The sequence below is a fragment of the Pipistrellus kuhlii genome, unplaced genomic scaffold (assembly GCF_014108245.1).
Source record: "Pipistrellus kuhlii isolate mPipKuh1 unplaced genomic scaffold, mPipKuh1.p scaffold_m20_p_13, whole genome shotgun sequence".
In the NCBI taxonomy this organism is placed as follows: domain Eukaryota; kingdom Metazoa; phylum Chordata; class Mammalia; order Chiroptera; family Vespertilionidae; genus Pipistrellus; species Pipistrellus kuhlii.
In genome coordinates this window covers 24,548,528-25,125,243 of record NW_023425438.1, presented here as the reverse complement: position 1 = coordinate 25,125,243, position 576,716 = coordinate 24,548,528, and the positions used below count along the sequence as shown (strand labels likewise).

General features: G+C 40.1%; 7 protein-coding genes, 2 long non-coding RNA genes, 3 other non-coding genes and 1 pseudogene across 37 annotated transcripts; 7 read left to right on the top strand and 6 right to left on the bottom strand.

The window, feature by feature from the left end:
• The first annotated feature begins 31,418 nt into the window (after nucleotides 1-31,418).
• Nucleotides 31,419-40,489, top strand: LOC123652252. The gene is made up of 3 exons (XR_006741484.1): nucleotides 31,419-32,259; nucleotides 34,830-34,939; nucleotides 40,294-40,489. It is a non-coding gene; the product is annotated as an uncharacterized LOC123652252 (long non-coding RNA).
• A 36,491-nt stretch (nucleotides 40,490-76,980) lies between these two features.
• Nucleotides 76,981-94,044, bottom strand: CUNH2orf73 (chromosome unknown C2orf73 homolog). Its single transcript, XM_045581009.1, has 5 exons — nucleotides 93,848-94,044; nucleotides 90,640-90,847; nucleotides 87,888-88,041; nucleotides 78,669-78,784; nucleotides 76,981-77,632 (listed from the first exon to the last, which is right to left on the bottom strand). The coding sequence occupies exons 1-5, from the start codon at nucleotides 94,042-94,044 to the stop codon at nucleotides 77,237-77,239; spliced, it is 1,071 nt and encodes a 356-aa protein (XP_045436965.1). The 3' UTR covers nucleotides 76,981-77,236.
• Nucleotides 94,045-109,644: 15,600 nt separating this feature from the next.
• Nucleotides 109,645-109,764, top strand: LOC118717860. Its single transcript, XR_004987622.1, has one exon. It is a non-coding gene; the product is annotated as a small nucleolar RNA SNORA61 (small nucleolar RNA).
• A 4,088-nt stretch (nucleotides 109,765-113,852) lies between these two features.
• Nucleotides 113,853-250,994, bottom strand: ACYP2 (acylphosphatase 2). Of its 6 annotated transcripts, XM_036435324.2 has the most exons (7): nucleotides 250,706-250,723; nucleotides 243,738-243,817; nucleotides 242,995-243,151; nucleotides 241,781-241,847; nucleotides 189,779-189,795; nucleotides 187,808-187,917; nucleotides 113,853-114,314 (listed from the first exon to the last, which is right to left on the bottom strand). In XM_036435324.2, exons 5-7 carry the CDS (start codon nucleotides 189,779-189,781, stop codon nucleotides 114,200-114,202), a joined length of 228 nt encoding a protein of 75 aa, XP_036291217.1. In that variant the 5' UTR covers nucleotides 189,782-189,795; nucleotides 241,781-241,847; nucleotides 242,995-243,151; nucleotides 243,738-243,817; nucleotides 250,706-250,723; the 3' UTR covers nucleotides 113,853-114,199. The 6 variants fall into 6 exon arrangements, with proteins under 6 accessions (XP_036291217.1, XP_045436704.1, XP_036291218.1 ...); XM_045580748.1 differs by lacking the exons at nucleotides 242,995-243,151; nucleotides 243,738-243,817 and having other exon boundaries at nucleotides 250,706-250,994; XM_036435325.2 differs by lacking the exons at nucleotides 242,995-243,151; nucleotides 250,706-250,723.
• LOC118717865 lies at nucleotides 158,357-158,488 on the top strand. The gene has a single exon (XR_004987626.1). It is a non-coding gene; the product is annotated as a small nucleolar RNA SNORA51 (small nucleolar RNA).
• On the top strand, nucleotides 232,665-232,809 carry LOC118717869 (annotated as a pseudogene).
• A 243-nt stretch (nucleotides 250,995-251,237) lies between the features above and the next one.
• Nucleotides 251,238-347,512, top strand: PSME4 (proteasome activator subunit 4). 15 transcript variants are annotated; one of them, XR_006741417.1, is made up of 49 exons: nucleotides 251,297-251,567; nucleotides 267,895-268,035; nucleotides 269,033-269,149; nucleotides 278,161-278,226; nucleotides 280,290-280,334; nucleotides 282,492-282,641; nucleotides 283,830-283,893; nucleotides 284,659-284,733; nucleotides 285,918-286,040; nucleotides 287,290-287,382; nucleotides 287,960-288,225; nucleotides 289,344-289,530; nucleotides 290,274-290,363; nucleotides 291,803-291,867; nucleotides 292,143-292,293; nucleotides 294,944-295,042; nucleotides 295,257-295,326; nucleotides 295,932-295,999; nucleotides 296,629-296,844; nucleotides 299,816-299,973; nucleotides 300,982-301,077; nucleotides 309,946-310,001; nucleotides 310,852-310,908; nucleotides 311,121-311,176; nucleotides 311,270-311,368; nucleotides 313,023-313,085; nucleotides 313,224-313,319; nucleotides 314,488-314,619; nucleotides 317,191-317,400; nucleotides 318,374-318,510; nucleotides 319,363-319,416; nucleotides 319,728-319,857; nucleotides 320,518-320,599; nucleotides 321,102-321,255; nucleotides 321,788-321,857; nucleotides 323,043-323,168; nucleotides 323,651-323,803; nucleotides 326,241-326,345; nucleotides 326,911-327,002; nucleotides 328,451-328,582; nucleotides 328,941-329,149; nucleotides 329,389-329,474; nucleotides 331,348-331,476; nucleotides 332,631-332,786; nucleotides 334,219-334,393; nucleotides 335,961-336,094; nucleotides 336,736-336,874; nucleotides 337,519-337,612; nucleotides 338,036-339,094. XR_006741417.1 is itself a non-coding variant. In XM_045580744.1 (49 exons), exons 3-48 carry the CDS (start codon nucleotides 267,995-267,997, stop codon nucleotides 336,868-336,870), a joined length of 5,268 nt encoding a protein of 1,755 aa, XP_045436700.1. In that variant the 5' UTR covers nucleotides 257,755-257,761; nucleotides 261,231-261,236; nucleotides 267,895-267,994; the 3' UTR covers nucleotides 336,871-336,874; nucleotides 337,613-339,094. The 15 variants fall into 15 exon arrangements, 12 of the variants coding, with proteins under 12 accessions (XP_036291215.1, XP_045436693.1, XP_045436691.1 ...); XM_045580744.1 differs by lacking the exons at nucleotides 251,297-251,567; nucleotides 337,519-337,612 and adding exons at nucleotides 257,755-257,761; nucleotides 261,231-261,236 and having other exon boundaries at nucleotides 337,613-339,094; XM_045580737.1 differs by lacking the exon at nucleotides 337,519-337,612.
• On the top strand, nucleotides 341,149-347,163 carry GPR75 (G protein-coupled receptor 75). Its single transcript, XM_036435315.2, has 2 exons — nucleotides 341,149-341,229; nucleotides 345,331-347,163. The coding sequence occupies exon 2, from the start codon at nucleotides 345,451-345,453 to the stop codon at nucleotides 347,062-347,064; it is 1,614 nt and encodes a 537-aa protein (XP_036291208.1). The 5' UTR covers nucleotides 341,149-341,229; nucleotides 345,331-345,450; the 3' UTR covers nucleotides 347,065-347,163.
• An 8,908-nt stretch (nucleotides 347,513-356,420) lies between the features above and the next one.
• LOC118717876 lies at nucleotides 356,421-356,581 on the bottom strand. The gene has a single exon (XR_004987635.1). It is a non-coding gene; the product is annotated as a U1 spliceosomal RNA (small nuclear RNA).
• Nucleotides 356,582-360,934: 4,353 nt separating this feature from the next.
• ERLEC1 (endoplasmic reticulum lectin 1) lies at nucleotides 360,935-383,581 on the bottom strand. 5 transcript variants are annotated; one of them, XM_036435304.2, is made up of 14 exons: nucleotides 383,046-383,581; nucleotides 377,252-377,356; nucleotides 375,596-375,676; nucleotides 374,976-375,053; nucleotides 374,297-374,360; nucleotides 373,610-373,644; nucleotides 370,744-370,967; nucleotides 370,523-370,652; nucleotides 367,275-367,436; nucleotides 366,586-366,645; nucleotides 365,283-365,407; nucleotides 363,509-363,586; nucleotides 363,153-363,228; nucleotides 360,935-361,035 (listed from the first exon to the last, which is right to left on the bottom strand). In XM_036435304.2, the coding sequence occupies exons 1-14, from the start codon at nucleotides 383,430-383,432 to the stop codon at nucleotides 360,964-360,966; spliced, it is 1,677 nt and encodes a 558-aa protein (XP_036291197.1). In that variant the 5' UTR covers nucleotides 383,433-383,581; the 3' UTR covers nucleotides 360,935-360,963. The 5 variants fall into 5 exon arrangements, with proteins under 5 accessions (XP_036291197.1, XP_036291198.1, XP_036291200.1 ...); XM_036435305.2 differs by lacking the exon at nucleotides 366,586-366,645 and having other exon boundaries at nucleotides 383,046-383,410; XM_036435307.2 differs by lacking the exon at nucleotides 367,275-367,436 and having other exon boundaries at nucleotides 383,046-383,410.
• Nucleotides 381,726-382,896, bottom strand: LOC118717356. The gene is made up of 2 exons (XR_004987439.2): nucleotides 382,335-382,896; nucleotides 381,726-381,888 (listed from the first exon to the last, which is right to left on the bottom strand). It is a non-coding gene; the product is annotated as an uncharacterized LOC118717356 (long non-coding RNA).
• On the top strand, nucleotides 383,471-441,125 carry LOC118717354 (ankyrin repeat and SOCS box protein 3). Of its 2 annotated transcripts, none has more exons than XM_036435311.2 (11): nucleotides 383,471-383,616; nucleotides 396,889-397,009; nucleotides 399,104-399,312; nucleotides 403,172-403,330; nucleotides 417,897-418,009; nucleotides 418,586-418,721; nucleotides 421,928-422,105; nucleotides 425,676-425,873; nucleotides 432,492-432,749; nucleotides 437,283-437,416; nucleotides 440,426-441,125. In XM_036435311.2, the coding sequence occupies exons 3-11, from the start codon at nucleotides 399,117-399,119 to the stop codon at nucleotides 440,629-440,631; spliced, it is 1,578 nt and encodes a 525-aa protein (XP_036291204.1). In that variant the 5' UTR covers nucleotides 383,471-383,616; nucleotides 396,889-397,009; nucleotides 399,104-399,116; the 3' UTR covers nucleotides 440,632-441,125. The 2 variants fall into 2 exon arrangements, with proteins under 2 accessions (XP_036291204.1, XP_036291203.1); XM_036435310.2 differs by lacking the exon at nucleotides 396,889-397,009 and adding an exon at nucleotides 396,696-396,835 and having other exon boundaries at nucleotides 383,484-383,612.
• On the bottom strand, nucleotides 389,877-396,685 carry CHAC2 (ChaC glutathione specific gamma-glutamylcyclotransferase 2). Of its 2 annotated transcripts, XM_036435312.2 has the most exons (3): nucleotides 396,551-396,685; nucleotides 392,241-392,276; nucleotides 389,877-390,641 (listed from the first exon to the last, which is right to left on the bottom strand). In XM_036435312.2, the coding sequence occupies exons 1-3, from the start codon at nucleotides 396,683-396,685 to the stop codon at nucleotides 390,258-390,260; spliced, it is 555 nt and encodes a 184-aa protein (XP_036291205.1). In that variant the 3' UTR covers nucleotides 389,877-390,257. The 2 variants fall into 2 exon arrangements, with proteins under 2 accessions (XP_036291205.1, XP_036291206.1); XM_036435313.2 differs by lacking the exon at nucleotides 392,241-392,276.
• Nucleotides 441,126-576,716: the final 135,591 nt, after the last annotated feature.

Sequence of the window (576,716 nt, the reverse complement as noted above, 5' to 3'; positions counted from 1 at the left end):
TAATTGCTCTGGGACTCTCTGGCAGGAACTAAGCATATACATAGATCTAAGTTTCCCAAGGTGGTGGGCTAACCGAATTTGAGACGAACGTGGGGCTTCACCCACTTAGTGGGAATGGGAGTGCGGGATCCCCTTTCACGTCCCGCGTGGTTCAGGGCCCGGTTCAGGGTTCGGGTTCTGGAGAAGGGCTGCACACACAAATGAAAAGAAATTTAATTTGGTGATACGGGGCCAGGCAGTAATCCAACTCTACTGGGAGAACTACTCACTGCTCTGGCCGTGCTTATCCCTTTTATTGAGGCTATGGGGAAAACACCCATGGTGCTTAGGCAGGAAATAACATAGAAATTTACATAGGACAGAGGTGGAGGCTGCTTCAGCTAACAATGTCTCCACTAAAGGATGAGTGGTTAGAGCAATTAATGTTGTTGGCAGCCTTCCTGGCTTTCTGTCCACATCTCTATTAGAGAAACAGTAATTGGTTTCTGGCATGGGAGGATGTATGCTACCTGCGGAGTAGATTCTCTGGGAAGGTTGGGAGAGTTGTCTGAAAGCTTTCTCTGAATTGTGTCTTAGGTGGTACCCTGTAGGCACTGCTCTCTTCCACCATCCACAAGCTTTCTCCATCATCCCTCTATTAATTTGCCCTCCAAGAGGATAGGAGATTTCGCTAGGCTGATTGTCTCCTCTTCCCCAGCCTGATTCTCCCAGATTCTCCAAAAAGAACAGGGGTGCTGACACGGTGGCCCTGAGACCTCACATGATCACCAGCTACGTCCCAGATGGAGGCAGACCTCTCGTTTCTGAACGGCCTGCACCAGGTGGCATGAACTGGAAAACCAACGTGGCCGGCCTCGGAAGAAAACTCCAGGAAGACCTCCGCTGCCACGTTTCCCTTTGCGACGACACAGGGCTTCACGCCCCAGCACGAAGCGGCAGCATTGAAGTAACAGACCATTCCTTAGTTCTTCCCTAGGCCACGGAAAACTGAAAATAAACAAGATGACCGTCTGTTTTTGTTAAAAACACTCATTGTCACAAGCAGAGGTTTCGCTTTTAAATTTAGCTTTCTCTTTGAGTCTGCAATATATCCACCTTAAACGCATTTACATATTGATTTTAAGAATCAAAACATTATTAAAAGGTTGGCATTGCAATTCTCACTCTCACCCAGTACCCATTCACCCTACACCTCACCCCAATTTGCTATAAACACTTAAATTTTTAAAATATATTCTTTCAGGGTACCCTTCCCAATGTCTCCTTAGACATATATAGACAAAATCAAATATATACTTATTATTTCTCTCCCTTTATTATAATACAACAGGTAGCATACTGCAAACAGTTCTGAGCCTTGCTTTTTTCCCCCCACTCAATAAATCCTAGAGATCTTCCCTTATTACTCCTGAGGGCTGCACAGAAAACAAGTTATCTAAAGCACTACATCCCAGAAAACGGGTGTGCTGTGTTCTCTTTTATTGTCTTTGTTTTAATGTCAAATAGAAAAGCCTGATTTTATTTTTGAAATAGAGATCTCCCAATTTCTATTTTAGTTCTTACATACACCAAGGTAAAGATGTTAGGAACAAATATATATAAATATATATATTTGAATTTCATTGATACTTAACTGATGGTTTAATACATAATACACTGTTGCTATCGTAGCATATAAGAGAGTATATCCAAAAATAATACCTTCATCCCCTCCCTCCAAAAATCCTCATGAAATGTAAAATTTACACACGTGGTGTGGCTGAACCAAGTAAAACTTTTGCTGTTAAGAAAGGATTTTGTGCCCTATCAGGTTTGGCTCAGTGGATAGAGAGAGCATCAGCCTGCGAACTGAAAGGTCCCAGGTTCGATTCTGGTCAAGGGCATGTACCTTGGTTGTGGGCACATTCCCAGAAGAAGGTGTGCAGGAGGCAGCTGATGGATGTTTCTCTCTCATCGATGTTTCTAGATGTTTCTAACTCTCTATCTCCCTGCCTCTCTGTAAAAAAAAAAAAAAAAAAAAATCACTAAAATATATATTTTTTTAAAAAAAGAAAAGAAAGGATTTTGCACATCTTAAACACTGTGTGAAGATAAATCCCATTGATTGGCTACAAATTCTACCCACGAAGGACATTTCTGTAGGCAGTTGTTAGTACATTTGATAACTTGGGTAGAGCTTTCTTTTAAATTCTAGGAGTATTTTAAGAATTTTTGAGAGAATTGTTGGAATAGCTAGAAATGCTATTGGTGATGGTTTTATTTCCCCAGATGATGAACAATTGTAAGAATGAAAAGGCTTCTTAATAATGTTCATTCTTGCCTGGCCAGCATGGTTCAGTGGTTGAGCATTGACCTATAAACCAGGAGGTCATGGTTTGATGCCCAGTCAGGGCACATGCCCGGTGGTGAGCTCGATCCCAAGTGTGAAAGAGGTAGACAATCAATGATTTTCAACATTGCTATTTCTATCTCTCTCTCCCCTCACTCTTCCTCTAATATCAATTAAAAAGTAAAAATAAAAAGATTTTAAAAAATAATGCTCATTCTTATTTAGAGAGCTGGGTAGATATAATTCGAAATTCTTGCAAAAACGTAAAGAATCACAAGTAATAGAGTTATTTCATTGTTTGGGGGATGTTTGATAGTGATCTCTTCAAGATATAAGATAGGATTGACTGCTGGATGTTTTCCCCAAGAAATTTTTTTGTAATAAAGTGGTTTCTGCTGCGGTTACTGTTATTAAAACCTGATTTTAATCACTCAAAGCTGTGAATGAAGTCCAGGGTCCTTCTTCTACCATTGCATTATGACTGGACGGTACAATATTTAGTACAATAGCCATCTATTTATTTTTGCTCTAAGTCTATAGTAAGAGGAACCCAAAGGAAAACACACACACAAATAAAATAGATTTATTCATGCAAATATTTCTTGGGCCCAAATGAACAATAAATAGTGATGCAAACGCTAGTGAAACGGATTGGAAAATAGAACTTTAGAGGAAAAACTGAGGATGATGCTAACTGCAACTGAATACAGAGCCGTCTCTAACCTAATTAACTGTCGGTACAAACATCGTCTTTCTTTGGACACCATATAGCATATACCTATGAACGTTTCTCAGGCATAGGCGATTGGAATCCCCAACCTATGAAACAGGGAAAAGGCTCTCTCTCATCTCAGGAACCAGAGGAACTGGAATTCTGTTACCATTTTGGTGCCTTCTTGGTTACGGAGATGAGTCGAAAATCTGTATTCAAGACCTGGGGTGAAAGGAAACCTGAGAGGAGTGTCCTGAATTGTAACTTTGGCACCACCCTCTCGGTGAGCTCAGACAAATGACTTCACCTCTTGTGTTGTTTTATCTCCCAATTTCTATTCCTGTTCTTTTATTTCCAGAGCTGCATGTCATCTGAGGCCTTGGGCACATTGCAGAGTAAATCTGAAGCAAATCCAGGAGGGAGGACGACACAGAGAGACAAGTACCTGGATAGGGACACTAAGTTTCTGCGTAGACTGTGTATGAGGTTTTATGAATGGTGTTTCGTGTGTTGGGCCATTTCTTGCACATTTAGACATTGTCTCCTGGCCCTGGGAAAACTGAAGTCTCCATGAGACATGCCTTGAATGATCATCAGCGTTACTAGTATGCTCTTCTAAAATAACTGGGACATATTTATAAACCACAGGCAATTGTTCTTGCTCAGGACACAGTCTAAACAAGTAATTTGAAGAATGAAAAACACTGTCAGCCACCCATGTGTTTTCTTTATTTACTATTTTCCAAACCAGCCTTGAGAGTTCCTATCTCCAGATCTTTGTTTATGCTGTTATTCTCTCAGCTTCGAATAACCTCTCTCCTTCTTCCAATCCTCTCCTCAAGGATCAGCTCAAATACCACTTTTTGGGGGGGGGAGGAGGGAGTGGTATTAGAAATGTCTTTACTTTTTGACATCATTACCCCCGAAACCCAGGAATCTATTTCTTGCAATTGTGAGCCACTGGTAGCCCTTAACACATTACTTAGGACTGAAATCTACCCTATGTTGTTCTCTCCTTTTTGCCATTACATAAACCTGGATTTTTAGAGAGGCTTCAAACTCCTACATGAATGATCAAGATTGCATCCAACACAGAGATAAAAACGTGGAAGACAAGCTGAGCTGTTGGGTCTCTCCAGGGTAAATGTTACTTACCTTCCCCCAAATGTGTGCATCCCCACAGAGTTTTTCTAAGAGTTCGCCTTGACCCGACTGGCCCAAGGATCTCCACCTCATCAGTTGGAGAACTCAGTGTGGCTGGTGAGGAAGCAGTCCTTTTGGCCATATTTCCCCATTCCTACGGAGCTGGAGCTAGCATTTCAGTAGGAATGGCCGAATGTTTGAAATTCTCGTGTTCCTATCAACTCAAACAAACATATTCTCCCCATAAACAAATTGTATTCACCTTCATACTCTCAGTGAATTGCAAGGAAACAGAATAATCTAAGTTTTGGTGGTTTATGGCATAAAACATCCCATTTCAGAGCAGCAGAAACAGAATAAGAGGGGCTCTAGCATCCACTTTTTAGCCCTGGCATCCCTCCAACCTACTAGCACTGTATTGCACTCCTCCGACATTAACCATTGGCTGCCTGCTCTTCCTGGCTTCATGCTTGCATTAAAAAAAAAAAAATAGTTTTCTTTTGATTTTCTTGTTTTCAGAGAGTAAGGGAGAGGGAAAGAGAGATAGAAATATCAACGATGAGAGAGAATCATTGATGTGGTACCTCCTGCACATCCCCACTCTGGGGATTGAGCCTGCAATATGGGAATTGAACTGTGACCTCCTGGTTCACAGGTCAATGCTCAACCACTGAGCCACGCCAGCCAGGCCATGCTTGCATTCTTGTTTTCCCCTTATCAAACTTGATTATTGGACGAAAAATTGGATTTGTACTTGACTTCACACCCTGCTGACCTCCTTGGATGTGGTGATTCAGTTTTTGCTCCAGATCTGAACTTCTCTTAGCTGCTGTTCACTCACAAGTAATCTTTGCAGATCCACTGATCTTGGTCATATCAGCCAATTCAAGACACCAGGCCTGCCAACCACAGATGATAAGCCATGCGTGCAAGCCAGAATTCGGGGTTGTTTTCCAAAAGACTCTCTTGCCTGGCCCTGACCCCTATGTGCTCTAAGCCCATTTCCATTCAGGCACAAACTCTTGACTGTTTTAGGGGGGATGGGCTTTGGATTTCCTTACATGTGTGGTGTGGTTACGGAGATTATTCTCAGAGGGAGATATAAAATAGGGGATGTAAGGCTGGAGTCTCAGCCTGGTCAGGAAGGAGGTACACACAGTTTATAAAGGAAAAATGGTTTGATCTCCTTCCCATCATTCTATCAGATGAGTTGAGGCCTTCTGGGAACGTGTTACAAGGAAAATGTTACAGGATAAGTAAAGGACTTAAGACTTTTGTAATCAATCTTCTTCCATAATCACTCAGTTCTTTTCTGTATTTTTTTTTTAAGGTAGAAAAACGTGTTGGCTTGAACTCCTAAGTGCTTATCTTATGCAATAAAAAGTCAAGCAAAGGGCAGGTCTTGGTTCAGCTTAGACTCAGCCAACTGCCTGCATTACTACAAGTGCTAGGAGTAGGAGGCTCTTTGCTCCTTGAGGATTATCATGAAATTCCTACTCAAGTGTTAAGTCTCCTTCCATGTAGGCTCTTTTCATGCAAGAAGAATATCTCAAGGTAGGCCATTAGGACACCTCATCCATTGTTGGCATTCAGCAAGTGTTAAATAAATCTTAAAAAAAAAAATCTTTATGCTATAATTTTAAGAGCACTACATTGGAAGGTAAGATTTCCAAAACCAGTTTTCCTTCTAACTGACCATGGGTGCATAACCTATCCTAGTGGTTGGCAAACTCATTAGTCAACAGAGCCAATTATCAACAGTACAACGACTGAAATTCTTTTGAGAGCCAAATTGTTTAAACTTAAACTTCTTTTAACGCCACTTCTTCAAAATAGACTCGCCCAGGCCATGGTATTTTGTGGAAGAGCCACACTTAAGGGGCCAAAGAGCCGCACGTGGCTTGCGATCTGCGGTTTGCCGACCACTGACCTATCCCATCTGGGTCTCTTCTGCTCACTTGAAAAACCATGAGGATTGATTTCAACACCTCCCGTTTTGAAATTCCCCGCTTAATGATAAATCCTAGTTGGCATCTAGGCACTAATGGAAAACCTATAAACCAGATGAGCTATTCTAAAATGTAATATAATATATTGGTATCGCTCAGCAATCACAGTAATATTTTAGCTTCAATAGGAAATCACCTTCCTGTTCAATAACTAACCAAGGTTAAATGAGATAATATATCCAGGCGGCAACATCTAGCATGCAGGGCACAATATATTTCCGTTGAAAGGGTATTTCCTATACTTGAGTTTCCCAACATATTCAATACAATTCTAGAAATCCTATTCTTTCATCTAGATGTATCAAGGCCACTGTGTCCTAAAAAGTCCTTTATCATGATGATTTTATTCATTCAGACTCCAACTAAGGATTACCCATTGCATTTAGGTATTGATTCTTAGTTATTGCTTATTTTGTTTTCGTCATCGGGAAAAGGCTTTATTTCATGTAGCATAGAAAGATGGAATGTCACTTATCAGCCTTGGCAACCCTCAGAGAAGACAGCCTTAAAGCTAGTGACCTAGGGCTTTAAGAATTACAGAAACAGCCTAAACTGGTTTGGCTCAGTGGATAGAGCGTCGGACTTCGGACTGAAGGGTCCCAGGTTCGATTCCGGTCAAGGGCATGTACCTTGGATGCAGGGACATCCCCAGTGGGGGATATGCAGGAGGCAGCTGATCGATGTTTCTCTCTTATCAATGTTTCTAACTCTCTGTCCCTCTCCCTTCCTCTCTGTAAAAATCAATAAAAATATTTTTTTTAAAAAAGAATTACAGAAACATGTTGCTGCACAGTGCCGTGGCTTCTTCTGGAGCAGCGTGCATGATTTTGCCCAGGCTAAGCGCTGGGGTGCCAACTCTTTTGTAATGCCCTGGGAGCCTGAGGCCCTGACCCAGCTGGGGACCATGGCAGTCCTTCCCTGATTCCTGGAAAAACAATCATCTCTCCCTTAGAGGGCAGCTGTGTAGCTTAGCTGAGCTGGTGTAGGCGGGACATGACTGGCTCACAGTGGGAGCTCAGAACATACCGCAGCCCCCTTCCGGGGACCCCTAAAAAAAAACGGCTGGGAAAACTCCCTAAAATATAAATTTCAGTAAGTGACACTTTCAGTCAAAATCTCGTGACTTGCCAAAACCGGTTTGGCTCAGTGAGCGTTGGCCTGCGGACTGAAAGGTCCCGGGTTCGATTCCGGTCAAGGGCATGTACCTTGGTTGCGGGCACATCCTCAGTAGGGGGTGTGCACGAGGTAGCTGATCGATGATTCTCTCTCATCGATGTTTCTAACTCTCTATCCCTCTCCCTTCCTCTCTGTAAAAAATCAATAAAATATATTTTAAAACAAACAAACAAACAAAAAAATCTTGTGACTTTAAGGTAATATCAACATTCCTCTGCTTGGTATCCAAGCCCCTCGGGAATCTGACCCCTGCTGCGTCCTTGCATGGTGACCTTGGGTGTGCCCACCCAAGAGGGAGCGGGCATCTCTTGGAGCTCCAGCCTCTGCCTCCCTTCTCTCTCAAGTCCCTCTTTAGACACACTGCCTTGTTCGTTGGCAGACAGACCAGAGAGAAGACTCTGCTCCATCAGGGTTGGAAGCTGCAAGCAAATGAAATCAGTTCTGGCTGATGCAAGCAGAAAAGGGATTTGCTGCAAAGGAGAGTGAATCGCCATGGAACTGCTGGAGAACTAGGCTGGGAGGCACTTCAAAGTAACAAGGGAAAGGAACAGCAAACGTGCAAGTGACCGCAACCCCAACTCAGGAAGCATAAAGCAAGGAAATCCACCGTTCTTTATAACATGCGCGAGTCCAAGGGCAAGGAGGCCCCAGCGGCTCTGGGACGGACTCCCCGGGCCCAGGTCTGCTCTTCCCAGCTCTCCTATGGTCACAAGGCACAGAGGCGAGCTAGTCTCTGGTTAGGGTTGGTCATGTCTGGGATTAAGCGAATTTCCCAGCATCCTTCATTGGCCAGGCGGGCATCCATACCTAGATATCGACCAGTCATTGACAGGGATGTGGACCAATCAGATAGCTTGTCTGTAGCAGGTGGGAGAGCAGACTGGCGCCACCTCATTGCAAACAGGCTGGGCTTCGCCTCCTGAAGGTGGGCATTTGCCAGATGCGCAGCTCCAGGTGCAGCAGGAACACCTGGCAGGAGACCGGAGCAGCTCTAGGCTCACTCGCAGGGCCTGGTACCCAGTAACCGACCGGAGAGAGGGGGAGTCAGCTGCGGAACCCCGCCCAGTGGAGTGCTAGGCAGCAGGCAAAAGCACAGCTGCAACCTGTGCTGCAAAATGCACGAGCTTAACAGCATGATATCGAGAGAGAAGGTATGTTTAAAAGATTATAAAACCAGAGATAAGGAGCCATGGGTCAGACTATTGGACCTCAAAGGAAGGGTGGGGATAAAAGGGAGAGATCAGCCAAAGGACTTATGTGCACACAATTGAGCCTAACCAGTGGTCAAGGACAATAGGGGGGTGGGGGATTGGAATGGGGGTTGAGGACAAATATGTGATACCTTAATCAATAAAGAAATTAAAAAAAAGAATGTTAAAAAAATAAATAAAAGCACAATGAAATATTTTAAAAAAAGATTATAAAACGTGTAAGCACGTTTTACTTCCTACAAAGCTAAAAAAAAAAAAAAATCGCACCTTTTCTTGGCATTCATGCTGATGACATAATTCTATCTATGGAGGAAAGCAGGGGAAGGATGCAGTCGGATCCAGACACGCAAGCTGTTCCCCTACCCCATACCCTATCCTCCCTGGCCTCTGTTTCCAAGTCTGTACAACGGAGCTCACTGCCTCCTGCATGGGTCATGGTAAGGCAAAGGAGGTGGGTGACCTCATCAGTTCTTTGTAATCTACACCAGTCTTGTCTCTTCCTTTATGATGTTGGTAAAGTTAACGTGTCCAGGCGGGTTATCTTACAGAATATCACACAATCTGGTTTTATGTGACTGTTTCCTCATGTTACGATTCAGGCTCAACATACTTGGCAAGAACACTGCTTACGTGATTTTCATACCGCTATTTTATTTTATCGTTAATGTGTAATCAAATAGTACAGAAATGCATAAGGTAGACATGGAAAGTGTTCCAAAAGGCAGGCCCCAGACATAAGCAGTATTTACATTGTAGTATATAGACCATTCGTTTATTTTCCTTTGCATATGACAAATTGAAACCATATCATTTTTGTAACTTGCCCTTTTTACTTGCTGCCATGTCTTGGAACCCTTTCTGTGCGAGTCTATATCCATCTGTGTGCTCTTTCCAGGGGTTTGTTTCCAGTTGTGAGCTATTAGGAACAGTGCTGCGACCATCATCCATGCACATTTGTCTCCGTGTTCTTGTGTGAATGTTTCTACAGGTTACACTCCTAGAAGGAAAATGTCTGGGCCAACTTTAATATTGTAAAATTACCACCACAAAACTCCGTATCAACCAAGATGCTCTCCAACAGTGTCTGAGAGTGACTGTTTCCTGCTATCTTATCCTAGTATTGCCACTCCTTTTAATCTCTGAGATTGGAAATGAAAATTGCTGCCTCATCCTCATGTGAATTTGTAAACTAGGAGCGAAGTTTAGTTTATTTTTATATGTCTATTTCCTGTTTTTGAGAGCTATCTGCATATATCCTAGGGCTGTTTTCCTGTAGGATTGTGTACCTTTATCTTATTGATTTGTAAGTCTCAGGACTATAGGAAAGAAATTGGCCATTTGTTTTCTGTATGTGTAATTTTTTTTTGTCCAGTTAATGGAAGCACCCAAATAACATCCTATAAAACATGTTCCAAATAATTACCTAACTTAGAAAAAAGCCATGTGTAGCCCCTTTTCTTTGAACTTCCCCTATAGGGAATAGAACCAGGCTACCTACTTGGTTTAAATTTGTATGTGTGAATGAAATATATGCTCTGTATTTATATGCATACATGTGTACACTGTATGTATAATTAGAAAGTGGTTTTTAAAAAGTTTTCTCTGTGGTAATTTCCTTTCAAAAGATAAACTATGGCCCTAGCTGGTTTGGCTCAGTGGATAGAGCATCAGCCTGGGGACTCAAAGGTCCTGGGTTCAATTCCAGTCAAGGGCACATGCCCGGGCTGTAGCTCGATCCCTAGTGGGGGGCATGTAGGAAGCAGCTGATCAATGATTCTCTCTCATCATTGATGTTTCTCTCTCCCTCCCTCCCTTTCCCTTCCTCTCTGAAATTAATAGAAATATATATATATATATTTATTTAAAACTATGTTAAGATACTTTAATAAAATTCTTAAACTTCTCGCAATTGTTTTGAACTTGCAAATAGGTTGTAGATAATTAAGTTCCATGTCCACCGCTGGCGAAATCTTTCCTCCCGCCTCCCCCTCCTCCCTCTCTCCTTCTCCTATAACTGTCCATAGTTTGGAATGCATCACCCTGGAAGGTCTCAGGAATCTCTGATAAGAGCATCTTCAGAGGGTAGACTCTGTCCATTTAGTTTTCTTTCGCCTTGAAAGGCTAGGTTCAGGTCCATGGCTGCTCACTGGCAGCCTGCAGATTGCATCCTTCAGTGCACCATGGGTCCAAATCCAATCTTTGGAATACTTTCCAAACAAAAACGACTCATGGGCCGAAGTTTCTTTTTGTTTGTTTGTTTTGTCTTTCCCATCCCAACCAAGTCGGTTTCATTTCCTCACCATTTGGATCATGTCATTGCATTTCATCTGAGCAAAATTGTCCATTTCTGAGATGCCTGTTTTGACGATAGTGGAAAAAGTTCAGCATTTTTACAATGTGCTCCTTAAGCATCTCATCCAGTTAACTGGGTGTGTTAGCTCTGTGCCTGGCACACAAATGACTGGTTAACTGATGCAGTAGGTGCATTGCCACCAGCTCTGTTTAGGACACATGATTAACTCTCTTTCCTCTCTAAGAGCTGCCTTCACCCTCTGGCCTAAAAGTGACATACTCCTTTCTTGTTCAATACTATTGACTCCTCTGTAGAAAGAAACAGGGGGGGAAAAGTCTCCAACTTTTGATACCCCAGAAGTGGACTTGTCAGCAAACTGGAACACATCCGGCCTCTAGTAACAAAACATTTTCATATTCTGCTACAAGGAATTAGATACATTTCCTTGGAATTTAGTTTCACACGTGTATGCGTCCGTGAGAGCAAAAGTAAGATATCCACCCCCAGCCCCCAACACAGCCAGGAAATAGGAAACAGGGAAACAAACACATTTTCTGAGTGTTAAACTATGAAATCAACACATAATGGCACTGGGCAGAGATTTGTAGTCTCCTTAAAGGGGCAGAAATCAATTATCTATCCTGCCTTTAAGCCTGCCAACTCAAGCATAAGCAGATATTTAAAGAGAAAAAAAATAGCATGCACATTATTTGAAAAGAAACATATAAATATGACATGGCACTTTTTTTTGGTTGTTATGTGATATAGATATATTAATTTTGTTTCATCATTGCTATTCTTTCATCTGTATTTTTCCCATAGGTGATACTTAACTGGAATAAAAATCTTTTTCCGTTTATTTTTTTTTTTAAAGTGCCTCAATGGCTAACATTGTGGATCTGCTTCAGAACTGTGATTAAATACACTCATCTGGTTTGGTTGGGATAGAAGCTCTTATACCTACTGAATATGTTAAGCTACAGCTGAAATATTTTGATAAGAGAAAACAGGAAACAGCTCTATAAAGAAACAAAGGTACATTCAGGGTAACCAGAAAACTTTTTCTTCGTGGGAAATAAACAGAGACATCTCTGTTTTCTTTTGAGCAGGGAGGAGCTGGCATAGAGTATGGCTTATGGCAGCGCTGATTAAATGAGGTCTTATGGATGAAAATAGTGGCTATCCTGTCCCTGATGTGACTCCTCAGCAGCTGCCCAACAAGCTAGGCCTCATAAAGAGAACATTGAGGAAAATATGCCTGTGGCTTCATGGACACACCCAGAACACACAATGGTCTCGACTGGGACACTCATTCTGTAGTACTCAGTAAGCAGTCAGTAATCAAATACATGCTGATTTGACTGTACCAAAAGAATATTTATCCTAGCTAGTCATTTGTAAGGGATATCATGTATCTCCTAAAAACTTAAAAAAAAAAAAAAATATATATATATATATATATATATATATATATATATATATATATAATTGACTTTAGAGAAAAGGGAGGGGGAGGGAGAGAGAGAGAGAGAGAGAGAGAGGGAGGGGGAGAGGGAGGGAGGAGGGAGAGAGAGAGAGAGAGAGAGAGAGAGAAACATCAATGATGAAAGAGTATCATTGTTTGGCTGCCTCCTACATAACCCCTACTGGATCAAGCCCACAACCCAGGCATGTGCCCCAATCAGGAATCAAACCGTTACCTCTTGGTTCATAGGTCAACGCTCAACCACTGAGCCACGCCGGCCAGGCTCTCTTAAAAACTTTTAATGGCTAGAGATTTTGACTTCATTTTTGATAATCAGCTTAGATGTTTCCCTTTCACCTCATCAGTTAAAAGAGAGAGAAAAAACACTGCACTCCTCATTCTTCTGATTTGAGTGATTGTGGCATGATTACTTCATTTGCTTTTCCTACGTTGCAGGGGAATTTAAATAGCTCATATGTTTCGCTCTTGAAAAAGTGGTTTCTAGTCACACATAGGAACTGTTTCCTTTAAGAAATGTCACAAGCATGTTTATAATGTATTGTGGGCTTGTTCAGCATAGCATGTACGTCGGCTTACATATTTTCACCCTGCCTCAGATGCAATCTTAAAAACAAAGGCACCGTCGCTGAAACCGGTTTGGCTCAGTGGATAGAGCATCGGCCATCGGACTAAAAGGTCCCAGGTTCGATTCCGGTCAAGGGCATGTACATTGGTTGCAGGCACATCCCCAGTTGCAGGAGGCAGCTGATCAATGTTTCTCTCTCATCGATGTTTCTAGCTCTCTATCTCCCTCCCTTCCTCTCTGTAAAAAATCAATAAAATATATTTTAAAAAAACCAAAAAAACAAAGGCACCGTCCATGCCACTCAAAGCAGGCACCCTGATGGGCAACACCACGCTGCTGCTTTTCCTCACTTGAGCCATTTTCTCCGTATTAAAACAGCCCACTGCAGTGATGTGGGTGTGCATGTGTGTGGTCAGAACCACCAAACACAAGGAACAGACGGCCAGGGCACCACCCCCGGACTGTCTGGAGAACTCCAAGCTGTTGACCCGAAGGAAAAGGGAAACTCCAGAGCAGAGACCTTGATGGCAACTGTGGCCACAGGGCTTTAGTGGTCACCACTCAGGGCCCGGGGGAATGGCTGTGTGACCAGCCCCAGACCACAGAGATCCCAGTGAACGTGTGGAGTCAGCTCCTCCTATCACACCTGGAAGCACAAGCGGGAAAACAAGGCGGCTGGGTACATGGATGCTGAGGGGAAAAGGATTTGGGAATAGGCCCACCATTCCCCAGGACTTCCACCATGACAAAACCCTCTCCAACTTCTATCTGCTGTCTGAAATTGCCTTCATTCTTTTTTTTTAAATTATTATTATTGATTTTTTTTATAGAGAGGAAGAGAGAGGGGATAGAGAGTTAGAAACATTGATGAGAGAGAAACATTGATCAGCTGCCTCCTGCGTACCCCCTATTGGGTATGTGCCTGCAACTAAGGTACATGCCCTTGACCGGAATCGAACCTGGGACGTTTTAGTCTGCAGGCCGATGCTCTACCCATTGAGCCAAACTGGTTTTGGCTGCCTTCATTCTTTATCTCAGGGCTTCCTGAGGCCTTTTTAGGATGAAGCTATTTGAGGGGAGTGTAATTCTCTAAGCCGTTCTTACTCATACCTTACTGTGAATAAGCAATAGAACGTTCCTAGGATAAAACGCGTCTGTAGAGCACAGGAATGTAGAAAGAACCTGCCTGCAGGGGGTCCTAGGGAGGGGATGTCCTTGAAGGGAATAGCTGAGGGCTTGATGCTTTGTTAATGGCCTCCCTGGGACCTTTAGGTTTCATTTCCAAGGAGAGCTCTGGGGTCTACACTGAATGGCCAGATTATGATGGTCTCTGGATGCATAATAATCTGGCCACTCAGTGTATATCCTATATAAGAAAAAGCTAATATGCAAATTGTCCTCTTGACTAGGAACTCGACCAGCAGGCAGGCTGGCCAACCACCCACGTCCCCTCCCCCTGGCCAGGCTGGCTGGACCCCACCCATGCCCAAATTCATGCACCGGGCCTCATAATATATATATCCTGTGTGGTGGCCAGATTATTATGTGTTCAGAGATCATAATAATCTGGCCACTCAGTATAAGTTGCTGAAACAAACAGAATGAGCTGCCTGGGTGCCAAGCAGAAGAACGAGCTGCCAATCCGCAGAGGCCACCATGCGTAGCAGAAAGCCGTAGGGCTTGTTGTTGGGAAATCCTTTTATAGGTCTTCTGGGCTTATAGGGTCCCATGCCATCAAGTCTCCTCTTATGAAGGATCAGCCCTCCTCCACTATTACAAAATTAACATTTCAAGTTACTTCCCAGAGCCAGCCCAGCCCTGAGAGCGTGCCAGTGCTCAGGGCTGCAGAAACTTCCCTGAGCAAGGAATGGCAATCGGTGAATCTCAGGAGAGGGGCCGACATCCCTCCCCCATTTCTCACTCGCTGCCACCACCCTGTCTCTGCCCAGAGATTTAAGATTCGTTGTGCACCTTCCTGAGTGGACCTCAAAGCCTTTTACAGACAAGAATGAGGGTTATCCCAGGACAGGATTCTTAGTTTGTATTCATCGTATTACACTTGGCCAAAGCAACAGGCGCAGTTGGAAGCAGGAACAGGCTTCATACTTCCTAAGAAGTCTTGGGATTTTGAAATCACAGAGTGAATCTGAAGTATGAGGCAAGTCTCACAGTCACTCAGAAATGTGGCAGAGGTGTGTCTCCTTGTGACTTACATCTGCCTATGCTGTTTTCTTTAATCCAGTTGGTCAGATGGTAGTAAAGAAACAGTGGATAATAATAACAGTTACAACAAAAACTACTAACATTTACATAGTGTTTACTACGCTCTAGACACTTTTCTAAGACCCTTACAATCACTGATAACTCATAAAACAGGTACTGTTCATATCCTCCCATTTGACAGATGAGAAAACTGAGGCACAGAGATTGAGTAACTTGCCAAAGGGCACATAACAATCATAGAACTAATTGCTTTTAAAACTTCCATAATAACTGCTAGCATTACTGCCTTCATTTTACAAATAAGGAAACAGGGGTTCAGAGATCTCAAGTAACTCTCCTGAGGTCACACAGTGCTGAAATGGTGGCTTGGCTCACCCCCAACCTTTAGGGGACCTACAGCAAGAGTACAAACGTAGACCCCTATTCCATGGCAAACGTTACACATCAAGCTAACAGGTATAATAAATAAAGTGTGTTCTGTTCTCCTGCTTTGAAAAAGGAACCCTCATGACATCCTGGAAGGCCAGATTCAACTTGAGAATTTTCAGACTCCTTGGTCTGAGCCGGGAAGACGGTGTAGAGAGAGTCACAGCCCAGTCCCTGGGCCAGCGCCCTCTCTCCCCACTCCCGAAGCTCAGATACTACTATCCTCCCTGAGGCACCACCCAGCTCTGTCCGCGTGTCTCTCCATGGCTGCCCCTGAGCCACCCTGAAATCTAGGGAACACACACCCTCGGGAGGGCCCGCCCGGGGAGAGGCCTGCACAGGTCCTGGATGCAGGGAGTTCTGTGGTCTCAGACCAGGAGCGTGGCCTGGAGGGGGAGAGGCGGGCTGGGCGGGCATGGTCCTTTGATCTGGCGGACTCTTCACTCCATGGGGAGCAGGCCCTGGCAGGACCCCAGGGGGGCCCTCTGGAGCTCCTGGCCCAGGGCGGAGGTCCGCTTGCCTGGGTCTGAGAGCAGCCCTGAGGGTAACACCGGGACTTGGACCAGGTCTCTGAGTTCCCAACATCCCTGCCCGGCTGAATCACCATGCACGTCATCCCTCGGCCCCTGACCCCCATTTTCACATCCCTGGGACTGCACATGGTAGAGGAACAGCACGGGAAGGAGGGTGCTAAGAGTGGGGGGTGCAGGGGGTGAGGGGAAGGAGCCGGAGAGATTTCCCCTCACCCACTCCCATTTCCCCTTTTCCACCGGGTCCTGCCCCGGCCACTGGCCAGGGAAACAAACACCGCCCCAGCGAGCCCAAGTCTCGCCACACCCTTTCCTTGTTTATGGACACAGAGCAGCAGGGAGAGGCGAGGAACCGCCTTGAAAATAATTAGTGCAGGAACCGTTAATGCTCTCGTAAGCCAGGAGATAAGACGTCTGCAAAATCGCTCGCCTGGAGAAAAGGCCTTTTTCCTCCCTCAGACGTCGGGGCAGCCAGGGGGCCTGCCCACTGAGCCTGTCCCCGCTGTTGCAGATCCTGCCTGGCACCTGGCGTGGGCTGTGTGCATGGCTTAGGAGGGATCCTGTCAGTCCATCCAGGCGTCTAAATTTAGTTTCCATACATCAATGCCATTTCCTGTGCTAGCTATCAAACTTAAAATTTTCCACAGGCTTCCTTCTGGACTGTCATCACACACACGGTGTCATGCTTCCTTTTTTAAAGATGCACGTAACAGCCCCCCCCCCCACACACACACTAGCCAACAGCTCACAAGCAGCGGGATCAGAGCTCAAGCTCCATCGGTCAGTGGCTGTGAGGGCTCAGTCCTTCTCCGAGGCACCAGGGGCGTAAAGACGGACCTTTTGTGCCAATTCTAGAACATTCGTGTCCGAGTCCTGGGACTTCAGAAACCCACCCAAGCCAGGATGAAGGAAAAGTGGTGTGTTTGTGTGTGTGTGTGTGTGTGTGTTTGTTTTAATTCTCACCCGAGGATATGTTTTTATGGATTTGTAGAGAGAGGGGAAGGGAGAGGGAGAGAGAATGAGAGGAATATTGATATGTTGACTCCCTTATGTACTCCACCTGGGGATCAAACCCGCCACCTGGGCATGTGCCCCGACCAGAAATGGAACTCTTGATCTTTCAGTGTACGGTATGATACTCCCACCGACTGGGCCACGCTGGCCAGGGAAAATGAAACGTGGTGTTTTATCATAAAGAGCAGGCCAGTCTTGTGCAAAGAATATATCAGATCGCTCTATAGAGGATTGGAAGTAGAAATATCAACCTCCTCTTTTGCCATGATGGTTTATGGTATCTCTTCTTTATCCCTGCATCCTCCACTTCCTTCCACCCCCTCTGGCTGGGCAGGCAGCCCTGTCGTACTTCCCACGTGGAGCGCTAGCTGAACTGCAGCCAAGTTCCAAACTGAGAGCATCTGATTGGTCCAGCTTGAGTCAGGTGTCTGTGTCCAGTCCAATCAGCTGTGGCTCAAGAGAATGGGTAGAATCATTGACTGTATAAACAAGCCTGCCAGTTGGATCCTTGGGTTTGAGTGGTTGGAAGTTCTAATCCAACAGGAGGTGGGCAGGTGCCCTACAGGCAGGCCCAGGTTCACTACCCAGGAGGTTGTACACATATTTAAAATAGACAACCACCTCTTTACCTTTGCCTTAACTTTGTTGGGTGATGAGCAGTTTGATGTCAGCTTTCACATCTGTGCTTGTTCTGTTGCAAATGGTTCATCCTTATTTATCAAGAATCATCATGACAGCTGAAACCAGTTTGGCATAGTGGATAGAGTGTTGGCCTGTGGACTGAAGGGTCCTGGGTTCGATTCCGGTCAGGGTCATGTGCGTTGGTTGCGGGCACATCCCCGGTGGGGGGTGTGCAGGAGGTGGCTGATCGATGTTTCTCTCTCGTTGATGTTTCTGACTATTCTGACTATTCTGTCTCTTCCTCTCTGTAAAAAAAACCAATAAAACACATTTAAAAAAAAAAAGAATCATCATGGCAGAATCTTTATCATCCAATCTCTCCTCGTCAATACCTTTTTTTGGCTTCCTGTTTTGGAGCCATACCTCGAGCCTAAACTCAGGCGTAGGAAGAAACGTTGTTGAGAAACCAACATGGTCCCCTAACCACTTAGCTTTTGGCCTGGGTTAAGCCTCTTTGGAACTTGCCTAGAAAACGACTCTCGTCCACTTGGTTCCCTTTTGGGCCCTGAGCCCAGTCACAGCTCTCACTGCATTTACTGGCCTTGTCTAATATGTAAGACAATAGCCTGTTCTACACTCTGAAATATCATAAACCTCTCAGTTCATAAATCCCAGGCCGGGATATCTGAGGAATTTCTGGCCGATCCACCAGGAAACATGGCCAATCTAGATGTTAGAGGAATTTCTTGAGTTTCAAGCCAACCCAGGACATTAACACTTCACCCATATTCCTGAGGAATGCAGTCACTTTGTACAGTTGGACAGTCTTTGGGGAATGGGCAGTGTTACTATTATGTATTTTAAGAAATGTGTATTTTGTTCCCCTGACATTTATGTTCGAGGGGTACAAAGCACTCATTGCAAACGAAATGGGGGGCATGGTATAATCTGTGCCGCCACATGAGATTCATCTTCTTTTCGTTTTTTTTTCTTGCTAGAATGACGAAAGGAAAATTCTGTACCAAAATCAAGATGTAAGCTAAATGTCACGAAGGCCTTTCTTCGGTCATTGGCTATTAGTTGTGCACTGGCTATGTGAAGGGCACTGCACGGGGTGCGTGTATGCTGAGGTAAAGGGCACAGTCTTTGCCCTCGTCACATCACAGCCCCGTGCTGATGACAGATTTATAAACCAAACATGACAGTGCAGTGTCCCAAGGATGATAAGGACTTAGACTGGTAAGAGATGAAAAAGTAGGGACTGCCAAACTACAGAGTTAGGCTCACTGGATAGAGCATCCGCCTGTAGACTGAGGGGTCCCAGGTTCGATCAAGGGCATGTACCTTGCTTGGTTGCAGGCATATCCCCAGTGTGGGTTGTACAAGAGGCAGCTGATTGATGTTTCTATCTCATCGATGTTTCTAACTCTCTATCCCTCTCCCTTCCTCTCTGTAAAAAATCAATAAAATGTATTTTTTTAAAAAAGAAAGAAAGGAAGGAAGGAAGGAAGGAAGGAAGAAAGAAAAGTAGAGACTGCTAACTCAGCCAGGTGTGGTGAGGGAAAACTTCCTGGTGGAGAACAAAGCCTGGGCCGGTTTTTAAAGTTTTAAAAGGAGTCAACCAGGTAGGTGAAATGGATGAAACGGGAAGGGTATTCGGGCAGGGGGAGAGCATGAAAGAGCAGGGTGAATTGTGGGTGTTGGTGATAGCTTGTTCTGGTTGGAATTTAGGCTAGGAGTCAGGTGGAGCGGGCTGGAAAGGGTTGGCTGGGACCACTCGGTCACAAAGGACTCTAGGCCAGGCTGAAGAATTGGGACTTTATTCTGGGAGTCTCCAGAATATTTCCTTTTTAAGAAAAACTTTTACTGAAGTGTAAAGTAGGTGCAGAAGTGTGCACATACGATAAATATTCCGCTTAATGAATTTTCATGGACTGAACACAGCTGTACAGCCTGAACCCAGGTCATAATGTAACCAGAACCCATGAAGCCCAGGCTGGCTCCCTTACAGTCCCTACTCCCCTCTCCAAGGGAGACCACAAACCTGGCTTCTAATGTGATCAATTTGTTTAGGCTGTTTTTGTTTTTAACATTAAGTAAATTGTTAAAGTATGTACCCCTTTGTGCCTGGCTTCTATCAACCAACATTATGTGGAGATGTGCTTCATGCAATCTCGTGGCTGTATAGTATCCTATGCATAAGTTTGCCATAATTTATTTATTCTTCCTATCAACCTTTGAGCTCTTTCCAGTTTGAGGCTATTAGGAATAGTGCTTCGGTGTCTGTTCTCGTACATGTCTTTGGGTGAATACGTGTATGCATTTCCACTGGATAAAATACCTAGGGGTGGACTTTCCGGGCCATACGCTAAGGATGTTCAGCTTTATCGGATTCCTCCAGTTTTACAAAGTTATCAGACTGATTTAGAGTCTCCACAGTTATGTAGGAGAGTTCCAGTGGTTTCTGTTTCCAACAATTGACATTGTCTTTTTCATTTTAGCACTCTCTGGTGTGTGTTGTGTGTAGTTGTTAGGGACTGAATTGTGCCCCATCCTAACCCCAACTGTGACTATATTTGGAGTTAGAACCTTTATGGGAGTTATTAAGGTTAAATGAGGTAATAAGAATGGGGCCCTGCCCTAGCTGGCTTGGCTCAGTGGATAGAGCATCAGCCTGAGGACTAAAGAGTCCCAGGTTCAATTCCAGCCAAGGGCACATGCTGGGGTTGTGGGCTCGATCCTCCCCCAGTAGGGGACATGCAGAAGGCAGCCAATCAATGATCTCATCACTGATGTTACTATCTCTCTATCCCTCTCCCTTCCTCTCTGAAATCAATAAAAGTCAATTTTTTTTTTTTTTAAGAAAGGGGTTCTAATATGATAAAACTAGCGTTCATACAGGGTGAGGCAAAAAAAAAAAAGATTTATAGTTGTGAGTACACAAAATCTAGAGTTTATTCTTGTATTTTTTTTTTATTATTTTCCATGTGAACAAATGTAAACCTACTTTTGCCTCATCCTGTGTACGAGGAAGAGATATCTCTTTGTCCCTACCTCTCCTCCCCCTACTCTATCCCCCCTGTCCTCCCATTCCCCCCCAACCCCGTCTGCCATATACACACAGGGAGGAAAGGCCATGTGAAGACACAGTGAGAAGGCAGCAGCCTGCAGGTCAGAAAGAGGTTCTTCACCAGAGGCCAACCCTGCTGGCACCTTGATGGTGAACTTCCAGCCTCAAGAACTGTGAGGAAAATGACTGATGTTTAAGCCACCTAGTCTGTGGGATCTTGTCATGGCTGCCCAAACAGACTAATGGAGTAGTGGAATCACATTGCGGTTTTAATCTGTATGTTACTCCTCAAAGTGTTTTAAATAAGAGAAGAAAGGTGTCAGGTTTATACTTTAGCTGTAGGACTAGCATCAATGAGAAAGCTAGGCAAGAATTTATGAGAGCCTGAACAAACTCAGGCGGGTTGGGTTAGGGCAGTGGTTGGCAAACTCATTAGTCAACAGAGCCAAATATCAACAGTACAACAATTAAAATTTCTTTTGAGAGCCAAAATTTTTAAACTTAAACGTCTCCTAACGCCACTTCTTCAAAATAGACTGGTGGTATTTTGTGCAAGAGCCACACTCAAGGGGCCAAAGAGCCGTATATGGCTCACAAGCCGCAGTTTGTCAACCACGGGGTTAGGGTTAAGGTAAATGATGGAGCCAGGGTTTGAATTTGTGTAGTCTGGCTCAAGGGCCATGCTTCCAATCCCATATTTAATTAGTCTGCCAACTCTACCTCTTTCTTATTTATTAACCCAACCCCTTCTATTCAACCCAACCTGCCTGAGTTTATTCAGGCTCTCATAGGCAACCCTGCTAGTAGTTCTCAGGTTGAGAACCGCTGCTGTAGAGCCTAAGACCATCAGAAAACACAGGTATTTACATTACGGTTCATAAACAGTAGCAAAATTACAGTTATAAAGTAGCAACTAAAATAATTTTATGGTTGGGGTCATCACAATATGAGGAACTGTACTCAAGGGTTGAGGCATTAGAAAGGTTGAGAAGCACTGTTCTAGAGTTACTAAAGGAAATAATGTGAGGTATCTATTTGTAAGACATTAATATCAACCCAAATATATTTGCTTCAGCCTTGATTAAAATTAAAGTGAAAACCAGAGGCTATAATTTATTTATATTTATTTATTATCAAAATGTTGTGTTTATTATTATTAAACTTGTGTGAATTAAAAAATTTAAGTCTGATGAGCACCTGTTTTCTATTATTTCCTTTGTGAATACATATAATTGTGGAATACATACAAATGTTGTATTTTATCCCAAAGGCAATATCTTAGTGAATGTAAAGATGTACTTTATTGAGGATGATGACAAGATTACATCTTTCAGTTTTCTTCGCCCATATTTAGCTGATGAAAAGTATAGGAGAAAATATGCAGAAAGTCCTTAAAGCCATTATTAACCCAGTCCAGGGCAAAAGCTTAGTAAATCGGCCCTTGCCGGTTTTGCTCAGTGGATAGAGTCCACAGACTGAAAGGTCCCAGGTTCAATTCCGGTCAAGGGCATCTACCTCAGTTGCAGGTTCAATCCCCAGCCCTGGTCAGGCACATGTGGGAGGCAACCAGTCAATGTGACTCTCTCACATCGATGTTTCTATCTGTCTCTTCTTCTCCCTTCCATTCTCCCTAAAAATCAAATGGGAAAATATCCTTGGGTGAGGATTAACAACAACAAGAAGACTTTAGTAAATCAAAGGTACCATTAAGTGACTATGTGACCTTCCACCTGTGGTAGGTCAGAGAATACGGAATGACTCCAGTTTTCAGGCTTCAGCGTCAGGGTAGTAGGTTTGATAAAGGTGGCAATGGATGTAATCTAAAGGAATACCCTGGCCCTGGTAGCTGTGGCTGCAGCACAGTCATTCTCCCTTGGTCGACCTAAATTCTGATGGAACTACTTGCTGGAAACCAGCTCCGTCAGTTATTTTTTTTAAAATATATTTTATTGATTTTTTTACAGAGAGGAAGGGAGAGGTATAGAGAGTTAGAAACATCAATGAGAGAGAAACATCCATCAGCTGCCTCCTGCACACCCCCAGCCAAGGTACATGCCCTTGACTGGGATGGAACCTGGGACCTTTCAGTCTGCAGGCTGACGCTCTACCCACTGAGCCAAACCGGTTTCAGCGTGTCAGTGATTTCTGAAAACGCCTTGGAACGCCTCTCCGTGGAGCTTCAGAAAAGTCCCGTGGGCTCTTCCCCTCTAACCTCCCGTTGTTGCTTGGCTGCTGCTGCTACTACTGCGAATGCCCCTCTGACATTACCCACTCTGTTCAGCCGACTTAGAAGTGACCACTGCCTCTGGCGCTCCATCCCAGCCTTGGAAATGGGATGTCCACGCTGGAGACCAGTCAGGCCCACAACTGCTGCCTCTGTCTGGCATCTCGAGAAATTGCCTTTCAGTCTCCATTTTGCTGCTCAGTCAGAAACGTGGCGTTACCATTCCCTGCCTCCACGGCGTATCGGGCTGTTCTTCTGCTGGTAGAACAACTCCAGGCTTCTCCACATCTCAGATTGGGATTTAGGAATCTACATCTTTCTCTCCTCCGGTTCAAAGCATTCCCCACCTCCCATTTCTTGTCCTAAGATAAACTACTTCGTAGGACAACTGAGCAGAAATGCCCATTCTCTGCTGGGAAGTACTCCATCCCCATGCACCAGCATGTGGTCTCACTCCGTTGCTCAAAAGACACATTCACACAATAGTTCAAGTTTAGTGCATTTCTCTTAGGCTGGGCCATCTCTCTTACCCATGGTTATCATGATGCGCCGGGAATACAGACGTATATTTATAGGACTATTGAGTGTCCATTTTGCCCTTGATGATGTTGAGAAGATGTGACATTCAAGTGGACTTGAGTCTGGAAGGACTGAGAGATATTGATTGACTCTGCATGTAGCTGGTATGAGCAGGGATGGGTGTTGTGGTATGCTGGAGCTGGCTCTGACCGATCACAAGGCCTGCTTTTGTGCATCATATCCCAACTCCACAATGATTGGTAGCTTGAGATCAGCAGTGGTCAGAGTATTCACATCATGGAAATCAGCAAACACTACCAATATGGGTTTTTAAAAACCACTTTGTTAACATTTACCACAGACTGTTGTGGGATGAGAATGAAATCATCCAAGGACAGCAGATACAGTGAGAGAAGACAAGGTAAGATTGGGGAAGGCGTGCTGAGGAAGTAACATGTAGGCAATTGATTAAAGATGGTTATTTTAATTTTTTTAAAAATCTACTTTAACTGTTTTGAAAAGCTATTTTAATCAGTAAAAAAGACTGCTTCATGGTCAAGTCAGTAAGTGGCTAAGGTTGCTGAAACAACCAGCCCAGGGCGTTTAAATCTAGTTATCATGAACATTTCAACACCTGAGTGATATAGCCAGTGTATTCTTGGGCAACAGAACCATTTAAACTGTGTGCCCATCCCTAGCCAGTTTGGTTCAGTGGATAGAGCATCGGCCCATAGACTGCAACGTCCTGGGTTTGATTCTGGTCAAGGACACGTACTTCAGTTGCAGGCTTGATTCCCCAGCCCTGGTTAAGGCATGTGCATGAGGCAACCAATCAATGTGTTTCTATCACAGGAATGTTTCTCTCTCTCTGTCTTTCCCTCTCCTTTCCATTCCATTTCTCCCTCAATAATAATAATAATAATAATAATAATAATCATCATCATCATCATCCATGGGAAAAAATTCTCAGGTAAGGATTAATAACAACAACAAACCTGTCTGCCCAACCGCGCAGTCCTAAGTATCAAGTCATACTATTTCAGAACTAGAAAAGACATTAAAGGGGATTATCCTAATGGCTAAAGAGATTAAAGTTAAGAGAGGGTAAGTGAAATGGCATGACCACAGTCAACAACCAGCAGAGTAAAGCCAGTCTCCTAACCCCTCCCTCTACATAATCCACTTTACAGAAACCCGCTCAGTTAGTGAAAGACTGGTATGTATGCCACTGGAATGAATCTTGTAGCAAAAATGTTGAGATTCTTAGCAATCTTTCAATTAAAATGTAAATAAATCGGGATCACTGGGTTTGTTTTCTTCTGCTTGGGGGTGTATCTCCAGTAAAGCATGGGATGTAAGCCAACAGGCCCTGGCTGCAGTAACCAAGGGAAATGGGAGAGCCTGGGAGTCCTGTTGTTTTCAAGCTGTTTCCAGGAGGAGCATGTGGGGCCGACATTCTCTGGCCCAGGAAGCTTGGTTCCAACTCCCGTGGCTTGCCCTGAGAACCAGAGAAAGCCTGACTGCTCGTTGTATCAAAGATAAGCTTTTGCCACACTTCCTGGCCCGTGTGGTGTAGTTGGTTGGAGCATTGTCCTGTACACCAAAAGGTCTCAGGTTCTGTTCCGAGACAAGGCACATGCCTGGGTTGTGGGTTTGATCTTGGTCAGGGTACTGGAGACAACCAGTTAATATTTCTCTTTCACACAGAAGTTTCTATCTATCTGTCATCTATCTATCTATGTATCTACCTATCTATTTATCTATCTATCTTCCTTTCTCTAAAAAAATCTATGGACATATCAGGTACCTTCAGGTGAGGATTTTAAAAAGATAAGATTTTGAATTTGATTCTAAGTCACAGATATATTTAAAATATGACAATTTTCTCCTCCTCCTCCTCCTCCTCCTCCTCCTCCTCCTCCTCCTCCTCCTTCTTCTTTTTTGTTTTGTTAATCCTCACCCAGAGGATATTTTTCCATTGATTTTTTAGGGAAAATGGAAGAGAGAGGGAAAGACAGAAAGTAATATGGATGTGAGAGAAACACATCAATTGGTTGCCTCCTACACAAGCCCTAACCAGGGCTGGGAATGGGGAGGAGCCTACAACCAAGGTACATGCCCTTGACCAGAATCAAACCCAGGACCCCTATCCACTGAGTCAAACTGGCTAGGGCTAAAATAGGACAATTTCTACAAGAACTAAGTAGGAAGAATAACTGCTCTTGTTGAGAATTGAAATCTAGCCACTGGTATTATTTCCTACTTAAGCTCTTCCAGGGACCCATATCAGTTTACTGAACAGCCTCATTTCCTGACTGCTCTTCAGAAGCTCAAGAGACACCCCAGTTGCTTAGGGAGTGTGTGGGAGAAAACTACTCCTTTCCTTCATTAGAGGGGTAAACTCTGGGGGATGGAGGGGGGAGTGCGAGGTGGGAGGGAGCGGGGGGAGAAAGCTGCTAATTGACTTCTCTTCTTCTTTGACTTGAGTGGATTATGTGGCTGCACCCTGCAGAGCTAGATTTCCAAATGGGAACCATAATGGCTCCACTTATTATTGTTGTTTATATAATCAGCCAGTCACTGAGTCCCTGCTTACTGTCCTCCAGGAACCTGTAGGTCAGGGAAGTGGCAGAACACTTGGTCCTTAATTGTTATTCCCTTGTATGTATGACTACAGTCACCCAATGGTCCCCTTGGGCCCTAAATTAATAATTTCTTAAAATGGCATCTCATGGGCTATGACACATGCGCATGTCCCAGCCCTCCCCGCCCCCCTTTCAGATACTGGCTGACTAACACCCCCTAGGTCCAGTCTACTTCTCTCCTTCTCCCTTTACAACTTGGTTTCTAATCGCTGTCCTCGGCATCCTACCCATTCTCTGTAAGCAGACTTTCCTCTCCATATGAAGTAAGTCATCCAAGGAAATTATTCACTTTTCCATGTTCAAAATATATTCTCCTTCCCATGCGGGTATTATTCCTGAATAAATTGGATCAGCAGTAAACGTGAATAATGCTTGATATTATCTGCCTCTCTTGGTTTTCTTTCTTAGTTTCTCTAGTAGACTAAACATTTTTTTAAATTGTCTCTGTTATTTGTGCCTTTCATTTTATTCTTTAAAATTTTATTTTTGCCCTGGCCAGTGTTGCTCAATTGGTTGAGCATTGTCCTATGTATCAAGAGGCCACAGGTTTGATTCCTGGTCAGGGCACATACCTGGGTTTTGGGCTCAGTCCCCAGTAGAAAGTGTGTGGGAGGCAGCTAATCAATGTTTTTCTCCCACATTGATGTTTCTTCCCCCCCCCCCTCCATTCCTCTCTCTCTCTCTACAATCAACAAAAACAAAATTTACAAAAATATTTATTTTAAAAATAATTTACAGTAAAATGAAAAGAAATTCTATTTTGTATTCTATGTAACATAATCATGATCCAAGTTGTTTTAGTCATTAGTATGTACCCATTTATATATTAAAAATCTTTTGATCCACCAGTTTCTTCCTTAGTGCATTATACACATACACACACCCATATATACAAACACGAATTTATTTGTTTGTTTCAGATACCTTACTTGTTTTTAGATGCCTAGTATTATCATTAGTTAATGTATGGGAAAATTTTTAAGTAACATTTTAAAGCCAGGTTTTTGAAGTCACCTACTCCCTAAAGATTACAGTACCCTACGACGGAATATTTACTTGGTCATAGACATGTAGAGAAGTGCAGTCTCGGGAAAACTTGGCAGTGGTTGTGCATTGACCTTGGACTGGTCACTTATGTCAAGGGTTCCCCACAATGTCGGTGTTGTCATTTCCAAAGGACCATGATGCAATGGGAGAAATAAAGTCAATATAAGAAGTTTCCATAAAACCAAGTTTATTCAATTTTCAAAAACATAAAATTAACATATTTTTTTACTTTTTGGAAGTTAAAAGTCCTTTATTTTATGATATGATGGTGACAGTTTTGATAAATTTCCCCCTAATAGATTTACTTGACAAAAATAAAATGATTATATCTTTCGCTCAAAACTTTTCAGGACAATTAGGGATCACTGAAATCTCAAAGCCTGGAAAGTGGATCATTTACTTCCTTGTGTTCTTCTATTTGCTTACTCTCCCTCCAACACACACACACACACACACACACACACACACACACCCTATGCTCTTTTCAGCATGGCATTTACTATCCCCAAGTCAATTTTGAAATTCAAGGTCATGCCTGCACTGGTATCCCCATGCAGAGCATGACCGAGAGTTCAGCCACTAACATAGCATTCCTTCTTAATTATCCTTCTCATTCTGAAGGCTTACTTTCCTCTGGAAAAGAGGAAAACACTTTTCAGAGATTCTGGGTCTGCTCAAATTCCAAGGTAGATCCAACCCAGTCTCTCTCTGCCTAATCAACGTAGATGAAATGAATGATTTCCCATTAACAAGGTCGGTGAACTGTTAAACATCCCTCAATCCCCGTGTTAGACCATTGTTGTCTCTAGAGAGTGTCCGTTTTTTTCTCCACGGGTTTGAAAACCATTCAGAGAAGCAAAACATTGAAAAAACAGCTTCACGTGGGGTTCTTCACCTTCCTGTTAGATCGGGCCATGGCGCTAAGGGGGCCTGGAGGCTGCGGAAGCTGCAGGAGGAGGAGGGAGCTGTGTTCTTCTTGATGACAGTCATTGCGCTTATTCTACTTTTGCACATCATTTGAGCAAAGGCATAAGATAGGACAAAAGAATTGGATTGGAATTTGGGAAAACCGAATTCTGTTCCAAACCCTGGGTGAATCAAAATCTCTTCAAGTGTCAAAGTCCCTTTAGTAAATGAGGGAGGCCTACCTGTATTCTCTTCTAATAAGTTAAACCCTTTGTCGGCAAACTGCGGCTCAAGAGCCACATGTGGCTCTTTGGTCCCTTGAGTGTGGCTCTTCCACAAAATACCACGGCCTGGGCGAGTCTATTTTGAAAAGTGGTGTTAGAAGAAGTTTAAGTTTAAAAATTAGACTCTCAAAAGGAATTTCAATCGTTGTACTGTTGCTATTTGGCTCTGTTGACTCATGAGTTTGCTGATCGCTGTGTTATTAAAGTATAATTTTTTAAGAGGGTAAACATCATATCCCCAGGGAAAATATAAAATGAATACATGTCCAAGGTTTTATTTATTGAGGGGAACACTAGGATGTTAAAACTGTTCCAAAAAAGCATTAGCAATTGTGCATGTGTGTGTGTCTGTGTGTGTGTTTGTGTGTGTACTATTTAATTTTTTTAAAAAAAATTATAAGATTGCCAAGTTAGATACAAAACTGGTTAATGTTCCACAGGACGATAAAACTGTAATCTTTGTACTTATCTGCTCTGTTGGACAGAGACTATTTGCTTCTTCACCACACCAGAGCTCTCCATACACACAGAGTTGTAAAGTCAATAGAAAATCAGGGCCAGTACTGCCCTGAAAGAAGGCCTAGGATTCTTTTCTGCCCGTTTTCAAATGCCAAATCAGATTTCCGACAAACATGGAGAGAGATAATATTGGTTAATATTTCTTGAGCACTTGCTATGTGCTGGGTAACACTAGGCATGTATTTTCTCTTTGGATGGGGTGGGGATTTAAAAAAAAAAATGTTAGAGGACAGAAGATTGAAGCTCAGGATGTTTAATTAACCAGCCTAAGGTCACACAGCTCCTAAGGGGCAGTGTGGCAATCACACTGAGGTCTTACTCCCACACCTTAGCCTAAACTCCTACCTGTGATTGTTGTTATTATTAAAGGTCAAAAGGAAGAATGAGTGTGAAAATGCTAGAAAGATCGTGAATGTGCTATGAAGTAAAAAGCGTGATTGTTAAGTCTAGATCTCGGTTAAGGAATAAGGAACAGTTTTTGCCAGCCCAGTGCCCAGGGAGACATGTTAATTATGGAAAAGGCGTGCTGCACCTAGAATGCCTCTGAGATTTTATCTTAAATCTGTTCTTGCACTGAATAGAGTTTACTTAACTCAGCCTACTTTTTTCCTTCCTTCCTTCCTTCTTTCTTTATTTTTTTATTTTTGCCCGTGGATTCCATTCAGAGGGGTTCTCAGCCCATTGCTTAGTACATGTGTGGAGAGGCATCCCTTTCCTCATTTCTCCCCGTGTTTTCTTTCTGCGGCCCAGTGGCGTGGAAAGAACACCGGTCTCGGAACTGGCTGGGCTGACCCTGAACCTCAACACCGCGATGAACTCAGTGAGGCGGAGAGTCAGTCCCTGAGCCCAGCTTGTCTCCAAGCCTGTCCGGCTGCATCCAGTCCCCCGGGGGCAGGGGGTACCGCTTATGCCACAGGCGGGACAGGGTCCTGAAGACTCTGAAACTCCAGGTCCTCACGGTAAAGGCGCAATGTTGGTCCCTGCCTCGAAGTTGGTTTGGAGCATTGATATCTAGTAAGGCGTGGGGAAATGCTCTCTTCTCCTCGTCTTCTTTAGCATGTGCCATTCTCCTCTCCTCCTGCCCTCTCTCTGTTTCTGTTTTCTCCCATCCATTCCTCTTCCCTCCCTTCCTGTCCACCCATCCCCTCCTCACCAGTCCCCTTCCCTTTCCTTTCTCTTCTCATCCCTGTGTGCTCCCTTTCCTCCTCCACTTGTTCCCACCTCTCTCCTCCTGTGCCTTCCCTCCCCTCTCTTCCCCTTGGCTCCCACAGGATCCTGGGGCCTGATATCTCCTATACAGTGAGACCTGGTCCTCTCCTTACTTATTCAGAGAAACTAGGGGTTTCAATCTTGCAGGTCCTGCTGGGGCCTCTTTCTTTCTATTCCAGCTCTCACTTTATAAATGAAAGAACTGAGAACAGAGGTTACACCCAAAGCCACATATCCTGACTCCCACACATTAGGGGTTGGGGGTGGGGGTGCCTCTGGGTCTGTGCTTTGAACCCCAGGCCTTCCCTGCCTTCGCTCCACAGCCTATCAGGAGGCGGGGAGGAACAGGGCGATGAGTCACTGAGAAGAGCAAGTCCTCCCAACCACCGAGACAGCCAAAGAGGACGCGCCCTGGTGACAAAAAGGTCAAACTTCCCCAGCAAAAGTGCACCATCCTCCTTCGCTGGCCAGGAAACCACAGTCATCAGCCCAGATGCCAAGGAAACTCCGTGCGCTCAGGTCCAGAGAGAAGGGCAGCGTTTACACCCCATGTCCCTGGAAAAGGAACAGAGAGGCGTCCTGCGGGAGATAAGGCTGCAGAGGAAGAGAGATAATGAACTCGGGGAAGGCGGCCAGATACCGAGCCCCCACACTAGCTGGGCCTGCCTCCAGGGAGGGCCTGCTGGGGTGGAAAATGGAAACGCACCCCCAGGTTTCCTTTGCGTGCTTCCTGCCCCCCCCCTCAAACTCCCCCCACCACCATGCTGGTTCTCCCTGGCCCCGGCTGTCTTGGCTCCAGATAGCAAGGAGGGAAGCTGAGCGCTGAGGTGGTGCTCCCTCAGGGAGGGGTGTCCAGTTAGGATGGTGACTTTGAGAGCCCCTCAGAGCAACCTACCTGTTCTCATGGCAGATATTTTAGTTGCACACGAGTCTGTTCAGTTCCCCGTGTTCATCTGAGCCTTTGGCAGAGGGGTGTTGACTGGTGTTCAGATCTGTGCCCTTGGGGAGGGCCGGTGTCTGGTGTCCGCACTGGAGCCAGAGCTCCGGAGAGCTGTTGCCCCTCCATACCCCGGCCAGGGGCAGATGAGGCAGGGGTCTGGGAGGGTTCTCAGAGGGCCAGGGGAGGGTGAGCAAGACGCGGGAGGAAGAGGAGTGATTGGCGACGGCTGGGGCCATGGGGCGTGGCTGCCCAGGGGCTCCTTTTCCAGGTGACCAGATGCTCTGGAATTATATCGTGGCGGTGACTGCACACGTTTGTGCATGTATTAAAGGCATTGACCTGTATACTTTAAGTAGGTGGCTTTTGTTGCACGTGAATTGTATTTCAATAAAGAGGTTGAGGAAAAGAAGCAGCAAAGGTGAATTTTGGAGCAATGCATAGGGCTGTCAAAGCCAGATGCTGTCCTGCCTGCATATTGTGAATGTTTTCAAGTCTCTTATGCACTTTTCATTCCTGTCATTCGTCTGGTGGGACAAAGGCCCACTGTGTACCATCATTCATGAAGAGATCTTTGCAATGGTGGTGACTTAAGGAATGTTCCTTTTATTAATTTAATTTAATTTAATTTAATTCTATTTTTTTTTGCTATTAGAGATGTCAAGCCAGGGCAATAACGCTCTCTTTCCACGCTGCCACCAACCTTTGTTATCCACACACTTCCTCCCGGAATCTCTGTTCCCACCGTGCCGGGCTGCCCACTGCCCCACGTTAACTCTCTGTGCCTTTCGTTCCAGAGGTTCCCCTTGTTCCCTCATACGCCTTCTCTCAGCCCTGACTGCTTTCTGCTCACGGCCGTCATCAAAACCTGGCTCTTCTGACTCCGTCTCTGTGTGCATGGCTGGACTTTCTGCGCTCTTTTGTAATGTATTTATTTACCTACCTGAGCCTCTGCCGGCCTGGGAACCTTCTGAGGCTGGATACAGTGTCTTTTCGATTTCTGATTTCCTATTGCCCGGTTTGGCAGGTGGAAGGTGTAAAAGATCTGTTAATTGAACCTAATTGCCAAGACTCCGAAGAGCAGTGCTCTGAGTGCCTCTGCTGAGTTATTTTCCTTAGTGCTAGCTGCAAAAACCGGAATGACTGGGCCAAAAGGCAGAGGTGTGTCTCCATGCTTGCCACAATGCTTTCTCTGAGGTCGTACTAATCCGTAGCGCCACCTGAAATGAATGTGCCAATATCGCTGTCACCTTTCTAGCCCATCATTTTTAAAAATGCCAACTTAGTAGGTGTCACATGACATTTCCAGGTTGCTTCCATTTGCATTCCTTTCATCACTCCCAGGGCCGAACATTTTCTCAGTTTTTTATTTACTGTTTCTATTTCTCCTTGGGGAACAGCTTGTTCATATTCTTGGCCTATTTATCTATCAGAGTAAAGAAATATATAGCTAATAAATTTGAATAAGAACCTTTTATATTTTATTGATGACCCTGTAGTCTGCCAAATTTGACATATTCCTTAATATTCTACCTTTTGTTTTCTTACGTCTTACTGTTTTTCATTGTTCGGAAGTTTAAAATTTATGTATGCTTTTACCTATCTCTTTCTTTATGATTCCTTATAAAGTTTCAAGGGGGAAAAAAAGTTCTTCTTTGCAGACCTGCCAAATCTTTTATTCAGTATTCTGTGCTGTACTTTTCTCCTAATAAAAAATTAGCTCATTCATACATTTGGAATACATTGAGTACTTAGCTATGTTTAAAATCGATACCGCTTATCAAGTATTCCTTGTATCAGTTATGAGTATATGACTGCAAGTAACAGAAATCTAAACAACAGTGGCTTAAATAAATCAGGGGCTTATTCTTTTCACTTAACAAGAAGTCCAGAGATTAGTAGTTTTCCTGAAACGTAACTGTGGGTTTTTAATTTATAGAGTGACGTGATGTCATGGAGAGATCAAAGCCACTGAGAAAAGAATTTAGTCCTTGCACTTCCTGATTGAAGAGGGCTGGCCATGCCACGCAGGCCCGGGGAGACGCGTCTGGCTTTGATCAGAAGCTGGAGTTGGGAGAGACCTGGGTCAGTGTCTTCATTGGGTTTTCACGGGAAAGGCAAAGGCAAGGCAGAATAGACGGTTTGGGATTGGCGAGTTCGAATGATTCTGATGGGCTCTGCGCTGCAAGATCTGGGGTTTGCCTGCCCATTTCTCTGTCTGCGCTCTTGTCTCCTTATTTATCAAATCTCACTCCTATATCAGTTAGGTTGAGTTTGATGGTAAGTCACCACAAATGGAAGCCAAACTGCCTTTGACAAGAGAGGCTCACATCCCTGGGGTTGTATTTTGGTATCTCTACCAAGTAAGGGAGCGTTGGATTTCTTTTTCACTTTTCAGTCTGCTGGGCACGATAGGCTTCCTGCTGAGGCTAGGATCCTTGGGGTGATCAGATGGCCAACTGTAGCGAGTAAGCCTATATGTTTCCTTATTCCTGTTCATTCAAGCAACGTTAGTGTTTCTTTCCCAGGCCTCCTCCCCCCCCCCCCCCTTCTACGCCTCTCTTTTCCACATCTTTTCCACCTCTGAACCAATATTGCTCACCTCTGAACCAACAGCTATGGCTGGGGGATGAAATTATGCTATGTGGCTTAGACTTGAGTTGCAGGGGGAGGAAGGCATTGTAGAATTGTGTCCCAAAAAAAACATGTGGGCTTCCTGTGGAAGGTATGAGTATTCCCTCTATCCAACCTCCACTGGAAAATCAGGGTCATCACCAAGAACTGAACCCTGGACACCAAGGAGGCAGCCAGATGGCCCACCCTAGTTCGGATGTCACTTGTTCCAGGTGTGCAGTCTTTTCCCTTTGTGCAGTCTTCTTCTTCCGCTGGGATCATACCCCATAGATCTTCCTGTTCGATTGCAGGATCAGAAGGAAAAAAAAAAAAAGTAGTGTATTTATCATCCCCTGGCTATCTTCCAAGGAGGGGATATCTTGCTAATGGGAGGACCTGGACATCTGAGATGTAAGATTTAAGTCGTCTGGAAGAGCCATAAAGTGTTTGCAGGGCAGACCCTGGGAGACTGGAGGTAGAGTCGGGTGAGGAGATTAAGGGTTGATGTGGGGAGGACAAAGATGTTTATGGGGAATTTTGGAGAGAAATTTTGTGAGTTGTAAAGTATAAATCCTTTCCCCTATGCATTCCTCAGTAAAATATCCTTTTCTTCCTGGCCTAATAGAGTGAATTTATTTTAGGAAGAGGAAAAGAAGTGTAGAGGTTTGCATTCATGGTAGCAGGACAAGAATGAAGGTGGACATGACATTTGAATTCTGCTGATCTGTACTCCTCCCTAGACTCTAAGGCTTGTGAGGGTAGGGACTATTCTTTCTTGTTTACCTCTTTGCCTAGCACAGTGCCTAGTACACAGGAAATTTTGTGAGTGAGTAAATGAATGAATGAATAAGATTGTTATAATTGGAGAAACCTCTGTCCAATCCATTACTAACACTTTCCAAATTCTACCAGCTAACCTACAAACACTAACCATAACAACCACACTCTCATTTATTGAACAAGTTCTATGGTAAGCACTTTACATGTGTTTTTATTGTCAAGTGCCGTAATCATTTCATTTTAATCCTCCCAACCACCCTGTCATTATCCAGATGTCAGCTATTCCTCCAGAACATCCCATATGACCAACATCCAACAATATCTCTCATCACTCCCAGGCACCAAAACCTATCGATAGGACAAGAAGGATTCCTTGGCTGCTCTGTTGTTTGCTACTCCCCGCTCTAGAAATGCACAGCTCAGTTGCTCTAACAAGATGGGATAAAATGTGAGTGTCTGGCAGTTTGCATTTAACAGTGAAATGTGATAGATTCACGGTTGTTGTAGCAAAGGAGGCCACGTGACCTTGGAGGCAGGCAGAGGCTAAGCCTGTGGTCACGAGTGATGGGAAAAGTGAGGGTGGATTTGGGAGCATCAGGAATCAGACTTTACTCTCTGGCAGGCTCTATTCCTGGAACAGCCGAGAATACTGAGGGCTAAATTCAGACTCCAGGGTGAGTCTAAAAGGTTGCCTGATGAAAAGGAGAAGAGAAAAAGGGACCTTGTTCCTGTTCACATAGGTCCTCTGGGTATATGACAATCCCCCTCAGGTGCCAACCCTGCCATTTCTGGACCACTCTGAATTCAGGTCATCTTCTCCATTGGGTGGAATAAAATCCACTGCCTTGGAATTTCTCCTTATAGACCCTAGTTTTACCCTTGGGACTGCAGGATTTTTAATCACATAGAATTCAGTCTGGCTTCGTCACTTCAAAATCAACATTGGGATGTTAATTTTCTCCTTTATAGAATAGGAATAATACTACCTGACTTCTCATCTCTCACAGGAATATGTGGGTGTTTCATGAAGCAATGTTCAGAATTTCCTTATAGAAAAATGCACCAGAAATACAAACTGTGTTAGTGACTAAATATATACATGAGCTCCATGTAGACATTGAGCTGCTGATGGAAAGAGAACACCCATTGAAGATTACTCTCTCCGTGAGTTTCAGATTTGAGATGTGCACTGAAATCTGCATAGTAATACATTTACAATTCCACATGTATCCATAATGTATAATAGATGTACTCTTGTAATCCCAAGTACAAGATGTACTCTTGTAATCTTGTAATAATAAATGTAGAACTGTGTGCTCGTGGCTGTTCTTAACTCCTTAGATTTCTGACTTTTTGAACAATAACAAGTAATCAATTTGCCAATACTGTCACTTACTTTACAAGTCAAAGGGACTGCTCAAAGCTAAAAGCAGCTGGTAAAAAAAAAAAAAGGGGGGGGGTATCAATAAAATCCAACTTTAAGGATTCAACTCTTCTAGACTAAAAAGACTCCATTGTGCAGGAAAAGTGTTTTAATAAAAAGCAGTAGAGGATTTTAATCAAGAGGATAATGATGATCATCATGGTTGTCATTAGTTTGGTGGTTAAAAGAAACAAGCTATCTAAACAAGTTATCTAAACAGGTCCCCTAGCATGGAAGACTCTATTTTTTATCCTTGAACTTTGTTGTAACTAATTCCAGAGGATTCAACGCTTGGGAGACCTGTGTTCTGGGAGACCTGTGTTCTTGCCTCGTGAGGGACCTTGAGAATGTCATCTACTCTTGAAAGGTCTCTGTTTTCTTATATGTCAAGCTGAGAGGATGGAATAAGTAATCTCTACAGTCCTTTCAGCTCTAAGGTGTTAGGATTACTTTCAATCATATCCAGAAAACTTGTGCTAATCTTTGGAACACTGCTAAGCAACAGCCTGAAATGAGAGCTAAAAACTAAAGGAGACTCACGGGGCTTACAATAATCACTAACACCGACATTTTGGAGCGATGGCATGCATCAGACCCTGTGCCTCATACTTTGCATTATTATCCATCTAATCCTCAGAGCAACCACAGGAAGACCCGAGCCTACATCTCGGATAAGGAATTACAAAAGCCTGTGGGACATCCTCCTACCGGCCAACTAGTCCTTACTTACAGAAAGACAGATCTAAATCTTGCCAGTGTCACACTTGGAAATAGTCCAGGGAGAGAGAGATGGTTGCTGGGAATTCCTTATTTTTAAAAAATGTATTTTTATTGATCTCAGAGAGGAAGAGAGAGACAGAAACATCAATAATAAGAGAGAATCATTGATTGGCTGCCTCCTGCACACCCCCTACTGGGGATTGAATCCACAACCCAGGCTTGTGCCCTGGTACAACCCAGGCTTGTGCCCTGGTACACAGGTCGATGCTAAACCACCGAGCCACACCGGCTGGGCTGGGATTGCTGTCAGAGGCTCTTTATGCAATTTATTCACTTGGCAGTTTACCAAGCATCAGAGCATACTGGCAGGTCAATTCTTAGTCTTCATCCCCCTAGACCTTTTGGTAGCATTTGACGTGGTTCATTGAAACAGCTCTCAAAACAGTTTCCTCAGCTCGCTTCCAGGACTCTGAGCTCACCTGGGTCTCTTCCGCCTTCTCTGGCCACTCCTCCTTATCTTTGCTGGATCCTCCTCATCTTCCCAGACCCTCCTGTGAAAGAGCCTCTTCTCTTCTCCACCTGCTTTCGCTCTCTTGATGATCTCATCCAGGCTTTCAATACTACCTACCTGCTGGTGATTCTAAAATTATACCTCCAATCCGCTCTCCGATCTGAACTCCAAACGAATACATTCAACTGCCAACTCCACATTTTCACTTGGACAACTTGATCTCCGACTTAGTAAGAGACCTGAACTTCCTCCTCCAAGCCTGTCCCTCCCGCAGTGTTCCAAAGTGCAGTAAAAGGCACTGCAGATTCACCTAGGCAAGACCAGGAGACATCCCGGATTCCACCTTTCCTTTCCTTACAGGCAACATTTAATCCAGGAAATTCTGTCCGCTCTAGTCTGCAAAGTTATCCAGAATCTAGCAGCTATTCACCAGCTCCATCACCTCTACCTTAGTCGGAACCCTAGCACCTCTCACCTAAACTATCGCAATAATCTCCAACTGGTCTCAGCTTTCACCCTTTTCTCTAGCATCCTCAGTAAATCTATTCTCCAAAGAACAACTCGTGATTCCTTTAAAATGGAAGTCCTGCCGAAACTGGTTTGACTTGGTGGATAGAGCGTCAGCCTGCGGACTGAAGGGTCCTAGGTTCAATTCCGGTCAAGGGCATATACCTTGGTTCTGGACACATCCTCAGTAGGAGGTGTGCAGGAGGCAGCTGATCTATGTTTCTCTCTCATCAATGTTTCTAACTCTCTATCTCTCTCCCTTTCTCTCTATAAGAGATCAATAATATATATATGTCCTTGCAAACCCAATCACCTTTCTTCATACTGGGAACACAATCCCAAGTTCTGACCTTGGCCTAGGAGAGCCTGTGGGATCCTGCTCCCAGGTTTCTCTCCAATCAGTCTCTTACTACTCTCTCCCTCGCTCCAGCCACACTGAACTTGTTCTTTTTTCCAACACATTCATTTTGCTCAGGTCTCAGCACTTCTCTTTCTCTTCACTCTGTGGAAAACCATTCCCCCGGATATTTGCATGTCTCATTTCCTCACTTCATCCAGGTTCCATGCAAATGTCACCTCATCAGAGAAGTCTTTCCAACCTGCTATAGGGGAGAGATTCCCTCTTTCAGAGATTCTCTCTGTCCTGACCCTTCTTTTTATTTCTTCACAATAGCTAACCTTCCTCTCTGGTTAAAGACTGTTGTCTTTTGTGTTTAATGCTGCACCCCAAGGCTTACAACAATGCTTGGTACATAGGAGGTGCTCAATAAATATTTGTGGAATGAATGAATAAATCAACATTATAATTACAAATGCACATTTTAGGATGTGACTACATAATTCACTCAAGCAGAAACAGTAAGAAAACACCTTGGAAGTAACAATCAGAGGAACAATCTGTTCTTCCTTCTGCCTTGAACAAGTCTTGTTTGTCTCCGCCTTGCTCAGGAGCTCATGAGAGCCAACTGCCTGCAAGCCCTTGTTCCCAGTGTCCCCCCCATCTGCTGGATTAGCATGCTTCTTCGTGCTCTGACCTCTGTGCACTCCCCAAACCGTGGCTGTATATTTATCTCTGTATTCCTGTCTTAGTTCTCCACACTCTCACGACCTCTTGGGACCCTTTCCTTCCCTCACACACTGTGCCAGTACTATCAAACTTCCACTCACTAAAAGTAAAACAATAGCCCTGGCTGGATGGCTGTCAGATGGAGCATGGTCATGTACACCAAAAGGGGTTTGATTCCGGTCAGGGCACATACCCAGGTTGTGGGTTCAATCTCCAGTCAGGGCACATATGGGAGGCAAGCAATTGATGTTTCTCCCTTCCTCTCTCTCTAAAAAATAATTTAAAAAAGATATATCCTTGGGTAAGGATTAAAATAAATAAATAAATGTAAAATGAAAGATTGTAATTGCTTTATCCTAATTATCAAATTTTCAATTTATAGTTAGAAAAAAAACAGGTCGTATGTATAAATCTCTTTCAATCTTTAAATGACTATTAGCATTTTAGTTTAACTCAGCTCTGAGTAAGAAACTATCTTTCCCCAACTATGGCCATAGAAGATTCATCCTGTCTAGTTTAACCTCTTGGTCTCCTAGGCAGGAAAAAAGAAAAGAATAGAAATAATATTCAATGAAACATTTTATGGTGAATCAACAAAAAGAAAAAGAGAAGCATGTAAAGAATTAGCACCATGCTAGTGAGGTTTTGGTAAATTTTTCAAATATATATCACTAGGAGAATTTTAAACTAGATAGTCACTTTGGGTGCATGAGACAATGACAATAGTTTATGTTTATTGGTAGAAAAAATATTATTTAATATTTTAGATTAAAATAAGACAAGAATCGAGACATCCTTCTTGGCTTGTAAACTTTTGCAAGTCTGTATGTCTCAGGAAGCAGTCATTTAGGTTATGATAGGACAGTTGTTTTTCTCCCTCTTGAGATACTTCCTTCATTAGCCTGGAATACTGCTAAATTGTGTAAAGTGGAGCTCCCTGGGATTTGAGAATGGGGGTGAGAATGTGATTTCTTTATTGATCTAGTATTGAGAGTCCCTTCAACTTGTCCTCTGTCTGTACTCAATACAAATCTGATTTTGAAGATGATAATGAGTTATTGAGTTTGCTGAGAAGGGAATTGATTGCCAAAGCGGGAGAAATTGGTGACAAAATAGTTTGTTATAAATGGATACTTTATTTGCAACACAGCTCCCACTTATCCTATTTTTTTTCTAAATGGTAAATGACACAGCAAATTAGCTGACTTTTAGGTTAAACAAGAAAGCCAGGAGGATGGACCCTGAGCTGGTGAATCCCTTGGCTTGCTATGGCAGCTCTGCCCCACAGTGTTAATAAACGATGAGGAGCAGGGATGAAATGACCACACCTGTGTCATCCCTGTGCTGACTGGTGTTAGTTTGGGTGCTTGGGTTGGCTGGAGGATGAGGGGAGACACAGGGTAAGGAGCTTCCATCATCCTTTCCTACTTCACGAAGGTCCCCCCTGAAGCTGCTTGAGGAAACAGGGTTGCTATCACTTCAAATCCCAAATATCAGCAAGTAACAGCAAACCCATTTTAAAGTGTCTTGTGCAAATGTCTTTCTATTTTGTCCCCCCGCCTCTCCAAATAACAGGAAACCCAGGAGTAGGCCAATGCTTCGTTAGCTCAGCTAATCAACCTTACCACCAGGCACCTGGTCTTTGTATCTGCTGCTCCATCCTTTATGTGCCAGTTTTCATCCTTGACTCCTCATGATTTCAAGATGGCTATAACTCCATCATTTCCAATCCAAGGCACCAAGAGGGGAGTGGGAGAAAGGCATATATATATATATATATATATATATATATATATATATATATATTGAGATTCTGTTAGCAAGATGCCATCGCAAAAATGTAAAAAGAATAAAATATTCTCTCCTGCTCTGTTAAAGATGATTGGGCCACTGTGGGTTCCTTGCAGGCTCCAGAAGCCATGGCGGAACCTGGTAGGGGAAAGCAGCAGAGTCCGGGAAGGGGAGCGGTATCCATGGGGAGGAGATTCCCTAGGATAACATCATGGCCTCTCTCCCCACCCCTTACTCTCCTCTTCCCATGAGAGGAGTGGTGACTTCTCTAACGGGGTATTTTGAAGAGAGGAACTGGGCATGCTCAGCCCCTTCCTTTTCTCTCTCCACTCCTTTGGGATCTCCTGACTCATCTCTTCCTCATCATGCCGGAAGCTTAGTGGACAGTTCCTGACCCCGTGTGTAAGGGCTGAGATTGTGCAGCTGTGCCTGTGACTGGCCACAATCTGGGATACGCCTATTGTTGTACAACTAAGCTATGTCTTCTAACAGCCTTTCTCCGTTAGAAAGCCAACATTTTTTAAAAATATATATTTTATTGATTTTTTACAGAGAGGAAGAGAGAGGGATAGAGAGTCAGAAACATTGATGAGAGAGAGGGCCTCCTGCACACCCCCTACTGGGGCAGTGCCCGCAACTAAGGTACATGCCCTTGACTGGAACCGAACCCGGGACCTTTCAGTCCGCAGGCCGACGCTCTATCCACTGAGCCAAACCAGTTTCGGCAAAAGCCAGCATTTTTAATCTTCATTTATCTGATACCTGTGTCTAGCTCTTAGTTATTATTGAACTCAGATGGGTACAAGGTAGGTAATATGTGTGAACAACCCAACACCCCTACATGCATGAGCCCCTGAGTATCCCCACACTGCGATGGCCAGGGACACTCAAGGCTATAATGATCCACACTCATCAACTTCATGTGGAAAAATAACATCAAAAGATGTAGTGTCCTTTTTTCGGGTAATGTTTGGCTTCCATTTTGTGACCTTTTTCCCGCCAGGATTATATAGTTGAACACCGCAGGGCCAGCTGGGCTGATATTTGCTTGAACTCATACGAAGTGGACCCGGCATAATTTAGCTGCAGGGTAAAGATGATAAGGGTAGCAAGACCACCCAAAAATCACTTCAAGAATGGATATTTGGAGTTAACAAAAAATAAGCCTCCATCCTTGGAGAGAGTAAAAAATAAACTGCAGAAGAAAGAAAACAGATTTCTGAAACATCTCCTTTCCTTCCCTCATAAAAAGAACACCGGTAATCTCCGTGGTTAAACAGCTGTGTTTGGAAAGGGCTCTTATTCATTGAGGTTTAGGGTTATTTAAGATCTTGTACAAGTCACGACCCGTATATCTAAGTCTGATCCAAAAGAAACGCTTATGCTTTAAAAAACAAAAGCATTATATTCGGGAAAGTTCATGGCTGGGAACCATACCGAGATTTCCTAGAGCGTTTTCCAGATCTCACCAGTTCTCTGTGTATAAACATGCTTGAAACCAAAATGTAGTTTTGTGGCTTCTGGGAAGTTCTCATAATTGAAAGCATATCCTTTCATATCAACAGACCCACCCATGTAGAAGGGTCAAATAAACTCTCATCGCTTGGCTGCCCAAGAGATTTGGCTCAGTGGATAGAGCGTCATTCCTAAGAAGGCTTGGAAGGGAGAGAGAGAGAAAGAGAAACATTAATGAAAGAGAGAAACATTGAACCCACAACCCAGGTATGCGCCCTGGCCGGGAATTGAACCAGCAACTTTTCAGTGCACAGGACGACAATCAACCCACTGAGCCACTCCAAGGGGGCAAGAATTTTTCTTAATACACCCTATAATGTGGGGAGGCCGATTGGGTAGATCAGGGAGTCTTGGTACACCCTGAGCTGCCTAGCCCAGTGGTGGGCAAACTCATTAGTCAACAGAGCCAAATATCAACAGTATAATGATTGAAATTTCTTTTGAGAGCCAAATTTTTTAAACTTAAACTTCTTCTAACACCATTTCTTCAAAATAGATTCGCCTCAACCGTGGTATTTTGTGGAAGAGCCACACTCAAGGGGCCAAAGAGCTGCATGTGGCTCTTGAGCCACAGTTTGCCGACCATGGGCCTAGCGCTAATGAAAGACTGGCAGCTGGGCATTCCCAAAGGTGAAGGTTATATACTTGCCACTCAATGCTCACTGCACAGAACCTAAAGCAAAGTTGCTGAAAAATTTTAGCTGCTCTGAGCACAAGAAGGGAAGCAGATGACACTATCGGTACACCTTCCAGGTGTGTGACCCAAATAGAAATGTGCTAAGTGTGATTGGGGATCTCCCATCCAGGTGAGACTGAGGGACAGGTAACCTCAAACTTCACGGTTGTAGCATAAATCCTTGTTCCTTTACTTGTCCAATGCACCCAGCCAGGTAAAGTTAACAGTAACTGTAAAGTTTTACCGGAGAAGCACAATCACTAGGAGTTACATCATGAGGAACTCATTTTAGAGATTTGATCTTTATTTGGTTGTGGGAGCTGATGAAACAGTCTCTGTGAGGCTTTGCTCCTGCCTCTGGAACTGGGGCTTGAAGTTCAAAGTCAGGCAGTTGGGAAGGAAAGGTGACACAAAGTGGGGAAGCACAGACACGTGTAAGAATGAGGCAGAACCTCCAAAACCGGTTTGGCTCAATGGATAGAGCTTCGGTCTGTGGACTGAAAGGTCCCGGGTTCGATTCCAGTCAAGGGCTTGTACCTTGGTTGCGGGCACATCCCCAGCAGGGGATGTGTAGGAGGCAGCTGATCGATGATTCTCTCATCGATGTTTCTGACTTTCTATCCCTCTCTCTTCCTCTCTGTAAAAAATCAATAAAACATATTTAAAAAAAAAAAAAGAGAAAAAAGAATGACGCAGAACCTGCAAGGATGTCTGGGCCTCAAATTGGACTCTCAGCTACCTACAAGCCTCCAGGTCTGTGATGCAGGTGATCTGCAGGATATGCTGGTGACTCTCTCCCACGGAGAAGAAGGCAGCTGGCCCCGGGGCCAGAGAAGCTGACATAGGAGACCTGGCAGGATCTGGAGGAGTTGGGGGTGCCCCACAGCAACCAGGGGAGACCCCAGATCTGCAATGACATGTGCCAGGATCAGCCTTTGAGCACAAAGAGAATATGGCTGCCTCCCTTCTGCCTTCTGAGTCTCAAACAAAATTTCTCTTCTGACCCAAGCTAACTGTGCAAGGAACAGAATTCTGGGAAATGCAGTCTCAGCTTAGCTAAATGGACACAATACACATCCATGATGGAGAGGAAGAATGCAGCTCAGTAAACTGAGGAAACAGTCGTATCTCACTAGTGTTTCCAGATGAAAAACAGAATGTTCTCTTTTTAAAAATTTCTTTATTGACTAAGGTATCACATATTTGTCCTCATCCCCCCATTCCCATCACAACAGAATCTTCTTTACAGACAAGTAGCAAGATTAATTGAGGGTGGGAAAGTGCACGCATTTTCATTTTATACGGCAAAAAGAATCTGAGATATCTGAGATGGAGTCTATGAAAGCTAAAAGCCCAGCATAAATTATTCAAAATATTATAAAGATAACTGAAAAAGATTAATAAACACCTTGAGTCGAATAAACATGCTAAAGGCAGATGTATGGTCCTGAGGAAGGAAAAGGCTTCCTTGTCCCATCTTCAGTGACAACAGCTCCAGAAGAGAGGACATTCCTTGGAGTGGGAGTGGGGATGTGTGTGCAGGAGCTAAAACCAGGGAGTTACCTTCACAGCTTCCCTGTGAAGGGAAGAGACTCGGCCTCTCCATGTCTCTAGAGCAGGTGTCTCTGCTAAGTCATCCAAAGGGGTAAAGCTGGGGTATGAACCATGATCCAGGATCTGCCCGTGTCATCACACCATGAGCAGCGTGGGGGTCCCAGTGGTGGTGTTCTGATTGGCTTCCTAGAATTCTTAATACATTTTCTTTCAGTCTATCTCCCTCCCCCAATGCTCTCGAATTTTCCAACCCCCATAATCTTTCCCAAGGGAAACTAGAGCCCGGAGCACCGTTCAGATGGGTAGAACGAGCCAGCCACTCACTTTTATGAAGGGAGGTCCCTTAGAACCAGTACTGCGATGACTGCTATTGGCAGACATTCTGAAACGTTTGGAAGATGTATATTTTAGCTTCAGAGGCTTATGTTATTTGCAACTGTCACTCTGTCTATATATCATTAGGCTGTGCATCCGGCTAATTGCATACATACCATCACCCTGCAGTGCACTTACCCGTGACCTGCCCTTATTATAAATATTTCAGGCCCATGAGCTTCTTGTGTGAGAAGAGGACAGTGATTCATCCTTCCCTCTCTGGATTGCAAGCCAGGTTGCTCTTAACAACTTGAACAAAAAGCCGGGACTCATTGTATTTTGGTTTTCATAACAATATTTTAAGGGGAAAATAATTTTAATTAATATGAATGACATAAGATGTAAATAATGACTGCACATTTGAAAGGGAAATTAAAGCCATGAAAATTTTAACTGTTAGAAAAAAATTAAATATATGCTTTAATTATCAAAAAGGTAGGCATCTGTTGGTCCTATAAAGCAACATAAAAATTATCCCTGTATTATCCTCAGAACGTTTTTCTTTCTTTTTTTGAAAATATGTTTTTAGAGACAGTGGGAGGAAGAGGGAGGGAGGGAGGAAGAGAAATATCATTTGGTTGCCTCTGGCACATGACTGGGATCCAACCCACAATCTGGGTATGTGCCCTGACCAGGAACTGAACAAGTGATCTTTCGGTGCACAGGACAACACTCAACCAACTGAGCCACACCAGCCAGGATCAGAACATTATTTTCAACTAGAGGCCTAGTGCACGAAATTCATACATGGGAGGGGAGGAAAGGGGCAGGGGCTGTGTCCCTCAGCCCAGCCCACATCCTCTCCAATCTGGGACCCCTTGAGGGATGTCCAACTGCCTTCTTACGATCCAGGACTGCTGGCTCGAAACCTCTCACCTGCCTGCCTCACTGATTGCCCCTAACAACCTTGCCAGCCTGATCGACTCCTAACTGCTCCCCTTATGGCCCAATTGCCCCTAACTGCCCTCCCCTGCTGGCCATGTTATGGCAGCCATCTTGTGATGGTCAATTTCCATATTACCTCTTTATTATATAGGATGTTTGCCAGATGTAAGTGCAATTTATATGGTCTGTATGTCAGTTCTGCAACTTCTGACCAGTGCAAACTGGAAGCATCTTCAGAGCACAGAGCATGTATCAATTACTGAATATCTCAGCAACATAAAAATATTATACTGAAATGACATTAATACACGGATTGTAGTCCTTAGACAAAGTAATCCATGGATTACTTCAAGGTCTATATAGTTCAAATCAATTTCTACCCAGAGATATATTTGGCCACCCTCCTAAGGCTGAACATTTTTTATACTAAAAATAGAAATTTAAATGAAAACTCATAAGAAATGGAGCCTTGTAACTGCTTAATGTCCCTAAATTGAAAAGGCTTAAGCTAATATCAAGTTCCATCTGATATGGAAGGTTTCTTACAAGGTCCAAAGAGGCAAACAAAGCTGGCACTTGGTATGAATGGCACTCTTTAGGGAAGGGTTCCTTTCAGGGGTAGAATGCTCGCAGCTCCCTTGGCACGGAGAAACCTAAGACACCGGCCAGCCGCAGACAGCCTTCGGTAAGGGAGTCAGGGGCCTCGGGTATGATTTTCTGCTGAAAACATAAGTTTTAAAAATTCCACACATAAGGTTTAAAATATGGTCCTCTTTTCATTGACTTATGTAAAGTCAAAAATACAAATGTATCAAGTTACCAATGTCCAGGGCTCCTTAATATATAAGCAAGACAGAATGTCTTTGCATTATTTTGGAACATCATTACCGGCTTTATTAGTGTAAAAAAAATGTTTTATTGTATCTCAGCAGTAGCATACTATTTTAATACTGTAAGATGAGATTGCTGCTCAATAGTCAAGATTTTTAATTAAAGTAAATCTAAAGTAGTATTTGAGACTAAAATAGTAAGCATATTTTGATGGTTTTTTAAAAATCTGTTGCTTTAATGTAATATTATGAAGAACGGTCAACATTTGCTTTCTTTGTACTCAATAAAAATGACTGATAAAAAAAAGTGCCGAAACCGGTTTGGCTCAGTGGACAGAGCGTTGGTCTGCGGACTGAAGGCTCCCCGGTTTGATTCCGGTCAGGGGCATGTATTATACCTTGGTTGCGGGCACATCCCCAGTGTGGGGTGTGCAGGAGGCAGAGAGTTTCTCTCTCATCGATGTTTCTAGCTCTCTATCCCTCTCCATTCCTCTCTGTGAAAAATCAATAAAATAAAAATTAAAAAAAAAAAAGTGAGTCAGGGGTAATAGTAAAGGCTATTAGGGCATGGATGTGGTCAGATGAGGAGACCACTCTGTCCCTAGAGGCAACTTCCTGGTGACCTTTCTTTTATAAATCGATTGAGAGAGAGAGAGAGAGAGAGAGAGAGAGAGAGAGAAAGAGAGAGAGAGAGAAGGGAGAGAGAGAAACATTGATTTGTTGTTCCACTTCATTATGCATTCATTGGTTGGTTCCTGTGTGTGCCCTGACCTGGCAATCGAACCCGCCACATCGGTATATCGGGGATTATGCTCTAAGCAATTGAGTTTACCCAGCCAGAAGGACGTGGCCTTCTTTCTTTAAAGAGAGCTCTTTGATGAGAACAGGCACTCTTCCTTCCCTCCGCTCTGTTCCTTCCTCCCCTCTCCCAAACAAAGTGGCTGTTTGAATGGTGCTTTGAATGCCTCCCCTCTCACCTTTAGAGGCCGCCACCTGGAGGGGTGAGACCCATTGTTCGCTTTCCCCCTTTCCCTAGCTCCCGCTAAAGAACTCTGATGGAGTTACAGATAAACTACTCATTGGGATTCAAAGGCGTCTTAGTTTAGTAAAATAAAACAGGTCCCGCTCAGGGTAGAAGCAAGGCCTTACTGAGTCTGTGAGCAACTCAACCTTTCCTGCAGCTTCACGGAATCAGGGCAGGATCTGGAGGCCCTGTAAGCCCTGAGGGCAATGCAGCCTGGAACATTCATGCGTGTGCAGCCCATGTTCTCCACCTGTCTGCTCCCTGCGGTACCCTTGGCCTTGGGGGGCGTTGCCGACGAGCCTGGACTGCTCCTGTGGATGGCTCAGGGGAGAGCAGCACAAGGTGTAAAACCTGCCCGCCACTCTGAGGGCTCCTTGGAGGCACCTGCTGTTCATTGGGCCAGAAAGCTTAGGGCAAGCACGTCACACTCAAAGGCTAACCAATAATGAGGCACGCGGCCTGCAGGCCTCGAGTTTGACATGCTTGCCTTCGGGGCTCTGGGTGGCTCTGAAATTAACAGAGGCCTCCAGTTCCAGAGAGAATCACAACAAAACAGCATGATACTGGCCACCTGCCCCGCCTCCCCCCCTCCCCCCCATCCCTAACGGAGGATCAGGAGTTACAGAAGCAGACTTCTGAAGCTTCCATTCCTCTCACAACTTCCTGAGAGTCAAGGCACCGGCTGGTCAGAGCCAGATCCCTCCTACCCCGCCCGACCAAATTCTCTCTCTCTCTCTCTCTCTCTCTCTCTCTCTCTCTCTCTCTCTCTCTCTCTCTCTCTCTCTCTCTCTCTCTCTCTCCACCTCCACTCCCTGCCCCAAGCCTACTTCGGAGGAGAGAAGAGCTTTGAGACCCTTGTGGGATTTGTTGGGACAAATTTTATTCAACTAAAAGTGACCCAAGAGGCATCAGCTCTGCCTAAAACGATGCTAAGGGATGGAAAGAATGATTTGAAATACTTGGTTGAAAGCTGTGATTAAAAAAATATATAAAAAGCCACTTTCTTCTACTTCCTTCCTCAAGCTGGGGCTCCTCAAATAAACTGGCTACCTAAATGTGTAATGGCTTAGTTTCTGTACTTTATAAATGCAGAGGTAACACAGCATCCTAGAGAGAAAAGTAGGTGGGGATGCGGGGAGAGGTTCAACCCTTTTTACTTTTCTCCCCTGAGGCTGTTTCACCCGCCCATAAGCAGCAGCCCCTCGGCACCCGGGGTCCCTGAGCACTGGCAGGGATTGGGGAGACCAGGGCCGTGGCCCCAGCAATGACCAGGCTGCCGCTCTGGCAGCCACTGCCTCCCTCCTCCCGGTTTCCTCGTTTGTCAGAAGCCCCGCAGCTCCGGCTCCCCAGCTGCTTCCCATTTCCCCTGGACTTGCCCGGGAATGACTCACACACTGAAGGGCCAGAGCATTTGAAACACATCAAATGTAGGTTAAATGTAACTCCAATGGTTGTCCCACATAAAACACCCATTACATAAGGAAAGAGGTTCCTTCACTCCGCGTTGGTGTGGTACCCTGGAAGCCAGATGAAACCCCTCCCATGTCCTGGCGTGGAGTTTCTGAGCGCACGCAGGTGATGCGCCAGGAGCTGTATGGAAGTGATGGCTGCGGAGGGTCAGCTGGACCCCGGAGGTCTCCGCCCCTCCGAGCGCGCAGCTGGGCTGCAGGCTTCTCCACTGCACCTGTTTGCCATCTCAGTATTAAAGCCAGAGAGAGAGAACCCCGAAGTGCCTGCTGAAGAGACGCTTCTGGCTCCTCGGGGTTTCTCTCTTATAAAATTTTTAAAAAGTTAACTAAGTAGTATTTCCTATGTATAAGATAAAGATAGAAATATAACAGCACACACTGACCTCTGCCCAGGTTTTTTAATTGTTAACATTTGGCCACCTGCGCTTTAGATTAAAAAAAAAAAAAGAAGGAAGGAAGGAAGGAAGGAGAAAAGGGAAGAAGGAAAGAAAACATTTTGGTTGGGGCTGACATGCCTCTCCAGTCTCAACTGAGGAGATACTCCCTCTTCCCAAAGGTAATAACTTTTCTTATTGTTCATATGCATTTTTCCAGCTCTTGTTTTTATCGCTATTCTACATATCTGTTTGTGTGTTTTACATAAAAGATATCATACTGAAAATGGCTCTTGTAACTTGCACTTCTCATTCAACATTATGTTTTGGGTGAATCTGTGCTGGAAAATGTGGCTGTTGTTTGGGGGGCATTTTAACTGAGTCATTGCATGGTGGTCAGGCCACAGTGATCGGTTCTGCTGTTGGAGGATCTGAACCTGCCCAACCTATTCACCTATTCATGTCACAAACAACACCGCAGTGTGTGAGGGGCACATACCTGGAGGGGGAATCGAGACCTTGAAGGGTATGCACACTCCCTACGCTAGCAGACATTGCACAACTGCCCTTCTGAGTTGGTTGTGCGGATGTACAATGTATCCACGCTCTTGTTGCTCAACATCCTTGCTGAGTCTTGGTGTTACCAAACTTTTGGATTTTAACCCTTGTGATAAATGAGAAATGGTATCTACCTCGTTTGAGATTCTAACTGGCATATCCCTGGATGCTGGAGAAGCTGGGGGTCTTTTATATGTTTATAGGTCTGTAGGGGCTTCTCTTTTATTAACTGTTCATACCCTTCGCTCATTTTTCCATTGGTCGTTGCCTTTCCCTTGTTGATTTATATTGACTTCTGTTTTGGGATACTCGTCCTTTCTTGGTTGAAAATGGGTTGCAGATGATGTCCGTGTGGCTGCCCCTCTTGTAGAAGTGGTAACAGCGGAGGCTTGGGTTTGGAGTTGGGGAAGGAGAGGAGTTAGCTTTTCCTCTGGCTTTGGTCTGGGCCAGTGGTCGGCAAACTCATTGGTCAACAGAGCCAAATATCAACAGTACAACGATTGAAATTTATTTTGAGAGCCACATTTCTTAAACTTAAACTGTATAGGTAGGTACATTGTTATTAACTAAATTAGGGTACTCCTTCAATCACACTGTACGTGTGCGCCTGCATGTGGTATTATGTGGAAGAGCCACACTCAAGGGGCCAAAGAGCCGCATGTGGCTCGTGAGCCGTGGTTTGCCGACCACTGTTTGGGCTATTCAGGCGCATGTTCTCATTTGTCATCATTAATCCTTACACGTGGATATCCTTCCATTGATTTTGAGAGAGAGAGGAAGGGACAGGGAAAGACAAAGAGACACATTGACTGGTTGCCTCCTGCATTCATCCCAACCAGGGTGGAGGAACCTGCAACCAAGGACCAGAATTGAACCCAGGACCCTTCAGCCCAAGGGCCGACGCTCTATCCACTGAGCCAAACCGGTTAGAGCATACAGCAGCATTCTTCATTAGGCCCAGCCTCGCTCACTCCAGTGCTGCAGGGAGATTGGAGACTGAAGCTCCTGATCAAGGGTTACTTGTTTTGATATCTTCTCTCTGCACCTCAGAGGAAGGGGTGGTTTTTAAGGAAGGGGAGAGGATCAGAGACCTCTCACTGCTACTGTACATTCAATTCACCTGGGAACTTCTGAAAATTATATGGATAACCTGGACTTACCCCAGAGCAATTAAATCAGAGTTTCTGAGCATGGGTTCCGGGCATCAATATTTTAAAACTCTCCCGATGATTCTAATGTGCAGCCAGTGTGCCGAACCATTGCTTAGACAAACACTCCCTTAATCGCATCCTATGATTATTTCCAACACTTTGAACTTTAAGTCAAACACCTGAAGGTTAAGAATTATTAATTAGCTATGGGGAGAGGTTAAGAGCAATACAAAATAACAATTAAAACATATGTTTTTAAAAGGCCTGATTACAGCCGAAACCGGTTTGGCTCAGTGGATAGAGTGTCGGCCTGTGGACTGAAGGGTCCCAGGTTCGATTCCGGTCAAGAGCATGTACCTTGGTTGTGAGCACATCCTCAGTAGGAGGTGTGCAAGGGGCAGCTGATCAATGTTTCTCTCTCATCGATGTTTCTAGCTCTCTATCCATCTACCTTCCTCTCTGTAAAAAATCAATAAAATATATATTTTTTTCAAATAAAAAAATAAAAGGCCTGTGTGATACACAAAGCTTTCAAACCACCGGCAGTGCTAAGGTCAAGGAGTTAAGGAGTCTGTATTCCCACTCCCCACCCCCTCCACTGTTTGATCTTAGTGTTGGTCTCCTTGGAAGACAAAGATGCTCAGTCTGGAGCATGTTTGCAGCTGGAAGGGTGGCCCCTGGGGCCTGAAGCCTTCCTTTGTCCGAGGGCTGCAGTGGGGATCCCGGAGGATATGCAGTAGATTTCTGTCCTCATTCCTCTCCTATCTGTTTTCCAGTTAACCCCGCTACTCAGAATTCTCAATTCTCTGCTATGTCGTGCTGCATTTTAGTCCCACAAAAGACCCCCTCGGCACTGACCATTCTGGGCCCGGTTCTCCAGGGCACCTGTGAGCTTCCCTTTGCATTTTATGTCCTTCGGGAGGTCAGGCCAGACGTCTCCTGCTCATGTCACAGGGGAGAATAGAGGTTCTTGGAACATGCTGGGTCTCAGAGGACAGGCTGTTCCCATATTTCCCTTTTGCACTGGCAGACGGTTCAAATGCAATCCCGGACCTTTCGTGTCCGTTGGGGGTGGGGAACGTCTGGCCCGCGGGCCATTTAAGGCCCTGGAGATCATGTGGTCTGGCCCTGCCAAGGCATTCGGGGTGAGTTAATAACATGCTTGACCAAATATAGCAGGCTGATTTTTAAGTTGATAATTTTTGTATGGCCCGAGAATGATGTTAACGAATATCCAAATGGCCCTTGGCCGATAAAAGGTCCCCCACCCCTGGTGTACATGAGCAGAAGGGAACTGGATGTTTTTTCAAGAAACACGTGACTAAACTCTTCTAAGCAATGTCTGCTGAGAGGAATTCCTAGGTGCTCTCTGCCCTGTTTTGCAATTGGAAACTCAGTCATCAATTAGGGAAGGCCTGAAATTGTCCCTGACCCACCGTCTACCAGGTCTACCTGGCTACGGATGGTTCTTCACCGTGCCCACCTCCACAGCATTAATTTAAACATTCAACTACAGCCATTTGCCTCTCCCACGAGACTTTCTCTATCTTGCTTTCCACTTCACCTCTAAATTTTTTCTTTTCTAAAAAAAAAAAAAAAAAAAAAAGGTTGTTGTTTATCTCATGCTCCTTGTTTGCTTTGAGATTTGGGTTTCTTTCAAACCTCTTCACCGCACTCCTTCAGAGGGCTGGCCCCGCACTGTACACAGCGGTATTACAGGAGGATGCCTCTGGAAGGGAGCAAGAGTGTTCGCTTTTCCTCTAGAAAACTTCCTTAAAAGGGGCACATAGTACAATACTTCAGCAAAGTGATATTTTAAAATACCGTCACAAGTAAAACTTTGAAAAGGTGTACCTCTTGTTGGATTTATGCAACCCCAAGTTGTACTAAGTGTACCTATATTTGGACACGCACACACACATCCGTGTTTATAAAGCACTTAGGACACTGCCCAGCACACCGTGAGCCCAGCACATAGTAAATTAACAAAAGGAGCCGAAGCCGGTTTGGCTCAGTGGATAGAGCGTTGGCCTGTGGACTGAAAGGTCCCGGGTTCGATTTCGGTTGGGGGGCATGTGCCTTGGTTGAGGGCACACCCCCAGTGGGGGGAGTGTAGGAGACAGCTGATCAATGATTCTCTCTCATCGATGTTTCTAACTCCATCCCTCTCTTTTCCTCTCTGTAAGAAAACACACACACACACACACACACACAAATCAATAAAATATGTTTTTTTAAAAATTTAACAAAAGGAAGTATGTGTGCCATCCTGTAACAAAAAGACCGCACCTGTAAGTGAAAGGAAATTCCGAGGAAAGGGTGAAAATGCAGCGCTTAGCCCAGCAAGGAGCGCATTGCACCAGGGATGGGTAACTTCTGTTCTTTGTTCTCATTTGGGAAACTGGAATGAGTTAAAAGTCAAGGATCATGCTGAGGTTTTAGTCGTTCCAAAGTGACACGAGGCATGATGGAAAGCCAGGCCGCCTGTCCAGGTTTTCAGTTGTTAGTGGAGGCTGGCTGGCTTTGATTGATTACGTAGGGCCAGGGGTTCTGAACACGGATTGTGATTGTCCCAGGGCTGACGCAGCCCGGCGGATGGTTTGCTGCACTCCCACAGTTTTTCTGGTTCTAGTTAAAGTGTTTGGATTTGAATAGCTGTGGGATTGATCTGGGCCTCCTTGGCTGGTCCTGGACCCAGCACCCAATTGGTCTGGGCTATTTCCAGGCCAATCAGGGCATCCTGATCCCTGAGACTGACAGCAGGCTGTGGGCTCTGACCAGTGCTTTGGTCGTCTATGAACTGAGGTGGGCTCTAAGCTAAGCACCACTGAGGGTGGGAGGGGGGGTCAGCCAGGAGCGGTGACAGTGGGATGGCCTGAGACAGAATCCTACTAAGCCTCCTGCCCAGCAGGAAGGTCAGGCTGGACCAGCTCTGACCTCAGCTCAGTGGGTCCTGCTGACCCTGGCTCAGCTTTGGTTTGGGCTCAGTTGAGTGGATAGCAATACTGCTCTTCCAACTTAAAGTTTTCCTTGAAGGAAACCAAAAATTGGAGAGAATTACATTTGCAATAGAATTTTTGCAAATATATCTTTCTGTAGCTTTTTAATTATTGGGGAATTTTTCCCCCTGAATTATAATCAACAATTTAAAAAGCTTATCGAGTGATTGATTACATTGGTGGTTGGAAATGGTGCTCTTGCTAATTTTTTTTCTCTTTTTAAAGTATAACTTGCTTTGGTTGGAAAGGGAAATTCCACAGGGACTTGTGAAAAAAGTACAGAAGTTTCTTTTGTGTTCTTAGGCACCAATTCAAAGAATTCAATTGTTCATGGGTCAATAATGCTACAGCTATTACAACTTCTGAGAGAATTGATCCTGCTGGGGTTTCTTTAAGGGTAAGGGAGAATATTTGTATGAAGCTGACTTCAGTGGGGAAGAATGAAGTGTGCATTCATGATTGCTTAGGGAGGGGTAGTTCTGGAACTTTCCTAATGACTCCACTCAGAGTGAGGAGCCAAGTCCGGCCCCTGGGACTACACGCTCATGTCCTTCCGGCCATTCGAGCTGTGGAGGGAAGTCCAGGAGCCCCGCCTGTCTGGAGACGACCAGAGAGGGTGGGGACCAGTCAGAAACACAAGTGAAGGCATCAGAAACCCTTCTCGACCTTGTCCCAGGTTAACTTCTTACCTGGTTTGTTTCGCTTCCTGCAGCCCTCTGGATAGATGCCCTTGGAAGAGCTGGCTTTCCCAAAGGGATAGGAGTTTATTTATAATGACTGCAGCCACAGAATCAGCCAGGCCTACAATAATTGTGTGCATGTTTAATATATCAGATAGCTACACATTTCCATTTCATTCTCATTTCATTTCAGATCTCCAAAGACATTTCCTGGCCAAAATATTGAGTATAATATTCAGACATGACCGGGGTAGTCTCTTTTTTTTTTTTTAATTAAAGACAGATGTGCTCGTAGTTGAGAGTGATTTCTCTTGTAAACTGTGCCCACCTGATGGCCTAGCAGAGATTCAACATATATTTGTTAAGCTAATGAGCAAAGAATAGAGGGCAGATTCGATTCTATTTCAAAGCATTTATCAAGTGCCTTGTATCACCAGGAAGAACAATCACTGCCCCCAAGCTGACCAGTCTCAACCTCACACTAGTTATGTCATCCAAACCATGAAGTCATGATTCCCTCTTGCCACTATCTAATCAGGCATTCCGTGAGCCTGAGCTTTAGGGTGAATTTTTATAGATTTACAATAGAATCGTCATACCTCCATCAGGGTTTCTCAGCTTGGTCACTGTAGGCGTTTTGGACCAGATCATTCTTTTCTGTGGGAATGTCCTGTGGGGTATTTAGCAGCCTCCCCGGCCTCTAGCTACCAGATGCCAGCAGGACACCCCCAAACCCTCCTTCTCTTCCCCCCTCCCCCCCTCCCATCATGACAATCAAAAGTGTTTCTGCACATTGCCAAGTGTCCTCTGGGGAAAACACCATCCTGAGTCTATAGAAAAGAGTACTATACGGCCACACCATGCTGAGTGATACTAAAACCACAAACCCCTATACAATAACACTCCCCCCCCCCCCCCATTTTTTCCTGTTCAGCGAAGGTGTTCTGTAATATTCTCTTCCAAGGAACACACACGGAATGCATTTTTCTCAGAGAAGCAAGGCTTTGTTTGTGAGAACAAGAGAGACTGTTTTAGGGCAGAGGTTTGTCATTTAAAAATTAGCAAAAGAGATATTTGATTTCTTTTGAAATAGAATAATAGAAAAAGGAAGACCCAAATGGTCGCAATCCTCACCCTAATTAACTCTAATATTATAAAAATGAGATAAGTACACATGGTAAAAAAAAAAAAAAAAAAAAAAAAAAATTAACGCAAGAAGATAAAAATGGACAACAGACATCCCCCTCCTTCTGCGCCAATCCCCCTTCCTCTCCCCAAAGCTGACAACTGTCAATAGTTTTCCTTTAGGAAAAGGAGAGTCTGCAGTATGGGACGTGTGTGCTCCCTTTGGGAGAGTTGGAGGAGACATAGGTGTGACCTGGAGGCGGGAACAGGGTGGCAGCTTGGAGCTAATGCCAGTTCTGAGCAAATCTGAAGGGAGGACCCGGGCTCTGCTTTCATGCAAAGAGCTGGAGAGGGCTCGCTGCTTATCTGCCTCCCTAGGAAGGGAGAGTCTCCTTTTTCCCATGGTGCCCTGGCTGCACACTCTGGAACCTGAGCTGCCCTCCGTTTAAATCTGATCGAGCGTTCGCTCCCAGAGCAAGCTCGTGGGGACTGCCTTTTTGGCAGAGAGCGCAGCCCCATCTCTGTCCAGGCTGCCCTGCTGCGGTGGTGCCAGGGGCTCATTCAGTGCCCCTTCGCCTCAGCACGCAGGCCCCCCCCCCCCCCCCCCCAGCTCTCGTGTTGTTCTGGAGCGAACAATCCGGCCTTTGTGGTGCTGCTGAGGTTCCCGGCCAGGCCCTGTGAATGGACGCAGGTTTCTGGCCAGCCGGGCACCGTCATCGGGAGGAGAGGAGTGACCGTCCCCTCCTTCCAAGGTGCCTGTGGTTCCGGCAGCTTCCCTTCCTGAGCCGGCTCCTCAGAGAAGTCCCGGGTCTGTTCGACGCCCTGCAGCGCTGCCTCCTCTTTCTCCGAAGAGGCAGGCGCGATGAAGCATTCCCGAAGCATGCTTTTCATCCCGTGAATGAGCCTCTTTATGCATCCTCGCCACGAGCACCCGAAAGTTCAGATGCGTACAAGGAAAAAGGGGCATTTGTGTGCGGAAAAGGATATTTCAGGACAACAGCATATTTTGATTATTTGTGAACTTTCATGATATTTCCCCCCAGTAACTTACCATTTGTTCATTCACTTATTCATGCCCTCACAGACATTAATGAAGTGACAACTGTATGCAAGAGACTTCGCTGGGTGGGATACAGGATCACCAGGGGGAGCAGGTCAGAGCGGTGAAGAGCTTCAATTTTGGGATCGGAACCCTTGTCAGCTTTGCCTCTTCTGGGCTGTGTGATACCCCCTGCTCTGGGACTGGGGTGGCAGAGGAAGGTCTGGGCAGAGAGGGGTGGGGCAACACCAGCCCAAGAAAGCCGGAGAGGAGTTGGAGCTTGAGCTTGATGTGATGGAAAGGGTCTTAAATTCTGAGATTCAGTTGCAAAAAAAGGTGAATGATATAATTAAATCAGTAGCCTTTGAATCGGGTCTAGGCATACAGCCACTCAGTCACCAAGCTCTGTGGAGAAGCATCTACTAAAAAGCACCCAGAGGCTTTTCATCATTCTCAACCTGTAGTCAGGGAAACAAGGAGACTAAAAAACATGCCGTCAGAGAAACCTATTTTTTGACATCTATAAAGGATAGAAGGAAACCAGCTGCGTATTCTGCGACCACGTTCCCATGGTAGTATTTGTTGTGTTCCCATGGTAGTATGTGTCGTTCACACCCACACTGCACGGTAATCGTGTGTGTGTGTGTGTGTGTGTGTGTGTGTGTGTCTGCCAGGTGTGGAGGACACATCCTAGTTCACATGGCACTACAGTTGGGAGAGAGAATATAAGCACATGGCCCTCCTATAGTATCTTATACGGATGGTTGTTGTTGTTTTTTCTTTTCTGAAAACTCCCAAATTCACGCTGAAGCCAAAACTTCTTTTCTGAGCTCCAGGCCTAAATCTGACCTGCTTAGAAGACATTTTTTATTTTGGATCTCACATGAGATCTCAAACCTCAAATCATGATTAAGAATATATTCCTTCTTGCCGAGACCGGTTTGGCTCAATGGGTAGAGCATCGGCTTGGGGACTGAAGGGTCCCGGGTTCGATTCCGGTCAAGGGCATGTACCTTGGTTGCGAGCATATCCCCAGTAGGGGGTGTGCAAGAGGCAGCTGATCGATGACTCTCTCATCGATGTTTCTAACTCTCTATCTCTCTCCCCTCCTCTCTGTACAAAATTAATAATATATATTTTAAATATATATATTCCTTCTTAAACTGTTTTAATATAATCTTCAGCATCTTAGTGAAAGACTCCATATCCATCCAGGTGTTCAATCCAGAAATCTGGACATCATTTTTATTCCTCCTTTGCCTCACCAAGCCTTATAGTTTCAATATGCCAGATGGAAGCAGTAGTCTTTTTATAACCTCATCTTGGAAGTAACCGATCATCATTGTTGAGGTGTTCTTCCCATTAGCAGTAAGTCATTAAATCCAGACAGTACTCAAGGAAAGGGAGTTCCACCTTTGGGGGTGTTCTTAGAGGCTGCCCGTAGCGCTCCGTCCCTGTCGGGCAGCCTGGCCAGGTTGCTCTGATCCCCCTGCAGTGCTCCAGCCTTCCCAAGGGCACCCCTTCTTTCGTTGCCACAGCCTGGTGAAAGCAAATGTCAGTGTTTCTTTTAATTCCAGTGCTCAGCGCAGGGCCTACCAGTGACCTGCTGATCTGAATTGAATCGCACGCCTCTATGCTATGGCCAGAGTATATAAATAGTGCTCTCAACCACCCAGGTCTATAAGTGTGGTACCTATATTTTTTTTCTATGTGACTTATAGTTTCGGGTCTATATCTATGTCTTTGATCAATTTTTGAATTAATTTTTGTACATGGGAACAAACTGCAATCATGGATGTACATTGAGAACATTTTGCGAAGTGAAATAAATCAAACAGAGAAAGCTAAGAACGATATGATTTAAGTAGTGGTTCAGGGTGATGTTTGCTCTGTTTTCTAGTTGTAATTTTAAAGTTGTTGTTGTAGGCTGCATTTACCCTTTTCCCCAAAAATAAGACAGTGTCTTATATTAATTTTTGTTCCCAAAGATGCGCTAGGTCTTATTTTCAGGGGATGTCTTATTTTTCCATGAAGAAGAATACTGTACACATTTATTGTTAAATGAAAATAAAGGAAATTTATTACCTGTATATGGTACGGTAGTATGGTAGTTGTCAACACAAACCAGACAAACTGTGAATCCTACAGTATCAAGAATTTACTCATTTATTCAATGACAATCATCTCATCATCTTCTTGAACATCATCATAACAATCCAATTCCTGAATTTCCTGGTGAATTTCTTGTGACTCCATTTCTTTCAGAATCAGTGGACCAAATCTCTCATGTTTAGCCTGGGGGGGGGGGGCTTATTTTCAGAGGGATGCCTTATATTTCACACAGAAGGAAACCTGTAAGTAGGTCTTATTTTCGGAGGATGTCTTATTTTCGGAGAAACACGCTAGGCGTTTTACCTTATGCTGCCATCTTGGTTTTCTCTAAGAACGATGTGATTTAACTCATATGTGGGATATAAAGCTGAACACTTATGTACATAAACAGCAGTGTGGTGGTTGCCAGAGGGAGAGAGTGGGGGAAGAGAGCGGTCCTAACATGAGGTGACAGGAGAAGATTTGACTTTGGGTGATGGGCCCATGGTCCTGTATACAGATGTTGTAAGTTAGTAATCCATACATGAAATCTATATGTATGTTCATGTAGACTAACGTTACCCCAATAAAAATAAAGATACATAGTGCTGGTGGTGGGAACTAAACTGAGCTGCTTTTTAAGATTTTAGTTCTTATGGCAAGTGTGCTGTGGAGTGGCACCTCAGAGGTCATTTTGGGTCAATATTGAAAGAACCTGGGATCTCAAATGCACACAAATGGAAGGTGGTCTGAGTAGCAGTGGGGTAGGCAGTGTGTTGTTGTGGAAAGAACTGAGAACATGGGTCAAATAGACTTGCTTTGGAAGCCGGCCTTAGTTTTAACTCATCATGGGGCCAAAGGCCATTTGTCTCACCCATATGTTAGTGCCTGAGACTTACTGCTGAAAGAAAAGAATAAAATCTACCGTGGGTGGTGGTGTCAGAATAATCACAACACCGCACATTTATTTCTCTTCCCCCTCTTCTAAATAAGAGTCTCAAACTTTTGCGTACATAAAGGTCACCTGGGAGATGCAGGCCTGGCCTCGCCCCCATCAATCTGCATGTTTAATTAGGGCCACAGGTGGTCCGATGAGGTGATCTTACACCCTCACATTGGGAAACACTGTCCTAGAGCCGTGGTAGTCGGCAAACTGCAGCTCACAAGCCACATGCGACTCTTTGGCCCCTTGAGTGTGGCTCTTCCACAAAATACCACGGCCTGGGCGAGTCTGTTTTGAAGAAGTGGCGTTAGAAGAAGTTTAAGTTTAAAAAAATTGGCCCTCAGAAGAAATTTCAATCGTTGTATTGTTGATATTTGGCTCTGTTGACGAATGAGTTTGCCGACCACTGCCCTAGAGGCATTAGGATCTAGAGAAGAAATGGAAACCAAAGGGTAAGGTATCAAGTGAATAGCAATGGTCCCTCCCCGGCTACTTGCTTTTCCAAGCGGATGTGGAGGGGTTGGTAGGAGCAGCCAGATCGCTTGCAGAGATGTCAGTCCCAGTGGCCTGAAGCCAATAAACCACGTTTCTAGCAAAAGCCTCTTTTTTAACTTGAATCAGTGTAATCCTGTGTGAGGCTGGATGAGGACACTGAGGGCCACAGAAGTTGTACTTTGCCCACATCTGTAGTTGTTCGTTTGTTGGTTCTTTGGTTCACTCATTCATGAATTCAATCGCCTGTCACGTGAAGTTATAATAGAGTACAGTACGTGTTTTCTGCCCTCAAAGACAGATGTTCAGTGCGACTATCTGAATCTCTGCAAAGGACAGCAGCAGGAATGAGAAGAAAGGACACGCCAGGCAGGACCACCAGTTGCAGAGCTGCAGGAATTCAGATGTGGGTCCATGAAGGAGCCTTTAGGAAACTGGGCTGGGACTTGAAAAGGGGCTTAAATTGGAACAGAGAGAGAGAGGGGATGGCATTCCAGCCCCTTCCCCCTTTGTTGAAACGTTTTTTATTTACTGTTTTGTGAATTATTACATATCCTTTAGCTTATATTTGGATGTGTTCCTAAGTTTTCTTGTTGTTCAAACCAGTGCCTTACACTTCACTGTTGGTTATAATATGCTGAATTTTCCTGGAAAAGTTGAACACGCCTGTCTTTCTTCTTTTCCAGGCAATTTTTTTTTTTTTTTGTAATTTCACCTGCATATTTCTCCAATACATTTTAAAGCTAATTTCTGATGTTCTAAAAAAGAAAAGGAAAAAAAAAATGCCCTAACTGGTTTGGCCTGCGGACTCAAGAGTCCCAGGTTCGATTCCGGTCAGGGGCATGTACCTTGGTTGCGAGCGCATCCCCAGTTTGGGGGGGGGGGGGGGGGAGTGTAGGAGGCAGCTGAGATGTGTTTCTCTCTCATCGATGTTTCTAACTATATCCCTCTTCCTTTCTCTCTGCAAAAATTAATATATATATATATATATATATATATATATATATATATATATATTTTATTCTTTTTTTCTTTTTTTCTTTTTAAAGAATCAACATGGCCCTGACTGGTTTGGCTCAGTGGATGAAGTGTTGGCCTGGGGACTCGGGGGTCCTGGGTTCGATTTTGGTCAAGGATGCATGTACCTTGGTTGTGGGCACATCCCCAGTGGGGGAGTGTGCAGGAGGCAGCTGATCGACGTTTCTCTCTCATCAATGGTTCTAACTCTATCCCTCTCCCTTCCTCTCTCTCTCTCAAAAAAAAAAAAAAAAAAAAAAAAAGAATCAACATGTGTAAAGCATGTGACTTGATTTCGTAATTAGGGAAGAAAACTGCTGCGATCCATGGTTTTCCTGTTTAAAACATTAACAACTCCGTTCAGGCTCCCTGAGGCGCAGGCCTAGCGCCCTGGAGCGGCGTGTGAGGCTGAGATTTCCCCGAGAAGGAGCAGTGCTGGTTATCCAACCGCGGTGACTCAGGCGTATTATCATCACAAAACCGGGACGCTTCTATCTCTAGCAGCTTCCACCCCACAATGGCACCACTAATTGGCAGAATTACACTGCAGGCCGTTGCCAGGCACCGGAATGAGAGAGTCAGTGTTTCTCCCGGTCTGATTCCCGGCTCAGGTAAAAAGAAAGGAAAGGAGAGACGGGTTCAGCCTGCCTCGTCCTGCAAGTCTCTCTAAATGGCTGTAGTGAGTTACGTGGGGTTCTGTGGAGACGTGTGTTGGAGAGAAAAGTGCTAATATGCGTGAAGCTCTTGTGATGTGCCAAGGATTGATATATGTCGATCCTTGATCCTCACACCTGCTCTGAGTTTAAATTATAATATTCTCTACCTGTCTTACCTCTTTCTCTTTACAACAAGCTCATAGGCCAGTGGTCGGCAAACTGCGGCTCGCGAGCCACATGAGGCTCACAAGCCACGGTTTGCCGCTCTGTTGACTAACGAGTTTGCTGACCACTGCTAGACTAAATGTTAGCGTGTAGTTGGAAGCTGTGAGGATTAGGCAATTGTTGCATATGGTGTGCAAAGAGGTAAAGGGTAGTATATGACAGTGGTCGGCAAACTCAGTCAACAGAGCAGTAAACCGAAAGCTGCATGTGGCTCAGGAGCCACAATTTGCTGAACACTGTCTTAGGTAATATCCCCTGAAGGCTCCTGGACTGTGAAAGGGCACAGGCTGGGCTCAGGGGACCTCCCTGCCCCATGCATGGATTTCATGCACCAGGACTCCAGTGTAGTAAATAAGCGTTCATAGAAACCTGCTCCTGTACAGTTATTTCTGTAGGATAACTATCAAGGAGTAAATTATAGGGTAAAAATGTGTGTGCATTTACAATTTTGATAACTTTTATCAAATTGCCCTTTACCTACTTATATTCAACATTAATTTATTTTATTTACTTTTTAAAACATATTTTATTGATTTTTTACAGAGAGGAAGAGAGAGAGATAATGAGTTAGAAACACTGATGAGAGAGAATATCATTGATCAGCTACCTCTTGCACACCCTCTACTGGGGATGTGCCTGCCACCAAGATGTTGACTGGAATTGAACCTGGGACTTTTCAGTCCGCAGGCTGACGCTCTATCCATTGAGCCAAACCGGTTTCGGCATCAACATTAATTTAAATGTCTATTTCTATCCTCTTTCTTACAGGCATTTAATATGAACAATCTTAAATTTTGGCCCATCTCCAATGAAAACTTGTGTTTTGTTCTTATTTTGCAATTATTTGACATTGTTTACTTCTCTCTGTTTTTGTATTTCTTTTTTGAATTGCTTGTTAATGCCTTGTTCATTATCCAATTTGTTGATTTAACTGATTTACATGACGTCTTTATATAGAACTTTTTATATCTTTATATATTAAGAATTTACTATATCATGATGTGCTACAAATATTTTCTCTCTTCCGTTTATCTTTTAACTTTGTTAAAGTTATATTTTTGGTCATATTAATATTTTTCATTATTTTATAGATAAATCTAATCTGTTCTTTCATGGCTTCTGGGCTTAGGGGTCTTCTTTTGGATATTTATAAATGTTCATAAGGTCATTGAAAGCCTCAAGGATGACAAAAAAAAAATGGCCTTGAGAGTTTGACTAATCATTGTCATAAAATGATAGCCAGTACTTGACATTTCACTAGATATTCTATTAAGTATGGAAGCAAAACAAATAGTTTTTTCCAATAAGATCAATAGATGCTCTTTACAGATCAAGGAAGAAGCTGCAGAGTAGAAAACTGCATTGAGCCTTCTGTACACTGCAAACATGCAGTGGAGGAGTGAGAGACAAACAGGAAACCGAAAGGATGTCTTGACATGAATATTTCATCTGCTCTGCAGTCAAAATCTTGCACTGGCTCAGTCTGTCTTTATCTGCCATGTGAAAAGGATAGACAGGGAATTAGAAATCTGTTAAGTGCTCTGTGTTCGAAAAGTAATCACTGCTTCCCAGCTCAGGCTCATCTCAGCTTGCCCTTCCTACACATGTTTTGGGAAATGTGTATAATATTTTTCAAAAGGGACCAAAGTGGGACCTGGTGTATGTTTTGAGTTCTCTAAGTGGAAACAAACAATACTGTTATTTTTGGAAGGAATTCGTTATTCTCTCCGAAATGTAGGGTATATTCACTGCCATCAGTGACCAACGGAACTGTGAATGTCCAAACAATTATTAAATATCGTTCCTCAACCAGAGAACTCAAATTTAATTACTTAAAATACTTTGTATTTTACATAGGATTCCCAGTACATGGATATGTGATTGCTTGAAATATCTCATCATAGAATGGGACAAAAGAAAGGGGGGAAAAACTTTCATATTTTTAGCATTTTAGGATTCATCTATCAGAATTATAGTGTATAGAAAGAAAGGAAAAAAACCTCAGATAAAAACTGTGAAACCAGTTACTATGGAGAGTATTGAGTATAAGAGAAAGGAACATTGCAGGAGGCACGTTGCACAGAACGATGCGGATTAAGATAACTGGAAGGGAGGCAGCAAACAATACTTCTGTTCTCAGCTGTCTGTATGCCATTGTCCGGCAAATGGGCAACGGAGAAAGTGACCTTACTATCTAACACCCAGAAATAAATATGACCTCATGGGCATTCCTGAGAGCTGATGTGGGGACTTCTTGAGGACAGACTACGGGAATGAAAGAATAGGCTTTGTCTTTCAAAAATGATACTGTTTAGGAAGATAAATGCATGCATGAGTATAAATTTAAAACTCCGAACAGGGCAATGGTGGGAGAACATCTGGGTATAGTCAAGAGAGGTGGGCATTATATGAACCCGCCAAACTTACTGAGTGACTTCAACTGTTTGACTATTACTCTACGTGTCCATCAGCCTGAGACACAGGGTAAGTCACAGATGCCACCTAAGGTTTGGATGGAGAGGTGACCTTTATTTGTAGGGCTTTATTTGTAGAAGATCCATTGTGCCAGGGTGAAGATTAGTCTGTGATTTAGGACAGCTGCCGTGGAAGTCTGAGAAGCACTGAATGTATATTGCATACCAGGCAGGCTACACGGCGCAAGGCGTGAGACAACAGAAGTGCCACCCAGGCTGGGAAACAATGTGTAGGAAGGAACGGTTTGTTCTGACCGGGATTGGTGGAAGGGGAGCTGCAGAGATTTGATATCTGAGCGAGGCCATGGAGGAATGAAAAAACATTACAGACCTGGGGGAGCGGGAGGCACAGCCAGGCCAGGCAGAGGGAGCAGCCTGGATAAAGGCGCAGCAGCACGCACGAACGTGTCAGCATGTAAGTGCCTCCTTGTTCTGGGAAGAGTGAACAGCTCCAGGTGTGAGCACAGGGCGTGGGGCTGGAGGCATGGCTGGCTGGCGAGAGGCTGCCTGGCTGCGAGGTCTCCGCAGTCCTTCTGGCAGCAGTGGGGAGCCATGGGTTTCCAGCAAGGCTGAGGCCGAACAGACTTAGGTGCGTCCGCAAAGACGGATCCCAGCAGCGCGCAGAGAACGGACAGGCTGTGCAGCGTTAGTGGCAGGCAGGTCAGTGAGGAGCCCGTGGCTTGTAGCTGAGAGAGCGTGCAAGTTCCCCCAGTAGTGAGGCAGAGGCCGTGGAAATAGGAAACAGGAAACAGATGGAAGAAATAAAACGTGGTGACTAGCTGGAGATGGAACATGAAAGTTTCTGACCCATTGGGTGACCTGTGATGTCATTAACCGAGAGGCAGCCATAGAGGAGGGGGGACATAGGAGGCAGGGATGCATCTGGCTTGGAATATAGTGACGTACCAGTTATCGATTGCAGTATAATAAACGACCCCACATTTGTGGCAAACAATAACTGTTTTATTATGCAATGGCTGGGGCTCATCTCTGCTCCCCAGGCTGGAGCCTCCCCCGGAAAGACCGCGGATGGCTCACATGGCTGGGACTGGGAGAGCTGGGGCTGCAGGAGCCAAGTCCAGGACGACCTTTTCATTCCTGTGTCTGGCCCGTGGTGAAGAAGCCTGGGAGGCAGGGCTCGGCCAGGACCATGGCTCGCGATGCCCACATGCGGCCTCTCTGGCATGGCAGCCTCAGAGAAGTCGGACTTCCCACGTGGGGGGCTTCGCGTACCCGTGAACCGTGGCCTCACTGTGGAAGTCTGGTGTCATCACTGCAACCTCGTCTATCGGTCTAAGCCAGTAGTTGGCAAAGTGCGGCTCTTTGGCCCCTTGAGTGCGGCTCTTCCACGAAATACCACGGGCCTGGGTGAGTCTATTTTGAAGACGTGGAGTAAGAAGTTTATGTTTAAAAAAATGTGGCTCTCAAAAGAAACTTCAGTCGTTGTCCTGTAGATATTTGGCTCTCTTGACTCCTGAGTTTGCCGGCCACTGGTCTAAACAGTCACCAGCTCACCCAGGTGCCAGGGGAGCGGACACAGACTCCTCTGTCACCAGGCGGAGGGTCACAAAGCTTCAGGCCCCCACCACGAGTTGAGGGAGTAAAAACAAGAGGACAAATCTGAGACATGAATAGACTCCACCAACCTCAGCAACTGATGGGTATTTGGCTGAGGGGGAAGGAAGCCTCCAAGGTGACTATGCGCTTTCTGATATTATTCCTGGGATGAGAAGGCAGACCTGCAGGTGGACAGCCTGGGGTAGAAAAAATACCAGCTCCATTTTCCATATTGGCAGCTTGACCACAGGCAACTTACTTACTATCTCTGTGCCCCGTTTTCCTTCCCCGTGACCCCATTTTAAGGGCGATAAAAACAGCAACCTACTTCAAAGGGTTGGTGAGGGTTCTAGTTAAGACATGTGACATTTGCCAACACTGGTTTGGCTCAGTGGATAGAATGTCGGTCTGGAGACTGAAAGGTCCCAGGTTCAATTCCGGTCAAGGGCATGTACCTTGGTTGCGGGCACATCCCTAGTAGGGGGTGTGCAAGAGGCAGCTGATTGATGAATCTTTCTCATCGATGTTTCTAACTCTCTATCCCTCTCCTTCCTCCTTCTGCTCTGTAAAAAAATCAATAATATATATATATATATTAAAAAAATAAAAATAAAAAGACATGCGACATTTCTAATACAGAACCAGGCACAGAGCACCCTCAGTACGTGCTCTCGGCCATTCTTGTTTACGAGGCATTCCACATCTATTACCTCATTCATCCCTCTCACTCACGCCGTGAGGTAGCTGTCCGTGTTATCATCATGTAACAGATGAGGGAGCATGGCCCTGAGAGGTGAAGGAACATCGCAGGGTCGCACAGCTGGAAAGGGACAGTGCTGGAACTCAGAGGCCTGCTTCCCCGCTTCCCTGGGCGTGGCTCTTCCCACGGCAGCACAGCTGCTCCGGGCGGGAGCCTGCTCGGGCCCACGCCTGCGCCCACCCGCACGGCGGGATCAGCGGCCTGGCACAGCCGCTGTGCTTCTGGCAGTGATGTCGGCCCCCTGGGAGACGCCACCGCGGCTGCCTCGGCCCGCACCCACCACCGGCATGTCTGAAATTTACCAGAGGCGAGAAGCAGACAGCTGTGGCAGCAGGTGCGATTCCCGGGGGCACCCGCCTCCCGGCCTGCATCTGCAGACCGGGGCATTCGCTCTGGTGTGGGGGTGGGTTGGTGGGGAAGAGCCTTTTCCCCCAAAGCGAGCGAGAACCCAGGACTGGACGCCTCACTGTATGGTGGGCTCTCTCGGGATCCAGCACCAGAATGGAGGCCAGGCCCAGAGGTTCTGCCCCTCCTTACCTGGCTGGAGGGAGAGGCCCAGGTGGCTGGAGGAGGGGGCGGAAGGGGTAAATGCTGAATAAAGACAGGCCTGCTTTTTGCCTAAAAATCCAGCACAAGCCTGCACCCTGGTGAAGGCTGTCCGTCTGCCCCCAGGGGCGGTCCCTGCAGGGCCGGGCCGCTCACCCCATCTCCCCATGGTGGGGCCTGGACGTCAAACAAGGAAGTCTTCAGAGCAGTGGCAGGTTTTCTCTTCCTACGTGACCGGCCTCGGACACGGACACATCTGTGAGAACATGCGCCCACCAGCCCATCCGAGAGCCTGCAGCCGCCTGGGGAACAACAATGTCCGCCGCTGTCCGCTAAAGGTCACCCCCGGGCCCGGAGGACTTTCTCCTGAGTCACTGAGGAGGCACAGATCAAATGCCTGTCATAACACCCGCCAGAACACAAGGCGCAGCCAGAAGTTCCCATTCATCTCAGGAATCTCTGAGAAGCCTGCCTTGGGTGGAGTGACATTTGGTAACAATGAAAACAGTTCCTTTAGCCGGTGGCCCTCCCTGGGCACGGCCGAGGCTGCCAGGTAGACTGCCCCCCTCCAGGGACTGTGTCTCCCGCCCCTCTCCAGCGCTCAGGAAGTTTCCAAGAATGTCAGGAACCCTGCCCGGCCTAGGTGGGTCCCAGCCCACCTGCCTGCCCAGGCTTCCTCTCCGCCCACATCAGGAACAGCACTTGCGTCCTCTGCAGACCAGGGGTGTAAGCCAGGGGTGGGGAACGTTCGAGGGCCTTCGGGAACGTTCAAGGGCCTTCTACGGCCCACGAAATCGTTTGGTCTGGCCCTTCCAAGGCATTCAGGATGAGTTCATTAAATGCTTCACTAAATACAGAAGTTTTTTAAGGCTAATTTTTAAGGATAATTTGGTATGGCCCTCGAAGGATATTATAAATACCCAAACGGCCCTTGGCAGGAAAAAGGTTCCCCACCCCTGGTGACGCTGATCGGGGTCAGTTCAGGAAGAGACACCAGGCAGAGCTACTCACAGATGTGTGTTTCCAACGAGTTCTTTAGGCTCCCACCCCATTCAGATCCTAAGGGGTGGGGGGGAGTCCCGGATGGCAAAGCCAAAAAAATCTCATCGGCGATGCAACAGCGGGCCTGGGTTAGCAAACCTGCTGCTCTTCTTTCATTTTTTTTATTTTATTACAACAACTAACATATGTAATGTACTTTCACAGGCATAGGCGACATGCTTTTTGTAATTAACATCTCGCAATGTTTCTACCACCTCTATGAGAATGGTGTGCAATTTTACCTTCTTTCCTTCTTCCTCTTCTGAAAATGTGATTTGTTGAGCCCTGTATTGAAAATGTTTCTCAACCACAATACCTTTAGACGGGGCCAGGTTTCCATGGCGTGTTCTACAAGTAGGTCCAAGCACCGCCTGTAGTCTTTCCCTTCAAAACAACATCGAGACATAATTCACATGCCATAAAAATTCACCGTTTTAAAGTGTAGAGTTCAGCCGAAACCGGTTTGGCTCAGTGGTAGAGCATCGGTTTGCGGACTGAGGGGGTCCCAGGTTCGATTTCGGTCAAGGGCATGTACGTTGGTTGCGAGTACATCCCGGTGAGGGGTGTGCAAGAGGCAGCTGGTCGATGTTTCTCTCTCATCAACATTTCTAGCTCTCTGTCCCTCTCTCCTTCTCTCTGAAAAAAAAAAATCAATAAAGTATAAAAATATAAAATAAAGTGTAGCGTTCAGTGGTTTTTATGACAAGGTTGTGCATTCATCACCATTAATTGCAGAACATTTTCATCACCTCAGAAAGAAACCTTGTGCCCATTAGCAGTTATATTCCCATTCCCCATCTCCTGTGTCCAGGCCCCAGCAACCAATAATCTACTTTTGGTCTCTATGGATTTGCCCATTTTGGGCATTTGCAGTAAATGGAATTAATGTGTCTGGCTTGTTTCACTTAGCTTATGTTTGCAACATTTGTTCATGTTATAGCATATATCCATACTTCCTCTCTATGCCTGAATAATATTACTTTGGATATATTGCCTTTCATTCATTCATTCTTAAATTGATGGACATTTTGGTTGTTTCTACTTTTTGCCTATTATAAATAATGCTCCTATGAGCTTTTGTGTGCAAATTCCATAGTACAAGCTTTTATTTGGACATATATTTTCATATCTACCTGGAAGTAGGATTGCTGGTTCATATGATAACTCTATGGTTAACTTTACCTTGTGAAGAACTGTAAAAACGGTTTCTAAAGTAGCTGCACCATTTTTATAATCCTACCAGCAATGTCCTCTCTTGTCCTCCTTTTGATTCTAACAGTTGTTAAGTGGTATCTCATTGTAGTTTTGATTTGCATTTTCCTTATAGCTAGTAAAGTCAAGCATCTTTTCATATATCTGTATGTCTTCTTGGGAAAAATACCTATTCAGGTAATCTGAATTGGGCATTTTGTTATTGTTCAGTTTATGAGATGTTATGTTTTGGATACAAGTCTATTGCATGTTTGTAAATATCTTCTCCATTGGTTTAACTTTGCACTTTTTTTTTTTTTACAGTATTCTCTGAAGCACAAGCTTTTAATATTGATGAAGTCCAACTTATCTATGTTTTCTTTTGTTTCTTGTGTTTTGGGTGTCATATCTAAGAAACCATTACCTAGTTCAAGGTGATAAAGATTTACACTTATTTTTATTTGAACAACTTTTATGGTTTTCACTCTTTACATTTAAGCCCATTTTGAATTAATTTTTGTAAGACGTAAAGTAGAGGTCCAACTTTATTCTTTTGCAGGTGGTTACCTAGGTGTCCAGAACCATTGTTGAAAAGACCATTCTTTCCCCATTGAATTTTCTTGGCACCTTTGTTGAAAATTAATTGACCATGGTTATATGAGTTTACTGACATATATCTTTATTCTTTTGCCAGTACCACATTGTTTTATTGTAGCTTTGCAGTATGTTTTGAAATTGGGAATTGTGCGTCCTCCAACCTTGTGGGGGTTTTTTTTGTTTTTTTTTTTCTTTGTTTGGTTTTCTGGGCTTTTTGCATTTCCATATAAATTTTAGGATCAGCTTTCATATCTGCAAAAACGGCATCTAAGATTTTTATAGGTGTTGTGTTGACTCTGTAAATCACTTTGGGGAGTGTTGTTATTTTAGCAATATTAATTATTCTAATACATGAATGTGTAAGGGCTTTCCATTTATTTATATTTAGAAAGTCTTTACTATCTTTTAACAATATTTTGTCATTTTCAGTGTAAAATTATTATACCTTTTTGTTAAATTTATTTTTAAATATTTTACTCTTTTTTTGAGAGTAGAATAGGAATAGGGCTAGTTAAAACACCACAAAACTCACTATTCTCCCAGAGATTCAGCCTTAAAAAAAAAAAATGATTTTATTGATTTCAGAGAAAGGAAGGAGAGAGAAAGAGGGATAAAAATCTCCATGATGAGAAAGAATCATGGATTGGCTGTCTCTGGCATGCATCCCACTGGAGATTTAGCCTGCAATCCTGGCATGTGCCCTGACTCGGAATCAGCCTTCAACCACTGAGCCACACCAGGTGGACAGAATTTTGACTATAGGCCGACTCTTAACAAAACCTTCTTGTCCAACTCCAACCACATCAAAAAAACATAAGCTGCTGCTATTAAAAAAAAAAAAAAAAAAAAAAAAAAAAAAACAAGCAAACAAAAGCACCTTAAAAATGAAATTGTTTTTAATAGAACTTAACCAGAGATTTAAATTCTGTGAGAGCTACAGTTACGATTCTGGACCTGAAAATTGCATTAGGTCATACATTTCTTCAAATCACTTGTTTATGATTGTGAAACAAAGAGCTAAGAACCCTGGGGAACATTTTTGAGTGTCTTTTTCTAGTGCAAAGTTGAGTAGGAGAAGGAGGAAATCATGTGACCTAGAAGGTTACTTAGGAGTAAACATTAGTCATCCTCAATCTACAGAAAGAAAGAAGACAGTTTACAGCATCAAAAGAAAATTTTATATTGAAGAAATTCCATCTCTTCGGTGTGGTGATTCCTCTTTGACTTGGGTGGCACTTGGCTCTCTAGCTTCCAGGCTGAAATATTGTAGATCATCTTGATATAATTTATCAACTCAAGGCATTCTCTCCATAAGTCTTAATATATTAGCAATGAATTTGTGTGGTGGAAAGGCCTTTTTCCTCCTTTTTTAACATTTTGATTTGCAATATGCCCTTTGCTGGAGCCATGTTTCTAGGAGAACAGTGATTCTCACTAATGATTACATGTGATCTATCCTTACATCGTGACTGTACATACCCAACAAAATATCCTATTACATGTATTTTTTTGTTTGACACATTAGCAATCAGCCTTGTAAATTTGCTCTTTCAAAACAAACCAACCAAACAAACAAACAAAAACTTTTGTTGCATAGTAGATTGAACCAATTGTTTCCAGATTTTGTGACTTCATGGATCAGGAAACTTATGAAAATTTTTTTGGAAACTGACAGAGTTGTCAAGTATTTCCTTTTGCCAAATAAATACACTACAAGGAAAAAATGCCCTGAAATCTAAAATCAGAATCATTTCACAAAAGAACGTTGTTTTTTAGGTTGTCACTTAATTTAATCAATGTGATTTTCTGATTTGTCTTGTTTTCTACTTACATCCTACAGTTTCTGTTCAGGTCCAAATATTGATCTTTTATATGTCATCTTTTAGCGGTTATTTCAAAGAAGATTTGTGCGTAACTAACTCTCCTAGTCATGGAAACAGAGTAACACAATTATGAAAACCACAGAATCTGGAGCAAATTGCTTGTATCTCAGTTTGGCCATGTGCTAACTATGTGGCCGCTGGCAAGTTCCTTAACCGCCTTGTATCTTAGTTTCATAATATTTAATATGGCAATATTAATAGTATCTATCTCAGAGGGTTGTTGTGGGGGTTAACACTGTGAGTTAAAATGCACAAAGCTCTCAGAATAGTGCCTTGTACAATTGTGTTATATAAGCACTTGCTGTTATTGTTAATCTACGTATGTCTGAAAAAAATGTTCATGTTTTGTTCTCATTCTTGAATTATAGCTCAGTTAAGCGTGAAATTCTATGTTGACCATTTTTGCCTTTAGCATTTTTAAGCTATCACTCCACTACCTTCTTGCATCTATGGTTTAGAAGCCTGCCTGCTCCCATTATGATAGACTTTCCTTTCTAAGTCAGAATCTCCTCTCTGATTTGCTTTTAAGGTTTTTCTCTTTACATTTGATGAGCTGTGGCTTTACCCTTGTGTGTCCATGTGTGAATTGAATTTCATTTTTCAGAATTCAATCATTGTGTACTTTATGATTAGGTTCTACTGCAAGTGATTAAAAATAAAAAACTCTCTAAACCACAGTGGTTTATACAACATAGACATTTCTTTCCTTCTCAATGAGGCAATGCAGGTGGCATTTAATGACATCAGGGGCTCAGGGACCGTTCTATCTTATCGTTCTACCACTCCCAGCAAGGAGAGACTCCACCCAAATGATAATATCTCTAGTCCAGCTACTAGGAAAGGGAAAGTACAGAGAAGGGCTACCTCCTCCCTTGATGGGCATTTCTGGACGTTGTGCACGCTGGTGCAGTTCTATCCCATAACATACCTTGGTGGTCAAGCCAGCTACAAGGGAACCAGGAAATACTGTTTTCACTTCGGCAGCCAATTCCCAGTTAAAAATGGGTGATTCTATTAATAAGGTAGAGGGGGAGATTTGTTATTGGCAACCAGTAGTAATCTCTACTAGGGCTATTTTTATTTCAAATTCCTCCCCCTCATAGTCCTTCTAGTATATTCTCTGAAGTTCTTAATAATAGGCTGTTGTGTTGCTTCTTTTTAGGATTTCTTTTATCTTTTTCTAATGTTGTCTGTGAGATTTCTTTAGCTCTATCTTCCAGTTTACTATGTTTTGTGTGTTTTTCCTTAAGCTACTGTCTCAGTTAAGTTTTTTTTTTTTAATGACTTTTTTTTTTTATCCCTAGAATTTCTATAACCTCTCCTCCCGCACCCTCAATATGGTTATTTGTATGGTATTTTGGCTTTTCTACATAGTTTTTATTCTTTTATATCTTGAATTGTTTTATGCATACTTAGCTATAATTATGCTCTATTGTCTGTAATTCGTGGGGCATGAATTCTGCTAACTCCCTTCCCTAAAAGTTTTCCTTCTTGATCTCATCATGGGTATTTCTTTTCATGGTGGCTCACATATTCAGGATTGCAAAGTGTTAGAATGGGGCCGTGTCATATTAATCTCTATCAGGGTCCTTCAGGTTTCCCTGGTTCAAACCAGTTTTTTATTGCTTTCTTGGTTTGGGAACTGGCACTGCTCATGAAGGGACATTTGACTCCCACTCCTGTGTGCCTTCTGCGTGGTGATCAGTGCACTTCCTCCCCTAATTCTCAGGCTCATGGGACGGGCTATCTAGTGTCCTTTTCACCGCAGTGGAGTTTTCTTAGCATCCTGGCTCTATGCTTAGCTCAAACTCGGCGGCATGTGGGCCTCAAGTCCCTCTTCCAGCTCAGCTATGAAAATCCTTGCCACCAAGTTCAACGTCTGTTTCCACTTCTTCAGTTGCCTGTTTAGCCTTGCCTCTTGCTCACCACTGTCGTGTTCTGTTTCTGGCACCCGAGGATTTCAATTTCTTGTTTTAGTGCCTCGTTGTGCATTTCAAATGTTTTTGTTGTTTTAATGGACATCTATCTGTGTTGAAATGACGCGTGCTTCCCAAATCAACTTAAAAGTTCGTAATAAATAAGAAGTCTAACAACGAGTATCTTAAATCCCCCAAAGTACTAAAATTATAATCTCTCAATAAAAGCATTGACATTTTTTTTCCTCATGCTTCTTACATGGGCCTTGGTGTGTGTGTGTATGTGTTTCATTTATCCTGTTGGCATTTGGAAATAAATAGACTGGGCATTGAGAAGCCAAGGTTCTGGTCCTCGCTTCAGTGCTTGCTGACTGCCAACTTAGAGGGACCATGGAAGGTCTCTGAGCCTATAATTAACCATAAAATTGGGATATAAGTATTTGCTCTGCTCCTAGCATTATATGGATCACATGATATAATGGATTTGAAAATGCTTTTAAGCTTAAAACATACAACTGTATGGTATTAGTAATAGCAATGTTATTAACACATTCATTAAGGTAGTCTTAAAATATGGAAGTTCATGTGGTTTTTTTTGTTTGTTTGTTTGTTTTTGTTTTTTTGTTTGTTTGTTTGTTTGGTTTGGTTTGGTTTGGTAAGCTGAAAAAGAAAATCCTGTATCTTGGTAAGGGATTTTTATTCTACTAAAATACCTAATAAGGGAATTACTTGGAAAACATTTTCCTTGTGAAATTTAAGAGTACTATCTGTACTGACAGGCTGTTATAACTTTAATAGGCTATGAAATTCATCGTAGAGAGATACACCCTTATCAGTTAAAAAAGACACTTGAACCTGGAAATCATCATTGCATTTTGTTAAGTGTTTTCTGAAACTATGGATACTGAAAGTTCTATTGCTGTTTGGTGAGGGACCATAAATATTTTTCTAATGCACAAAAGATGTCCTCTTATTTGAAAGTGTTGAGAACCGCCAACCTAGACTATGGTAGTGGTCCACTAACTAAGCTATTTGGCTCCAGATCCTCTATTTCTTACTAAAACATATTCTCTAAGAAAGAGGAATGTGTTACCCTGGCCAGTTTTCTCAGTGGTTAGAGCATCAGCCTGAGGACCAAAGGGTCATATGTTCGATTCCCGGTCAAGGGCACGTACCTGAGTTGCAGGTTTCAATATCCGGGCCCAGTGAGGGTATGTGTGGGAGGCATCCAGTTGATCTGTCCCTCTCACATTGATGCTTTTATCTTTTTCTCTCTCTCCCCCCTCCACTTCTCTCTTCCACTCTTTCTCTCCTAAAAAAAAAAAATCAATGGAAAAAATACCCTCAGATAAGGATTTAAAAAAAGAAAAGATTGTGTCAATTCTCAGTGATGTTTGTCAGTCAACTGTGAGGCTTTATTGCAGAGAATTTATTTACTAATATTTAAGTATGTAGTTTTCAAATGATTTATTTAAAAGGAAATTAGAAATTGACTCAAAATGGCAGACAGATATACACATCTGCTTATAAAAATACATATAGCTATATATAAAACAGAGAATAAAATAGAGTTTAATAGCATTGAAAAAACAGGGAGACTTTCTATCAAAATAAACACATTTTTAATAAATTTAAAAAGCTATTACCAGAGAACAAAACTAAATGAAACAAAATCTGACACATGTGTAACATATGTAGCGTTGACTGCTGTGCAGATAGGTCTTACAGAACTCTGCTGAGAGTCCGTGGACATTGGGAAGGAGAAGGGACCTGGGACATGGATCCGTTTGGGAAATTAGGGAACCGCAGGTGGAGCAGCACATGTGTTTTCCCTGCCCGTTCTGCGGGGCTCAGCAATGGGAAGCTCTGGTACAGATCGAATCAGACACTGGGTCTGAAAAACCAAGGCCGTGCCCGAGCAGCCTCTGGCCCTCAGGAGGACCAAAGGGCCTCCCAGACAAGTCCTCCTCAGATCCTGTCTGACTGCATTTCCCAGCCCTGTCCCAAAGTCAGGCTGTGATGGACAGAAACAGCTTCTGCTGATAAGGATCTGGAAATCTCATACTCCAAGAAGCGTATGCAACCAAGAAGCACCAAACATTTAAGGAAGAAGTGCAATGCTAGGAAAGTGAGGCATGGCACTACAGACTATCATATTATTCTAAGCCCGTGGTCGGCAAACTGCGGCTCGGGAGCCACTTGGGGCTCTTTGGCCCCTTAAGTGTGGCTCTTCCACAAAATACCATGGTCTGGGCGAGTTTATTTTGAAGAAGTGGCGTTAGAAGAAGTTTAAGTTTAAAAAATTTGGCTCTCAAAAGAAATCATTGTACTGGTGATATTTGGCTCTGTTGACTAATGAATTTGCAGACCACTGTTCTAAGGGGATAGGAGAGGCTGTCCTACCCATACTATAGGAAGAGTCTTGTGTGTTTAGAAGGCATGCATAGATTTTGGAAATTTTAAATATAATACTAAAATTTTTATAAATTTCAATAGATGGCCCAGCATAATAATTGACAAGGCTGAATAGCAAATTAATAGAAAGTTAGTGTCATTTAGTGGTAAAGTAACATGGGAAGGATAATGAGAGAAAAGTTAAGAGGCATAGAAGATAGCCGAAACCTGTTTGACTCAATGGATAGAGCATCGGCCTGCGGAATGAAAGGTCCCAGGTTCGATTCCAGTCAAGGGCATGTATCTTGGTATCTTGGTTGCGGGCACAAACCCAGTGGGGGTGTGTGCAAGAGGCAGCTGATCAATGATTCTCTCTCATCAATATTTCTAACTCCCTATGCCCCTCTCTTCTTTTCTGTAAAATAATCAGTAATATATATGGCATAGAAGATAAATCCAAGTATTCCATCATTCAACGAGTAGCTGTTCCAGAAGGAACGAAGAGAGAGAATGGAGGGGGTGGAAATGAGAGAAAAGATTAGAGAATAAAAATTCTTAAGACCACTCTTAAAATTTTGATATAATTGTCTTTTTAAAAAATTCTCTTGTTTATGTAAATTGTGTGTTTTGAGGTTACTGATAACAGGAAAAAGCAACTGCAAGAGCCTACATGATGATTCTGAAATTTCTCTATGTTCCGAGGGTTAAGTCTTTATCTGAAGAAGGTACTTTATCTGGACTTTTCGCTGGCGGATTTGAAGGATTGTGCCTGGTGGTCGGAGCATCCGCTGCAGTCGTGGGAGCGCCATCCGCAGACATCCTCCCCGTGGGACTCCTGGGGCAGGCCTGGGCCGCCTCTCTGACGTCTGTTTCTGATAAGGGGGTTTTAGGCTCTAACAGCTCTGAGGACTTTTGTTGGCCGAGGCACGGTGAGGTCATTTTGCTCTCTGCTGGATTTCCTTTCTCTGGTTTCTTGGACTGTTCTGATGAGTATGGCCCTGGAGCAGTCAGTCCTGCCTCTGTTCCCTGAGGGGCGCTTGGCCTACTCCCTGGTTTTATCTCTATCTGCATAAAAACTCCATACCGCTGCAAAGGAAAACAAAGCTGACATTAATCAGGGAATACAAGTTGCTGGGACTATAAACTGAATTCATGTGTTAGACCCGTGGTTGGCAAACTGTGGCTCATGAGCCCCATGAGGCTCTTTGGCCCCTTGAGTGTGGCTTTTCCACAAAATACCATGGCCTGGGAGGGTCTGTTTTGAAGAAATGGCGTTAGAAGAAGTTTAAGTTTATAAAATGTGGCTCTCCAAAGAAATTTTAGTCATTATGCTGTTGATATTTGGCTCTGTTGACTAATGACTTTGCTGACCACTGTGTTAGATCAAGTCCTGGTGATTTAGGCATTTATATCTCTGCTGCTGCTTTTTTTTTTTTTTCCCCATCTCTGCTTCTTCATTGGCTGTTACCTTCATCCCAAAATTATTGGTGAACTTTTAAACAAATTATGAAATAGGTGCACCAGGAAATGAACAGGAAGGAAAAAGCAGAAAGTCATAGAAGCAACACCTCATTATCTGCCATTCTCAGCTCCTAATTCTTGGATTGTATAAGGCGATTCATATCAAATTTTATTCCTTGCTCCATAGGTTGCTGTGGGTATATAGAAACTACAGTTCATCAATGTGAGGATTTTTTATTCCAATGCCAAATGTCTATTAGCTCCCACAGATGACTTAGTTATGGTGAAATATGAAAACAAGCATTTGTAGTTGGAAAATATCCAGCCGTTGACTATTATTATATTTATTTGATTCTGTAAACCTTACATGCATCCCCCTGAACCACACATGTAAGCATATCAAAAAGTTTATCAAAATGTTTTTGCTATTACCTTACGTGAATGATTTTAATAATTTAAACCAAATTCTAAACACTGGGATCCAAAATTATGACGTCATTTTTTAGTTTTAACTGTGATGTGGTCAAGATTGTATAATAACCATGTTAACGTATTTAAATCGGCTTTGAGAAAGATGATGATGACAAAAAAGGCTTCAGGTTCTATCATAACTATATCCCATCATAAAGTATTAAGTAATTTATTCTAAATACTGTCTCACCTTACCCCGTATTGGCTCATTGGGAGTTTTCCTGGAATCATATTGTTGTAAAAAGGAGATACGTTCTATAAATTTCTTTTGAAGTTCTGCAGATGCGTCGGGAGAGGCAAGTGGAACTAAGTGGGGGAGGGGAAAGAAAAGATTTGTGAAGTCAGGACAAAAATTAGATTTGTGGATGGATATAAACTCAGCATTCCTAATATTCAGGCTTTATAAAAATGCTAATGAAACCAGGTTCTCCTAAATGTGGAAGGTTACCACACACATCTACATAATAAATATGATTCAGCATTCTTTCTCTATGAAAGGAACCAAATCAAAACAATCAGATTAGCCCCACATGTGAAATTACTTATAATTTAAAAAACTACTAGTAATGCAATAATGGCTTTAGAAATCTGTTAGATATGTTGCTTGCACAGATACCAACCAAAGTTTGAGAAAAGCATATGTCCAATATATTTTTCAACTTATTTTTGCTCCTAGAAAGGCTATGAGAAATTTATGCCCAAGTTGCTCCCAGCAAGCACCAGCAGAATGAACTGGGAGACGCTGGGGCTGCTGCAGTTGTAGTTGAAAACTTAATTTTTTTTTTTTTTAATTTCCCATTGACAGAAGCTCTGGAAATTTGCAAGAGTATTAAACCCTGACCTGAAAATAATCTTTCAATTTGGGGGGTAGGCATACAAGGGATTTTACATTGGTCTCGTTAACCTATTTAATATTTTAGATAATTTTTAAATTTCACTTTATTTTTAGCATACAAGGTTATGTAAGGAGTAAGAGTAATTCTCAATTTAGTAACATAAAATTCAGTCAAACTGCAAAATTAAAAACATTTTATTTTAAAAAATGTACATAAGTCTCTTCAATAAATGGTGTTGGGAAAATTGGACAGATACATGCAAAAAGAAAAAAAAAAGAAAAACTAGACCACCAACATACACCATACACAAAAATAAACTCAAAATGGATACAGGACTTAAACATAAGGTAGGAAACCATAGAAATACTAGAGGAATCCACAGGTAGCAAAATCTCAGACATATGCTAAAGCAATTCCTTTACTGATACTGCTCCTAGGGCAGTGGTAGGCAAACTCATTAGTCAACAGAGCAGCAAACCACTGCTCTTGAGCCACATGTGGCTCGTGAGCCGCAGTTTGCTAACCACCGTCCTAGGGCAATGGAAACTAAAGAGAAAATAAACAAATGGGACTACATCAAAATAAAAAAGCTTTTGCACAGCAAAAGAAACCATCAACAAAACAACAAAAAAGCCCACTGCATGGGAGAGCATATTTGCCAGTATTATCACCAATTTATATAATCTCCACCATTCACAGGGAATTCATACAACTTAACAAAAGGAAGATAAACAACCCAATCAAAAAATGGGCAATGGACCTAAATAGACACTTTTCTAAAGAAGACAGAAGGAAGGCCAAGAGACATATGAAAACAAGTTCAAAGTCACTAATTATCCGAGAGATGCAAATCAAAAGGACACTGATGCTCTCCAGCCTGCACCTTATTTTCTTTCCTTAAATTCACTGGAAGACACATAAGCCAGACCTTGTCTTTAGCCTTTGTCCACATAGGATTGCTGATTCCCTTCAGGGAACATGACCTAAGACATGTTAGACAGATGTTATAAAAGAAAGACAGCAAAATTTAAAATATATAGCCGAAACCTGTTTGGCTCAGTGGATAGAGCTTCAGTCTGTGGACTGATAGGTCCCAGGTTCGATTCCGGTCAAGGGCATGTACCTTGGTTGCAGGCACATTCCCAGTGAGGGGTGTGCAGGAGGCGGCTGGTCGATGTTTCTCTCTCATCAATGTTTCTAGCTCTCTATCCCTCTCCCTTCCTCTCTGTAAAAAATCAATAAAATATATTTTTTTAAATAATTTAAAATATATATAATGTGAAACAGCATTACTAGAATTTATGCACTAAGAATTTAAAATAAGCATAATATCCCCAAAACTATAGAAGATATTATAATATGAAGCAAGAATTAGAGGCCATAAAAATGAACCATATAGCCGAAACTGGTTTGGCTAAGTGATAGAGCATCGGTCTGCGGACTGAGGGGTCCCGGGTTTGATTCCTGTCAGGGGCATGTATGTTGGTTGCGGGCACATCCCCAGTGGGGGGTGTGCAGGAGGCGGCTGGTCGATTGTTTCTCTCTCATTGACGTTTCTGGCTCTCTATCTCTCTCCCTTCCACTCTGTAAAAAATCAATAAAATATATATTTTTTAAAATGAACCATATAAAATATTAGAAATAAAAATTCAATAATTAAAAAAGATGAGAACAATAGCAAGAGTCATGAAGTAGAAAATCAGACGAAGAAGCTCTCACAGAAGGCAGCAGAGAAGGGTAAAGAAATAAAAATGTAAAATAGAAGCTCAGCAACATGGACAGTAGAAGCACCAAAACTGAAATTCAGGAGACCTAGAAGAGGAAATAGAAGGAAATATTTAAAGAAATAATGATAAATATCTAAGAATTAAAGTTCAAAGACCTCAGATTGAAAGGATTTCCCAGATTACCACACAGGTAGAAAGACCAAGAATAAGAGACAGGCCAGTCCCATGGGATGCAAAATTTAAGGGAGCACTTGTGTGATCCTGGGAGTGAGTGCCTCAAATTTTGCACCCTCAGCTTCTTATTGCTCCACTTTCCTTCTAATCCTGCAGGGTAGATACATAAACACTCACATCTAAGACATTTATAGACAGATTTTCATCTGAGACAAAAAAAAAATTCTAAATGCTTTTAAAGAGGAGAGAGAGATTGCCAACAAAGGAGTAAGCAGATTTATATCAAATTGTACAACAACATTGGACACAATGGTAACTTATTTGATATTTTTAAACATTAAAGGAATTATTATACCCAACTAAACTGTCATTTAACTCTGAAGCCACAATAAAAAATAAAGGTCTCAAAATGTTTTCCCCTAAAACAGATCTACTTTGAAAAATTCTTATAGGAAGAACTCAATAGAAATAAATCAAGGAGGGTGCTTAAGGTATATAGAAAATTAAATTTTTTGTTTCCTTAAAAAGAGAAAGACTAAAGCACAGAAAAATAAGTACTATACCCAAAACAACTCAGAACTAAAATTCTGCTGCTTAACATATTAATTTGCATTAATATGTTAAACAGAAATAAAAAAATAGTATAAAATAAAAATAGTATAATTATTGCAACAGTGGGGGGGTTACCTCTCATTATTTGTAGGTGCTATAACTACCTGAATAGAAAAGCCACTAGAATCAATAAATTATGAGAATAAGAGTGTGGCAAAGCAAGCAGGTACGTGAATAAAAATCAAAAGCATTTTGCTGTAATAACAGTATCCTTCTAGAAAATAAAATGAAAAATAAGATACATTCTCTATAGGAACAATAAATAATAATTAGAAATTAACAAAGAATCCAGAAGCTCTCTATCAAGAAAAAATTTTAAACTTTTAACTTAAAAAAGTAGAAATTGATAGATTCCATACATTTATATAGAAGGGATAGTATATTACTGCAAAGATGACCATTTTCCCTAAATTAATCTATAATGTCAGCACAACCAAATAAAAGTCTTGCTGGATTATTTTGAGGAATATCATGAGTTTCAAAGTTAAACAGAAAAATAAAGGTCAACTCTGAAAAAGGAAGAGCAAAGACTGAAACATTCCCTATCAGATATAAAGACAAACTAAATGTAATGAAAACATTTCTGTAGTGACCAACTGAAAATTAACCTAAGGAAGAGAGCTCAGAGACAGACCCATTTATATAGTGAACCCTAACTTACAATGAAGGAGGTCCCACAAGTCAATGGTGGGGGCATAGACTGTTTGGTAGACAGTATGCAGAAAACTCCATGGAGAAAAATGGAATAGGTCCCCTATTTTATACTGCACATACAGGTAGGATCTAAGATTTAAGACATAATTATGGAAGGTAAAATTATAAAATCAAGAGAAGAAAATGTAGGAGAAAATTTTTGTGACTTAAGGGTAGGAAAACTTCTCATAAAAAATCATTGCACAGCCAAAACCGGTTTGGCTCAGTGGATAGAGCATCAGCCTGTGGACTGAAAGGTCCCAGGTTCAATTCCGGTCAAGGGCATGTACCTTGGTTGCGGGCACATCCCCAGTAGGGGTTGTGCAAGAGGCAGCTGATGGATGATTCTCTCTCATTGATGTTTCTAACTCTCTATCCCTCTCTCTTCCTCTCTGTAAAAAATCAATAAAATATATACATATTTTTTTTAAAATCATTGCACAGCCCATAGATGGAAACCTGATAAGTTTAATTATAACAAAATGTAGGATTCCTGTTCAATGAACAAAGATAGCGGAGAAATAGTAGGATGGGAGGAAATACTTGTAACATGAAAACTGAAAGGGATAGGAAATAATTTACTTCATTCAGTAAAGAGTGAGGGCAATTTGAAGATATTTTCAGACAAAGAGAAGTGAAGAGGTGGCCACTTCTAACCTCTCACAGAAAGAACGATTTTAGGACCCTGTAGTAGTCTGTTATATAGGTGGCCCTAATAAACCCAGCATCCCAGGATTCACATCTTTAAACAGTCCCCCCCCCTAGTGAATATGAACTGGCCTTGTGATTAAATTTGGCAGAAGGAACATGGTGCCAGTTCCAGGCATAATCCTCAAGAAAGCCTTGCACTTGGCCGGGAGGAGGCCCTGAGCTGCCATGTGTGAAGTCCCCCTAGCCTGCTGGAGAACTCACATGGAGAGACAACATGGAGATGGAGACGAGCAATCAGTCCAGTGTCTTACCTGAGTCCAGTCCTCAGACAACCTCCTAACTGAATGTAGCCACACAAGCACCCACCAGCAAGACCAGCCAAAAGCTGCCAGCTGAGCCCAGCCCAGATTGCAGAATCACAGGCAAATAAAATGACTGTTCTTTTACGCCACTACATTTTGGAGTGCTTTGTTGTGCAGATAACAGAAATATTTCAGAAGGAAGTCACTTAAATCTAATGAATCATCTTTTATATAGTAATCTAGAACCTCTCAGAATTTCAAAAAGAATAACTCAAGAGAATTTCTTCCTGGGACTAATAAAAGGAGAGGAAAGATAACCTGAGCTATTATAGAGAGAAATTTCTTACTCCGTGCACTATGCCTATCAGAATTAGACACACCTACCATGTTCACTTATGCAAATATATGAGTCTTTTAAAGAAGCCCTCTGCAGTGAAGAACTTCTAAGTGGGGAAACCTCAAAGAAGATATTCAATTTCTTAGTGGTTGGTTACTCCACATAAGAATTCAAATCGGACCCAAAGTGATTACTTTAAAAAGAAGCCTTGTTAGTTGAGGCTTGCCAGGAAATAAGGCAAAGTCTATGAAGAATGTTTGAAATCCACTCTTTGTTTCTTAGAAACCTGATATAACTAAAATAGGAATTTTCTAAACAAGGATACAACAAGCCAGTTGGTGCTAGCCATCTATATTTTATTAAAAAAAAAAAAAAACACCCACAAGATTTATTCAAATATACAACTTACTACTTATATTGAAGGAAACTTAGCAGTTTTCACTTTGACAAATTTTCTTAACATTTTGCTTGTGTCTACTTAAAAAAACATGAGTGATACTTTTCTATTAGAAATCCCATTCTTCTAAATAGTTATTTTGATCTTATATAAAAAGATTATTAATGTAAAAATAATAGTACAGATATAGTGGAAAAACAAACGAACATAATGATAGCAAAAAATTGTTATGTTATCCCTTGGTGCAAAAACAGCAACACAAACGAAAACCTAGTTTAGAAAATTATTTTTACTACTGTATCTGAGTTTGAAATTCAAAAGAATGTTAAAATATCAAGTAGTCGCTAAACAGCCACAGTATCATATAAATATGAAATACCTCCCTCACAAATTAGATCAGCTTTTCCAATTTATAAAGATTTATTACATAAAACCAAAAGTTAATACTTATTCTTACAGGGACTCGGATATGATGGAGCATAGTCATTTGTTGAATTGACTGTGGAAGGCAGCCAGGAAATTGCGTGGTGGTACAAGACATAAAGGGGACTTTCACTGTCAGCACAAGATGAAATGCCAAAGACCAGGCGTAATTAAGTGGGCTGATGGAACAGAATGACTAGGAGATGACTTATAATTGGCATTAATGCATTTTTATATACACATTTTCCATGTCCACATGCATAAGCTGACATATACAGACTCATTTATATAAGTACTTCAAAATGTTACATTAAAATATTTTCTTTTAAAGTCACATTCATCTATAATCCAGTTATCATCTAAAATATGAATAAATTGCAAGCCTATATTGGTATGTATGTTAGTTGAAATTACAGTATGACTTTATGTAATCTGTTGGATAATAGATATCATTAATCAATAAGCATTGGTTGATTCTGGGCATTGTGCTAGGACTTGGATACAATAATGGTCTTGTAAATTAGAAATACCGATAAAAGAAGAAGGAAAGACAGAAGAAAGGAGGAGGAGGAGGAGGAGGAGGAGGAGGAGGAGGAGGAGGAGGAGGAGGAGGGAGTGGAGGGAAGGCAAGTAGAGGGAGGAAAGAAGACATTCATGCCAGATTCCTGAAGTTAGATTCCAGTTCAACACCTAGTTGGTTCAGTACAATCTATAAAAATAAAAAGCATAATATGCTAATTAGACCGAACAGCCAAACAACCTTCCAGACATCCTTCTGGATGACCTGCCAGATGAAGCCAGGGCTGCTGAGGCAGTTGCCATGGCAGCGAGGGCTGAGCCCCTTGTATGAATTTCATGCATTGTGCCTCTAGTAATTAATAGAAATAGCTACCATTTGTTGTCTGCTATGTACTAAGCATAGTGGCAGACATTTTTTTTTTTTCTCATGACAAACAAGAAGTAACTGGAGAAGCCGAACCCGGTTTGGCTCAGTAAATAGAGCATCGGCTTAGGGACTGAAAGGTCCCAGGTTCGATTCCGGTCAAGGGCATGTACCTTGGTTGTGGGCATATCCCCAGTAGGGGGTGTGCAAGAGGCAGCTGATCGATGACTCTCTCATCGATGTTTCTAACTCTCTATCCCTCTCTCTTCTTCTCTGTACAAAATCAATAAGATATATTGGGGGAAAAAAAACAAAAACAAAAAGAAGTCTCTGGAGGACCTAAAGGGGGAGAGTGATATCATTTATGTTTTTAAAAAATCCTTCTGGTATGGTAACAAATTATAGAGGAGAAAGGATGGGGGTGAGGAAGCAGTGGCTGCACTACATTGGCAAGAAGATTTGGGATATATTTTGAAAATTGAAGATGTCAAGTTTTGCTGATGGGCTGGATGTAGGGAGGTGTTTTAGAATGACTTCTAGATTATTAAAACAAGAGCATCTGGGGGCATAGAAGTCACATTTATTGAGATGGAAAAGGCTGGTGGAGGAATGAGATGTTCTATTTTTGATAAGGAGGTTAGTTTCCAAGAAAAGATGTCAAGTAGGTGGTTGGCTATGTAGTCTTGAAGTTCAGTGAAGAGGCCAGGGCTGGAGAGAAAATTGGTTCGTATATTAGGTCCCTTCACTTTAAGCTTAATCTCTGTTCCTTGTTTCATCTACTTTGGGTTGCATCTCTGGAGTGCTCTCCTTCAATAATGATATTACAACCTTCTACTCCTCATCTTCTGTCAACTGTATATTTACCTTTCTTGTGAAAGGTAAATTATATTTACATAATTCTGTTCTATAAAATTTAAATTCTATTCAGTGTTTAGGCTTTCCATATTGTGTTTCTAGATTGATGCTAAAAGTTGAGACTTGCTAAACAGCATTTACAATATAAATGAATTTTGTTCACTGAGGGTCCAAATATTGTTGCAGGACTACCTTTGTTTCTCAGTGGGTCCAAGGCCCAGCACCACTTGAAGACAAATTTCTAGTGTCCATGTCATACAATTCCTCTTTTCTTGGTTAAAAAATTACTGCTCCTGAGAAGTTTGTTTATGCTTAGAATAAGAATTTTAAGAGTTCTGAATATATATACAGATGTCTGTATAAATATATTTTATTTTTTATAAAAAATATAAATGTATCTGTATAAATATATATATATATATATATACAGATATCTAGATAGATAGAGATATCTATCTAGATATCTGTATAAATTCAGTTTTCACAAAACTTATTTAACCACTTCTTCCCCTGTTTTTTTTTTAAATTAAATTTATTGAGGTGACATTGGTAATAGGGTCATATAGGATTTAAATGTACATTACCATGTACATTACACATGATCTGAACATTGCATTCTGTGCCCACCGCCCATAGACAAATCATCTTCCTTCATCAAATATTTGGCCCCCTTTATGCTCTTCCACCTACTCATCCCCTTCCTTTTAGTACCCCCATTCTGTTCTCTATTTCTCTGAGTTTCCGTTTGATATCCTACATATGCGTGAAATCATATGGTTGTTGGCTTTCTTTGACTGACTGATTTTGCTTAGCATAATGTTCTCAAGGTCCATCCATGTTGTTGCAAATGGCAGTATTTCATCATTTCTTATGGCTGAGTAGTATTCCATAGCATATACGTATGTATTATACCACATCTTCTTTATCAGTCCTTTATTGGAAGACATATTGGTCGTCTCTATGTGTTGGCCAACCTGGGTTTTTGTTTGTTTGTTTTTGAGCATCTATAAACATCGCAAAAACCAGTACCCTTCAGATTGCGCTTTGAGAAATACTACCGTGTTTCCCCAAAAATAAGACATCCTCCGAAAATAAGACCTAGCGCATGGAAAGATAAGACAGCCCCTGAAAATAAGACCTAGCGCAACTTTGGGAGGAAAAAATTAATATAAGACACTTATTTTCGGGGAAACAGGGTACCAAATAGTGTTGCCTACTATTTTAACAGTGGAAATTTTTAAAGTTTGGTTCAATAAAGAGCATAATGCTACTAAGTTTCTGACTTGGAAGTTAGTGCTTACTAGTCAGTACAATTTTTATGATGGTATATTAAACGTGTGGAGATAAGCTATCCACAAGGAAGGGATAAAGAAAAACACATGTCAAGGGATGCACTTGCTTGTCTGTTTTCACCTTCTGTAGAGAAGAGGTTTTCTCAGGAGGTGCCAGCAGATCTAACTATCGTAACTTGATAGGAGAACCTGAGATAATTGAGAAGTTTTACCGCTGCTAACCTTACCTATTCCACAAGTAGGCTTTTGAAACTTGCTGTGTCTGACTGGCAAAACCAATGGGCACATTGGTTTTTGAAAGTCACTCCTCTGGGTGCTCTTAGTGTCATAAGGTGGTTGAAAGTGATGCTCAGGTTCTTTACCATGTGACCACCAGTCAACCTTTATGGAAAAAAAATTAGAAATATAAAATTGGATACTATAGGCCATTTCTGTGTGCTGCTTAAGGTCTTTTAATGGACAGTCATTCGGTTCCATGAGTCATTGGATAGTCTAGTACTAAAACAAAGTTCTGAAGTCTAATATATTTTCATAAAGGCTGTATTTCTTAAAAGACACCTAAAAATGAAATATCTCACATTTTTAGCTAAAATACAGATGCTAAATTCTTAAACTACCTTCTATTAATAGATGGAGTTATAAAAATCAACAAAATAGTTATATTTCTGTATTGTACAATTTTATTATATACTGGAGGCCCGGTGCACGAAATTTGTAAGGATAGGTTCAGTTAATAGTCTGATTTACATTGAGCCGAAACTAGAGCTCAGGAGAGTCACTCATTGACTTTCGTAAAATACCTTGGAACTTCACTAACCTGGATCTCTGTACTAGGCTTATTTCCCCAGTGTAGGCCTCGTCGGTAAATTTCTTTTAAATGCCAAATAATTTTTAATAAAATAGTCTTAAAACTGCCCATGTAAGGGTTTACTAAATGATATTACAGCATATCTGACCTCAAAAATTCCCACTTCATATCCACACATACTTGTCATGGTGTGCAATTTTATAAAAACGGTTGGTGTTATCATTGTAAAGAGAACCCTCTAAAACAAACTTCTGTTCAAATGTTGTTAAATCACAACTACACCTAACTCACAACTATACCCAAATTTGCAAGGCAAAAGGAACTCTGTGGCTGTTATTGAGAGAGAGAGAGAGAGAGAGAGAGAGAGAGAGAGAGAGAGAGAGAGAGAGAGAGAGATGAGAGATGGTGCTGGTTTTGACCAGGAAGGAGCCATGAACCAAGGAATGCAGGCAGCCTAGAAACTGGAAACAGATTCTCTCCTCAGGCCCTCTAGTGGTTCTCAACTTGTGGTGACCCTGCTAGCGGTTCTCAACTTGTGGATCGAGACCCACAGATTGAGAACCGCTAGCAGGGTCACCTAAGACTATCGGAAAACACAGATGTTTACATTACAATTCATAACAGTAGCAAAATTACAGTTATAAAGTAGCAACGAAAATAATTTTATGGTTGGGGGTCACCACAACATGAGGAACCATAATAAAGGGTTGCGGCATTAGGAAGGTTGAGAATCACTGATCTAGAAGGAACCAGCCCTATGGATCGCCAATGAGACCGATGTGAGACTTCTAAGCTCCAGAAGTGAAAGGGAATAAATTAGTGTTGCTTTTAGCTAGTGTTTAAGTTTGTGGTTATTTGTAACAGCAGCAGTAGGAAACTGATAAGTTATACCTCAAAAAAAGTCAAATTTAATAAAGGGAGATAATGGAATATATTTACTCTAATAATGTGAATAAGAATGTGGTTTGGCTAAAGCAGTAGTCCTGGACCAGAGAGAGATGACTGTGGCTTTTGCTTACTTTGTAATCTCAGACATGTTAATTTACTTTTTGGAGTATGTTATCTGTAAAATATTTCCAGTGATACATCATAGAAATTATTGTGCAGACTAGGGGATATAACATATGAAACACTTAGCTCATTCCTAACACTTCATACACTTTCAATAAATGGTAGCTATTATTTTATAGAAAGCATCTGAATTATTCTAATATAAACTTTTTATATTAGAATATGTTACAAATACTATAGAAGATATTTTTCAGTAACCTCTGAGCCCTACTGTGTGTGTGTGTGTGTGTGTGTGTGTGTGTATATATATATATATATATATATATGGAATCTAAATCATTTTTCTGGAGTGAATATGGCATATATATATATACAGTAGGTCCTCAGTGCGACATAACATGATTTTTGCCGTCAGTCGGAACCCACCTACGTATGCACTTACGTCACTCACATGGAGCACATACACAGCAGTAATGAAGTGAAGCAGTAAAAAAAATTTTAAAAGAAAGATAACAATTCCTGACCTTTACTTGTGGTACATAAATAATAAAAAAACATAAAGTACATATGTACATACATTGAAATGATGGACTTTTTTTATTTTATAAATAAATGGGAGATGGCGACGTAACCATGAAATGACCTACGTCCAGTCTGACGTAACCCAAGGACTGTCTATAATGAAATGCATGTAATGTATATGAAATATGTGTGTTTGTATATGGTTTATATGCAAAAGTTACATGAGAGTAGTTCCAGGCTACTGCTTTAAACTATGCATATAAAAGGTTAATATGCAAGGTGTCCCCTCGAGAGTTCAACCAGGATTTTGATTGCTCATTATGATGTGCACTAACTATATGATGTGACCGGGGGGGGGGGCAGCTTGGAATGAAAGAAGGCCCCAGCAGGCAGCCGGCAGCTGGGGAAGGGAGGCCAGGGCCCGCAGCCAGGAGGCCCAAATCCCAATTGGCTCTGATCACCAGCCAGGCCTAGGGACCTTATTTGTGCATGAATTTTGTGCACTGGGCCTACAGTTGGATTATAAAAAGTATTACTCTGACATATGTTACATCCTTTAAGTAGTCTGTGTCTAAATTATCTTGCAAAAGAGCGTCTGAATCTAAATTTTAGTTGTATATAATGAACATCTGTCCAACCTGATATTCTGACCCTTTCTTGGAATCTATGTAGGGAACTGGTTCATTGCATGTTCTTGCATTTGTGTTAATGAATTTAGCATAATATACACGGCGTATCATGACGCCTGGTTTTGAATGTGATGTGTTCTTTCCAGGTTCTTTTTCATGTTTGAGTTCTTCTTTTTCAGTTATATACATTATACCAGCATCTTCTATTTTATGCTGTCTGAAAAACAGAATGAAATAGTAAATCATTTTATCTCAATGAGCATTTTCAGTAATGAGTTATAATTACATAAAATAAGAGTTAAATATATTTCAAGTATCAGTCAAGAAGACTATTTAGGCTTTATTATAATTTATAAGGGGCTCCTGCTATTAAAATTTGAGAGGGGATCTTCTCTAAATTATGTGAGATAAAGGGATTTGTGTGAATATTGATTATGTAGTCCAATAGACCAACACAGTGTACAGACTCTCGCTGAGAGGAGAGGAGTAGTGATTTGATCGCTCTCACAAAGCATATTTGTAGTATTTTATCATACGACTGTTACTTACTAATCTTAACTCACCTTTAAGCTAGTTACCTAGTAAATTCATCCATCTGGATGAGGAAGACTATTTTAAAAGCTCACCTGGAAAACTTACAAAAACTACCAAATGACCAAAAGAATTAATCAAGAAAAGAACACCGTGCAGGCATCAAAACAATTCCATTTCTTATCACTTGTTACTTCTAATAACTACACTGGTATTTTTTTTAAAAATGAAACTTACTGAGTTCTTTAAAAAGTTAAAAGAAATGATTAGAAGGAAATAGTTTATAGATTTTTCTTCTTTTAAATAAGTTGTAGTAGACATTATAAAAGGGAGTATTTTAAATGTCATACACTTGAAAAGTAAAGGTAAGAATGGAACATATGAATTAGAATACTTAGAAGCTTTTAAAATAGAATCCCTTAAAATATAACCCCTCCCTTCAAACCAAAGCCAGGGCCAGGTCCTTTATCAAGTCCTTTTTCAGTTAAACCCTCCAATATTTTTTCATTGCATTTGCAATGAATGCTGCCTTCACACAGTGGCTCCGAGGTCCTGGGAGACCCTGTCCAGCGGAAGTCTTCAGTTGCACTCAAGACCCTCCCCTTCACTTCTCCAGCCAGCCTCCCTTCCTTCAGCACCACTGTCTTTCCCCGCAGGTATTTGCACATAATGCTTTTCCTCTGCCTGAACCAGCTCGTTCCCAGCTTCCTGCACACCTGCCTCCCTGCACACCTGGTTCACTAACATTTCCGTCTCAGCCTGGAGGTCATCGCAGAAACGTTTCCTAAGGTTTCTCCTTCCTCACTCTATGTAATCTCCATTTTAGTATCTCGTTCATTTCTTGCATAACACCACGATTAATTATTTATGTACCTACTTCTTGTTTACATGATTTTGGTAAGCACTACAATACCTTTTACTAATCAATAAGTTCCATGAAGGCAAAGATTGTGTTTCATTTATCATTAGGTTCCCACCATCTGGACCCTTATATTTTCTATGCAGATCCACCACCGCTAGTGAATCCCCTGGAACTGTTTTCTCTGGCTTTGTTGTGGCAGTACACTCCCAGCCCTTACTCGAATACACACAAACACTGTTCAGCATCCTGGGATCCTAGTTCCCTGCATCCCAACAAAAAGTGCTCTCTGTAAAGGATTTGGAAAAGCTGATTCCTGCTAAAGTATAAATAACTCCTAGGGCTTTTCCTATTACCTTTCCATAGATGGAAACATTTATTTAAAGGTTGTGATTGATTCAAAACTTCTGACGTTCGTTTTTTTCCATCTGCTTCTCATAACTATAACCCAGCAAGATGCTTGTACTGGAACCGGTCCTTGGAGGAAAGGACTGTGGCTGTTTACTTGCATACATAAGCATCCACCCAATTAAGTGCTCGTGGTATGAGTAACTATACATCAATGTCAAGTATATGATTCTATAATAACCTCTTATTAGAAGGAAAACACAGTTAAAACCTGTGTTCGAAAAACTCAAAGTTAATCAGAGCTGGGATTCCAGCATTGACTGTCTGAGCCTTGGTTTCCTCATTTGAAAGCTAAGGACAGTAATGCCTGCTGTGAGAGATGTGAGAATAACATTGAATAATTCATTCCTTCAACAAATACTTATTGAGCCATGCCTCTAAGTGCTGTGGTGAGGCCCTGAAGCTGCGGGAGGGATCTGACAAAAACCCTGCCTTCACAGGGCTTGCATTCTAGCAGGAAGGCAGATGGAAAAGAAAATAATAAGTAAAACACATACAGGCATACCTCAGAGATATTGCCTTACACTACCCACCACCATAAAACAAGTATTGCAATAACGCAAGGTGTAACCTTTTTGCTGGTGGAGGGACTTGCCTTCAGTTTGTAAGAACTACAACCTCTGTGGAGCACAGTAAAGCGAAGCACCATGAAAAAAACTATGCCAGTATTCTGTGAGATGGTGTTGTGTACTAAGGCCAATACTAAAGAATGGGAGACAGGCGTGTGTGTGTGTGTGTATCGATATATGGGAGGTAAATTGCATTTTTATATAGTGTGCAGGCTGCCTTATGAAGGTGGCAAGTGAAAAAGACAGGGAAGAGGGAAGAGAATCCCAGCAGAGTGAACTCTCACTGCCAGGCTGTGCCGCAGAAGCGCACCTGTCTCACCATGGTGCTCAAGGTGTGGACCCCAGAGAAGCAACATTGGCCTCAATGGTCGGCTTGTTAGAAATATTTCCTATCCCAAACTACTGAAACACAATCTCTGGGGCAGGTTCCCAGGAACCTGTTTTAACCGGCTCTCTAGATGATTCTCGTGTACGTTCGAGTCTGAGAACCACTGTGTAGTGACAAAAATACTGGCTTTAGAAGCAGATAGTACTGGCTCCACATCATAACGAGCTAGGCAATCGTTCTCAAAACTTGGGATCCATCAGAACCCCCTGGAGGCCTTGTTCAAACCAGACTGATTACTGTGCCCTGCTCTTAGCGTTGCTGAGTCGGTGTGCCTGTGGTGGGGAGCGTGCAACAATTGCGTTTCTAATACCTCCCCAGGTGATGCTGGCCTGGGGACCACACTTTGAGAACCATTGCTGATGCCAGCAAGGCGGCCTGTGTGCTGGAGCAGAGTTGCGTCAGAGGGCGAGTAGTAGACAAGGCCACGGAAGGGAAGAGGGGCCCAATGAGTAGGCCCCATACGCCATGGCTGGAGCCTTAGCGTCTTCTTTGCAAGGGCCAGTGGAGAAGGGGGGTCTAATTTGTCTTGTACGAAGCCCACTCGACCGAGTGCTGTGTTGGGAAGGCTGGAAAGGGACAAGGAGCGAAGCAAAGGCCTTTGTACTGTCCACGTAGAGCAGGTACTTAGACCAGGTGGGGTGATAGCGTAAGGCACTCATCGCGGTGGATTCTTGATATATTTTAACGATAAAGCCTACCTACTAGGGGGGAAAAGAGGACCTAGGTAATACTTTCAACTATTAAGATTTTTTTTTAATAAAAAAAGAACCGAAAAGAATAAAAAGTAAAATTACATTCTATCTCTTACAGAAATTTGCTAGCAAATTAGATGTGGTTTGTGAGAAAGAGTGGATAATTCGGGATGACTTCAGCAATGTTAGGCCAGGCTGTAGTGCTAAGAACCTGGCACACCTGGCACACAGCAGATGCCCAGAAAACGGAGCGCTTTCAGAAGCGGGGCTGTGAGTGCCCCACCACCTGGACGGAGACAGCGATGGGGACTGGAGGAGGGAAAGCCCCCCATTGGGGATGGGGGACTGGCGGAGGGAGAGCCCCCCATTGGGGGTGGGGGACTGGCGGAGGGAGAGCCCCCCATTGGGGATGGGGGACTGGCAGAGGGAGAGCCCCCCATTGGGGGTGGGGGAATGGCAGAGGGAGAGCCCGCCTGGGGATGGGGGACTGGCGGAGGGAGAGCCCCCCCCCCATTGGGGGTGGGGGACTGGCAGAGGGAGAGCCCCCCATTGGGGGTGGGTGAGGGAATGGCAGAGGGAGAGCCCCCCATTGGGGATGGGGACTGGCAGAGGGAGAGCCCCCCTGGGGATGGGGGACTGGCGGAGGGAGAGCCCCCCATTGGGGATGGGGACTGGCAGAGGGAGAGCCCCCCTGGGGATGGCTCCATGAGCGCCCCCGGAGGAGGAAAATGCTGTTTGGAAGGAGAACCAGCACATCAAACCTCAGCACTTACTGCTGCGGATCCTCCTTTGGTTCCATGGGCTCCTCTGACCTGACAGGAGGCGGCCAGGAGCCTGGGGTCGATCTGGGACTAAGCTCTGCCAGGAAAAGGGCATTCGGAGCCGCGATTGTGACTCACGCGTTGCTAAGCAACCGAGGCCTTTGGGAGCGCGGGGGTTGGGGGGGGGGGCAAGGAGGAGGGGAGGATGGGGGTGCCGGGAGGAGCGGGGAGGGGGGGGGGAGACGGGGTGCCGGGAGGGGGGGGTACCACTGTGCATGCGCAGTACCCCGGCTCCGGCTCTGCAGGGGTAGCTGGCGTGTCCACACTGCGCCTGCGGCGGCGGGCGGGGGAGGCTGGCCGGATCTCTGGGCTTCCTTCCCGGACCTACCCCAGGCTGGACAGCCTGCGTTTGAACTTGGCCTTCCCTCCATCTGGCCAGGAAGCATCTTTATTTATCAGGGCCCACCCCACCCTTGGGATCAGCAAGGGGCGTTCTGGAGCCTCCCCTTGGCCCTGGCGCTAAGTGTCCCTGTCCCTCGCAGCTCGAGTCTGTCTGCACCTCACCCCGGAGCTGCGGGCTGCAAAGTGCAGGCAGGCAGGCAGGAGAGAGACTTGTTTTCCCCAGAACCACTAAGCACTGTGCACGACATGATTGCTGCTCTTGGGCTGCCTAGTCCTTGCACGAGAAAAAGCTTGGCCCTCAAGGTTCACCGTTTCTGACAACACCCTTTCCCCTGCGGCAAGCATTAAAAGAGACATGCATATAAGTACAACCAATGGACACAAAACTCTGGGGAGGGAGGGCATGCATGGGAGGGGACGGGCAATGGTAAGATATGTACACAGATAATTTAATAATAATAAAAAAGAAACCAAATAAATAAAAAAATAAAATCAACAACAAAATAAAAATAGAGGGGGGGAGCACTCGGGTCTTGCAAATGAGACTCCCCGCGGTGTGTGCATCTGCTCCAGGCGCAGCCGGTGCAGAACGGGGCCAGGGGACTGGAGCTCTACCGCTGGCGGGGCCTGTTCCCGCAGCGCTTATCCAAAAGAGCCAGCTCCGGGAAAGCAGCTGATGGCCTGGTCCACCTTCTGGCCCTGGAATGTCTTACCTCATTTCACCATTGCCGCCCAGTTTCCACTGCCAGAGCCAAATGTCTTTGGCATCTGTCATGGTAACCCGTGCATTTCCCTGGTTGAAGGGAGAAGAAAAGTCCTTACTAAGTTGAATTCTGGTGTGCATGTGTTTTGTAACCCAGAGTCAGTATGACTTTGTCTTGACGTTTACCTTGAAGAAATGTGGGAGAGTGGAGTTTGGCCCTAGGACTCTTTGTACATATGTGAGCTTATGTCCTATGAGGAAAAGAGTATATGAATAGAAGTAAGACTTGAATGTGTGGTTAAGTACTATAGTATTTGTGTGTGTATGGGGATTAAGGGGTGGGTAAATAAATATGAAGACTGCTTTAAACACTGCATACAGTCATCCTCAATTTCCCCAAATCTGAGGATAGTCAAGTAAGTCCCTTATATAAAATGGCATCCTATTTGCAAGTAACCCCAAATATCCTCCTGTATACTTTAAATCACCTCGAGATTACTTATAATACCTAATACAGTGTAAATGTTATTTTAAGAGTTGTTATGCTGTATTGGTTAGGGTAGTGGTCGGCAAACTGAGGCTCACAAGCCACATGCAGCTCTTTGGCCCCTTGAGTGTGGCTCTTCCACAAAATTCCACGGCCTGGGCGAGTCTATATTGAACAAGTGGCGTTAGAAGAAGTTTAAGTTTAAAAAATTTGGCTCTCGAAAGAAATTTCAATTGTTGTACTGTTGATTATTGGCTCTGTTGACTAATGAGTTTGCCAACCACTGGGTTAGGGAATAATGACAAGGAAAAAAGTATGTACATGTTCAGTACAGATGCAACCGTCATGGCCTAAATACATACATAGTGCACGTCAGCAAAAATGTAATATTTTTTATTTGCAATTGGTTGAATTCTGGGGCTAGAAACCTGAGGATATAGAGGGCCAACTCTGCTTACTTGGTTTTATCCTAATCATTATACTGTGAATAGGGGCATATGCCCTGGCTCCACCACTGAGGAGCTGGTTTGCTTGGGCAAATGATCAAACTTCAGTGCGCCTCAATTTTCTCATCCACAAAATGGGATCAGTGCTTGCTTGAGCTTGTTGTGAGGTATAGATGGTTTACTACAGCCAGACACCTAGTTACTCCTTGGTCATTATTAGCTACTATTTTTTTAAAATAAATTTTTATTGTTCATATTTTCCTTCCCCCCCCCCCCCTCCATTGCTCTCCTCCACCAGGTTCCCATCCCACCCTTTGCCCTTTCCCCACTCCCCATTGTCCTCATCCATAGGTGCACAGTTTATGTTCAGTCTCTTCCCACATCCCCCTCTTTCCTTTTCCCCAAGAATCGTCAGTTCACTCCCCTTCCATACCTCTGATTCTATTATATTCAACAGTTAATATTGTTCATCAGATTTTTTTTTAATTTCCTTGGTTTTTAGATTCACTTGTTGATAGTTATGTATTTGTTGTTCATAATTTTTATCTTTATTTACTTTCTCTTCCAAAAGAACTCCCTTCAGTAATTCATATAATTCTGGTTTGGTGGTGATGAACTCCTTTAGCTTTTTTTTTATTAGTGAAGATCTTTATCTGGCCTTCGATTCTGAGTGATAACTTTGCTGGGTAGGTTATCTTTGGCTGTAGGTTCTTAATATTCATCACCTTGAATATTTCTTGCCATTCCCGTCTGGCCTGCATGGTTTCTGTTGAGAAATCAGCTGACAATCGTATAGGTGCTCCTTTATAGGTAACTACCTGCTTTGCTCTTGCTGCTTTTAATATTCTCTCTTTAGCTTTTGCTCTTGGAATTTTAATTATGATTTGTCTTGGTGTGGTCCTCTTTGGATTCCTTTTGTTTGGAGTTCTGTGCATTTCCTGGACTTGTAAGTCTAATTCTTTCACCAGGTGGGGGAAGTTTTCTGTCACTATTTCTTTCAGTATGTTTTCGAGTATATCTTGCTCTCTCTCATCTTCTGGGACCCCCATAATTCTGATGTTGGTTCACTTGAAGTTGTCCCAGAGGTTTCTTACATTATCTTCAATTTTCTGGATTCTCTTGCCTTCTTGCTTCTGTGGAGGAGTGTCTTCTGGCTCTTTATGTTTCAAATCTTTGACTTGATTTTTGCAATCTTCCATTCTGTTTTTAGGACTCTGTATAATATTTATTTCAGACAATGTATTCTTTATTTCTTGTTGATCCCTTATCATTTCTCCTTGATTCCTTATTAATTCTAGTTGATCCCTTTTCATATCCTCATAGGTCTTATCGACCTTTTCTAGGAAATTCTTGAAAAATCTTATAAGCGTAGATTTGAACTCTATATCCAGTCGCTTTTTGTCCTCCATTTCTTTTGTTTGAGATCTATTTCTTGTCACATTTTCACAGCTTCCCTGATGGGGCGGAGTTTCAGGGTGGAGCCTACAGCCTTGGCTTCCGTCAGCCCCGCCCTATGCGACTCCTGAGTCTCAGTAAGCCCCAGGGTCCTTCAGTACTCACTGCAAGCACCTCTGAGAGAAAAGTGCCCTCGATTTTTGCCTGCTACCAAACAGTCTAGGCTCTCCCCCAATGAGCCCGGAACTGGGGTTCAGTTCAGTTGGAAGTGGGATTGGAGGTGGTGTTCAGAGAAGTCTGGAGCCCCAGTCTCCTTCCCTCCAGGGCAATTCCGCGGCAAAGTCCCTTCTCTGTGTGCAATGTGCGCGCCTCTGGGACCTCCTTTCACCGCTCCCCCGGGGTTCCGCCTTACAGCCCAGCTCCCTCTGTTTGAGCCTGGGTCCCCGGGGTCTGGCCTAGAGCAGTCGGAACTGGGGCCCAGCCCAGTCGGAGCTTTTATCTCCTTCCCGCTAGGGAACGCCAGCCAGGCACTCAGTCGCCCCTTCTCTCCGGCTTCGTCCTCTCCACGTGCGCCACGTGTCTCCGTACCTTAGGCTTTTACAGATCCTCCACGCTTCCTTCTGGTTTTCTCCTTGCTTCTCGTTGTAGAATTTCCAGTTAGTCAACTTTCCTGTAGTTCTGGGTAATGTCCATTTTATATTTTAGTTGTATTTTATTGAAATTGTTGTGTGCGGCTGCAGCTAGGTGTTTACCTGTGCAGCCATCTTGGATTCTCTCCCATTTTAATTTTTTCATCAGCTACTATTTTTATTGAGCAATTTAATTGGCATATTTTACTTCATGTCTTAAGGCTTAGTCAACGATCTCATCATTCCCTCTAATTTCTATTCCAACCTTTACCAATCTCCTCAAGCTCCTAAAATGACTCACCATCAGGGACCATCCCAACTATTGATACTTGATAAGAAGAAAGGAGGACTTTTCTCCACTTTCTCCCTCTGAAAACAACTCACCTGCAGCCATACAGAATGACAGCTGTTCAGTTTTATTCTGAGTCTTGGAGTATTAGTCTAAACCCGTGGACAGCAAACTGTGGCTCTCGAGCCACATGCAGCTCTTTGGCTCCTTGAATGTGACCCTTCGACAAAATATCACGGCCTGGGCTAGTCTATTTTGAATAAGTGGCGTTAGGAGAAGTTTAAGTTTAAAAAATGTGGCTCTCAAATTTCAATCGTCGTACTGTTGATATTTGGCTCTGTTGAATAATGAGTTTCCTGACCACTGGTCTAAACTATATACTCTTGTCAATCTCTTTCCAACTCTTATGCAGTTTATATGTGTGTATATTTATTGAGGGATATAGGAAACATTAAAGATATGTGCCTACCACAGTCACAATTTAGATATGGATCCAAAACAGGCATATAGGAAATAACTGAGAGCAGCAATGATGTATAACCATATTGTATAACCAGTTATCACAAGTGTTAAATTTCAGTAGTGATGATAACACAGTATTATAAAAACCAGCCAATTATTTATGATTGATACCTCCTCTGACAAATAATGTAGATTTAAAAATAATACTTACATTCTAATGTAGAAAAAGCACTGGACTGCTATTACCCCCCCCCCCCCCAATCCTAACTACTGATCTGACCTAGGAGAGACACTTTAACCTCTCTGCTGTAGATTCTCACTGGTAAAAAGAAGTAGCCAGGTTGCATCTTCTTTGTGATCTCTTCCATCTGTAAAATATATTGATTCTATTGGAAAACATATAGCTGAAAGGCAGTGCACACACTAGCCTAAATAATACATGCAGTTTTCTCATTTGTGTTAGGTAATTTGGATACGTGTCAGCAAAGAGTAATTCAAAGTAGTTTACTGATAACTGTGCAAGTTAAAAATACCAATGCTATTTGAGCTAGAATACCATATGTGAGGAAACAAAATAGGATGGAAATGGCTCATCCAAAATGTTATAGATGCAGAAAATTGTCACAGCTTTTTTTTTTTTTTTTTTTTTTTTGAACCGTAGGAAAATGCCAAAAACAAAAACAAAAACACACGAGTGGTATGTCTGTGTAACCAGATAGGAATGCTGGGGCCCAGGCAGCCCCAGGTTCCTCTCGGTCATTTCTTTAGCGATGTACTTGTGATACAGGGAAGGACCTCAGAGATACCGCATAAACCAAAGCTATCTTTAATTTCTTCTTTTAAAAGATAGTTTATTTGGCTGATACACATGTGTTATAAGGATTACATGGGAAAATGTATCTTGCACTCATTAAGCGTTGGCTGTTAGTATTCTTCCCATTATAACTGGTACAGTAGAAAATTCAAGTGCATGCATTACATTATTTTATTAGGGGTGTCGAACTCAATCAGAGAAGGGGCCAAAATCTAAAATCCAGCCTAAATCGCGGGCCGAATGGTTTACTGAACAGTCATAAACTGTCATTGTGATGGAAATGCAGCGGAGTGCAGTGATGACAGTGCGGTGCGGGCCACATTGCAAGGCCTGGCGGGACGGATTTGGCCCGCGGGCCTTGTGTTTGACACATGTAGGTTATAAGAATTTTATCAAACTAAAATACACATTAGGGAGCAATGAGAATGACAGATGTTAGCATTAGATTTGCCTGTCTTTGAAGATGGATAGGTTCAAATGAATTACAGGTATAAAAAGGACCTTGAATTTTTTTTCTGGTGTAAGTTCGAAGCTGAGTGATTTTTAAGAGAGAGAGAGACATTGCAGAACAAATAATTATGAGGTGTTGCATCTCCTAAAAGGTAAAAATCTCTAGTATAAATCATATAGATCACTTCTGATATATTATATGTAATGCTGGACATGTGCATTGGTATATTTGCATTTGTTCATATAGCTGTATAAATAAAAATTGAATTTCATGAAATCTTTTGAGATAACATAAATACAGTCAGCCTGAGTTACTCCAAAATCATTGTTAGAAATCTCTAGTTTTGATATTCACCTGATTGAAAGAAGAAGCCTGTATATACATTATGAATTTGGAGAGTTCTAGCAGAGTGATCATGTAATAAAGATTGGTTGAATGAATAGCCACAGGCATATAGCTTCTTAAGGAAGGAAAATTGCAAAATGAAAGATTGTTGGAGTGTCACCATTCTAAAAAAGTTAGCAATCACTAGTCTAAGCTGTCTAGTTTTGATGGTGTGTGTGTGTGTGTGTGTGTGTGTGTGTGTGTCTTGTAGCAACCTTTAAAGGCTATTTTCCTTGTTCATTTAAAGAATTCCATATATTTTGCCTCAGCCTCTTCTGCAAAACTTTTCATTTTGCTTCTTGTGTTTATATTTTCTACTTGTTGAGCCTTCTATGAATCCTTATCTTAAGCCATATTTCATCTCTGTAAGAACATGAGGCTGAGAAGCTCATCCACAAGATGATCTGCTCCCAATCCCCATTTCCCGCCCTGAACATGGGCCTGAACAGTGCCGGCCACAGGATCCAATCATTACCTTCAGACTTCCGCTTTCACTGGAATGCGCTTTGGTGGATGAGAACAGAAAACCTCACTAATGGGAAAATACAGTAATTCTAGGTACCTTATTTCCCTAATGATTGCTTCTGGTTATATAAAATAAAATATATAGAAACCATATAATTTTATCTTGAGCATACTTCCTGGGGTTATAGCCTAAACTTATTGTTTTCTTTCTATCATTTCTCTTCATATTTAGTAATATGAGACTTGTGATTTTTTTTTCCCCTTAGGGTTACTACTCTTTAAACTTTTTATTTTTACCTTCTCTAAGAAAAAAATGTTTATACTTTTTTACTTAAATCCAGGATAGTCTTCTTTCTGAACGGAATACTGTATAAATAGAACTAAAATTTTGCTTCCTTTTTTTAAATATTCTCTTTACTTCTCATTCATATATGAAGGGATATAGCCAAACTGTGCCCTGGAGTTGAAGCCACTTCTTAGCGACATGGCTTTGAGCGAGTTTTTATCTTTCTGAACCTTCGTTTCCTCACCTGTAAATGGTAATAATTACTGTCCCTGCTTTCCTCAGAGTGCTGCTTTGGTGAAGCTCAAAGACTCCCTGGTACATGGTAGGTACTCAGCCAGTTGTTATCTATTAGCATTGTTAAGAATATAAATGTCTTGCTGAAACCGGTGGCTCAGTGATAGAGAGTCCGTCTGCGGACTAAAAGGTCCCAGATTCGATTCTGGTCAAGGGCATGTACCTTGGTTGCGGGCACATCTCCAGTAGGAAGTGTGCAAGAGGCAGCTGATCGATGATTCTCTCTCATCGATGTTTCTAACTCTCTATCCCTCTCTCTTCCTCTCTGTAAAAAATCAATAGTAATAAAAAAAAAATAAAAAGAATATAAATATCTTAAAGGTTGAGATTGTCTCATACGTCCCTGTGTGCCGAGCCCCAGGCACAGTGGGGGCGTCTGGCAGATTCTCAGTGGCTGTTTCCTGAATGAATGGCAGACGCATCCGGTCAGTTTTGTTCAGTCCATGCTCTTTCTCTGCCTTCTCCTCCTTCTGGAACTGGCCACTGAGAGTCCTGGGGAGACTGGACTCCCGGGAGTGTCCAGAGTCCTTACTGTTTAGGCAGGAAAGACTTCATGTTTTTCATCAGGCTGCGTACTTTTTCCCCAGGAGTTTCTCAGCCCCGTCTGGCTTTGGACTTCACACTCTCAAAAGGCATAAATCTCATTTTTACCCCCGGCCCCACTGATCTCACGGCCCCACAGCTGGCTCCTCTGGTCCAAACAGTCTATTTGTCCTCGCTTCTGTTTTACTCTGCGTGTGGATACAGTTATATTTATGTGAACTGCTTTCTCTCCTGTTTGGGGAGAACTTATTTTAGCCTCAGTTCTTGGGTTAGAAGGAAATCATTGCTTCATTTCCGGTATCCCTCTCTCCACCCACTTTCACTGCACTGGAGAACAAACGCATCAGCAGACTGTCAGAAACGGACCTTGATGGGGACGTTTCACTGTGACTAGAGGGTGGCTCATGGCATTCAAGGTCAGTGCTCAGGGATGTGCACACCCTGGCCCTCTCTAGCTCAGCTGGCCTGGCCATCTCAACCCTCTTGTTCTACCTGCAGCTGGATGCAGCCAATGGGCCTGTCATTCATGACCATGTGGCTATCTGGAAAGAGGGTATAGAATCTTAGGGATGCCCCTAATTGTTTGGCTCAGTGGATAAAGCGTTTGCCTGTGGACTCAAGGACCCCAGGTTTGGTTTTGGTCAAGGGCATGTACCTTGGTTGTGGGCACATCCCCAGTAGGGAGTGTGCAGGAGGCAGCTGGTCAATGTTTCTAACTCTCCCTTCCCCTTCCTCTCTGTAAAAAAATCAATAAAATAAAAAATAAAAAATAAAAATAAAACATCTTAGGGATGGTGCCTAGGAAGTAAGAAGGCTCACCTTGGTCTACTACCTTAACTCAATTTCTGTAATCTAGCTTTTTCTCATGATCTCCATTGTCACTAGATCCTTGTTTCGTTAATGAAATCCGTATTTTGTTGCTACTTAGCTGTCATTTCTTGTCTGTATGCTCCTTCAGAGAGAATCCCAGAATGCGACCAAAGCCACATGCAGAACCAAATCCTTCATGCCATTCTCCATCTGTACCAGGCTACTTCACCAAACCTCCACGGCCAGCCACCAGAAGGGCCTTTTTCTAAGCTTGGACCTTGTACAGTGCTAAGAGATATAGCCGGTTCTAACCTCCTCCTATTCACCCTCTGATGAGGAAGAAGTCCCTGCCCTAGGATGCTGGCGGTGGCAGAGCACGTGACACCCAGCACTGGCAGCAGTTTGTCAGCGACATATCCTCACAGCCGAGGGGCGGAGGACACCATGCTGTGGGGGCCACAGGAGAGCGAACAGAGAGGCTGTGGGAGGCAGGCTTGGGGTGGTAGGAGGATGAGATCACCCCTGGTTCCCACCGGAGGATGTGATTGGCTGGTGAGATGATGTGGCAGGCTGGCGGGGAACTGAACCTTGCTATTTAGGGATGAGCAGGAGGTGCATCTGGTCCCTAGTAAGGAGGGTGGTTAGGGGACCTTCTCCGTGGGAACGAGTGGGGAAGAGAACGAGCCATTTGAGGCCCCGCAGGATGCGAGGCAGCACACAATACCAGGCCTTGCAGGCCGCAGTACCATGACACCATTTGTTTATTACCTGGGAATTTTACTGTGGATCCGTGATTGTGAATGTCTTGTTTCCTAGTCAAGTTGTGAGCTATTCGGGGACAGCCAGCACTTAAAAAACAATGCACGTTATGGTTTGGAAAGACATGGTTTGCATTACAATGATCTCTCTATCATATCTCAAAGCGATGTTTTCAAATTTAATCATACAAACGCCATCTAAAGCACCCACATTTTTTCTTTGGACAATGGTGTTAGTTTTAATTTTTCAAAACGTTGACTACTAAAGGATGTGCTTGCTGGTCAAATTTGTCCTTGTATTGGTAAAGAGCTTGCCCTCATGGCTGGCAGCAATGGCCGTGTATACACACCCCGCCAAATTAAAACCCTGTGCTGTGCTCTGGATGGACAGCTCTAAACACTGAGAGCCACCCACATTTGATGACATTTGGAAATAACTAATGTTTTTCTCCCCACTCTTGTTTTCAAACAATGGAGTGAAACAATAAATTGAATGGGGCATTGGCATTCTTTTTAAAACCAGAGTTAAGCTATAGCTTAAATCCCAGAATGCTGAGGTGTCAGATGTATTATTCAGACTGCATATTGGAGGCACCAGTGGGGCCCATTAAGAGGCTTATTTTGCTAAATTGAAACAAATTGGTGGGAGGGGAGGGGGAAGAGGTCATAGACAGACTGGAAGAATTTACAGTATGTCCTCTCAATTTTCTAAAAATCTAATATTAAATCTTTTATTCGTCTCAATTTTGGCCCATTAAGGTAGTTTTATTTTCTATTTTATTAAAATATTTGTTCAATTATATGCAACCATAAATGCAAAGCTCTTTCCCTTTTAAAATTACGATATACAGTTAGGCAAATGAAAAAGTTTCGACATATAACTGATTTTTATATTTTCAGAGTAATCCATTATGTAACACATCATAGAATGTGTTCTTTTGAAATTTTTTACAATAGTTCTACAGTGCAGAAAATGGAGTGAGTGGATTACATCAAGTATAGACAGCATTTTTGGAGGAGTTTCTCTAAAAGGGAGAGAGATGCGGTGGCAGCTAGAGGGGTCAGAGGGGGGGACATTAATAGCATGTTTGCAGACTGACGGGAAAGAGAATCCCGTGGGGAATGGAAATGGATGATGTAAGAGTGAGAATTGCAGGAGCGGCGACCTGGAGGAAGTGGGATCTGGGCATTGCCTTCATTGGGCGCATAGATGGTGCATCCACAGTAAGAGGCAGGAAGGTAAGGGTGAGCACAGACGTAGGGCAGGTAAGCAGATGCAGTGGGGGAGGCTTGTGGAAGTTCTGCTGCTGGAAACAGAAGCACAATCATGGCTGAGTGGGGAGTGAGTGTGCAGTGGTTGTCTAGGAGAGTGAGCGTGGATGGATTAGAAAAACTGGAGCATTGCTGGGCAGCCATTAGGTTCTTCTTGAGGTGAATGCTAGAGAGTTCTTATCTTGAAATTTTATTTTTTTAAGCCATGCTTTGTGTAGGAGCCTCTTTTCAGTAATTTTTGCTTAAAACTCAAGTCCTTCTTAGCTATATAACTTTACACTGTATAATTTATAGCTTTTTTTTTTAACTCAAGGAAGTTTTCTTCTATCATGAGTGGTTTTGCCTTCTGTTTCAATTCTACCCCCCTACCCCCATGAAGTTCTATTACTGACTTACTGATGGGTTAGATGTGTGCCCTCATTCCTCTAAATTAATCACTTTCACACTCACATTTTCCTTTTGTTGTTGTTCTACTTTTTAAATAAACTTTTCAGATTTATTCTCTACCCTGGTGTTTCCTGAGCTTTGCAGATTGTCAAAATCACCAGGGGATTTTTTTAAACATGCAGGTTCAAGGACTAAAACCACGAAAGCCCCTGATTTATCAGGTCTGGAGTGGGGCCTTGTAATAGGTATGCTTAAAATGCTATGTAGATAATTCTGATAATCAGCTGGGGTTGCCAACCACAGCTCTGTGTCACTAATGAAAGTGGCCAGTTACTAATTCCAAAATAGATGCAGTTTTCCTATTCCCTCTCGAGTCTCCTGTAGTTTCCATAGCTAAGTGTGTAATTGTATGTGTGTGTTGGCTGCTCTTCAGAATGTGGTTTTTATATTTCAAGTAATTTTTCTTAATCCATATATATATTTTTTAATCTGCACATATTCTCCCCAGTGGCTCCCTGTTCTTCTTTCAAAGATCAACTTTTATTACACGCGATGGAGGACATAGCATATCTTTCCTGAAACTTTTTTTCTTATAGCTTTTAAAGATATGTACTTCCCCTGATTCCAAAGGATAATATTCCATTTACCTTGGGTATGGGCTTTTTTTTTTAATTTCAGGGCTGATTTTTGTTTCCAGTTTATTCATTTTTTCATGAGGAGAGTCTGGTTATATACTGCATTTGCTGACGGAGTGTAGCCTTCTCAGATCAAAGGCCTTAGAGTGATTGATCTATCCTAATCTAGGGTTATGATCTCTAGGAAAATCTTTATTTAAATTATGAAGTACATTGTACACTTAAAAGGATGTATAAAATAAGTTATAAAGTATAAGTAGACATCTAGGAAGTTCTCTTGCCTTGTTGTCCATGCTGTCAGTAATGGGACTGCCCACTGAGCCACTCACTCCCTGAATCCTCTCTCCTGTGTGCTGTGCGTTAGGAATTATAATGCGGAGAGAGAAGGGCAGTTAGGGTCAGAGAAAAGACAGGAAGGCTGATCTTTCTTTTGCTTCATAAGAAAATAGTACCCGAGGGGTAGAACTTTTGCTTTTTTTTTTTTCTGGTTGATATAGATCCTGCATCTAAAAAACAATGTTATGCTGTGCCTGTCCACTTTATGCCAATTGTCTGGTTAAGCATGCTCCTAATCCAGATGAATCTGACCAGATTTCAGTAGGAATTCTGCTTTGATGCTTGCAAATGACCAGGTGATGGATGTTAATCCTGGCTTTTCGGAATTGTTTTGAAATAGAAACTCCATTTCCAATACAATGAAGCTACTGAATCTTTCTCTGTGCTGCTTCTAGTATTTGTAAAATGAGAGAGTAGGAGGAAAGCCATATCGGAAGTTTATGTTCATTGCTATTTGAAGCTTCCAGTTTGCCAACATAGAAAACAAAACTAAGACAAGAAAAATGTAGTTGGAGGATGAAAGAATTATCTTGGACATCCAACCAAGCGTGTGAACTGACCTTCAAACAGAGGAGGAAGCACAAAGCATGCTCTTGAGGAGAAAAACTCATTTTCTATTGGAAAAACTGCTAATGAGATCATAGATAGGGTAACTAGACTTTAAATTCTAAATGGAAAAATTCATATCAGATTTGTTCAAAATTATTCGAACCAGTTAAGAAAAAGGAAAATTGCCTCTTTCACATAATTCTCCATGTTAGGTTAAAATCTGCAAGACGTGCTTATGAAACTTTTTAAGTCACATATATTTGTATTTTGTCTTGCATATTTCTCATTTTGGTAAACATCAAAATAGAAACAAGAGACAACTGAAAGTCAACTACAGAAATATTTTATCGACCATGGACCCTTCTAGGGACCACTATGAAAAATAAGATTTTTCCAATAGTGCTTTTCACAACGTATATGTTGTTTCAGTGCAAACGGCTAAAGGTAAAGGGGACATAACACAATGGCTTGACAGAAGTAATCAAGAGAATAGGAAATAAGGTTTAACAATTATAGAAACTTGAAAAGAAGACTCCAGAGACAAATTCAGTGTCTTTGTTATTTCTTTGAGGCAGAATTCTCCTCAAAAGATTTCTTAGGGAGAAGCCTAACAGCTGATGAGATGGGAGGGCTGCTCTGGTTGGAGCAGGGATGAGGGCCCTTCTGCAGCTGCCCTGGTACCACCTCCTGGGAAGCCTCTGGCTTCCTGGAATCCTGCCAAAGTCCCGATTTAATCCAAATTATGGGTTTAGTAAACGTTGAGGGTACCTAGGCACACAGCAAATTAATGGCTGGGCCAGGCCCAGATGCAGGTCTTCTGATCCCTAGACCAGAATATTTTCTGCCATACTATGCTGCCTATTTTCAGGTCCTGAAATTAGTTCCAGACATGATGATCTTTTCCTTTTAACCAAGTAGTGAGCATTCTATGGAGGTCAGGGAGAGCTACTTACTATTGAAATATATTTGTGGACTACATACATCCAAATACAAAGCTAATTTTTGGAAGTAGATTCTGTTTTTCTGTCCTATCTAAGAATGAGTATGGAGATACATGTTGCTGAAATTTTTCTTTGGTACACAAAACGGAAAATACTTACCGTATTTTTCAGACCATAAGATGCACTTTTTCCCCCCCAGAAGTGGGGGGGAAAAGTCCCTGCGTCTTATGGTCCAAATATAGCCTACACATATACTTTAAAAAAAAAGGTTTTTTACTTGCCCGGCTCTGTGTGGTCTCTGTGTGCTTGCCCGGCTCTAAAATGGTTCTAAATGCTGTTTACTTTACAGTAGGGGTGTCGAACTCAATCAGAGAAGGGGCCAAAATCTAAAATCCAGCCTAAATCGCGGCCCGAATGGTTTACTGAACAGTCATAAACTGTCATTGTGATGGAAACACAGCGGAGTGCAGTGATAGTGCGGTGCGGGCCACATTGCAAGGCCTGGCGGGACGGATTTGGCCCGCGGGCCTTGTGTTTGACACATGTGCTTTACAGGGTTGATTACATGTGTTTATGACTGTGATGTTGGGATTTAATGCATATAAAATATTTTAGGACACTATTTGTTTCAGAATCTTTTTTTCTTCATTTCCCTTCTCTAAAAACTGGTGCGTCTTATGGTCCCGTGCGTCTTATGGTCCGAAAAATACGGTAGTTGTCACAGTGGTGACCAGTTTCGAGCAAAGTCAAATTCACTGTTCCTCCCCTCCCCCCAACTATTAGTTCCCTCCTTCAGTGCTTCTCTGTTCCTAGTTAGCACAGCACCTGCCTTGCAGACACAAGCTTTCTGCAGGCTTCAGGGTATTCCCAGTCTCAGATGAAATGTGGATCGCTTCTTCTAGAGCTTAGAAGCCTATACCCTTCCTAATAGAAAACCTCGTCTCTCTCCCACATCCCTGTTGCTTCTATGGACTGGCCCACCTGGTCAAGACTGTCATTTACATATTCCCTCCAAAATTCTATTGAGCTTCATTTCATGAGTTAACATTTTAAGAAAACAGGCTTTTCACCCTCAGTTCCCTTTCCCATCGGACCTGAACGCCGATCTTGGTAGCCGTAAAAGGAGGAAAATTAATACTGAAGCTGGCCTCAGGGTGCTTGTAATCTGTGGACTAGTTTCAAACAAGGTTGAAAAAATTAAAAGGACAGGCTTTTAAAATTTTATTTCATTTCTTTAAATTTTTTAAATTAAAAAAAGTTTCAATTATAATTATCACGTAGTCAATTATACAACATAGTGATTAGACATTTATATAATTAGGAAGTGATTGCATGGTAAGTCAAGTACCCATCTGACACCATACATAGTTATTACAATAATCTCTATGTTATAATTTACATCCCATGACTGTTTTTATAACTGGCAGTTTGAATTTCTTGTCCCCTTCACCTTTTCCTCCATCCCCTCACCACCATCACCTCCCCCCACTTCTATCTGGCAATCGTCAATTTTTTTCTCTGCATCTAGGTTTTTGTTTGTTTCGTTGTGTGTTTGTTTTTTAGATTCCATACATAAGTGAAACCTTATGGTATTTGTCTTCCTCTGACTTACTTCTCTTAGCATAATACCCCTAGGTCTATCCATGTTGTCACAACGGCAAGATTTCATTCTTTTTCATAACAGAATAATATTCCACTGTTACAAATGTACCACATTTTCTTTATCCAGTTGTGTATTGATGGGCACTGAGGTTGCTTCCATATCTTGGATATTGTAAATAATGCTGCAGTAAGCATAAGGGTGCATATGTTGAATTAGAATTTTGGATTTTTTTGAATATCCAGAAGTGGAATTGCTGGGTCACATTAGCTATATTTTCAATTTTTTTTTTTTTATAAACCACCACACTATTTTCCATAGTGGCTTCACCCATTTATACCCCCACCAATAGTGCACGAGGGTTATCTTTTCTGAATATCCTCAACACTTATTTGTTGATTTATTGATGATATTCTGATAGGTCTGAGGTGATAGCTCCTTGTTTTAATTTGCATTTCCCTGATGATTAGTGATGTTGAGCATCTTTTCATATATTTATTGGCCATCTGTATGTCCTCTTTGGAGAAATGTCTATTTAGGTCCTCTGTCCATTTTTAACCCTTTGCACTCCAAACCATTCTGGACATTGGCTACCAGCTACTCGACGCTACTTTGCGGCGGACACGTGCGTTGAATTAACTCAATTCCCCGTAATCGCTAATAAACTGCAATGTCCCCCCTGAGAGGGGACATCCGAGTGATATGCTAGAATTCCGATGTCCCCTGAGAGGGGACAGCGGAGTGCAAAGGGTTAAATTTGAATAGTTTGGATTTTTTCTTTTCTTTTTTCTTTCTTTTTCTTTTTTTTTTTTTGTGCTAAGTTATATACCGTATTTTTCGGACCATAAGACGCACCAGTTTTTAGAGAAGGGAAATGAAGAAAAAAAGATTCTGAAACAAATTGTGTCCTAAAATATTTTATGTGCATTAAAACCCAACATCACAGTCATAAACACATGTAATCAACCCTGTAAAGTAAACAGCAGCATTTAGAACCATTTTAGAGCCGGGCAAGCACACAGAGACCACACAGAGCCGGGCAAGTAAAAAACCTTTTTTTTTAAAGTATATGTGTAGGCTATATTTGGACCATAAGACGCAGGGACTTTTCCCCCCCACTTCTGGGGGGGGGAAAAGTGCGTCTTATGGTCCGAAAAATACGGTAAGTTCCTAATATCTTTTGAATATTAACTCTTTATTAGATATATCATTGGTAAATATATTCTCCCATTCAGATTTTTTGTTTTGTTGATAGTTTTTTGCTGTACAAAACCTTTTAAGTGATCCATATTCATTCTTTGCATGAATCTGTCCAATTTTCCCAATACATTTATTGAAAAGACTGTCTTTACCCCATTGTATATATTTGCCTCCTTTGTTACATATATGCACATGGGTTTATTTCTGTGCTCTCTATTCTGTTCCATTTATCCAAATGCCTGACTTACTGTCAGTAAAAATAAAGACAGTCATTTTTATATAAATGTGAAAAATAATTGTTTGCTTTTATAAATAATACTCCCATAATTCTGATATGTTGCTTGCAGATGGGTATGGACAGGTGGAATGTTGAGACTCCTGGTTGATACTTACTGAAGTAGATACCCACCTTTTGCTTAATATTTTTGGTTATTTTTGTTTTTTTTAATGTCTAATTCTAACAAAACTAAGTATATCACAGTTTGTTATTATTCAAATGTGACATAAAATTTGACATTAACTTTTGAAATTAAAATGTATCTGGCCTCTACACCACATTGCTTTACCATTTTTTTCTCTTGTTTTCTACATTCATGACACCTACTTTTAATAATTATTTACAACATTCCTCACCCAGTAATAGAATGCAGTTATGTATTAATCATTAAGCAACCTTAACTATTGTTTGTGCAGCTAGAAGATTGTGCCAGCAAAGTATGATTTTCTTGTAACCTGAGCTGGGAAGGGAACTCAGAATAGAGCATGGTAATAAAAGATGACATATTGGTGTCACATCAGAGATCATCTTTTTCCAAAATTACTTAACCTTTTTATGCATAAAGACATACAGGGTTTTTTACAACTTGACTGTCCAAGAAACGCCCATTTTATTTTCTCTAACTGAAGCTGAGCCGCTTCAAGCCCCACAGTGTGTGTGTGGGAAGTTAAGGTGCCATCCTGGTGTTTCGCGCCCTCTTGCAGAACGACCATGTCAGGGTCCTCAGGCAGAGAGAGCATTAAGAGAAGTCTCCTGTCCACACCAGTTACCATGACTACTGTCCAAACACCACAGTCCTTTGTAATCAGGATGCTTGGCAGCACTTTTGGGGATGGGAGTCTGGCTGGGAGCTGCTGTGAGTGGGATCCAGCTCTTCTGGATGTACAGGTGCTCCCTTCTCAGGCTTAAGCATCCCATGGAGGTGCACCTGAGGAGAAAGGCACGGGTCTCCATCTCTTAGGAAACCCACATCCTTTCATCCCTTTGCAAAGTATTGAATACTCTTCTTTGTTTCTTTGGCTTCTCTTTTACCTGCTAAAGGCCTATGTTTGTCTCTTCCCAACTCACAACCTAATGCTCTCTTTAAAATGAAACCTTCCAAGGAATGTTGTCTCCAGGGGGTCTGGCACCAAACCCTCCTGAGAAAAGGGAACACAAAGACTCGTCCACCTTCCTTGCACCAGGAGAGCAAAACTCAAACGAGTATCACAATAGATTCTCCTGAATAATATGTGACACGCAGAACACTTAACGTGATGATGGTGTTAAAGTAACAAGAAAATTATTTCTTTACGTGTATTTGGCAAGTTTTAAAAATACCTTTGTCATTCCCTAATGTGCTGTCATATCTATTGGATATCAATATTATCATCAGAGTTAACCTTTCAGGTGAACAATGTCAGCCTACCCTTCACCTCCTTTTCTCAATTCGGATCTTGCCGCAGGCATAGGAGAGGGGCCAGATTCTCTCTCTGCACCATGGAGTGCGGCAGTGGACATTTCTCCCATAGACAGGACGGTGGTTTCTAACCTGGATCCCCAAGGCGGACAAGATGCAGGAGGGAAAATGAAACCAAATGTGCTATGTTCCAGGTTCCCCCAAACCCATTTCAATCACGCCAGTTGTGTCTTTTCACCTTCTTTACAATTTGAATGCCAGGGAAATTTCTTCTGAATGAAGGATTCATTGTTTTAAAGTGTTGGAAAAGTCACTGAAGGATTTATACAAGTATATACCTGCAACTTTTGAAATTATCCAGTATTTTGAGTTAAAGGTCTCCCTGTTTTCAGAGGTGTAATTCTATAATATAGAAATGAAACTTCCCCTTAAAATACTTTGGTTGCTTAAAAATAATTTATATGTGAAAATCCCCAAATGATAGGCCAAATTTGGGGGACAGTATGACTATTGAGACTCTCAGTTGTTCTTCTGGGTAAGGGATCTCCATCATGGAGGGTGGTTGATACAAACCATGTTGCTTGCTCTACTGAAATTGTGGGTTGCCATAGCTCATCTGTTCACTCTACAGAACAAAGTAGTTCACAGAATGCATGAAGGAGTGCCAACCTCAAGTACTGAACCATGTTCTCATTTAATCAGAACTTAAAAATTTAACTCTTTCTTGATACTATTTTTGGGTTATACTAATCATCATATATGTTTATATCTAACTACCGGTTACTCAACCTTAATAACAGTTATTATTTGGAAGATTTTAGAATTCAAATCAGATAACCATTTAAAAAGTATTTTTAAGTACTGTTAACTTTATTATGTCTAGCCTAGCCAAATAACATATAAGCTATAACATTCATTAGAATTAGTTTCCATGAGACAAGTTTAAATTAAATATTCATATTAAGTATTTTATAATGACATTTTTATTTTAGATACTATTGTAATTTTTGCTTGTGAAAAAACAGTTGAGTAGAGCTATTTCAGTGTCAGACGTTTTTAGTAATCTGTATAATATAGCTTTCAGATACGAGTTCCTTTTCTTACTACTCTGCTACTATTACCCTAATACATAAGAATATCATTTCTATTAGTATCGAATACTAAAATTAGAATACTCAAGTTTAGAGATGGTTTTTTCGTTAGAAAAGTCCGTGCGGTCAATGCGAGAACTAGGACTTCCAACCTTGCTCAGCCAGGACTTCCTACAAAAAATAAACAAGTAAAAATTAGCATATAAAGTATATATAGACTAGCTAAAATGATCCCACAATGGGAGTTTATATGCAAAAGTAACTTAATAAAAGTAATGTAAAATATAAATGTTTCAAAATTTTATAATTTTAGAAAATATAAAATATCAGAATACCATAGAGTTTAATATGTAATTAACTATGGACAAATAACAAATTAAGCACAGTCAACTACTGAGATTTCATACCGAGGTTATTCCCACCCTCCCTCCCCCTTAAAACATCCAAGGCCATTACTACCTAGCTGTTGAGCTGTACACAAGAGTTAAAGTATTTTTTTCTCATTACCCAGCACATGGTAGATGATATACATACATATATATGTGTGTATATATATGTATATATATATGTGTGTGTGTATATATAATATATATACATGTATACACACACACAGGAGGGAGTGGAGGAAACTGGAGGAAGATAGGAGAATGGATAAAAGAAAAAATGTGATTTTCCATGAACATTGTTTATTATCCAAAAACCATCTCTTACCATATTAGCAAACCATATGTATTAAAGGGCCAAGTTAAGTGTGAAATTAGCGATATCCATGTGTCTAATTTATGCATTGTGTACTTACCCAAGATGCTTTCTATATAACGAAGGCTTATTTTAATGTACTTGATAACTCAGATAACTACTGTTGATAGGCAGAAAGTTTCTAGTAAATTCTTAATAATTAGTTGGGATGACAGAGTAAGTGGGACTGCTGGTTAATAATATGAGGTCACTTATCACAGCTGTTGTAAAAACATTCCATGACTTTCCTCATATCCCCAAAATTCTTTCAGGTTGTGAAACTAAAGTTGTGTACAGCTGTGAAAAGCATATTAACATCTCATATAACCTTGAATTTAAATTATTTTCTAGGCTCAAGTTGTCTGATTAGCTGAAAATTACTGCTAGGCAAGAGAAGATTTCTAATGCTTCAGATTGCCATTGTGCTATGTAACATTTTCTGTGGTTCTTGTGACAGTTTTACTGGGAAAGGTGACTTTTCTTCTTTTTTTAGGAGCTAAGCCATGAGCACAGCAGCACATTTTACTTTCTTCATCTCGTTTAATTGAAATCTTGAAATCGCATGTGTTTAAGAATAAAATTTAGTTATTATGAAAATGAGCTAATAACTTCAATTTTACAAGTCAAATCTCCTTGAGACCTTCTAGAAAAGCCATAAATAGAAGCTAACATTTATTGTGCACTGACTGCTCAGCAATATGCTAAGTTCTTTACATATCCTATTTCCTTTAGTCCACCCATGACATTAGGGTTGTTGTTGTTTTTTTTGTTTTTTTTTAAATAGTTGGATGGTTGTCATCTCCTCAAATGGAGAGGCTGTGAGAAGAGCAGATTTGGGGGAAGAGTGGAAGTTCAGTTTTGGAATGGAAGTCTGAGATGTATATTAGCTACATGAGTTGGTGCGTATGCAGTTGGATCAATGAATCTGGCTGTAGAAAATAACATTTGAAATTTGTCTGCAAATAGAATTGAAAGCCATAAGATTGGATGGGACCGCCAAAAAGATGAATATAAGTAGGAAAGGGAAACAGTCTGAGGACTGCACCGGAGGTATGCACAGTGTTAAGGGCTCAGGAAGAACCATCCAGTGAGGTAGGAGAAAGCCGGGAGAGCATTGCATCCTGAGAGTCAAATGAAGCCTCTGGGAGCAGTGAAGTGAGAGGTGGGTCAATGCTGCTTGCAGGTCAAGTAAGGAGAGGACTGAGAATTGACCGTTGCATTTAGCAACCCAGAGGTCACTGATGGCCTTGACCAGAGCAGTTTTGGTGGACTTAAAGCCTATTTGAATGGGCTCAGGAGACAATGAAGAGAGGAAATGGAACCAGTAATGGATAGAGGGCATAGGAGCTGCAATGGACGAATCCATCCGAGCTAATAACAATGTATTTAACTAGTTGAGAGCCTGTCTACCTACCTATAGGAAGCTGGTCTTTGACATCATCAAAACTTCACCAGGCAGACCTATGACCAAGGTGGAATCTATGCCACTGCTGGGGGCAGAATGGTCATGCTGTCAGGTGATTCAGCTCCAGCGTGTGTGTGTGTATGCATGCATGTGCTCATGCCACTTGGTGCTATGGCTCCACACTTGCCATCCCTGGTGCTAGGAACCCCTTTGCATGACCTGCCTGCCTACACAGGTATTCTAGGAACCCAGTCTCATGTGCTGCTCTTAATGGGTGTGGTGCAGGTCTGAGAGGGTAGAACAGTTCTTCTAAGCAAAAAATAACTAGTCACAAATTTTCACACAAATTTATATCTAATTAGTGAGGACTGGATATATCGATATACACAGTCAAAGAGTACCAGTTAATTCAATTACATAAATATTTAAGTAGCACTGTATGCAAGGCATATTCTAGATACTGAATACATTCACAGACATTCAAAGTGAGGTTTCTTCTCTCGGTTATTTACAATCTACTAAGAGACTTTGGAGAATACTAAAAATAACATAATAAGGCAGGATGTGATGTGCACTGTGATCTTTATATAAAGGGAGAGAGGAAGTGGGGGGGCTAACTTCTGGTCAGGGGACATCTCTGTGATAGCAAAGGCATTTCAGCCAAGTTTTAAAGAAAACACTATTGAATTTCTCAAATCTTAGAATGCAAATTCTAATTCAAGCATGACAGGAAACCAATGAACATAGGAAGACTACTGATAACATTAACTAATTTAAAAAAGTAAAACTTTTAAATGGTCTTTATTTAGATTTTGTGCTTTGCTTAATTCAGGTCCTATATATTTCTTGTTAAGTTTATGCTTAGACATATTCTATTTTTCTTGCTGTTTTGAGCAAGATGCTTCTTAATCATGATGTTCTTAAACTGGTACAAAAACTAGTGATCTCTTATATTGTAAACAGATGCCTTCTTGAAGTTCCCTGGTAATATAAGTTTTTCTTTTCTTTGGGGTTCCCAGGTAAACCGCTTTTTGTATTTTTCCCGAATTCATCCTGCCAGTCCGTTGGTAGCACACTGAGTGCATAATTTCAAATTGCTCTTTATTTTAGGCCATCTAACCACATGGTGGCTATTTACGTGCCTCCCGGAAAACTGCCACAGTAACTGTGCAGAGAAAGAGCATCAGCAGCATTCACCCAGCCTGGGGGTCGGGCCATAATACGCCTCTGGCTCCAGCATGTTCTACCTAGAGGTTTAGTGGACTCGATAAATATTGAATGGATGGTTGTGTAGATGGATGAATTACATTTGCTCGGAAGAGACTGGGGCCTAGTATTTCTACTGTAAATCTGAAACTGCTTTGTCTGCATATATCTTTCAGATATTTTTATTTAAGAAACATGACCCACTGACTGGCTTTAAAAAAACAAAAAATAAGAAAGCGCAACTAATCAAAATGAAAGAATAGCAATGGAAGGTGGAAAATTGTATTAACAGAAGTCATATTACTTGATAACCATGTTGTCCCTTTAACATATTTTAAATGTTATGCGTAGATTTTGAAAATTAAACCAATTTTTAGAAAGTATTTTATTCCTTTACCACTTGTACAGTAATAACATAAAAAGGACTTTCATTAGAGATGCATTTCTTACATGTGTGGTGAGGATTCTCCACGGTTGTGAAAACAACATTGTAGGGCATGCTAAAGGACAGATCTTGCATATATTACTTTTAAGTCCTTCAGGCCATCTTTGCATGAAAGAAATGAAGGAAAAATGTAAGCACGTAGTAAATTAACTGTGCCGTGTTTTCCTGTTCCTATTCAGGCAGTCACCAACTATATTGGCCCCTCAGGGCGCCCACAGCATTTTAATTGTTTGGTGCAGATGGCACACATTTAGCTATCAAGTGCAGTAAGTGCCACTCATTTGTGGCCTTGGCAGTCGGCAGAGGCCAGCTGCGGCCTTCTAAAACGCACTTATGCTTCTGCCTCCCAGAGGCCTTTCTTAGACAGCCCCTGTCTGAAAGGACCCGCCCTCAACCTGTTGTGTGCATCACGGGCATTGTCACATGCTGTGATTGCTATGTGTATGTGTTCACTACGTACCCACTCTACATTAGAATACAACTTCTAAGGCAGCGTTGGAGCCTTATTCACTATCCCCTACCTTTACCACTATGCCCAGTGATGGTGGGCACTCAGTAAATATATACGGAATGAATGACTGTTGTCACCTGCCTGCCTTCTTCCCATCTGTAGCTGCCAGACATGGAAGGAGGGAACATTTCTAGGGTCCTACACAGTCCACACCCAGAAAGGAACCCTGAGCACGACCTTTAACCCTGATCTCACCTTCTAGGAAACAAAACGCTTCTTTGTGTGTGTTTTTACATTCTTTGAAAGGTAAAGAAATAGTTGCTCTTATTACAAAATAAAATGATAATTTACTCATGACAATCCTCTGTGCAACAGCCCGAGTACTGACTAGATCCATCCTCTTAAAGGAAGTTGGAGGGCCTATAGATCAGACCTAACAACCTAAACATAAGAATGTGAACTAAGTTTATTCATAGGATCGGTTTATTTATTTTTGCCAGTCCCCAAATTTTACTGTTATTTGTGCATGTCAGTTTACTCATTATATAAACAAGCATGAAAATGCCTTCACCCAGAGTTCAGAGTGAGTATGACAGACCTGGTCACGTGACATGCTGCCTGCTCAGTCAAGTTCAGTGCCCGGGTGGTTGTATAAGCTCAGACATATTGTGGTGATTAAGTACAAATCCTTAGACACTTCTATTATCCCAAAGATGTACAAGTACCTATAATTGTATTTGTTGTATTAATTCAGGATGTCTAAGCTTTTTAAAGAGAAGAATCCTTTCTTCCAACATAATCTTGCACAAAAGCTTAACGTTTATAGTGGAAGTGAATTGCTTCTCTGAAGTAAAGAATGATTGGGAGGTGGGGTGCAGGATCTCCCCTGGCTGTACCTTGAGCACCTCTGGGGAATCCCAAAGGCTCCGAAGAGCTCAGTGGAAAACTGCCCTCTTAGCCCATCACTGAGCTAGGCTATTGGGGAGCGGACTACGTGGGGAATCCATCACATGAAGAAGTGGGAAGCAACATAAGACTGTCTTTTCTATAATTCAAGTCGGTTAGTGTCTCCTACAAAATGTAGTAAGCTCCTGAGGCAATATGAAAATTCCATCTAACTAATATTCTCCTCTGAAACAAAGAGGTAAAATTAAAGCACTAGAAAGCCACTATTAATAATTCATAGCAGTACTATTTCCTGGGACTAAAGTGGGGCAGCATAGTCCTTGGACATCTGCAGCAGCAGTATAAAGGTGGAGCAGAGCGGGAAGGCAGGCAGTAGAAACAGTCAGCTAAGGAATAAAAGCTGCCAGAAAATACTGAGTTGCCTGCCCATTTCAAGCTTTCAAGCTCGCATTAATAATGGAAGGATAGTACATAGTGTCTTTGCTATTCTACATTCTTTAGCAAGTTTTCTTATTCAGTTACATGTGGGCAAATAATACCATATCCTCCTTTCAAGATAATCATTTAATGGAATTTGGATATGATGTCTAAAATTTCTGTCAGAATCGCGCACAATAAGACTTCAGTGATTATCCAGGAAATCACAGGACACCCATCACTAACCTGAGACCAGATTCCTCATCTTTAAAATAGGGATAATATTTCACTGCGTTATTGAAAGGATTAAAGAGAATGTGTGTGAATTGCCTAAGACCATGGTAGGCAAACCGTGGCTCTTTGGCCCCTTGAGTGTGGTTCTTCCACAAAATACCACCACCACCTAGGCGAGTCTATTTTGAACAAGTGGCGTTAGAAGAAGTTGAAATTTTAAAAAATTGGTTCTCAAAAGAAATTTTAATCATGGTACTGTTGACATTTGGCTCTGTTGACTGAGTTTGCCTACCATGGCACTAAACAATACCCAGAACCACCCTGAACGCTGCCCTGTAATCTCTATTTGTAAGCCTTAAACAGCTGTTTCCTGATAGGCCCACTCGGGGAACTGCTGGGAATCAGGGGGCTACCACTAAGATCACTGCATTTTATTCGCATGCTCCCCTAACCGCAGTCCAGGCATCAGGGAGCGCCCACCAGACTCGCTGGCTCCACGTAATGCCTGCTAAATCCTCACGCCAACTCAATGGAGGACTCAAGCACTGCTGCTTCTCTCCCCACCTCAGTTCCAGATTTCACAGGAGGACTTCTGATGGATGAAGCCTGAATGGTATTTGAAGGCTCTAGCTGCAAGGGAAATCAGGAAAACAGCTCCTCGCTCTCCCAAGTCCGCAGTAAAAGAAAGGGAGGAGCTTGGAACAGAGGTTGAGCAAGACAGTACACCACCGTATCAACCACTGTCATCATTCACTTAGCCAGAGCTTCTTGAAATGCTACACTATGATAAACGGGAGATCAGAAATGTTTTTTGCTGGCCTGTATCATAGCAACGTTTTTATGGACTCTGTCAGATCTTGAGTTCTTTTCAGCATGAGAACAGAAAGCCCAAGGAACACCGCCACTGAGGGGTCAGGTAGCGAAGGAGAAGCAGACAGAGCACAGGTAGAGAGAGTGATTAGGGAAGAGGGAGAGGACCACGAAGTGGGGCACTGGGAAAACTAAGGACACAGTATTTTAAGGAGACAGCAGTCAACTCCAAATGCTGCTGAGACTCAAGTGAAATAGGAACTAAAAAATGCTTTGCAGACCTTCGCAGGATCAGCTTCAGTGGAGCGATGGGGGTGGGGGTGAGTTGGGGGTGCGAGCCAGATTAGAATGGTTTTGGGAGTGAGGGGGAAGTGGACACATGGAGACGGCAATGAATAGATCAGTCTCTTTAGGTGTCTGACTCTGAAGGAGAGGAGACACACTAAGCTTTATACAGCTTTAAACAGAACAGTTCTGTTCCTGGCAAGCCGAGCCCACCTCGATTCTGAACCCAATGCCTTCCAATATAGTTACGGGCACCTTGTCTCAGAAGAACAATATTTGAGGAAGATTGCTTTAAGGACACACAGTTTAAGATGTTTTCTATTCCAGATATGTTAATATCTGCTCCCACAGGAAGCCAAATGAAAAGGAGTTGGCCAGACTCCCCTGCATTTTCCGCCCTCACCCTGACCTCTTCCACCTCCTTCCCAAATGCTCATAAGCAAATTGCGTTTTTGGGATGATGCCATTAGCTGATAGGCAGCTACCAGAGAGTTTAGGGCCAAAGTGTGACCCACCCTGAGCAGAGGTCATTATTTTAGACTTTTTACAAAGCCCTGTTCCTGGTTCTTTTATCCCTCACCCTTGGGTGGTTGTTATTTTAGATCCTTTTTCACTTTTAAATGCACCTCCTGTTACAGTTTTACGTATCCTTACAAATCACTTTAAATCCTCTTGGCAACAAAGAGAGCTATAAACATGTAAAGCTGTGAGGTTATTTTTCTTCTTGCTGATACTGTTTCTCTGGTTTTGTACACTAAATTATATTGGGAAGAGGGATAAAGGTGATTGGGAAGAGGGACAGAAATTTATTTATGGATTTTTGCTTCACAACTGACTTTCTTATAGATACTTTTTTCCATTACAGTGAGGCATGCATTGCTCTGAGGTCATCAAAACATGTATCCTCAGGCTCCCATCCGGGCTACAGCTTTGAACTCAGGGACTGAGAGCTCTCCACTGCAGCCCATGGGCAAGAGCTGTTGAGACTGGACCACTCAGCTGAGCAACACTAGGGCTCTATGGTGCTGAGGGAGGTCCCGGGTAACGCTTTCCTGTGGCTGCTGGGGGAGGAGGGTGGCTCCCAGGCCGGGTCAGGCTAATGCCCTGGTCGGCAAACTGCGGCTCACGAGCCACATGCGGCTCTTTGGCCCCTTGACTGTGGCTCTTCCACAAAATACCACGGTCTGGGTGACTCTATTTTGAAGAAGTGGCGTCAGAAGAAGTTTAAGTTTAAAATTTTTGGCTCTCAAAAGGAATTTCAATCGTTGTACTATTGATATTTGGCTCTGTTGATTGAGTTTGCCGATCACTGGGCTAATGGAAGAAGGACAGTTTGCCGATCACTGGGCTAATGGAAGAAGGACAGTTGCATGCACAGGCTTTTCAGACATTCATAAATCAGCTCTCTCACAGCCACTGAAAATAATTTGAAGGCAGAATGGAGAGGTAACTAATGACACACGAACCACTAGAAAAAAGATTCACCAGGTGGAAAATCAGGAGAAAATTTTTAATGTGCCAAATGTGTGTTAGAAAGGGACAGTCTGTGAAGGGGCAAAGTGCATTAGAAGCTGATAACCCTGAAGGTGAGGGCTTTCCGCATGCCTTTAAATGTTGGACAAGAATTCAAAGTAGTGAAACTTTCCTTCCTGTCTCATCATTAGGGAAATGGCTTATCTTTTCTACCTCCCAGGGTTTTAAAAAAAATTATTCTTTTTAGCATCTCATTTTCCCCAAAGAGGGTATTTTATCTTTAAATTCAGGTATGTGCCTCAGTTCACAGGGAGGCTCACGATAGGAGGCAAGAATGCCATTGTAATATTTCAGCTCGTTAAGTGGTCACCTGCAATTGGTATTTGAATATTATACCCTGAATTCTTTTAAAAAATATATTGATTTTTTTACAGAGAGAAAGAGAAAGGGATAGTTAGAAACATCAATGAGAGAGAGACATCGATCAGCTGCCTCTTGCACACCCCCACCGGGGATGTGCCCGCAACCACGGTACATGCCCTTGACTGGAATCGAACCTCAGGACCTCTATCCACTGAGCCAAACCAGTCTCGGCTACCCTGAAATTTTTTTAGTGTTAATGTGTTATAGTCTCATTAATTTCAGTCTATAATACAAATAGAGATTCAGAAAAAAGCCATTCCTTATCAAAATGGTTTTCTTTTTATACTCATAAAAACCCATGACAGTTTATCTCCTTACTTTATAAAAGTAGGCAATATAGTAGAAGATGAAGAAAAAAAAAATCTTTCTAATATTATTTTTTTTTCAGGTTGTTAAAAAAAAAATCATCGCTAAATCCCAATAAATGTTTTTCTGCCTATACTTTTAAAACCAAAATTGAGTGTACTGTTGTCACCCTCATAAAAATTTCAATAGTGTGTGCTTATTGACTGAATTAAAACTTGTCTTTCATAAAGAAATCTATTAACAGCCCATTGAATCTCAAATAAAAGGACATCATCCATATATTCAAATCTCCTGTCTAGTGGGAGGTGACAAGGTGAAAGGGAAGGGTTTAAGGCTGAAAGGACAAAGAGAAAAAGACTTTATGGGAGAGGTTAAGAAAAACTCTTCATAATTAAATATTGGATTCTAAGATATGCTCAATCTCTCCAACACAACTAATAAAATGATCAAAGAATGTCTAATCTCCAGAATCAAAATGCAATTTAATTAATCATATTATGTCTCCCTCTTTTGAACTGAAAGCTCCTTCAACAGTAGATAGATGGCTGCCACGTTTAGTTTTCCAAATGGCTTTCTGATGAGGCAGCTCAAACAAGTTAGGGTGATCGATATGCTTGCATTTGAGTAGAATTGAAAGTCTGAGGTCTCAGAAGTCACAACAACAAAGAAATGAAAGCCAGAAGATGGGTCCCACCAAGGAAGAAACTGAACTCCTAATCTGAAAGATATATGCACCCCTGTGTTCACTGCAGCATTACAATAGTCAAAATATAGAAGCAACCTAATTGCCCACTGACAGACATTTGGATAAAGATGATGTGGTACATTTATACAGTGGAAAATTACTCTGCCATTTGCAAATCCATGGATGGACCTAGATGGAATTATGCTAAGTGAAATAAGTCAGATACAAGAAGAAAAATACCATATGGTTTCACTTACTACATGTGGAATCTAAGAAAACAAAAACAAACAAAAAAAATAAATCAACAGACTCAGAGATTCAGAGAACAAATGAATGATTGCCAAATGGGAAGGGGTTGGGGAGATGGGTGAAAAAGGTGAAGGGATTGAGAAATACAGATTGCCAGTTCCAAAAATAGTTATGGGAGCCTTGGCTGTGTAGCTCAGTTGGTTAGAGCATTGTCCCCATATACCAAGGTTGCAGGTTCAATCCCTGGTCAGGGCACATACAAGAAGCAATCAATAAATGCATGTTTTTCTCTGTGTCTTTGTTTCCCTTCCTCCTTCCCACTAAAAAAAAAATAAAAAAAATAAAAAAAAAATACATTACGAAGATGCTTAAAGTACAGCATAGGGAATATAGCCATTTATAGTTTAATAATTATGTATGGTTTCAGATGGATACCAGGCTTATCAGGACGATCATTATGTAAATTACATAAATGTTTAATCACCATCTTATATACCTGAAACTAATGTATGTCAACTATAATTGAAAATTTTTAAAGATTAAAGATAGTCACCAGACTAGTTTTCTTATCCACCAAATGCTTGCTTCCAGTGGTCTCACTGGGAGTGACTAGCTCAGTGTAGTTGGTTAGTCACTCAGTTTGGTCTGTTAATAAGGAAGTATTTATTCAGTGCTTTTTCTTAAACAGTCATAGGGTTATATGGTGGGAAACTAAGACCAAATCAAACAGAATGGTGAACCAGCTCAGAATTGGTTTCTTGAAAGCTGACCACAAACAGGGTGACCTGCTTACCATGGAGGAAAATAAAGGCTGGAGCTAGTAGAGGACAGAGAGAAGGATTGGGATAGGGGTTGGGAATTGTCTGAAAATGTTAATACTGATCTCTAGTTCCTCGTCATTCCTGATGGAAGAATTTGCTGGTAACTTATTGCTTTATTTATAGTCCCTCATCCCCTCACCCAACAAACATGGGAGTTGTATTCTGTGATTTGGGAAACTTGGATATTCTTCTGTTCTTTCATAAGAGACTTTGATTTACCAATTAAGTCAAACTTTTGAGGCAAGATTCTCAAATTAACATAAAATTTATTTTCTAAGAGAACTGGGGTCTCCTATGTAATGAATTGTGAGTAAAACAAATAGCAATAGTCACTTTGGCTCCTGTGTGGGACATAGGATGAAAATAAATAGTAGTTAAGCTTGCAAATTATGTTGTTTGCTTCATTCATTCTAAAGAAGACAATAATTAGATGGTGGGGTATAATTATTATTTTGAAAATCCTTTCTTATTCAAACAAATTTCATTGAATTTGTGTAATAGGGAAAAAAAGTGGAACATGGCAAAACGTTTTTAATAAACATCCAAGGTCTGTATTACCTCAATCTGCTATCTAACTCCTTAGAAAATGACTCCACAACCAAGATCTTCCTGGTTCTCTCACAAGGTGTTACAATACTCTCATTGACAAGAATATGGTTTTGACTTTGGCTTTTTAATTTTGCTTCATGATACCAGAGCATAGAATTGACTTCCACATCACAAAATATTGAGCACAAGGGTTTCCCCAAACTCCTCCTGTGGTGATGTCTGTCACATGATGCCTCTGCTACCCTAATTCCAAGAAGATGGCAAGTTTTGATCAACTGAAGTTTGGTCCGGCCAGCCCCTGACATCAGCCTGTCCTTATCTTTCCATTTTTAGTCTAATAACCGGCAGTTCTCAGCATGCTGACAGACATTGGTACCCACATAGCGTATGACAGTGCTCCATATATGTGCACTGTAGCAGCTCCATTGACTTACTTTGTACATGGTACTTAATATGACAAAATGAATTAAATAAATTATCTAAATATAATCCAGCAAGCCCATTTCTGGGCATTTCTACAAAAGGATTGAAATCACAATCTCCAAGAGATATCTGCACTTTCTTGTTCATTGCAACACTGATCGCAGTGGAAACAACCAAAGAAAATGTGATATATAAGGACGGGTGGTTGTCAGAAACTGGGGGAAGGAGAAAGTGAGGAGCTACTAATCAATAGGTATGAAGTTTTAGTAAAACAAGATGAATACTTCCTAGAAATCTGTTGTCCAATGTAGTCCCTATACAATGGTGTCCCCCCCAACCCCCCTTTATACATGGTTTTACTTTCCTTAGTTTCAGTTACCCAGGATTTTAGTTACCTTGGGTCAGTTGCGGCCCGAAAATGTTAAATATTAATAATTCCAGAAATAAACGCTGCTCTGAGTAGCAGGATGAAATCTCTATCCTGCCCAGGCCATTAACGACCCCTCTGTCCGGTATATGTGCTCTATGCTCCCTGCCAGTTAGTCACTCAGTAGTCACCTCAGTTAGCAAATAGACTATGACTATATCACAGTGCGTGTGTTCATGGAACCCTTATTTTACTTAACGGCCACAAAGTACAAGAATAGTGATGCTGGCCATTCGAATATGCCAAAGAGAAGCCATAAGTGAAAGGTTAAAGTTCTTAACTTAATAAGGAAAGAAGAAACCTCTTATGTGGAGGCTGCTAAGATCTATGGTAAGAACAAATCTATCCATGAAATGTCCAATAATTAAAAACTGGTTAATTAAGTTACCATATTTCCATATGAAGGAATAATATATAACCATTAAAATTATGAAGATTAATTTTTTACTAATATGTACAGTGTTTCTAATATGGTATTAAGCTTTTAAAAAGCAAGTAACAAAACAGGATGCGTAGTATGACCCCACTTTTGTAAGAAGATATATATATTTTATATATATATTTTTAAATAGATAATACCTATTTGAAAGGTGTATGTCAAAATGATAATAATGGTTATCTCCTGAAATGTGGGTAGTTTTTCTTTCCCTTTTTCTTTGCTATTTTCAAATGCCTTCAATAAATATCTATAAATTTCAAATTAGTAAAAGTTAATGAAATTGAGGAAATGCCTTTGGAAATAAAAACAAGTTTTCTTCTTTTTTGTTCTGTTTGAAATAATGATCTGAACAGAGAGAAATATAAAATGTGGCCTTTGTGATCAAAGTCATTAGAATGAATGCAGAAATTTTATTAACAAATCTCTTGCTGGGAGGTAATGATATCCAGAGGCAAATACGATCTATTATTTTACCAATGGCATCAAGTCTCTTCAATGGGTTTAGTAACTCCAGCATGGAAATGCAGAGTGATTCCTCTCTCTGCCCCCTCTGCTGTGTATAAGTTACTTTATAATATTGAAAACTATTAGACTAATATATTTACCATGTAAAATTCACAAAGGAGAATAGTAGCTAAAATACCTGAACTAACGTTTAAGACACCAGACATTTTGAGTAGAAGACTCTTATGGAATAAAACAGGTTACTGGGCAAGATGGGAAGAGATCAACCAAATATGTATAGGCATAACCCAAGGCCACAGTCAATAGGTGGTGAAAGCCTGGGGGAAGGGTGGGCTAGAAGGGGTCAATGGGGGAAGAAAAGGGGAACATATGTAATAATTTCAGTAATGAAATGTAAAGGAATAATAAAATAACAGATGTCACAAAAAGTAAAAACTAAATGAAGCGAAAAAATAGGTTATTGGGGCTATGGCTGGATGGTGAAGCATCGTGTACAGCTTGCTAAGGATTTAGACTTTTCCTGTAAAGACACAGATCAAGTTGTATTTCAGAATGAAAATTCAAGGTGCCCATGCAGGACAGATTAAAGGGAGTAAAAATTAAAAAACAGTACATTTATAATTGGGACATTTATAATAGTAATGGCTTTAAAGGAATTTTTCCTAACAAGGAAGCAAGAATGACTATGGAAGCTATTTAAGTTTTAGCTTCGATTTTTTTTTTCTCCCAAAAAAGGATATATAAATATAAAACCCATAACAACTAAGTAAACTACTATAATATATACAGTAGAGTTAGGGATATGCTTTTGCATTTTATGATTTGACTAAATATTAACTAATAAAATTAAATCAGAACTTATTTTGTCCTTAACAAGTCGGCAAATCTAAGCAGAGCTTGGATATTCGTTATACATCAATACGAGCTGCCATTCCAAATTCACCTAAATGGAATTCATTTACTATGTTAGAGTCTGTAAGTCTGCTTAATTATTTCTTAGAGCTAACTATTCCCTAGAAAGGGGACTGCTCACCCCAAGGCTGACCTGCACTCAGAGCTGTCAGTCTCCCCCTGCGGGAGACCCAGGAAAAACGCCCTGGGGTGCAGAAAGAAAGCTCTAGACGGCTTCCCCATGCCTATCATATCCCAAGGTTTTAGGGAAAATGTTAAAAAAAAAAAAATGGGTTTCTTTTCCTAATCTAATACCAGAAACTAGAAATAGTCAAGCAGTACTAGCATTCTTTCAAACTTAAAGACTGTTGAAAACATACTTGAGAGATTTCCACCTCTGTCAAACAGCCTCACTGAGCTAGGCCTGGGATTCCGTGGTCGGGAGTGACAGAGGGAGATACATGGCAGATAATGAGATAATGGTACCAAAAAGTGTGCTAGGATTTTGTTCACATTGTTCTGGCTTTCTAACCCATATAATGTAAGGGCTCATATGAAATAAGCACAGAAGAACAGCCCCAGGACAGTCATTCAGTACAGCTAGATCATTTTAACTCAGGGTCAGAATGAACTTGATGGGAGCGTTTACTACGACCAAGGTTATTTAGGGGAGAAGGTTTTTTTTCCTTTTATATCTTACCTTGCACAGAACTTCAAGGTAATATTAGGAAGCCTGAAATATAGTCTAGAGGACTCAGGACCATCTCAGTTCAGGTTGCCATGACATCCTATATAATAAAGAGCTAATATGCTAATTAGACCGGATGGAGGAACCACCTTCCCAATGACGAGTGGGCGGGGGGTGGGGCCGTGGGGCCCTGAGGGCCTACTCGTGCAGGATTTTCGTGTAACTGAATCCTGTACTTCCTCTTGCAAGCGAGAACGACACTGAGGATGTAAAAACAATCCACACTATGGGTAAGTTATTACCCAAATTTAATCAACAGGATGTTTTTCCTCTTCCTGTTCTGGGACAAGAAAGTTAAGTGCTATCACAAAGTGGTTGAAAAAATTGGAAGTCAAGACACTGTGACTTTATTGTCTGTGTCTCCGGTCAAAACTGAATGTGGAGACCGAGTTTAATTAAAGGATATGGAAAGCACCACTGACAGTCTATAATGGGGCAGCACAAAAACGGTCTGAATCCTTATGGCTCCTTCCCCCACCCAACCTGCCTTTTACATAAAAAACTTAGTTGGAAAAAAATTGACATTTAAGTTTAAGCAAATTTTCAACAACAAAAAATAATGTTTAATTTATCCAGATTTTTCTTTTTCGTTTCAGAAAACTATAAGTTTATGGTTTCAATATAAGGCTGGTCTTTGTAGCACTCAAGAGACAAAGCCAGACACCGGTGCATGCTGCAGATTCCTGTTTTTATTCCAGAAACAACCTTCGTAACTGTTGGCAGCGCAAGGCTTGCCTCCCTCCCGCTTTGGCTGGGGACTGCGGGGGAGGCAGGAAGGCTGAAGGGATATCTGCTCGCAAGTTTTCAGGCATAAAGGTTTAGAACCGTTAGCTAATGACTTCCATGAGACTTTACGTTCGAAATCAGGAACTACAAAAATCCATGCCTCCTGAGGGCTGTATACCTTCCTTTTAGATTTTTTATTTTTGGCATAAAGAAAGAACACTATTAAATAATGCATAAGTAATTGTATTATATCTTCCAAGGGTACATTTAAAACACTGTTTAAATTACAGACAGGAACATAAGATTTAATAGTTCTCTCTGCTGCTTGCCAAATAGAGATGTTCATAGTTCATAATTTATTCAAAATGTGTTTGGACAGGCTCTAGTTGTGTTAGATTTGAATAGTCAGTTTGTCATTTTGTTGCTATAACGGCAGCAGAGATAAAAATAGCCCAAACAGTTCTGTTACAGAGACGTCTACCTTCCACGGCTCTTACCTTGTTCCTTTTAAGGCTGCCTGCTTTCCTGCCCTCAACTCTGCGCTCTCTTCAGATCAGAACAAGCTGACCCTGGCTGAGCACCTTCCTGTGAAAAGGCCCATGACAAACGCCGTCTTTATGGAAGACTCCACAGCTGAAATGTGAACCCGAGAGATTTTAGGGTCCCCACAGGCGCTGTTGTTCTAGCACCGACAATCTGTTGTGAAAAATCATGAAACCTGTTTTCTTTGTGTCACTCACGCATTCTACACCAACAAATGTTCAAGGAGCACTTGTTAATTTGCAAAGCAATTTTAGTGATTCGAGAATGTGAAAAAAGTGTAGTCTCTGTCTCTGAGGAATTTGCAATCTTGAAGAAAACAAAAGAACCCTGCAATGTGCATTTAACAAAGTCAGCCCTGGTCATCTGTTTACTCTTTCTGGGCACAGGTGAGGGAGTTAGCAATAAAGAGGCAGAATGACCTGTCCTATTCGCATTGCTGGCGCAGAGATCACTGGGAGAATGGAAAGACCGCTGGCTGTGAAACAAGCCACTTCCCCACTTAGAGGATCCTGGACCAATTAACCCACTGAGCTAAGCCAGATTTCCACTGGCTAGTCTGGGTTAAAAGGCTTATACAAACGACAACAGATGGCCTTCAGCCGGAAGTATAAGGCACACTTACAACATATGAATAAAAGTGAACGGATGGAGCTTCTCCAGGCGTCCCTAGTTCCTCACAGACCCTTGGCCAAAGTTCAGTGGCCAGTGCAACCCTCAGAGAGTGATAAACCCACTGGGTCAATACCTCTAGAGCTACAGGGCCACAGCCTTCCCTGCACAAAGTTAAGCACGTTGGTGTTCCATCTCTTATTGCTTCTTTAGACATCTCGTGGAACTGCCTCGCCCTGCTGTACCTGCTCACCTTCAGCTCCCTCACTTGTGACGTTTTATGACCTATAGACTTTGGTGGTTTAATATAAGCCTTGGGCAAGACGGCCTGGGTCAGTGCCCGACGCAGAGCAGGCGCTTCACAGGTGTCTTTCTTAGCGGAGGAACTGAAAGGAGGATTCAAGTGCCCCGGCTCTCTAGCCTAATGCTCTTTTCAACACACAAATAATGGCGGCTTCACTTTGTGCCAGTGGGATGATACATCAAAGGGTGATATGAAACTATGATTACTTGAGGAAAGCAGTCTGTGTCTAGAAAGCCTAGCAGTTTCTTGGGCATCTCTCTCATGGCAGTATTTTTTCTGATATGTCTCCTCAGGAAAAGGAAATAAAGGAGGGGGGGGGGGGGAATGGGACTACATCAAACTAAAAAGTCTTTGCACAGCAAAGGAAACCATCAACAAAATTAAAAGACAGCCCACTGAATGGGAGAGCATATTCACCAAAGATACATCTGATAAGGGGTTAATATCCAGAATTTATAAAGAACTTACAACACTCACACCAAAACAAAACAAAACAAAAACACACACAATTCAATTAAAAAATGGGCAAAGGATCTGAAAAGAAACAGGTGACCAATAGACATATGAAAAGATGCTCAGCATCACTAATCATTAGAGAAATGCAAATCAAAACCACAATGGCTTACTACCTCACACCAGTCAGAGTAGATATTATCAACAAGTCTGTTGACTATGGAACCCTTGTGAACTGTTGATGGGACTGTTAATTGGCACAGCCCCTATGAAAACAGTATGGAGATTCTTTAAAATAAAAAAAAATTAAAAAAAACCACACCTAAAAATATATCTACCATACAACGCAGCAATTCCACCTCAGGGTATTTATCCAAAAAACAAACAACCACATGAATTTTTAAAAATGTGTATCCCTATATTTATTGCAGCATTATTTACATTAGTCAGCATATGAAAGCAACTTTGATGCCCATCAATAAATAAAGGAAAATGTGATATATACCTGCAATGGAATATTACTCAGCAATAAAAAAAGAATAAAATCTTGCCTTTTGCAACTGCACATATAGACCTAAGTGAAATAAGCCAGAGAGAGAAAAACATGTGGAATTTAAAAAACAAAAACAGATGAATAGAAACAGGGATCAAAGGGATGGTTATCAGAAAAAAGGGGGTGGGTGAATGGGTGAAAAAGGTGAAGGAGAATATCTATCTATCTATCTATCTATCTATCTATCTATCTATCTATCTAAAAGCCTAAGTGATCAAACAACCAGTTGACAGGTTGTTTGTATAACGTGCACTGACCACCAGGGGACTGACCATCGTGTTCCCTCCTGTCTGGATTGGGCCTGCAGGGAGAGGGCTGAAACCAGCTTTCCAACATCCCCTAAGGGGTCCCAGATTACAAGAGGGTGCAGGCCAGACCAAGAGACCCCACTGGTGCATGAATCCATGCACTGGGCCTCTAGTAGTCAATAATATTGTGATAAGTTTACAAGGTGACAAATTATTAGAATTAGTGAGATAATCATATTACAAGGTATAAAAATGTCAAATCACTACATTGTACACCTGAAACTAACATAATATAACATTGTCTAATAACTATACTTAAATTAAAAAAAATTTTTTTAAGGGAAGTTCTATTTTTCCTGTCTGTGTTTGCTTTTAAGGATGCCTTGAATCCTTTATGGAATGAATGGAATTACGTGTAAGTAGATGGATAGACCAAATTCCTTAATCATAGCACCTAAATGAAAATTTTCATGTACTAAAATTGGAGAAAATACAAAGAGGAAACCACACTATTCAATCCTTTCTAGTCCACAACCTCATTTCAATTACTGAAGTCTGTAGGATGATCACCATCAAAGTATTACAAGTACTTGCTGTAGTTCATATGGAAACTTTTTTTTTAAATATATTTTATTGATTTTTTTTTACAGAGAGGGAGAGAGATAGAGAGTTAGAAACATTGATAAGAGAGAATCATCGATGAGCTGCCTCTTGCACGCCCCCCACTGGGGATGTGCCCGTAACCAAGGTACATGCCCTTGACCGGAATCGAACCCGGGGCCCTTCAGTCTACAGGCTGACGCTCTATCCACTGAGCCAAACCGGTTTTGGCCATATGGAAACTTTTGAAAATGAAAGTGGATCTCAGTTGAAAAGTTCAGGTGCAAAGGAAGAAACATTTTAAAGAAATTAAATATTGTGACTCAGGCTCAAAGTAACTATGGTGGGCAGGAAATCAATGCTTTCCATATTGTGTCTGAGGCAGTGTCAGGGACTCGAGTTTTCTGTATGTGTGTTTTTTGAACACTCCTTGAAATTGGCAAGGGTAATATGAGCATTACTTGAACTTTATTTGAATTTCAATAGCTACCAACCGATGTGCTTAGGATGACTAGGGCCCCGATTCCAAAACAGCACTGTCCTTTAAATCTTATTTTAGACTCTGAAATGAGAGCCGCTTCCAGGAAGACAGCTCCGAACCTTTTCCCCAGCTGCAGAAAAAACTCCTCTTGCTGCCCCTCTGACGCACCAAAGGAAGCGGCATGAAAAGCTGTCCTTTTGCCAATAATCATTTTACCATACAGCCCACAAGTGGAAAAATAAACTGTTGGCTCCTCTTCAGAAAACGTAATTCTCACATCCCTCAGAACCAGGTAGATTAATAAAGAAAGCCATAGAGTTAACTCCTTTCTCATTCTCCAATGTGATTTTTCATATTTTTATTATATTACTTCAGCAAGCTTATAAAACAAGGCTTATCTATTAACAATTAAGTCACTATTAAATTTATACAAAATAAGTAATTCATTCCAGGCTCTGAGACTGTTCCCCTCCTCCCCTTTACCCCTGCCAATTTCTTGGGCCTGTGCTCCATCGGTTAATTCCCACTTGCCTAAACCAATTCAGGCTCCCACCCTCTGGTTTCTGCCCTTCACTTTAGCTTGTACAAACCCCTCTCCATGGAAAGTGAAACCTCTAACCTGAATTCACCTCCGCGGTTATCTTGTTTCTTCCCTTCACACCCAAGCTTCCCTAGCTGACAAATGGAAACTCTGACTTTGCTTTTAGACATAATAACAATGACTTTACTAGGTCCCTCTCTGTGCCAGGCGCTCTTATAGGCTTTTCCCCCCCCCCTTGATTAAAAATGCATGAATAATTCATGTTCATTACAACAAATTAAATAATACAGAAACAGACCAAGAATGCATCAATGCATCCCCTGCCCAAACACCTTATCTTATTTGTCACAACCACCACGAGAGATAAGAATTATTGACCCTATTTTACAGATGAGAAAATTGAGCCTGAAAAAGGCTCAGAGTGTACCCCCCAGTTTTTAAGAGTGGGAGCTTTGTGGTCTGACTGCCTGGGTTCATATCTTGACCGTCCCACTTTATGTGTCCATGAGCAAATTACTTATTATTTCTGCACCTCAGTTTTCATTTCTGTAAAATGGAGCTAATGATAGTATCTCGTTCAAAGGGTATAGTGAGGATATAATGTGCCAAACATTAAAATGCTGCTGTTTCTAAAGAAAAAAAAAAGATTTTAAATGACAGCTGAGAAGAAATACTAGCAATCAGGGCAAAATGCTGCTCACCAGTCTGCCACTACCGTAGAGGAAAAAACTGTTCTTAAAGCAGCTGGAAAACATTGCTCAAAAATATGCTTTTGTTGCAATGATGACACCATCAATGCACTTAGTGTTTTAAGATAACATTTTTTAAAGATTCAATATTTCCATTTTTCATGATTACATTTTATTCATTTGATATGGTATCAATTTTCATTATTTGTATTGTTATCTCAGGATGCTAGAATGAGTATGCATGTTTAACATTTAGATATAAACACATTTTACATGATGCTTCTATATTTCAAAGTTTTGTAATGGCTCTGTGTAACCCTAGGTGATTTGAGCCACCCCTGCCATCTGGCTCTACCACTCTGGGGCCAGTCTGCCCTGCCAGCACGCTACATAGACAGGTAGCCTCTTACAGTCTCAGTAGGCACCATAATTTATATTTGCTCTCTATGAGTGAAATATCGGTAGAAAATGATTAAATAATGAGCATTAATTTTCCCAGTAAGTCATTACCCACACCCCAGTAACTCAAATATTTTCTCCCCACTTCTCTATAGGCTGCTTCTAAGAGACAAGAGACATGAGGGCAGCTGTATAGCTACTTGGTTAATTCCTCAAAGCCTCTTACTTACCCTTCTCTTTCCAACACAGTTTAATGGACTTTCTATGGGAAACAGAGCAAATTAACAACATGTACATCTGCTCTTGCCTGCCAACATTCTTTCCAGTCTTAAGAAAGTCGCATTGCATTGAGGCCCTCAGCTTTCTAAAGAGGTGGCCTGGCCCAAGGAACAATAGTTCTATATGCTAAATCGCCAAACACACACACTTGTTTAAAGAATTTGAGTCAAGAGTAGGAGATCCCTTTCAAAACAAGAACTGAACAATAACACTTGAGGAGTGAAAGGGAAATAAGGTTAAACAATTCACAGGCTCTTTTCATTCATCTTATATTAAAACATCATGCTTTTTCTGTTTCCCAGAGAACTTAGTAAACACTTCACTATTCAATGGATGTGCAGATTTGTGGCTAAATTAAACTCTTCCCAAGAAGAGCACATTTTTCTCTTCCTTTCTTTTTCTTTCCCTCTCCTCTCTATCAGTTTCTGCCTCTGACTGGCTAGATATTTCAGAGATTGTATAGTAGCTCTCTTTATTCTCCCTTAAAATTTTTTTATAGCAAGAATGTTTCAAGTGCCAGGTATTTTGTTCTTTTCAGTGGTTTCTAGACCAGAAAATACTCTAGCACAGAAAGAGAATGGCAGACCCCAAAAGAAAATAACATTTCACAGTCATATTGTCACTATTCACGTTCCAATTAAAAAAAATACATGTTCTTTATTTTTGATCAGTTCATATATGTGTACTTTCTTCTAAGCACCTTGAGGAAGAAAAAGTAGTATAATACAGGATCTGGGACATTAAGTAACATGAAATTCTAAAGGCATCTGCCTTCTTACTAAATGATTTAGCCAACAGTGGCATTGCTATATAATTAACCTTGGTCCTAGGGTACAGACCCAGCTTTGAATCTCCTGTCATCAGTTTACATTATCTAATGCAGTGTTTTTCAACCTTTTTTGGGCAAAGGCACACTTGTTTCATGAAAAAAATCACGAGGCACACCACCATTAGAAAATGTTAAAAAATTTAACTCTGTGCCTATATTGACTATATATAAAGTAATTCTCTTGAATAGGAATCAAATAAACACAAAGAAAGTATTTTATAATTACTTTATTATGAAATATTAAGTAAACAAAATAGTGAAAAATTATAAAATTCTTGTCTTGTCTGCACCTACGGCACACCAGGCAACATCTCGCCACGGAACAGCGGTTGAAAAACGCTGACCTAATGCCCCGCACTGTTGCTCCTCCCACATCATTCCCCCTCATTTCTCCAGGATTTTACTCCTGGCTCCTCCTCACTTCTCTCTAGTCTTACCTTTCAATATGCATAGAGGGGATCCTACCTTCCCCGACTTTCTGGTTCATTTACCTCTTCCCCTGTAAAGACCTCATTCTCTTCTTGCCTCCCTAAATCCCAACTGGGATGAATGAGTAGGATGCTGACCACTCAGATCACTATTGCTCATCCTTCCAACTCACTCTGGTACATGACCCCAGTGACCCTTCAATTTCCTGGTCTTCCAGTCCATTGATCAGGCCATCTTTTCACTGCCCCTCATTCTATATGTCCTCTATTCCTCCAGCTTAAATTCTAAGATCAATTAATGTAATCATTCTCTTGCCCTTCTCACTTCAGCTCTAAATCCAACTGCTTACTCATTCTTCACCTGTAAACTGAATGGGGCTGGGGGAAAATTCACAGACATGCTTAGGTCCCTCACTTCAACTTCAAGACCTTAAAGCTGCTATATGTCAGAGTCCAGTCACTCTCCCATTCTCTAGACAAGTATTCCATATCTTCTTTTTCTTCAGGAAACACGCTGCCTCTCAACCTCATCCTCACTCTCACCCAATAATCTTGCTTCCTACCTTATTGAGAGCCTTGAAGCAATCAGAAGGGAATTTCACAGATTCTACTACCACTTTCACCCACCAGCCAGGATACACACCCTCATACTTTGCCTACCTGCTGCTTCCCATAGATTAAGTTGTCAAGCTCCTATCTAACGCCAAGTTCTCCTCCACTCAGGAACTGGATTCCATCTGCTCTCACATATTCAAGGGCATCCCTCCAATGATTCTCTTTAAGTTTTGCTCCCTGCTGAATCATTCACTTCAGCATGCACACATAATTCTTTTTCTCCTATTTAAAAGAACATTTTTTGACCACTTTATCAACCATCAACTTATTTCTTTGGAGCAAAAGTCTTCAAAAATAGTGTATATTTGCTGTTTTCATTTTGTCCCTTCCCATGTTATCTTAAACTCGTTACAGACAAACTGTCACCCTACCACTCCTCCAAAACAGCTCTTGTCAAGTGATGACCCCGTTTCTTTATTTCCTTCTGGCACAAATTCCTCAAAAGAATTAATATGCACCATCTCCAATTTCTTTTCTCCCATTACCTTTAAAATATATTCAAGCCCAGCCCAGCCGGCGTGGCTCAGTGATTGAGGGTCAACCTACGAAACAGGAGGTTACAGTTCGATTTCCTGTCAGGGCTTATGCCCAGGTTGCGGGCTCGATCCCCAGCAGGAGGCAGCTTATCAATGGCTTTCTCTCATCATTGATGTTTCTATCTCTCTCCCCCTCTCTCCTCCTCTCTGAAATCAATAAAAATATATTTTAAAAAACATTTCAACCCCCACCACTCCACTGAAAGTGCTCTTACCGAGTCACCAGTGACCCTTTGATTGTAAAATCTAATCGTCAATTCTGAGACTTCATTTTACTTGATCCAACTGCACCACATCATGCAGTTGAACATTTTACACATTCAAGAGCAGCCACAATGTTAACCATTCCCCTGCCTAACATTCTTGACACTCTTTTCTGTTTATTCCTCAGGCAACCCGTGTACTGTTCTGCCTTTGGTTATGATGTCCCCTCATCTGGGATTCTCTTCCCCACATCCCTACCTATGGAAATCCTACCATTCCTTCTAAATGCCAGCTCCGCCAAGTAACCTATAAAACCTCCTACCTCCCACAGTACACACTTGGCAGCAATTATTTCATGCAAATTTATATTGAAGTTATTTCTATATGTTAGTAGTTTATAGATGTCTTTTTCGCTCAACTGTAGATTATTTAAGAGCTGAGATAATACTTTAGTCATCTTTTTCTTCTGTGATAAATAAGACACAGCATCTGCCCTCAAGTAGCCCATAGTGTAGTCTAGTGTAATAAATGCTAAAATAAGTGCAAGTATACATATGGGATACATAAGAGGGCTATTTCCCTCCCCTGAGGGTTAGAGGTATGAGGAAAGTCTTATACTATTATGAGGTGGCTTTTAAGTTCCTTTTAGACACCAGACTGAAAGCCTTTGCAGAGTAGGGATCTATCCTTTCATCTATGTATCTCCAGGGCATTATCATTGTATCTAGCACAAAACAGACACTCTAAACCTACTTAATAAATGTGTAAATAAAAGATACCCAAGTCCTCTATGGCTATAAATATGTCAAGATGAATCATATTAGTCTTTAGTAGTACTTTTATATTCCACTTATTAGTCAAAATATAGTAACGGTCTGATGAAAACCTAAATTAAAAAAAAGAACAAAACACATGTATTTTTAGGCTTCAGGTTCGGGCTGCCCAAATAGTTCCTAAGAAAGAAGAGCCAGAGTAGAGACTAGAGTCAAACCCACACAAGTACCTTGGTTCTATCTCAGAAAAGAGGAGATGTGGCCAAAAGAGTGGTTTTGCAATTAATATATACAAATTGTATCAAAACTGTGATATCTGTTCATTATTCTCTAAATTCATATGCATTAAAGAATAACATTCTTTATTCTTACCAATAGGCTGTACTAACCATTGCTTTCATTTATTAAGGCCCTACATCAGAGTACCACTGTGCTAAGCACTTTGTGAGCGATTATCCTTGTACTCTCATACAACTCTCCAGTTTGCAGGTGAGGACAGTGAGACTACGCTGAGATCCGGCCACTCAGCCACGCAAGGAGTGGAAAACCCAGGTTCAAACCTAAGTCTGACAACTATACATGAATAGAAATGCTATTTTTTTATTTTTCAGTAAAAAATTAATCAAAATTATTTACCAAATAGCTTAGATTTCCCCCCCCCACATTTGTACACAAGTTATCTTAGCATTTACAACTTTTACTAATTTTTATGATTATTCATGAAAGTTATGACACAGAATAAGTGCAAAATGGTAAGTACAGTACTGCCCTGGCCAGTGTGGCTCAGTTGGTTGGAGCATCATCCCGTACACCCAAAGGTGGTGGTGGGTCTGCTCCAGATCAGGGCACATACCCAGGTTGCAGGTTTGAGCCCCAGTCCAGGTATATGTGAGAGGCAACTGATCGATATCTCTGACTCTGTCTCTCTTCCCTTTCTCCCTTTCCCCCTCTCCATTCTCTAAAACACCATATGCATTTTAAAAGCAGCATTGTAGCTTTAAAAAAAAAAAAAAAAGTACAATACTAATATGTAATTGCTTATGTTTTTTCCTTTGAATGTTGTAAACATGACCTAATTTCTTTTGCAATCCAAATGTCACCCACAAATGAATATGAGGTACAGTGGCATTTATGACATCTCTTCTGTTGGTTCAAATGGTTTGCTAAACGCACCGTCAACGCTGAAACATATTTTCAGGTGTTTGGTGGCTCCACCAAGTTTTCTGCTTCAAATCCAGAAGTAACCGGCGGGAAGACATTGCACTTTGTCCAGCAAGACCAAATGGCAGAGGTCTTTTGGGGTGGAAACGGAATTATGTCACTGTCTGGAAATCTTTGATAAACTTGGCTCCTGATCAGTGGCCAGCTGGGGCAAGAATGCACAGCCAAGCAGCGCATGTGAGGTCCCAGAAGTGTGATGAAAAGAGAAGGACAAAATGGGGAAACTCTCAAGGAGAAAGCACAATGGGAGAGAAAAAAGAGTCATAAGGGCAATTTTCAATGTTTTAATTTTGTAAACCCAAAGGAACTCCAGTGTGAGACCCAAGAGACAGTCATCCTTTTTTCTTTTTTCTTTTTTTAAAGTTCCAGCTTGTTTTCTAAAATAAAGTTGTGACTTCTGGGGAAATTGTGGTTGAAATTTATTACTCAAGATTTGAGGGAGGTGGACTAGAAAGTCTTAGGTCTCCTTTTAGAGCTTTGATTCTATCATTCTGGGGAGGCTGCACATACACCTGGGCTTTACTATTAGTTTGGAAATATGGTTAAATTCCATAAAGTAGAAATAGATAGATGCCTTCTTAACTTGATAAAATACACCTTGGTGCTATACTGACCACTGCACTTTCTGACGCCACAGTAGGCAACATTCCCAGTAAAATCAGGAACAAAGAAGGATGATCACTTTTCACCACTATAACCTAACAGTTACGGATATTAGACAATGAGATTAATAAGAGAAAGAAACTAGACAGATATATATTTAGAGAAAGAAACAAAACTATCACAATTTGTAATTGTTATGGAAAATCTGAAATATTCCAACTGAAAATGTACTATAAACAGTAAGAAAAATTAGTAAGGTAGCATGAAGCAGAATTACTGCATATCAATAAATTTCAGATGAACAACCATAGTGGGTTAGAAAGTGAAGTAGTACAAAAGCAACAACCAAAGACGAAATATCTGAGAAAAAAACTTTGAGAAATATGTAAGATTTATGAATGCAATTTTAAAGCATTCCTGAAGGACACAAAGACTTGTATAAAGGGAGTGACATACCAAGTTCTTATATAGCAAGACAACCTCATAAAGTTGTCAAGTTCTTCCTTAGTTAATTTAGAGAGAGATTGTAATTACAATAACAAAGCCAGAAATTGAGGAAAGGGTGGGGGAGAAAATTAGACAAAGAATATCTTTTTAACAAGTATACAAAACAAGAATTTCAAGAATACCTAAAAAAAGAAGAAATGAGAAGACTATTCCTAATGCTCACTATAAAATAACATGCAGCAATAATAATTAAAAGCATAGCTCAGGCGCAAGAATACACAGATGACTCAGATGACTACATGGAACAGAACAAGTCTAGAAATAGACCCTAATGCATACGGAATTGTGTGTCTAGTAAACATGGCATCTGAAATCAATGAAGAAAAGATGGACAACTCAAAAAATTGTCATTAGACAACTGGAGAGACATTTTTAATAAAATTAAGTTGGGTTCATGCCTTATGCTGTATGCCAGGTAAATTTCAAAGGAGCAACAATTTAAACTTAAAATCTGAAATCATAAAAATACTAGAATAATGCAAGATAGAATTTCTTTATTACCTTGGGGTGCAGAGGCCTTTCTATTTAAAATCTGGAGGCAGTGCTCGCTTCGGCAGCACATATACTAAAATCTGGAGGCAGCCGAAACTGGTTTGGCTCAGTGGTAGAGTGTCGGTCTGCAGACTGAAAGGTCCCGGGTTCGATTCCGGTCAAAGGGCATGTACGTTGGCTGTGGGCATATCCCCGGTGGGGGATGTGCAAGAGGCGGCTGGTCGATGTTTCTCTCTCATCAACATTTCTGGCTCTCTATCTCTCTCCCTTCCTCTCTGTAAAAAATCAATAAAATATTTTTAAAAAAATAAAATCTGGAGGCATAAAGAGATTAATACATGAAAAAATTTAAAGATATATATGGTAAAAAAAAAATTCCACAGAAGAGTCAAAAGAAAAATGACAGGTTGGGAATACATAAATTCATAACAAGCAAATTCTTAGAATGGTGATAAAGGGCTGCAAATCATTGATCCAGGTATTTGCCAAAGAAGGATGTTAACTTCAGATTCTTTATTTCACCTGAAGTGCCAAGTATATATTCTGTCTATTATAACCCTATTTTCTACTTTAATGGAGGAAAGCTATAACCACAAAGCCATGAGGAAAAGATGGGTAAGACAAGTCTGAAATTGTCTCAGGGGATATCAGTGACGGGCAAGGTCACCTGGGGACTACTAAATTCTGGAAGGCTACTCTTTTTATAAGTCTGGTCCTTTCCATCTTGTTTGATGCTATGTTGTAACTGCTGCAGACGACAGTGACTGCAGCATGAAAGTCACTTCGGTTGTGGTGTGCACGGGTTTGCACAGATTAACTCAAATGTGAAGAATACGGCAAACCTACTGTTACCTTCACCAAGCACACCGTAGTCACGATGTCTGCATTTTTACTACATCTGTTACAGCTCATTTCTCCATATACTATTATTTCATCTGAAATATTTTCATTCTCTTCAAAGCAATACATTTGATGAATAAATCTGGTATTATTGGAATAGGGTTGATCTCTTGAACAAGAACTTTATTTGATCATTCAAGAGAAGAATATGACCACCTCCTCTTCTCCAAACTATCTCATGGGGCTGGGGCAGGAAATGGCAATGCTTTTTAGCAATCCCTTCACTGTTAGACTTCAGATAAAAACAACACAACAATATCAGAGATTTAGATTAAAGAAGCTTGAGAGAAAGCCCAGGGTTATTGTTACCTTTTTGGTGAATTTTTTCAAGTCAAGTCTACCTCCTGAGCACCTGAGTACATATTTCAAATATCTTTTGTTAGAAGATTTCTTTTTCTTAGGTTCAATATCACACAAAGCGGCTGAATTTTTTAGAATAATCCAAGCATATACTTTGTTATAAGACTGCTATTTCCATGGTAATTTGGATGAGGATCAGCTGGCATATGTTACAGTTCCTATGATATGTCTAAATTAGAGACTGATTCAATGTTTATACTAATTGAATTGACTTCATTTCAAAAAAAGTTTTCATGGCTTGTCATTCACAGGCATTTTGGGGAGGGGATGAGATACACCACTATGGTAGTTCTTTCTCCAAAGGTGAAAAGAACATACCTTTTGGACCATTCGATGGCACTTAATCTCCAGCTAACCAAATGATGAGAAAAGAACACACAAAAAAGGCTGCCAGGTGAAAAGCGAAGACATCACCAAGAACAATAAAATGGTACAAAACCTCACTGAGAACAGAGATTATTAATCCCCTCAGTCTAGATGTTTTCTCTCTAGAATTACTAAAATAAAGTGCTAAATCTGGGTTACTTGGCAAAGGTGACATTGCAGCATAAGCCACTGGAGCCAGAGAAACATACTCAAGGTCAGACTGTTAGGCAGTAGAAGCCTAGGTCTAGCCCCCAGGTTTTCTGACTCCTGACATCACCGTTATCTTCACCTCATCTGCTCATCTCATCCGAGATCTGCTCTTGTAAACTGCACCCTTTGTAACAGAAGCCTCAGTCTTGGAAGTGTTTTCATGCTAAGGCAGGGGACGCTACCATGACAAATTTCTGAGGACCAATAAAAATGGGAAGTTGGAGAAAAAAGTTACTGATGTCTTTATGTATGATAGAGGGGTTTTGATCCGAGACCGCCTTCTCAAGTTATTAGTCGGGAAAAGAGACATCTCCAGGGTGGACAGAAGAGAGAGTTCTCCAGGCCACAAAAGTCTGATGTATTACTTTTTGGAACAAGGCAATTTTCTTTTTTTGATTCACTGTTTGCTAAGGACATTTCGGTACACATGCAGACAGATTCCTGAATGAGGTATATTTTCCACCGAATTTAATAAACTGGTATCCAGTTTCTTTATCATTCTCTTCTTAGTGAAGGGGCTGGCATTTCATGCCTCATCTGAAATCAAGTTTCTAAACATGCAACACTGAGACTGTGGTGACCCTCCCTCCAGCTTCCCTGGTCAGCCCTGTGGAGTCTCAGTCCTACCCGGCTTCATGACAGTAACCCAGATCCCTCTCCGCCATCCACGTGGTCACATGGGGAGGAGCACACCTGTAGCTTCCTTCTGAGCAGAAATTCCCACCCCTAAGGATGGAACCCTCAGCCCCTGGACCACTGCGGTCAGACCTCCCTCTAGGGAACACTCGGACTTTCATTGGTGCACACACGTACACTTTATGTTACCAACACTTTAATGTTAGAGAATATTTATAAAATACTCAGTTCCCACAAGAGATGAATTCTAAAGACAAGTGCATAGGTTCAAAGGTAAACATGTGACACTTAGAAATATTTACTGGTATCTTCTTTCCTGAGACATGTTTGGCTCTTGGGTGAGCCATGCCTGAGCCCCTCTCCTTAGAGCTTGTCTGTCATACCACCTTCTCAGGTCACCGTGGGTGGTAAAGGAAGGTTCGTGTTAGTTTTAGCTCAGCTATAATCATTTTGTGCCCTTTATAACCTTGGCAGCTTAGACAACCCCTGGAGTTTATTAGCGATTATGAGCTCAGTGTTTCTAACAGGGACATATGGCGCAGCCTCAACTGCTCTTCTAGTTCCCATCAGATGCTAACCATCCCACTCCAGAGGTGAGGAATAGGGGGACAGGAGGAGGAATGGACGCTTTCCTCCTTAACCTTTCCAGGAAGCATTTATTTACATCGTTAGCTTTATTCTAGTCAAGGAAATATAATACATGGGTGGTGAGGGAAAGCTCGGATGACTTTATCAGTTCCATTTCTGGTTTTAAGCTGGCTAAATTTGTTTTAAGCTAACAGTAAGACAGAGGCCATTCTGGCTCCCTCTATAGGTAGGTACAGTATGGCAGAATCCCTTAGAGACATTCCTGGCAAAGCAGCACAGTCCATGAACGTCAGGAAGGCATGCTGACCTCAGGCAATCTAGCAAATGACGGTTGGTGCCAGGGAAAGAAATTAGATCAGAAAGTAATCATGAAAATATGCTTAGAATGCTTGTAAATGGAGGAATATACTTCCTAATAACCCAGGAGTCAAAGAAGAAATCACAATGGAAATTAGAACATATTTTGAAGTGAATGCTCATGAAAATGTATGAGATATATTAAACCCATTTTAAGAGAAAAATTATGTCCCAAATGCATTTAATCTAGAAGAAGAAAAGCTATAAGGCAATGAACTAAACATCTATAATAAAAAGTTATTAAAAAAACTTAAATCTAAATAAAATAAAAGACAAAAATAAGAACAGCAACAAAATAGAAGAAAAGCATACAAAAGAGAAGACCAACGAAGATAAAACTTGGTCTTTGAAATGACAAATTTATGGAAAATTAAAAAAAAAAATACAAAGTAAGCTTAAGTAATATCACGAAAAGAGGGGATATCATTGCAGAACCTACAGAGATTAAAAGATAAGAGATTATAAACAACTTTATATCAATAAATTATATATTTGTAAACAAATCACATTTTATGCTTAATATTATGCACATACTATGTGCCTGTTATATTTCAATTTTAAAAATCAAGAAAATATGCATTTTATAAAATCTGACAGCACAAGAAGAAACAATAGGTGAACAGTTCTATATCTATTTTAAAACTGAATCACTAATTAAAAACTTTAACCCCAAAAAAATACTCTAGGTCCAGTTGGTTTTGTTGGTTGATGCAAACCAAATACTTAAGGGGGGGGGGGGGGGGATCTATCTTACACAAATTCTTCTAGAGCACAGGAAAGAGGAGAATAGAAAACACCCCCCAGCCCACTTTATGAAGCCAGCATAACCTTGGTGAAAAAGGCATTTGTAGAAAGAAGAAAAAAAAAATGAAGCCCAATTGCATTTATAAACATAGATACAAAAATCCTAAGCAAACTATTAGGTAAATGAATACAGAACTGTGTAGGAAAGAGAGTTAATATGTAATAATTAAGGTAAGTTTATTTCAGAAATGGAGGGTTAGTTTAACATTTAAAAATTCAACCAGTAATGCAACTAATCTATAGTGACAGAACACAGATCAGCAGTTGCCTGAGGCCTGTGTGGAGGGGTAGGTGAGAGGACGGGACTGCAGAGAGAACTGAAGAGGAGTATGAGGAAACTTCCAGAAGGGAGGGATTAAAATGCTCATTACTCTGATTTCAGTAATGGTTTCACAGACATAAACAAAGGTGGAATTATCAATATATACTACAAATATGTGCAGCTTACCGTATGCTATCACAACTCATTAAAGTTGTTTTTAAAAATTAGTGTAATTTATCACGTTTGCAGAATAAAAGGAGAATCCACACAATAATCTCAGATTTAGACAAAAGTCAACTTCCATTCATGATTTTAAAAAATAACTCTTAGCTAACTGTGAAGGCAATTTCTTTAAAATGATAAAGAATTATCTTCTCTAAAACTCCTATAGCAAAATACAATAATTCAAGGTAAAACGTTGAAAACTTTCCATGTGAGGCTGGGAACAATCCAAAGATACCTTCCCAGTACCACTTCACCTCCTTCTCCATTAAGTCCCTCTAAGACCTGGGTGACATTGACCATGACATCAGGTCTATGTTTCACTAAACATATTAACACTATTCCTTTTGTCTAGTGTATGATTCAGAAAGGGCAGGGATAAGCCAGTCAATGCAATCCCACCTCCTGCTCCCAGTGATTGGGTCAAAGGCAACACAAGATTTAAATTGGTCTAGTCAAAGGAAGCCAAGAGTTTTGTATGTGAGAATAGAAGCTCTTCTATGGAGAGTACAGTACAAAGATGTCATGTCGGAAACTGTGGCAGCCATTTCTAATCAATGAGAGAAGACAGAGTGGAAACACGGCCATTTCTAATCAATGAGCAGAGCCATGGAAGAAAACAGAGGGAAAATAATCACGGAGAAATAGAGTGCAGTGTAGAATTACTCAGTTGTGTGTGTGAAAAAAATATTCCGTTTATTTTTTGAGCCAGAACAGTTCTGATTCTCCGATATCTGCATCCCAAAGCCCCTTCACAGACTGGCTACATAAAGTACCATAATTAGTACAAAGCAGTGGGTAGAATAAGGGAGACATAAGTAAAAAGAATACATGTTCTAAAAGAAAATACAGAGAGTAGAAAGTCCTGGTAGAAAGTCAGGATTAAATGAAATAATTTATGTAAATCACTTTGCACAGAGCCGAAGGCACACCAAGCTGTCATCATTATCTGCAGAGAGCAAGAGCAAACAGTGCAGCAGGCGGTGTGGAGGGCTCAGGGAGCCAGGAAACAGGCTTTTATAGCAAAAGCACTTCCTTATGATTTGAAATTATATAACTCTCTTGAGCGGGTAGTTTTAGAGTTCAGGTACCAATGAGTGATAACAGTTAGCCTTTACTGAAAATCTACATTTGCAACTTTATATACATCTGTTTTTCATAAGGATCCTGGGAGAGAGGTATGATTTGCAACTGACAGAGCAGGAAACAAATTCAGAACCGGCTTAGCAGCATTTAAATGGTGACACCTGCACTTTGACCACAGGTCCCATCTCAGGCCCGCATTACTCTCCATCTCAGGCTGACTGTAACGTGAGATTAGACTCCAAGATGCACGTGAATAATACCACTTGAGAGAATTCATGTAACAGAAAGTAACTGCATTTCCTAGTTACATCCTGTATTTTAGCATTTTTCCTTTCGTAAATTTTGGACCCATTTCTTAACAACCAAGCTATGTACTGGATGGAACTTGACAAATGCACAGATTAAGCCAGAGAAATATTTTTGGATAGAAACCACCCTATAGTATGTCAATCATCTGGAGAACACCTTCCTGGCACAAATGAAACTAATCTGGGTTCTTTTTTTTATAGTTTTTGTTTTATCAATTTCATAGAAAGGGAGAGGGAGAGAGAGATAGAAACATCAATGATGAGAGAGTTATCGATCTTCTGCTACCTGGCCACCCCCTACTGGGGCTTACGCCTGCAATTCGGGCATGTGCCTTGACTGGGAATTGAATCACCACAATCTCCTGATTCATGCATGGGTCAACACTCAACCACTGAACCACACTGGCTGGGCAAAGGTTTATCTTTTAAGGATACAAATCATATACATTATTCAAAAGTTATTATAAAACAGAATAAACAAGTGATAAGTGATATGAATAATTAAATAACAATTCATATCTAATTATTTTTCCTAATAACATTCTAAATGGCTTAGTGAACTCTACAATCAATATATTACATAACATGCTGTGTCCCTTAAAAAAAAAAAAAAAGGGAGGGAGGGAAGGAGGGAAAGAGAGAGAGAGAGAGAGAGAGAGAGAGAGAGAGAGAGAGAGAGAGAGAGAGAGAGAGAGAGAATAACAACTTAATCTGGGTCATAAGGTATATATGAAAGGATGTTATTGAATTTTATAATTACAGTATGAAAATTCACCTGCAATTCCACAGTCTTTGGATATCCAATGTCACTGTTACATGATGCCATCTCTCATAGAAGCAGCACTGCCATGGTGAAAAAATGCTAGCAAAACTAGTAAAATTAGCTTCTTGCCTGGAACTCTAACCCAGTTGGGTTCATGTGTAATGGCCTACCTGGCTCCGTGCCCTTTCTTCTTTTCTCTCTGAGCCGAATCTGTTAAATTAACCTTGACTTATAGCTATGCATGTGATTCTGAGGCCAACTTCAGCCCTTAGCAGGGGAGATAACATAAGAAATGCTTTGTCAAGATATTCCTGCCTCTGCCCTCAATTTTACTACAGTCCACTATGACTGGGTTCCTTGCCTTGTATACATTTCCAATGGCTGGGTTTCTTACTCTGAAGTCTCAATCTCCTTGTTATGCATCCTTAATACTTAATGGGGGACCTTCTAACAATATCTAATACCCAATTCCTGTTGGAATTAATCCTTTTCAAAAATTATTACCTTGCTATTTGGGCCAATTCCTAAGTGACTTAGAACTTGGTCTATTTTAGAACCATATTTCACCAGTCCACACCATCTCCTCCTCCACACCACCAACTGATGAACTATGAATCTACGTTTCAGATTCATGGGAGGCAGTATGGAATACTGGTTAAGAGTGTGATTTCTGCAATCAGGTACTCCGGGTCTGAAAGGTAGCACAGCTATGAATGACCTTGAGGAACATTCTTAATCTCTATATGCCTTGGTTTCTTTGCTTCCAGAATAAAGACAAACAGAGCACCTGCCTCACTTACGAATAACCTACAGATAATGCATAATAAATACCGTGGCTGGTAAACAATGAACACTCCATAAATGTTACCTGTTATTATTGTTCCATCTTCCCTTCTACAGAATAATAGGCTACATTACTATCTTTAGACCTTGCTTAAGGTTCAAGATTTGCCTGATCCTGTATGTCGATGCACTTCTGATCTGCTTCCATCCTTGTATGATACGTTTTCCTTCCTCGTTTTTAGTAAATGTGATCACTTTCCCAGAGGAAGGTAATAAGGGATTCATTACTTTCATCTATCGTACTTCCCCTTCAAAGAGAAAGGAGCTATTTTTCAAGTTCTCTCCATCTATGAGATGCTACTTTTCCAGCCACTCTGTCATCATGGCTCATCTTGAAGAGTGCCTGGGATTTAGCCTTTTGAGCAGATGATTTGAAAGTTTTGCAAAATCTAGCCAAAGGAGTGGTGGTTTTGAATACTGGCCTACTTAATTCCTACAAGGCTGCTTAGATCCTCAATCCTGAAAATTTAAAGCTAGAGCTTGAGGTAGAATCTGAACATTAAGACATATATAGACTTAGCTATAAGTTTTTATAGTTCCAAATACTTGTGGGTTCTTTATAAAATATGAATAAGTATAAATGTTTATTAAATATGAATAAGAAAATGACATAGCATTCATTTACATGATTTGCTCTTCTTTTAAACAATATTGCTATGACTATTCATATACATGAAAATTCCTTGGGTTGATAAAGTCTTGAAACATCACCATTTATTTCTGAAAACTTGGGTGACATGTGTGACACCTCTCAGAATTAGTGTGCATATTTGATAAGTCAAGTGAAAAAGATAGATAAAAAAGGAGTGATTTCCTCCAAACTCATGCAAGGAAAGGCTGAACAAGAACCCCTGTCCCTAAACAACTAATATTTAGCTAAGCTGCCTTTGGAAAAAGAAAGACATGTTCCTCATTCTTTGAGAAAAGACACTCAAAACACACATAGATATTAAGGCTGGATTTAAAACTGAATATATCCCCCTAAAGGTCCAATTTAAAACCCAAAGCAGTCAACTTCCAAATTCAACTCACATGCGACATTTGTACCTGACGGCTTGCAGACAGACCTTTGGGAAATATGTCTCTTCACCAAAATAACAAGCTCTTACCCAATTTCATAGATGCAGGCAGCTTTTCATTATTCCAGCCAAAGGTATTAATAAAAATTCTAAATCGGTTTAGAAAAACGGTATCACATTTCTTCAAGCATCGAAATGAGTGTGCCACTAAGAGTTAGCCTGCGTAGTAGGAATGCTGAATAACTTTCAATGTCATTTCTGCAACTCTAACTCAGGAGTAATTTTTACACTGTGCTTCTATAGTTTCAAAAGTGTTGATTCACTATAAGAAACGGAGGGTGGGGGGTGGGGATGGGGGAAGGGCTTTAAGGAGGGGTGTAGCTGCTGCCAAATCTAAACCTGGGTAAGAAAACCAATTCGTAAAAGACTCTGTGTTCCACTCCCGAGGCTGAACTCTGTCACCTCTTCTAGTCTTTACTTCTCGGTTTCACTGAGGGATTGATTACTCAAACTCATCTTGTGACCCACGGCCTATGAATTACCCCGCTGTTGCTTTACAGGAGGTGGTCATGGAAAGAACATTCACAGCTGTTTAAAATTAACAGTTCTTTCTTATCAGAAATGGCTCCTTTCTTTTCCTGACATCAATGCATGACGGAAGGTTCTGCACTGTAAATTCTCTGTCCCTCCTGACGCTGTCCTTGCTTGCTGCCCCACAGCCAACAATCACAAGGAATTGTCTGTCAGGAGAAAGCAGTAGCTTCGCAAATGCACATAAAAATTCCAGACGCTCATCATCTTTAAAAGATGGGCCCAGACTGATCTGGGAGAATCCATTTCCTCTCACATGGGTATTGAAATATTTTTTGTTTTGAATTTTGAATGTGGGATTGTCTACCATCTCCGGAAGCATCCAGTACATCATGTGAATGTACGGTAACAGTGAGAACGTGGGCCGCACTGGGGCCACTCCGGGATTTCTGCAGTAAATATAATACAAATAACTGAGACCCGCCTGCTTATATAAGACTTCATTTTCTCACCAAATTCCCCATATTTTCTCTGAATATTTATACTAAGTAGGCACCAAAGTAGCAACTCTGCCGGAGTAAAACATTAGTTAGATTCAGTAGAGAATTCATTTCAACACAAGCCTAACTCAACTCCCTGGATTTTCTGCAGTGAATTTTTGTTGTTTTTAATCCTCACCCCAGGATATTTTTCCATTGACTTTTAGAGAGAATGGAGGGTGAGGGGGGGGAGAGAAACACTGATGTGATGTGAGAGAGACACATTGGTAGGTTGCCTCCCACATGTCTCCTGACCAGGGTGGGGATTGAGCCTACAATCGAGGTACTGGAATCAAACCCAGGATCCTTCCGTCTGCAGTCCTATGCTCTGTCCACTGAGCCAAACCTGCTAGGTCTGCAGTGAGTGTTTAATCTTAGGTTAGCTTCCTAATAGCTCTTGGCATCTTCTGGAATATCTCCCCTTCCAGTTGTATATTTAGAAAATAAATGTTTATTTTATTATTTGTCTAAGAAAGAACGAAAGAAAAAATTCTCAAGGCATTCAAGAGCCAAATATGATTACCACTAACTGGGAATAATCTTTGATTTTGGGTCCTTATTATTAGTATGAATAATAAATTATCCACTTATTTCCTTTAAAAACTGTCAGAGATAAAGATCACCAGCAAGTTAACTTTTGGATAGAAGAGATGAAGTTAAAAATGAGGCCTGGAGATTTAGTGTCCCACAACAAGAACATAAGTGAGCAATCGAGTAGAACCTCCTGGTGAAAACGATGCCCCCGACACCCAAAAAGAGCACGTAAGTAACCTGGGACGTGACAAGACTAAAGAAGATGCTAGTCCTGTCACTCCTCATCTAGGAAAAGATAAAAAAGTGTTACTACAGATGTCTGTTTATAACCAACCTTTTAAAATACCCTTAATATTTCCCTTTTCTGTGTGATTTCAACAGTCACAAATATAGTGGGTTCCTTTTAAGTCATCCTATTTAATCCTGGAATAGACATGCCAGAGCCACTCACAACCACCAGTTTCTTTTCTGCTCCAATCCCTCTGCCCAGCACTTCTCCTGGCTCACACTCTGCTGTCCACAGCTGGCCTGGGAACTGCTGGAGGGCACGCACCGGATCCTGTCATGGTGTGGCTCCCCACTCACTCACATGGTGCCTAGCACACTGCCAACATTCCAACAGCACCTGAAAGGAGTGGAGTGGACACTCGCAGGGCCAGTTGGAGGGCCCTGTCACCGCTGTGCCCCCGGCTGGTAGTCCCTTCCTCCCGCCATTTTTCAGCCACTTAGAGTTTGAGGACTATCCACTTCACCCACACTGCAGGAAGGAATTTTAAGAGCAAACTTCCTTTTCCTCCTCCATCCCACTTACTTTTTTTTTTTTGCCCCACAAACATCATCACTAATGTCTGTAGCTACTACGGTACCATACAAAGTACTTTCACAGATGTTTTTATCCAACCCTCACCACCACCTTTGGAGTTAGGTAAGGGAGACATAATATGTATTTACTAGTAACACTCAAGAAATGAGGTACTTAGGAAGGTTAAAGAATGTGGTCAAGGTCACACAAAGATAAAATAGATGTTCTTTTTGCAGTCTCGGTATTAAGACCAGGCTAACAGTAACAGAATCTCAATACGCATGTTCCCATGTGGAATCTGAAGACAACCCGCGTCCAAATGCACTCACTTTCAGGCTCTGCTGTGTCTTTCTCCCACTCTCTTTTTTTTTTTTTTATTGCTTACATGTTTGAAACATGCCCAATGCAATGCTTTGTTAATAATAATTTAAAAAATGTTTGTTCAATAAAAAACAGCACCACTAAAAAAAATCATGGAATGTAAGGCAACATGAGCTCCTCAAAACCCCATTAATGCAGTATCTTTGGTAAAGGTGTGTGATTTTTTTTTTAATATATCTTATTGATTTTTTTATAGAGAGGAAGGGAGAAGGATAGAGTCAGAAACATTGATGAGAGAGAAATATCAATCAGCTGCCTCCTGCACGCTCCCTACTGGGGATGTGTCCACAACCAAAGTACATGCCCTGACCGGAACTGAACCTGGGACTCTTCAGTCTGCAGGCTGATGCTCTATCTACTGAACCAAACCAGTTAGGGCTGGTAAAGTTTTATTTAAAGGAATGAACCTCTGCCAAATTACTAGGAAAATTGCCTCCTAAATTAAAAATCAAACCATTAAATTTTATTAGAACTGAGTGAGAACTAAAGTTCTTCTAGTCAACTGGCTTTCAGCTTTCTCCCTTTAAAATTCATTCTCACAGGCCCTGGCCAGGTGGCTCGGTTGGTTGGAGCACTGTCTTGTACACCAGATGACTGTGGGTTTGATTCCCAGTCAGGGAACATACCTAGGTTTCGGGTCCGATCTCACATCTATGTTTTAATCTCTCCACCCTCCCTCAACATATCCTCAGGTGAGGATTAAAAATAATAACAATTCTGACAGGAAGCAAAATCATGCAAGACAGGTCAGTAGTCTAGGCAGTGCTCTGCAATCATTTCTAACCCAGTGTGGTAGAAGCAAGTTCTTTAGACTACTAAATGTATACCACCATCTAAATTCTAGGCTCATAAACAAACCAAGCTGGCAAACTCCTGAAATTCTCTTGGAACTGCTAACAGGAAAAGTGGTTTGGAAAAAGTCCAGAAAAGCTCACACCCAGATTCATTCCACAGTTTTTGTAAATTACATTTTTGTAAAGAGGTAGGCAGTAAGTAAAATCTTAAAGATAGGCTTTATGTGAAATATTTTATTTCTGACCTAAGAAAAGAGTAGTTTTTGCTTATATTAGATGTTTTCAGTTCTCATCACTGAAAGTTAGTTGATCAAACTTGATGTTGCAAATTCAATGAAATTCTACTTAAAACATTAAAATTGGACTGTCAGATTAATGGGACTGTTTCCAACTTTTGTTCTTTTTCACAAGAGAATCCTGCTATGTTTGCTGTTACTGTGATAGAGACAGGAAGGCACCCTCGAATACTCCAGTGTGTGTGTGTGGGGGGGGGGGGGGGGGCTGTTTCAGATGTGACTCCCAAAGTTGTGGGGCCTGGGCTATGAAGGCTCCCCGGGAAAAAGGAAGCTCTTCTGCAAAACTGAAGAATTTGGGGAGGGACAGTCAACAGACAAGGCTGAAGGGGAAAGAGTGGTGAAAACCTTGTGTTTTGCAGGGGGATCCTTACAAAAACTCAAAATGCTTGGTCAAGGTGTGTGCTGTAGAAACCAGGAAGGGCGGAGCTTTGCACCAGATGGGCATGGTAAATCAAGGCGGCCTGCAGGAGACTCAGGGTGTGGGGATGGGTGGGCAGGCCTCAGGTTTAGAAATAGTGGGAAGAGCTTCAAATTTTAATGGGATAAGGGGCTGAACAATAATAATTAAAAAAAGGTATCTACAATGAGCACTAAAATTGTAACTAGTTGGGTGTAATTGCATTATTTCTACATGGAGTTAAATTCACATTAATGAGACTGAAAGGAAAGATCTTATTGTAACTGAGAAGATTCTGGAGAGATAAAGCACTAATGAAGATGAAAATTCTAATATTCCAATTAGTAAATAAAAGAGGTAACTCAGACTTCAGCTAATCATTTATAATTATGTAGGAAATTATTTCAAGTATGTTTTACGTGTTTCAATTCAGACTGTCTCTTTACTCAAACTGCTATGTCAAACCACCAAAAGTTATTGATCTCATTATTAAAATAGAAAATAACAAAACTTTGCTATTTTATGAAATTTTAGGTTAAATAAACATGTCATTTTTTAAAAAAATTAAGTGTATGTAGGAAAAACTGTAAGATGTCTTATTTAAAAGAAGCTTTGTAGAATATGAGATTGATTTAAAAAGGAAAATAAAACATTAAGCCAGTGTAAATGCTTTGAAGTTTAAGTATTTTCAGCAAATTGAAAGTTCTAAGTTGAAAAATAATAGAACAACAAAAGTCCTTTAGTCCAAGAGCACCAGTCTGTTTTCAATCATTTTACAAATTATTCAGTACAAGCTTAGAGAAATGATTTTAATTAAGAAAGATTACACGTGGGTATTAATGTGATAAAATATTCTGACATAATATTTAAAATCTACGTGGTGATAACAGAAACAAAGAAATCCTTGGCAATATAAAAAAAAAAGTTCAAAAGAAAATTTGATTTCTGGTGTTCCATTGTTCTACAACTCAGGGCTTCAATTATAACAATATCAAATATCTATTTTAAATGCTGCCTAGGACCAATGGCTTTGGTAAAAATCCCATGAACTATCTTAACTACTAGGTAGGAGGTACATCATTCTATGTACAATTTGGGTGTTTGATCTATAACTGTTCCTTTTTGTGTAAAAGGCAATCCATCTGTGTGATTATCCAAAGAGCATTCTCAACCCCTGAGCCTGAGCCAGAGTAATCTACAAATTTTCTAAAAAATTCCTGCATCTCTCAAAATAAATAATACTTTAGGCAATGTAAAGATTAAGTAAGATAATGTTTCTACAATGCAAAGTGTGCTTCTGCTAAAAAACTACATGGCCACACCAATGCCACTACTACTACACCTCATTCATTCATTCATTCATTCGCCCACAATGAATACCTACTATGTGCCAAGCATTATGACTGGCAATGGATAAAGCTTACAATCAGCCCTTTATCAAATATAACATATTATGCCCCTGATTAAAATCTTGATGGATACAAATTAGCTGAAAATAAATTAGAAAAAAAAAAAAGGAAGAAAGCAGAATTTCTGGCATCATGAAGGATATGGCTTTGCTCGGTTTGGATTTTCAAGCACTGATTATGTCCTGAAGGCAGTATTTAAGTTGAAGAAGAGAGAGTACTGTTAATGCCATACATAGAGAAATGGTAGGTGTCATTTCATGATTTAAAACACAAAAAGAGCAGGGGGAAACTGGTGAGATGAATTAAATTTATCCTTTGGTAAATAAATCACTTCTAATGTTTAGAAATTAAATATAACCAATTAATTATACATGAAACTTAGAACATCTTAGTTCTAAAAATTATGGACTCAAACACAAAACCAACAACACTGCCCATAGACAGATGTAGGTATAGAAGACACCAAAGCAGGGCTTCGTGGTCTCCTCAGCCCCGGGAAGCTGGTCAGGCTTATACAGCCTCGGCGGAGCCAGGACAACAGCAGGTAGGCTTGTCTCTTAAAACCCGGGACCTATCTAAATTCCTCATGGCACATGTGTCATAACAGGTCCTGGACATCAGATTTAAATATCACTGCAATGCTAATCTTATTTTCACCATCAGGAAACTGTTGCATTCTCTCTCTATAGAAGTATTTCTCTAACTAAGACCTATGGATATATTATTAAAGGTCTTCAAATTCTTGATTTTTTTTTTTAATTAATTTTTAGGATAATCTAAAAAAAAATAAATTTAACAACAGTGTGTATCTTTTGCATGACCCAAGCAACTGCATAGTGGAACAATGGTTTTATGCAGTGGTTTGTGGTCCAGCTGAGTCTATGCCAGTTGGCATCAGGGAAGGCTGTGTGATGGGAAGGCCCTGTGGTTCAAACAAGGTCCAAGGAGAGTGGTGGGAGAGCCCAGAATCATCTTTGCGCCAACTCCTATCAACGTATTAGAAATACATATGGTCATAAAATGCAAGAGAGAGGCTTTTTTATACCTGATTGTAGCAATAACTGTATCCGACACCTAAGTTATTGAAAGGCTACCTTTAATTCAATTAAGCTAACTTTACATTCAAGTGACGAAGCTTTACAGAGTTGCCACATGATACATCTTCAACGCACTCTTTCAAAACTACTCACTGAAAGGGTCTGATCAAAGATGAGGCTTGATTAGCCTAGCATCCCATTAGAGACTTAAAGGGGTTCATATTGTTTGGATACCATACTTACGCAAACAGGCATTTGTTAAGTATTTTCAAATCCCAATACAGCAACAGGTGAACCACAGAAGGAGACTTGTGGTAACATCTTTCTACTGTAATTCCCCAAATCAACAGCTAGTTCAGCAAAGCAGCACCACCCATCCCATTAAGTCCATGTTGATCTGAACTGAATTGTAATGTTCATTTGAATTATAATGGTTTTATAGTCCTATTTACATTTCATTTGTAAATTTGTTTTGATTTTAGTATGAGTTATAAGCATAAAGTAGTATATGTAATTTTGTGTTTGTGCATATCAAATAGCATATAAGCAATGTTGATAAAGAAAGCTATTTAAGTAACATTATAATAACTAGAAGCCCGATGCATGAAATTTATGCAAGAGTAGGCCTTCCTTCCCCTGACTGCTGGCACCGGCTTCCCTCACAACCCTGACCTCGTCTGGAAGGTCGTCCGGAAGGACGTCTGGTTTAATTAGCATATTATGCTTTTAATATTATAGATTTCAGTCAACCATAGAAGTCCACAAGGATTTATGTTTCTTCAAGAGATTAGGTTACATCCCTCAATTTGAGAAGCTCTGCGTTATGAATACATCAGTTTTATCTAGGATTTCAGAGAAAAGGAAGTGTATTAACATGGTTCTCTGTTGGCAGCTTAAATTTTACTTCTTTATTTGACAGGAAGTTTCTGTGTCCTTGCTTCTGCTTTATTCCCCAACTTCAAAGCTCAAACTGGAAGGCCCTCTGGAGTTGGCCCAAAATAGTGAGACTCAATCAGGAAAAGGAACCTCTTTTGTAACAGTCACTATGTTGAATTGTAATTGCTTTCAATTTTTGTCTAAACTGTCAGTTTCTGTAGGCACAGAGCAACATCAAAGCCTGGGAGGCTTAATAAATGTTTGACAAATGAAGAAACGGACTGTTCCAAGTCATTTTCTCAATTCATCTGGTTCAAAGAAAATGCATCAGAACAATTTCTTAATATAGGTATTTTAACTTTAAGAAATACTCTTATGAAAAGCTGATTTGAAACTTGTATAATTTTGATAACCAGTGTCACCTCAATAAGTTCAATTTAAAAAAACACAAAGAAGTGTATTTGGGCCTCCTGATGCTTTCCACAGGCTGTGTTCTCAAACTGATTGTATAGAAATAGGAAGCAGAGTAAAACTACCCCATATACCCTTCAGCTCAGGCCCTTTCCCTGGTCTGAATTGTGAATGGGGAGACACTGAGAAAACGTTTTATTTGCAGATATTTTTTTTTAATTTCCTACAATTTTTGAGATATTATTATACTGGAGTCTGGCAACTGGCAGTGGCAGCAGCAGCAGCAGTGGGGTGATGAAGGTGGTGCCTTCCCCTGAGCCATCAGTAGGACATCCCCTGAGGATTCCTGAACTGTGAGAGGGGGCATACTGGGCTGATGAATGATCAATGATCAATGAGCAGTCATGCCCCCCCCCCCAGTGCATGAATTTCATGCACCAGGCCTCTAGTTAACTATAAAATAATAAATGCATCAACCTAAAACAAGAGTCAAAAAGCAATATAGGCCCTAGCTGGTTTGGCTCAGTGAATAGAGTGTCAACCTGAGGACTGAAGGGTCCCAGGTGTGATTCCAGTCAAGGGTATTACCTCGGTTGCAGGCTCTACACCTGGCTCTGGTGGGGGTGCATGTGGGAGGCAATCAATTGATGTGTCTCATTCACATTGATATTTCTTTGTCTCTTCCTCTCCCTTCCACTCTTTAAAAATCAATGGAAAAAATATTCTCGAGGGATTAACAAACAAAAAAAGCAATATGGAATTAAAATGCTGCATAATTAAAAGCAGCATTAAAATGCATCATTTAAATGTATTTTAAAATCTACTAGTTCACAAAAACAAAAAGATTGCCTATCTCCCCCAAATACCATATTCTAAGAAAACAATTTTTTTTTTTTTTAATTTCTGGGTGGTACTAACCAAGAAGCCAGGAAACATTCCTAGCTTCATTCTTAAGAACTGATGAAATACATCTGCAAAAATAAACAGCCTGAAAAAGCTGAGCTTGCCAAAAAAAATAAAAAGTGTTTGTCATTTCCTCAATACTTTTCTTTAATAAAGGAGAAATCAAATAAAAGCTAATAAACTTTATATTAGGGATTGCCTCAGTGAACATATATAACCCTCCCCCACTACACACACACACACACACACAATCACACGATAGGGTGTTGGCACACAATCTGACAAATGATTAATCCTATAAAGTTTGATTTATTATACAGAATATTGCTCAATACTGTTTGCAAGTAATAATTTTTCTTCTTACTTTTTTCTATGACTTGGACCTCTTCAGAGCCCTGGAAAATGTTCTCCCTTTCTTCCAAAGTCTAAACATAAATTCTTATCAGCAGGCTGTCTAATGAGTTAAATCAATCACTGAGCCACTATTTCAATTTGTGTTCCTGCAGCAAAGAGGCTTTGGAGCAAAGAAAATCATTTCTGTTGCGTCCTGCTATTCTGGACAAAAACTCATTTCCTGCTCAACCCAAGGGGTCATATGATGATGTCAAGCTAATGGAAAGTCACGTAGAGATCAAGATCCCACAACTAAAGACAGTAAGTACACACATATGCACAGCATACACACAGACTAAACACCATTCTAGGATTTAAAAAATAAACTGTAATAACCTTTGGAAAGGAAATATAGATGAAGACTGATACATAAATTGAATATAAGACATACAAGATTAGGGACAGTACGTTTTGAACATCAGGATCAGAACTGAGAGGGAGAGAGAAGAGGGAGGAGAGAGAAAAGGAGAGTGAGATAGCTACTTTAGAACTGTAGGGAGAAAGACAACTAAAAGATTTCTTTTTAACTTGGGAGACTGAAAAAAAGACTTACAGAATGAGGGCAACTAGAAGACATCCAAGCTTGACATCTTCTTGAACTGAAAACTTACACAAAACAAATGAGGACCATAACCCACAAGATACATTTTTATGGATCTGTGTGAGGTCCTGGAACATTCTGTGTTAGAACAATTTTAGGATTTTAGAAATTCCACAGGAGAGCAAGTTGATTAGCCTTCTCTCTTTAATCTACATTTTGGCCACTATTCTAATCATGTGTTCAAGATTGCCTAATGTAAAATGCACACGAAGAACTTGAAAGCTATGTTTCAAAGAACAAACTAAAACAATACCATTATAGGACATTGACCCTCCATAATAATTAGAGAAAAAAATCCAAACTGACAAGAGGTATGGTTTATATATTTCATGTCCTACTTTGGAGTACTACAGTATAAATTAACATTTTCATTACTGCAGAGTTCTATTAAACAGTAAAGCCAGGCTACCAAAAACCTAGCAACCGTTATCTTTTAAAAAATATTTTTTTTCTTGATTTCAGAGAGGAAGGAAGAGGGAGAGAGGGAAAGAAGCATCAATGATGAGAGAATCACTGATTGGCTGCCTCCTGCCCATCCCCTACTGGGGTGTGCCTTGACTGGGAATCAAACCATGATATCCTGGTTTATAGGTCAATGCTCAAACCACTGAGCCATGCCAGGTAGTTTAGCAACCATTATCTTTCATTTAGGTTCATGCCTACATTGATATAATGTATGCAAGATGCCAGTGATGATTAATTTTATATGCCAACTTGTTTAGACTATAGATTTCAGTTGTTTGGTCAAATACTAGTTTAGATGTAAATGTATGTTAAAGATGTTCACATAACCAACGGACGCAAAACCCTGGGAGGTGAGGGCATGTATGGGAGTGGGTGGGGGGGGGCAATGGTAAGATATGTACACATATATCGATAATATCTTAATAAAAAATGGAAAAACAAAACAAACAAAAAAATGTGATCAACATTTATAATCAATAGACTTTAAATCAACAGATTGTCATCCATATGTGGGTGAACCTCATCCAATCAATTAAAGATCTTAACAGCAAAGACTGAAGCTTTCAAGACAAGAAGGAATTCTGCCTTCTGACTGCAACTTAGAAAGCCTTCAGACCCAAGACTGCAATATCAACTCGCACCTCAATTTCCAGCCTGTCATACAGATTTTGAACTTGCCAGCTCCCACAGTAATAAATCAATCTCTCTACCTCTATTGCTACCTCTACCTAAATGTAGTATGTGTTTGTATGTTTGTGTATGATAATTTATATAAATTTAAATGTATACACACATAAGTAAGAATATATTATATATACATTCTACTGGTTCTACTTCTTGGGAGAATCCTGATTAATTCAATGCCCCAAACCATAAAAAATATATATATTGTCTTTATCCTAATTATTCAAATTTTATAACTCGGGGGAAACACTATCAAATTTACATGGTTTTCAAATCGCTTATGAAATCTGCATTAATACACAGAGTGCCTTTGAATGTGCCCTCTATGGTTTACAGCTTTCATTACACATATTTAGAGTTTAAAACAGATTGCACCCCCTACAGGGGAACACTTAGTTTGCATTTCTAAATACATTTTGGAGCAAGTAAGTGAAATTTATTTACTCCTTAAGTATGGAAAAAGGTCACAAAGAGGATTTCATTTAACTGAAGAGAAATAAGTGGTACACCTGTTTCAGGAAACAAAAAAGAGACAGTGATACCAGCAAGAATTTATATAGCGCTAACAGGCACCCGGTATAAATAACAGATGCCATCTGTGAAAACTTTAAGACTCTTAGGTCTGTCAAAGCATAAAGGGTAAATTATCTTGTTTTCAAAGTGCCTTTTAGTATATTAGTTTTTAATCAAACACAATAGAGATACCATTAATTGTGACAGGCAACCTAATTAAATGAAACATATAATAATTAAATGAAACATATAATAACACGTTTTGGGTGGAAACATTTTAGAAACCTCATAGGACTTGTAAAAACAACTTTTTTGTTGTTGTTCATCCTCACCTGAGGATACTTTTACACTGATTTTTAGAGAGAGTGGAATGGAAGGAAAGTGACAGACAGAGAAACATTGATATGAGAGAAACACATCCATTAGCTGCTTCCTTTAAGTGCCCCCACCAGGTCTGGGGATTGAGCCTGCAACAGAAGTATATGCGCTTGACCAGAATCGAACCCTGAACCCTCAGTATCCAGGCCGATGCTCTATCCACTGAGAAAACCAGCTAGGGCAATAAAAAAAAAAATGTTTTTAGTTGGACAGGAAAACAATTCAACGTCATTTTCTAGGCATCGCCAACAAATAACTGATATAAATTGCAATTCATGACATGTACCTGTAATTCACAGCATCATCCATTATAAATTTAAAAAAAAAACACCTATATTCAAGTAAATAAATTACAACGACATTTTGAGCTCAAGTTCCCAAACTTAAAACCCAAATGCCTTCAAGGAGAGGGGAGTTAACAAAAATGTGGGAAGTACCAGGTATAAGGGAGAAGGAGGGGTGAGCATGCCCATCAGAAGATAAGTTTACATTAAAACACCACAATAACTGCTTTATTCCATCCCAACAAAATATATCAGTCCCAGGTTGAATTCAACAAACAGCTGCCAGTTTGTGATCCTTGAACTAGACAACAGACATAAATTGGAAAAGTAAATATATGAATTAGTAGAAGAGAATATAACCATAAATATCTAGAAAACATATTTAACTCTAAAAAAGGGGTTGTGTTTGCTAAGTACATTACTCATAATTATTGGTGTGTATTTAAGCCTAAAGCAAAGCCTATATCACATGAAAAGTGCAAAATTAGCTGCAGATGAGTATCCCTGACCTAATTATGTGGTAAAATCTGTACAGATTCAAGTCTCTAGGGAGAGAGTTAAACTCTGAGGAGTAAGGAGAACTTCAGGAAAAGAGATTTAGTAAAGGAATAGAATTATTCGGGAGAGATCACGTAAAAGGAGATACCTGGTGAGATAAAATCCAAGTCACTCCAGGAGACAGTGAGGTGGGCCCTCACTCTCTCCAGAGGCCTGTGTGGAGAGGAAAACATCCCACAGCACAATGGTGTGGCTGCTGACAGATCTGCGCAGAGCCATTCACTCAGGCAAAGAGAGGGGTACAGAGTGTGTGGTAGGAGTGGGTGGGAAGAGGAGATATTTATACAAAGATATGCAAAGGTTTTCTCAGAAACCAGGGACAGAAACAAAAACAGCCAGTTTCCCTATCAAGAACTAAGCCATCTCTTCCCCCACAGCTGGCCTATCTGCTTGTCTCTGGGTGTTCTCTCTTCAATGCTAACTATTATAGTTTCCTCTGGTTCTTCATCTTGCCTTTGACTAAAAAGGTCCTCCCCCTCTAGGCCCAGATGATGTCTCACAATTTTCTAGTTCAGCACCCATCACACCTATACAGCTGCTTGGGAAAACACACACCCAGCCCCAATGTAGCAAAGAAACTTCACAGACATCAAAGGGACTTAGCAGTCCAAACTTAGGAAACCGGAATAGACAGAGCAGGTTGCTTCTCCCTATACCAAGTGAATGGAAGAAACAACAGTGTTTAAGGGGATACACATAGAGAATAACTACAAAAATCTGGGGGGAGGGGACTAAACGAAACAAATCTGGGGATAAAATACAAATAAAGAATGTAAAATTTATTGTAACATTACAAAGCAACAGGAAAAGAAAAAACGTCATTAGAATTTGTAACTAGGTTAAATATTTTAAAAAGAAAAATAAAGTTTAATACTGAGAAAATAAGAGTCTTTGATGTTGATAGTACCTATTACTCTATAGATAGGATTTGTCCTGTATGCTTATATAATAAATTGCAATAATGCAGTTTCCTGATAAAAGAAAAATATCAATCAACCAGTACACTTCAGTTTTGTATAGCATGCCTCATGGAAGAAAAAGCTGGGTTGAACAAAAGCTTTAACTCAATAAAAGTGTATAGTGAAATTATTTTCATTTTCAATTATTGATGTCTTACTTCCTGTAGAATTGACTAAAACCCATCACACAGTGTTCCCAAAAGAAAATGCTGATGGGTGAAAGATGATCAGTCTTGAGGTTTCATCTATCATGCCTATAAAAACTCTGGTTTTAATCTTTTGAACACAGTACAAATAAAATCAAATTAACAGAATATATTACTCTGTATTTAAAAATTTACTTTGACCATACATTTTTATTATGATATTCTTTGGCATATCAAATTTTAAATAGTCTCTCCTATATTTCCTTCACATTTTACTTGACTTCCAATTTATAAGGCCTTTACTCCAAGATTTGGTATCTATATATTCTTTTAGTTCTTGGTTTAATCTTTTACATTTAACTCTTAATCTAAACAGGATTTATTTGATAGAAGAAAGAGGACTAATGTTATTTTGTTGTTATTGTATTTTTTCCAAATAGTTACCAATGGTTTCAACATTGTTTATTAAAATAACCCAACTTTATCATATAGTAAGTGCATGTATTAGAGTCTGTTTCTGAACTTCCTATTCTATTTCATGGCCTAAACTGGTCAATATTTGTTAGTATCAATAGTAGTACAATGCTAAAATTACTATAAAAATTTAAATTTTTCGCCGAAACTGGTTTGGCTTAGTGGATAGAGCATTGGTCTGCGGACTGAAAGTTCCCAGGTTCGATTATGGTCAAGGGCATGTACATTGGTTGCGGGCACATTGCCGGTAGGGGGTGTGCAAGAGGCAGCTGGTCGATGTTTCTCTCTCATCGACGTTTCTAGCTCTATCTCTCTCCCTTCCTCTCTGTAAAAAATCAATAAAAAATATTTTTTTAAAATTAAATTTTTCATTCTTTAAGTTTTAAAAGCATTTTGTCATTTCTTTTCAAAGGAAATCCCTGAGAAATAATGATTACCATGTCAGTTAGTATTCTCTATGCTGCAAAACACTGAAAGCCCAAGTCAAAGAGGCTTAAACAATAAAGGAATTGATTGGCTTTCATAACTATGAGTCCAAAGGTAGATCAAATTTCAGTGGTGCTTGAATCAATTGCCCATCAATATCATTAATAACCTCTGTCTTTCCATTTTCCAGCTCTGCTATCCAATGTCAATGTCACCCTTCAGCTCATAGATGTAGGATGGCTAACAGATGCAACCCAAACCACTGCATCCTTGCTCACCTCTAGCAAAAGACATCAAGGCACCAGAAAATTGTGTGTCATTAGCCTGAATTCTCATTTTTTTTTTAAATCAATCACAACAATGAAAGACAAAATCAAAATGACCTAATTGGATTAATCACGCACACCCACAGACCTGGAATGGAATAGATGTTGGTAGATAATCACAGTTTTCACTACAATTACAATTGCTTTAAATGCATTAATTAATCTGATCTATTGATATCTTGCTAATATTGAACCTTTTTATCCAAAGAAATAGCCCCTCTTCCCATTTATTCATGTTTTCTGCTTTTCTAACATGTATTTTAGTAGAGGTTTGTGTATATATGAAAAAAAAATCTATTTCATTCTAGAAAATTTTTATTGCATGATTTAGGAATTTTTTTTAAATCTATTTTATTGATTTTTTACAGAGAGGAAGGGAGAGAGCTAGAGAGCTAGAAACGTCGATGAGAGAGAAACATCGACCAGCTGCCTCTTGCACACCCCCTACTGGGGATGTGCCCGCAACCAATGTACATGCCTTTGACCAGAATCGAACCTGGGACCCTTCAGTCCGCAAACCGACACTCTACCACTGAGCCAAACCGGCTTCGGCGATTTAGGATTTTTTTAACTTAAGCAAGTAAAGTTTATTGGTATCCAGGGAATCATGGTACCCAGGGAATGTGGGGCCGGGACCAGACAGCACCATCTTATACCCACCCTTTGTATCTGGGAGTTGGTAGGGACACATGGAGTAGAGAGAGGTGTTCCCTAAAGAAAAAACAAGAACAAGTTTCTTGTCACTAATGAATAAACAACTCAAGGAACAGTTCTACCCATAATATAGCAATCATTTTTAAAAAGTGTTTGAGAGTTTTTAATGGCATAATTAATACTTTGCTGTGTCATGATAAAAATCAGTATGAAGATTGGATAAACACTCCAACAATAGGGAATTAGTTCAAGAAACACTGGTTAAGTCTACATGATGGGATCTTACAGGGCCAGTAAAAATCTTGTTTAGAAGAATACTTAAGAAGTAGGAAAAGTTTTCAGCTCATTTTTGTATGAGTCATAGTCCTTCCAGGAACTAGATGGCACACTCAAATGGGGTGATTGAGCAAGAGTGACTACAAGGTCTGGGCAGGACTAATAGAAAACCAAGGAGAGATGGGGTGCTTCACTTCCCAAGAGGTTGAAGGGGGCCATGCCACCTGTCCACTCAGGTATCAGTTAACAATGGCTGACTCTGGCAGATAGAATTATAATCATTCCCCCCTCCTCTTCTTTGGCACTTTTTTTGTTTGTTCTAAATGTTCTAAAATGAGTATTGTATTAATTAGGATACAGAGCCGTTCAGATGCTCTTAACAGAAAGATTTAAATAGATTACTAGGTGTACCGGTTAATAATGCGGATTTTTTTTTCAATAGATAGAGTTACACATATGTTGATATATATATGCGATTTGATATGTATATGTATACTATTTTGTTGTATTGACAGCAAGCTTCAAAACTTGCATATGTCATATTTGCTGAAGGTGTTAACATCATAGGTATTTTTACACTTAAAAATGTCAAATTTTGTGCCAAAAAAAAAAAAAAAAAAGCATTTGCGGGAAGTTATAATTCATTATTTTGAAGAAAAGTGCTGCTGATTACTTCCAGAAGCTTATGGTAAACATGTTCCATCTCAAAATACTTATGAATTCTGTTTTAAACGCTTTAAAGTGATGATTTTGATGTGAAAGACAAAGAACGTCCAGGTCAACTGAAAAAGTCTGAAGACCAACAGTTATAAGCATTACTGGATGAAGATGCATGTCAAACTCAAAAAACAACTTTGCTCAGCAAACAATTTTTGATCATCTACAAGCAATGGGAAAGATTTTTTAAAATGAAGGAAAATGGGTGCCACATCAAATGAATGAAAGACAAATGGAAAACCGAAAAGTCATCAGTAAAATGTTGCTTCAACAGCATGAAAGAAAGTCTTTTTTGCACTGAATTGTGACTGGTGATGAAAAATGGATTTATTTTGAGAATCCAAATGTACAGAATCATGGGTTAATCCAGGTCAACCATCAACATCGATTGCAAGGCCAAATCGCTTAAGTTTAAATTCAGAGCTTCTATTACTAAAGAAGGGAACAGCTGGATATTAGGAGACAACTGGTCGTCTGTATCCCGATATGTATGAGTTTAATAATAAGCAAATTTACAGTTAAAAAGAAAAAAGGAAATTAAGAATTATTGCTGTCTGATCATCTGTATACTCCCAAGGCCAAATACAGAGATATCAAAAAAGGATCTTATCCTTCCAGAATAATCTATATATTCAGGATTGATTTATAAAAATACTTTCCCATTCTATGTTTAGGAGTAAATATATTTTCTTTATGTAAAAATTCCTCCCTATCACTCCACTGTATTATTCACAATAATGAACTTGCAGTAAGGGCCAGCCAGGCAATGTTCTTCATCAGGGGTTAGTAAACTATAGTCCGCAGGCCAAACTTGCTGTTTTTATGAAGCTCACAACCTAAGAATGGTTTTTATATATTACAACGGTCAGGAAAAAATAATATGGATAGATAACACATAAAAATTATGTGAAATTCAGATTTCAGTGTCCATAACTAAAGTTTTATTGGGACCCAACTTCATTCATTTGTTTATATATTATCTATGGTTGTATTTGTGCTAGGGTGGCAGAGTTGAGTAGATTTGACAGAGACTATTTGGCCAAAGGAGCCTAAAATATTTGCTATCTGGTTTTTCACATTAAAAAAAAAAAAAAGGACTGAATGCCATCAACAAGACAGGAAATAGGTCCAATTTTTATGGAGCATATATTTTGGAGCAATATAAAGAACAAATAAATATAAAAATATCTAATGGCAACAAGTGCTATGGTTAAAGATAAGGTGATATGGCAGGGAATGACACTACATCTACTTTGACTGGAGTGCGCAACCAAGTCCCCACTGAGGAAGTGAAATGTGAGTGGATAACTGAGTGACAAGGAGTCAGCCATGTGAAGACAGTGACTCCCCAACCTCGAGTACTGGGGGAGGAGAAGAGATTTTGGGACAGGTAGCGGCAATGGAGGAGAGTGACAGAGTATGCATACTCCCTGTGCCTCTACAGATTGTCAGAACCAATATCAATCTCCCTGGAACTTGACAGCAACTGAAAAGATCATTGTAAAAGACAGTATCAGGAGGGAAGAGACAGGCTGAAAGACTGTACCGTTTCCCTTGGTTTGCAACCCCACAAGAGGTAGCAACTAATCAGAAAAATGCCCCTTTCTTCCCACCTTTTATCTCTAAGGTATGTGAGAAAAGATGTGTGGAAATCAATCACATAAACCCGCTGTGCAATGCGCAAGGTCCCCAAACTGTGGACACAGGAGCTGAGAAATGATTGCAGTTCAATTTCCCCACCACCGCCGCCCCCTCCTCGCATCCTGCTTGTATTCCAGGTGTGGAAGTTAACAGGATCTCCACACGCATCCACTGTTGTGGGTTACGCACACAGTTGTGAAATAGTTGATGTGGCCAATGATTTGAGAGATGAAGGAAACTTAACCCAGGCCATAAATTCAGTTGTGACAAATGTACTCACAAATAAACCATGTGACCACACTAAACAACTGCAATTTCAGAAGCTTTGCTTAAGCACCCGACTTTTGTGTTGTCCTTTTGCAGGATTTATATTCAGGGGTAGGCAAAAGTAGGTTTACAGTTGTGAGTACATGGAAGAGTTTATTCTTGTATAATTATTTATTCCTGTATTATGTATTTTTCATTTGAACAACTGTAAACCTACTTTTGCCCCTACTTTGTAATATATACATACTAGAGGCTTATTGTATGAATTCATGCACTAGTGGGGTCCAGCCAGCCCACCCTGATCAGGCTGATGTGGCCAGCTGGGAGGAGGGACCATGGGCAGTTGGCCAGACAGACCTGTTCTCTGGTTGAACTCCCAGTTGAGGGGACAATTATATTTAATTAGCCTTTTATTATTAGGATATGACTATGGTTGGAGGGAATATAATTTTTTAAAACCAATATTCCTATCAGTGCCAAGAACTCAGCACCTTTTTAAAGAAAAACAAGTTTCTCAAAAGAGGAGAAAGAAATGTAATTAGAAATGTATTAAAATCTAAAGAGCTTTTTAAAACTTGTTTCCTAAGAAACCAAAAATAGAACTGACAAGTACAATTTCCAAAGAAGCTTAGATCTACTAACTCTATTATTAAATTTTCCAGTTCAAAATTTTTAGAATCACTAATTTAAGGAGTGAAAAAGCTCTCCAATTAATTTTATTTATAATCCTTCTGCTAGTGAAAATCAACTTTCATGAACAAAAAGTGCCAGAGTTACTCTCAAACAGGTTAATAATATATTTAGTAACCAACAACATACTGCAACCACAAATGCTACCAAAGACAGTTAAATGTACTTACTAAAAAATATATAAATTCAGTCATCAGTAATTAAAACTCTTAGTAGAGAGACAAGAGTTAATTCATTCTTCTATCATATTCTCTTATTCCATGCCATACCTTCAACACTGGGAGAAAATCTATCACTGAAAACTGAGCCCATTATTTCTTTATTTTTAAAGCTCTTCTAAGTAGTTTTACAAGATAAAAGGATCCATATTTGAGGCTGGAGAGAGCAGACATGGAGTAAGGCCATCAGGAAACTGTGGGACTCTGAGGTAACCCTTGAGTCAAAACCCTCAAAAGCCACATGTTCAATCTCACACCCTCCGATTCCCAACAGATAAGCTATAAAAAGAGCAGTAAATGGTTAACCATGAATGAGAACCCTCTGACTGCACAGCTATTTCGTTCCAGGAGTCCCAGGGCTTCACATTAAAAAGGACCAGTGACCAAGTGTATACATACCTCCTTCCTTGTGCCTAGCCAACCCTAACCTTTCCTTCTCAAACACCTCTTCTTTTTAAAGCCATATTCACAATCCCTGCCCTCAAGACTCCTCACAGTCAAGCCAGAGATATGAGCATGCCTCCAACCATCTAGGAGAGATCTAGACTATCATAAAAAGTATTTTAATAAAGTATTTTAATAACAGGACTTGGAGGTAAAAGTTTTCTCATTGCCTAGAAATGACAATGAAGTGTCTTTAAGTATCACCAAATTCCAGAAGAAATGAACAACTGGAGCCCGTTTCCTTCTTTGGGTTTCTCAGGAGGAGGATGAGCAGCTGCACCCCCTTCTAGACTTTAAAAGAATGAGAAGCAGAGGCAAGTCATCGGCACCTGCAAGGGCAGCCTCACGGTGCTGTGATCTTGGGGAACATACCACCTTGTTCGCAGTGAGCACAGAGCTCTAAGAATATGAAAACCAACTGTTGACTCATTTAACCAAAAGTCAGATGTAACTGTCCTGGGGAAGTGAGGGAAGGAAGATGAGGTGTAATCAGTAAGAGAGTTACGTTGTGTACAGAGTGGTTATACAGAGGTTAGTGGTACAAGAGTTACCTTTTAGGACAGAGCTCAGTTGTCCTAGTAGAAAGTGACTAGATTCATCTATCAGAACACAAAGTCAATAGATAATGTCTAAAATAATGATTTTTCAGAGATACCACTTTAAGTATATTATTTTGAAATTGGGAGAAATGCCCAAATCTAAAAGTTGTTGAGGGATGGGATGGGTTAGAAGGGGTGGCTGCTGGGTTTTCTTTTATACTTTTAGGACTATTCAACTTTTTAAAACATGTGCAGGTATTTTATTACAAAACAAAATTGACTTATAAAAGCAGAGGCAGTATTTTTCTTCAGGTAAAACCTAATAATTTTTGTGGGCCTTTCCTGTGTGCTGTCAAAAATGTCTGGAATAACATGAATATAGATATAGCTGATAGATCCAACTAGTCTTAAATTCCTACAGGTTGAAGATTATTTATCAAGTCTAAAGTGGGAGCCAAAGAAAGGTGATTCCATGTGTATATATGTCGGTTATGCCCACAGATCAGAAGTAAGCGGGGAAAGGGGAAGGCTTTCATGGGCATGCCCTGAAAGTAAAAGAAACAGAAAACAGGCAGACCAACACAGTACAGAACACAGCGGCCATTTTGTTTGGCACAAATGGCACTACACATGTCCACTGGCCCTGGGAGATTTACTACTGAGATTACAGGCTGGAGTCATTAAAAAAAGGTTCACCTCTGTTAAATAGCTTCTAATTTACCATAGATTGCCATTTGGTATCCATTATTATGCTGTGGTTTTAATTTGAATTTCCCTAGGACTAATGATTTTGAACACATTTTCATGTACTTACTGGCCATTTGTATATCTTCCTTATTAAAATCTATTCAAATAGTAAAAAAATAAATAACTTATCATGGGGAGGGAGGACAGTAAGAAAGGAGTATAGAACCATCAAAAATAGTAAATAAATATAATAAATAAATAAACAAATATTTAAAAAAAATTCTTCTGTAACATTTCTAATTGTCTCTGAGCAGGAATCCATGTTTTATAAATCTCAACAAGCATGTAGGGATGGAAACTGGTGCCAAAAGTAAAGCTTTGACTCATCTTCCCAGTGCTTCACTTGATTGCTCGTTGCCTATGCTATTTAAGTGAATGCATGCAATACCAATTTTGCCATTGTCATCCTCAGCCACCCAGAAAATGGCAATACTTAAAGTTTTATTCCTAATAGTTACAGACACAGCCAGACTAGTCTTATCCCTTTTACATTTTCCCCGAGATACTTTATATTCATTTTCATAGCTCTTCCTCTCTATTAAATTCATTAAGTTTCTTAAAGTCAATGATTGTCATACATATATATATTAAAATAAATCGTCAAACATATAAAATAATTGATCTTACTACTTGTCTAAATATTATCCCAGTAATGTTTCTGAAATTATATTAATAATGCTACCTTTGGTAATATCCAATTATTTTTTATGGTCCCTCGATCACCACCATGTAGCTTTCTTATTTGATTAGACAAGTGGCTCAGAGCTTCCGGGTAAGCCATATTTTATGGAGTCCATGGTCAGAGTGGAGAGTTTGACAAAACAGTTTTGAGAAGTCTACATCAAAATATAGAAACAATTTTTATTATAAACGATAGTAATATTAAGGGTAAAGAAATGGGATGGAGTGAGGCTCTGAGCTGGCTTGGGGCCCAAAAGTAGGAAGAACATTTCTTTTTTTGCACATTATGTGGTAATTTTTTAAAGTTGGTTTATTTGAAATTTGTGAAAATATCCCAGATTCAGAACAATTCCATCAGTATAGACTGACAAAATTAGCCATTACTCTGACTCTCTTTAGGTTCCTCCTATTCAATAACTCTCTATTGGATTCTCATAACAGTCTGAAGTACTATAAATAAAATTATGGACATCATGACATTTTATCCCAAAACTTCAGTACAGAGCTGTGAAAAATAACATTTTCCTACGTTACCATGATACTACTATCACACCAACAGATTTAGCACTAATTCCTTAATGTTTGTGAAAGCTAAGCCATATTCCAATGCCCTCCAACAATACCTCGAATGTCTTCATTAGTTTCTATATGTGTGACGATCTTTAAAATTACAACTCTGAAAACTAGATGTAGGTGTTCATTATGCTATTTCCTCACTTTTGAAAAATACTGTATAATGCCCTAAAGAATTACATCATTACATCTTTGCCAGTATGTCTATATATGTAAAAGAGAAGTTTCTAAAGCATGCTGAAAGCCCTACACTGTTGAATACTGTTATCAATTATTTGAACAGTGATATAGAAAGGATGTTTATCACATTTCTCAGTTGGCAAGCTGAGAGGAATAATGAATATGCTACATAACTGAATCACAATCCAAAAATATTTGAAAAAACTACACAGAACAAGAAATGAGTAGAGATACATCAGAAATGTTAAAAGAAACGAGTAGAGATACATTAGATGTATGTTTATGTTCTGCAGGAGCTGGGAACAGAAGGTCACAGGTCGATAGATGTAGGAATGACAAAGGGACCCAAGGATTACCATCTGGCTCTTGTGAAGATAGACCAAATGCAATTGTTGAAAGCATTAAAAGGAACAAAGCAAAACCAAAATAGATCCCTTTGTTAAGAGAGGCCGCTCCCCTCCTCTGTGAGCTACATCTCTCAGCCTGGTCAGATGTTTCCCAAAGTGTGGTACGCGTACCCCCAGGGTACAGAAAAGTTTGGTGAGGGTACGCGTTGCGCCAGAGTTTGGTGGGGATATGCACTGCACAGTGCTTAGGTGCGCCTAATTCTACTTTCTCATGAGTACGAGGGGTACTCAGCGTTACGAAAATTATAGAAGGGGTACACATATGTCAAAAGTTTGGGAAACACTGGCAGCATCGGCCCACACACCAGATTCCTGGACAAAGGCATGCACCTGGGTTGCAGGTTTGATTCCATGGCCATGGTTGGGGCATGTGAGGAAGGCAACCAATCAGTGTCTCTCTCCCGCTCTAGCTCTCTTTCTCTCTCTCCCATTCTCTCTAAAAAGCAATGGAAAAAATATCCTCTGGTGAGGAAAATATCCTCCGATAAGGATTAACAACAACAAAATAGACTATCAGGCACCTCAAACTTATTGAATGAGAATTCTTTCTTTGTAGTAAATCCCTACGTGATTTAAAAAGCACGGGACAACCCTAAAATGGGCATAGCTGATTGCAAAGAATGAGTATTTTATGTAGGCACCAGTGAGTATGGGACCTGCATCCTTTCAAAATCGCATATGCCAGTGGTTCAACACAAATTGGTGGACCATGCCCCCAGAGTTTCTGGTTCCGTGGGTCTGGGGAGGACCTGAGAATCTGCATGTCTAACCCTCTCAGGTGATGGTGTTGCTGCTGGTCCAGGAACCTCAGCCACTGGCTTACTCTATCTAAAAATAACATGCTGCATACTCCGGGAATGTTTTTCAAGTGCACTCCCAGTAAAAGGGGAAATACTGAGCAAGTAAGGAAGAAAGAGAAAAAGAAAAGGCAGCAGATGTTTCACTTACGTTACAGGAAAGGAGCTGTTAACACTCCTTTGTAGACAATTGGGTAAAAAATAGCTGAAGAAATTACTATAGCAACAACTGTGTCATCCACGAGGTCTTTCTCTACCGACATTATTCAGAAAAAGAAACCCATCTTGCAGAAATTCTATTTCAACATTAAGACTTATAAGAAAACAAAAACCATGGGAAACATATCCCATTCATTAAACACTGTGAGATAACATTACAGATTTCAGACCCATTCAGAAATGACTCTCACAGGCCTGGATTTGGATTGCTTGGTCAAGTAATGAAACAAATATGAGTTTGTATCCAAATGATTGTATAGTCAGAAAGAAAAAAAAGAAAAAAAGGAGAGCTGAGAAATGTTGAGAATACTTATTATAAATGTTTAATTTTTTAAAATCCAAAATAGCTCCTTTCTAAAACAAAGGCGCTCAAAATAAAACATAAAACAATATAAACCAAAGAGCTCCACCTAGAGTTTGAGAAAGGATTATTTTACTTACACATACATAACAAAGCACTATTTATCCATATCTTAACTGTTACATTAAAATACATACTTTTTTTTAACATAATCTTTATAAAAAGGATAACTTCCTGAAGTGTGAAATGCTGTTAACTAAAGGAGAACTGAATTTTTTATAATTCTGTCTGCAACCTATTTTTCTTCCAAAATTTTGGCAATTACAATCGTTACTGTGAATGATTTAGAAGCCATTATCTTAAGGCAAAATATCAGAAAGTTGGGATAGTATTTGAAGTATCATGGAGAGAACAGCTTAAAAGGTTGATTCTTACCTGAACTTGCCGAGTGACCCCAAGCAACTCATCTTCCAGCCCTGAGCTTTGTCGTCAATGGGGTTAGACAAGATCAGTGGTTTTCAGGCCTGGCTGCCTATTGGAATCACCTGGGAGCAATGGAAATAAATTGATGCCTGGATCCCACGCCTAGAGACTGATTTTAGTTGTTCCGCTGTGGGGCTCAGCATGAAAAGCGCCCCAGGTGATCCTAACAGGCAGATTGGTTGCATCAGATCAGGTGACCCGCAGACTCTCTTCACCCAAGTTGTCTACTGCGCTAGTTAGTGACTCCCCAGCCTCAGGCACCTCAGAGTCACCTGCAGGGCTTGCTAAAGGTCTGGAGTGGCTCCCAAGGATTTGCATTTTTACCGCACTGCCATACTGCAGATGCAACTGGTCCAGGGTCATACTTTGAGGGTACTAACTGTTCTAGAGGATGACTTCAAAATTACATTTCCAAATCCCCCAAATTATTCTCACTCTACTTTATCAAACCAGAGATTAATAGTTCATTAGTCTCCCTGATTCCCATCTCTCTTCCTCTAGTTCCTAGCCCACACTAACCTTAACCCCACATCCTGTGTCACTCCTTGGCCTGAAGCTCTTCAATGCCTCCCCAAAGCTGACAGCAAGAACAAACTAACGTGATGTGCAAACTACCTTTTCAGCCTCAATTTCCAATTGTCCCTGTCCTCTGCCTAGGCCCCAGTCACTTGTCCCCTTGCACCTGACTTTCCCTTCTCCCGAACGTCCTTGCTCTGCCTTCTCTTTCAAACGTGCACCCCACCGTCCATTCTGTGTGCCAGCACTCTGCGAGGCATTGGGAATTCCAGGAAGAACAGAACAGACAACCCCTCCCCTTCAGTAGTCCTGAGAGGTATGGTAGACATTGAGTGGTGAACCCAACACCAGACTTAATTACTCTCCTCTCCCTCGCTGAATAGAATATAAATTTTATTTTCTGTATATTATGTTTTGCTAACTAAAAAAAAAAAAAAGAAAGAAAGAAAAAAGAAAGAAAAACCTTTCTGGCTGGGAAAGACTGCCCTTCCTGGGAGATCGTAAATTCCAGAAGACAGCAAAGAGCTCAGCCTTGAGCATGACTTTAATATGTAAACCGGTAAATTCAGAGCTCTATCTCCTCCCCATCAGACCTGCGCTTCCCAGGCGGCAATATTCCTCTCTTAACATCCCAGGGCCAGGGACCAGGCAACTAGGGACCACCCCTGTAGGCCCAAACCCTCTGGGAAGACTCAGACTAGCCCAACCTAAACCACTGACCCTGCCCAACCCTGCTCTTTCCCCAGAAACCCCAACAAAGGCTCCGGCCTGCACCTCGCCCTCACTCCCTTCTGGCCACCCACGTGTTTCCCCTGAGACGCTGCGAGGCATGCCATGCCTTGTCGCCGGGGCTGTGAGGATAATAAACTTGTTTGCTCCTGAGCCTGTCTCCTCCTGCAGCTGTACCTGCCCGTCTGATAAAGGAACACAAAACACTCACCTTCCTCACCGGTGGCTGGAAACGCTCACTCTAGCGGGAGCTGGCCAGGAGCACACACATGGAAGTGTGTGGCGGGCTTCTAAAAGAGAACAGGCCCAGAGCCACCCCTTCCTCCAGCCTTGAGTGCGGGTGTGATGCTGAAGCTGGAGTAGTCATTCAACAGCCATGAGGGAAGGGACCAGAGGATCCGCCCGTCCGGATCCTAACACTGGGAATCAGCTGACCAAAGGCAACCTTCACTGGCCTCCAGCCCCCTTTATATCTGAGGAGAACAAAGCCCCGTCTGCCTGAGGGATTTGTCCATCAGGTTTTCTGTTTCTTGCAGCTGAAGGCGTTCTCTCGGGGTAGAGGTGGGGGATATTAAGTAATTCCTTATAACAGCTGTGCTACGTGAGGTGAAGAAGCAGAGCATGTGATGAGAGGACTTAATAGGGTGAGTGGGGAACAAGCTCAAGGTGTGGAGACAGACAGAGGCAACCATTCCAGGAAGAGGATGGAGCTTCTGTACACGTCCTGTCCGGAGGGAGGAGGAGCCTGGGGGGAGGGGTGTGTGTATGTGGAGGGACTGAACACATGAGAGGGAGAGCAGCAGTAGAGGCCAGAAAGAACTGCCTGCCCTGTTCCTAAGGCATGGGGGAGCTTCCTTGCACGTGTATACACACGTGGGGACAACACGTAGTACACACACACACACACACACACACACACACAGAGCTATCAAGTAACAAAAAGACACAGAGGAATCTTAAAGGCATATTTATTTCTAAGTAAAAGAAGCCCACCTGAAAAGGCTACATACTGTATGATCCCAACTATATGACATTCTGGAAAAGACAAAACTTTGGCGATAGTGAAAACATTAGTGGTTGCCCGGAGTTGGAGGGGAGGGAGGGAAGGATGAACAGGCAGAGCACAGGGGATTGTTAGGAGTGGAACTAGACTGTATACTGTAATGGTGGCTACAACTCATTATATATTTGTCAAAACCCACAGGATATACAACACAAAAAATAAGCCCTCAAGTAAACTATGGTCTTTAATTAATAATGGTATATCAGCATTGGTTCATTAGTTGTAATAAAGGTATCACATCAATGCAAGGTGTTATAACAGAGGAAACAGTGGGAAAGGGGAGAGCAAGTGTGAGGGATTATAATGGGAACTGTCTGTACTTTCAATTTTTTCGTAAACCTAGAACTGCTCTAAAAAATAAACTCTACTAATTTTTTAAAAGAAATTACTGCATTATGCATTTATTTTCTTAAATATTATTCTTACTAAATCAACATATTTAAATATAAACCTTAAAGCAAAAACCATGCACTTAAGTAGTTTTAATAAAAATATATTCCAAAGAAAAATAAATGACTTAGTATTTGAGGTCTAAAACCTGATGTAAGAACTCCAACTCTACTATAGGTACTTTGCATGTTTCTAGTTTCCCAGTAGAGTAATTCATATTAATTAGGTTACACTAAAATTATTTTCCAAAGTTATAGCCCCTCAATGAATTTCTGTTCTCCTGAAAAATGCCCACATCTTCTATATTTCAGTAGAGCATCCAATGGAAAACAGACACAAACAGAACATCCAAACAGAACATTCTTACTAACCGCATTCTGTTTGTGTAAGAAGGACCTTATGAATAAGGTATAAAATATTAGTAAAGTGCTTTGGTATTCTCAGGTGAACAGTAATAAAAACTAACAACTCTGGTTACATAGAAAGTAATGCCACTAATGGTTTGCAAGAGGAAAGTTATTTTTTTAAAATATTAAATAACTTTGAATCTGACACTACTGAATTGTTCACAAAATCCATTGCTTCATTCCAATCCACTAGTGTAACAGCTGGAAATGGTAAAACAGCTGGGGAAGGGGTGGAACTTGGGGGAAGGGAGTCCATGGGGTAACAAAAGAGACATCTGTAATACTTTCAACAATAAAAATTAAATTTTAAAAAAGATAAACAATGGCATTCATAGTTAAAGCAGAATGCTATTAAAATTTCACATTTCACACAAATACTAAATATCTATGGAAGAGATAAATACAATTATATTGATGACTCTATTCTACTTCTAGCTCTTAAGCTGTGAACACATCTGAACAACATGTATAATGTTGACTCTGTATAGAACCACAGAATCTTAGTTGGACAGGATCTTGGAAGTCACCTATGCTAATTTACCATCAGCCAATGAGTTACAGCTCTATAAACCAAAGGGATTGACTTGTCTGAAATCTACACTAGGGTTCAGCAAACTTTTTCTGTAAAGGACCAGACAGTAAACATTTTAGGCTTTGTGGCCATCAGTCTCGGTTGCAACTACTCAACTCCTGGTGGTAACACAAAAGCACAGCAGACACAATATGAATGAGTGGGTGTGGCTATGTAAACCCTCATTTACAAAACTGGCAGTGGGAGATCTGGCTCATGGTTGTAGTTTGTCAACCCCTGATACAGACTCCTAGTAACTGATAAAATTCCACCATTAGATACATTAGGTGCCTGTACAAGAACATTTTTTATCAGGTGAAATATGTGAATTCACTCATGGCCACAACCCAAATGATCACCTCTGGACCATCCTTCAGAAGTAAGCTATCGTTATTCCCTCAAGTATTCTTTTTTCCAGCCTAAATATCCCCAGTGCCGCCAAGCATTCCTAGTATTATGGCGTATTTGACCATCCTCTTTTATACATACCCCAGTCTGTGAATGATGCTTTGAAGTGCATGACATATAGTTTGAAAAATATGCAGCAACCAAGATATAATTTGACTTTTATAATGTGGCTCACTGTCTCCAAATTCAAATATTTTCAGTTTTATGGGGGGATTTTTTTGGTGGTTGTTTTTGGTGTGTGTGTGGGGGGTGTGTGTGTGTGTGTGTGTGTGTGTGTGTTTTGCAAAATTACTACTTAGTCTTTAAGAAAAATATATTTTGTGTAGATTTAATCAAAGATCTATGCTCAGTGTCATAACTCTACACATTAATTTAAAATGATTGCCAAGAAACAAAATATTTTTTGTAGTTTTGGAAAAAATAGGTTTAATAAAACTGTAAATTCAAAATGGTTTCTATGCATCAAAAATGTTGGCAGAATCTACCTCTACAATTCAAAACATATAATGCAAATTGCTAAAGAAAGCCATCAGTCATTGTTTCTGAGAAAATAAAACACAGATGGGGAAGAAGACACACACACACACACACACACACACACACACACACACACCCTTGCAGTGTGTTCTTGGATGCTGCTAGCTCCTTAGCAAAACAAAGCAGGATTGTTATAATCATAGCCAGGCTACCTGTAATGTTGATCCCTTTTGAATTCTACATTTCAATAACTTGGGAAGAAATCATACCTGTACTTTTAAAGGCAATTTAACTTTGATTTCTGTGACATATTGTCATAGTACTCTAAAATATGATTTAAAAAAAACTAAAAAAGGTTTTTAGTAACTAGTAGAAAATAAGGCAATATTCATATAGTTTATAAATGCACCACATTTATTCTGTCCTTACAACCTATTTCCGTAACTTCTCTTACTGTGGTTTAATTTTTTGAGAATTCAGTACCTTAAACACTGTAGTGCACATAGTAGATGCTGGAGGAATAGATTCATTCTTTAAAATCTAAATATTTTTCATTGTAATGGCATTTTATCATGCTTGCTAAAACATGATAAAACGTTTGATTTACATTTTCTGGTGTCGGGTTCCTGCTGGCCTGTCATCACATGAGCTCTCCCTGCAAAAACCCAACCATGTATATGGCTTCAAACACTGGCCACTTACTGATGACAACCAAGTTCAGGGAACACAGCACAATCCTTACCCCTTCCTGCCTTCTCCTGCCTTGGATGTTATGCGCTGCTGTACTTCTCCATTTCTGACCAGGAGGGAAAGGCCAAGAGAACCACAGAGGTTGGTCCTTATATCACTGAGCTACTGAGCCAAAGGCCAGTAACCACCTACCTCCAGATTTCTTGTTACTGAGAAAAAAGAACCCTTAACTTGTTTTATCCATTTTAAGTCTGGTTTTCTAATAACTTACAGCTGAACATATTCCTAGCTGATACAAAACTATAACCTGAAAAGGATATTTCAACAAATCAGAAGGAAAACAGATGGAGGAGGAATCAACAACACAGAAAAACAAAGGACATCATAGCCAAAGTGGCTACAGAAGCAAAAACAAAACAAAAAACAATTGTAACCCACAGAAGACTTGGGGTTTGAAGGGACAAGGGACTGCAGACAACAAGACCTTTTAATTTAACATTTGGAGGTCCCCCAACAAGAAGGCCAGCTCTCCATCAGTCACCACTATTCCTCGAGCCAACAAGTCTACAATTACATGTTGGAAAATTTCCTTAAAAGTCTGTTTATTCCTGGCTGTCTGCTCATATTCATGAGTAAGTTGCTGAAAATATGACTGTAAGGAAAGTCTGCAGAATGAAAGAGAGGAGCAAAACAGAAAACAAAGAAAAGGCAAGGAGAGGTAAAAGAAAAGGAAGTTAGAGGAACCAGAAACAATGCAAAAAGCAGAAGAAAACTTCAAAAAGAAACACACACACAATATCCTCAGAGAGAGATGAAAAAAAACAAGATGCTATAAAGTAGAAAAATTAAAATATAGCAATAGAAAGAAAAAAAATCAATAGGGGAGAATGGAAGACAAAGTTGAGGCTGCTTCCCAGATAATAGTTTGGGAACTAGTGAGAAAAGTTGAAAATTAGAGGATCAGGTCCATATATTGATAGAAGTTTCAAAAGAGGAGACCCAAGAAGAGAGAGGGAAAGAAAATTGTCAAAAAAAAAAAAAAAAAAAAAAAAAAAAGGACAACTCTCTTCTTCCAAGAGCCCAGCATTTAAAGTGAAATTAAAACATGAACAACGGATTGTGGAAATGCAGAAACAGGGATAAGATGAACATCTTAAAAGCTTTCTGAAAGGAATAAACAGGCGTAACTCTCACTCCTGTGTGTGGGAATGATATCAAAGCTCTCAACAGCAACACAAGATGTTATGGAGCTATGCCTTTAAAATTCTGAATGGGAGATTATTTTTGGCATAGATTTTTATAACAAACCATCAGGTATGAGAGCAAATAAAGGTAGGCAATAAGACATTTTTTTTGTTTTTTTGTTATCTCATGCACTTTTCCTTGGGAAGTTTATAGAGAATTGTGTTTGAATAAAACCAGGGATTAAACCAAGAAAGATGAAAACGTATGACTGAGGAGACAGGAACCCACTCCTGGTGTGGAACAGGCTTAAACCAAAACCAAGAGGAAGACCAGCTCCCAGGGTGAGGGCCACTGATATGGGATGCGCTTTGGCATTTGGAGATAGATCTGCTGTGGGGTTTAGAAAAATATATCAATAGGTTCATAGTACTTCTGTTAGAAAAACATAGGACAATATTAGATTAAACGATCTGAAATTGCCATTTTATAGGTAAAAATGTTATCCAAATTTGGCAGCTTCATATTATTCAAGCTAACTTACAGATGAATAATATGATACAGGAAATTTGCTTTAAATAGTCGAACAACAACAAAGTTGGAGGAATATGGGAAACAAGAAAGTCAGAAATTCAATGTCACTGAAACTGGGTTCTAGACACCTGGGGCTCATTGTCCTGTTCTCCCTATTCATGTATATATTTGAACACCCATAATAAAAAGCTGTAAAAGAGAGTCATGACAACACCAAAATATGAAAAAAATTTCACTATCTTTCAGGAAGGATTTTCCACTTGGAAATGCTCAGATGCAGTCCACTTACAGACCCAATGGACACGGGGGGTGGGGGTGGGAATGGAGGTGGGGGAGTCAGGGAAGGAGCCTATCCACACTGGACCCTCAGTCACAGAGGAGCAAGAGGCATCAGGGATGTTCCACACCCGCCCCTCCAGCCCTTCCTTCCTGAGCGGACTCCACCGACTCTGGAACTGGTGCCATGAAACAGTGCCCGAGAGCGGTGACAGCTGGTTAGACCCAAAACCCACAAAGGCTACCATTTCTCACTGCCCAACCATTTACTCCCAATTCATTTCTCTTCTTGTCCAAACAAAATCCCAAAATTCATCGTGACAGTCACACCCTTGTAAATACCCTCAAGTCCCTGCTCTCTCACCTCTGGCAATACCAGCCCTGGATGAACCCCGACCTCATGCCTTCTCGGCAATGTGAGAACTAAACTTTACCGGAGAAAACAAACCTAAACCAACGGACAGGCCTAATGCTATATTTATTATTGCAAATTGTAAACGGCAATTTTACTATTGTTGCCGTCCTAAATGTAGCTAAGTTACTTTAAAGAAGCAACGTGTAAAACTGACAGCCACAATGAGAGACAGAACACTAAATAGTAGATCCATAGAATACTGGGGGGGGGGATACCTACCCTGTTAGAATTCTATACACAGCAAAGCAGATATTTTTCAAGAACGAAAGTAAAATAAAAACATGTAGAACTAACAAAACCTGAGACAACACATCACCAGCAGGCTCATATTAAATAAACTACTTTAAGAACATATTTTAGCAGAATGAAAATATTCCTACACAGAAGACCAAAGAATTAGGAAGGGGGGAAAAGCAACAAAAATGTCGAATATATGGAAGTCCCCAGCTTCAAAAAATATTTGCTTTAAAAAATATTAATGTCTTGTCAGGTTTAAAATACATAATTGAAATATACAACCGTAGCACCTAAATAAATAGGGAGATGAATGGACTGAAAGGACGCTAGAGGCCTGGCCAGTGGCTCAGCTGGCTGGAGCACGGTCCAGTAAAGCAAAAGAGGTGGCATGTTCAGTTCCTGATCAAGGCACATACCTAGCTTAGGAAGAAACTCAGCAAGAAGAGCATATGATGACAACTATAAAATCATATTGAAGGGTAAATTTAAAAATCTGAGCAGCCCTAGCTAGTTTGGCTCAGTAGATGGAGCGTCCGCCTGTGGACTGAAGGGTCCCAGGTTTGATTCCTGATCCCAATCAAGGGCACATGTCTGGGTTGCAGGCTGGATCCCCAGTAGGGGGCGTTCAGGAGGCAGCCAATCAATGATTCTCTCTCATCATTGTTTCTACCTCTCTTTCTCCCTCTCTTTCCTCACTGAAATCAATAAAAATATATTTTTAAAAGTAAATAAATAAAAATTTGAGCAAATGAAAAGACATCCATCTTCTTAGATTGGATAAATGAATATCAAGCTTCTTAATATCATAAAAATTTAGAATTAAAAATCAAGTTAAATTTGAGTTCCTAAAAGAGAAAAGGAACATTGGGTAAATGCTGAGAAAATATGAATGAACTATATATAGATAGTAGTTAATACTAATGCATCAATATGGATTAATTGTAACATACATCATATTGTACTAATGTAAAATGTTAACAGGGAAAACTGGGTAGAGAATAAATGGAAACTGTTCTATCTTCACAATTTTTCTGTAAATCTAAAACTTCTAAAAATGAAGTTTATTTTTAAAAGCATATTTATAAGGCAATAAGGTAAGTTTTCAATAACACAAATGTAATTCCAATTAAATGGATAAAAATATCTTAAAGTTCAGAAAGAAAATACCCAATAAAACAAGTAAATGAATGAAAAAGAAAGAAGACATACTAGAAAGCCACTTTAATTAAATCAATATGGAACATTACTCTAGGCATATAATCAGTAGAAGAGAGAATCCAGAAATAAAACCCAGTTGATATGAGATTTTAATATATATGACACAAATGTATTCCAATTCAATGGGAAAGAGTGATTATTTAATAAAACAGTGCTGGCACAACTGGCTATCCATCTGGTAGAATATAGTCAGTCCCCAATCTCATAAAATAAAAACAAATTCCAGATGGAGTAAATAAGCAATGTAATAAATAAAGCATCAAAAAGTTAGAAGGAAACCTAGGAAACAACTTTTACAGTCTGTTTATTAACCAGAAAGAAAAGAGAGCCATATTTGAGTTTATAAAAGTTAAAAATGCAAATAATAATAAAAAGCCGTATATTACTCTGTCCCCAATCAGATAAAAGAAAAATTGCTGACAGGATAAAGAGAAAAATAATGTAATTTGTTTAGAACTGTTTTGAAAGCAGTCTGACAAATATTTTTAAATGAATACTACACAGACACTTCAACCAACAAATCATATTCCTGGGAATCTATCCCATAAAAATAAAATCACCAATAAAACGATTATTATAGTATTGCTCTTATGGCCAAAACAAAAACAAAAACACACAAGGAAACAAGATGAGTTCCCAACAATAAGGTAATAAATAATGGTACATTTATACTGTAGAATAATAAGCAGCTATTAAAAAGAATACTTTAGAGCTATACCATTTAACTTGGATATATTTTTCTGGGTCTATTTTTTATTTATTTATTTAGTTTTTAAAATATATTTTATTCATTTTTTATAGAGAAGAAGGGAGAGGGATAGAAAGTTAGAAACATCGATGAGAGAGAAACATCGATCAGCTGCCTCTTGCACACCCCCCACTGGGGATGTGCCCGCAATCAAGGCACATGCCCTTGACTGAAATCGAACCTGGGACCCCTCAGTCTGCAGGCTGATACTCTAACCACTGAGCCGAACCGGTTTCGGCTCTGGGTGTATTTTTTAATGATAAAAGTGAGATACAGAGAAATGCATATATAATAATCCCATTTTTAAAAAACAAACACTGATTACAACCCAAAAGTATGTGCCGCCCAGTGTGTGTGTGTGTGTGTGTGTGTGTGTGTGTGACACGTGCACATGAAAGTGAGCACGGAGCAAATACAGAAGGAAATACACCAAGTTGCTAGCACGGATTACTGGCAGTGTGACGGGGGAGGGGCAGGGATGTGCAAGGAAGAAAAAATGAGCAGAATGTGTAATACAATTGCACTGATGTTAATCAGAAATCTGCTACAACATGGATTAGGATTTAACATAATTGGCATGAGTGTCCCTCCTTCAGAGTCCCCATCCTCAATCTCCCTCCTAGTCATTTGACATTTCCTTGTGCAGTGAACTATTAGTCCTTTACAATATTAAATCCTATAAGTGTTACAATCTTTTGTGCATGTTGTGACAATCCTTCCCAAAAATATTGTTTTCCATTAACATTTAATAATATTGAATATTTGTACCCCACTTTTCAAGTTGGGGTGCAGTTTTACAGACAAGCACAAGTAAGTATCTATAAATAAAAAAAATGAGAAAAATAAGGAGTTGGTAGTTATACATTTACTGATGACTGTCCATCAAACAACAAAACTAATTACAGAAAAATATGCATTAAGTATTCTATTTCAGCAAAAGCAAGCAAAACCCTAATTATAAATGTATGCTTAAATACCTTTTTTTGTGCTTAATCCTCACCTGAGGATATTTTTTCCATTGATTTTTAGAGAGAATGGAAGGGAGGAAGGGTGTGGGAGAGAGAGAGAGAAAGAATTATCAATGTGAGCAAGAATCATCCACTGGCTGCCTCACAAGCCCTGACTGGGTCTGGGGATCAAACCTGTAGCCCAGGTACATGCCCTTGACCAGGAATCGAACCCGAGACCCTTTGGTGCATGGGCTAACACTCTGACCACTGAGCAACACTGGTCAGGCTTAAACACTTTTAAATGAAAGTGAAAGCTTTGGAAAGTTGGCACGGGTTACCCAAAGGGAAGGAAGCAGAGGGGAAGGGAGCAGATTACCAGCTTTGTTTTTATACTCTCTGTATCTTACTATTTCACCTATTACAATAAACAAAAAAGCATTGCTTTTTAAATCTGAAAATATTAAGCAGTGAAAACAAAGATAAATTGCAAACAATGAAAGAAAATACATTGGGTATTAATTAGCACCTCCCTTATAAGACCCTTGTAAAATTACATAAGATAATCTATATAAAGTGTTTAGCATACTGCCTAACATATTGCATATGTCCAATAAATGTTAGCTATTTATTTTATTTAGTTTTTTACAAAGACTGCAGACAGTAGTAGAATTTACAAACCTGGGGGGGAAAAAGGCCTTTGAAAATGACAGGGCACTTTTTCCTGTATTTCTGAATTTGATCTCCTTTGGTGGGCAAGGACTCATGTTATGGTAACCATAGAGTGCATTAAACATACTTTCACTGATAGTAAAAATAAAATTACAATTAGATTTTTTTAATTTATTTTTTTAGAATTTTTATGCGTTTATTTCAGCCAAACTGATGACATGTTGGGAGCAAGATCTCAATAAACAATAAAAAGATGATAATCTTTTTGCCTTGAAGGCTACTTTAAGAACTTCAGCCTTGCCGAAGCCGGTTTGGCTCAAAGGATAGAGCGTCGGCTTGGGGACTGAGGAGTCCTGGGTTCGATTCTGGTCAAGGGCATGTACCTTGGTTGCGGGCATATCCCCAGTGGGGGGTGTGCAGGAGGCAGCTGATCGATGACTCTCTCTCTCATTGATGTTTCTAACTCTCTATCTCTCTCCCTTCCGCTCTGTACAAAATCAATAAAATATATTTTTTTTTAAAAAGAACTTCAGCCTGGCTGGTGTGCTCAGTGGTTGAATGTTCAATTTCCAATCGGGCACATGCCTGGATAGTGGGTTTGATCCCCAGTAGGGGGCATGCAGGAGGCAGCTGATCAGTGATCCTCTTTCATCATTGATGTTTCTATCTCTCTCTCCCTCTCTCTTCCTCTCTGAAATCAATAAAATATATTGGGGATGGGGGGAAGAACTTCAAGCATCTTAAGGGATATGCTTCTATCACAACCACTTCAAATGAGAGATATGTGGATCCTGGATATTTCTCACGTGTCACAGGAGAATTAAAACACAATTCATAGAGACTGGAGAGTGGTGCCAATGATCTTTTTGAGAGCCTGTTCACATGGGAAATCCAATCCTAAATGCAGAATTCCATTCCCAATTCTGAGAATTTCTTTGTTGGTCTGCCTAAAAGAGCATGTCAGTTTAGTTATAATCTGCAAACCGAATTTGGTACATCGATGCTGTATTCCTACTATCCAAGGAAACATTAAAATAAGTTCATAAAGTGCATGAGTGTGGTATGGGTCTTGCTACTTACATGGAGTTGACTTTCTCCTCAGGGCCTTGCACCTGACCTGTCACAGTGCCTTTGTTGGTATTCTTCACCCAGCCAACCACTCCTATCTTCTTAGCCTCGCCTTCTGTGTACTGGTTCCAGGAGAAAACGAAAGAAAGTCCAGCATCAAAAGTCAGAATTCATAGCACTTGATTCTAACGTTCAACAAGCACTAAGCTGATAACTTTTTCCTAAAATTGTACAACTGAACAACAGTAATTAATACGTCTATTTATAAGAAACTTCACTTAAGTGGAATTTTTGTTAAATTCCACTTTCAGTAAAGACAAGCATGCTGTGAGAAAATAACTAATCCTGGGAATTACTTCAAAACACAGTTTTTATGATGTGTTTGGGGATTCATAAAATTCAGTTGCATTCCTTTGCATTAGCTAACACAAAATTACATTGTTAATCTGGGTTTCAAATGATGATTTAGGTATAAGCAATAGTAAAGTACTGGATTAAAATATTCTGTTGTTTTCTGAATTATAACAAATGTTATAATTCTCTATGTAAATTTACTTTTCCTATTATTCTTTTTTAAAATATATTTGTATTGATTTTAGAAAGGAAGGGAGAGGCAGATATAGAAACATCAATGATGAGAGGGAATTATTGACCAGCTGCCTCCTGCACGCCCCCTTCTGGGGATCGAGCTCAAAAATTGGGCCTGTGCCCTTGACCAGAATTGAACCCGGGACCCTTCAGTCCATAGACTGATGCTCTATCGCTGGGCCAAACCAGCTAGGGCTTCCTATTATTCTTAATAGGTTGTGTGTGTTTTTAGTTCTTTTCTTAGTTCCAAATTCACTTATGCTACTGGCAAATAAAAACCTAGAAATTTTTTTTTTTAATTTTGTTTAAATTTATTTTTAGAGAAAGAGAGGAAGGGAGAGGGAGAGAAAGAAATATCGATGTAAGAGCAAAACATCGATGGGCTGTCTCCTTACTCCCTCTACTGGGGATCGAGTCTGAAACCTGGGCATGTGCCTTGACCAGGAATCTAACTGCAAACCTTTTGGTGCACTGGGTGATGCCCAACCAGCCACACCAGCCAGGGCAAAACCTAGCAAAATTTTTATTTTGAGTCATTTTAACTACATCATACTAAAATTCTTGTGGACCCATTCTAACTACTAGAACTTTTTAAAAACATGTTCTTCTGTTTGGAAGCCAGGGTCTTCTCTACGTTCTCTCTCTACGTTCCACACAATATGAAGCAACGCAGACCAAGATGGTAGGGTGATGTAAGAGCTGGTTTTGAAAATAAGTCAAGCTCTCATAGGTAATAACGAAGCAGGAGAAACCTGACCTGTAGAGGATACACCTATCTCAAAATGTGGAGACATACAGGTGGAACATGTTTGAGTACTCAGAGGTTAGGAACAGAGACCTAGCCTAGTGTCTGCCAGCTCAGATAAGTCAGTGAAAACACAAGTCACATTTAACTTTTAGGAAAGGAGTATGATAACAAAATCAAGCTTTTAAAGGCAACAAGTAGTTTTAAAGTGTAAAAACCTGGGGACCACTACCTTATGCAACAAGAGCACGTATCATTATGCAATTCGAGACACGTGCCCTTGGGTAGAGGGTTTCTTCCATCCAGAACAAGTGGAAGATCCCATATTTTGTATTAACATACCTAATCAAAAGGTTTAACGTAACCACCTCCAGAGAGGTATTTTGAAATTCACAGAAAATATTAGCTAAAGGCTAAGAACACTGTAATGTTTTTAATATACTTTGTAAAGCCAGCTCTAATAAAAATCTCAACCAGTAATGTGTATGTGAAGAAATAAAAATACATTTTTATTTGCTGTCAAGGATGGGAAATAAGCAATAGGCCAGTACTAAGTAGAAAGCTGCTTTATGTTTGTGATTCGAAATAACTGTGGGAGAAAAAAATGCACCCCCCCACACACACACCAAAAGCAGATTGTGTTGACTTACCATCCTGAAGCAGACACCTGTATAAAAGAAAGATAAAAATAAAGTCAGCTTGTCTACTTTTTATAAAATCATATATTTCCTAACTTAATTTTCATCTATTTTATTCAATAGTACATAAATGAAATGAACAAAATTTTAATGTCTGAATATATTCAAAATGTGTTGTAAATTTTTATTTTCTTGTAAAATAAAAAGGTAAAGGGAAGATTGCTTTTGGGAAAAAATTAGTAACCTGAATATCTCATTTTATTTTAATATTTCATTCAAAGTATAATAAAATGCCAAAGAGTATATTTAGTCTATTTTAAAATGCTAACTAAAATCAAATGCTTATTGCAAGGTCAGTTGAGTATATCTGACATCACATTTACCTGTCCTCAGCTCTTAGAATTCCTTCTTTAAAGACAAGGACTAAATCCAAGTTGAAATGTAATAAAATGTTTCTGTTTTAATGTGAATACCACATTCTGGAAAAGGCAAACTACAGGGACAGGAAGCATCAGTTGCCAAGGTCTGGGAGGGGAGAGTGGAGCGCAAAGGGGCACCAGGGAACTCTGGGGGATGATGGCATGGCTCTGTATATCTCCACTGCGGCGGTTACATGACCGTCTGCATGTTTCAAACCCCATGAAACTGTTCGCTAAAAAGGGTGAATGTTAGCCCAGCCTGTGTTGCCCAGTGGTGCCCAGTGGTTGAGCGCTGCCCTATGAACCAGGAGGTCACGGTTGTTTCCCAGTCAGGCCACATACCTGGATTGAAGGCTCAATCCCCATTGTGAGGCATTATTGATGTTTCTAGCTCTCTCTCTCCTCTCCCTTCCTCTCTGAAATCAATAAAATTATTTTTAAAAGAGGTGACTGTGCCGGGACCGGTTTGGCTCAGTGGATAGAGTGTCGGCCTGCAGACTGAAAGGTCCTGGGTTCGATTCCGGGCAAGGGCATATACCTTGGTTGCAGGCACATCCCCAGTAGTGGGTGCGCAAGAGGCAGCTGATCGATGGTTCTCTCTCATCGATGTTTCTAACTCTCTATCCCTCTCTCTTCCTCTCTGTGAAAAATCAATAAAATATATTTGTTTTAAAAAAAGAAAAAAGAAGTGACTGTTACTGAATTTAAATTATATATCATTTGGGGGGAAAATTAGAAGAAAAAACTTGGGAAATCACAGGGAATTAATCAGGCAAAAGATATTGCTTCAATATACAGCAATTGAGCCTGGTTAAGAAAATACAGAAGGATTCAGTGGGTTAGGTAATTTTATGTAATTCTCTAAATGGATTTATAATAAGGGATTTCATTGGTCTCCTAATGATAGTGTACTGTAGCACCAAAAGAATGTAAAGAAAAAGAGTAGTAAAGCAATAAAGACAAGATAATCTCACAAATTGAGTTTTTGTAGGGCTATACAAATATTTTAAGTGCTACATATAAAAGGTGGAGGAATTGATCTGAAAGGGAATCTGTTATATAGATGGAAGGAAAGACATTAGCTAGCAGATATCAAAGAAAGTGCAAAAAAAAAAAAAAAAAAAAAAAAAAAACTCAAGAAAATTTTCAGACCATGTAGAAGAGAGACAAAACAGGAGAGAAAACAGCGTAACTGGGCAAGTGTACGGTCGTTCACCCTCAGAGTGAGAAGATCCTGGGAGGCCCATACAGAGTTGAAGGCTTGGTCACCACTGAACTGTGCAAATTCCCCTCTGAGTTCCTCAACAGTGATGCGCTGCCTGATATTAAGCATCATGAAAAGTAAGCGCATGCAACTGAAGTAAACAGAAAAAATTGGAAACATCTGATCCAGCTCTTTCCTGCTCCAAGAGTGGTCCATGGACCAGCAGCACCTGAGAGTATTTTGCTTTCCTTTGTGTGTGTGTGTGTGTGTGTGTGTGTGTGTGTGACTTTTCAGAAAATTGAGATATAATTTATATAATATGAAATATCCCCTTTTAAAGTGTTCAACATATACTAAATCTACAGTGATATTTAGTAGATTCACAGAATTTTGCAACCATCACCCCAAAAGGAGCCCCTCCCTAACACTTCCCTTTACCATTCATTCCCCATTCCCCATGTCCCCTTCCCTCTGGGATGTTCAGGGCCACGGCCCCTGTGACTTCCTTGGCCTTTCCCTCTAGGCTTTGGGAGGGCTGCTAGAGTGCAAATCACAGTCACCCTACAGTCAGGAGTAGGGAGAGCACAAGGGGAAAAACCTTGGCTGGGGATGCTCCTGTCAAAGAGTGACCGACTGGTGTTGGTCCTTCCCACCTCTACCTGTGAGAGAGCAGCAGTCCTTCCCCAGTTTGGGACCATACCACTTCCCTGACCTCCTATCACTCCGCACCCAAACCCCTGCAGTCCAGATCATCTTGCAGTGCTGCAACCAGCACTAAACAAGTTGTGCTCCCTCTCGACTTTATAACTTCTTTCTGGAAGAGAAAGCTTCTTTGCCCTCATGACAGTTCCTTCTTTGAGGAGGAATATCCATCACTGTGCCACCCTTGGCCACTCTCTACCCTCCTACCCTGTTTCTGATTCCTCCTCTGAGATGAGGAGTGACTAATCTAATGGGTAAATTTGGAAGTAGAACCGGGCACAGCCCAGGTGCTTCCTTTCCCACCTTCTCCTGGGAGTGAGTTACCTTCAGAGGTCATGCCTTCTGCTCTGCCCACAGGGAGGCCTGCCAGCGCCTGGTGGCTGTGTCTACTTTGGCAGTACAGATTACATCAAGGTGCACTTCCCTGAAGAAACACACCATATCCCCAAACCCTGCTTTATCATTTTTTTAAAAATATATTTTTATTGATTGCAGAGAGGCAGGGAGAGGGAGAAAGAGAGAGAAACATCAATGATGAGAGGATCATTGATCGGCTGCCTTCTGCACGCCCCCTACTAGGGGTCGAGCCAGAAACCTGGGCATGTGCCCTGACTGGGAATGTAACCTGGACCTCCGGGTTCCTAGGTCTATGCTCACCCACTGAGCCTCACCAGCCGGGCTCTGCTTTAGTCTTGGTCTTAGTAGTCAATCAATAACTCACACAATGAAGAGAGGTGCTATTTATTCAGCCTCTCAACCACAACCCCTATTTTAAAGCCTTGGAAGGAATTCGCAGCAAGAGGTGTCAGGACCTCCAGCCCATTAAATTTGTGAAGCAACAAACCACGCAGGAATTAGCATTCAAAGCTCCATAATCCACTTGGAGTTTTCCCAGAGTCTTTCCGAGAGCCTGATCCCTCGTTTGAAGCACACGGTGCAGCAGGAGGAGGTACACAAAGGAAACAAGAAGCGAACGTGGGGACGGGTTTTCTGCAGCCTATTGGCACGTGCTGGAGCAGAGCACTCAGGGACGCGGCCTGCGTGGGAGACGTTCCCACGGGCTTTTGTGGCCTCTCTGCACTGCTTCCACCTCCGCTGCTAAAGAGCAAGGAAGCTGATATGACAGGTTTCTCACAGACACGCTGCTCTGGAAACTGGGACAGACATCAGGCCCTTCTGTTATAAAAGACTCGAGCATGACATGCTGCTCAGCTGAGGCTCAATCAGCTGTAACGGCACCTCACTCACGGAAAGATGTGTCCCTGAGAAACTCCGACTGAGGTGAATACTGCAGAGGAAACACTATTTTAAATCTACAAAGGAATACTGGTATTCAAGAAATCATGTGATGTCAGCCTCCTTTCATGCAAAATCAAGTGTTCCTATTGTAAGGCACCCCTTTGTGCTGGGATCTGACTGCATGTGTCAGTTTTGAATGCAGTCAGTCAGACAGTCACCACCTTACAAAGCAGCCCTTAGTGACTGTAAACACCTTAGTGGTTAGAAAGAGCCTTCTTTATGTGGAATAAAATTCTGCCTCATTTCAACCTTTCTCCGTCCATCCACGGTCTGTCCCCTGGAGCCACACACCACGGCATCTTTCAGATAGCTAAGCTGGCCACCACTCTAAGGTTTTTTTTTCCTCCAAGTCTACTCTCCCAAGCACTTTAATTTGAGACACTTCTGAAGTCCCCACCACAAGCACAGCCTGCAGGGGATATAAAAACAAGCCACCAGCTTGACCTTCAAAATATTGTCCTCATTGTCTAAGGAGAGATACTGACATGGGTACATAAATAACGGCAGTGGAAAGCTAAATAAATGGACTAAAATAAAATCAAGAAGTAGAACAGAACTGTAAGTGAAACGCTATAGGAACAAAGATGAGAAAAGGAATTAGTGAGAAAAGGAATTAGCCACTCCTAAAACGAAGCTAGCACAGTCAAAAACACACTGGTGCATTTCGAAAGCACAGGGAAACCAACAGATGGCCACAATCCATGTGCACGGGTGCCATTAGCATTCACCTGAGAGCTGGTACAACATCAAAGACCCCATGCACAGCTTAATCATTGTCCCTCTCAAACTTTCAGGAATATGTTAGTCTAGATGTAACTGCAATGAAACAGAAAAAAATTTATAAACCATGCAGGTTATAAACCCTCTAAAAACTCAGGTGGTCAGCCCACTGATCTTCATCTCAAAGCCCCCAACGCAACACAAGTTGGGGAGGGGGAACATGGAGCTCCCCAAATATGGAGATTAAAGAGTAGAGGAAGGCCCTAAAGGTTTGGCTCAGCTGGCCTGTGGACTGAAGGGTCCCAGGTTCCATTCTGGTCAAGAGCATGTACCTTGGTTGCTGGCACATCCCCAGTAGGGGGTGTGCAGGAGGCAGCTGATCTATGTTTCTAACTCTCTATCCCTCTCCCTTCCTCTCTGTAAAAAAATAAAATAAATAAAATAAAAACTAGAGGATGGTGGGGAAGATAAGAGATCAACCTAAGGATTTGTATGCATGCATGTAAGCATAACTTGTATGCATCATGTAAGCATAACTTGTATGCATTCATATAAGCATAATTGTATGCATGCATATAAGCAAAATTCTGGGAGGTGAGGGCATGTATGGGAGTGGGGGGGGGCAATGGTAAGATATGTACACAAAATACCTTAATAAAAAAAATGGGGGGGGGGAATGTAGAGGATGGCCCGGCCCCTATACCCTCCCTCCCCACTCCCCGCTCCCCGGCTTCTCCGGCGCATGCGCGGCTCACCGCCCCACCCCCCAGCCCCGCCCCCTCGGCTGCTGTGTCACGGCCCAGCGGAGGGCCCGGCCCCAGGGGCTCCCGGCTCCCGGTCCTCTCCCCGGCCTCCCGCAGCGGGGGTCCCCTACCCTGCACTCTCCCGAACACCTCGTAGTCCACGGACTTGAGGGGCCCCCCGGTAGACATGGCGGCGGCGAGCCCGCGGCGAAGGAGCCGGAGCGCGAGGAGCGGGGCTCGGGGCGCGGCCGCCGGCAGGAGGGGGCACATGGGGCCGGGCGCGCCCCGCCGGTCACGCGCAGGCGGCGGCAAATGGGGCCGCGGGCGGGAGCGGGGCGGCGGGCCGAGGACGGAGGCCGAGAGCCCTGCGCCGCGGTCCGCCCCTCCCTCCCTCCCTCCCTCCCTCCGCCCGGACCGCCCGCCCCGGGTTTGTAAATAAAGGCCGGCGCTGTGCTCCGAAGGGCTGCTTTGGGAGGAAAGATCTGCTCGCTCCGGGCCGCAGAGTCTCTGGTTGGTGAGCGCCTGCCAAGCCCGTCGGGATTCTGAGCCAATTCTTCAGAGGACGCCTGCATCCTCCCCACCGCCTCCGTGGAGTCAGGAAGGCTTTGGGCCTGGATCCATATTCTACGTGAAAACTGGCATTATTTTGGGACAAGACACTTTTTTAAAATCTAAATTCTTTTCTTTTTAAATATATTTTATTGATTTTTTTTTTTTTTTTACAGAGAGGAAGGGAGAGCGATAGAGAGTTAGAAACATCGATGAGAGAGAAACATGGACCAGCTGCTGTGCCCGCAACCAAGGTGCATGCCCTTGACCAGAATCGAACCCAGGACCTTTCAGTCCGCAGGCCTACGCTCTATCCACTGAGCCAAACCGGTTTCGGCTAAATTCTTTTATGTTAGTGGAAACAGAAAAGAAAACGTCACTCCTGTTCACTATCATAACATTTTTGTAGTTGTGATTATTGTTCAGCTACATCCCAATTGCCTAGGGGCTTAATCACAAACAGCCCGTAATTATTGGAATGTAATTATTGGAATCGAGAGTCTAGGTTAAAACAGTTTATGCTCAGGACATTTTACTTCCTGGCGAGCTAATATGGAGTCTTAATTTAAAGCAGCCTATCTCTCCAAAGAATTTGGATATTGATCAGCTGCTGCCACGTAGAATTCCAAATCCTTTCGCTCGTGAGAATTTGCATTTCTCAACATATTTGTTGGCTCCCATACCTTTACATATGCCTCTGCATCTGGCCCTAGAGCTAAAATAATCCTCCGCAATCTGATTTCAATATTATGTGCCAGTTCCATTAGAGAACACCACAAATCATCTGAAACTTGTTTAGAATGTGGTTAAATCATTTTAAAGTAAACTATATTCTGAAAGTTCTAATTTAGAGAATTTTAAGTATATTGAGGTTCCTGGTTTATTACAGAGACCTCATAATTTGTCTCCCTCTCATCTCCCTTCCAGTTCATTCTTTTCAATACCATATCTTCAAAGTCTCTCTTCACTACATTCCAACAAAATCAAAGGCATCTGCCTTCACTAACCTCTGATTACCTGCTTAACCCCATCCTATAGGTTATAGATAACTTATAATCAAGACACTTTGAATTATTCTGCTCTCTGAACACAAACTGACCTTATTTTTCAAAAAAATTTACCCTCGGATCTACTTTATGTAAACTATCTCCTGACGCTCCTAAATCTTCCCCTATCCTGTTCGTGGCCTGTGCAAGTATTTACCAGATTTCATCCTAATTATTTAGTGTCTTTCCCACTAGTACTGTGCCTTCCAAGAAGTAAGATCTCCAGCTGGAATGAGGTCCTGTCACTATCACTAATCCTGTCACTGACTGGAAAGGTTGACATTTTCCTTTTCATAATTAATCTTTGACTTCTCCCCACATTTACCCAAGAGTACCCCTGTCAATTATTATGTAGCTTTATTGTAATTTTAGTAGTTCTATAGCAACAATTGACATTGCTTAGCCAAAAAAAAATGTACTGTGTCTGCCAACAGCAGACAGAAATTTTTATGTACCAGTTAAGCATGGAATGCCAACAATATGTGATTTGAATACTTTAGAAATTATAAGCAAATGTTATTAATATTTAAGCTAATTTTAAAAAACAGAAGGAAAATTTTATAACTCTGACACAACCTTTATCATTTTTAGTATTCTCTTCATATATTACATATGCATTATATATATATATTTATATATATATATATATTCATCTTTTCATTTCAGAGAGGAAGGGAGGAGAGCGAGATAGAAGATTAAAATATCAATGATGAATGAGAATCATAGATTGGCTGCCTTCTGCTCGCTCCCTAACAGGGATCCAGCCCACAACCCGGGTATGTGCCTGACAGGAATCAAACAATGACCTCTGAGCACACCTGCTGGGCTCTTCATATATATTTTTAAGTAGTTAAAAATTATAGTATACATTTAATTTTTATTCTTTCTTTTTCCATGTTATAGTTTTTCAAATGAATCATTTAGTAGTTTCATGATATTCTACTTTTACTGAATCTATTGGGGTGACATTGGTTAATAAAATTAAGTTTCAGACATACAATTATACATCACCTGTATATTGTACTATGTGTTCACCACCCCAAGTCAAGCCTCCATTTATCCCCTCTTTACCCTCTTTACCTTCCCCCACCCTACCTTATGGTACTCTGAGTGAATATAACCATAAATTTACCTACCAGGTCCCTATTGTTATACACTCAGGTTATTTCTAATTTTTCACTACCATAAAAAAGTACTGTGAGGGAAATATTCATACATTTATTCATTCATATTCATGTTGCTTCCTTCCCATATTATTCAGTTATTTAGAAGTCAGAATAAAAACATCAAAGTATATACGGTATGTATGTATTGTTCTTGATATATATATGGCCAAATTGTTTTTTCAAAGGGCTGTGCTAATTTAAATACCACTACGGGCACTAGATGAGTATATGATTTTTAAAAATATTTGTATTGATTTTTTAGATTGAGTAGAGAGAGAGACATTGATGTGAAAGCAAAAATCTATTAGCTGCCTCCTGCCACCCCCCTTCCCCCCCATGATGAAATAGGTACAGACAATACAGTCTCTGTGTCGAAATCAGCGGTCGCCACCCGGTGGTCCATGGACCACTGATGATCCGTGAGGTCCAAAAGATTGGCGACTGCTAATGACATGGGAACAGAGGAGGCATCACCAATAAATCTATAAATCATCACCACAAAAGGTTAGTTGGGAATGATTCCTAAAGTGATGTCTCAGAAATTTGATATTGAAGTATAATTGATTTCAAGGACAACCAAAATTACTTTATCCACCAACCTATTTCTAGTCCTGAAATATTTTTGTAACCGTTATGTGGAAAGAGCTGGATTCAACAGGATAAAAATTATTAAATTTCACAACTGAAGAGACCTCAACAAACCAACTCGATGCTTCCTTCTTGGAAGAGATACTTTATAGTAAAAAAAAGGTTAGATAATTATTACTCAACTGGATCCAAGATCATTAGACATCAGGCTGTTGTTAGCTGAGAAAGTAAGCTGGTTTCCCAGAAAAGGCTTTTATCTTATTATAATTTATCAGAAAATTGCTTAAGCATTTTTATCAAGGATGCATGTTTCTTCCCAGAGGAGATTCTGTCCTGGATTTGAACCACTTTTTCTTTATCAGAGTCCAAGTTAATATTAAAAACTCAGAAGTACATTTAACATTAAAGCTTCTTTCTTCCCCCAGCTTGATATTTTAAAATCCTGTTACATATTTCCATAATAATGTTTTAAAATAAAATTTGAACACAGATTGACTATTAAATTCTATAGAATTATCTTTAACTTTCTCATGTGATAATAGAATTATAGGTATATTTTTTAAAGGCCTTATCTGTTAGAGGCCTTAACTGAAATATATAAGGATGCCATTACATATTTTGCTTTAAAGTCCTTGGGAGTTACCTGGATGGTTGGCTCAGTGGTTGAGCATCAGCCTCTGAACCAGGGGATCAGGGTTCGATTCCTGGTCAGTGCACATGCCCGGGTTGCAGGCTTGATTGCCAATGTGGGGTGTGCAGGAGGCAGCTGATCAATGATTCTCTCTCATCATTGATGTTTCTATCTCTCTTTCCCTCTTCCTCTCTGAAATCAATAAAAATATAGTAAAAAATATCAAAAATAAAATCCTTGGGAGTTGAGGACAGCACAGTTTAGATAGAATAAACATACTGAATTGGTGGTATTTATTAAGCTGGGTCATGGGTACATGGGGATTCATTATACTATTTCTAATTTTGTACATGTTTGAAATTTTTATGTAAAGTTTTAAAATAAAATAAATAAAAGTCCATTTTCATTCTATAAAATATGTGACCAGTAATCCTCAAAACTGTCATGGCTATGAAACAAAAAAAAAAAAAAAAAAAAAAAAAGAAAAAGAAAAAGAAAGCCTGCAAAACAACCCAGAATTGCCCTAGCAGTGGTCAGCAAACTCATTAATCAACAGAGCCAAATATCAACAGTACAACGAATGAAATTTCTTTTGAGAGCCAATTTTTTTAAACTTAAACTTCTTCTAACACCACTTCTTCAAAATAGACTCGCCCAGGCTGTGTATTTTGTAGAAGAGTCACACTCAAGGAGCTAAAGAGCCGAATGTAGCTCAAGAGCCGCAGTTTGCCGACCACTACCTTAAGGAGACAGGATAACTAAATGTAAGTGTATTCTGAATGGGATTCAGGAACGGAAAGAGGACTTCAGGTAAAAACCATGAAACTCTGAATAAAGTATGGATGTTAGTTAGGTATCAATACCGGTTCATCATAACAAATGTACCGTATTAATGTAAGATATTAATGATAGGGTGAACTTCCTAAACTATCTTCATGATAATTTTGTCAATCTGAAACTATTCTCTCCCTCCCTCCCCCCCCCCCCTCCCTCTCTCTCCAAAAATGTCTTTTTTTAATGTTAGCACATGTGATGGGTTCTGAAGTGGCAACTTCCTGGATGTGGCAGTTTTAAAACCAGCAGCTTCTCAGTTCAGCATTTTGCCTGATTGCAGAAGAATCCATAGCTTCCTTGATGGCCCAAGGAAGAGAGAGTCAATCCTGAAACATTAGCCTCAAAGTGTTCTCCACCCCAGTGTACATTAGACTATTGACTATGCACATGTACATGCCCAATATGTGAATTCAGTATGTGAATTCCACAATCACTACAGTATTCTTACAAGCAACCTAGACGCTGGTGATGAAAAGCTAAAGTTAAGAACCACTGGTCCAGAGACTCTTTCATTAGTCTTCACAACAACTTCAACCCATCTAATACCCAATTGTTAAATCCATGTCTGTTTAAATGTCTAAGATGGATTATTTTTTTCTATAACTGAACCTTGGCCAATGCCTGGGGGCAGAATCTTCACAATCAGAGTAAATCAAAGTTTAAGCAGAATGGAAGTTCAAATATGCCATCCCTGCTGTCAATAAAGGAGCATTAACATTGTCAGTGCTTACAAAGAAAAGAAATAAAGGTTATAAGAAAGAACAAGCTAAAACTGCTAATAAAACTAAGCCTAGGGTTTTGAAAAATAAGTTTTTGTCAAAAGACTATAGCATAATGGCTTAAGTATCGATAACATATTATGTATTCAATAAATCAGCTATATCCTGCTCATTTATATTTATTGTTTAGTGCTTTGCAGCTATAATGTTTTATTTTTTAAAAAATTGCTGATGTAACAACACTAAAAATAACCCTCCCGATGCCCCGTTTAAATGAACCATAATTTCTAGTCTACTGCTGCCACCTACCAACTATCCCAAGGCAAGGCAGGTCATGTGAATATTACTATTCCAATCTTCCAGCAAAGTCAATGCTATTATACTTAACTTTCCTCTCATTTCAGTGTCATACTTCAAACATACCTGGGATGCATGCTTAAACCCTTAAATGCTAAGCAGTTTAAGTGTTAGGGGTCTTTACTCAACAGATCACTTAAATATGATAGTATCTTGGTCATCGGTTACTATTAGTTATGGACGTTATAGGAAATGCAAACTTACAAGGAAATTCATTCAGTAAATGTTGATTGAACTTCTCTATAGTAGGCATTATGGGTTACAATATACTTATCTACTGCAGCCTTTAAAATTAGACTTTTTTCAGTTTTTATTGATTTTTTAGGGAGAGAGGAGGGGAGAAGGGGAAAGGGAGAGAAAAACATCAACTGGCTGCCTCCTGCATACCCACTACTGGGGATTAAGCCTGTATCCCAGGCATGTGCCCTGACAGGGAATCCAAACGGTGACCTCTCAGCGCATGGGCCAATAGTCAACCAACTGAGCCACACAGGCCAGGGCAAAATTAGCCTTCTTCAAAGGTCATGAGCTTCAGAGACAGCTTGTTCTATAAATAAAGTGATGATTGCCATAGTGAGAGTGACTCAATTGGTTGAGCCTTGGCCCAGGCACCTCGAGGTCACCAGATCGATTCCCAGTCTGGGCACATGCTGGGAACCATTTTGCCAACAGGCAAAGAAAGCTCGCTTGAGAATAACCACAACAGGGAGGGGAGCCAGCTGAAAAAGAAAAACCAAGTGCTGATGTCATTGTTTGAGCGCCAGGATCTAGCCCTTCCTGAAAGCAGTCACTCCCAGTAGACTTTTTAGTTCCATGGCTCATATATTCACTTCTTGGGGGGGGGGGGGGGGGGGGGGGGAAAGCACTTAAATCAGCTGAAATTGGGTTTCTAGCATGGCAATAAAATAAGCTCTGATAAATGTAGAATTATATCAAGAGGCCTCCTGAACTAAAAATGGTAATAAAACTAACTTAGAGTTTTGAAAAATAGAGCTGCCTGCAACCCTATCTCCCTCCTTAGAAAAAACTTGTCTGCAATAGAGTAAGAATAGCACATTCTCTGACATCAATTGAATTCCTGAATCAAGTCAACCCTGAGGCCAACCTCCAGATGAATAAAACAGTAAGTCCCATATTTTGCTTAAGCTGGCTTGTATTAAATCTCTGGCATGTAACTAAGCGTACTATCTTAGTTGTATTTGTCCTAACAGGAATGAGATATCAAGTTCCCTAAAATAAAAAATAATAATATCCAGTATTACTAATGTTGTGCCAAAATGGGGACTCACACATTGCTCGTATTGGATACAAACATTTTGTAAAGCACTTTGACTATAGATCTCAAAAAGCCTTAAAAATTACTTGGAGAAGGGAAAGAAGGATAAATAAATAGAACACAGGGGATGCTTAGGGCCATATAGCTATTTGTATAATACTCTAATGGTGAATACATAGTATTCACATAGCCCTCTGGCCACATAGCTCTCTGAGGAGGTGAGCACTACGTTACTCACCTTGCCCTGGAAGGTCGCCCTTTTCTGGAGATAACTTCTAAGAAGGCTTAGGCCCAAGTACGTTGTACTTTTTAAAAATCCTCAAGAGCCCCCTAGGATCTACAAAGTCCAAACTTCTTGGCATGGTATTTAAGGCTTCCATTATGTGATTTAGATACTGTTCCAGACTCATTTCCCATTCATTGGGACTCTTTTTTACATTTTGAAAATACTAGTCTGTCCCTCCATCATTGTTCAAAAAATTGTCCCTTATGAATAGGTTGAGGCTGGAATGGTCAAATCAAACCACAGTTTCATATATCATTCCTGACATAAAGCAAATAGAAAGCAAGTTAAAATGTGACATGGTTTGTACAATTGGTAGAGTGGAAAAAATGAGGATCTGTTTCTATGTAACACAAGAGATGTATTTCTGGGACTAGCACAGATATTCTAACACTGACCCCATAAAGAGGAAACCAAAGGGTAATTTTTGGCTCTACACAGCGAACTGAATCTGAAAAGCCATGTTTATGTAAATGGTCATTTTAATTTTTTTTTTTTACAGTTTTAGAATAAACTCTTAGGCAAATCACAGAAGACTGAATTGTGATTACAGAAAAGAATATGTTATCCACCTAGAACACTTAAAACAAAATTTGCCACTGACAAAGATTGGGAAGTAAGTAAAAGGGAGAAGAGCAGGTGAAGGGGACCATCCAAGTATAAATGTCCTCAACAAGAGATGCTCTCTTGGTTGGTGGAACAGATAGAGGTTCAAGGTCTGAAATCAAAGAGGTGACTGGAATAGAAAGCAGAGATCAGCCGAAACCGGTTTGGCTCAGTGGTAGAGCATCGGTCTGCGGACTGAAAGGTCCCAGGTTCGATTTCGGTCAAGGGCATGTACATTGGTTGCAGGCACATCCCCGGTAGGGGGTGTGCAAGAGGCAGCTGCTTGATGTTTCTCTCTCATTGACGTTTCTAGCTCTCTATCTCTCTCCCTTCCTCCTCTCTGTAAATATCAATAAAATATAAAAAGGAAAAAAAAGAAAGCAAAGATCAGTGACAAAATTATCTTGGGAGGAAGGAGGCAGAGCAAGAGGGCTAAATTTGCAACCATTGCATCTAAATCAAGAAACAACACATTTAGAGATTTCAAGGTAATCACAAAAAGACCTAAAACAGAAACTGTTAAAGTCATTTCCTCTGGAAAATAAGTCAAAAAGACACCATGAGGAAGCAATCAGTCAAATCTAGAATATGGCACATTCCACGAGACAACTGACCTAGTTTCTCTAATCAATGGCATGGGGGGAGGGGAGGAGGAGTTACAGAATAAATAATACTTAGGAGAGAAAACAACAAAATTCAATGTAGAAACTTCATTTGGGATCCTTATTAGAACAGTTTTGAAACCTTCAGAAAATTTGATCATGAACTGGATATAAGATGATATAAGAAAATTCATTTTGATATAATAATGGCATGGAAGTTAGATTTTGAAATATCTTTTGCAGTGAAGTATTTCTAGGTAAACTAGCATGATGGATTTGTTTTTAAAATACTGAAATGTAGAGGGATAGAGAAACATAGCTGGCCAGATGTTGATAACTGTGGAAGCTGGGTTCATGGTGTTCAGTGTAGCATTTCTCCACTTTTATGTATGCTTGAAAACTTCCAACTTAATATACTGTCTTGTTCTTATTTATTTTTTTCAAGCAGGTTCCTCTGAGGAGTGAGAAAGGGTGGGGAGCAATAGGGCCAGGAAGATTATTTTACATTTTTTATTTACTGAATGAATATTTATTGAGTCCCCGCAGTGTGTGAGGCACTGTGACCTAGTGGAGTTCACATTCCAGTCAGGGTAAAGGAAAAATAAACATGGACAGAATAAGTTCTAATGTGTTAGAAGTTAATAAGTGCTACGAGGAAAGGAGAGAGCAGGGTAAGCAGGAGCAGGAGTGAGGCCAAGGTTACAGTTTTAAATAGCACGGTGCCTGGAAATGGCTCATTGAAAATGTGACATTTGAACAAAGACTTGAAGGAGATTATAAACCCTTCTGAATTGTTGTTTGTAAATTATGTCCCTGGATTACTTTGATAAAAAGAATTTTAAAAGATTAAAAATTAAATTAAATCTCCTTCCTCACTCCTCCTTCTCTCCATATCAAAATCCCTCTTTCTTCTTGGGGCCAACTCCAAATAACCATTCACGAAGTCTTTTCATCCGCAGCTAGAAGCTACTGCTCTTTTGTGTTCTCCTGTACAATTGCTAGTGACTCTAACAGGTATTTCTTCCACCTAATATGGCTCTTTATAGCGTTACTAAGCATCTTCACTTATACCTCGTAATAATTTTAAGTGGTTTTGTTTCAATATTATTATTAGTCCACCTTACTGCGTGAGAAAACTAAGGCTCTGAAAAAATAAGTGATTTGCACCCGAACAACATCCGAATCCTAGACCATATCTTCTGAAGACATTCTGACTCCTCTGCCTCACTCCACTACCTCTCCATAATTAGTTGTTTCTAAGAGTCATTTCATGTTAAAATTATAGTTGTATCAAAGTAATACTACACATGATAGTAAACCAGGTAGTTCAGAAAAATCTTAGCAGGGTCCGAAACCGGTTTGGCTCAGTGGATAGAGCGTCGGCCTGAAGACTGAAAGGTCCCAGGTTCGATTCCAGTCAAGGGCGTGTACCTTGGTTGCAGGCACATCCCCAGTAGGGGGTGTGCAGAGACAGCTGATCGATGTTTCTCTCACATGGATGTTTCTAACTCTCTCTCTTCCTTCCTCTCTGTAAAAAATCAATAAATTTTTAAAAATAAATAAATAAATAAATAAAATCTCTATGGCTCACAAATAAATGTAATTGAACAAAGAAAACATGTGTCCTGCCATTAGAACTGCAAATGTAATGGAGAAGTAAGATAATGCATCGGCTTCACATGGCTTGCCATAGATGTGGTCTCTGTCTGGGAAGCTAATGCACTCATAGATTAGTCGTCAAGAGAGGCATCATTCTCAAATTGATCTCTGGCTTGTGGTGGCAGTAAAACATTGTTTTACTGGCAATAACCATAGGAACAGGAACGGATCCTGTTGCTGGGAAGGGATGGCAGTGGTTGCCTTGACAACACAGCATGCGAGCTCCTAGTTTCCTCCATAATTTCCCTGAGAAGACTGTGATTATGTATCAGTCCTACATACGAACTAGGTTTTGCCTACAAGATGAGGACTGTTAACCCATAACTCAATTACTGAGAGTGTGTCAGTACCAGGAAATTTCATCTAGATCCCGATAACAAACTGTGTAAAACAAGCTTGAAGACGTGAAAGGCCAGCTTGATGCACTGGTCATGGGAACCGTAGGAAGGTCTCACCGAGGCCCAGGGAACCTGGAAATGGACTCAGTGGCCTTTGAGGCTGTGGCTGTGAACTTCACCCTGGGTCCTTCCCAGAAGAAACTCGAGAGATGTGATGCGGGAACACTTCAGGAACCTGGCCTCAACGGAAGTCACATGATTGAAAGGCTGTGAAGCAGAAAAGGCTAATCCATGTGGAGAAAGCTGCAGCCTTGTTTCAGATCTCAATCGGAAGAAGAAAACTCTTCTTGGAGTAAAACCCTGGGAATACAGTGTGTGTGTGGAAAAGTCTTCATGCAGCATTCACCCCATCAAAGGCACACCAGCTGTCACACTGGACACAAGCCATCTGCGTATCAGAAATATGGAGAAGAGCCATATAAATGCAGCGTATGTGGCAGAGCCTTTGTTTATCTCCAGTGTTTTGAGAATCATGAAAAAATATTGCAACGGATAGAAAACATAAACGTAAGGAATGTGGGAAAGCTTTCATGTGGCTCCAAACCCTTCAGATACACAAAACAGCACATACTGCAGATGGTCCTTATAAACGTAAGGTGTGGGGGGAAATCTTTAGTGGTTAGACCAAAGGGTCCATTTCCAGTCAAGGGCACTTGTATCTCAGTTGTGGGTACTCTGGCCCCTGTAGGGACAATTGTGGGAGGCAACCAAACCATGTGTCTCTCTCACGTTTATGTTTCTTTCTCTCTCCCTTCCTCTTCCTCTCTCTCCCCCTCCTCCTCCATCCCTCCCTTCCATTCACTCTAGAAATCAATGGGAAAAAATATCCCTCAGTGAGGATTAAAAAAAAAAAAAAAAAAAAGGTTTAAAGTATCATTGTTCAAAAAAAAATTTGAAATGCCCTAAAATCTTATAAATCACATATGAAATATGACAAAATTTTCCAAATTGACAAATCCACACAATTTGCATGGGATTACAAGTATGCTGTAAAACTAAAATTGCCGAGACCGGTTTGGCTCAATGGATAGAGCGTCGGCTTGGGGACTGAGGGGTCCCGGGTTCGATTCCGGTCAAGGGCATGTACCTTGGTTGCGGGCACATCCCCAGTAGGGGGTGTGCAAGAGGCAGCTGCTGATCGATGACTCTCTCATCAATGTTTCTAGCTCTCTATCTCTCTCCCTTCCTCTCTGTACAAAATCAATAAAATATATATTTAAAAAATTAAAAAAAATAAAATAAAATAAACTTTAAGTTATCAAAATAAAACAAAACAAAAAAAATTTTTGATCAACCCTGGAAGGGGAAACATTGGATTCTCTACAATAATAAAAAATCTCTCTAATACTACTTTCTTATAAAAAGGACATCAAAGAAAATGCATCCCAAAAAATAGAAGGAAAGAACCATAATAATGTAGTAGGCAGGAAATAAACAAACAAACAAAATATTGCTGACTTGAGGATATTTGTGACTTATTTAGCTTTTCAAAATTCATGGTTTGGTGTGATTTTTTCATTCTAATAAAATATTCACATTTGAACTTAATTTTGCATTTGTAATCTTGTGTTCTTTTTCATAAAGAGAACTCTCAAAATTGTATAAGGTATAAGCCACTCCAAATCTAAACCTGGTCAGATTTCAATGGGTTTTTTTTTTTTTTATGAGATTCACTTGACAGAGGCTAAACAATATCACCAAAGACTTCTTTTCTTTCCTTCTCTCTGCTCTGACACCTGTGGTGAGAGCATCATCCTAATGCTGGCTTCCTCATTGTCACAAAATGACTGCAGCAGTTTCAACACTCATCCAGAAGATAGTGACAACTGGCTTTCTATTGTTCTCTCAGAACAATTAAAAACCTTTGTAAGCACAAACGCCTAGTGATTACCCTAAATCGGTCTGAGTCACTAGTTGGTTTAGTTTGGGATGACCTAAACAACTCACGGTGTCGAGGTGATGGAATTACTGGCGTGGGGTCAATCTCCACCCAGAACCTCCTCGCTGTGGGCAGTGAAGGTAAACCCCCTGGCTGGGGAGACAAACCACAATGTCCAATGGAAGACATGAGAAGGGTGAGATGGTTATTCATTTATTCAAAACCATCTCTCTAGAACACATAAGGGCTCAAGTATCAAGTATTTATGTCAAGTATCAGAAGTCAGGAAAACAAAGATTGAACAAGAACTAGATACTTTCTATCTTTTTCTAACTGGGACAGGCTCTTCATTTTAAAAGACCATTTTGGGTTTGAGATCTTTTATTCTAACTACAAAATTAACTTAGAATCTATAATAAATTCCACTTTTTATTCAGTAAATATTTAACACATGCCTACTGCCTACTCATCATGGAGTGGGATATAAAATTTAGTTTCTGATATCATGAGTTACAAAGCTTATCAAGATGTCTTAAGTAAAAAATTAAAAAGGTAAAATGTTTAAATAGCTAAAATAAATAATATCTGTTCAAGATGGCAATAGAAGAGATACTCCAAGATAATACAGATGAGTTGTACAGGTAATAAAGCTACAGGAGTTTAAAAGAATTATATATATATATATTTGTATTAAATACAATATAAATACACATGTATATGGAAGCTATTCCTTCTCACTGAGAAAGTAAATGCCTGGCATTGTTCTAAAGTGTATACTTGACCTTCCACTTTCAGTCCGGATTTGCTAACAATGATTATACAAAGGAAACAGATATAATTATGCACTTTGGCCCATAGTGTTACTTTCCGTACTCAGTTCTCTTGTAGGACAACAAACTTCCCTGTGTTACAGAAGAGACAGAAAGCAAAAGAGATGTACTGAAGTAGGCTGTGGAGGGAGCATTTACTGAACACAGTCCTATTCTGCATGTCTTGACCTTGTCTCTTAGTCTCTAGAGAAAGTGAAGTGGTACACTGTAAAGAATATTAATCCAGGAGCCAGAAGACTTGGTTTCTATTCCTAATCTGCTTCTAGTTTACCTGACACCTTGGGATACCTGTCACTCTTCCTTCACAAGCCATTTATCTATATAGTTGCCACTTCTTTGCTCAGAAGCCTTTTTTCCTTGAATAGGCTGGTTTTGCCCTTTGTTGATAACTATTTCCCCCTCTGGCAAGCCTCGCCGCAATATTCCATGCACTGAGAATTGTTTAACCTCTGTCACTAGCTCCAAGGTTAGCCTTTGGATTCATTCATTGCACAAATATTATTTTTGAGCACCTATTATGTGCCAGGACAGCGTTTCAGATAAAAGGTTGAACAAAAAACTTGTTTGCCTTCATGGAGCATTCACAGAGGAGGTTATAGTGGAAAAGGGGAGTCATAAATGCAGGCCTTTTGTTCTTTAAATTCCTAGGCGAGTTAAAGTTAGTTTAAGTAATTCTAGGACTTCGTCAACTCTAAAAGTCTCTTCTTCTGCTTTGACTTTGTTCTATTTCATGGAAATGTGTCTTAAATTTTGACAAGATAGAAAACCAGAATATAAGTGTGATAATAATAACTCAAAGTGAGGATAGGTAGGATAGGTTTTGTATACAAAGAAAAGCATATTATTGAAACCCTGATTTATATATGTATATGTGTGTGTTTAATACAATTAAATACTGTTTTATTTCCAAATAACACTTAACTAGAAGACCCTAAAAACCTAGCTTCAGGTTCAGAGTTCAACAGAAGTCATTTATAGAAATAATTAGATCTTTATGCTCACAGAGGTAAAACTAAGACAACTTTCAGGACTCAGGATAGGCCACTGCGAAGTCTTTTTCACACTCCAGGGGGACCCATATTTGACCACTCATGACATGCCACCTGGACTCCAGCCCTACTAGGTGCCTGCTTTCCCCCTTTCCTCCCTCCCTTACCCATCTCCAGGCCCACCAGTTCTTCAGTTCTTTCTCCAAGACACTTGACTTCCTTTTCCCACTGGTTCTGGAAAATGAAATTAAACTTAGATCTTCCAACTGAGTTTTTATATAAAAACCTAATACCCTTCTAAACTAGCTAATATTTTCTGTGTTCAATGTCTGCAAAAAAGCCATTTTTGATATTTTTAGTACATTGCTGATTGGATAGATAATTTAGACATAGCCTGGGACCTAGTGTCAGGGACCTAGCTTTTAGTCCTGTCTCTACTGTTGACTAGCAGTGTGACCTTCCTTGAGCCTCTCAACCTCTCTAAGCCACCATTCTGCAATCTGCAAAATAAGGGAGTCAGACCAGATATATTATTATTTATTGCTAATTACACAAGTGGTAAGAGTCTATATTCTTCATATCAATGTTTTATACAGTATAATTCAGATATGTTTAAAGTCCTCTTAGACCTTCCCCTATTTTCTCAACCCTTGTTCCCTTTTTATTTCCCCATTATTATCTCTTTGGAAAATCTTCTTCAGAACTTTTTTACACTTACATAAGTTCCCTACAAGGTTTAATATCTTACATATAGAAAACTAAGCAGCCTTTGTGTAAAGAAATTATAGGTTAACTTGTGTTCAATGTATGATTTTCCATATGGGAACATTTTCATTTCTGGGCCTTAGTGAATATTTAAGAAGGAATGCTAAATCTAAATTCAAAACACTTATTAAAATGCAAAACTCACAATGTCTGCTATGAGGAACTCACAAAATATAAATGTAAATAAAAAAGAGAAATGTCAACATGAATGACACTTTAAAACCTTTAGTTTTGTAAAAAGTTCAGGAAAAAGGAAATTTCTAGAGGTAAATATGTCTTTTTATTATTAGAAATTATTTTTATCACCCCCATTATTAACTCTACGATAGCCTGATTAGTTTGTCAGGTACATACTGTTCTATTTATATGAAACATCAAGAGATCTGCATTTTTTGGCAAATTAATAATGCCATTTCCTAAACTTATCCAATCTCTGAGAAAATGAGAATACCCTTTTGGATGGTTAATTTCATGAGTCATCTTGGCTGGTTAAACATTATTCTGTTTCTGTGAGGGTGTTTTTGAATGAGATATTAAGATTTCAGCCTAGCCAATGTGACTTAGTGGTTGAGCGTCAACCCATTAACCAGAAGGTTACAGTTCGATTCCTGATCAGGGCACATGCCCAGGTTGTGGGCTCAATCCCCAGTGTAGGGCTTGCAAGAGGCACCTGATAGATGATTTTCTCTCAACATTGATGTTTCTACCTCTCTCTCCCTTTCCCTTAAAAATCTTATATAATAAAAGGCTAATATGCAAATTGACCAAACAGTGAACAATGGGTCGCTATGATGCACACTGACCACCAGGGAGAAGATGCTCAACACAGGAGCTTCCTCCTGGTGGTCAGTGTGCTCCCACAGGGGACCATCGCTCAGCCAGAAGTTGGGCTCATGGCTGGAAAGCACAGTAGCAGTGGCGGGAGCCTCTCCTGCTTCTGTGGCAATACTAAGGATATCCGACTGATGGCTTAGGACTGCTCCCCGTATCAGTTGGACATCCCCAGAGGGCTTCTGGACTGCAAGAGGGCACAGGCTGGGCTGAGGGACACCCCCCCCCCCATACACACACACACACACACACACACACACACACACACACACAGACACCAAAGTGCACAAATTTCGTGCACTGGGCCTCTAGTATATATTTTATTTTTTCTAGTATATATTTTAAAATTGGCTATAGCCAATAGTGTGGTAGAGTGTTGGCCTGTAGACCAAAGGGTCCCAGGTACGATTCTGGTCAAGGGCATCTACCTCGGTTGCAGTTTCCTCCCCAGTCTGGGCTCTGGTCAGGCCTGTGTAGGAGGCAACAAATCGATGTGTTTCTCTCACATTGATATTTCTCTGTCTTTCCCTCTCTCTTCCACTCTCTGAAAATCAATGGAAAAATATTCTCAGATGAGGATTTAAAAAACAAAACACTTAATACCACATTTCTTTTCGTATAAGTATTTTGTAGATATTTTGACAAGGTTGAACAGATTACTCCTGATCCCCAGTATGTGTCTTCTATCAACATTTGATTAATTTTTCTCATTATTTCAACTGTTTTCTTCCACAAATTAAACAATAACAAAAACCTCTTTAATTAGAAATATATTTCTACTTAATAAAACTGGCCAGATTTGCTTTAAAAAATACATGGCCATATTTATGCTCTCTTTACATATTATAAATAATGTTTTATATCAATAAGAACATTTAAAGTAAAATTTTATTACATCACCTAACATGGCTATACCAATAAATGCATGTACTAGCAGCCTCCTTCTCAAATAGCTTGTGTGTGATTACTTATTGTGTTAACTACAACTAAGTAAAATTTTAGTTAAGATGCTTTGGGCACATGTAACAGAAAACAATTAGTGCAACTTCTATAAAAAACAAAAAGAGAGGATTTATTATAAGGACACAGACATCTCATAGATGCCCCAGAAAAGAACTGGAAGTAAAAACTAAAAAAAAGTCACTGGAACCCAGGCAGTTATCTTCTTTGAACCTAGTTTATCTTCCTCTTCAGACAAAATAGCTTGCTCTTCTCTATTCACCTGGGAGGGAAACAATAGTCACGGCCAAACTCAGGACTAAGCAAACCCAGTTCCTCTCTCTAATTCAACCAAACAGTAAGTCATCCCTCCTCTCTTGGAATGAAATGACCAAAGAAGCAGAGGAAAGCCCAGGAGTTGTAAAGAAATGCATGTCTTATCAAAACCGGTCTGGCTCAGTTGGATAGAGCATTGGCCTGTGGGCTGGGCTCAAAGGTCCTGGGTTCGATTCCAGTCAAGGGCATGTACCTTGGTTGCGGACATATCCCCAGTAGTAGGGGGTGTGCAAGAGGCAGCTGATGATGTTTCTCTCTCTCTTATCGATGTTTCTAAATCTCTATCCCTCTCTCTTCCTCTCTGTAAAAAAATCAATAAGATATAATTTTTAAAAAAGAAATGCATGTCTTTCCACTTAGAAATATGTTACAGTGTAAGAATAAGTGAAACCAACTTAATGACTGTTTCATTTGAACAACTTTCATGCGAAAATATACCTGTCAAGTGAAATTCTTCCCTATGGGTTATACAAACAGAGCTAAAAATATTCATTGCTCAAGATAAGCAAAGCACTTAAGCTAATAATAAAACAATGGTGCTTATAACCTCTATTGGGCAAAGGCAAACAATTTAAATGTGAAAAGAGTCACTGAGCTGATAATTATCTGTTGTTTGTTAGGTTTTACTTGAGGGTTTGCTAGTCCACTGTCTGGAGATATCAGTAAATAGGGAATGTCTTGCATAGAAAAAAACATATAGCTTTCAGATATGAATTCAAAGTTGTTTTTTAAAAAAGTATTTTAGGTACAGTTATAACACACATTCCCCCTTAGTGATGAATAATTGCTAGACTGAGCTCTAGGAATGCCTGAAATCCAACTTTCCCCCAGCAGATAACAATTCATGTTACAAGTAGGCTCTCTCTAAATATATTCTTCTAATCTCATCTTTCAATATTATCTGCTAAATTTAACCACAGATCCTTAAGTTACACTTCTTTGCCCATAAATGGTGTTAAGCAAAAGTATTCTAAAGAAGGGAAGTGCACTGTGAAAGGTAGAATTAAATCCTAATTTTATTTCTGATTCTCTCTGACATTGGAGGACTTATTGCAGCTGTTCTGTAAATTTTATACAGTGGCAGTGCCTCACAGCACTGATGTAAGAACAAAATAAAATGTGAAAACTGAACAAATATAAAAATTGCCATGATGGTTGGTACTGGTTATGGGAACACAGATATCATTTGCCTAAGACTTGAGTTCCAGAAGTTCAACCAGTAGGGCAAGTAAATCATAATGATATCTACATTTTTATAATGCTTTGTTTATAAATAATTCCTGCAAATGTTGCTCATTTAATCCTTACAAATATTACATAACAGATGTATTGCCATCAGAGGCTCTGAGGTGTCAAGTGATTTGTCCAAGTTTATTCTACTAGTAGTAAATCTAGGGTTCATAGCTAGATTCAAGCCATGTCTTTTGACTCCAGGCCTAGCATTTTCCCTTTTTTAAGTAATAGAGCTTCTCTGATGTTTAAAGACACAGAATAAAGAACAAATGTAAGTCAGAGGATTTCGTGGCACAGTCGTTTCATATGGGCCCAGTGACACATATCTGGGTTTAAGTTAGAATTTGTAAACATGGACCTCAATTCCTCATAAAATGGGGTCAGCAGTACCTACTGTACATGGTTCGAGTGAGAAATACACAAATACATGGGATGTGAGGGTGTATAAAAATAAATTTTTTAGTGGTTGGCAAAGTAATTGGTACAAAACAATAGAAAATTTCATGACTTTGAGGAAAGTCGTAAATAAGTCAGATTTGGAAAAGGTATCAAACATGGCTTGACTCACATTTGAGGCCAGGTAGCAACAAATATTAGTTACCATTCTAGGACTTTAGGTCATGTGATAAGTGCTGATGGTAGTGGATTTTAGGTAATGATTCATTCAACTGAGGATACATAAACAAGCCTAGAAGGACATTGAAACAATGTTCTTACACAGGAAATAAAATAGATAATTTTCTCATGAATGGAGATACTGCATATCACGTTCTAGCTACTGCCTGTTAAATGTTTTATTCACCAGTTATGTGTAAAGAGCAAAGCCCATGCACGACAGATGGCAGCCAAATTTGATTTCTCTAAAATTGTTTTCTTCCCACGCATCAGAGCCCAGGGAAGTACTGACTCAGTGTTGCAGATGAGGCCTCAGCATGGACTACTATTTCACAGTGTGACTCAGAGACCGACTATATTTCTCCTCGTTGATGAGAGCCAAGCATTAAAACATGGACTGAATTCAAGGTCTAAAGGCAATTTATATGCAATTTGGAAAAATCCACAATGGCAATCAAGGTTGTAAAACAAAGTAGTTAGCCCTAGCCGGTTTGGTTCAGTGGATAGAGAGTCAGCCTGCAGACTGAAAGGTCCCAGATTCTGTTCTGGTCAAGGGCACATATCACAGTGGCAGGCTCAATCTCCAGCCCTGGTTGGAGCAGATGTGGGAGGCAACAAATCAATATGTCTCTCTCACATTGATGTTTCTCTCTGTGTCTCTCCCTTTCCCTTCACTCTCTCTCTCAAAAAAGAAAAAAAAAATTAATGGAAAAATGTCCTTGAGTAAGGATTAACAAGACCAACCAAACAACCAATAAAATATAAAAACAAACCAAAGTAGTTAAATTTATGTAGCCAACACCAACCAATTCAGGAAACAGGAAACTGCAAACAAACCCTGATGCCTCTATTTTCCTTTATCCCCAGACATTCCAATCATAGCAGGTTCACTTGCTAAACAACCCTTATGTCCATGCACTCTCTCTGTCTTAGTCTAAGCCAACATCATCTATTTCTTGGTCTCCCCACGTTTAAAAAAATATATATTCTTTATTGTTTTTTTACAGAGAGGAAGGGAGAGAGATAGAGAGTTAGAAACATTGATGAGAGTCATTGATCAGCTGCCTCCTGCACACCCCCTACTGGGGATGTGCCCGCAACCAAGGTACATGCCCTTGACCTGAATCGAACCCTGGATCCTTCAGTCCACAGCTGACGCTCTATCCAGTTTCAGTGGTCTCCCCACATTTAAGCTAGACCCCCTTCATTGCAGTCTGAGAGGATTCTGCAAATGCAGACTTCATCCTGTTTCTGCCATCCCAGCCTTTCCTGCTGCGTAAAAGCCTTAAATGGCTTCCTTTTGTTCCTGTGATAAAGGTCCAAATACTTAATATGGTCATTAAGGCTCAATGTTCTCAGTTACTACAGTGTATTTAGTTATCAGGGTTCTTAGTTTCCAACAAGAAAAGTTTACTTAAAGAGCAAAAACAATTTATTAAAAGAAAATGGCCTCTAGGAAGAAATGGAGTCTGTCTGGCCCATTCAGACAAGAAAGAAGTTTACAAAAGGATGTGACCACCAGAGGCTGGGGGAGGGGGATGGTAAAGTGAGGAAATGGGTGCTGCAGCTTGCACTGCTAACACCCTAGAAACCACTGCTGGGGACATTGTCAAGTCTGCCAAGAGGAGAGAATTCTTCACTGTTCTGCTCTGACTCCAGATCCATACGCTGGATTGTTCCTGATAGAAGGGCCTCAATAAATATTTCATAAATTAATGAAGTAATCTTCAATATGGAAGACTGTGCTTTAAATAGTCTAATACTTGTGCCTTTAATAACTAAAATAGGGAAATTATGGTTCCTATTTCCTTATCAGACAGAGTCTTCCCTAGTTTCCTTTTTGTCTAATTAGTAAAATGGCCTGTTATCATAAAGTATCTGAGACACTGCCTAGATTGAATTAAAAATTTTGCCGGAAGTTAATTTTTCTAGGTAATTTTTTTTGAGAGCTCATTCTATGGCATATACGTAGAAAGCTAACATTAAAAAAAAAAAAAAAAAAAAAAAAAAAAAAGTTAAAAAGAGAAAGCTAATGTTCTCAGGCTTCATGACCACCATAAAGTTTAAACCAAAATACACAGTAAGCATTTCAGTTTAAATCTTTTCCCTTGCCCTAACCGATTTGGCTCAGTGGCTAGAGTGTCGCCCTGTGGACTCAAGGGTACCAGGTTCGATTGGGGGAGGGGGGGGGGCGGCGTATACTTTGGTTGTGGACACATACCCAGTGGGGTGTGCAGGAGGCAGCTCATTGATGTTTCTTTCTCATTGATGTTTCTGACTCTCTATCCCTCTCCCATCCTCTCTGTAAAAAATCAATAAAATATATATTCAAAATTATTTTTGCCTTTGTGCTATATTAAAATATGACTTAAAAACAGGCATAATGCCATGTGGTGAATAACATATGGTACCTGACAGTCCCTATTTGTATGAAAAATATGCTAATGAGGCCTATCCATACAGAAAGAAAAAGCGAAGTCAGATTTGTTTTTTCTATATGGGTTTATCTGGATTCAGCATCTAAAAATACTGATTTCCATCATCACGAAGGGAATAATGTGGAAGATGAACAGAAATGGCTGGTGTGCAAGGTCAGTTACAAAATAACTCACCAGAGGAAGACAGGCGTAACCCATGATGTGGCTGGTCACAGTCAAGGTAATGTTAAGGACCAATAAGAGGCGTGTAGAGAAGCCCCTGTGCCTTTTCAAAGGAGTCCAAGGCTCAGCTCTACCCAGGCCCACAGAAATCATGCCTACCTATGGGAAACAGACTCAACATCCTCCAGATGTTATTTCCACTCATGGATTGTGTTTATTTGTCTGTTTTGGGGCTTATGCTTGTTTTTACTGGCCAGAGCTCTATCAGGCCTAACGCCCCCTCTTTATAACAAGCATTTTATAATGTCGCCTGCCTCTGCTATCCTGAAATAAAATGCACGGGTAATATAATTTACCCAAAACATTTGTAAGCCAACACAATGATCTATACTAATAAAAAGGTAATATGCAAATTGATCAGGACGCCCTAACAGTAACAACTGAACAGCAGGCTGCGTGGAGCAACCAGGCTGGCAGGGGGTTAGGGAGGGATGACCAAATGACTGATCCGCAGGCCGTGTGGGGTGACCAGGCTGGCGGAGGAGGGGTGGCAGTGAGGGATGACCAGGCTGGCAGAGGGAGGCAGTTGGGGGTGACCAGGCCAGCGGGGGTCCGGCCAAAACCGGCAGTTGAACTTCCCCCAAGGGGTCCTGGATTAGAGAGGGTTCAAGCTGGGCTAAGGGGACCTCATTCCCCACCTTCCCCATGCACAAATTTCATGCACCGGACCTCTAGTCTAACTATAAAACAAAGATAACTAAAACACGCTTATAATAAAATAATATATATCAGAATGTAAACTGTTAGGCACTCAGAGGCTCGAACCTATGGGTACTATCACTGTGAATCCAACAACCACAAGTTTGATCAGGTACTGGACATGCACATACCATGGGCACTGTTGGCAAAGCCAGGAGTTTTCAAAATAAGGAATGCTTCTTAGTAATGTTCCCAGCAAACAAAGTTTAATCTTCTCTTGGCTCACATAGTAGCTACATTCCTAGAGCTCTTGGTGAACTTAAAAATACATAGAACTTTATATAAAACTAGGGGCTCAGTGCATGAATGCACTTTGAAAGAAACTGTGGGCCGTAAGGCTGCAGTGGGCACAAGAGCAGGTCTCAGCCCCTCGGTGCTCCTCCCACCACAGCCCCTGGTCCCCTGTCTGCCAGCAGCCCACTCCCACTACTACTGCTCAGACCCGCTGATGGTGCGTAGCAATTGGGACCAGCACCAGCAGCTGGTGTGAGTGAGGCCAGCACTGTCAGCGGATGCTAGTGGCAACTGCTACCCTGATAGCCCTTCAGGAGCCAGGGGAGATGGAGAAGCCCTCAGGGGCAATTGTGGTCAGCAGCTGCTTGCACCTACTGATGGAGCTGAGTGACTGGGGCCAGTGCAGGGTGACACAGTGGGTGTGAGCACAGGGCAGGACCGTAGCATGCAGGAGCAAAGAATTTTCTGTAACCACCAGAGGCTCAACCCGATGATAGCAACCGGTGCCCCACCTGGGTCTGGTGCTCCTGCTCAACTACTCCACCTCCCGCAGCAGCTAACACTGCTGCTGCCTGCTGCTGACACTGCCATGTTCTGCATGCACCCCCTGGTGGTCAGCGCACGTCATAGTGACTGGTTGTTCAGTTGTTCCACTGTTCAATCTATTTGAATATTAGCCTTTTATTATATAGGAGGATGGAGTTAGAGTTGGGTTCTAGGCAAAGATCATTATAAATGAGTTTTATATCTATAAGAAAGTCCTTAGGACATTCAAAAGTCTCATTCAATTCCAGAACAAATTTTTGCTTTATAAGTTTGTTTTGTACATTGCAGAACAGCTAGCATTTCTAGTCCTAGCCCACTAAATGCTAGAGCACCCTCCATTCATTTTAAGAAGCCAAAATGAGTCCACACATTTTGAAAGTCCCCCATGGATATACAGTTTCTCCTCTGTTGAGAACTACTGAGCTGAAGGATTCAGTAATCAGTTTTCTAAGATATTATCACTGTGAAGCTATCAGTATGTGACATTCTAAACCTTGCTTTGGCTGTTACAATTCTTTCCAGCAGGCTCAGAAACAAAATCTTTCTTAACTTAAGAAAGAAAGAAAAAAAAAAGCTTATGAGAACGATACAGGAACAGCTCACTGAACTGAAGGATGAGCCAAACAAGTGTATCATTTAGGATTAAGTTCCACTAAACATGACAGAAAAAACATAGCCGTGGCTTAAACAAGATGGAATTTTAATTCCCTCTCACATGAACTGAGCCTGGGGACAAGAAGTCGAGAGCTGACATAGTAGCTCTGCCCCAGGGGCATTCTGCTCCTCGCACACACCTGAGGGTGAGGCCCTGGTCCTCAAGGTCCAAATTGGCAGCAGAATGCAAGAAAGGATGAAGAACCAGGAAAATATCAACTATCTTCTAAGGAAGGTTCTTAGAAGCATCATAAGGCAATTCCACTTATACCTCATTCTCCAAAACTTGGTCACATGGCCATGCCTAGATTCAGGAAGGCCGAGAAAACGGTTATTCTGGGTGTCCATGTGGCTGGCTGAAAATCCCATTACTAAAGAAGAGAATGGATATTGGATGATAACTAATCATCAATGCCTCACTTGGGAAAAGGGAGAACCAGGGCAGCTCTGCAGTCTCAGATGACAACATAGTGTGTGCATATTCAGTGTTGATAGCATTGGGGGTTCATGACTACGTTATGCTGCAGCCCAGCTGTGCTCTTGGCTGTTTAGCCTTCCTTGGTATAGTTAGCTGAATAATGGCTCCCCAAAGAAAGCTACGTCCTAATTCCTGGAACCGGTGAATATGTTCCCAGACATGGTAAAAGGAACTTTGAAGATGTGATCAAATTAAGCCTCATGAGATGGAGAGATTATCCAGGATTATTGAATATGTTTAAAGTCATCACAGGATTACTTTTAAGAGGGAAGCAGGAGACCAGAGGGAGAGCTGTGTCCATGTAATCAAAAGGTTGGAAGGATGAGAGGAAGAGGCAGCCTCTAGAAACTGCAAAAAGGCAAGGAAATAGATTTTTCCCTGAAGCTACCAGAAAGAATAGATTTTAATTTTATACTTCTGACATCCAGAACTATAAGAAAATAAATGTGTTTGGTTTTGAACCACTACATTAATGGTAATTTGTTACAGCAGCAGTAGGAAACTAATACACTTGATAACTGATTATTCTCTGAGCCTGATTCTAAAGCATTCTCATAAATTTCATGAACTCCTAATAAATATGATCTCAGTAAATCTCTTTCCTGTTGAAGCTAATCAGAGTTGGTTTCTATTATGTCCGACAAAGAACCCAGCCTGGTATAATCATAGACAATCCCTGTAGGGGCTACAAGTCAGAAAAGTCAGCACCATCAGCAGCCTTTATCTCTTTTACCCAGGAGTCATATTCCCATGAGATCACTTGCCTACTCTTGTGGTCAGAGGACTAAGGCCCGATGATTGGCAGCCCCATCAGAAACAAGGACTAGGGCAGGAACATGTCACTCAAAGTAATAAGGCAGGAGCATTGGAGATCTTGCTCCCTGGCATGTCAGTTTGGCTCAAATAAACTCATTTTTTAAAAACTTAAGAAGGCAAGTACTTTCATCAGAGTAAGTAGAAAAATAATAATGGCCAGTCCAAAACCAACATATTTTTATTAATTTAATATTTCAGATACTTATCTATTGTATATGCCAATTGCCAACTTCCAGTTAAATATGGCAGATTACCTCTTTTTTTTTTCTGAAATTCCACCAAAAAAAAAAAAATGACTTAAACCTTCAGGGCAAATAGGAAATGAATAATGACAGACAAAAACAACAAATTTTTGAAAGCTGGGAAACAGATGGAAGACTGGTAACAGATATTACTGAGCAAAAAATAAGCTAAAACCTAAATACCTACAGCTATTCTGAAAAATTTAAGGACTTAGAAGCATGAGAACTTTCTATACACAAAAAGAAGCATTTTGTGCCTCATTATTAAATGTGGGTAAATAGAGAATTTGATAAAATTCTGTCTTGTAATACATAACATGCTTGAGCAAATAAATTAGTATACCCTACTTACCTCTGGAGAAAATTGTTAGGTTATTAAAAATATATGTAGATAACCAATAACTATGAGATATTTGAAGCAATTCTCTAATATCAACAACAAATCCTAGAGAAAATAAAGATAATGGAAGAAGCAGAACAAAACTATTGAAACCTGTAATTGATATCATCAGAGAGAAAAAAATTATATTCATGAGACAAGAAGAGAATGATTTTTTTTTTAATAATCAGAAGAAAATATTTATGGAAATTAAAAATAAGGTCTTGAAACAAACAAAACAATAAATGGGTTAGAAGATAAAGTCAAGGAAATATTCCAGATTATAAAATCAAGAGATAACAAAGACGGCAATGGAAAGTACGGGGGTGGGGAGGGAAATAAGAGGCTTAAAGGTTCATTTCAGAATGTCCAACATCTGCCTGATAGGATTTCCCGAAAGAGAACAAACCCGGAAAAAAAACACTGCAATGCAGACATGCAATTTCAGATCAAAAGAGCCCACTAAATATCAGCCCACTGAATAATAAAAGACTTATACCAAAGTCATGGAATAAAAATATAAGAATCAAAACTTCTAGGAAATTGGGGAAGGGATAATCACATAAAAAGGATCAGAAATCAGAACAGACATCAAACTTCTCAATAGCAACAGAGTTCAGAAAACAATAAAGCAATACCTTTCCAGTTCTGAGGGGAAATCATTTTCAACCTAGGATTCCATTCCTATCCTTAAATAACAATCAATGGTGAAGATAAACACTCAAGGACACCATGGCACCTTTTCTCAGGAAGTACTGAAAGATGGATGTCAGCAAAATAAGGGATCTAACCAAAAAGAAGAAAACATGGAAGCAGAGAAACATGGAATGTCCAACATAAAAAAAAATAAAGGGTCATTGGTTCTAGGATGACGATCTAGGCAGTAACAAGTCCAGACAGAGCAGGAGTTCAGAGATAATCAATTGATTATCTGAAATGTTAATTGTAGTATTGATAAGTATCTGAAAATCTAATAAAGCATTTGGTTACATTGATAGGAAACTGGTATTATGGGAAGCTAGGCAATTCTTAACTCCAAAAAAAACAAAACATTGTACAAATGAAGGGAAAGTAGTCAGAGTTTACCAATGACCCAGCTTACCCATGATCAATACTTACATAGTAAATACCAAATAGTGGGTTAACTAGACATTGGAATAGAATTATATATTTTTTTCTTATTTTATTGGTTTTGTACAGAGAGGAAGGGAGAGAGATAGAGAGTTAGAAACATCGATGAGAGAGAGTCATCGATCAGCTGTCTCTTGCACACCCCCTACTGGGGATATGCCCGCAAGCAAGGTACATGCCCTTGACCGGAATCGAACCTGGGACCTTTCAGTCCCCAAGCAGACGCTCTATCCATTGAGCCAAACCGGTCCCGGCGGAATAGAATTATATTAAGAGGATGAAGGGAAGTATATGTCTGTGGAGATTTAGTAAAGTTTAAAATTTATAAATCAAGAAATAGCAGTAGCTATAGGCATATTATATCAGGAAAAACTGCCAAAGATTTAAAAGCCTCAGCTGGGGGCAAGGAGGTAGCACTGCCTTTTTCTTTCTTTTTTAAAATATAAACTTTATAGTATTATTTAATATTCTATAGACCTTACTATTTTGATAAATAGTTATAGAATTAATGAGAATAAATTCAGAGGTTTTTCACATTTCAGCTTTGTATCTTGCATTAATGCCTACACTCCATTTAGTGCAAATTCTCTTATGAGATCCAGCATCTGCTGACTTTAGTTAATCATTGCTCCCTATGCCTTGTTGCTCCTCAGCAACCAACATTTGAATTTTTAAAGAATTACACACAATAGGAGAAACATTCTCTTCTATATTTATAATTACTGAATATCTCAAAACATAAAATAGGATTTTAAAATATTTGTTTTCCAAAGGTTCATTTATTCCCCGAATTACTACACCACCTCTGCTTGGCACTTGAAACCAAATGAGAAGCCTCCCTTGCTTTGCTCTACCTTGACCTGGTTCTCACTCAGTCACCTTGAAGGTTGTGACTTCATTACATCATTCATGGCCTTCTCTGCTCTAATTACAAATTTATATAATTTCACCTTAAAAATTACCAAATATTCAGTGTTGACAACAATATTGGGCATATTTTTGCTAACAATGAATTTATGTATTGCAGAAGTTTATAACCTCAGGACCTATGCACAATCTAGAATAAATACACATTTTCATAATAAAATGTCCTTTTCTGAGAGATGGAACAAAGTCTGTCAGTGACTAAGTGACAGTGAATAGCTATCTTAGAATTGAATTAAATATAGTAGATTCTGTATGCAATTCCTTTTTTTCTTTTTTAAGTATTAATTTCTTTACATTGGCATTTCCTCCTCAAAATGTTTCTAATTGATAAATTCTGCCATGAGAGGATATTTTATATATCAAAGCTTTCTGAAGCAAAGAGGACATATTCATTAAAATTCAGTTCAGGAAAGGTCTGGGGTGGGCCGGAGCCTGGAAGAGAGGGCAATGGGGGGAAATGGAGGACATCTTAATACTCTCAACAATAAAGGTAAATTAAAAACAAGCACAGTACTTATGTTGAAGACTTACTTTATTAAATTGCTAATTTTAAGAAAGCAGTTGGGGGGGGGGAAAGAAAGCAGTTGAGAAGCAAATAAAATATTCTTAATCCACAGTTTTTCACTTGCAATTATGACTTTGCCAAAAACAAACTCTGGCATTTGTACAGATTTAGAACTGGAAAACAAATATGAGAATTCTGGCTAGAAAGCAAAATGTGAGAACAGTAAGAAAAATTTAATCACAAAGAAAATCCAAGGGTCAGGTTGCATAGTTGTCTCATGAAATCAATTAACCTAGACAATATAGTTTACGGTTCAAGTAGAAATTCATGTTTTTGTGCCAACCCATGAGATAGAGGGGAAAACACACTAGAAAGCTACTTTACCTGAATTATTTGGATAACAACTATAATTTCCATTTAATTTTGCTAATTGAACTAATTTTTTAGTGTAGGGAAGGTTTGGGTAAAGCATTTGTCATAGACTGCTCCCTAGTATTCCTAACATAAGAATCAAAAGATAATATGGAAGAAAACTGTTCAAGTATAGGTGAAAGGTGGAAAATAAAATGCCTTCAGGCACAACATGCAATATAGATTCTGTTTTCTTTTTTGGGGGGGTTCTTCTACTTTATTTTTTATGTTCTTGTTAATCCTTGTGTGAGGAAATTTTTCCATTAGTTTTTTGGGGTTTTTTTAGAGAAAGAGTGGGAAAGGGAGAGACAGAGAGAAACATTGATGTGAGAGAGACACATTCATTGGTTGCCTTCCCCACCTCGAACAGAGCCTGGGATGGAACCTGCAACGGAGATATGTGCCCTTTACTGGAATCGAACCCAGGACTCTTCAGTCTGTGGGCCAATGCTCTAGCCAAGTTGGGTAGGGCATACCTACTGTTTTCTTAACAACAACAAAATTCTGGATCTGGATAAGCAGAAATGCTTTTTGACGCAAATAAGTAACTTGAATTGTCTCAGAAAATCCAGAATGTGTCATTGAAAGTATACATCATTATAAACACAGGAGAGACACCATTCAATCACAGAATACAACGGGGTTTCCTTTTATGCTCATTTAATCATCTAGAATTCAACTGCACATTTTCAGCAATTTTTTAAAAAATAGAAATGGAAATGTAAGTAGGATAGGCAAATGTGCTTTTATTAAACTCAATGAGCATGTCCCCTTACTGATGGATACAACCAAACCAACATTGCTCTATTGATGTTGACAAACATGTGGAAAGAATGTATGGTTTTATTTATACTGCATCCCTGACCACAGGCAAAGAAGTCAAGCATCACTGGTGTCACCGACCACGAGTGGCAATGCCTTATTTGCTGCTTATTAGCTCGACCATGACTAACTCCACTGGTGGCTTGCCTGGCCCCACTCTAAGATAACACACTAACCCTCTTCAAAATGGTCAAGATGATGGAAGAGGGCCAGTTTTTTCACTCTGCTCCCTGCAGAGCCTTCCCAATATATATATATAATCAGTTATATTAATCCAGAAAGAGCACACACCCAATATATATATAATCAGTTATATTAATCCAGAAAGAGCACACACCCTATATATATATATATATATATATATATATATATATATATATATATATAATCAATTATATTAATCCAGAAAGACCACACATTTTGAAAGTAGAGGAATTTGGATTTGGATAATTTACTTAACTTCTCTAGGCATCAGTGTCTATGTCTATAAAATGAGAAAAAGTAAAATCTACATTATAGTTGACCCTGGATCAACACAGGGATTAGGAGTACCAAACTCCCAACAAGTCCAAAATCTGTATATAACTTTTGACTCCTCAAAAATTTAACTACTGCTCTGGCCAGGTAGCTCAATTGGTTAGAGCATCATCCCAACATCTCAAGGTTTTGAGTCCCATCTCTGGTCAGGGCACATACAAGAAGCAACTAGTGAATGCACAAGGAACAAATAGATGTTTGTTGGTTTGTTTGATTGATTGATTTATTATATATATTTTTATTGATTTCAAAGAGGCAGAGAGATATGAGAGAAAATCATTGATTGGATGCCTCCTGCATGCCCCTTACTGGCGATCAAACCTGAAACCCTGCATTTATCAGATTATCTTTAATACCTGAGTGATGGAGTTAAACTCAAGGTTAAACATTTTAGAGAGAGGTGGGAGACCAACTTTCCCTGCATATACAACTGTAGAACTAGCCTTGGTTGGGAGAAAGAACTCACCTCCCACACCGTGGGGGCAATTTTGTCTTCCTACCAATTGAAGAGTTTTCTTCCAGAATTGTGCCTCAACTTTTCTGGGAGAGTTTTTTTTTGTTTTTGTTTTTTATCACATGGTAGCCAAGTTATTTCCATTAAATAGAATGGTCATTGCATATTTAATATATTAAGAACTTAAAAAAAAACATTTTACATTTAAAAAATTAGTTCTCAACTTCAGAAATATTTTTAAAAGAACAAGTACTGCCAAAGACTACTTTTAATTATAGTAATAAGCAAGAAACTAATAGGGGGTATTCAGTCAAAATGTAAGAAAATGCTTCTTTTCCACCTCACTTCTACATTTTATTCCTCAGCCCCCAACATAGTCTAATACAATACTAGCGATTTATTCATGACAAGGTGATAATTAGTATGTAGAACTAGCAAAATAGGTCTTGTGATTTTTGTTTGATATGCAATTTCTTTGGTTGGGAATATTGCATCAAATAACAGTATGGCAAATAAAATGACTTGGCAAGCCCACACAGAAAGGGAAGTATTTTCAGTAGCAAGTTGTCTTTATATGGGCATATTTCTACATTCTAAAATAATATCGCTATTATCTTGGTTAGGGTTCATCTCTTTTAAATCTATAAGAAATATGCAATGTCTGAATGTGTGTGATGATTCACAAATTTGAAATAACATCTACTCTACTTCAGTTCTGGCACTGAATGTGTCAGTGAGGCCTGAAATTAAGAAAATTATCTTGCCGGGACCGGTTTGGCTCAGTGGATAGAGCGTCGGCCTGCGGATTGAAAGGTCCCAGGTTCGATTCTGGTCAAGGGCATGTACCTTGGTTGCGGGCACATCCCCAGTAGGGGGTGTGCAAGAGGCAGCTGATTGATGATTCTCTCTCATAGATGTTTCTAACTCTCTATCCCTCTCTCTTCCTCTCTGTGAAAAATCAATAAAATATATTAAAAAAAAGAAAAGAAAAAAAAAAGAAAATTATCTTGCACCCAGCCAGTGTGGCTCAGTGGTTGAACATCGACCTATGCACCAGGAGGTCACGGTTCTATTCCAGGTCAGGTCACATGCCCGGGCAGGCTCAATGCCCAATGTGGGGCGTGCAGGAGGCAGCTATTCAATGATTCTCTCTCATCATTGATATTTCTTTCTCTCTCTCCCTCTCATTTTTTCTCTGAAATAAAAAAATACACATTAAAAAAATTATCTTGGTCCATCTTGCCACAAGGATGGTGACATCAATATACACATCGAGAGTAGAAACGTCTTGGCAAAAATGAGTTCAGAAAACAGTTCTACGCCAGCACTGGTTGTGCCGTGTCACCTAGATCTTTGTCATTGATAATAACACCAGTAACATCTACTGAATACTGCTCTATTCTTTCAATCTTTGCACAATCCTGTGACATAGGTACTATCATAGTACCTATTTAAAATACATATATATATATATATATATATATATATATATATATATATATATATATATTATTGATTTCAGAGAGGAAAGGAGAGGGAGAGATAGAAACATCAATGATGAAAATCATTGATTGGCTGCCTCTTGCATGCCTCATATTGGGAGTGGATCCCACAACCCAGGCATGTGCCCTGACCAGGAATCAAACTGTGACTTCCTGGTTCTTAGGTTGAAGCTCAACCACAGAGCCATACCAGCCATGCCACAGGATCTATTTTACAGATGAAGAGATGTTAAATACATCCCTGAGATCACACAGGAGTTCATGAGAGACTCCCATTCTGCCTGGACACAAACAACATTTATTGCTCAGTCAATCTTTTTGCTTGCTGAGCTTTCACATAATGTTCAACAGCAAAAAATACCCATAATTTTATATTTTTAATATCAAGCCTTCTCTTTGATTGATCCCTAAGACCTCCCTTTCAATTAATCTGTTTCTTCTTTAAACAACAAAACACCAAAAAACCTGAAGCCATTTTCCACTGTAATTTTAAGCATAGAATATCACAGCCATGCATTGCTCCTTCCTGCTATGACTGCTTGCAGGTGCTTCATCCTAATGACGGAAAAGGCCTCAAAGTCTTGTAATTGTAGGGCCCTGATTAATGAACTCTGCCTCTCAGGATCTTCTTTTGAAGATCTATCCAAACCTTTCATTTGGCACCTTCATTCAAGTGGAATGTCTGAAGCTTGGTGGATGGCGTGTGTCAGTGTAAACCTTTTACTGTCCAGCACAGGCCCTGAGAACAAAGGGAGTTTGTTTGCAGAGGGTACAGAGTAATTGGGACATGAAATGTACATTTCCAGGGACAGGACTGGGCTGAGGGTGTATATCTGTGGAGGAACCAGGGGGTGAGGGGGAGGTGCTGGAGGTGGAAGACAAAAGACAGAGAAAGCATGATCTCTGCCCCTGGTGGGGACTGCTGTGTGATTGGATGTCTAGCCCTAGACTCTCCCACCCTCACATCCTTTTTACTGTGATTTCCTTTTCCACAAGAAATGTTGGCTATTTCTGTATTTGATTTCTTCCTAATATGGATCAAGGAGGAAGAAATCACAGGCAACTGCCACCTGGGGCTTCACACTTTAGGACTTAAATGTGGACTCCTGGGATTGCTGCCTCCCTACCTTTTATGGATAAGGTTGGATGAGATAATAAAAATTTGTAAACTTGCCATAAAAAGAATAAGGCACAAGCAAGTATCTAGGTAGTTCTCAATCATATCAGACCTACTATCCCCTTTTTTATAATGAAACATTCCCTTCACTGTCTTGAAATGAAATTCATATATGATAAATCTACCCAAGGACACACAAAAGTTTAACTAACATAAGGCTTTAAGTGTAATATAAAGGAGAAATAAAATTAGAGTTAATGTTTATGTTCAAATAATTATAAATAGGTTTTTCACCCACATCAGTGGCCTGAAGGATATTTGAAAGCTGGACAGGGCCCAGTCGGCATGGCTCAGTGGTTGAGTGTCAACTTATGAACGAGAAGGTCATGGTTCAATTTCCGGTCATGGTACATGCCCGGGTTGTGGGCTCGATCCCCTGTGTGGGATGTGCAGGAGGCAGCAGATCAACGAGTCTCTAAAAATACTGGTATGTTTTTTAAAAAGAAAAAAAAGAAAGCCTTAGCTGGTTTGGCTCAGTGGATCAGCATCAGCCTAAGGACTGAAGAGTCCCAGGTTCAATTCCAGTCAAGGGCAAATGCCCGGGTTGCGAGCTCGATCACCAGTAGGGGGCATGCAGGAGGCAGCCGATCAATGATTCTCTCTCATCATTGATGTTTCTTCCTCTCCCTCCCTCTTCCTTCTCCTCTGAAATCAATACAAAAAACATTTTAAAAGAAAAAAGAGCCAAAACCGGTTTGGCTCAGTAGATAGAGCGTAGCCCTGAGCACTGAAAGTTCAAGGGCATGTACCTTGGTTGTGGGCACATTCCCGGTAGGGGGTGTGCAAGAGGCAGCTGACCAATGTTTCTCTCTCTATCCCTCTCTCTTCCTCTCAGTAAAAAAATCAATAAAATACATATAAGTTAATTAATTAATTAATTAATTAATTAAAAAAGAGAGTCGGGCAGGACAATTTCTTTGTTCTATGGAATTGTTTCATACACCTGTCAATCCTCGCCCCCAGCCACCAGTTGGTATGCCTTCAATTATTATGATAACCAAAAATGCTCCCACAACCCACAGAACACATCCTAAAAGGTGATACTGCCCCTGTTGAAAACCACTGTGTACCTCTGTTGGGAATTCCACTGTATCAGCACAAGATACACTTGTCATTCTCCCCGGCGAAGAGCTCCAGGGCCTGGCAAGCCTGAAGTCACCAAGTGTGCCTTTTCTATTTGGATACAACTATATTTAGGCCACTAGTTTTAAAATAGTACACACTCACACACCCCTTATTCATCTAGGTCTCTCACCACGGTGAGTGATGAGGCTTTGGTCAGGGAGTGGCCATGCTATGCATGTACTGATAGTTATGTAGAGTGAAGTAGAAGCATTTATTTTGTGCCATATTTAAAATGTAGGAAGGTGGAAATGATGGGTGTGTCAATGTGGTGAGTTGCTAAGAAGAGCTAGTTGGCTTTGTACGTTGTTTCCTGGTTCTGGCTGACCCACAATTAAAAGAGACTCTGAATTGTAAACATTTTTTCCCTGGCCAAGGACAGGCACTAGTATTTGCTTCTTTTTCTGCCTGCTGAATTCAAAATTGAGGCCAAACAGGGACCCTAAGGGAATAAGTCTCCTTACCAATATGCCCTTGACATACATCCCTAGTTAGGATCAATTGAAATATTTACCAGACACTTATAAAGATACTGCGTTCTGGCCAAAAAGGAGAAAAAAATATGTTGTGGAAACTTCTGTAAGTCACCCACCAGCATTTACCAAGAGATCAGTGTTTTGCTGCCAGAATAAGCTAATATTTGAATGGAAGATGAATTTTATACAATCTAAGGGAATGCTTAAATAGCAACATCCCTCTACCCAATGAACTATAATATTACATTTGCCCCTTTTCATCCAAGAGATCCAAGAGTACGTTTGCTAGCTTAACCCTAAGTCTGGTTTCTGGATGGTAGCCCATCCTGTATAATAAAAGCCTAATATGCAAATCCACCAAACAGCATAACGACTGGTGGAATGACCAGTCACTGTGACGTGTACTGACCATCAGGGGGCAGACACTCAATGCAGAAGATGCCCCCAGCCTGCAGGCACAGGCCAGTCACGGCAGGTGCCAGCAGGGCCCCCCACCCTACCCCATTGCCCTTCTGGTAGCCCCACGGAGAGAGGTGACCCGCGGTGGACGGTGGGGCCAGCAAGCCAGTGGTGCCAGGCTGGGCAATGTGGGTAACCAGTGGGCCACCCTATCACCCCACTGGTTGCCACACAGATTGGCCCTGATCACCGGTCAGGCCTAGGGACCCTAAGAATTTCGTGCACTGGGCCTCTAGTTAAGTCTACATGTGTTTCAGGAAACCCTGAGGACAGCTACGTGGCTCAGCTTCTTTGCCCTGAGAGGCTAACTAAAGCTCAATCATGAGATTCCAGCAAAGCAGGTTTTAAGAAGCCTATGTGATCAATTGCTATTCTTGTGTTCATGCAAACTATCCGGCCAAATTGAAACTAGACTTAATAGAGTAAATAAATTGGTCTTAATTTGACTCTAATAAAAATGAGGGTAATTTTAGAGGGGAAAATTGTGTTTCAATAGGCTATATAATGCACAATTGTGAATACTGGATTCTAATCAAGTAATTGTCTTCAAAGTTTTCTTGTTGTTCTAGCTTTTGCCGCAATAACTCTGTCTGTCTCCACCAGGTTACAAGCTGTACTAGTTCTCAGAGAATACCACCTCTAGACACCATTGCCACCTCCTTCTGTGACCGGGCCTCATTGTCTCTCTGACAGAGAGCAAATGCAGTCCAGGAGGATGAGACTTCTCACCTGAAACTAATCTCATAGATATGAGATGTTAGAAATAGCAGTGGGGAATGTTAGGGGCAGAAATAGAATATTGGGGACTAGCTATAATAGAATAAATAGCATATTGGGGACTAACTTATAAGAAGTATTAACCATGCTCTGGTAACCATGATTGCTTTGTTCAGATTAAAGAAAGCACATTCTAACCTAGCTGGTGTTTGTACACTCCTGAGACATGGGAGTCAACCTTGAATGTGGTCCATTCTCATTCAAGAACTGCTAATTGATCAAATAAGATGAAGTTTGAGTCTTGGCCATTGAATATAGCCTGCATTGCTTATTCCCCATGCCTGTAATACCCATTCTGCTTGCCCATTCGTATTTCTTTGGCCTACTTCCCCATTTTTGCCCCACCCAATATAAGCAGCTGGCTTATGAGAGGGTGCAGAGCAAATTTTCATGGATGACCTACTGCTGTCCCATACTACTGGCATTATTGCAATAGATGTTCATATATGATTTAAAAAAAAATAACAAAGTGGATTTGAATCTATGAATAGGAGAGGAAAATTTATTCCAAATGGATGTATTCATTTGATTTCTTTACTCAGCTTAAATCTACATATATTACATTGCATGTGCCCTCAGCTCCCTGATCCCTATGACACTTTGAGATAGTCACTTGATTATGCTGATAGATAGCACTTTAAATTATGATAATAAATCTCAAGTAGGCCTTAATAGGGCTGGCAATTATTTCCCTGGTCCTTTTATTCTCCCACTCTCCCAGGTGACATTTCATGCTTCTCCACCGTACACAAATTCAAATGCCCCCTCACCACCCACTGTCATTCTCTGTGATGGCCTTGCTTCCTATTTCACTGAGGAAATAGAGTGAATCACAGGACAGCTCCTACAAATACCCACACCTGCATCAGGGCCCCTGTCCTGGACTTGTCCCACATGGCCAAAGATGAACTCTATGCTCCTAGAAAAGGCCACTTGCTCTACTTGTAGACCAGCTGCCACTTATTCCGACCCATTCAAGGACATCACTTTAGTAAATCTCCTCTCAATTCTTTCCTTTTTACTGGAATTTTTCCATCAATCTAGATACATCATTTCTTTCAATTTTGAAAAATCCTCTCTTGACCCTACTTCCTCCTCTAGCTACTACCTTCACTTCCCTCCTTTTTGGGGGTTATCTATATCCATCATCTCTAATAATATCTCCCTTCCCATTCTCTCTTAAACCTTAAATAATCAGGTATTTACCAGTCCATTCCAATTAAATTGCCCTTATCAAGGTTACCTAGACCTCCCTATTGCTATATTCAATAGCCACAACTCAAGCTTCATCTTATCTGATCAATTAGCAGACTGTGATCACTCTTTCCTCCTCGAACCACTTTCCACTTGGTTTTCAGGAACAGACTTGCCTGGTCTTCATCTTACCTCTGTGGCAGTAGCCCTTCTCAGTATCTTTTATTGGCTCTCTTCATTTCCCTGACCTCTCGAACTTGCAGTATTCTGATTCCGTCCTTGGACCCCTTCTTTCTCTACACTTGCTTTTTTGGTGATTTCATCTAGTCTACTGGCTTTAAATACCATCTAATCTATGCTGTGTCCAGTCTGCATTTCACACCTGAACTCCAAGCTCACATACCCAGCTGACTTCTCAATATCTTCACTTGGATGACTAGTAGACACCTCAAATTTAACAAGTCTAAAACTGAGCTGAATCCCCTGGCAATGGGCAAGGAGATACCTGATTGGTGGTGTTGCTCTTATATCAATCAGGGGCAAAGCAGATGTACAGTCCTCAGTTCATCCCAGTTTGATGCCTCTGGCAGTGGTCAGAGTTGTTTCCTGCCTGAGACACATAAAATTATAATTCCTAGGTCTTGGAGGTGAAAAGATCAGAAACAGTGGTATCATAATAAATGGATTATTAATATTAACTGAGGTGTAGGAAGGGATGTAGTTTTAAAATGTTTGTGTAGATGTTGTGATTACTCACTGCTGTCTCTTTCCTAGAACTCAGTCCTGTTGGTATAACTCCCCCCAAAACACAACAAAATAAACCACTACCACCACCAACAACAAAAAACACCTAAACAAACAAACAAAAAAGGATGTCTTTAAAAAGAAACATGGGAGAATCTTGCAGAAAGCAATGCAGAGTATGGCAGAATGTCTCCAGGAAATGAAAAGGCACCAGGCGCTGTTCTCTCAATCTACCTTATTCTATGCTTTCCTGTCTCTTCTGCTTACTCATCAGTTTGCCCAAAAGGACTCTCAGTCCTGACTCTAGATAACTGCTGCTTCAAGCATCAACTACGTCTTACTGCAAGGTCTTAAGTCTCAGTTCAGCTTATCAGGAAAAGATCAGACCCATCTTTGGACTGGTCCTCAGGATAAGGAGTCCAACTCTGGTTCAATCATTTGTTAATATGGCAGAGTCTTCACATAATATTTCAGTGCTGAAATGAAGGAGCGTTGGAAACAGCAGGCAACTTGGCCAACAGGATGCTAAACTGGAGAGACTCTCAGGTTCAACTGAGGTCTCTATATGTCTAGCACTTCTCATGCAGGTGTTTCTCTGAACAAGTTAAAACACTGAGAAACCAGTTCTGCCAGCCTTAAGCCTTCATTCACTTCCAGACTACACGAGTTGGTGAAAAATTCAGAGATTGAAAAAGAGATTGAAGAAGCAGGTGCTGAGGTCTGTTCCCAGCTTTTCTGTGCATTTCCTCCCCCCACCCCCTGTGCAAGAGATTGAAGAGGGGAGCTCATATCATTTCAAGAGAATCATTTGTAGAGCAAGAATCACTTGAGAATTTGGGGGTACATGGAAAATGGTATCTCACTTTGAAAAGTCATTTTTAGACTTTTGCTACATCAGCCAGGGAAAGAAGAGCAGCAGAAGGGAGGGAAAGACAGGAGAAAGAGATGCAGTCCCAGGGGTAAGCTGCACTCACACTGATGAGAGGTTTGGGGTGGGGGAGACCTGGACAAACTGGGATCCTGAAGGAGGAAACTGGCCTGTATTAAAAGGGCTCTCACCCCTTTTAAGGGCAACGCCACCTCAAACTTCTAACATGGACTAGACTTTTTACTATTTGAGAATTACTGGAAAAGTATGAGATGGGCCCAAGATTTTATCCAAGGTGTGTGAAAGGTGATTCCTCAGAGCTAGTTTAAATAGAGAATGGGAGTGGTGGCGGAGGGGGTCCCACCAGCACCCTGCTAAGTATAACTTGTTCTTTAAACCAGTTACAAATGCAAGATTATGTCACTCCAATGGTGTTTGCAGATTCTAGGCGCTAACTAAGTGGAGAATAGTCCAGCAAATTGAAAACAAAACTTGGAGTTGAAAAAATATATATATTTTTAATCCTCACCTGAGGATATTTTTCCATTGGTTTATAGAGAGAGTGGAAGGAAGAGGGCAAGACAGAGATAAATATCAATGTAAGAGAAACACATGGATTGATTGCCTCCTGCACACACCCAACTAGGGCCCTGGGGCCAGGGAGGAACAACCAAGGTCTTGACTGGAATTGAACTCTTGGGTCCACAGGCCAATTCTCTATTCACTGAGCCCAACTGGCTAGGGCTGGAGTTGAAAATTTGTTTGTCAACTTACACTTCTTTCTTGAGATAAAACAGTGCTTCGTTTGTGATTTAGAACCCGACAAAAAAACTCTCTAGAAGCTCCAAGGAAGTAGATCTGTAGAAAAGGGACTTATGAATAAAAAAAGAATGACAATGACAGAAGGAAAGAAAGAAATATTCTCACTTCTATAAAGCTGCACATGGTTTCCTACTGAAAATTATGACTGACTGGAGAGTGGAGAAGCTAGCTGAATAGTAAGTATCATGTAAAGTAAGTCCTCACTTAATATAGGTTCTGCGACTTGAAGCAAAATGGTATAAGGAGAAACTAAAACCGTACAATAAATGGATCCGGCCTGCCTGTAACTACTCCAGCCAATAAACCAGAGACAGGGTTGAATCATATTATGTAAGCATTTATTCCAGTAATGCTGGCAGTATGCTGGAGAAGCAGATCATCCATGAAAATCTGCTCTGCCCATCCCCCACCCCCATAAGCCAGCTGCTTATATTGGGTAGAAGGACAAAGATTAAAAGGGGAAGTAGGCAAAAGGAATAAAAATGGGCAATATGGTTACAGATTACAGGCAATTTGGGCTGGGGAGTTGCAAAGGGCTCCATAGACTCTTTTTTTTTTTTTTTTTTTTTTTTTTTTTAGCAACAAAGTTGTTAATCTTTCCATGATAATAGTGTGTATGAAGAGGGCCACATGCTGACCTGACAAGCTCAAGAAAGGTCTGCATGGCTGTCTTGCAAACTCAGAGACCTAAAGAAACCACAAAGAATGGTCTGAAATTAAACTTTAATTAAAAGCAGTTATGGTGGGCAGTTAAGTCCTAGGTGATATCTTCACTGACAAGGTCAACCTTTACCTTAACTGAGCCTATCTGTCTTTTTGCATCTATGATAACATATCCTTGAAATGTCTGGGTAACTTGTAACTTCCCTTTTTCTGGAACCCCTGGGGCACAACCTGAAGTTCCACAAATTTCTTCATTATCATGTTAATTGTTTCTGCATCCACCTAAGTATGTATCTATCATTTTATTTTTTATCCAATCCCAGGCCCCCCCATCCCTGGCTTTGTTTTCTTCCGCCTCTCTAGTCTATGACCAATGGATTTCTCGTAACCCACCTACATCCCTCCTTTGACTGCAATGTATAAATATTGACATAACCCACCATTCTCCAGAGCATTATCTCAATTCATTAAGGTTCTGCTTCCCGGCAGTTTGGCTCAAATAAACTCACAAAAATTCTTTGAGGTTTGAATGTTTTTATGTTAACAATAGAGAATGGACTAAGGAGGATGGACCACAAATACAGGTGAACTCCCAGGTCATGGGGAGTATACTCCCAGCCAGGTTAGAATGTACTTTCTTTAATCAGAACACAACAATCACAGTGAACAGAGCATGGCTTCTTAAAACTATAGCGAGTCTCCACTATTCTATTTCTCCCTCCCACCCCTAACAAAACCAATTTTACCATACACCAGTTGACATAAACAAGAATTAAATTCCTATGGCACCTCATCGATGTTGTACCAAAACATTATCCAAGGACCTGTATTTTGAGGCCATCAGGTAAAAGAAGTAAGACCCCAGCCCCGCTCTGATCATGAACACAGGAACCCAGAAGCTGAAGAGGGAGGTCAGCCATACAATTGCAAAGGTCTGCATTCCCCAGTATGCTCCACCCTCAGTGAAGTAAATTTCTCAGATTCCGCTGGAATCATAAATTCTTAACCTGTGTCCCAATGTATGCCTTTGTTTACTAAACATTTCTCATGCTAAATCCTAAGTTAATACATTCCAAATTTTGTTTCTTAGTGACTTTTAGAGAAGAAGGGGAGGGACAGAGAGATAGAAACATCAATGAGAGAGGAAGACATCAACTGGCTGCCACCTGCATGCAACTCAGGTATATGCCCTGACTGGGAATTGAACCATCGACCCCTTCATTCCTGGGTCAACACTCAACCACTGAGCCATACCGGCTAGGCCACCAAATACCTTTTCTTATCTCTTCTATCTCTCCTGCCCACAATTGAGTGTGGCCATGTGACTAGGTGTAGCTAAGGAAACATGAACAGAAGTAACAGGTGTTACTTCACAGCAGTGAGATAGATCCCCTTGCATCAACCCCTCATCTCTCCCTTTCTGTTTCTCTTTTGGCTCAAAGACTGAGGCAGCCTGGATCAATGGGTCTCAGCATACAGCATAGTTATCTACAGCAGAGTCCGCACCAGCAAGAAATAAATTCATATTTTAAGTCAGCATTCTTCTGGTTTTACAGCATAAAACCAGACTACTTCGACACTTGCACACCTACTTCCTCTATTAATTATCCATTTTTCTTCTGTAGGTATATTCAAGTATCTCCTATCCAAAAACAGAAACAAAAAACAAACAAACAAAAAAAACCTTTCCTTGAGCCTACTGTTTCTCAAATTATCATCTATCTCCCTCTCACTTCTGGAAGGAAAATCTATATTTGCTACCTCCGCTTTCTCAGCACCCACTCACTCCTTAGTTCCTGGGGATCTGGCTTCTTTTATCGCCATTCTTTGGAAATTATTATATTTTTTTTAAGATCAATTATCTACTTGCTAACCCACACTCAATCCTGCCGTCTCTGGTCAAGTGATTTTCATTTCTTTTTATGACCACAGACCCATTTGAAAATTAGATAAAAATTATGGATCTTATTCTCAGAAAAATAACGTATACATGCATACAAACTTTTCATAAATGTCAAAATTTTTGTTTGTTTGTTTTGTTTTATTATCATGCTCTCCCAAAGCCCACCCATAAATAGCCCAATCATCTCTGTGCTTTGGGTAAAGAATTTTGCTCTGGTATATACTTAAGAAAGAAACAGAAAGCAAAGAAGTTTATTCATTCCCATAAAAAAGTCACATGGAGTATTCTTTCACTTTCCCATATATTTTTCTATGTCACCCTAAAGTTTTGTCTCCTCTATATTTTTTGCACTTCTGTAAACGGTAATGTAATTTGCATTGCCATCTATTCCTCTCTCTCTCTCTCTCTCTCTCTCTCTCTCTCTCTCTCTCTCATCTCTCTTCATTTGATTATGGAGTACTTGCAGAGTAAAAAACAACAGTGTGTTTCTTATACCAAAGGAAATGACAGCATAGCTGGGAAAGAGGCATGTTTACATTAAAACTTGAGTAATAAGAATATGAATAATTGGGAGACACATTGAACTATTTCTAAGGAAGGGTCAGACACTGCTTTTTATAAGGTAGGGAGTGTAAACTGAACCTTGAAAGATGAGCTGGTGTTTTGTTTTCTATTAATTTCAGATGGGAAGGGAAAGGGAGAGAGAGAGAGAAACATCAATAATGAGAGAGAATCTTTGATTGGCTGCCTCCTGGATGCTCCACATCGGGGATCAAGCCCCCAACCTAGGCATATGCTCTGACCTGGAATTGAACTGTGACCTGGTTCATAGGTCTTCGCTCAACCAACTGAGCCACAACGGCCGAGCTGGGCTGGGTATTTGATATGTAGATAGGAAAAATGATATGACAACTAGAATAGGAAGCATTGTGTGAGCAACAAATAATATGTAAATACTAGAGGCCCAATGCACAAAATTTGTGCAAGGAGCGTGGCACTCGGTGGTTGCCTCAACCCTTGCAGCCCTGACTTCATCTGGAAGGTTGTCCGGAAGGATGTCCAGCTGTCCAGTCTAATTAGCCTACTATGCTTTTATTATTATAGATAAATGAAATGTTGAAGTAGGTTCCACATGGATTGACCAGAGAGAACACAAAGTTAGATAAAAACAGAATAGTCAGCTGGGGCCAGTCTTATGTTAGTCTTGAGTACCAGGTTAGAATGTCTGGGCATTAGTTTGTGGGCGATTTTAAGAGGGAGACACTGAATAAATATTTTTGAGCAAAGGAATGACAGCATCAAGTGATCTTTTAGGAGATTAAAAGATCTCCTATATCACATGATCTCTCATTTGTGGAATATAATGAACAACATAAACCGATGAACAAAAATAGATCCACAGACAGAGAAACATTAATCATAACTTCAAACCTCAGGGAAGCTAGGGGATGGTGGGGGTAAGGGGAAGAGGTCAACCTAAAAACTTCTATGCATGCATATAAGCCTAATCAATGGACACAGACAACAGGGGTGGGGAAATGAATGAGAGGTGGGGGGTAATGAGAGAATAAGGACACATATGTAATACCTTAATCAATAAAGAAATTAAAAATAAAAAAAAAGATCTCCTAAAGGCTAGAAGAAGAGTTAGGAGACTGTCTCCAACAACCCATAATCTGAACGTGTGAGCTGCAGAATTGAACTGCTTGAGGAGAGTGACATTAGCAACAACAGCAGAACTGACGTAGCAGGCGTGAGGACTCCTGGCTTGGATAGCCCTTCAGCTGGGAGAATGTGGTTAGCTAATAACAGCTCTGGCTGCAGCACCTCCGGGTCCTACCACAGCAGCATTCAAGCTGTGGCCACCGTCCTCCCGGGACAACCGCCTATGACTGAGCGTGGCCATGTGACTCGGGTCTAGCCATTTCTGTCTGGCAGGACTTCTCTACCAGGCAGCCTTTCCCTCGGAGCTTCCCATTGGCTCAGACTTCCCTAGACCTCTATCAGAGTCTGAGGCTCTCCCTGTCCAATCCTGTTCCCTCCCTTTTCTTCCACACGTGGCCGGTCAGCATCGGGGTCTGCAGAGCTTTCCCGAATTAATCCTCCTTCCTCCCCCTTTGCCTCTCATAGGTGTCCTACCACACTCCCCCCAACTCCTAGGGGGCGGGGAGGATCTTTGGAAATACAAAAAATTACACATTGTTCAAGTAAAAATTAAAGTGATAGCCTGAACTGTGTCTAATAAAGGCATTTCTAATTTTATTTCATGGGCCAGAAAACTAAGAAATGTGCTAATAGTGATTTTGGGATTAAGAACAACACCAAGGTCACACTGCAGATTTGAATGAGATTTCTGTATCCGGAAATCTTTTCTCTGGTTTAACTTGAGATTAAGTACAAGATGAAAGTAGCTATTTGGACATATCTTTATTTAGAGAAACTGATTTATTTCAAAGAGAACATTTTCATCTCAAGTACTGCAGCTGGGGTTCAGCAAATATGAGAGCCAGTGTAGATGCTAGAACTATGTCTTTCAGATGGCAAAGATCCCTGGAGCTTCTCTGAGATATACTTTATGTCTGTGTTCACGAGACACTTCTGCAAAAATGGAAAGATGCTCCTGTTGTGGCAGTGTTGAAAAAATATATATGAATATAAAAAGGACTGTCTCAAAATACACCAACTCTATATTCAGAATTTAACGGAAACACTAGATGACAGACTAACACTATCAGCTAAACACAACCACTCTTCCTGTTTTGTTTGGTGGGGGGCTTATAGTGCAATGTTAGAAGATATTTTGTGTGTGCATTAGGCTGGGGGAGAGTAATTGGTCACTGAGTTTCAGTTGTTCAGGGGTAGAGTAACTTGGGAATGGAACTGTTACACTAAAGTAGCTTTGAGCTAATATGTAACTATTTGGTTAAATGTCTAGTCATTTCATTCTTATTTTTAACTGCTACCCAAGGCAACAGTTTCCTTGAAACATTTCAATAATATAAATTCAAATTGTTGCCTCTCAGTCGTTAACCCCTGCCTAGCATTGCCTCTCCCCTGCCAGCTTTCTACTTCACACATTTGCTGTCACAAGTTCTTTTCCTCCTTGGTCTACAAACTCCCAATTTTCTACTTTTTCCTCACACTATTTGTATCTTTCTCACAAACCTCTCCTCTCAACTGAGGACACTGCCTCATACTTCCTTCATAAAACAGAAGCCATCACAAGTTAGCTCATCATCCCATTCCCAAATCTATAATTCCATCTGCATCTGTACATTTTTTCCTTCTTCTCTCCCTTTTAATGAAGGAAGCGTCTCTTCTCCCATAATGTTATTCCTGCTCTGAATCCAATTCCTCTTTCTCCACATCATTATCTCTCCCTTCCTAATAAGTTATTCTTTTTATTTTATTTTTAAATATTTTTATTGATTTCAGAGAGGAAAGGAGAGGGAAAGAGAGATAGAAACATAAATGATGGGAATCATTGATCTGTTGCCTCCTGCATGCCCCACCATGGGGACTGAGCCTGCAACCCGGCCATGTGCCCTAACAGGTAATTAAACCATGATCTCCTGTTTTATAGGTTGACACTTAACCACTGAGCCACACTAGCTGGGCTGATAAATTATTCTGATCCCAAACAAACATGTGTTAGTATTTCTCATCTATTTAAAAAAAAAAAATGTTTTCTTGCCCTGGCTGGTTTGGCTCAGGGAATAGGGAGTTGGCCTGTGGACTGAAGGGTCTTGGGTTCAATTCCAGTCGGGGGCACATGCCAGGGTTGTGGGCTCAGGCCCTGGTGGGGGGCATGCAGGAGGCAGCCGATTGGTGTTTCTCTCTCATCATTGATATTTCTATCATTGATGTTTCTATCTCTCTCTCCCTTTCCCTTCCTGAAATAAAAAAAAAAAAAATCAATAAAAACATATTTTAAAAAATGGTTTCTTGAGTTATAATATCTTCAAGCTACATTTTGCTTTCTCTCACAGAAAACTTCTTGACTTCTTGAAATATCCTCTTTATTCATGCTCTACACTCCCTCACCAAGTCACTTTTTTTTTTTTAATTTTATTTTATTTATTTATTTTTTTTAAAAAATCCTCACTGGAAGGTATGTTTTTACTGATTTTAGTAAGGGGGGAATGGGGGAGGGCGAGGAGGGATGAAGGGAGGGAGGGAGGAAGAGAAAGAGAGAGGTGTATAAGAGAAACTTCAATCCATTGCCTCTTGTATGAGTCCCCATTGGGTATGGAACCTGCAGCCTAGGTATGTGGCCTGACTAAGAATCGAACCAGCAACATTTAGGTGCATGCAATGTAGCTCCAACCAACTGAGCTACACCAGCCAGGGCACCAAGTCACTCTTGAATCCTCCCCAATCCGGTTTCCTTATCCTGCCATGTACCTGAAATTGTGCCTGCCGCGGTCAACAACGATCTCTACAGGGTAAGGCAAAAGTCAGTTTACAGTTGTGAGTATGCAAAACACAGTTTATTCTTGTCATTATTTATTATTTTATCATTCTCCATATGAGCAATTGTAAATCTACTTTTGCCCCAACCTGTATAATCAAAATCCATTGGCCACATCCTTACCTTACTTGATTCTTCAGCAGCATCTCTCTCCCTGGACACGTTCTCCACTCAGCTTCTGTGCTGCCACCTGCGCAGAATAGTGAAGACAGCAGGCCTGAGATGGTTATCCTTCAAAGGAGCTTACAACACTGGCCCTGCACTAGCATTTGGGAACTTGACTTTCAGCAGTGTTCCCATGGTTCCCTAACAGAATGATGGCTCACTGTGCCTAGACCCATGCTCAGCAAACTGCGACTCGTGAGCCACATACGGCTCTTTGGCCCCTTGAGTGTGGCTCTTCCACAAAAATACCACGGCCTAGGCGAGTCTATTTTGAAGAAATGGCGTTAGAAGAAGTTTAAGTTTAAAAAATGTGGCTCTCAAAAGAAATTTCCATCGTTGTACTGTTGATATTTGGCTCTGTTGACTAATGAGTTTGCCGACCACCGTGCCCAGGCTATATAAACAGTGTGGTTTATGCTAAACACCTGCTTTCCTTCGGGGAACCTGGACTTTTGCAGGCAGAGGGTGCCTACACGATCGGACCCCAGTAAACAATATTGGGCGCCGTGTTTCCAATGGGCCGCCCTCAGCAGAAACATCACAAACATGTTGCTGGGCATCTTCATTTCTGGGGGAAGAGCATGCTCTGCGTGGCCGCTCCCTGGAGCAAGAAGATGTAAGGAAGCTGCCATGGATTCCTCCCGATTCCAGCTCTGTTTTCCCTTCCAGGCCAGAGCTGTGTGTTACTCCATCACTGTGACCCATCTTACTGGGAGTACAATTACATGCTCATTCCAGCGAGCCTCCGAGAGACTGTCTGTACGGAGAGCACTAACCTGCCCTGGTTTTCCTTCTCTCTTGCTCCTTTGTTGGTTTCTCCTGCTCTGTCCCACTTGGAGGCCTCAAGGCTTTACTGTCCTCTCTTCTTTATACTTCTTTTCAGATCTAATTTAGTCCCTTCACGTTAAATATAATATCATCTACATGCTGACAACTTCCAAATTTCTATCTCCACTAACTCTAAAAGCTGAAATCCAAACGCCTACTTGAATCTTCACTTAGGATCTTGTACTGCGGTTGTTTGTTTGTTTCTTTGTTTGGTAAGGTTTTTCCATTTATGTTCAAAAAGGATTAGTCTACAATTTCCTCACTCCGTTTGGGGGTCAAGTTTGAATTAGCACTAGTTCCTAACTGCAGACTACCAAGGCATATTTTAAACCTTCGTCATTCACCTCTAAAGCACCTCACTGTTCACCACTGGCTCTCTCTTCAATGTGCTGGTTATTTTTGTGATGACAATGGCAGTGACATCCAGAGTTATCTTTGTAAATGACAAGGCTCCTCATGTGATGCCCCTGCCTCATTGCTTGCAGGATAAACCACAAACACCTTGGGAAGGCATGCATGACCATTTGGAACCTGGGCTCAGCTTTCCTTGTTGTCTCTTCTCTTGCCTTTACCCACACTTTCTGTGCTCTCACCACATAGTAGCCATTGCTTCCTAGCCTACGCAGGCCTCCTGAAAACACCAGGGCTTTCTACATACTGATGCCTCCGCCTGGAGTATATGTATCCACCTGACTTCAGGATTCTAATGACACTGCTCAGCTTCTCCCAGATATTTGGTGTCTGCCCACAGCACTGTATTCATATAACTGAAATAGCTTTGGGGATAAAAATCTAAAATTCTTAACCCAACTCACAAGGGACAGTATGATTTAACTCTGTTTACCTTCTCAGCCTTATCTCCTCTCCCCCTCCCTCCCTGTGCACATAGGTCTTTTCAGAGCTTCTCAAACAAGCCAAGTTCTTCCGCCAGGTCGAACTTCCACTCGTACTGTTTCCAATTCTCCTTCAGAACACCTCATTCGCCAAATGCTACTTCCTCAAGAAAGTCTTTCTAGGCCCCCCTGTTCTACACAACCAGAGCCCTCTTCTTCCTATGAAAGGCTTTAATAGAATTATAATTAAATACCTGGAGAATGAGTTGTTTGATGTCTGCCTGCTCCACTAGATAGAGAGCTCCATGATACCAGGAATTAGACTGAAATGGATCTTTTAGGGGGAAAAAATTTTATGTTAAAGTTTAAATTGTGCATATGTTTAGCATATACATCTCTTTTCATCTGAACCTGTCTATATTTTATTTACACACACATAGAAAGCATTGTATGAATAGCTGTAATATAAAAACTGTTAAATTAAGGGGGGAAATGACAGTTCCATGTTTGGATAAAAGCATTACTAAAACAGGGGCAACAGAAGCCTCATGGTAAGATGATGACTCAAAAGAACGAGTTTAGCAGAAGCTGAAATTTATAGCTGAGAGCGACTATAGAAACATAAGCCACCATCCTCCAAAATTAACAGAATTATTGGATGAGGTATTAAGTATTTCCATCTGTGTAAGGGTGTTTGAATTATAATCAGTCTTCAGTTAATGTCATCAACAGGTTGTGCCTTTAAGTGAACCAATATTAAAAAAACTCACTATTTCAACATAGGCTAACTGATATAACAAGAGTTAAGTTCCTATGGTATCTTATCAACATTATAACTAAAGGACACTGAGGACCTGCAGTAGTTTCATCTAGAGATCTTAAGTAAGAAGATTCCAACAGGCATTTAGTTAGAATTTTATCTGTTTACTTGTTTGTCAATCCACTAGACAGTGAACTCTTTGTGGACTAGTACTGTATAATTCATTTATGATCTCACCCTTGTATCCATTAATTCTGTAAATATGTATTGACTGCCTTCTGAGTGCAGTCAATACATATTTACAGAATTAATGGATATATATTTCACTGTGGAGAATTAAGGATTTAACAACAGATCAGATACAGATGAACAAAATATCCTCAGAACCATATCTAGCTGGTTTGGCTCAGTGGATAGAGTGTCAGCCTTCAGACTGAAGGGTCCCAGGTTCAATTCCAGTCAAGGGCACATGCCTGAGTTGCGGGCTTGATCCAGTAGGGGCGTGCAGGAGGCAGCCAATCAATGATCCTCTCTTATCATTGATGCTTCTATCTCTCTTCCCTCTCCCTTCCTCTCTGAAATCAATAAAAATATATTTTAAAAAATATTCTCAGAACCAGAAACAGATCTGATAAAGTTATTGAGAATGAGATAGAGAGACAAAGATTTGAGAAATACAGAAAATATAAAGATCAGAATGAAAAGGTATAGATGTCTAATAGGAATTCTAAAAGGAATAAACAAAAAAGTTGTGAAAAGATAATGGATGAACATTTTGACGACTAATAAATTATTTGAATCCTTTAAGAAACACAAATCCCTTGCAAGATTAATAAGAAGCCCACATCAAGTTACATTGCAGTGAAATGGCAAAATGCCTAACAAAAACTGTAAGATAATAATGGAAAAATCCATTCTTTTAGCTATGATACCTTCCTTGTTAAAAACTGAACTCCATATTTGAACTTTAGTTCAAATGAACTGAAATGGATAATATGACTGGATAAAAATGATTTTTGGATGACATATTCAAAACTTAAAAATCATACAGGGACTAGAAGAAGTCCTCATTTCTCAGATCCAATATTCGGGTGTCTTTTAATAACTGCAACAGCAAGAGTCTGGATATTTTATTATACTAGAATGACTCATTTTTAAAGATTATGCTCTGGCAACAGAGATTCATTCACTTGCCAATATATCCCCAGGTCTAACTACATCACATATAGAAAAAAAGTAAGGCAGGAGATGCATGAAACTAGCAACCTATCATTTTGTTCACTGCTGAGAAGTGAATTATCAAATAGTGGGCTAATAATTACATCAAAAACAAATATTTGATTGATAACTATCCCTGCCAATTCCTCCACCAATATTTTCCATGAAGGGCTATTGTGTTTTCTGGATCTTCTAAGAATGCTGATTACAGTCGGCTTCTTCAAGGGTCTGATAAGAAGCCAATGTCTCCCTCAGGGTCTGACTGAGAGAGTAATGGGCTGTTAGCACTGGCAGAGTATTCTGAGCTCCAAGAGATACAAAATGTTTGGAAATTGGTCTGATGAGAAAACTGACTTCAGATTTTGGATTACTGTCTTCAGGGATGAGAAGACTAAGTCACCCAGAGAAACTGAAGGTCTCCCTACCTTCTCACTTCAAGGGGTTTCAATAGTATTTTCTATTAACCTTCACAAGAATAACAGAAAGAGACTTCATCTCTTTTGCTCCAATAATTTTTTTAAAAATATTTTTTTTATTGATTTCAGAGAGGAAGGAAGAGGGAGAGATGGAAACATCAATGAGAGAGAATCATTCATTGATCAGCTGCCTCCTGCACGCCTCCTACTGGGGATCGAGCCCACAACCCCAGGCATGTGCCCTTGACCAGAATCGAACCTGGGACCTTTCAGTCCATAGGCCAATGCTCTATCCACTGAGCAAGACCAGCTAGGGATGCAATAATTCTTTTTTAAAATATATTTTTATTGATTTCAGAGAAGAAGAAGAGGGAGAGATAGAAACATAAATGATTAGAGGGAATCATTGATTGGCTATCTCCTGCTTGTGGGGATCAAGCCAGCACCCTGGGCATGTGCTCTGATCTGGAATAGAACTAAGACCTCCCAGTTCATAGGTCAAGGCTTAACCATTAAGCCACACCAACTGGGCTCCAAGAATTCTTTATTCTTTGCCAGTACAGACATCCACTCCCCAGAAACTTGGCTTCACCTGGAACTGCTTCTTTGAAATAATAAATCCAAAATCCCTGTTCCTCCAGGTCCATGCTCAGGCTAATCCTTGTACGAAATCAGGATCTGAGTCCCTTGACTTCTACACTCTCTGCCTACCTGTCCTTTTCTTTCTTCATTTTGACTTGGTGAGAAACAGTCTGCCACCCAATACACCTTTTTTAGTGTATTGATTTTTTAAGCTGGTCATTTTTTTAAGAAACAAAAGACTCCAGAAGAATCTTTGACCTTCCCCCCCCCTAAATACCAAAAAAAATTTAGTAGAGGACCTGCTCCAGGAAGAGAGATATTATTATAGATAACTATAGTTTAATCTGAATTAAGGGTGATAGACAGATAAGAACCTAGCCAAGTCTTTAATCAAAGTCCTCTCTGTGTCCCATTGTTAAAGATGGTCCAACAAACAGGTGTTTACCAAACATTTGCTTTTCATCTCCATGTGAATTGCCTTCTCCTTTGAAGCCTCAAACCACAACCCTAACCACCTCCTGAAGGCCTCCTCCCCTACTCCAGAATGGCATATAAACCTCAACTGCCCAATTTGTCTTTGGGTCCCACATTCTTAAGGAATTCCATAAGTACATACCTAAAACTGTGGTCATTCTCTCCTGTTAATCGTTCTCATACCAATTTGATTATTAGACCAGCCAGAATAACTTAAAAGGGTAGAATAATGTTAACCATTATCAAATATTCTCAACTCAGCTGAAACCGGTTTGGCTCAATGGATAGAGCGTCAGCCTGCAGACTGAAGGGTCCCGGGTTCGATTCTGGTCAAGGGCACATACCTTGGTTGCGGGTACATCCCCAGTAGGGGGTGTGCAAGAGGCAACTGATCGATGATTCTCTCTCATCGATGTTTCTAACTCTCTATCCCTCTCTCTTCCTCTCTGTAAAAAATCAATAAAATATATTTTTTAAAAATCAATAAAATATATTTAAAAAATACTTTTAAAATATTCTTAACTCAATTATCCCTATTTAGAGAAGATAATCCAATGAGATCGTGTAAGTAAAGCACTGGTGAGAGAAGTGCTCAGCAAATGGTAACTAACACCACTGCCTTCACCACCACCAGCATACATAACATTCCCTTACTCCTCTGTCATTCTATCAAACCAGCCTGTAGGTACTCAACCTGGGTTGTTAAACATTATTGGAGAAAACCACTATATTGTGCAGACAGATGATGGTGTATTATACTTCCAACCTTCAGTATCAAACCATTCTAATTCGTTTTTGAATTTTGAGACTACTCTAAACCTCCCTCAATCTCCTACCCATTCTCCTTGCTTCACAGAAAACAAAATACAAAACAACAACACCACCCCCCCCACCACACACACACACACACACACACACACACACACATACCAAAAAGAGGAACCATTGGAAAGAACTTCTACAACTTACAGCTACCAAATCTATAAACCTTTCTGAATTTGCACCTCCCTTCCTTGCTTTTCTCCTCCGGCTCTGGAAGTAAACTGGATAACTACGAAGGGCCAGACTCCACATTCTCTTCCATTCTCTGTCATCTTCACTCTCCTATCTTCAACCTCTCTCTCCACTGGCTACTTCTAGTCAATATTTAAACATTTAAATATAGCCCACCTTCAAAATTTCCTTTTTTTATTTTAGCTAACTCCTTATCTCTTTCTTGTTCTTCTTTAAGTTTTTTTAAAAAATATTCTATTGATTTTGAAAGAGAGGAAGGGAGGATAGAGAAATAGAAATATCAATGAGAAACATCATCGATCCACTGCGCCTGCATGTTGCCTACTGAGGATCTAGCCCAAAACCTGGGTGTGTTCCCTGACCTGGAATCAAACCAGTGACTTCTTGGTTCCTGGGTCAATGCTCACCATTGAGCAACACCAGTCAAGTCCCTCCCACCCCCCAAGTTTTTTAAAAACACAATCCACATTTGCTATCTCTATTTGTTTACTAGTTCTTCCATTTTTCCATTGTCATTGTAATCTGGTTTCCATTCCTACACTCCACTGAAATTATTCTTTTTATATATATATATATTGATATGTATTTATTGATTTCAGAGATAAAGGGAGAGGAAGAGATCAAAACATCAATGATGAGAATCATTGATCAGCTGCCTCCTTCACGCAACTGGGGATCAAGCCCACAACCTGGGGATCCAGCCCACAACACGGGCATGTGCTCTGACCAGGAATTGAACCGTGACTTCTTGATCAATGCTCAATCTCTAGCTATGCTGGCTGGGCCACTGAAACTCTTCTTAGCTGTCTTATCAGTAATTCCAAGGAACCCTTCTCAGTTCTCATTCCAGTTGACCCATCAGGACCTTTTGTGGGGTTAATCACTTCTTCCATCTGAAACACTGTTCACAGGAATGCCACTTTCCTAAACCTCCTCCTACCGCTCCCACTGCTTCTTGGGCACTCTTCATGGTCTCTCTCCTTTTTCTCTCTCAAGCCCTGAGTTCCTCAGTGTTTGGTCAAGGACTCTATTCTTTTCATGCTTTTACATTAATTAAACAAGGAGATCATTAGACAGAGGTGGCACTAATGCTTTGGCAGCCTACTTAAGCAAACCAAAACCTAGGTGTGGCTCAAGGTTATGAAATCTAAATACAAGGACAATCACAAACAGCCCACTAGGCTTAAAGCTGTAGCCAATCAAATAGTTTCCTTTATTGGCTTCAACACCTCTACTGTCTTTGCCCTAGCTGGCTCATGTCACTCCAGGTTTGGCACTGCCCAACTGGAATCAACTGCTGCTCAGATAGACCCTGGTCGGGTAGCTAAATTGGTGAGAGAATTGTCCCAACACACTAGGGATGTGGATTCAATCTCTGGCGAGGGCACATGTAAGAGTCAACTAATGAATGCATCAAGAAATGGAGCAACACAACAACTCCATGTTTTTCTACCTCTCTCCCCTTCTTCTCAAATCAATTAATACAAATTTAAAAAAGATTGTTGCTCAATAAACTCTTCAAAATTTTAATATGCCTGTTTAACAATACTCTGCATCTCATTGCTTCCAATTCGTGCATATGCTAATCCCAGTTTAGATCACCCTCCTCATCCATTATGTCAAAATACTTAACCAGCCGAAACCGGTTTGGCTCAATGGATAGAGCGTCGGCTTGGGGACTGAAGGGTCCCGGGTTCGATTCCGATCAAGGGCATGTACCTTGGTTGCGGGCATATCCCCAGTAGGGGGTGTGCAAGAGGCGGCTGGTCGAAGACTCTCTCTCATCGACGTTTCTAACTCTCTATCTCTCTCCCTTCCTCTCTGTACAAAATCAATAAAAAATATATTAAAAAAAAATACTTAACCATCCCTTAGGCATTCTACCTCCAAAGCTGTTTCTGCCGGGTCCTCTCAGGAAAAGGCTTCCCTCTTTGCCTGGCTTCCGAAGCCAGAACTCCTGTCTCTTCCCTCTACCTAACCCCTAATGTTCAAACCGCCATCAAGCCCAGGCCTTCCTATTTGCTGAAATGGCTCTCAAATCATCTCAATTGACATCCAGGCTATCGTGTCACATCTGAAGATGTCTGCCAGTACCCAACCTGGTCTGTTCTAAATCCTTCTCATTCAGAGTGATTCTTCAAAAAATGTAAATATCATACCATCCCTACGACTAAAATCTTCCAGACATTCTTGTTGCCTGTAGGAAAATGCTCTAAAAAAAATCCCTAACAGTTCCTCAGCGGCCTCAATTCTCCACTCCCTTCCCTTGCCATTCTGGACTATTCTGAATTCCTAGAGTGAGTGCAAACTTGAGGCCACAGAGCTGTCCCCTTGGATCAAACATAGAGTTCTCCCTTCTTTTCCTAACCATCTCTGCATTAACCCTTCCATCCAATATATGTATCCGCTCTACTAACGGACCTGACACCCCCAAACCTCACCCCACTCCACCCCAGTTTGAACACCTCTTCGGGTGTTCCCCGAGGCATCCCGTACTTATCTAGCAATTACCAGTATTGTGTTGTAATTGCTTATTCCCTGGGCTATAGCTCTGCCTGACTGACTAGATCCCTGCAGGGCAGACACCTGGATCTCTTTAGTTCCATCTTAAAGGTCAAATAGAAGCATTTGGCACACCCCGTAGTCCAAGGACTATTTGTTGAATGAATAACTAGTCCCTTCTTTGGTATGAGGGTGGCTGACGATGAGGGTTTCAAGGGGTCAGAATAAACCAAAAAAATAACCCCAAAAAACACACCTATAAGTAATCACGTCGGGGGAACGCGGCGCGGAAGACAGCCCGCTGCCTGGCCCCTGCGGCTCCGGGGAGGCCGGGGAGGCGGCGGCGGCGGGAGGGAGCGCGCAGCCCCGGCCCGAAGGGACAACAATGGCTTGGAACTCGGCCTCGCGCTTCCGGTGGGGCGGCCGGGCGCTCCGCCGGTGAAGCCCGAGGCAGGGTGGGGGCTCCGAGCCGGGCCCACCGGAGGAAGGCGCGGCCCCCCGCCCCGGCTCCCGCCCAGGAGCCGCCACCGTCCCCTCCGCCCCCTCGGCCGTCGCCCCGCCCCGGAAGTGACTTGCGGCGCGTCCGGAAGCTCCGTCCGGCGGCTGCAGCGTCACCAGCCGAGCCGGTGCGGGCCGAGCAGAGCGGCCGCTGCCGCGCCGCCAACGAACCGGGAGCGCGCGCGCGGGGCCAGCAGGCGCGCCGGCCGGGCGAGGGGGCCCAGCGGTCGGGGCCGAGGGGCGACGGGCCGCCGGCGGCCGCAGGGCGACGACGACGCCGCCGCCGCCGCGGAGGAGGCGGAGCCCGGAGAGGGGTGGGGGCCCGGGAGGGCGCGGGCGGGCCGAGGGGGCGGGCGGCGGGTGTCCCCCCGGCTCATGGAGCCGGCGGAGCTGGCGGGCGGCGGAGACCCCCCGGAGCCGGGCGGGCGCCCCGGCCCGGGCCCGCCGCGGTGCTTCGTCCCGCAGAAGGAGATCGTCTACAACAAACTGCTGCCCTACGCCGAGCGCCTGGACGCCGAGTCCGACCTGCAGCTGGCCCAGATCAAAAGCAACCTGGGCCGGGCCGTGCAGCTGCAGGAGCTGTGGCCCGGGGGCCTCTTCTGGACCCGGAAACTCTCCACGTAAGTGCGGCCGGGCCTGCGGGGTGGGCGAGGGGCCGGGGCTCGGGCAGGGCGGCGGCGGCGGCGGCGGCGGCTCTTTGTCCGCTCCCGGTGGCTGCTGGCTGGACCAGCTCTGCGGGGAGCTCTGGAGCTTGTGTGTGTGTGTGTGTGGGGGGGTGTCCCCCCCTGCCATCGCCACCGCAGCCCGGGACAGCCACTCGGCCCTCCTCCCGGCCACTTTCCTGCGGGACGACTCACCAGCTTCGTTCTCACCATCTCTCCTCGTCTCGTCCTTCCCTGCCTGCTTTCCGCCCTCCCTGCGGGGGTCCCCGGGGAAAGGGAGCAGCGGGTCCCCCAAGGGTGTTTGCTCCTCGGACTTGTGCTCCCTCCTCCTGTGTGGGAAGGGGTGCAAGGAGGACTCGTCCTTGGGGGGTGGGGGGTGCAGCTCTTTGACTTCTCGATCCTCCGGTTGTTTCTTCCCCTCCCTCCCCCCGTGATCCCCGCCGCTTCCTAGCTCTGCTTTCGCGTCTGGTCACTTTCTGAATGGGAAGGAGGCCGAAGGGAACTTCTAGTTCTACTTTTTTTTGGGGGGGAGGGGGGGTGCTTGATCTCTGTGGGTTTGGTGGGAAAGACTGGTTTAACACCAGTCCTCTTGGCACACTTGTGGGCTGTCTCCTGGACGTTGGTGTTGAGAATGGCGAGGCTCGGGACTTGGGGGGAGTTGTCTCTTGCTCCTGCTTGGGAATGGACGATGCTGATGAGCAAGGTAGATGGAGGAGAGAGCTGTCAGGCTGTCCCGGAAGGAAGGCACTGCGAGATCAGGCGTGTGTGAATGCCGAGTCGCTGAGAAGATTGATTGCCGAAATCAGTTTCAGGAGTTCTTTTGTTACTTTTTATTTGTTTCTTTTTTTGGCATCACCTGGCTGCGACCTAAGAGTGCAAGCAAATTAGGGGAACACGGGTAAAAGACAGTTGCTGGAGGCAGGTTAGAGACTTGTATTTGCTAGGTGGGCGTCTTCACTGTGGCAGAAAGAGTTTTTTGTTTTTTTTTTTTTTTTTTTTTTTTTTTTAAGGGATTTGGCTGCGTCTTGTTTAGTTAACTGGACACGAAATCTGGTAACCATTGCGTGTTCGTGCATTGGGGGGTGTGAATGGTGGAGCACATAAGACATGTCACTTATCCGCTGTTTATCCAAATCTGCTGAGTGAACTGGGTAATGACTCAGGGTTTTGTAATGAAGTAGTTTTTTACATTTCCTCCCAGGATTCTGACTGTGGTTAGGGAGTCTCTGACAAATTTCTCCCATCCACTTCAAGTGGTTGTGGTGGTGGTGGTGGTGGTGGGCGTAATTACCTTTTTAATTAAAAAGCAAAAAATAAAACACTTAAGTTGCTCTTTTCAAAGAGTGACCATAAAATGTCAAGGTTAACAGCTCTCATTTTGCTTGGAAAGTCAAGTTTATGATGTTCAGATCCATGGGGGGTGGGGGGGGCGGGAGGAGGGGATGGGGGCGGGGGCCCAACTTGGAGAAGAACCACTTTTAGTCAAAATAGAATGCTTTATAAATTATTAGAATTAATGTGATTTTTCAAGTGCGCCTCCTAGCTGTTTGTGACTCAGGCACAGTAAAAATCGTTACTCTGTCAGTTGCAGTAATTCCTCACTTGAATCACTCGGATTAGATTTGCCAGAGAAGAACCATTTGGGGTACACAAACAACTCCTTTTAAATGCACAGTATATAAATATATCACTGTGTGAATGCATGTCTAATTTGGATTTCTGAATCTAGAACCTACACACGCATAGTGAAGCATTGTTTTCTGACATTTACTGTTACTAAACTTGGCAAATTATCACCTAAGGTTTTATTATTTTTGGCTTATTTAGGTATAAGTAGCTTTTGCCTAGGAAAGGCTAGAAATACATCCGACACAGTCCTTGGTGTTTAGGGCAAGATTGCAATTATATGGCTTAATAACCTATGAACCTGAAACGGTTTATATCTAAATTACCAGCAAGAAATGCTATCAGAATTTTATTTTGGGACAGTGGTTAAATGGTGAAAACTGATTCTTGGGATTTCACTATGAGACATTTTGAACTTGGTGGGACATGTGATCTTGGGTGAATTTCCCCCCCCTCTTAAGTCATGTTAAAGGTGACCTGTTTATATCGGTGCTTGTTTATTAAGCCTTGTATGTGTTGCACAAGTTTACATCTAAATGATGCCAGAACATGTGACACAGCTGAGTAGTGATCATATTTAATACTTTGTAGAAGAGTGGAAAGTAGTAATGAAAATAAAATTAATTTCTCCCACTAGCTCTGTGACTATGCAAAGTTATTTTAATCATGTGTTTCAGTATTCTTGGAAGAATTAAATAATTCCTGAGAAACAGTGCTCTGTAACTTTATGATATTTTTTATCTGAAGGGAACTTCTACGTTCTACTTTTTGGGGCCTGCACAATCTTTGTGGATTGATTGAAAAGATTGGTTTAAAAATCTTGTTAAAGGCTTATCCTGTAGAGCTTCAAATAAGCCAGTGTGTATCTTACTCCAAGGGCAGTGAGCAGTTTGTATCAAGTACCTTCCTGAAGAAGATCTGAATGTCAGTGCTGTTCAGAGGCACTGGGAGTGGGTCCCTAACCAGAGTGTACACCCCTAATCTAGCCATCACAGGCCTGGGTGGGGCGGAGTTCTGGTATGAGAGGCACTCAGGCTCTCCTTTTTTTTTTTTTTTTTTTTTTTTTTTTACTTTTTACCTCATTTTAGTGGTTGTTGTAATTCTGTTTCAGTCCATTTCAAGACTTCTGGGTCTGTTTAGCATCTCAGAAAGCTTCTGTGTATTTAAAAATTGGTCCTGTAATATGACACAACTCCTTGTATACAGTTTAAAGTATCAGAACCTGTTGAAGAGAGATCATGTAGCATAACCTGTCACAGGGCCATTTTCTAAGAAGTGAGGAAACAGAGAAGCACACACTAGTTTGGTGGTCTTTGGAGAACATAGGAAAGATAGCTCGGACGCTGAGTGGAAGGTATTGATGATTCCTGGTATGGCCAGTGTAGAGAATGGAATTGAAGAAAGGTAAGCTTGAAACTTGCCTTTTTCCCCTTGCCCTTCTGGACCTTTCATGAGAGACTCTAAGGTCTAGTCCTAAGACCTCAGGTTATCTGTACCGGCTTTGCCACCAACATTATCTCAGTCTTGCCTCACCTCGTTTAGCTTTAGAGTCCTCTTTTGGAAAATGGGAGTTTAGACTACTAGTGATGTTTCAAACTTAATATCTAGCAGTTGTCTTAAGCAAAATCTTAAGCACAGATTTGGATTCCTCAGGCCAAATAAAACCACACTGATTTTTTCTTTTCTTTGTAACCCTTCATTGAACCCCTGGTGTCTACTTAGAGCACCAAAACATACTGTTTGAAAAGAAAGAAAAGTAAAAATCACTGGACTAGTCTCTAAGGGCCTTTCCAGCTAGCTCTCTGTTACTTTCATTTGACCTGAAGGAAGGGCAAAAGGAGGAACAATTAGTGAATGGGCTACTATTTCCTACAAGCTTACTCCATTCATGATTGGTTCTTTCTTTCACAGAAGTTTTATTTTAGTGAAGTGGGCTTGGTGTATTATGAAGCAAATTTAGATGTCTTGTTTGTTATAATAAAATGTTATGTTCGCTGTTTTACAATGAAATTACTGTATTATACTGAGGAATCATTTCATTTGTTAATGAAACTAGTTCCCTTGTTTTATTATTAAGAACAGTCTGTAGTCTTCCTCCTGGACAGGAATTGGATTGTCCCATTTGAAACCACATAATGTATTACATTTAGTCAAGATATGAGTTATCAAATAAACTGACTGCCTCTTGTGGAAAGTAATAATGTGAACACTGGAGTGCCCAAGTTCATACTATCTCTGTTGGGGAAGAAAGTAGAAATGCTATCCACTGAATCTCAGTTGCCTAGTAACATGCTGTACTTAATAGGGTATCTAATGTTTGAGTATTGAAATTACAATAAATACAAACGCTTTTTTGTTGTAAAAGAATCTTGAGATCTTGACAGATTACCATATTTGTCAGGGAGAAACAGTTGGAGAAAGTAGTAGAAAAGATTTGTTTTTATTAAATGGCCACACTCCAAATGGGAACCAAAATTTCTTTGTAGTGAGAAAGCTGTTTTTCCAAAGAAAAGAACAAAATAAGTGAATTAGTGATTTTTGGGGACATGAATTTTTCTGATAAAGTTGTCTAATAATACACACAATGAGTATCTTTCACATAGATTTTTTTAAAATTAACACTATTTTTTAATTTTTTAAAAATGCTCTCTGGAGGATATTTTTCCATTGATTTTTAGAGAGTAGGAGAGGGAGAGATGTTGAGAGAGAAAAACATGTATGTGAGAGAGACGTGTTAATTGGTTGGCATACCCCCTATCCCTACACATGCACACATTTGATTTTTCATGGCAGTGTCATACTTGGAGCCTTTCCCTTTTTCCAGGGACCTCTCTTAATTATTCTTTCAAAACACTTTATTAGCTTTCAGTAGTTAACTGTGTTTCTGCGAGAATCTCATTTGTCAGTATATATGATTTGAACAGCTTTCTAATATTCTTTTTGTTTTTTGCTTAGACATTTTTTTTCTGTTATGGAAACTGTCAAGCATACACAAAGGAAGACAATAAAATGAACTCTATGAACCCATCATTATCAAAGTTAAAAAAATTCAGCAATAATCCATTGCCAATTTGATTAATCCTTTTTTTTTTCTTCAAAATTTGTGATTTTACTTTTAAGTTTTCATTTCATTTGTGTTGTTTTGCCTAAGATTGACTGCAGGCAGACTTCATGGACAGTTTTTAAAAAATAGCTTACTAATGAACATTTTTATATTATGGCATTCGTCTCCTCCCCACCCCCCAATTTTGGAGCTGTGGAATAAATTCTGGGCTAACAAGGACTCCCTTGAATTATCTTCACTTTAAAACATAGACACTGATGTTGATAGGGTTAATAGATCTTTGGATACAAAGTTGTGGTCAGGATTATTTTCTGAGGGCCTTGTGTGAGTGGCACTTTTTGGCTGTCAGTGAAAGGCTTCTGCCCTCAGGGAGTTCCAGTGTGCTCTTGCTCTTAGTCACATTTTTGTTTATTTGGGACAGACTAGTTAAGGTGTGTAACTCCATCAAGAAATTTGGGAGAATATGAATTTTAAAGTTACTTGCTTTAAAAAAAAAAATTCATTCTGACCAGTGTATTTTAACATAGTACATTGAGAAAAGGAAGTTAGCAAAAGAAAAAAATAATAATAAATAAAAATAAAAAATAGTACAGCAGTACCATAGTTCTGAGATCGGAATATATTTAAAATATTTTTTAAAAACATTAAAATTTTTTTAAACATTATTTAAAAACATTTGTTTTTGCAGTGTTTTAAAAAAGTTTTTTTGAACTGCGTATTTGTAATTGAAGTGAAATGATGGTAGATTCTTGTTTTTAAAAGGATGCTTATGTGTTAGTAAACAAGTGCACAACTTGTAAACCTGTCCTCATTGTGGAATCTAAATGTTACCTTTCTATTAATATTATAGTAAGCAGACTTATTTCTGGTGAATCTTTTTCTCCCAATACAAAATGCAAATCTGTTTTACTCTAATCTTTGCAGAAAATTAAATAAAAAATCTGTTTCTTACTGTGTAAACAGCAAGCTGAGGACAGGTAATAAAAGCAACAGTGAGCAAACAACAAAAAACCTTTACATTACTGAGATCACTACTGGAATGTGAAAAGCAGCACAAACTATAAATGTTCTCATTTGGCAGCTTGAGGTTGGTCACTTCCATATTTGGCCTCCGCTCAGCATTTCTTTCCTTTTAGTTCGCTCGCTCTTGATCCGTTGTTCCTGCTTTTCTATTCTTTGTGTACACATCTTCCTTCTGCTGTGCGCTTTCTTCAGATCAGCATCTTCCGTCCGTACTTACCGCCTTTCCTCTCCTTCCAGCAGTTAATGCAGTATCATATACATTCATAGGTCCTCAGGAATATTAGAATTAACTCCTTTTTGTTTGAAAACTAAAAGCATTTAATACTGGGTTCAAAAGAAAGTATATTTTTAACCAAAGAAATGGAAAAGCATTTTGGTTATGGAAGAAATTGTTTCATAACCAACCCAGATTTAGAGAAGAAAGCCGATTATATTGGTTGTATCAGCAAGTTTGACTGATATCTCACTGTATGATTAAATATTTATTATTAAAAATGTAGTTAGATGAACTGTAGAATTTTGGTAGCGGTCATCACCTGTTTCATAATACCTAGACCTCAAATTTTAGAGTTTGAAAATATAATAAAGGCTTTCCCCCTTTATTATATTTTTAAGCCCTGGTTGGTTTGATTCAGTGGATACAGTATTCAGCCCATGGACTGAAGGATTCCGGGTTTGATTTGGTCAAGGGCATGTTCCTAAGAGCACCCACTTCTGCCTCTCAAGCTCAGTGAGACTGTCATCCTCGGCTTTGCTCAAGTCGGGAGTTTTCAAGTTACATTAATGGTACTTTTAAATATTAAAATGAAACACCATCTCATCATTAAAACTCATGTACACATCTACTGGGTTCTATAATGTGCCAAAAAGTTCTTTTTCAAGGACAACAAAGGACAAATCCCTGTGATGACAAATGTTCCTAAATTTGTTGTGTGAATCAGTTATACTTGTCATAGATGTTCAATGAAATGTTTACTATAATAACAAAAGGAAAATAGTAATGCAAGGCTAGAACCATGTATCAAATATATATTAAAAATAAATAAAATTATTTATTGATTTTAGAGAGAGCAAGGAAAGGAGAGAGAGAAATATCGATTTGTTTTTCACTTATTTATGCATTCATTGTTTCTCCTATGTGCCCTGACCTGGGATCAACCCCCTATAGCTTTAGAGATGACACTCTAACCAACTGAGCTACCAGCCAGGGCAAGGCCATTTCTCTTGCTAAGAACACTATTGCAGCTATGAAATAGGTTTGAGAATAGTATTGTACTTTAAGTAAGTTGGAGAGCCGAAACCGGTTTGGCTCAGTGGTAGAAGCGTGGGTCTGCGGACTGGAGGTCCCGGGTTCAATTCCGGTCAAGGGCATGTACATTGGTTGCGGGCACATCCCCGGTAAGGGGTGTGCAAGAGGCAGCTGGTCGATGTTTCTCTCTCATCGACGTTTCTAGCTCTCTATCTCTCTCTCTTCCTCTCTGTAAAAATCAATAAAATATAAATAAATAAGTTGGAGATTGCTTAAGAATTGTTAAAAATGCTTTGTAATCTAATGGTATGCAGTCTAAATGAAATGTGTTGGTAATCTTTGAGCTGTTCATTTTGTTGTCTGACAGTTTCTTTTTTTAAGCGAAGAATTGAGTTGTTTTTAAGAGCTAGACATTTTAGGAAGGCAGCGTTTTGCATATGAGTGTTTATATTTTGGGCAGATTCCGGAAAAGTTTAATTGGGACTGCTTGTGTTCTGAGGGAAAGTAGGTAACCTCCCAGAGATCCCAATAAATAAAATGTCAAGTTTCTGTCAATATACCAAACCGAGGCCTCCATTATGGGTATTGAAGAAGAAAAATTACCATTTTAACAAATCCAAGAATGATTTAGAAATGTAATCTTTAAAAATTCATAATTTAACAAATATCTCAAGGCTTTCACATTGTGTTTTTTTTTGTTTTTTCCTTTTGGGGATCTCACTGTTGTTTTTTAATCTCTGTTCATTTGTGAGTGTTTAATACAGACTTTTTCAAATTGTGGATTATGACCAAAGGGTGTGTGTGTGTGTGTGTGTAATTTAGGTCTTGACCCAGTTGTTGTATTCTTGGGACGGTTTTATTGTTGGTTGGTGCACTAAATTAGAATTATTAGACTGAATTTGGAAGTAATAAGGGAGAATGTTTTTGACTTCTGTGTGTGTGTGTGTGTGTGTGTGTGTTTATTACTGTGGGTTGTGGCCAAACAATATGAAAGCTTCTGATTTTACAGGTGTTTTTTTTTTAGTTTAGATCATCATAGCACTACACGCATTTATCTATAATAATAAAAGCACATGCTAATTAGACCGGACATTCTTCCGGACTACCTTCTGGACGAAGCTGCGGTGGCATGAATTTCTGGCATCAGGCCTCTAGTTAAGCTATAAAAGATATTAGGGATGAAAATGAAAAGTTGCAACAGTTTAAAAATATTAGTAACCTGAGGTATCTTACAAAATGTCAGTATTATAGACACTACCTGCCATATGTTGAGGGTTCAGAATGTACTAACACTATGCTAAGGGTTTACATTCATTATTTCATTTCATTTTCACAAGCAACCCTATGAACTGTAGGTATGTTTATTCTCCCAGCTTTATCCCTGAAGAACTGAGACTTAAGCAAGGTTATGTAATAACAGATTTGCCTGGTGACCATAGACTCTTGCTCTTAACCACATGGTCAGAGGAAGGAAAATTCCTGGGCTGCCAGCAGTCAGACATCCCTCTCACAGTCCAGGGCTCTCACAGTTCTGGACCCCTGGCTCCTTACCTCCCACCACTGCTGCTGTGCTCGCCAGTCATCAGCCTGGCTTCTGGCTGAGCCAGGGGGCAGCTCCCCCATTGAGCATCTGCTCCCTGGTGATCAGTACGCATCATAGCAACCAGTTGTCCCGCTGTCGGTCAATTTGTATATTAGCCTTTTATTGTGTAGGATTGCTTGTTGCCAATTCCTGACTTTTAAATGACACTCAGTAAAGCATTTTAAGAAATGGATGCCCACTTAAAGAAATGCATGACTCCAGGGAGAACCAACTGGGGAGAAATGAATAGACATGTTATTATTAGATGTTAGTAGTGATGACCATTACTCTAAAATTGTCATGTCAATTTGAGTGTCAGGAAATACAGTATGCTGAAACTCCACGTGAGCATCGTTCAGTCTGAGGAGGATGGGGATACAGAGAAATGTACACCTCAGACCTCCTTGACCATTTGGAGCCTCCCATTAGAAATACTGTATTTGATAAGGTGAGAGGCCTGTTTTCTAACGTGTTTTAAAGGCAATTTGCTCCATTTGGTCAAATATTTATTGTTCGTTTGAAAGTGTTTAAAGATAGAATTAGCTCTGGTGAGCTTGTTTGTATACTTGTATATTCAATCTGTTGAAAAAAATGTTTCTGAAAATGTGTACCTTGTTTCATCTCTAGTTAGAGCTGAGGGTTAAATAGATGTAGAGAGGTGGTCCCTGCCACCAAATATCTTTCAGTCATCTAAAGAAATACAGTAATGTGTACATACACAACTATGGTATGAGATAGAATATGAAAAATAGTCAGAGTTTGGTACAAGCTATTAAGGGACAGAGGACAGAGGTAGCACTTTAGTTTGGGAATGAAGAAAGACTTCAGGAAGGAGGGAGTCTTAAAGGATAGATCGGTTTCTAAGGATATGAACAAATAATTATATATTAAGCAAACATCTTAAAATATAATTTGCATATAACTAATTAAAGAAATATAAATTGTAACAGATTGTATTAATATTACATTTTTAATGACTTAAGTAGATTTTTGAAAGCATGTATTATGCTCTAGTGTTAATCTGCTAAGTGGTGAGACATCTGGGAAGCTTATAAAAAACAATTGGGGAGAAGGGAGTCCTAATACATGGTGACAGAGATTTCACTTTGAGTGGTGGGCACATGGTGCAATAGACAGGTCTTGTCACATTGAATTCCTCACCTGAAACCTACTACTATATGTTCATGTTGAACAATGTCACCTCGGTAAATTTAATTAAAAAAAAAAACAACAACCTGGGACCTAGAGCCCCTCCTCCCCATTCTAGAATAATTAGAACGTTTTTCGTGTATGTTAATCAATTGTTCATTACCATAGCTTTGTGAGGACACCCAAGTTTTATGTATGTACTTAGGAGATCAAATGACTTGCCCAGGAGACTAACAGAGCAGTTTGAAGTCTCAGCAATCTCGTAGAACCATGTTCTTCCTGCTTGCTTGGCTACTACGTTGAAATCAATAAATCTATCTATATCCAAAGTTTATTATAATGTTGAGAGTTGCAAAGCAAGCCAGAATGGAAAGCTAAGACATCCTCCATTTAGATAGCAACTAAATTGCCTTTGTTTCATACCAGCAGTCACTTGGAGTTAATATTCTTTATTGTTGTTTATTTGTTTGTGATAGTATATCCCCTTTCTTGATCCTCAGGCTGACCTCTTTGGAGGGAAGATGGAGGAATAAGAAACATTCTCTTGATTGATTGCCACAGAAGTACCCTGTTCTTGCTCTGTTCCTCTGCCTGGAGATGTCTCCTGAGCCTCTTTCCCCAAATCCTTAAGTTATTTTGGCCTTGGGTTGCCCATTCAGAATGATGGCAGCTTTCTAGTCTTTTTTCAGTTCAGTGATCTCTATTTGGTGAAACTTTGGCTTTGATAGAATCAAAATTTGCTGAAACTGGTTTGGCTCAGTGGATAGAGCGTTGGCCTGCAGACTGAAAGGACCTGGGTTCGATTCCGGTCAAGGGCATGTACCTTGGTTGTGGGCACATCCCCAGTAGGGGGTGTGCAAGAGGCAGCTGATGGATGTTTCTCTCTCATCGATGTTTCTAACTATCCCTCTCTCTTCCTCTCTGAAAAATCAATAAAATATATATTTTTTTAGAAAGAATCAAAACTTTAATACTTCATTTGTCCCCTTATTTCTGTATATTTGGTTTGCCAAGTATGTGTCTCCTCACATCTAACTTGTAAGTTCTTGGCCTAAAGGAACTATTTGAGTTATAACTGTCATCTTATACCTGTCATTTGCTCTAGAAATGCTGTTTGAAAAGAAGAGAGGTGGGTTTATGAGTAAACTTCTTTAAAAAAAAAAATTTTTATTGGTTTCAGAAAGGAAGGGAGAGGGATAGAGAAAGATAGAAACATCAATGATTAGAGAGAATCTTTGATCAGCTGCTTCTTGCACATCCCCTACGGGATTGAGCCAGCAACCCAGGCATGTGCCCTTGACTGGAAATGAACCTGGGACCCTTTAGTCTGCAGGCTGATGCTCTATCTACTGAGCCAAACCAGCCAGGGCAGAAAACTCTTCATTTTAACATTCCTTTACTGTTTCTAGCAGTTAGAAGCTGTTATATGCATTTTCAATATTATATGTAATGATGAAGGACTTAGTCAAAGTAATTAATTCCTGATCTTCTAATTTTCTTGGCTAATTTTGCCTTTATTTTTTATTTTTTCTATTTGGTGACACCTTAGGAACAGAAAAAAAAGACTGGAACTGACATAGCTACAGCAAAAATGTGTGGTGTTTATTTTGGTAGAAGGAAGAGTTGAAGTTACTGTCTGAAATTAAAATGTGAAGTTCAGGGATTTCACCGATCATGGTAGTTTTTCTTTCTGTGGAATATTTGTTATTTAGCCTTAACTGTCAGGTATTAAGACATTAAAAACAATCCTTATCTCACAATTTATTCAAATATTTTACATATCAGTCAATTTTATTTTTATTTTTAAAAAATAATTTTTAATTGATTTTAGAGAGGGAGAGAGATAGAAACACCAATGATGAGAGAGAATCATTGATTAGTTGTCTTCTGCATGCCCCACAATGGGATAGGCCCACATCTGGGCATGTGCCCTTGATTGGAATCAAACCTGGGACCCTTTAGTCCATAGGCAGACACTCTATCCACTGAGTCAAACCAGCTAGGACAATTTTATTGTTTTAAAAATGTAATTACTGCACTTTTCCTTTTTTAAACAATGTGCTTTTTTAAATTTATTGATTTTTTTTTTTTTTTTTAATAGAGAAAAGAACAGAGAGGAAGGGAAAGAATAAGGGGTGGGGAGACAGGGAAAGAGAGATCCATTTATTTATGTGTTGCTTCTGGCATGTGCCCTGACTGGAGATTGAACCCACAACCTTGGCATATCTGGGCTGACATTCTAACCTACTGAACTACCTGGCCAGGGCTCCTAAACATTTCTTTTAGAGAAACTTCTAACTTGTTGTTGTTGTTGTTGTTGTTGTTGGTATTAAGAATGATTAGAACAATATTCTTTCAACCACCACTGTTTTTTTCTGGGTACCATACAGGAAGGTTGTTGCTTTTAAAAAACACTAGATTTTCTTATGTAGTCTAAAACTGTTTTTAGGTGGTTGTTTTGGATGTTTTATGTATAGCCATAGCAATGACACCATACTATTCTGTCTTTTGTTACCTAGTTTACTATTCAATCTAGATTCAGAATAATGTTAAATAATAATGGAAGGATAATCATTGTTGTGAACCTGATTTTAAAGGAAGTGCCTCATGGAGGGGGGAATGCTTTAAGTTTGGAGATTGCCTGTTTAATCAGATTCATATGCATATTTTTAAATTTTGTTATACTTCTCTATTTTCTAACTAGTGGCCTGGTGCAGGAAATTCGTGCATGGGGAATGGGGGTTGTTACTCAGCTCAGCCTGCACCCTCTCCAATCTGGGACCCCTAGAAGGATGTCCTACTGACAGTTTACAGGGATCGGGCCTAAAACGGCAGTAGGACATCCCTCTCACATTCCGGGACTGCTGGCTCCAGCTGCTCATCTGCCTGCTTTCTTGCCCCTAATCACTTTGTCTGTCGGCCTGCTTGTTCCCAACTGCCCCCCTCCACCCCCGCCACCGGCCTGTTCTCCCCCAAATGCCCTCCCCACCAGCCAGATCACTCCCAAACTACCCCCCTCCTCCTGTCAGCCTGCTCACTCCCAACTGCCCTCCCTGCTGGCCAGCTCACTCCAAACTGTGTGCCCCACCCCCACCCCTGCTGTCCTGATCACCTACAAATAACCCACCACCCCCAACTGGCCTCCCTGCTGGTCTGCTCACCCCCAACGGCCCCTGCCTTCCCATCCTGGCCTGAAATACTTTTAAATGCTTTCAGTTAAAATATTTGAATTCTGGTGTGTGGTTTTTGTTTGTTTTGTTTTGAGGAAATAACACTTAATGGTTTTTTTCTTTACAAATACTCAGAGAATCATGCAAGGATACAGCATTGCTTGCAATTCCAGGCCACAAATCTACACACACCTTTGCAGCTTGTCCTGTGAGGACAGAATCTTTCATATCGCCTTTATTGTTTACTCTGACCCCCTTATTTTCAGAATAAAGGAACTCAGCCATCTTTTCTCTGGGGTGACTTTCCTTGTTGGATTACTACCCCTGGGTATACTACATTCTTCTGGCTTTGTAAATTTTCAAGTTAAAATTCCATTCTTTTGTCTTTTGAATGGAACTACCCCAAATAAAACATTTACTTAAGATTAAATATCATTGCCAAGTGTCTTGCATGTTTTATAATTACAAAGTCTTAATGTCCCTCTGAAATGATGCTAATTTTACTTTATTGATGGATATAGATAGATTAGAAATCCAGTGACTGCCTTGAATAAAATTAACTGGTAAATGACAAAGCTTTTATTGAAAACTAATATTTTAAGCCTCTAGCCTAGGGGTGTCGAACTCAATCAGAGAAGGGGCCAAAATCTAAAATCCAGCCTAAATCTCGGGCCGAATGGTTTACTGAACAGTCATAAACTGTCATTGTGATGGAAACGCAGCGGAGTGCAGTGATGACAGCGCGGTGCGGGCCACATTGCAAGGCCTGGCGGGACGGATTTGGCCCGCGGGCCTTGTGTTTGACACATGTGCAAAACTAATTCTTACAATCGTGTTGTATAATTTTATATTTTACTTTAAACTTCCTTGTATAATAATGTGCAGTAAACTATTGAGTTGTAGAATAGAAAAAATAACATTGACAGTATTGTAGATTTTCTTTAGTAATTACTGTCCCTGGGATTCCACAGTCTTTCTTTATATAAGATTAAAAATTGAAACATTTAAGCCCTTGCTGATTTGGCTCAGTGGTTAAAGCGTTGGCCTGCAGACTAAAGGGTCCCAATTCTGGTCAAGAGTACAAACCAGGGTTGCCTGCTCAGTCCCCAGTGTGGGGCATGCAAGAGGCAGCCAATCAATGATTCTCTCATCATTGATATTTCTTTTTTTTTTTTCTTTTTAAATATATTTTATTGATTTTTTACAGAGAGGAAGGGAGAGAGAGTTAGAAATGTTGATGAGAGAGAAACATCGACCAGCTGTCTCTTGCACACCCCCTACTACTGAGGGCGTGCCTGCAACCAATGTATATGCCCTTGACTGGAATCGAACCTGGGACCTTTCAGTCTGCAGACTGACGCTCTACCATTGAGCCAAACCGGTTTTGGCTCATCATTGATATTCCTATTTCACACTCCTTTTCTCTCTGAAATCAGTAAAAAATATTTTAAAAAGAAATGTTTAAAAAAAATAAAAAACAGCCAAATGCCCCTTAATTATATTAAAAAAATTAAAATGATTGATTAATACACTGTAAGGTGGTTAGGAAGCAGTTCAAAAGTGCTTTTGTATTACCTTTTACTATTCTTCCCCCTCCCCTTTGTGGGAGGACAGTTTAATTAGTCCGTTCAAAGGTTCAATCATGGCTGTTACCAAGGTTTTTAAGTATTTTGAGGCATCTAACAGTATTTTTTTTGTCCTAGAATATAACATAAAAATTAATTGGAAAAAGGAATGAACCTAAATATATAGAAATCCAACTGGAATAGTTTTTAAAATGAAGGTTCTTAGTCTTCATTCTCAGTATTGTTTTTAAATTACCTTGTTTTGGAAACAGCTTGCTTTTTTTTTTTTTTTAAATCCTCACTTTGGGATATGTCCATTGATTTTTAGAGAGGGAAGAAGGGAGGAAAGAGAGAAAAATATTAATGTGAGACATAAACATCAATTGGTTGCCTCTCAAAACAAAACAAACATCAATTGATTGTCCTGATTGAAGATCAAACCCACAACCTAAGTAAATGCCTTGACCAGGAATTAAATGGGTGTGTGTGACATGGGTGTATGTGCTGATGCTCCAACAGCCACCTGGCCAGGCGAAACGACTTTATTGCATATAATACTCGCAGTATTTTTAAGAAATGTTTTTTACTGCTTTTTAGAGAAAGAAAGGGAGAGAGAGAGAGAGAAATAGAAACATCAAATATGTTTTTATTGATTTTTTAGAGAGAGAGGAAGGGAGAAATAGAAACACGGGTAAGAGAGAAACATCAATGAGCTGCCTCCACTTGCACGCCCCCTACTGAGGATGGAGCCTGCAACCTAGGCATGTGCCCAGGTGGGGGAGGGGGAGGAAGGGGCAGAGGCACTTTTTTTTTGAGGTAACTTATGACTAAAGGCCAGTTAAGACCATGTAACAATAAGAGCAATATTTTTTGTCCTTTTCTTTGGGGGTGGGGGTGGGGCGTTAATTCTCACTGGAGGATATTTTTTCAACTAATTTTTAGAGAGAGTGGGAGGGTTAGGGGGGAGAGACAGATAGACATCCATGTGAGAGACCTGGATCTATCAGTTGGGTGTGTGTGTGTGTGTGTGTGTGTGTGTGTGTGTGTCTTCACCAAATATGCACCCTGACCCAGGGCTGGGGCTCGAACCTGCATAGCAGATAATGTGCCCTTGATTAGGAATCGCACCCAAGACCCTTCTGTGCATGGGCTGATGCTCTAACCACTGATTAACACCAGCCACTGCAAGATAGCTATGTTTTTCATTGCTTATTAAATATTGATGAAACTTGAAGCTTTTTGATTAAAAAAAATACTTATTTGGCAGTCTTAATGAAAATACAGAATAATTCTTTTCCTCATGGCAAGTAGTGGATATAAAATGATTAAAATCAAAGACATCTGGAATAGTTTTACAGTACATATATTTTGTGGCAAGAAGTATACATTTAAGTGTGCAGTACAATATTGTTAACAACATGGACCTTGTTATACAACGGATCTCTAGAACTTTTTCATCTTGCATGACTCAAACTGTATACCCGTTGAACAACTCCCTGTTTCCCCTTTCATCCCTATCCCTGGCCACCATGGTTCTACATTTTGTTTCTATAATTTTGGTTATTTTAAATACATATAGGTAGACTCCTGTAATATTTATATTTATGATGGGCTTATTTCACTTTTTAGCATAATGTCCTCAAGGCTTAACTATGTTGTAGCATATGACAAAATTTCCTTCTTTTAAAAGGCTGAATAATATTTTGTTGTGTGTGCATGCTACATTTTTTAATTCATTTATCTGTTGATGGATATTTATGTAGCTTACACATGGCTGTTGTGAAGACTGCAGCAATGAATGTGGATGTGTCACCAAACCTATTTTTAAATGCTCTATTGATTTTTTTTCTCTTGCAGATATATTCGACTTTATGGGAGAAAATTTAGCAAAGAAGATCATGTTCTTTTTGTCAAGTTATTGTATGAGCTGGTATCAATTCCAAAACTGGAAATCAGCATGATGCAGGGATTTGCTCGTCTCTTGATCAACTTGTTAAAGTAAGTCAATTTTTCTGTGATTTTGGATTTTTTCAAGATTTTAGGAAATGAGAACTTTATACGTTTATTTACTTATTAAATATGTTTTTATTGATTTCAGAGAGGAAGGGAGAGGGGGAGAGAGAGAGAAACCTCAATGATGAGAGAATCATTGATCAGCTGCCTTCTGCATGCCCCCTACTGGGGATCAAGCTACAACTCAGGCATGTGCCCTTGGCTGGAATCTAACCCAGGACCGGTCAGTCAGCAGGCCAATGCTCTATACTAGGGGTGTCGAACTCAATCAGAGAAGGGGCCAAAATCTAAAATCCAGCCGAAATCGCGGGCCGAATGGTTTACTGAACAGTCATAAACTGTCATTGTGATGGAAACGCAGCGGAGTGCAGTGATGACAGCGCGTGCGGGCCACATTGCAAGGCCTGGCAGGACGGATTTGGCCCGTGGGCCTTGTGTTTGACACATGTGCTCTATACACTAAGCCAAATAGGCTAGGGCGAGAACTTTATAAGTTTATATCATGTGTTAATTAACCTTTTAATTAAAATTCTATGAGGCTTTCTTTTCTCTAGCCCACATTGAACTCTGTGTTGTCTGATTGTTTTATTTATACTAATTATCTTTTCTTATATAGGTTTTAAGATCCTATAGGGATCATTTATTCTTCTGCTTATCCCAGGGCACCAATCACAATGCTGGAAACTTTAAGTGAAAACAGTTAGTGGGAAAATAGGAAATTTATCTATAGTGATGGTAGCACAAACGAAAATGCTTTCTTTTACCAATTGCTCTTTGAGGTTTGAGCAGTAGCAAGAATCTGGTGCATTGCTCTTCCTACTACCTGCTATATTATATTTTGCCAGCGGATTGCTGTGGATGAGGAAAAGCAAACCCACTGTGATGACAGCAGCATTTAACAATTGTCCTCCCTGAGTAGTATGTGTAATATGTACACACCTTTGCACACATTCATATGTATGTGCTTACTTTTCCTAATTAGAAAAAAGGAACTTCTTTCAAGAGATGATTTGGAGCTACCTTGGAGACCACTTTATGACATGGTGGAAAGAATATTATATTCCAAGACAGAGCACCTGGGATTAAATTGGTTTCCTAAGTAAGTATTTCCATCTAAAGAACTTCTTTGGGAGCACTGGGGGGCTTTTAGGGATTTGATCTAAGTTGAGAAATACTAGGTTGAGATAATGTACATTTTATTATACTCAATTCTATGTAACTTAACTCCTAAATAATTTTTACCCTCTCTAAACTATATCTGAAGCTGTACTTAAGAATTTTCCGCCAAAATATTTCTAACAGCTAACATCACTATAATGGTCAAAGAAAGCAAGAGGTTTTGTTTGAAATCTATTATCTTGTCATTAAAAGTAATCCATATTTGGCATTCTTCACAAAACATTCGCATGTATTTTAATTCTTTTAAGTAAAATGAATGCCTTAAGAAGAAGAGCTTTGCATATTCCATGGGGCACACACACCCAATTGAAGTAGCATCAATTTTAGTGTTTGACTTTCCTGAGAGCACAAACTATTCAGTGTACAGTCCCTAGTTTATGTTATTTTCTGCTAGTGTTTAGGCATACTGAGATTATAAATCCCTGGCTGATTATGGCTTCTTGTACATGCAGCATGTCTCTTCCAAATCTCTAATTTTGGTATGTTTTGTTTTTATTCTGAATTAACGGCTCTTTTAGTTATTTTCCTTTTTCGCTTTTATAAATTCTTTAATGATTCTTTAATGATCAAGTCTTTAATGATCGATTTCTGTGGTTTCACTCTCAATCCTCCACATTGACATTGTCTTATTACTTCTTGTAGCCTCCTCAGTTCAGTTCATTTAATCTATGATTAATCCTCAGGCTTCACTTAAATGAGCAGTCATTTTTGTAGAATTTTTTGAAAATCATGGCAGATGGCAGATTTTAAGAGCTTTTTGGGTAATAGATAAGTAGTAAAATGATATAAATGGAAAGAGTAAAAAAGAAAATGACCATAGTTGATCCTAAACTTAGGCCCTAATTGGATTTTGGAGAGTGATCCCAAATAGAGTGGTCATTTATTTCCTGAAGATTTCATGTATTAAAACAAGGAAACTCATTTTTCAATCATAAAACTAGAAAATTCATCATGAAACTAAATAGTACCATATTCAAATGTTTGTATAAATAATATGAAAACCCCAAGTTTAACATAAAAGCTGTGTTGTAAAGATTCCTTACGAGTTTTTGTTTGAAGGAGCATGCCATAGACTGGATTGGGTGTTTATAAAATACGAGCCCATTGAAGTTTGTACTAGAATCACCATTTCATAGATTTCAGGGACCTCTAAACTGTGTTCAAAATTAGCTCTCTTTCTGAGAATTTCCTGGCTGATTCTTTTTGGCTATCTCTGAAAGTCTTTGGTAAATGAAGACAATTTCTTCTTCCTTAATAAGTCATTTCCTGCTTCTTCATAACCAAGTTCCACACTTCTTGCCCTGGCAGTTGTACCTTTGCAAAGGCAGCCACTTCCTCTCAGTTCCTGTGTGGCTGTTTTCCTGGAAGTGTTGTTGGAGCTTATCTCTAAGTGTCAGTCAGTGCTTATAGTTCCTCCCTGATTCTTGATACTGTGCTTGTTGCCTTGCCTTTCCCTGAAGCTTCACATCATCCTTGCCCCTTTGTGGAGACCCCTTTCTTAAAAGTTTTACCGTGGCTATTCTTGGTGTTTTAAAGAAACATTTTGTCTGTGTTGAAATTTTTGTATGTTTAAAGCAGTGATTCTCAACTCTAACAGACTCAGCATCCACTTTTCTATTTTGTAGTTAACTATTTTAAATGAAATTTATAAGTAGTATAACCTATCTATGCTCATTATCTACACTCAGTGACACAAATATCAACATTTTCATCACAGAAGAGAAATAATAGGAAAGTCATTTATTATGAAAACAATACAAGGTGGGGCAAAAGTAGGTTTACAGTTGTTTGTATGGAAAATAACACAATAATTAATAATAATACAAGAATATGCTCTGTGTTTCATATACTCAAAACTGTAAAGCTACTTTTGTCCCACCCTGTATGTTTGAAACATGCAGATTATTACATTAAAAAAGGCACAGTGTGATATTCAGATTTTGCATCTACTTATGATGTGTTTGGATTTAAAAGAAAAGTTTAGAACATATAGTATTCTGTATAAGAAGTACAAGACTTGAAAGAATAGCATTATGAGTGAACTTTAAAATAAAAGCTAGTGGCAGGATAAAGAATAACATAAGATTTAATTAAGTATGATGGTAGAGAAAGGGAAATAACTTTTCAGGCTACTGAACTTCTGAGAAAAAAGAAAGTTCCTAGTCTCACCGATCTGCTGGCCTTATTTGTAACATGGTGTCATTATTTTCTATGTAATGATGATGGTGAAGTTATTTTGTATCAGGAAACATTGTTTTTAACCATTTCTACATGTGAGGAATTAGAGGCAAAAGATGAATTGCTAAAAGAAACATTAATTTGTGAAGGCAGAGAGAATTTGTGCAGTAGACTTCTGGGGTGAATATCAGTAAGATTGAAAACTAACCAGATAATGCCAAAATGATAAATAATGTCAATACATAATTTTTACCAGATAAATTGCCCTATGTGCCATATGAAAAAGGTTTACAGTAATTTACAGCATTTTAACAAAAAGGTTACCAATGAAATTCTATATCCTTGTGTTTTGTGTGTCTAATTGCCAAGGTAATAAATGATACTTAGTATTCTAAGACTGTTGTAACAGTCTTAGTTACATATTTGTATGCAACAGCTACACAATGGTATTGCCAAATCAGGTGTTGCAGTTGGAATTGCCACTGGTGGTGTGATTCTTCCTTCCTTTTCCTTTTCCTTTTTCCCTTCCTTTTCCTTTTCCTTTCCTTTTCTTTCCTTCCTTAATAATGAATAACCCCCTATAAAAATTTCAACAAAACAAAGTAGTACAGCCTTGTTCAGTTTACATTGGTTGTATTCCCAGAAGAACCAGTGTTCATTAAAACTGTGCAAAAATACTAAATGTTTAAAGCAGTGAACTTTTAAGTTGGACATTTGAAGGTCTTGCACCAATTTTTTGTTGTGTCTTGCTATTCCATGAATTGCAGGATTATCTAATATACTTGGGTTCTGCCCCAATGGTCGTGATGATTAAAAATGCCCTATGCATTTCCCAAATGCTCCCTTTATATGGTTAAAGGGCCAGAGTTTGCAGCCTCTTATCTTCTATCCAGACAATCAAAAGTTTTCTGCTTCATTAACCAGTCCCCCCTCTTTTCTTATCACTGGTCCAGCACTCTTTGCTTTCTCTTTCCTGTTTTTAAATCTCTAAGGCACTGGTCTGCTATTTAGTATCCGAATCATTATGTATTTTTTCCCTGTGTTGGGCTTATTAGGTAAAATAAAAATTCTTCCTTATATGTCTCTTGATTAAAATTGATGCTGTAGGCAGATGAATGAGACATACTGGTCCAGTGGCTTGGACTACTCTCACACAAGGCTGTGAACCTCCACTAAACAGCGCACGTGAAATGGAGCTCTATTGCTGCATGACCTTTTTAAAATGGTAATGTGTTCCATTTCAAAAGGGTCAGAAAGAAGACCGGGTGGTTGATTGTTGTATGTGCCCTGACCGGCGGGGGTCCAACCCGTAGCCTTGGTATATCAGGACAATGCTCCAGTCTAACCAACTGAGATGCCCAGCTAGGGCCACACTTAGCCTTGATTTTAAAATCGGAGGAACCTGGTAGTCCTGGTTCTTTAAACAGAAAGGTTAGATAGAGAACAGTGGAGTAGTTATATGATAGTACTTTTACTTTCTGTTCCTCTGTCTACTGAATTTCTAAGGGAGAATCATTTAAACATTGAAAAATGTATTTTTCTACATAAGATTCTATTTAGCACACGAGTATAGCAGGAATAAAATTAGTCAGGAATAAAATTAAGAGTCTACACCACTTTATTACAGAAAATTTCTTAAAGAACCCTTTAATACGGCATATTTTTGAAATTGGCATTTTGAGTATTTTCATCTTAGATGTGTTCTGACATATTTTGAAGCAATTTTGTCAGCTGTCGGCATGTGTTCTTACAAATTTTAGAATACTATTTTTATAATCAAAAGTGAAAGGTTGCTTCACTTGTTAAGTTTGTCTTTCAAGTCTTAAACTCGTGTGCCTTAATGTGTTTTTCATTGAAACCACTGCTTTAGAGAAAATGCAATGCAACATGCTTTCAAACGAGTTTTGTTGTTTGGAGCAAGGATTATTAAATTTCTCCTTTTTCTTTTTCCCCTTTATCTTCCTTCTTCTGTCTTTTGCTTCAGAGACAAAGACCCTTTTCATTCTTACCTGTTGGTACTTTATACTGGAGAAACAATGTAGGTTTTAAATATATACATATACATACACACACACACACACATATGTGTATATATATTTCAATGATGAAAGATCAACATTGGAAAAGAATTAGGTAGTTGTGAACTTATACTTGCAACATAATTGCTTCTAGTTTACTTCATAAAAGAAGCATTTGAATCTTAATTGGCATGGTTTTATTTCACAAAACAAAGTTCCATATGCTTAATTGGAGTAGAATATTCCGAGTTACAAATGTAGGCAGCACACACTAAGGAAGGGTATTGCTACTAACAGAATGAGAGGGTGATTATGCATAGATTAGCTTTTACAAAATGAGGATGGACAATTCATATTTGGATTATGTATGTAAATGTATTTAGTCTTATCACTACCTGTTTTCAGAATTGTTTGGTGTTTAAAGGATTTTCATATTTGTATCATGAGTAGTTTGGGCCTGTATAACTCATTTTTTTTACTTTTTAAAAATATTTCTTAAGTGTATCTTTTTCTTTTGGGTATATTCTAAGGCAGTGATTCTCAACCTTCCTAATGCCACAACCCTTTAATATAGTTCCTCATTTGCGGTGACCCCCAACCATAAAATTATTTTCATTGCTACTTCATAACTAATTTTGCTACTGTCCGATGGTCTTAGGCGATCCTGCTAGCGGTTCTCAGCCTGTGGGTCATGATGGTAGAGGCTAAGACCATCGGAAAACACAGATATTTACATTACGATTCATAACAGTAGCAAAATTACAGTTATGAAGTAGCAGTGAAAAAGATTTTATGGTTGGGGGTCACCACAACATGAGGAACTGTAATAAAGAGTCATGGCATTAGGAAGGTTGAGAACCACTGTAGGGATCAAATCATTTTTCATATTAATTTGCCTCTGGAAAAATTTATATTTTCCTTTTCTGGTACTTGTTCTTCATGGCATTTTAATTAGTGCTCTTATCTTTAAGATATAGTTAAATCTTTTGATCCCCCTTCAACACATGGCAATACGTGGTCTTAACCTCTGTTGGGAGTTCGATACATGTGGCCACATCTAAACTCAAGTTACTGGTAGTAACCACAGATTGATCTCTAGCGACAGAATTTAACATGGTGATGAAGTGATATAAGTAATTTCTCTGAGGATGTGTTGAAATTTAAAATAGTTTACAGTTTTTTTTAATAAACTAATTATTAATATGGTATTTATAATGATTTCTTAAAGTATATTTTTATTGATCTCAGATATAATTATTTTTAATACAGTATTTGAGGATCATTTTACATGCTTTTAAAAAGTTCTACTTTAACTTTATTTGGAAATTAGCGACTAGGTGGCTATTTTTTATTAATGACTATAATCATGTTTCTTCTAAAAGTTGTCTTTGTGGCCCTGGCTGGGTAGTACAGTTGATTAGAGCAGCGTCCCAATATGCCAAGGTTGTGGATTCATTCTCTGGTCAGGAGACATTCAAGAGTTAACCAATGAATGCATAAATATGTGAAACAAATCAATGTTTTTCTCTCTCCCCATTCCCCTTCTCTCTCTCTCTAAAAATCAACTTTAAAAAAAATATGAAAAGTTGTCTATGCTGCAATGATCTCTTCTTAGAAAGCAATTTAAAACACTATTTAGTTCATGTTGATTAGGTTTGCTGTCACAGCAGTTTTGCATTTAAAAATATATATTTTATTGAATTTTTTACAGAGAGTAAGGGAGAGCGATAGAAAGTTAGAAATATTGATCAGCTGCCTCCTGTACACTCCCTACGGGGGTGTGCTTGACCAGAATTGAACCTGGGACCTTTCAGTCCACAGGCCGACGCTCTTCACTGAGCCAAACCGGTTTGCATGCTCCTTTTTACACAATGGTCAGGATTAGGACAACTTTTCGTTTTTAGCTAGGTGTTTGTTTTTTAAGATTTTTTAAAATTGATTTTTAAAGAGAGAGAAAAACATCGATGTGAGAGTGAGACATTGATCAACTGCTTCCTGCATGCTCCCTGCCGAGGATGGAGCCAGAAACCCAGGCTTTTGTCCTGACCTGGAACGGAACCAAGCAACTTTTTGGTGCTCTGGTGTCATACCGGCCAGGGCCAGACAATTTCTTAACACTTGGCATAGAGGCATACTTTTTTAAAAACAATGATATAATGGAAAAATCAATGCCAATGCTACATCATTGATGATGATGTTACACTTTATTTATATTCATTTGTTATGGTAAAATTACCCCAATTTCTGTGAAGTGGCTGTGAAAAATGACTACTTGCTGATTTAATAAGCAATATTAGATTTTTTTAATTAAAAATTTTTTAAAATTAATTTGGGGGGAGAGAGAGAGAACATCAATAATGAGAGAGAATCATCAATCTGCTACCTCCTGCATGCCCCTTACTGTGGATCAATGCCGCATTTGCCCTGACCAGGAATTGAACTGTGACCTCATGATTCATAGTTCATCCACTGATCCTTACCCGTTGGGCTATTAGATCTTAAAAGATTAGATATGAGAGAGATGGAAAGTGTATGACTGATTGATGGTGGACTCGTTTAGATTTAGAGAAAGCAGGTAAAATTGAGTTATTGTAAATTAAATGTTAAGTACATTCTTAAGGGAAAAAAATACTGTATAAGCAATCACCATTAAATTATAAGTAACTTAAGGCAGAGAGGTATATAGAATATACCAAGATTATAGTTTCCCTTGTTTTTAGTTGAAAACCAAATAGGACTATTCTAAATTCAAGTTTTAGTTCAAGAATTGTCAAGTGACACTGAAAATACTTCTAGCTATGGGCATTCCACCTCACCCTCACCTTGAACATATCATTTGCTGTACATTTCTTTGTATTTAAAGTGAATATTGTTCCAATAATTAGGCAAGGGAGGAGGTAGGAAGAGAAATATTTAGGTTTGTAAAAATGCACGCTCTTAGTAATTAGATTAGCTAGAGACCAAATTTTCTGGTTTTCCTTGGGCCTCCTTGCTCCATCTATCTATATATTGTATATATAAAAACTTAAGTGACCATTTGACCGGCCTTTCCGGTAGCTGTGAAGCGCATTGACCACCAGGGGGCTGACGTTTAACGCAGGAGCTGCCAAACTTCGGTGACGTGGCTGCTGTGGTTCTTGGGTGATACCTTGAACCAGAAGAGGAGGGAGCCTGATTCCGAGGCACATCGCCTGAGAGCAATCCAGGACCCCTCAGGGAATGGCAGACAGCCAGTTTCGGCCCAGTCCCCATAGGCCAGGCTGAGGGACCCCGTTAATGCACGAATCCGAGCTGCGCCTCTAGTATCTCATAGTTTCTTTATTGATGTCGTCATAGGGATTATAAAGAATGTCATCATAAGGTAATTGCAGTCCAGAGAGGAAAATTGGCACACTCCTTTGTGGAATCTGGGACAAGAGCTCAGGAACTGGGACAACAATTTATTTTCTGCCTAGTAAGCAGGGTGACCTCTGGGGAAGGAATTTCCTATTTTGATATGATTTTCTAAATCATAAATTAATAGCTACCCAGAGACAGGAGGAGAGATATAAAAACAAAATGAGCACAAAAATCGTTATTTTTTAAATATGTCTTATTTCAGAGAGGAAGGGAGAGGAAGAGAGAGAGATAGGACATCAGTGATGAAAGAGAGCCATTGATTGGCTGCCTCCTGCCTGCAACCCCGGGCATGTGCCCTGACCGGGAATCAAACCAGTGACCTCTTGGCTCCTGGGTCGATGTTCAACTGCTGAGCCCCACCAACTGGGCTAAAAATTAATTCTTAAGGAAATTGAAAATATAAATTATTTTGGCTGAGTATGAAATAATTATTATCATTTATTGTGATTAATTCTGGGCCAGATAGCTGCTTACTTTACATTACCTCATTTAATTTTTACAACAGCCTTATGAGAGGTAGGTATTGTTACTCTTAAAGGAAAAACTGAGGCTATAATATTACACCAGTACATAGCATAACTGGTATTCAAATTCAGATGTGTCTGACTCTAAGCCAAGCTGTGAACCACACTACATGATATACTAGGGCTTTCTTTTCTTTTTTAAAAAAATATATTTTATTTATTTTTTACAGAGAGGAAGAGAGAGAGATAAGAATTAGAAACATCAATGAGAGAATAATTGATCAGCTGCCTCTTGCACACCCCGCATTGGGGATGTGCCTGCAACCAAGGTACATGCCTTTGCCTAGAATCGAACGTGGGACCTGTCAGTCTGCAGGCCGATGCTCTAGCCACTAAGCTAGGGGTGTCGAACTCAATCAGAGAAGGGGCCAAAATCTAAAATCCAGCCTAAATCGTGGGCCGAATGGTTTACTGAACAGTCATAAACTGTCATTGTGATGGAAACGCAGCGGAGTGCAGTGATGACAGCGCGGTGCGGGCCACATTGCAAGGCCTGGCGGGACGGATTTGGCCCGCGGGCCTTGTGTTTGACACGTGTGCACTAAGCCAAACTGGTTTAGGCTAGGGCTTTCTTTTCAACTTCACATGCCTTCATAAGAGGAAATAGGGTACGAGAAACCCATTCAAAACTTAGTCCATCTATATGTAGATCCCTTCTGATTTAAAAGGAGAGTGTTTTGATTTGTTACCACTTTAGTATTATAAATTTCCAGCAATTGGAAAAGTTTGTAGTGATAATTCACTCCCTCTAAAAATTAGTAAACATAGTCTAGTAGCATCTAGCCTTAACCTTTTATTTTATTTTTAAACAGAAGCATTGTTTCCTTCATCTTGAGAGATTACAAGAATCACAAAAGGTCACTATACAGATATCACAGGTTAGAGAGATTGTACCCTTTTCTGGATAAAGAGCATAAGTCCAATGGCACAGCCTTATGTATAAGAATGGGTTGAAATTTACTTTATTGAGATGAACTCACATTCCCACATACCCTATTCCTCTTATTGAATTGAGAGCTACCATGTATTATAATTAACCTCCTGTTCTGAACAGTGAAGGGAACTGGACAAAACATAGCTAGCTATGCAGCTTTTTATGACTTGCTTTCTAAAATTATTTCCCCCATTACATGAAAGTTTGTTTGTAGTATATAAAAGTCACCAGTAAAAATAGCAGGTTTTCTGTGTTATACTCTCAAATGAGTTGCCACAGAAATAATAAAATAAATGAAAAGTTATGAACACAAACTTCAGAAACTGTAGAAATTATAGATCTTCTGTTTATATCATTGGGCAGAAAGTTTACCCTTTTAGAATTTTCTTTTTTAAATGTGTTTAAGTTGATCTGATATTTATTTTGGAACAAGATGGCTCTTTAAACTTTGCTTATTAATTTGTTTCTAAATGTGATTCGTCAGTCCAAAGTAAAAGATTTAAAGATCTGTGCTCTTTATTTCCCTGATAGAAAATGTTTATTGAGCATTGTAAGTAAGTAAATAAATCAAGTATAAATATAGATGAACACATAGCCTTGTTATTAGTCTTTTGGCAGTGCCCAGAAGAAGAAAAAATCATAGTCGTGGTCTTTAGGAAGATTTATTTATTTATCTGTTTATTTACTTATCGGGGGGGGGGGGGGACATTGATGTGAGAGAAAATCATTGATCAGTTTCCTCCTGTATATGCACCCTGACCAGGGCCAGGGATTGAAGCCTCAACCTTTTGGTGTGTGGGCTGATGCTCCAACCAACTGAGCCACATCCAACAGAGCTTGCTTAGCTTTTTTTATGAGGGAAGGTAGAACCTCTCTGATAATCAGAGGAAATACTCCATGTTTGCTCTCTAGCCATATGGTCATATTTTTATTTCCGGATTATGAGTAGTAGTCTGGTTTCCTCTTCAGTTAATTGTTTTCTGAGTAGTTTCTAAACTAAAGAGGATTTATATTTCTTCAAATAATAAAACTAGTTTTTTCTCCTGGTTATACGATACATTGATTACTTGATAATACAGAGTTGGGTTTATATTAGTCCTTGAAATTTCTTTGCAGAATTAGTTCTTAAGCTTTTAGAGAAATTGTTTAGACTTCTGGATTTAAGAATTTCAAGAAGCTTATTGGGAAAATGTCAGGTTGGAAGTACTGCCTGAAAGTTCCCCTTCCCCCAGTAACTTTTGAGATTTGGGGACTTGCTTTATTTTTATTTGTACACATCATACTATAAGTACTCACATTTTTATTTTAAAATTCCACTTCAAAATTACCTACTACCCCTTTGCTTTATTTATTTGCATTTGACCTTTTTTTGACTGCGGTCCAGTTAATATTTTAAAAATTCCATTCTCTTCATGTGTGTTTAAACTATTAACACAGAAATGTTCATTATAAATTAATACACAAATATTTGTTTTCCATATTCATTTGAACCACCTACAAGTTGGAAAATAAGTTGGTGCTTTTAATGTTACTCAACTAATAAAGTTCCCTGGATTGTTATAGAACTCTCATCAGTTGGTTAGAGAAAAGGAGTTTTGGCAGTTGTTGATAGGAGCACACCAAATTTTGTCTGCCATTTTGATATAAAAGCACTTGAATAAAAATTTAAAATTAGTCTCTGAAGTTGTAAGCCACTGAGCATATTCTTTGATGTGTTGAGAAGTTTGGTCATTGCTGCCTACTTTGTAATGATTGAATATGATTTGTCCTTTTCCTACTTTTCTTCCCTTTATTTTACAGCAGAGAATGAGCAAAGGAAAGAGTAGATTATGGAGTTTAGGTAGTTAATCCTTACACTTCTATCTATATGAAAGTGGAGGATTAGCAATTGCATGTACACAGATAATATCTAAGTTTATGAGCATATCTAGAGTCTTTTTTATTAATTGAATTAGATGTGTTCTTAAAATACATTGAACTAATTTATCAAATGGCTTTCCCCCCCAGTTCTGTAGAAAATGTTCTCAAAACACTCGTGAAAAGCTGCCGACCGTAAGTAGCTCCTCAATTTATATAAAGCCTCATGTTGTTTCTATGGGCCTTTCCCTGTCTTTAATTTTCTTTGAAGAGGAAATTAAAGGTATAAATAGTTTCTGACCTTGTGTTGATAGTCAACATGTCATTTCCGACTCTTGAACTGAAATTTTCATATTTCGTTTATAAATTTAGAAAATTTTAAATGGTTTACCAGTCACCAACCATAAAATAAGAATGCCATAATTTACATATAATCACATTAGTTTTAAAGGTTATCCTAGGTTATAGTTATTTAGATAAAAACAACTTTTTCAAAATGGGCATTGTAGGGGAATTGCATTAAAATTGAGTGTAACAAGAAGATGTGGTTCATACATTTTTTTCTAGTGTGTTCTCTTTCAGTAGAATATTTGCCTTTAGCTTCCATATTCTATTTAAATATAAATATGTATAGAATTTAGTATTAATATTTGTCCAGTTCTTTGGACTTAGATATATTTTCTGACTCTTGTTTATGACATTGTTCTCAGACTACTTATCCTACTATGGATATGGGGAACTCTTTTGAATGGAAATCGCTATGTTTATTGTATGCAGTAATATGGGTTAAAGTTATTTCACAAATCAGATTGCTTATCTATAATACTCAGTCTTGGGCAATTGTGTATTCAGGATATAAAATGTCTCCGTTTTAAGAGGCTTAAGTTGTAGCTTGAGTCATAAGCCACCAATGACTAATGCCATTTTGTACTAGGCAGTTACTCTCTTGGCCTATGTGTTTCCTCACCGGAAACTTAATCATCGCTGGGGTATTTACTGGTTTTTAGGTTGTTGAGTAATTCATAGAGCACCCAAGCTTTTATTTTGGATCACCAGGCTAATAAGTAGTTGACTCTGAAAAATTAGCAAGGGAAATTGATGTATGAAATCTTTAAAGGCAGAATATTTTCTGCATTTTTCTTTTAATTCTAACCTGTTTAACAATGCCCAAACATATAAATGTGTAATACATTCAAAAGAAATAGTATGAGAATGTAATTTTATTTTCACATCAAGGAATGAAGTGTGATTCTAATAAACACAAGTGTATAAAATGTAATAGGATTTAATAATATGATGTGTAAATCTAATTTGAAAGATTTTTTTTTTTAACTTTTTGGCCATACCCAAATCAGAACTTCTCATACTTTTTGTTTTTCTAACCCCCTTAATAGGTATTTGGAAAATTATATCTGGGTCTTCTTCATCCCTCATTTTGATGAAGGATTTACCCTCATTTTGTGTATGTGTGTGAGTATACACACACACACCACACACACTTCCTATTTTGATTTTTAAATCTCTAGCCCAAGAATGCCCCTGCCCATTTAATAGAATTGTACAACGTTAGACCCTGCACCACCAGATCATCTAGTCCAGTCCTCTCTTCTCTATAGGAGGACTTTGTGGTCAGTGTAAATGGTTTGGCCACATGTGCTAAGCAATTGATATTCTCTTTCTCACTTTAGTTCACTGTTACTCATTTTTTTTATGTAGATAAAAATTTTTTTCTATTGCTATTACATTAGTACACAGGAAGAAAATATACAAGCATGTTTAAATTTGGAGGTGATTTGAGTGACTTTGTATTTTATCTGAGATTTTTTAACTTTGTAGCATTTTTCTAAGTCTCCTAGACAAGAAGAAACTTTACCTTAATGTGTGTCTGTCTGTCTCTTTTCTTTTCTTTTCTTTTCTTTTCTTTTCTTTTCTTTCTTTCTTTCTTTCTTTCTTTCTTTCTTTCTTTCTTTCTTTCTTTCTCTCTCTCTCTCTCTCTCTCTCTCTCTCTCTCTCTCTCTCTCTCTCTCTTTCTTTTAAAATATATTTTATTGGTTTTTTAGAGCGGAAGAGAGAGGAATAGAGAGAAACATTGATGAGAGAGAGACATCGATCAGCTGCCTCCTGCACACCCCCTGCTGGGCATGCGCCGCAACCAAGGTACATGCTCTTGACCAGAATGGAGCCTGGGACCTTTTAGTCTGCAGGCCAACGCTCTAGCCACTGAGCCAAACCGGTTTCGGCTTAATGTGTTTCTTATAAGCTAACATGCTCCTCCTTATTTTGTCAGTCATGTATTTATGTTAGAGAGTTTTCAGCCAGTGATCAGATAATGAAAACCTTTCTTTTTATTAGATATTTCCCAGCAGATTCGACAGCGGAGATGCTAGAAGAATGGCGGCCTTTAATGTGCCCTTTTGATGTAACGATGCAAAAGGCCATCACTTATTTTGAACTGTTTCTTCCTACCTCCCTTCCTCCAGAATTGCACCATAAAGGTTTTAAGTAAGTATTTACATATCATGAGAAATTCGAGAAAGTAGCAGGAACTGCAGATAGAGGCAAACTAGTAAAGCAGTAATAAGTAAAGAAAAATCCCCTAACTCAACCATTATGTTTATTATACTTGAAGTGTGAAAGCTAACTCATTAAAATATGAGATTATAAATAGAGAATAATGCTTATATGTCAAGCCAAATAGGATGAGAGCTTTAAAAGAGAAAGAACATTACATTAAGAAAGGAGTGGGAATATCAAGAGGCAGTGAGAGAAATGTTAAATTGCATAGACTTTTGAGGAAGGAAAAATGTTTTCCTAAAACTAGGTTTTAACCCTTATCACATGTAGTTTCTCTCGGTGTGTATCTCTTCTTTTTGTAGACTTTGCACCATTTTTAGGAACTTTTTAGAATGAAAAAAATTTAGATTATACTTTTAAGAACAAAGAAAAGGTATGAAAAAAAATCGGAATAATAGTAATTACTACTGTGTTATGGGCACATACTTAGTTTCCCTCCTCCTCTCCCATTTCCTGTAGTGAAATGTCAGATCTTTTTATTTTAAGTTAGAAATTTTGTGTATAGCTGAAAATTTAATTTTAATTTAATAAGAATTCTAAAAACTTTTAGTATCTTGGGCAATTTTAAAGATTTGTTTAACAATATTCTAACATTTTCTTGCTCCTATATTCTCTATTTCTTTAATTTGAGATCATTTCCCCCATTGTAATTTAATCGCACTTAACACTTTGTGGCTAGTTTCTTTTGTGGCACATTTATTATAGTGCTAGGTAATGACGTAATTACTAATTGGGTTCTTAAAGACAAGAAAGTAAGGGAGAGTTTTAAGAACAGGTAGTATTAAGAAAACATTTAATGATAGGTGGGAAGAAGAAGGAGAAACTTGTAAATAGTACTAGATAGGGTGGACAGTAATTACTTGACAATGAAGTAGAAGTATTACGAGATTTATTTTATTTTATTAATTTCTTTATTTTTAGAATAAATACATTGGAAGGATGATGTTCAGGCAAAAATGGTCCTTTGTGACATTAAGTTTATAACTTTTCAGTATTATTTTTCTAGATTGTGTGGTTTTAGTAAGAATAATAGAGTAAAAAATACAAAGAAAATGGCTTTGAACCATTTTCTATATGTCACTTGCTAGTCATAACAATATTTTTTTTTCGCTTCAGACTTTGGTTTGATGAATTAATTGGCCTTTGGGTTTCAGTGCAAAATCTCCCACAGTGGGAGGGGGTGAGTATCCCATTTTTTCTTCTATACTTTTTAGTTTGGAAATGGTATATGAAATAATTTAATAAATAACTTCAGTTCCCTAGAATTGGCTACTAGCAGTGTTGTAATCAGTTTTTAAATTTTTATTTGCTGTATTTTAACAGCAGTAGGCATTTCTTTATTTGATTTTATTAATATATTGAAGTACGCAAGTGTAATGGGAAATGCATGAAACTGTTAAGACCCTGCTTGTTTCCTTTTGTATCCTCCCTAGCACGGTGCTGGGCACATAGTAGGTGTTTACTGGATTAAAGTTCCTTTTTTTTTTGTTTGCATTGTGCATAATGCTATGTTTTCCTATTCATTTTTTAATTGTTATTTTTAAAATATATTTTTTACTAATTCCAGAGAGAGAGAGAGAGAGAGAGAGAGAGAGATTGAAACACCAATGATGAGAGAATCATTGATCAGCTGCCTACTGGGGATGGAGCCCGCAATCCAGCATGTGCTCTGACTGGGAACCATACTGTGACCCCCCTTCCCCCCTGCTTCATAGGTCCATGCTCAACCACTGAGACACACCGGTCGGGGTGCTATTCATTTTAAATGGTTGACAGGAATCAGAACTTAAATTTTGAGATTTTAAAAAACTGAGTTATAGAATATATATTAAATCAAGTTATGCTAATACTGATTGCTGAAAAGAAAAATGAATAAGGAGTTAGACTGTGCCATTTCAAAACAACAACAAATGTGTTTACTTAATTTTTTTTTGTTTACTTTCAGCAACTAGTAAATCTCTTCGCACGATTGGCTACAGATAATATAGGGTACATAGATTGGGATCCATATGTACCAAAGGTAATTAAGAACATTTGAACATAAAACATACAATAGCATTGATAGCACTTTTATGTCATTAAGAAGTATATTTTGTATGTTGATTCTTAACTTCACAATATATTTTAGGACATTAATAAAAATACGATTTACAGGGTAGATCCTTTATTTTAAAAAATTAATTGGGTCATATCAAGGTATCAAAAATATGTGATTTTTTGTCTTACCTATGTAGGAAATGAAGTATAAGTTTTGAAATGAATAAAATAGAAAACATTAAGTATTTCAGGGTGTCATAAATTCATACTTTGCAACAAATTTTGTGTATTATATTCGATTGCTATTCTAGTGTTCTCCACTTTTTAGATCACATTATATATTTCCCTAGATTAAAAACCAGAGTTTCTCTAGGTGCATTGTTCTTAACATTGCATCTTTTGTATTGTTTCACCTGCAGCAGAGTCACTTGTGGCACTTCAGGAGGGCTGGAATGGGACATCCAGGTGATTCTGAAGCAGCACATAGTGAGAGTAGTGCAGAGCTGGGGACCAGCAGAAGGCAAAAGCTCTGTATGTCTTTGCTTGTGCTGTCTTCCTCGGTTGCTGGCCAGTAGAGAAACTAAGGAGGAGAAGTAATTTTTCCCTACCTTTGGGCCCCCTATCTGTTAATAATAACAGATTTAAAAACATAGATTTAATTATATTAGAATGTAATTACTAAATGACAGATTAAAATGCAAATTGGGAAACGGGGGCGGATATCAAGTCAGTGTTAAGAATTAAAGAATTTGGAATCTGCCAGAAGGTATTTCCATTTTGTGTATCCTTGGCATAGAAATAACTTTTGTGCATTTAGAGAGACAGAAAGAGGTCAAAACATAACAAGTTTAACTTCAGGTATCTATGGTTAGCCTTTTTATGTTTTATTATCTCTCCTTTGTCTGGTTTTTTTTTGGGGGGGGGTGTACATGGATATAGCTGTATTATATCCACATGCCTGTGACCTCAAGAGTGTCATTTTTAAAAGTTGTAGATATTTTCTATAATTTTTAAAGAATAAAGCAGAATACTAAGCAGTATGTAATTTGCTTCAAAACTGATCAAATGAGACCACATTCAATATCACTAATACACAACATTTAAGTTATTTAAGGGAAGTTATTTAATAACTGTACATATTTATTTTTAATTCTCTTTTTCTTAAAGATATTTACAAGAATTTTGAGAAGCTTGAACCTCCCAGTGGGAAGTAGTCAAGTGTTAGTCCCAAGATTTTTAACAAATGCTTATGATATAGGGCATGCTGTAATATGGATCACCGCTATGATGGTTTGTAATACATTATATTTGTTTTATGTAGTTCATCCAAATTTTGTGTTAACCATACTATGTGTGTGTGTGTGTGTCTATATAGTGGAGATATATATATATATATATATATATATATATATATTCACATATGTCTATGTAGTGGTTTAATTGGTCACTTGATTTTGGATATTTTCAGACCCAGAATGTATTCATAATGTACCATTTATTATTGTCTGTAACCAATGGGCCCTAAAAACTGAGTTTAGAATTTTGAGAAATTGAAAATGTCTAACAGTTTTACAGGCCAGGAACCAGACTCATAGATAAAAGGACTTTCTCAAAGTCAGATTGAGATTACAGGCATGTGGATATAATTGTTAGAATTTTTAAACTTCTTTGGTATTTTGCTGTGGAATTACAGTTTCTTAGTGGTTGTCCATTCTAGAGTGGGGAACAGGAACGTGGATTTCATTTCAGTAAGGAGACAGGCTCCTAATGTAACTGACATTCTACCTTAGGTCTGTGGTTTTTCTTGAAAGAAGATCACCTTGAGGCAGATAGGAGGTTTCAGGCCTTTATTCCCAAGGCCATTCAACTTGATAAGATCAATACTAGCGTTTTACCTTTTTCCTCTAACTTATGTTGTTGTTTGGTTTGTTTGTTTTGACAATAGATTATAAATTTTTTTTTGAGTCAAAATGTGATCACATATAACAGGTTTAATCATTTGAACATTTACATTTAGAAGTAATCAAATATTTGAATGCTTTTATATAAATCTTACATCTTCATTTCCTGCAATGGGAAATTCACTTCTTAAATAATTTAAGGATTTTTTGTACTTTATTTTACCACTCTTGATTATACAATAATAATCTTCATAATAGAAGTTATTTGATTGCACAGGAGTAAACGATACAGTTATCCTAAATTGAAAAATAATACCTTTTCAATTTTTTTCTTTTTCTTTTTTTATTAAATTATTATCTGTGTACATATCTTACCATTCCCCTCCCCCCCAACTCATACCCTCCCTCCCCAGATCTTTGTGTCCATTAGTTGTACTTATAAACTTTTCCATTTTTAAATTTGTTTTCAGTAAGTTGCCCTTATTTTTAATAGAATGTTTTGAATCAATATGTATGAAGTTCATTGGGGAATGTTTTTCACTCCTATTCAGAGGTAGAATTGATTTTTGTCATCAGGATGAATATAAACCACAGAGTATAACGAGATTACTGATATTTTTACTCTTATATCTGAACAGGGTGGACCAAGTAAACTAGTGCAAAAACACTTGACTGGTTTGTTTAACAGCATCACATCTTTTTACCATCCTTCAAATAATGGGCGCTGGCTGGTGAGTATGTTCATTTTTCACTCTAGGTTTTGGAATTTTTTGAGCTATGGCTACATGTAACAATTACATGTTAGGTAACTTGTACTGTGTTTTCTGTCCTTCATATCATCTTTGGCTATATGTAAATGATTACATTCAAATTAAGTTACTAAGTTCATAGAACATATCTAAGTAAACTAAGATAATACTGATGTGATAACTAGTGACAGAATACTACATTCTGGCAACAAAATAGTAACAAAAATGCCACCAAAGCATGGAATGAGCTTTTCAGTTTGTTTGTCACTGTGTGTGTTTTGTTTTGTTTTGTTTTTTAAGTTTTCTGTTAAAATGGCTTTTCATGTAAGGGAAGGTTATTGTGGCTCTGGAAGTTAAAGCAGAAATTTGAAATATATTTGTATTGATTATATTTAATTGGTTAGAGCATTCTATTTTGTCTAAATATACTATCCAGGTCTTTGTAATAAAAGTATTAGAGCTGTTATCTTTAAAATCTTTACTGGGAGGGTACAGAGAACCTATGAATGTCTGTCTGTGAGATGGAACCTCCCGTGGACTTTTTGCTTCTTGTCCCCAGAACAAGTTAATGAAACTACTTCAGCGGTTGCCAAACAGTGTTGTTCGAAGATTGCATCGTGAGAGATACAAGAAGCCTTCTTGGTTAACTCCTGTGCCTGATAGCCATAAGCTTAGTGATCAAGATGTTACAGACTTTGTACAATGCATTATTCAACCTGTCCTCTTGGCTATGTTTAGCAAAACTGGTAGTTTAGAAGCAGCCCAGGCTCTGCAGAACCTTGCACTCATGAGACCTGAGTTAGTAATACCCCCGGTACTTGAAAGGTAAGTGTAGCTTTACATTGCATGCTTGTTGAAGCCTCAGCAGTGGCTATAGTTATTCTGATTATCTCTTCCCTCTCCTCTTCTGTTCTGTTTGCTTTGCTTTTCTGAGGGGTCTGTGTTGCTATCGTGTGCTTATATCTGTACCTGGAGGAGAAGCAAGACATTTTAACCTAAGGATTTAGGACTTCATAAAGGTTTATTTGAGAGAAAATGCAATGACAAGACATAGATAAAATAAGTATTTTATATTATGTGCACATTTTAGTTATTCAGGTGCTTTTAAATTGAGCTCTGGGTATTTTTTATTTTTATTTTATCAGAATGCGAGTGTCACAATGTATTGAGAATATGGCAGTAAAAGTGGTTTTGGATTTATGTTATTAGGACCAGTGACACAGAAAAAATTGTATTTTCTTTATTGTTTTCATATATTGTATAATCTTAGGTGTGTTGTTTCCACAGGGTAGATCTTACTGCATTCATTTTGTTTCTTGTGTTAAACTAATAACAAAATAGTTCTCCATTAGCTGAATTACTGTCACAGTACAGGCCTGATGTACTTCCCAAGACAGAGCTACTCTGAGTTGTTTTGAGAGTGGTTACTTCAGCCTTCTGTTATTCCTCTGCTGCCTGAACTTGAGCTTTATGATTTCTCTCTAAATACCTTTGTCAAACATGGAAGAAGATCAGTTTTTAGATCCCAGCAGGATCTAACAGATTGAGTTCCATAAAACTCAGATTTAGCCTAAGTTCTTAGTGGAAGAGCAGAGTAGTTTGTTATTTCTGAATTCTAATAAACATTGACTATTAGATTAGATACAATCTTATTGGACTGTGGAAGTGGATTAAGATGGTTGAAATAATGCAGAATCTACCAGTTTATGTTCCTTTTCACTGGCATTTGCATGGAGAAAGATGGAAAGATGGCAGTAGATTGGGGAAACATATACCTTTATTTGTGTGATTCAGTTAACATTTGAGAGCATATATTCCCTCAAAATATTTTGCTACCTACAAACTTGTAAGCCAAAAGGCAGTTTATGAATATATTATACCTAATGTATCATGTATGGTTATCTGTGATGGAAATTTTTTAAAATTCTGTTTTCAAACTGTAGAACTTACCCTGCACTAGAGACTTTAACAGAACCTCACCAGCTCACGGCCACTTTAAGCTGTGTAATTGGAGTAGCCCGCAGTTTGGTGTCAGGGGGCAGATGGTTTCCTGAAGGTCCAACACATATGCTACCTCTGTTGATGAGAGCGCTGCCTGGGGTGGATCCAAACGACTTTAGTAAATGCATGGTGAGCATATTTGTGATTCTGTTTGTATGTATTTAAGTTATAGCTGTATAAGTGGACAACCTGTTAATTTTTTTCAAATATTCTTAGGACATGGTTCAATTTAAAATTTGTTAATGATAACAATTATATCTATAGATGACCAAGTTTAGGTCTGTGGACAGTTATTTGATATGTATAATGTATTCCTTCATAAGTAACTTTCTGTAACCCATATTCATTTACTGATCATTTAATGTTTTAAAGCTTATCATATATTATTTTCCTTAAGCAGAGACATTAAAAAACATGTGGTCATTTGCACTTACCTTCATCTACACTGGTGACAAGGGGACAGGATACACATCACTAAGTGTAAACTGCCAGGTCCTGGCTGCTCATACCTGTCCTGACATCACTCCTCTTCCCTGGTCTCTAGCTTCTGCACCAGCGTTTACTGTTTACTCTTAATTATGGTTACATTTTAGGAGGGAGGCAAGGTAACTTCTCAGTGACAGAAGGTTGGAAAACTTTATGCTTAAACCTAAATAAATAGCTATTTGAAAATAAATGTAGTATAATTTCATTACTAAAGTAACAGATAGTTCATTTTGAGGAACCTTTAAAAGTTCAATTCTAAGTAAAATATTTCCAGAAAGATTGTAGGATTCCCTGAAGATAATCTACTTGGGTAGATTACAATATGCTTGTGTTTTGAACTATTATATAATTATGTAAGTAATGTTAAATTTGTCGCATTTTCCCAGATTACATTCCAGTTTATAGCAACATTTTCCACTCTGGTGCCTTTAGTAGACTGTTCATCTGTACTCCAGGAGAGAGATGACCTCACAGAGGTAAGGATGCTTTCTGGTTGCAAAGGAATTGAGTTCTAACTCTTAATGTATATGCATAGCAATATTTGCTAGTTTAAAAGCAACTTTGGGCCTGGCTGGTGTGGCTCAGTGGTTGAACATTGACCTATGAACCAGGAGATCATAAGTCTGTTTCCCTTCTTTTCTCTGAAATCAATAAAAATTTATATTTTTTAAAAAACAACTTTGGGTAGATGCTAACAAATTAAAAAATACTGTCTTGTGACTTCAATGATAAAAAAATAGAGGGCCTTGACATCATTGCTGTTTTGACACCCAGGGGTATATTTCCATTTCTTTCTTCCTTTTTAAAAAAAATATGTTTTTATTGATTTTAGAGAGGAAGGAAGAGGGAGAGAGAGATAGAAACATCCATGATGAGAGAGAATCATGGATCGTCTGCCTCCTGCAAGTCCCCCACTGGGGACCAAGCCCACAGCCTGGGCATGTGCCCTTGACTGGAATCGAACCTGGTACCTTTCAGTTTGTAGGCCAACGCTCTATCCACTGAGCCAAACCAACTGGGGCATATTTCCATTTCTTTGTTACTTTTTAAATGCTTTTTTAAGCAAAGAGTGGTTTTTGTTTTTCCATTTTCTTATCCTATATAATGCTAATATGCGAATCTACCAAATGAAGGAAAGACCAGTCACTATGATGTGCACTGACTACCAGGGGGCAGATGCTCAATGCAGGAGCTGCCCCCTGGTGGTCATTGCGCTTCTATAGGGGGAACACTGCTCAGCCAGAAGCTGGGTTCACTGCTGGTGAGTGCAGCAGCATGGTGGGAGCCTCTCCTGCCTCTGCAGCAGCACTAGGCCCGTATCCCCTGAGGGGTCCCGGTCTAGAGAAGGTGCAAGCTGGGCTGAAGGACCTAACCCTCTCCCCCCACTGCCAAGTGCTCGAATGCGGTGCACTGGGCCTCTAATGTTACTAATAAATCAGTTGAGATTAACATCGAATGAAATTTTCTTTATTACTGTCTGGTTCTTTTATTTGTTTACTTTTAAAATATTTTTATTGATTTCACAGAGAGAGAAAGACAGATATCAATGATGAGAGAGAGTCATTGATTAGTTGCCTCCTACACACCCCCTACTGGGGATTGATTGAGCCTGCAACCCAGGCATGTGCCCTGACTAGGAATATATAGGGATAGTTTGAAAAATGTAATTGATAATAAAAATGGCTGTTTGACTTCTAGGTTGGTCCTTATAAAATATGTTAATTCTTATTTTGGTTCCTGGAAAGTAGTAGATTGAGTTATTATAAATTGATATGTGATAATTGTGCTGTATTTCACAGTATATAATATAAGAATTTAGTGTTATATTTATTTCGTAGACCATATTTGAGCTTTGTTTGTTCAAACGAGAAAAATAAAGAGCTACTTTTAATTGTTCTTTACATAAATGTTGTAGGTGGAACGAGAACTGTGTTCAGCCACAGCTGAATTTGAGGACTTTGTCTTACAGTTTATGGACAGGTGAGCATGTACCCCAGACCTACCCTTTATCTGAATTCAAAACAATGATTGTTCTGTCCCAGCAATTTTAGTGTCTTTCTATATTGCAACCACTGTTTCATGACTACCCAAGGTGGTGCTTTTGAAGTTAAAAAAGTTATATTTGTGAGTCATGTGCAAGTTATGTAGCTATCACTTGAACAGTCATAATAATAGAGGTTTATTTGATCATAAAAAAAATGTTAAAACAGTTTTTGGTTACTAAGATTATACTTTTCTATGTTTGCATTATGTAGATGCTTTGGACTTATTGAAAGTAGCACATTGGAGCAAACAAGAGAAGAGACAGAAACTGAAAAAATGACTCACTTGGAGAGTTTAGTCGAATTAGGTCTGTCATCTACATTTAGTACAATCCTCACACAGTGTTCCAAAGAAATATTTATGGTAAGAAAAATTAAATTCCAATGTTGTAATCTTATTTGATGTTTTAAAAATTGAACCTCAAGTGTCCTAGCCAGTTTGACTCAGTTGATAAGCATTGGCCTGCGGACCAAGGGATCCCAGATTCCATTCTGGTCGAGGGCACTTACCTTGGTTGTAGGCTCTTCCCAGCCCGCACCCTGGTTGGGGCACATGCAGGAGGCAACCACTTGATGTGTTTCTCTCACATTGATGTTTCTCTCTGTCTTTCCCTCTCCCACTCTCTCTAAAACATCAAAAATTATTCTCAGGTGAGGATTAAACACCCTCTCCTCTCCAAAAATAAAAATAAAAAAATTGAACCTTAAGCTACTTAAAGTGTATAAATTAATGCCAGTTTATCCTTTCTGTGCTAAAATTTGAAAAAGCTAATAACAGTTATGCTCATTATTTGCATACTCCATATTAGCACATTTACCTACTGGCTAGAATTTATTTGTAACCCCTAAGTCAACACTTGCAGTGGCAAAAATTTGAGTTGCACATGTTTCCAGCTGAGGTCGAATAAGGTGACACCCTACCTTTTTGCTTCAGCTCTCAAACTGTGAACATGTTCTTTTTATGTCTCTCTAGTTCCAGAGTTTCACATTTTTGTGATCTTGTTGCTTAAATTGGCCCTTAAGAGTAGTGCTGAAGCACTGTCTAGTATTCTAAGCATAAGAGAGTTGTCATAGATCTAACAGAGAAAATAGTATGTATTATTTTAAAAAAATATATTTTTATTGATTTCAGAGAGGAAGGGAGAGGGAGAGAGAGATAAAAACATCAATGATGAGAGAGAATCACCAATCGGCTGCCTCCTGCACCCCCCACAGTGGGATCAAGCCTGCAACCTGGGCACATGCCCCCAACTGGAATCAAACCTGGGACCTTTCAGTCCACAAGTTGACAATCTATTCACTGAGCCAAACCAGCTAGGGTGAAAATAGCATGTTTTAGATGAGCTTCAGGCATGAGTTATGTTGATAATTTTAGTTCCATGTTATGAATCAAGAGTATATATTAAATAAAGTGTCTTTAAACAAACACAGTAACACAAAATTTAGTTGATGAAAATGTGTACACAGAACCTTGTAGGAACATGATCCTGTTTGTCCCTTAGGTACAATGATGTTACTAGCTAGCAAATTAGTATTTGATAATTCCGTGTTCACAGCAACTGTATAGAATATAACTACTACAAATAACAAGAATTAACTGTATTTTTAAAGTTTATAATTAAATACTATATAGGAGAATAGTTTTGGAAATGGTTTATGTCATAACATGATAGAAATATATATATATGGCTGAGCGACTAGCCGACTGACCAGTAGCTATGATGTGCATTGACTATCGGGGCAGATGCTCAACACGGGAGTTGCCGAGCGACAGCAACTTTGCAGAGTGCCCTTTCGCACTCTGGTACCCCATGGGGGGTGTCGGACTGCCGGTTTTGGCCCATTCCTTGCAGGCCAGGCCAAGGGACTCTACCTTTCGGAGGGTCCCCACTCACTCCGAAGACATCCTTCGAGCCCTGGCACCGCCCCAGGTGTGGCCAGCCAGGGAGGGACTGAGGGAGTTTGGCTCCAGGGCATGTCTGGCCCATCTCGCCCAGTCCCATCCCACCAGCCACCTTCTAATGAATTGCCTTTTAATGTGCACGAATCCATGCACCAGGCCTCCAGTTAAATATAAAAATCTGGCAAACTAGGATGAATTCAATATCGGTTAGTACCTGTTATGTATAGCATGGTCTTTAAAACCACACTTTTTTCCATTTCTGTTTCTTCTCCATCTGAAATTACCACTGTTCAATTAGTTTATCCTGGTTAAAACTAACCTTTTTTACAGCTGCATGAAATATTTACTAAGATTATATGAGTATAACATATTAACATAAATAATCTCTTATTTAATAGAAGTCTTTTGAAGGGAGTTTTTTTTTTTTAATTTATATGATCTTTATTTTATTTTATAGATTTTTTACAGAGAGGAAGAGAGAGGGATAGAGAGTTAGAAACATCAGTGAGAGAGAATCATTGATCAGCTGCCTCTTGCACACCCCCTACTGGGGATGTGCTTGCAACCAAGGTACATGCCCTTGACCGGAATCGAACCCAGAACCTTTCAGTCCGCAGACCAACGCTCTATCCATTGAGCAAAACCGGTTTCGGCTGAAGGGAGTTGTTTATAATACTGAGTACTATTAATCCATGCGGAGAGTTCAGTTTTTCATTCAGCAGTTGAAATCCTGTGACTTGATTGTAAAATTAAATAGATATAGTTGTCAGAATGATAAAATGTAAGTATTAGATATTCTAAAAATTTGTGTTACATTGGACTAGCCAACAAGATAGTTGTATTTGCTTCCAAGAGTTGTAATTTTGTGTTTAATGTTTCTGTGGCAAATAAAATCTTGTGCTTCAGTTGTTTTGTTCATGTTAGGGTCTTGTATAACAATGGCTTGTAGATTTGAATGTAACATTAGTAAGCAAATCTTTATAAATTCTGATGGCTAAAAATTTCATATTTGGTTATATTTAATATAGTCTGAGCATCATTTAAAAATGTTTTATGTTTAATGTTGCTTAAAAATCTGATTATTCATTTTCTGTTTTTATTTATCTTATAGGTGGCCCTTCAGAAGGTTTTTAATTTTTCGATTTCACATATATTTGAAACAAGAGTGGCAGGTCGTATGGTGGCAGACATGTGCCGTGCTGCTGTAAAGGTAAGTTTGGGTTTTTTTGACTGATGAATTAATGAATCAGTAACCAACAGATTTATGTGACTAATTTTTTAGATATGTTTCTTATACTTAAAATACACAGTCCTTTTAGTGGCTGCTTATAGCCTTTGCCATTGAATATAGTGCTAGTGTATACTTTGTGACCATTAAGTATTTGTACCTTTCAAAAAACTTACTTATATGTATATGTTTTCAGTGCTGCCCAGAGGAATCTTTGAAGCTATTTGTTCCCCACTGCTGCAGTGTTATAACTCAGCTTACAATGAGTAAGTCATATAGTTACCATTCTGTATTTATGATTTTAAATGAAATTTTATTCTGTTTCTAGTATTGTGTTGATAAAAATAGATCCTTTAAGCTATGCAATATCTTAATTTTGTAGTTTGGGGGGAAATTGCTCAAAATAAGGTTTCACTATGTTGACAGGTAGATTTGAAATTTTACTTTATTAAATAAATATTTTCATACAAGAACCATTTAAAAGTCACAGCAAAAATACCAGTTATTTGTGACTAGAGGCCTGGTGCATGAAAATTAATGCACTGGAGGGGGGGCGTCCCTCAGCACGCCTGCTGCCCCAGCGGGGCTGAGGGACTGGGCGTCACCATCTTTGAAGGCACGGCAGTCGATTAGCATATTCACTCTTTATTAGATAGGATATGTGCATGGTCAGACATTTGGCTGCTGTGTTTATTTTCTGAATTGTGTGTTTCCACCTCCTCTAGAGCAAGAAGGAATTGAAAAAGTCTCCCTAAAAGAGACTTTTTTAGCTATCAGAAATATTAAATGTAAATATATAAAAAATGATTTGTTTAGTTGGATACATAGATTTTTTTTTCTTCTTCACTCTGTTCTACTTTGCCTTTTTTAGATGATGATGTATTAAATGAGGAAGAGCTAGACAAGGAGTTACTATGGAATCTTCAACTTTTGTCTGAGGTATTGTAAATCTTTGGAATAAAAAAATATAATTGTGAAAATGTTGACTTGCTCTAAGTATTTATTCTTTTTTGAAAGTTTGATATTAAACCATGAAAGGTCATAAGTTTTAAGTATTCTTTTGATTTAGTGGTAGAAAGTCAGATGATATCACTTTCTAATATCAGGAATATAATTATTGATTACCTTATGTTCAGTATTATTGACTTTTTACTGATTAAATCTAATATAGGTAACTCATTAATTGAAAGGGTTATTTGATTTGGGAATTTTTTTCTCTCTATGTTCTAAACTTGGCCATTAATCAGACTTGAGCATTTTTTATGTGTTAGTTCAAGAACCAAAGAACAGAAATCCCATTATCTCTTAAAGGAGAGGGACTCTTTTGGAAAGGATGTTACTATGCCATGGCACTTGAGAACCTGGACTCAGAAAATGAGTTTGACCTTTAAAAAGAGTAGATTGTTAGAATATAATGAATAAGGCTTAAAATGAATTACTTAAAAAAAAACACTGTTAATGCTTTTAAGACTTCTTTCATGGTCAAACATTAACCTTTGTGTTAATTATTGATTCTTAAATCTTTTACTCCAAATATCTTTGGGCTAAAAAAATATTTCTCTTTTTAGATTACTCGAGTGGATGGGAAGAAGTTGCTTCTTTATAGGGAGCAACTTGTAAAGATTCTCCAAAGAACTCTACATTTAACCTGTAAGCAGGGTTACACTCTGTCCTGCAACCTTTTGCATCACCTTCTTCGTTCTACCACACTCATCTACCCTACAGAATACTGCAGTGTGCCCGGTGGCTTTGACAAGCATCTTTCTGAATACTTTCCTATCAAGGCAAGCGTTTTTAATAATTTAGGATTCAAGGATATATTCTGTTATTTTCCTAAGGAATTCAAAGTGTGGTTGTTGTTTTTCTTGTGTATGAAGGTACCACTTATTTATTTTAAAAGTAGATTATATTAAAACTTATTGGGTTGTTTATTTTGAAGATCTAATTGGCTTTCTAAGTGATTTGTGAATGAGGCAGCATTCCACCTGGCAACTAGAATGGCGCTCCCTAGAGCGTTTTAAATGTGTGCAGCCTAGTATTAGGTCTAGTAATAATTAATGTCGTTTCCTAATACTTTTTAAAATCGAATTTATTTAAACAATACAACAAAATTTAATCAACAATATAGTTGCCGTTGTTTTCTACTACTTGTGCCCAACGCTCAGGAAGCATTTTAATCCCTCTGTTGTAAAATTCTTGTGATTTTGATGCAAAAAATTCGGTCAATGCATTTTTGAGGCATTCTTCATTATTAAATTTTTTTCCAAGAAGAAAGTTTTGCAAAGAACGAAACAAATGGTAATCGGAAGGGGCAATAGCAGGAGAATATGCAGGTTGAGGGAGAACTTCCCATTCCAACTGGCGCAGTTTTTCAGCAGTGATTCTTGCAGTATGCGGTCGTGCGTTATCGTGGTGAAGAATTACGCCCTTCCGATTAATCAGCACGGGTTCTTTTTCTCTTAAAGCTTGGGCTAACCTTTCCAATTGGGCACTATACACTGCACTTGTAATGGTTTGGTTAGATGGTAAAAGTTCATAATGAAGAATTCCTCTAAAATTCCACCAAACACACAACATCAGTTTTTTCGCATGCAAGTCAGGTTTTGGCGTGGGCTGCGGAGCCTCATTTTTGTCCAACCATTGAGGCCGCCTTTTCAAAATAACATACAGCACCCGTTCTTCATCTCCGGTAACAATTTGCTCTAAAAATGGCAAACGGTTTTGACGAGAGAGGAGCGAACTGCAAATTGTGACTCTTTGATTACAGTTGTTGTCGGTCAACTCATGAGGAACCCATTTTCCAAACTTTTGGACTTTGCCAAGTGCACGCAATTGATTGGAAATTGTTTTTTGTGAACAATTTAAAGTTGTCGCAAGCTCTTGTTGGGTAATTTGAGGATTTTGCACCAAAAGAGCTTGAAGAGCTTCTTGATCAAAATTGGACACACGGCCTCGACCACTCTTGTCATCTAACGAAAAATTTCCCTCGCGAAATTTCTCAAACCAACGCTGGCATTTTCTGGCGCTAACTGCATCTTGACCAAGAGCACTACAGATGTTTTTTGCAGCCTCACTTGCTTTTCTTCCTAATTGGAACTCGTAAAGCATGCAGTGCCGAATATGCTCTTCATCCGCCATCTTCTTAGCCCTAGTTTTGCAACAAAAACCAAACCAAACACAAACTTTTTCAAGCAAAACTTGTTAATTGCACTTCACAGGTTCTGTAGATACCACGTGTTTGAAGGTTATGTCAATACAAGTCAACGCCAAGCAAGATTTTAAACGAATGTTTAAAAACGACATTAATTATTACTAGACCCGATATATAGTGCTGAAGCTCCTCTAGTTTTCTTCTTTTCTGTTTTGTGTGAGATGACTTGTTATGTCACATCTAACCTCTATAATTCCATATCATTTTATTGGGTAACTCAGTAGACTCACATAAATTTACTGTTACTCTTATAAGTAAACTAATATTTGAGGGGCTCTTTAGGAAGACCTTTTCAGGAGTTATAATGAAGTGATAATACGTTGTCATGCCATTTTTGTGTGCATTATTCACTACCTTAGGTTTGGAACACATACATATTCTAACATTTTCAATTATGTATATACTAGAGGCCCAGTGCACGAAATTAATGCATGGGGGGGGGAGTGTCCCTCGAGGGATGTCTGACTGCCTGTTTAGTTGGCAGTTGGACATCCCTCTCACAATCTAAGACTGCTGGCTCCCAACTGTTCACCTTCCTGCCTTCCTGATTGCCCTAACCACTTCTGCCTGCCAGCCTGTTAACCCCCTAATCCACATGTGTCAAACACAAGGCCCGCGGGCCAAATCCGTCCCGCCAGGCCTTGCAATGTGGCCCGCACCGCGCTGTCATCACTGCACTCCGCTGCGTTTCCATCACAATGACAGTTTATGACTGTTCAGTAAACCATTCGGCCCGCGATTTAGGCTGGATTTTAGATTTTGGCCCCTTCTCTGATTGAGTTCGACACCCCTACCCCCTAATCTCTTCCCTGCCAGCCTGTTTGCCCCCAACTTCCCTCCTCTGCCAGCCTGGTCACCCTTAACTGCCCTCCCCTGCATGGTTGATCGCCTCCAACTTCCCCTCCTTGCAGGCCTGGTCCCTCCCAACTGCCCTCCTTTGTAGGCCTGGTCCCTCCCAACTGCCCTCCCATGCTGGCCATCCAGTTGTGGCCATGTTGTGTCCACATGGAGCAGCCATCTTTGACCATATGGGAACAGCTATTGTGTGTTGGAATGATGGTCAATCTGCATATTCCTCTTTTATAGGATAGGATAGAGGCCTGGGTCATGGGCTGGAGCCAGCTGGTTTGCCCTGAAGGGTGTCCCAGATCAGGGTGAGGGTTCCCGTGGGGCAGCCTGGGCGAGAGGCCTGTGGTGGTTTGCAGTCCAGCCACGCCTCCTGGCAACCCAAGCTGAGGCCCTGGTATCTGGGGTTTATTTACCTTCTACAATTGAAACTTTGTAGCCTGGGGTTGAGGCTAGGCCAGCAAGGGCAGGCGGAAAGCTTGGCTTCTTCCATTGCCGGGGAAACGCAAGCCCCCCTCCTGCTCTCTGTGGCTGTAGCCATCTTGTTTGGGTTTATTTGCATACTTACTCTGATTGGCTGGTGGGCGTGGCTTGTGGGTGTAGTAGAATGAGGGTTAATTTGCATATTATTCTTTTATTAGGTAGGATGTTCTTTTTTTAACTTCTCAACTGGCTAAACATATGCTGTTCTTTTCTAGGACTGGGGTAAACCAGGGGACCTTTGGAATCTGGGAATCCAGTGGCATGTTCCTTCTTCCGATGAAGTGGCGTTTGCCTTCTTTCTGTTGGATTCTTTTCTTCAGCCTGAACTCATCAAACTCCAGCAGTGTGGGGATGGAGAACTCGAAATGTCTAGGTTAGTTTGTTTTGTTTTATTTTCAATAATTGGTGTTAGTTTTTATGGTTTCAGACTAAAAAACATCTTTTTGTGTGCCTTTCCTTCTCTCTGTGGATGTCTGCTGTATTCATTTTCAGTGAGTTTTGACCATCCACATGAGTGTAATTAGAAACCATTTAATATAGCGTTGTGTAACAGATAATTTGTCATAACATTTAAAAATAAATGGGTTTTTGTCCTCGCTTGTTTTTAGTGCTTTTTATTTAGCTGTTTCACGTGTGTATCTTTGAGAAGTATGTAGGTATGTCCCCTTTGAAAGTAATGCCTGCTTTTCTAGGTTCAACTTAGATTTATTGGTTTGTTTCTTCTTGGTAATTCATTATTGCTGTTCATATTACTTAAGAAAAATATCTCTGTGAGGTAATTTTTTTACCCTTTCCCATGGGCTTTAAAAAGAAAATTATTTGAAATCATTAGACTTTTGTAGTTTGGATGTTTGACAGTTCCTAAAATAATAGTAGGAAAATTACTGTGTGTCAAATGTCAGGAAACTCTAATAGCAAATTCAGTATAAATGGGATTGCAGGAAGAAGTATGATTGACTTCATGTAATAATCTATATAGTCCATTGCATAAAACTGCCTTTTGAAGTAAACGGTTAGCCGGTCCATTTTTAGATGAGATGTGCTGGAAGATTTCATGTAATACTGTTTTCTTGTGGTAGTGATCTTTAGATAAATAGGTGATTAAATTCAGAATTGTTTCACACAGCACAATCAGTCTTTCTTACCTATATTAAGAACCTGCTTAATATAAGCAAATCTCTTACTACCAGTAAATATCTGTTTAATTACCTTGAACTATTAAGTGGGTAAACTGTGGTGGTTGCCATTTTTTTTTTTTTTACCTTAATTTTGTATATCCCCACTTGATGAAGTTTTTGTACTCTCCCCTAGATTCGTGGCTTTTCATTAAATAGGGATTTGGAGTCTTATAAAATATGAAAATACCTTTTATTTTTTCTAGAGATGATGTTCTACAGAGTCTGACTATAGTGCACAACTGTTTAATTGGCTCAGGAAACCTCCTACCTCCATTGAAAGGAGAGCCAGTTGCTAACTTGTAAGTAAAAATAACTACTTTATATATATTTTGCTATTTTTCCACTTGGTATATATTTTAAGTTTTAGTCACATAATGATTTCCTGGTTTTATAATTATTGGTGGCGTTTGTTTCACTTTAACCTTTTTGCCATTGATAGGCCAAAAAATACGTGAGGCACAACTTAGGTCTGTAAACTTTAAGGCTTATTCAGATATTCATATGGTGCCAGGATAACTTTGAATGGTCATGAGTTTTAAATATTAATTTAGATATTTAAGTTTATCTATTAGATTACTAAGTTAATTAAGAAATACTCTGCTTTAAAAAGGAAAAAAAAATACTTTTTTTTGTCTGCTGTCAACATTGATTAAAGATTTTGTAGCAAAAAACGGGTGTTTTTTAAATAAATATTTGTCCAGTGTTATTCATTATGATTTTGAACTTTTTAGATCTATCAAGTTGCTTTTCTTAAATGTAAGTGCTTTTCAGAGCATTATTATTTTGAAAGAGTGTCTTGAGTTAGTCTATTGTTAGTGCTACCATTTAAGTTGAAAAATTGAATTTAGTGGACATCAGCAAATATGTAACTTGAGCTCATGTAATAAGTAGATAGCTACTAGTTTCAGTATACCATCTTAGATCATTTTCTGTCTACATCAACATCTCATTGCTGAACAACTTAATGAAAATGACATAAAAATGAGTAAGTAATCCCTGCCTGCTCAAAAAACACAAAGAAGAGAATTATTTGTGGATTTTACAACAAATTTTAAAAAGCTTCAAGGAATTGTTTAAAATATGACTTGCTTGTCTTCCTATATTTTGTATAATTGTTTGAAATCATGCTTTTTCACAATTCCCATTTATTTCCATCTAAAAGCTGTTTTTAGACATTGAATTTTAGCTTGCTCATTAGATTTAAGAGGGAGAAGTGGGGCCATTTCAAGTAAGGGAATCTGTTTTCAGTTTACCTATGCATTTGCTGAATTCTTTTACAGAACCTTTGTTTTTTATTAGCTTTATAGTTTGATAGCAGAGCAGTATTACCAAATTCATCTTTATTATGAGAGATTGATTTTTAAATTATTTTTTAAATTCTCACCTGAGGATATGTTTATTGATGTGAGAGAGGGGAAAACATAGATGGTTGCCTCCCAAAAATGTCCCCACAGGGTTTGAACCCACAACCTAGTGATGGTCCCTGACTGGGAATGGACCCCGGCAGCCCTTTTGGTGCTTGGGAATACCTTTTGCTCCAACTGACTGAGCCCGCCACCTGGTGGGGCACAAGAGATTGATTTTAAACAATAATTTTAAATGAGGCCTAAAATTAAAATCAATGGTTTTTATTTTCCTGAAGATTTTAACAGTGTATAATACAGCAAAAAATTTAATACCGTATTTTCCGGCGTATAAGACAACTTTTGAAACGAAAAAAAAGTCAACCGAAAATCGGGGGCAAAAGACCAAAATTGCACAAAAATTACCTTCAGTTCTTGATGGCAAAGTAAGTCTTTTCTTTGAAGTGGGGGGTAGTCTTATACAGCGAATATAGGCCTAAACCTATGTTTTAACTGTAAAATTAGGGGGGATGGTCTTATATGCTGGAAAATACTTACTACATTAGTAAATTCAGCTGTGCTTGAACTTGTTGACAATGAGCAGTATCCTCATTTAATACAAAAATGTATCTAAGAGCAAAAGCATGTATAATCTGTGTATATGATGAGAGGATTTTTCGTAAAGTGATAATTTATTTATTTTTTTAAAATATATTTTATTGATTTTTTACAGAGAGGAAGGGAGAGAGATAGAGAGCTAGAAACGTCGATGAGAGAGAAACATCGACCAGCTGCCTCCTGCACACCCCCCACTGGGGATGTGCCCGCAACCAAGGTACATGCCCTTGACCGGAATCGAACCCGGGACCCTTCAGTCCGCAGACCGACGCTCTACCACTGAGCCAAACCAGTTTCGGCAAAGTGATCATTTAGATGTACTTCTTGAAGGGTCAGCTAAGGAGGCCTGGGGGTTTTTCAATATGGAAGTTCCTATCATCATGTAGCCGTATTATGCCATGTGCACTATAATAGGGAATTGACACAAATAATTTACCTTTTTTTGTGTATATATGCATATATATTTTTATTTATTTCAGAAAGGAAGGGAGTGGGGAGAGAGATAGAAACATCAATGATGAGAGAGAATCATTGATCGGCTGCCTTCTACATGCCTTCCAACTGGGGGATTGAGCCTGCAACCTGGGCATGTGCCCTGACCAGGAATTGAACCATGATCTCCTGGTTCATAGGCTGACGCTAACCACTGAGAACCGGCTGGGCAAGAATTTATCTTTTGAAATAAATGTGCACCCGGACAATATTGCCATATATTTTGCTATTATACACCAATTAGGATTATATATAATGAAATGCATTTTCAATAAGGAAAAGTATACCATGATATAAAAATGTTACAAATGCCATGGACTATAACTAAATAATTTGTTAGCTTGCATTACTATACACTGTCAAGTATAAAATTGATCCTGAGTATCCTTTATAGATTTTTCCCAGAAAAGCTGAAGAAGAAAGATTATTTAAATGGGGATGTTTTGTTTTTGACTTTTCACTTTTAGTGTGAAATTTTAATATAATGAAGTAATAAAAGTTGTTTAATATAAACATACAATTATTAGATTTTTAAATATATTTAAAGGTATACATATAAGATGTTTTCTTATATACAGAGGTGGGCAAAAGTGGGTTACAGTTTTTTGTATGAAAAATACAATAATAATAATATAAGAAAGCCGGGACCGGTTTGGCTCAATGGATAGAGCGTCGGCTTGGGGACTGAAAGGTCCCGGGTTCGATTCCGGTCAGGGGCATGTACCTTGGTTGCGGGCAGATCCCCAGTAGGGGGTGTGCAAGAGGCAGCTGATCGATGACTCTCTCTCATCGATGTTTCTAACTCTCTATCTCTCTCCTTTCCTCTCTGTACAAAATCAATAAAATATATAAAAAGAAAAAAAGAAAAAGAAAAAAAAAATAATAATATAAGAAAGCTGTTTCCCATAGTAACAACTATAAAACTTTTGCCCACCCCCTGTATATTTAGTAATACATAACTAAATAAAATATAAAATGATGAAAAGTCAATCATTTTAGACATTGAATACAACACATTTTTAGGATTCTTTATAGTTACATGCATTTATGCAGGGTAATGATTAAATGAAGTTGAATTAAAAGTGAATGAACAGCCCTTAGCTAGCTGATGAATTGCCAAAACACGGAGTTTGTGTAGTCTTCCCTGGGCCTTTAACTCATTCTTAACAGAATCCTTCCCTTTAAAATCAATTTCTTAACTGGTGTCATCTTTATCTGAAATATTAATTTGTTTTGGTAACATTTGTTTTCTTTATATAACATTTTGGCTTTTTTTTTTTTTGCTTATAGTAAATTGGTTCTCACCAAAGTATCATTAAATAAAGTTAGCTTTTTAAATTTCTGAAATGCTTTTTTAATAAGTCACTTGTTAAAAGTCTTATAAATATACAGTGATTTGAAAACACTTAAGTAATTTCAGTTGATGGTGCCATTGTTCTGTGATACTGTCACCCTGCCTGCTGTGAAGAAAGAATATCTGTAGCACAACTTTCAAATTATCAACAGCACATCAATTTTAAACTAGTACATAAAAACAACAATAGGAAAGTAGTTTCTATGGGAAATAGAGTAAAATGTGTCAGGTCATGGAGAAAAGGAAAGCATCAATTGACAGATGCTTTAGTGTAATGCGTAAGGTGCTAACATGTTACCGATGTTAATAACACAATTTTGCCTTTGTATTATGGGACAGTGTGCATTTTTCAAAATACCCAAGCAGTTTTTGGAAACACATAGCAACTCAGTTTTTAAAAAATTTCAACTTATGCTTTTCTTATATAAATCTCAATTAGGTAAAATATTCTAGCTGCTTGATTGATCGATTGGTCAAACCACTCATTATTAAGTTTGCCTTGCACATGTATTAGTAGTATTTGTCTTCTGGAAAATTGAAAAGTAATGAAAAACTTAGTTCTGAGTTTTTCTGTAAGAAAACCTAACCTAGTTTCTAATGGGGTGTATGGGATGATCTTAAAATCCTCTTGTTCAGGGGAATGGCTAATAAATATATGAACTATGCTAAGTGATTAGAGACTGACAAAAAATAAACTACTTAGATAAGTTGATTATCTTGATAAGTATAAAATAAATGATATACCTAATGCATCTGCATTGTAATTTTTGGCCTTTAGCAGTGTAGGGGGTCACTAAATACCTTGTATATGTTATACATATTACTGTTTCAAATGATGGGTAAATTATGGTTCCTTGAGGGTAATTAAAGGATACATTTTTTAGTTTAGTATAATTTTAATTTTTAGCAGTTTTGTTACTCTTAAGTCTGCTGAATTACTCTTACATTGGAACCTCTTTATTTCGCCCTTGGAACCTTTAGTTGATGATTTAATAGAAATATTTGTGATATAGTTTATAGTTACCTTTATAGATGTGGAAGTTGGAGTGTGTCTTTGCAGGCTTACAGGAATTTTGGACACTTGCCTTTAATCCTCAAATCATCATTAATTTCTCCTTTTGCAGTCCACTCATAATCTTTTAGGTCTAACCAGCTATCACAGAAAGTAAAAACTAATAACATCTATAAAAGCAGGGTTACTCAAGGTAGAGGAGTCATCATTTTTCATCTCCAATATTTCTTCTTTACTTTGTTCCCCCTTTTCTCTGGTAGATCTGTAAGTCATTCTTAGTTAGATCATTCTTAAGATCTCAACTTTTACTAACTTTTCACTCAAGAAAAATTCATACTTAAGGTCTAAGAGTTGAGACCATTTCATTAATATGTGAAAGGATGTGTTGTTATGCGATGAGGGGCAGGGCTAGCTAACCTCTCTTGGCACCTCCAGGGAACTACCCAGCTCTGCTGGGGGAGCCGCACACAGAAAAGGAAACAGTTACTACTCCACGGTGAGTAATCCTGTTTTCTCCTTATTTCACCTTCTGACTGTTTTCTTTGATTTTTTAAAAGCTTGTGTGTCAGACATGAAAATAGTTCCTATGCTCAACATAAATTTTCAGCCTAGCACTCTGTAAGATTTCTCTTTCTTTACTTAGCAACCTGTTTTACACATGGTAGAGGAAGAGCTAGCTTTTCATTTGTGTCTATTGCTATTATTGACCTAGGATTGAATTGCATAACAGAACACAGAAATAGGCCAATTGTCTCTTGTGAAACACTTCATAATCTTGGCTGGAATAAATATCTAGTGGCTTGGTTTTATACCTTTAGGATTGTTTTCATTTGGGAGGGGAGTGATTATTGGAAACTGTAGCTTGCTTGTTCTTTTACTTATAGACAGGAAGAGTTATTACTGTTTGCGGTGTGTTACGACAGTTAATCTAGCTTTCATTTGCATATTTGATTTGTATATTTTGTTTTTATGTTATTAGTCACTGCTTCCCTTTTCACCATCTTTTTCCTCCAGTGATTGTTTTCAGTTCTACTCTGATCAAATCTAAAGAAGATTGCCATCTAGTGATACAAATCACATAGTTGTGGAAACTTACAGGTCCTGTCCCTTCCCACCCTCGCCCAGTGGCACACATATTGAATCTTGCTATAAATTAGATGGCCTGGTATTATTTAGTTGATTTAACTTCACTATTTATAGATTGTATTATTTATAATATGTTGTGTTGAAATTACTTGTCAGAATTTTATTTAGTTCCTGTGTCAAAATACTTACTCCTTGTAAAATGAAAAAGTGAATGTGAGTAGAATGAATTTCACTTGGGATGGGAAAGTGATGGGGTTTGATTTAAATTATATATATTGCTACTATGGCTTTTAATCAGAATGCATATCTATAAGTTGACATATTTTAAATCTGTTCAGCTGAGATTATGTCCATAACTAAAAGTTACAAGAGCAATTTTAAGTAACAGAGTATGGCTGCACGTGACTTATAAAGTGGCCACAAGAGATAAATAGATCATGACTAGAGATTTCTTTTAGAAATTAATTCTTTTAAAGATCAGAAAAAATAAATTGGTATAAATACATTTTTACACTTGTGGAGAAAAACATTTACTGTAAAACATGTCAACGCAAATGGAGTTGAATAAACTTATTAGATAAGAAGAGATCAGTTAAAGCTGAATCTTAGATAAATAAGCCTAAAAGGAATTAGTGATGGATAAGAATAAAGACAACCAAAATATATGTCTGACTAGCCTTCTCTACATTTGAGTTCTGTAGTTGTATTTTAATTTAGATTTTAAAAATAAAAGCCTAAGTAATTTTTATTTAAGTGTGTTACTTAATAATATGCTTTAAAATCCCATACAGGCTGATCTTTTAAAGTAATTATAAAAATTGATCATCTTCAAAATTTTTAATAGGGAAACTAGTGACACATGGGTTTTAAAAATTGGTATTAGGGCTTGTAGTTGAGACTTGTTTTTAAAAGTGATTACAGTATAATTGATTACTAGGATCATAAATGCATACCAAAAAATTTCAAATTACCAATTAGTAGGGGTTTTTCTTTTTAATTTGTTTGATAGGTTCTCTTCCCTCCCTTTGGATATAGTATAAATTGTTCTGAGGTTTGCTGTAGAGATTGTTTTTAAGTTAACTTGTAAGACTGATTTTGTGATAATTAAAATGTATGCTTGGTTCAATATTATTTGGTACTTGGTATGGACCGGGTAAGGTACAATTGTATTCCTACTTTAGTAAACTACTTATATTTATAGGAGCAGTGAGGAGAAGTCCTCTCAAGCGACAGCTCATGACAAGCACCTCCCCATCCTCTACCAGGGGAGGTCAAGCCAGGGTGGTATCAGTCTTAATGCTTTTTGCTTTTTACTTGCTTAAGCACGGCCTTTTTCCTTTGCTGGTGAAATCTTATTTCAGTAGATACGGACTCCCCCCCCTAAAAAAAAAAAAAAGATATTTTATTGATTTTTTACAGAGCGATAGGGAGAGGAATAGAGAGTTAGAAACATCGATGAGAGAGAAACATCGATCAGCTGCCTCCTGCACATTCCCCACTGGGGATTTGCTGGCAACCAAGGTACATGCCCTTGACTGGAATCGAACCTGGGACCCTTCAGTCCACAGGCCGACACTCTATCCACTAAGCCAAACCGGTTAGGGCTGAATTCCCCTTTACATTCATTGTAAAGAGAATATGATTTTATTTTTACTGACTAAATTCTGAGTACATATCTATTTTTCAATCATATACAGTTTTATAGAATGCTCAGGTTTCCAAGTTTTATACAATAAAAACCAGATTTAAAATACATATGTGTGTGTGTGTGTGTGTGTGTGTGTGTATATATGTATATATATATATATATATATATATATATATATATTATTGAATTCAGAGAGGAAGGGAGAGGGAGAGAGAAATAGAAACATCAATGATGAGAAAGAATTATTGATTGGCTGCCTCCTGCACATCCCCTACTGGGAATTGAGCCTGCCACCCTGGGCATGTGCCCTTGACTGGAATTGAACCCGGGGCTCTTCAGTCTGTAGGCTGATACTCTATATCTACTGAACCAAACCAGCTAGGGCTGAAAACCAGATTTTAAGAATTAGAATTTGAACTTGAAAATCTCTTGAGAAGCAAGTTAGCATTTTATATTATAACCCATTACCATTCTTTGTTTATACTCTAGGCTTAGTTTTGAATCTTGTGATGATTCTGTTTTTATCCAAGGCACTAGATGATGGGGAGGGATATGCTTATAATTGGTATTTTAGTAATCTTGATGTTGTTGTTATTTAGATAAATCCCAGAATTTAAAACTATGAAATATTACAGTAAAGATAACTTAATTCAACTTATAAAAATATACTAGAGATGCAGTGTGTTGATTTTAAAGTGTTTTCTTTATTACAAGGCTGTATAATTCATGAGTGATGATTAATAACTGTAAAATTTATGTTTGTTATTAGCCCTGTATTAGATATGCTTATCGCCTGTTTTCTTGGCACTTATGCCTGTGTTTCTCCTCCTAGAAAGTAATATCTCTTTGTTTGTAAAAAGTTATTGAATACAGTCTCATATTTTTATATGAAATGTTGAAAATTAAAGTCTTTTTAATGTAGAAAATTTAATTTCAGTTATAAAAATTTGTATTTTCCAATACCTGTTCTAGCATACCTAAAAAGTGACTTTTCATTTAATAGATCATCTCAGTTTGTTCCAGTAACATGTTTCTTTGTGACAGATCTTTAACTAGGAAATGCAGTGTGTGTGTTTTTTTTACCTCTGAACGTCTTATGAAGTAGTGGCATTTTTCTACAGATGGTAGGAGAAATCAGTTTGGCTGGTTTTAAGAGGAAGGGTAATAATTTTCTAAAGAAGTTTGTCTGCTATATAGTCTACAATAAAATTTGATTGTGGGTTTTTGGTGACTACTTTTAACCCTTACTATGCTATAACAAATCTGACTTTCCTTTGTATAAATGTATAAATGTTTATCATCAGACTTCAGCTTTTACACTTGACTATAGACTATCAATACAACACTCATTTGGGCAGTGAATTCATCCCTTAAAGTCATTAAATGTAAATAACATTTTCTTTTAAGATAAATTCTATTGTCCTTACTGATGAAACAGATAGCATCAATCCTCAGAAGGATAGAATAAAGAAGTATGGAAGATGGGAAATCTGTGTTTGTTAAAAGAGCATCATCATCTTTGTTTTGATTTAAACATTCTAGCAATGACATTTTTCCCTTTAACCCTTCTTATTGGTATTATTAATAAATATAAGCACTCTTGTTTTTATACAGGGTACCAAGCATGGTGTCCTTGGAAGAGACAAAGTTATATACTGGACTTGAATATGGTATGTGAATCCTAATCTGAGTAAATCTGCATAGTCTATTTTCTGTCAATTTTTTCTACAAGGGTTAAAATGGCATAATTTTGTAGTTGTAATTTTCCTAGGCTCCTTTTTTATATAAAAATTAATATTAATTACACAATAGTTATATTTGCTTTTTCTGGAGAAACTAGAAAATTATTAGATAAGGATAAGCTAGTACAAGATAGAAATTTGGGTTGATAAATATTTGGATATTTTCTATTAGCAGAAGCAGACTTTCATATACTCTAATATTCACTTATATTTAGAATTGTTTTAGAATTAATATACTTGATATGAATGAGAATATTATAACCTTTATATATTCTATCTCTGTATTTTTCTACCATAGTTAAATTTTATATAAACACATATGCAAAGCATTTTATTTTGTTCACTTAATGTTCCGAATCTAACAGTGGTAGAAATTTATTTTTTCCTTACTACTGGGTTAATGCTGGAGTTAGTTGCATACATTAATTGCTAGTGTAATTTTAGCTTGCTTGATTTGGGTTACCCATAACTAATTAGAGAATCCTATACATTTATGGTCCCTAGTTAGTGAATAGGATCTTTGAAATATTGGCAAAGATGGGTTTTTTCCCTCCTTCTTCCTTGCCTATATACACAAGTTTTATAAGCAGGTCATTGTAAAAGTGAAGGTTATTCTATATCATGCCTAGTCATTAACCCAACTATTATAAAGGCCAACTCACTTGTTTATTTTCTCCTGGATACATTATCTCTTCTTTAAACAAACTGTTGATATAAACTTCTACAGTATGGGATCATTTCAGTGTCTCTAAAATACCTTCTCATTTTTCTAAAACAGATCTATCGAGAGAGAACCACCGAGAAGCAATTGCTAGGGTCATAAGGAAACTTCTCAGTAAGTACATACATGCATTTTTTTTTTTAACTAATAAATATTTAGGAATTTAATTCTGTAGCATATGTGCTTTTATTTAACATTTTTCATTCTCACTGGTGAGAATATCAGGTGGTGTTTTTTTCCCTTTAATAGACTTTTAACTAATGTATTAGAAGTACTGTAGTAATTAAAATATTTTCACCAAAATCTGATTTCTTCTCCTTTTATAGACCATATACTTAATAATTCAGAAGATGATACCAAGTCCTTGTTTCTTATCATAAAGGTACAATTGTCATTTAATAGTTTCATAATTATTAATATGACAGGGTTTGATGCAATGACTTAGAAATATAAAATTTGAAATTCTTTGACACAGATTATTGGAGACCTTTTGCAATTCCAAGGATCTCACAAGCATGAATTTGATTCCCGTTGGAAAAGCTTTAACCTAGTAAAGAAATCAATGGAAAATCGGGTCAGTATTTTCCCCTACAGTTCTGAAATAATATTTTTAAAGATGTGTAATATTGATATAATCACCTGATTTAGTGATTATTAGGTATAGAGAGAAAGTTACATAAAAACAGTAATTTTCAGATATGTTATCATGATATAATCAAAAGGATCCTAGGGAAAAAATGTATTTTTCTGAGACAAATTCTTCAGTTTATTTCCACAGTCTCTGAACTCTCAGTGGGAATTTGGAGCATTGTAACTTGGCAATTGCATTAAAACTGCCTTGTAAAATAATAAGTACTGAGTAAAAGATAGGAATTGTACAAAAGCACTTTATATAGATCAGAGAAAAATATATCTCATGTACTTACGCTTCAGGAAAAGTCAGTAGGGGGCTGGGGAGAGGTCAGTACAAGTTTTTCTCAGAGCATGGAAGAAAGAATACTTAAGTTAGCCATTTGCTCTTCTTGGCAGTTTTCTTTATAGGAAATTTTCATTTAAATTGAGTCTTAAAAGGTTATGTTAGTTTCTTATTTAGGCAAGAAGTGCTAGACAGAAGGAATCCTATATAATAAAGAGCTAATATGCAAGTGGTTGTCATGCCGTAATAGCTTAGGCACAAATGAGCTCACGAGAAAGGAATGGGGACCATCTCGGGAAAGGGACAAGCTGCCCGCCCCGTTGTCCCAGGCGCCTACAGCGACAGCCGGCCTGGGCAAAGCTGGTCCAGGTCCTGGGTGCCTGCGACCACTGATGGAGAGAATCCTGGGTCCTGGGTGTGGGGCGAGGCAGAGGCAGTTAGGGGCAATCAGGCCAGCAGAGGAGCAGTTAGGGGCAATCAGGCAGGCAGGCGCAAGCGGTTAGGAGCCAGTGGCCCTGGATTGGGAGAGGCAGTTGGACATCCCTGAGGGGTCCTGCATTGGAGAGGGTGCAGGCCACACTGAGAGACTCACACACACACCCCCCCCGGCCCCATGCATGAATTTCATGCATCAGACCTCTAGTGGAATATAAAAGGGCAGGGAGATGTTACAAGCATGGCTTGCTTTAGGAAACTGGCTATTGGGAAGAGTCTAGGTGCTATACCAGGTCATTTATAATTTTTGCCTCAGAAAGTGCTTCAGTTTTATATTCAGGAGTGTCATTAAAGATTTTTTAACTAGATTTGGCTTGATTAGAGCAGTATTTAATTTAATGAATTTTGAAAAGCTGTTACCATTATGAAAAAAAAGCAGTAAGAGATTGAGACTAGAAATAGGGAGGGTGGTTAAAGTGTTTTAAAAGCCCAGATGGAGAAATAGCCTGAATTTGGTCACTGGCATGAAGATGGAGATAAAGTGTTTTGAAAAAGAAGAAATTTGATGACCATTGTGACTGGGTAGAAGATTGGGGGTGAGGAATAGCTTAAATTATAATTTTCAGAAAAATAAAAGCTACTATATTCTGTAGTAAACTTACAAATGTGTCGGAGTCCAGAAGTTTTCTTTATAGGCTGTTTGTGTACTTTGATGGAATAAGAACCAGCTCCATTGCTTTCCCATGCATGGGTCTATTCATAAATTACCAGCCTGCTGTGACTTTTTTGAACTAATTTTTCTTTAAGGGTTTCAGAACAATCCACTGTTGTCGTCATTTAGAGAAAAGGTTGAAGTGTTTTCTACTTTTTCTTTCAGCTCCATGGGAAAAAACAACATATCCGAGCACTGTTGATTGACAGAGTAATGTTGCAGCATGAGGTAAATATCTTTTTAAAATCAAGATGACTTTTTTAAATGACAGTTTTGCAGATGAATATTTAATTGTGTTATTTCATAATTAAATGAGCTTTTAGTACAAACTTTTGAGATTTTATTTACATTGATTCCTTTTTGTAGCTACGAACACTAACTGTTGAAGGTTGTGAGTACAAAAAGGTACATCAAGATATGATCAGAGATCTTCTTCGTTTATCCACAAGTTCATACAGTCAGGTAAGGCCTAGTCTACACATCACTCTCCTCCACTCTCCCATTTTATTACATGCAATCTAAATATCCCTTTTTCAACAAGGGAGTTTAAATTTATTGGCCTCTATAGAACATCTTTCAAATTGTAAATATATTCGTTCTAATTTAGCTAGTCTCTTTTTTTTTCCTTTTTCTAAATATATTTTATTGATTTCTTTACAGAGAGGAAGGGAGAGAGATAGAGAGCTAGAAACGTCGATGAGAGAGAAACATCGACCAACCTGCCTCTTGCACACCCCCTTCTGGGGATGTGCCCGCAACCAACGTACATGACCCTGACCAGAATCGAATCTGGGACCTTTCAGTCCGTAGACTGACGCTCTACCACTGAGCCAAATCGGTTTCGGCTAATTTAGCTAGTCTCTTAAAAATAATTATTTTTGGTATTTAATTGCTTCTCCAATTAAAAAAATTTAATTGAAGTTGATGGATAGTGCTAGTGTAATATTGCTGCCATTTAATTAAATCACATCATAAAGGCCATGTAATTCCTCCTAGGTGTTATGTTTGGATTTTAGGAAGCTGCTACTTTGTGAATTATGTGGTCTATCCTTTAAGGTAGTATGGGACCAAGAGATTATCTCTAATCACAGAAAACTGAAAAAGTAGAGAGATTCATCTACAGCTAATTATTCTATATTTATAAAATAATATAAGTTGGGAAACTAGTCTCTAACCCAGATATTTTACCTAAACTTACCTTTAAAAGGGCTTAAAATATGTTCTGTGTTGTTTTTATATTTACACTGAAAATTTTGCTTACGTTATAAAATATGTAGTGATAACATTTGTATTGAAAAAGTTAACTTTTGTGTTTGAGAAAAAAGCAAACTTTTCATTAAGAGTAATTTGGAATAAGACGTTTAATATTCTGCTGATTATTTTACTGATCAAATGCATACTGGTTCCATTCAGTCTCTCCTTTAAAAAAAATACTTGTACTGATGTAACCTAAATCACAGATATGGTTGGTGGGTCATGCTTTCCTTTTGATAAAAAGATAATTACTTGTTTTTGTTAAGGCATTGCTTTGATATATTTTTCTATTAATTTTTACTTTGTGATAATTTAGAAATTTTTATAGTTTGTCTAACATTGAATAAAAGTCCTCTGTTAATAATACTCTCTCTAGGTCAGAAATAAGGCTCAGCAAACATTTTTTGCTGCCTTGGGAGCGTATAACTTCTGCTGCAGAGATATTATTCCCTTGGTTTTGGAGTTCTTACGACCTGACAGTGAAGATGTCACACAACAGCAGTTCAAGGTACAGTTATTTTTTTGTTTTGTTTTTATAAAAGAAATTTCAAACATACAGAAAAGTTGAAATAATTCTTTAGTGACTATCTGTATGTCCTTCATTCAGGTACTGTCTTTACCATTTCAAAGCTTTATTTACTTTATCTCATATCTATTTCTTCAGCCATCTTATTTTTTTATGTATTTCAAAGTAAGTTAAAGACATCAGGGTACTCTACAGGTATAGTTTATTTTTTTTCTCCCCAATTATTTACTTAAATTATTTATCAAAAATGTTTAGGGTAATGTGACCAGCATGAAGGGGGGCCTAACATAGTAAGTTTGAGCAACTGAGTGAAAGCTTGTGTGATGAACACAGAGAAGGAAGGAATTGATGCAAGATAAGAAAAATACTACCTCTCATAGGGATGCAGTATAGAGGGTAGGTGATATATAATGATCATTTTACCATCAGATAGAGAACTGGGCTGATTGAAAGTGATTTATGAAGGAGAATTGATAAGACGTGATAGTTGGATGTGGTGGGACTGAAAAAAGGAAGTATCTAAATTATTAAGGTTCTGCATTGTACACCTGGTTGTTGGGTACGTCAGAGAGAGAAGACTATATTATAAATTAACTAGAAGCCCAGTCCATGAAAATTCATGCCCTGGAAGGAGTATCCCTTAACTTGGCCTGCCCCCTCTCTCAAAGTCCAGGAGCCCTCAGGAGTGGGAGGCGACCCAGAGATCAGGGGAAGGTGACATCCCATCACCTTGAGGTGCAGTGCAAGCCTCAGCTGGCCCTGGTTACCTAAGCCTTGGGCAGCCCTGGGCAGCTGTGGGGTTGAGGGGACTGGAGACTCAAAAAGCAGGCATGTGGTGCTTCCTGTCCCACCTAAGGGCGGGCCCAGTCTTGCTGCATGCCTGCCACCCCAGCGGGAATGAGGGGACTGGATGCCACCATCTTGTGGCTGTGGGTGCAGCCATCTTTGAGGGCATGGCAGTCAATTAACATATCCCCTCCTTATTGGCTGTGGGAGCCACCATCTTTGTGATGGCATGAGGGTCAATTAGCACATTCCCTCTTTATTAGATAGGATTTGTTTGGACAAGTTTAATATATATATTTATTGCTTTTTTACAGAGAGGAAGGGAAAGAGTTAGAGAGCTAGAAACGTCGATGAGAGAGAAACATCAACCAGCTGCCTTGTTTGGACAAGTTTAATTTGAAGTAATTTCAATAAACTAAAACAAGGCAGTTAGACATCTGAGTTTGGATTTAAAAATACTGTTTCAGTGTATATTGATGATAATTGAAATCTTTAGACATGGATACAAGAGCCTAGGAGGAGAGTGAGGCAGGGCCAGACAGCAGATGTTGAGAAAACCTCATTAGAATCTTAAAAAGAAGAGGTAACTGAGAAGGGAAAGGTAATAAATACATAAGAAAATAAGGAGGAAGTATAGACGATAAAGAGACTTCTTTCTAGAAGGAAGACTCAACCAGTGCTGTCAGTTGCTTTCTGGAAAGAGTTAAGCGGAGAACTAAACAAGTTCAATAAACAGCCTGTAAGGACAGGTCAACAAACTATAGTTTGGCCTTAGTCACTTGTTTTTATAAGTAAAGTTTTATTAGAACACAGCCATGTCCATTCCTTTATGTATTTATTGTCTATAGCTACTTTATGCTGTAGTGACAGATGAGTAGTTTTAAGAGTGACTGTATGGCCAATTATTTACTACATGATCCTTAATGGAAAAAATGTGCTGCGCACCTTTCCCTTCCTCATCCATCCCCCAGTGTAAAAGGTGTAACTCACTGTGAGGTATGTTATTGATCTTACTGAAAGCATTTTAAATGTATAAAATTAGATAGGTTAAGTAATATCAAAATTGAAAAATGTCTATTAAATCAGTATAGGTGAGCTTAAAAAGTGACCTTAAGAGAACTTGTAAAGAGGAGTACAGCATCAGGTGGGTAAGAAGTCTGATCTTAGTTTAGTTAGGATGAATGTTAAGGAAATGTTTTGGTACTAATTGTTCTTTTCATTGAAAAGGGATACCTATTGAACTTTTATGACTGTAAAATACAAAGTATAATTAAGTAACCTAGTTTTTATATACTTAGGCAAGTACATGGGAAAGATACGTTAACTACTTTAGAAATCATCCTACCCATTATGTCCTAAAATGCAAAGAGTGGTGTGTGTGTGTGTGTGTGTGTGTGTGTACACTTATTTATTTATTTCATGATCTTTACTATATAGTTGTAGTACAAGAGACTTGGGATGAAAACTTTGTCTTAAAAACAAAATTCTTTCACTTTTATATTATCCATTTTTTGAGCTAGCACCCTATTAAATGACTTAGAGAAAATATTACTGATTGACACTTAAACATCAAATTCAAATTTCTAAAAGTAACATGACAAACAAATTTGTGAACCTATTGTGCTGAACAGAATCAAGAATTTAATCAGATGGGTGGGAGTGGGTGGGGGTCCAAAAAAAAAAAAAGAATTTAATCAGTGTTTAGTAAATTTAAAACCATTGTGTAGGTGAGTGGCTTCTTAGTTCCATATTAATTTTTTCCTACAGGGTGCCTTGTATTGTCTCCTTGGAAATCACAGTGGCGTATGCTTGGCAAACCTTCATGATTGGGACTGTATTGTACAGACTTGGCCAGCAATTGTTTCTTCTGGTCTTAGCAAAGCCATGTCCCTGGAAAAACCATCAATAGTGAGACTGTTTGATGACCTTGCAGAAAAGATTCATCGTCAGTATGAAACAATTGGCTTGGACTTCACGGTAAGCATAGCCATTTTGTAATTCAGATTTTAGTGGAAATACTACCCTGTTAAAATGCTTTTCTATTTTTCTTATTTTTTTCTGTAATAATCTTGATAATTAATTTTTTAAAGCATTTGTTTTGTTTCCTTTGTGGTCTTTACTATAGATAGCAGAGTGGGATGGGAGGTTGGAGCCTGGCCAGGAGTGAGCTAGACTGCTCTCTTCCAAGGGGCCACAACGGGTTATTGCATTGTTGTAATTACCATTATGCCCTGTCCACGCTGTGGCCTCATTTTTCAGAGAAGCGATATTTTACAGTGCTACTCATACTGGCCACTGGGTTCATAATTTATAGTGAAAAAAATAGAAATGAAATGATTTGACAAATGAAAACGTAGAGAATATAGGTTCCTGGATGCTCAAATGGAGATCTGTAGCAGTAGATCATCTACAAATCTTCAAATGCATATTAGATACCCATTAGAATCGGGATGGCCAAAAGAGATGTGAGCACAGTTGAATGCTCCTCTTTTCTACAGTGGTTATGTTGGCGTAAAAAATCACTGCTCTAAATGTAGTATTCCTTTTTTATGACACACTTTTGCTATTTATAGCTGTCGTTAGATTAAACTGCTAAAAAAAATTTTTTTAATTGCAATGTAATTCACATTCCAAACATTCACTCAACAATAGTGGATTCACAGGGTTGTACAGCTATCACTACTCTAATTCCAGAACCTTTTCCTCAGTCAAAAAGAAACTGCAACAGTTACTTCCCAGTTCCCCCATACCTGTGGCCTCTGAAAACCACTCATCTACTTTCTTTCTCTGTGAACTTACCTGTCATGGACATTTCATATAAATGGAACCATACAATATGTGGCCTTTTATATCTGGCTTCTTTCACTTAACATAATATTGTCAAAATTCATCCATGTTGTACTATGTGTCAGTACTTCACTTTTCCCCCCTGGCTTTTCTTTTTAATAAGATTCCCAAGTCATGTGTTGAAATAGCAGAATTGCTTCAACAATCAAAAAACCCCTCTACCAACCAGATGATGCCTAGCTTAGAAGAAATAAAAGAAGGACTTAGACGCCAACAAGTAAAGAATGCTGATGCCCTAAGGTAATTAAACGTGCCTACTTGTCAAAGATTACATTATAGATAGTGAGTTTTAGATATCTAAAATGTAGGTGAACCATAACTAAGTAATAAAATTTGCACATTGATTCTGTAAGAAATAAAGAAATGTTAGGAAATAATCATTGTGAAGATCCCGGATTGACACTTTTAGCTATGGAGTTGGGAAACACCATCTTAAAATAAACTTAATCATACTATCATATCTTTTTTCAGTGTGATTTCTCTTTGATTTTTAAGTACAAATATCAGTTATTAAAAACTAACTCAAGTTTCAACACATTTATCTCTCAGGGCACTTATAAATAATTGCTTTTTGATCAGATTTATACAAATTTGGTATCAGGATATCAGTAACCTGTTTCTAGTTTTTTGAATCCAAAGCACTTCAGTGCTTCAGTGATAAAACTCAAGCAGGGGCCTTCCTATCTTGATTTGTTTCTTTGCCTAATGAATATGCTTATTAATTTTTTCCAATATCTATATAAAAATATAAACTTATATAGTAGCCTACCTTATGTATACACTTGGAGTGCCGCATGGGCAGACACTCCCAACTAATGATCACTACTCACAAATTGACTTTTGAACGTCCACTCAGGAACAGTTGAGTTGCTCTGTACCTAGCATAATACTTTTTTTGGTTTTCTTTGTACCCTTCAAGTTCTTTTCCCAGTGTCTCTGTTTATTCATTTGCTTTTACCCTGGTTTGCTTCTCACCAGTGAAAGGTTGGATCTAGCCAGAATTTGAATTTATATTATTACTTTGTCTATGTTCATCTTAGTACTTTGTTAAAACAATACCTCACCTGAACTTTTTTTTTTTTTTTTTTAAAGGAACTATGAAAATTTGGTAAACACTTTGCTAGATGGTGTGGAGCAGAGAAATCTGTAAGTATATAAAATTTTTAATTCTCAAAAATTGAGAATTAAATTTTAATTTTAAATACTACAGGAGTTTTCTGTCCTGGAAGCCATGATAGACTGTATCACAAAAGTATTGTGGTCTGATTCATGAATTTACAAGACGAAGAGAGGAAGTTTGGGACTAATGATAGGAGGGATGTTCTTCAGTATACCTATTTTAATTTGGGATACTTAAAAATGTTTCAAATTCAGTTGTGTTTTTTTGTTTTGTTTTTTGTTAAGTGGTTTTATGAGCAATATGTTTTGTTATTTTGTTTCCCCCCTCCCCTTTTTAGGCCCTGGAAATTTGAACATATAGGCATTGGGCTTCTGTCTCTACTCTTGAGAGATGACCGAGTGTTACCTCTTCGTGCCATACGTTTTTTTATTGAGAATCTCAACCATGATGCAATTGTAGTTCGAAAGGTAGATATCTTATTTTAGTTACAATCTTGGGTTTGATCATTTTTACCTCACATGAAGCCTTTAAATTCTTCACAAACAAGACACACTTAATAAATGTCTTGGAGTGCATTGATTTGAAGTCTACCTCTTTGGGTTGAGAGATGATAACTCGGCTAATAAATACATGAGGATATGTTCGGACACTACCTTTCAGCACTGGAGAAATAGCTGGGAACAAGTTTACAGGTTAATGGGAAAGATTGACTTTGAGAAGTTAATTCTATGAAGTGGTACAGAAAGCGAAAGATGTCTGAGGATGCAACTTTTTTGTTGCAAAGTATTCGAGGTGGGGTACAAGGTAGCTCTGACCTTTGCTGGTACATTGGAGAAAGATCCTTAAGAAATGTTTTGGCTGAGATTTGAAGAATGGGCATGTACTGGTGTAATGAAGAAAAGATCAGAGTTTTCTAGGCAGAGACAAGCATGAAGGATGAAGGTCCAAGAGTAAGAACTGTGAGTGACTCCTTCCAGGTCAGATTTAGCACTCACATGTGCCACCAGGTATCACTGGGTGAGGTATTTCTAGATTCTTGAAAGAAAATCCAGCTTCTGCTTTGATTAAGCATGCCAACCATTTAAGAGATTTAAAAAGTTGACACATCCACCTTGTTTGGTTTTCAGATGGCAATCTCAGCTGTTGCTGGTATTCTTAAGCAGCTAAAAAGGACCCATAAAAAGCTGACCATCAACCCCTATGAAATCAGTAAGTACTACCAAATGTAATTAATAGTGCTTCTCAGCAGACTTGGAAGTTTTTTTTCAAAGTATTTAGTTCTTGATCTCAAATATTTTTCTATACAAACTATACAAGTATGAAATCATTTTAGTACAAAGTTTAAAATCTATACTTATAATAAGGTAATATGCAAATTGGTCTGGACACCACCACATAACTACAATCAGCAGGAGGGCGGGGCAGCGAGATAGGAGTGGTGGAGAGCTACAAGTGGCTGTGGATGGGGCAGCCAGCTGAGGCAAGCGGCAGCAAGCTCCTCAAGCATGGATCCGTGCTCAGGGTCACTAGTATTATAAAGGAAAACAGTTAGCTTAGTAAAGACTAGATATACGTGGTCAGCCTTGCCTTGTGCCAATTGTAAGGGAGTTCTGTTATGAAGGCAGAGTCACACTGATCCTATTGATTAAAAGTTAATAATTATGGCACACATATTTTTAAGTTCATCAAATGTAATTTGTCTTTTCCTCAGGCGGATACCCTAAATCCACCCAAATTCTTGCTGGTGATAGGCCTGATAATCATTGGTTGCATTATGATAGCAAAAGTATACCAAAAACTAAAAAAGAATGGGAGTCAAGTTGCTTTGTGGAAAAAACGCACTGGGGATACTACACCTGGCCACAGTAAGTACAACTTCCCATGCACTTTATTATTGAACTGATGATCTTTGATGCAGTTTGTTTATCTTTGAACTTCTGGGGATGTTCAAAAGCACTTGAAGCAATTGGACTCAGTCACCAAAAATACACTGTTAAGGTTTTCCCTTTTCCTCTTTTTCTTGACTACTGCCAATGCTATGCCTTGATCCTGCCTCTTTTCTTGTTTTCCCACTGAAACCCTTAGGCTTTCTTAGTCCCACCATTATATGTCTAGGTGTTTGTTAATAGTTACTCTTAATTATATTCCTACCTATTAATATTAAACAGCCCAGAGAAATGCTTGTTTATCTCTTATTGTTGACTCCAATAATTTATGTCATAAGGACACAGTGATCTGATAGATTTTTTAAGGCCAGGGTTGTTAGTGATGTACTCCTATCCCCAAATGTGGCATCTAATTAGAGTTTATTAAAAGTACCTTTAATGCATACTATCCACGAAGCTCTGTTATAGATATTTCCTTACGTGTATTACAATTTAAACTCTTGCTGTGTAGGAACATGGTTGTTTATGCTGGTGTAGAAGAACAGCCCAAGCTTGGCAGGAGCAGGGAGGATTTGACAGAGGTAAGCATTCCATTTTCACTGTGAGAGCACTCCCCCTGGTTCAAATGCAACTTACTTATGCCAGATACATTTCAAATTCAGTTCATTTTTCTCCCCAATTTGTGTGTTTCAGTATAATACTGGGTTAAATAGAGTCTAACAGAATAGGGGAGAATAAGGGAGGTGGGTAGGGTAGAGTAAGGGAGTACACATTTACTGGTATTTAACACAGTGCTGTACTGAAACACACAAATTGGGGAGAAAAATGAAGTCTTTTTGTATCTAAGGTTACTCTCAAGTTACTACCCCTCTTGGAACTTACTTGGGCACTACTGTGTATAGTTATTGGCTTGTTTTCTATACTATTTCTGTCTAACAAGCTTCTTGAAAGCAAGGATAATGACTGGCTTTGGTTTTTTTATTGTATGTAAATGATAGTTACCCAGTACATAGATGTTAATAAATTTAACTTAGAACTCATTAGTCTTCACAAATCATTTGTCAGCTTGAAAGTTGACTTAAGGACTTTTAAGTTTATGTCTTCCTCAATTAAGTTATTAGTGTAGCAGATGCATTTTCTAATTCTGAACAAAATTTATCTTTCAACTTCTGATGCTATATAAATATGGAATTTGCTGGAGTTGGGTGTGCAGTTTGGGGACTTTTTCTAAATTTCACACAGGATGGTAGAATAGCATAAAGCCTACATTTCCTAAGCAGAAGATTTTTGGATTTTAATTCACAGTGTGAGAAATGGAATCCATACTTGAAGATGAAGGAAACTTAGCTACTTTTATGGATTTTTGCATTTTTAGGAAGTGATATTATATGGATTTTAGAAAGCCTTTATGAGAATTAAAAATTTTCTTTTTAAAAAAAAAATATTTTCATTTATTTCAGAGAGGAAGGGAGAGACTAAAACATCAATGATGAGAATCATTGATTGGCTGCCTCCTGCACGCCTCCTACTGGGGATTGTTGAGCCTGCAACCCAGGCATTTTCCCTTGACCAGAATCAAATGTGGGACCCTTCAGTCTGCAGGCTCAAAAATATCCACTGAATCAAACCAGCTAGGGCTAAAAATTCTTTAGAACAAAAATAGTAGCTTACTGTTCACTATCAGAACTTTTTAGATGAATTTTAATGTTTTCAGAATTGTTTTTAAATACATTTTAAACATTTGTTCTTTTCCTTAAACTTTACAGGCAGAACAGATCATCTTTGATCATTTTTCTGATCCTAAGTTTGTTGAACAATTAATTACTTTTCTATCTTTAGAAGACAGAAAAGGAAAAGATAAATTTAATCCTCGACGTTTTTGCCTCTTTAAGGTAACTGTTATTTATATGCCTTCTTCATAAATCTTAGTGACTGTCAGTTTGTAGGTTTATACGTTTTAAAGTATTTGATCAAAATTTGAATTTAGTCAACTCTTATTTTCATTTAAAACTCCTCTGGAAGGTTTGCCGATCATATTGATCCTAGCACTCTACATTAAAAATGATTTTTTCCCCTTTTTCTTTGTAATCAGCAGTTGAAGCAAACAAAAAACCCACAAAACTAAGCTTCATTTGAGGTTATTTTTTAAAGGGGGTGTGTGCTATTTTTAAGGGCAGAAAGATTATTAATTTCTATTTAAGTAAAACAGTACCTCTAAGTTAAAATGATAAGAGTACTGTCATTTTACATGGCACAGTAAAATACAAAGTTCTGGAAGGGAGAACTGGGTTTTAAGTACAGTAGTAACATAGTGAACAAATGGGGATGGCAGTTATTTAAGTACTGAGTAACTTCCTTGTCTTTGTTTTTATAGGGTGTATTCAGAAATTTTGATGATGCCTTTCTGCCAGTGCTGAAGCCCCATTTAGAACGTTTGGTTGCAGATTCACATGAAAGCACCCAGCGATGTGTTGCAGAAATTATAGCTGGTTTAATCAGAGGTTCTAAGCATTGGACATTTGAAAAGGTGATGTATTTGTACAGCACATTCCCTATTGAAGCTACATTTTCCATTTATGTAGTAAGTCTCAGTACATTAGGTCCATTTCCATTCATAGTTGATTCATTCAGCAAATATTTGCTGAGTTCCTAACAGAGGTGAAGAACTACTTCTATAACTGAGTACTTTGTATGAGTAAATATGCAATGAGGAGAACATGAATAAGTTGCTTCCAAATTGCTTGAGTATATTTTTATTATTATTTATTTATTTTGTAATATATTTTTATTGGTTTTCAGAGAGGGAGAGAGAGGCAGAAACATCAATGATAAGAGAGAATCATTGACCAGCTGCCTTCTGCATGCCCCCTACTGGGGATCAAGCCCGAAACCTGGCATGTGTTTAGTTTTGTTTTTTAGATGCTCACCCAAGGATATTTTTCCATTGATTTTCAGAGCGAGGGAAAGACAGAGAAATATCAAAGTTTGATACTCTATAATGTTTAGGTTGCATTTATTTAATGTTTAGAATGACATTAATAAATAATCTGTTAAAACAAAAAAAATTTGAATTGTTTAATTCCATATTGCTTTTGAGTATAAGTTACAACCCCTTGGTATATAGACAACATTCAATATCTTTTAAATTTTGAATTATTTGCCAACACCAGGGGAAAACCAGGATATGTCATATAAAAATATTTCTGTTTCCCTTGAAAAATACGAAGGTCCTGGAATGCTGGTTCCACACTGTTGCATTGAATCTGTTGCTGGTGCTGCTCCTGGGCTTCTCCTTCATGGGGCACTCGCTAGTTCTCAGTAAACCCCTGTCCCCATCTGCATACACAACACATTTAGTCTTAGAGGCACCTTGAGTTTTGACACCCTTCTTTTGAGTATCCTGCTTTTTAATTGTAAAATTTAGTTCTATATATCTGCCCTAAGGTTAGTTTCTTAGCAAAATGCACTAGGCTGAAAATAACCAGGCAAAATGTCTGCAATGCTTGAATATAAGGTAGGCCACCATTTCCTCAAAGAAAACACACAAATATTGTTTTGGGCCAGCTTAATTACACATACTTTTAGGAGGCCTGTGAATGCTTCTTAATATGTTAATTTAGTTATATGTATTAACATCACTTATGAAATAAAACTTTGTTAATTTATATTATTGCCTTTTTCCTGTTCATATATCATGAAACGATTTTATTTGTTTTATTTATTTTTAAAATATGCTATTGATTTTAGAGAGTAAGGGAAGGGGGTCGTAGAAACATTGATCCGCTACCTCCTGCACACCCCCTACTGGGGATCAAGCTGGGCATGTGCCCTGACTGGGAATCGGATTGGCGACCTCTCAGTGCATGGAGTGACACTCAGCCAACTGAGACCCTGGCCATGGCTCTTATTATTACTTTTAATCAGTGCCTGGTGCTACCACTGGAAACTTTATCCCATCCCTCCCTGCCCATTCATCCTTTTGACTCAAGTGCAGTCCGTGGACATTACTTGGCAGCTTGTTAGGAAAGGAGGATCTCAGGTCCCGCCCTGATCTAATGAGTCGGTCTGCATTTGATCAAGATCCCAAGGTGATTTGTATTCTCATTAAATTGTGATAAGCATCTATCTATATATATCTATATCTATATCTATCTATCTATCTATCTATATATATATATATATATATATATATACACACACACAGGTATTTGCAATCTCTGTATGACTCAACACTTCATAAAGGCTATTGATAGTATTCAAAACTTGGCATTTGAAGATTATACTTCAGACTTAATAAGAAATTATATTAAAATGTCATATCTTCCTAAAGTAGGATTCAATCAAATGACCTCAATAAGCATGAACTTTCTTTAAAGAGTTTATAGTCCTTAGTCATAGAATTTTTAAAAATCATTACTGATTTTTTAGTGAGATAAGGGAGAGAAGCATCTCTAGGAGACATCATCAATTGGCTGCCTCTTGTACACCTACTTGTACACTGGGGATCAAGCCCACAACCTGTGTCCTGGCTAAGAATTGAACTGGCGATCTCTTGGTTCATGGGTCTACACTCATCCACAGCCACACCGGCTGGGCAAGCAGACAAAATTTTTGAAATGATAGAGGTTTTTTCCCCCCAGCCCAGTATGCTATATTAGTCAAAAATGTAAAGAGAGAACTTCTCTTTAAGAGAAATTAAATGATTTTGTTAAGGAATCATATAAGGGCTCTTCTCTTTTCTAAATAATTTTTTTTTTTGAAAAACAAAGTCACATTATAGCTGAGAGTGTGATGATAATATAGTGAAGTTACTTTTCTGGATTATTCAGGTGTTCTAAGAAGTGATTTTTTTAAAAAAAAAAGAAATGACTTAAATGCAGTATCAGTTTGTGTGTGTATATGTCTCCTGGAAAAGAGCCGGAGACAGATGTCTGAGGATTCCCCGTGCGTTTTGTTTGGAGCAGGTGGAGAAGCTCTGGGAGCTTCTGTGCCCTCTGCTTAGGACAGCGCTGTCCAACATCACCGTGGAGACTTACAACGACTGGGGGACCTGTATAGCAACGTCCTGTGTGAGTTCTGCTTGCTTCTGTGTCTAACTGATGTATTCAAACTTCTATACCTTGTCTCAGAATCTGTGGATTCTCATTATACTTCCTGAATCTTGAAATTTTGCTCATAGTTGTGTCATTTTAAGATAATTGGAAATGGTTCTGTTCAGTCTTTCAAATAAGCCTTGAGTGATAACCTTAAGAGATTATTATATCCTCTCGGCCATAGTAATACATTGTTTTAGAATAGATAACAAGTCCAATCATATGTAACTTTCATATAGTAAAAGCCAGATTATGCAAGGTTGTTGGTATTATTTTTAACACTAAATATGTCCATAACTTGTATACTCTGATTTAAAGAAAAGCCATTTAGCTAACAATTTTCTCACTGTTTATCTTTTTAACATGAGCTATGATAACATAATTTGGATTTGACTCACTTGTGACTTTTAATTCGATTTTCTTCCTCTATCCTTTTATTTATAAATAAGATATATATTTACATTTCCAAAGTAAAAGGATCTGACTCATTTACAGCATTGTAGGACTCCTGTTTTAATCATCATTTTATATTTCAACACAGGAAAGCAGAGATCCCCGGAAACTTCATTGGCTTTTTGAGCTGCTGTTGGAATCACCATTGAGTGGTGAAGGTGGCTCCTTTGTAGATGCATGGTAAATAAAAAAAACTTACACAGTTAAGGAAAGATAGCATGTTTGTGCTTGACGTATGAATGGAAATGAACTGCCTACACTTCATAACTAGAGTTAACCCTTGAACAACATTGGTTCAAACTGTGCTGGTCCACTTTTATGCAGATTTTTCTCTCCCCCCACTAAGTATACAGTCAGCCCTCTACCTCCCCAGCTTTCACATTCGAGGGTTCAACCAACCTTGGATGGAAAATACTGTTAGGAATTTTCAGATGCAGAGGGCCGGCCGTATGCATTGTTCTATGCCATTTTATATAGCGAACTTGAACATCCGCAGATTTTGGCATCCACAGGAGGGTCCTGCAGCCAATCCCTCTACTGATACTGAGGGACAACTAAAATTTGGGGGAAGTCTAAAGTTATATGGGGATTTTTAACTGCTCAGGAGTTGGCACCCCTGTTCTCCATGTTGTTTAAGGGTCAACTGTAAATCTTGTGAGATACGTGAACTATTTTCATATGACATGATACTAAATACAGTTATTTCTCAATAGGGACAAGTAAGAGAAATGGAAGCAACCTGAGCAATTTAAATAGAAGGTAGATTCAGCCTTTGTCACTGTCAAGTCTTTTATATCAGGACTGCCTTTTGTGCTATGACAGTAGTAGCTTCTTTCTCATAGTTTCTCATTGTTCATTCTTTCCCATGAGGAAAGAAGAGAATAATCTTTTGAGGGAAAATATACTTAGTGGTGTATAAGGAGCTGAGAACAAATTAGTGGATAAGAGAGAAATATAGATAGTCCCATTAACAAAAGGAATGATTATTTTTCTTAATTAGTGGGGAGAATTCTGATGCTTAGAGATTAACTCAAAATAGTATTCTGGCACTAGCCGGTTTGGCTCAGGGGATAGAGTGTCGGCCTGCGGACTGAATGGTCCCAGGTTCGATTCCGGTCAAGGCCATGTACCTTGGTTGTGGGCACATCCACAGTCAGGGGCATTCCAGAGGCAGCTGATTGATGTTTCTCTCTCATCGATGTTTCTAACTTTATATCCCTCTCCCTTCCTCTCTGTAAAAAAAAAAAAAAATCAACAAAATATATTTAAACAAGCAAAAGAAAAGATACTTTACCAAAAAAATAGTATTCTCAAATCTGTATTTCTTTTGATTACTCTTTTGTATACTCTTATCATGTATTCCTTTTGTATACTCTTATCATCTCCACTAGTAGTGGAGATGATAAGAGTATACAAAGAAAATGGTGCAGGAAATATAATAAAATCTTCATAAAGATGATGTTTTGAATTTGGAGAAATGCCTATTCAAGTCTTTTGCCCGTTTTTGAATTAGGTTTTGTGGTTGTTGCTGAGAAAATGAGACGGTTTTCAGTGAAACACAGGCATCATTAATCTATACCATCAGTATGTAAAGGCTCTAACACAACTCTCCTGTGTTTTCATTTTAGTCGCCTCTATGTACTGCAAGGTGGCCTTGCCCAGCAAGAGTGGAGAGTGCCTGAGCTATTGCACAGACTGTTGAAGTACTTGGAACCCAAACTCACCCAGGTTTACAAAAATGTCAGGGAAAGAATAGGGAGGTAGGTATTATTTTCTCTGTGGTATGGTATACCTCTTGAGCTCTTCTTAGTGAATTTTAATTCCTAGGAATACATACTGGTTATGTTACTATTGAGTTTCATAGTATGCTCTTCTTCAGATTTTGTTTTATGTGGTGGTGTACACACTAGACAAGCGGCTCTGAATGTAAAATAGGGTGGCAGTGGGCTCACCAAGTCAGAGATGAAAGCCGGCACGCTCCGTGTTTATTACCTCAGAGTTGCAGGCACAGCACAGGAGACCTTCTCTAGGACTTGTCTGGGGTGGGTTATAGCTTTTGAGCCCTAGTTTTATTGAGGATGTGGGATCTCTTCTTACGGTACCTATTTCATTTTATAGTGTGCTGACCTACATATTCATGATTGATGTTTCTTTGCCAAACACCGCGCTAACAGCATCCCCTCGCGTTCCTGAGTTTACTGCTCGCATTTTAGAGAAATTGAAACCCCTCATGGAAGTGGATGAAGAGATTCAGAACCATGTCATGGAAGAAAATGGAATTGGTGAAGAAGATGAACGAACTCAGGGCATTAAACTCTTAAAAACTAGTGAGTGACTAAATTAGTAGATACTCACTTAAAAAACAAAACAAAAACAGACATTTATATTTTCTTAGGGCTTTTTTCACCCTTTTAATTGTGGTAAAAAATCATTTAAGAAGTAATATAAACAATCTGTTTAGTAACATTGAAGCACTGTCAAAGTGTATGACACAGCACCACAATACTATTGTAGTTCGTGGTTCGATTATAGCGAAGACTGATTCTGGGTATTCATTTCCAAACAGTATTGAAATGGCTGATGGCGAGTGCAGGAAGATCCTTCTCTACAGCAGTCACAGAACAACTTCAGTTGTTACCTTTGTTTTTTAAGGTAAGTTAATGGCTAAAATGAGGACTACATCCCCTTTTGACCTTCAAAGGGAATTTATATGGTTGATAGTTTTCAGACTGTGTATGATTTGGTTGTATCTTCAAAAAATAGAGTAGTCACAGAAAAATCATTAGGTGATAGTGGTTTTATATTGAAATAATCTTTTGAATATTAGATAAGATGAAACATATTTCACTAATAGTCAATTTCTAAGTAATAGTTTAAGAAAATAGCCGAAACCGGTTTGGCTCAGTGGTAGAGCATCGGTCTGAGGTCTGAAGGGTCCCAGGTTTGATTCTGATCAAGGGCATGTACATCGGTTGCGGGCACATCGCCGGTAGGGGGTGTTCAAGAGGTGGCTGGTCGATGTCTCTCTCTTATCGACATTCCTAACTCTCTATCTCTTTCCCTTTCTCTCTGTAAAAAATCAATAAAATATTTTTTTTTTTAAAGAGAAAGAAAGAAAGAAAGAAAGAAAGAGAAAGAAAGAAAGTGAGAAAGGAAATACTGATAGCTAAAAAGAAAAGCCACAATGAAATTTTGAATATAACTTTTTCTGAATTTTTAATACTTAATACGAATCTGAAGATCAAAATGTTCAATATATTGTATTTATTTTACAGTGATAAATGACATTATAATTGGTCTTAACAAATATCTACAGGAAGATATTTGTATGGTGACTTTTAAATTTTATTTGATGAAAGGTATGACCTGAGGTGGTTTTAATTATTCATCTGGTCAGAGGTTGGAGGAGATAAAACTAAGATCAAAAAGAGGGCTCAGAAGGAGCCTGTCAGGTTTGGGTAAGGACAGTGAAGACTTGGTGAAGATTCCATTTGTTAGGGGCATGCAAAGAAATTTCATAATACAAGCTTTGAATCTCTCACCTAAGTTGGTATAATCCTTAGTGTGTTAGAGAAAAATAATTTATTTTTAGAAATTAAAACTACTTTAAAAAGAAACAAAATACATTTAGAGTATTTGAAAAGATACTTATTTAAGGGTTGGGGGAGACAAAAGAAAAGAAGCTAGAGTGAATGTACCTTGTTTTGTTAATTTGTCTTTAAGACAAATCACTAATTTGTCTTAAATGGAAGGAAAGTACCTTAAAAAAGGCAAAATGAAATAAATGAGCCTTACCTTACTGTGTATCTGGTTGGTAGGATAAGAACACAGAGCAGTGGATTTTTAAGAACACAGAAATTCATACATGCCTTGTGGATAATATCTTTATTAATATTGGAATGAAGCTATTATGTGTAAGGTATAATAAAGAACAAATGCAGTAATAATTGTCTGTAGGAACCAAGATTTTTAGCATGAGAGACAAGGGATATATAAAAATCCAAGCTGTTTAGTAAAATCCTGTAACCTAAATTTGGAACTATCATTTTAATCGCATGATCCATTTCTATTTAGAAAATATGCTTATACCCTAGCAATGTCCACCAAAAAGGCCCAGAACCACTAATCAGCCTAATAGCATCAATACTCCGGTGTTCAGATTATACTTCTCAGTGTCATTTCCCACTAGAAGAGCCAGAGCTGCTTGAAGAAATGGCTGATTTTAGGTTTAGTCCAAGAAATGTACAGGATAACCCAGGTCATCTTGTCATACCAGAAACCCAGGATGCTACAGTTGTGTTAAAAGATGCAGGAGCCACTTTGAGCACCAGGAAGAAGGGCAACTACAGTGGATCAAAGCCATTAAATTTGTTGAGATTCAGTGCTTCATATGATACTTTAAAAAATTATTGCTCACTTTTAGAGGATAAGAGGGAATTCATTCTGAGGGGAAGAAAGCTGGTTGCCTGTGTACTAATTGGCTGTTGTTTTCCAATTTTTGCCTTTGGTTTGTTTTACTCTCTAGATTGCCCCAGTGGAAAATGACAATAGCTACGATGAACTGAAAAGAGATGCAAAGTTATGTTTATCACTAATGTCTCAGGGGTTGCTTTACCCTCATCAAGTGCCTTTGGTACTTCAGGTGCTAAAACAAGTAAGAGTGAATACCAAATATATATAGATAAATCTTTTTGTTGGGATTTTGGCTTATTCTAAGAATTTCACTAAGTCAGCTGCAGTGCACACAGTACCTGATACTTGTTTTCATTTTCATTTTTCTTTTAATATGAGTGAGTTCATGTACTGACCCAAGAACCAGACCTGGATTATGTACCTGGCTCTGTCACCAGCTTCTATGACCTTGGGAAGATCACTCAACCCCAGATATTCTATGTACATAGAGAGTTAATTATTGAAGCACCTTGAATACGAAGTGCTTAATGAGGGAAAGAGGTGGACATTTCCTTTTACCATTTCCCCCTTATGTTATTCACTTATATTTCTGAGCCTGTGGTAGAAAGACCTAAGTGAATATACAATATATTTTCTAGTAGCACTTTTTAGTATACTGTGTGCTCAGGTTTATCCAGGGCACACATGTGCTGTATAATATAAAAATGGACATGTCGCCAAAACTGGTTTGGCTCAGTGGATAGAGCGTCGGCCTGCAGACTGGAAGGTCCCAGGTTCGATTCTGGTCAAGGGCATGTACCTTGGTTGCGGGCACATCCCCAGTGGGGGGTGTGCAGGAGGCAGCTGATAGATGTTTATCTCTCATCGATGTTTCTGGTCTTCTATTCCTCTCTCTTCCTCTCTGTAAAAAATTAATAATATATATATATATTTTTTTTTTTTTAAATGGACATGTCCCCATGGTTTTCAAATTTTTAAGTTTAACACCAAAAAAATATTTTAACAGCACAATATTTTGGGGATTTTTTTGGTAGTGGAATTTAGTAGTTCTCAATCTTTTTTGCTTTCAATACTCTGCTATTATGAAAAGTAAAGTAAAATAATATGCAACCCTTGAAAAAGTCATGAATTATAAATAATTCTCTCTTCTAAAAATGGACTTTTGCGTGTGTATTTCTCCCCTTTACCTTCCACTATTCATATATTCTAAATACATTTACCGAAATAGCTCATACAACCTTTCATTTAGAAGGAGCTGTAAGATGAAGTTGCTCTAACTATCTGCATAACATAGATAGAATTATATTGGAAGATTTTATTTGTGTGTCATTTCTATGTCTGTCACCTCATGTTCTTGTCAACACTATTTTCACTGTTTATACTTCTCTTCCGCAGACAGCAAGAAGCAGTTCTTGGCATGCTAGATACACAGTGCTGACCTACCTCCAGACCATGGTATTTTACAACCTCTTTATTTTCCTAAACAATGAAGATGCAGTTAAAGGTATCAGGTGGCTGGTCATAAGTCTTCTGGAGGATGAACAGCTGGAGGTAAAATTTAAGTTAAAGCAAATAGAAATGTAAGAAATTCAAAGGAAGCAGCATCGCTCCCCTTTAGGTGGCATTTACACATTGATAAGTAGTGTTCTATTAAAGTATAAATCACTAAAAGTAACTAATTTTAGTGTTGCCCTCCTGGATTAGTTTTGATATCCTATTCATGATTTCCTGTAATACAAATGGAAACAAACATTAGACAGTTCTTACCCTGGTTTCTGTTTGCATTTGGGCAGGTTACGTTTGTGAACCTGTTTTCTTATCTATGAAATTGCTGGTGATAATGCTCTGTGTATCTTACTGATTTTTAAATGACTAATAGGAATGTATATGAAGGTAGTTTCAAGACAATAAAAAGTTACACATAAGTGTATTATCTGGTGAATTTAGGGAAGGATTGTTGTTCCCTTTTATTTTCTTCAGTAGAATAATCAAAGGTAACTTTTGTGGTGTAATATTAATATTTTGTACAATACGATAACATTAATTTGTTGAAACAGCCTCATAGAAGAAAAGCATGTTGTGATAAATGTGGAGTAAGATGTAACTTTCACTTTATTTTATGACTTAATGGGTTTTCCATGTAATGGAGCACTCCCGTTAATGATACATTTTATTTGAGAGCACTAAAAATAGATTGCATCTATAGGGAACTGGGAGTGGGGATTTTTCCATTTCGCTGATGAGCCTGTTCATTTCCCAGTCCAGCTTCTTGTGTTCTTTGAGCAGAGTTGTCTAATCCTTAGGGTACTCCCACCGCGGTGACAACAACTCCGACAGGCTTCAGTGAAAGTATTTACAGCTACCTGTAAAATTGTACAAACTTTTTCTTGTATTGTTTCTAACTAAAGAGTGGAAATGGCAAGGTAGGAACTCTAAAGTCGGTGTTTACTAACTTTAAAGGTTATAGCAATTGCGTTAAAATTAACTGTTTTCTGGACCTTGTTTTAGAACATTTTTATATATTTCCTTCATGTAATAGGCTTAAACGTAACTGTTACCATAAATATAACGACGACTTTTATTAAAACTATAATTTTTTAAGAGATATGTTGACTAATAATTAAATACAGCTCTTACGATAATGTTGACAATTTTGTAGTAATCTAAATGAGAAGTGTTTCAAGAAAGCTTTGTAATATTTAAGGAGACTTAGCAGTAGGAAAATAATTTATAGAGAAAATTTGATTTTGTATAAAATAATTATGCATTTACCTGAATGTAGTGGCTTTTTTCAATTTTGAGGCTATAGACCCTTTGACAACCTGATAAAAATCTCTATTAAGAAGCTGCAAAAGGACATTTACACAACTCGATACAAATGCCAGGAAAAGCCCCCACTCCAGTTCCCATACCACCCTCCAGCCTCTGATATTCCAGTAGGTTTGGGATTTCCGCTCTAATGCAAGTGATTATATCTCTACAGGTTCGAGAAATGGCTGCGACCACCTTAAGTGGTCTGTTACAGTGTAACTTCCTTACCATAGACAGTCCTATGCAGATTCATTTTGAACAACTTTGCAAAACAAAACTACCGAAGAAAAGAAAGCGAGACCCTGGTTTCGTAGGAGATACAATTCCTTCTGCAGGTAACAATACTGGTAGGAGCCGAGACCGGTTTGGCTCAATGGATAGAGCGTCGGCTTGGGGACTGAGGGACCCGGGTTCGATTCCGGTCAAGGGCATGTACCTTGGCTGCGGGCATATCCCCAGTAGGGGGTGTGCAAGAGGCAGCTGATCGATGACTCTCTCTCATCGATGTTTCTAGCTCTCTATCTCTCTCCCTTCCTCTCTGTACAAAATCAATAAAAAAAATATATTTAAAAAAAAAAACAAAAACAAAACAATACTGGTAGGAAACACACAGGGTCTTTGGAGATTAACCAGGCTTATTCAACAAATATTTATTGAATACTGTATGTGCCCTGGGTCTGTGCTCGGTATTGGGAACAGTTTCTCTGCTCTTGAGCTTTGCATATAGAAGGCAAAACCTGGTATGTAAAAGCTGAGCCAAATCGTTACGGCTTCCTTTTTCTTAACTTCAAGCCCCTATCCACCATGTTGCATGTGTACCATATAATATTCCTACAAACATGTATTACACACACACATCTTTATTAAAATACCAGAGGCCCAATGCACAAAATTTGTGCAAGAGTAGGCCTTCCTTCCCCCGGTTGCTGGCACCGGCTTTCCTCTGTCACCCAAGACCCGGGCTTCCCTCACAGCCCTGGCTCTGTCCAGAAGTATGTCCGGGCTAACTAGCATATTATGCTTTTATTATTATAGATAATGGAAATCGGAAAGCACTTTAACTTCTATTGCTAAAGAAAATATAGAGTCTGTAGTAAACAGACACATTGCAGTTCAGTTTGTTTTGTTTTTAAAGAGCAGTTTATTGCCCTTGCTGGTGGGGCTCAGCAGTTAGAGTGTCATACCACATACCCAAGGTCAGGGGTATGATTCCCCATTAAGGGCATGTTCTTGGGTTGCAGGTTCCATCCCCGCCCCAGTTGGTGTGCATGCAGGAGGCAACCAATTGATGAGTTTCTCTCATATCAATGTTCCTCTCTGTCTTCCCCACCTCCTTCCCTCCTACTCTGTAAAAAATCAGCGGAAAAAAGTATCATCCGGTGAGGATTAATAACAACAGAAAGAATAGTTTATTGAATTTTAGAGAGAGAGAGAGAGAGAGAGAATGAATTATTGATGTGAGAGCATAACATCAATCAGCTGCCTCCTGCATGCCCCCTACCAGAGATAAAGCCCACAATCTGGGTTTATACCCCGACTGGAATCCAGCCAGCAACCTCTCAGGGCATGGGACAATGCCCAACCAACTGAGCCATAGCAAGCCAGGGCTTGCAGTTCTCTGCTGAGTGTGTTTATATATGAATCAGTGCATTCTGAAAAGTGTGGTCTAATTTTGATTGCAGTTTGTTTTAGCATCAGGGATTATACTTTTGTATATGATACAAATAGATTTTTAAAAGCCATTTTGTCAGTTTTAGTAAATTTAAGACACATTTGGATGTCTTGAGTTTGGCCTCAAACACAGAAATTTACACATTGAAAATAACTAGCATAACCTAAAACTAATTTTATTTCACTGTGAAGGGCAAATAGATTCCTGTCAGTGTCTGCATATCACTTCTGTTGTCTTTGCAGAGTTGGTCAAACGTCATGCTGGGGTGCTAGGACTTGGTGCGTGTGTTCTTTCTAGTCCTTACGACGTTCCCACCTGGATGCCCCAGCTCCTTATGAATCTGAGTGCACATCTGAATGACCCTCAGCCTATTGAGGTAAAAGCTCCCTGTTGGTTTCCTTGCACACGCATTATCAAGAGATGCTTTGTAAAACACCATTTATACTGATAATTCCCTGCGCACTCGGACCTGCTGCTTTCATACAGCCACTACTGCCACTGCAGGACCAAGCCTGCTTATCCGTAATCATTAAAATCTTCTGTGTAAATTTTTTATCCTTCGGTAGCAAGGAAATTACTGTAACTTCTATCCTTCCCAGTCCAATGAAAGTAGTGTCAGTGTTGTCAGGATAAATGTTATACTTCTGTTTTACTAGCATGTTCTATCTAGGACCTGCCCAATTAGGAGCTAATATCAAACAGGAAAGCCTGGAGTATTATTTAGTGAGCACATATGGTCCTAAATTAAACAACTTAGGAGATGAATGACTTTGTTCTTTTCAGCTTAGTAAATAGATGTTAGGTGCATATTGAAAGTGGTCTACTGATGTGGTCCAAGTTCCAATAGCTTGTCCAATAGCGAGCTTGGTGGCTTTGGGCTCATTGGTTCTGTAGCGTTTGGTGAGCAGTGAGATCTAAAGTCTAGAGAGTTTGTTATTTAGCTGAAGGTATCCTAAATATAATGCTAGTGGTTCAGAGAGGTGAGAATAATACGTATGTGGGTTGTTCACTCAACAGATGACTGTAAAGAAGACCTTATCCAATTTCCGAAGGACGCACCATGACAACTGGCAGGAACACAAACAGCAGTTCACCGACGACCAGCTGATTGTTCTCACCGATCTCCTGGTATCACCATGCTACTATGCATAGGAGGGTAAGTCAGCAGGGCTCTGGGTTTAAAGAAGTCTGATATCCTCAGGCAAGTGTCATTGGGTCACTGACTTAGAACTAGGTGCTCCTCTAAGTTTTTTCTTTTTTGCCGATATTCTTAGGTGTCATTGTTTAGATAAAGTGTTTTTAAAATATCATTTGCATAAGTTCCCAGGGAATTTTTCCTGGATTTTCTGCTTCAGTTGTTAAGCAGACAAGTTATGTGACTGCTTTTAGATCTTTGTAAGTGCGTAGGCTTAGTAGTCTGGAAATGGTAGACAAAAATGATCTATTTTTTTAAATATTTTTTTTATTGATTTCAGAGAGGAGGAAGAGGGAGATAGATAGAGAAACATCAGTGATGAGAGACAATCATTGATTGGCTGCCTCCTGCATGTCCCACTCTGGGGATCAATCCTGCAACCCAGGCATGTGCCCCAACTGGGAATCGAACTGTGACCTCCTGGTTCATAGGTCACCGCTCAACCACTGAGCCACGCCAGCTGGGGAGGAAAAAAAAAAAGTATTCTTTGTAGCCTCTTAGTGGGGCCTGGGCATTTTGGGTTGCCCCAAGGGCTCTAGGTTCTATATTGTAGTGAGAACATTTCATCAGGATTCTTAAATATTTATTATCTATTCTTATTAAAGAGGGAGGACCCAGAAGCCTTTCTACTGGGATAGGAAGAATAAAGAAAAATTCACTTACTGGGCTTGACTGAAATTTTTTTCTTCCCTGATACAGGTGAGTAGTCCTCACTTCAAGCTCTTTTCATCAAAAATTCCAGATCCTCAGGTACCATCTGTGGTGGCTCGCTGCTGGTTTTAACTCTCTGCCTTTGCCGAGCTCTCATCATTTTGGTGGTTTCTGTTTAGTCTCATTAGTCTGCGTTACACAGGTTCTCAGCTGCCATTTGATTTCCTAACTTGTCCAGAACTGTTTCCAGAATTTTGATCACTTTTTCTTTGAGGCATCTGACAAAATCACAGTGTCTCAGACTAGAAATAATTACCCAATATGATCATGGCATCCAAGACCAGACTGAGTCCAGGAACTCATTAAGAAACAGTTTACTTGGAATGTAGAATGCCCATCTGTAAAACAGGTCCTCTCATTTCATTCATCTCAAATTATTTTGAATTCTTTCCAAATGGCTGTTGGGTTTAGATGGTAGTAGGGCTGTGGGCCATAAATCTGAAGCTTGGAGAGCCAGGAAGATGGAAGGAAGAGAGGACAGGTCTGGAACCTAGCCAAGGACCTGATGGATTGCTTGACAAGACACAAAAGTGAAGCTGGTGTCCACCATGTACCTCCCGCAGACTGGAGTTTTGGTGCTGAAGAGAAGAGTAACTGTGGGAAAACTGGGGGTTTGGTGAATACATTTTTGATGGATTGTTGTGTGTGTATACAATGTATGATTTTGAAAATAAACATCAACAACAATAACTACCCTGACTGGTTGATTTACCTGTATTCTTCACAAATATTGTTTGACCCACTTTTTAAAATTGTTATACTTCACCTAATAGAAGATTGCTGTGTTTGCAAAAATTCTGTAATTTCTTTCTGATTTTTTTTTTTTTGCCTGCAGAATCGTTGAGAGACTAAGAAGTCTTAATATTTAATTGACTTGTTTAATAAATGTTATATAGATGTAAAGGACTGTATAAATTGTAGAGATAGCTTTGGCAAGACTTTGTACAGATGCAACCTTTCACACATCACCATTGTGTAATTTGTAAAATTCACATGTAGCTCTTGATTATAGTGATTTTGGCTTTTGTACCAAATTGAATGCCATTTTTTGCATTTTTAAATTATTTTCTTTTCATGTTACAAAAGCTGAGGTGTGGGGTTTTGTTTGAGTTCATTTAATGTTAGAATGTCTGAATTTTTATGTGACTTTTTTTGTGTGCATCTCAATGCAAACGCCACGTTTGCCTTTGACAAGTTTATAGAATGCAAGGTATCTTCTAGACAAAACAAAAGTAATTCACAAGTTTGTGAATGTCATCTTGCAACACACTCTGTACAGTCTTCCTTAAAGGAACACTACAGTATATTTTTTAGAATCTACTTGTTGAATGACTCATTGCAGACCTAAGCACAGCAGAGGGCCTGTTACAGATCAGCACACACAGGCATATAGTCCCTGTATAGAGTAGTGCCAAACTGACAATTTCATTGTGTAACTAGTTTAAAACCCAATAAATGAATTGTTTTTAACACCTGGCTTTTGTCTTCATTAAGTGGACAGAACAGTTCTCTAGGCAGTGACTCTATAAGTTTCCTTTGTACCCAATAGATCTCGATCCATAAATTCATGCCCCCTGACCAAAATGAGTTATCTAGGTTGGATCTGTCCACTAGAGTGGCTATTTACTTTTAAATTAAAAATTCATTTCCTCGATCTCACTAGACCCATTTCATGTACTCATTAACCACTGGTGGCTAGTGGTTACCCTATTGAATAGCACAGATCAATATTTTCATCAGAAATTCAGGAATTGGATTGTTATGATGACATGATTGTCATTGAATAAATGAGTAAATTCTTGATACTGTAGGATTCACAGTTTGTCTGCTTTGTGTTGACAACTACTGTACTACCGTACCGTATACAGGTAATAAATTTCCTTTATTTTCATTTAACAATAAATGTGTACTGTATTCTTCTTCATGGAAAAATAAGACATCCCCTGAAAATAAGACCTAGCGCATCTTTGGGAGCAAAAATTAATATAAGACACTGTCTTATTTTCGGGGAAACAGGGTAGCTGTAAATTTGTTTCTTCCACAGTAACAGATAATTTCTCCCATGGGTGTAGCTGCTACTTGCCAGCCCAAACCTGTCATCTGGCATGGCTGAGCAGGGATATAACTTCGGAGTTTCACTCACTACTAATGTCTTTTTTTCCCTTTTGGTTATTTCTTGGGCCCAGGGTCACCGCTGCTGACAACCTACATTTGAACTGCTTCATTGCATGTGTTTGGGAGAGGGATATTACATAGGAATTAATGGGAAATTTGCCTTTAGAAATAAATTCACTTCTAAACCAAATTCTGTGAGCAGTCAACTCCTGGACTGAATGTCCACTTCACAAGTTATCCAGCCTTTTTATTTACGATGAAAGCACAGGGGAACTGGAAAAAGATAAGTTCTATGCATAAGTCAAGTTCTTTGGTACTTGGTTCTAAACAGTTTAGCCACAATAGGATTTCAACAGCATATTCACTAGAACTGAGTTTTCTGGCATCAGGGTGAAAGAAAGGGCATTCAAAGAGCATTCTCATTTCTAAATACTACCCCACCATCCCCACCCCCGCCAGGTTACAAAAGCAGTAAGATCGCAGTCACCCAGAATAGGATGTTACTTGAAGGCTCAGACTAAAAAGAAACCTGTGAGTTCATTGTTTTGAGCGTACGGACTCTCGGAACGAGGATGGTAGTTTTGGGTTTGGGTTCTTCACTAAACTGCCTAGTTGCATGCCTACGACCATTGCTTTCTATGATTTTTAACATTCATGTCCATGGCTGCTTGTCTTGGTTATTTGCATGGGTAGTTTTGCTGTATGGTGGTTTTGTGTGTGTGTGTGTGTGTGTCTGTGTCTGTGTCTGTGTGTGTGTATGTGTTGTATGTATTTGTGTTTACTTTGCATTTGTTTCTTAGTAATTGTAAGTTCCTTTAGTAAACTCACCATTAATTTTTGAGAGAGCTGAAAGAAGAAAAGATGTAATTCTTTTTATAAACTTGGTTTGATGTAAATGTTACGACTTGATGTACAAGTACTGGGTCTCAAAGTACGAAACTGAACGCTGCCAATTGAGGAGAAAACGTGTTTAGCTGCAGCCCGGAGAGCCTGGCGGGCCCCAAAGCCCGGAACGCAGGCGGAGGGCTGGCGAGAAGCCCACCGGCCCCAGCCACGGGGCGTCCCTCCGAGACCAAGAACCCCTGGGCCGCCGTGTGCTGTGGGCGCCCCCACTCTCCAGGCTTCCACCCAATCCGCTGGCCGGCCGCTGCCTACATAAGGGAGCCGGAAGGACGGGGAGCGCCGGCCCCAGCGCACACGGCGGCCGGCGAGGTGGTCAGGGCGCGAGGGCCGGCGGGGTGCCAGGCCTGGTGCCCGGCGGAGGGGGCGGCGCCCTCCGCCCTCCGCGGCGGGACTGCGCCTCTGCGCCCCCCGCTCCTGCTGCTCCTGCGGCTCCGGGATGCGCGGAGGCGGCGGCGGCAGCGGCGATGGCGATGGTGCCTCCGGCCCCGCATCCTCCCCGGCGCCCCGCATCCTCCCGGGCGGCGGCGGGTGGAGCTGGGGTCTGGGCTGCGAGATGGAGAAGGGGCGGCGCTGCGGCCACCCTGCAGGTGAGGAGCTGCGGGCCCTGGAGGAGGCCACCCAGGGGACAGGGAGGGTCGGGCACGGGGAGCCGGTGGGTGAGCAAAGAGCGCGCTGGTCCCAGCCCGGCCCCTGCGCACCTGCTGTCTCGGCGCAGCCCGCGGAGCAGCCATCCTGCCCGGCTGCTCCCCGCTCCGCGGGGCCAGGGAACCCCTCCCCCACCGCCCGTGGCCTGGCCTGGCCTCCTCACCCCACCAGCCCTCCCCCGCCTGGCTCCCTAGCTTCCCTGGCCAGGCCTAGGCCCTTCTCTCCATAACCTTCTCCACCTGGGGACCTGCCCATCGCCAGCTCCTGGCAGGGGTCGGTGCTCACCCCTCCTTCCATAGACAGATTAGGGGGTTCCACTGCCCCCCATTACCCCTCAGCCGCTGACCCCACCCCACCCCACCCGCTGCTCCCGGCCTCATGAGGTAGTTCAACTGGGGACAAAGCGCTTGAAGGGCTCTGAAATCAGATAAATCTGGCTTGGATCTTAGTGACCTTGGGCAAGTCATCTTCCCTGAGGTATTCGGATCAATACAAATACAATGGGGATGGCACAGAATCTCCGAGGGTTAGACTCTGAAAATGCCCGCCCTCGAGGAATGCAAGGCCTTAAGAAAGAAAAAAAAAAAAGGAAGAATCCAGGTCATGAGTGGTCTTGGGAAAGCACATATAAAATGTTTTACTATACAGCAAAATATTAAGACAGCACACCAAATTATCAGAGTCTTCACACATCTTAAGGGGAAATAATTGCCACTGTACAATAAATTTTCCCTTACCATATTTTACTACTATAGGATCCTTTCTCTCAGTTGTAACAAGATGCATGTGATATGAATTCATCCCATGTTTACCGTAACTAAATAGGCCTGCTTAAGGCAGGTGTTCCAACTTAAAATGTTTCTGGTTTTATGACTTTAACCACATTGTCCTCCAAGACCTATTTATGGTCCCAGAGATACAGAGTAGCTTGTATGCTTGCATTGAAAACCTTTAGTTAATATTTAGGCATAGCAAATAGCTATTTCTTTACCTCCCTTCCTCAAATCACTGACTTTTATAATTCTGCCATCATAACTTTGTCCCAAATTGTGAACTCTGCCTCCTCTTTCTTATAGTCCCAGAGTTAACACTAATAGTATTTACTTTCCTTCCATTTCCTTTATTTCTCTTCAAGTTTCTCTGCCAACACCTTTACTTCTATTCTGTCTTCTGCTTTTCCTCACCAGCCTCTGATTCCTAACTTTTCCCCAAATTATCCCAATAGGAGTGATTTATAATTACATTAGGGGCCCAGTGCACAAATTCATGTAACTTGAAAGCAACTGTGGGCCACACGGGTGGGTCTCGGCCCATCCTCCATCCCTCCTCCTGGTCCCTCTTGCCATGGCCCCCTATCCCATCTGCCGGCAGCCCCACTTGCACCCGCTGATTACATGGAGCGATTGGGGCTGGTGCCAGCATGGGTGTCAGCAGGGCCGGCACTGTCAGTGGGTGCGAGCTGCAGCTGCTGCCCTGATCACCCCTCAGGAGCAGGTGGAGGTGAAGACCTCAGGGGCGATCCAGGCCGGCAGCCACCGCTTGCATCCACTGCCTGCGCCTTGCACCGGTACCAATCACTCAGCGCCGTCAGTGGGTGCGAGTGGCAGGTCCAGCGCCAGCTGTGGGTGCAAGCCGGGCCGGCACCAGCAGCAGATGCGAGTGTTGGGCAGGACAATGGCATGCAGGAGCAAAGAATTTTCAGTAACCGAGGCTTGCCCTGATGACAGCGACCGGTGCCTCACCATGGTCTGGCACCCCCACTCACCTGCTCCACCATCTGGCTGCAGCCGACACCTGCCATGTTCAGCACTCTGCTGCCCGCTGCCCACGCCTGCCATGTTCTACTTGCACCCTGGTGGTCAGCGCATGTCATAGCGACTGGTTGTTTGGTTGTTCCGCTGTTCAGTCTCTGCATATTAACCTTTTATTATTTAGGATTATGTCATAACTATCAACTTTAACAAAAGGGTACACAGTGTGTGTGTGTGTGTGTGTGTGTGTGTGTGTGTGTGTTTTCAAATGTTGGTTTCCAAGAACTTTGCGTTGGGAAGAGATTGCAGTACCTGCTTGATAGGATTATATTGAGAATGACATAGAGTTTGATGACTTACGTAAAGCTTCTGGTGTAAGTGCCTGGCATATACTAGCCACCCAATAAATTATAGCTGCTGTAACAATCTTCTGACCTGGGGATCTTTCCCTTGATCTCGTTCTGCTCTGTTTAGCGTGGTGGGGAAGACTGTGGGCTTTAGAGAGTAACTGCTGACGTTCAAAGTCATGCTCTACCATTTTACATCGGGTGCTCACAGCCGCACCTGTGATTGAATGCCGAGAGGCTTCTGTACCGTGGGTGGCCCATAGCTGCTTCCTGGAGCCCCCAGTCACCCCTCCAGGACCTAGCCCCTTTTCTGCACCCCAAGATCCAGCACCGAAGGGGTAAGCTCTGACACAGCTGGAGGTCTCAGGGACTCAGTTTGAGTTTGAGGTTAAATAGTCTGAAGTTTGCCCTGGACCTCCCCAGTGCCATTATTTGTTCCTCAGAAATGCTGGATTAAAGCAAATACCTTTTGGTTGTCAAGAGCATTGCATCCGTCTCCAAGGAACAAGTTAAGCTGCCCCACTTAGAAGCATCTTGGGGAGCAGGGTGGGCACCGAGTCCCTCAGGGCTTTGGGACTTGGGATAACAGAAGATTTGTGTGAGTGTACTTTCAATCTCATTGTGAAATGAGGGAAAGCTTAAGACAAATAAAGGAGCAAGAAGGAAAACAAGTTCTTCCATTAAAGTACAAGCTGTGTCTTACCTTTCTACTCACAGCGCCTAGCAGAAAGCTGCATACAGTACGCACATGATGAACGTAAACTGAGTGAATGAAGGCATGAGTGGGCTGGGGGCATGCCCCCTGCCCTGTCCTGAAGATATGATTGTTGGAATAATGTTAACTCACATTTGCATAGCAGTTTAAAGTCTACAAAGTGGTGCCTTTGCACCTCATAAATCTCAAATATAATTCTGATACCCTTCATTAATTTTATTTCCCCCATCACCTACACAGTTTTTTCCAAAAGACGGTATGGAGTTGGCCAAGAAATCACAAGCAGGGAGAAGGAATTGTGAATAATGGCAAGTAAAGGATTCTTCTTAGGGAAAGAAATAGGATTTGTTAGCTGTCTGTGGGAGTGATATACAGGATCCAGTCTATTTCAGCAGTACCCTCTGCTTCTCTTTTAAGCATGTGCTGGTTTTGCCCCAATCCCGCAAAGACTTACACCCTTCTTGTAGTCTGTCTGTCTGTCCCCTTCTCCTCGCCTTCACCGTTCACCCAGCGAGCTCCTCCTTCCAGGACTCCCTTCAGCCTCTCAGCCTCCACCTGGGCTGGATGAGGTTCCCCTTTCTTACTTCCACAGCACCTGCTCCCATCTGATTCACAGCGTTGGGCTGTGATTACATAGTTAGGTTGATCTCCAGCTAGATGGTGATCTCCTTGGCCAAGAGGTTATATTCTTGTGTCTCTAATGTCTGGCACCGGAGTGTTTCTAAAAATAGCATCTGGACACCCTTCAGTCAGAATCTTGATGGGTGAGGCCTAGGAATCTCCTTTTTTTTTAAAAAAAACAAACATATTTTTATTGATTTCAGAGAGAAAGGGAGAGGGATAGAGAGTTAGAAACATCAATGATGAGAGAGAATCGTTGATTGGCTGCCTCCTGTACTCTCCTTACTGGAGATCAAGCCTGAAATCCAGGCATGTGTTCTGACTGAGAATTGAACCTGGGACCATTCAGTCCACAGGCTGATGCTCTATCCACCAAGCCAAACTGGCAAGGGCTCCCATTTTCTTTCTTTTTAACCTGCTCTCGAGGTGATGCTTAAGGCCAGTTTGGACACCACTGGGTCATAAAACCTCGGGTGAGCTGGATGAGTGTATCTGGAAGTGTTTCTGTCTTTGCCTGCTGGGCTTTCTGTGTCACAGCTGACACATTCTAGTGCTTTGGACAAAGATCACGAGAGCACTACTGGCTACATTAACTCCTTTCTGTTTCAGGGGATGCTTTTTTGTGTGCAGGCCTTTCTGCCTCGGGTCTCTCTTGTCACGTGCTGCTCCTCTGTGAGCTGAGGCCCTGACTCCCCTTCCCACGGAAGGAAGAGGCCTTTCTCTCTGAAGATGAACTCCACGGACCCCTTCCCGGACGCTCCCAACGCCACCTGGCCCCCGCCTGGCGCCCTGGCGGGGAACGGCACTGCCCTGCGGGAGGGTCTCCACGTCCTGGTCCACACGGCCACTCTGGTGACCTGCACGCTCCTGCTCGTCATCGTCTTCTGCCTGGGCTCCTACGGCAACTTCATCGTCTTCCTGTCCTTCTTCGACCCGGCCTTCAGGAAGTTCAGGACCAACTTCGACTTCATGATCCTGAACCTGTCCTTCTGCGACCTCTTCGTCTGCGGCGTGACGGCCCCCATGTTCGCCTTCGTGCTGTTCTTCGGCAGCGTCCCCGCTGCCTTCTGCTTCGCCTTCCACCTCACCGGCGCCGGCTTCATCCTCATGTCCCTCAAGACGGTGGCCGTGATCGCCCTGCACCGGCTCCGCATGGTGCTGGGGAAGCAGCCCAACCGCACGGCCTCCTTCCCCTGCACCCTGCTCCTGGCCCTGCTGCTCTGGGCCACCAGCTTCACCCTGGCCACCGTGGCCACCCTGAAGACCCGCACGCCCCCCCTCTGCCTCCCCATGTCCAGCCTGGCGGCCGGCGAGGGCAGGGCCGTCCTGTCCCTCTACGTGGTCGACTTCGCCTTCTGTGTGGCCGTGGTCTCCGTGTCCTACATCACGATCGCCCAGACGCTGCGGAAGAACGCTCAGGTCAGGAAGGGCCCCCCTGTGATCACGGTGGACGCCTCCCGGCCGCAGCCTTTCGTGGGGGCGCCCGCGGAGGGAGGCGGAGACCCCGTCCAGTGCGCCGCGCCCGCGCTGTACAGGAACCAGAACTACAACAAGCTGCAGCACGTCCAGACCCATGGCTACGCTCAGGGTCCCGGCCAGCTGCCCACCCCGGCGGCCAGCCGGCTGCAGCTGGTATCGGCTGTCAATCTCTCCGCAGCCAAGGACTCCAAGGCCGTGGTCACCTGCGTGGTCATCGTGCTGTCGGTCCTGGTATGCTGCCTTCCCCTGGGGATTTCCCTGGTGCAGGTGGTCCTGTCCGGAAGCGGGAGCTTCATCCTCTACCAGTTTGAGCTGTTTGGGTTCACCCTGATCTTTCTCAAGTCAGGATTGAACCCTTTTATATATTCCCGCAACAGCACGGGGCTGAGGAGGAAGGTGCTCTGGTGCCTCCAGTGCGTCGGCCTGGGGTTTTTCTGCTGCAGACAGAAGACTCGCCTTCGCGCCATGGGCAAAGGGAACCTGGAGGTCAACAGGAACAAATCGTCCCATCATGAGACGAACTCTGCCTACATGCTGTCTCCCAAGCCCCAGAAGAAGTTCGTGGACCAGGCTTGTGGGCCAAGTCACTCCAAGGAGAGTGTGGTCAGCCCCAAGTTCTCCGCGGGGGGACATCAACTCTACGGTCAGAGCAGCTCCACGCCCATCAACACTCGGATGGAGCCGTACTACAGCATCTACAACAGCAGCCCGTCCCAGGAGGAGAGCCTGCCGTGCCACTTACAGCCGGTGAGCGCGTTTGGGTTTGCCAGCTCTTACGTGGCCATGCACTACCACACCACCAACGACTTGCTGCAAGAATGCGACAGTGCTTCCGCCAGGCAGATCCCCGTCCCCTCTGTGTAGACTGTAGAGCGACGGAGGCTGGAGCATCTTGAATAAACTGTTCTTGTGTCTGGCACTGAGGGGTTTCTTATTTTCCCTTTTGGGAGACTAAGTTGTAGAGCAAAGCTTTAAGACTCCACTCAACAGTTGGCAATTATGATTTCCTTTCGTCGCATTTATTAGCATCTATCGGTTTGCCTGGCGGTCTCTTGGCACTTTAAGGTTTAGTGTAGAAGTTTATCATTTAGAATTTTACCCTGACCTGTGTTCCAGTCTTTTGTACTAAACTTTTAAATAGACCATGCTACTATGTTAAAGCAGAGAATGATCATTTGGTTCAATATTGTGGGTCTTTGAAGTATATATGAGCTGGGTATCTTAAAAGAATGTGAAGGTATATAATTTTCACTGAGGTGTTATTTTTATTAATTAAATTAGAAATTTTGATTTTTTTAAGTGTTGAAATGGAGAAGGATATACTTTTTTCGTAGCAGACTTATTTGAATAAATAATACCGTGTTTCCTTGAAAATAAGACATCCTCCGAAAATAAGACCTAGTGCATGGAAAGATAAGACATCCCCTGAAAATAAGACCTAGTGCAACTTTAGGAGAAAAAAATTAATATAAGACACTGTCTTATTTTCGGGGAAACAGGGTATATTGTTAAAGCAGAAAATCAGAAATACATTATCTATATAATTATCCTTACAAAAAATACAACAGGTATTAGGTACTTTCCTAAGACAGTCAACCTAAAATATATTATTATTATTATTACCATTTATTATAATAGACATTGTTATATAGTGTCAATTGAGTAGCTGTGGTGTCTTTTTGTTTTGTTTTGTTTTGTTTTAAGAAATGTTATTGCCCTAGCTGGTTTGGCTCAGTGGATAGAGCGTCAGCCTATGGACTAAAGAGTTCTGGTTTTGATTCTAGTCAAGGGCACATGCCCGGGTTGTGGGCATGAACCCCAGGGGGCCATGTAGGAGGCAGTCAATCAAAGATTCTCTCTCATCAATGGTGTTTCTATCTCTCTCTCTCCCTCTCCCTTCCTCTTTGAAATCAATTATATATACATATATATATATATATATATATATATATATATATATATATATATATATGTTATCCCTTGGTAAAAGTGAATTATTCTATTCTATTTACTAGAATCCTAATGAAGAGGATGCACCTGTGGGAACGGTACGCTACTCCTGGGAGAGTTGGTGCTAAATGTGTTCATCTCAGTCAGGGTTTTGTTATCTGGGAAGCAATATACAGTGTTATGTGTTAGATTATGTTTATTATTGCTTAAAAAGGCATAAGGATGAGAATGGAAATTTAAAAAAAATGTTTTCATTGATTTCAGAGAGGGCAAGGGCGAGAGAGAGAGAGAGAGAGAGAGAGAGAGAGAGAGAGAGAGAGAGGGAGGGAGGGAGAGGGAGAGAGAATCATTGATTAGCCGCTACTGCACACACCCTACTGAGGAGCAAGTCCACAACCCAGGCATGTACTCTGACCTGGAATCGAACCGTCACCTCCTGGTTCTTGGGCCAACTCTCAACCACTGAGCAACAGTACCAGCCAGGCTGGGAATTTTTAAAAATACAATATATTTCTATTGATTTATTTTTAGAGAGATGAGGGAGAGGGAAAGAGAGAGAAGTATCAATATGAGATGTAAGAAGGGAACATTAGTTGGCTGCCCCCTGCATTCCTGCTCTGGGGATTGAGCCCGTAACCAGGGCATGTGCCCTGAACTGGAAATCAAACCAGCAACCTTTGATGAGCTGGATGACACCCACTCCATGGAGACACACCAGCCAGGGCGGAAATGGGAATGTTTTGATTTATGCTTTCCTTCTGTGTGAGATGGTTTGTTAACAATCGGATGAAGAGTATCCAAGTAGCTATTTAGAATTTTTTTTTGGTCTTTCTTTATATATTATTGTGGTAGAAAAATCCTTAAGATCTCTTTTTACTAGTAAACTAATTGTGTTATTCTCTCCCACTAATCTTAAATTGGAGATGGGAAGTAAGGAAAAGTAGATTAAGTATTTCTATACCTAAAACTCATTTTGTTATATACAATACTCTGTGATTTCTAGCATAACACTATAAACTCATATTTTTATGTAAAAATGTTTTCATTTACAATTAGCATTTGAACTTGTTATAGTTTTAGAACTGTAACTGCTAGACACAGGATGAGCATCAAGATACAAAATCTGTCTTTAAAAAAAAAAATCTATCTTTAGAGATTGTTATAATTCAAGAACAGTTATTGCAAACTGGAAGGCACTTTACTCCTGTGGATGAAAGATGTTGTTTGGAGCATTCTCTCCCAGGTTGGCCCCAAGTACAGAGGTCAAGTTGGGCATGGAGAAGAAGCAGAGGGCACTCAGCTAGATCTCTGCTCAACCTCATCTAATGACGCTTCCCTTTCAGTAGCAATCATTTATTTCTGTTTCTGAGACTGAAGTATGAAATATGGGTTTCAATTTCTTTTCTTTTTTTAAAATGTATTTTTATTGATTTCAGAGAGGAAGGAAGAAGGAGAGAGTGATAGAAACATCAATGATGGGAGAAAATCATCGATCAGCTGCATCCTCATGCCCCCCTAATGAGAATCATAGGCCAGGCATATGCCCCGACTGGGAATCAAACTAGTGACCTCCTGGTTCCTGGGTCAATGCTCAACCATTGAGCCACACCCAGCTGGGCTCAACTTTTTAAAAAATTCACCTTTCAATACCCTTCCCTTCCTTCTCTTACTTTTTTTCCTTTATTTTTGCCAATGCAATTTTATAATAGTAGAGCAAATATCCACTCTTTTATTTTTGGAATGGAATACTAATTTTGGAAGTTATTATGGCCTGTTTCAATTGTGCTTTTATATTTTAAATATAACATTATTTTCATTCATTAATACTCTCATGAGATAGGTTAGTTTATTATCTCTTTTTAAACAAAGGATTATGATATCTAACATCCTCTCCCAAGATCATTTGAAGTATTTTGGCAATCTAGGAATTGGACTTTTTTGTCTAAAATCTGACCCTGGTATTTATTCCAATAAGCAGATAGCTTTGTAACTAATAACATTAATGAAGAAGATTTTTCACACTTTTGAAGGTATGTATCTCTTTTTTGGTTAGAGATTTCAAATGTGAGTCAATAAAATATTTTTTTAACGTAATGTCTACTTGTAAAATTAAACCTGGAGATGACTTGGCTCATGGGGGGGGGGGAGGGTACAAATTATAAAGAAAATTAAGCATGTGCACAGGTGGCATTCAGTCTCTTTATGCTCATCAATAACTTATTGTTTTAATTTGCATGAAATACATAGTGGGCTAGATTCTTAGCCCTCCTCCATATCTATATGCACTTATAGATATAGATGGCATATATAACTTCTCTCTTCTGAAGGGCTAAAATGAGAACTAGAAGTAATGAGAATTCAGTTGAATATGATGAATTACCAGGTTATATTAATTAGTTCTCTTGATGCTTTACTGTGATGCATTTCAAGCACTTTATAATTGTTTTGAGGTTAATCACTAGGACTGATTTGTATTTCTGATGCTCTTAATGTTCTTTTAAAATAATGTTTGGAAAATAAAAATATTTATTAAAAAAAGTAACAATGTATTGCCCTAGCCAGTTCGGCTCAGTGGATAGAGTGTTGGCCCCTGGACTGGGCTCAATTCTGGTCAGGGGCACATAGCTCAGTTGTAGGCTCCATTACCAGCCCTGCGTTGGGACATGGGTGGAAGGCAACCAATCCATGTCTCTCTCTCTCTCTTTGCTCTCCCCCTCCCTTCCACTCTTTCTACAATCAAACAAAAAAATTGAAGCTCAGAGTTATTTTTCTTAAAAAATGAAGTAACTGGCTTCATCTTTTTGTAGCATCTTTTTTTATCACATTTTGTAGCATGCATAAATGCTCAAGACTAACTAAGAAGAACTCCAAAGGTTAATTATTTATTCAACTAAGTTTCTCACCTGGCAGGAAAAGTCCTGACTAATCATTTCAAAAACTTCTTTAAAATAAGATTAAAATCTGGAAAAGGATACAGAGTTTTAGAATTTTTAGTTTATCAATCGGAGTTTGCGCTTAAGAATCAGAAAAATGTTAATTTAAGCAGAAAAGGACTGAGTATAAGAAATTCTTTGTCTACTGAATCATTAGAAGTTCGGGGCTCTGACAGAGTTCCATGATCAACACTGACCAGCTGGGAGAGTTGCCGCTTTTGCTGCAACTGGGAGGGGAGAAGTCAGGAGGCCTCCTTGGGCCTTCACCGTCCAGGGCACCTGCTGAAGTTGTTATTCAGAGATCAGGAACCTGCTGCCACTGCTGCTACCTCCACAACTAAACCTCTCGACACCTGCAAAGCAAGCGGCTGACACCAAAACATGGCTGCAGAGAAAGCTTGGCACTTGCATTTAGTTGGTGGAACCCAACTTGCGTTTACTAGTAAAACCCTAGCTGCCCACACTTTTGGAAACTGTAGTTACACGGAAAAGATAAACTAAAAGGAGGTTTGGAACAGATACTGAATTCCAATCTCCTCTGTCCACTTGGGCCACCAGTTTGGTTCTTAACCCTGTATCCACACTCCTAGGCAAACTTCCAAACAACAGCAACGGCAGTAGCACCATTTCCCACTTGAAATAATGCACCTGCTCTCACTGAGACAAAGCACGCCTCCGTACCTCCAGCCCAGCTGCTTTTATTGTCTTCTGTACCTTTGGTGTTCTGCAGTTTATCTTGGGATTTGTTGGACTCCTTGAATCTGCATCCTGGTGTCTTTCATTGGTTCTGGGAAATTCTGTTTTCAAATACTGTTTCTGTCCCATTTTCTCTCCTTTTTTTTTTTTTTTTTTTTTTTTTTTTACCTTGGCTTTTATTTTATTTTTTTCTCTGTCTTTGTTTCTTGGATATAATTGAGTTTACAGTTAGGTCTGGTAACTAGTTGTATCCTTTCTTCATAGACAAGTCACCTCAAGCAGCAAAGGACAATAACAAGTAAATGGATATAACTCTGTCTTTGTTTCTTTATTGTACAGTCATACACCGCATAATGACATTTTGATCAAAGATGGACCACTCATACAGCAATAGACCCGTAAAATTACTAGTTTAGTGGAGCTAAGCACTTCCTGGTTATGTAGCCATTATAATGTCATGGCACAATGCATTACCCATGTGTTTGTGGTGATGCTGTGTAAACAAACCTACTGCACTGCCAGTCCTGTAAAAATATAGCCCATACAACTATGTACAGTATATAATGCTTGATAATGATAAATGATTATGTTCCTAGTTAGGTATTTACTATACTTTTTATCAGTATTTTTTATTTTTTTTTAAAAAAATATTTTTATTGATTTCAGAGAGGGAGAGAGAGAGAAACATCAATGATGAAAGAGAATCATGGACTGGCAGCCTCTTGCATGTCCCCGACCGGGGATCAAGCTTGCAACCCGGGCATGTGCCCTGACTGGGAATTGAACTGTGACTTCCTTGTTCATAGGTTGATGTTCAACCACTGAGCCATGCCGGCAGGACTTTATCGGTATTTTAGAATGTACTCTTTCTACTTATGAAAAAATTTGCTGCAAACCACTATGCTATGTTATGCTGACAGCAGTCTCATACATCTTGTGCTTATGGTGTCTCTTTTTTAAAAATAAATGTATGTAATATTTTTATTGATTTCAGAGAGGAAGGGAGAGGGAGAGAGAGATAGAAACATCAATAATGAGGGAGAAACATTGTCGGCTGCCTCCTGCATATCACCCGACCTCCTTTGGGATCAAACCTGCAACCAGACATGTGCCCTGACTGGGAATCAAAACATGACCTCCTGGTTCATAGGTCTACGCTCAACCACTGAGCTGTGCTGGCCAGGCTACTATAATGTCTCTTGACTGCATCATTATCTCTTGTGCTTGATTTAATCTCATGTTATTTTGTTCACCATGGCCCCTAAGTGTGCAAAATCCACTGTTAATGTTGCCAGTGAGAGGCCATATCCAGTGATTGACCTGGAAACAAAATTAAAAATGATTAAGGACTAGGAAGGTGGAAAATCAGCTCACCAATTAGGCCTGTCCCATTCCACCAGAGTTAGGATTCTGATGAACAAGAACAAAGTGGCAGAGCTGTTAAAATATCTGCTTCAGCCGTAGCTGGTTTGGCTCAGTGATTAGAGCACATGTGTCAAACACAAGGCCCGCGGGCCAAATCCGTCCCGCCAGGCCTTGCAATGTGGCCCGCACCGCGCTGTCATCACTGCACTCCGCTGCGTTTCCATCACAATGACAGTTTATGACTGTTCAGTAAACCATTCGGCCCGCGATTTAGGCTGGATTTTAGATTTTGGCTCCTTCTCTGATTGAGTTCGACACCCCTAGATTAGAGCATGGGCCTGTGACTGAAAAGTCCCAGGCACAATTCCGGTCAAGGGCACATACCCAGGTTGTGGGCTCCATCCCCTGTGGGGTGTGTAAGAGGCAGCTCATCAATGATTCTCTCTCACTGATGTTCCTATTTCTCCCTCTCTCTTCCTCTCTAAAATAAAAATATTATAAATAAAAAATAAATTTAGTGTAGTCTAAGAGTAGTGTGTGTCAAGTCTACAATAGTGCAGTAATGTCCTAGGCCTCCACATTCACTCACTCACTCACTCACTCACTCACTCACTCACGTGGAGCAACTTGCAGTCCTGTAAGCTCCATTAATGGTAAGTACCCTATGCAGGCTGGACCATTTTACAAGTTTTATACCATTTTTTGTACTGTACCTTTTCTATGTTTAGATACACAACTTACTGTTGTGTTACTATTGCCTACAGTATTCAGTACAGTAACATGTGGTACAGGTTTGTAGCCTAAGACTATCAGGGTATACCATTTAGCCTAGATCAGTGGCCGGCAAACTCATTAGTCAACAGAGCCAAATATCGACAGTACAACGACTAAAATTTATTTTGAGAGCTGAAAACCGACTTCTGCGCATGGGCCACGAAGTTTTTTTTTGTGTTTTTTTTTTAAATATATTTTATTGATTTTTTACCGAGAGGAAGAGAGAGTTAGAAACATCAATGAGAGAGAATCACTGATCAGCTGCCTCTTGCACACCCCCTACTGGGGATGTGTCTGCAACCAAGGTACATGCCCTTGATTGGAATTGAACCTGGGACCTTTAGGTCCGCAGGCCGACGCTCTATCCACTGAGCCAAACTGGTTTTGGCATGGACCACGAAGTTTTAATCGCACTGTACGTGCGTGCACGCACGTGGTATTTTGTGGAAGAGCCACACTCAAGGGGCCAAAGAGCAGCACGTGGCTCGCAAGCTGGCGTAGGTGTACCATCCAGGTTTGTGTAAGTTCACTCCATGCTGTTTGTGCAATGAAGAAATTGCCTGATGACACATTTCTCAGAATGTGTATCCTGTCATTAGACAATGCATGACTGTATTTTGAATAATTTCTTTCAACTTATCTCCCAGTTCACAAATTCTCGCCTGTTAAAATTGATAATCAGCTCTTTGATTTCAACTATTATGACAATGTTTTTAATTTCTAGAAATTTTATTTGCTCATTAAAAAAACACGTTACATTGCATTTTTAGTTTTTAGTTTCTACATATACTTAAAAGCGAATCATTTATTTCTTAAACAGAGTAAAAATAGTTCTCTGAAATAACTGATAATTTCAATAGTTTATTTTATTTTTTTATTTGGTTGTTTTATTTTTTAAAATATATTTTTATTGATTTCAGAGAGGAAGGGAGAGGGAGAGATAGAAACATCAATGATGAGAATCATTGATCAGCTGCTTTCTGCACTGATTGGGGATTGAGCTTGAAACCCGGGCATGTGTCCTTGACTGGAATTGAAGCCGGGACCCTTTGGTCCACACGCTGACACCCAATCCACTAAGTAAAACCAGGTAGGGCATCAATATATATATATTTTTTATAGGCTTCTTTGTCTATTATTTTGTTGGTACTTCCTCATGATGCCTTGTTTCCTTCATGCTTAATTTATTTATTAAATCCTCACCTGAGGATATTTTCCCATTGATTTTTAGAGAGAGTGAAAGAGAAAAGGAAACATCGACTGGTTGCTTCCTGCATGAGCCCTGACCAGAGCCCGGGCTGTGGAGGAGCCTGCAACTGAGGTATGGGAATCGAACCTGGGACCCGTTGGTCCCCAGGCAGACGCTTTATCAATTGAGCCAAACCAGATAGATGGGTCATGCTTTATTTTTACTGTGAGCTGCTAATTTTCCTTGAAAATTTTTCTATGGAAATTCCTCCAGAAAAGTTTTACATCTACTTCCTCCTTCTGGGCATCTCAGTGTATTGCCAGTCCAAGACTATTTTAAACTGAATTTGAACTACCTAGGACCTAGGTGACAGGAAGGATGCTTATCTACAAGGCAGTAAGCTTGCGGTTACAACCTATAATAAATGTTTATTTTCCCCTCCCCCCATTTCCTGTAAATTTCCAAGACAACTTTCTTGAGGTCTTCTGGTCATGAAATAGATTGGAATAAGGTAAGTTTTTTTTCCCTCTTTATCCCTATCCTGAGGACGTAAATCCTTGGGGGTTGGGGTCCCAGTTTTATGGGGAATGGATCTCCCTTAAGAGGGGGTGGGAGGTTATAAAACTGAAGCTCAATTTTTCTAGGTTTGGCAAATGCCTTCAGGACAAAAGTATACACCATCCTTCACTTACCTCTTAGTGTTATTTTCTCCTATTTTTGCCTTGTAATTTTTTTTTTTTTTTTTAAAGAACCCTTTGGAGGGGTTCTGAAGTTGAAATGTTTAATGTTAGCTAAATCAAAGCATTATTACTATCACCCTCCCACCCAAGCTGCTCCATTTACTACTACCATCTACATTTATTTTTTGTTATTGGTTTTTAAAAGATCTTCACCTGAGGATATGGAAAGAGAAACATTGTCTGAGAGAGATGCATCCATCAGATGCTTTCTGTACTTGTCCTGACCAGGGATGGAACCCTCAACCTACATATGTGCCCTGACTGGGAATCAAACCTCAGTCTTTTGGTGTACAGGATTACACTTCAACCAACTGACTCACCCGGCCAGAGCTCAAGGTTTTTTTTTTTGTTTGTTTTTTTAATTTGTTAATTAAAAAAATTTATATTGATTTCAGAGAAGGAGAGGGAGAGAGAGATAGAAACATCAATGATGAGAAGCATTGATCGTCTGCCTCTTACACACCCCACTGGGGACTGAGCCCACAACCAGGACATGGGCCCTGACTGGGAATTAAATGAACTGAGCTGGGCTCAAGTTGGATTTCTTCTTCTTCTTCCTTTTTTTTTTTTTTCCAGGGGAGAGCACAAACACAGCCACTACCACAAATCATTATGCAGCTGTTTCCCACATTTGGGGAAATGGCAGGGGTCAGCACATCCAGAGTGCGATAGATAAGCCCAATCCTGGGCAAACCACCTGCATGCTCATGGTATCTCCCCTGCCAGGTAAGTATCAAGTTGGACTTTAATATCTATTCAGGGACAGAGGTTGAAGCCTTCTCTAGATTCCCAGGAGGATAATCAGCAGGACTCTAATGAAAGGGGACATGGGTCTTGACTTGGGAGGATACAACTCCTGTTTCTGTTTACTCAGTTAGGGCACCTTTTCCCAAGGGACCACCTGGCTGCCCAGGAACTGCCAGCCAGCCTGCATTCATTCACTGGAATTCCTTGGCTCATGGTGCAGCCTGAGGACACTGAACATGAAGGCACACTCTCCAGCAACCGCACAGGAATTAGAGGAGGAAAGGAGTAACTAGTTCTTGCAGGGCGAGAAGGGAGGATACCGATTCCTTTAAAGTATATGGCAATTTGAATAAAAGTGTGGATTTGGTGACATTTGGTTTTCCATAGAGATAGTTAATAGGCAATCTCTTCAGGTCCAATACCTTTGATATTAATGTTATCAAAGATATTACTTCATTACTTATGGAGATACTGGCGAACTTTCCTTCCTCTAAGAACAATAAACAGATAATTCTGCTTTCTAAAAACTAAGTGTAGCTGGTGCCAAGTTAGGTTCAGTTTGTTTGCCTGTGTTCCGTGTTATGTGCATGTTTGCCCTTTTGACATTTTCCGGAACCTTCAGCTGCACGGAGCATGCTGATGAGTAGACCTTTCAATGGACTCCCAATGTGGGGATCCCGCTTTCCATGCAGAGCCTGATGTTTTGCGAAGTGCTGCTTGTTGGGGTGCCAGGGAGACCTTGAAAAGTGGAGCAGTCCACAAAGAGCGCTTTGTGTGACCTCCTGTGGCTGCAGCACGAGGAGAGGGTTCATCCTGTGTGAGTGCTTCAGGCTTGGCGCGTCACCTCTGAGATTAGCAAGGGCTGATGAAAGCTTTTTGCTCATTTGTTTGGCTTCAGTAACCAAGTATGTCAATGAAACGATAAGATGCAATTTTATTAATCACATCTCCAAGGAAAGCTACGCCTGGGAATTGTGTTCTTCAGAGAGTCCATTATGTTAGACACTTTCTTGGATGAGTCCAGAGTACCTCAGAACCAGAATGTTTTCAACCCAGGGAGTTGGAGATTAAAAATTCAATTCCTTTCTCGACCTTAGAAATCACAGACTTGACTTTCCAACCATTGTAAAACTGAGGAAAATAAATTTTTTCCCTTCAAACATCAAACACTGAAAAATAAGGACTGGGCCCTACCTAGTTTGGCTCAGTGGATAGAGTGATAGTCTGCAAACTGAAGGGTCACGGGTTCGATTCTGGTCTCAAGGCCACTTACCTCACTCAGTTGCAGGTCTGATCCCCAGCAATGGCAAAATATCCTTGGGTGAAGATTAACAACAGCAAAAGGACTGGTAGCAAACCCATGGGAATTGAGGTAGTTGGGGAAGATTTTATAAGGTGTGGGTGAGAAAGAAGCATCAAGTACATGCATTTATTTAGCAAATATTTGTTGAAAGTAAATTTTATGTGGGTATGTAGCGGTCTATGGTTTCTTTACCACCCCTGCCAAACAACTGAAAAAAAGAAATTGAGAAATGGATTTTTAAAAGCCAAATCACCATATATCATTCATATCTATGAAAGACTTCTATGTTCAAATGGAAATGCCGGTAAATAAAATCACCCAACACCAGGAAGAGTTTAAAAACAGATCCTAGTATAAAGCTGATGCTTTATTTTCATTTGAAATTTTGATCACAAATCCCACTCATTCAAAAGTTAAAGCTTTTTATTATTATTATTATTATTATCATTATTATTATTATTTTATTTTCCTGTTTAGCTAAGGTCTTTTATGTCAATAACTTGGCCTGATTATGTGCTAGGAAGTTTAAGCATTGTCAGAAATCAGGTCAGACTGACTGAAAAAACAAGTGCGCCAGGGACTGAACACAATGCCTGCTATTCAGTTTAGCTGTGATAATTTGTGGTCTTCTGTTGCCAAGTTTCTTTAATCAAGGACAAAAGGATATAAACTAGAGGTGGCTTACAAGCCCCATCTAGTGGCATCTTGAAGAAAAGCAGGTAAAACAAAAAATAAAACAAAACAAAAAAGGCTCCATGTCAAACTAGGTGAGTTATTAGTTTTCCCCCTGAAACTCTAATCAGGAGGATTAGTATGCGTGTCCTTGTTAGAAGTTCCTAAGTCAGCGATTCTCAATCACTGCAGAATATATTTAAAATAAAGAGAATCAGCCCAGCCGGCATGGCTTGGTAGTTGAGCATCCATCGACCTGTGAACCAGGAGGCCAAGGTTTGATTTCCCGTGAGGGCACATGCTGAGGTTGTGGGCTCAATCCCCAGTGTGGGGCATGCAGGAAACAGCCAATCAATGATTCTCATCACTGATGCTTTATCTCTCTCCTTCTCCTTTCCTCTCTGAAATGTATAAATACATATTTAAAAATAAAATAGAGAATCACTGAGGAAGCGCATTAAAAATGCAGATTCATAGGCTTTGTCCAAAAGAATCTGAGTTAGTAGGTCTGAGAGAGTAACCATCTTAATAGAGTCTTCACTTTGAAAAAGACTTCTCAGAATGCCTTAGGCATATCATAGTTGAACCTTTCCCCTATCTATTAGGAAGTCAGCCTATTTATTATTTTAAAGCAGGATGGCTGCATAGAGGTAGCAGCAAACAATTTAGAGATCAAATGAGCCTACATAGATTACAGATCAGGGACCCAAGATTTACGAGAAACATGGAGATAGCTGGCTTAGTTCTCCCCTCAAAGAAGTTGAAGCTGTTAGCCAAGACAGAAGGCTGACTTATTTTTTTAAAAAAAGTTTTATTTAAAAAATAATTATGATATGTATTTTTAAAATCTTCTGAGCTAAATTATTCTAATACAGTTTTTTTAATCCCCCCACTTACAAGAGAAAGCGTTTGGCCTAATTTTTCTCAAAGAGTCTTCTAGCACTAACCTTTCACAATTCTAACTCCTTCCCCTCCTATACCATTGATCTAAATATGAGAGTATTTCCATTTGTCTTATCAATAGTTCACTGATATAATAAATATGATCCTTTAATTCATTAAATAAATGAATGTTAATGGCTTTGGTCTCTAATCCTATTATGTTAACAGGAGACAAGGACACTATTAGAAGATAAGCTAACACTCTCTGGGAACCTGGTGTCGAGTGCTGGGCTTGGCTTTTGACAGTAAGATTAGACACTGACACAAGCACCTCCTTACAGAAGAGGAAGTGATGCCCAAAAAGGTTAACTGATCTGTCCCCGATCACACAGCTAGTAGGTTAAAGCCCGTATCTGGGCCTAGGTTTGTATTTAAAGTGCGTGTTCTTTCCGTATGTGTGATTTCCAACTAAAATCTCCAAACAGCCTTTCAGTAGCCAATTGTATTAATCTTTTCTCTAACGAAAAAATCTTTGACCAGAACTACTGAAAAGGAGAAAAAGTGAAGTATTTTATGGCCACTTTTATGTCCTTAGATATGTATATCTAAAATACAACAGGATAAATTTGTGTGCCACAGGGTAGTGGAGAAAATAAAGAAACTAAATGATCTGCCATTGACTGTATGACGACATTGCTATGGATATTTTATTCACTTTAAATATTGTGCTGTAAAACTGTCCAGAACAAGATCTGTGGTACACAGTAGGCAAGTACAAAGGCCAGCCAGCAGAGTATGTTTTGTTAGAGTGAGTCATTCTAAGACAAGAGAGAAGAAGCACTGACTGTGTACACTAGGAACATACTTTGAGGGAAACAAACTCATATCAAGGAGAAAGAAATAGATAAATGTTCTACGAGAGGGGAAACCTATTATAAATAAATTTCTTGGGATTAACAGAGGTGAAAACTTATATGTGAGGCTCTACTATGTGCCCAGTTTTTAGTTCAATACTGGCTAGAGAGCAGTTGCAAAATAAAAATTTGTTGAAAAGGATTTCAGTCACTAGAACACAGTTTACAAAGTCTCCCATTTAAACAACCTAACAATTTCTCTCTTCATTATCTTTACTTCATTAACTAGTTATATATTCTATAATTTACATAATAAATCTATTATTTAAAAACTTTCAATAGGTACCATTATGGCATTTCATTAGGCTGGAGTCTAAACTGCTTGGGTGAGATTTACTTTGGAATCACATTATCCAAGCAAAGAAAAACACAACCAGTTCATAAGACAGAACAAAAATGAAAAATGTGAGACAAATGTCTGCCTTAGAAGTTTATCAGTAACCTCTTATATATACACATGTATTCACAAAGTGGTTGAGAGTCCTTTTATATGATCCTTTAGATGAGGCTCAGTGGCTGAGAACTCTATAATGAGACACATGGTGAGAAACCATAAAGACTTTCAATGATCTTTTCTTCCCCTGAACTTTATTACCCTTTAGTTGGGGAGAGAAAGAAGTCCATTTTCATCTGCAGTATCTAAGATTTTACAGATCACTGGAGATTCAACCTAAAGAACAACAACAATAAAATTATTAAAAAGTTGCTAAGATGAATACTTTTTAAAATATTTTTATTGATTTCAGAGAGGAAGGGAGAGAGATCGAGAGATAGAAACATCAATGATGAGAGAGAATCATTGATTGGCTGCCTCCTGCTTGCCTCCTACTGGGGAGGATTGAGCCCGAAACCCAGGCATATGCCCCTGGCCGGACTGGAACCTGGAACCCTTTAGTTCACAGACTGATGCTTTATCCACTGAGCAAAACGGTGAGAGCTATGAATACTTTCTTTATTCAGTATTATTCTGCTGAATGAATACCTGTATATAAATTTGTTAAATGTATACAAGCACTTGTTTTAGATAAACCATAGTTATTTCTACAAATTAAGCTTTTTGAAAAACAATTTTTAGTCACCCATATAAAATACCTAAAAGATAGAGGATAAATTTTTATCTCTAAGTAAAAGAGATGACAGGGAGCCCTGGTCAGTGTGGCTCAGCTGGCTGGAGCGTTGTTACATACACCAAAAGGTGGCAGGTTGGCTTTCCAGTCAGGGCACATACCCAGGTTGCAGGTGTGATCCCCAGTCAGGGCACATGCGAAAGGCAGCCAATCGATATTTCTCTCCTCTCTCTCTCTCTCTCTCTCTCTCCCCCCCACCTCCCTTTTCCTCTCTTAAAAAAAATCAATAAAAAAAGAGATGAGACAAAAAAGGAATAAAGGACAAAAATAAGAGAGGAATACGTAGTTAAAAATAGTTAGGTTTCACACAACAAAAAAGAGACAATTATGGCAAAATAATCAGTGTAAACTTCAAGAAGGCAAAGGAAAGTACCCAAAGAAGGGCCAGGTGTTGAAATTATCATATGTTAAGATAATTATAATAAATATGATGGAGGAAATAGTGGGAAAGGTAAACAACATGTATGAATAGATGGAGAATTTTAGCAGAGAAAAGCAAGCCATAAAAGTTAAAGGAAAATGATAGAAATATAAAATTATGTCAGAAATAAATTTGTTCTAAGAGCTGGATGGGAAATAGCAGAGGAAGGTATCAAATGACCACAAAAAGATGTAAAAAAATGTTCATGCCAGCCTTATTCATATAATAAAAAATAAGAACCCAATATCTATCTATAGAAGAAGAGAGAAGCATATGTGGGATACTTATATAAAAGAATATTATTTAGTAATAAAAAGACATTGAAGTGCTGATACATACAACATGGTTGAGTCTGAAAAATGTTGAGTTAGAGGCCAGGCATAAAAAATTTTGTATGCTATATAATTACATTCATATAAAAAAAAAAATAAGCAAAACTGATGAATAGTGTCCAAAATCACACAGGGGTATCTTTGGGGATTCAGGAGTATTAACAGGGAAGGGGTATAAGAAAATTTTCTGCAGTGAAAAACTGAAAGACACTTGGTTTTGAGTCAGAGTCACATCCTATATAACAAAAGCCTAATATGCTAAGTATCTGATTGACCAGTCAGTTGTTTAACCAATCAAAGCGTAATACTGTATACTAATGATATGCTAAGACTGCTCAACCTCTCACTATGATGTGCAATGACCACAAGGGGGCAGATAGTCGACTGGGTTGACAAGTCACTATGACATGCATTGACCACCTTGGGCAGACGCTCTGACCAGAAGGTTAGCTTACTGCTGGGGTCCAGCCAAGTGAGATGGGCCAGACACGCCCTGGAGCCCTCCCATGGTCCCTCCCCCTCTGGCCAATCTCCTGCATCCCTCCTTCGCCCTGATTGTACACTGGTGGGGTCCTTTGGCCTGGCCTGCACCCTCTCACAATCCAGGACCCCTTGGGGGTATGTCAGAGAGCTGGTTTTGGCCTGATCCCACAGGCCAGGCCAAGGGACCCCACTGGGATGCATGAATTAGTGCATTGGGCCTCTAGTGTGTATATTTTATATAAAATTGTCAAAACTCATCAAACTCAACCCTTAAGATCTTTGCATTTAATTTTATGCATATTATACCCCAATAAAAAGATAATAGTTTTTAAAGAAGTAGTATTAAATGTTAGAGACTCCTGAAGGTCTTTCTGGACTTAATGCTAAAAAGTAAAAGTTTCTGAGTATTATTATTTTTACTTACCCCAAGGATATACTGACAGGAGTGAGGCTCTAGCATATATACAGTAACAGCATGAGGAGAATCTGATTCTTTACACCTAAAATAGAGAGTACTTTAAGGTTCTGCCCAAACCATAAAAAATTAATTTTAATTGTTTTCCTCTTAAGCTTTAAAAATTCAACATAAGTGGACCTGTATAATTCAATAAAGAATTGAATAATACTTTATTATTTATGATTTAATAATTATTATAAAATACTAATGATTATGAATAAGTACAATTATTCATAATTACATTTTACATTTATAAAAACTTTCACCCATAGGTAACAGATTAAAGAAAAAAACATGAAACATAATTTGATGGTCCAACTTACTTTAGTTTTACAGTCACCTGTCTTGGTTTGTCAGTAATATCACAAATATCTCCATTCCCATAAAAATGTGACACCATCCTGAATCAGAAAAACACAAATGCTTTATTAAACTAAAATTTCACTAGAGTAATTGTGATAGATAGGAGAAGACAGAGGTTCAGTTGTGCATTAGTGAAAAAAAATCTGACTAATAAAATATTTTTTAAAAATACCTATTTTTAGGGCTATGTCACAGAGAATCTTTCAAATTCTATAAAGAGAATATAAAGTTGAGATACTTTGTAGTGGTTTAATAAGAATGATCTAAAACTTGCATATTATTTATCTGTATACAAATCATTAAGGTTTAATTGCTTTTAAAAACATTGTTCTTTTAAAATTAACAGTTTCTCCAGTCCTGTATATTGTTTGCTTAGGGGAAGAGTTTTCCCTTCTTCCCATCCTCCATCCTGCTCCACCCATAAAAATGCTGTAGGGCAGGTATAAAAAGATAAAGCCTAGGTTAATATGTAAATTCCAAACAAGCAGGATCCAAAGAAAGCTTTAATTCTGCTAGCTTCAAACTCTGAGCGTCACTATTTGTTGCCATGAACTATTTTCACATGAAACATACACAAACATAAGAAAAATCCTTCTGTTTAGTAGTTTAATTTTTCTAATACTTAAATGCCTATTTCTTAATTTTGCTAACTTTGGTTTTGGTTAGCCCAAGAAGTCAGCACATTCTGAAAACAGTCTCTCTGTACTATCTGTGCTAGGAAGAACAAAGTTAATACCCAAGAAGGGGAAAAAAATGAAATAATTTAAAATTCACTAGGCAATACACTACTAGAAAAGCTAAAGCTTAGTTATTATTGGGAAACAAGAGGTTAATTTACTTAAGTTATAATAAGATATACCTATTAGCCCAAAAGACATGAGGTAGATTTTTAAAAAGCCACTGTTGAACTATTTTCAACCATAACTTCACAAAAGTTAAATAACAAAGGGAAATGCTAGAGTATATTTACATAGACCTAAGTAACTTAAAGAGGTAAACATTACACATGAAAGATGCAAATGCTTTGTAACAACCTCAGACCTAACACTGGTCTGAGCATTGTTGCTAACACCACCACCACTCTTATTACCATAGCATCCAGCACTGTTAAGTTTTGGCAGCAGCCAAAAGTTATTGCAAACTGTTGCCTGAATTGCCTTATTTAAATGTCACAATAATCCTTAAGGCAAATACTAATAGATAAGAAACGTAAGGCTTGCCCTAATGGGTTTGGCTCAGTGGATAGAGCTTTGGCCTGCGGACTGAAAGGCCCAGGTTTGATTCTGGTCAAGGGCATATACCTTGGTTGAGGGCACATCTGTAGTAGGGGAAGTGCAGGAGGCAGCTGGTCGAGGTTTCTCTCTTATTGAAGTTTCTAAAACTCTCTATCCCTCTCCTTTTCTCTCTATAAAAAATCAATAAAATACATAAAAAAAAGAAAAGTGAAGCTTAAGAAAACTATGAAATTTGCCCAAGGCAGTTAAGTGAAGAGCCAGAATTTGAATCCAGGGCAGTGGACCTCAGAGACTTGCCTTAACTATTACTACACTAAGTTGTTCCCCCATCTTCCTCCCCGTACCGCCCCCCCCCACAAAAAAAACAACCCAAAAAACTACCCTAAGAGATATCTCTGAAAAAAACTGATCAGATATTTTACTTGTTATGTTTTTTAATATTCTGAGTTTTAAATATTCTACTAATCGATCCAAAGGCAAAAAAAAAGTTAATCTTTACCTGACTGTCTGTGTACCATCGTCTAGAAGGTGATAGGCTCTGGCAGTGTTCTTCTTAGCCCATTCAATGTGCTCTTCTTGGTTCCATGTCCCGACAACCACAGAGGTTTTCCCACTCTCCTTGTCCTAATATATGAAGAAACGTGTATAATAGTGCATGCTTGATATCATCAAGTAGACATTTATGCTGATAGTCTATAAGCTGTAGTCCCTATGCTCATATGCACACTGGATACCTATATTTACCAGTAGTGGTAATAATGTTTTAGTCAAACTTGACCTTTAGAAATTTGAGCTGGTTATCTTTCTTATTCCTTGTTTCACTGGAAAAGGAAACTACTTTCTAATCAGACTAGCTTCAGACATAGTTACTTTTGACTCTTCAATTTCCTCCTCCTCCTACATCTATCATTCCTGTCAATTTGTTTTCTGGGAGATTTTCTCAGCTTCAGACTCTTCCTTTCCATTTCCATTGCCAACATCTCCCCCCAACCAGGAATTTAATCTCTCATACCTAGATGATATGACCACAGACCACTGTGATTCTTAATTAAATCTTTGGCCACTATCTCTTACCCTGAACCATTGCAGCTCCACTCAGCCTTTCTCCATGTTCTATTCCTTCAAATGCAAACATTCAAATGACACTACTCTTCACATTGCTCATTTGACACCAAGCTCATTTTTGCATCAAGACTTCAGAAAACCCCTTTCCCATTTTGCTTTTATTATTATTTTTTATATATTTTTTATTGATTTCGGAGAGGAAGGAAGAGGGAGAAATAGAAACATTAATGAAGAGAAGATCACTGATTGGCTGCTTCCTGCACACCTCTGACTGGGGATGGAGCCTGCAACCCAGGCATGTGCCCTGACTGGGAATCAACTGTGACTGCCTGGTTCGTGGGTTGATGCTCAATTATTGAGCCACCCTGGCCGGGTTTATTTATTCATTTTTAAACACTAACTACATGTTGTTTTATATGTGGACTTAATGCTCTCTCCCCGCTTTTCCTTCCCCGAACCCCTTCCTTTCTGTATTCATTTCCTTCTTCCTTCTTCCTATTTATACCAGTAACTTAAAGGTCCATCACTAGAGGTCTGGCTAAATACATGTGGGTACAGACATAATCCTCTGTACCTGCTGAAAAGATCAGTTGTTGTTGATAAGGAAAGATCTCCATGATACTTAGTAGATCTTTTCTGTATAAGTAAAAAAGGTTATACCTACATTTATGTATATACATAAAAATGTTTAAAACTAATACATCTAGTGGTAGACTGACATAAATGCTGTTTTATACCTCATGGTATTGATGGACATGTTTGCCATAGCAGAATTCATATTTCCACCAACCAACACCCTACAGAAAAAAACAGATCAAGTTACATACAGAGAAGGGGGGATTGGGGCCTCTCTCAATATTGCCACACAATAGTAATAGAAATATATATAGTAATAGAATATATCTATCTATCTATCTATCTATCTATATAAAACACCTGAAATAGCAATAACATTGTTGAAAATTAAAAATTACTGACAAAATAATAGACAAATGCAGAGAACAAATGCTGTACTGCTTTGATAAAATAAAATGAAAATTCCCCTTTAAGTGCATGTCTCACTGGAGCTATTGGTCAGAGTCGAAGTTTTACCTTTGTAGATGTTAACTCAAGTTTTAAATGTGATTGCTATATAATCATTGATGCCTATTCCAGTGGTTAACCAGAATCACATGTTTCTCAGTTATATATATATCGTCTGTCAAATAAAGGTCAAGTTTTAGCTTGTGAATAAAGAGAATGATAATGCCTCTGGATTAGAGTACAGTAAGATGCAGAGAGAAAATGTCCATTGAGAGGCTTCCAAAATGTTGCCATTTCTCTATATAGACCAAAAACTTTTTCAGTGTTGCTAATGCCCTTTGACTAAATAATATGCAAATAAAAGCTGTAAACTAAGTATTTAAATGGAACATTCACTTCTCACCCCTTGAAAGCAGTAAGAACCACTAAGGAACTCTTTTATAAGTTGGTCGTCTGTCAATTTGGATATGTGGGTTGTTCCAACAGTGAGCAGAGGCTGAGAACCAACAGCAATGGGTTTGTGGACTGCTGGAAATCTCTCTTCTTTAGTTGATTGCAAATCTTCCTAAAATTAAGCACATATATTTTAAGGGCTTCTTTGCCACACTTAGTTTTTTCAGTTATGACTTACATTATTATTTTTATACTGTAGAAAACTTGGAAAATAAAAGTTGTCCATTCAATTTTTTAAGTGTCTTTTTAAAAAAAATGGATTTTGCCATTCTTAAAAAATGTTAGTTCCATTTACTTATTAGGGGTATGGTGACCATTATTCCCATGCAGGGATAATTTCCATTTCATATATTTTGTATCATTATTATCTCTTAAAAATATTTGTATTGACTTCAGAGAGGAAGGGAAAGGGAGATAGAAACATCAATCTTGAGAGACAATCTTCAATAGGTTGCATCCTGTATACCCACTAATGGTGATCAAGCCTCAACATGGGCATGTGCCCTGACCGAAAATCCAACCATGACCTCTTGGTCCATAGGTTGATGCTCAACCACTGAGCAACACTGGCTAGGCTTGTCTCATTTTTATAAAGTATTTTGATACTTGTTAGATTTTGTGTTTTCTACATTGTTTTTAAAAATGTGGTTACTTTAAACCATCTATTTTGTGTGTAGAGGTTGTTCAATTAAAGGAATAAATGTCTGTTAAACTAAAAAAAAATATATATATATATACATCTATATCTATATCTATATATTTTAAAATATATTTTATTGATATTTTACAGAGAGAAAGGGAGAAGGATAGAGAGTTAGAAACATCAATGAGAGAGAAACATCGACCAGTTGCCTCCTGCACATCCCCTACTGAGGATGTGCCCGCAACCAATGTACGTGCCCTTGACTGGAATCGAACCTGGTACCTTTCAGTTCGCCAGCCAAATCTCTATCCACTGAGCCAAACCAGTTTCGGCAAAAAATAAAATAAAATAAAAAATTGTGGTTACTATGGGTAAAGAATAACAAGCAGGGTAAAGAGAAACTGAGGGAGAGCAAATATGTATATAAGGGTGCAGGTTCCAGCAGATTCACAGAGGTAAGGGTAATTCAAACAGACTTAAACAACAAATTAGAACATGAAGAATTCACAAAGAGAAAACCCTTGGTTAAGGCTTAAAGCATAAATAATAATTTGTGACTTATGTGAATGTCTGCATGTGTTTTGTGTCTGTGTGTGCATATACCTGTGAACTTGAGGAAGAGGTAAAGCAAAGGTGTGAGGAAGGTATGGTATGATATTTAAGCTAGAGAGATAAGCAGGCACTATGTGGTGAAAAACTACAATCCCAAGATGTTTGGACATTCTGTTATAGGCTTTGGATAAAGACACGGAGTGATCAGGTTTTTAAGTAATTACTTACTTCAGCAATGGCAGGGAAGAGGGACGAGTAAGAATGAACCAGGAGGTGAGGAGCCAACTTAGGAGCTGCAAGAACCCGGGCCAGAGATGAAGAGGATTTAAAGTAAGGGAGTGAAAGAGGAAGGGTGAAGAGAAGAGGATAGTTCTGAAAGGGGTGAATGAATTAGAAGCTGGGTACTGACAGTGAATGAAGAGGAAAAGAATCTAGACCAGAATTGAAGAAGTGAGCGTACCAATTAAAATTGAATAAAATAATTTTAAAAATTAAATACAAAAAGGGTTCCTAGTAAATGTACAGTAGACAATACGTCCTCTTTCATCTGCTGGAGGGGCCATTGACCAACTGTGGTTCTTTTTATTTCAGCTTGGAAGTCATTGGGCAGTTACTCTAGATTCTAATGACCTTATCCTGTCTCCCCTTCAATATTAAGGAAGAACAAAGATTGCCAAAATGGCTTCTTATCTTTTGAAAGGACCTTGAATTTTATGTATAACTCTTTCCACTTTCAGAGCCTACTATGCTCCTGGTACTAAATGCTGAGCATTAAAAATGAAACATAGTTCTAAGGAGCTAAGGCCTAACAGACTAAACTATCTACCTAATAAAAGACTAACATGCTGCCGAGACCGGTTTGGCTCAGTGGATGGAGCGTTGGCCTGTGGACTCCAGTGAATGGAGCGTTGGCTCAGTGGATCGAGCGTTGGCCTGGGTTTGATTCCAGTCCAGGGCATATATCTTGGTTGCGCGCACATCTCCGATGAGGGGCTATGCAGGAGGCAGCTGGTCGATGTTTCTCTCTCATCGATGTTTCTAACTCTCTGTCCCCCTCCCTTCCTCTCTGTAAAAATTCAATAAAATATATTTTTTTAAAAATAAACACACTTCTTAAAAAAAAAAAAAAGTAATATGCTAATCGACAGTACCTTCACAATGCCCACCAGCCAATCAGAAGTGAGTATACAAATTAATACAAAGATGACAGGTTAATTTGCATACAGAGAAGCGCTGAGCAGCTAGGGACTGGGTGGGATGCTTGCGTCATTGCCATCGTGACAACGCAGGTGTTCTGCACCACCCCAGCTGCTCCGAGCCTCTGGGCAGCATGGAAAGGCAGAAAGGTGGCTCTGGGCTGGAGTGGAAAGGTTGCTATGGCCAGAGAAAAGGCGGTGCAGGCAGCCAGGGGAATGAAAGCCCATTCTTGCACAAATCTTTATTTGTGCTTTGGGCTACAGTAAGGTTAGTGAAGAAAAACAATACTGCATAGTGAAACCTGCAGCTGAGATAAGGACAAGTATGAAGAATAAAAGCATGACCATTTATTATTGCTTCTTATGGATAGAAAATCTATTGTCATGTTTAAGAAAAATTATTACAATAGAAGTAAGATGATAGTAGTTTGTGTAATAGGGTTTATTTTATTTATTTTTTTAAACTATTTTTTTATTGATTTCAGAGAGAAAGGGAGAGGGGAGGGCAAGAAGGAGGGTTTAGAACTTCATAAAATAGACTCCTAATAGTCTAGTAATCTCTATATTAACATATTAACACAGGCAGAACATCAAACAAAATTCTGATAGACAGATTTGTATTTTTGTTTGAAAAGAAAGAAGTTATTTATTTTTATAATGAAGCTTGATCCATTTTTAAAAGGCAAACCATAGGCCAAATATCAATTATTAAAAGAAAAGCTATATGTAATATACTCAATTTATTGTATGTACTCTATTATTTGGAAAAGGAAATTCTGAGAAAATACTATTAGATAATTCTCATACCTCTTTATTTCTCCTGAAAGGCACCCTTAGAATTTCTTCCTGCTGTTCCAACTGTCTCAGGGTGAGGGGCTTAAATGGTGATCCTGGCAGTGATTGGCAAAATATGTCATTCACGGGAGATGCTCGAAATCTGTTCAGTAAGAATACAGCATTAAAATTAAGCATATGGCAACTTTAAAGCATGTGCATTTCATGCTTAAAATATTAAATCCACATCCTACCTATATTTAGGATGATTGCACAAGAGTGGTGTCAAAATGACAACTTCATATTCACAAGTTGTAACTTCGGCTACTGAGAGAATTTCATGCTTAGATTCAGGATGACATATGTACATCACAGTACTTGATCTGGGCCGGTTCTGTTTCAAACTACAAGGTGTACCATTTCCCATTCCCACAGGATAGTAGGGTGTCATCTGACCTTCGATATTTTTAGTGGGAATCTTCAAAAAAGAGTATAGAACAAACTTTTCATTAGAAATGGGGGCAGAGTGAAGATGGGAGAAGCACTTAATCTGAAAGGAAGACAACTACAGTTTATTTACAAACTAATATTTATAAAGGTAATTTCTATGTATTTCTATGAGTTCTCCCTTTAATAGTCTTTTGACTCATAAATTCTTATTTGAGGAAACACATTTCAGAGCTAGTTTAATACAGCAAAAAATGAAAATTTTATTTAGTACTAAAAGGAAGATGTTAAGTAAATGCACATTTATATAAAAGGCTATAATATCATTTTTAATATGAATTATTTTTAATAGTTCTAAAGAAAGAGACTAAGATAAAAATGTAGGAATATACTATGTGGCGCTGGTCAGTGCTTTCTTTACTAAACTCTCAGTGCATGGCTGTGTTAAAGCTTAGATTCTAGAGATTTGAAGTTTGATTTGAAAAAATGTGGAGTTACATAATAAAACACTATCTTCTAAAACAGGAATCTAAATACTGTACTGTTTATTAATCTGCTTATTCCTTTTCCCTGTTATTAATATGAATAGACATAATTTTTCAGCACATAAACTCTTTAATAAATATATTTAAAGCCAGCAAAAGAAAAATGGAGAAATTTTCATGGAATGGGGGGAACTGGGAGAACACCTCAGAAGACAAGGATTATTAGAGAGTTAGCTTCCATATTATCATTTACACAAATACAAGAAAAACCTAATGTAAGGGCTTTGGAGGCAGGGAGCTCATCTTGTATCACTTTGGTACCCTGTCAGCGCATGTCCCAATAGGCAATAAATAAATGTTTCCAGAGAAAAATATTTTGTGATTTCTTATATGTTATTTTCATGCGAGTGTCTAGAACTAGAGAGTCCTGGGTTCAAACCTAAGCTTTGAATTTACTAGTTTGCCATTTGTAAAAGTATAGTAATAATATACAGGGTGGGACAAAAGTAGGTTGATAGTTGTTTGTATGGAAAATAATAATTAATAAATAGTAATATAAGACTAAACTGTTTTGTGTACTCACAATTATAAACCTACTTTTGGCCAACTCTGAATATACTTAAGGTTGTGGGAGAATTAAGCATTATCTTTTGTTACATGCCTGGCACAAAACTTGCCTTAAAAATCAGTACTCAATAAATGTTAATTTTCTTCCTTTACCCTTTCCTTTATAATTCACACTTTCCCCCCCAATATTTTTCAATTTAAGTCTTTTATTTTTTTAAATTAAATTATTATCTATGTACATATCTTACCATTGGCCCCCCCCCCCATAATTTCACACTTAGAATTTCATCTTGCTATCCTCCAGAGCCACAGTAAATATTTTATCTAAAAGGTAGTGTGTAAAATTAGAATATCTTAAAATAGCAATGCCATGTGTTTCTACATTTAGCTTTACCAATTCTCCCCAAAGCCACCCTTTAAATTATATGCATCCCTTTTAAGTAATTTTTAAGGCTGCTGTCATTTCAGTTTATTCTAATAAAAGTATCATTCTGATATAAAGTCATTTAGAGAAATATCCTCTATCAATAATTTAACCCTGGAAAATTTTTAAAAAAATATATTTTATTGATTTATTTTTTATTTTTTTTTTACAGAGAGGAAGAGAGAGAGATAGAGAGTTAGAAACATCAATGAGAGAATCATCGATCAGCTGCCGCTTGCACACCTCCTACTGGGGATGTGCCCGCAACCAATGTACATGCCCTTGACCGATATCGAACCTAGGACCTTTCAGTCCGCAAGTGGATGCTCTATCCACTGAGCCAAACCAGTTTCGGCTAACCCTGGAAATTCTTAAGATTCAGAAAGCATTCAGTGAACTACAGGGGCATTTAAATATTGTGATTAAGTACCCTAAAGAATCATTCTTTTTAAATAATCCAATTCAGTTATCAATTATGCATTCACATTCAATAAACATTTATGAAGTGCCTCTGTTATGCTTGGCACTCTGCTTTGCCCTGCAGGGGGTAAAGAGATAAAGACAGTCCTTGTTTTTAATATGCCTGTGGTCTGATATCTTGTTATTTATATAGTTTTAAATCAATCTATCTATCATCTATCTATGTATCTATGTATCTATCTACCTATCTATTTTAGAGAGGAAAGGGGAGAAAGAAAAAGAGATAAACATTGATTTATTGTTCCACCCATTCATGCATTCATTGGTTGACTCCTGCATATGCCTGACCAGGGATCGAACCTACAACTTTGATGTATTGGGGCTATGCTCTAACTGAGCTACTCAGCTAGGGCCTACATAGTTTTATCTGTTTTACCCACAGGAGATAGAGACCAAACACAAAAGCTTAATTGTAATTGTTCTCATAGTTAAAGAGAGGGAACCTCTGTTAAGTACAGAGGTGATATAATGATATTATAGAAGCTTTCCCAGACATGCCTTTGGTAAAATGGCTTATTTTTGTATGAACTTCAAAGTAAATAAGAGTATCATAGTGTAACTTTTCTCAGAAAAACCTAACATACTGCAAATTTCATTCACCCAATCTTTTGAGATAGTTGATACAGTTAAATAACACATGACTATATTTGTCAATAAAGTTATATAAATTCATGCCTAACAGATGTTAAGAGAGAAAAATCAACATTTGTCACTTGCCTCTCTAGATTTTTCCTTTTCTTCTGTTTCTTGTTCTGTGAAATAATACATGAGTAAGGAAAATATAAAGAATGACAGTGACTACATACAAGGCACAAATGATTAAGTTTTCAATCAACTCTGTAATCTTAAACTTCTTTCTAAACATGCATGTACTTTTTTATCTTACTAGTCTTACCAAGTTGGAACTGTGTTATTTGAAAGGACAGTCATATTTAATCTTTGCCTAGGAAATACTCTATTTGATGTAAAAAAAACCTGGTCACAATAGTATTCTATTCTTTTAAAGTATTTTTATCTCAGTAAAAAGTTCAATCATAAATTAATGATTAATTTGAATACAGATTAATAAAATATTCCACAACTTGAGGGATACATCTACAATATATATTTATTTCAATATATAAAAAACTTTGCTTAAGTCAAGCAGGACTAGCACTATATAACACTAACATGTATATCTTATGAGATTTTAAAAAATATTAATAGGTAGAAAAAAGCATAATGTTTGTTAAAGTGGAAAATAATGAAAATATCTTTTTGAAAAAGTTTTCTAAGGAGTTGCTCAGAAACTTATTTTAGTGTTTTTAAAATTCATAGTCTCCAACAAAATTTTTTAAATCCCAAACTGAACATTTACTTAATATCAAATTCCAGCGTTACTATCAAGTCAGTATAGACACAAACCTTTTTCAGATAGAAGGATCTTAGGCAACATATTCCCAAGGTAGTACTCGTGAATATTTACTTTCTATATTTAAAAATAAAACAAAAAATATAAGTATTTTGCAAATATATTTTTCAAAAATACAAACTTAAAATGTTAATGTTAAAATGTTAAAAAGTAATGTTAATCTCATTATTAGAGTTCTCCTTTTATAATGTTCCATACTTTGTATTTTCTTTAAAAAATTTTTAAATTGATTTTTAAAGAGAGAAAGGAAGGGAAAAGGGGAAGGAGAGAGAGAAACATTGATTTGGCTGCCTCCTGTGGATTGAGCCCACAACCAGGGCATGTGCCCTGACCCGGAATCTCGCTGGCAACCTTTAGGTGCATGGGATGATGCCTGACCAACTGAGCCACACCGGCCAGGGCATATTTGGTATTTTGTTTTTTTTTTAAATTAAATATATTTTTATTGATTTTTTACAGAGAGGAAGGGAGAAAGATAGAGAGCTAGAAACGTCGATGAGAGAGAAACACCGACCAGCTGCCTCTTGCACACCCCCTACCGGAGATGTGCCTGCAACCAATGTACACGCCCCTAACCGGAATCGAACTGGGACCTTTCAGTCCGCAGACCGATGCTCTACCACTGAGCCAAACCGGTTTTGGCCATATTTGGTATTTTGAAGGAAAACATACCTGACCACTTTCTTTCTCTTCATGGTACTGCCGAATATGTTTTCCATGACATACTTCATAAGTCCAGTAAGACTCAATCTAAGAAAGAAGGATGTATTTAAATACACAAAACCCGCATAACTCAATTGAGTTATTTTTTGATACTTAAGGTAGATAAGGTTTTCCCCAAGATTTAGAGTAAGCTTTCATTAAATGAAAGTTATTATGCCTCAGAAAACAATGAAATTTCTGAAGTCTACTCATGGTTTTCACTAATTAGCAATATGTGAAAATTCTGTGAAGAAAATAGCTATAGAATAACCTGCATGCTTAGGGATCATTTTTCCATATAGCTTACAAGATAATAAGTAGCATTTCTAGTTAAAATTGTATATAAGGAAAATTATTTTGATCTGAAAAACATTCAAAACCGTTTGGTAAATGATACTATTTGATATTGGTATTATTGGGTGTTTTCTACATACACTATTCGGAATTTAAGTGAACAAATACTATCAAGCAGTAGCTTAGATTTACATCTGAAAAAGTGACACAACATCAAAGAAATTAAGTTATATTCAAGGGCTTATTGGCTGATGAAAATTTATTTTCTAGTTATCAAGTAAACATAGAATACATACTCTGTAGGAACAACTGCTTTGTTTAAATAGTGGCTCCAGTAGCTCTCTTGGATTGGGACCTTTATAATCCTTTTCTTCTTCCTATGAAAGAACTAGAGTTTAATATTTACAATTATTCTAGAACTTCACCCAACTCTACTGCTGGTTGTTAACTCATTGGCCAAATCACAAGTGCTTGGAAATAAAAAGGGAAAAAAAGTCAAATTCTATACAATAAAAGCCTAATATGCTAAGTGTCTGGTCATCCATTCAACCAATCAAAGCATATTATGCTAATGATATGCTAAGGCCGCTCAACCGTTCACTATGATGTGCACTGACCTCCAGGGGGCAGACAGTTGATCAGTCAACCAGTTGCTATAGGTGCACTGACCACCAGTGGGGCAGACGCTCCGACCAGTAGGTTAGCTTGCTGCGTCTGGCCAATTAGGACTGAGTGAGATGGGCCAGACATGCCCTGGAGCCTTGCCATGATCCCTCCCTGGCTGGTCAACCTCCTTCGTCCTTCCCTGGCCCTGATTGTGTACCAGTGGGGTCCCTCAGCCTAGCCTGCACCCTTTTGCAATCTGGGACCCCCTGGGGGCTGGTTTCAGTCTGACCCTGCACATTAGGTTGAGGGACCCCACTGGTGCATAAATTCTTGTACCAGGACTCTAGTCCTTCAATAATAACCTATGGTGATACCACTTTTTTTCAAAAGAATTGAAGCATAAAATATGGAGCCATATAATAATTTTCCATTCTTCTCTTAAGAAAAGCTTTTGGAGTATCAGTTTACTGAACAATTCTTATGGACTGTTTCAGAATTTTTAAATGATTTTGCCCAAATTCTAGCTAAAAAAGCCTCAGGATAGTTGATTCTTGTAGACTATTTTGAAAGTTTTAAGGTACTTCTTAAGTTTTCTAGGTATTTTTACACTTCAGATTTGAATGCCAAATATATACATATGTGTATGATTGTGTGTGGGTGGTTTGTGGCTTAAGTAAGTTTAAAACAAAATTAAACAGCTATCGCCGATTTCAAATCTGAACAAAACTAAGAAGCACTCAATGAGTTTAATATTTTCATTTCACAGATCATGAAAATATTACATAATTAGCTCAATAAATTTATTGAGTGGAAGAACTGAGTTTCAAATTTTTTTCAAGGTTTCATAGCTAACTATAGCCTATACCTCAGCCTCCTGGCTCCTAGGCTGATGTTCTTTCCATTTTACCATGCTGCCTCTCCTGTTTCATCTTGAAAGAAGTCATTGCCTTAAAGGATGGATAAGAGGCAGTTAGTTAGGGCAGTTTAGGAGGAAGAAATGGGCATGAGCTAAGGCAGTTAGGAAGCATAAGGTGCCTAGAGATTTATTAGCAATTCTCTATTAAAAATGTCACATAAACATTTAAAAAGTATATCTTGTTACAAAACCCTCATATCTATAAAGGAAAGCAAGAATGGAGTTAGATTTTCATTCAAAACATTAATAATTGGTGGTTAATTTTTCCAAGATGAACTGTAAAATCAAAGACTTCAGGATAATAGAAGTGACTACTATAACAAAACAGGATTATTAAAAACCTGTCACTCAATTTTAAAGTATGAAGTTGCAATGTTTTAAATAAGTATCTTTGGTGACAGAGATTATCAATATACTTATAAAAACATACCTCATCCCCACCTGTCACAAGAGGAAGAATGCATTTATATTTTTCTTTATGTGGAGTTGTCATGATGACATAATTATCTTCTTTATACAAAACTCCAGTTGTGGGCTAGACAGAGAACAAAAAATACACATTACTTTCTCTAGCTAAATTGCATTACACCGATAACTTACAGTCCTCAGTCAAACTTATTCATCACTTTAATAGAGGATTTTAAAACATATTTCCAAAGGAAAAGGGAAAAGATCATATGTATTTTTATTTTTTAAAATAATCTTCATATATATATATATATATATATATATATATATAATATATAATTGATTTTTACAGAGAGGAAGAAAGAGGGATAGAAAGCTAGAAACGTTGATGAGAGAGAAACATCGACCAGCTGCCTCCTGCACACCCCACACTGGGGATGTGCCTGCAACCAAAGTACATGCCCTTGACCGGAATCGAACCCGGGACCCTTCAATCCCCAGGCAGACGCTCTATCCACTGAGCCAAATCGGTTTCGGCCATATGTATTTTTAAATGGCAAAATGAAGATGACAAACTTTATCCTGGTGTTACAATATAACAGAAAACTATAAACAAAAAAGAAAGTTTGGAATATAAAGAAAGAAGTAGTAATGCAACAAATTGAAGTTAAAATATGGGTTAAAAATATTAAGAGGCAATGCTCATGGATACACTATCACTGAATACTTATTACTTCTAACAATTACCACCTAAATGTAAGAATCTACAGCTATGTATAAAAGTACTTGCAACTGTGTTAGATGGGACACTTGAACAAAATATAGTGTTGTATTTTTCACACTTGGATACTGTACAAATAAATTACTTCTAAAAGAAAAAAATCACCATGGGTCATTTGTGCTGACTTAACTTTTTTTTTAGTATATAACATGGGTCAGCAAATCTCTCTATATAAAAGTCCAGCAACCAAATGACAGAATGACTAGTTGACCAGTCACTGTGATGCATATTGACCACCAGGGGGCAGATGCTCAAGGCAGGAGCTGCCCCCTGGTGGTCAGTGCACTCCCACAGTGGGAATGCTGCTTGGCTGACTGAGATGAGTGGCATTCCCACAGCTGGCCGATCCCCACAGGCCATGCCCCCGACCAGTGCACAAATCCATGCACCAGGCCTCTAGTCTTTTCTATAAAGAGCCAGATAGTAAATATTTTAGACTTTGTGGGCTGTATGGTCTCTGTGAAAGTACTCAACTATGCCACTGTAGTAAGAAAGTACATAGGCAATATATAAGCAAATAGGATTGAGTATGTTATAAAAAACAATTATTTACAAAAACAGGTAGTGGGCAAGCTCAAAGGTGTAATTTACCAACTCCTGATATATATTACCAAACTTTCCCTAAATCTTTCTATACTATAAAGCAAACAAGTCACAAATCAATATGAACCAATGTAATTTAAATGAACATCTCATTTATAACTGATATTATTTAAAAAAAAAATCTGTGATAGCAAAGGTATCACTAACTACTAAGGCAGAGATTTTACAGTCTATAATGAGTTCTGTGATAATTCAATTCTCTCTTATCTTTTCTATTCTTACAGTACTATGAAACCACTATATTATTTAGCTATACTATTAAGTACCTTTGTTCTTGTCTCAATTTAACAAAAACGTTTAACCATAATAAAATCAGTACTACTTGACACCAATGTCATCTTAAACACAAATGCAAATTAGGGCAATGTTTTCCCAAGACAATAAATTTAAATGAAAAAATAGCAGTAAATATGAGCTGTATTAACTACATGAAAGCACAATTTTAAGTCCTTTACAGTTATTAACTCCTTGCTCCTCAAAATAAGTGTTCTATCCATCTTACAGAAAAGAAAATTAAGTCCAGAGTTTAAATAATTTGTCCAAGGTAACACAGCAATAAGTACAGTTTCCATTTCCTGTGCTCTTAACTGTTTTAATATATTTGGGTCAGCTTTTGTTAATTTTTTCTTAGATAACTATATAGATTCCTGGTTCATGATCAAAAATCCTTTTTTTTTAAAAAATTAAATTTATTGGAGTGACATTGGTTTATAAGATCATATAGGTTTCAAGTGTACATTTCTCTGACACATCATCTGTGTATTGCATTTGTGTCCACCACTCAGAGTCAAATCATTTTGTCACTACATATTTGGCCCCTTTTACCTTTTATTACCCCCCACCCTCAGGATCCTTTTAAAAAAAATTTATAAGAGGGGGAATGAAAGAGCTGCAAAATCAAATTTACACTAATGGAATCCTTATAAACATATATTTAGTTGAGCCAATAAGCTGATATAGCATAATGCCTTTCAATGTTTTACAATATTCAAAACACATGATAGTGAGTTCTTCAAACATGACTCACATTTCTTAACAATGGATGGTCTGAATTATTGTAGAATCATTGCTGTACTGTAATGAAGGCAGATATTAGCACGTATCCACCTTTACTTGTGAAGTATCTGCAGCTCTAATGTTCAGAGTTGAATTCTACAGCAATATCAACTTATTTGCTGACATGTTCATCACAATGCTAACAATGGAAAAAGGAACTGTTTGCCATGTGGTTTGGCTCAGTGGATTGAATATCGCCCCATGCACCGAGGACACCTGTTCCATTCCCAATAGGGCCCCTGCCCAGGTCTCAAGTTCGATCCCCAGTAGAAGGCATATAGGAGGCAGCCAATTGATGTTTCTCTCTCACGGACTTTTCCATTTCTCTCTCATTCTCTCTTCCTCTCTGAAATCAGAAACAAAACAAAACAAAACAAAACAAAAGCAAAACATACAAAAAATAGGAGCCATTGCTAGTTTGTGTGAAGATGCAAAGATTTGTCTTTTATTAGTTCAGGAAAGGCTGCTTTCCTCATCAATAAAACAGATCAAGAAGAAATTCTTATATCTGAAAATTCTTTACTGAACAGAGTCACTTATTGGTATGATAAAGAAAAATTTGTAACAAACTCTACCCTTTTTTGTAATGGAAATTACTGGGAAAAAGTAACATCTTAAAAACTTTTGCAAATTTCTAAGTTAATTTTTTTTTCGATCTACTACTAAAATGCTTCCTTCTGATTTTATAAAATAGGCTCTTAATTTAAGCAAATAAAATATAATAAATTTTGCATGTATAGAATTACAGATGGTGTAAAAAACTTGTTTTATGTAACTTAAACCTTATTTTCATTGTAACAGGTGATATTAGTGACTTGACAAAAATCAGATTTTAAAATAATGACAATAAACAAATGGGCTTGGTACTTTAAGGTTAAAGAACTTTACATACAAATATCTAGACATGGGAGAAATCCCTCATGTTTGACATGAATCTGGAGGAATTAAGATTAAGAATGAGAGACAGAACTATCCGAAAGAGGCTATAAAATAAAGTCAGTGGCACAACTTGTCAACATGTATAACATGCTACCATGGAGTAGGTCACCACTCTTCCAAAGTGCAGTGTTTGAGGAAAGTTTTTGAGCGGGAATACATTTCTATATCAACAACAGAAGTAGAGAAAATTACACTTATTTTGTAGTTTTATTTTGAAATCCATGAACTCTGTGAAGTAATAATTGAACACTTTAATGACTTAGAAGTGATATTTCAGAAGGAAAATATATACATTAAAAAATTTAATGCAAAAAAATAAAGAATATATTAATTAAACATTTAAAAATTTACAAATTTTTGCTGTTTAATACTTTTTCCAAATAAATTTGGAAGATTGTAATAATTATATATCTCTTGATATATATGAATGGGATGACAATTTAAAGCACAAAATACTTTTAGACCTAAAAGAAATCCGGATCTAATCCAGTCCCTTCCAATTTTAGATGGCAGAGAGATTAAGGCCCTCTCCCTACTTCCTGCAGCTGCTTAGTTTTACACAATTGTCCAACCAACTGGCCCATAAAAAAAAAATGACAATGCCAGGTGAGGAAGGCTGCAGCTTCAATTATATAAGTAGGAAAGCCTTAAGACTATAAAAATATTTTAAAAAAAACTTAAAAGATCAATGATGTCTCTTGGGGCTTATTTTTGCCTGAGGGCTACAGACCTTTTGCCAACTCATAGAAAAAAACCTATCTAGATTTTTCTGAAAGTAACTCAAACTTAAAAAAAAAAAGACAAAAAAAGTCTCCCCAAATCTTCAACTGCTCCCATCTTAGATTATACTTTGCAAAAAAAAAAATAAATAAATAAATAAATAAATAAAATAAAATAAAAATTAAAAAATACAATTGACAGATATGTGAAAGGTTGGTATAGCATTTCCTCTTCCTAGTTAGTAAACAGCAGGGCCAGAAAGAAAACTGAATAATTTGGTAGTAACCTCTAAAAAGGATAATTTAAATCATCCATTTATAAATTGGTAAGTTTGGTAGGGCCATATATCAGCATGAATTTTTAAATTAAAGAAAAAAAACACACAACAACACAGGTGCAAGAGTAAAATATTTTAATGACCAAATTCTTTAAACATTTGTCATGTTCCTTACAAGTGTGCTGTCTGGAAACAATAACCCCAACCCTGCTGAAGTTATATCTGACTTATAACTTGTATATTATCAATACAGGGTGAGGCAAAATGAGGTTCATAGTTGTTCCTATGGAAAAGAATACAATAATTAATAATTATAGAAGAATAAACTCTGTTCTGTATACTTACAACTGTAAATCTACTTTTGCCCCACCCTATATTTCATGGCATTAACCGAAAGATAAGCCTGGCTTCCCAGACAAATATTTACTCAGATAAATTTGAACTGCCAGAATAAGAGAACTGAAAATTGGGGGTGGAGAATAAAGCAGGTGTGAAATATTAGCAAAAACTAACATTTGCAAATAGAAACTTGTTGCGGCAATGATGACATCCTTTCTCCATTTACATCTTGTTTCAATGAAATAGTAATAGGACAATATCCTAAAACAGTTTTCCCAAGTGGAATGACTATAGGCAAATGGAACAAAAATTTTTAATGTTTTCCATTTCCAAGGACTTCAGTTTGAAACAAATGAGTCAATCACTACAGGGTAAGTATCAGAAAAGCACCATTTTTACTGGCTTACAGTGGATAGGAAGACTTTTCAGCAATCACTCCCCAAAGAGAAGGACTGCAGAATTTCATTACGGTGAGGTTATATGTATGTTCGTTATTGGAAAACTGGTCATAAAAATCTCACGTTCTGGGATCTTAATGGACAGTCGTAATGCATCAAGACTGTAAAGGACATTCTGCATTGAGCCAAACTGCCATCTCAAAGGCAGCTTTGAAGGGAAACGAGCTGTGCACATATGGACGTGTGCGCATAAAAGAGAGAAGAACGAAGGTGAATGAGAGGGGGAACTCCTCTCTGCAGTAACCAGGGGCAGGGCGGTGTGCAACAGCTGCAGCAGTGACTTCCCAAAGAGAAGAGAAGGTGCGCACTCCTGATGTGGTTCTAGGGAGACGTCCTCCCCGGAGAGGGAGTGTGGGTAAAGCGAGTCTAGTAGAGGGAGACAGATTGAAAAAGTGATCAGCTGACCGCTGGATCCCCGAGGCTCAGCATGGAGGGCACATCCACATCCCGACGTGTTGGAGAAACACTTGCTGTACGAGTGAATGAATGAATGAATGCGTTGTGGAGGGGGGAGAAGGAGGCATGCGCCTGCACAGGTGGCTCTAGGAGAAACAAGCGTAGACTATACCGAGGGAAGAAGGGGGCCGAACCCTGAACGCCGGGAGGAAGCGAGAGATGGCTACGGACTCGCGAGGGCACTGACCAGAGAGAACTCGGTGCCGGGCCAGTTGACTCGGAAAGGGATGTCATCGCTGAGTTGGGGGAGCGCTCGGGCGCCGCCGGACGCCTCTAGGAGGCCGCAGAGGACCAACAGCACCGGCCCGCCCGGGGCCAGACTCCGCGCGCCGCCGCCGCCGCCTCCTTCCTCCATCCTCCGCCGCCGCCTTCCCCAGCCGCCAACACAGCCTCCTCTGCCACAGCGGAGAGGAGGGGAGGAGGAGGAGGAGGAGGCGGCGGGACTACTTAAGCGCCCAGGCAGCCCAGGGCCCAACCGCCGCCGCCACGTCTCCTTCCGGAGAGCCGGGCTACGCCGCCCCTGCCCGGAGGGCCCACCCGCCAACCTCTTCCGGGGCAGGCGGAGTATCAACATCCGGGGTCACCGAGCAGTCCGCTACGGAAGCCGGGACGGCGGCTGGGCTTTGCTGGTTTCTCACCGCCGCAGTGTCGCGGGGAGGGGAATCGAACCCAGCGGCTTCCCCCGGAGGGGAACGCCTGTAGACCGGGCCTCGGACCAGTCTTTTGGGCGGAGAAGTGACGGCACAGAGAACCGGTGAGTCCGGGAGGCGGTGGTCGCGCCCGCCCGCCCTTCCCGCGCGGCTGTCCGGCGCGGGCAGCAGTTTGACCCGCACGGGCGCGGGGGTCGTGTGAGCGGGCCGCGTCTGGTGTTCAGACGAGAAAACTGGAAGTGGTGGCGAGGGAGAAGGGACGGTGTTCTCGGTGGCTCATCCCTCTCGCTGCTTTTCTTTCCCCGTCTCCGCGCCTGGCATCTGCACGCTTCCTCTTCCCGAGGGAGGCTTCTCTGCGCCTCTTCCGCGGCGGGCGGCGGGCGGCGGGCGGCGGTCCTCCGTCCTCTGCCAATTACCGCGGGCAGTTTGCTCAGCCCCTGCCGCCCTGGGTGAGGGATGCCCTCGCTGAGGGAACCTGTCACAGTTTGAGAACACCGGAAGTCCTCCGAGGTTGGCATGGACCAGCCTCTCCTCATGGGGAGGGCAGCTGGGTATCGCTGTCTCTACATTTTTTATTTTATTTTATTTTTTTATCCCACGTGAGGCTCCTCCATTCCATAGATGACATGTTTGTTTGTTTGTTTTTAAAAAAATATATATATTTTATTGATTTTTTACAGAGAGGAAGAGAGAGGGATAGAGAGTTAGAAACATCCATGAGAGAGAGTCATCCATCAGCTGCCTCCTGCATACCCCCCACTGGGAATGTGCCCGCAACCAAGGTACATGCCCTTGACTGGAATCGAACCGGGGACCCTTCAGTCCGCAGGCTGACACTCTATCCACTGAGCCAAACTGGTTTTGGCCCATTGATGAAATGTTGGATTGTTGTTTCTATCAATGAAGCTAAGTTTCCTTATGTGAGGTTTCAGGGCCAAGTGAATGTGAGGATATGAATCACACGAGGTTAAAGACGCTTCTGCCTGCATTCAAAATAAGACATGAAGTTTAGGTCTCTTGCACCTCCTTTTAAAAAAATGCCGTTTTAATTTCACATAGTGTTAGCCAGAGGGCACCTGTCACTGTCTTTCTGTGGTGGGAAAAGCTAGTAAATCTGTTTCTAGATATGCTAAAGCCTGTTTCTCCCCCCAATCCCGAATTTGAACCAAATCACAAAGCAGGAAGAGTAGTTTATTTATTTACTTATTATTATTATTATTATTATTATTATTATTAATTCTTTATTGTTTAAAGTATTACTTGAGTCTCCTTTTTCCCCATTGACCTTACTCGGGCTGTCCCCACCCCCCAGCATATGCCCTCACCCCCCTACTGTCTGTGTCCATTGGTTATGCTCATATGCATGCATAAAGTCCTTTGGTTGATCTCTTACCCCTTCATCCCTCGACTTCCCTCATAGGTTGGACAGTCGGTTCCATGCTTCTATGTCTCTGGTTCTAATTTTGTTCATTAACAACAGTTTATGTTGTTTATTATATTCCACAAATGAGTGAGATAATTTCTTTCTCCAACTTTCCCTTAGCATAATGCTCTCTAGTTCCATCTTGCAAATGGTAAGAATTCCTTCTTTTTTACTGCAGCATAGTATTCCATTGTATAGACGTATCACCGTTTTTTAATCCACTCATCTGCTGATGGGCACTTAGGCTGTTTCCAAATCTTGATTCTTCCTGATTGAGTTTTGGAAGCTTGTATTTTTCTAGGAATATGCCCATTTCGTCAAGGTTGTCCAGTTTGTTGGAGTAGAGCTGTTTGTAGTGTTATTTTACAATCCTTCGTATATATTGGGGTGGGGGGAGAGGGTCGGTTGTTGCTTCACCTCTTTCATTTCTGATTTTGTTTGTTTGGGTTCTCTCTCTGTTTCTTGGTGAGCCTGGCTAGAGGTTCATCAATCTTGTTTATACTTTTAAAGAACCAACTCTAGCCGAAACCGGTTTGACTCAGTGGATAGAGCATCAGCTTGCAGACTGAAAGGTCCCAGGTTCGAATCCTGTCAAGAGCATGTACCTTGGTTGCGGGCACAGACCCAGCTTGGGGTGTGCAAGAGGCAGCTGGTTGATGTTTCTCTCTCATCAACGTTTCTAACTCTCTCTATCCCTCTCAGTTCCTTTCTGTGTAAAATCAATAAAATATATTTTAAAAAAAACAACCAACTCTAGGTTTTATTGATCTTTGAATTTCTTTTTTTCCCTCTATGTTGTTTATTTCTGCTCTGATCTTTATTATTTCCTTCCTTCTGCTTACTCTGGGCTTTTCTTGTTGCTCTCTTTCTAATTCTTTAAGTTGCAGGGCTAGATAATTTATTTCCATTTTTCTTGTTTTTTTTTGTTTGTTTTTTGTTTGTTTTTTTTTTTTTTTTTTAGGTGGGCCTGTAGAGGTATGAGCTTCCTTTTCAGGACTGTTTTCACTGTGTCCCATAGATTTTGGATTGGTGTGTTTTCATTGTCAGTTGATTCCAGGATGCTTTTTATTTCTTCGTTGATATTGATATCTTTGGTAACCTAATCATTGTTTAATAGCATGCTTTTAAATCAGTAGTCAAACTTTTAAAATCAGTCTAAAAGAAATGGATCACATTCATGCTTTAAAGTATTCAAAGTTGACAGTACAACAATCTTTGTTTCCCTAAATGATAAACTTTTAAAATGTTTTTATTGGTATTGATTTTAGAGAGAAAGGGAGGAGAGGTAGAAACATCCATTAAAGATAAACATCCATTAAAGAGCTTGTCTCTTGCATGCCCCCTACAGGGGGTCAAGCCCACAACCTGGGCATGTGCCCTAAGAATTAAACCACTAACCTCTTGTGTATGTATTGACACTCAACCACTGAGCCACACCATCTAGGGTGATAAACTTTTTGTGTGGAGGTGGTATTTATAAAATTATACTTATTTATAGTTCTTGGTAGATTGAACAGTTACTGTGTTGTTTGGGAGTGGGAAAAGGAAATTTAAGATTGGCCTGGAGCAGGAGTAGAAACACCTATTTTAAAAATTCCACTCAATTAGAGATTTATATTACAAGTGCCTTCTCTCAATGGAGGGTTTATACTCATACTTGAATTCCTAATACGTTACACCTAACTCTTTGTATTATGAGAAATGAGAGCCTGAGTTCTGTGTGAGAATACGTCACAATGAGAGAAAATGTTTTGAAAATGAGTTCCAAGGCCAGTAAAGAGATACTTAGTATTTTTAAAAAATATATATATTTTATTGATTTTTTACAGAGAGAAAGGGAGAAGAATAGAGTTAGAAACATCGATGAGAGAGAAACATCGATCAGCTGCTTCTTGCACACCCCTCACTGGGGATGTGCTCACAACCAACGTACATGCCCTTAGACTGGAATCAAACCTGGGACCTTTCAAGTCTGCAGGCCGACGCTCTATCCACTGAGCCAAACTGGTTTTGGCAAGAGATACTTAGTTTTGCTAACAAAAGTAAGCTCTAGGTAATTGGCACCTTTGTTATGATTTTTGCTGATTTGGAGGCTCCAAACCCTAGCTTCTCTCTAATTCAGTACTGTTTAACTTCCCTCTTTAGTTGTTTCTCTCCATCTCAGTGAAAATGAATATCCCTGTTCCTGGGCCTTTTGGAACAGCGCCTCCCTATTAATGTTGATGGCATGCCACATGTATGTTTACATATTTTCTTGTCTAACTTTTTAAAAAAATAGTTTTATTGATTTTTAGAGAGTGAGGAAGGGTGAGGGGGAGAGAAACATCGATGTGAGAGTGGGACACCCATTGCCTGCTCCTGTACACGCCCTACTTGGTATTAGTTTGCAACCCAGCCTTGTGCCCTGACTGGGAATTGAACCAACAACCTTTTGATGCACAGGACAACACTCAACCGAGCCAGGATTCGTCTAATTCCTAAGTTAGAAAGGCATTTAAATGATCACAAAGTAATTCATCCCCCTTGATATTCTGTTATGTATTAAGTGATAGAAGAATCACTGGGGAGTCAAACTTCTTTGGATCCAACCTTGTAAAATAAAAGGCTGGATCTTTGAATTCATCTATGTGATTGTGAGCTATAGCATGTGAATCTTGGATAGGCTCATTATATTTGTTGGAATCTCTATATATATCAAAATTAACACTAGCATCTTTATGTCATAAGTTGTGTACTATTTCATTATGTAAAACATTAATCTTATTTACCTCCTGAAGAAAAAAATGCAGGGTAGTTAAGATGGTTAAGTTCAGATGGTTTTTAAAATATATTGTAGAAAGATCTTGTACTTGAGTCAAAGAAACCTGAATTTCTGCTACTTATTAGATGTGTAACTGTATGCAAGTTATTTATTCTGGGAACAAGTTTAGAGGTGTTACCGAGAAAATGCTTTCATATGTACGTGCAATATATCCTTATGCCATACTCATTAGTGAATGTCAGTACTTTTCTTGTACAGGACAAATGAAATGCCTTCTGGAACAATAATATTGAAAGTGTTGGAAAATATTTAAAAGCTATATAGCTGGCCGAAACCAGTTTGGCTCAGCGGATAGAGCATTAGCCTGCGGACTGAAAGGTGGTCCCAGGTTTGATTCTGGTCAAGGGCACTTACCTTGGTTGCGGGCACATCCCCGGTAGGAGGTGTGCTGGAGACAGCTGATCGATGTTTCTCTCTTATCGATGTTTCTCTCTATTCTTCTCCCTTCCTCTTTGTAAAAAAAATCAATAATATATTTTTAAAAAGCTATATAGCTGAGTAAATTACCAAGAAAAGTGTTAATAGAAAAACGTGAAAAGGACTACTGTTCCTACTATGTAGGACAGATTTATTTTTGTTTTCATATTTATTTATGTCTCCTCCAGAAAGCTTTTCTTTTTTATTTTTTCCATCACCATTTATACCCTCTAAGCTAGGGGTGCTGAACTCAATCAGAGAAGGGGCCAAAATCTAAAATCCAGCCTAAATCGCGGGCCGAATGGTTTACTGAACAGTCATAAACTGTCATTGTGATGGAAACTCAGCGGAGTGCAGTGATGACAGCGAGGTGCGGGCCACATTGCAAGGCCTGGCGGGACGGATTTGGCCCGCGGGCCTTGTGTTTGACACATGTGCTCTAAGCCCTCTTGCCCCTCCACTCTACTCCCCCACTTTCCACAATCACCACACAGGACAGCTTTATTTTTATTCTGTACTATTAGTCATGTCTGGTTTGAAATAATTTTTACTGCTTCGTATTAGATTTCATGTGATACTGAAATTCTTTTCATATTGAAAGCTTTCTAGAGAGACTATATCCTTTTGAGAAAGAAATAATCTGATGAGTTTGAATCAAGGCTAACTCTACATGAATTAATAATATATATTATTATTATACATTTTCTGCTTAGTGGCACCATCAACACTAATTCAGCAGAAGCCTTTGTTTAAGTGACAAGATTAGAAGGGTAAAAAATCTGTATAGCAAATGATTGGCCTGGAATAGAAGTAGAATCATCTGTTTTTAAAAATTCCCTAAAAATGCCATTTTTTTTTAACTTAAAACAATTTTATAATTATGAAAGACCTTAAAATCACCAAACTTTTACTTAATATGTATGTTAATTTATAATAATGGAAAATCCATCTTTTAAAAATTTTACTATAAGATTAATATAAAGTGAATGACAGACTACATTGTTAGTGGATTTATATTAAGTAATTTGAGTTTAACTGAATGAGTTTTTTTCCATGTAGTAAAATGCATTTATTAAAAAAAGTAGATGTATAGGAAACTTTTATAATAAACATGCTAATTTGGGGGAAGCTTAAATTGGAAGGGATATTATTTACTAACTGAACAAGAAAATTTCTAATCAAAGCTGAAATCTTATCTATATCTATATAATAAAAACCCAAGTGACCTTTAAGGCGGAACAACCAGAATGACTGGTTGCTATGATGCACACTGACCACCAGGAGGCAGATACTCAACGCAGGGTGCTTCCACAGGGGGAGCGCAGCTCAGCCAGAAGCTGGGCTCACGGCTGGTGAGCGCAGCGGCAGTGGCAGAAGCCTCTCCTGCCTCTGCAGCAGCGCTAAGGAGCAGTGAGCTGAGTGCTAAGGAGCAGTGGGCAGGGCGAGGGCTCCTGGACTGCGAGAGGGATGTCCAAGTGGGCCTAAGCCTGTAGTCGGACATCCCGAGGGCTCCTGGAGTGTGAGAGGGCGCAGACCAGGCTGAGGGCACCCCCCCCCTTCTAGTGCATGAACTTTGTGCACTGGGCCTCTAGTTACTATACGTTTCTAATTACACTATTTAAAGCTTTTATATTTTAAACCATGGTAACAGAATTATTGCATAGGAATATATTGAAGGTATATCTTATTATATTTATTAGACTTTCGATTTAATTCTCTACCACTTCAAAATAGTATTGTGATATGAAACAATAAAATTATTTTTACTCTGATTAAAAAACAAGCTCTGAAATTTCTTGCATTTTTCTACAGAACTCACTTCTCATGATCAAGTGTTCAATATACAGTTAGGAGATCATTATATTATTAAAAATTACATTTTTTTTCTTGAACTATACCCTATACTTTGAATATATATGTATTTCAGGACACTTGGAATTAACTATAAATTTTGATGATATCTTGACTACAACATTAAAAATAAGATCTTCAAGTAAATATGTTTCCAAATCATATTGTCATTGTGCAGTGCAACTATTCTTGAAGACTAAAAGTTCTGCTTCTCTGGAAAAGTCAATGATTATTTCTTTATAAGCAGTCGAGGTTCTGTTTTCCTTCTAAACGTTCTTTTACTAATTTTTCCAAAGAGAAAAGATGCTCATCTGCATCTTCTGGCACAAGATTCCTAATAGAACTTGCAAGTTCAAAAAGGTATTCTGTATTTCTTCCACTTGGACCAGCTGCATTAAAGATTTGTTCAGCAATATCTTCCAGAGGTGCAGGACCGAGGTAATTTGGATTGTCATGTGTTCCAATATATAGCAACACATTGAATGGTTTTGTAGTGGGATCTTTTGGATAAAAAATGACTGTTGTGGTCCTGTAGCCTCCTTTCTCTCTGAAGTCAAGGTATGCTTTTACTTCTTCTTCCTTTCCTGCTGGCAGTCTGTAAGCAACACCCCATACACAACCCTATTGAAAAATGAAAAGGATATATTATTTAGTATTTACAAGGTAAAGTAGGTGGAAGTACATTGTGATGTAAGAAAAGTTGTCTATTCTTAGAAATCAATGCAGTTTACTTAGTACATCAAAGAGGTACATACTAAACAATAAAGGAAATGATTTTAAATTCTTCAGTCTGAAAACATTTCCTAGCACACCAGGATAATTATCTTTAAATTTTTGAAAATATGTTTTTTATCTAACGAGACTGAAATGAAAAAAGATCAGGTCTTCATTTGGTCATTACGACTGAGGTTCTGAAGCTTTAAATCCATAAGCATTTCACTGATGGTAGGGCAGTGGTTTTCAAACTGCTGCATGGAGTGTTAAAGCCACCCTGAAGCCTACCTCAGAGGCTCTTGGATATGAGTGTTGGGGTGCTGGGGTAGGGGTACTAGGAGCTGAGCATCACTCATCTTTTTACATATTAGGTGTTCCCCCTCTTTCCCCCCTAAAAAAAACTACTTAAGGATAAGCAGTTTATTTATTCATCTCTTCACTGCCTAAACTTGCAAGTATCCTTTGTAAATTACTTCTTTGAGAATACTACATAACAACTTCTTTTGTCAAGAGAGCCCATGAACAAAGTGTCAGTAAAAATAATCTATTTTAGCTGTTAATATTTTTTGCTATAAATAAAATATCTGTGAAATGTAACATTTACATTTTGTAATACAGATTTTCTATCTTCTTGAGCGTTTTTATTAAACTTTAGCTTGCTAAGCATCCTCTTGAATGAATTAACATTTTATACAAACAAAGTATCATTTATTAACTTTAATTAAGATTTATAGTTACTAGTTTAAAGCCTTTTTACCGATACCATTCCTAATATAAATTATGAAAGCATCTCATAATTTTACCATTAGTCATCTGCTGTTGCTAGGGGCTGATATTTGTATGTCAAAGTCCTTTCCACAGGTAAATCTTTAATTTTACATTATTAAACTTAACCTATACCTCAATAAAATGACTGAAAAGGACTATTGAGTAAATAAAGGTTTCCTAGTGCTCCAAAACTGTTAAAAAACTTGTTGTGCTGTTGATAATTTTAGACAATAAAGAAAGCAGTAATTCCTGCCTGGGGTTTTTGCTGGAAATATAGAGTGTACCCTAAAAATGTATATGCATATTTTGAATAATTATAAAGGCAGGGTTTATTAAAACATATTTCATTTTCAGAAGTGAGCTATCAGCTGTTAGAGTATGTATACATTTTTTTAGGGGACTCCCTGTATTAGACTCCTAGCAAATGTGAGGAGAGCTTTAAGGGGTCCATTTCATTCTTAATGGTAGTTGGGCTGGCTCCATTCATGTAAAAGAGGATCACAAAATTCTCAATCAACAAACTCATTAAGAAAAAAAAAATGAGACCACATGCCATTTGTTTTTCTTTTGTTGTGTACCTTGCATTCTGCATCCAACTTTTTTCAACAGATGAATAAAGAGGAATTCTAGATCTAGTGCAGTTGAAATTGTAACGATTGTCAGTACAATTTCATTTAAAATTGAGAAACATCTCAACAACTTATGTAACTAGACTATACAAAAAAATGAATACTATACCCCAGGATCTTCAATAAGAGTCACAACTCTTCCAGGCTGTTTTTTAAAAAAAAGTAAAAAGAAAAACACAAAAAACAAATAAGTAAAACACGTATTTTTTTCTCTTAATAAAAGTTCATCAACTAACCAAGCATTAGCAAATTATCGTTGACATGGGATATTTAAACTTCATTTGCTCATAATAGACACTTTTTAATAAAGCTCTTATGTTTTATGACAACTTTTAAAGTATGAATTAAGAGAATCTGCTTTATCCAAACTATCTTGGCCTTTATAAGCTATTCCCTTCAACTTGCATATATTAGTTAAATACAATATTATGTTGACTTACAATGGAGATATTAAAAAACACACCATAACTAAGGCTGATCTAGAAAAGTTAGTGATTTAATAAATGTTCACAATTATCTTGTGCTAAAATGTTTCCTTTTTTTTTTGAAATTGAAATTTTATCTGATGTGAAGAAAATTTCACATTTAAATAAATTTTCATTTGGTTGAGAAATGGCCAGTTTTTTAATATATAAAATAGATGCTCGATTAAACTTAGTTAAAAAATTAAGTGAAGCCAAAAGAAAGCACAATTTCATAATGTAAATAGCACTTTGCAGAATCTATATATATAAAAGGCTAAGTGACCATCTGACTGTCTGGTACATATGACACACTGACCACCAGGGGGCAGGTGCTCAAAGCAGGAACTGCTGAGCTGCAGCAACTTGACTGGTGGTTCTCGGGTGATACACTCTGGAACCAGAGAGGAGGGAGCCTGATATTAAAATATTTCTTCTAATTAATTTCCTTTCAATGTGCATGGATCTGTGCACTGGGCCACTAGTGTAGAAATAAGTCTAACATTTGTTTAAAAATAATACATTTCATACGGAATGATGACTGACTAGGAGCACATGTTGCTGTAAAAATCATACTCCTATGTAGCAATTATGTTATTTTGATTTGATGGGTACTTCTATAAGGTTTTATATGATTTGTCAGGCAGTTAATATTTATATAAGGTTGGTGATCCACTGTTAAGAAAAATGTGAAGTGAATAATAATGTTTTTTCCAGTTTTTTAAAGTAGAACAGCATACTTAGAAAATACTTAGTACTGCCCAAAATGGTCCTGGCTCAGTGGATAGAACATTGGCCTACGGACTGAAGGGTCTGGGGTTCGATTCTGGTCAAGCACATATGCCTGGGTTGTGGGTTCCATCCCCAGTAGGGGGTGTGGAGGAGGCAGCCGATCAATGATTCTCTCTCATCACTGATGTTTCTATCTCTCTCTCTCTCCCTCTCCCTTCCTCTCTGAAATCAATAAAAATATATTTTAAGAAATGCTTAGTACTTACTTAGACTCTCCTTTAGTTTTCTATGGTAGTTATTTAAATAGAAGTAGGTGTAAAACTATTACAGTTTTTAAAGTTATTGCAATTATTCCCTCCCTCCTGACTTTCCTGACTTATCTTTCATTAAATTTAATTAAAAAGAGAGATACTGGCTTTTATGGCTGTCTTCTAAAGAACCATGTTGTATTAACTTGATAATTTCTTACCAGTCTATTCTCACAGTGTACATATCTCAATGTGTTATGTAACAAACAATAACATTTGGTTGACTATAATAAAATATGCTATTAAACCTTAGTTGTAAATATTTATTTATTAAATATATTTTTAAACTTATTTCAGAGAAGGGAGAGAGAATCATCAATTGGCTGCCTCTTGCACACACCGAATGTGGATTGAACCCTGAACTTGGGCATGTGCACTGACTGGGCATCAAACTGTGACTCCTGATTCATAAGTCCTCAACTACTGAGCAAGGCCTGCTGAGCTTACTTGTAATTATTTAATATTTGGTCATTAAAATTAGAGCCAAGGCTAGGGCTTTCCTTTTCAGAATGGCAATTTTAAATATATTTTTATTGATTTTGTACAGAGAGGAAGGGAGAGAGACAGGGAGTTAGAAACATTGATGAGAGTGAGTCATCGATCAGCTGCCTCTTGCACACCCCCCACTGGGGATATGCCTGCAACCAAGGTACATGCCCTTGACCGGAATCGAACTCGGGACCCTTCAGTCCCCAAGCCGACGCTCTATCCATTGAGCCAAACCGGTCTCGGCCAGAATGGCAATTTTAAACTTTCCTATCTGACCACTCAATCGGTATTTTATTTAACTTAGTTCTTTAAAGTATTAAATATTGTTTTATAGCATTCTTGGCGATACTTTGGCCATGAAGTTTCTGTTGGCTTATAATATATGCATTTGCTCTAAGTTACTCTCCTGTTTTCAGTCATCTACCTTGAAATCAAAAATTTTTTAAAAATATATTTTTATTGATTTTGTACAGAGAGGAAGGGAGAGAGATAGAGTTAGAAACACCGATGAGCGAGCCATCAATCAGCTGCCTCTTGCACACCCCCCACTGGGGATATGCCCGCAACCAAGGTACATGCCCTTGACCGGAATCGAACCCGGGACCTTTCAGTCCCCAAGCCGATGCTCTATCCATTGAGTCAAACCGGTTTCAGCTGAAGTCAAATTCTTAATTAACCAACTCTAGTTGAGGTAAAATGACTTCTAACTGAAGCTCTTTTTGTGATTTTAATCCTATGTCTCTTTACTGGTGCAAGCTACTATAGGCCCCCTTCGGCCCCTCTTTCTAGGACTGTAGGTATTTCTTTGGAATTAACCCCAATTTCTTTCTGCACCTAATTTCTAACACTTTAGATATCATGCTTTTGGGCCAATATTAATTTCTTTAAAAAAAATATATTTTATTGATTTTGTACAGAGAGGAAGGGAGAGAGATAGTTAGAAATATCGATGAGAGAGAGTCATGGATCCGCTGCCTCTTGCACACCCCCTACTGGGGATATGCCCACAACCAAGGTACATGCCCTTGACCGGAATCGAACCTGGGACCTTTCAGTCCCCAAGCCGATGCTCTATCCATTGAGCCAAACTGGTTTCGGCTAATATTAATTTCTTAAAAAAACAAAAAAAACAAAAAAAAAACGTAATCAAGCTCAAATAACTTTCAGAGTATTTTATTATATATCAGATTATGTTATGTGAAATAAGCCACTCAGAGAAAGACAAATACCATAAGATCTCACTTAAATGTGGAATTTAATAAACAAAATAAGCTGAGGGACAAAATAGAGACAGGCATGGATACATGGAATGGACTGGCAGTTGTCAGAGGGGAGAAGGGAGAGGAAAGGGGAACAGGATGCAAAAAGGTGAGGGGATTAGCCAAAGAACATATATGCATAACCCACAGACACAGACAAGAGTGTAATGATGGCAGCAACGGGAAGGAAATGGGAAAAAGAAGAAAACCAATAATCAAGCTATTACAACTTTCAAAACATTTTAAAGAAAATATAAGCAATAAAAATTATTGTGCTCTTCCAAAAGTTAGGAAGTTAGTTAAAACAACTGTTCAAGTTATCCACATTGTTACTCAAATTCAGTGTTCCTTACGGATCAGTTGTTTTCAACCAGCACGAGGCTGATTTCCTAAGCAGTGAGCTACTACTATTTTTCTGTACAAATATGAGATGAGTGTCTGCATGACTAACTGAAAAACAGATCAAAGAACTTATATTTCACATTTATAATTTAGAGAAGAACCATCCAGAAACATTAAAATAATGCTGACATATTAATGGATACTGTGTTAACTCAAATAATAAACGGGGAACTCATTTAACGTGTAACCAAAGTGGTCAAAGTAAGTTTCTTAATAACCCAAAGTAATTTTGGAAACGAGTTCTCCTGTGATCGTAGGTGTCATAAAATAAATCTTTGAAAAGGTACAAAGAAACCGCAGAAATAACATATACGTTTAAATTCAAACCAATGAAAGCCTGTCAAAGTGCAGAAATACCAACAAATTTAATGGCCAGAAAGCTGAATTTCCAAGTTGACTTTAGTATTTCAACTCCGTGGTGACTCAAAGATTGATATTCCCGCCTTTTTTGGGGGCAGAAGTTGCCAAGATAGGGCCCCTGCCAGCACGTCAGCCTTGGGCGAGCCTGTGTGCTTGTGCCCATGTTTCTTGCTGCTCAGGAAGCTAACCACCAGCCTTCCGAGTAGCTTCGGAAGGAGTACCCTAGGTTTGGGAAAGGTTGGAGTCGGGTGGCAGAGGAAGGAGCACAGATGGAACAGCATTATCCCTAACCCACAGGCTTGGCCCTGGGAAGCGTTGGGGTGCGGGGCCCGCGGCGGCGGGCAGCCGGCGGGGAGCAGCGCTCCGGGGGGGGGGACAGTGAGTTTCGGGGTCGGGCTAGGGGCTTACCTTGCCTGGGACTCCGCGGTGGTCTGTGCTGCCTTGCCAGAAACGCCGGCTGTAGCCTGTGATGCGTCCGACGAGCTTGTCCTGATAGGGGAAGTCCACCTTCCAGATCAGGGACCCGTAACCAAAAACCCACATTTTCCGCTAGCACCTCGACGGCAACCGTGGAGGCTGAACGGGTCTGGATTGCGGCTTGCGGGACGCGTTACCGGCTGCGCTCGGCGCAGGCGCCGGCAAGCCGCAATCCCTGATTGGTGGCGCAAGGCACACTGGGACTTGAAGTTCGAGGTGCGTTTTCTGGCTCTCTTTCGGTCAGTGTTCTTTTATTTCCTTGCTTAGAGAGCAAGAAGGCTGGACTTTCCGTATGCTAAACAAGATTCTCCTGCAGCTTGACCTTCCTCTGGTGCGCGTGTGCTGAGAACTACAATACCCACAATCCTTTTCGGGGGTTGTGCCTCTGAGGTTGGAACTGTCTTAATTTTTTTCCCGAACGGGGCTGGGTAAGGAGAATGGAAAGGGCAGGAGTCCTGGCCAGTGTGGTTAAGATACCCAGGAGAGTATGGCAGTTGGCATGTAGATTGTAGAAAGACATTTTGTTCTACTTTGCAAACGGGATTTCTGCCAATTTAACAGCAGCCGGAAGAGTGCAAACTGGGAATGTAATCCATATTTGACTTTACACTTTTAAAAATTACCTGTCTCTTTACCTTTCAAATTGAAGCAGGAAATTTATCACAGAATTTTTAATGCTTGTGAAAGAGCTATTATTAATGCAATGAAATTTGCTTATATATTTAAATTTTATGTGAAAACGACCTTATTTGTCTTTCGTATTCTCAGCAGCTCAGAAAAGCGTAGGCAAAGGTTCTCAGCTCAGGTACAGGCTTTGGAAGCTATCTAGGGAAACTCCTGAAACTGTATACAAAACTTGGGGTCTACGGGTATTTTTCTGAGGAGAAACTTTATATCTTTCATGAGTTTTTCCAACAGGTCAAGGATCCTAAAAAGTGTAACGATATGCTGGTAACACTGGTAATACTGTTTGAAAATACTATTTAGGAAGCTCACTTGGACTATTACAGCTGTGTTTCAGATTATGAAAACAAAAGCCTTACCAAATGATTGTTCTTTGTTGAGAATTTCTTTTTCATGGTCTTTAGCTTTATTAAAACTGCTAAACACCCAGGTTCAAAGAGTTATTTCTGCTCTTAAGAAATCAGCAGGAAACTGCTACAAAGAAAAGCTGAATTTAAGAATAAGCAATTCCTTTTATATTTTCTTTCTTTAAATCTCTTTTCTCAAATCTTTCTTTTCTTGATAAATTATTTATAATGTGGTTCTAGAAAGTTTTTCACGTGTATCAGACTAGACATGTTGTTGGTATTTCCTGAACTATCCCTCAATATCATTAGAAACACTAAGAAGAAAGATGGGGTCAGAATGTTACCGAGAGGGACTATCCCTTGGGAGATATTCCCTTGAGAATTCTGAATCTTGGCCCAACCCACCTCATAGGGTGACTAACAAGAAATTGTCTTTGTGAGAGTTATATATTGAGAACTATATTGGGGATTGACTTGAAATGAACTTTGAAGGGAGATGATGAGGAAAAGAGCAATAATGCTGTGAAGAAATTTCTGAGCTGGTATAGGAAAGGTGAACTCATCTTTTTTTGATGCTTTTAATGTGTCTTAATATATTTAGTTAATGGCACTGTTTTATCAAAGAAAGAGACCTGAGTATTTAGCCCCTTCTGCAAAGGACCACCTGTGGCAGGAAAAGAAGATTTCCTTGTTCTTTTCAATGTTCTTTTCTTCTTTTCCAACCTTTTTGGGTTTAGCTTTTAGCTGTAGAGGACTATAAATTAACTAGAGGCCTGGTGCATGAAATTCAAGCACAGGTAGTGTCCCTGCCTCCCAGTCTCCCTGTCACCTCCTTCCCTCACTCCCTCAACACCCTGGCTGCCGCTACCGCAGCTGCTGTTGCTGCAGGCCACCTGCCATGTCCCTGCCGCACCCTAGTCGTTAGTGCATGTCATAGCAAGTGAACAAACTCCTGGTCTCCTGGTCAAACTTCTGAGGGAACAATTTGCATATTAACCTTTCATTATGTAGGATTCTTGAGGCTGAACATTGCTGGTCACTAAATTGCCATCTCTGAATGCATTTGGGATTAACTGGAGGTATTTAGCTCTCTCTCATCAACAGAGTTCTAGTGAGTACATTTTAGTGGGAATATGAGTAGGTGCAGAAGCCTGCAGGAAGGAGCTGCTCAAGCAACATTTCCAGAGAAGGAATGATAGAACACTTACAATTCCCTTGCTGTTTTTAATAAAAATATTCCAAGGAATCTCAATTCATCAGAGAGATTTCCTGGGTTAGATTAGCAGAGGCTCTGGCTTGACAGGTCTCTTTCTCCATCTCAGACTCTTCTTCTTTCTCCATCTCAGACTCTTCCTCATGTGAGGGTTGTTAGACGGGTCCACTTCGATCTGCTAATCTCTAGGAGTTCAGTGTTTTATTGACGCTAGTATTTTCTTTCTGCCTTGTTTTGTAGGTTGGTCAAAAGAATGGATTTTTCAGAGGCTTACTCTGACACATGCTCTACGGTTGGACTTGCTGCCAGGGAAGGCAATGTTCAAGTGTTAAGAAAACTGCTCAAAAAGGGACGGAGCGTTGATGTTGCTGATAATAGGGGATGGATGCCAATTCATGAAGCAGCTTATCACAACTCTATAGAATGTTTACGGATGCTAATTAACGCAGGTAAGGTAAATTCAAGGTGGGGGAAGGTGGGCTTGCAAGCTGAATTAATAAACCAATGGTCATATATGGCTTATTTGTTTCCCTTCCTATAACCATAAAATAACTGCCTGTGCATTGGTAAGGATGATAAGATTGCCTGCCGTGGGTTGTAAATGTTGTCCTTTCTTTGGTAGTGCCTGTGCCTGGCCCATTTTTTTTATTGTCTGAGCACAAATGCTATGGTTAAGTATTTGGTAGTTCTGGTCATCGTTTTTTTTCTTTTTCCAAACAAAAGGAGCAGGGTTACTGTTATTGATAGTGTTAGTATTTTGCTTGAATTAGTCTTTCTTTTTTATACTTTACAGTTTCCTTAATTTTGGGAATCTTTCTTTTACTTTGACTTTGTATTTGCTGAGGACACAGAGAACAGGATGGACAAGGTTCTTGCCTTTATGGTGTTTATATTCCTGTAAGGAAAACAGATAATAAAGACCTAAACAGTTCACCAAGAGAAGAGCAAAAGGTAAAAGTGCTGTAAAAAAACAAATAAAACAGAGTCATAGGACAAGGAGCAATCATGTGCCACTGCACATCTCTTTTCAAGTCACTGTATTAGTTGACTTTATGTTTGTAACTGAGAACCAGCTATGTGGGAGTTTTTACTCCACAGAAATCAGCCAGTCTCCCTGTCGCCTCCTATATACAAACAGTGCTATAACCAGGTGTTTTTCTCCTCCCTGAGGCAGTTACACATTTGCTAGCACACTACTGAGAGAAGGGCTCAGTAAACGAGCCTTAGTGAAAAATTCTGACACTCATGAAGGCATGGATTTGAATATTTTTTTCTTGTCAAAAAGCCCATTTCCTGATACACTGTCATCTCTCCCCACATCAGGCAGCGCTAAGGAGCAGCCAGAAGCCAGGCTCAGTGGTGAGCGCAGTGGTGGTGGTGGGAGCCTCTCCCGCCTCTGAGGCAGACATCCCCCGAGGGCTCCTGGACTGTGAAAGGGCACAGGCTGGGCTGAGGGATTCCCCCAAGTACACGAATTTCATGCACCGGGCCTTTAAGATAATTCTCTTGTCCTCTGTAAAAAGTGTCTTATATAATTTCTACTTTCTTGAACTTCATCTAATATTAGTAAACCTGGCAGAGATTCCTAAAATGTACCTCTTAAACAGTGTCTGAGAATTTTGTACATGAAATTTCTTGTTGAAATTGTTTTATATTTAACGTTTTCTAAATAAAACATAATGAAATTATGTACGTCGTGCAAGTGCTTGACTACAAATCTATCTGAAATTGACATTTATCATCCTTTGTGATTGGCACATATTAAATGTATTTGGATTCATTAAATTGTGTTTCAATTGTCGAGATAAAGTTCTGATCTTAATATCTTACTCCTGTTAATCTCTACCTAAATATCTAAACTCTATTTAAAACCATGTGGTTTTGCTTTCCCTCTTAAGGGTTTGCAGATAATAAAATGAAAATCTATCACCTATCACTTAAACAAGTAAGCAAGTTTATTATTTATAAGTAAAAGGACACTTTGGGTCAGGAAACAGAGTTGTGACTTCCTTGTCATTTTGGCACAGGTGTCAGTGGCTGGCACTGCTCCAGCTGACGTGGCCCCAGTCCTCAAAGTACAGCCAAAAAAGAACTCACGTGTTGTCATAAAAGAACTTAAGTGCCCTTTGGGTTTGTCCATTAGGAAATATTTAATGCCCTTACCATTTAAAATTTCAGTAAGGACAATAGAAGCAGAAACTGCTTTGCCTTTTAGTGAGAAGGAAATAGAAGTTATAAGTCATTTTTTCCAAGAATCCTTGTAGGGAAAGGAAGAGAGTGAGAGGGTGGAGGTTGATGGTTCAGTACCAGATAAGGTCTCTCTGGCCCCCACATATTAATTAAGGAGGGCAGTTGGTCATTGGAATCTCCAAATCAGTTTATATTTGGTCCTGAGAATGTTCCTTTTTTTTTTTTTTTTTTTTGGTACATATACCAATGCTCCCCCCCCCCCCCCCGTACATATCCTCCCTCCCCAGAGTTTTGTGTCCATTGGTTGTACTTATATGCATGTATACAAGTCCTTCGGTTGATCCCTGAGAATGTTCTTAAAATGGTATTTTGGAGACTTTACCAAATTTGTAACATCTGAGATAGTATATCTCATTCTATTGAATCTCTTTCAGGGTTGGACCAGCTATTTTACCCTTGCTTGATTCTTAAGGGACCATGCTCAGAGAGTTTAAGTAATTTACCCAAAGAGAAATCCAAATTATAATGGGCAGCGTCAGAAGGACAGCCAGGTCTTCCAACTCCAACCCTGTTGCCTTTGCTAAATCATGTTACTTTCCTGGTCCAGTGGTTTCAGAGTTAGCTAAATAGCTGTATGTATATATTTAGCTAACTCTGAAACCGCTGGATGAAGATTTGTGCAAGAATGGCCCTTCCTTCCCCTGGCTGCTGGCACCGCCTTCGCTCTGGCCAGAGCCTCCTTTCCGTCTGCCCATGCTGCCCAGAGGCCGGGAGCGGCCTGGGGTGGTGCAGAACACCTGCGTCCTAGCCATGGCGATGAGGCAAGTGTCCCCCTTTGCCCCTGGCCACTCAGTGCCTGTGTATGCAAATTAACCTGCCATCTTTGTTGGGTTAATTTGCATACTCCTGATTGGTGGGTATCATGAAGGTACGGTCAATTAGCATGCTACTCTTTTGTTTTTAAATATATTTTATTGATTTTATACAGAGAGGAAGAGAGAAGGATAGAGAGTTAGAAACATCGATGAGAGAGAATCATCGATCAGCTGCCTCTTGCACACCCCTTCCTGGGGATGTGCCCACAACCAAGGTACATGCCCTTGACCAGAATCGAACCTGGACCTTTCAGTCTGCAGACTGACACTCTATTCACTAAGCCAAACCGGTTTCGGCAGCATGCTACTCTTTTATTAGGTAGATGTGTATGTGTGTATTTTTTTTTTTTTTGTATACATAGGTAAAATATTTTAATATTTTAATTTAGTAGTGGTAAACTGCCTTTTCTGTTTCTCATCTCAAGTGAGAAGTGCCTTCTCTTTATTCCATAGATAACTGCATAGGAGGTTTTGTTTCTCTTCCTTTCCGGAGAATATTTAAATAAATTATTTGGAAGTTTTCTGATATTTGAATATATTTTCTCTTCCATTTATTTAGTCATTTACATATGCATGGATATTTATTTTATACATTGGGTGACAATCCAATATAATGTAATTGAATTTTTTTGCCCATATTGTTTTACCTTGATCATGGAGTGCTCTTTCATACTGTCTCCTGTGTTTGTTTGACATACCCTCATTTTTTGAGCACTTCAAAATTTTCTGGTCTTAAAGACACTCAGGGCTCATTTAAAAAATTAAAACAAAAATGACTTTTATTGATTTCAGTGAGGAAGGGGGAGGGAGAGAGAAATAGAAACATCAGTGATGAGAGATAATTATTGATCGGCTGTCTCCTGCACACTCCCCACTGGGGATTTTTCCCTTCTTTGGTTAAATGGCCAGAGTGGAATGTTTTAAATCACCTCAATGTTACTATATGAATATCTTCATATTTTGCATTTGTGTTACATTTCAACTCCTGCCACTCCCTTTCCTTTACCCGTCAAAAATTAAAGATGAGAAAATGAGTGAGTGGGCTAAAATTATGTGTAAAGAATACCAGAGACCTGTTCACACTATGGCCCCTGTCAGACTTGTTTTGACTTTTTTAGAAGTGTTTTAAACTATGAGCCCTTCTGTCTGTAATTATTTTAATGTTTCTTGGAGTCTTTTTGCTTTTTAATTCCAAGAAATAGAATTGATATCTTCTAGTTAATGGTTTTTTATTCTTTCATAGATTCATCTGAAGACTACATTAGGAGAAAGACTTTTGAGGGCTTCTCTGCATTACATTTTGCTGCACATCGAGGACATTGGAAGATCGTACAGATTCTTCTAGAAGCTGGGGCAGATCCTAATGCAACTACTTTAGAGGAAACCACGCCACTGTTTTTAGGTGAGATATGCTATTTGTGGTACAGATTCAAGTTTCTATTTCACTTTTTTTTTTGCTAAAAAAACTAAGCTTAAACCCACTGGCATGACTTGAGTGTCGATCTACGAACCAGGAGGTTTGGGCACATGCCCAGGTTGCAGATTCAGTCCTGCGTGTGGGATGTGCAGGAGGCATCCAGTTGATTCTCTCTCATCATTGATGTTTTTATCTCTCATTCTCCTGTTCTCTCTGAAATCAATAAAAATATTTATAAAAAAGAAACTAAGCTTAATTCCTCTTATTCACACAAGCTGAATACTTAAAGTATGTTCTTTGGCAAATGTTATACTGCTATTTTTTGATTCAGAAATCAAAAAGATATTTTTAAAGGTTTCCCCCTCATTTTACATCCTTGAGTGATAGCCTCTGGGAATATCTTTAAATATATATAAAGTTGTAAAATCTGTTCGGAATTGTCATAATCATGGTTGTTCTTGATTTTGTTCTGAAGACCAGGCAGAGTATTTTATGTTTGCTTTTTTGCTTTATATAGCATTAAGATATTAAGAAGATTTTATGGAAGACATTTCCAGCTAATGTTTTTTAAAAAAATATATTTTTATTGATTTCAGAGAGGAAGGGAGAGGGAGAGAGAGATAAAAACATCAATGAGAGACTCATTGATCAGCTACCACCTGCATGCTCTGTACTGAGGATGGAGCCGCAACTGGGCATATGCCCTTGACTGGAATCGAATCTAGGACCCTTCAATCTGCAGGCTGATGCTCTATTCACTGAGCCAAACTGGCTAGGGCTATTTTCTTTAAAAAAAATTTTTTTTAAATTGATTTCAGAGAGGAAGGAAGAGGGAGAGAGAGATAGAAACATCAATGATGAGAGAGAATCATTGATAGGCTGGATTGAGCCCACAACTTGGGCATGTGCCCTGACCAGAATCAAACTGTGATATCCTGGTTCATAGGCTAAGGACATTCCCCTCCCCTGCTCTAGAGTGTTGTATTAACTGTAACAATAACATTTATTGAGCATAATGTATACCAATTTCTTTTCAGGTGTTTTACATGAATTAGCCCATGTAATTTTTTAAAAATATATATATTTTATTGATTTTACACAGAGAGAAAGGGAGAGAGATAGAGAGCTAGAAATGTCGAGAGAGAAACATCAGACAGCTGCCTCCTGCACACCCCCTACTAGGGATGTGCTCTCATCCAATGTATATGCCCTTGACCGGAATCGAACCTGGGACCTTTCTGCAGACCGACGCTCTATCCACTGAGCCAAACCAGCTTTGGCGCTCATGTAACTTTTAAAAATTATTTTTATTGGTTTTTAGAGAGAGGAAGGGAGGGGGGGGGAGAGAGAGAGAGAGAGAGAGAGAGAGAGAGAGAGAGAGACACACACACAGAGAGAGATGTGTGTGTAAAACATCTATTGGCTGACTTCTGCATATCCCCTATTGGGGATCACCCAGCTTGTGCCCTGACCAGGAATTGGGCAAAGCAGCTCATTTAATTTTCACCATAATTCTACGAAATATGTATTGTTATTATTTCAATTTTTACAGGTGGAGAAAATTGTAAAAACATTGTATTTAGGATCAGAAAAGCTGTGTTTGAGTCTTTATCCTGCTATTGTTTGTATATTAGTTAGAATAGCATTTCCTGAATTGATTCATTGAGCTATAAATAGATGTTCATTGACATGTGTTGGGAAAATGCTGTGTGCTATATTCTCTAGTGTACGGAAACAAAAAACATTAGCCATGTACTTTAATGTGTACACCCAGTCTGAAGTATCCTCTGCACTTGGTTACCTTATTTTAGTATTTTCATAACTCTTATCACTGACTGCAGTTATTTTATTAGCTTTTTTGTTTATTGACTGTCCCTTCCACTAGACAGAATGTTCCATGAGAGCTGGCATTTTATTGATCTTATTTGTTGTCATACCCTCAAAATCACATTAGTACCTGGTACGTGGTAGGCATTGAATAAGTTATTTGTTGAATGAAAGAAGGAAGGTCTCTGAGTGGCCTCTTATAAAACACTTGTTTTAACTTTAACCCAGCATTTTGAAATGTATTTGACCGAAATATTTTTTTTCTTTATGAGCCATAAAGAACAGTAATATTTTATAGGACTATTTGAGAAATGCTAATTTAGTCACATAGTTTCAAAATATAAATCTCATTTATGAAATTTAGTATTATGCTTACTTATGTAGGTATTTAGAGAAAATTAGAAACGCAGAGTTTTTAGTAATTTTTATTTCATAATATAGTTAGCTTGCGATTTTTTTTCTGTTAAGGAAGAGTTGTTAAGATAATTCAAACCCACAAATGACCTTTAATCAGTTATTTTTAATAATAGGATTTAGTTTTTTTGACAGCAAACTTACCATTTAATTATTTTTTTTTTTGTATTAGCTAATACAAAAAGGAATTTAACTCAAGCGGGGGTTTAAACCCAAGGAGATTTTTGTCCTGTAGTACTTTTACATGCACAAGTGTTGCATCAATTATATTATAAATAGTTTGGAAGTAGATAACAGTATTTTATATATATATACATATACACATATGTATACACATATGTATACATACACACACAAACTATATATATAAAATTGATTTCAGAGAGGAAGGGAGAGGGAGAGAGATAGAAACATAAATGATGAGAATCATGGATTAGCTGCTTCCTGCTCCTCCTCCACTGTGGATGGCGCCTGCAACCTGGGCATATGCCCTGAGCGTGAATTGAACTGTTAACTCCTGGTTCATGGGTCGATGCTCCACCATTGAGCTACGCCAGCTGAGCTATAAGAGTGTTTTTTTGTTTTGTTTTGTTTTTTATTTTTTGTTTTTGTTTTTTAAAGAAAAGCACAGTCTTAGCTTTTGCAAGAATATAATGTCAAAGAATGGACATATGACTCTTTAGTTAGGTGCACTGGGCTCCAGGGTCTGCTCTGCTGGTAAATAATTTGACAAACTTTAGCAATCTGCTTTGCTTACCTGTGTCTTTCTGCCTCTTTTAAATAAACATAGTGACCCATCTTTTGATATATAATGGAAGAGAGTCTTTTATTAAAACAAAACTCAGGCTATTTCATGGTTTGCAACATTCTATAGATGATGATCTGTAGGTGAGGAAGAGTGGCTGGACCAAGTAGACTTAAAATGAGAAAGGGAGACTGCCCATCTAGTATAGCTTCCTTCCCCATCTGTAGTTACCTTTCTTTTTTCTTTTTTCTTTTTTTAATATATTTTATTGATTTTTTACAGAGAGGAAGAGAGAGGGATAGAGAGTTAGAAACATTGATGAGAGAGAAACATCGATCAGCTGCCTCTTGCACACCCCCTACTGGGGATGTGCCCGCAACCAAGGTACATGCCCTTGACCGGAATCGAACCCGCAGGCCAACGCTCTATCCACTGAACCAAACCATTTTCAGCTGTAGTTATCTTTCAAGACAGTTCTTCACTGAAACTTCGGTGTTTGTTGTCCTCTTCTCTAGAGGAAGTAATATTTCCATGCATTTTATAGCACCTGTCCCAATGGTCCAGTTATTACAGAGACTGTTGCTAGGGGCTATAAATATAAAACCAGAATATCAAGGGATAGAAAATGAGTATAAAACTATGGAAACTTGCCAGATGACTTGACAAAAGTCATGGGTCATTATAATAAACCTAAGGTTAAATGCAGAGAGTTAAAAGAGTAGTAACTCCACAGTTTATAATGGGAACATTTTTTCTACACACAACTCATCAAGATTTTCATAAAAATGATTTCAGAAGGCAGCTCTTTAGTTTGATGGCAGTAAGAAATTAGAAAACCACAAGAAAGGGGCAATTCAGGTAACTGCTCTTTATCTTTCTACTTGAAAATTGTCCTTCTAGAATACCTTTTGCTTAGTGTGTAATTTAAAGTTTATATATTAATAAGGAGCCTGCCCCCTTATTTATTTTGCCCTTGTATTCTCCTTTTCCTACTCCCTTTCTCTTGCCTCATAAATGCATACCTAGTAAATATAAATAGTCTAAGGATAGGTTTATAAAACTGCTGTGGAAATACAAATATTCTTATTTATAAATAAAGCAGATTTTAAGTGAAAATCCAGCTAATTATATATAGGAAATAGGTTTACTTTTTATTTTGCTATGTATAAAATAACACTGATAAATTGGAGGCTCAAATCCAACCCAATGTGACTTCATAAAACAATTTCTGTGGGAACTGCACAGCATGCAGTTCTGGCTTTTGATGGATTATTTTTCATGTTTTTTGAGTCTCTGCTTATTCTGTATAGCCTTCGATGTTAAACATAGCAGTACTTTTTAATAAGAACAAAGTGTTTTATAAACAGTGTTATGTGAGGCTGCCTTTTTCAATATTTAACTGTAAAATGTGTCATACTTCAGCTTACGTGACATATCCTGTAACTCTGACTATGCTTATGTATTCCAAAAGTGAACAAACCACCATGTATTTCACTTTTCACTGCTATTTTCTGGGATCAATAGTCATTTATAGGGTTGTTTTTTGAGGAGCAAGGACTTTTGAGGTTTAGCATTCATATATTTAATATCCTATATAATAACAGCCCAGTGACCATAACAACAAAATGACCAGAAAGACTGTTTGACCAGTCACTTTGAGGTGCACGGACCACCTCTCATTCTGCCCACTGGCCAGCAGGCTCTGATGAGCAGATGGCAAATGCTGAACCAGAGTGGGTAGTGGGGGATGCGGGCAGTGCCAGGCCAAGGCCCCCGCCCCACCAGTCGTCCCACACACACAGGCCACCCCGCTGTGGGAGGTGGGAATGGCTGGCCTCTTGGTCCTTCCCCCCGCCCTGCAGGCTCTGATCACCACATGGCTAATGGGGAACTGGGATGGGTGGCGGGGGATATGAGAGGTGCCAGGACAAGGCTCCCGCCCTGCTGGTTGTCCCACACAAACCTGCGGCAGGGGCGGGGCCATGAGTGGGTGGGACCGGCCCACTTTTCGGTCCCTCCCCCTGGCCATCAAGCTCCCATTGCCCAATGGCAAACTGGGGGTGGCTGCTGGCAGCTGGGGAAGATGACCGTGATCACAGGCTAGGCCTAGGGACCATACCTGCACACAATTTGTGCGATGAGCCTCTAGTATATTATACCAATTAAACTTTATCTTTGGAGTTACTTTTAGATTTTTCAGTAGAAAGAGTAATCATATTCCTCAAGGAATATAAATAAGTATTTTTACTTGAGGCCATATTAGTTCTTAATAATATGGGTTTGAATTTTTCCAGATCAAAAGTATAGCATTCAGCCGAAACTGGTTTGGCTCAGTGGATAGAGCATCGGCCTGTGTACTGAAAGGTCCTGGTTCGATTCTGGTCAAGGGCATGTACCTTGGTTGCGACACATCCCCAGTGAGGGGGGTGTGCAAGAGGCAGCTGATCGATGACTCTCTCTCATCGATGTTTCTAACTCTCTGTCCCTCTCTCTTCCTCTCTGTAAAAAAATCAATAAAAATATATGTAAAAAAAGAAAGAAAGGAAAAAAAAAACAAACAAAAAAAGTATAGCATTCAGTAAAAATTTACATTTAAAAAATTTTACTTTCACGTTTTGTTCACTTTTATCCATTTTTATATGGTTTTATGTTTTTTGCTGTAACTTTTTATCATTTTATATTATACTCTTTTCATACAATTAAGTATATTTATACAGCCTGTCATTTTATTAGTCACTAGAGGCCTGGTGCATGAAATTTGTGCATTCGTGATAGGGGGGCGGGTCTCTCAGCCCAGCCTGCACCCTCTCACAGTCTGGGAGCCCTCGGGGGATGTCCAACTGATGCAGAAATGTACTGACCACCAGAGGGCAGCTCCTGCTGTGGAAGGACACTGACTATCAGGGGGCAGCTCCTGCATTGAGCGAGATTGGGCTGAAACTGGCTCTCCGCCATCCCCCAAGGGGTCATGGATTGTGAGAGGGTGCAGGCCAGGCTGAGGACTCCACTGGTGCATGATAGGGGTTGGGGAGGGACATGGGATGTTGGCCAGCCAGTGAGGGACTGCGGGAGGGCTACAGGCTCAGTCCCAATCGGCTGATCCCAACAGCAAGCTAACCTATCGGTCAGAACGTCTGCCCCCTGGTGGTCAGTCACGTCATAGCGACTGGTTAACCGTCTGCCCCCTGGTTGTCAATACATGTCATAGCGAGCAGTTAAGCAGCCTTAGCATATCATTAGCATATTATGCTTTGATTGGTTGAATGGATGACTGGATGACCAGACACTTAGCATATTATAGCATATTAGTGTCTCAGTGCATGAAATTTGTGCACAGGGGAGTGGGGTGTCCCTCAGCCCGTCCTGCATCCTCTCTTATCTGGGACCCCTTGGGTGATGTCCTATGGGATCAGGCCTAAACCGGCAGAGATCAGGCCTAAACTGGCAGTTGGACATCCGTCTCACAATCTGGGACCGCTGGCTCGTAACGCTCACTTGCCTGCCTGCCTGATAGCCCCTAACCACTTTGCCTGCTGGCCTGCTCACCCCAACTTTCCCCCCCTGTTTTCCCCCAAGTGGCCTCCCTGCCAGCCTGATCACCCCAACTGCCCTCCCCTTCTGGCCTGATCACCCCTAACTGCCTCTGCCTTCGCCCTGCCACCATGGCTTTGTCCAAAAGTTTAATTAGCATGTTACCCTTTTTATTAATATAGTTAGGCTTTTATCATATAGAATGTTTAATTGATAGGTTTAAATTTCTAGCTTTTAAAGATGAGGAAATCAGTATTTTTATATTGTTCTTATATAATCCTTTTTCTTCCTTTCTTCTCTTTCTAACTTTTGTTAGTTATGTCATGTCATCTTTGCCTTGTCATTGGAGATAACATTTTGCATCCTGTTCTGGAATCTTACCAGGCGTATCAGTTAATAATGAGGATTTTTTCCAATAGATGGAGTTACACATATGTTGAGACGTAATTCCTTCATTTCATTTTCTTCTTAGTTTTATGGTTAAATAGTTCAAAAGTTATTTTGTCATGGTTTTTCTAACCTTGCTTGGTTAGCTAAATTCTTCCTTTAATGGAGTTCTCCTAAAGAACCTAAGGAAATCACGTTCCCTGAGTTCTTGTCTATTCATAATCGATGGATGATTTTATATTTGGACTAGAGACCTAGTACATGAATTTGTGTATGTGTGCGGTCCCTAGGCCTGGCCTGCGATCAGGGCCTGCAGCTGGCCCTGACCCCCGCCACCACCCACCCCCAGTTCATTATTTGCCATTGGGCAATGGGAGCCTGCCAGCTCAGGGGGAGGGACAGAGAAGTGGTCAGTGCACTTCATTGTGTCTAGTTGAGTGGTCTTTTCAGGTCATTCTGCTGTTAGGGTCAATTTGCATATTACCCTTTTATTATATAGGATAGTTTGATTTGCTATATAATTTTTAATGTTTATTGATTTTTAGAGAGAGAAGGTGTGTGTTTGTGTCACATGCAGGTGAGAGCCCAAAACCCGGGCATGTGCCCTTGACTGGGAGTTGAACTGGTAACCTCCTAGTCCATGGGACGATACCCAACCAACTGAACCACACTGGCCAGGGCCCTTCTTTTTGTTGTGACAATATTTTTCCATATCTGTTGTGTCAGTTTTTCCTGAGACATGGTGTACCCTCTCAAGATATAGATCCATATTTTCTTTATTTTACTAAATCTTTCTGGAATTTTATCTCTAAATATTTGTTCTTTTACTATGAAGATTATCTTGGGTTCTAATTATTCATATGTTGAATACCCTGTTTTTCATATCTGTTATTTCTTCTCTAATCTTCTTTCTCTTTATTTTCACTTTACTTTTCCTGTTTTTTGAAGTCTTCTGGTTCTTTTAAGAAATGTCCATCCTCTCTAGTATTGTCTTTCTTCACTAACTTAACTTTTTTATTTTTAAAATGTATAGCAAAAAGGTTTAACCATAACTTTCATCCCCTTTGTGATAGTATTTTATGATGAGAAGTTTTATTGGGGGGGGGGGTCTACTAATAGTTTGTTCTGTATCTTTCTCCCTCTTTTTTGTAACTTTGTGTGGATTCATGCTTGTTCCTTTGTGGCAACTCATCTGGAAACATGAGTTTGTGCTCAATCAGCTGTTCTCAGGAGATTTTTAAATGGGAGGGAGTTAAAGCCACATTCCTGCCTAGCTAGTTTTCCTTTTGACTCAGGCTTTTTGGATGTGAGTGTATTTAGCTATTATCTTTCACCAGTTAGTGGACAATACAGCTTCCCTTCTATAGAAGCAGAGACCAATTACTCTTAAAATATAGCTTCTTTTGGTGATTCTTTGTTTAGACCCCACTCTTTCTGACTTGCAGACTTCACTGGGCCCAGAGAAGTCCTGCTGTCAGCGCATGGATCTATCCTCTGCTGATCAGAGGTTTTGTGTGCAGAGGGAGCCTCTCACCTTTGAGAAGTTTACTTTGCCATCTGAGACATGGTCTCTTCCCTTCCTCCCACAAATACCCAGGACTGACCTCCATTTCTGGAGGAGCATTTTTACCTACTTTTGTGGGGAGTTTTGCTAAAAATGGAGGATATGTTTTTATTTCTTCCTTGCTGATGTTGGACTAATTGCTTTTGGATGCTTTCTAAGAAGAGTAAGGGGGAATGCTTATTTTATGCTACATTAAAATTGAAAGTCCTTATTAATTTTTAAAGTAAATAAAGTTTTTATCTCAGTGTTTTGCAATAGTTTAATATTCTAATGTATGGTAGAATAACCTAGAGAGTTCTTCCTCGCCCCCTCCCCATCTGTATACTGTGATCCTTGCTCTCTTCAGGTATCATAGAGCAGTGATCATACTCAAAATGTCAGTGTATTGATATAAGGGGCTTGAGCCAGAATATATATCAGTGTACTGTTTCCTTCATCAAAGAAGTCTTGTTTCAAGAAAAATGTCTGCTGATCTAAACAGTGTGCTCAGGGACATCAGTGATTTACATTCTGGTCTAAACTTCTTAGCTCATTGAAGACTGGTAACAGTTTGCAGATTGACAGCCAGTCTATGAACGATATTGAGCATCACTGCTGTACAATACCTATGTGTGGAAATCAAATTGGATCATTGCATAGCTAATCCAATTGTCTCTTCATTCTTCATAATAATTATTGTTATTGGCTCGTTAATTGTAGATGATCATCATAGGTTAGAATGACTGAAATACAAGTGTTGCGCCTATGTAAATAGGAGTCCTTGGGATGAAGACTAATTTGCAATGTACGTTTTCTCTGATAGGGATTCCTCAGTGTAATGATTTTTTTTCTCTAAGTCATAATATGGAGATCAGACCTACAGAGGTGGCTCCTAGTAGGAGAATACTACTATACGAATGCTTTAAAAACGGGAATTGAGTCATTATAGAAAGTGGTAGGATTCAGTGTTGTAGTTCTAGAAGAAGTAAGTTTAACAGTGTGCTATCCTAAATCAAATATTTCTCTTGACTCTGTTGCTGGGGAGACATGGAAAAAAATCAATATATAATAAGATATTGGTATGCTTTTTGTGTTTTAAGAACTTCCATGTGATTGATGGATATGTTTTTCTGGATATGGTTTCTGATGTCTATCTAATTGGCCATTAGACTTTTCTCTGTCAGAAACCACAAGTAATGCCACGTTGTCAGTGGCAGCATGTAGAATTGGATGGAGTGTTCCTGACATCTTTTTAAAAAAATATATTTTATTGATTTTTAATTAGCTACCTCCTGCACACCCTCCACTGGGGATGTGCCCACAACCAAGGTACATGCCCTTGACCGGAATCGAAGTTGGGACCTTTCAGTCTACAGGCCGATGCTCTAACAACTGAGCCAAACTGGTTAGGGCCTGACATCTTTTTTGTTACATTTCTATTATAGTGAATTTTATGAGGTCATGGTTTTTTCTGGAACATCTTTAAGATTAAGATTGTTAGTCCTTGGGAAGACATAACTACTTTATAAGAAAGAATGTAACTTTATTATACTATTAGACAAAACTTCTCTAAATATCAATAAAATACTATGTTTCAGGTAAAAGATTCATGGCTGAGATTCATTCTAGGAATCTATCATAATATATAGAATGGTTTGAAATTATGTACATATTCTTAATGGAAAAACCCTACTTTATAATCATTTTGATTACAAACTTTAATTATGAAATGAATAACTGTGGGCAATCCTACATACCCACTGACATTCTTTAAATAATTCTACATCCTTGCCAGTCACATTGCCAAAGCGAAGGGTTGCAAACTAATGTATTCTGTCAATGGAGTTAGTATAGAACTTGAGTAATTCTTCTGTCTTGGATATAGGTAAAGCCTTGGAAAAATATAAATCCTAGAATCACATAGAATAAACTAGCAACACTAGGGAAAAAAAATCCCTGTTCATTGCAGTCTAGTTTCTTTTTTAATGCCACCAGATGTCAGTATAACCACAGGACCGGAGAAGGATTGCAATAGATAAATGGCTTATGACCGTTCTTTTTGCTTCCTGAAAGAGATAGGGAATAAAGTTTTTAACAGAATTAGGTATACAATGCAAAGATTATTTTGTTGTTGAATTGTGTAGAAAAATGAAGAGTATAATGGAGAATAGAGCTCATATAGAACTTAAAAAAGAAGAGATACAGTTAAACATCCTATATAATAAAAGGTTAATATGCAAATAGACCAAACAGTGGAACAACCGAACAACCAATCACTATGATGTGTGCTGACCACCAGAGGGTGCGCAAGAAACATCGTGGGCATCGGCAGCAGGTGACAGAAAACAGAACATGGTGGGCATCGGCTGCAGCAGGATGGTGGAGCAGGTGAAGGGCACCAGACCAAGGCGGGGTGTCATCAGAGCAAGCGTCCGGAGGTCACTGAAATTTCCTCTCCACTCCCCCATTCATCCAGTCAATGATTATTTATTGCCTATCTCCTGTCTATGATTGGCACTGGGCATAAAGGGGGATGAGATACAGTTTCTTTCCTCAAGGAGAATACTTTTTAATGGATTAGGTGGTCAACAAATAGGAAGCTTGAGTCTGTTTTTAAAAAAAATAAACTTCTATTGATATATATCATATATTGTTATAGTATGGTTCCTCCTCCTTCCAATGTGGTAAATCTGTATTATAAAAGGCCCATGGCCATAATGCCCTAAATTCTTTGCATTGAGCACCTCTTGGTCCCTCCCCCTGGTCCGAGAGCAGCAGCTCTCCCTGTGGGCTGGGCTGGGCAGGGCACAAAGGCGGAGGTCTACAAGTTTTGGAGGGGGGGCGGGGCAGCGAGCTATGAACAGTAATGGGCGGGGCGGCCAGCTGAGGCCAGAGGATGTGAGCTACTTCTCTGGGCCTCTAGCTGATATATAAGGACAAAAGCTTAATCCATTATTTCCAAAGGAGAGGCTTTGGTAGTAGTTGCAAGCTCTAAATAAACTTTGGTAACTACCGTTTCTTAATTATTAACCATTAAATTTGTCTTAGTTTGAAATAATTAGTAAGAGTTATAAAAATGTTATTTACCTGCTTATGTGTTTGTTTCACTAGAGATTCAGAAATCAGATATCTTAATGTATTTATGATATTAAAGTGAAAACAACTTTTGTCTCTGACTTCATAGTGTACTTAATCAAAACACATTTTTCCAACTTTCATTTTTATAAGGTCAGGTTAACTCATGAAAAACAAACTTATCTTCATCCTGCTTCATATATCACCACTGACAACCTGATAATCTTGAGCTCAGGGTCTGGCTGTAGAATGATTTTTGCCAGCAATCACTGATAATGATATATGAATTGGATATGAAACAGATTTTCTTCCTTTTCTATTATGACCTCCATCCAAAATTAGATTGACTTTAGATTGATTATAGAAAAATAACAGCTTGAAAAACTGTTGTTTTTCCCCCTAGTATAGTGCCCTTGAATGTTAACTTAGAAATAAGATTTATTGAACTTCTTCTACAGTGGTACGATCTCAGCCATGGTGTTTAAATTTCTGAAACCTTCCAAGATAAAAAAAATTCTTCAGTAAAGAACTTCTGACAATTCTTATGAAGGAAATAAGTATAAATTCAATATGCAAAGTTAAGAGAATATCAATGGCATGTTATCTTCAATAATAATGAGTAAATTTATTAAAATATTTTATACTATACGTATTTTATTTTTCTATTGTTATGTCTGTATTAGCATTTTTCAAGTCTGGCCCTTAATCTGATTGTTTAATGCCTCTCTAATATTTAACTGAGAATTGATGATTCCTGCCTCCGACTGCAGTAGAAGATTCAGAAAAACTATATGCTTGAAATAAAATTTAAAAATCTTGTTTTTTCTTTCCTGTTACCAAATACATAAAGTCAAACTTTAAACACAGCTCTGCTCTATCTTTTTATAGATGCTGATATTTAGTCAAACTTATAATTCTAACAAGTCATTGTAATAGCCTCATTCATACTTACAATATTTACAATATACCTCATTTACTTAATGGTGTATGGTTATGTGTGTAACATTTTTATTAAGCCCTATATAGCTTTCTTCTGGCTTTTTTTTTCTTTTTTCTTTCTTTTTTTCATTAACTCCTACAGAGGAAAGTTTTGTGGTAGGTAGCATTCTGGAAAGTTTGGCCCCACATGTTTGTTCTGTCAACCTAAATAGCATTACACCTATATTTACCCTCACTCAGTAGGATTTATAAACTGTTACATGTACATGATGTTAGACTTCAATATCTTGTACTAATGTTAAGTTAGATATATGTAAAATAAAATATAATAATTTCCTGCAACTAGTAAAAGGGCACATGATTTTTAGGTATTTAGAGGCATGCAAACTATTCCTTCAAAGGATCTACTTTACCAGCAACTTGGGAGCCATTATTATTTTCTTATTTATTTTTAAATTAAGTGTATTGGGGTGACATTGATTAGTAACACTGCATAGTTTCAAATGTACAATTCAGTAATAATACATCTGGTTATCTCATTATGTGTTCGCCACTCAAAGTCTAATCTCCCTCCATCACCATAAATTTTGCCCCTTAAATTCTTTATCCTGCCCCCCTCTGGTAACTACTCATCTGTTGACTGTGTTTGATTGTTGCTTTCTGTTTTATATCCTATATATGAGTGAAATCACATGGTTCTCCTTTTCCATCTTACTTATTTTGCTTAGCATGATACTGCCTCAAGATCCATCCATGTTGTTACACATAGCAGTGTTTCATTCTTTCTTATTGGCTGTGTATGAACCACATCCTCTCTAATCATTCACTGGAAGATATGAGGTTGTTTCTGTATCTTGGCTACTGTGCATAATGCTGCATTGAACATAGGAGTTTATATATCCTTACGAATAAACATTTTCAAAAATTTCAGGTAGATCCTAGGAAGAGGATTGCTGGATCATATTGTAGCTCTATTCTTAATTTCTGGAGGAACCTCCATACTGTTTTCCAAAGTGGGTATCATTAGTTTCAGTTACTATAAAGTGTACTTCTTTAGCAACATTCTGCAGTTTATCTAGAGTCCCCTTTTAATTTAAATAAGCAAAGTTTTTTCTATATTTTAAATTTTAACAATAATTGCTGTTTATGATGTCAAAAACATCTAAGATACAGAACTTGCACTATTACTCCTTCAACTGTCAGTAGCTTTTGTCACTTTTTTAAAATAGATTTTTATTGATTTCAGAGAGGAAGGGAGAGAGAGAGAGAGATAGAAACATCAATGATGACAGAGAATCATTGATTGGCTGCCTCCTGCACGCCCCACACGGGGGATCAAGCCTGCAACCTGGGCATGTGCCCTGACCAGGAATCGAACCGATGACCTCTTAGTCCTGGGCCGACGCTAAACCGCTGAGCCACACCCGGCTGGGCTGTCATTTTTTGATCAAATGGTAATGATGGGAAACCTTTCAATCCTTGTAAGACTGTATCTCCTGACCTGCTCATTCCATTCTCCCCTCAATAGCATTTTAACAAAATGAAAGCATATTGTCTTCTTTTTTTTTTTTAATATATTTTATTGATTTTTATACAGAGAGAAAGGGAGAGAGATAGAGAGTTAGAAACATCGATGAGAGAGAGTCATCGATCAGCTGCCTCTTGCACACCCCCTACTGGGGATATGCCCGCAACCAAGGTACATGCCCTTGACCGGAATCGAACCCGGGACCCTTCAGTTCCCAAGCCGACGCTCTATCCATTGAGCCAAACCGGTCCCGGCCATATTGTCTTCATTATTAGAAAGAATAAATGTTTGCTTTTTGCTTCCGTTTACTCTATCATTTAAAATATAATTGGAAATAATTTGTACATGCACAGAAAGGATGTATATATCAATGGGATTGGCCTAAGACAATTGTGATAATGTTTTGGCATTGCATAGGGAGTATGTGTTTTGATTTGTTGATAGGAATGGTCACAGCATTGTGGGTTTCGAGGTGAATAAATGATAAGAATATCACCAAAGTATCCAGCCCTACAAACATGGCTTTCTACTGACAGTAATTTTTTTTACTGCTATCTTGCAGCTGTTGAAAATGGACGGATGGATGTATTAAGGCTGTTGCTTCGATATGGAGCAAATGTTAATGGATCCCATTCTATGTGTGGATGGAATGCCCTGCACCAGGCTAGTTTTCAGGTAACTTCTGAATTTATCATTTCATCTTCATGTAAATTGTATGTTTTACCCTTTTAAAATGACAGTTCTATACAGTTTTTACTTCCCACTTGTCTGTGATTTATGATGGTTAGTGCAGTACAGAAAAGGCAGTCTAAATGCTAATGATCATCCTGAATAAACCAACTGCTCTAGTAGTATCAGCAGCTTTGGGTGACAGGGATTATCTAAAGTTTCAAATGTTGATAGCATAGTTAAGAAACCATCAGAATACTTGGGATATAAATTGATAAGGATATGTATAGCAGTGTGTTTAGAAACTATGATAGCTCCTTAGTGTTTGGGCTAGCAAACTATTTTTTTTGCAGGATTTTATAAGGATTATAATTCCTAGAGATTAGTGTTTCATCTATTAATGTTTAACGGGTTTGTAAAGATATAGAATAATCTGATAGTTTAAGACTTCCTTCCCACAATCCAACTTTCTAAAAAGAGGTTTTCCTTTATAGAGGATAAAAACAAACTGAACAAAACACAACAATAAGAAAAGAGATACCTTCTATTTTCTCTTATTTAAAATATAAATCTGTGCTTTAGGAAAATACTGAGATCATAAAATTGCTTCTTAAAAGAGGAACAAGCAAGGAATGCCAGGATGACTTTGGAATCACACCTTTATTTGTGGCTGCTCAGTATGGCAAGCTAGAAAGTTTGAGCATACTTATTTCATCAGGTAAGATTAACCCATTATCCTTTGGACTTTAAAGATCACGAGTTTTGACTGTATGTTTTCCTAGGAGGAAGAATTCTTGACCAGATATAAATCAGGTTGTGAAATTTATGGTTTTATGTTAGTGGTAAATAAGGGAACATACAAGTTTATTTATATTTTTATTTTTGTTAATCCTCACCCAAGGATCGATCTTCCTTTTCTTTTCTTTTCTTTTCTTTTCTTTTCTTTCCTTTTCTTTTCTTTTCTTTTCTTTTTCCTTTCCTTTCCTTTCCTTTCCTTTTCCTTTTCCTTTTCCTTTTCCTTTTCCTTTTCCTTTTCCTTTTCCTTTCCTTTTCCTTTCCTTTTCCTTTCCTTTTCCTTTCCTTTCCTTTCCCTTTCCTTCCCTCTCCTTTCCTTTCCTTTTCCCTTTCCTTTCCTTTCTTTTCCTTTTCTTTTCCCTTCCCTCCCCTTCCCTTCCCTTCCCTTCCCTCCCCCTCCCTCCCCTTCCCTCCCCTTCCCTCCCCTCCCCTCCCCCTTCCCTCCCCCTTCCCCTCCCTCTCCCCCCTCCCCCCCTCCCCTCCCCTCCCCTCCCCTCCCTTCTCTTCCCTTCCCTTCCCTTCCCTTCTTTCAAAATATATTTTATTGATTTTCCACAGAGAGGAAGGGAGAGGGATAGAGAGCTAGAAACATCGATGAGAGAGAAACATCAACCAGCTGCCTCCTACACACCCCTACTGGGGATGTGCCCTTGACCGGAATCAAACCTGGGACATTTCAGTCCACAGACTGATGCTCTATCCACTGAGCCAAACCGGTTTCGGCTCTTTTTTTTTTTTTTTTTTTTTTTTTTTTTAAGGGAATGGGAGAGAGGGAGAAGAAACATTGATGTATAGAGAGACACATCAATTAGTTGCCTCCCTCATGTGCCTCCATGAAAGCTGGGATCGAACCTGGAACTGGGTACGTGCCCTTGACTGGGAATTGAACCTGAGACCCTTTGGTGCATGGCCGATGCTCTAACCATTGAGAAACACTGGCCAGGGCTACACGTTGATTTATAAGCCTGGTTACTTAGTGTCTATTACTAACATGATGCAATGTACAGCTACTAATTTATCTGAGAAGAACATAATGATCTTCCAAGGTTTATTGGAAGCTGAATCAGGAGGCTGTCCTTCCTTATAGGGACCTGAGCAGTTACAACTTTCTATAGTAGAAGGCTATATTAAGATTAATAAATTTATTATGTAGCTATTTTATATATTAAGCCTTTGAGCTGTATGTTTCCATCAATTGTATGATTATTTAAAAGGATTTATTTCTAAGTATGTTTATACTTTATTGTGTTAATAGCAACATAAACCTGCTGAAGGCTTCTCCTTGACATTCTTCTTGGCAAACATTATATATTCAGCATTGTCAGAGAAGATGATGTAGGATGGCATTTTTACTCTGTGTGACACTTCTGTGACCAGAAACATTTGTTTGCAGGGTTTTTAAATTTCTCCAAACACCACTTATGCCCTCAGAGTGCTAACCTGATAAAGCACCATAGTTAGAGCAGCAGGGAAATACACCAGTTTTGCCACAGGCAAATTAAAAAGTTTTTTAAAAAATTACATTAAATATAAATGTTAAAAATATATTGTGCTTTTCATATACCTCCTGTGACATCTACAAAGGTTCATAATTTAGGGTTTGTTTTTTTTAAAAATCCTTTTCAGCAATTATCAGAAATATCCATTTTGATGGTTTCCCTTTTACCTTTTTAAATGATTTATTGGAACCATAGAGTGCTTGTTGGAGGAGGAATTGGGATGAAATGAAGCCTTTACTAAGAATTTTATTTTAATGTAAAAATGAATTCTAAAATATTAATAACTTGTTTTCTTGCCAAAATAAAAGCAAAAACAATTTACATGATTACCAGCAAGTTAGGTAAATCAATATGTTTATAAAACAGAATCCACTGAGGGGAGGAAATTAGTTGTACAGTTGACCCTTGTACAGTGTGGGGATTAAGGGCTCTCACTTTTCTCCATGCACAGTTGAAAATCTATATATAACTTTGATTCTCTCAAAACTTACTACTAATAGTGTACTGTTGGCCAACAGCCTAACTGATAACATTAACAGTTGATTAATACATATTTTTTCTTTTATGTGTTATATATACCGTATCCTTACAATAAACTAAGCTAGAGAAAGGGAAATGCTATTAAAATCAAAAGAGAAAATACATTGTGCCAAAACCGGTTTGGCTCAGTGGATAGAGCGTTGGCCTGCGGACTGAAGGGTCCCGGGATCGATTCCGGTCAAGGGCATGTACATTGGTTGCCGAGCACATCCCCGATGGGGGTTGTGCAGGAGGCAGCTGGTTGATGATTCTCTCTCATCGATGTTTCTAGCTCTCTATCCCTCTCTCTTCCTCTCTGTAAAAAAGAAGAAAAAAAAGAAAAAAAGAAAATACATTGCCCATACTGGTATTGTATTAATTGATACTGTGGCATTAAATCGTCCTATATAATAATAGAGGAATATTCAAATTGTCCATTACACTGGAACGTCACAAAGGACTGCAGGAGGCTGCCTGCGCATGCGCAGCGGGGTGTTGCTCAGGAGACAGGGCAGAAGCAAGGAGGCGCCCGGAGGAAGCGGGACCGTGGTCAGGAGAGGAGGGCAGGGGTGAGCGCCCATAGCGCCCCCCTCACCTATCCTTTGCCACCCACCGCTCGTACTCAGAGTGCCCCGTCGCCCACCTGCCAGGGGAAGGAGCGAAGTGCGGCTGGTGGGAGGCTTCCATGCTCTCCTCCGATGCCATGATGAGGAGCCACCGCATTGCTCAGGAGTTGGGGCCGAAGCGGGAAGGCAGGTGAGACCAGCCCTAGGCGACTCAGACTGAGGGCGGGGCTTCAAGCGACCAGAGAAGGCCAAAGGGGTCAGGGATTGGGCCAGGCACGCTGTGGCTCTGTGTGGAGAGAGGCTCAGGTGTCAAGGTAGGGCGGCCGATTTCGTGCCCTGGGCTCCTAGTCTGTTTATAAGATGGAAAAAATCTGCATGTAATTGGACTCCAGCAGTTCAAACCTGTATTCTTCAAAGGTCAGTTGTACTAGAAACCCTTTCAGGGAAGCTGCTTTGAAATTTATGTTTATTATCATGTATTGTTGTGGGTTGTTTTTTTGCCCCACAAGTGAGGATTATCTGTTAAATGTCTTATTTTGTATTAGGTGCAAATGTCAATTGTCAAGCCTTGGATAAAGCTACTCCCTTGTTCATTGCTGCTCAGGAGGGCCACACAGAATGTGTGGAGCTTTTGCTGTCCAGTGGGGCAGATCCTAATCTCTACTGTAATGAGGACAATTGGCAGTTGCCTATTCATGCAGCCGCACAAATGGGCCATACAGAGTAAGTGTTAAAAAATGGAAAATACAAATGATCTCATGATTAAAAAGTAATAAAGAATAATTCTTCTGGGCCAGACCTATTACCTCCAGATAAAATCCTTGCTATTCTCTTCTCCACCTTACTGCTAATTGACCATGTCTACCACCATCTCTAATTCCCATGCCATCCATAGTTCTTCTTAATCATGGACTTTCCTAGTGTAAGGCAGGCACAGTGGCTGGAAACGGAGTGACCCAGCAACTTTCTCAGGGTGTTAAGTCTTCCCCCTGATTTCGCAAGCTATGCCCATACTCTTCTGCTGTTCTCTAGTTTTATCCAAGGCATCTTTAATTAACTATATGATAGCTTTATTCAACATACTTAGCTTATCTCCTTGATCCCAGAAAGTTTTTGAGTTTGTGATCTCAGTTGGAGTCTAGTAGTTCTTTTGTGTGTTCAGGACAGTTCTCCCATCTTGAACCCTTTGATTAGACTTCTATCTTATCAAACCTCAGGTCCAAACCAGTATTTTTTCCTACTTATATTACTCTTCTTGGTTGCCAAAAGTTCTCATGAAATTAGGGTATTTTATGGAAAGACTAAAATATGGTTGGAACTCTCTGAAATTTGGGGTTCCAGGAATTTTGGAAGCTAATAATCTGGTTATACAGCCAGCAGCTTATCTTAATGTAAATTGGCACTAAATGGATTTTTAAAATATATGCTTATAGTTTTTAGAGTCATAATTCTACAAGTATAACTTCATAGCTATTATTAGCATTATTTAATTTAACAAACAATAGTGAAGTTGTCAGTATGTTTGCATAGAACATGTTGTGCAGTTCGGTTCTTATGCCAATAGGTGGCATGGTATTTTACCATTTCTTTAAAGATATATGTAGGCATGTTTGTGTCTCCGCTAAGAGTGTTTTTCCAACCCATTTAAAAAAATTTAAACACATGATTAAGTTTAAAACATTTAAACAAATTGTTTATTTTAATAAAATATTTAGGTTTTAAAATTTGGTATTTTTCTTAATTCTTGATTGTTTATTTAAACATAAATCTTAGGTACAATTATATCCTGAGTTTTAAATTGATACCAAAACTCTCATGAATTTGTCCTCATTTATTCTCAAATTTGAGAATTCTGTTTGTCACTGATGATTTCCTCTATAGAATATTATACCTCTAAGGTAAATTCTATGAATATAAGTTATTTAATACTATTATTATTTTGGGCCTACCTTACATAAGGAAAAGTACCAGAGAGAAAGAAAGTACTTTGAAATAGCCTGACTTTCTCCAGAAAGAGGGAGAATTTATTGGCTTTCATGATCTTTAGTTTTATTTTTAATTTTAGAAAAGTAGACTAGTTCCCCCCCCCCCCCCACCTGATTGCTAGAGGTAAGTTTATAATAGAAAAACCTCTATCTTAATGATTTCCTTTAATACTCTGGTTATCAACCATTTTCTTTTTAAATCTGCCCCAGTGTTGCCGAGATCGGTTTGGCTCAATGGATAGAGCGTCGGCTTGGGGACTGAAGGGTCCCGGGTTCGATTCCGGTCAAGGGCATGTACCTTGGTTGCGGGCATATCCCCAGTAGGGGGTGTGCAAGAGGCAGCTGATCGATGACTCTCTCTCATCGATGTTTCTAGCTCTAGCTCTCTCCCTTTCTCTCTGTACAAAATCAATAAAATATATTTAAAAAAAAAAATCTGTCCCAGTGCTTAAAGAGCTCATATTTTTTTTCAGAGAATAGGATGTTTTAGCAGAAATACTAATTTCCTCCTGATGAAAATACTATTCATTTCCTGTTTAAAAAAATTCTTATTATATACAAAAAGAAAACTTTAGTTTGTATTTTAAAAAGGAAAAATTTACCTCTTTTTTTTTTTTAAGTATTTTTTAAAAAACATATTTTTTATTGATTTTTTATAGAGAGGAAGAGAGAGGGATAGAGAATTAGAAACATCAATTAGAGAGAATCATCGATCAGCTGCTCTGTTGGGGATGTGCCTACAAGCAAGGTACATGCCCTTGACCTGAATTGAACCTGGGACCTTTCAGTCCGCAGGCCAACGCTCTATCCACTGAGCCAAACCGGTTTGGGCAAAATTACTTCTTGATACAAGTTTATATTTGCTATAATGACGTTTGAAATAATAGATTAGGACATAAAATATCTCTCTATATAAAAGCCTAAGTGATCGAACAACCTGTTAACTGGTCACTATAATGCACGTTGACCACCAGGGGGCAGACACTCAACACAGGAGCTGCCCCCTGGTGGTCAGTGCACTCCCACAGCGGGAGTGCCGCTCAGCTGACCGACCCATCTCAGTGGCCCACCAACCTGGCCCAGCCATTCACTCCCTCAGTAGTCCTGCAGGTCCAATCTCTAGAGTAGGGGTGTCGAACTCAATCAGAGAAGGGGCCAAAATCTAAAATCCAGCCTAAATCGGGGGCCGAATGGTTTACTGAACAGTCATAAACTGTCATTGTGATGGAAACGCAGCGGAGTGCAGTGATGACAGCGCGGTGCGGGCCACATTGCCAGGCCTGGCGGGACGGATTTGGCCCGCGGGCCTTCTGTTTGACACATGTGCTCTAGAGAATGAGCCAGGCATTGACAAACCACCACCCTCCTGGAAGTCGGCTTTGGGCACTGTGGCCATTTCCCCTTTCTAGAGGGGAAAAAAAGAAACGATATAAAAACCAGCCACCTGGTGGCTCCTGACAGCTGGTGCGAACGTCAGCAAGGACGGATTCGGGTCACGAGCCAGCAAGGGTGTCCCACTACCTGCCTGGAGGGCTGCTTGCATCCCAGCTCCCTGATCCACCTCAGAAGCAGGGCTCACTGCTGGCAAGCGCCACTGTGGTGGTACGAGCCTCTCTTGATTGGGACTGAGTGGGCGCGAGCGTGCGGCAGGCACAGCGGGCCTGGGATGAGTAGAGCAGCAGGTGGCGTTGGACTGCCAGTTTCCGCCCATTCCCTACAGGCCATGCCAAGGGACCCCAGCTTTGCACTAGTCTTAACATAAAATTTGAATTTTAGCAATTAGGGCCATAGCAGTAAGGTAAAAAATTACTAAAAAGTAAGAAATGACAACCTGTTACCTACTTACTTACAGGAACACTAGAGGCCCAGTGCATGAAATTTGTGCACGGATAGGGTCCTAGACCTGGCCGGTGATCGGGGCCGATTGGGGTCCTTCTGGCTGCCAGCTGGGGCCTTCCTTCATTATGTACCACCCCCTGGTGGTCAGCTAATGTCATAGCGACCGATTGAACTCTCGGGCTCCTGGTTGAACTCCCGAAGGGACACTTTGCATATTAGCCTTTTATATATGTAGATTATTTAATTCTGTTTCAGATCTATTTAAAGACCTTTGTATTAAGCAACAATAATAAGCACAACATTTTGGAGTATATAGCCTGTGATAACTTAGTATAGGTGGAAGCTATACTGAAGACAGACTTTTATTAAATAATTCAATGGGTGACTCTTAAATGTGTGCTGTAGAAATGTTACTTATATTTATGCACATGTAAAAATATTAAATGCTTTCATATTGATGTATTTGCAGAATCTTGGCCTTGCTCATACCACCTACTCACCGGGTGTGTGACACTGGGTCGGACCAAGTGAGCCCTGTGTACTCGGCAGTGTTTGGAGGGCATGACTACTGCCTGAAAATGCTCCTCGAGCATGGCTATAACCCTGATGCCCAGAAGTGCCTCGTCTTTGGATATAATTCTCCTCTCTGTATGGCTTTCCAAAAGGAGTATGTATATTTGCTATTTTTTATTATTTTTTTAAATATGGAGATGCATTTCCAACTGATTTTCTTTTATGATGAAGTTTAATATCTCTTAGTGCTAAATTGTTAACTTAAAAACAAACAGAAAAATTCCTTTATGCAGTTCCTTGTAAAAAGTACAGTAAAAATGAGGCGATAATGTCAGATTTTTTCCCCCTTCCCTCTTTAGATCTGCATTATATTTTCAGTGTGGTAGTTTTAGAGAATACGTTCCCTGTATTAAATAAATGTAGGAATTCTCAGATACCCTTGGTCTCCAAAACAATTCAAGTGAAGTGGCCCTATAGAACACAATTAAAATCTGGTTTGATGACTTTAAAAGAGCTTATCAGCTATTTTCTTATGTGTGGGAACTTATAATTGGACCAAATTATGATTAATAAGATAGTTTTTTGGTAATAAAAAATCATTGAAAGGCATTATTTGTAAGCCTGTAGGGAAAAAGTTAAAACATCAAAATATCTTTTTCCTAGTCTTTCTAATTGACTTTTCATTTGCCTGGCAATAGACTTAATTGTAATACAACTTTGCCATATTTACCTACTTTGTGGAGAATTTAATTGAAGAGAAACCTTTCTCAAGGGCTAAATTTAAAAGATGATAGTATCATAATCACATATGCTTGCATTTGTATATAAAGGAATTGACTTAAGTATAATTCATAGCACAATTTTTTCATAGTAGAGAAATATCAAGGTTAATTTTCCTCTCCCTACCATCCTTTCTTTATCTAGAAAGCAATATAAATTAAAATGTTAGTCTCTAGACTACATTTATATTAGCTAATGTCTAGCTCTTAGTTTGCATGTCAGTCACTGTACATGTAATGAGAAAAGCATTTGGTTATTTGGGGACTCTTACAAACTTTTCTGATCAAGGAAGAAAACTGACATTCTTCTAATAGGTTTTGTTTTAGTATATCAAGGGTGTAATATTGCAGCAATTTTCTTTCTTTTTTTGAAAAAATATATTTTTATTGATTTTTCACAGAGAGGAAGGGAGAGGGATAGAGAGCCAGAAATATCGATGAGAGAGATACAGCTGCCTCCTGCACACCCCCCACTGAGAATGTGCCCGCAACCAATGTACATGCCCCTGACCGGAATCGAACCTGGGACCTTTAAGTCCGTAGACCGACGCTCTATCCACTGAGCCAAACCGGTTTCGGCTTATTTATTGCAGCAGTTTTCAATCTTTTTCATCTCATGGCACACATAACCTAAAATTCTGCAACACACCAAAAGAATTATATTTTTGTTATTCTGACAAAAAAAATGATTATAATTTTAATTCATTCACACCAGATGGCTATTGTTGTGCTGGCTGTGGTAATTTTTTTATTTGACAGTCTAAGGGAAGAGAGGTCAGCGCCCTGACTAAATAGTCAGGTATTGCATGTTATAAAAATTTTTGTGGCACACCAGTTGAAAATCGCTATTCTACAGTAACATACTTAAGTTAATTAAATTAACTAGAATCTCCATTTTTAAAGCAAGAATAATTTAATATAATTTTCATTTGAAATGACTATTATGTTCTCTTGCTCCTTAATGAAATAGTGTATGAATTTCCTATATTTCATTAAGCAATTATTAATGAGAATTTGAGTTTTGGTCACAATAATAGTACCAAAAAAAATTGGAAGACTCTATTTTCCAAAATTCAAATTTGGAGAGATTTGGTAGTAGATAACAAGATAAGTTTAGTGGTATAAGTTTGGAAATTTTTATAGCAACAGTGTTGTTAAAATAATGTAAGATTGCTGTATAGAAAGATTTAATCAACATCGTTATTTATCTAAATATTTTTGTTGACATTTATTTATTTATTTATTTATTAAATATATTTTATTGATTTTTCACAGAGAGAAAGGGAGAGAGATAGAGAGCCAGAAACGTCAATGAGAGAGAAACATCAACCAGTTGCCTCCTGCACAGCCCCCACCGGGGATGTGCCCGCAACCAAGGTACATGCCCCTGACCGGAATCGAACCCGGACCTTTCAGTCACCAGACTGACGCTCTACCACTGAGCCAAACCGGTTTCGGCTATTTTTATTGACTTTGAGAGAGAGAGAGAGAGAGAGAGAGAGAGAGAGAGAGAGAGAGAGAGAGAGAGAGAGAGAGAGAGAGAGATTGGTGTGAGAGCTAAAATCAATTGGCTGCCTTCTGCAAGCCCCCTCCCAGGGATTGAACTGCAACCCAGGCATGTGCCCTGATCAAGAATCCAACTGGCAGTCTTTTGGTACACAGGACTATGCCCAGCCAACTGAGCCACACCAGCCAGGGCAACATTTTTTATTCTTAAAAAAAAAAAATATATATTATTGATTTCAGAGAGGAAGAGAAAGAAACATCAATGATGAGAGAGACTCATTGATCGGCTGCTGTGTGCATGTCCCTGACTGGGCATTGAGCTCACAACCTGGACATGTGTCCTTGACTGGAATCGAACCTGGGACCCTCCAGTCCGCAGGTCCACGCTCTATCCACTGAGCCAAACCAGCTAGGGCCAGGGCAACACTTAAAAAAAAATTATTAACTTTTAAATGATGTTGAGTTTAAAACTTTTGTTTTCTTATTTGTTTTTGTTTTTGTTTTTGGTATTTCTCTGAGATCTAGATGTTTAGTATTTGTGGCCTTTCTTGCACTGTTGGCCTGTTGTCTTTTAGTGAACTCTTATATATGCTCTTACAAATATTACAGTTGATATCATAAGGTAATAAAAATAATAGATGTAAATAATTGCTCTGAATTTTATGATTTTATTCAGCTGATTTAACTTTTTAGCTCAGGATTAGCATTTTGAGACATTTTTCCTGGGCATCCCTTTGAGAGGATGAGCTTCCATTTGAAACAGTGACCTTTAGCTTTTCTTCTGGAAAGAGGTCTCCTCCATCACTGCACAGAAGCAGTCTTTGTCCCTAGGGGCTAAAAAGTTAACAGCTACAGTTAACATGAAAGCCATTCTTTCAAGGGCACAGTTGAGTAATTCAACTGAAATGAGAAAAAGACTCCTTTACCTAGAATGTATAAAAGAAGAGAGAAGTCGAGAAAGTTCAGGACAATTTGAACAAATATTAACACCTTTTATATATGACTGTAGGAAGAGATCATGGCTTAACAAACCCGATTTTGTCTTTTGAATTGATACTGATCCTTGCTAGCACATTAGTTTTATAGAAATTGTATGTCTTTTCCTCTTCATCATAATCACACATAGAACCTAATGTCTTTATTTTGTTTTCAGCAAATGGCTAAAAATCATTCAGTAAAACTTATATGGCCTTTGATCATTCAGCTAACAAGTTGGTTAGGTATTTTGTTAGCTAATTGGATATAAAATGCTCAAGCTATTTGCCCATTTTTGTTTAAAATAAATTTTGTTAATATGTTGAATTTCCTTTTATTGTGCTACTTTCTTTTCTGGGCACTGTCTCTGTGCAACTTTTTAAACTTCAAAGAGCAAAGTAATGAAAAATGTACAGGCCCCAAGATAAGGTGCAGGCATTGCTATTTAGGTTTTAAACTTCTCCCTTTTTTCAGTATTTGATAATTTTCACTGCTTATATAATGTGTAGTCTCTTAATGTGTCACATTTAGTTTGTGATGTTTGTATTAGCAGACATTTGGTCCTGCCCAAAATGTCCACTGAAACATTTGGTCCAAGCCAAAAGGACCTGGACTTTATTTTAAACTTTATTGACTTTTTTTTTTTTTTTTTTTTTTTTTGAGAGAGAGAGAGAGAGAGAGAGAGAGAGAGAGAGAGAGAGAGAACACTGATTTGTTGTTACACTTATTTATGCATTCATTGGTTTGTATGTGCCCTAACCAGGGATTGGACCCACAACTTTGGCATATTGGAACAACGCTCTAACCATCTGAACTACCCGGCCAGAGCAAAAGTTTCTTAAAATTTGGTCGTGTCCAAAATGTCCATGATAAAAAACATCTGTGGGTTCAGATAGCCCATAATATTTATTTATACTTGTGGTCTCATACATAAAAATACTACTGTGTTTATTGATCCAGTAATTGGATTTGACTGTATTATCAATGCTTGTATAATAATGCTTCCTGCCTTGGTAGCCTCGCTGGTAATGACACATGGATATGTTATATACGTGGGGGTGGGTCAATTGTCTCCTTGGGTATTTTGATACAGGACCAAATACCAAGGACCATATGTCTCTGTGATTGTTTTGGGCATGACCAAATGCTCTGCAAGGGTTAAATAGGATGCCCTGTTTTCCTTTTAACTTGTTTATACAATTTATTATTTAACCAAAGGTTATCTATGCCCTAGGGTTTACTGTTGCTCAGTAACATGTAATAATGAAGGTCATATAGAGCACTGAAGTTGCTTGTGTTTCTGGAGCTTATATATATAATACTAGAGGCCTGGCGCATGAAAATTCATGCACTCAGGGGGAGGGGGTCCTTCAGCCGCCTGCACCCTCTCACAACCTGGGACCCTTCAGGTAGGGTCTCTAGGCCTGGCCTGAGATCAGGGCCTCTCGGGGCTTTCCTTCCCCCTCCCACTGCTGTCACTCTTGCCATCTGTGCAGAGTTGCTCCCCCCCCCCCAGCCCTCGGTGTCCTCCCTCTGCAGGCAAAAGGCTGTGGTGTAATGGCTTGGCTGGCCTGGGCCTCCCTCTTTCTTTGGTGGGGCACAGGGCCAGTCATGTGAGGGGCTGTCTGCCTACCTGATCACTCTTTAACCACTCTGCCTCCCTGTCTGATTGCCCCTAACCACTTGCTTAGGGGTGAGGCTAGCCCAGTGAGGGGCTATCTGCCTGCCTGATCTCCCCTAACCTCTTCTTGCCTGCCTTCCTGATCACCCCTAATCACTGGTCTGCCTACCTGATCACTCCCAACCACTCTGCCTGCCTGATTACCCCTATTTGCTTGCTTGGAGGCGGGGCCAGCCCGGTGATGGGCCTTCTGCCTATCTGATCACCCCTAACCACTCTGCCTTCTTGTCTGATTGCCCCTAACCACTTGCTTGGGGGTGGGGCCAGCCCTGACTACTAGTTGGTCAACCTCCGGTCGTTACTGGAGGCTGACCAACTGACCCAGGGTTTTTATATGTTAGGATTTGAGACCTTCAGTCTTCTCAGAAGCTCAGGGAATGCTGACAGATTTTATGATTTTCCATTTTATGTTTATTATTCACCATATTATTGGTAGTTTTGTTGGAAATGTGTTAATAAATGTAGCATTAGGCAGTTTTATAAGCCTTTTAGCATGTGGTTTGTCTCTTCTAACATAAGGCAATAAGGTAATTGGAAGAAGTTTAGAGCTGGGTTTTCCAAAGTGCGTTTTTGTACAATACTAATTCTATAGATCATTAATAAATATTACATGGGATAAAATAGTTAAGTTTGGGAAGCATAGGGTTAAGTAATGTTAAATAGGTTTCTTTCTTGAAGGGCTTGAAAAGTTTGATCTTGTGTTTATAATATTATACTACTTTGTTTACAGATTTTGGGGTATTTTTTACTTTTTATTATGCTTATTTCAGGTTAATAATTGAATTCTTTGCTTTAATTTTAAAGGTATTCTCAGGTTTCTGGAGGTTTTAGCATATAACTTGAAAATACAACTGGCATACTGTTTAAAAATATATTTACCTTGTATTTCTTTTTTTGGAATCACTCTGTATTATAGGGTTTCTCAAATATTTTCATTTTGGAGCCTTTTTTATACGGATCATTTTCAGGGACTAATGTTTCATGCAACAAATATTTATACAATGCTAATTTTGTGTGCCAGGAAGATTAAATGACTTATTCAGAGTCCCATGTTAGTAAGTAGTTGAGCAGGCTGGCTTCGGTCTGTGCTCTTACAGCTTTGCTATGATACTTCTTTTGATACATCTTGCCAGTTAGCTCTCTCAAAAAAGAATTTGCACTTATTTTCAATCAGTTTAACCAGAATTTACCAATATTGGATGATAAACTACTAAGAAAACAGCAACAGCTTAATAGATAAAAAAATGATGTACTTTTATTCTGTAAAAGTACATGATAAAGTAGATTAATTTAGAAATGAAGCTATAAGTTAAATGTTTTTTAATTAAAAACAGCTTTTCTAGATGATTATATTTTACCATTAGGAATTTGAAAGTAAAGGGCACATTGACTAAGGTAATTGCTAAAGGAAATGGTGTTTTGGCAATTCCTAGAATGAGTCTTTAGAGACAGATTACAGTTTAATAACTTGGTTTGGCAAATATTTTGTATTAGAGATACTTAATTGTATAAAAAATCACAGTTTTGAGAAGTTTTCTATTTGTCAATGATAATTTTTAAAATTATTTACTTAAGATGAATGTTTAGAATCCTAAGGGCATCATGTGCTTATAGTTAAGATTAAAAACCATGCGGGGGGAGGGGATGGAAATTAAAAAGTAAAACTCTCTCTGTCCCTAGTTCCCTACTCTCAAATGTACTAGATATGTAAAAATCACCCACTATCCCATATGCTGTTCTTATTTTCCAGCTGTAACTACTAGTAATTACTTGTAACATTTATTTTTTTATGCAAAAGTCTAACTTCTTTTATCTCTCTCTTTTGATGGAGGGGTGAATTTTTTGGAACTGTGAAAATTCTTTTTAAATATGGAGCCAATCTAAATGAACGTCATTTGGCATACTGCCTGAAGTATGAGAGGTTTTCAGTATTTCGTTACTTTTTGAAGAAAGGTTGCCCATTGGTATCATGGAATCATATGTCTGAATTTATAAAGCATGCAATTAAAGCACAGACAAAATATAAGGAATGGTTACCATCTCTCCTGCTTGCTGGATTTGACCCACTGAATCTTCTATGCAATTCTTGGTAAGAAATCCTACAATAGTGGACTTTACCTTTTTGAGTGAATATAAATACTATATTAAGTTCCCTCAATTTCTTGAGATCTGGTGTTGGGATGAGTATGTGTGTGTATGTGACTCTGATGGCTGGATTGGGGGGCTGCTAATTGCGAGATTGAATGTAGGGATAAATTCCTTAAAAAGGTAGGCCATGACTGGTAGGGAGTAGAAAGGAATTATGCCTATGGAATATAGAAGCAAAAGCAAAGTTAGATACATATTCTCTCATCTCCACGCTACTTTTTGTTTAATTTACAGAAGGTTGAATCACTGATTGTATTAATGCCAATAAACTCTTCTGAGATGGATATTTCTTCTACTTAGATCACCGCTCATGCCCCATTAAAATTCCTCTGACAGAATGTAGCTGCTTTGTAGACTTCTGGTATCCCCTAGTCAGCTAGACTGAGTCCTCCTGTTCTACAGCATTTTGTTGATTTGAACATTGTCTCCCTTACTAAGTACTAGTTTCTGAAGTAGCTGAGGATCAAACGTGTTTACTTCAGGTAGTTCCTCAGAAGGGTAGCCTCTACAAATGATTATAGGAAAATTGGGTCCGGATTTTTCTTGGGCAAGAAGAGGAAAACCTTTCCACAGCCTCTAGCCTTTGTAAAAGTTGTCAGTGTCTAGTCAGGGCTGAGAAGGTAGTTGTAGCAGGGAGAAAACTCTTTTGACCTGATAATTCAAGTGGGAAGATAAAATACAACTCCCTAGGAAAATAGAGGACTAGGGGTATTTTATAAAATTTCAATAAAACTTTCTTAAGTTTTGTGCTTCAGAAACTATCATTTACTAAAATAATGTTTAAGCATACATTGAGGTTTTCTGTGTCAGCAGAAAAAGTATTTTGATATTTTGTTTTTTATCTTTTCAAAAGAGGTTCATCCAGGTAACTGAATGGTCCTTACTTGTAAATTTAGTTTGGATTGCTGGAGATTCTCTTTTATACCCGGTGGCTTCCCCATCTATATGTGAAGAGCAGGTCTTTATTTGGCAATATTCCAGTATTTCCCCTTTTTATTATATCTGCCAATGTAAAGAATTCAGTTATTTTCACTCAGCAGAGGTTTTCTGCCTAGGGCTTTGTTGTAGGTGGTTTGAGGAATATAGAAGCAAAAGCAAATTTAGATACACATTCTCATCGCCATGTTACTTTTTAATTAGTTTAGAGCAGGTTGAGTCCCTGATAGTATTCACTCCTTTCTCCAATAGCTGATTAATACATAGTTATCTGTCAAATGCTCATTTGTGCACTTCCCTCTATATTTTTTCAATACATTTTCACTGAAACATTGTATTTTTAAGATAATTGGATGAAAAAAAAGATTATTGGGAGTTTATTTAGAAGTCTTTGATTTTAAAAAGTTATTTGTATATATACTGTACTTATTTATTAACAGATACACACTCACACATAACTGAGATATAAACACTCGCTAATGAATGCAGTGTCTAGCTGTTAATAAAGCTATTTAAGTACCCATAGCATTTTACTTAGTGAATTTTATTGTGTTTGGGCACCTGACAGCTAGCCGCAGTTGCCCCTTACCATTCTAGGATTACCCCTAACTCTAGCTCAAAAGACAGGTGGCTAAGGGCAGACAGCCTTGACAGTGTGTCCCCTTTACTCTCTCTCTTTTTTAAAAAAAATATATATATATTTTATTAATTTTTTACAGAGAGGAAGGGAGAGAGATAGAGAGCGAGAGCTAGAAACGTTGATGAGAGAGAAGCACCGACCAGCTGCCTCCTGCACATCCCCTACTGGGGATGTGCCTGCAACCAATGTACATGCCCCTGACTTGTTGTCTTGTTGTATGGCTCAAGCCTGTCTTTCTAATCACTGTGCTATGCTGCCTTAGCCTGTGTATTCATGGGGATGTGGTAGTTATATCACATGATTTCAGGTATTTTAATCGTTTGCCTATCTTGGGGTATCTGTGCCATTTTATCTTGCTCTGGTTTGCTCCTCAATTAGGAAGAACCTATGCAGGGGGAAAAATTAAATATTGCCCTTTTTCCTTTTCTTCTCAGCCAATTACATAGACTACCGGAAGGAGAGGAAATTATTTAGATTTATTCTCCTAGAAGGTTTTGTAAAATAAACTCTCCCATTCAGTTCTGAGAGGCCTCCTTCCCCCCAATGTAAATAGCCCATTTGATAATTTTTGTGGTAATAAGCCATTAAATATAGTATAAGCTATATTTATTTATTAGATGGGTTAGAATATGAAGGAATTAAGAACCCATAAACTACAAATTTCTTTGAAGTAAATTGTAAAACTTGCAGCTATCTGGATTGAGAATGCCAATTGCATATAGTTGACTCAGAACGGGTAACTTTATATTCATTAGAAAATTTCACTTCAAAAAAAATGTTTAACATGATCAAATTTTTGTTCTCTAATATTTTATTGAGTGGATAAAGCCAGTGTTTACACTGAATATGATAAATGTTTTGCTTCCTTTGATCAAATTTACATTCATAGAGCTGTTATAAGAAAAATTCTTCCATAAAATTCCAATATGCTGTTAAACTGGATTTTGGTTATATCTTATTTATATCACATGTAAGTCAGTTGTTTAATCTTGTCATGTAAATTATACATGTCTTTCCTAGGTATTTTTTGTCTTAAATGTTCTTTAAAAATGTATCTGGCTGAATAATTGCCTATCACAATATAATCTACAGAGTTGAAATATTTTTTCAACTTTAAATGCAACACTAGGTGCCTCCAACTGAAGTAATAGGAAGTAAATGTCACCCGTGCATTTAGTTGATTAACTGTCATTCATTTATGATTGTACAACTGCTTTGTATTAGGTAATGGTCAGCGTAGTACAGTAATAATACATTTTTAGTGGCATTATCAGCATTGGTAAAATTAGTTATTTTATCTGAAGCCGTGTAAACAGATTTATTTTGTGTGTGTGTGTGTGTGTGTGTGTGTTTAAATAACTGAGTAAAAATGACTTAGTATTTGGTCCCAGTGTGACTTAAAGCACATTAATACAGAAAAATGAAACTATTACAAAAGAAATAAAGACCCAGAACCAAGTAACCCTTGGTGTGGAGTTCCTAGAAAGTCAAGCAATTTTTTTTGCCTTTGAATGTACTTTATCGTTTTATTTGTTCTAGTATTTCCTCAAAGTTGTGATTTAATTGAAAGGTTCTTGAGTAGTGAAGTTTTTCCTAAAGCATTTGTGCAAGGTCGAGTTCTTTGTTAAATAAAAGTCTGCGTATTAGAGAATTAAGAATTTGGGAAATAATTTTCATACTCTGATAAGTCATTTCTCATTAGTCAGTCACTTTGACCCTGGATTACAAAAAGTAAATTGTTTTTGAGATGACAAGTTTAGAACATTTTATTCAGTTTCTTTTTTTCTTTTTATTTCCCTCTTCTTTAGTCCTTGCTCAGTAATGAGTCCAAACAATCAACAAACCAAAAAATGATCTTGAAAAGAATTTCTCTTTTTAAAGTAATTACTAGAGTCCCTAATCACTTTCTTTTTCTTTAGACAGTGTGATGGCAGGGGAATACCTAATTGAGTAATTGTCAGATTGTATAGTTCTCATTAAACTTTGACTAAATTTCATGTTATCAGGCCCAATGAAAATTTCAAACCAGTTCTAGTAATATCAAACTTATATAACGTTTCATAGTTTTAAAAGTATGTTTACTGTATTTTCTCATATTATTTCACAGTTAGTCCACTGAAATAGGTTGAATATTATTCTCATTTTAGAGGACTTGAAGAATTTCAGCAACATGTTTGTAAATAGTGGAGGTATATTAGAAATCAGAAACTGTCTTAGACCAGTGCTCTTTCCATTAGATTCAAATTCTTATAAAATTTGGGGAAGTCTCTTTTGGGTAGGTTGGTAGGAAATCTGAAATTATTTTGTAGAAATAGAGGGAGAACTGTTCTGAAGACTTGCTTTTGGTTCTTAGAGACAAAACTGACTCTGCTACATTCTTTAGAGCTGAATCTATAATGCAGAAGGTTCTTAGAGGAGAGCAGTTGCACATTCCCGGGAGTTGGGCAGAAACAAGCTGTCTCTCCCGTATATTTAGTTTAGGGATGAATTTGGGTATTTGTGCTTTATCCTTTCAGGACTTTTAAAGCAAGATGGCCCATTTGGGAGGAGATAATGGCAAATCTGCTGAGGATACTGAGGATACTGGTTGCTGTATCTTTTCTTAACACTGCTCTGGGGAGTGGGAAGGAAGGTTCCTTCCTGCCCTCTCTGAAAGTAGCGTTTCCTCTTGTCATCTATGAAACAACCCCCACAGAGTCAGTTCTGTTTGCTTTAACAACCTATAGATGATTATTCATATCCACTGAACTTGCCTCCAATTACGTGAATATTTTCTATGCTGCAGTTTTCTGCCTTCCATAGTAAGGTGTTGTAAGAATAGGTACGTGGTGTTTATTTTCAGGATGAATCCTTGATGTATTTTGTGTCTAATGATGCGTTAACATCTTGCTAACACAGGATTGACTCAGTCAGCGATGACACCCTTATCTTTACTTTGGAGTTTACTAATTGGAGGAGACTTCCTCCAGCTGTTGAAGAGAAGCTCTCTGCTCGTGTCTCAAATTCCTCGTGGGCTCTACAGCAACATATTGGTAAGAAAGTACAGTTTTTAGAGACACGTAACTATGTTTTCTTCTCTTCCTTCTCTAGCTCTATTGTAATTTTAAGTAATGAGAGTTGGAGAATATATTAAGTAGGGCATTATTTGCATTTTCTTTATGTGGAGAAAGGATGGGACTGGGAAGGGGGATCATAATAATTTCCTTCAACAAAAATTATATTTGATTTTATAAGGTTAGCCTAAAGGTCATATAAAGAAAAGGAGGTATTTACTGATATATATATATTTAAATATATATTTTATTGATTTTGTACAGAGAGGAAGGGAAAGAGATAGAGAGTTAGAAACATCGATGAGAGAGAGTCATCGATCAATTGCCTCTTGCACACCCCCTACTAGGGATATGCCCGCAACCAAGGTACATGCCCTTGACCGGAATCGAACCCGGGTCCCTTCAGTCCCCAAGCCGACGCTCTATCCATTGAGCTAAACCGGTCCCGGCTGATATTTTTATTTAATGATATTCTTTTAGTTTTAGTAAGGATTATGTAAACAAAATGAATCCTAAAAATCTTGTTAGTGAATGTTTACTTTGTTAGAAAAAATGCTAAGCTTAATTTTCTTTTCCAGGATATGTTTGTATTTGAGTTCTTTTTAAAATATTTTATCATTTCTAAAAGGAAGTATTACCATTTTTTATTTTTACCTGTCCTTACTGAATGCATGCTGATGTGTTGGTATAAGTATGGAGGTGAGCTGGGTGAAAATTCTATGAATTGATTGATATTTTATATGACTGTTTTAAAACAAATTCTCAAATCACTCTCAAATTGATATTTTATGACTGTTTTAAAATAACTTCTCAACTTACCTTAGCTTATTAAAAAGTTTTTAAGCCTTGGCTAGTGTGGCTCAGTTGGGCACCATCTGTACACTGGTTTGATTTCCGATGAGGGCACATGGCCAGGTTATAGGCTCAGTCCCCAGTAGGAGGCATGCAGAAGGCAGCTGATCCATGTTACACACTCACATTGATGGTTCTCTCTTCTCCATTCCCCTCTCTCTAAAAATCAATATAATATTTTTAAAAAAGTTTATAAGCTAATTAAAACAATTACAGAGCATGTAGTAGGAGATTTTATATAAGGAAACCAGTTTAAACTAAACATAACATATGCAAATATTCCTATTTTGTTATTCAGATATATTTCACTTTCACTTCATTTTGTTAACCAGATTATGTATCTTAAGAAAATTATTTCTTCCCTGCTATTTTTACATGAAATGTAACTGCATAAAACATGTTGAATAGGCTTTTAACAAGTGAGCTTATGCATTTGTAGAAATGTCTTATTTCTCAGATAATTACATTTAAGTAAATTTTCTCAATCAAAAACAGATTTTCAGGAAAATATGCTCTTGAACTGAGATATATTCAAACTGTTGGAGAGGTTTCTGTTGAAGAAAAAAGTAATCTGGTTTCTCTGAGCCTTCTAGTGCATAATTTTTAAAGCGGTAATGTTGGAAAACTCACTGGCATGCAATCCTTAATGTTGAGAATTGCATGTGCTTTTACTAATTATGTATCTTCAGCAGTAGAGGACAGTTATCCATTCAGAACTGATAGACTACGGGGCAATGGACTTGGGAACAAAAAATCAAAAGAGCATATGTCAAATGGGAAAATTATTGCAGCTTATCAGTAAAGATATGTGAGAGTTTGCTTGGAAGACTTTAACATACAGCAGGTTTGTCCAGATGGAGGTAAAAATTGTGTATGAGTACATTACCCTGCAATAGACTGGATCCACCCAGGGCTTCGTGCTTAGGCACTAGGTAGAGGTTGTGTAAGGTAATAATCATCATCTTAGGTCATTTGAATGTGGCAGAGGGCAGGCCAGTAATGCATGGTTTTGGGAAGTATAGATAAGTGGGTATGTGCGATGTATGTGCAGTTCTGGCTATTGTAGAGCTGGCATTAATAAGCATGATACATTAAGAATTGGGTTTATTTTGATCATTGTTTTGATTTTTAATAAAACTTCCTGTAACAAGTACTCTATTTTGGATCATTCTTCTGTCAGTACATACAACCAAGTAAACAAAATTGGAGAATTCCATATAAGAATAAAAGGTTAAAGGTTGCCTGTCACTTAACTAGAGGTCTGGTGCATGAAATTCATGCAGGGGGAGGGCGGTGGTCCCCGCAACCCAGCCTGCACCCTCTCACAGTCCTGGACCTCTGGCTCCTAATCACTCACCTGCTTGCCTGCCTGGACACCCCTTACTGCCCTCTGCTGGCCTGGTCGCCCCTAACTGCCCCTCCCTGCTGGCCTGGTTGCCCCCAACTGCCTTCTCCCCAACCTCGCCGGCGTAGTCACTCCTCACTGCCCCCACTGCCAGCCTAATTGCCCCTAACTACCCTTCCCCCCCGCGCAGGCATGGTTGCTCCCAACTGCACACCCCTACCCACCCCTTAGTGCTGCCCCTGCCAGCCTGGTCGCCCCAACTGCCCTCCCTGCCAGCCTGGTCACTCCTCACAGCCTGCTTGTTTAGTCATTTGGTTGTCTCTCACTAATCCTCCTGCCCGCCTGGTTGTAGGCAGCTATCTGGTGAGGGCGTGAGGGTCAATTTGCATATTACATATTTATTATATAAGATATGCTAAGTCTGGATGGAGATGACTTGCAAAGAAACAGAATAAAAAAGGGATGTAATGTTTGTTGTTGTGACCTATCATTTTTTAAGGTTAAATTTTTAAATACAAACTGGTATTGCCAGATCTTTAGAATTTGAACATTTAATTTTATATGGCCCTGGGTATTGGCTTTGCATGTGTGGCCAGCAACTGGAGAGAGAGGAACCAGGTGAAGACTGTAAAACAGAGTTTATTGCGGTCATCCTGGCCCAAGCATTCTTTCAAAGACTGAGTAACATATCACTTCTCTTTTACTGTTTGATACATAGAGATGAGAGGAAAAAGGCATTTACCTTAATGTTTAAAATTTTTTCATCTTCCTTGTTCGGTTTGTTTCTCCAGCTGCTGTTCCATCCCTGACCCACCTTTGTCGTTTGGAAATTCGGTCCCTTCTAAAACCAGAACACCTACGGTCTGATAAGTTTATCCGTCAGTTGCCACTTCCCAGAAGCCTACATAATTACCTGCTCTATTCAGATGTCCTGAGGATGAACGAAGTTCCCGAACTGGCAGTTACTCAAGATGGAGAAACCAGCGAAGCTACTTAACACTTACTCTGTCTTACTCTGAAAACCACCAAGACTTCAGAAGCACGGAGAATAAAGTATTCATGATTTTATAGGCTCAAAAGATTATTTTCGTTTGAGTGGTTGGTTAGGTTTTTTATGGGTGGTATTAGTTTGATGCAACAAGGACCTTCTTGGTAAAAAATATTTAAACCCAGCTTACATTACTTTATTACAATTTCATCACCAGTAAATTTAATTTGTGATATTCATTTATCTAACCAGATAGTGCTTCTAGTGCTAAACATGGCATATTTCCACCTATGATTCTGTGTTTATGTGGGGCTACGAGCTTAGAATGGAATGAATTAAAACTTCAATAGAAGTGTACACACAGTGGTAGAATTTATTACTATTAATTTATTCGAGGTTGAACATCTCATATTTATAAGAGAATTATATTTAATTCTTATCTCTTCAGTCACCTTTGTGAAGAATTGATATTGGCTTCACACAGGTAAACTCAGGAAAGAATTTAAAAGAAAAGAATGTAGAAAATGAATCATTTTGCTCTTGTTGTTTTTTCTTTTCTTTTCTTTTTTTCAGTTCCTTGATAGTCTCTCTGCCTAAAAAGACTCTTTCTGCAAAGGCAAGAACAGACCTAACCTCAGTTAAAAAAATTAGGTTGTTATTGGGATAAATAGGCATTTTGCCACATTTAAAATACTAAACAGGAGACTGGGAGGGCAGAAAGGTATGTATTGCTGTGTCACTTAATATCACATACAAACATTCAAGCTCCATTCATCCTCCAAATCATAGGGCAGCTTTGATCCTATGAAGCAGTTGTCAATTCTCTTAATATTATAGCACTTTTCCTTTTTATTATCTACATAGGTTGTCAAATAGTCCATGAAATTTAGACCTCAGAGTCCTAGGTTAATGAGACACCACCTCATTGATTTTACAGTTGCTCCTTCTGAATCTAGAGTCAGAGAGGACTGAACACTGGATCAAGTGAGCTATGATAAGAAGCTCTGGGGATCAACTTCGAGAGAAAGGTTATGAAAGCATTACCGTCATGATAGACAGCTAGATGGGGTCCAAAGAAGGTCAAGTCTGTGTCCTATTATGATCCTACGGCTTAAAATAGATGGAAATGGGTCAGCAGGTCCATCTCTGATGGTCCTTTGCTGTTTGATAAAAGCAGCAATGAAGGCAGGCCAAGTGACGGAGGTATTAATGTCCAGAGGACCAAATGATGCGGGCATTGTTAATTAATGTCCAGACTGAACTCGGCGATGGTTAGAACTTTAGTTGCTGCCTGTGGAGTGGAGATAGAGTTTAAATGTGTGTGTACAGGCAGAAAACCAGGTGGAAATTCTGATAATTTAATAAATTCCAAGAATGTATTTGCTATGTAGTATTTTTAAAGTGTTGTCCTAATCTTCATTTTTCCAAACTCTTAAGTTTCTAATTTTGTGTATAACCAGTTTTTTTTTCCCCCTAGGGCTAAATGTACATAAAATGTTTACATTTGAGGATGAGTCTTTTCATCTGTTTTTGTTCATTGTTCAAATATGTAATAAAAATTCAGCTGTTCATAACTTATCATTGAGCTCTTATTCTTAAAAATCTGAAAGTTAATATTTCAGAGACATTTAAAGCCCTTAGTTTTAAAACAAGTGATTTTACTTTCTGTATATAATATCTTTCAGACAATTTTATAATAAAATATTTATGAGTTTATGATCTATAGCAGGGAGTCAGTGAGAAATCTGAAAGAATCTAATGGTGGGTTAGTTAAGAGTTACAGTTTCTGATCAAAATGAGACATCTAGTTAGTGTGATGCTTAGGCTCTGCCCTGCAGGCACAGTGCTTTAATACTGTTTAACATGGTAAGCCTAATGAGGAACCCCATGCAATAGTTCTTTAATGGTGGTACATATTACCAGAGTATCACAGATCAGCTATAATGACAGTTGCCAAGAGTTCACACTTCCTTGATCTGATGTTATCCTTTAAGTATATTTCCTGCTGATCCTTCCTGTTATATCATTTGATATAAGTGGTAACCTAGACACTGTTCCTTTAAAATTTACTCATCCCTTCACCAAGTAAAACAGGTGTTGATTTGCAACTTTCTGTTGGCCCAACTTCCCAGAGATCAGTTATTCTCCTGTGTTCCATGATCATCTATGACTGATAATCCTTGATAGGCAGTCTGTGTCATATTTATAACATACCAGAGGCCTGTTGCATGGATTTGTGCACTGGTGGGGTCCCTCAGCCTGGCCTTTGCCCTCTCAGCAAACCGGGACCCCTCAGAGGATGTTGGACTACCGGTTTCAGCCTGATCCCTGCAGGCCAGGCCAAGGGACCCCACTGGTGCACAAATCCATGCACTGAGCCTTTAGTATGCATATAAGATCTTTGGTTAATCTCTTTCTGCCCTGCCTCCTCCCCACTTCCCTCTGAGATTCATCAGTCTGTTCTGTGTTTCCAGGCCTGTGCGTTGAGCATCTGCCCTCTAGTGGTCAGTGCTTATCATAACTAATGGTCGAATAGTTGAACAGTTACTTAGACTTTTACACACACACACACACACACACACACACACACACACACACACACACTAGAGGCCTAGTGCATGAATTCGTGCACAGGTGGATTCCCTTGGCCTGGCTGGTGATTGGGGCTGATCAAGACCTAACTCACCCAGTCCCGATTGTGCTGAGTGGGGTGAGAGGTTGGCTGGCCAACCCCAGTTGGACCGGTCAGGGCCTACTGGCTGGAGGTAGGGGTCACGGGAGGTTGGCAGACCGAGGGAGGTTGGCTGTGGGAATGCCTTGACCACCAGGGAGCAGCTCCTGCATTGAGCGTCTACCCTCTGGTGGTCAGTGCTCATCATAGCAACTGGTCGTTCAATCAACTGGTCATAAAGGTCACTTAGGCTTTTATGTATATAGATAGATAACCAGTTGGTAACTCTAAGTCTATTCTTTACACCTAAGTCCATCTGTAACCTATGTGAAAATTGCAATGTTTATGTATCTAAGTATTGTATCAGGTACAGTTTGAAGACATATGAGTATTTTTTTGTTTAATCATCACCTGAGGATATTTCCCCTGTTGATTTTTAGAGAAAGTGGAAGATGGAGCGAGAAAGAGAGAGAGAGAGAGAGAGAGAGAGAGAGAGAGAGAGAGAGAGAGAGAGAGACATCTGTGTGAGAGAGACACATTGATTGATTGCCTCCTGAGAGAGAGAGAGAGAGAGAGAGAGAGAGAGAGAGAGAGAGAGAGAGAGAGAGATATCTGTGTGAGAGAGACACATTGATTGCCTCCTGCACTCACCCCTCCCTGGGCTGCGATCAGGCTTGCAACCCTGGTACATGCCCTTGACTGGGAATTGTACCCAGATCCTTTGGTCTGCAGGCCAGCATTCTAACCACTGAGGAAAACTGGCCAGGGCAACATGAGTTTTGTTTTGTTTCTTAGTTAATCCTCACCTGAGGATATTTTTCTATTAATTTTTTTTTTTTTTTTTTTGAGAGAGTGGAAGGGAGAGAGAGGGACACAGAGAGAGAAACATTGATGTGGAAGAGACACATGGATTGGTTGCCTCTGCATATGCCCCAAACAGGACTAAGAATTGAGCCTGCATCCAAAGTACATGCCCTTGACCGGAATTGAACCTGGAACTGGCTAGACTATATTTCTTTATCATAGAAATATATGTTTGTAGAGGAACTAACTCTTTGGTACAATTATTACTAGCAGGTGCCTACTCTCTTTTGGAAAGACTTTAAATGGTGAAAATGGTTACAAGGCTAGTAACGTTGCTACTAATGTGGCTGATTTTAGTTTCATGGTCATTGTTTTAGATCTAACAATCTGAAGGAATAACCAGTAAGACTATGCACTGTCTTCTAATTTCACAAGTTCATTATCTATATAAAGCAAGTGGAAGCTGAGCCCCGTTGCTTCATTCATATATTCAATTTAATGAGAATCTCTAAGCCAAAAGGGATCTCTAAGCTTTTCCTGTGAAGTGGGAATATTTTAATAGTATCTAAGGTACTATGAATTCCTCTGAAATTCCCTGTACTAGAGCACTTGCTTCTTTCCAGCTCTCTTATCCCAAGTAGCCAGTTACACATAACAGATATCAAGACTAAGGTATAGGTGAGAGCCCAAGCCAAGAGATCTCATTACTCATGATTCTATATGACCTGGGGTAAGTTATCTGTAAGGTAGCTAAGAGCGGTGTACCTGCATCAGGAAAGGAGTGCTACATTCTATGAGCTAATGTTGTCTTTCTGATTTTACACCCACACAGTCTTGCTACAATAAGGCTGTGTTTCATTACTTAAGGTAAATATGGCCTATTCTTGAGGGCTTAAGAGTTTTGCAAGCACTATTTTAAATATTAGAGGCCCGGTGCATGGATTCATGCACTGGTGGGGTCCCTTGGCCTGGCCTGTGGGGATTGGGCTGAAACCAGCTTGGTGCATGGATTTGCCCAGGGCGTGTCTGGCCTGTCTCACCTACTCCCGATTGGCTGGACCCCAACAGCAGGTTAACCTACTGGCTGGGGCGTCTGCCCCCTGGTAGTCAGTGCACGTCGTTGCGACTGGTTGAACAGTTGGACACTTAGCACATTAGGCTTTTATTATACAGGATGATTAATTTTTGGCCTGGTCGGTGTGACTCAGAGATTGAGTATCACCCTGTGAACCAGGAGGTCATGGTTTGAGTCTTGGTCAGGGCACCTGCCCAGGTTGCAGGCTTGATTCCTGGTGTGGAGTGTGTGGGTGGCAGCCAATCAATGATTCTCTGTCATCACTGATGTTTCTTTTCTCTTTCTTTCCCTTCCTCTCTGAAATAAATAAAAATATATTTTAGAAATGATTAATTTTTTAAAATTACTTTAAAACTATTATGCTTTTAAAATCATGATAGTTTTACAAACATGCTTTCCTTCGCTCTGTATCCTTTTTCATTGTTTTAACAAAACATTTAAAGGGAATTGAATATTTCTGTGTGCAACTGTTGAGATTTCTTGTTGTACTGTCTTTCCTTGTTTCTCTGTTTGAGGTAAATTAGTTTGTTTATCCTCATCTGTATTTATTGTTGTTTTCAAATGACAAGTAGTTATTAAAACACAGTACCTTACCATAAGTAAACTTTTTTGTTGTTGTTGGAGTCAGTCAAAACCTGTGATTTTAATGAGATGAAATTGATTATGCTTAGTATTTTTTCACATATTGTTAGAAATATATATGGCTATATTTGCAACAACATGCCAGTAATTTATGCTCAAGTGGGAGGGGCTCAGTATGAATTATATTTTTAAATGGAAATAGATACTTTGGGCACAGATGCTAAGTACATATCTTCTGCAGTTGCTTTAGTGAATAAAACATTTAAATTTTAAATAAAAGGTATTTGTTAACCTGCCCCTATGCTAAAATCTAAAATTTTCTCATATAACCGTAACAATAATAGCACATTTAAAAATATATAGTTTTATTGATTTTAGAGACGAAGGAAGAGGGAGAGAGAGAGATTGATGACTGAAACATCAATGATGAGAGAGAATCTTTGATTGGCTGCCTCCTGCATGCTCCCTAATGGGGAGAGAGCCCACAACCAGGGCATGTGCCCTTGATGGGAATTAAACCTGGGACTCTTCAGTCTGCATGCCAATGCTCTATCCACTGAGCCAAACAGGCTAGGGCCAATAATAACTTTAAGCTTTTAATTTTAAAAGAAAAATATTTTAATACTCAGCGGAAAATAAAGAAGAAAAGGAGTTGGAGTGATAATCATTATCCACCCAGTATTAATGTTAACCTACATGTTGAAATATTCTCTTAATACCTCAGTTTTTTAAAAATCTGCATACAAGTTTGAGAAGTATTTCTTGTCTTAGCCAAACCACCTTTATAATTCTATAATATGATGAAGTCTTTTCTTAATCCTGTTAATAATATCTGTATCCAAGCCCAAGCCATGAGATATCACAAATTCTGAATTAGTAAGAATGAGAAATAATGAGGCAGTTCTTGGGTTGAAATTTTCCCTCTTAGAAATCTGCATAAAGCAAACAATCACTCCCTCCTATTTGTAAAGAAAAGGTGATATCTTTGTGAACCCGAGCTAGTCATCTGGTCCCAGCCCAGGAGAGTCATGCAATTGCATATCCTTTGCATAACTATTATAACTATGTATTGTACCTATTTTTAATGAAGGCATTACAAATGCCATTGTTGCAGGAAAGATTAGTGTCGGCATGATTTTTCTTTTTCATGCATAGCTAATAGTGAAGCAGAACAGGTGGTAATTGTCACTGGCACACTGAGACTTGTGAATAGCATCTGTTTGTCTCTTTTACCATCCAATGGTTAGCATAACCTTCTCTTCACTGCTCACCTGTGTGTATGATAAAAGTCTATCATGAATCATTAAAAGGTGCTAATTCACTTTTTTTTTTTTTAACGTGATGGAATAGGTAAAGAAGAAAGTCCATCTGGTGACTAAATATGACTATGATTTGAATCACAATTAAAAAAGGTATAATACTTGTGAGGTTATATTACAGAATATTGTATCAAATAATGTGTGTCAAAGATAACAACTCCAAGGCAGAGTAGTTCCATAAATAGATGCATTAATTAGTAGTGGTATAGTCTAGATTTTGGTTTTCATACTTAAAATTATTTTCTTGGCTTTAAACAATAACACATTTAAATTCTTATGGTTTTCACCTTCTTGTAATTATTTGGTTTTATTAAGCTCACTTTTAAATGTCTTAGTGTGGTATTTGTTTATGTATATTGATATAATTGCATATTTAATTACTCTTTTTATCTTTTTATTATGAAAAAAAATAGAGAATTGTATAATGAACTTTCATGTATCCATCACCTAACTATTTCCTTCCTCCAACAATTTTCTCTGTCCCATAGCCATTTTGAAGCAGATTCCAGACATATCATCAGTAAGTATTTTAGTGTGTATCTCCAGAAGTCAAGGACTACTTTTTGTTGTTAATCTTCACCTGATGATATTTTTTTCATTGATTTTCAGAGAGATTAAAAAGGAAGAAGAGGGGAAAAAGAAAAAGGAGGGATGGGGCGGGTGGGGGGGAGAGAGAGAGAGAGAGAGAGAGAGAGAGAGAGAGAGAGAGAGAGAATGTGAGAGACGTATTGATTGGTTGCCTATCAACCATGCCTGACCAGGGCTAGGGCTGGGGAAACTGTACCCATGATCCTTGGATACAAGGTTTGAGGCTTTGTCCACTGAGCCACACCAGTCAGGGTGTATTTCCTTTCATATATGTTGAAAATTCTACTTTTAATAGGTGCCAATTGGTTTGTTTATTTATTTTTTTGTTTCAGAGGGGAAAGGAGAGGGAGAGAGAGAGATAGAAACATCAGTGATGAGAGAGAATTATTAATCAGCTGCCTCTTGCATCTCCACAATCTGGGCTTATGCCCTTACTGGGAATCGAACTGTGACCTCCTGGTTTATAGGTCAGTGCTCAACCACTGAGTCATGTCATCCTAGCACAAGTGCCCATTTATTTTATACAAAACTAGAGGCCCTTTGCACACTATTCATTCAAGTCGCCTGGGAGCCAGAAAGTCCTTGCCTCTGTTTAGAGCACTGCTCCTCTAGCTCCCTCCGCCAATCCCCTTTCCCCTCATAGTAGGTGTCCTGTCCTTCCCAGCCGCTCTGCACCTGCATATGCAAATTAACCTGCCATCTTTGTTGGGTTAATTTGCATGCTCATTCTGATTGGCTGTGGGTGTAGCAGAGATACCTTCAATTTACATATTTGTCTATTATTTGGTAAGATTCACACACAATTTCTACATTACAGCAATAATAGTAGTGAAAACAGATTGTACACCCCCATAGGGTTGCATAGTCAAATCGCTATGTTTTAAAGTCACTTGAGTGTGACTTTAAAACACAGGCTAGGGCTGGGGAAATTGTACCCATGCGTTTCATTTTGTCTTTTAGGAATTTTTAAAGTAGTTTTGCTTTATAATTATTAGGAATATTTATATAGTTCAAAGTTCAATGTAGAGGGGAAAAACATAATATTCACAGAAATCTGACTTTTACTATCTCATTCTATTTATCCCCTTTCCCACAAGAAGCCTTTTTATATTTTATTTTAAAATTTATTTTAAACATAAAAGGGTATTTTCAAAACCCTTCTTTAGATAAGCAGAAAAGTAGTACATACAGTTTTCACCATCTTGCTTTTTTCACTTTATAAATATATAGTTCCATGATGTATAGAGACAGCCCTTATTTCACAGCATCTGGGCTGATGCACCACAGTTTATTCCACCTTTCCCGGATTGATCGACATTTACATTACTTCTACTTTTGTGTTATTGCAAATAGTGCTACAATAAATAACTTTGTGCTGTTTGCATCTTCACCACATAGCATTGGAAGATCCCTAGAAATTGGGTTGCTGGGTCAAAAGGTAAATTTGTATGCAAGTTTGCTAGATATTGCCAATTTCCCTTCCATAGGCAAATGATGTGTATCAATAATGTATGAGAGTGCCAGTAGAGAATATTGTCAAACTCAGGGCTATTTGCCAATCTCATAGGTGAGAAATTTATGTCATTATAGTCTCACTTTGCATTTCTCTAATGTGCAAGATGAACCTCTTTTCATGTTAGTGCAGGCAGTTTGAGGACCCCTGTGTTAGTGGAAGGAATCGATCCAATTTTAATGATTTCTAATTAAGTTTAATTAGAAATCATTAAATTGATTTATAATTAAATAATGTTGTTAGGATACCTGGATAATCACATATGTGTTTGTTATCGGTTAGAAAGTCCATCTTTTCCCTACTGTTTGAGATACTATTATTAATTGATACTAAATTTCTATATGCTCCTATCTTTTCTGTTGGCCTGTCTTCTACTTACTCACCTCCACCAAACTTTTAAGTATAAACATAATTGACCAGCTTCCTTATTGCATTTTTCTTGGACAGTTTTTTTTGGAGGCTTTATTCCCTTGGTTTGTTCTTTCAGGTAAACTTTAAATAATTCTTCTATATACAGTAAAATACAGTATTTTTATTGGGGCTGAGCTATGTTTATTTATAGAGAATGGACATCTGTATAATGTATCTTTTTATGCAAGAATACGGTTTGTTTGACTTTCCTGATGTTTAAATCTACTTCTGCGTATCTCAGAAATATTTTATGATTTCCATGTATATCCTCTAACTGGTTTTGGTTTGTAAATATGAAAGCTTTTGATTTTATATAGTATTATAATCTACCACTTCACTAATGTCTTTGTATTTTTAGTAACTTTACCCCATTGATTTATTATCATTGTTTTCCCAAATATTTAATCATGCCATCTATAAAGAGATGTTTTCCATCTTTCTGTCCATTCTTAAACCTCATGATTTCTCCTCTCTAATTGTATTGGTTAATATTTTCAACCTTTGAAGAGCTTCCAGATTGGTGAACACCTTGAAGTGCGGGGAGAGTGGTGCACCTGAAGAAGGTATGGAAGTTCTGTACCTTCCCATGTGTGTTGCCCTGTGCAGCTCTTCCATTTGGTCCTCCCGAGTTATATTATTACAGTAAATAGTGATAGGGAGTAAAGTGCTTTCCTGAGTTCTGTGGGTTATTCTAGCAAAGTATTGAACCTGAGGAGGGGGGTTATGGGAACCCTCGATTGATGACAGGCCTCATTAGGTCTGAAGTGGGGGCAGTCCTGTGGGATCTTCCAGGAACTCCAGGTGGATAGTATCAGAATTGACCTGAGTTGTAGGATACCTGCTACTGGCCAGAGAATTGGTTGATATGGGAAAAGCAAAAACACATTTGATGTTAGAAGTGAAGTATGCATAAAGTTTAGGTAGTAGTGTAGAATGAAAAAATATGGCTCTGGAAATTAAATTCTTCGTCCTCCTCCCAAGTTTTTGTTGCTGCTTTTTGTAATTGTTTAGTTACTTTTCTTAACTAATTTTGTAGTCTGTATTTTTTGTTGTGTGTAGCTACTGAATTCTGCTTGGTTAGCTTAGTGGTCAGCTAATGATTGAACAGAGTTTTTTTTTGTTTGTTTTGTTTTTTTGTTTTTTAACCACATATAACCAATAAGCCTCCTAGTCTTTTATTATTGGCTCTGTGAGAGTATTGGAGCATGCTTTCAACATGCAATGACAATTCTGTATTAGCCTTCACTTCCTGTTGCATAGATATCAGCTGAAGATGGGAGATCAGAGCCTATTAATCCTTTCCTGAGCATGCACACACTAAATATCCAATCAACATTCAACTTTCTCTCATTTTCTCATCACTTTTTTAATGTATTTGTTTGAATCAGGATCAAATTAAATTCCATATGTTGCAATGAGTTAATGTGCCTTTTAATCTCTTTTTAAAAATTAGTAGGTCTTCTCAACATTTTAAAGGACCTACTTTGTACAAGGGTGATGGAGTTTGTAAAGGAAGATAGCTTTAAGTGACTTAGTAGGAGAAAGATATGAACACACAAAAACTATAAACCAAAGTCTGATGTGATAGGATTTGGATGAATAAATTGTTGGGAAGTTTGAGGAAAGGAAAAGGATATTTTTATCATCTTTAGGTCATAATGAGAGAGGCCTATGCCGGGCAGGAAATAGACAAAAATAAAAAATGGCAACCTCCACGAGGTTCTAAAGGACTTCATTGATGTCAAGACTGGTGAGCCAAAGGAATAAAATACCTGTTTTTTTGTGTTTGTTTTGTTTTTTAATGATTTCCAATAGAACAACTCCATGTGAGATTATTTATTGATCATTACAGCCAATTTGAACTTTCATTCTCAGAGTCTTTAGTTCTTTTTCTGCAAAGACTCCTAATATAATTTGTATCACAAACTCAAAATTACTGAGGAGTCCTTTAGGATGGAGATTTTACTCTGGATGTGAGAGCAGCTTTACTATAAAAGAGTAACCATACATATTTTAAGGATGATTCAGACAGAGGGGGAAACCTCAGCAGGAGGAACTTTTGCCCATTCAATATTAGTGGTGCAATGTGTTTGGCAATGCAAAATCAGAACCAAGCTTTATTGTTCCTGTTTTCAAAGAATGCAAATGACACTGGTTTTGACAACCCTTTCACTATCCAGAATATTGAGCAATCTAAAGGAAATGCTTTTAACTGATTCAGAAGGCAGTTTATTTATTTTGTTCTATTTTAAGCCTCTATTGGCCCACTGCAAGAAATAGATATTTATGACCTGTGACTAATAACTTGTAATCGTGATGGACAATGACTTCTGTCATTTAAAAGCTACTTGAGGAAGGAGAAAGACCTTCAGTGATCAATAGGGCATTTAAAAAAATCTAATAAGCTGCTATTACTGCTTTAGTAATAAAAGTATAATGGCTTGATAGACATAAAAATTGCATGAAATTTATTTAAAGACAATTTTGGGGTCAAAATGGGAAATTTACACCTATGATTATCCTGTTGATCAAGGTGAAAATGAATAATTTGCTTTTAGTGACAAATGTAAGAGGGAATACCTATATTATTATTTTTTATATGTTATGAGCCTTGGAGAATTTTAGATATTGGTGGATCTGTAATTTCAGAGTAATTGTTTATGGTGATAACTTTTCTTTGCATATTGTACAAATAGGGTGGCTTTGAAAAGGTATCAACATAAATAACTACTCTGAAATTGCAGCCACCACCAATATCAACAGAAAGTAGTTTTTCCCCTCCTGGTCTCACTATCCCCCCAAATTAATTTATTCTTTGTAGGTGTGAGGTCCTCAGTTGACTGCTCTATCTAACAGAATCCAACAGGGTCTCAGAGAAAAGATGTTTTCTCCCCTCTGACCTGGCGGAACTTTACGAGTCCAATTGCACCAGCACTCTATTTATTTCAAACAATAGTAATGGAGATGAACTTTGGAGCAATAGGCTGCTAATTCTCCTCTTCTGGACACTTGAAGCGTATCAGACTGCCCAAGAAGGGAGATACAGCTCCCTACATAATTTTCCATTGGTTAATAAAATTCTTGAGCAGCTTGTTTTGAGTTGATGATCTATGGCAGTGTGTATATTTTATTTTTATATGCCATGAGAAAATAGAGCAAAAATAACTCAGGGCATAAGGGGTTGTCAACTATTATTACCTTTAATGAAATGGAAGTCTCATTGGAAAAAAGATGGGGAATTAATGACTTAAGCAATAAGCCAACGTTACTATATCCTGTACAAAAGAAATGTCAGGTACATCTCCCTTCTCAATAACTTTTCTCCCTCTGGCTTAGAGGAAATGATTTAGAAGCTGAAGAAATGCCCAAGTTTATTAGGGAGAATAATGTAGTTATACCAAGGGCTGGGAATCCTGAATCCCTGCTGTTGTATATGAAATAACTGAGCTCTATTGAAGGTGCCAGTGCAGTATAATGTGCAAAGTTGCCAGTGGCGATGCTTGGCATCCAAAGAACCATTCTAAGCTCATAAACCTGAAGGTCCTTATTAGAAGGCCCTAATTTAAATAGTTGGTACAGCATTGCTGGTTGCTGACTCCTGTTCCCACCAGGCAGAGGATATTTCCTTAAAAGGAATAGCCCAAAGGGCCATATCACTTTCAATCATTTTCTTAGATTGGGTTCTACACAGGATGTCTATCAGGAGACTCATATGCAAATGATGTCTGAAATTTTCACTTTCTACTTAGCTCAGAAAAACCTGGAAAAGGAACTATGGTCATGTTCATTTTTCACCAACCATACTATGCTAGTGTATGATTCATTCATTATTCGTTGTCACTAAATATATATAAGCAAAAAATGTATCTCAAGTCTTGCCCTCCCTGTTTTTTATTATTTTAAAATTATAGTTGACACACAATATTATATTGGTTTCAAGTGTACAACATAGTGATTAGACATCTATATACCTTATACAGTAATCACCATGGTAAGACTAGTCACTATACATAGTGATTAGGATAGTATTGACTATATTTCCTATGCTGTACATTATATTATTACTAGAGGCCTGGTGCATGCACTGGAGGGGGATCCCTCAGCCTGGCCTGCTCCCTCTCACAGTCCAGAAGGCCTCAGGGACCCCTTCACACCTCTGCTGCTGCTACTGCTGGCAGTGCAAGCCTTGGCTGGCCCTGGTTACTTGAGCCTTGGGAGGCCTGGCAGCCACCATCCAAGGCTTGCCTGCACCTCGGGCCAGCCCTGGATGGCTGGGGGCCTGAGGGGACTGGGGGACTCTGGAGGCAGGCGTGTGGAGCAGTCGGACCTGCCTGGGGGTAGGCCTGGCCATGCTGTGCCTGCTGCCCTGAAGGGGCGGAGGGGACTGGGTGCTGCCATCTTGTGACTCTGGGTGCCACCATCTTTTATGAGGGTGTGATGGTCAGTTAGCATATTCCTTCTTTATTAGATAGGATGACTTATTTTATAACTGCCAGTTTGTACTTTTTATTAAATTTATTGGGGTGATATTGGTTAATAACACTATGTAAGTTTCAGGTGTACAATTCTACATATAATACAGCATTTGTATATTGTGTTTTATGTTCACCCATTCACCACGTATTCTCCCCCAATGTCCTGTCTCTTCTGGTTACAACCATACTTTTGTCTGTGTCCGTTGGTAAGTGATAGACCTCCCTTGCCCAGGCTCTCAGGTTCTCTCACCTGGCCCAAACCTTAGGCATCCCCTTGCCTGGAATGGGGGCACTGTATTCAAGGCAATATTGAAGGTAAAGAGGGCAGAGGTGATTGAGAGGGATATCAGGAATTAGGAGGCAGTGGTTCTTTATCTCCAGAAGATACACTCAGGAAGGGTAGATGAGAGGTGCACTTGAAAAATAGCTTATGATCCAGATAATATGATCCATAGGACCTTATAGGATAGCTGTAATGATCTTTCAGTAAATACTTACTGTGCATCTGCTTGCATGATACTTTTTGTTTAACTGACTAGTACCATGCATTACTATGGGTATAGTTGAGAGAAAACTATTCTGTTTATTCCAACATTGGGTTAGTATGTATTGTATGAAATAAATACACATAATACATTTATTTTAGTGAAATTGATCAGAATATATTCAATTCTAAAGTTATACTTAATTTTTTATATTTAGTTTTATAATTTAATATTTCAATATACACTCATACACCCAATATACCTAATGGAAAAAGCTCAAATTAACCATTTGTGTTTTCTGTTTGTTTTATTAATTAGTAAGTTATGCAATACTGAATTTTCTTTAATTTTGAATAATTCAGAAGACACACTGTGACCTTGCATAGCCTCAAGGCAGATCAAATGATTCTGTAGACATATTGGCATCCTATATAATAAAAACCTAATATGCCAATTGACTGAACAGCGCAATGAGAGGTGGAACAACCAGCCGCTATGATGTGCACTGACCACCAGAGGGCAGAAGCTCAATGCAGGAGCTACCCCCAGGCCTCAGGCCAGCCAAGGTGGGTGCCAGCAGGAGTTGGGGGTCACCCAACCACCCTGCCAGTCACCCTGCAGAGGAAGGTGACTGGCAGTGGTGGTGGTGAAGTACAGTGCTGCAAGCAGGCAGTGCCAGGCCAGCCAAGGTGGGTGCCAGCAGGGGCTCCTAACCAGTCGCTCTACAGATAGGCCCTGGTTGCTGCCCAGGCCTAGAGACACTACCCATGTACGAATATCATGCACCGGGCCTCTAGTATAGATATTATTACCTGAATGTAAGAGCATACATAGTAACTATGATATTGGTTAGGATAGGAAGTGAAAGTACTTGGTAACAGGGCATTGCAATTCACAGAATGCTAAATATATCCAAAGTTTAACTTATTTGCATGTGGAAAACATATGATCCAGCACAATTAAGGAAAAACACAACTTGTATTGAATACTTGTATGTACTGAACATAAGATATACATAAAGCACTTGGTCCTGCTGACAAGTTGCACAGTAGGCCTGGAGAGCAGCAACTTCATCAAGAATTTTCAATGTGCCAAAGAAATTAGACAAGGACCCAAATAAGCAGGCTGTGAAGAGCTAAACCATGAGGGCGGCAGGAAGAAGTGCCTATATTAAGAACTGGGTAGCATGAAGGAAGAACAACTGCCAGAAGGAAGGAAAAAAACTGCAAATTAATTTGCTGGCAAGGATATAATCTTATTCTGTTCTGCACGAAGCAGACATCTTTACTTGGTGGTGTACCATTTGTTTCTCAAGTTTATAGTCATTTTGGAAAGCAGCAAAATACTTGAGTGTTCTGGAACTTTGGTCATTACATGTTTTGTGTAGAGTGTGGTATGTTGAAAAGTTTGGGAACCTGAGGGGAGAGACCAAGATGGCAGAGCAGATGAAAGCTAAACTCACCTTCTTTCATGACCACATCAAAATTACACCTAAATTATTGAACAAACTGGATAACCAACTGAAGACTAGCTGAGTAGAAGTCTTACAATTAAGGAGAAATGGAAAAAGCCACATCAAGATTGGTAGGAGAAGTGAAGATGTGAAACTGCTGGCTCCATACACACGTGTGGTGGTTGGGAATTCAGGGGGATATCTGAGCTGCAGAGTTCCCTGTGAGAAGCAAGTCGTCCCTCATTGGCCTCCTCAGCCCAGAGTGCCAGTGGCAGGAAGAGAAGGCCACATCTGGCTGTGAAAGTCAACAATGATTTCATCTGCCTGGGTGAGATGAGAGGCTACTGGAAACCCAGGTGTCCTTAAAAAGATAGTACACAGAGCCGAAACCGGTTTGGCTCAATGGATAGAGCGTTGGCCTGTGGTCTGAAAGATCCCAGGTTCGATTCCGTCAAGGGCATGTACCTTGGTTGCAGGCACATCCCTAGTAGGGGTGTGCGGAGGCAGCTGGTTGATGATTCTCTCTCATCGATGTTTCTAACTCTCCCTCTCTCTTCCTCTCTGTAAAAAATCACACATATATATATAAAGATAGTACATAGAATCCTGCTTGCAGAGGCACTCACCTTGGGCTCTAGCAGAGGGATAGTACCTCGGAAGGTGCTGGAGTCATACAGGGAGAGACTGAGTTGTGTGTCTTCAGGGAGAGGGTTTATGGAATAGCCACCAAAGTCCCTGTGTTGAGTCTCTCTCCTGTACCACCCGTACATATGATGTTTCCTGGGTCAAGCACTCCCTTCTACCCTAGCATTATCCTGGGGACTGCCTAACTCCGCCCTGATGACTCCTAGTGGCTCTGCCCTACTTAGGTAGTGCACAGGCTCTAAGTTCTGCCCATGGCCAGCCTGTGCTTACATTGCAGTCTTTCTGGAAAAACTCTTGAGGAATTCTGGACAAGTTTGAGGGGTGGTTGATATACACACAGGGGGAGACTGAGTAGTGTGGCTTTAGGGCAAGGACTATCTTCCATCTGTGTCCTCCCTCCACCTGGCCAAGTCTTAATCAGCATTGGCATGATGAATTCTATTAGCTTTACCTTGACAACTCCTTGAGATCTTGCCCCACGAAAAAGCTCTGTGGCCCTCAGACAGATGGTGGCTGGCCCCAGTTACCTTGAGACATTTGCTGAGTGGCCTTAGATCCAGCTCTGGAGCTAAATTTGAATCTGTAATAGCCTGGTGAACACTGCTTGCCTTTACCTGGTGACTCCCTGATAACCTTCTTCACACAATTCGTGTACTGCTGAGGGTCTCAGTGGCTGATCTAAATGGGCAGCCGGCTGGCAGTGGTGGGTCTTGGGGTGCACTGGGCCTTTTGTTGACCTGCCCCAGGCCTGATAATGGTGGTAACAAACTTCAATACACAACTTGGCCTCTCCCATATGCACCCAGAGCCAGCACAGGCAGCTACCAACTATGGATTGTTTTGTAGCTTCTAACCAGTAATGCAAGACCAATCACAGGCAATTTTTGATATTAATTATCACCAGAGTCCCTCCTAAGAAACCCCAGAAACAACACATCCCGTAGCTGGCTTCAGACCACACAGAGAATGACCCAACTAACACCCAAGAGAGGTCTTAACAAGTACCAGGCCCTGCTGGGGCAAGTCTGCTTCATGGGGTTAGCTCCTGCACAGTTTATACATTGCAGTTGTGGCCAATCCTTACAGCCAGTCAGTCTGAGGGTCAGCTCCACCCATGGATGTGCCGATAGCAATCAAGGCTCAACTATAGCAGAAGGGGAAAACAACCTTGAAACACCTGGCTTAGGTGATCAGGGAGACTGTGCCACTGGGCCCTACTAGTCACCTTCTATATAAGGCCATCCAACCAAGACTGGGAAATACAGAAACAAACTCAAAGAGGCAGCCAAAATGGAGAGACAAAGAAGCCTCAAATAAAAGAACAGGAGAAATCTCCAGAAAAAGAATCAATGATATGAAGGCAAGCAATCTACCAGATAAAGAGTTCAAAAAAATGGTTATAAGGATGCTCAAGAAATTTAGTGAAAATTTCAACAGTTTAAAAAAGGACATAGAAACCATAAAAGAAATAGTCAAAAATGAACAATACAGTACATGAAGAATACACTAGAAGGAATCAACAACAAATTAGATAAAGCAAAGGATTGAAACTGCTATTTGGAAGATAAGGTAGCAGAAAACACCCAATCACAAACGCAAAAAGAAAAAAGAATTTCAAAAAATGAGGATAGTTTAAGGGATGGCTGGGACATAACATCAACGTCATAGAGGTACCAAATGAGACAAGAGTGAGCAAGAGATTGAGAACCAATTTGAAAAAATAATTACTGAAAACTTTCCAACTTGGTGAAGGAAAAAAGCACACAAGTTCTGAAAGCAAGAGAATCCCAAACAAGATGAACCCCAAAAACTGCATGTGCTTTTTAGTAGCATGACTTTCTTCTTTAGTAGTGTCTTTAAGCAGATAAACAAAAAATTGCCTACGCATTGTAATTTGTAGTCCAATTAAAAAGTAGAAATTTTAGCCCTGAATGGGTCTAGTTCTATTTTGACAGATAATTGTAAGCTAAATTCTGAACTTCCCTTAAGCTATTTGCTTATTAATGCAAGTGTTTCATGAATTTAAAATTTCTTAAATATGTTATTTCACTTAATACTTTCATATTCAGTGAAGGCTAAACTAGACCACAATAGTAAACAAATTAATAATATGATTATTCTACAGGAAAATAAGTGGGTTACTGAGCTACTATGAGTCAGGTGAAGAGCATTTCAAAAGAAAGAAATAGCACAGAGCCCTAGACGTAGAACAGCTTCAGGAATGGAAACCCCTGTGTGATAGTCCACATGAGGAGGGCAACACTGGAAAGAGGCAAAGGTGAGCAGGGGGCCAGAAACCAGATCAAGCAAGGCCTAGAAGGCCACAGAGCAGCTTGGGTTTTATTTTAAGGGTGATGGGAAGCCTTTGAAAAGTCTGAGGTAGAGAAGGAATATGATCTGATTACAAGGATTTCTCAGTATATTGTGGGGGAAATGGATTGGAAAATGACCAGTCAAGAAGGGATTAAGTAAAAAACAACAAACAAGTCATCTGTAGGCAAACAACAGTATGGTGATTGCCAGAGGGAAAGGGGTGGGAGGAGGTGGAAGAGGGCACAGCGGGGATAAATGAGGGCAGAAAGACCTGACTCTGAGTGGTGCACGCATGGTGCAGTATATAGATGATGTGTTATTGAGTTGTACACCTGAAACATGTATGGTTTTATTAACTAATTATCACCCCAATACATTCAATAAAAAATATAACAAAGTACATCAAAGTAGTCAATATTATATTCATGTCCCAAGTAGCAAATTGTGACAAAGAATGTTGTTTTGAACTTTATTAGTTGAGCAGGTTTATTTAATTTGGAAGTCCATTTTGGTTTATAATTTTAGAAGGATTATACATAAGCACAAAGTTTATGTATATAAGCACAGTGTTTAGTTTTATGCTTGTACATATTTAAACACTATCATAATAAGCCGGGACCGGTTTGGCTCAGTGGATAGAGCGTTGGCCTGCAGACTGAAAGGTTCGATTCCGGGCAAGGGCATGTACCTTGGTTGCGGGTACATCCCCAGTGGGGGATGTGCAAGAGGCAGCTGATCAATGATTCTCTCTCATCGATGTTTCTAACTCTCTATCCCTCTCTCTTCCTCTCTGTGAAAAATCAATAAAATATATATTTTTAAAAATAAACACTATCATAATAAAAATAATTTAAGTCCTCCTCCCTCTCCCCTCACCACCCCCCACCCCCCCAAAAAAAAAGTAGGTACCATGGTGGCCTTGGTCTGGCTGTTGGCATTGGAGATGGAAAGAAGTGTATGGTTTTGTGGTAAATTTGGAAATGGAACCTATAGAAGTTGATGAATGGGATGTGGATGATGAAGTAAGGGATGAATCAGGATGAATGCCATGCATTTTCATCCATATGCATCCTTTCCCCCTGGGTTATTTTTGCTTTTACTTAAAATGGAGTCTTACAGTTCTTACTGAAAAACACACACACATTCAAGGCTTTAAAAAGTGTTGTGAAGCTCTTATGTAGAATTCTGAACACGTGGCTATTGGCCAAAGGCAATAGAAATTAAAACATGAACATTGGGTGCATAGCTAGCCAGATTGTGGGATCATTTAGAAAAGTATATTGAAAAATGCTCTGACTCTTGAACTACTTCTGATTGTAATATAAATTCTACCAGTCCAACTAATTTTATATGCACAGAATGTGGTACAACTCCACAGGAAATATAAATTTTTTACTGACTAGCAGCCTGTAACTGCTTTAAGTGTAATTACACATTTTTCATTTAAGATCAATTTCACAAAATCGTTTTTATGACCTAAGGCTGCCTTCCTAATAATTGGGTGCAGCTAATTTATGAGGTTTTGCATGTGTTGGTACTGGTGTCATTCTCGCCAGGGTTTAATAGAAACAGGCTTGATGTGGATATGGGAAAGATTCTCTGGTTTCATATTTATTTCCCTTACGTTGATTCAGTGAATCTGCTTTTGCTTCTCAGCAGATGCTGTTCTGTGAAAAGCCCATGATAACCTGTTTGTAACACAGCTCAGTAAACAAATGAGGATATTTTCCATTTAATTCTAAAGAAAATGCCCCCTCGGATCATAATTAAATCTGATCTCATTCACTTGAGGTAGCATGAATAATTCATGGAGTTTAGGCATAATCAGGTTCTAGGCTTTGGGAAATTTTTAGTTGATGTGCAAAGGTTAATTTTTTTTGTTTTCATTAAAGGGAAAGATCCTGTAGAGTTGTCTTCTATGCCAAGATGCAAGTGCCGTGGAGATTTCAGTAAAGGAGTGTAAGGGTCAAGGAGAGCCATGCCACTTCACCCGGAGGGGAATGTACTTGTGTGCACACTTAATTCAATATGCTTATTATAACCTGAATTTCCTCTGTTACTTAATTATGAGCAAGAAGCCTGACTTCATTGAGTGGAAAGAATCTAGAATTAAGGGTGCTCTTCCCCAAACTGGGGCTCTTTGCCACGTGGGCCATCAGAGGAACTTGGCCCCTTGGGAGTTTGTCCTCTGGCTGTGCTGGGTCAGAAATCCTAGAGAAGTAACCAGCAGGTTTGCCCAACCAGCTCTGTGTGGACTCTGACCCCACTGTCTCTATTTTTCCTTTTACAAAAACTTAAAAAAAATTGATTTCAGAGAGGAAGGAAGAGATAGAAACATCAATGGTGAGGGAGAATTATTGATCAGCTGCTTCCTGCAGGCCCTCTACTGAGGATTGAGCCCATAACCCTGGTATGTGTCCTTGACCAGAATCAAACCCAGGACCTTTCAGTTCATAGGGTCATCACTCTATCCACTGAGCCAAACCAACTGGGCTCTGTTTCTCTTTAGCAGGGACAGTTTGGATGTTTCAGTCTTATGCCTACAAGTCTTATGTCTTCCCTCTTCTTAAGGATGCCAACAAGGCATCATTATTGATGGGAAGTATGCAAATTATAAGGCTGCATGGTTCTTGCATTCAAAAGGAGCTTGCAATTTAGTGTGGAGATCAGACAGATACATGGAAGCTGACCAGCAGGCTAGCAGTCTGTGATGAGTGGCACCGGCAGTGCTGATGCTCCCAGGAAGTGGTCACTTTATATTGGTAGGAGTGTTAGGGAAGGCCCTTTGGGAATGGTACCTTGGGTAGGTGGTGAACGGAGGGGCTTTTTGAATCAGAAGAGCTAACAATCTTGGGGTTGAATGATCAGGTCTCTTACAGTAAGGAAAAGGAGGCCTTTTTCTTTCCTGACACCCTGGGTGGGAGAAGCAGCCCCTGTCCTGTTGCTGGCAAACCTTGCAGTGACCTCATCTGAGACAGATCCTTGAAAGGTAATTCCCTTTCTCAAGATCTGCTCCTTCGACCCCTTGTTACTTTCAAGGTAAAAATAAAGTGAGGTCTCAGCACAGCCTAATGGAAAGAAATAGCTTAGTAGATGCCAAAGGCATTGCAGGCCCAGGAGGAACTCCCGTAGGAGGGTGTCTGATGGGGAGGCTGGATAGGGAGACTGATTTACTTACCTGCTACTCTGGGCTCAGTGTTCTGGAATCGGCACGAAAACCACGAGAACATCCTCTGCTTTATTTCCGCTGCCTCCTCCCCATGCTGCTCATCATCCCTCTGACGCCTGTAGGATTCATTTTGCCTGATGGTCTCACATTCTAGGCGTTTGCCCAGAATGCAAAGGAACCACAGGCTGATATCTGCTCTGCCTTATTTTTCTGAGTCCATCAGAAGGAAGAATGGTGTGCTCTGCCCTGCATTTTCCAAGAGGATGCCTCCTGCCTCTTGGACAGCCTTGGCCGGCAGCCTGGTGTGGCACCGAGGACGTCACTCAGAGCCAGCAGAAGGTGGCACTTCGCGGAGACTCAGGGTTTCCAGCTGGGCTCTGGCATCTCCAAAGGTGACAAGAATTCTCTTCCAAATCTGATCTCAGACTTGGAACCAGGTCCTAGAAATTCCTTCTGGCCACACCACAGGGATGATGGGGGGAAACAAGAGGAATGTCACAGCAGAGCAGCGGCCCTCTCCTTGCTCTGGCCCAGTGCCTCAGGGCGAGGCGGGGGGGGGGGGGGGGGGGGGAGAAGGTGTGCTTCCTAGGTTAACCTGAGTCCCAGCCAGTGTTGCTGTGAATAGTTATTACATTCCCTTCAGCCACCATCCTTCCAGCTCATTTCCCCAGCAGTAAGATTCTGTTTCAGCATTGTCTTTTTTTTAAACCAGCCTCTGGGAATTTCCTATTACTTCTCTTCATTGTATTAGTTTCATGCTTCAGCTGTTTATGCTTCTATAACTGCATCTACATTTTTGTCTCCAGTCCCAGGCTGATCTCAAACAACATCATCCGTGTTAGAGCATTAGAAGGAAAAAAAGAAAAGCGCCTAGTAGATTGAGTGGCAGAGAAAGAATGAGACAACATCTGGGCCATCAAAAGCCCCCACTGCTCACACCTCCTGGTTCGAAAATGAATTCATAGTGAGCTTGTTCACATAGCTTCATGTGCATGTGTCCTCCAGCCTCCTTCCGAGGTTTGAGGCAATGGTAAAACGTATTTTCTCCAGTTTGGTTTTTTCCTGTTTAGAGTTCATTAACAGTCCTCGGTTTCTTCGGACTTGTTGAAAAGGCGTGAACTTTGTTTCTTGAAACCGAGGAAGGAATGTGCTTAACTTCCTTTAGCAACTCGTCAGCTGCTTTTACTTGAAGGTTCAGTCTTGAGGGTAGCTCTCAGAGTGAGAAATTTCTCCTAAGAGGACATCCAGGTGGGTCTGCAGTGCTACAAAGACATGTCAGTGTCTGAGAACTATGTATGACATGTCATTGTTTGTCCTTGCGATTTATTAATAGTCATCACAAATGCTGGCATCATGGGAAATTGTAGTCAAATTAATTTAAATGACAGGCTAGTGTCAGATGAGGACAAATCAATTCTTTGGATCAGAACAACCTCTCCCTCTGCAGATCCTGTTAATACTTCAATTTCGATAATATTAGGTTGTAATCTACACTAATAAAAGAGTAACATGCTAATTGACCCTATCCTTGCGATACCCACCAGCCAATCAGGAGTGAGTATGCAAATTAACCAAACAAAGATGGCGGGTTAATGTACATATGCAGGCACTGAGCAGCTGGGGGTGGGACACAGGTGTCGTTGCCATGGCAACAACCAGGCATTCTGCACCACCCCAGCTGCTCCAGGCCTCTGGGCAGCTTGGGAAGACAGAAAGGCAGTTCTGGGCCAGAGTGAAAAGGCAGCTCCAGCCAGAGCAAAGGTGGTGCTGGCAGCCAGGGGAAGGAAGGCCCATTCTCGCACAAATCTTTGTGCATCAGGCTTCTAGTCTTATGATAATAAACCTAGTACCATTGTAAAGACCCTATTTACTAATACGATTTCTCAGTAGGATGATGATTGCACCCACTTTCAATTTTATTTTATTTTATTTTATTTTATTTACTTTATTCTAAAAAATATATATTTTATTCATTTTTTTCAGAGAGGAAGGGAGAGGGATAGAAAGATAGAAACATCAATGAGAGAGAAACATCAACCAGTTGCCTCCTGTACACCCCCCACTGGGGATGTGCCCGCAATCAATGTACATGCCCCTGACTGGAATCAAACTTGGGACCCTTCAGTCTGCAGACCGACGCTCTATCCACTGAGCCAAACCAGTTTCAGCCCCACTTTCAATTTTAATTTATGACACAGCATTCCCGAAGGAGTAATACTATTAAGAAATTTGATGGGAAAATTTTCCTTTTTAACATCATCTGTTGAATTAATGGAATCATCACTCAAATATGTGTGAAAGTCTCCATCGAGTATATCCAAAATTTCTTCATTTAATTTTTGAATGTGCTCATTTTTTTTGGACAAAGAATTGCATGATTAGATATATTTTTAATATTATCTCTCTATATACTATTCCCAAAGGTAACTACCCTGCCTTTCCAGCCTTGCTCAGCTCCAGCCAAGTCCAGTGATGTGTCCTCCCAGATCCACACCTGTGCTGCTGCAGCACAGTCAGGTCAGAACAGCTTGGAGTGTGCAGCCTCCTTGTCAGTTTAACCTCCCAGGGGAGAGATGAGGGATCAAGGAACCTAGGAGGGTCTCCTGTGCACACTGCAGAGGAGAATAATGGTAAGAGCAGTGTGGTAGCAAGAAGGCAGACATCAGAAAGTTGGAACAGAGTTGGGCAACATGCTGCTTTTTTGTAATAGGTTTCCTAATAATTCCCTCCTACCATGAAATGGAATAATAGCTGTGAAATCAATTACGAACATCACGACTTATTTTTCTAATTAATTAAAACCATGTGGGAATTCAAAAGTCTAGTAAATAAATCTTTCTGTGCTGCCAATCTTGCCCAAATATTCTAGAGCCAGCATCCCAGGGTTCAAAGCCCAACTCCACCTTAAGACAGAGAACTTAAGTAACGTGTGACCTTCGGCAAATTACTTTACCTCTGTGCCTCTTTCAAATGGGGCAATGAGAGTGTGTATTGTACAAGTTTGTTGTGAAAATTGTGAATGAAGATGTGTAAATCAAATAGTGTTTAATAATGGGAAGTGTGCAATGATGATTAGCTATTATTCTCTACCTAATTTGGACTAGAAAAGATTTTCAAATAAGTTGTTGGTATCTAAAGACACAAGCATCAATGCTATGGAGGTAATCACTTTGCAGTACACAAGTGTGCCAAGTCAACACTGTACACCTAAACTTATGCAATGTTATATGTCAACTAGAGGCCTGGTGAGTGAAATTTGTGCACAGGAGGGGGGTGTCCCTCAGCCTGGCCTGCACCTTCTCCAACCCGGATTCCTTGGGGGATGTCTGATTGCCGGTTTAGGCCCGATCCCTGTGGTAGTCAGACATTCCTCTCGCAATCCAGGAACACTGGCTCCTAACTACTCACCTGCCTGCCTGCCTAATGTCCCCAACGACCCTCCCTGCCAGCCTGGTTGTTCCCAATGGCCTTACCCCGCTGGCCTGGTCACCCCCAATGGCTCTCTCCTGCTGGCCTGGTTGTCCCCAACAACCTTCTCCTGCCAGCCTGGTTGTCCCAAACTGCCCTCCCCTGCCAGCCTGATTGCCCCTAAACTCCTAACTGCCTCTGCCTTGGCTCCCCACCACCATGGCTTTGTCCAGAAGGAAGACAGACATCTGGAAGATGGCCAGTTGATCCAGTCTAATTAGCATATTACCTTTTTATTAGTATAGATTTTTTATCCCAATAAAGCTGAGAAAAATTAAAAGTATCATTTGATTGTGCTTTAATATAATAGGATCACTGTTGAATAAACTGAAGGGGACCTAAAGAAAAAGCAGAAGACCAGTTAGGAAGCTTTTGAAGGAATCAAGGTGAGGAATCACAGTGCCTGAGAGAGGGTGGTAACAGCTGAGGTGATGAGAAGTATATATGACAGCAGATAAATAATCTGCTTTGTGGTAACGACCTTCATCCCAAACCAAGTGCCTATGTGTGTGCATGCACACCAATGTGTCTCTGAGCTCTGTTCTATCCAGTTTATCTATGTGTTTCTTCCTTTGTGAGCACCATGTTTTTATAATGCTTTGTGATATGTGCTAATACCTGATAGAGTGAGTCCTCACTTTTTGCTCTTCTCTTTCAAAGTTAACTTGGTTATCTATGGTCTTTTATTCTGCTGGGTACATTTTGGAATAAATTTATCAAATTCCTAAAACCAGAACTTTGTTTGGAATTATTTGGAGAAAATTGGCATTTTTGCTATGCTATCACATTCATGAATATGGTTGAGTTTCCCAATTTATTGACATCCTTAAAAAATAAAATAAAATAAAATATATATATATATATATATATATATATATATATATATATATATATATATATATATATGTATTGATATCAGAAAGGAAGGGAGAGGGAGAGGGAGAGAGAGATAGAAATGTCAATGATGAGAATCATTGATCAGCTGTCTCCTGCACGCCCCCTACTGGGGATCTAGCCTGCAATCTGGGCATGTGCCTTTGACCAGAATTGAACCCAGGACCCTTCAGTCCACAGGCTGATGCTCTATCCATTGAGCCAAGTCAGCTAGGGCTATTCAACATAATAACTTAGAAGCAGATATGGATATCTCAATCCCTTGCATGTTAAATTTATTGCACTGCAGCTAAATGTTGTTTTTAACTTTTTTCATAATACATACTTGTCTTTACTGATAATATAAACATTAATGTTGTTTTCAATTTTGTTTGTATATTGCATACATCAAGGATTTAGAATTATGTATCAGTGCTAAAATTCACCAAGTATTTAAATATTTAAACACAAGGCTGTAAAAGGAATCTGTTTTTAGTTTTCTTTATTTAATCTTCTCTTAGTGTAAAAGGATGCAGAAATCCATCAGTTTTCCAATAATTTAGAATTATAACTTTTCAGGTTTAAAAAAGATCATTCATTTATATGCATGCATTTATATGCATTACAGAGAAGAATAATTGTAAATTTCTGTGGGCTACTCAAATAAGAGTTTATGTAGTCGTATTGCATTTTAGTAAATATAAATATTCAAATTTTGTAGTAATTTAAAAAAATTCTAGTAGTAGTGACTATGTCTCTGCCTAATAAAATACCAAGCCATACCATTTCTAGTTGGGGACAGTGCAGTGTAACACTGGCATAGCATTTGTTTGTAAACCATACATAGGAACACACACAAGTTTATTCTCTGTAACATGATATTCTTCTGTCTAGGAATTTGATGTGTTCCAAGGAAAGGATAAACTGCATGCCAAAGATGTCTACTGAAAAATTAGAAGCAGCATAATTGGTCAAAAATAAGGAAATTATGGCATACACACTCCATGAAATGGTGACAGCGATTGAAAATTGGAGACTATCTAGCAGTTGGAAAAGTACCTATGCTGCTACACAAAGAAGGAAAATCTATAAAAACTGAACAAATAAAAGGATCCTGATCATATGTTTAAAATATGTCTCTTTGATGAAGAAAAAAAATGAAATTAATAGTTCCTAGGGTGGTGAGATCATGAGAGAACCCTTCGTTCTCCAAACTTTTTTGTTGTAGAAATACTAATAGCTACCAATGCCATTCATATAAAAGCTGTTCCCTAGTGTTTCTATCAATTGCCTCTGGGTGATGTGGTTAAGGTTGCAGATCTTTCTTCAGAGAAGATAGTTTCTGGATTAGGTATGGATCAATGCAGGCATTCATCTTTGGGCTGTGGAGAAGGCAGAGGGATTCTCCCCCTTCTCCCCCCCCCCCTCCTTCAGGGATATTTAAACATTACCTCTGCCTGGGAGATGATACTGACCAATATATATATGAGACAGTTTCATTAATGCTCTTCTAATCTGTGTTTGTTCAGAAGAAAGGCTTCACCCATCAGTTTCCACTGGGGAACTTTTAGAGCTTGAATGTCAGAACCTTCCAATTTAGACGTTCTTTAATTTGTTATGCTTCCCTTTATGCCGGGAACTGAATTTTTAATATCTAGGCAGATGGTGTAAACACTCAGGAATTTTACGCCCACGTTTTGCTTGGTGTGCTGGTAGGACATTTCTTCCAGAGTATAGATTTTCTTTCTTTTTTTTTTTTTTTTTGAGTATGACATAAGTACAAGATTTTCATCACCCAATTTAGAGGAATTTGGGTATATCCTTTCTACTTGTGTTTGCACCTTAAGCAGTAGTTTCCAGCTCTTATTCCTCCTAATTTGATACATATTTCTTTTTTCTTTCAATCTACTCTTGCAATATTTTCTATAGGTATTTCAATAAGGGAGAACAGACATTCTGAATCTGTGAAAAATAAATATATGACAAGTTATGCTGAAAGTATTTTGATAATGTGTTCTGAATAATGAAACAGGGTGTGTATTTTTTTTTTTTTAATAATAGAAAATAAGGCTGGCTGATTTTAGGCCAGGTCTTTTGGATATGATGATTTGATTTGGGATCTAGGTCCAAACTTGTCAACACATTGATGAAACAGATTAGTATTTATAAGGTTTCATTGTTTTTCACAAAATTGAATAGTTTACTTTCCACAACCCTAGCACTCATTTTCAGCCCTTTAAAAGACAAATATTTATTAGATACTCATTATTTACCCAGCATTGTATTTGCATCCATGAGATATAAGACATGTAAGACATGGTTTTGTCTTGAAGAAATTAAAAAAGCCAGATAAAGGGACAAAACTAACCTGCATAGGAAAATTTAACACAAAACCATGTGCTCAAAAGAGAACAAATTTTCCCCATCTTTGGCTTTTTTTGAGGAGGAGTTTTCCCAAGCACACTCCAAATTTATCCCTTTAATTCACTCCATGTCCATTGGGGGGTTAGGGCAGTGGTGACCCATGTGATTGGTGACCATGTTCTAGCCGGTTCCATCCTTCCTCCTCTTTGAAACTAGCTGGTTCACACAGAGCCTGGGCTTTCCTCAGTGCTTCTCTTTCAAGGTGTATGTTTGACCTGGGTAGTTAGCCATCCCCTGCCCTCGCCCAGAGTTGCCTGAGACTGGGGGCAGATCTGATTAAATAAATCTAGGGGTTAGTCTTAGCAAAACCACTTGGTAATAAGGTTGATATTTGGTCTTACTATTTATTCTTTGTTTTAATCCTCGTTTCTACAGAAACCAGGTTAGGAAGAGACCAGAACAATATATGATACTGAAAGCTAACATCCAAGGGAGATAATGTGAACTGTGAGTGGGTGGAAAAGTCATAAGAAGAATTCATTGGATTTGGATCTTGAAGGGTGACTAGGACTTGGAAAGTAGAAAGAAGGTAGTTATTTTTTCCAGCCTCATTTACAATCTCTTGAACTTTTAGACTGATGTAGAAGGGAGGAATAAGAATGATTTTTTTTTTTTTAATTGCAGGTGACCTCATGGCACCAGGAAAGGGATTTTAAGACCATCTCTTAGGAAAAGAAATTAAGAAGAGAATTACAGACTTTTGTGATTTCTAGGTTTGTAGATAGAAGCAATACTTTGTTCATGACTGGTCTAACTGCATAGTGTTCTCTAAAGATGTGACTTGATCCAAAGGCTGTGTGCCTGGAGGCCTCTTGGAATTGCAGTCCTGGTGCCGGTAGAGGCAGTGACCAACCGGTTGGTAGGCTTTGTCTCTCTGCTCAGTTTTACCTCTTTCCAGATCTGATCAGAGGGCCAAAGGCCAGGAGGTAGTTGCCCTCAGGGAGAAAATATTCCCAACCATCATCATATCACTGTTCATTGTTGAATAGAAACAATTCCTGGAGAGGGGGGAAAAAAAAGAAATTTAAGAGAACTCTGAGTGCATGAATTCTAAGTTAGAGGATATACCCTTACCCAGTGAGATCAGGTCTGCCTCCTCCTCTAGCATCTCCTTGCAGAAATTCCACTTAGTGCTGACCTGATGCCCAGCATCATTTTGTGATTATTTGCGGCCACATCCTGCAGCATCTTGAGTTCCTAAAATAGAAATTCCTGCTCAATAACTGTCCAATACAGAGCCAGTAGTGGGTACTCCAGGCCCTCTCTTTTCTTTTTAAATCCCTACTACTTTCAGCATTACTTTTAGTCTCAGTAGATAATTTTTCCTCTCTCTTTAAAAGTGTGTGAAACTGACAGTCAAGGTAATAAAAGCCATATAAGACAAACCAACAGTCAACAACATACTCAATAGGAAAAAAACTATAAGTGTTTCCCTTAATATCAGGAACCAGACAGGAATGTCCATTTTCACCACTCTTATTCATTCAATATATTATACATAGTAAGGGAAGTCCTAGACACAGCAATCAGACAAAAAGAAATAAAAAGCATCCAAATTGGAAAAGAAGAAGTAAAACTATCACTATTTGCAGATTATGTGACACTATATATAGAGAACCCTAAAGATTCAATAATAATAATAAAAAAAACTATTAGAGCTGATAAATGAAAATTTAGTAAAGTGGCAGATACAAAATAAATATCCAGAAATAGGTTACATTTATACACCAATAATGAATCTAAGAAAACAATTCCATTTCCAATTGCATAAAAATAAAAACAAATAATCTAGGAATAAATTTAACCAAGGATGTATAAGACATGTACTCAGAAAATTTTAAGACACTGAAGAAATTGAAGCAGATATAAATAAGTGAAAGCATATACCATGCTTCTGGATATAAGAATTAATACTATTAAAATGTCCATACTACCCAAAGCAATCTATAGATTAAATACAATTCCTATCAAGATATCAATGGTATATTTCACAGAACTAGAAAAAATATTCTGAAAATTTATATAGAACCAGAAAAGACCCTGAATAGCCATAGTAATCTTGAGAAAGAACAAAAGAGTTGAAGGAGTCATGCTACCTGATATCAAATTATATTGTAGGGCCGTAGTAATCAAAAGAGCATGGTATTGATATAAAAACAAACATATAAGTCAGGAACAGAATAGAGAGCTCAAAAATAAACCCACACATATATGGTCAATTAATATTTGACAAAGGAGGCAAGAAATACAGTGGGATAAAGAGGGTCTATTGAAAAATTGGACAGATACATGCAAACAAATTAAATTAGACCACTTTCTTACACTTATATAAGAATAAACTCAAAGTGGATTATAAAAACTTAAATTTAAGACTTGAAATCATAAAATTATTAGAAGAAAACATAGGCAGTAAAAACTTGGGCATTTCTAGTAGCAGTATGTTTTCTGGTATGTCTCATCAGGTAAGGAAAACAAACAAACAAAACAATAACAACAACAACAACAAACAAATGGGACTACATCAAATGAAAAAAATTTTGCATAGCAAAGGAAACTATCAACAAAATGAAAATGCAACCCACTGGATGGAAGAACATATTTGCCAATGATACATCTGATGAGGGGTTAATATCCAAAATTTATAAAGAATTTATAAAACTCAACACTAAACAAATAAACAATGCAATAGAAAATGGGCAAAGGACCTGAACAGACATATCTCCAAAGAGGACCTACAGATGGCCAATAGATATATGAAAGGATGCTCAACATCAGTAATCATTTGAGAAATGCAAATTAAAATCACAATGAGATATCACCTCATTGTACTGGCAAGGATGTGGAGAAAAGGTAACCCTTGTGCACTGTTGATGGGTTTGCAGATTGGTGCAGGCACTGTGAAAAACAGTATGAAATTTCCTAAAAAAATTAAGGAACTGTCTTATGACCCAGTGATTTTACTTCTGGGGATATATCCAAAGAAATCTGAAACACTAATTCAAAAGAATATATGCATCCCTATATCCAATGCAGCATTATTTATTACTAGAGGCCCGGTGCACAAAATTCATGCATGGGGGCAGGTGGGTGTCCCTCAGCCCAGCCTTCACCCTCTCCAGTCTGGGACATCCCTCTCACAATTGGCTCCCAACTGCTCACCTGCCTGTCTTCCTGATTGCTCCTAACCACTTCTGCCAGCCAGCCTGATCACCCCCTAACCACTTTCTTGCCAGCCTGATTGATGCCTGACTGCTCCCCTGCCAGCCTGATTGCCCCTAACTGCCCTCCCCTGCAGGCCTGGTCACCCCTAACTGCTCTCCCCAGCAGGCCTAGTTCCCCCCCAATTGCCCTTCCCTGCAGGCCCAGTTGCCCCCAACTTCCCTCCTCAGCTGGCTTGCTCACCCCTAACTGCCCTCCCCTGCTGGCCTGATTGCCACAAATGCTCTCCCTTGCAGGCCTGATCCCCCCCAATTGTCCTCCCCTGCTGGCCGTCTTGTGACAGCCATCTTGTGTGTTGGAGTGACGGTCATTTTGTATATTACTCTTTTATTACATAGGATAGCCAAGATTTGGAAGCAGACTCATAGGTACGGAAAATGGTTAAGGAACTGGATAATAAAGGTGAAGGGATTAAATACTGCCTCCCCACCCCACCCCTGCCCAAAGAGAAAACACACCTCATAGACACAACAGTATAGTGATTGCCAGAGGAAAAGGGGGGTGGCAGTGGTAGAAAAGGGTAAAAGGGGGTTTATGGTGATGGGAGGAGACTTGACTTTGGATGGGGACATAATACAATATACAGATGATGTATTATAGAATGATACACCTGAAACCTATATAATTTTATTAACCAATGTCACCCCAGTAAATTCAATAAAAATTAAAAATAAATTAATGAGAAAAAAAACAAGTGTTATTGGACCATATCCATTAGTCAAACTTACCAAAGTCCCCGGAGAAATGGGTCAGTTGGCTAGAGGACACTAATGCCTTCAAGTGCTACCAGGTGAGAGCAGGACGGGCAGGCTGCTGCCTCCTAGGGCCACTCAGCATCTTCAGGGCTGCTCCCTGCTTCAGGGTCTTTAGGATAGACACTGTGACTCAGATGCCAGACCCGGAGCCCAGCCTTCTGAGGGCATGTTGAAGGTGGCAAATCAAGTAAGGGGTATAGATCTTGGTCCTCCTGGTCAGACGTGGGGTAAGTCCTACACTTAAAAAATATATATTTTTATTGATATCAGAAAGGAAGTGTGAGGGAGAGAGAGATAGAAACATCAATGATGAGAGGGAATCATTGATCGGCTGCCTCCTGCACACGCTCTGCTGGGGATTGAGCCCACAACCAGGGCCTGTGCCCTTGCCCCTAATCAAACCTGAGACCTTTCAGTCCACAAGCCGGTCCTCTATTCCTTGAGCCAAACTGGCTAGGACAGTGCCTGCTCTTAAAGGCCACTGCCAGCTCCCAGACAGAGCTTTTTGTTAGAAAATTGGAATTACTGGAGAAGTTCCTAGAGTTCTATACAACTTAAAGATTTGAATACAAACAACTAGAAAATGTCTATTATCTCCAAATTAATCCTCCTGCTGTGTTTTCAAATAGATCTGAGATCCCCATTTACATGCTGCCAAGGTAAAAAGTCTCTCTAAGCTTATTTGAAATCTGAGCTGATTGCAAAAGGATTGATTTCCTGCAAAGTGTGGCAAAATGACTAAGAGGGATTCAGTGCAGCAAAGGACATTGACTTGAATGAGAGTAAAGATTCCTTAGCATGTCCTGTGCATTTCTCCGCCTTTCTGCTGCTTCCTCATCCTCTGGGCTCCAAATGTCCTCGCCTTCCCTGCCCAAGCAAATGGCCAAATGTTGGAAGAGGCCAGTTGGAGTCCTGCTGTGTTTATTTTGCTTCATTTGTTCGGTATTTAGAGTTAAAACCTTCCAGTAGATGAACTGTGTCTAGGGCTTTTTTCATGTCATATCATGAAATGTGTTGTTATGCACAGTTCATTCCATTAAAAAAATGAAACGTGTAAACCTAAATTAAAACGCATAGTGTGGGTCCCTCAGAGGGGGCTTCTGAAATACTCAGGCATCAAATGTTGCACTGATTTTTCGTTAACCAGAAAAATTAATTTTAGCAAGCAACCGTTTCTGAGGCCTCAGGAAGGAGCTGGGGCATTGGGAACCTCCGAAATGGCAAGGTGGGTGCCCGATATTATGTACATTTATCTACGATGCCATCTGTCACAGTGTTTGCCAGAAAGCTACCTGTGGTTTAAAAGGCTGGAAAGGTCTGGGCAATAATGGAACTTGGGGAAATAAAGTGGAAGTAAAATATTTGCAATTTTTTCATGAACTCTCCTCTTGAGATGCTGTGTGAGGTGTTCACCTCTCATTCTCCGGTTCTATGCAGTGAGGATGCTTTTGTGATGATTTTTTTAAAGAACTGTTTTTAAAAATTAAATATATTTTATTGATTTTTCACAGAGAGGAAGAGAGAGGGATAGAGAGTTAGAAACATCGATGAGAGAGAAACATCGACCAGCTGCCTGCTGTACACCCCCCACTGGGGATGTGCCCACAACCAAGGTACATGCCCTTGACTGGAATCGAACCTGGGACCTTTCAGTCTGCACTCTATTCACTAAGCCAAACTGGTTTCGGCTTAGTGAAACCAACTTTCTGTGGTGGACGCAGTCAGAACATGGTGTCTAGAAATGCAGGTATCAGCCCTTCTCTTTGAGCTGGTGCTCTAGGTAGGGAAGTGAGTGGCTGGGGGAAGAGCTCTCCACAAGAGGAGGCTGAATTTGTCCAGTAACGCGTGGTTCTTCTATAGCCACAGGGAGTAAGAGAACCGAAGTAGCCATGCAGCGCAGTTCAGAAAAATCTTCCTTTAGCTCCATTTCCAGTAATTGTTTCAACGCAGTGGCACTAATCCTGAAACCTGCCCCCTCAGTCTTCTGCAATGGCATTCTAAAGAAACAGCTTGGAGAGTCCGATTTTTACATTGTGGCTATTCAATGAGCTGTGGACCGCTAGGGCCTTAACTAGATACGTGGAAGGGAAATGGAAATTGCCCAGGTGAATGAAAATGTCACAGTAAATCGGTCGTGTTTTTATTTCAGCCTTAAAAATCAGAGTCTTAATCCATATAATCCAGAAAGAAAAAAAATAAAAATGAGGCAATGAGTTTAAATGGTAATTGGCCGGCAGTTCTAAAAGATCAGGTTTGGGTCAGCTACTTCCTTATTTGCTCTGTGACTTTGGCCAACTTAAACGTTGTTTCCTGATTTTAAGAAACGAGGAGTGATGAGGCTCCTATGACACGTAAGTCTTGAAGCCCAGCGCTTGGCACATTGGGAGGTTCAATATTTCTACCTTCCTATGTTCACCCTTTTTCCTGCCCACGGTTCATGGTTTTAATATGACAGGGTTAAACAGGAGAAGCAGTAAAGTAACATCGGAAAATGATGTTATGTAAAAACAAACAAACAAAAAATCACAAAATTAAAAAAAAATGTTTCTTGAATGCCAACTAAATAAATTAATTACGGAGCCTCCTCACTATAAAAATATTTCTTACTTGGTTGCATGATTTCAAGATGTGCTGGTCTGGCACATAGACGCTGGGCACTAGGAAATGGGGAGACTTAGTCTTGGGGCTCCCTCTACTGACCGAGGTTCTTGGGCAGCCTCAGGTCAAACAAAACACAGGATAAAAGCGTTTGCCAGGAGTGAGCTCTCTTCCTCCTTTTTTGTATGCTCTCCTCCTGGATGGAGACAAATGAGCCGTGCCCTTGAAGTGTTTAGGTTGGGGATAGCAGGAGAGTTGTATTTCATGAGTGCATGAAGGCAGGCTCCTAGGCTGGGGCCCCAGGGCCCACGGGGGTGGGGAGGGAGAGGAGCGAAGGCGAGAGCCCATGCAGAGCAGAGAAGGTAGGGACTGGTGAGCTGGAGAGCGCGGCCCATGGAAGCAGTGCTGTAAGTTCTACCACGCTGACTTACATGCACACCTGTCAGAGTGACATCTGCTGCTGGGGTTGGCCTCAGGTTGCCGGGAGACAGGTCCTGGTGTGGACAGCGGGCCAGAAATGCAGGCAGACCTAAACAGGGTGCTGACCGTGTGTGTTGTTCTTGTGTGGAGGGGTGTCCCAGCCTGAGCTGTCTTTTTTTTTTCTGTCTCTAAAGAATTGGGCCTCATGAGAGCCTTTCATCCTAGAAAACAGGCAGAGTCAGAGTGGCCCGCGATTTCCCGGAGTCAGCATAGGATGCCGGTGTGCTCAGTCACACCTGAGGCTTGTTTTTAATTCGGGATTGGGTTTCCCTGCCACTGGCTTTGGTTAACGTGCAATCAATTCAAATAAACATTGACGAGGATAAGTAATCATCTTTTATGCAAACAAGTGATTCTTCCTTAAAAGTCACTTAAAAAAAAATGCATGCTATTTCTTTTCTCAGCACATCAAGCTAATAAAAGTTAGTGTGTCATCAAAATTCCCTTCCTGACTGCTTATTGTTCCTTTTATGTTAAATTTAGAAGATTGTTCTCCATTTTGTTTCTCCCCTCCCCTGATACAATTTTATACTCTTCACCACTAGAATAATGGTTGGTTTACGTATTGCATAGTTATGGCAAAAAAACCACATCATTATGGCTACTTCCAAGAAAGAATAGCGTCCATTAAAAAATGTGTGTATGCTCCAAATCCAACGACACATGAATTACTAGCTCATTAAAACCGGAGTTTAATATTAAAACAGAGTTTTGTGACTCCAAGTGTCTTCCTGGTCAAACGCTGTAACCCTCACTGGCCCGTTTTAGCTTCCTTTTCAAGGAGGCCTGGTTGCTGCCGAGGAATTTATGCAGAAAGTGACAGGAGAACATTCCCCAGCCTCCTTCTCTCCCTGTGAAGGAAGAACGCAATGAAACTCAGACTTGTCACCTTGATGCATTTGCTGAGCATGCGCATTTGAATGCAGGAAGGTGTAGAGGAGAGAGTGGAGAGGCTTTCCATTCAAAGAGAGTCTAGAAGGGCTTTAGGAAGAGGAAGTTATGGGATGAAGGATTAGAGGGTGAGTCACAGTAGGGCACAACCCTTCTGAAGTGTCTTGCTAGGAGGGACCCTGAGCGGATCATCAGCATGTACTAAGCATCTTCCGTGGGCAGTCCATTCCATACCACATACAAGAGTCGCTAAGGAGCGTGCAGTCCTCTGGGGGAAACATCTAAAGCCACTGACCCCACAGGCTGACCCAGGTCCCCCACACATTGCAGTGGTGCAGAAGGCCCCGCTGAGGGAGGCTGCGGTTTTCTGAAAGAACCCCGCTGAAAGCCATGTGAGCTTAGCTTGCCTCCTGCACGCGGGAGTAGGCAGTCTGGTACTCCCTGGTGACAGGGCACAGCTCTCTAGAGTCTTTCTAAAGATGATGGCATTTAGCGTGCGTATAAGCATAACCAATGGGTGCAAGACACTGTGGGGTGAGGGCATGTATGAGAGTGGGATGGGGGGCAATGGGGAGATATGGACACATGTAATAAATATGGACACAATAAAAATTTGGAATAAGAAAAGATGATGACATTTAACTAGGCCAAACCTTGGGCTCAGAATAAGCACCTGCATGCCATCCCTCTAAACCTTGAGAAAAGACGATGTGGGAACACAAAGCAGGCACATACTTCTGCCAGGTTGAGAAGGAAACCCCTATTTGTAACAAACTGCTGTTTGGAATTTTCTGCTGTTATTCTTAGATAAAATGTTGCTTTCTAGTCTGCTTTAGCCTGTTTGAAGAACAATGATAATAAACTTAGCTGTATGACCTTGTAGGCCGGAGACTAGATATGCCCATAATCTTAATGCCATGCCAGGTGCATTTTTTAATTGGTTAGAATTGTATTATTTTCAAGGCCAGAATCTAGATAACCACTAAATGCACATAGGGCTGGCTCTTTAATAAAAAGGGAAGTTCTGCTTGTAGCTTTGCTTAGAATTTGAAATCATTTTCTCTAAGCCCATCTTGCGATGAATAAACTAAGTCTCTCCAAATTCTCCTTCTGCATTGTTTGATTGTTTGGGAACTCTGCAACAAGGTGAAGCAGGTCTCAATCCAATTTGGCCACTTACTGGCTGTGTGACCTTGGGCAAAATACTTAATCTTTCTGCTCTTTGGTTTCCTCATCTACAAAATAGGGTTAATAATGCCTTTTAGCTGAAACCGGTTTGGCTCAGTGGATAGAGCATCGATTTGTGGACTGAAAAGTCCCAGGTTCGATTCCGGTCAAAGGTATGTACATTGGTTTCAGGCACATCCCCAGTGGGGGGTTTGCAGGAGGCAGCTGGTCAATGTTTCTCTCTCATCGATGTTTCTAGCTCTCTATCCCTCTCCCTTCCTCTCTGTAAAAAATCAATAAAATATGTATAAAAATAATGCATTTTAAGGGTTATTGTGAGGAGAAGAGGATGCATATAAAAATACTTTATTCCAGTAGTTGGAATAAAATAGGTACTTAAAAAATAGTAACTCTGTTACTTTTATTATGGTGATTTCCCATCATAGCAATTCTAACATAACAGTTAAACTGATTTGCATGTGCTATTTAGATAAGCAGTTTGGTCTGGCTATTTAAATCCATTTTTATTCCATATTTAGTTTGAAGTATAGTTCATGTTGTGAATATAACTTTCAGTCTTTATGTGAGAAACACTCAGAAAATTATTGCCAGCAATGTCTAATAATTATAAAATTTTTGGCTTTACGTTTTAAGAAATAACCAAACTTATAAATATCTAAGTGCAATATTTCCCTTTCTTCTGAAGGCAAAATATTTTTCATTTATTTCAGTTCAATGTCTGAAAATAAACACCGCAGTGTAAACATACCAGCAAGGCTGTTTTGAGCTTTAAAAATCAGTGAAAATAAATTTAATTTCAGGGAAAGATGAATATCTGAGAAGATGCATGTCCTAGGGGTAAAGATGTTGAAAAGTAGCTAGTCAGAATGGCATGCTGCCTCAAATTCTGGCTAAAAATGATGCTCTCATCATCATCTTCTTCTTCATCATCATCATCAAACTTCCTGGGCTTAATGTATCATAATTTTTCTTTGGTTTCCATAGAAACGAGGTTTCATCCTGCAAAAATATCAGGGGTCTTAATTCACAAGTGGATTTGCTGGCTCCAGGGAGAGCTGCAGATTGGTTGAAAGGTGTGTTGACATGTGTAAGAAGCTGCATCCATGTTGCAGGGGACCCACACTTCCTGGTTCTGGTAACAGGATAAGCCCTTCACTGGTGCAGCTTCCACCCCTTCCTCCCCAGCTGGCATCTCCATCAGCCCCCTTTCCTCCTCCACGTTGGCCCTGTCTCCCTAGCGCTGCCCTGTTTGTGGTGTGGTCTCATTATTCACTTTGTCTAACTGTATTCTCCCACCTTGCATTTCTGTTTTTCTTGGGCCGCTGGATTCTTGCTTCTGTCCCTGGAGGTCACTGCAGTCACACTCTGAACTGTCTGTCACAGAAAACCATGGAAATACCAAGCACGCTTCCCAGAGACAGGGAGGGATCTCATTTATTAACACTAGTGGACTCCGGGAATGATTTCCAAGTCAGAGAGAAGAAACATGCAGAGAGCATGTGTCTATGTATATACTCCCCTGGGGTCTTTGTCTTGCAGATATGCCCCCTGCCCCTTTTGTGGCCCTGTAGGAAGGCCCCCAGGTGTCAGGCCACATCCCATGGTCAGTCCAGGCACCAGCATAACAACCTTCCCCCAACCCCCCAGGGCAGTGCATTGTTCACAGTTCTATGGCCCAGCATTTAGATAACAAGCTCTGCAAGACCCTTTCCTCCTCAGAACCACCTCTGGTTTTGGCCCTTGACCTGCTTCACCTTTGGCTGAGCTTCAAGTCCCTTCCTCTGAAAGGAACTCCTTCATAGGAACTGATCACCAGGTGAATGGATGCTCTTGTTTGAGCCTCGCCTAAGTCAAGAGGGTAAGAGATGGTGGTCCCAGAACTCCTAAGGGGGAGCTAAGTGTGCCTGTTAGGATCCAGTGGACAGCTGTGCTGCGAGAAGACATTGGGAAAGGTAGGAAGGATAACTACGGGCATTTGGTGGCATCGATGGATTCCCTGTAGCTGAAGACTGTCATGGTTGAGCCTATGCACGTTTCAGCTGTGGGGCACCTCAGGGAAAGGGTGTTCGGAAGGACTTGCAGGAGTGGGGCTTGTGCTGGTGATTTGCCGGGAGGTATTAAGGAAGCAGGGCTTGGTTCTGATTGGATACTGTCAGGAAGTGGGGGAAATTCGACGATGGGCTATCTTAACTATAGAAAGGGGGGGTGGGAGAGATTAGAGCCAGGCTGAAGGTGTTATTGGGAAGGGAGCAGTTACCTGTATGTTTTGGTATTTGTGAGTTAGACAGTGTTCATGTTTCTTTTGTGATCACATGTGTGGTGTGGTCTTGTCTGATAGTAATGTCCCATAGATGTGTTTATATTCAACACAACACTCAGGCCTACCTGTGTGTGCCAGGCCAGTCCCTGGATGGCAGGGTGGCTTTTGTTCTTTCTCAGTATTATCATGGTTTGAACCTTTTAACTTGAATATGGAAACATGTAAGATCGGGGACATCATGGTGACACACACATCTTTGTATGCTTGTATGTGTGTTGTATTTTATATGTACATAACAGTCACCTAAGTAGTTATTGAATAGATGTTGGGATGTATTGTAAGTACAAAGTTCTCTCCTTGAAAGCAAGGAAAATCCACATTCTCCTCATTAATTGAAGGAAATCCCGCAGTCTCACTTGTGACCCCATGTGTTACCCCTCAGACTTACAAATGAGCAAATTAGGAAGCTGGGACCCTGACTTAAAATGTTCCAGTATCAATCGGGTCACCAGGTCAGGCCTCCTTGATGTTGTAGAGAACCAATGACCTCCATAGACTATGATGGGATCGTGCGGGCACAGAGTTGCAGTGTTCTTTGCTGAAAGGCAGAAGCCCTGGGGATGGTCTGAGACAGGCAGTTCCCACCAGGCAGTTGCCGGGCTGGGGCATGGTGCTGGCAACATAGCGTGTTTGTGCAGCTAAGTTTACTTAGCCCAGCGCCATTGGAAAGACAGCCGCCTGGCCGCAAAGGAAAACTCAGGCCTGCAATGAGTCATGGCACACCAGAGTGAGTTAATACCACAACATCACTGAGAAATCATGTCTAATGATGGCAAATTATGTAATGCAACAGTATGCTGACTTTAATTCCAGTGCCATATGGCTTTAGGTTTACTTTTATGCCTTTGAGGGGGTGGGATGGGATGTCTTTAAAGCTTTTTGCATAGAGGAGATTATAAAAGCGCACTGCTATTTGATTAGGAGAATGGGAATCTCAGTAAAATATATTCCTAGGATAGAAAATGGAGATGAAGGAAGAAGATATAGCAAATGCAATATGACTCTTGTTAGTTTGTAATCCATGAGAGCTGTGGGGTATTTATGGTTTCTTGTTCCAGTTCCCGAGGTGGTAGGTGGCTTCAGATTGCTCAGCTCCCACTGTGGGGCTGGAGCAAACCTGTCTGTGGGTACTTGACTTAGGAGCAGGTGAGGAACATGTCCATCTGAGTCAAGAACCTGGGATGAATCGAGTGGTAATCATCCCAGCACCAGCTTATATTTTCTAGGGACTTACAATGTATTGGGCACTAGGCTAGTGATTTTCTTACATAATCGGACCAGTTCTCATATTAAAAATGTCAGGTGGCTATCACTAATGCTCTCACTTACAGAATTTGTACACCGAGGCTTTTGGGAAGTTAAATCATTTGTCCCAAGTCACATAGCTAATGAGGACAGGGCTTACACTGATGTAGGTAGAAGAGGAGATAAAAATATACAGTGTTTGGAATACCAAAAAGAGTTCTGGAAGGAGGAACATTTGTCATTAGGTTTCTGTGCCTAATTAAGGCAGCAAGCATTCACTGAGCATTCACCCTGCAGGATGCTGGGGCAGGCACGGGATCCCTGCTGCCCCATAGACAAGCCACCTACCTGAGTGAGAGTGAAGGAGCCGCAGGGAGGAAGCAGGGGTGGCCCAGGATGTGGAAGGACATATCAGTAGTGATCGTTATCCTTTAACATGTATCTCATGATTTAAAACACTGCCTACACATCCCTGCAAAGAAGGTTGTGATTTTCCATTTTTCAGGGGGAAAAAAAAAAAAGAAGAAAAAGAATCCAGTAGGACAACACTTTGACTTTAAGAGGCATCGTCCAACTTGCTAAAAGTACATGGGACTAAGAGCTGTGCCTTCCAAGTGCCAAACTCATTTCAAATCCCAGCAGGTGCAGGTCAGCTGGCATTGCACTCCTATAAGTGGCTTGACCAGTTGCCCTTCTCTGTACCTCTGTTCCCCAGTCTCCCTAGATGCTCACCTCTGTGTCACCTGTGAAGTGTGGGTCAGCCAGATGCTGAGGTCGGTGCTCTCGAAAGTCCTGCAGCCAGCAGGACTGCCTGATCAGTTGTGCATCAGCTGGTGCCTGGCTGGTGACTCTGCCTAAATTCTTGGCTGGAGGTCATACTTTTTCTTATCTGCCTTTCCGGTCCAAGCCATCCTGTGCTTAGGGCATCTGTGCATCCATCAAATCCTGCCTCCTGTTCTGCATCCCAAGTAGACTTGACCCAGGTCCTGGGCCCTGTGCTTTATTATCTTGTTTAGCTCTCCTGCTCTGCATCACCGCTACCCTTAATCTGGGGGGTAGTTCATAATACAAAAAGCAAAGTTTTATTTTTCAAGTGTAAAATTATATTAAAATGTTGAAAATGCTTTTATTTTTTTTAATCCATTTTATAACTTATAAATGTTATTTTTCCCCATTTTTTTTTATTAAGGTATTTTACGTGTACATATCTTACCATTGCCGCCGCCCCCCTCCCCCCTCCCATACCTGCCCTCACCCCCCTGAATATACTTTTAATATGGTATATTGCCCAGCCGATGTGGCTCAGTAGTTGAGTGTTGACCTATGAACTAGGAGGTCATGGTTCAATTCCAGGCACATGTCCGAGTTGTGTGCTCAATCCCTAGTGTGGGGCATGTGGAAAGCAGCCCATCAATGATTCTCTCCCACCGCTGAGGCACTGAAATGGAATTTTTTTTATTGCAACCCGGATTCTTTGTCTGCCGGAATCAAAGAATGAATCCATGGACAGAGAGTAGTATAGTAAAGGTGGAGACTTATTGAAGAACAATCATAGACTCCCAGTGGGGAGTGGGAGAGGGTCCCACTGAGTTCATTTTCCCTATGGCTTTAAAGGCTGCAGATCCTGGTGCCTTGATATCTCCTCTGATTGGTCACTAGTCCCTTAGACTGGTTACTACAGTAACTCCTGGCTCAAAGGTCAAACACCACTATTTTCCTATTCCCTTTGGGCTTTCTTCTCCTTCTGGATGAAGGATTTTCTTCTCTTTATTTTGTAAATATAGGCCTTTTGGTGTGCCCAGCTCCCTCATTCTATGGAAATGTACCTGTTGCAGCTTTTCAGCTTCCCTATTCTATGGAAATATACCTTCTGCTGCTCTGAGCCCTGTGCTTCCTCCATGGTCCCCTTAATTTCCAAAATTTCTAAAATTTCCTAAACCTGTCCTATTTTACCCCTAAAATTCCTGTCTTAGTATCACGTTCTCTATTCCTCCCTTTCTGAAATAAATTTAAAAAATATAAAAAATACATATATTTCCTTGCAATTACATTCTGAGAAACCACTGATGTGCCTCAGAAATACTTTTCTGAAACGTTACCCTGGAGTCAGTACAATCTTGAGAGTTGCCAGGTTTAGCAAATAAAAATACAAGGTGCCAAGTCAAATTTGAATTTTAGATAAATGACAGTAATTTTTTAGAGGATGTCTCATGAAATATTTGGAACATATTTTTACCAAAAATTACTTTAAAAAATATATTTTATTGATTTTTTTTACAGAGAGGAAGGGAGAGAGATAGAAACGTCGATGAAAGAGAAACACCGACCAGCTGCCTCCTGCACACCCCCTACCGGGGACGTGCCGGCAACCAACATACCTGGGACCCTTCAGTCCGCAGACCGATGCTCTACCACTGAGCCAAACTGGTTTCGGCCTTTTTTTTTTTTTTTTTTAATTTAATTGGGGTTCTTGCATTTTATTTGGCAGCTGTATTTTTAGGGAGACTCCTCATACGTTGGAGAATCTCCCCCCCCCCCCTTTTTTTCTGGTTTGATTGATACTCAAACAAGCACTCTCCCTTGTTATCACGTTTCATTGCAAAGCCACCTGTAATCAAGTTTGCATGCTCAACCCCTCCCAGAAAATTTATAGGAGAAAGCGTTGTATATCGAAAGCAGCAAGTGTTTCGGCTGGCAATGGATTTCTCACTGCCCAGCTACCTCGTACTTTCTCCTGCTCTGGTTGGTGGCTTATCCAGGCAACTTTATCATCATATCATTCATTGTACTAGTTTCTTCTTTGAAATAAATGAGCCCCTAAGTCAATCTTCTTGGCTTGGAACTAGAAGAGGATTTCAAAGGCCTCTTTTGAAAGAACTATGGGAAGCCTGAGAACAAAGCATTGTTGTTGGGGAGAGAGGAGGGTGTGGTGGGATGTGGAGAAAGCATTCTGCAATTTTGGTTTTGTCAAATTGGAGCAAAGTGATTATGAACCAAGGTTTCATCAATAATGCATTGCTATTTTGAAGACATTAGAGGTAGCTAAGTGTCACTAAGCTTTATGATAGTTCTGACATTTTAATGGGCCCTTAAACGAAGTGAATTATGAAGAAGCATACTTCGGATGAGGTCATGGACTCTTTATGTTTAGGAATCGATAGAGAGAGCCTGTGCTTGCCAATATGGCTAAAGCGATGCCAGTAATTCATGCTGTCAGGTTATTGTAATGGAACAAGGAGAGCCCGCCTTTCTCTCACTGCCCACCCCCTCCAACAGACATCATGAAGACCAGGGAGAGGGCAAGGATCCAAATACTGAAAGCCTCATCTTTTTCAGTTCTCATATGGAAAATGTTCTTATGTTGACCTCTCTCATGAAGTTATTATACTAAAAATAAGAAGGTGAAGATGGTGTTTTCTGTCTCTTCCTGTCTTTCCCTTAATTGTCTGATTGCTCATTTTATCTGAGAACATTTGGGTGGCTCCAAATATCAATAGTGTTGACTATGTTTTAAAATGTAAAAAAAAAAAAAAAAAACATTTTAAAAAATATGGAATATTCTGTACAAGACCAATGTGTATGCAGTACAGATAAAAAGGGGACTTTTCATTTGAAGAGGAGGCCAGAACTGCTCCTCAGTTTCTCCCACTCTTACTTGAGGTATGTTTGTAGAACCTCTGGGTTTCTACGGAACTCAGTTTGAAAACCACTGGAAGAGTCCAACTACCTGATTTATTTAAACTTTTCATTTGGCCTTAGGTTGTTTGAATGTTTGCAGTCATCAAGATGGTTGTCAGTGGGGCCAACCCTTGTTTCTTTGTGGCAGGATCTGCAGGACAAGGCAGTGGGGCTCTCACTATGAAAATCTTGTTTGCACAGTGCTCAGTGATAAAGAGGTGTGAAGAGATTTGCATTTAATGGGTGGAAAATGAAGCTTGTCATTCACTCCAACTCATCCTCTTGCATTGGAGGGGCTCTCAGTACTTGGGGTTTTGAACTTGTCACTGAGAAAGAAGGTAAAGAGCCTTGAGCACAAAGACAGTTGGAAGATGGGAGAGAAGGTTTGCAAGCTCCTGGACAGTACAGTCGAGGAACCTGCAGATGGAGGCTTCATGGAATACCCTCTCCAGGATGTGTGCTAGCTTTTGACCTCTTTCACAATTCAGGAATCAGGTTTTTAAATCTGTAGCATACTTAATACCTGGTATCAGAGAAATCAATGAATGAGCAAAGCAAAAAATATCAAAGAGGTTTAGCTGGTGTGGCTCAGTTGGTTAGATCTTGTTCATGCACTAAAATGTGGATTCTATTCCTAGTGAGAGTGTGTACAGGAGACAACCAATTGATGTTTTAAAGGGTCGTGGCATTAGGAAGGTTGAGAATCACGGTTTCAGGTCCTTGTGTAAGTTATTTTTACAGATAATTTGTAACCTTGAGTATATGTCATAACTAACCAATACCTGTCATATATATTTATACAGACAAGTTTGTAACCTTGAGTACATATCTATATAGACACCTGAAACCTTGGATGAACAAACACTTGGCATGGGAATATGGGAATTATTATCAGTATCAGTATGTCAGCCCCTTTAGATGGCTAGCTTGCAAGGTCAGACAGTTAAGTTTATCTTTTCTAGTATTCAAGCTAAAAATGAAGTTATTTTGCAGTCTAAAAATAACAGAGTTGACCTACAGAATAAGAGACTAAGAATAAGAGAGTAGTTCAAACAGCAGTTTTCCAAAGGTGGGATGACTATGCTTCATTGGCACTAGTAGGCAACTTAATAACCTTTAGCTATTTGAATGATGATAATTATGGTAAAAAGAAAATTTTTTTTTAATGATCTGATTGATTTCTACTGTGAACAACAGAAGCCTGAGCTGCAGGCTTATTTTTCTCAGGCAACAAACTGGCATTATTAGCTCAGGGGTTCAATGATATTAGTGCCAAACATGCTTTTCTCTTTTACTAGGACAGTAAAGTGTCCCCTACAGGCCCCTCCCAGCCTGATTTCCCTTAATAGGACATTACCAGGACTGGGCCACATGACTTCCCCTCCAGGCAAGAATGTCTGGGAAAGTGGGCAGTGGGTGGTCATGACTGGTTTACACCAATCAAAATTCATTCTCTGGGATGGGACATATTTTCACCCCAGTCAAAATTAAGGTTTTATTAGCAAGAAGGAGAAATAAGCAGCCAACCATATGTGCTCCATAGTTTATTTTTCCTTGTCATTTCTGTTATCAGGAGCCACATGGAACAGGTTTTTGGGAAGTACTTAAGAGGATCACTGTTTTCAATTTTATTCTCACTGTGACTCAGCACAGCAGGAAGCAGGAACACCTACCTTGTATGGGATGGAATGCTCTCATGTTGGAGTTGGTGTCTTTAAAGGGTTACTACCTCCTGCAATTCACTCCCAACAGGCTTACCTCATTCTCCACCCTCCCTCTAAACTGGATTCCAAAACCTTTTGATGGCTGCAGAGCAAATAGCAGACTTTTCTGGTTGTCGCAATCATGCACACCTTTTGAGGCTGATAATAGAGGGAAAAGTAGGTTGTCAGAAATAGATGACTATTTTATCCAGCAGGTGCTCTTTGTGTTTAAAATGAAAAGCAAAACAAATCTCCCAACCCTGGACATGAAGAGAACCAGAGATAATTCATGATGAAAGAATTTATATATATATATATATATATATATATATATATATATATATATATATATATATTTTATTCATTTTTCACAGAGAGGAAGAGAGAGGGATAGAGAGTTAGAAACATTGATGAGAGAGAATCATTGATCAGCTGCCTCCTGCACACCCCCTACTGGGGATGCGCCCACAACCAAGGTACATGCCCTTGACCGGAATCGAACCCGGGACCTTTCAGTCTGCAGGCCAACGCTCTATCCACTGAGCCAAACAGGTCCCATGATGAAAGAATTTAAAGTTAGTACCATAGTTCTACCCAGTAGAGGGGAGACACAGTGTTTATTATTGGTGGTAGGTAAGTAGAGTGTCTACCCATTTTATCTCAACTTTGTCTTATATTAATACTAGAGGCCCGGTGCATAAAATTAGTGCATGGGAAGGGGGTCTCCTCAGCTCGACCTGCACTCTCTGTAATCTGGGACCCCTCAGGACCTCTGGCTTCTAACTGCTTACCTGCCTGATCCCCCTAACTGCTCTCCCCTGCCTGCCTGATCGCCTCTAACCTCCTCTGTCTTAGCCCCACCAACATGGCTTTGTCTGGATGGACATCCAGAAGGAAGTCTGAAAGGTCGTCCGGAAGATGTTCAGTCTAATTATCATATTAGCCTTTTATTAGTATAGTTGCCACCTTGTTCTAAAAATGCAGATTGTTCTCAGGTTTTCCTATCATGTAAGGGAAGCCCGCAATAGCATCCTGGGTTCTGAACAGGGCTTATGTGCTTGTGCTTTCTCTCAGCAGATATGATTCCTAGAAGATGACTCTTGGATGTACCTTGAACATTTCTATCAAATTTGCCAAATCATCCTCCAAAAATGTTGAACCACTTTAAACTCCCACCAGCAATCATGTGTGTGCCCTATGTCCCACTTTGATGCCAATATCATTGATTTCTCCCTAGAAGCTTCCCTCCTGTCAGCCGGGACTGTTTGGTACTTGAGCCAACCCCATTGTTCAGCTGGGGACTTGATTTCCCGAGATAGAATTATGGAGGAGGAAATATAGTTTTCCTCTACCTTTCTGAGTTCCTAGTGGAGGCCCTTGTAATGAAAGACAAATCACCAAGAGAAAATCAAAAGTTTATTAACATGTGTACCTTGTGTATATGTGGGAGATCCCTGGGAAAAATGAGTAACTCCCCAAGGTGACTTAGAATGCATATTTAAATATTTTCTTCCCAGAGAAAGGGGACGGGAGATACAGGCCTCTTAGAGGAGAATAAATGATTTTTAGGAAAGATGAATGGAGGGAGGGGGAAAGGGGTAGTTTGTAACAAGGTTTGAGTGTGATGTCAACTTTTACTCTTCTGTCCTGTGACAGGAGTTAGTCTTCTTTGCCTGATGACACTTCTCCTGTCAAGGGGACCTATGACCTTTAAGCTCCTTTTGGGGGGTCCAATTTTAGGCAGCTCAGGAGACTTCAGTGAAAGCCTCTGCATGCATTTGCTGTTTTTCAAGCATCTTCAGCTCAAGATCATCAATATAACAACACAGCATGTTCTCTGACTTTCAGAATAAACCCAACAAAAGCTTGTTATCCTCTCTTAGATGATTTGCCACAGTAGCGATATTTCCTAGAGACAGTATTTTGGCCAGACCTTCCTGGGAGTGGTCATAACATACCCTGTGCTTGTAGAAGGGTCTGGGCCTCGTGGCTAAATAAACCAGGGGCAGTTTTCTCATCTTCTGGAAAGGGAGATAAGTTATGTTTCTTTATCTCCCTTTCCACAGGTTTCTTTCGTGTTTGTGTTTCTGCTGTTCCCCTCCCCCCTCCCCCCCAAACCCCATGGGGCTTGGGCCTGCTGGGTGCCGGGACTGCGGGTTTGTGTCTCCAATCTGGTCCCCAGCAGCTCCAGCATTGCCTGGCTGCTATGGGAGTCGCCAATTTTGTTGGGTTAATTTGCATACTCACTCTTGATTGGCTAGTAGCGTATTAGAGTGATGGTCATTTGTATGTTTCTCTTTTATTAGTGTAGGTTCTCTTGTCCTAGAATGTTTTCCTCCCTGGGTAGCAATAAATTTAGAATTAGGACCAGTAAGTCTGTAGTCTTGTTTCAGGGTTTGTAGACTGGGGCTAGTTGCAGGGAGGTTAGACAGGGGAGACTGAAGACACATTTGTCACCAGTGCTTCCAAGAGGAACCCTTCACCAGAACCCCCCTTGCATTGAGTACAGGCAAGAACTGCCACCTGCCGTGCGCTGCATATTGTTGGCTGTTTGACAGTTATAACAGCATTTGGTATGAAAATGCTGCTTCATACCAGGACCTAGGAAGGATGGTTAATCTTGACCCCTTCTTTGCCTAAGTAATTTCCCCTCCCCTGCTTTGGGGGCAGGCTTGATGGACTCAACCAAAGGCTTTCTATGTAACAACTTCTTTACTTTTTTTTTTCTTTCTATCTAGTGGATAAAAAATTTTATTGGCCACTGAAGTTTGCAGTTACAATATATTCCAAATGTCCGAATGGCCCCGTTATTGATGTTGTCCCGAGAGGGGACAGACAGTTCAGTCCTGTAGCTCTTATAGCGTCGGTTGTGGGGCTGTTAAAGACGAGCCAGCAGCAGCATATGGAGGTGGGGCTGGACACATCGCAGGCCGGAAGCATGTTCATCTAAATTGAAATCTAAGGTGAGCTGTCAACCTTACACCCAAAGACAAAGGCTCAGACCCTATGGTGAAATTAGAAGTGAGTGAAGGCTTTGAGGGAATTCCCCAGGCAAGTGATCCATTCCCGGGTTTAAAAGCTCAGAGAGCAAAGGAGAGATAAATGGTGATGGAAGGAGGCTTGACTTGGGATGGTGAACACACAAAACAATATACAGATGATGAATTACAGAATTGTTCACCTGAAACCTACATAATTTTATTTACCAATGTCACCCCAATAAATTCAATAAAGAAAATAATAATAAAAAAATGCATAGAGGAAGTTTTCCTTCAGGGTTTGTGCTCTAACCAACTCACAGGAGAGTGAAAAATGTAAACTCAGGTTTTTGTTTTTTTTTTTGTAAGGAAGGTTTGGTTGTTGTCATGTTTTTTATGCATTTAGTAGCAGTAAGAAACATGGGATTTATGCATTGCTTTTGGCTGTAGGTGATATTTTATTTTTAAAATATATTTTTATTATTTTTTTAGAGAGAGAGGGATAGGGAAAGAGAAAGAGAGAGAGAGACAGAGAGAGAGGGAGACCGAGAGAGAGAGAGAGAGAGAGAGAGAGAGAGAGAGAGAGAGAGAGAGAGGAGAGAGAGAGAGAGAGAGAGCGAGAAACATCAATGTAAGAGAGAAATGTTGGCTGCCTCCCACATGCACTCTGACCATGAATGGAATGGTCAGGGGATGGAATCCATAACCTGGGTATGTGCCCATAGAACTGGGGACCTTTGGGGTGCGTGGGATGACACTCAATCAACTGAGCCACACTGCCAGGGCTTGAATGCAGTAATTTTAAATGAAAAATAAATTTGGTTATATCTCCCTACCTCCCTCCCTCTTTCCCTCCCTCCCTCCCTCCCTCCCTCCCTCCTTTCCTTCCTTCCTTCCTAATATGCTTATGGGTTTAAGAGTTTTTAATTTACTATGATAAAATAATTGAAACAAGGTGACTGAAAGGCAAAAAACAAAATCACAAACACAACACTTACTATCTTCTTGACCCCCTCTCATTTGTCTCAAATCCTTCAGCTAAGTTTTCCCTTATCTTCCTTGCAGGTGAAAACCTTAGAAAGGCAGAAGGAAGAAATCTTCTTTCTGTAATTCCAGAAGTCAGTGTTTCCATCTTTAATGGAACTGACTAAATTGGGGGTGGGGGGGTCGGTGAGGGTGGTGGTGGTGGTGGTTGTGGTGGTGGTGGTGGTGGTGGTGGTGGTGGTGGTGGTGGTGGTGTGGTGTGTGTGTGTGTATGTGTGTGTGTGACTCCTCCTCCCTTTGGTTCCCTGGGGCCAGTTGGCCAGCCCTGACCTGCTGATGTGCTGACTCCGGAACACAGGCCTGTCCGCTTTCACAGGAAAGTGTGTGCCAGGGGCTCTGTGGGAAAGGATGTTGTGGGTGGAAATTGTCAGTTTTAACCTTTCTAGACTAGATTATCTTATTTCTGTGGTGTTATTTCCTGAAACAAGCTCTTATAAGTGTGGTTTCCAGAAACACTTTAACTTGACCCTTTCGTGGAAATCACTTTCCCAGGTGCCTTCCGTGGGAAGTGCCTTCAGCTATGGCTTGGCATCAGGCGTTCCAGCTCCCAGATAAAGAAATCGAGGCGGTTCTCTGAGGGAGACTGATAACGCATTGGGAGGGTGAGTGTGCAGCACGTGTGAGCTGAGGCTTGCCATAGAGTCTCTGTGCTTTAGGTTATCTTGATCCCTGTCATGGCCATGAAAAATGCCATGTCCACAGTAAGCTGATTTAGGAGGAATGAAAAAAAAAATTTCCCCCCCATCTTGCTACTATTGGGGAAATAAAATTAAAAACCAAATCTCCCAATCCAGAAATCCTCTTCACAAAAGTAGTAGAGAAAGAAAACAGTGGTTTTTTTTTTGTTTTTGTTTTATAATAGTTTATTGACTTTTAGAGAGAAAGAAAGGGAGTGGGAGAGAGAGATAGAAACATCAATGATGAGAGAAAATTATTAAGTGGCTGCCTCCCGCATACTTCCTACTGGGGATCAAACCTGCAACCTGGGCATATGCCCTGACTGGGAATAGAACTGGCAACCTTTTGGTGCATAGGATGACACCCAATCAACTGAGCCACACTGGCGAGGGCAGGAAACCGTTTTATTACTGAACAAGCATCAAACCAGAATGTGTTTTACATCACGGGCAGTTTGCTAAGAGATTACAGACAGAAAGGAGTCTCACTTCCTTATGTAGCCAAGCATACAACTCAACACAGATTTTTCAAGATAAATGATAACTAGTCCTCAAGTAATTGGTCTTGATGGTGCCATTTGTCACATAGTTTGTCCTAACTTTACCTGGTAAGTAGGTTGACCATCTGTGTCCTTGGTTTAGCCAGAGAAAAACAAACCTCCTATCTGTATGACAGGAAGTACTTTGGAAATTGGAGCAACGCACCTACCAAAGTTAGGCTCCTACTGTCCCCCAGAAACTGGGGGGAAACAATGCTATTTCCCTAGATATTTACCTTTCAAAGAGATGGCCCCCAGGTCCTGAGAAAGACATTCCTGGACCATAAAGCTGCCACCAGGATTTATATTTATTTCAAAGAGAGAAGAAGAAAGTACTTACAATGGTAAGTTCTCTAAAGTAAATGAAGAAGAAGGAGTTGGGAGAAGTCTCCTTTATTATTTCAACAGGGAGAATTGAGCCTCTTATTTTTAACTAGAAGACTGGTGCACAATCAGAGCTGGGAAGGGATGTGAGAGGTTGACCAGCAGGGGAGGGACCACTGGAGGGCTCCAGGGCATGTCCCACCCATCCTGCTCAGTTCCGATTGGCCGGACCCCAGCAGCAAACTAACCTACTGTTCAAAGCATCTGTCCCCAGATGGTCAGTGTATGTCATAGCGAGTGGTTGAGTGACCTTAGTATATCATTAGTATATTATGCTTTGATTGGTTGAATGAATGATCAGATGACCGGACACTTAGCATATTAAGGCTTTTATTATATAGGATTCTTTGTCCTTACACTACTTCTATTCACTATTACATTTTCCCAGTGAAAAGTGCCAGCACGCACTAACCCCAGGTAAACTAACCACACTAACTGCAGGGGGGGCCTCTAAGAACAGAGGCTGTGCCTTTCAAGCTTTCGCAGGAGTTCGAGAAGGTCATCCAGAACCTGTGACCACAGCATGACCTCAAGCTGGCCCTGGGAAGTCTGCAGCTCCTCTCCGCCTGTCCTATCCATGAAATGTAGGTGCCCCACCCTTCTCACAGCTGGAGCCTGTTTCAAAGATTCAGGCTTGAGTGAGGAACGTGTGGTTGAGACCCTCTGGAGTGGTCTGAGGCTGGACCTAGTGAAGGCCTCTATGTAGCTTAAAATTCCGGTGGGCAGGTGCAGAGCAGCTTGTCCTGTGGTGTCTAGGACAAGCAGCCCTGTCTCTAAATTTCTTTCAGAAGTTCTCTTAGTAAACCTGCCACCCACCAGTCTGGAGTGGTCTGGCTCTTTCTCGGTCTCTCCTTGCCCTGCGTGTCTGGGGCCTAGTTTTGCATTTCACCTGAGAAACTCCTGAGGTTTTGAGCTAACAGCATGGAGAAAAATTCACCGACAAACTCATTTAAACTGCAGAATCCTGATCTCTAACCTCTAGTCTCAATTCCAAAGAGTCTAATTCAGTCTGCTTGAGACTGAGTTCAGGCCCATAATGTTGAGCAATTCTCAGAGTGAATTTACCGTATTTTTCGGACCATAAGACGCACTCCCCCCCCCCCCCCCCCAGAAGTGGGGGGAAAAAGTCCCTGTGTCTTATGGTCCAAATATAGCCTACACATATACTTAAAAAAAAAAAAAGTTTTTTTACTTGCCCGGCTCTGTGTGGTCTCTGTGTGCTTGCCCGGCTCTAAAATGGTTCTAAATGCTGCTGTTTACTTTACAGGATTGATTACATGTGTTTATGACTGTGATGTTGGGTTTTAATGCATATAAAATATTTTAGGACACTATTTGTTTCAGAATCTTTTTTTCTTCATTTCCCTTCTCTAAAAACTGGTGCGTCTTATGGTCCGGAGCGTCTTATGATCCGAAAAATACGGTAATACAGGTGGTTCTGGGGTCACAGGGAAACTCGAGCATCAGGTGATCTAGCTTCACGTCATTACTCAGCTGCACGATCACAGGGAGCCTGCACACTCTTGCTGGCAACCATAGTGTGACCAGCACGAGGATAAGAGCCCAGAAGCTGAGGGTGGAGGAGGAAAGGAGCAGCCTTGCAGAGCCGCTGTGTCAGCCTTGCAGAGCCTGGATGCCCACCCTGGACCTCCTGTAACGTGAGGCAAATACACCTCTTCCTGTTTGCTCCACCAAAACGTCTTCTCCAGCTGATGGCTGAGCTTCTCCTTACTGGAATGGGCGTGTGGGTAGTTAGATCGTGTAACCACCATTCCCAAATGGCACTGGGATAGTTGCATTCGTTCCCCTCTGGCCACAGAGGAGAATTTGTTTTGGGGAAATTGTGCCAGATTCTAACTTGATTTGCTTATAGGGGTTGACCAGCATCTCCCCTCCCTCAGGGGCCATGTGCTGTCTGCCTGTTAACTGAGTCTGTGTGTGTGTGTGTGTGTGTGGAGGGATGGGGTAGGTGGGGTAGGAGCAGCCTGCCTCTCTTTCCAGTCATGGTTGGGAGGTAGCAGAGAATGTCTGCCAATTACAATGTGCGTCTCTTGTCCTTAGACTGTGCAGCTCATGAGCCACATGCGGCTGTTTGGCCCCTTGAGTGTGGCTCTTCCACAAAATACCATGGCCTGGGCGAGTCTATTTTGAAAAAGTGGCATTAGAAGAAGTTTAAGTTTAGAAAATTTGGCCCTCAAAGGAAATTTCAACCATACTGTTGATGTGTGGCTCTGTTGACTAATGAGTTTGCTGATCACTGCTCTAGGGAACCATATTTGCTCCGCACAGTTCTTTTTGTTTTATACTCTGCACACACTCATATGAGCTGGGGTAACCCATACACAGCGTGGGAAGTGACCTGGGGAAATGGTACCAGGGTAAGCACCCCACTGTTCTTTACATTATTTGTTAAACACAAATTATTTCCATCCTGCCTTGGTGCAATGTTGTACTGTTTCTTATATAGACAATAGTGTCTGCCCAGTCATGGATGTTCTTGTCACCAATCTCCCTCTTCCAAGCCATTTTGTTTATATTATAATCATCATTCCCTTTCTGAAGGCAAATTCCCAGTCATGGATCGGCTCATCTTATTAACAGGTTGACCCCCCTCTGTGAATATGTCTCCTGTGTCTGCACATGGTTTAGGTTGAACCACCTTCCTCTTCCTCTGAAGCACTCTGCAGGGCTGTCATTCACACTTGGGCCCTGCCCAGTGGGAAGGGTTTGGAGAGGCCTGCCTGTGTGCAGCCTCAACCCTGTGCTTTAGCTCCATTTAACAAAACCTCTGCGAGGAAAGGGCGGCACAAGTCCGCCCAGTACAATGGAATGGGTCATGTTTTCAATTTCCTCTTGTCCGCGAAAGTTTATCTTCTTCAAGTACATCCCAGGGAAGAGAATCGAAGCAGGTATCCTAAGTCCTCAAGTAAAATAGCATTTAATAAAGCTCCAGATTTTTTCAGAACCCTGCAACTTATTAAAAAAAGATGTCTCACCTCATCATTACCTGGACCCTCTCTGTCTGGAGCAGGGGTTACAGACCGAGGTTTGTCCCCTCCGGAAGCCAGGCAGGTAGCATAAATGAACTAAACAGGCTAGGAGTGATCATGTGTCTGCTCACTATATTGTTTTTCCCACCGGTGATAGAGGCATGGCTACAGAGGAACATTCCTATCTACTGCAAGGAAAACAAGATTAAACCCCCTTATAAATGGCCACTGATACCCTCCTTAGTTCTGGAGAGATTTGAGGGAATGGTGAGGACTGTGGCACACTGGTGGGCGCATACCCTGGGTGAGAAGCCAGCTATTACTCACAGGGTACAGGTCTACTATATAGAAGTTTTCTGTTTCCCAAGAAAGTTAGATAGCAGATTTTTTTGGGGGAGGGATGAGAGGGAGCGGGGGGGGGGGGGGGGGAGAGGAAGGGGGGATTCCTGAATTTGAGACATTAGCTCAATGTTTAAAAACCAAAACCAAACCAAACACTGTGTGGATAAAAAACATGTTTGGGGATTATCAGATCATTACCTTTGGTACAGAAGATGAAGCTCAAGCCACTCATCTGGAAACATAAACTTTGTGATTCTGTGTGCCTTGTTTTAGAGCACTAGTTAAGTATACAATTTTACCTTTATGTTCCCAAAAATTCTAGTTTAGCACTTCTTAGTTGGGATTCAGGAATCTGTATTTTAACAATTCTACCAGGTGACTCTCATCATGAGAGAAGTTTGGGAAACACTGGTCTAAAACATAACTGATCTTAGGAGGATTTCTATGTTGTTGACCTCAAAGGATGATACTCCTCTTTTCCACAGGAAGACATCTGAAGTGGCATCCTTACTTCTGAGGCAGAAAATGAACAGTTAATGCAATAGTGTCATGCTTTGTTAAGGGCCCATCTGGTCAGAGGGAGGTCAGAAGGGGAGGAGGGATGCTGTGAGAACTTGTTTTTTACACCACTCTTTTCCCAAAGCTATGGCAGGATTAACAGAAGACTTAAAACAAGAATGAATACATATGCTGTATCCATTGACAAGGCGGTAAAAATAATTTAGCTGTGAAATTCTATTTGCATTTAAGTTTACAAGTCTAAATACACTCTCAACCCCTTCTCTGGCCACCATTTCACTTTTTTTTTTTTTTTTTTTTTTTTTTTTTCCATCCGGCAGCTTGGAGATAGGAATTTTGTAAATGTCTCTCTAAGGGTTAGTTTGAAAAGAAAAAAGGGTGCTAAGTGCAATGACTAAATTATAAATTTAATCAAACCTGTAATTTAAATCAGCCCCAAATAATAATAGGTTGAAAGCTTGTCAGGCTGTGTTGGGTCTGGTGTGTGTTACATGGATTATGACAATGGAACCACAAAGCACAGCCCTTTAAGTGCTTTTGCCCATTAGCTTCATCAAGTAATTGCAGGCTCATGAGCATCAATAACAACAAGGGTTGACACCTTAGGAAGAAGTGAATCTTTCCTCTTTCAGATCTGGCAGGAAAGAAAAGTGCTGTGATGAATGCTATGGGCGAGGGGATACTCAGAGCGCAGAGAAAGGAATTAAGAAGACTGTGCGATAGAATATCTTTGACTTGCTGAAATGAACACCCCATTTCATTTCTATGTGGTCACCTGGACTCACTCAGCCTACAGTAGGATCTCAGTAGGCTCACTGCTGGTCATCTCAGCATGAATTGTCTTCAAAATGCTATTTCTTGAAAATGTAAAAACAAACAAACTGGTGATGAGCGTGGAAAAGCAAATAGCAAGAAATACCTTCCTAATTAGTTTAAGCAGGGAGAAAGACACAAAGCAATGAGAAAGTACAGGGGGAAAAACCCACTTATCTGAAATCAAGAATCCACCCCCCCCCCCCAAATCATTTATTGTGAAACATTTTGTGTTCTTAGTTGATGCTCATCTTGGAGAGGTCACAGTTCTCTTAGGTTAGAAATATTATTATAAATATTTATTATATCTCTGGAATGAACAATATGGAAATCTTCCATTTAAGACAAGTTTCAAGTCAGTAAAAGCTGTAAATATATATCTAGATTAACATTGCATTAAAAAAATGCTGACTTTAGAGATTGAATTGTCAGGTACTTTTTCTCATGGATCAAATAAATATTTGGGAGTTCCCTCAGTGTTAAAATGTACATTTTTTTTTTTTGTCTAAGGGTACCACAAGCATTTGAGTTGCCTCTTAAAGTCGGTTTAATCTGGCTTGGAGGGGATACCTTTTGAAGACAGGAGGTCATCCTTAAAGGAGGTCGTATAGACGCACAGGGAAGATGGCTACCTGAAGACAGAGGCAGAGATGGGAGCTAGGCCGAACAAAGATTGCCAGCCATCACCAGAAGCTAGAAGAGACAAGAAAGGATTATTTCTTAGAGCCTTCGGAGAGAACTTGACCCTGTGGGCACTGATTTCAAACTTCTGGCCTCCTCGGCAACTGGGAGAGGATACGTTTGTGTTGCTTAAGCCGCTCCAATGGGTGGGAATGCATTATGGCTGCCCTAGGAAACTAATGCACCTGTTGAACTCATAGGACAGATACTACAAGGAGATTCTTCTTTATTAAGAGCTGTTAGCTCTTTAACAGAGGTTCCAGAGAGAGATTTGGGACTGTTGGTTGGAGATGTGGGACTTTTAGTCGCAGGAGGTCCAGGACAAATTGTTCACCTCGGAGGCTCATCAAATCAAGTTTTCAGAGTCATGGATGGCAGTGGCTACACTGAGGGGGTTCCCTAAATTTGGTCAGAACTTAATGAAAAGCATGTTAAAAAACGACTAGTTCTGAACTACCCTTGGCTTTGACTTCTTATTTCTAGGATTGAACCTGCCTTTTAGGCTCAACTGCTTTATGATAAAAATTATCACAGAAGCCAAAGCATGCCAGCTGAGTCAGTCTAAGATTCACTTGCCTTACACTGCTTTTGGTTACAGGATGTGTTATACTCATGTTTCCTAGCATCTGTCAGTCATGACGACGCTGTAAGAATGTGCGAGGTCGCAACTCTGACTCTTGAAAGCAAACAAATATTACTGAGGCTTTAGTGGAAGAAAAGGTGCTGCTTTGAAATAATAGGCCCTTCATTCTATTTAATGAGAAGTACAACCTTTCCTTCAGTTAGAAAGCATTTTCTAATAGCCAGTGGCCCATGCATTGAAGAAAAAAATTTCTAATTAAATGTCTAGTAAAACTGGGTTATTGCTAAGAGGCAAAAGGTTTGCTTTAAAAAACAGTCACTTTTTGAGTGCTAGATTGGGGGAAATAGTGCTATTATGTTACAAACGCAGGAATTTTTAATGGTCCACATTCCGTTTGTTCTTGTTCAAAATGAACACTCACCTGATATGATTTTGAAGAGCCATTACAGGGCATTTTTACAGACGTTTTGTAGAGGCTCATAGTTTTGGTTAAAAGTACTAAATTTGGCCAGGAGTGGGGGCAGACATTCCCGAGGATCAATATTTGCCTTTGTTCTTTGTGTGATTTTTTTCTCTCTACCTGGTCATCTTCCCCTTCTCAAATAAAATAAGAATAAAAGGATAGACTCACCTCTGAGGAATATTCAGAAGATGGAGTAATAGCTATTAAGGCACGTTTCAACTTAAAAACAAAAAGCATTATACATGCAGAATACTGCTATTAACTGGCAGCATACAACTTCAAGGCACTCAGCCATAATTACCCCATTAAATAAATGAGACTGCTCTTGCCTTTAAACTGGGCTGGAAGCTGCACTGACATTCCCAATTCTCTCTGTTCTCTTTTCGAGAGTCCGGATTATGAGTCTCTTCCTCACATGCCCAAGACATCTCTATCTTGGCTATTTTTTGGCCACAGCGGTGAACGGGGATGTACTGACTGCCAGCCTCATTAGGCAGCATTCATTACTCTAGACACCTTCATCGATGTTCCACTGACCCCTGCTTCTAAGAAAGAATAATTGATGCCATGTCAGAGGCTGCAGGGTGTTCTTCAAAGCCTTTCCCTTTCCTGATCAAGGGATGGCGGTAGAGACAGTTATTTGTGTCTCTGACTTCCTGATTCTATGTCATAGTCAAATCTGCCAGGGTCACTGAGTTTGAGATTCCATTTGAACTTGACTTTGTGCAATGCAAAAAAGCCCACACTGCCATATTCAAAAACCCACCGCCACAGAGAAATAGATAAGCCGAAGGCAGATAATCCTCCCCCAGCACACACTTAATAAACAAGCCAGGCAACTCTCTGCATACTCATCCTGATTTTTTCCCTGAGAAATCTATTCTGTTCAGTCTTTTAATTTCCCCAGTGTTCTCAGCCATGCTGGCATTTTCAAGAGATAAGCCCACACACATTTTCTCTAGGAGAGGAAAAAAAGAAGGTTTAGCAAAAGCAAAATGTGTTCTGTGGTAAATCATTATTTTCACGCAGTGCCCTTTGTTTCCTTGTTTTTCACATTATCAGAGGGAAGACTCTTAATCCTGTAGAGAGCGTGGCTGCTGGTCACGCCAAAACTGGAGCTGTCTTAACGTGACAACTGCTTTTCCTCCCCTAAGGCTGGTGCCAGCCATTGACTGTCACCCAAGAGGATTTGGGGAACCCCAAGTCTCCAAAGTAGAAACAAAGGGGGAGACTTGTTCAAGATTATTTTAGTAACAAGCAGGTGATTATAATATTAATTTGCACAATGCCTTCCATGTTAGCAGTGCATTCACTCCTAACGCCAAAAGGTATTATATGTACCTCTACTTTTTCCAGTTGCCTCAGCTCAGAGGCTATACTTGGCAGAGCCTCTGAAGTCTGGTTTGGGTAGCCAAGGCTTCTTTTTGAGCACTTTTTTAAAAATTTTTATTACCTTCCCTAAGCAGGGTCATTCATGCTCCTTCAGTGTTTTGGATGAGTTCTTAAAATTGTTCCCATCAGCCCTAACCAGTTTGGCTTAGTGGATAGGCGTCAGCCTGAGAACTGAAGGGTCCCAGGTTTGATTCCAGTCAAGAGCATGAACCTTGGTTACGGGTACATTCCCAGTAGGGGGTATGCAGGAGGCAGCTGATTGGTTTTTCTTTCTCATCAATGTTTCTAACTATCTCTTTCCCTCTCTGTAAAAAAAAAAAAAAAAAAAAAAAAAATCAATAAAATATATATTAAAAAAAATTGTTCCTGCCAATGACAACTAAAGTAACCTGCCAGCACAGAAAGAAAATAAAACATTCTTTTAAAAATATGTTTTTATTGATTTTAGGGAGAGAGGGAGGGAGAGAGAAACATTGACCAATTGTCTCCCGCACATATCCTGACTGGTGATGCAGCCTGCAACCTGGGAATGTGCCCTGGCAGGGAATCGAACTGGTGACCTTTTGGTGCAAATGACAGTGCTCGTCCAACTGAGTCACACTATCCAGGGCAAAAATAAAATATTAAATTTTACATTATCTTCTTTAGAATGGGCCTGTGGTTGGGGGCTGACACATGGGCATCAGTGGAAGAAACTGGAGGAGGTAGAGGTGTTCATGTAAAAAAAAAAAGGTGCAGCAATTTCTCATCAAGTTAAACTTGTGACTACCTTACAACCCTCCAAGTCTACTCCGAGGTATTTACCTATGAGCAATACAGTATATGTTCACCAGAGACTGGTAGAATATATAGCATAGCTTTCTTATCATAACCTCAAACTGGAAACAATTCAAATGTCTATTACCAAGAGGTGGAAGATAAAACTGACAAAGTCACATAATAAAATAATAAAATACAGCAATGTACAACATGGATGAGCCTTAAAAATATTATTTTATTAATTCTCACCTGAGGATCTTTTCCCATTGATTTTTAGAGAGAGTGGAAGGAAGGGACAGAGAAACATCAATGTGAGAGATGTTTAAAAAAAAAAAAGTAGCATCTGTCAATCCCACACGCACCCTGACCTGGTGCTGGGATTGAGCCTACAGAAGAGGTACATATCTTTGACTGGACTCGAACCTGAGACCCTTCGGTATGCAGGCTGACGCTCTATCCACTGAGCCAAACCAGCAAGGGCCGAAAACTGTAGTTGAGGAAAGGAAATCAGATACAAAGTGGTACATACTGTATGATGCCATTTACAAGAAGCTCTAGAACAGGCTAAGCTCTGGTAATAGAACAGTGGTTGCCTCTGGGCGGTGGCGGTGGGATTGATGGGAAGGGCTGAGGGAAGTTTCTGTGGTGCTGGAAATATTTTATGTTACCAGCATTATGGTAACATGGATATACACATGAGTCAAAACTCATCAAGTACACACTTAAAGCCTATGCATTTTGTTATATGTAAATGATCTCAATCTGAAAAGAGAAAAACTAGTTCAGATTTTCTATTGTTCAAGTCCTTGATTAATGTGGCAGCAGTCAGCTCATTAGTGGGTCATTGCAGTGTGGAAAAATTTTGTTCTCAACCTAATGGTTTGTTTAACTGTGCTCACCAGGAATGCTTAATTCATCAAAAAGGGTTTTAAGACCCTCGTAATTAGTTTTCATAGTACAGTAGGACACTCAGACACAACTGGTCTTTTGCCAGGATTGACAGATGCTACTTTTTTTTTTTTTAAAGACATATATTTTTATTGATTTCGGAGAGGAAAGGAAAGGGAGAGACAGAATCAATGAGAAAGAATCATTGATCGGCTGCCTCCTACATATCCCCCACAGGGGACTGATCTCACAACCCCAGTCATGTGTCTTGACCGGGAATCCAATGGTGACCTCCTGGCTCAACTACTTAGCCACACCAGCTGGGTGACTGATGCTGTTTTGATAAGAACAGGAAAGATCGGTTCAAATAACAAGACATTAGACCACAGTAGGGTTTAGAGGAATGGAATCTTCTAAATTGGTTGAGAGTTGATAGGCTGATGGTTATATGCATATTTTTTTCCCTTCTCTTCATCTACACTACCTCTATTTCTAAAATGATGTAAGAGTTAGATGTTTGTCCATTAGACTGTGCATCTTGCTTTTCAAAGTCACGTCTGCTACAAGTGTTTTGGCCGATAGAAACCACACAGGGTGCTGGGTCCCACCTTGAGCAGGTGTGGTCAGCAAGTTGTCCTCTTTGAGTTAAGAGAATTAAGGAAACCCAGGAATAAATATCTAGAGGTACAAACATGCTCCTGCTGTGTTCACATTCCAGGTTTGTGAGTCTAGGAGTCTCAGGAACCCAAGAGGAGACCTGATGATATATACATGTTCTGTGAACATGAGCTGTCTCACATAGGAGTGCTTTCTCTTTAATGCTTAAAAATGGTTCACTTCTTCAAAAAATTCCTTATTTAATATTTGGCTACTCTTGTTACTAAAATAAAGTTATATATTTGAGGATGGTATTGGGTTCTGGAAGATTTGCTAGGCCATTTTCTTTCCTCTTTATTTCATAAAGCCATTCATTAGTCTGTTCAGGAGTTTCATTTGGAACTGCAGGTGTGAGTTGAAGGCCAGGCACAACCTAAATTACAGAGTATGCAGAATAGACCCCTTACAAATGGAAAATGCATGTGTTCAGCTGACCTGCTCCTCAAGTAACAATATGTGGGAGCAAAATATTTATTGTAAACTATAATATTTTGCTTCCACATATTTTTTAAAGTTCCAAAATATAATAAAACAGCATTGCTGGGGTTGAATAGCAGAGAAAGAGAATGGGGAAGGAAAATTGGTTTCAGAAAGCTGTACATTGAGAAACACATGGGAGGCTCTTGGGAGCTCAGATGAGCAATGTTATCTTAGATAATAAAAGACTAATATGCAAATAGAACAGCAGAATAACTGGTCACTATGACGTGGACTGACCATGAGGAGGCAGATGCTCAACACAGGAGCTACCTCCTGGTGGTCAGTGTGCTCCCACAGAAAGAGTGCTGCTCAGCTAGAAGCCAGGCTCATGGCTGGCGCGTGCAGCGGTGATGGCGGGAGCCTCTCCCATCTCTGTGACAGTACCAACAATGTCTGACATCCTCCGAGGGCGCAGACTGGGCCGAGGGACCTCTGGCATGCATGAATTTGTGCACTAGGCCTCTAGTAATATTTTAAAAATGGAACCATTGCAGTGTTTGATTGCACAACCAGCTTGCAATTTTAGGTCATTCAATATTTTAAAACAATAATAACATTAGCAATAACTCCAGGAGACTAAAGGATATAATTAGAGATTTAAAATTAGAGAACCAAGTTATTGAAACATTTGAACGAGTAACTCCTGAAACTTAAAAAGTATTTGAAAACATGACATCTGTACAATAAATCACAATAAAGGATGTGAGGTTGATCTGGCTGTGACATCTGTCACCCCATTGATCTCCAGGGTTGATTTGCTGATCTGGCTGGCTAGGTGGGTGTCCCTTCTTCCCTAACTGATCCATGGGCATCCCTCCCAAAGCTGTGTGCTTGGCTGCTCCTTCCCTCGAGAGGACTGGTCTTTGGTCAAGGGTATATGAATAGCTTCGCTACCCTGTTTGAACCTCTAAATAAGCTCTCAAACACACTGATGTATTATTCCACTTCTCCCTGTCCAGATTGTCCCATTCAAATCTGCAGTGTCATTCCTCCTAGAGATACACAGTAGTAGGAAGTGCCCATAAGTGATGCGGTCATTTTCTATCAATTGAATCAGTAGCCATAGCTTGAGGCCTGAACTAGGTAAAATTGTAAGGTGGTTGTGCCCACTGATTTTTAATTCAGCATCTATTTTTTTCTCCTTGAAAAGGTAAGTCACGCCCACAAAAAGACCTGACACTTATTAACACTAAGCTGCAAATGATTGGAGTTTATTTTTATTTATTTTTATTTTTTTCATTTACCACTGGACTTAAACCTACAGTCTTCATGGAGCATTTTGCATTTTAACATTGATTATACCAGGAAATCAGGAGTAAGAGGTTGGTTATCAGCCAACCCGAGAATCCTTAGGGCAGCAGGGGCTCTCGCACCTCCTAGGCATAGCAGATGGAGCTGCGAGGTACATCTGCTCCATTAGGACTCCACGGGTCTTACAGATGTCTGGAGTTTGAAGACTGAGGTGAAAACTCCATTAGTGCCCTTTGGGGAAAGAATCTATTTTGAGAGGCAGTTGTTTTCCTTGATGTTCATTGTTCATCCCTGGCAGATGACTGGCAGATGTACTATTTTTCCAGGCATGGAAGGAAACCCGGTTCTGACTCTCTAATGGACCCCAGTCCACATCAATGAAGAAGTGAGGATTGCCAGGCTTGAGTTTCAGTCTTTGCTCCTTAGTTGAGGAGCTGACAGATGTAATGAATGGTAAGAGGACAAGGTGCTGTCTTGCGGAGCCAATTCTGGTCTCATTTTGTGCTTCATTGCTCACCTTCATTCTATGCTGCCAGAAGTGAGGTGCCTTGGGATCCATCCCTGCCACACGGGGATTACATTCTGTTTCCATTTCTACGGAATTTGTCCCTTCCAGGAGCTTTATGTCCCTCCTTTCACATTTCGGGCCAGTGCTACAGAAAAGCCATTAATATCGCTAATTTTCAGGTGGGGAACCCAAGGCGTTCTATTTTGGGGTCTGTGCTCCTGAAATTAGGGCCCACAATTGTTTATTATGATTGCTACTAGTAGTTGACATTGTATTGTACTTTAAACGTTCCAAATCACTTCTATATTGATTATCTGTTGATCCTTGAAGATGGGGAGATGAGGCAGAGCGGTGTTATGTGTCCAGTTCAACATAGCCTATGTAACATGGCAGGGTCACACTCAAAGGTGGGTCTCCTCTCTTGGCACTTGCCTCTGCACCGTAGACCAGCATGTCTTCTCTGTTGTAATTTAGGCCCTGTGGAAGTTCTTTATGAAAGTTTGATTAAGGATCAAAATGTCAGAGGATGCTATCTGGGTGTTGAAGAAAATCAAACAAGGAAAAGAGAGAAAGAAGGGCTGGTGATTTCAAGAGGCAGCTGAGTGCGGTGAAATGAATACTGGAGTGATGTTGATATCAACAATAGGAGTGGTTAGGTAATGAGTCGTTTCTGTGCGTTAGGCACAGTGTGAAGTCCACGTAGACTTTTCCCATGAACTTAGCAACAACTCATGATGAAGATCCTGTTATTATCCCTGTGATGTAGATGAACTAAGGCTCAGAGAAGTTGAAGAAGTCACCTCAAGGTTATGCGATTAGTAAGTGTTGGGGCCAAGATGGAAAGCCCAAGTTCTTAACCGTTACACTCTGTACCCCTTTTCCTTAAGTGAGTCTTGTAACAAAAGCTACTTGGTCTTGGTCCATGTTTAAGCAGAAACTAGGCTAGCTAGATTTTATGTATGTAACTTCCTTGGGACATTTACATGCTAACCTTTTTGAGTGTTTACTACATGTTTGGTCTGAGTACTTTGCATGTATTAATTCATTTAATCACCATAACAATCTTTGAGGATGGCATTATTAAAGTCTCAATATTATAAACAAGAAAATATATCCCAGAGAGATTTAGTACTTGGCCCAAGGTTGCACAGCCTGCAAATGGTGGAGTTGGAGTGTGAATCCAGGTAGTCTGGCCTCAGTGTCTAAGCTCATAACCATTCTCCTGTACTGGCTCTGAGTGAGCGCGCCTTAGGATATTGGGTCATGTGAGTCCTTCCTCAGGAACAACCTACTCATGGCATGATTGCACTCGTGGTATCTGAGCAAGCAAGTCCAGGAGAGAAACCCATTAAGCTAAAGAGTGTCTCCCTGTGAGGCTTCTAAGGAGATAGCCTAGTGGTTTCCCTGGACATTACCCTGGGCCCCAATTGGCCATATTTCAAAGCACGTCACACAGCTCTTTGGGATATAATGCCTGCAGATTATGTACTGCAGATGGGTGTGGAGAGAGAGGTCACCTCAAAGCAGAGGTCACTGTGTGGGAGCAGTGAGCACTGCTGAGTGGAAAGGAGAGGCTAGGCCATGGAGAGAACTGAGAATTCACAATTCATGTTGGAGATCAGAAGACTCTAATGCCAAGACAGAAGGGTGTTCAAAGGAGATGCTTCTGGGAGGAGGGTCTAATGTGTGTTTTTGGAAGGCAAGTCATTTGCCTGAAGGGACGTTCAGTTGAGTAAGTTTAGAAATTTAGGAGTCGAATGCAGAGGTTGCAATGTTGGAACTGTCTTCATTTTGTTTTATTTTCCTTTTGTCACAGGGTTATGAGTTTTATGAGGTTAAACCAGGGTAGGAGAGAAAAGTCCAAAATAGCAAGAGAGGTGCCCTGAATGCCCAGGCAGGGAAGAGCCACCTACCCTACCTTCCTTTGTACAGATCTTGCAGCTCGTAGTTGTGCACTAATTTCGTTCTGATGGGTCACTAGCTCCTCACTTCTCCCAGGGTGCCACGGAAAGATGCTCATGGTCAATGGAACATTTTCTGCCTTGGGACCCCTGAAGAGAGACTCACGGGGAGGATCTGCTCAGTGACAGTTTGCACTTGTGCAGTGGAGAAGGGGACATGTGCAAACAGAAACAGACCCACTAGCAGCTCACATAACAGAATTATTAGAGATTGAAATAATTGCTTGATATGTTTATGATAATAACTTGCTATATGGAGAATCTCACCAGAGAACTGAAATCTGTGAAAGAAAGCCCACAATTAAAAATCTTCCCAAAGAAAATTCTGGGCCTAGAGAGCTTCATTGGTGAATTCTTCAAAAAATTTAAGGTACAAATAATGTTAATATTACACAAGTTCTTCTACAGACTAGCAAAAGACGGAACACTTTCCAATTCCTTTTGCATGGTCAGCATAACCTTGATACCAAAACCCAACAAGGATATTAAAAAAAAAAACATATGCTAATCCCCTTTATGAAGATAGATGTAAAAATTCTAAACAAATGGAATTCAGTCATCTATGAAAAGAGTAGTTCATCACAACCTAATTGAGTTTATTCCAAAAATTTTAGGTTGGCTTCATATTTGAACATTAATTCAAATTATCTCTGACTTATCACATTCTGCTGCTTAGCTTGTTGTCCTGCATAACTTTGAACTTGACAGATGTCTCTAAGGAAAAGCTGTGCTGCTAGTGGGGGGCCTTTATTTTGTGGCTTCCTTTTCTTTGGCACCTTGGCTTCTCAAACCCTGGTTTGCAAGCTTTAAGCCACCATTTTCTGCTCAAGCTTTAAGCCACCATTTTCTGCTCAAGAATCTGCCCACATTAAAAATTGTAGCATGCCTTGAGGAAAAAGCAGTGGAGAATCTCCCAGGGATCTTGGTTTGATATAAGTGACCCTGACATAGCTGGAAGTAACAGCATCTTTCTGAATCAGCACACACTAATTTTGTTTAAAACAATGTCTGTATCTTCTTAGACTATGGACTTTTGGAAGGCAGGTGACTACTCATTTCCATTAAAAAACAAACAAACACACACACACACACACACACACACACAGCAGCTTTATTGAGGTAAAGTTACTCTCCAGCTTTATTGAGGTAAAATTTACTTAGCTGGCACGGCTAAGAGGTTGAGCGGCAATCTATTGAACCAAGAGGTCACAGTTCCATTCAGTTGAGGGCATGTGCCAGGTTGTGGGCTTGATCTCAGAAGAGGGTGTGCAGGAGGCAGCCAATCAATAATTCTCTCTCACCATTGATGTTTCAATCTCGCTCCCTCTCCCTTCTCTTAAGTTGATAAAAATATATTAAAAATAAAATTTGCTCCCCATAAAACACCTATTTAAATGTACAGTCCTTGATTTTTTCTGAATTGGTAGACCTGCTAACTATCTCCACAATCAAGTTTTAGAGCATTTCTGTCACCTCACAAAGTCCCCCCATACCTGTTTGCAGTTAATGCTGCTCCCATTCATTGAGCTGCCTTTTCTCTTCATAAAGTTACCTTTTCTAGGTATTTAACATAGATGGAATCAACTATATGTGGCCTTTGCCTTAGTATGATGTTTTTGAAGTTCATCTATGTAGTAATAGATATTAGTTCTTTAAATTTTTGTTTCTAAGTAGTATTCTATTAGATAGTTATATTACATTTTGTTTAGTCACCAGTTAATTTGGAATTTTATTTTTTTTTATTTTTTTTATTTTATTTTTTTTTTTAAATATATTTTATTGATTTTGTACAGAGAGGAAGGGAGAGAGATAGAGTTAGAAACATCAATGAGAGGGAGTCATCGATCAGCTGCCTCTTGCACACCCCCTACTGGGGATATGCCCGCAACCAAGGTACATGCCCTTGACCGGAATCGAACCCGGGACCCTTCAGTCCCCAAGCCGATGCTCTATCCATTGAGCCAAACCGGTTTCGGCTAATTTGGAATTTTAAAAAGTTTTTGGCTTGCCGAAACCGGTTTGGCTCAGTGGTAGAGCATCAGTCTGCGGACTGAAAGGTCCCAGGTTCGATTCCGGTCAGGGGCATGTACATTGGTTGCGGGTACATCCCTGGTAGGGGGTGTTCAAGAGGCAGCTGGTTGATGTTTTCTCTCTCATCGACGTTTCTAGCTCTCTATCCCTTTCTCCTCCTCTCTGTAAAAAATCAATAAAAAATATATTAAAAAAAAGTTTTTGGCTTTTATGAATAATATTGCTAAGATATATGAACATAGTTTTCATATCTTTTGGGTAAATTCCTATGAAGGAATTGCTGTTATATGACAGTTGATGATTAATGTTATAAAAAAATGTCCAACTTTTCACAAAGTGGCAATACCATTTTACATTCCAACATCAATGTGTGAGGGTTTTTCCACATTCTCACCAGTATTTGTTATTGACAAGCTTTTTGATTATTGGCTTCCTAATGGGTGTAAAGTGATATCACATTGTGATTTTAATTTTAATTTCACTAATGACTAATGATGCTAATTCCTTCTTTATGTGTTAATTGGCCATTTGGGTATATATTATATTATTTGACAAAATGTTTTGTCAGTTGTTAGATTGGGTTATTTATCATATTAATCAGTTATAAAGGTTTTTTAAAATATATTTTGAATAGTCTTTATTAGATATCTATGATTTTAAAAAGCCAGCATATGTAACAACTAAAATGACCGATGATCAGTCACTATGATGTCCACTCTGGCCAGCAAACTGGCCTGATCAGGAGATGGGGCCAGCCAGCCAACCTCCTGTGGCCCTACCCCCTAGCCACCACTGCTCCCTATGTGCCCCCACCTCCCTGATTGGCCCACAGCCCCTCCCTTCAGCAACCTTGCCCCTGATCACACCCCCACCCAACCTCCCATGGCCCCTCCCCCTGGCCACCCCCTTCCCCAATGGGCCCCCCAATCCCAATCAGAGGTGGGATCTGCTGGCCAGTCACCTGCAGCCCCTTCCCCCAGCCAGCCCAGCCCTGCTTGGGCCCCGATTGGGGCAGGCCAGCTGGCTAACCTCCTGCCATCTCCTCCTGACAGGCCCAGCTCTGACCTGCCCCAATTGGGTCAGGCTGGCTGGACCCCACCCATGCACAAATTCATGCACTGGGCCTCTAGTATAATTTATAAATATTTTCTTCCAGTATTTGACTTGTTTTTTATTGTATTTTCTTAATGGTGAAGACATTTTCTCTTAAGTGAAGACATTTTTAATATAGATAAAGTCCATTATATTGATTTTTTTCTTTATGGATAGTACTTTGGTACTATATCTAACACTCTACCTAATTCAGTGTCATAAACATTGATTTTGTCTATATGTGTGTGTGTTTTCTTCTAAAAGCTTAATAGATTTAACATATATTTAGGTCTATAATCCATTTTTAGTTAATTTTTATATATGTGTGAAGTGAGGGTCTAAGTCCCCCCCCCCCCCCCCCCCCCATATATATCCAATGATCTCAGCACCATGTTTTTGAGAGCATCCTTTCCACACTGGGCTGCGTTGGCATCCTTGTCCAAGTACTCTGGAATTAGAGGCAATAAACAACAGGAATATATTTGATGGTACGTTAGAAGATGATAAATACCATGCAGAAAAATCACCCAGAGAAAAGGGGGTGGAGGTTTTCAATTTTAAGCAGGGGGAAAACCTCAGTGAGACAATCATATATTTGCAGGAAGACTTGAGGCAATGAGGAACTGAGACATGTGACCGATGGGGGTAGCAGGTGAGGGGAGAGGGGAAGCATTCCAGATAACATTGCAGTGACTATGAAGTCAGGAGTAAGCCTGGCTTGTCTATGACATGCACGTGGGCATTTTGTTTAGCACTGATGTGAGCTTAGAACTTGGCTTCTTATAAGGACCTGGGATGATCTATCCTTTGTGGTAACACAAACGCATAAGTTGCTGAGAAAAGTTTACTTTTTCTTTCCTTCGGCTCTCAGGCACTTTGCAGGCCATGTGACAGGCCCTTATGAACATCCATTTGCACTGCTTTCTTCACCTTATTTTGCCTTTCTATTTTAGTTCCTGTTTTTGTTGGTTTCATGCTTTGTCCTCAGCTGCTTGGTAGAAGGAGGCAGTGCACACGAAGGGAAACAGGAGAGAGACCATCAGCAGGGTCTCCAATTTGTCACTGTTAAGGCATCTATTTATCCCAAACCTTTAGCAAATATCCCCTGTGTGCAACTCACTATGGAATGACGTAACTCCTACATAGCATAAAAAAAAAATCTACTTTTAGATCATTGTAATTTAAAAATGCCCTTAATTGCTGGCTGGCTCACCCATCCATTTGTGTCTTTATATTGTAATAGTGTCGGTTGCCTGTTAAAGGTCATAACCCGACTGTAAACAACAATGTGAAAATACTCTGTAATGTCAGCTTCCGTGGCTGCTGCGTGTAAAGTTTCTAGGAGTCTCATCCAGCGTTGGAGTGTGGAGCTGGCCGTTCCCTTCAGATGACAATCAAATTAATACAATCCATGTTTTTCTTGCCAAAGGTGCTTAGAAATCCTTCTGGGAGTTACTGGGGATTCCTTATCACACGCTGGCACACGGGAACTATTAAGTTGGCTGGCTTTTGTTGGGTGAGGAGAGCAGATGGTTTGCTGAATTGTGAGGCACATTTATGACAGTGGGCAGATGATTTTCTGTGTGGACATTCTGCATCTCTCCGAGATGCATTTGTTTTTTTTTGTTGTTGTCCTCCATGCATTCCCTCCTCCTCCTCAGTGGTCTTGGCATATATAATATATATAAAATTTGTGGTTAAAAGGAGAAAAAAATAATGACAGTGTTGGGTTTGTGGGATCTGAGGTCATTTGTACCCAGAGAGATAAGGAAGTTTATTAAGTATGTACCTGCTGAGGTACTAAAAAGAGGCAGAAGTGTTTGTCCTTCATCTTTATTCATGAAGCCCTTGAGGATGACGGGAAAGGAGACAGGCACAGTGGAGAGCAGGCGCTCACACGGCCAGCGTGCAGACACAATGGGCGGGCGAGTCCCGCAGCCTCTGTGGATGTGCGTCCAGGGTCCTGCCAAGCCATCTGCCTGTGCTCTGTATCATTAATGCGCTCGTAAGGGCACTCACGCCAGTGCGGCGGGGGTGGCCAGGCTGGCACCATCCCATCTCCACGGATCCCTGTCTGCTCCCCGCCGTGACACCGGGCCACCGGGCTCCCAGAATGATGTAGACTGGGGCAAGCACAGCTGGAAGGCGGCCGATTGTCTGAGCGGGAAAAACACGCGCTCGGTCCATTTTAAATGTTAAGAGGCTTTGTTTACACTTTCTCAGCTCCCCTTACAGGGTGAGTCAAATTTTAGATCCCCTCCAAAATTAGCCGAGTGTCAGGAACAGATGGCGGGGTTTATTTTACTTCATTCAACCTGTTCAAGGAGTGTGAACTCAGGGGCTGATCAGCACGACACAACTTTTCATGTTAAATTGTCAAAAGGTAGCTTGACGCGTGGTTTCCTCAAAGAGAACAATTTGTATGCATGTGAGGCAGTGACCTGAGGCTGGCAGCCTGGGCTCCTGTCTGGAGTTCTGTCCAGAGCATCATCATCCTGTCCTGAAAACCAGGTGCTGGGAAGGATGCTAATGAGGAAGGTGGAAAGACAGGGCTGGGCTTACATTTCTGGCTTGTATTCAATCAGGTTTCTTAAAAAATTTTTTATATCTGTATCTGTATCTGTATCTGTATCTGTATCCCTATCTGTATCTGTATCTGTATCTCTATCTATCTATCTCTCTATCTCTATCTATCTCTATCTCTATCTCTATCTCTATCTCTATCTCTATCTCTATCTATCTCTCTATATATTTAAATATATATTGTTGAAAGTATTACATTTGTCTCCTTTTTCCCCTCCCCATTGACCCCCTCCATCCCACCCCCAGTCCCTGACCCAAGCCTTCACCACCTTATCATCTGTGTCCATGGGTTATGCATGTGTGCATACAAGGTCTTTGGCTGATTACCTCCCACCCATCCACCCTCCCCTGCCTTCCTAATATATTTTTATTGATTTCAAAAAGGAAGGGAGAGAGATAGAAGCATCAATGATGAGAATCATTGATAGACTGCCTCCTGCATACCCCACACTGAGGAATGAGTCTGCAACCTGGGCATGTACTTTGACCGGAAATTGAACCATGACCTCTTGGTTCATAGGTTGAAGTTCAACCACTGAGCCATGTAGGCCAGGCTCATCAGGCTTCTTATGGGGGGAAAGATTTAGTGAATCTCGGTGGCATTGGCTAAGATAAAATGTTTTCACAGTATCAATGATCTCGTTATTAGTGATTCCAACTTCCACTTTGAAACCAGTTTTGGGTTGTTTTGTTTTAACTATTGTGTATCTTCTACACCCACTGTGATCTCAGTGGAGGGGGCAGGGGGACTCTCATATTTTAAACCCATCCAAGGCTTTGGACAAGGCTGACATGGAGGGAAAACTTGAATCATTTAAACAAAGTTATTCTTGTGAATCCAGAGATAAAAATCTTCTCTTTTACAGTTGTGAATAATTATTTTTTGAAACATTTGAAAAACAACTAAACATAATCACATAATCACAATTAAAATGTTTTTGAGATTTGTTTTTGAGATTCTTCTCACCTAAATAAGGCATTTCATTTGGAAACTAATAGTGTTTAAGAGAGGCAGTAATTTTTTTAGTGGATAATTTCAGTCTCCATTCCCTACTTTCCACCTTTTTTCCTTAATAGAATATTATGAGTTTTTAAATTAACCAGGTAAGTCCTTCAGTATCCTACTCAATAATTCATTTCTGTGAACAGCATATAATATCAAGCTTTTAGGTAAATATGGCATACTCCAAATCTCTCCACTTGTTTTAATTTGGTACTAATGTAAAATAACTGCAGAAGTCAATTTCTAATTAAAAATAGAAAAACAGCCAGATCAATAGACGCTCAGTTGGTTGGTGTTCAGCATGGACTTTTCTCAAACTTTTCTATTTCTTATTGAATCGGAAATGACTTATGCTCTTAGTGACTCAGCAAGGCCTTAGTCATAACTTAATTTAATGTATTTCCAGATAATTGTTATATGAGGTAAGTGATTGCCCAGATAGCTCAAAGCTTTTCTGAATCTTGTTGTTAGTGTTTATAAGCCTGTGACAAGCATAAAAAACGTGACAGCCAATGTTAAAGAAATATGTTCTTTAAGAATAATAAAAAGAAAATACCAGCTGATGTTTTAAAGCATATGACCATGGAAATGTTCTTGTTGGTCACGGTGGAGAAATGCATGCCCACTAAAGTAAAAAGATGAAAGACAAGTGGCTGGTGAGGGATATTGAAATTGTCTATAAGAAGACTCACCTGACAATATTAATGGAGTAATTTGTCAACAGAATGACTATGTTCCTAGTTACAACTGGTTGTGTGTGGCCTGTTCTCTGCCTGACACTTACCAAGATGAAAAGAAAGTGCACTCTTCAATTCTTACAAGAAAGAAATGAGAAAAAGCTTCAGAAGCGTCTCACTAGTTTGTACCTAACTTTTTGGACAGCCCAACACATTAGAAGTATTCCTATTAATTTGCTTGTCTAGTCATGAATCTGGAGTTCATCATCATGAAATATAGTCTGGTGTTCAATTCATAAAGGTAAATGTACTACACTGTATAATTCATAATTGGCATTTCATATCATTTGAGCATTTACCCTAAGCAAGCAAGCTAACAGTAATAGCTACTATTAGCTGATTGTCTTCCTCTGCACCAGCTACTGTCTTGAGTGTCTATTTGATCCTTGTGGGCGAGGAAATCAAGGCTCAGAGTAGTAACATTTGTTCAGGTCACACTGCTAGTCAGCATTTGAACTCAGATATGTGTGATTCCATTATGCTACCTTGATAAGCATCTAATCCTGGTTGGAAATTAGAGTTTTGCTTTTCTTATTGCCAGAGATATTTAACATCATTTATTTACCTTTACCTGTCCTCATTTAAAATTTCTAAAGATGTTGGCCTCTTGTCTAATCCCCTAAAACAATCAGCATCTTGTCTTGGCTGGTGGAAAGGAGAAGCTAAAATATCTGACTGGCGAATAAAAAACCCTTATAAGAAATGGCAAACCGAATTATAAAATACACAACAATGTTAATTGAAATATGAGGTATTAACAAATAATATATTAAAACCAAATGATTTTACACAATTATCAGTTTAAAGCGTGACTCACTCTCCCAGCAAATTAAAATCCAAGTACTGAGACATGGTTTTAAAAATGGTGATCTGTAAAAATGACCACATGTTTAAAGATCTCAACTTCCTTCCATAGCTGGGCAGGCCTCATATGACAATTTACAACTAGTTTTAGATTTTTTTTTTTCTGCAAGGATCTTACTTCTACACTTGTAGCAAGTTTTTTAGAAAAAGAAGAGGACATAATTTTTAGACAAATAATTTTTCACATCGTTATTGCCTAGGGATAGTTTTCTTTAACTACTTTAAAATCATCAGAATGTTAGTAAGTAGGAGGTAAAGGATAAGTAAAAAATTAAGCATGGATATTTAGAACTTTTGGAGTAAGTTCAGTTTTATTAGAAATAATCATTTGTTATTATCATTCTGTTAAAATTATGAGCAACAAGATATATTTTTATTTTCTTATTGATGAGATTCAAGACAGAGAGATGGGTTGCTTTCAGCATTTCTGGAGTAGCCATGAAGAAAGGAATGATAATTTAGGTAACAGAAAAATATATTAATTAATGAATATCAAGAAAATATGGGCAGTTTTTTCAACAAAGGTTAACGTAAAGAAGTAATTATGTTCAGTTGGCTCCAGATTGTGGAAGGCTCTGGAAGTCAGTTTGAATGCTATTTTGAGTCTTAAAGGCTATTTATGAACAAATGCTATGTGAATTGGTTTTATTTTAGGAGATATTGTGATAAAATAGTAAGGAAAGGATGCAAGTTGTGCACTCAAGGGCATTCTAACCCAAAAGAATACATCATGTAAAATATTAAAAACTGCTATACTATATACATATACCCACACTTTTCCCAAATACATAAAAATGAAGGCAAGAAATATGTGGAAGGCCACACATATAGTCAGAGAAAGAGGGAGAAACCAGATGCCCTATCTAGACAGCTGCTTCCCTGTGGACTCTGTGCCCTCCTATCTCTTTGGCGATGGCCTCAGCTGAATAAAACTGCCTCACTCAGAGTCATGCCCCATCTAGAGACAGTCCCTATCCAATGACTGACCCTTGAATTTAAAGACCTGGCTCCCTTGTTCTAACTTAGGACCAGTCAGAAGGATCCTCCTAGCTCCAGAGCTGCTTGTGGCGGTGGTGGAGTCCTTTGCTGGTCTTGCATTGCAGCTTAACTCCTTCCTCTACCCAATGCTGCCTTCTTCCCCATGCTTCTGCAGGTGTCGCTTCCAAGAGCCCCCCCCCTTTAAAACGTCCTGCAGGCCAGTCTCCATCTCACCTATTCCTTCTGGGAAACCCAACCTGTGATAGCGTTCCCAGTTCTATTTATGGCACCACTTCTCTTTCTGGCTACTCGCTTCTGACTTTCTTCCCTGTCCTTATTTATTCACTCTTCTCTTTTGTGTATGCCCATTTCTTTCACCAAACTATAGAGCTAAAATAAGTTTATTTAATGAGCAGTGTTAATTGAATTCTATTCAGGACAACATACATGTTTTATACTTCTATTATTTTAACTTCTATTTTTTTTCATATCGCACTCTTCTTTCATTCCTTCTCATTTCTCTTAAAAATATTTATAATCCAACATACTCCCCCATAAAAAGAAACAAAAATGTAGCCCAAACAACTATTTTATTTTGGAAATTGCCTATATGGCCCTTAACCAGAGTGACCTTATAGTTTAGTTTATGCTGCTGTTTCAGTATAAGTATTAAGTGTCCCTTTCACTCCTAAAAGTGTTCTGTTCTAGGTAAAAAATTATTGTCACTGAGAGGGCAGGGCTCCTGACTCCACTGTGGGGCAGGGCGGAGTTATCCTCCATTCTGTAACTGAACCCTAGCCCTCATCCAACCAATCAGGGTTAGCCGAGGCAGTGACATCACCACCGACCGGAGTAAAACCCCTGCACTGGGCTCATCTGCCATGCTGCCCGCGTGAGTGGGAGGAGCCCATGCTAGCATTGAAAAGGCTCTTTTGTTTATTGCATCGGACTCGGCTCCCTGGTGGTCCTTGGGGATCACGAAGTCTGGGCGTCACAGTCACATTATTCTTTTTAAAAATATTTTTATTGATTTCAGAGAGGAAGGGAGAGGGAGAGAAGGATAGAAACACTCATAATGAGAGAGAATCATTGACAGGCTGCCTCCTGCATACCCCATACTAAAGGTTGAGCCCGAAACTGGAGGATGTGCCCTGACTGGGAATCGAACCATGACCTCCTGGTTCATAGGTCAAAGCTTAACCACTGAGTCACATGGGTTGGGCTCAGTCACTTTATTCTTGTTAGAGCAGGCGTCTTCAAACTACGGCCCGCAGGCCACATGCGGAGGAGTCTGATCAGAGGAGTCTGATCCGGCCCGCCAGGTTTTTTGGGCAGTGAGCACAGCCGAGGTGTTACAGTAGGAATTAGTAGTTCATATAGTCCGGCCCTCCAGCTCTCTGAGGGACCGTGATCTGGCCCCCACTTTAAAAAGTTTGAGGACCCCTGTGTTAGAGTTTCATGGGTTTCCTTTGATCTGCAATTAAAAAGGTCCCCCTCTTCTAGATGCAGTGACCATTTTTCTAATATATGCTTAATTTAAAAATGAAATAGAAGGCTTATGTGTCAGTAACATAATACAAAACAAAACAAAAATAGCCTTCAACTGATTCAGAAACAAACCCTTTGAGAATGAAATTAATTACTTTAAATGGTTGGGAAAGAATTTGATTTAAAAACGGTAACTCAAGCGACTGCCAATAGTTTTTATAATAGTTTACTCTGTTCTCTGAAGATTTATACATGTTAACTCACAGGGAGTTTGTTGAAGAATCACTTCACACATTAAATCTGAAGACAAAATCTGTGCATTCAGACAAAAAAGAAGGAAAAAGAGTGAGTCAGTGCTCTATGGCCAGACCTGTTCTAGACACTTTTGGGGGTATAGTGAACCCCTGCTCAAGCAAATAAATGCATATGTTGCTTGCCCAAATGGGTACCCTAGCCTGCTTTTTGATCGTCAGTAAGCCAACTTTGCAAGCACTGTCTTCACTCATAGGCTCCTAGGCAGTGCAAGTGAGAGAAGAGTGTTGCTTGTGCCTGGTGTGTGTTGTGTTTATTATTTTAGGTTTGTGTATAACTGCATTGTGAGATACAGCTTCTACCAATCCTAGCAGAAAGGTCAGATTGTGCAGGTAAGACTGGCTTCAGATGGGTAGATTTCCTTCCATAAAATCATTATAGGGCTCTTAGAGTTGGTAAGGGGATCCAATGTTCTCACCTTTTAAATAACCAATCAGAGGCCAAAACTGTTCATTAACATAATCCAGGTTTTGAGTCAGTGAAAAGGGTAACCAAGACTGGAACCCAGATATCCTTCCTCATGGTGATGGTTTTTGCCTTGTCACATTAGAGTGGAGGAAACAAAAGAAAATTTCACTACTTTGGGGGCTATTTATATGAGTTCTATTAGCAGCTAGCCAGTAATAGGTAAGAACAGAGCTTTCTTATCTTTTCTCCATTGTTCAAGGATTCTTAACCTGTCACTTCTCTGAAATCTTGAAGTGTAAAAATTCTTTAAGATTTTGGTTTAAGTAGAAAATAATAGCCGAAACCGGTTTGGCTCAGTGGATAGAGCATTGGCCTGCAGACTGAAAGGTCCTGGGTTCGATTCTGGTCAAGGGCATATACCTTGGTTGCGGGCACATCTCCAGTAGGGGGTGTACAAGAGGCAGCTGATCGATGATTCTCTCTCATTGATGTTTCTAACTCTCCATCCCTCTCTCTTCCTCTCTGTAAAAAAAAAAATCAACATATATATATAAAATAATTTGGTTTAAGTAGAAGCCCCTGTGAGTGAACATGTATGAATCTTCAGAGAATGGAGTAAACTATTGTAAACACTATTGGCAGTCACTTAGGTTGCTGTTTTAAAGTCAAATTCTTTCCCAACCATTTCTAGTAATTAATTTAATTCTCAAAGGGTTTATTTCTGAAGTACTGCTGATCACTTATTGCATCTTCTCCATTTTATGTCCTCTCTTCTTTAGCCTCACTTTTTTTTTGAATGTCTTGGTGGCAAACTGCTGAACCACAATGCATTAAATATCTGCTTCCTACAATGTGCCTTAGCTGCCCCTTGCATAGAAAGGAGCAGGAAATAACATGTGTGATTCGCCTTCACAGTGACGTATTTCCCTTGGCATTGCATTTAATGTATTTATTAGATTAGAGTGAACATCATGCTGTGCGGTGCTGTGTTTTATTAAGGCCAACATGTGGTTCCATGACTAAACATGCTGTAGCTGTAAGCCCTGCAGTGCAGTGCAACACGGAATTTGTGGCAACACCTGTGTCTGCTGCAATATAGATGGTGAATGCTAACCCAAATGGCTATGGATATAAAGGCAGAGGAGATGCTGTTATCCAAGTAAAACATTCTCAGCTTGAAGCACAAAAGCTAAGTGTATAATAGAAAATTTCCACCTTTATGGTAGTATCAGAAGAGACTATTTGATTGTGGTTATAGCTTTTGGTCTAGTGCAGGCATTGCTGCATGGCTGAGGTCACTGAAGGACTCGGATGTTCATCTGTTCACGTGTCTAGTGGGTAATAAATATTTACTGATCACCGCTTTTCACAGAGTATTGAGGGGCTGCCGAGCATTGTTCCTTCCCTCATGAGCTTGCCCAGCTGATCCGCTTGTGAGCCTCATTTTCCTTATCACTGAATGGACCCTGGATTCAATAATGAGGTTTCAAGAATAACTCCAGTCCAACCAATGTTTGTTGGCCACTGACTGACCATGTGAAAAGGATTAGAGCAGGTTCTTTCTATGTTTGATTTAGAGTTTTGGCTGTTTTCTTAAATCAATATTCCTCCCCCCCCCCCCCCCCCCCATTTTACATTTTTTTCTTTTGCTAAATAGATGAACCTTTTTTTTTTTTTTTTTTTTTTTTTTTTTTTTTTTTTTTTTTTTTTTTTGCCATGATTCATGCTAAAGGATATGTGAACATTTTTTATCTGAGGTTACCTTATCCATTGGCCCTGCTTTATCTCTTTCTTTCATGGCCCGATTGGGTAGTCATATGGAAATATGCCGAGAGATAACAAAATGTGGGAAGGAGCCATGTATGGGAAATGTGTTATGTCCTTAGTCCAAGGATGTAATGCTGTTTGCTGGTAGCCATGGAGCACACTCCGAGTTTATGTAGCCTGTGTTCAGTCCTGGGTTGAGCCAGCCATTCCCAAGCCAGATTTGTTTTGTCTGATGCCGTTAAGAAGTCTGGATGAATGCTGATTATTTGTGTGTGTGTGTGTGTTTTCACTTCAGGGGCCAAGCCCGGTTAATCCAGATGACAGACTTTCCAGGAGATTCAAAAAAGCAGCACTGAAATGAGTATAATGAAGCCACTGTTTCTAGCCTTCTTTTCCATTTGAAAACCTTGAGATATCACAAAATGGGATTGTATTGCTAGCTAGCACCTCCCCTGCTGTATCCTCTGGAAAGAAAAGCTTTCATAGGTTGAGGATTTCCCCAAATGAGACAGAACCCAGTTTTCTTAAAGGGCCATAAGCTTACTCTCCTAGAATGTGTCTGGGAAGGCAGTTGGTAGCTCTCTTCAGTGGGAATTACAGAACCTGGATGGCTATCAGAAGACTATTTAGTGATGAGGTGCCATGGCTGGGTTACCAGAAAGAGAGAATTGGATCTATACAAGCAGTGAGCCCCCCCAAGGTTAACCCTGGTAGCTAAGCAGTAGCAATTCTGGTATTCATGAGGAGTCAGCCCAGAAGATGATCAATTGTTGTGAAGTGGATACCACTAGAAAGAGGAGTTACACTCAGAGAATATGATAAACAACCCAGATAGATTGTACATGAGAAGAGGCTTAAGTCTTCTGAAAGCTAATGAGTAGATGACAATGATACCGGTAGCTCAAACAATGCTGATAATGACAAGTTGCTGGATATGGAATAAGGGACTAATGTGTGCACCTTTCAGCACATGGGATTTTTTTTTTTTTTAAAAGTTGAGGAGTCAAGTCTGTGCAGCCTTAAATATAAACAATTGGAATGAAGGTGGGCAAAGTGAAAGTCAAATCTCTGGGTCATTGCATATTAGCTGGCAGTACCTGAAGGAACTCTTTCAATCTCTTGGAGAATCAAAGAGTACCTGATTCTGAAAGGGAATGTGTATGTATTTTTTTCTTAATGTGGAAAAGAGTCAGTGCAAAAACTTAAAAAAAAAATGGACAGCATACTCAGAAAGAATAGCTAATGCAATTTTTGACTCTGAACATTTGGAACAGCGTGAGCAGTATTGATATTTGGCTCTGAGAATGAAAGGCAAGGAGCGAAGCCCAAAGAGCAGCTCCAGTCGGCAGTGTGGGTGGTAGATCATGTGGAGAGGAGTTCAGCCAGATGCGCAGGGCCTCAGATCTCTGGGAGGATAGCAGATGAGAAGGAGCGCAGTCAGGGCAGAGAATGAGGAATCATGACGTCTTTGATGAATCTCTCTCACATCAGTCTCCGTGTGCTCTACAGCAGGCTGAGAAAGAAAAAGCATCGTCCACAGGCCCGTCTTTGAGTTCCACTAATGCTGATGCATCAAGACAAAGCACCTACATTCATCCACATGCAGACTTTTTGCAGATACCGGCGAGGGAGCTGTCACAGAATCTTTTTGTGTTTATTGAATCATATGGAAGAGTGTTTTTTGTTAGAGGCAGAGATGTATGTCTGGCTAGTTAAAAAAATAAAGAAACTAATTTGTATCAATCCAGGGGCAATTAATTGCCCACAACTAAATAATGTGGTTGGTATGGGCCTTCCTCTTTAGTAAAATAATGTCATTGCCCATGTCTGAAAACCCTAGTGCCGGCCCCTCCCCACTTCCCCAGACATCTAACTGCTGTCTGCTGAAGACAGGTTTTGATGAATTTTGTCTTACAGGGGTGATCAGAAGAGACTCTCAGAAGACAATATATTTAAGTGTAGGGAGATGTGACCCTTGTACATACACACTATGCTGTTACTGCAACTGCTTAAAAAGTAACATTTTAATTAAGCAATTATTTCTGATCCTTGTCTTATAATGAATTAAAAAATCAGTTTAGAGGAGTTTCCCATAATAGAAAAAGGATAATTAGAAGCAATAACTATTTCTACATACAGGATTCCAAAGCATTTCACTGAAATGCAACTGACTCGATCAATTTGCCTCCTTTCTTTCTCTTTTGCCATTTCCTACCTTTTGAGTAAGGACCTCAGAATTCAGAATGCTGCCTCCTGTGCCATCAGCATCTATTTCCCTTTTTCCAAGGCAGACATCCAGAATGCCAGGTGGGAAGGCATAAGAATTGCTGGGTCAGGGAATGCCAATGCCTTTCACTACTCATTATAAACCTAACCCCCTGGCCTCGTTAAACAAAACAAAACAAAACAAAACAAAACAAAACAAAACAATGCCGCAACTAAAGAAGCTGTTTCTGCCAATTGTGCAGGCAGGGGAGCCTTTTCCTTTGAAAGAGTGTGTTGGATTCTGTTACTGATGCTTACTTCTGATCTCCTGGGAGAAACTGGAAAGTTAAATTCTTAGGAATGGCAAGTCAACAAGGGTCATCTAGTTGCCCTAAGAAAACATTAAAACCATATTTCAGAAACTTAAATTCATTCAATTATTGATTCATTAAGGTTCTGGGGCTATCAAGTTGAGCAATAACATATGTGACCCATGCCCTCATAGAGCTTATTCTAGTTGGGATGTAACTAGCTGTATATATAAGTAGTCATACACTTGAGGGTATGTGATGGCCATGATAATGTGGGTGCTCTGAAGCAAGGCACCACATTCTGTAAGCACATATAACAAAGAAGCTGAACCAAGACTTGCAGGTTAAGAAAGCCTCTACTGTCTGTGTTCACTTACTTAGTAAATAATAGAACCAAGAATTCATGGAGCAGGGAGCACTAGAACCTAGTCTGGTAAGTACTATGTCTGAAGAATTTTGAAGAAAATATTGCTGCCTCCACAGGGTAGTGCTCATGAGATTCCTCCTATTTCAACACTCCACCCATCCCACCTTATCTAATTAACTTCTGTTCATCCTTCAGCCCTCAAGCCAAGGCTTTCCTAACCTGCAAGTCTAGGTTCAGCTACTTATCTGCTAGGGAGATCTGACTGGGCTATTTCCTTGGGAAACTTCTGATAGAAATTATCAGTGTTATTAAGTTTGTTATCTTGGACTAGATAAATTTCCCTTACTTACTTAATTTCCCTTTCCCTCAACTGGACATGGTATCTTCCAGATCAGGGGCCCTGAAAGAGGGAATAAAACCTTTGTCCTCTACCAGGGGTGGGGAAGGAGACCCACCAGTTACATTGAACGTTGAGAAATCCTAGTGTCATTTTATTTACTCTTCAACAGATTTTCAATCCTTCACCTCTTTTTATTCTCACTTTCACCCTTATGTTCAAAGACACTGCTACATTCTGGGCCTTTTGGGGGTTTGTGGTATAAATTGGGTTTGTTCTTTGTTCTTTTCCTGCTTGCTTAAAATTCAACTTACTTGGGCCTGCTAAGCCAGATAACTTAAGTTTATTTGTTTTGTGATTTCCAGTTTGTAAATATCTTTTTTCCATTTTTTTTAAGTTGTACCTTAAAATTATTATGTATTGTGATTTTAAAGAACTTACAGGAAAGATCAGAGTTAAATGCATATGTTCAAGTATCATTTTTAGCTGAAAGGGAAGAAATTCCTTGAACCTAAGTATTATTTATTTATTTATTTATTTATTTATTTATTTATTTTTTATGAGGAGAGCACTTAACATATCTTGGGTTCTTTTCCCCCCTCCTTCCCCACATTACTTTATATATATATTTTAATCCAAAAAAAACAAAACCAGTTCTTAGTATATTTCAGTATAACTTATTTTATTACCTTCAACACCTGCAGTATATTTTCTAACATACGAATTTTCAGAATTTATGAAAAGAAAAATTCAAATCACCTTCTATATGTTCTTCTTCAATAGTGATTGTTAGTTTTAATAAACTATAATTATAATTAAAGGAATGATAGTTAATTTTCCATAATTCAGGGACCCATTGCCCAATTTGGGGATTATTTATATTCTTTGATCTCTATTTCCTTTCGTTAGTGTTGCTTTGCTTCTCAGCCTTTCAGTTCTCATTAAGGGATTCCTCCATTAAGTTAAAAAAAAAAAAAGGTAGAATAAAGTCCAATTACCATCTTTGACTCGTTAAACAAACATTTCTCACAATGGTTATAGTATTGTGCTAGGCACTGGAGGTATAAAAATAAGGTGTGGTCTCCACTGAGCCTACCTCTTTATTAATAGATACTGAGTTCATTAAAACTAAAATGGGACAAGAATTCGTTTTTGATTATTTGTGTATTTCAGTTGATCTACCTTTCCTACTCATTTAAAAATCTTTACCGATTTCAGCTTAATCTTTTTTTCCAGCTTAAGCTTTTTAATCAATGTCAAAACATCTGAAGAAAAACTCAGTACTGCTTACCTCCAAGCACTTTACCCAATTTAGTTAACAAATGACTGAAATCCACCATTAATATTCATGCCTTTTATTTGAGGGCCTGAACACAATTAAAATGCAAAAATGCACTGTCCAATGCATACCTCAGTACTCTCAGATTCTTTCCTATCAATAAGTGTGAAAGCTTAGAAATGGAGGGAACATAGAGCTCTTGCCTTGTGTAGGGGTTGGTAAGTGATATATTGGAGGGGATTAATGGAGAACAGTACACCTGAAAAGAAAGTCTAGTAGCACCAAAAGCAGATCACCAATTTCTCAATGTTCTTATTCACTTGGATTATTTAAAAAATGTAATTTATTTTGCTTTATTCTAATTCCTGGAAATTAACAATCTTTGAATGGTCTATGTAGCAGTTCTCAATTAACTAGCATATTTGAATGCCCAGAACACCTTTGTTGTCAACTGTTGTGGACTATGGAGCTTTTATGGTGGACAATTAGTTCCTGGAGGGAGGAGACCACGTGTGTTTTTATTTCTCCTGTATCCCTTCTCAACACCAACACCCAGCAGGGGTGGTGGGGGCCTCCGTTAAGGTTGTTGATTGACCTGAAGACATTATGCCATTCACTTCGTTTCACCTGTACGTTTTCCCTTGGCCTGAATGTTTTACGGATTTTCTTTCCTTATTCAGCACTCAAGTCTGCCCTCTTTCCCATTCTAGCTTACTGGCCAGGTCCTTTTGCAGTTTTGGAAGTGATCCCTAGAAGCTGAATATATCTTCAGTTAAGGATTCATGGATTGCTGGGTAGTCAGGCCCTGAAACCAGTCTTTACTAACATGGGGAACCTGGATGTCTAGGGAATGGGGAGGCTATTCAGTGTGTTTAGGAAGGTGAAGAGGTAACAGTGCCGCACACCTTTGCAGAGAAGCAGAACCCCTGGGGAGAACCGCCAGGACTTGATCCTTAAGGGTAGGGTTGTTGAGGAGTGACAGAGGGGTTCAGACAAGGTGTCCTTTCAAGTAGCCAGCTCTTCCCCTTGCCCCTCTAACCCATTAAAAGAGTCAGAGTGGTTAGTGCTAAGACTCCAGAGCCATTCTACTTGGAATCAAATTCAAGCTTTGATACTTGCCAACCACAGTCTTCAGGAGAGTTACTTGCATTTCTGTACCTCAGTTCTTTTTTTTCCTCATTTGCAAAATAGGGATAATAATAATGTCTACCTTCTAAGGTCATTGGGCAGGGATTAAATGAGATAATATGGGTTAAGTGCTTAAAATCAGTTGTGTCGGTATATGGTAGTCAACACCATTATTATTATCCAGACATGCAGATCAAAGGTATCTGAGAATCCAGGGCATCTGGAGAACCCCAGACTCCCACGTTCCTCTGAATCGCTTCTCACCAGGAAGAGAATAATGATCTGTTCTATGTAAACCCTCCTTGTCACTAGCTCACTAATTAGGCTTCCAACTAATCATAGCCCAGAGGGTGACAGACAAAATTGGAGTGTGGAAGAAAGGAGTTCTACTAAAAATAATGAGAAATTTGTTAAAATGTATTGTTGCTATGGAGGCAGCAATGTGCATAGAAGCAGCAACGGACATGTGATAGATGACCTCTGCCCCTGAGCAAACCATTTAGCCTGTAAAATGAGGATAATAATATCTGCCTCACAGAGCATTTTGAGGATGAATTAACCCACATGCATGTATGTGCATGTATGAGCATGAGTATACATACACACACACACACACACACACACACACACACACACACACACAAACACCCATGCACATATCTAGTCAATATTTATTGAGCAGTTAGAATAGTGCCTTGCATTTAATAAGCATTTAATGAATGTTAACCGTTTCTCTTATTGTTACATTATGTACAGGTCTGTGGCTTTCTCCCTGAGTCAGTTTGGCCTAATAATCCCTTATAAGGAAGCTCTGTGTGGCGCTGGCCAATGTGGCTCAATTGGGTGCATGTCATCCCATACACCAAAAGATGGTTTGATCCTTTGTCAGTGCCTATGTTTTGCATATGGGATGCAGACAATCAATGTTTCTCTCCTTCTCCTTTCCTCTTTCTAAACGTCAATCCTACATAATAAAAGGGTAACATGCAAATTGACCCTAATGGTGGAATGACTGGTTGCTAGGATGTTCACTGACCATCAGAGGGCAGACGCTCAATGCAGGAACTGCCCCCTGGTGGTCAGTGAGCCCTCATTGGACAGGCCCTTTTACAGTTTTAGAAGTGATCCCTAGAAGCTGAATATATCTCCAGTTAAGGATTCATGGATTGCTGGGTAGTCAGGCCCTGAAACTCGCTTTTACAGCAGAATTGTGTGGCTAAGTTCTCTAAAGATAAGCAGGGATGGCTGGTCTCATTTGGAATATTTTTAAACCAGGTAGAAAAGGCCTCTTTGCCAAGGTGGAACCTATTTAACCATCAAGTTTAGGGCAATCCTAAGCATCAGGGAAGAATATAATAAAATAAATAATTTCTGAAGTTTTGCTTTTCAGAGATGTATTTCCTATGCAGAGTTGAGTTATCTCTAAGGAATACTTTTCCTGGCCTTCTTTTACCCTATCCACCATTCCCTTAGTGTGAAAAACCTCCCCCTTGCCTTTCTTGACACCATTCTCTTCAGGATTTCTTCTGTCTCTGTGATGGCTTATTTTTAGTCTCATCTGTGGGCTGCTCATCCTTTGTTTATCTCAAATGTTGATGACCTACTTACAGGTTTCCTTCTGAGTGAAATAGAAGGCATCCCCCAAAAATAAGGCCCCCCCCCCAGGCTAAACATGAGAGATTTGGTCAACTGATTCTGAAAGAAATGGAGTCACAAGAAATTCACCAAGAAATTCAGGAATTGGATTGTTATGATGATGTTCCAGAAGATGATGACATGATTGTCATCGAATAAATGAGTAAATTCTTGATACTGTAGGATTCACAGTTTGTCTGGTTTGTGTTGACAACTACCATACTACCGTACCGTATACAGGTAATAAATTTCCTTTATTTTCATTTAAAAATAAATGTGTACCGTATTCTTCTTCATGGAAAAATAAGACATCCCCTGAAAATAAGACCTAGCTCATCTTTGGGAGCAAAAATTAATATCAGACACTGTCTTATTTTCAGGGAAACAGGGTAGTAGAGTAGGATTCACCTTGATACATACGTAGATGATCTTTTGTATGAAACATTCTCTAGTCTTCATTTTTTTCTCCTTAATATGTTGAGGACCCCTTTCCCCGTCAATAAATATACATGTATATCATTATCTTTAATAGGTACATTATAGTCTGCTGTGCTGCAATGCATTTAACCAATCTCCTTTCTTCTTTACCAGAAGGCCTTGCCAGTGGCATCTCAAATGGTGTATTGGACTCCAGTGCTTGCTGTCACTTGTGCATATATTGGTGACTTGTCCATGAACTTGGCCTCTCTTGGTGGCTTTCATTGTGATTTGGTGACTTTTCTATAATCCTTGACTAGCCTGTGGTAGGCATTCTTTTGACCCTTATTTAGGCTTTACTGGTCTCAGGCTGATTCATCCCTCTTGAAGTATCCCAACCTCTTTGTGGTTATGAGGTATTAACATCCAGGCATATTCCCATCTTAAAACCCAACTCAAATACCATCAACTGCTCAAAGTTTTCTCTAAATGGAAGTCATTTCTCCCGCATTCTAACAGTTTAGAAACTTACCTATGCTTCCTATGTGTGACACTGTCATTTCATAGCCTACCTCATTATCCCTACCTAGGTCTTGAGTTTCTTAATAAACAAACTTATATTTGACTCATTTCCTACCCCTGGAGGTCACAGTATTTCTTCACAACCAGCGATTAGGGATATTTGTGGAGTGATTGTCATTTCTGTTGATTTTCCTCATAATAATTTACTGTTCTTGGTATCCTTGAATTTCAGGATCATTTTGAGGCTTGTCATAGTATAATAGTAAAATCTCAAGGCTCCAGAGGTAAAATTCGAAAACACACTTACCATACCAGAGAAGTAGGTAGGAGGAAGTTAGAGTTTTATAAATGGCATCGATGGATTGCCCTGTATTGTTTTGACCCTTCAAGAAACACGATTAAAGCAGAAGGAGTGGCTTTCCCACTATCTCAGCAGCTAGAGATTGTCTCAGGCTGCTCTTGGTCTGAACCATCCACCTGTGTAAATCTTTAGCTCTAAAATATTCGATACAAAATGTAATGTCTTAAAATGATCAGGCAGCCAGACTGACCCAGGCCAAATCATTTCAACTGGCTGCCACGCTGGGAATCTGGGGCAGCTCATTTGGATGAGGCTCCTTTCATTGCCATGTGGGGATTCAAAGAGTTAGAGGAGAAGTAGATTGCCTCTTTACCGGGTGGGGATGTCTAGAAAGCTTAACAAGACCAGCTCTGGGATTTGCAGTCTACTGATGGGAAGCCTGGCGTGACAGGCAGTTCATGTTTAAGGACAATGAGCTGTCTTGCTGCGTGATTGCTGCAAGATGGTCTTTTATGGTTTCATTGACGAGTCATCCTCCCTGAGCAATCAATTTTACCTTGCTGTTCTTGCTCTGCTTTCCCTGTGAATAGTTTATTTATCATCTTCAAATCCTCTATTCCTGCTTGGGTTCCCATTTTGAACTTTGTCTGGGCACGGCTGGGAAACTTCAGGCTGTTCAGGTTTGGGGTATGTATTTCAAAGTCAAATTGCCTAGACATCTGTTACAGAAGTCGGTGCAGCTCTGCCTGGGAGATGAGTTTCTTTATGGCTGGCCTGGCATCGATAATTTGAGTGAAAAGTTTTTTTTATGTTGTAGTTTTATATGCTAATAGTCTGGAAGTGCTCTGCATTACTAATTCCGCAGGCCTGGGAGATGGAAGCCTCTGACAGAGTCCATGACAGGAAAACATCACCAGCTCCAACACCTGATTACTCATTGAAGGTTTTGGTGAATCTGCCAGGGAGCCATCTGCTCCACCTAGACATGTCCCACTACTGAATGGTAGGGTGGAAGGATGCCAGTCATGCTGAAGAGCAGAGCAACAACAGCCACAGTAATGATAAAGGTGATGGCCACCAGTTACTGAGCAGCAGGTGTCTGCCAGGCCCTGGGCTCGGTGCTCTGTGAACAGCAGAGGTTCCTGTCCCTCAGCTGGGGAGTCAAGACAAAAATATGCCAGGGTCCCAGCCCACAGCAATTAAGTGAGATTTCTTTTCCAGTCTTATTCCCAGAGCTCTCTTTATAAAACACCTTTAAAGAAATTAACATGAATTTTCCACAATTATTAAAGCAATGTATAACCCCTGTAGTATATTTGGATAATAAAATAAAATTAAAATCATATATGATTCCATAGCCCAGAAATCCTCTGTTAACATAGTATTTAAACAACTTCATTGAGGTATAATGGAAAGGCAATAAACTGCATGTTTAAAGCATACAAATGGAAGCTCTGACACTCTTTTAACACTTAAAAAAATATTTCCTTCTGATCCCTCTCTCCTTCCCTCCTTTTATCACTCCCCTCTCCTCACCAAACTCACATTGGGGTCACAGTACATTCTGATCTCACAGGAGTGAGAGCGAAGTTATATTGGGGGTAGGGGCTGGGTTGGGGACAACTGCTGGATGCACCTCTTGCACTGTTCACATGGCTCAGTGGTAAGCAAACTGTGGCTCGTGAGCCACATGCAGCTCTTTGGCCCCTTGAGTGTGGCTCTTCCACAAAATACCGCGTGTGGGCGCGCACAGACAGTGCGATTGAAACTTCGTGGCCCATACGCAAAAGTCAGTTTTTGGCTCTCAAAAGAAATTTCAATCGTGTTGTTGATATTTGGCTCTGTTGACTAATGAGTTTGCCAACCACTGATATGGATGATTCATGGAAGTTAAAGAAGGTTTCCCACAGGTCCATGTTATTGAAAGATGAGAGGCAGTCACGAGCAGCAGGCAGCTCCCACCACTGGCACCTGCATTTGGAGGAGGGGGCATAAGACCATCCTGGGATTGAAGATGGAGCCCCAAGTGGTGGATGTGACCTCTTCCAGCATTTCTATTTCTTTTTCTCTGTGCCAGGAGAATACATTTGACTGCTAATTAGTGTTCTCTCTTTACGCTTCTTCCTTTTCAGCAGGTTGCTAGGCCCTTAGTGAGTCTTGGAATAGGGGATTCAGAAATGTTTGGCTGTGTGAAAAAGAGAAGCTGCTGGAAGCCAACATCTTTCTTCTTTTGAAGGAGCTAAACTGAAAAAAACAAGCATGTACCTGGTGTTCTCAACAGGGAAGGGAGAGAGGAGGAAGAGGTTCCCAGAAACTGGAATGTTTTGCCTTCATCACAATATCACACTTGGCTTCACAGCAGCACCCTGGAAAGTTGGAGTAGTTTAGGGGGGACGGCCACATAACAAGCCTGGAGGGGGAGGGGAGGTACTTCTAGGCAGCAGGAGTCCCAGTCTCAGCCAGACTCTTGGGCCCCCTACTGGCATGGAAGCAGAAGACCACTGCATCTCATAGGACCACATGGGCTGGGCTAATGACGATGACTTTGATCACCATTTTCCTTGTACCACACATTGCCAGCCACGTCTGACTGAATTTCCCTCTGGCCTGGCAAGGTGGAGGTTTGGAACTGGACTTACATGGATTATAACAAATTAAAGATATGTATATTTCTCACAAGCCCAGGTGCTCATATCCACGGAGATTTCATCCTCTCTACATCTCAGAATTGATGTTAACATGCCTCCTTGTTACGTGGAGAGGAGGTATAGTCAGAACGAAGGTGAATGTGGAAATTCCAAGGGCAGGGAGAGATCCACCACCGTCTACATCATGTCTTACAATGAGTGTGTGCTGAATAAGTAAACCAAATGCATATTGTTATTTTTGCTTGGGAGGTTCAGGAGGGGAGATCAGGAGATGTGCTGGCTGCCTTGCTCACACGAGGTGACATCACTCTCTATTTCTGTGGCTGCTTGAGTCCTGCTCGAGTTGTTTCTCTCAACCTGACAGAAGCCAGCACAGAGGACAATAGCGGAGGCCAAGGAATGTCCTCTGAGGTCCCCACAATAACAGGCCGCCTCAGTGTTGCAGAGTCAGAGCCCAGAAAGGCAGACACGTTCAATTACATTGCTCTAGGCTCACTGACTTGTCACTAGGCCAATTGCCCAATTGCCTGTAGGCTGCTCCAGATTCTTTCTAGACACACGGCCTAGCATCTATGCCTGCCTGATGAATATCCCTGCGTGGCAGAAAAGCTCACATCCTGTCCCTCGCCCCTCACAGTGACGCGGCTTGTCTGGGACTCAGTCTCTGCGACAGGCACAGAGCGGCCTTCTGTCTCCCACCGACCCCTCCCATTCTCCAAACTGCGGGTGCCTGCAGCCCGCACTCCAGCCTCTTTCCCCATTAGCACTACCTGTGCGTGAATGCTTCACTGCATCCCAAATGTCAACCTCTAATGGAATAATGGGCTTTAACCCAGAGCAGACAGCGAGGCTGATCAAGTGTTCAAGAAGGATTATTAATGAAAATGAGAAAAAGGGTATATTTAAGAGGGAGTGTCAAATGAAGGGAGCAGAGGGCTGGGATAATGGTCCCCTGCTGCTCAGGAAGCAGCTGCAGAGGCACTGGCGCCTGCTCTCACGACAGACAAGGGGATGCTCTGTCTCGGGGAGTAATGGAGATTGCACCTTTCATCACAGGAGGGCAGCACATTTCCTGAACATTAGCTCCTCACTTCTCACTGAATCCCTGCGACAGATGTCACAGAGGGAGGGGAGAGATTCTGGCAGGAGGCTGTGTTCTGGAACTGCTAAAGGTGTGGGGTTGGAAGGCAGAGTGGAAAGTCGCAGGGATGCAAGTTGCTTGGGGACCAGAGCAGGCCCAGACAGGCTGAGCACAATGAGAGCAGAGAAAGCCCCATTCGTGCTGAAAGCAAGGACAACTGAGTTGTGTTCATCTGCCACAGCCTTCCAGGGATGCTTCTTAACTTTTCTGGTTCTGTTATGACAGGGACAGCAGTATCTGTTCTGCCCACCTCCTCCCCCCTCCTCCTCCCTGCCTCACCACCTAGGTGGTGGTTGTGACATAGTGCCCTGAGATTGAAAAGCAGATTTTATCTAATAAACATTTATGTAACAACTTATTCAGTACTTTTAAATCCACAATGCGAGAGGTACTGTTACATGCAAATGACATGCAAATGATTTATGGCAAAATGACATGCCATTTTGAATCTAAATCTCCCAAGTGTAATTTAAATGAGGAGCTATGAGACTTGGGTCTAATGGAAAGTTGCTCATGGAAATAGGTGGTAGGAAAGCTGAGACTGTAGCCTGGATAGATAGGGTAGAGGTAGCATTCCAGGTTCAGGGAGTAGAACGAGCAATACATGGAATGGAAAAGGCCTTGTGGTGCTCAAGGAGTGAAGAGCATTGGTTATTTGGATGAAGGGAATATAGGCAGGGGATGTAGCAGATGAAGCTGGAATATGAAGAAGAATCATGAGGGTCATAAAAGCCAGGCTAAGGGGGAAGTGTATTTTTAGCTAATGGAACATTTGTCAAAGTAGTCTTTTAAGTATAATAGTGTGGATTAGAGCAAAGAAAGGTGGGAAACCCCTGTTCCTGGAATAGCTCAGAGATGATACACTGGGCTGGACTAGGATAATGACAAGGGAATGAAAAGAAAAGAAAGGAAAAAAAAAAAAAAAAAAAAAGAAAGAAAAGAAAAGAAAAAAGAAAAAAGACAAGAAATGGGAAGAAGAAAACATCATGTTACTTACCCTATGTAATAAAAGCCTAATATGCAAATCAACCGAATGGCAGAACAACTGGTTGGTGGGGGGTCGGGGCCAGCAAGCAGGGAGGGTCAGGCCAGCCAAGGTGGGTGCAGTGGGCAGAGGGGTGATGGGGGCGGGGCCAGAGCTGCCCCCTGGTGGTCAGTGTGCTCCCACAAGGGGAGTGCCACTCAGCCACAAGCCAGGTTGATGGCTCCCAGACTGTGAGAGGGTGCAGACCTGGCTGAGGGACCCCCCTACCCACAAGTGCACTAATTTTCGTGTACCAGGCCTTTAGTTGTATATAAGTATCCAGGGAGAGAAGAAGGTTAAGAATAGGAATGAGAAGGGCTAGAAATGAGCCTGAAGATAAGGTAGAGTGGGACTCAGAAGGGCCTTTCGAGCCATCCTCTGGTGTTAGGCATCATTTGATAGGCACATGGAACCCATGAAATTTCAAGTGAGATGATGATGATGGGATCCAACTTGTCTTTTAGGAGGGATCCCTGTCTAGACTGGAGTTGAGAAAAACTGATGGCAGAGAGAACTGTTATAAAACTTTTATTATCTATTGTCCAGATGCAAATATGATAGGATGGGATCATGGGAATTATTTTTGAGTTAGAACGTAGAGAAGAAGAGAGAAGAGTTGAAAATGACTCAGTTTTCTGCCTGTGGGAAACAGGTAGCTGGTGACGTCTATTACTGACAACCAGATACATAGGCAAGGAATGGCTTTGTGGAGAATGGAGACTAGTTCAGGTTTGGACATGCTCGGTGTGATTTTAGGGCATTCCGGCGAAAGTGTTCAGGAGGTGGCTCAAAATAAAAACCAAGAGCTCCCTGGGGACACAGGGAGTGAGCAGCACAGACATGTACATAGAAGCCGGTTTATAGGATAAGAATAGGATCTAGGATGGACTCCTGGGTCACCTTAACCTTTATGAGGCATTTTATAGTCTGTACAGGGGTTTAATCGCCCTTATATCTTTTGATCATTAGAACCCTGTGGGTCGAGGTGAAGGTTTCATTATGGGCTGGGAATGTTGGCAAGACGAATGTATGAAGATGAGAAGAGCCAGTGGCCTGATATCATGGTGATATCCTCACTTATTGTTGGAGGAAATTTGCCCATTTTTCTTTATCATCTCTTTATTGCTTATGAGTCTTTGGAGGAAGCACTTCCCTCTCTATTTTTTTTACCTGAACTCGCTCTGAACAGATTACCAGGAGAGAAATTTCTCATAGAAGACTAAGGGCCATGAAGTAGATAGGACATATATCAGCTAGACATGCTTTTAGCTGCAGGTAACTAACGGAGGGTAAACAAATAGGGTTTTCCTTTTCTTCTATAATGAGAAGTCTGGAGATAAGGAACTAATGGTGTTGGTTCAGTTGTTTAGTGATGTTTGGTTAACTGTTTCCAACTCTCTTTGGCTTTACCTGGTGGTTGTTAGACAACTTCCATGCTCCAAGCAGTATGACTACCTTTCTCGCAGTAAAAAGGGACGCTCACATCTACAATAATTTTTTTTTTTTAGTAAGAAAGCAGAAATGCCTTTGAAAACTTCCTCTTTTTATTGGCCAGAACTGTGACTTGTGTTCTGAAAGTGAGTATTTAGCTTTTCCATTCTCCATAGTAAAGTCAGGCAAGGAAGAAAGAACGAGGAATAGGTATTTAGATGGTCATCAAGCAGGGTCTACTCATATCCATATCCTTTAAGTATACTGCCTGGTCTCAGTCATATACTGACATGTATAACAGTATGTAATCCTATTAAGAATCTTATCACTTTGTGCTGGTTACTGCTTTAATTCTTTCATTTTCATTTATGTTTCAGGCTTTTTAAAAAAAAATATATTTTATTGATATTTTACAGAGAGGAGGAAGGGAAAGAGATAGAGAGCTAGAAATGTCGATGAGAGAGAAACATCGACCAGCTGCCTCTTGCACACCCCCTACCGGGGATGTGCCCACAACCAATGTACATGCCCTTGACCGGAATCGAACCTGGGATCTTTCAGTCCGCAGACCGACGCTCTACCACTGAGCCAAACCGGTTTCGGCTCAGGCTTTATTTAAGCTTGGTCATTTTTAATTAGAAGCTTCAGTCATTTCTAATTAGCATATTCTAATTATAATGTACTTTATTTATTATTAATTTTTAAAATATTTTTTTGTTTTTAGTATTTTATTGATTTTTTACAGAGAGAAAGGGAGAGGGACAGAGAGCTAGAAACATCAATGAGAAAGAAGCATCAACCAGCTGCCTTCTGCACATCCCCCACTGGGGACGTGCCCGCAACCAAGGCACATGCCCTTGACCGGAATTGAACCGGGGACCTTTCATTCTGCAGGCCGAAGCACCATCCACTGAGCCAAACCAGTTTCGGCTATAAAGTACTTTAAAACTAATACTTCGGTGCCCTGCAGGGAATGACCGGGGCTGGGACTGGGGTGAGGTCATGTAGCACATGTAGAGTGAGCGACTCCTGAAACTACACCCAGGTACCTCTCTGACATCACCCTACACCCAGGTACCTCTCTGACATCACCTCTGGCCTGGAGAAGCATACAACTTAAGGGTGGGTGGAGGGGGGGGGCGGTAAGAGATTAAGCAAAGGACTTGTATGCATGCATATTAGCATAACCAATGGACATGGACACTGGGGTGGCAGGGGCTTGTCCTATGGTGGGAGTGGCCAGGGAGGAGTCCATAGGGGAAAAAAGAGACATATTTTAAACAATAAAGAAGAACCAAAACTGCCGATCAAGGGTATGTACCTTGGTTGCAGGCACATCCCCAGTAGGAAGTATGCAAGAGGCAGCTGATCGATGTTTCTCTCTCATCGATGTTTCTAACTTTCTGTCCTTCTCTTTTCCTCTCTGTAAAAAATCAATAATATATATATATATATATATATATATATATATTTTTTTTTTTTAAAAGAACCAAAACTGAGTAATAAACATACCTGTTCTTTAAAATTTCAAGCCATTCTCATACCCAGAGTGATTATTGACCACCTCCTTTGCAGAGGCTGGGCCATGTCTCTCTTAGCTCCTCTCTTTCTGGGGCTCATTTCTTTCTTTTTCCAATTACTGTTTACATTCAATATTATTTTGTACTAGAAGCCTGATGCACAAAGATTCATGCCAGAATGGGCCTTCCTTTCCCTGGCTTCCTAACCCCTAACCCCTAACCCTAACCCTAACCCTAACCCTATCCCTAACCCTAACCCTTTGCTCTGGCCAGAGCCGCCTTTCTGCCTTCCCATGCTGCCCAGAGACACCTCCCCCAGCTACTACCTGTTTCCCCTAAAATAAGACAGTGTCTTTTATTAATTTTTTTCTCCCAAAGTTGCGCTAGGTCTTATTTTCAGGGTATGTCTTATCTTTCCATGCACTAGGTCTTATTTTTGGAAGATGTCTTATTTTCGGGGAAACATGGTAGGTACCTGTGTATGCAAATTAACCCACCATATTTGTTGGGTTAATTGGCATACTCCTGATTGGCTGGTGGGTGTTTCGAAGGTATGGTCAATTAGCATGTTACTCTTTTATTAGGTAGATTAGTTTCAAGTGTTCAGTGTAGTGGTTAGGCACATTTCTTATTATCCTTCAGGATGCTGTCCCTTCCCCTACCCCTCCCCTCTTATTTCCTTATAGCTCATCTAGGCCAGTGTTTTTCAACCTTTTTTGGGCAAAGGCACACTTGTTTCATGAAAAAAATCATGAGGCACACCACCATTAGAAAATGTTAAAAAATTTAACTCTGTGCCTATATTGACTATATATAAAGTAATTCTCTTGAATAGGAATCAAATAAACACAAAGAAAGTATTTTATAATTACTTTATTATGAAATATTAAGTAAACAAAATAGTGAAAAATTATAAAATTCTTGTCTTGTCTGCACCTACAGCTCACCAGGCAACATAGTGTGCCGCGGAACAGCGGTTGAAAAACGCTGATCTAGGCCATGCTCCCTGGGATTTCACCCTTCATTTGTGAGAGGCCATCAAGGTTTTTGGCTAAACAAAGACCTTGTCCTACCCAAGAAGAGCTCTGGTGCCTCCCAAAATTGCAAATTGTTCATCTACAGAGAAATGGCAGGTCAAAATATCTGGGCCATACTTTGAAGGGGTCCTTTTCGCTGAGTAGTGTGGTGAGGTGACAGAGTCTTAAGCTAGCTATCCTGGGGTTGTGGAGGTGGGAACATGCCTGCCACTTATATGCTATGCTATGTGAATTTGGGCCAGCCTCTTAACTGTCTTGAGTCTCAGTTTGAGATTATATGAGCTATCATCTATGAAGTTGTTTTTAAAACCATATGGTGCTGGGAAATGCTATTATCTTAACAACAACAAAAACAAAGACAGGCTCAGGAACATTTGTTGAAGCAAATTTCTTGATGTATAGGCACAGTGTGTGTGGTGTGACCTGCTCCGAAGTGAGAGTCCCTGAGCTGTGGCAGGAGGAAAGTCTTCCTTCAGAGGGAAGGAGGCTGAGTTTCCTGCTGAAGGGCTCACCGCAGAAGTGGTCCCTCCCAGAGCTCCTCTCTCAGGAGGGCCAATGAGGAAGGGGCTGAAGTGGCAAGTCCAATTAACGACTAATTGCCGAAAGAGCTAGAAGAACTTCAACCGGACTCCTAATGATCGCTTAAGAGACCATTCGGCACATGGGAGGCAGTGAAGCAGCCTGAGGAAAACACTCGGAAACCTCTTCTGTCTTGGGGCTCACCATTCAAGGGCACTTGGAAAGTATCCCTTCATTGGGAGTCTGTTGCGACTGTGGCTGCAGAAATAATGCTCAGGAGTCCCTCTGTTTGTGTCCTGTGTATGGATGTCACGTTCAGTCTCAGCGAGAGAACAGGGTGGAAGTCGATGCAGTATTCAGTACAAGTTTAGTTCTGGAAAAATGGCTGATATGTAGTTCTGTTATGTTCCTTTTATTTATAAGTATCGATATACTTTAAAACAAATGCTTTGCCTTCTGTGTCATCTCTTCCTTATCAGATTATTGAAAACATGAAAAATTCTAGTTAAAAAATTTCTCTCTATAGTACTGCCAATAGAAGAGCTATCTGAGACAAAACTGGTTTGGCTTAGTGGATAGAGCGTCAGCCTGTGGACTTAAAGGTCCCAGGTTTGATTCCCATCAAGGACATGTACATTGGTTGCGGGCACATCCCCAGGGAGGATTGTGCAAGATGCAGCTGAATCGATGTTTTTTTTTCTCATCGATGTTTCTAACTTTCTATCCCTCTCTCTTCCTCTCTGTAAAAAATCAATAAAATATATATTAAAAAAAGAAGAGCTATATGATAGGAGATTGATTAGAATGCATGAAGCAAATCCATTTGTTGGGTGTTATGGTGGGAACATGGCTTCTTGAGCAATGAGGTTATTGTTCAGAGCTGAACATTCTAGCGAAAACCATCTCCCTCGTCCCCTGAGGGGTGCAGGGAGTCTCCATGAGCAATGGCTCGCTGAAATGAAGAAGAGACTTTTTCATTGTTCTACTTTTATTCTAGAAGCTTCTAATTAGAAATGACAAGGAATGAGGATAAAGTCACACATCTCATTTAACTCATAACAAATGGGAAACAAGTAAAATGAACGACCATCCCACATAAAGAGAGACAAAATATTTACCTTTTTGTTGTTTTAATTTCATGTTTCCTAGCAGTAATGCTTAAATATTAGCTTATGTATTTTGTATTTTTAATGCACAATAAGTCTTTTTCTCAGTTATTTGGGAAAACCTACTGGCCTATTTGCAAAGAAGAGTACTGTTATTCACTCCAAATATTCCCAAGTCCAGAGGCAGTAAGATTGCACATTTTTTATTTGAGCTTCTGGACTTAATAAATGCGGCAAAATTCTTTTATCACCCATGGAGAATTGAAGTGTAAATTTTTTTTTATATCAGAGTAGCAAAAAAGTCAAATGGATTTTTCATGGTCAGCCCTGCTTTATAATTAGGATGCTATACTTTAGTTACATTACATTTTCAATAAGTGGGACTAAATTTTAAAGAATTGGTACAATCTATCAGAAGGTGCTTGAAGCTGTGGTTCAGTAAAAGGCTTGCACATGGAGAAAGTGCAAATGCTGCTAGAACCAAGGCCAGGTGACTTGAGGATATTATGTCATGTTTTACTGTACATGTTGATGTGTGTTACAATTCACCGGGAGTAGCTCAGCACAGATGGGATGACCTTAAGAATGTGTGTGAGTTAAAGTCACATTTTAGGTCCAGCCAGTGACCTGATCTGAAGCCCAGTTCCAGGAGCATCTAGTTGGCAGTCATCAGAAAGGCCAGGCTCCAGATGAGGTTACTGGGGACTTCTGTTATAGTTACTTTTGATCAACCCCAGATACTTTTCTGATTGACATAATAAACATTACGAATGAGGTTTAAGTGAGATTTGTGACTTAGCATAGTAGTTATCTGGAAAGGGCTCACGTTGGTAAAATCAGTGTTATTCAAGAAGGATAGGTCTGGGGATGTAAAGTACAGCATAGGAAATATCTATATTAATAAAAGGGTAATATGCTAACAAGACCAGATATCTTCTGGACATCTTTCCGGAAAAAGCCATGGTGGTAGGGGCCAAGGCAGAGGTGGTTAGGGGTGACAAGGCCAGCAGGGGAGAGCAGTTGGGGACAACCAGGCAGGCAGATAGGTGAGTGTTAGGAGCCACTGGTCCAAGATTATGAGAGGGATGACTGACTGCCGGTTTAGGCCCAATCCCTGAGGGTTCCTGGAATGAAGAGGGTGCAGCCTGGGTTGAGGGAACCGCCCACCTCCATGCACGAATTTTGTGCACCAGGCCTCTAGTAGTCAATAAGATTGTAATCACTAAGTATGGTGCCAGTTGGGGTACTTGAAATACTAGGGGAATTACTTTGTAAATTGTTTGAATTTATAACCAGTATGCTGTACACCTGAAATGAATATAAAATAATATTAAAAAAATTTGGAACAGAAGTATGTATAAAGAAGATATAAAAATCTAACAAACTCCCTAGTCTGTACCTTTAGAGATATCTCATTACCTGGTACTTTTGGAACAGGGATCAATATTCTTTTCCTATAATAATAATGTTTAGTATTATGACCAGATAGTAATATATATATATATATATATATATATATATATATATATATATATATATAATTATTATTATTATTATTATTTTACCAGTCATATGGTCTTTGTTCCAGTGACTCACCTCTGCCTTTGACCCATGAAAGCAGCCATAGACAATTGGTAAAAGAATGGACATGGCTGTTTTCTAGTTGAATTTATTTTATTTCCCAGTTTCATTTTATTTACAAAACTGTGCAGAGCCAGATTTGGCCTAGGGACAGAAGTTTGCTGATCTGAGCCCTAGATGACTGTTTCATTGGCCCCAGGTGAATCTTTCAAGCTAAATTTGACCGCCCACAATGATGGAATCCTGGATGGAAGAGGCAATTGTACCCATGGTTTTGTGGCCACTTGCTAATAAATGTCAGTGTGCGCAGCCAAATTGAGTTACAGATTGCTTCCATAAATGCTTATTGTAGGGAATTAGATGACCTTCAGACATCTAAAAAATGTTGGTGGCTACATTCACCTAACCCACTTATTGGTTGTAGACACTGAATTGGCCTAGGCCCGTGGTTGGCAAACTGTGGCTCATGAGCCACGTGCAGCTCTTTGGCCCCTTGAGTGTGGCTTTTCCACAAAATGCCACGGCCTGGGTGAGTCTATTTTGAAGAAGTGGTTTTAGAAGAAGTTTAAGTTTAAGGAATTTGGCTCTCAAAAGAAATTTTAATCGTTGTACTGTTGATATTTGGCCCTGTTGACTCATGAGTTTGCTGACCACTGGCCTAGGCTATGTCCTCTGACTCTTGGGGCAAAATAGGATGCTCTGTTTAGTTGGTGGCCCCACTACTGTGGATTTGTGATCATCTTGGCACATGGTGGGTGCTCAGTGCAGATTTGTTGGATTAATGAATGGATTGTTTTTTGCTTGGCTATTTAATTTGAGATGGGCTATTTCTTGGGGCACTGATATGCTTAGCATTTAACTACTAGTGTGAGCTTTGAAATTAGGTAAACATATGGATTAAATATTGTGCAAATTTACAGTGTAGAGATGTTAAGTCATAAATCTGGCACTGATGTCTGGCTAAAGTCTACTTCACATCAGGTTGCATAGAGTAGAAAAACAAAACACGAGATTATGAGCATTGTACAGAAATGATTTTTAGGTCCCACATTTCTTAACTTAGTGTGACTTAGAGATGAAATTTTAATTTTTGCGGTGAACTAATCTTCATTGTAGATAATCCACTAAAGATAATTGAGATAACCAATTATTGACTGGAACTGGTTGAAGTGAGGCGACTCTATATTTCTTATTCAGCTCCCTGTCTTTCTTTATAGCACATCCCTTTACAATGAGAGTTTTCTTGTTTTAATGTCTCTTGTGATTTGCAAATTAAGCAAATATGTTGAAAACAACTCTTAGGTGCATAGCATTGTTCTAGTTGCCTTAAAGGCACAGAGATGAAAAAGGCGTAATCCTGATCTTAAGGTCAGAGGGAGGAAATCTTTTTTCCTGTGGGGAAAGTGATGGACATTTAAGGACAGGTAGGATTTTGATGGGTGGTAAAAGCTGGTAGACAGACATTGCAGGATTAACATTAAAGGTGGAGAAGTTCTACATGTGTTTGCATAAAGATAAATAGTCTAAGATCAGGTCTGGGGGGTGCGGTCATTTTCTAGGGGCACCTGCGGGTTATGAAGGATAATGACAAAGAAGTTTAGGGGTGTGGCTCACCACTACAACTGGATGAGCTCTTTTTTGGGGGGTGGGGGGGGGGAGGGAGGGCAGAGAAGAATACCATTGCCCTAAATAAAATGCTTGACAGGGGATGCGCTTGAGTTTTGACACCATCGGTTCTGTTCTGAGAGGACAAAAGCCGGGGTTATGCATGCTGTTGGTTGGTTACCTGGAATGAGGAGAAAGCTATACCACAAACAGTGGTCCCATGTATGGAATTGAGGGGCTAGTGTGAGAAAGCCTTGGAGAGCATAACAAAGTTGGACTCGGTTCCCCTGCCTCCTTCCTGGCTCTTACCAGAGAGGCTGATAGCCAGGCCTCTGCTCCCCAACCTCCCTCCCGTCCCTTACCAGTGAGGCTTATAGCCAATTTCCTTAACAGTGTTTCTTACTTGCATGAGAATCATCTAGGGCTCTTTAAAAATGCATGTTTTTCAGGTCCTCTGTAAATCTACTTAGGCAGGTGTGAGTGTGGGATGCAGGAATGTTCACTTAATGAGATTGCCACTTGATTCTTATAGACCCTAAAATATTAAAGCCACTTCTAGGTAGAAGATATAAGGTGAAGGGTTTGCTGATATTTTTGGTCAGTCTCACTAAATTCACTGATGATGCTCTAGCAGGATTCTGAGAGCCGAGAATAGAAGAAGAGCAAGACTTAGCTCAATTTCCAAGAAGCTTGTGGTTTCATGAAGAAAGTTAGGTGTGTACATATGTAATTGAAATAAGGTGCTCAAGGAAATAGAAAGTAGGAAAAACTGTAGGAAAAGATATTTTAAATCTGAATGGGAGAGCCGGGAAGGTTTCTAGAAGTGATGAATTTGAACTGGGTGGGTTTTTAAAAAAAATATATTTTTATTGATTTTTTTACAGAGAGGAAGAGAGAAGGATAGAGAGTTAAAAACATTGATGAGAGAATCATTGATCAGCTGCCTCTTCCACACCCCCTACTGGGGATGTGCCCGCAACCAAGGTACATGCCCTTGACAGGAATCGAACCTGGGACCTTTTAGTCCACAGACTGACGCTCTATCCACTGAGCTAAACTGGGTGGCTTTTGAAAGATGAATAGGAGTTTGTCAAAGAATGAGGGAGAAGGACACAGAAATATGGTCCACTAAGAGAACTGATGGAACGGAAAGCACAGAAGGCAGAATGGAGTTGTTAACTGAATGGGTTTGTTAGATAGGAGGAAATTATTCTATGAGTGGAGAAAAAGTATAGAAATAATGCTGAACATGGTACACTAATAGACATTAATGGCCACTAATACACTGTAATCACACACATTACAGACACTCATTCAAATGTTCCCATTTGTAGTCTGTATGCATAGCTTATGTTTGGGGAGATGAAGGAAGTTTTACAAGTGTCCTCTTTCAGAATCACTATTCTTCCTTTACTTGCCTACTCCTCACCTTATCTCTTATCAAAGATGAATATAAACTGACCATGAACCTAACCTAAACAGGGATCATGATTGGTGAGTTCTCATAACCTAGTCATGGTCAACTTTGGTCTCTGCTGCTTTTGGTGTCCAAATTCACCAAGCAGATAAGTTTTCTTCTTCCTGTTTTATTACGGCCACAAAGATCTGGGATCACAAAGTTCTGAAAACAGAGATTCCCATAACAACAGTGGATGAGTCGAGAAGGGCAGGGGTGGGTGAATTAAGGTCTGCTGTTAGGCCAAGGAGTTGGCATTTTAATCTGTAGGTGAGAGGGAGCCAGGGAAGGGTCCTGCTTGCAGGGTGGTGGATGATCGGATGCAACATGAGCTATGGAGTCAGCCTGCTTGGCTTTGAGTCTTGACTTTATCATTTACCTTTGCAAGACCTTAGGAGGGGTCATTTCACCTTTCTGTGCCTTGGTAAAATAGTGATAATAACTCCTCCTTTGGATTTGCTGTGAACATTAAATAAGATCAGACATGAAATGAGCTAGAATCCAGCTTAGGTCACGAGCATTCAGTAAATATTATGGTCAGCAAACTTTGTATATACATGCACATTCTTCAATGGTGCATATAGCCACATATGTACACAATTTAATCTTTGCAATGATATTGAGGTAGGGTTATGCTGCATAACCCCCACGGGCTCAGAGTCAGTAAATGATCTGAGCAAGGGACAAAGCCAGGCCCAACACTAAGGCCATTCAGCTCCTAGCCCCTTGCTTTTTCCAATTCCACTGCTGCTTCAGCAACCACACAGGCTCTCCTCGAAGCCAGCTCCAGTCATGTTCCAATGATGGCACACTCTGGCATTCTTTTGGATGAACATGTTAATGGCCCCTAGTAATTATATCAAAGCAAAGGCATCTTTTCAGCACATGCAGATGGGTCCCTGCTATTTGCAAGAGAGAGGAGAGAATGTATACAGGGTGGGGCAAAAGTAGGTTTACAGTCGTGAGTCCATGAAGCACACTATTTCCTATTGAACAAGTGTAAGCCTACTATTGCCCTGCCCTCGATCTATCAACTATTCCGTGGCTCCTGTTAAAATTGCCTGAGGTTTTGGAAGATTTTGTTCACGTTTCAAAACTCCTTTTTTTCCTGAGGTGCTCTTCTGGATGGTCAAGAGCAGGAAGTTTCAAAAAGAAAGAATGTTACATTTCAAGGTTTGCAGCTTAATGATGTTCAGAGGAAGCTATTGGAGGTGATTGGAGTGTGAAGCCACAGGCAGGGTGCATTTTAATTTCCATTTAAAGTGGGGAGCAAGCCCACGGGGAGGCAGCCTGACCTCATTTAGCCGGCAAAAGGTAGGGATGTGCATGGCTAATAACGAAAGTACCTCACATTTGTAAAGGGTTTGAGGCTTTGAAAAATTCTTTGACACGCTTCATTACATTTTGATCCTCCCAATAGTTTCACGAGGAGGTCGGAAGTATTATTCCCTTTCGGGGTCCATGGGAAATGAGACTCAGGAAAAATGCAGCCCCGTGTCCAATGTCACTTATAAGCCTACAATCACAGTCCTTCTGGTGCTGTTTCTGTAACAGTGTAGCCACCCTGAGGTATGGTGGGACCCTTCTTTTAAAGTTAAAATTAAACCATGTTTATACTAGACATCATGTCTGACTGCACTGCATTCATGATCCAATCAGGTAAAAATATTTAGTCTCTTCGGAGTTTAAAGTCCTTTTTTCCAAGGACCTCAAAGGAGCCTACGTTTCCCCCATGTCTTAAAATTGTGCAATTCTCTTAGTTGCTTATTTTCTGGAGTATTTTGTCACATGGTTTCTTACTCAACTTCTGGGGCAAGACAAGGGCATTTTAATTTGCTTCCCAGAGATGACTCAGCTATTTTGGATTTTGTAAGCATAGCTAAGCCTCCTTAAGACTGTTTTCCTTTAGTCTTAGGATTGGAGAGGGGAGAGGGATGAACTCAATGAATGAGGTTCATCTTTTTCTTTACCAGTGTGAGTAAGCTAAAGTATAACTATGCCACTATGCAAGTGAAAATGCTTTCAAATTATTTGGCAGAGATGCCTGTAGGTATAAAGAAGGGAAGTAATAATGGAATGATGGAAGAAAGGAAGAGAGAAAAAAAAAATAGATGGGTCTAGTACGAGTTATAAAATGCACAATCTGTGTATCAGAAAAGAAAAAGACCTCCACAAGGTGCAGAAGCAGAGAGCATTAGGATGGCAACACCTCTAAGACCCATGGGTCTGGCCTCTTCATTTCATAGACATGGGTGCTATGCTTAGAGAGATTAAATAACTTAAAGTGATATGGCAGGCAATGGCAGTTCCAGAACCGGGGGAAATCAATAGCCAAGCTTTGAATGTTTATCACGTCAAGGGCTGTAAAATGTTATCTCCCAGTGCTATTGGTTGAATTGTAATTGCATCGCCCCCAATGCATATGTTGAAGTCCTAACCCCCCAGTACCGCAGAATATGAGTTTATTTGGAGATAGGGTCTTTTTGGAGGTAATTAAGTTAAGGGTGAATCCTAATCCACCAGTTTGGTGTCCTTATGAGAAGGGAAATTTAGACACAGACATGCATACAGAGAGAACACTGTGGGAACATGAAGATGTCTCTCTACAAGTTCAGGAGAGAGGCCTGGACACATGCTTCCCTCCCAGCGCTCTGAAAGAACCTGGCCTGCCAGCACCTTCATCTTAGACTTCTAGCTTTTAGAGCTGTGAGACAGTACTTCTTTGTTGTTTAAGAAACCGAATTTGTGGTCTTTAGTTATGGCAGCCCTAACAAATAATGATGCTCAGCAGTCCTGTTAGGCAGGTATTGTAGGTGAGGAGACTGAACCCTTAAATGGGAGATTAAAGATTACAAACTAGGTGTGCCCGTTCCGAGGCCACACCTCTTCTGCCGTGCGAGGTGCCTCTGCTGGAGGAAGATCGTTGCACGCAAATGGGCCTCCTCTCTGTCTCCTTATGCTCCATAGCATCTGGCATGAAAAGGACCCTCGGAGCCCTCAAAGCGTTTAGTGACCACCCATCTTTCTTCACAAATGAATCTTGCAGTTCTCCTTTCTTCCTTTTCAGGGAAGAGGGTCCCCCCTCCTTCCCCAAGTGTTTTCAACTGTGAGAATAGGTAGGCCCCGGATATAGAAAGATAAGCCCTTAGCTTAGAGGTCGAAGAATTTAAACACTTCAGTGTATGAAGTGATTTCTTTCACTTTGAACCCAAGTACCTACAGCGGCAACTAGTAATAGTGTAGTCGGTCAAGTGTCAGGTCACGGCTGTGGAGAATTTAAGACGGCATTTCTTTTCAACACTAGGAAGCCCACGGTGAGTGGGGCTGAAATGGGAGGTTAGCCGGTCCACTGCGGTGGTACTAAGCATGTTAAAGCAGGTTTGGAGGAGAAGCTGTGTCTGGACCTTCATACTTCCACTTCTTTAAACAGAGTTCTAAAAATGGTTCCAATGGTGGTGCATAAGCTCTGGCAGTCCGTTTTCCAAGACAGGGGAACTGTTCTGTAGAAAAACTATGTTTTGTTGGGAAAAACATGTTTAAGTACTCAAAAATATTTTAATTTGTGCTAAAAATCTCCGAACTTCAGCTTCCTTACCGAAAGGATAAACTGTGGTGAAATCTGCTTTTCGGGTTGTGAGGATGAAATGAGCATGAGCGGGGAGTTCTGGGAGAGCAGAAGGCCCTGTGCTAAAGTAAAAATATGTGCTTAACCAGACTCTCCGTTTACCCTGATCATCAATACAATGGCCCTACCAGTTGTGGCCAAGGCTTCTTGGCCTATTTTTGAGGCTGGAGTGAGTGTTTCTGTTTATGGCATACCTTGACCCTTTGGGGGAAAAAGTGCTAAGTGAACTCAAGGTCTTGATATTATTAACTGGTATGTCCCGCCTCTCATACTTGATAAATGACTTTCTGCTACAGCTAAAGGTTTTCACTCTATTTGTTTTTGTGTTTCTGGCTCTACTGAGTCAGACTTGACTTGCACTGGCCACAAAGCGTTGCATGGGACATGTCTCCCAGGGACATGTCTATCTTTTTTTTTTTTTTTTTTTTTTACAGAGAGGAAGGGAGAAGAATAGAAAGCCAGAAACATTGATGAGAGAGAAACATCAGCTGCCTCCTGCACCCACAACCAAGGTACACGCCTCCAACTGGAATTGAACCTGGGACCCTTCAGTCCATAAACCGACGCTCTATCCACTGAGCCAAACCAGTTTCGGCATGGACATGTCTATCTTATGTCTATCTCATCTTAACTAGAAAGTACTCAATAGCTGTTAAAGGAGTATGTTTAAAAAATACATTAAGAATGCTGAAAGTGCTTCATTAAAATTTTTTTTTTGTTCTGGAGTGAAATAAAAGTCTATGTTGTTAAAAGACAACTATCTAGCTTTATAGTTATCCCCAACTTGAAAAAGAAATATAAATGCCCCAATTTTTCCTCCCAGAAGGCTGAGACTGATTAGCTTTGGCCAATATTGAATACCTTCAGACTTCTTGCTAAGGTTGAATTCATTGAATGTAATTTATCCTTTGTTTATCCTCTTGGGCCATGAGAATAAGAGTTTGTCTCCAACTTATATTACCCTCACTTTATTGAACTACTCTGAAAAAAACTGAAGCATGATTTACAGCCATGTTTCATTGCAACCTGTCTTAATAAAATGGATAAAGATGAGGCTCTGAATTTTGGAGAAAAGAAAAAGATAACTATGAATTACAATTTATGAAAGAGCTGGGTTAAATTCAGTTTCAGACACAAGGACTCTCTGTTTGCTTGTATTTCTTCCAGTTGTATAAAACAAGCCTTAAATTCTTCATATTGATTTAAAGGCCATTTTATTCTTATGTGACCATTGATAGTTGCTTTGTTGAATGCCATCAAACTTCAGAAGAAGCGTCTATATTGTCTCCTTCTCGAAGGCAATAGCTCTACTAATGTTGACAGCTCCTGCAATGTCACCTGAGACCTTCTAGGATGTAAATTTTGTGGTCCCACCAAGACCTACAGAATCAGAAACTCAGGAGCTGGCACCCATTTCTTAAAGACACCCAACACCTGCAGTTCTTGAGCATTGGATACTTCTATTTGACACTGCTTGTTTCCGAATGGCACTTAGCTTTCAACTTTCTGTGCTCTTCAAAGCCAATTGCCTCTCACTTATCTGTTTTCCAGCTCTTAAAACTTGTTTTTAATGGGAGAGAGTTGACGGAAGTGCATATCTTGGCAACATTTCGTGCAAATGAATGAATACATTCAGTCCATTGTGTTCAATTGGAGCTCCAACATCTTTGCCATAGAATATCGGTTCACCAAGTGTCCTTAGACCAGCAGCGTCAGCATCCCCTTGGAATCTGATCGCACAAATGCGAACTGAGCTGTATCCCAGACCTCATGACTCAGAAGATCTGGGGCTGGGGCTCAACAGTTTGCCACCAGCCTTCCAGCTAATTAGGGGACTGGGATAAAGTCATGTGATAGTTTGCTAGGGCTGCCATAACAAAATATCCCAGCCTTCCAGGTGATTCTGGTGTACACTGAAGTTTGAGAATCACATCATAGAAGAAAATGAGAACTTTCTAAAAAATCAAGACACATGTCTAAATAATCTATGACAAAATCTAATGTTATTTTCTTTTCTTTTCTTTTTTAAATATATTTTATTGATTTTGTACAGAGAAGAAGGGAGAGAGATAGAGAGTTAGAAACATCGATGAGAGAGAGTCATCGATCAGCTGCCTCTTGCACACCCCCTACTGGGGATATGCCTGCAACCAAGGTACATGCCCTTGACCAGAATCGAACCCGGGACCCTCAGTCCCCAAGCCGACGCTCTATCCATTGAGCCAAACCGGTCTCGGCTCTAGTGTTATTTTCATCTTTTTCTTTTTTCCAATTTCTGGAAAACAAGTTCAGTGTTCAGCTCCTTTGAGCTCATTTCTAAGATATCTAAGAACTAAAAGGACATTTTAATTTGAAATATAATATTTAACTTTGCACATTTACTATTTATGTAATATCTGCTTATTTTTTAAACAATCATTTTAGTATTTCCTAAAAGGCTACTTATATTTTTAGAATCACTTATTTTTGTATTCTTCTGGTTTTGTTTTATACCCTATTTAACTACATTGCTCTCTATAGCCCCTTAAATTGAATTCAAATGCATTTCAATTACTTCTGTTTCAATGTTTTTTTGAATACTTTTCATTTTATAGTTATTTCTTCAATACATTATAGAACTATAATTAAAATTCCTTGTTTACTCTTATTTCCTCCCAACTCATTTTCCAATTGCTAATGTTCTTAGCTTCTCTTTCCTCATTTTAAACTACTCACAAGAGTAAATATTGAGATGATTTCTCCCCCCCCCCCCCCTTTCTAAAGTGAAATACTTACTATTTACAGAGTTACAGAAAATGGGATGGGATAGAGAATCTTTTCTCTTACTCATAATTACTGTGTAACTTTCTTTGTTCTCAACTCTCAGTGACTTGAGCCAAGGAGCACAAATAGATCAGTCTCAAGACTCCTGCATGTGGCAGCCGGCTACCTCTGACCCTTTAGTGAGGACAGTGGGTGTGTTAGGGCCTCCTGTTACCACAACTGGCTTCCACCATGGGAGAGGGAGAGCACTCAGAATCAACCATCTGAGGGACCACATTTGTAGAAACCTATTTGGAGTTTTTTTCAACAACATTATAACTGTCTTTAATTTTTAGGTATGGTCAGTCGTGTCTCTGTCCATTTTATAGGTAAGAAAACCTGCTAATTAGGGAACTGGGACAAAGTCATGTGATAGTTTGCTAGGGCTGCCATAACGAAATATCACAGGCTGGTGGCTTACACAGTTGGAATTCATTTTCTTACAATTCTGGAGGCTAGAAGTCCATGACCAAGGTTTGCATTTGCAGTAGATTTCAAGGTGGTGGTGGTGGTGGTGTTGGTCTAAGGATATTTGCTGGACCAATATTTTAGGATGAAAATGTTGGAGTTCCAGTTAACACAATGGAATGGATGCATTCATTTATTTGAACAAAATGTTGCTGAGTATTTTCGTTTATCTCAATTCTCTCCATGAACAACAACATGTAAAGAGCTTGAAAGCAGAGAGAAGAGGCAGTTGACAGGTTTGGTTTCTGCTGAGGCCTCCCTTCTTGGCTTGCAAATGGCTGCCTTCTCGCTTCCTCAATGGTCTTTTCTCTCTGTACACGCATCCCTTGTGTCTCTCTGTGTCCATCTGTCAGATTGGCTTAGGGCCCACCCCAACAGTCTATTTTAACTTAATCATCTACCTGAGGCCTTAACTCCAAATATAGTAAGATTGTGAGGTTCTGGATGTTAGAGTTTCAATATATAAATTTTGGTGGGCACATTCAGACCATAACCGTGATAGCAATCAGTTGTTCTTCTGATTTGTCCAGCTCTTTCTACATAACACGAGGGAGTAGAAAGCACAAGAGCAAAACAGAGGCAGAATGGAGACAAGGAAAATTAAAGAAAGAGGTTCATTCTAGTGATGCCAGGTGGCACCCATGGAGGCCAAGGGAGGCTCAACCGAATCTAAGTCCTTGTCATGGGACAAGAGGCATTCAAGAACATGACAGAATTAGTGAAGCACAGTAAAATAATTAAAGCGATAATACCCACTTGAGAAGTGAGAGTGGGTGAACTTGGAGAAGTAGATGCACTGATGGGGTCTGGGTGGAAGGTTTTTCTTAAACATGAGCAAGAGGGAGACAGGGTGGTCCTCTGCTTCTGACACTGGTGAGGTGACTGCTGTTGCCATTCATCCTGTTCCTCCTCTCCAGATAGTGACATTTTTTTGGTCCTCTCCCAATTACAGGATGTTGGGGAGGGGGAAGTGAGGAACAGGTGGTCAGTGAAGGTCCAGTCTGTGACATTTCAGCCAAGACGGAGAAGGGGAGGGAGGCCAGAGCCTGAGGCCTTTGTTCCCTATTTTAGAGTTCCCGCTTCACTAGCACAAATGCCTATTAGGAAGGCCGCAGGCCAATCTCCAAAGAAACTTCTCCTGGACTCAGTCTTCCTTATTTCTAATTTATATCCCTTTCTCTTTTCAAAAATCATGTTCTTACCTGGGAGGTGGTTAGGCTTCCCGTTTTAGTTCCATTAAAAAGCGAATACTCTGCTCTGGTTGCGCTTGAACTTGTGTATGTAGCACCACACTACTCTTCCCCCAACTCAAGCTAATCTGCATGTGTCTATTTTTAGGATGTCTGTTTCCTAAAAGCAATACAGTATTTGAGGAAACCTGTGATGATTATGGCTTTCAGGTGCCGAGAAGTCTTAAATTCTACAAAGAAGCACACTCTTGTCTGCCGTCCTTGTGCTGTGTTGCTGAGGGCTTCAGGGTTTGTGAAGGAATGCAGCATCAGATCCACTCTCACCATAAATACCCAGCCAGTTTTCTTTCTAACCACTTAGCATTTTAATGAAATAAGATCCTTCTTTCACTGGGAACAGGGAGAAATTGCCCTCCTTTTCCTTAAAGTACGTAATAGAATTTCAGAAGGACTGAAACTCACTACAGTTTTGCACGGATACACTTCTGAGTTAAAATTTGCAGAAGGGAACACTTTTAACTTTGTGTGTTTTATGAAAGAAGCACCGATGTGCCTAGAGAGTTAGGATTTATTCTTTGGGAATATGAACATTTCTAGAAACTCCTTAGATGTCTTCCCCCTTCCTTAAACCCTGTACACGAGCCATTTGAGGATCAACGTTAATACATGAGAGCCCAAGTTTTCAATCAGAATTACTCAGTGTATGGATCTGGCCACGTCAAAATCCATGGTGTCTGCAGGAAAGTAACTTGGGAGTGTTGGTTAAAAATGCACATATTTGAGGCCTGCCCTATAGCTCCTGCTCCAGACTCTGGGAAGCTGTTTAACAAATATCCAGTAATTCTTCCACACCCAAAGTGTTAACATGAAATCTTTTCTATTTTTATGATTTCTGCTCATCCAGGGAAGAGCTGAAGTCCTCCTTCCTTTCCGATTGCACACATCTATAAATGGTCTCAGAACCGACTGTATTTTAGGGGTTCTGTTAGCATCATGGTAAGGGAGCCCTTGGGGAAGACTTGGTTTAGGAGCCGTGTTTTAATTGATCATTCACTGGACTGACCATGGAAAGATCAGTGAAAGGAGAATCCAAGGTCTGAGCCAAGGTGATTGAGTCAGGCGATGAATGGACCTCGAAGGGTGGGTAGGTTTTGTGGAGGAAAGAACCCAGCAGGCTGTCAGGAAGGGGGACATGGCATCTGGTGAAATTAGGCCTTTAAAGATGGGACAGGTTTGCAACATCTGTCCAAAGGAATGGAGCTGGGAGTCAATACAGTGACTGAAAAACTATCAGCCCTATTGTGGACTTGGCTGGTGTTAGATATCTTGGTTTTGGAGGGCAGTCGGCAGACCTGACTTGTAGACCTGTCTCTTCTGATGCCCCAAAGGTAGTATGATTCTAAAGATGTTGTCTCTTGGTTATTCCTTTAATTAAAACTATTGATTACAATCAGAGAGGTCCTGTGTTTTTAATCTATAATTAATTCCAAAGTCTGTGGGAATAGCAATAAAGATAAGGATGAATAGGCCTTGGGTACATTTAATTGATTCTAAAAATTACTGTAAATCATTACTCTACATTTTTACAGTAAATAAGTTCATGAGCTCAAATGAGATGAAACAGTTCAAGAAAATCAAAGACAAAATGCAAACAAAAAGAGAAAGACTAAATCTTAGCATTTCCCAGCCTACTTAAAGAAACAAATAATTTAAGTTTGGGCCCTTCCCACAGTGAGAAAACAGCAAAGAATATGTAAGTTTTTTCCTTTTATTTCCAAGACAAAAAGAAGATCAATTGACATTTCCTAGAAATATCTGATTACTCTGAGTTAATACACAAGGTTTGATGCTATATTATCCAAACCAGGGCTGTCCATAAACTATAATGTGAGCCCATCTGCAACTTAGAGTTTTTTAGTATCTCCATTTAGAAAGTAAAAAGAAATAGGTAAAATTAATTTTATTTATTCAACCTAATATATCCCAAACGATTGAAGTAATTTGCATTTTCTTCCATACTAAGGCTTTGAAATCTGATATGTATTTTGTACCTACAGCACATTTCAATGTGGCCTTTCCACATTTGAAGTGTGCAAGAGCCACATGTGGCTATTGTCTATATGTTGGGACAGCACAGATCCAGAAGAACCTTGTGTTTCATATTAACATGAAATATTACTATGTGTTTACAAGATCTCTTTTCTATAGTTTGATAGTATACTTTGGGATTTTCTCAGCCACTATCTCTTTGAAGCTTGCCTAATTAGAAACATCTAAGCTACAGAATTTTACCTTGAAGATTTTTAGGGATCAAGTCTAAAACTATTTCCTTTATTTTTTAAATTAAATTTATTGGGCTGACATTGGTTAATAAGCTCATATAGGTTTCAAGTGTATGTTTCTATGATACATGGTCTGTATATGGCATCGTGTGCCCACCACCCAATGTCAAATTTTTTTTCTGATTAAAATGGTATTCTTTTATGGAAGACAGAAAATCACAGACGTTTGAACAAATGAGTTTTTTTGTTTTGTTTGTTTTTAAAAAAAATATATTTTATTGATTTTTTACAGAGAGAAGGAGAGAGGGATAGAGAGCTAGAAATGTCAATGAGAGAGAAACATTGACCAGCTGCCTCTCGCATACCCCCTACTGGGGATGTGCCCGCAACCAAGGTACATGCCCTTGACTGGAATCGAACCCGGGACCTTTCAGTCCGCAGACCGACTCTCTACCACTGAGCCAAACCGGTTTCAGCCCAAACAGTGTATGTTTTTTTTTTTTTTTCTTTTTTGTTTTTTTTGGGCTGTTTGACTAGAGCAATGGTCAGCAAACTACAGCTCGCAGTTTGCCGACCACTGAACTAGAGGAAGGCCTTCTCTTATCCCCACAAATGTTGCCCTCACTTGAGTGGCAGACCTCCTTTGTTTTTTTCTGTCAAAGGGACAAGAAACAAGTCAGACAGTGTCTGAAGGGGAAACGCCTTCGGCTGCATATATTTTTGGATGAGCTAAAATTGTAGTTCAGTGTGAGCACAAATGTTGGCTATGGGCTAGATCAAGAGGGCAAGGATAAAAGGTTTAGAAGCATCTGCAACAATGTCAAAAGGTGTAGAGACAATGACAACATTTTTTATGTGACTTTATAATAGAAACTCATGTCGAATTCCCCAGTATTATTTTGAACTGTGGACACTGAGCTCAGAGAGATCTGTAGTTGCCTGAGAGCAAGATGATCCATTGAACCCTTATTTTGTGTAAGGAGCTGTTTGTCCTCATGCGGAATTATTTCACACAAAGATCCAGCTGCACTGGGGTTTTCACATCTGATGAGAAGGGCTACTGGGCACCTTGACCAAGCTCCCCTGTAGTGGAGGATTTTTCTCTGAAGTTTTCCTTAGCCTTATTGATTGCTTTATACTTCTTATTATAGGGAAAGATGATAGCTTTTTTTTTTTTTTTTTAGGTAAATGAACAATTATTTTTTCTTGAGTGGACTGTGGGACCAAGGATGGCTAAGTTTAGGGTACATGAAGCAAGAAGTGCACTCCAAGAAGCAGACTTGATTAATAGTTTATCTACTGAGTAACTCCACATGCTAGCACAATCCTAGTTTCTTTACACTTTAAAAATATATATATTTTTATTGACTTCCAAGAGAAGGGGGGGAGAGAGAGAGAGAGAGAGAGAGAGAGAGAGAGAGAGAGAGAGAGAGAGAGAGAGAGAGAGAGAAGCATTGATAGGCTGTCTTATGCATGTCCCCCACTGGTGATTGAGCCCGCAACCCTGTTATGTGCCCTGACCAGGAATTGAACCATGACCTCATGGTTTATAGATCGATGCTCAACCATGAGCCATGCTGGTCAAGTTCTTTACACTTTTTATGTTACTAAAGCTTCACATAAAACATCAGTTAGGTCCTATTATCATTCCTGTTAAAGAGCAGGAAATTGATGCTCATGGAAGTTAAGTAACTTGCTTAAAAATGAAGGTTGCATAGAAAATAATGTCAGAACTGGGATTTGAACCAGGTCTGTATGCTTTTAACCTTCACCATCAGTACCTAGACTTAACCTCAAAGTAGGACATAAGAATAGTGTGTGTGTGTATTGGGAGAGAGTCGTCTAGACAGGGTTTGGCAAACCTTTTTAGTAAAGGATCAGATAGTGACTATTTTAGGTTTTGTGGGTCCCATTATGGTGACTTCCCAAAATGTTCCTCCCCACCCCAAACTCACCAATTTCCCCAGAATGGAAGCCAGACCTTACCCTAGGATTTCCAATTAGGGTACTAGTTTTATTATCCAAAATGGGTACTGCAAGTGAGGAATAGGTTCTCAATGGTGAAAGGCACATTAGTCACTACTTTATCACCGTCTTAAGAAACACCAAATGGAACAACATAGATGTTATTTCAGCTTTTTGTTAACCTGAAAAGGTAAATCCGATTAGGTCATGTGAGTGTTTTGTCCTGGTCATCGACGTCAATAAGATGATTCATTGTGCTGCTGAGATGCCGGACATGAGCTGGTCTGTGTCACTCATGCTGGTGGCAGCTGTCCCCTGGGGCAGAGGTGTCTGCCACCCAGCTCAGCATACCTGAGGGTCTGAGGACAGAGCCCCAGCCATTGGCTTTCAGTGTGCTCAATTCTGGATAAGCAAGCTGACTGGTGGGGATAGAGGCTCACTTAGGTTAGCTTAAATCAAAGTATCAGAAGCAGAGAAGGATTAAACTGCCCCAGTATTCTCTCTTCCTAACACCAGCCGTCCCCTGATGCAGAGAAACCACTGAATTTTTTTCCTTAACAGTCCCAGTGCCTTGCATTTGCCCTATAGTTGGGGTGGGCAGTATGGAGGGGTAAAGTCATCCTCTCAAGTCATGTGATTCCCTTCCTTCCTCTCCTCCTCTCCCAACCACCACTGGTGTTTTTTTCTCCCCAAGTCCCTTTCTACTTCCCTCCCTTCCCATCTTTTCTTCCTCCCATGTAACAAGTACTTGATAAGTACTTACCCTGTGCCACTGTGCGTGAGGCTGGGAGGTAGCTGCACACAGTTGAGGCGCTGTGTCAGCTGTGGAGCCTGCAGACCCCCAGGCAGCCCGGACATCCAGAGGCCGAAGCCTCCGTTACAGCTTTTGTCCACTTGAAGCTCATTGAGGTTCTTGGATATGTAGATGTAAATGTTTTATCAAATTTCCTCTGGGAACTTAATCGCATATGGTATTTTGCGAATTTGTATAGAAGGCATTCAAAAGGCATTGATTGAACTTAGTTTGCACACAAGGGCTTACTTTTCACCTACGTTAAACATTTTTTGAAAAGGAATATAGAACAGCCGTGTAGGGAACAGGGTGGGGCAGGGCCCTGCTGTGGTTAGTGGATACTGACCGAACATCCGTGTGCCACGGAGTGGCATCCGTACCCCTGCCCCCACCCCATGGAGGTACAGACCGCCTTCCTATCAATTTCCTGTTAGCTCGGTGTGTATTTTTAGCTTACAAAAATGTAATGTTTTTGGTTTTTCTTTGTAAATGTGGTCAATAAAGAGGAGGCCATTATTTTGAATAGCAGGAAGGCTGAGTCTGAGGCCAGAGAGCCAGCAATGAGGTTTTTCTTGTGTCATGGAGCAATTCACGAGAAGTTGTGGGGAAGAATGGGGAGGAATTAGGGCACGTGGAGTTTGGGGTCATCTTAGGTCGTCCCTGGTAGTCACAGACCTAAGAGTCAATCCCACATCTGTCATGGGAACTTAATACAGGAGCTGTAGGGGGACTTTTCCGAAAGGAAAATGTCACTCAGACATTCACTTTGGCCTACTTAGTTATAAATCATAATAATTACACCTGAAATCATTGCCAGCGGACGTATTCCCACCCCATCCTCTGAGAGTGGCTTCTCCTGTTCTCGGCACTGCCTGCCACACTTTTAAATAAATATTCACATCCCCATATCAGTGATGAGGCAGCTTGAGATTTTCGCTTCTTTCCCCTTTGGCCCACCACTGGAATTGATTTGCCTTAATTCACAACTTCTGATTTTGCCCCAGGGCATCAATGACTCATAGCTGATCAAGCTCCCTTCAGTGGATTTTAACCTTTCTTTGATTAATATATTTATGATAAGGGTCAGAGACACTATATGCAAAAGCAGCAGGGGGCCTGATGGCTTCCAGGAATGAGCGATTATTTCTTGTGCTTTAATTTAAGAGAGTTTAAGACAAGTCATCACTGGAATGGGGCTGGGGAGCAGAGCCAGTTTTGGTTTGGCAGTGTTACCTGATCAGCCAGCAGGTAGGAAATGATTTAATAGACTATAGATGACGAGTGATAGGCCAAGAATCAGTGGTAGGTTATACCCATCAAGGTATGCAGTCCTCCTCCTGGAAGTGGGCACTTTGCTCTCCATCCTAATGGAGAGGACTGGACATCATCCAGCTATCACACCAAACTATGCCTCCTGGTAATGACTGGAGATAGGTGGGATGTTTATGTGTTCTGAGTGAGAACATCTTACTCCTTTCTTCTCAGTGATTGGGAATGGAGGGTGTCATAAGCATTAAAGAAAATAAAGAATCCGGCTGGTGTGGCTCAGTGGTTGAGAGTCAACCTACGAACCAGGAGGTCATGGTTTTATTCCTGGTTAAGGGCACATGCCCAGGCTGCAGGCTTGATCTCCAGTATAGGGCTGTCAATCAATTATTCTCTCTCATCATTGATATTTCTATCTCTCCCTTCCTTTCTCAAATCAATGAAAATATATATTTCTAAGAAGAAGGAAGGTAAAGAATTACAACTCCTCCCATCACATATATCCTTTGTGCAGACTTGCAAAATGGTGCAGCTATTTCACAAAGTAGAATTAAGTTCCATTAGCCCCAGAAATGAAAAGATGCATGTTGGTGGTATACGTCTGAATAGTAGCTAAAAAGCTAGTCAGTTGGTAGAAATTTCTCTTTAAACTATTGTGCCTCTAGTGATATAATGTATCTATGTTTATTGTCTATGAAAATATTTTATGATGCTTGTATTAAGAGGAAAATAATTACCAAACGAGTCATATATTGTGATTCTACTTCATAAAAAGCGTACATTACATTTTGGGAATATATGTATCAAAATAGTAATAGATATTAATAGTACTTATACATGAGTGGTAGGATTATGAGTTTTGTTTTCTAATTTTTCTATAAAGGAGATGACTTGTTTGTGTGATAGAATTATTGGGAAGTTGAGTCTTCCTGTAATTTTTGTAAATCTGAAGTTCCTTTATGGATTCCTCTTAAAGCCAGAACCTTTGCATACAGCTTTTCTGAGACTTTGTGATGCAGATTCACTGTTTTTAAAATTTGCCTTTATTATCGAAAGTATTACAATGTCTCTCTACTTCCCCCCCTTGACCTCCTCCCCCACCCCTCCCCTGCCACTTCCCCCAAGTCTTCACCACACTGTTATTTCTGTTTATGGGCTATGCTTATATACATATAAATTCTTTGGTTAATCTCATCCTGTCCCCCCTCTATTCCCTTTCTTTCCCTCTGAGATTTGTCACTCTTTTCCATGAGATTCGTCAGTCTGTTCCATGCTTCCATGTCTCTGGATCTATTTTGTTTGTCAGTTTATTTTGTTCATTTGAGTCCACATGTAAGTTAGATCATGTGATATTATCTTTCTCTGACTGGCTTATTTCACTTAGCATTATAGTCTCTAGGCCCCTCCATGATGTCTCAAAGGGTAAGAGATCCTTCTTTTTTATAGCTGCATAGTATTCCATTGTGTAAATATACCACAACTTTTCTATCCACTCATCTTTTGATGGGCACTTGGGCTATTTTTTCAGATCTTAGCTATTGTAAATAGGGCTACTATGAACAAAGGGGTGTAGACTCATTGTTTTTGATGCTGCTGTGTCCTATAACAGCTTGAGGGCCATGGCCCCTGGTCAGGACTTTTACTCAGCTGCTTGTCATTCTTGCGATAAACTAACTCACAATTGATAGGAAGAGACATGAGCTTGGGAATTATTCCTGGGGAAGATCTTTTCACTTCTACCAGTCCACATGTGATTGAATGTCAGTTTCTCTTCCTCAACAAGGCTTTTTCTCATGTCTCTAGAAAAGAGAAAAGTATAGTGTCATATTGAGAAGGCTAAAAAGGGCTAATTCCAATGTAACCCTGATATTTGGAGGCTAGTGATCTGAATCCATGCAGCAAGCTCAGTGTACAATCTTGATAACCTATGATTAAGTCCCTATATCCTTCCCAGATACTGGTCTTACAGAACCTGTTACTGTGAATAGTGTACTGCCCCGGAGGGAGGGTTATTAATGCTGGCTCCAGGCCAGACCATCAGACATGACCTGGAGACCCCAACACCTGGGGGCCTCTTGCAAGGCCCGAGAAAAGGACCGGAAGCATCACCCATGTTTGTGGGACCAGGACCACAGGGAGATATAAAGGAAAGCCCCATGCATGTTCCTTCACTCAGATTTGGAAGGCTGTTCCCTGAGTCGGTGTATTAAACAGTGTCCCTCCTCTTCTTTGAAGCATTTTTGGTTTTCTTTGGTCTTCTGCAACAATATAGCTATTTTCATTAAAATATATGTACACTAGAGGCCCAGTGCATGAAATTCATGCACGGTAAGGTCACTAGTGGCTGCCGTCTGCCTGCCAGGTACTCCCTCCCTTCCCCCAGCCAGCCCCAACCCTAGTCCAACTCCCAGTTGAGGGGTCAATTTGCATACTATGCTTTATTATATAGGATATGATGATGACCAGCTCAGAAATGAGGGTGTACTTGGCTGTTTAAAAGCATTCACATCTCTACATTTTCTAATCACTTGCTTAAGCAGCTGCCTTATAGAGCAGGAAGTCCATTACCTCCTACTTGGGAGCTGCTTATCCTACCCCCAACCTCCAAGGACTCGGGCTCATTCAGTCTTCTCTACCAAGAGCCACACCAAAGGAACCGAAGTCCTTCATGCCCATTGTCTCCTGGAGTCACAAGTGTCACCACTGAAGCTGGTTCCTGAGGGTTGTGGTGCCAGGTCCATGTTTAGGACACTGTGCCCAAGCTGGGACTCCAAGGCGACTCTTCTCTGAGTGCCGTCTCACCAGCATGGCCACTGTTCCCCAAAGCACAGGACATGACCGTGTGCTCTTCCTGACCAGACCACCCTGTCCCAAACCCTTAGTTTTTCTTAAGCCTGAGTCACCAGCCTGCACTGTCTAGGGAATTTTATTCCGTGGGGCTTTTTGTCTTTCCCTGCCACTGTCAGACTCTCTCTGGTTCACTCTAACCTAACTTTGACTTTCAGAAAGCAGAATCGCAGGTAGTAATCCCCATCTCTGTCCTCCCAGTGCTGTGACCCTCATGTGATAGAATCCAGCAGGAGGTGGATCAACATGATGAGGCCATCTGTATCTGCTCAATTTTGATGACCAGAGTTAGCCTCCTACCCTCTCAGAAACTGGGAGCCAGGAGCCCTACCTTTCTTGCTGACTACACTTCAAAGTGGGGGAGGGCTCCAAGGTCCTAGAGAAAGATATTCCTGAGTTATAGAGGATTTACATCTCAAAGGGACAGAGAGAGAATTTACAATTCCAAGTTTCTAAAGTAAATGCTCTGAGAAGAGGGAGGTCAGGGGCCTATCTCTGGAGGAAGCCTGTTTAAAGCTTAAGTGGCCAAGGGGAATGTGAGGGCTCTCTTGGTGAGTAGCAGCCCAGCCTTGATGTAACCACAAAAGTTCTATTTTAGTCCTCTCCTCACTGCCCCCCTCCAATGGAGGACAGCTCTCCCAGTATCCTCCTAGCTCAGAGATACTAGGAGAGTGCAGTTTCTATAGCAGGAACAACACAGGCCTGCCCCATAGCAAATGTGGTCCTATAATCAAGCACGATATAGGCGCTATTCCAGACTTGACAGGAATCCTCTTGGTGGGGAGTGGGTACTTCATGCAATGCTTTGGGTACACAGGGAGTTGAGAAATTACACTTTTTTTTTAAGGGAATGCTAAACTGCAAGTTGGGGAATCTATATTTTTCTCTTCAGCGACTACTTGATAGGTCTTCTGCTACAACTGCATAAACAAGCTGGCACCAGTGTGCCTGCTGCACCTCCAGATCAGCACCTCGGGAGAGAATTCACGTCCTTAGAAGTCACCACGATGCCATTTCCTATTGTGTAGTTTGAATGTATTGCAATGTGTCCTCATTTGTTCTTATCCAATGGTTAAGGGCACATATAAAGGAGTTGGTAAAATGTATTAGGCTGATAGATTTTGAGAGATTACTGAGTTCTATGTAACTATCTTAATATCCACAGGAAGAATTATTACCAGAACGATGAACTCGTTTGAGATCAAGACGGAACACAGGAACCTCTGTCCACTTTGGAACACACCCTGCCCAGTCAGGTTCTACAGACACAAATGTTTTCCAAGCACCTTCCCAAGGACATGCGTGTTGTTTGTTCTGTCATCACCAGTGAGAAGGAACTTGACATTTTCCCAAGTAATAACTCCCTTGTGAAGTGTATTGACACTTCAGTTGTTTTTGAACCAAATCAGCAAATAATGAGCTCCTGTTCTGTGCAACCCACCCACGCGGTTCTTGCTTGCAAACGACTCAGGCTGTTGAGGAGCCCAGATACAGACATGTGGATAGTGAAATAATGAACGACGAGTTAAATAAATGTCAACATATCAACAGAGACTTCATCTTGAGGTGTGTGAGCAATTACCAATGTAACTCCACAGACAGTAATTACTACAGGAGAAGAGAGGACGGGAAGACCGAGTACCAAATGGACCTCGCGGTTCTCCCTGTGCCTGCTCGTCTTGCCCTCAAACTCTTTTGTACAGGACATACGTCCCCAAAACTTTCCTCTTGCATCTGTCTCTTCCCTTTTTGCTTTCTTGTGCCCACCCTTCACTGCAGATAAGCAGATCCATTCTCTTTTTAAAAAACTATATTTTATTGATTTTTTACAGAGAAGAAGGGAGAGGAATAGAGAGAAACATTGATGAGCGAGAAACATCGACCAGCTGCCTCCTGCACACCCCCTATAGGGGATGTGCCCGCAACCAAGGTACCTGCCCTTAACTGGAATCGAACCTGGGACCTTTCAGTCCGCAGGCCGACGCTCTATCCACTGAGTCAAACCTCTTTCAACAGCAGATCCATTCTTGATTTTCTAGATTCACCATCATGGTAGCTCTGGCCCCCACACCAGTGCGCCCTCGGCTGGAACACCTGTGTTTCAACTCTTACTCTCTTTTGCTCCCTCTACTTGGCTAACTTCTTTTAGTTGTACTAAGTAACAAAGGTTCCCCTACCTTTCGCTCTATTCAGGCCCTCTGTGGGTCGAATGAAGCCTATCCACATTGGGAAGGGCCATCTGCTTTATTCAGTTAATCAGTTCAAATGCTGGTCTTTCCAGAAACACAGACACACACAGAAAGAATGTTTAACCAGACAGCTGGGCATCCCACAGTCTGGTCAACTTCACATGTAAAACTCACCATCACAGGCAACATGGACATCTTATGGACATTGTTAGAAATATAAATTCTTGGGTCCCTCTCAGACCTCCTGAAGCCTCATCTCAGGAATCGGTGAGCTGAAGTGCTCTCCAGGTGGTGCTCACTCACAGAAATGTTTGAAAGTACTGCGTTAGAGGGCCACGCTCGGTTCTCTTTCTGTACTGCTCCCTTTCATCCCCCATCCTTGCACGTGCTTTGTAACCAGGCCCTAAAACTCTCTGCCCTGAGCCTTTTTCCAGAATCTGTGTGGGTCTCTTCCCCAGGTCCGTGCATCAAGAACCAGCTGTTTGCAGAGGCTGTGAAAGTGTCTGCATACATGTGGGCACAGCCCCTCGCTGGGCAGCATGGAGCTGGGGGCAGAGAAAAGGGCAGTGGGTCACAGGCTGGGGGCTGTTTTTACTGTTCTGCTAGTTCCTTTCTGGGTAATTTTCAAGTTGTGTTTATTAAGATAGCACTAGAGAACATATTTTACTTGGCTGTTTATAACTTGATTTATATGATGTAGACATTCAGATGTCTGACACATGTGCCTCTATTTGCATCCTGTGCCCAGGCCTGCAAATGGTAGGATTGAATCTGTTCTGAAGTTTTAACGCTGACATCCTTTCTGTGAGCTCGAGTGGGTGGGCTAGCACTCCTTGGGGCAAGGACTGGTGTTTGTTTAACCCTAACTTCACTGGCTTGGGCAGTGCCCGGCCCAAATGTGTGCCGAGAGGTGCGGACACGAATGAATGCCTTTATGAAGGGTGGGGCTATGAACACCCTTGTGGAGAGTGGGGTGGCTGGGCTCATGTGGTTGTTCCTCACGTAGGATCAGTGAGGCCACTGCAGAGTGTCCTCATTCCACCGTGACCTAAGTTGTTGGAATTAGGGCAAACAAAGGGGGCAGAACATTGACATGATGTCACCTGGTGGAACCGATTCCTCAGACCAAACGGAGGGAGCTTTCAAATCCAAGCAAGGTGGGGAAGAGAACCAACCGCCATAGATTAATTACATGTAATGAAAACAGCTGTCAAACTAGCCCGAAACCTTGGCTTACGACAATTAAGTGTTCAATACAAACTAATTAAATTAGCAGTTCCCAGGTGTTGGCTTTACAAACAGTATAAATTATGCAGCGAGGCAGGAAGCTTTGTCTATACCAAGGCCTTATGGAGGTGGCTCGGCCTCGTTTTATGGTCTTCTGCGTGGTGTTTGTTTCTGGTTTTATTGTAATGCCTCATGTCAGATATATCACAATGCAGCGGCATAATTGAACAATTGCACAGAGATGCTGAATACTTAAGTAGGTTCCTATATTAATTTTTCTCTCTCTTCGAGATTCTTCCTTTGCTGACAAAGACCGGATCCCAGAGATATTCTCAAATCTTGTTGGCTCAGGACATCGCAGGGGATGCTGAAAACAAAGGCTTTATAAATAGAAGATGCATTATTAATGCTTGCTGCTGTGAAACATTGATAATAAATAGGAAGTGATCGCACCCACACGGCAACGTCTCAGTGCTGATGGCTGGGGGAGAGCCTGGGTTCCAAGCATAAGGAAAATGGCTTGTCTTGGTTTTTCTCATGGAGGCCCATTGAGGCCCCATTCTTGTCTCTTGCTGGTGGTGGCATGGTGCATTTCTCTGGACCGCTGTTCACATGTCATCTTCTCAGGGACATCTGGCATTTGGACTGTTCTTGAGGGCTCACGAAGGTTTTTTCCCCCCTCTAGACATTTTACCCAGGTTTCTTAATAAAGTCAATAGTTGGTTAGATTCAGCCAACCAACCAATACTCAGTCAGAGCCTACGGTGTGTGCCAGACTCTGGGCCAGGCAGGAGGAAATTGTGATGCAGGTTGCAGCCTGTCTTGTCCACGGGGCCAGGATCCTCTGAGAAGTGAAGACGCGTGTGAAATCACATCCCAGGAGCCTGTGCCCAGTGCCAGTTGTACCGTGCAACGTGGGCAGCCATTTCAGAGTGCAATTGCTTCCAGCCAAGGAGGGAAGGGCCGTTCACGAGGAGCTCCCAGCATCACCCCAACATCCGCTGGGAAATGGGTTCCAACTGTCATGACCTTGAGTGATCCTGAGAAAAGTACTTTCTCTCACAACCGTACACCTTGTCGGGTGCGAGTCCCTAAATGGAAGGTTCACTGAACAGTACTTAACCCTTGCTACATGCTGTGCACTTTGGCTGATTTTATTCTATGTGTACGCTCTAGCCCACGAAAATGCTCTATTTTAGGAAAGGTAATGGTAGTTGTAGTCTCCACAAATTGTTCCATGTGGCATTAATTAGTTTCCATCCACACCCTAAAAAATACTGCTTTAGAGGCCTGACAAAACCCTGAGCTAATGTCCACAATGCCCCCCCCCCCCCCCCTCTCCGCAGCCCCCTGTCATCAGAGGTCATGAAATCAGCAGTATCTCTGCAGAGGCCTAGCTGGGAGTGCATCCCAGTGCCTGGTAGCACAGGTGCTCCTTCTGCAGTGGTGTGAGGACTTCAGCCCCCCCCTTCCTTCCCCCAGGCAAGGTTGGAGTGCACAGGTGAGGGGAAGCCCGGAGCCAGGCCGACTCCTATACAGTTAGTTGTTCTATGCCTTTTCGCTCAGGTCCCGGACTGCTATCCAGGGGGAGTCATAGGGGATGTGAAGAAATAGGTGTGGGATGTGGGAGGAAGATTTTCATAATATTCTCATGCCCTTGAGACATTTGTTCTCATGGAAGATTCAGGGGATTATTCCTAGAGTCACTTGAAGGTTCATCGATCTTCAGGAAACCTTTTCCTGGACACATTTATGCGACGGTAGTTGCTTTTAGGGGACCACCAGGCTTTCGGCTGGAATAACGTCTCATTAAATGTTATCACCTGTTCATCATCTTAAACATTCACAGTCTCTCATATCCCAGGCCCTCTGCTTTGTTCCAGATCGTCATGCACTGGCACACGGAAGCTTCAGAGTGTGGGGAGAGAGACAGACATGTAAAACCATCCCCACAGAAGTGCTATGTAGAGGTTCACACTACAGGGAAATGCAATCCCCACCTTCCCAGTCAGGGCAGTGTCTTGGAGCAGGTGACGTGATGAAGGAGGGGGAAGCAGAGTTTGACAGGCAAAGGGATTGTACTTCCCCAGGGGCAGGGAACAGGATGTGAGAAGCATCAAAGACACGACATGGAAGCCCAGAGCTGCCAGAAGCTTGGTGGGGGTGGGAGAGAGGGATGAGGCTGGAGGAACAGGCAGAGGTGCGATGACAGAGGAGCTTTGATCTGTAGAGAACCGGGGAGAGAGTCGCTTGAAGATTATTAGTAGAGGAGTGACATCAATAGGGTTTACCTTTTGGAAAAATATATTTCTAAGGAATGTAATTGTGGTGGTGGGCAACGGCCTCCTGTACTGAGCACACTCTGTCAGAGTGAAGGAAGAGGCTGTGGCGTGTAGACAGGCGTTTCTCACACCCACCGGAGCGTGCGTCACCTGGAAGGCTCAATAGAACACAGGTGCTGAGGCCAGGCCAGCGGCAGAGCTTCTGGATCAGCCCGTCTGGGGCGCGTTCTCAGCATTTGCATTTCTAACAAGTGCCCAGGTGGTGCCCGTACTGCTAGCCCGGGGGCCACACACTTTGCTCATTGGGTGGGAAGAATAATGGCCCCATTGGATGTCCGTGTCCTAACCCCTAGAACCTAGGAATGCACTGTGCTAGAAGGCAAAGGGGAATTCAAGTTTGAGGTGGGATGAATTTATCACTGGCTATTAGTTAATAAATCAGTAAATTAAGGTCTCCAAAGAGCTGACCTGAAGACCAGGAGCTTAGTCTGGATCACCCAGGTGGGCCCAGTGCAATCACCAGGTGCTTAAAAGCCGAGAGAGGCAGGAGAGGAGAGCCCGAGGAGGTTCTAATCACAGCGGGTCCTCGGGTGACGTTGTTTCTTTTCAAGTCGTTTCATTATAACGTTGGTGATGCGGTGGTGAGTGAGGCTTACTGTACTGAGCCACAGGCAGAGGGATGTCACATCGCTGGCTTTGAAAGTGGCGAAAGGGCGCCATGAGTGAAGAAACGTGAGCAGCCTCTCGGAGCTGGAGGAAAGGTAAGAAAATGGATTCTCCCCTAGAGTCTCCAGAAGGAGCCCTTTAAAAGCAGGAGCTGTGTCTTATTGTCAGTAGTTCCTCCAGCCCTGCGTGAGCACTGGTAGTTAAGGGCATGCAATGCTAGTTTAATATTGTTAGATTGTAGAGGCTCTGGAGTTTGTGTTGTCTCTGCAATTTGCAGCCGAGGGTTTACATGAGCAAGATGCAGGACTAGGCCAGCCGACACCTTGATTAGAGCCCACGAAACCACGAGGGAGACTGCTAACCTTCAGAATTGCTAGAGAATGCAGTCGGACTGTACTAAGCCACCGTGTTTGTGGCAAGCTGCAAGGCAGCAAAGGGAAACGAATACAAATGCCTACTGGAACCCAAAGCTTAACTTGCTTAGCAACCACCAGCTTCCCTATGTTTGTGCCAGTTTCCAACTGAGGAAAACAGAGAAAGCCAATTGTGCTTCTAAATAAACCACGTAAGATGCCCTGATTCCAGCTACCCAGGCCAACATCCTCCAGACCAGTGGTCGGCAAACTGCGGCTCACAAGCCACATGCTGCTCTTCTTTGCCTCCTTGAATGTGGCTCTTCACAAAATACTGTGGCCTGGGCAAGTCTATTTTGAAGAAGTGGCCTTAGAAGAAGTTTAAGTTTAAAAAATGTGGCTCTCAAAAGAAATTTCAGTTGTTGTACTGTTGATATTTGGCTCTGTTGACTAATGAGTTTGTCGACCACTGCTCCAGTCCAAGCACACTGAACCCTTCCCTAACAACGACAACAAATATTTATATATATTGTTATTGATTTCAATGAGGAAGGGAGAGGAGAGAGAAACAAGCATCAACAACGAGAGAGAATCATTGATGAGCTGCCTCCTGCCCACTCCCTACTGGGGATTGAGCATGCAACCTGAGCATGTACCAGGATCAGGAATCAAACCCTGACCTCCTGTTTATAGGTTAACACTCAACCATTGAGCAACACCAGCTGGGCCCTTTCCCCTCCGCGCCTCCCCCCCTCTATTTTTCATCCATTGCCAGTCACAAGTGATGGTGATTGACTCCCTTGCTAGAGTAACCTATGAATAAATAGCCTGTTTGTTCTTACTTAGGTGTCTTCCTTGATTTCTACAAGAGACAGTGCTCTTCTCATACTCATTATTCTAATGCAGTGGTTCTCAGTGGAGGGGGGTTTTGCCTCTTATGCTCCCTCCTTTCCCCCCCCCCCCCCCCCCACACACCTTTTCCTCCCCAAACCCAAAGACACATGGCACTGTCTGGAGACATTTTGTTTGCTACAACGGAAGGATGCTACTGGCATCTAGTGGGTAGAGACCATTGTAAGAATCTGCTAAACATTCCACCATGCATAGAATGCCTCCAACACCAAATAGCTACCTGGACCTAAATGCGAAATAGTGCTGAGGTTGAACCACCCTGAGTTAATTATAGGAATAGCGAGCCCTCCTGCAGTAGAAAGTGTGTGTGGAAGTGTCTTTTTTTGTGAGTGGGACAGTAACCCCAAAATAAGATGGAGGTGGCCAGCACTCTGTCTATCTCCACTCTGGCTCGGCTTGGTCTCGTAGCCAAGGGAGTCCTTGCTTCTGCTTCCAAAAAGAATGACCTCCCTTGCCCTGAAGGAGAAGGGAAATCTAGCATTTCATTTTGTTCTTCTGCCTAGTAACCCCTAGAGCTTTATAGGGTGTGTAAAAATATGCCAATATATTTGCATCTAATCTTTACATATACACATGAGATATCACTCACTGTAAGCATGAAGCTTGCATGTATGAATTGTGGAAATGATCTCTTTACCTCATCGCTATATTAAACATACAGACACATGCATACATTTTTGGTTTGTTCGTTTCTAGCTCGTTCCATCTGCAAAACGACTTCACTAATTCTCTCCTTCCACTGATGTCCCAGTCAATGGGGTGTGTTTCGCTTGAGCTCTATGTATCCAAGCCACTCTCATCTCGGATCTTCAGAGCGATCTGGAGTGCCTGCTGTAGGAGCCGCCGCATTCCTCATGCATTTAAAACAGCCGAGGCTGGAGATTTCTTCCAGTGTTTTCGATTGACAAGCTCAGGAAGAAAGAAGCGAGGGAAGGCATGGGCTGTGGAGTGGGGCACTCAATCCTTTGGCTCTGACATTTTGCAGGCTCCCAGGCTAATTAATCAATGTCCTTAAAAAAAGGAGGGTCTGTTGCTATGGTATCCTGAGGCGTGTTTATACTGTCACATTAAGATTTCAAGGAATTTTTAATCTTTAATTACCTGCTTCCATTCCTTTTTTGAATTGGCAAAGGCCTTAAAAAATTTTTTTTTAATGTGGTTCTCTGCCAGTGTTGTCTGAGATGGAGGTACTAATTGAAACAGAGCTGCCTCTCTTCTCTGAGAGAAATAGGATCACCTCTGAGCCCCGGTTCTGTGTGCGACTTGATTGAAAGCCCCACAGAGGTCACGGAACCAGCCTGCCTCCCGCGCATGTGCTCAAGCACAAGGACCCCCTCATTTATCATCAGAGACGTGACCCACGAGGAGTCTTATCCATAATACAGGGAACATATGCTTTCAGGATTGAAAAATATTTCCAGAAACATGTTAAATTCTAGCTTTTTCTTTCCCGTCTCAGTAATGTTTAGTGTTAATGATAAAAACAGGTGACTTTTTGCCCCAGATCTGAGGTCGGCAAACTGTGGCTCACGAGCCACATGAGGCTCTTTGGCCCCTTGAGTGTGGGCGAGTCTATTTTGAAGAAGTGGCATTAGGAGTTTAAAGAATGTGGCTCTCAAAAGAAATTCAATCATTGTACTGTTGATATTTGGCTCTGTTGACTAATGAGTTTGCCGACCACTGCCCCAGATCATAGTGTCCTGGGTAGGGGCTGGAGCTACTGCTAAAAATAAGAGTTCCTGCTCTCCAAGAGCTCAGACTCCTCAACAGGATGGATGGAAGGACACAGACCAGAGAGGACGTAACTAAGCTTCAGTGTTCATGTAGTGGCCTTATTTAGACCTTGGTGTGGAGTCAGGGTTTACTGCAAATCTATATGTCAAGAGAACTAAAAACAGCTCGGCTTCATTTAAAGAACCTGTTACCTACTTGAAATAACAAGCAACACTGGTTATTTAAAGAGCCCCTTCCTGGTATGGTTCCTAACTCACAGCATCATGGGGAAGGAGAGGTGCAATGTAGCCTCTGAATCAGAGCCGCCCGAAGTCTTTCCTGTGGAGGTGGCCAGGAATAGCATCCTCAAAACAAGCCATACAGGAACACTTTGCTGCATCTCATGACAGATGCAGAAATGTGTGCAGTCATCCGTTTTCTTATTTCTTTGGGTTTATTATAAAGTGTCTCTGCTTAGGGGGGATTTGGGATCTTAGAAGAAAAAATGAATCCGCGGAAAATATAACAGTCTGTGTTTTCTAAGGGGATATCTAGCTAGTGTGTCCTTCCATGGGTCTCATGTATGCATCATTAATGTTGAATCTGGGGCTTAAATAATAATGTTCGTTTTTTAAGAGGTGCCCATTTATAAAATATCTATCAGGAAAGCAGAGCCACTTCTTCAGGGGCAAAGAGAATGTCTCACAATCAGAGTGCCTTTTGGCACAGAGAGCCTGGGCAACACTGCCAGGGATTCTCATTTCAGTTTGCAGCTGCTCTGTGGCTGGGGCCGGTTGCTCTCAAACTGGAGATGTCCCTGATCTCACAGGTTTCAGGCGAGACAGCAATTAGAATTGCCTGTAAGCACGGCCAGATAGCAGGCTGGGTGACTGCAGGTCCAGGTCTGCAGTAGAACAAGTGCTCTGTTTCCAGCTCTGTCCTGCAATAATAATAATAATAATAATAATAATAATTAATAAAACACTGTAAAAGAGTGCTAAAGAGTTGTCAACACCTTGCTTGCTGGGACACCTGTAGTATGATTGCTGTGCTAATAGTCTTTGAGGAAGGATGAGCGTATTGTTGTAAATGGGACTTCTGGGTGGGATGATCGATGCAGGGAAAAGCTCCAGTGTCTAGGGTTGCATTTTGGTCCCGTGACCTTCAGCTGCAACTTCATAAAGACAACACAGGCTCTGAACCCTCTGTAATCTAACAATATTAATTAAACTGGTGTCGAATATCTGTGCTAGGGGCTGGAGCTACTACTAAAAATAAGAGTTCCTGCTCTCCAAGAGCTCAGACTCCTCAACAGGATGGATGGAAGGACACAGACCAGAGAAGACGCAACTAAGCTTCAGTGTTCATGTAGTGACCTTATGTAGGCCTTGGTGTGGGGTTAGGGTTTACTGCAAATCTATTCCATTTGCAATGTGCAGTAGGGATTTCTCCTAGGAGTGTTTAGTTCTCTCCCAGTTGTTTTAGGAACATGCTGGGGGGATAATCTAACACAGTCTTGGGAGCCCACTTTCTAGATAAATGATGTTGCTCTGATATCCTGAAGCGCAGGTTGGTGTTCACAATGGAGGGATTGGGCTTGAGGGAGAAAGGGCTCAGGGGCAAAAGCTGAGGGGTCTGGGAGATCTGTGGCTGGCTCCTGGGGAGCTAGGCTCAGATTGAGCATTTGCCATTATGGGAAAGTGACATGGAGTCCAGAATCACGTGTTTATTGATTTGCACAGGCAGAGACATCCCCTGGAGGATCTCAAAAGCATGTGATGTGTGTGAATGCTGGATTTAGATCCACGAGCTGAGAGGTGCAGAGATCTCTGGGTGAGACCCTATTGGTTGTGGACAGGAGGAGCCCTGAGCACTGAGCATTCTAGAAGGAGGAAGGCAAAGTGTTTGATAAGGACGGCTGGCTCTAAAGTAGATTTAGCTGCAGCTGAACGACCTGTTATGGAAGTCATGCACAGTTATTTCTTTTGTCTCTCAGCCTAAGATCTGAGTCTGTTAAACACAGTCACATAATCCCAGTTCCACCGCTCACTTTCAAAGCAATTAGAAGTCTTAAGCTGAAGTTGTATTAGGTGAACCAGAACACGCCAGAAGGTCAGCTTTCATCTTACTTTGGAGGACGATGTATATGAGGCGAATGCGTGATGAGGACTCGGGAAGCTGGGCAAACTGACAAAACATTTGAACCTCATTTTCATAGTTCATAGGAAGTCTGCTTAAAGGAAGCAGTGATTTTCTTCCCTTTGGCAATTACATGTTACTTTCTCATGGAAAAAATAAATGATGCTGGGCTTCTGAGGAGTACTGTCTCTACCCTGACTCTTTGTGTAGGCATTTACTGAGGCCCTGGGCAGTTGTATGCTAGCTTCTGGCCTGGGGCCAGCATTTTCTGAGTTTAGAGTCCTATAGAGGGAGTGGTGATGGGGACAGAAAACCCAGTGTTTCCTTTGAGGGAGGGCCCTTCTCCCTGGTAGAGATGCAGCCCTGAAAGAGACAGCACTGGCTGGCTAGGAGCAGAACTGGGGTTTTCATTTCAGTCCAGGTGCAGTTGTTTGCTAGTTTGTCATTATCTCCATGCCTCAGGTCCCTTCTCTCTCTCTTTAAAAAAAATAAATCTTTATTGTTGAAAATATTACATATGTCCCCTCTCCCCCCATTGCCCTCTCCAGCCCTCTTCCCCTCAAGCCTTCACCACTCCATAATCAGTGTCATGGGTTATGAAGATACACACATGAATTCATTGGTTGACCTCCCCTAGTCCCTCCTACCCATCCCTGATTCCCTTTGAGGTTGACAATCTGATCGATGACTTTATGTCTCTGGGTCTATTTTTGTTCATTAGTTTATGTTCTTTAGATTCCACATATGAGTGAAGAGATCATATAATATTTATCTTTCTATGACTGGCTTACAATGCTCTCTAGTTCCATAAGTCCCTTCTCTTATCATTACATTGAGCCAGTAATACCTGTCCCACCCTCATTACAGAACTATTATAATTTTCAATTGGATGGTGATTTAAGCTATGATAAGAGAAAAAGAAAGTACTAGTAAGTAGAATTAGTATACATAAACACACCTCAGTTATATTATATTGTGGTATGAAGCACTCAATTATTATTTTATAAATAACCAAGGGAATTAAGTTTAATTCAAGCATTTACCATCCTTTAATTAAAAAAAAAACTTTGAAAATGTATGACACTGTTTAAGGCCATTAAAACCCAGGTGACACTAAACATGATACTAGTCTAAATGAGGAGTGGGTATATTTTTCTGTAAAGAGCCTGATGGTAAATATTTTATGCTTTGCAGGACATGGTCTCTGTCATAACTCCTCAGCTCTGCCATTGGGGCATGAAGTGGCCATGGCTGGAGAGGGGCATTGTTCTCCCATAGCTAGCATGAACCAATACTTCTGTAAAATATAATGAAAATGAATTTTTACCAAACACACACACATACACACACACACACACACACACACACACACACACACAGAGAGAGAGAGAGAGAGAGAGAGAGAGAGAGAGAGAGAGAGAGAGAGAGAGAGAGAATCCATAGGCACTTTGTTAACTAAGAAGCATGGCTATGTTCCAACAAAACTTTTATTTACACATATAGGCATTGAGTTGAATGGTTCACAAGGGCCATAACCATTTGCTAACTACTGGCCTAAATTAACTTTAAGAGGGTGGGGAAATGTAATCAAAACCATTTTATCAAGAGAAGGGGGATTAGAGTATTTGTGAAAAACATGTTTAGCTGTTTGAGTGTAAGCATATGATAGACAGTTGGCTGAGTTTAGCCAGATTTAGAGATTTTGCAGGTGATTATAATGAATGGCATGTAATAATAAATGGGGGTAAGGGATTAATGGTGTTTTAATAGGCGTGTTCTTTAGATCTTTTGCTGAGTTACGAAAGAGTGAGGAGGTAAATGGTGTGAGAGTGGGAATAATAGATTGGTGATTTCAGTGCAGTCAGGAAATCTTGATAAGAGAATAATAATGTGAGTGCACCTTGAGGGTGCAAAATGATGGTTGGTAAGGAAATGGTTCGGCTATTAATGTGATGGGGGGATAGAGGAGAGATGGAAAGAAAATCTTACTAGAGACAAGGAAGTCAATAAACAGAGGTAAAATGTTGAATGACTCATTCATGGAGATATTGAAGGCTTTAGGAATGATTACAGAGTAGAGAGCAAGACAGTAAATTAGGTGCCAAGTTCACTGTTAAATGAAGGGGAGCTCCTGACAGGCCTGAGCAGGTAGTGAGGAAGTCTGAAGCTAAGGACTTCCAATGTGTTTGGGTGAAGGAAGAAGGACGTCCAATGGTCTGGAGGGAAATCTGTGGCAAGCATGGCTTAGATAAGCACCAAGCTTTTTAGAACTTTTTCCTGGGAGTATGGACTACTTCCTTTTGGAAACATAGACTACTTCCTCCTAGAAGCACAGATTACTTTTCTTAGCTTTTTCTGTAATTAAGTGTGGTCATATAATGTATTTACAGTTAACAGAATGAGGAGGGAAGTGATGCTCCATGATTCCAAGCTTGTCCCATAAACACTTACTACCGTGTTTCCCCGAAAATAAGACATCCTCTGAAAATAAGACCTAGCGCATGGAAAAATAAGACATCCCCTGAAAATAAGACCTAGCGCATCTTTGGGAGAAAAAATTAATATGACACTGTCTTCTTTTCGGGGAAACAGGGTATGTGCGATGCACCGTTCTTTCTCTTCTCTTGTCTACTTGATGGATGCAGAGGATCCCTGGAGGACTCCCACGGCCTTGGAGAGGGTGGGTGGAGGAGATGTTGAGTCACTAAATGGCAGCATCCTGGGTTCCTGACAGTTTACTGCCCTTGAGCACTAGGCTGGACTTTACTTGAGCATGGAAGAAGCTGGTTGTGTTAAATCTCTAGCATTACTTACACTACTATGTGTACCTTGCCCCTAGGTTCTGAGGTACATGGAGTGTGAGAGAAAAGTATTTGTTAAAGCAAATAACAACCCAAAACCTTTAGAGGGCTGCACTGGAAATTGTATCATTCAGGGTCAACCAGATGTCTGATTATGATGGTACTATTGTTGGTACTAACACAATAGTAGCAATAACAATACCACCATCACCTATCTGGTCCCAAAGGCTTTGAGACCCCTGTCCTAAGACAAAGACCATGTCCCACAGAGCATAAAATACCCCAGGGAATGCCGTTAGAGATCATTGTGACTTTGGAGGTGGTGAATCTGTTGAATTCATTGCCTCTGAAAACTGAGGCATTTTCCCCATGGACTGCTATTTTTTTTCTTCTTTTTTCTGGTCTCTTTCATCTTTCCCTTGCTCAGTTGGTATTTTTCAGATCTCAAATGCAAAGTCATTTATTCTCCTACCTGCTCCACCAGTTTCCTTGGTGATTACCATGGGTCTTGGCATTTTTACCTGCTATTCTACTCATAATCCTCTTGAGCTTCAGTTTCCTCACTGGTAAAATAACTAGTATGAGGATCAAATAAGACGACTCTTGTGTGTACTGGTAAGGCACTTCACACTTAGTATCTAGCACATAGTAAGCTCTCAATAAATGTTAACTATTATTGTTGCTGGTTGTTCAGTAATCTAATTTACCAAGGAAAGGAAGTTATTTGGACCAGTTATTCTCAGAGTGTGGTCCCAGATCAGCAGCATCAGTACAGAAATTCTTGGGACTCACCCCAGACTACTGAATTAGAAACTCTGGAGGCAGGGCACAGCAATCTGTGTTTTAAAAAGCCCCTCAGGTAGTTTTGATGCATGCCAAATTAATAAGAACCATTTCTTATTAATTTTAGCAAAGTTTATTCTTTCCATTCTGAAAAAAATCTTCTAAGGAGAGTCAATTTAATTTCTTTAAAAGTTAAGAATAAAAACAGAAAATTCTCCAAACCATTAAACATTAATGTCTTCAACTGCCAGCTGGAGTGTCAGAGTGTGGCTCTGGCATCTGACCCCGGCAACCCGACCACACACCAACTTCCATAGACTGTCTTGGTTTTCATGGAGACTACAGAATGTATTTAACAGGCCTGAGACCTTGCAGTCTAGATGTCAGCCACACCAAACCACGCACTGGCAGCTTTACAGCTGTAACCCTTCACTACAAAGAGAACAGTTAGATGGAACTATTTTGCTGTTTGGAATGGAAGTGCTGGTTTAAAATTTAAGAGCACATCATCTTAAATTTCTTGGTGGATGGTTCAGAGTGGCTCAGGTAGATGGCTTGTCTGTGGATTTTTTGGATTGATGCCTCATCAGGGCTTTCCAACCTGGCTGTCCTCTGCCATTAGGCTCAATCAGGTCTTGATATCTATCTATCTATCTATCTATCTATCTATCTATCTCTAATCTATAGATATATCTATATCTAAT

Excerpts from the sequence above, each read along its gene's own strand:
- LOC118717354 (XM_036435311.2), top strand. The coding sequence starts at position 399,117 with ATGGATTTTTCAGAGGCTTACTCTGACACATGCTCTACGGTTGGACTT. Across the intron at positions 399,313-403,171 it reads ACGGATGCTAATTAACGCAG|ATTCATCTGAAGACTACATT; the intron begins GTAAGGTAAATT and ends ATTCTTTCATAG. Across the intron at positions 437,417-440,425 it reads GGCTCTACAGCAACATATTG|CTGCTGTTCCATCCCTGACC; the intron begins GTAAGAAAGTAC and ends TTGTTTCTCCAG.
- CUNH2orf73 (XM_045581009.1), bottom strand. The coding sequence starts at position 94,044 with ATGAGTGCCTTACGCTATCACCCCACCTGGTCTAAGTACCTGCTCTAC. Across the intron at positions 90,848-93,847 it reads GCTAAGGCTCCAGCCATGGC|ACAGCATAAAATAGAAGATG; the intron begins GTATGGGGCCTA and ends TCTGTTTTTCAG. Across the intron at positions 78,785-87,887 it reads AAAGCCTACTTGTGGAATAG|TTCCACTTGCCTCTCCCGAC; the intron begins GTAAGGTTAGCA and ends TCCCCCACTTAG.
- ERLEC1 (XM_036435304.2), bottom strand. The coding sequence starts at position 383,432 with ATGTTGATACTCCGCCTGCCCCGGAAGAGGTTGGCGGGTGGGCCCTCC. Across the intron at positions 374,361-374,975 it reads AAGAGAAAGAAAGTGGTCAG|AAAGTAAATATTCACGAGTA; the intron begins GTATGTTTTCCT and ends TTTTAAATATAG. Across the intron at positions 366,646-367,274 it reads GTTCTTACTGCTTTCAAGGG|GGTGTTGGTTGGTGGAAATA; the intron begins GTGAGAAGTGAA and ends TTTTTTCTGTAG.
- GPR75 (XM_036435315.2), top strand. The coding sequence starts at position 345,451 with ATGAACTCCACGGACCCCTTCCCGGACGCTCCCAACGCCACCTGGCCC.
- ACYP2 (XM_045580746.1), bottom strand. The coding sequence starts at position 195,123 with ATGTGCCCCCTCCTGCCGGCGGCCGCGCCCCGAGCCCCGCTCCTCGCG. Across the intron at positions 187,675-187,807 it reads GAGGAGAAAGTCAACTCCAT|GCAGACCAACAAAGAAATTC; the intron begins GTAAGTAGCAAG and ends ATGCTCTTTTAG.
- CHAC2 (XM_036435312.2), bottom strand. The coding sequence starts at position 396,685 with ATGTGGGTTTTTGGTTACGGGTCCCTGATCTGGAAGGTGGACTTCCCC. Across the intron at positions 392,277-396,550 it reads ACCGCGGAGTCCCAGGCAAG|CCTGGAAGAGTTGTGACTCT; the intron begins GTAAGCCCCTAG and ends TTTAAAAAACAG. Across the intron at positions 390,642-392,240 it reads CTCTTATTGAAGATCCTGGG|GGTTGTGTATGGGGTGTTGC; the intron begins GTATAGTATTCA and ends ATTTTTCAATAG.
- PSME4 (XM_045580737.1), top strand. The coding sequence starts at position 251,323 with ATGGAGCCGGCGGAGCTGGCGGGCGGCGGAGACCCCCCGGAGCCGGGC. Across the intron at positions 317,401-318,373 it reads CAATTGGCTTGGACTTCACG|ATTCCCAAGTCATGTGTTGA; the intron begins GTAAGCATAGCC and ends CTTTTTAATAAG. Across the intron at positions 334,394-335,960 it reads TTCTGCAGGTAACAATACTG|AGTTGGTCAAACGTCATGCT; the intron begins GTAGGAGCCGAG and ends TTGTCTTTGCAG.